The sequence below is a fragment of the Mauremys reevesii genome, linkage group 6 (assembly GCF_016161935.1).
Source record: "Mauremys reevesii isolate NIE-2019 linkage group 6, ASM1616193v1, whole genome shotgun sequence".
In the NCBI taxonomy this organism is placed as follows: domain Eukaryota; kingdom Metazoa; phylum Chordata; order Testudines; family Geoemydidae; genus Mauremys; species Mauremys reevesii.
The window spans coordinates 88,865,631-89,442,346 of NC_052628.1; the positions used below are offsets into that span (position 1 = coordinate 88,865,631).

At 41.8% G+C, this 576,716-nt stretch overlaps 1 protein-coding gene and 4 long non-coding RNA genes across 22 annotated transcripts; 2 read left to right on the forward strand and 3 right to left on the reverse strand.

Annotated features, from left to right (window-relative positions):
• Positions 1–30,288: 30,288 nt before the first annotated feature.
• LOC120408102 lies at positions 30,289–69,101 on the reverse strand. Its single transcript, XR_005600417.1, has 3 exons — positions 68,966–69,101; positions 66,909–67,054; positions 30,289–30,493 (listed from the first exon to the last, which is right to left on the reverse strand). It is a non-coding gene; the product is annotated as an uncharacterized LOC120408102 (long non-coding RNA).
• Positions 54,671–102,514, forward strand: LOC120408103. 6 transcript variants are annotated; one of them, XR_005600423.1, is made up of 7 exons: positions 54,671–54,743; positions 55,191–55,318; positions 69,956–70,006; positions 96,867–97,006; positions 100,442–101,385; positions 101,494–101,635; positions 102,467–102,514. It is a non-coding gene; the product is annotated as an uncharacterized LOC120408103 (long non-coding RNA). The 6 variants fall into 6 exon arrangements; XR_005600422.1 differs by lacking the exons at positions 69,956–70,006; positions 96,867–97,006 and adding exons at positions 88,597–88,718; positions 90,012–90,078; positions 95,269–95,375 and having other exon boundaries at positions 100,442–101,635; XR_005600418.1 differs by having other exon boundaries at positions 100,442–101,635.
• Positions 92,379–262,214, reverse strand: SMARCA2 (SWI/SNF related, matrix associated, actin dependent regulator of chromatin, subfamily a, member 2). 13 transcript variants are annotated; one of them, XM_039544653.1, is made up of 35 exons: positions 260,165–260,497; positions 251,029–251,121; positions 247,865–248,125; positions 241,067–241,196; positions 227,759–228,088; positions 226,145–226,252; positions 223,347–223,596; positions 208,684–208,810; positions 207,027–207,200; positions 206,591–206,764; positions 203,023–203,193; positions 197,631–197,684; positions 196,063–196,193; positions 195,801–195,861; positions 193,582–193,682; positions 193,251–193,401; positions 190,155–190,318; positions 188,330–188,396; positions 187,584–187,694; positions 180,943–181,185; positions 180,497–180,610; positions 176,291–176,398; positions 175,146–175,232; positions 174,405–174,451; positions 170,038–170,204; positions 164,017–164,180; positions 160,474–160,701; positions 152,927–153,004; positions 139,537–139,755; positions 124,285–124,502; positions 102,402–102,507; positions 101,213–101,314; positions 95,696–95,828; positions 94,041–94,183; positions 92,379–93,270 (listed from the first exon to the last, which is right to left on the reverse strand). In XM_039544653.1, the coding sequence occupies exons 3-35, from the start codon at positions 248,087–248,089 to the stop codon at positions 93,235–93,237; spliced, it is 4,722 nt and encodes a 1,573-aa protein (XP_039400587.1). In that variant the 5' UTR covers positions 248,090–248,125; positions 251,029–251,121; positions 260,165–260,497; the 3' UTR covers positions 92,379–93,234. The 13 variants fall into 13 exon arrangements, with proteins under 13 accessions (XP_039400587.1, XP_039400588.1, XP_039400586.1 ...); XM_039544654.1 differs by lacking the exon at positions 260,165–260,497 and adding an exon at positions 256,391–256,532; XM_039544652.1 differs by lacking the exons at positions 251,029–251,121; positions 260,165–260,497 and adding an exon at positions 262,076–262,214.
• LOC120408104 lies at positions 241,699–271,161 on the forward strand. The gene is made up of 4 exons (XR_005600424.1): positions 241,699–241,801; positions 243,595–243,636; positions 269,738–269,846; positions 270,860–271,161. It is a non-coding gene; the product is annotated as an uncharacterized LOC120408104 (long non-coding RNA).
• A 39,415-nt stretch (positions 271,162–310,576) lies between these two features.
• On the reverse strand, positions 310,577–374,213 carry LOC120408573. Its single transcript, XR_005600795.1, has 3 exons — positions 374,140–374,213; positions 314,048–314,114; positions 310,577–310,610 (listed from the first exon to the last, which is right to left on the reverse strand). It is a non-coding gene; the product is annotated as an uncharacterized LOC120408573 (long non-coding RNA).
• Between the last annotated feature and the right edge of the window lie 202,503 nt (positions 374,214–576,716).

Consider the following 576,716-nt stretch of genomic DNA (forward strand, 5'->3'; position numbering starts at 1 on the left):
GGGTTGGACTAGATAACCTTCTGAGGTCCCTTCCAACTTTGATATTCTATAATAAGATGTGCATCTTAAAATTCCCATCCTATCCCCACAGATATAAAGGAGGCTACATCTGGCTGGCAAAGCTTTTCAGAGAGTTTGCCCCACAAATTAATTTGATGATCCTGTTGCATGGGTGAATACCATAGAAAGTGTTCTTAAATATTAATTTTAATTTTTGAATGGATGTCAGTCAATCAACCATGTTCACATCGCTTTGGCCTACACTTTCCATAATTATTCTAGTGAAGGAGTTTGCTGGCGGGAAAGAGCAAATTCTCCACAAACATTGCAGAGTATTCTCATAAAGTGAATTTTGTATTCACACTAGAAACTCAATACATTCATCCCATCACTATTAGACAACATGGTGTGGGGAATGGCTCTGGGCACAGTACACTAGAGCTCCCACAGTTGATAGCACTGGGGAGATACATCAGTGCAAGCGCAATGGTGAGCAGTTTATCTAAAATTGCCAAGACAGAAAGAGAGCAATGGCCAGATTTTCAAAGGAATCTAGGAGGTGCCTAAAGAGGCAGCAACTAGTGGGTTTTTCAGAAGAACCCATCTGTATTTTTAGGTGCCTAAATTCTTTTAAAATCTGGCCCCTCCCCACTAAATCCCAATGTCCCTCTGCAGAGCAAGGCCTTTCAAAAGGAAACATTAACAAAGCTACTTGATACACAAGCACATATATACTTTAGGAACACACTCAGAAAAGACCTCTTTCTCTAGATTGCTTTAATGATGAAGTGTAAGCCAGTAGCTTCATGGATTCCAATAATTTTCTCATGCAGTGGGCAATTAATGAAACTATTGTAATCCAGAAATATATGGAGCTTCAAAGGCCCAGACTGGAAGTAAACTGAGCATAAAGGAAGGACAGTCTTGTGGGATGCACTGGGTGGGGACTCCAGAGGTCTGTTCCTAGCTCTGCCACAGGCTTCCTGGGTAACTTTGAGCATGTTGGCTGAATCCCTTTGTGCCTCTGTTCCTTATACATAGAATGGTGATGATAATACTTCCCTACCTTACATGGGGGATGCGAGGATAAATTTGTTACTGGTGCTCAGGTACTTCAGTGAAGGACACTCTGTAAGTACATAGTTAAGAGTGGTCATTTGAAATTGATTTTCTAAAAAACAAGTTACCCCAGCAGAAAGAATGCAATCCAAAGCATCAGTCAAATCACTGTTAAGCATAACAATAGTTCCATGCTTGCTGTGTTCAGAGACTCATTTTCAGAAACTTAAAGAGTTTGGGGCCAGATTGTGACTGACTAGCATGGCTAGTATGGGGTGGGGTAGGGCACAAGGGCCAGTCACAGTCCCTGTGCACATGCAAGCAAAATTCATGTACACAGTCATGGAATACGTATGTAAATATTAGGTACACACAACTCAAAGTTTGACCCAATAATTATTTTATATTTATTAAGAACAGACCTTTGCATTCTGTAAGATTGCAGAATGTTTACTAACTTTACATCATTTCACTCACTGCTCCATTTTAGGTTCCCCTTGGATGGAACTTGGTACAATTTTTGCAGCACCCTGCAATGCTATTCTACAGTTTCAGACAGGAAGTGAAATAGAATATTGCATGCAACTGAAATTGCAGATAAATATTCATAGTAAGACAAAAGTTTTATGGTTCTTTTGTTAGGGGGAACAAAAATCACATTTACTTTAAAGCTGAACAAAAGGGCCCAGTTGTGAAATCACTGGGAGTTGTGCACATAGTGAAATGTCTAATAATATGATAAGCTGTTATAGAGAAGAAAAGCTGACAGAAAATTGTGCAAATTGGGGACATTGCAGAAAAATTAAGCCACTATATGCTATTTGTTCAGTCATCCATAAATCACTGCATGTCATTCCTCACATAGTTCCTCTGTTCTATGTCTGACATTGATCCCATACTAAGGGACAGCCCGTGGGTTTTTAAAAGCAAACAGAGGGTCCAGAATCCAACATCCCATTCATATTTAATTTGTTTATCTAGTAAAGTTAATAATAATTGGAGAACTGGAAGGGACCCTGAAGGGTCATTGAGTCCAGCCCCCTGCCTTCACTAGCAGGACCAAGTACTGATTTTGCCCCAGATCCCTAAGTGGTCCCCTCAAGGATTGAACTCACAGCCCTGGGTTTAGCAGGCCAATGCTCAAACCACTCATATTATATCGAAGTATAATGATTATACACTGCCTTGTTACTTCATATGTAATGTACAACATAGTAATTATGAGCATTTTTAGCCTTGCTAACAAAACTTAGCTAATGACAGAAGTGAAAAATCTGAGTAGCATTTATTATTTATTTATCATAAATACTTGCAAGATAAGTTATAATGATTTGCTTCTATCTGTTCCACCTATCCTGCGGTAGTAAAAATATTACTGAGAGAAACCAAAAGGATAAATGAACAGTCTGAAATCTGCACTTTCAGTACAAAATCTATTGTCTACGTAATGCACGAACATCAGGAGATGCTCTGTTTTCAGCATTAGCAAGCTGCATGTAGTCCTGTATCTCTACAAAATAATTGTGCTGGATTTATTCATCCCTGAACATAGTGCTTTTTTCATGATGGGATACCATGGTAGTTCAGTGAAAGGTTAATTTCATCTCACCCTGAAGCTGTGAAGCCCTAAAAAACTCCCATGTCAGTCAATGTCACCACGTTCACAGGAACTGCCTATTGTAAGGCATGTCTTCTACACAATAAGGCCAATGTCTGTGTTTTGCTAAATCTTACATAACAGACAGAAAAATCTCTAGCATGATTTCATTGATGACTGTTTTCTGTACCTCTAGTAGACATTCAATGATCCCCAGACTCATCATTCCTACTGTTCACCTCTCCCACTCCTGTGCTTGTGCCTTCTTCCATGCCATCCCCTGTTCCTAAAAGAACCTGCCAACCCCAGTGTGCCAGGCTCCCTCACTCCTTGCACTGAAATCTTTCTCAAGAGGCCACTTCTGAAAATGCTAGCCTTTGTCGACACTATCCCAGTTAAAAATATAAGTGTGTCTTGCAATGTGAAATTCTGGCCTTACTGAAGTCAATGGGAGCTTTGTCATTCACCTCAGTAGGGCCAGGATTTCATCCTAAGTCTTTAGTTGTGTCTTGTACAATGCCAAGCTCAACATCAGTGTATACACAGTGCACAGCTTTGCTTTCTCTACATTCCACCCAAGCTACTTTCCTGACCTGTCCTTTCATTCAGTTTCCCACTGAGTTGCTCATTTCTGACTTGATGCCTCTTACATACCATGATGTATATGGCCAGGTAGGCACCTAAGTGACCCTTTGGTGTATGAAAATTACTGAATTCAGATACCCATTGGAAACTGTGACCCAATAGCAATAACTTACATTGATTAAAATCGGGAGCGCCGCCAGCTTTTTTGCCGCCCTAGGTGGCAGAAGGTCCCGCCCCCGAAATGCCACCCCCAGCAGAGGCGGTGGAAGGTCTGGCTGCCGCGGTCACCACCCCCCAAATGTTAGCACCCTACGCGACTGCCTAGGTCACCTAATGGGTTGCGCCGGCCCTGATTAAAGTATAGTGCCTTTCATCCAACAGGACCCCAAAGCACATCACCACCTTAACATATACAGGATTCATTTAATCATTGTGAAAAATAAGGTGTCCCTGGGATGGAAAGTGGCAACTCTTACTGGGTTCTGTTAAACCCTACACAACAGTTCAGAACAGGAGGTAAATATTGCATCCAAATTAAACGGCAGATAAATTTTGCAAGGTGGGCAGTGCTTTCTGCCAGCCAATGGCAGTTAAAGGTGCTGCGCTTTGCTTCATGCAGTACTGGGCCTCATAGATTTTATGGAGAACTAGGTGCCTAATTACCTTTGAGGATCTGGCTGTAAAGCCCAGTGAGTCTTAAACCCAGGCCTGCAGAATTGACAGGCAGGTAACATCTCCAACACTGCCACCCAGCAGCAGTTGTAACCAGCTCATGCTCCCCTACCCACAACCTGCTACAGGCACAGACCACAGGAACTCTCATCTCAAGGGGTTCAACAAACTGCAGCCCTATGGTGCCTGGCTAACTCTCTGCCCTATATAAACCCAAGGGGCATTTCAGGAACTGTCCATACAACAACACGGATCACTAGCTAGCTGCCACGACCACCTTGCATTCTCTGTTCCTGAACTCCTGGTATTGACCTCAGCTCTGACTTGAACCTTGACTCCCATTTGAACCCAAGGAATACCCACATGGACCCTGATACCTAGTATTAACTTAGCCTGATCCCCTACCTGCCCAGCTCTGCCCTTCAGCCTGATCATTGACTTTGATACTGACTCCAAACCTTGGTGTTTGTTCCTGCCACTAGTCCCAACTCCCACCTACATTCACCTAGGATCCTGACACTGGGCCCTAACACACATTGAAGTCAATGGCAAAACTCACAGGCTTCATTCTTTGCAGAACTAGGCCTACATGAGAGAGACAAAACTGTTGCACTGAAATGCAAAACAAATCCTCAGAAGAGTTATTTTACCTTAACATTAGGAACAGGAAATAAGTGTGCACGGGGAAAAATTAAGGATCATGAGATAGGGACTCTCAACTATTTCTGCTGTATTCTAAATCGTCTATAAATGCTAAAGTTTCATTTTAAAATAAAATTTGGCAAACATTTCCAGAAGTGGACACTGTTTCGGGGATGCCTCTCTCTGGCCCTAAATCTCTATCCTTCATTGTAATGGTGCAGTCATCGTAACATAAATCTAAAGCTGTCTCCAGCCAGATACTAGTAATAAAGATGAGAATTCACCTCTCTGTACCCCATTCATCTCAGGGAAGTCTGAATTTTGATGAGCAAAAACCATCTGAGATTTAACACTGCATCTGCTGTGACTGTCACCCCAGAAGCAGTTCAGTTATTCAGAGCTGAACAACTTTTATCCCAAATTGGAAAATATTTAAAAACAAGAAACACTTGCCTCTATTTCTGAGGTGAGGCAGGCTGGATTTACTAGGCAATCTCCTACCTGGAACAGTTCTGCTGATTGATACTGCTGTGACAGAAAAGAAAACTCTCTTTACCTCTATCACAGCCATGGCATGTTAAACCAACCCTGCCTGGGATTAATTTGATCCCTGGCTCTGGCTGTCTTTTATATTAATGTCCCCATTCGACCACAGAAAACTTTCATTTAAAAAAGTATCAGATTAGCAGTTTTGGTTGCTTTCATTGGAACAACTTTCATTAAGAATCGAAATGACTTGGGACTGCTGCAAAACATGCCAGGAGGCAGTAGTACTATGCCAGCCACTTGTTAGCCATTGCAGAATCCATTTATCTTCCTCTGAGTAGTCAGTGGACTACAACAAACAGATTTTTTGTGTGTGACAGTGCCTCTGCAGTACAGTGCAGTGACTGGCTTTAGGACAAGAGGAGTCAAGGTGTGGGTCCTTTCGCCTTTCCTGGCTCTCTTCACAAGCATCTCTCTCTCTTATTTTAAGTCCATGTGGCAATCCTCTTTAGTACACAGGGACTAAAGAGATTTTTTCCCTCCAGTTTCGTGTCTAGATTTCGGCAGAGATTAACATCGTTTACTGTAGATGTAATAAATAGCAACATTTTACTTTTCAAAATCTACCAGATTAAACCAAACGGCACATTATCAAAAAACCCTCTTGAGACATGGACATCCTGTACTCCACCTTCACAAAAAAGTGTTACATCCCGCTTAGATCCAAACACCTACCTGCCTCTCTTAGTATAGACTAGGGTTCACGTTCAAGATTGACTCAGGGCTAGGATTTGGATTCAGGTTCAACATCATCAGCCTCTTTTTATGAGCAACCCATTTTGTGAGATTTTTGGCCGCATCAAAACCTGATCCAGGAAAGAGGCCCTTTTTGGATCCATTCAGAAAGTGAAGCTGCTGGTGCTGGTTGGATCTGGGGATTTGGATCTGAATTCCCCACATGCCCACCCACAAATCAAAGGGGTTTGGATTAGAGATTTCAGTATTGGCCCATCACTAATTACATATTATACAGAATTTTCAATCCAAAATTTTATTCCCCGTCAGGCAAAATTACTCAATGCACTTACTGACAAGAGAAACCAGACACTAAACATGCTGTTTGCCAACTGAGGAGGAGTTTACTCTGCACAGAAATCAATCGGACTACTTGCAGAGTAAGATGCTATCAAAGTGGGTAGGGTTACCAGAATCTCAATATGATTAGTTCCAGTTAAATACATGGGACCCTTTGTGGAGTCATAAGGAAACGATAAGTAGCCAGATTGTTAATTGATAACACATATTAAGAAGACTGAGCTCCATCCGGACAGACAAAGTTGAGAGAGAGACAAGCTTTTGAGCTACACAGAGCTCTTCTCCAGACCTGAAGAGCTCTGTGTAGCTCAAAAGCGTGTCTCTTTCACCAACAGAAGTTGGTCCAACAAAAGATATTAACCTCACCCTCCTTGTCTTTCTAATAGGAAGTTGGAGATGGAGCATCAGGAAAAGTTCATAGCTCTTTTTATTTATGTGCTGCATTTTTTCTATTTAATTAAATTTGATTTAATTTCATTTGAACATTCACGTAGCACCTTTTTTGCCAGTTCCAGCTCTCTACAGGTATCCAAAACATCCCCTTTGTCTTTGGCTGCAGCTTCTTGTGTCTTTGGATGAAACTCTGATCATCCCTATAGCAACCTGCAGGGAACTTGGAGGGAGGAGCACAGGCTGCAGAAGGTAAGAGTTTGGAAGAGGCACCAGGAAGTTGGTCATTATGTATATGGCTGGAATGCTAGCGCTAGCTGCAGCATCTTTGTAAATATTCTCTTAATAAAAGAGCTAGTTTAATTTTACAAGCATTCAGTTCTCTTGTTATTACCCAGCACACGGCACATGAAACCTTCATATACTACGATTGAGACATTTTGATGTGTCATAATTCTAAAAGGAAATTTGCCTAATCATTAAAATGCAGGTCCTCGGGGATCTCACAGCTGCCTAATTAATATCAAAGAACTTTTTTAAAAAAATCAGATATTTAAAAATATTGCTTTTCATTTCCTTATTTAAGTTACACGGACTTTTCTGAAACAATCAAAGGCAATTGTAAAAAATCCTATAAATAACTGCAAATATACCTCATAAGTAAAATTACAGCAAAGCTTCATTTAAGATTTGAGTATTAAATATGAAATTGTTGCTGTCCACAAAGATCATATAGCTAAATAAATATGGACACCTCTGATGGCCAAACTAAAATTACACAGAGCATGTTATGTGCATATATATGTAAGTGTGAAAGTAATTTAATATATTTTAAAACTTTGAAGCATTTTGTAGCCCTCTCACTCTCCTCCCATTTTTTTTCTTTTTAACTATTTCATGCCATTTTCATATGCTTGGTTTATGCTCAGGACATTGGATTTTTATACATCATACTCATGTATTATATTTTTTCTGTTATATAATCAGTTTAAAAGCCAATACAATATGGATCAAAAATGAGATTCCTACAGATATATGTGTTTTGTAGAACTGGATACAATTTCCCCAAGTTATAACTAAAATCAATGTATTTTGCTAGGATGTGGAACAGTGCCCCCCCAGGACTTTCTTGTAGGTAATATATTGAGAAAGACTGCAGTGCTTGGAATCAACTACTTATCCTGCTGGATATCATAATATCAGAGAGAGAGAGTCTATTTCAGTAGATAAACAAGCTTTCAAAGTACATCAAAGTAAAACTGAGGTAGAAGTAGGGTGACCAGATAGCAAGTATGAAAAAATCAGGACAGAGTGTGCGGGTTAATAGGCACCTATATAAGAAAAATCCTCAAATATCAGGACTGTCCCTATAAAATCAGGACATCTGGTCACCCTAGGAAGACGATAGAGTAAATAACTATCTCACCAGTCAGACCTGGTGGTAAACAAGAGACCTCGGTACTAGACTTAATTTTGTGGCAAAACGTGTGTATCCCTGAGGCCAAGTCTCTCATCAGAATTCCACAGACCAGCTGCTTTGATCCATGAGTTAAAGCCATGAAAGAAATGGACAAGCCAATTTAGATCACTGAACAACCCTTGAATATTCATCCTGCCAAATCCTGGCGCAATTATGGGGGCAGAAGAACAGGAGAAAGGAGACGCAGCATTGTCTATTAGTTAAAGTTGGGAGCTAATGGTCAAGATGCCTGGAATCCATACCCAGCTCATCTGGACTATGTCTCAGTTTATCTGTCAGTAAAATGACTATTTTATCTACCTCACAGGGATGTGTTAAGGCTTCATTTATTAATGTTTATGAAGTGCCTGAATCCTGAACACGCTGGATGAAGATATGAATACCATACCTTTTGTCAATGTGTTACTGCATAAAAAATAATTGCAATATGTAATGAGAAACCAAGTCTCTTGGTTCTTACCAGAGGAAATATTGATATTTTACCTCATAGTAGTTCTTGGTGAGAATCTTTGTTGTCATTTCACTGCAGCTCAATGTCTGGCCCAAGCAGACAGCTTGAAAAACTGGTCTGTGCTCTGGGGAGATCTTTGGGGGAAGGAGGAAAGGAATCATTTCCCAAAGCCACTACTATAGCCTGTAATAGCCCCTGTGGCTGGTGTGTCCCCTCTGCAGGCAGAGATGGCCAGTAAGGCCAGATAGTCACACACCAACCAAGCTTTCCTCTGTGCTGCATGCAGGGCCGGCTCCAGACCCCAGCGCACCAAGCGCGCGCTTGGGGCGGCATTTTGCCGGCAGGGCAGCAGGCGGCTCTGGAGGACCTTCTGCAGTCATGCCTGCGGGAAGTCCACCAGCGCCGTGGGACCAGCGGACCTTCCGCAGGCATGACTGCGGAGGGTCCGCTGGTCCCGCGGTTCGTGTGGACCTCCCGCAGACATGCCAGCAGATGCTCCACTGGAGCTGCGGGACCAGCGCACCCTCCACAGGCACGTCTGCAAGAGGTCCCCCGGAGCCGCGGGACCGGCGACCGGCAGCGCGCCCCCTGCGGCATGCCGCCCTGCTTGGGGTGGCCAAATTCCTAGAGCCGCCCCTGGCTGCATGCAGGACGTTCCTGAAGAATTATGTTAGGTTGACATTAATCACTCAGCAGATGAGTCTAACAAATATTTATTAAGGTAAAACACCTATAAGTAATGGTCAGTTACTTACAAGTGAGAAGCACATCAAGATGAACTCACCAGTCACCTTCAGCAGTGGACAATCCACAGTTTCAGCTTCCCTTTGTTAGGCTGACATACATATATCTTCTTTGTTATCTTTTCTTATAAATATGTATTAGTCTCTGATTTCCCTATCAATTCTCCACTCCTGTCAGTACAAGGTTTGTGCTAACTCTAACTGTTTCTTTTTAGCTCTGTAGTTTAGGGTTGTCAGCCCTTCAGGATTGTCCTGGAGCCTCCAGGTATTAAAGATTCACCTTTAATTAAAGATTATGTCATGTGATGAAACCTCCAGGAATACATCCAACCAAAATTAGCAGCCCTACTGTAGTTGCTAGCATCTTCTGTTTTCCTCACAAACATAATTGCTCTGCATCTTTCTTACACAACTCTGTGCAACACTACTTATGCTTAAGCTGTAAAAGTGTTAAATCACAGCAGGCTTCTGTCAGGCCTAACTATGCCTTTGCTCCCAACATATTTGCTCCCAAGTACATAATAGATTGTTACAAGGAGGAGGGAGAAAAAATGTTCTTCTTAACCTCTGAGGATAGGACAATGGGCTTAAACTGCAGCAAGGGAAGTTTAAGTTGGACATTAGGAAAAACTTCCTAACTGTCAAGGTGGTTAAGCACTGGAATAAATTGCTTAGAGAGGTTGCGGAATCTCCCTCATTGGGGATTTTTAAGAGCGGGTTAGACAAACACCTGTCAGGGATGGTCTAGATAATACTCAGTTCTGCCTTGAGTGCAGGGGACCGGTCTAGATGACCTCTCAAGGTCCCTTCCAGTCCTATGATTCTATGATATTGGATCCCAATATCTGAAGAGTGCAAGTCCCATGGGCAGGCATCTCACAAACTGACCCACACCATTTCTGCTGTATGCAGTACCCAGCACACCTTGGAAGGGGGAGGAGCAGAATTTGCTCCACGTGAGTAATTTACTCTTTACAGTTCAAACCTAGCTCTCAGTAGTCAGCGTTGATAGTATTAATAATCCAGAATGAAAGGGATATTTCCAAGAGCCCAATATACACTTGTAGTTTGCATCTATCCGTCAGTGTTTTCTCAGAGGAATGCATACAAGGCAGATTAGGCAGAAATACCAGTCACATCTGCGGCATTTCCACTCATCCCATCTGCTTTTTATTTCCTCAGCTGGGAAAGCACAGCTCTAGTCATCTCACAAAACCATTTTATAGGGATTAGTGTGGATAATTTAGAACTGAGAGGAGGAAAAAATGTATCCTGCTTGGCCAGATGTTTTTAAAATGTATTTCTACTGGGTTTGATTACAGTTTAAAGACTTGTTTATCATTGTTGCCAAGACATTGTAATAGATACAAGCTGCATTTAAGCATCCTCATACCTATTTTGCCTAAACCAGTTTTTTTAGACCACAATATTAATAAACATTAACCAAAATCTGGATCTCTGTAATGTAACATGGGTCTAATTTCTTGCACTTCCACTTCAGGCCAATGAAAGTATCACTAGCAGATTGAGGAGGGAACCCAGGAGGGAGGGTCTATAAGGAGATAGAGTTTAGTGACATGTCTGTTATTTTTCTGTTTTAAATGGTGATGGCTCAAGCATATAAGGTAAAGAAGTTCAACAACCCAGAGACTCTCTGCCCCCACCATGCAACTGGAAAGAAAAACACTGTGAAGAGAGAAGGCCTAGAATCCAGACTGATTCCATGGAGGCCAACTTCATCACCTGAGAGCAGGAGGAAATACTACTGAGTTTCTCAGAGCAGGAGGGACACTGATCACATGATGAAAATACTAGGAGGGAGTGAAGAAGTATGTGGAAATTATGGCTTCACATTTGCTAAAGGTGATTTATTGTATGTTTTGTGAAATCATAACCAAAAATGTTAACTTCTAACTTACTAGTTTTATTAAATCTAAATGGCCACATCTCATTTCCTCCTTTGGCTATTATGACTGTGCAACAGTGAGATAACAATTGTTACAGAAAGTTATGGCAGAGCAGGGAGGGATACTCCTACATTGGATTAAGCTAATGGTACTCTCTAAATTGTCACTATATAGATTTAATTGTTCCCTTGCTTAATTTTTACCTGCATCCACAAGATGAGGACTTTGATAGTTGGCCAATAGGTAAACTGTGTTTTTTAGATGGTATAATTGAAGGAAACTAGGTGGGAATGGAGAGCCTTTATTTTTTTTTTTTTTTTTTAAGTATAGGTAGGTCATGAAGGGGGCAAAAGGGAAAAGGAATGTTTCTTGTTAACTGTTTGCCATTCAAGCTATATATAGAAATAAAACAAAATGGTACTGTATCCTGCAAAGACTCCGAGCTGCGGGGTGACCGGGTTCGTCTGTATTGACGTTAGTTAGCAGCTGCAATGAGAGCCTGCGGATTGTCAGCTGTAGGAAATACTTCGCAACTGGGGTACACACTGACAAAATACAAGTTTTAACAAGTACATAATTCAAAAACCAAATGCTGAAATGGGTCTGTTCTGCCTCTCAATTTGTTGCACTTTCAGCTGCTTTTCCAGAATTAAAGCACATCATTTCTATGGAAATGGGGGAACTTTTGGAAGTCAAAGCATGGAATCACAGTTTAAATCTATGCCTCACTCCTGCCTTCTGAAACATTAAAATTAACTACAGCTTATTGCATGTGCTGACAGTCACTGCTATTTCACGGTTCTGGCTGCATAAGAGGATAAAACCTGTATTAGTTTAATCTCTAATGCTGAAGTCCTCCATATAATACAATTAATAGAATCCAATAGGATTTGGTTTTATATAGCTGCCAGAGAGAAATTGTGGAATCAGGATGAGGGGAAAGGTAATCCATGAAAGAATCTTCCTTAAGAAGTGATTCACAAAATGAAAGTGTTTAGAAACTACTGGCGATAATACTACACTCTACATAGCACCTTTCATAATAGGACCGTAAAGCCCTTTGCATTATAAATAGTATATTAAGCCTTACAAATCCCCTTTGAGGTACATATTTTATTCTACAAATGAGTAAACTGAGGCAGAAAAATATTAAGTGGCTGGCTGAAGGTCACTGCAGTGAGTCAGTTCCAGAGTCTGGGCTAGAACCCAGAAGTCTTGTTTTTCATTTTCTAGCTGTCACCACTAAACGACACTTTCTACATAATATTAATCACTGTAGTGGTCTGCAAGCGTGCCTCATATTTTTACTGTAAAAGCAAACTGGTTATTGGCTCATCTATTTATCTGACAATTAGGTAAAAATCTTACTTTTTTCTTATCCTAAAACTTGCTTCAATAGCATTCCATTGGGATATTAACTACCCTAGTTTATATTTTGCTTCCCTTGTGTTTGCATTTCACTGTGTTTTAAGTATTTGATGAGTGAAACTCAGCAGTGGAGGAACCTCCAAAAGTTCAGATCCCTGCTTTGGATAGTGATTTAATATTATGATTTAATATTAAATTGTGCCTTTCCTCCCACAGGGTCTCCAAGCCTCTCACAAACTTAACACAGTCTGTACTTCATCCATCACTGGGGTGAAATGCAGCTACTCAAAGAGTTTACAGGAACATTATGTAAAGATTTCGGACAGGAAGAGGAGAATAGCTTTTCTGCTCCAAATTGTGGGAGAGGCTGGGAGTGAAGGCAGAGTTAGGTCTGATAGAAACTTGCAGTGATTTTTAAGGGTTTTATAACTTAGTATATGTGGTGTATCACCAATGTTGAAGTGAGCTGATTAACGGGCATTAACAACATAGTGGATGAAGCCAAACAACGAAGATGGAGATGGTTGGGGCATGTGTTGAGAATGGGTGCTGATAGACACCCTCATATTGCCCTACGATGGACACCACAAGGAAGAAGGAGGAGAGGTAGACCATTGGGGACGTGGCGAAGGACCATTGAAGAGGAAATGAAAGGCATGGGAATGAAGTGGGATGAAATTTGCTGCCTCGCTCAAGAACGAAATGAATGGAGGAGAATGGTTGACGCCTTATGCTCCACTGGGAGTGAATAAGAGGAAGAAGAATATGTGGTGTTGCACATGTGAGAAATTGCAAAGGAATCATGTTTGTGGGGAAAACAAAAGATAAAGTAACCAGAAAGCTAAAAAAAAACAAAAACAAAAACAAAAAAACAGCACCCAGTTTGAATTAGTTACAGGGGTGGAGAATTGATATGAAAATGAGAAACTAAGACACATGCATGAGAAAAGATAACAAAAGCTATAAATGAGTAACCTAATAAAAGGAAGCTGAAACCATGTATTGTCCAATACTGGAGGCAACTATGAGAGGCCCTCCCAATGAGCTTCCCACTTGTAAGTAACTGATCATTACTTGCTGAGTGTTTTGCCTTAATAAAGATTTGTTAGACCCATCTTCTGAGTGGTGAATTTCAGTCCATCAGGGGAGGGTGGGGCTAAGTATGGAAAAATGTAATAATTCCTATAAAATGTGTTATGGGATCTTTAGTGACCAGTTTTACATCACATCTGATGGTACCTCAAAAACAGCTTTTTGTCAATGAGTGGGATATCTGTGCCTATATTGGGGGCAACTGGCACAAAAAGTAGTTTGATTTTATACAAATATGTTTGCTGATCATCCTGACTGAGATTTTCAAAGTCCCCTAAAGGTCTTTGATGCTCAGTTCTCACTAGCAATTAATGGGAATTGGACCCTCTAGGCAGCTTTGAAAATCCAAAGCTAAAGCACTTAACTTAACAGCTCCACTTTCTGCTAAGAGATTCTTTGAATTGTAAATCAACTAATATGCAGAGTAGGGCTGGAAGAATCCTTTGAATGAGCTGAGAACCTGACACTTCCTGAAGCACCAGCATTCTGGTTACTGAACCTGAACTGAGCATTAGAGGTTTGGTTTGGTAGAGGTGTACATAGCTACATGAGTATGGCAGGATACAGCCAGCTGCATACATCCCCCTCCCTCCCAGTAGTTCCTCCTACCCTGGAGCATAGCTGGCAGGAGACAATTGTTTGGGGGGAGGGGGAGAGGAAGATCTTGTGCGTAAGGCATTGAACTGGCATTTAGGATATTTGGGTTCTATTCCTAACTCTGCCATGGACTTTCTGGTTCAAATTAATCAGTTCTGAATGTCCCCTTTGTGCCTGATGTACAGCAATCAAAGGGATAGCAGCCACCCGCCCCCTCCCTCCCGCCCGCCACACACACATTGATACCAAAAGTGCAGGGGGAATCTCAACTAGCTGCAGAGGTAACTATAAATTTCCCACACAGGATTCCCTGTGGAGGGTATGGCCTGGTTTGCTGCTGCAAAACCTGTAGAAGCTGCCTCACCAGCCCCTTGTTTGTGCAGAGGTCAATTCAGATGCCTGCATGACCTTGGGCATGTAACAATCTCCCTGTTACACAATCTAATGGCTGGAAGTTGAAGCTAGACTAATTCAGACTAGAAAAAAAGTATATATATTTTAATACTGAGAGCAATTGTCATTGGAATGATTTACAAGGGTTGATGTAGATTCTCCATCACTGACAATTGTTAACTCAAGATTGGATGGTTTTTCTAAAAGATCTGCTCAAGGAATTATTTTGGGGAAGCCCTATGGCCTGGGTTATACAGGAGGCCGAACGAAAGGACCACACTGATCACTTCTGGCCTTGAAGTCCATTAATCTATGTATCTCAACTCCTAATATGTAAAATGAGGATAATACTGAGCTCCCTTGTGAAGTTAATGAGTGGTGATGAGTGCCATAGAAAAACTTCAAAGAGTCCTATGGCACCTTATAGACTAACAGATGTTTTGGAGCATGAGCTTTTGTGGGTGAATACCCACTTCGTATAGAAAAGCTTGTGACTAAAGCCCTTGCCTCTTCCCCATTCTTTTGAGGATTCTCTCCCCTTAGCATGCTCCGGGAGCCTATCCCTGGATGGCAGGAAGAAGCTGGCCCCGGGAGAAGCAACAAGTCCTCTCCTTGGACCACAGGGAAGATTTCAGGTTTAGGCTCAGATTTATTGAATTTTATAGTGAACAGCCCAGTTTGTCCAGATTCCTCTATGAGTAATGCAGTGTCTTACTACTATTTTGCTTGCATAAACACATTGTGGCCAATATTGGCAGCCCATCATGTAAAATATGTACACTGTGCTATGTTTTGTGGTGTGATAACAGCTGGAACGGAAGCTAATGCAACAAAACTTGATCAATTACAATGTTTCTACAAGGCTTTTCCAAACCCTAAATTTGGGAGTGGGAAATTTTGCCTGCTTAATAAACTTGAGTTAGCACTTGGTACAGTTAACTATCAGCATGGAGTTTTTGAGAAAAGCGGATATGAATAGGTTCAGCGGCTGTGAAGGGATACAATGGGAAACAAAGATCATTTTTGCAGTTTCAGTCTCTTTGCTTGTGTCTATGGCAGCTTAAAAAATGGCTTCAGTACAAACAGTGCAAAGTCCAAATAATATGCAGTCATTTAACACAGCCCTGATTTTTAGGATTTAATACCCTAGGCTCTGATCCTCAAAGGTATTAGGCTCCTATCTTCCACTGAAATCAACACAGAGAGTCGTGGCCTAACTTTAAGGTGCCTAGAAAAAAATCACAGGAACAACACTTCAATCCACAGAGCTGAGTTAGCATCTAGGCTCCTACACAATGGGAAGATACAGGTACTTCAGGAGGTACACCTAGGGAGACCAGATGTCCCAATTTTATAGGGACAGTCCCAATTTTGGGGGCTTTTTCTTATATAGGCACCTATTACCCTCCCACCCCCTGTCCTGATTTTTTACACTTGCTATCTGGTCACCCTAGGTACACCTACACGGCGTGCTTTTTTCAGGGGTGAAGAGCATTCATACCTGTGTAGCCTCCTTTGTACAAGTATAAAAAATAGCAGTGTAGAACATGAGGCTCAATTTAGGAGAATAAAGCCATGCCTGAAGGGTGTGGGTATGCAATCGAGTACATACTCTCCATATATCTCTACATGCCCAAGCCATGCCTCCCCAGCTACACTGTTATTTTTAGCCGGGTGAGGTCCTCCTGCCTCCTCACTGATGCAGTCCTTTCCTGCTGCACAAAAAGGCTCGGGCAGCCGGGAGGCGGCAGAGGAAAAAGTGTCTACAGCTCCCTGCTGCTGGAGCCCAGGGAAAGCAGAGCCTTTTCCCCCTGCGAGGGCCCTAGGCATGTCTATTTGTCCCTTCTAGCAGGGCCTTGGCAGGCCAGCCATCAAGCGAGCTCAAAACTCTAGTAGGATTCAACCAGAGTTTTCTCACATGAAGAGAAGCTGAGCTCTGCTCTCCTTCCTGGGCAGCTATGAACTCCATCTTTTAATTCCACTCTCCAGGCCTGCTATTTGCTGTATGTTTAGCAAGGCGAGGCAAATTGGGGGTCTACAAGCTTTCATGAACCCTTTCATTGCCAGTGTGGGGCTTCTCACAAGGTTTTTCTGAACTATCCTATAGAGTTTATCAGAGAACTATATCCCAACAATAGAAGTACTCAAAAACTATACAAAGATCATTCTCTATTTATAAGTTATATTGGTCTTTATTATACATTACAGATTCTTATTAAATGTCTACAGAACATTATGGGGTTCAGCCCTTTGGTACAGGATTTTTCCATAAAGAGCAAAGTTTCCAAACCTGTGTAGTCAGCACTAAGCCATTTGCTTTAGGATCTGGAATGGTGTTATGGATGCAGGATGCTACTCCCCACCCCTGTGACACAGCAAAGAGCCTCTCTGGAGATTTCCAGAGGCACAGAGGGTAGGACTCCCTCTCGGTCTCTGACCCAATGATTGCAAACATTTATCCACAATGGAACAGACACCGGGCTGGAGAGAGACTCTATAGTCCATCGGTTAGGGCATCTACCTGGGAGATGGGGGACCCTGGGTCCAGTCCCTCTTTTATTATTTATCCACAGTGGAATAGTTTCAACAGGCCAAACCGAGGGAGCTCTGCATCTGAATACCCCATAGGCCCAGTTGTTAGAGTACTCACCTGAGAAATGGGAGACTCTTGTTCAAATCCTTCCCCCACAGAGAAGAGAGTGTGGGGGAATTGATCCTAGGTCTCTCACATTCCAGGCATGTGCTCTAACTACTGGGCTACAAGTTAGAAGGTGGAAACTTCCTTCTCCTGCTGGATTTCAAATGAGACCCTATCCGGTCTGTGGCTTCTGAGCACTTACTGGATCAGGCCCTGCACACAACTTAAGTAGCCCGAATAATTACCTTACCTGGTTCGTGGATTGCTCTGGGGTTTAGAGGGGAGATAAGCATCTAGATGGAGACAGGACATGCCCAGAGGCAGAAACAATAGCATCTAGGGCACGTTTACTTTGAAAAGTTAGGCACTGAGTGAGTGTAGGTGCTTACAGGGTTTGGCAGGAGTTTTGTGGATCACAGTGGAGCCAAAACAGGGACTTAGGTGGCTAAGTACCTTTTGGGATCTGGGCCAGAGTCTGTTTGCATGGGTTCTCTACTGCCTGGCTGACTACAGGAGCATGAATACACCATTTCTACCGTGTTTGGGCTTTATGCAGATGCACCCTTCAGGCTTTTGTTCATTGGAAGCAGACAGAAGGAAGATGTTCTTGAACCTGTAATCCTATTTGCATTCCTGTTCATTCATATTCATATTTCCTGCAAGGTCTGAGATCCTATAATCCTATGAGAGAGCTCTGCTGGTTTTCAGATTAAACAGCAACAAAACTATCTGAGATCCTTTCAAAACAAAAACAAACTACACAAGGTGCCATTTCTATCGTGCCACTTGTCTGATTATAACATCTAACCTGGAGTTTGCTTCAGGTAACCAACCCACCTGATCAAATTTGTGTGAATTTTTTTGGGTCAAAAAAATCACACTGACAATTTTGCATCTAGTACTGCCTGGTACAGAAATAGCATAAGAACAGCTTTGCTTAGGGTACTTTGACTTTTATGCTTCACATCCTGGCCAAAACTAAGGAGTGCAAGATTGGAAAGGAGTGAACTAAACTTAACCAAAACTCAAAGAATAAAAATGGTTTTGTTAATGGCTTGGGTGAAGGTTCAGGTGAGTCTTATGGCTCGCTGATCCACTACAGGTAAAACAGCAGCTTTATTCTCTTTAGCATGGGTCATTGAGACTTTTGATATTTTAAAACAATGTTTTGAAATGGCAACAGTATATACTAACCTGCATTTACACAGAGCCTTTCATCCTGAAGGATTTCCAAATGCTACACTTCATTTATATGAGAACTTACCCACCACTGATATGCTACCACCTCTTGAGTATAATGCAGCATCAGTTTTGTACCAGTAATGCTACACAGCAATTTTTATGGGGAAGGAGACTAGCTTCTCCAACTGAAAATACAAGGGGAATTTGAGATACTGAGTATTAATTACCCAATTTGCAATATGGCTAGGTGCTAACCATTATTACTCTTGTTAAAAAGGTCACCGGATGTTATAGCCACAGGAAATTATGGCCTTGAGTTTATATTTCTTCTGAAAGGTGGTGAGGCAAATTCTGCTGTCAGTCACACCAGAGTAATTCCATTGTAGTTACTCTGGATTTATACCAATGTAACTGACGATAGAATTTAGGCCTGAACCTTCTTCAGAGTGCTCTCTAGCACAATGCTGGGACATTGATTAAGTACCTACTCAGAAAACGGTGCCAACAACCGTCAAAACTACATATAGTTCCTGTTTATATTCAGTTTCACATCCAAGTGACCAAGCCTTAGCTCAGCTTATTTTGAGCACAAAAAAAGATCACAACCCAGACTAGAATAGCTGCAGGCCATGTTTTTATTGTTACTAATTAATACCAGATTGCTATGCAATCATATGTCACAAAAATGTCTGTCTTATGAAATATGCAAAATCAGATTTAAATTAATAGAATACTTGAGTGCATGAAAAGGATGTTTGTTTCTCTTTATAACGCATGCTACATTCTGCTCCTTTATCCCCTCTGAAATGCACATGGACAGATCCCTGTTCCTTATGCTAGCTTTCATCTAAAACGGCAATACTCCCTAGAGAGGCCTTTCAGTTTTTTGAGCTACACCCATTCAGTTTACAGCTTGTCAACAGTTGTATTTGGTAGATGCTCATGATATTCAAGAAGAGAATTACCTGTATGTTTTTCGACTGGTTCTATACAACAGCCACCATCCTTACAGCTAAGGGACTGGATGGGATGCTACTAAGAGTCCATGAACACTACTTTTCAACTAACTGAAGGTCACTGTTAAATAAGAGAAAACCTTCCCTCATTCTAAAGGCTAAGCGTGCTGCTTCTTCAGTTCTCCCAAAAAGAATTATTTAAAAAACACCAGGAAACATCAATAAGAGATCAAATTAGGGCTGCATTGATTAACTGAATTATTGACATATTTTGTGACAAATGTTATATCAATTAGAAAATATCTAACAGTTGAACATTCAGGAAAGAATCCAAGATGACAAACCCTGCAGGAAATATTACTAAAAAGGACAGAAAGATATCAAGCAAAAGATTTTTTTTAAATGAAGGGTGCAAGTGAAGGCCAATAGTTTTATACATCACAGGCCAATGATCAGCCAATTAATTGCTCTATTGCATACTAGTCCAATGGAGTATTGAAAGACAAATGTTGCTGACCTTCACTATCTTTGCTGGCATTCATAATCTTTTTTTCAATGTTCGTTGTCAGTTTATGGTTGTCTCTTCCTCTGTCCTTTCCCTCCCTGCTACCCTCCTTTAATGCCTGAAGAAACTGAGGCGAACACAAATAAAGTCAATGCTAATGTATGGAAAGGATCACACAAAAAGCTGCCCTAGTTAAGAGGGTGATTTGACTTGCAAACTCTGATGGCTAGACTCACAGAGAAGATACAAGCCAGCACCCTTGTAGTCCTTTTGGCAGTTGCTAGCTGAGCAAGAGAGCCTGCCTATGGCTGAGCCAGTAGGTACTGACTGTGCTCAGCCAGGCCTTTCTCAGTAAGAAGCTGCTCTTTACATTTTTTTGTGCATAAATGTGTCATCCTTTCCCACTTCATCATGCTAGAACAGGCATTGGAAGGGAGTCTGCTACATGGCAGAAGCAGAAGAAGAAACAATCTTGCTTTACTAGTGCATGTTTATGAACTATTTTCAGAGCTGTGGAGGTAGCCATATTTTTAAACAAGCAGTCTTAGTTTGTAAAATCCTGAAGATCAAAACCAACATACAAAACTAGTCCCATTAACTCTATTCACACGTTTTCATACCATGAGACCAGGTAACAAAAGAACAAAGTTACAGGATCTCACTCCATATTAACTAGAAAGGAAAGGTGGTTGCAACCCTCGGAAGCCTGTTTATTACCAGTGGGGGTCATGCCTCCAGGATGAAAAGCAATGGATAAGTAAGACAAGCAGGCATCAGGGCCCACCATTCTCTCACAGAACCCAACAGCGGTTCCATCATTCACTTCAGTGGGAGTAATATCAGGACATCAACCTTCAGACGCTCAGCTGTTAGAAGTAGAAGAAGGTAATGTCCCATACAAACCTTTGCTTAGGGTGGCCACCTTTAATCTCTGTCAGAGGCTCCACAGGAGCAGCATCAACAAAGGAATCAGTGGATACACATTGAAACAGCATGTTCCCAACTGTCCTAGTTACACCTGTGACACTCTGTGCTTCAAAATAGCACCCTGGAACCCCCATATTCACCACTGCCATATAACTATGATATGTTTTGTACAAAATATGCCTTGTGAGGTGGTATTTTTAAAGTCTTGATCCATTGAACATTAATATCCTATTGGATTGTATGTGCTATCATTGTATGTGAAGTAATGAGGTTTGGCTTTGTATGTGTTACTGAAATATGCTGTGAGGTTAGAAACACCCACAACCAGCCTTTCAGGTACACTAATGGAGGAGCCAGATGCACTGATGGCCCATTCAAGGAATCTACACTTGCAAGGACTATCCCAGGAACTGGGACAATAGAGACTTCCCAGACATAGCAAAGGAGACTGCTTGACCCATGTCATAGCCAAGGATCTTTCCAGCAAGGTCGAAGTGGCATCATTACTTGGCCTCACTCTCCCCACAACTCAACACCTGGAAACACATTTGGAGGACAAAGACTTTGAACTGGGGAAGTGGCCCCGGGCTGGAGGAGAGTTCCAGCCTGTGTATTGAAGATCTGTGACCTGTTTGTACTATCATGGTGAGACACTGCTTGATTCAAATCCTGTTTAGTTTATAGAACTTAGACTGCAAATTTATTTTATTTCTTAGGTGACCAACATTGATCTCTACACTCACTGCTTATAATCACTTAAAAATCTATCTTTCTGGAGTTAATAAATCTGTTTTATATTTTACCTAAAACAGTATGTTTTGGTTGAAGTGCTTGGGAAATCTGCTCAGGTTACAAAGGCTGGTGCATGTCCACTTTCCTTTGTAGAGGGGGTGAACTTAATGTACTTAATCTGGTCAGGCTTCTGACTAGTGCAAGATGGTACAGCTCTGGGGTACAAGGCTGAGGAGCTCGGGGAAATTGACTGGGGCTTCTCTATTGTTAGTTCATGAATGGCTGGGAGAAGCATTCATGTCACTCAGTTGGGTGTGTCCCTACCTGTGGATGTCTGTGTAAGTACAATTCCTGACAGAGGTTTGTGGCTTAGCAACAGCATCACAGGGTACGTTTACACTTACCGGGACGTCGGACGGCGGTTAAGTTCGCGCGTAGTTGAGTTTCAACTATCGCCTGATCTAGACGCGATAGTTTCGAACCCCGAACTCTCGTTCTCCTCCTCCACGCACGGGGGAGAGGAGTTGGAGAGTCGAGTCGCCTTGGAGAGGCGCGCCGGCTGCTGATTAAGTGCTCGATAAGTAAGTCGAACTAATTGGATTTCAGCCGTTATTCGATTCAGAGCGTGAATGGTCTAGTTCGAGTCCCAGCAGTGTAGACAGCACAGTGTGAGAGGGAGCCCAGGTTGGTGGGACAGAGGGCTCAGCGGTCCCACAATTCAGGTTGCACCCTGGGAAAACCCATCACAACACCCCCTCCTCAATCAACACAGCCCACTTGTGGGGCAATGCTGTGCATCTGCAAATGGTACATTAAGGGTGTCTTGTACTGCACCCATTTCCCTGAGCAACCTTTCTGCTGCTAGGGCCCTTCGCTAGTATCTACACTGGCATCAGCTCTAGGCTGCATTTGGTTCATTGTCTCAGGGCTAGTCTACACTTACCAGCCGGGTCGACGCGGTGAGTTCGACTTCTCTGAGTTCGAACTATCGCGTCTAATCTGGACGCGATAGTTCGAACTCCGGAAGCGCCGCGGTCGACACCGGTACTCCACCACTGCAAAAGGCGGTGGCGGAGTCGACCTTGGAGCCGTGGACTTCGATTCTGCGGCGTCTGGATGGGTGAGTAGTTCAAACTAGGGTACTTCGAATTCAGCTACGCTATTCACGTAGCTGAACTTGCGTACCCTAGTTCGACCCCCGCCCTTAGTGTAGACCTGCCCTAAGGGATGCTGCAATAATTTTCCTTTTCATAAACGCAGGCACATTTCTAGGAAGTTAATGAACCTTATATTTAGGAACCCTGCAACCTCCCAAAATGACAAAATAAAGAGTTTATTCTGCAAATTATTTGCAGCACTGCTCAGTAACTGATAGTCATTAAGTACCGATCATTTCATTTAGGGCCATTCTGCCATTGTTCTGTGCACAGAATTCCCATTGAAATAAATGAACATTCTCGTAGATCAATGGCATTATATAGCCTTCAGAGCTTGACCCTATACCCACTGAAGTTAATGGAAAAACTCCTAATGACTTCAGTGGTGCAGAAGCAGACCCTAGGTCAGCAATATAATCTGTTTGTGTGGGGCATTTATTGCCATCTTCTCATTAAAAACTCTAATGATTTTTCAATAAAAAAGGCATGTACAAAGACTAAGGATTCTAAACAGCCTGAGGCAATACAAAAAACAAATGTACAGAGCAAACTAACTTTTAAAAAAAGTCTAATTTATCATTTTTAAATATACAGATTTACACAATGGGCTGAATCAGCTCATTGGAAGACAAGACTTCAAGCACTGAAGAAAATAATATAGAAACATATATTTCAGTGTGTTAGACCAAATACCCAATCATGGACAGTAAGAAAAAAACTGGACTCATCCCATAGCCAGCATATCGATACAAAAAACATTTAAAATATGATCAATTCTAAATGAAGCTGTGACTCGTTCAGAAATGAGGAAGACATGAATATTTAATAGTTTCAGAATCATTTATCTGATCAAATGTTTATGGCACAAGTGAAATTTGAGAGGGTAGCTTAGAAGACAAAGCTTCATCATCATTTTAAAAGCTATAGATTTTTTAGAATTGTAAATAAGTGTGTGGCAAATTGAGCATCAGTTTTCATAACGTCTCTTTTCAAAGATTTAAATGGCTTGATGTCCTTGATATAAATTGAATGTTTTTTGCAATCACCAAGAAAATGAATACAAATCAGAAGAATCCTACAGATTTCTTACTCTTGATACTTCCCTGTCTCAAAAGATTAGAAAGACACACAACTGAAAACCCCTTTGTATGGATAATTCAGGGTCAAAACGTTTCCACCTAACAAGTGGAATAATTTTGGCAGTAAATAAAGATCATCATCTCCCCCAGCACCTCTTTTAACCCTATTACACAGAAGTTGGAGGCACTGGACTTATTTTCCAGAGTCTCCAAACAGCATTGCAATATGGCTTTACCTTGTAATGTTATTCAGTAATAATCAGCACTATTTAAATCCAGCTTATATTGATCTTGACCAATAATTATCTTTTTTTTTATTATTCTTTTCCTTCTGTTCTACTGAAATGTCCAGCTTTTGACATTTAGCACAAATAGTATTCACCTTTTCAAGGATAGCTAGCCTAACAAATGTTTGTTAAGAGTGGATATAAAGTATTGAAAATGTTCTCTCCTGCTAACACACAGAAATCAAACTTACAGATGCACTAGATCTACATGGGAAAATCTGTCTCACAGGAAATGTTGGCCTCTGAGGAATGTCTGCTTTCCTTGCTAATGTTAGACATATATATGTGTCTCTAAGGTTCAGTTTGCAAGGTCCAGCTTTGCAAGGCCTAAGTGATATAGACGGCTAATTCACAGTTTCAGAAGTGACTTAGAAGCCTATGTCCTATTGATTTTCAACAAGACTTAGGTTCCTAGAAGCCAGACTTTCAAAGGTATTTAGGCACTTAAAAATGCAGATGGGCACGTAGTGCAATTTTCAAAAGCACCTAAGCATGTTAGGCACCTAAGATCCATTAGTTTCAATAGGAGTTAGAAAACTAGGTACTTCTAAAAATCCCAGTAGGCACCTGTCTGTACCTTTAGATGCATAAATACTTTGGAAATCTGGCTCTAACTACTTAAGTCACTTTTGAAAATGGGACTTAGGCCCAGATCCTCAAAAGTTATTGAAAGTGGGTGTCAGGAACCTACATATCTTTGAGGACCATGGCCTTGCACGGCTGAGTGGAGCAATGCCTGAATTCCTTTAAAAACCTGGGCCTAAATCATTTCTGATGTCTTGAGCAACCTACATTTCTTTGCTTCCATGATATCGCAGAATCCAATATTGAGAAGCATCACCCAAGAAGCTGCAAAACAATGCCTGGATAGAACACTAATAAAAATAATGGAATAGCCATATATTAAAAACATTTCCTAACAGTTGTGCTATGGAGATTTTTAAAAAATCATAAACCAGAACTTATTACACATTACATTTTCTATTGATCAAAAAAAGTTCATATTTATAGTTTCTCCTCCTGCTGCCTTCACCAAGATCATCATCAAGGTCAAGGCTCCAACCACAATGTCAGATTCCAGCTCTAAAGCTACTTTTGCAAAAAAAAATGTTGCTCCCACAGGTGATGTCTGCAAGGGTGGGGGTCTTAGGAGCAGAGTTCCCAGGCAGCCCAAACAAGAAGTTTGATAGGAGATGAAGAGCAATGTTTATTCACGGGCATTGACAATTTCATATGAGGATACAAAAAGAAGAGAATTTGAAAGAGGAAGAACACTAAATAAGAAAAATGGAATTAACTTTTGTATCTAAAACATGGATATCAAGTACTCTCAATTTTGTAATCTATATACTATTTTCTCATAGCTAGCTGTCTGTGTTAAGGGTATGACCCATTCTCTTTTTGCTGTCATTATTTCAAAATTCTGAAATTTATCCCTGATGTAACTATTAAAGACAGTGGAATTACTACAGGGGTGAATTTAGCCCTCAATAGCACTGCTTTATCAGCTATTAGACTTATTAATATTTATCCCTATATAATACAATACATGACTTTCCAGCTGTGGCCGAGTTTTTGCATCCAATATCCAGTGACATATGGCTATAGGGAGAAGTATCTCCTACACTTGGCTACACTTGAGAGTTACAGCGCTGGTGGTGGCTTTACAGCGCTGTAACTTACTCCCCGTCCACACTGGCAAGGCACATACAGCGCTGTATCTCCCTGGCTACAGCGCTGGCTGTACTCCACCTCAGCCTGGGGAATAATGACTATAGCGCTGCTCTTGCAGCGCTAGGGTGCCAGTGTAAACAGTGATTAACCTTACTACGCTGTAGCTGACCTCCGGAACCTTCCCATAATGCTTTTTAAGTAAAGATAACACTCTTTGTTTTGTTGTGATGCCTCTCTTTGTTTTGTTGTGAACTCGGGGCTCCCGGAGCTGCTTATCTAAAAAACAAACACAGCTACTGTTTGCTCCAGCAGAGGCAGGCACACTGCAGCGCTTTCCCTACACAGCTGTACGAAGACAGCTTTAACTCCCAGTGCTGTACAGCTGCTAGTGTAGCCAAACTCTTAGAAGTATCTGCCACTGAAGTATCCTCCTCTGATTTTCTACAAGAGACATAGCAAGTACCTGCTTTTGGGGACTATTCTACATTTGACCCTAATTACATTTCAGTCTCCTGAAACTGAGTCAATGATGTCTCATCAAAAGAAGACATCAGGGACATCACTGAAAATCAGTGAGTGGCAACTGAAGGGACACAAAGGAAGTTGACAGAGACCTGGAGAAACTATTGAAGAGAGGAGCTCAAAGGGGCTAGATAAGTGCCATTCTAGGCCTTGTCCTAATTAAAGGTGATGAGGGGAAAAATATGAATGTGGGGTTTTGCTTCTTTATGGTGTATCAAGAAAGCCTGGATATCTATTTTAATTCTGCTCATTTTTCACCTAATAGCCTCAGCAGAGATTCAGGCTGATAAGGTGGAGAGAGGACTGCAAAGATGACGTTTAAGTCAACATTGCATCCCCCTGAGCTCATGTGGCTGTGTGCCAGTCCAGTCCCCCAGAGCAAGTTAGAACTGCTCTAAATTATACCACCTGCCATCACTCCCTTCAAATAAGGGAGATCCACGGTCTTTAAAACCAAAAAGTAACATGGGCTTTATTACTTTTGTCAAGTAACTAAAAACTTAAAAGTAATTTCCAGAAATATTTATTCCTTTTTAAGAAATTGTTATTGAATAACAGCTTAACAATAATTACTAAAACAAAAATGAGCCATGTCATAGCTGAAGGCGAATTCTGGCTAATCTTCGAGGTGGGAGATCTGTGTGTCCATTCCAATAGGGTGGTCCTGGAAACATGCACCCACATCAAGTGGTGTCAGTGTTCAGTCACTGTTCTGGCATTCAGATTTATTTCTCAGGGTGACCAGGGTAATCAAACCATCAGAACATGTGCTATAACAACAATTTGGAAACAGGTGATACTGAGGGATATTGTTATTGATAAAGGCAGTAAAGGAGAGGTAATGAATTTCTAAAGTAGATTATATATTCTTATTTTGAGTAGGGGTTGGAAAATATAGCTATAGGCCTCAGTTGGGGAGACTACTCCAAGATGCTCAGGGTTGGTGAAGGCATCCTGGCCTGCCTGGTAAATGGCTTGTGTTTGTGCCAGGTAGGGAACAATTACCGGTATATTAATCATCTACTGCACATGCTGCTTCTACTCACTGATAGGTCCAACCCGCTCCTGCTGTCTGCCTCCTCTTTGTGCTGCCAGCATCCAGCATGCTACTGCACTGTGGTGAGTGAGTGACTCCTTACACTAAGCTGGGGTGGTGGAAGTATCCCACCCCCATCTGAGGAGGTGAGTGGATGGGGGTCTCTAAAGGAAGAAGGATATGGAAATATATATTTCCATTTATCACTTTATTTTGTACAAAAACATTTGGTCTTAGCCAGATAAGAGGAAAATCTACACAGAGGAGAAGGAAGAGAGGGGGCCGGAGGTCTGCACTGCAGAGAAGAATAGAAGTCTGCACTAGGGAAGAGGCACATCTGCTATGGACTGCGTTTGTCACATCAGATTCTAGTCTATAACCCACCCAGTCTGTTCCAGCAAAAGCATTTCATTATTGCTTTGGCTCCAGCTCTTGAATGCAAGCTCACCTTGCGGTGTTCTGCTGCTCATTGAAAGGTCAGATTCTGCCTTTTTTCTTTTTGGGGGGGGGGGTAGGATCCTTTCACAAGTTTATACAAGGTCATATACATTTTTCTGATTTTTATAACAACCACCAGTGCTTACACTGTGCTTTTCATTATAGCACTTTATAAAGGAAGTCACAATCATTATCCCCATTTTACAAGTGGGGAAACTGAGGCACAGAGAGGTGAAATGACTTGCCCGAGATCGTCCAGCAATGGCAGAACTGGGACCAGGAATCCAGGTCTCCTGAGCCCCAGCCCAGCGCTCTATCCAGTAGGCAAAACTGTCTCCCCATTAAAAGTGTCCTCTTTCCATTTCAGGTGGACTGTTGTAATCTCTTAACCAAATAATGAAGGGCCCGATTTTTTCACTCTTGTGTTCAGTAGTACTTTATTCTGTACACAGTCCCTCTGAGTTCAGTAGAGCTGCTTATGGCATAAAATACCGCTTGGTGGTAGAATGTGGCCCAAAGTTACTAACCCTCAGGTACCAACAGAAAAACACAAAGGGCTAGATTGAAAGTTTGTTCTTAGCCCTGTGTAATGGGCAGCACGTAGATGCAGCTGTCTAGAAGGAGCTCCAGAAAGGAATCATGAATCAGAGATATCCCTGAGTAAAAACTCCTCTGGAATGCCTGTTTTATGCAGGGTGGGGGAGTACGTTGCATTGGCCCATTACCAGACATAGCTACTCCCTGCTCATGTCCAGACAACTTTGCTGCACAGAACCATGGCTCTGCCAACTCCTTGCCTGTCTCAGACATCTCCCCACTCCCTGGGGGCAAGGGGGTGGGGTATCAGGCACCGCAGTTCTTGATCTTCCCCCTCCCTTATGTCCAAACACATGGGCCAGGAAAGCCATGGGCAGGGCTCAGCCACAACTGATCCATAAAGAAGCATTTATTAGATTGGCTAATAGACAAAATGGAGTAGCAAAGAGGACATGCAGATATTAAGGCCTGTCTAAACTACAATCTTAAGTCAACCTTGGTTAGGTTGACTTACAGCCACCACACTATTGATGTCCACACTATTCTCCTTCTATTGGTAATCCATGTGCCCACCAGGAGCACTTCCACTGACTGAAGAGAGGCAGTGTGCGGGGGCTGAAAGCCAGGGCTCTCAGCTCTGTGCAGCTTTCTGCTGGGATCCCACCTGCCCCCCAAAGCTTCTCGCCTTTCTGTTCCCAACTGGGAGCAGGGGGGAAGCCACCAGGGCTTCTTGCCTCTGGCGGGGAGATCTGTGCGGGGAGTCCAGTCAGCTGCTGTGCTGCTGGGGGGGAACCGAGAGTCGGGGGGCGGGGCACAGTAGCCAGGCTCCGAGCTGGGAGCCTCAGTGCAGCCAGGCTCCTTGCCAGGAGCTGAGATCCTGGGGGGACAGAAAGGGGGCTGCAGGACTCCCAGTGGAGAGCCCAGGCAGCAGCCCAAGCTGGGAGCCTGCGTGCCAGCCTGGCTTGGAGTGGAGACCTTGCAGCAGCCCAGCTGGGGAGCTGGGCTTTCTTGTTAATTTTATAATACATGTAGTCCTAGTGGTTTCTAGGTCCCCCAGTAGTGAATGGGTTAAAAATATTTATTTTCCTGTAACAATTATCAACAAACCCTAGAAACTGTGTGCCCATCTCAAGTCAATGCTTTAGCAGAAGCTTTAAATAGAAGCAAGCCAATAACAAACCACAACCTGTTCTGTAACAAGCTCTGCCGTAAAGCAGGTTCAAGGATATACTAGTTAGAGATAGTCAAAAAATTTCTGATGGGACTTTTTCAGTTGGAAAATGCTGTTTTTAAAACTTTCTGCAGGAAAGTGCTGATTGTGATAAAACTTTGTTTAGAAAGAAAATGAAAAGGCATTTTGTTATGGTTGGAATAGAACACTGATTTTTCATTTTGAAAAGACTTTTGTTTCCAAGTCTACTCTATATTATAAATTAATATCAAATAAAAATTTGATGTGGTAACAAAATGTTTAGATTTTATAAAAACAGAACATTTTGATTGGCCTGAAATAAAAAAAAATCAGAAGTTTTATTTAGCAGGAAATTTGAAGGTTTTTGTTCTCAAAAACAAAATTTTAAAATGACAGTAATGGGAAATTCTGAGTTTCCACCAGTTCTTATACCAGTATATTACTCATTTTTCCATTCAAACAGATACTATGGGCCTGGTCTTCATTTCAAATTGGTGTATGTAGCTGAATGGAAAATCAGGGCCACGGAGTCTTATTGGTATTACAACTTTCAGTCTAAATGGGCTCAAACATGGAACTGTGTGGCAATGATTCAAAATGAGGAATGCTAACTACAAGAGAAGCCAATGGTACTTCAAGAACTAGGGCCTGATCCAGTTCCCATGAAGTCACTGGGAGCCCACTGACCTTAAAGGAATTGAATTAAGCTCTTAGTTGAGGAGAAAGAAAACTGGATGGAATTCTCTCAACACATCTAGCTGCTTTGCATTGCATACTTATTAACCTCAGAAGACACTCATTCGATCTAATTTAGAACCCTGCTTTCCCAGCTTCTGCTTTTCTAACCACACAAGTACAATTGGTAATGCTTTGGATGCTGAGTATATTTTATTGTATTTCCAGCCAGAGAGGTATGAAGCTAACTAAACGTTTTGTATCTGATGGGTGAAAGCATCATCGTCATCCATATTCATATCTTTTAGCTGGGGTGCTCAACTGGGATTTGCAGAGATCTCCTGTTTGCAAGCACTTGAATTCTGGCAAAGGATGAATCCTGCAGAGAATAAATAGAGGCTGGAGTGGGGATTGGGAAAGAAACAAAACAGAGAGAACTCATTTTGGTAGTTTATACACTGCTTTCTGGAGAATGGATACAGCCACATTTGAGCCAACTACAGCAGTCAAAATGTAAAAAAAAAAAAAAATCCCTGTGAGTTTTATTCACCAAAATGATTCCTCTTGTGGCATGTACAGCTCACATTAGAAACAAAGTTAGTACATAAATCAGGGAGGAAGGGTGGTCTTGTCACTAAAGCACAGGACTAGGACGTAAGAATTTTGGATTCTGTTCCCAGCTCTGCAACAGACTTGCTGAGAGCCTTTAGCCAGGTCATTTAGGGCTTGATTGTGATTTGGACTAAATACACATGAACATAGGGTGACCAGATGACAAAGATGAAATATTGGGAAGCGGGGGAGGGGGGGCCCGGCGGAGAAAAAAAAAACAAAAAGCCACTGGAGTGCCCCCCTGCCGCCGCCACTGCTGCCACAAGCTGGACTGGAGCAGTTCGCAGGGTGAGTGCTGGGGGCCACCCCCTCTCTCCAGGCTTACGCTGATCAGCTGTATGGTGGCGGGATGGAGGAGAAATGCTGCGTGCTTGGGAAAGGGGCGGGGCCAGGGCAGAGATTTGGGGAGGGATCCAATGGGGCAGTGAGGGGCCGGGGTCCAATGGGGGAAGGAGGGGGCGGGGCTGGGGGTGAGAGCCCCCTTGGGCTCTGTCTGTGCAGGAGCAGGGCGCAAAATTGCTTGTTTGTCCAGTGTCCCGAGGGACGCGGGACAAACAAGCAAATATCGGGACAGTCCCGATAATATCGGGACGTCTGGTCACCCTATGTGAGCATGAATAAGAATCTCCTTCCTTATACCTTGGATCCAGGCATGCCCACTTCTCCCTCCCTGCTCCTAGTGGGGGAGTGAGAGAGCCAAGGAATGAGTAAAAACTTTACCCTCACCCGTATTTCCCCACACCTGCCAGCTTGCTGGAGCCATAGACCAACAGAAAATGACATAGCAAGAGGAAGCAGAGAGGGGATTGTGTCTCCGAATGTTGTTGGATACTGCCTCTGAGGGCTAGCGTGTAACTTACACTCCTTTGGATGCTCAGGGCTGATGCTGGTGGGTTTGCTCAGGCATTCTGAGAAACCCACTCTTTATTTAGGTGTCTAAATTTAGGACAAAAGTTAGAAACTTGGTGTGACCGGGGTCCCAGTGGGGAGCCAGCCGAGGTCCCTCAATTAGGGTAAACTGCAAAGAATGGGGCAGACAAACCCCAAAGATGGTGGATAATTCAATACTTAGATTTACTAAACCAGCATAAACCAGCTTCTTTATTACCTCACTGGTTTTCCAAAAAACCAACCATACAGTTCCCTCAAAGCAACCCAGCCTCAGGCCTCCATCCAGGTACTCAAGTTAAATATGATGAAGATTCCTGAATATTTTATTTCATCATATAAAAGAAAAGTTTCTACTAATCCCAAAGGATCAGACACACTACATCCCAGGTTAATGAATATTCCAAATCTTACCCAATTACATGCATACAGCCAATTCTTATTAACTAAATTAAAATTTATTTAAAAAAAAAGAAAGAGAGAGTATTGTTAAAAGTTCAATATACATACAGACAGGAGTTCAATTCTTGAGGTTCAGATACATAGCAGAGATAGTGAGCTATTTCAAATTTAATGACAATATATATCTCCAGATCAGTGGCACCGCTATGGGCACCCGCATGGCCCCACAATATGCCAATATTTTTATGGCCGACCTGGAACAACGCTTCCTCAGCTCCCGTCCACTCACGCCCCTTCTCTACCTATGCTACATTGATGACATCTTCATCATCTGGACCCATGAGAAGGAGACTCTGGAAAAATTCCACCATGATTTCAACAGCTTCCACCCCTCCATCAACCTCAGTCTGGACCTATCTACACAGGAGGTCCACTTCCTAGACACCACAGTGCAAATAAGTGGTGGTCACATTAACACCACCCTATACCGAAAACCTACCAACCGCTATGCCTACCTTCATGCCTCCAGCTTCCATCCCGGGCACACCACAAGATCCATTGTCTACAGCCAAGCACTGAGGTACAACCATATCTGCTCTAACCCCGCAGACAGAGACCAACACCTAGAAAATCTCCACCAAGCATTCTCAAGACTACAGTACCCACACGAGGAAATAAGGAAACAGATCAACAGAGCCAGATGTGTACCCAGAAGCCTCCTACTGCAAGACAAACCCAAGAAAGAAACCAACAGGACTCCACTGGCCATCACATACAGTCCCCAGCTCAAACCCCTCCAACGTATCATCAGGGATCTACAACCCATCCTGGACAATGATCCCACACTTTCACAGGCCTTGGGTGGCAGGCCAGTCCTCACCCACAGACAACCTGCCAACCTGAAGCATATTCTCACCAGCAACTGCACACCGCACCATAGTAACTCTAGCTCAGGAACCAACCCATGCAACAAACCTCGATGCCAACTCTGCCCACATATCTACACCAGCAACACCATCACAGGACCTAACCAGATCAGCCACACCATCACCGGTTCATTCACCTGCACGTCCACCAATGTAATATATGCCATCATATGCCAGCAATGCCCCTCTGCTATGTACATTGGCCAAACTGGACAGTCTCTAAGGAAAAGGATAAATGGACACAAATCAGACATTAGGAATGGCAATATACAAAAACCTGTAGGAGAACACTTCAACCTCCCTGGCCACACAATAGCAGATTTTAAGGTGGCCATCCTGCAGCAAAAAAACTTTAGGACCAGACTTCAAAGAGAAACTGCTGAGCTCCAGTTCATCTGCAAATTTAACACCATCAGCTCAGGACTAAACAAAGACTGTGAATAGCTTGCCAATTACAGAACCAGTTTCCCCTCCCTTGGTTTTCACACCTCAGCTGCTGGAACAGGGCCTCATCCTCCCTGATTGATCTAACCTCGTTATCTCTAGCTTGCTTCTTGCTTGCTTATATATACACACCTGCCCCTGGAAATTTCCACTGCTTGCATCCGAAGAAGTGGGTATTCACCCACAAAAGCTCATGCTGCAAAACGTCTGTTAGTCTATAAGGTGCCACAGGATTCTTTGCTGCTTCTACAGAACCAGACTAACACGGCTACCCCTCTGATACAGGACCCAATGGTCTTTTACAAAGTTTTCTAGCATCCTCTTGACCCTATAGTCCCAGGTAAACAATAGGCTTTTGATGTAACTTTCTGTTTTCTAAACAACACCAGTAATTAGTTACACAAATTAACATAGGGCAATTTATCCATTAGGCAGTCAGTTACAAACTTTAAAGAGACATATAGACAATGACATTACTTCACCCAAGATTCATCTAAATGTTAATATTCCCTTTTGATCACTGAATTAGTAGTTATAGTGACAGACAGGAACTGTTTACATGGGTAGCATTTAAGATAGAAGTAATACTAATTGTGTGTAACGATATAGATTTGCATTTCAAAGTTCTAGCCTATTTAGCATGAATGGCCCCAATTACCATTAACATGACTTTAACTTTGGGTCATTCAGCCTGTAAGCTGTTTAACCCTTTCTGGCCATGAGTTGTATTTTGTATAAGATTTGCTGCAAGTATATAGCAGTGGTAGCCACAATGGTTTGCATGGTTATACTTCAATTAGACAACATCACATTTGGGTGGCTTAAACTACTGTGCCACAATTTCCCCATGTGTAAGAGGGAAATAATACTGTGGGGAACTGTAAGTTTCTGATTTATTTTTATGAACAATGTGTGGCTCAGGTTTTCCCCTCTCACCTTATATTGCTGCCCATTGAGTGTGAAGGGGTTAATTTCTTTCTTGGAACAGATCAAGCAATGCAGTGTCTTGGGGAAGTCACCTAAGCATGGATGAAATTACAGAAACTAAATTCCTGAGAGAGAGAGAGAGAGAGAGAGTGTGTGTAGGGGGTAATTAATGCAAATCCCTAGACAGGTAAGCAAGTCTGTAGATGTACCACATCTGGGGTTCCGTTTTGACTGGGTTCAAGAGGCTAGCAAACAACAAACCGAGAATTGTATAAAGAACCCAGCCTGATACAGAGGAGGAGTCACTCCCACTTGATCCAAGAACTGAGCGAGCCTGTAACCAGGAGGGACAGACTCTGCTGAAAGGGTTTTTGGAGGACTTTGAAACATACTAGCATCTCTGTGCAGAAGGTGGGTAAGACGGGCATGCATAGAAGAGGTTTTGTTTTCAAGATAAAGTTCTCTGTAATGCTTTTGTTCAGAATAAATACTGTGCTTTCTGAAGGCTGGCAGGTCACTGGTAAGCACTGTCATTGCTTCAGAGAGCTGCACGGCAGGTGCTGAACTAAACTCAGACTTATGAAGGTGATGACAGGCAGTGGCAAGAGGAATTGCAGCCTAAATCCCCAGTCTAGGGGGAAGAGGAATATAAGTTCTTGCCCCACAAGGGATGACAGCTAGAGGCCTGAGATCTGAGTGGGGATGTCTTCATGGAGTCCATCAATGCATCAGAGGTGCAATTACCTGGGATTTGTGAAACACTATTTGAGCTGTGATGTGTATACTCATATTTATAAAGTGTTGTGGGAGCCTAAATCATGCCTAATTAGTCTGATATTATATTATGCTCCTAAACAAGTTAAGCACATCCACTGTCATTTAATCTCTTTCTGGGTGGGCTGAGGCAACTTTTCTTTAATGCAAATAGGTTACTGTTAAATGGCAATGTTTCTCTGACTCCTACTAGTGATAAGGTCTAGCTGATCAAACCATTGAGCTTTATGTATTCAACTTGGTCTCCTATTATCCACTTCTGGAGCAACCCTGCAGGAGGAGTAAGACTACTCAGGAAACTCCATGTATGGGGTTTTCACTGCATTATCCTCCCAAGGGAGAAGGGTGGGCAAATCTGACTGGTGGCATGGTCCTCTAGCTACACATATGCCCAAGTTCTACTGGCAAGTTCTTTTCCATCCCTGCCTAATACTGAGGCACCTGCATGCAGACCCAGTCCTTCTGTGTCATGCCCTTTATTCCCCCAGTAGCATGTTTCCACTCTTCATATTGGCAGCATGTCTCCTTCCCTTCCAGTCCTTCTCCACTGGGAGACCAGCTGTGGCTCTGAAGTAACTGCTGCCTTCAGCAATAGTTAAAGATTTTCTGCTCTGATCAACATTAACTTCCAGTGGGATTTCTTTTGCAAACAGTGCAGATTTTCCAGAGGATAATGCTGGCACTTACACACAGTGGAGGGGGGAACAATTCTACCTTGGCTTCACTTCCACCTTCCAAATCTACCAGCATCATTTGACTAGTACCTATGCTTCCTCCCCTACCATTCCTCTCCATGAAGGGGATGACTTGGCCCAGTGTAGACAAAAGGGAATTGGAATGTAAGCTGATGCACCACAGATAATTGCCTAGCATGCCAATTCTTTCATCATTTCAAGAAGGAAGAGAGAGGGATCAAGAGAACAATGAAAAATGTAACTTCTAGCTAGTATTTCACATTTGATTTGCAAGTGTCTGTCAACTGTGTGGAGAAAGCCAAATGGCTCCATTTTTCCAAGCACACATCATCTGTTAGCCTTTTATCAAACTTTAACACAAGTTAACAATCCCACACATTCATAGAGTGTCATTTTTAACAATACATCCCAGTCATCTGAGACCTAAACAACTTCCTGGGAATTCACAGCCTTTGTTAAGATGAAGAAAACATGAGTATCTGCATTGGCAGCAGGAGATGCTAGTCAACATGAGGCCACTAAAACAATAAGAACAATATGTTGCCAGAAGTTGCTGCCTGCTATTGATTCTCCATTTTGGAGCTAGAGATTAGTGCACGTGACATATATTGTAACATCATCCACTGAGCTCCAGCCTTAGAAGCAAGTAACAGTTTGAATTAAGGGCAGAATTCACCTTTGTTTCTGAATTTCCTTGCTTTTGACGACAGCCTTAAGATTACTTAACCAATGGATTCATTTCCCTTCCCTTTGTTTGAAGTGAAGCAAACAAAGCACAACAAGTGCCCTCACTGGTTAGCTTGCTGCTGAACTGCCTCTCAGCCTTGGAGGGGGTACACAGAGAAGGCTCGACTATGCAATCTTTACTGTGCACAGTAGAGCTGGTTGGAATATTTTTGACCAGGCCTTTTTTGTTTGGTCTAAATATGCTGTTTTGTCCAAGCCTAAACAATTCACAGATGCATCAGTGTTGACGAAGTTTTCAGTGGGAAGGTTTCTGAGGTCTAGGGTTGACTCTCCAGTGACCGAGAGACCTGAATCAATAGCAACATTGCTTCCATCCTTTCTCTCTCACGCTGATCTGCAGGCCAATGTAGCAGCAGGACCATGGTCTCTCACCTTAACTTCACCTTTCTGAATTACTTGCTTCCTGCCAACCAATACCTGCTCAAAAGGGATTGCTATCGTTATCTGCCCTTAGGTAGGCTGTAAAGGGGGGTGGGAATTCTCTGGCTCCCTTATTCTCCCTCCACACCTGCATAGGTCCAAGCCTGGTTCACAACACAGCTGGGTCTCATTGGAAGGGTGTTACGAGTTTTACCAGTACTGCATTTTAAAAGTCAATTTCAGAAAGGATCCCAATATTAGTTTTTTTTTTAAATTCTGGATAATTTGCAGAGCAGAGCATAAACTTGCTAAGCATGGATTATTGATACACTTGTTTAAATAAAGTTCCTCCCTGTGCACATTTAAGTGGATTTTTAAACATCCCTGGTTCAATACTTTCCTTTGTAGTCTTTTTTAAAGAAATGTCAGCAGAGCATGCATCTTGCATGTGAAATAAGAGCAGACCTGATCTGAGCTATACATTAATGATCTGCAAATTTTAATTTCAAAAGCAAAGGCTGTTTCTGAGCATTGCAAAACATCATTTAAAATAAGCACAAAAATGTATCTTTAGCACCAAAATATCTTCAGAAGAGAGTTACATTTTGGATTTAAAAAACCCCAAAAATCACAGTTTCATCCAAACTGATCCAAATTTTCAGCTCAATCATGTGTGCTCTCGACATGTGGAATTACCAATGAAAATCCTGCAATACAAGTGCAAGGCTTTTAGGATTGGTGCCTTAAACTCCGAGATCTAATTCTCCATTGTGTTAAACCAGTTTTATGTCAGTGGGGTTCCACTAGTCATACTAGCATAAAATTGGTGAAAGACAATATAGAATCTGGCCCAGAATCCAGCTGAAAATACAAATTGAGGCAATAGGGCCGTTAATGGGAGGACTCAGCACCTTGCAGGACTGGACCATGCACATAGAACTGTCACAACTATTTAAGTACACTTAATTCTAGTCGTTTAATGGTTCACTGGACTATGCTATAAATGCTATTCATAAAACAATAGGAAAGGGGATGTCTGATTCATTGATCTCCTGTTGAGGCATTTTCTCAATGAAGTGTTCTACAGTCAGCTTTAAGTGAAATGAATGCTAAGGACCAGAGAGTCATTCACTTAGCTGGGTATATTAGCACCTTACTCTAGTCTAAAGGTATGTCTACACTTCAGCTTGGGAGTTATAATTTTCAGTTTGTACAGACATACATGTGCTGCTAGCTCGGCTTGAGCTAATGTCTACAAATAGCAGCTTGGCCAAATGGCACAAGTGGCAGCTCAGTGCAGCTGCCCAAGTATATACCCCTGGGGTTGGGCAAGATTTCTGCCCATGCTGCTGCTGCCACCACATTACTATTTTTAGTGTGCTAGCTTGAGCGTGTCTGTCTATTCACACTGGGAATTACAATTCCCAGCTACCGTGCAGACCTACTCGAAGAGTAGTCCCATTTGTTTCACTGGTACTACTCAAGAAATTAGGTACTATTCAATGTAGTGGATCAGAATCTGGCTTCAGGAATTCAGAAACAAATCAAAGCACTTTCACATCATCTAAAGTTGGGGGGGGGGGAGAGGAAAGTATTTTATTAAAATGTTTGTTAAAGATGAATCACCAGGAAACACATTTTTGATTACCCTATTTCCCCAGAACGAGCAGAAGCATCCATTTCGATCGGCCCCTTCTGTGAACTGATCGTTCGTTCTAGTCACGGATTGCCCCGTCAACAATCATGTTGCTGGCATTGCTCCTTGCTGTAGACTGCTGCAACATTAATATTTCATGGAGCAGTAATAAAGCAGAGCCAAATGCTGGCTTCTCTAGACAATTAGAGAAGTATTACATTAAACGGATCTGATGCTTAGAGGAAAGCTGATAAACACAGCTAATTCTCTCAGCAGCATTATACTGGGTGCGTGTGTAATGAATTTATTGCACAACTGCCTTTTTTATTTCTTCTATTTTTCCCTCCCTACCGTGCAGGATGATTTTTTTTTATAAAGTTCAGCAGTTTTATTCACACATTAAGGCACTCTTGTGTTCAAAACTGGCTGCTTGCCCATTTTTTCCTGACATTTTGGACTTGGAACATCTTAATCCAAAATCATTGCAGTAATTAATAGGAATAGTAGACTATAAAACAGGCTCTTTCCTGGAGATTTCTCTTTGGGTTTCTTTGCTAAATAAGGCTATGCGAATAGAGGGCCAGATTGTTGCATGTTTGCAATGGGAAGGTGTGTGTGTGGAGAGGGGGCACAGAGGCTGCTCCCCACTTGTGCAACCCATGCAAAAGCTAAGGGCAAGCCAAGTCCTTGTATTCAGTGTCCTCAAATCTAAGATCAAACAGGAGACAGTCTCAGACTTCAGATTATTCAACTTTAAATGTTCATTAAACTACTGAACCAATTTTCTCCAAATCTGACTTATTTTGTAAATCTCCAGCGAGGCATAATCAAGGCAAGACTGCAGACTGAAAGCACTGCACTATCATGTAGTATGTTCAAGTCGGTGTAAGAAATGCTAGCTCGTGTGTGTTGTACATATTAACTGACAAATTATTGGTCATTTATAATATTATAGGAGAGGTATAAGCACAGAGCTGTCCCTTGGGTATGGCGAATCGGGGTGACCGCTCCTGGCCCCACATTTTTGGGGGCCCCACAGGCCAGTGATTGGCTGGTATGGTTGGTCCTGGAAGTGATGGTGTTGGTCTCAGAAGTGACGGATTTGTCACTTCCACCCCGGGCCCTGCACCAGCACAAGGGAACTTTCAATCTTTACTCTGAGTACTCCTGAGTGCTTAGATTTTTCAACCTTAATGTTGCACATATAATAATCCCCAGCCATGGCCCTGCCCCCCAGAGTTAAATATAAATTTGTTATAGAAAGGGAGAACCTTGTAAGCTAGTGCATGACCTCAGTGAACTTTCTCCAGCAGAGATGACTGAGTTGCTAACATATATACAGAGTGACATAGTTTTCTATATTCAGCCCTCTGTAGTATTCTCCTGTGGTTTTACAGCCTAACATTAGTTATTCAAGCTCACTTTGCCTCTGGAATTATAGGCAGAATGGAGTAGCACTAGACATCTCATGTCATCTTAAAAATTGTAACTTTAAAACCTCATCAAACGGGGATGAAAAGATGTATGGTAGATTGCTCAGATAGGAGTCTCAGCATGTCTAAGGCCAGTGGAAAATTGTGTATACAAATTAAGACATCTTTTGGGGCCTCAACTTTTTACAGTCTGAAGGAATCTAAATCACCATCAACACCTTTCTAGCCAAGGCTACTAAAAGGTGGGAAAGAAATGGGGTACACCACATCTCATTTCATGGTTCCTACCAGGAAATGTGAGAAACCCTATTAAATCTCCAAAAGGTGAGGCATTGGGAGTGCGCCCTACTGCTCTGACACCACTGGCAACGAAGGACTTATTTTAGGCCGTTAACACTCCTCTCTCATGGCTGCCATGGAGAAGGAGGCTGAAAGCAACAGAGGGCAGAGATGGATAGAACTGGGAAAAGCACTGGGGGAAAACAAAGCAAGTGGCACGTAAATATGGATAAATGAGCTCCAAGATTTGCTACTTTTCCCCAGGTAAAGAAATTTTCTCGGTGGCAATTACAGAAATCAGCTTCACTACACACATCAATGCACAATGAATCAATGTACAGTCAGTGAACAGTGAGATTAGTTCACGGATTCTGTGAAAACCGTCCTATGGAAAGCGTTAGACAAACTTCAGCCTTAGGAAAGGTATAATTATAAATGTGAATAAATGAAAGCATTAAAATGCAAATATTAAGATAAAAGGTTAGATCAATCACTTCTCTCCCACCACCCTCTTTTGGCTACTTTGATGTTCAGGCAAGAATGCTAATAGGGCAGCTGGGGATTTTCCTTGCATTTACTTCAACAGAACTATGCTGATTTACAGCACTTGAGGATCTGGTCCCTTAGCATTATTATGGACAATTCAATGAAAACTTCTGCTCATGGCAATCAAAAATGTAAAAACAAGATATTTTAAGAAAGGGGGAGAGAGAGTAGTGATGGCATCTTTATGTAGTGATACCATAGTACTGCCAACTCTCATGGTTTTATTGTGAATCTGGCAATATTTGGCATTTGGTTTTGAAACCCCAGCTACTGAAAGGGAGAGATTGCATAAGAATCCCAACTTTCATTTTAAAAAAAGTGAACTTCTAGACCTCATGGTTGCAGAAAATTCATGAAGTGAGTGCACCCTAAAGAGTTAAAAAAAAAAGTAGGCAAATAAAAGAACCCAACATTTAAAAACAAAACAAAAACTCCACCAATTGCATGATTTTGGGGGCCTGACATTACTTTTGAATGCTTCAGGTTGGCAATGCTGACTGATGTTGTCCATCCTGTTGTGTGATGAGCAGAACTAGGGAAAGAGGGTCAGGCTTCAGGAGAGACGTGGTTTGGTGTGGCTATAGAGATGCAGGATGCAAGCTGGCCCAGGTTGCTACTAGATAAGTGTGGGCCTCTCAGAACATCTGAGTGGCTTCTAAGCATGTTCAATAAAGATCTCCTTCCTACAGCTGTCTGCCTGCTGCATCGCTTATTACTAATAATGCAAACCCCTCTCCCTGCAGAGGTTGAAGGGAAAGTCTGAGACAATTATTTTTTTTCTGGATTTATTGTTTGAGGGATTTTTGATTAGTTGGTTTGTTTTTTTCGGGGCGGGGGGAGAAGAGGAAGAGCAGGAGAAATGGTACTTGTTTCTAGACACATTTTACTTGTTTCTAATGGCCTTCTGTTGGGACCTCTTGCTTCCTGCACACTCCAGGAACTGTCTGGCTGGAGTTAGGCACTGAGATGATGGTAATTAGCAGTGTGCCGTACTAGTTTTTGTGGTTCCTTGTGCACAGCTTAAAGCTATTTTATGTGCATTTTTGTAGTATTGTTTTACTGCCAATAAAGCCATTTATTAAAACTCAAACACAAACAGGAAGGGGGAAGATGGTATGCCCTCCCTTTGAATTCTGTAGTCAGTCTTAGCATCACCCTATTTCAAAAAAGGATAAACAGCAGAAAAGGAAAGGTCCAGAGAAGAGCAATGAAAATAGAGTCCCAGAAAGACTTGTGTGAGCAGCGATTAAAAAGATTAGGATTAGAGAGGAAAAAAAACAAGAGCTAACAAAATAGAGAATATAAATTAATGAATGGTTTTGAGAAGGTTAGCAGGATGCACCTACTTAAGTCTCTCAAAGTGGACCCAGGGTCAACCAATGAAATTAAAAGGCAACAAGTTAAAAAGTGATAAAAGGGTTTATAAAAAATGCATAATTACCCTCTAGAATTCACTACCACAAGGTATCATTGAGTTTAGTAGAATTCAAGGTGGTTTTGGAATTTGTATGAATAAGTGAGAACATCCACAGTTACACTAGCTAAGATAAAAATGTACATATTTATAGTTCAGAGTATAAGATAGCCACCACCTGCCTGGAGTTAGGAAGAAACTTTCCCATACGATTGTTATTGCATAATTGTTTATTATAGGGACTTCCTCTCAAGCATCTGGTACTGACCACAGTAAGGAGTTGGGACTCCATAAGCTATTGATAGTGGGTCAGACCACAACCCCTATGTTACTATGTTCCTAAAATGTAAATAGCATTTGAAGTGTCTTTTTAAGTTATTAATTTACATTTTCTATATTGGCTTCACCTTTGTTTGCTTCCACTGTACTAGCTGTTGCAGGTCAATGTTTTGTCCTGGGAGAAAGAAGGGCAGATGGAACAAAGCATGAGACCTTCCAGAGTCAGGTACTGTTTCTTGAATTCTGATAAAGTGGAGTCCTCCGAGGATGAGTCCAAGAGAGCCCTAAATGGCAAAATGCTTCTGGCTTGTAGATCAGTTAAGTGGCAAAGATGGAAAGTACGAAAATAAGAAGATTGCCGTGGAGGGGGAAACAATAAGACAGTTATGGCCTTTCAGAAATACAAACAAAGTACATAGGCATGAGGGGAGCCATGAACAACATAATTTATGTTTATAAAGTGTCCTTCATCCGCTTCAGCACTACATGAACCTCCAGATGCAGCAAATCTTGGAATCTCTCACACACACAGAAAGAAATACTGGGTAAAGGTTAAGGTGGACACATTTTTTGTTCTGTTACTGAAGATCAGTACAAATTTAAAAGCCTTGGAAGCCAAGATGGATTAGCTGGCTATGGAAGTCCAAGACAGAATCTAGCCCATTAACTCTGTTTTGTGCCACATGGCTTTACTGAGTAGTGGATTATTCTCCTTAGTAGAGGGAATCCAGCAGCCAGACCAATCTCCTATAACCCCCTTCTTCTGATTCCTGGCATAAGGTTCATGGCTAGAGAGAAGGAGACATAGCCAGGGCTCCTCTTCACCTGGCTGATCCCAGGCTGCCTTCTGTGGGCTACTGGCATCCAGTGTAAGTCAGTATCTTGTATTGAAGACTGGACTGGGGACCAGGCCATTGCCCGCTGGGCCCAGAATCAGAAAACCATGAAAGTCACTACCTTTGTCCCCATCTCTTCCAGACTTGCACTGTAAACAACTTGAATGATCTGGAAGATCTGAGACACAAGCTTGAACTGAGTTCATAGAGCAGAAATGTGACCACCACATATGAAGTATAGGCCCAAGCTATGACAGAAATCAGGTACAGCAATAAATTGTACCTGACTGTAAATTGTACCAATTATGAAAATAATGTTTGCATAATCATAATGAGTTATTAGAGAAACAAGCTTTGACGCATTCTCATTCTTCTAGCTAGATGTCTATACTGTGCAAACTTTATGGTGTCTGGGTACCATTGTTCCTGATGTAGAAGGGGACCCCAATGTTTCTGAGCAATAGCTTACAGAAAACTTGAATTCAGACTCCCACTCACTGTAAGTTAATTCTGTCAGCTCTATCAGTTGTAAAAGCTCAAACATTAGAAGAAAAAACTATGATTTTAAAACTGGCTGAAACTGGGGCAGGGCAGAGGGGGAGATTTTAATGGCTGCCCTACCATTCTGGGATAAAAAGGCCAAAAAGCCTCATCTTCCCTTATTTGGGGTCAACAGCTCATATCAAGAGGAAAGAGTTCCAGTCCATTTATGCATCCAACGAAGTCGATATTCACCCACGAAAGCTCATGCTCCAATACGTCTGTTAGTCTATAAGGTGCCACAGGACTCTTTGCTGCTTTTACAGTCCATTTAAAAACAATAATAAATAAATAAATAATAATAAAAGCATTCAAGGACCTGAATCACATATGTAGTACTTCTGTACCTGGCTAAGCTTCACATAAGATATAATGCAAAATAGTTAGGGCCTGATTCTCCTCATATCCCCACTTATAAGGAAGTCAATGGGATAGAGTTACTCCTGATATACTTCACTATAAGCCAGAAGAGAATTAAAAGTTTTAGTCTTTTGGGCTTATGAAATCAACTGAAGTGTTGCTGGGTAAAACTGTAGTAAAGAAACAACGCAGAAGAAAGGCTGAACCCATAATTATGGATGTTAATTCATAAGCTATATTTAACTTGTTTAACTTTCATTAATCAGGAGTTGGGGAAATTACACTTTTGTTGTGGAAGGACCCAAGGCAGTTAGATCTTAGTATTTTCTCCTCCCCCTCCATTGCATATGTATTTGCATGTACAATTTGATTTGGTCTGAACAATGTGTGTTACTGACACAGGAGGCAGAAATTAATAAATGAGACTGTTTTCAGAGAAGATTTTTAGCAGGAGACTGTCTTGGCATTGTGCCAGCCTTCCCCCATAAGCAGCAGGCTAACTGTGGAAAGGCATATATTCAAACACTGACAGAACTAGCAACTGGCTTGAGGCTTTTGATTTTTAAATGTGTAACACTAACATTTACAGACTTACAAAATGGATACCCCATTTTACCCAGCCCCACACCTCAAAATCCTACCCCCGTTTTCACTCTGAAAAGAGAGAAGAGCCAGAGGCTGCATAAAGTGCATTAGGGGCCCTTCCACTGCTAATTATTTTTTCCTGGAAGGAGCTCAGATACTTTGCTTTGTACTGCGGTCCATAAGAAAGAGAAGCTGGACAGGGTACTGGTACATATGGATTTCTGGCCTGTGATCTATGGTGAACAGGGTAAACAGTTAATGAGGGTATTGGTGAAATACAGCTGGGTCTCCAGTCTGTAGTGGGATGATGGTTAGAAGAAGGATGTTTTTCTGGTTTACATGTACAGATTAAGATGCGTGATGTGGTCTCTTACTTTTAGAGAAAAGCTGGCCTGGTAGAGGTTCAGTTCTTTAGCCTGTAACTGGTGGGTTGTTGGTAGTTTTTAGGGCAGTATAGCATGTGAAGATTTGGTAGGGATACTGGGCAGCTGGGGGCTATACTGGAAAGTAAGCTAGTGATCAACATGGGGGGGGTGGGCTGCTATAAGTAAAGGGTGGGCCAAATAAGCTCTGTGTTAGTATCTCAGTAGCTAATTTCCTGACTATAAAGTGTATTTTTTTAAATTATATATTTAGCTGTAACTGCCTTAAAGCTTTTCTTTGGGAAATGTCTAGGTTGTTGTTCTTCCTCCTCCTCCCTCAGAAAAACAACTGTGCTCAAGAATAGGCCCTGGGAAGGATCAGCTGGTTAGGCTCCAACTACTAATGTGTCAGGTTCAGACTATGTCACTTGTTATTGTGAATGGAAAGTTTGGCCAGTAACTCATCATACTAGAGCTGTGGTTAGATTCTGGGAAGTGGTAAAATAGATTTTTGACCAGCATGAGGGGACTTGAATCCAGATAGATTTGTTGGTTTTGAGTGCAGTTACTTCTCCCAACTCTCCCTCATTCACACAACTTCCTCTTCCTGCTTTTTGGAAGTGGGAGGCAAGTTTTCTTGTGGGGTACAGAATTTATGGAGGAAGAGTTACTGGACCTCCAAGAGATCTGAACTTGCAGTCATGTAACCTGTGCTGGTCATCTTAGAATTCAGTCACCTTAGGAAGACACATAGGTAGGTTTGCACTGGGCCACTGGAAATCAGGCATTTACATCCTAGTGGAGCAGAGGGCCCGTTTTGTTTCTTAGGGTACATCTTCACTACCCGCTGTATCGGCGGGTTGCAATCGATTTCTCGGGGATCGATATATCGCGTCTCATCTAGACGCAATATATCGATCCCCGAACGCGCTCCTGTCGATTCCAGAACTCCACCAACCCGAACGGCGGTAGCGGAGTCGACATGGGGAGCTGCAGACATCGATCCCGCGCCATGAGGACGGTAGGTAATTCGATATAAGATACTTCGACTTCAGCTACGTTATTCACGTAGCTGAAGTTGCGTATCTTATATCGATTTTCCCCCGTAGTGTAGACCTGCCCTTACAGAGGACGTACATAGACAGCTCATCTCTGCTCAATTCTCCCTAGACACAACATATGCAGTATGACATCGCAGCACTCGGTTACTGCTCCCTGCGGCTAAGTGTCAGTGATGAGGGCTAACAGCCACGAGAGCAGGCATCTGTGGCCCACTAACCACTTCCACGTGTCTTCTGCATTGGGCTCATCTCACACCCCACTCAGCTATCCACGAGTCTCCCTGTACCATTACAATCTATAGTCACAGTCACCATTGCCTAGTGAGGAGCAAGAATCACTCCCCAGGACTGAAGAAGGAATAAAGAGCACTATGGCTTGGATGACTTTTTTTTTTTTTAAAAAGGAAGACTCCTGGAGTCATGGAGAACTCCTGGAACCTCTTATGGGTAAGCAGCTCCTTCCAGTGCCCTGCCTTAGCAACTAAGGCACTTTGCACTGAAAGCAGCTATTAAATCCTCTCTTCACTCCATGGCTGGTAGAGTGACTGACATGTGTGGGTGACTATGAGGGCATGAGTGAGAGAGTGGCTGTTGGGTAGATCTCAGACAGTGAAATAGATATGGAGTAGAAAAGGAGGAAGAGACTGGAGAAATAGTTAGAAAAAGAAGTAGTCAGAATAAAGCAGAGAAGTTAGGAGAAATTGTTGCAATGAGCAGATGCCAGGAGAAGGACTGAGCAGAAGGGAAAGATTAAAAAAATATAGAGAGGTAGGAGATAAAGAAAAATGCAAGTGAGGATGTGGCAGATGAAAACAGTGAACAAACAGACCCTGAAAGTTAGAATCGAAGAAAAAGTGACAGGAAGGAAGAGAAAGGTAGAAGAACAAAAGCAAGACATAGTAAATTGTATTTAAAAATATTTCATAGGAAAATGGATGTCCTCCCCTCCCCAAAATTACATTTAAATTGACGTGATGTTGGATTATATGAAATTCATTTTTCCATTCTCCCCTCTCTGTGGATGCTTTGGACCAAAATATCTACACCATCAGATCAGAGGGGAATTTAAATAAAGGGGTATAGAATTTGGGGGAGCACAACAGACTTGATAAGCACCATCACTATAGCAGGTGAAGTTTGTAGCTTTGGTGAGCCCTGTATTCCCCCCCAGATGGTGTTCACAACAGTTGCTGGCAGAATTTGTAACTTCTGCAAAGCCTCAAATGCTGTTTTCATCAGGAGAGCAGTGGAAATTGTCAACTCTACCTGCCTAGCAGGTAATATTACAATCCCCATTGAGGACTTGATGGAGACCTATCATTAGGGAAAACTGATGTTGAGTAGCTATAAAGTTTGGAAACCAAGGTTTGTGATGAAATAAGCATTTCTTTATACATGGATTACAATAATGTGTTTAATATGTGAGCAGGGTGAGATTCTGATTCTTCTTTGTTTCTAGGTGCTTGGGATTTGTAAATGAAGTACAGTCATCACTTACCAAAATTAACTGGGCTTTTACCTGAACGTGTGTGTTTTTAGATAAAGGGCCAGATTTTCAAGCACTTGACTTTCACAATGGGGGGAGGGGAGGGAGGAGAGAGAGAGAGAGAAAACCAACCAACAAAAAAACCCTCAGCCACCAACATGCTCTTTTAAAAACCTTGCCCCATGTTGACTATTCTACTCTATTTCCCCCTCCAAATGGACATTGCTCTACAGATATTATGTTACACATACATTAAGCTACAGTATGTAAACAAAGATTTTTCGCCAATGAAAGTAAATTTTGGGATAAAAAACCAACCTCAGAATAAAAACAAATCTCCTGGCTAGCCCAATTAACTTAATATTTTTGGCAAAAAGGCCTCTGGCCTGAACCTAAAGGGGAGATATTTCAGGTCAAAAGGTACTTTTGTGGGAAAATTAAACAGGGGTCTGAACTGGACTCCGAACGGAAATGTTCTCTAACTTCAACTACATAGTCACTGAGAAATAAGCGTTAGCACGTTCCATCCATAAAGCTCCAAGGTGGGAAAATAACATTCTTCCTATTTTATAGTTGGGGAAACTAAGGCACAGAGAGAGTAATGTGACTTTCCCCAAGGACACATAAGGCACAGGCAGAACAAAGAATACCCCTGCGTAATAGCTAGTGGCAGATGTTGCCTTCTGCAACAGTCTAACATTAGACAATGAACATCTCTAGTTAGCACAAGTTGTGGAACTTTGCATTTCTGAAAAAGACTTCAGAAACTTAACTCTTCAGCTCTGCTTTTATTTCTGCACAATAAATCTTAGCTATCAATCTGAGCTAGTAGTGAAAGGCTCCTTATCCCCTTAATAATCACCTTGGCTATCTAGTATCAAGAATTTAAAAAAAAAAAGTTTTACAATGTGAATAACCTATAAAATCTCTTATGCTTTAGTAATTAAGCCATGTCCTTCTGTAGAGATGTTAATTAAGCTGAGGAGTTGATGGCTTAACAGGCTGAAAGTTGTAGTAGTGCATACTGTATTTGACCCAGTAACTCACTGCAAAGTGTTACTGACGGTGCTTAAGAGATTGGAAGTGACCTGGGAAACACCTATCTTTGATACATTTTGTATATTGATCAGAACTAAAATTAGTCCCAATCTTCTCAGCAAGGACAACCACTTTGAGATGGTGATCGCACTGTAATATACACTGCTTGTTTTAAGGTATATTACAGTTAGAGTGACCAGATGTTCTGATTTTATAGGGACAGTCCTGATTTTTGGGACTTTTTCTTATATAGGCTCCGATTACCCACCATCACCCCCTGTCCCAATTTTTCACATTTGCAGTCTGGTCACCCTAATTACAGTCCTCAGAGCCTCAGTGTAACAAATGTCTCCTGAACTAATGAGGGAATTAAGGCATTGGCCATATCCTAAAGGAGTGAATTTCTGTTTCTAATATGAAGCATATTTTGTAAATTGTAGGGTGTAAATTTATATAATCTTACATACATTTGCATAAATCCAGGCACAAGCCATTAGAAGCACGTGCCTTCCCACTTTATGTTGATACTAGAACAAAATTCACTGGTGTTAAATAAATTATTTGCAATAGTGTTCCTATTTTACATTGCCAAATTCTTAGATAGTGAGGGACAATTCTTTTCATGACAACAAATACAAGGAGGTGGGGAAATATAGTGTTTCTCCTGACACTTTTCCAACAGTAGTGTAGAGGTTACTATGATTTCAGTGAGGCTCTGTGTGGGCATAGAGCAGGCCTGCACAACTCATAAAGCAGCGAGGGCCATATTCAGTGATGAGCTGCCAAATTTTTAACAACCGGTTCCCTCCTCCCTCCAAAATTTTAACAACGGGTTCCCTCCTTCCCCCCCCCCTCGGGGGGGGGGGGTCGTGCCCCATCCAACCCCTCATGTTCCTTGACACACACACTCCGAGACCCCTGACCCATCCCCCCCTTCCCTGTCCCCTGACTGCCCCTTGCCGCCCCACCCAACCCCTCCTCTCAGTCTCAAGGGCCCCCCAGAACTCCTCCCCTATACAACTAGCCCGTCTCTCTGTCCCTGAGTGCCCCCACCACCTCATCCAACCCTGCTCTTTCCTGACGGCTCCCCCGGACCCTTGCCCCCATTCAATCCCCTGTTCCCTGCCCTCTGACCCCCACCCCCAAACTCCCCTACCCGCTCTCCAACACCCCCTCCCTGCCCCCTTACCCGGCGGCCTGGACGTGGCTGGGCCGGGCCAGGAGTCGCGCGGCCGGAGCCGGAGGCTGCGGCGGGAGCCCAGCGGCCGGAGCCAGGTGGCTGGCCGGGTGGAGCCAGGGAGGGCTGCAGCCAGAGCTGGAGCCGGGCGGCCAGAGCTGGAGCCGGGCAGCCGCCACGCCCAGACCGCACTGCGGGCCCGGCCCCTGGCAAAACAGCAGGGGCGGCTGGAGCCACGGGGCCAGGCCGGGCTGGAGGTGGGGGGCCGTGTCCAGAGCCGAGCATCCCGGTAGGTGGGGGCACGGCAGGGCCAGGGGGGGTTGCGGCTGGAGCCGGCGGCCGGGCGGGGTTCAGGGGTTCGGGACGCGGGCCGTGCCGCAGCCGGTGAGGGTCGGGCGGGGACCCGGGACGGGGTGGGCAGGGTCGCGGCCGGGAACGCGGGGGCGCAGCCAGGAGGGTCGGGCGGGGACCTGGGGAGGTGCGGCGGAGCCGGGCGGCCGGGAGGGGTTCGGGAGTCGGGGGCGTGGGGCCGAGGAGGGCGGGGCCGTGCCGCAGCCGGTGAGGGTCGGGCGGGGACCCGGGACGGGGAGGCGGGCAGGGTCGCGGCCGGGAACGCAGGGCCGGGAGCGGGGGGGCCAGGAGGGTCGGGTGGGGACCCGGGGTGGCCGGCAGGGGTCACGGGGGCAGGGTTCCTTCCCCAGTCTGAACTCTAGGGTACAAATGTGGGGACCCAGATGAAAGCCCCCTAAGCTTATTTCTACCTGCTTAGGTTAAAACCTGATATGTTAAATCATTTGGTAGTGACAGCAAGAAACAGGGAAAGGACCACTTGGAGTTCCTCTTCCCCCAAAATATCCCCCCAAGCCTTTACACCCTCTTTCCTGGGGAGTCTTGAGAATAATATCCTAACCAATTGGTTACAAAGTGATCAAAGACCCAAACCCCTGGGTCTTTGGACAATGGAAAAAAAATCAGTCAGGTTCTTAAAAGGAGGATTTTATTAAAAAGAAAAGGTAAAAATCATCTCTGTAAAATCAGGATGGAAAATAACTTTACAGGGTAATCAGATTCAAAATGCCCAGAGGAACCACTCTAGCCTTAGTTTCAAAGTTACAGCAAAACAGGGATACCCACCTCCAGCAAAGGGGGCATTCACAAGTTGAGAAAAACAAAGATAAACTAATACACCTTGCCTGGCTATTACTTACAAGTTTGCAGTATGAGAGACTTGTTCAATACATGCTCTCCAAATCTTTCTGATGTCCGGTCCCTCTTAGTCCCAAGAGTGAACACCCACCAAAACAAAGAGCACAAACAAAAGCTCCCCCACCAAGATTTGAAAGTATCTTGTCCCCTTATTGGTCCTTTGGGTCAGGTGTCACAGCCAGGTTACCTGAGCTTCTTAACCCTTTACAGGTAAAAGGATTTTGGTGTCTCTGGCCAGGAGGGATTTTATAGTATTGTACACAGGAGGGTTGTTACCCCTTCCCTTTATAGTTATGACAGTTAACATAAGTGAAAATATACTCTGTCCTCACTCATATCCTTTTTCTCTATGCCTGCCTTAGACCAAGTTCCTTGGAGTAGAGATTGTGACTTCTATTTCCTTGGGCACCATGCAAACAGAAAGGAAGATGAGATAAGAAGCAATTCTAGGCCCAATCCAAAGCCCATTGAAATCAAAGACAAAGTGATACCTTCACACTTTGATTGGCTTTGGATCAGCACTCTCTGCCTTCAGATGAAAATTTCTTGATCTCTGCTCACAGCAACCATCACTAGGGAAAGCAACTGGAAAACCCAGTCAGACATGCAGGCTTTGGCTACACTTACACTTCAAAGCGCTGCCGCGGCAGCGCTTTGAAGCGCTAAGTGTAGTCAAAGTGCCAGCGCTGGGAGAAAGCTCTCCCAGCGCTGTCCGTACTCCACCTCCGTGTGGGGAATAACGTACAGCGCTGGGAGCCGCGCTCCCAGTGCTGGGGCTTTGACCACACTGGCGCTTTGCAGCGCCGCAATTTGCAGCGCTGGAGAGGGTGTGTTTTCACACCCTGCTGCAGCGCTGCAAATTTGTAAGTGTAGCCAAGCCCGCAGAAAGATCCCAACAGCCATAATCTACTTGGCAGAACTGTAGACTTTGTAAATCTATGGCTGGTGCAGTTGGTTTGTTTTCAGAAAGCATTTCAGGCTTTTCACATTATACACTTAGAGAAGCAGTGACTGAATCTCAGCTGCTTGCACTGATGAGGACTGAAAGATCATATTCAGTATTTGGGGTGGGGGGGGGTCCCTCTCTCTGCTGAGATCAGTAGTAAAAGATTTTCAGAGAATAACCTTGGAGTTTGTCTCTTGAAACCATGGCAACTAGCATTTCTTCCTGTAAAATAATTTCTTGTCTCACAGTCAGCCATTACATGTCTCCTTCAAACTCCGAAGTTGATTTTCTTTAACAAAAAGCAAAACCTGCTATAGAAAGTAAATCCTCCATTGGTTATTCTTAATGCTAAAGCCTGAATTAATCAATTGAACAACATTACTTGCTAACAGCTAAATAAGACATAGACCAGCCTTTACACTATGGTCCCTCATTTTTTCCTAGATTACCATGATTAAGCCTGAAATAAATGCAGACATTCTTGGTGAATGACTGTTTGTCTTTTTAATTAGAATCTGACTGTAGATGGGAAACAGCATTCAAAGGTTACACTGGATGCTTTTGTTGTCTAGTTTGAAAATCATGAACACGGTTATTTCCCTTTTCTTGAAGGCATATGAAGGGGCCAAAGGTTATCTGTTCTTCAGTTAGTCAACCAGTGTAATTCCCAATAGCTTCCCAAACTAAGGGCCATATTGTGCCCTCAACCTATGTGAATAATTCCCATCAGCATCAACAAAGCAGTTGTGCAAGGAAAGAAGGGCCTTGTATGGCCCTAAAAGTTGAAAACTGAGTCTGCAGCAAAGACTCGATAAAGACTGGTACAGTCTAAGCAAGGGACCCGATACACAGCACAGAAGGCCAATCTCCTTTCCTGTTTTGATGTACTGCACCTTGAAATGTAATGGAGTCTCCATACCTGCTGCAGGGCAATCTTTGAGGTGTCTGCCATTTTGTGTCACATGCAGAAAGTTACAAAGGAAATCACTGTGCTCTCATGAAGGTTTTATGTTTTTTTATTTCCTTAATCTGAAATAAAGAGTTGTCTAGTGTGAAAAATTACATATTTTGCACTGTTAGGTAAAGACCCTCTCCCCCCCCACACACACACACCTCAAGCCACAGTTTCATACACTCCACATGCACCCAATCACAGTTTCAAACATGCCACCCTGGCCCTTTTGACTCTCACTTAAAATGTGTCTCCTAACCAGAGCAGCCTGTCTTTAATCCCACTCCTCCATGCCAGATGACTCTGCCCCTTGCCTCACCTCCCCACCCAGTTCACTATCTGGTTGGTCTGCCCATTTAACACATCCTAGTGGATGTTAGCCGAGTGGCCACTATCATCTTTGAATCTTTCATCTCCTCCTCCCCATGTTGGAAGGCTTAACATGTTCTGCTTTGAGTCTTTCTCCACAACATTTGAAAATCCAACTCTTTCCCCAACTGCTAAGATACTTGTCCATGGTTATCTACCAGTTTGGTTACTGCAGCCACCTCCTCTTTGGCCTTCCCAATATTCCCCTTCTCACTTCCCTATAATCCAGCCAAAGCTCAGGTGCTAAAACTATCTTCCTCACCCAGCCACCAGGTGACACAACTTTTCCCTCACTCACTCCCTTTGCCAACCATCTCTTCTTTCAAAATGGTTAGGGCCTTGAAGGTAATCTCATTTCTTATTGTGTCCTCCTTTGCCCCTCAAGTCAGCTTGCCAGCACTCACCCTTTTCATTTCTTTTTCTTCTGCTGTCTTCTTTTATACTGCCTTCCAAGCATAGACTGACATGCCATTTCCAGCACACCAGAACCCCACCTGTTGTCATCCAAATCCCTTATGAAGAATCTCTCTAGCCACAAAGCCCATAAACACTAAACCAGGTCAGTCAAATGTCGTTTCCTTCCCAATGTTACCTAGTTGAAGACTGTGGGTTGAGAAGCAGGGGGGTGGGGGGAGAGAAGAGAAGAGAAATACACTAGCTTAAGTTTTTCTGGGTCTCCCCAGTACATCTTGCCTTATCCATGTCTATCTTTTAGATTGCAAGCTCCTTGGGACAGGAGTTTTATATATTTTTTCCCTCGTGCCCCACTAAGCACATCTTTGGCACTTAAATAATAGTCTGTTAATCCCCTGTTCCAGTGGCCATCATAGGAGCTAGGCAGACAGATGGGACAGTGTCACTCAGAATTTGACATTCCTGCATGTTACCCCAGAATTTAACTGTACAGCAGTCAGCAATTTTGTATGGTTTTCAGCTGGCGGTGGCTGAACAAACATTGCAGACAGGAAAAAAAAAATCTTAGGCCCTGAGAGGCAAGGCCAAACAACAAAACTGCAAATATGCAGTTGTTATCCTGTCCTCCCATTCTGATAAGTGAGTGTACTGTGCGAATAGAAGGAATGTTTAGATGGCTGACCTTGGTCTTGAGCACTTCTGACATGTAAGATATTATTGTTTTAATGATAAGAGAAAATGAGCAGTCAAAACATTTCTAGTTTTGCTGAAAGTAGAAGAATTGGTGACCTATTAGGGGTTACTATGGTGACTCACTAGGAGTCACTATAGGTTATGTGCTTTGTTTGAAGTTAACTATAAAAGATTAGGTCAAAGAATTTGCTTTGGACCAGTCGGAGGAAGCTTTCTTGGGGCAAGGATCTGACAGCTGAGTTCCCCAGCGGCTATATGGAAGGTGAGTCCCTCCCTCCCCCACCTCAAAGACCAGCTGCTGAGGCCTTGCAACCATTTCAGAGTTTTTGGGTAGCTATAAGTGTTTTGAAATGTTTTAGCCCTACTGTGACAACATGTGTGCCCTAAAATCTAATTAAAAAGTAGTTTTAGATGAAAGCATTCTTGCTTGTACCAAAATTATTTATCAGACAAAACGAGCTGTGCCCCCATTGATTTATTCTTGGCAATGCCTGGAGAAAAACAGTAGCGTTGCCACTGCTTTGGGTTCTGAAGACCTTGGGTAACAACAGATGGGAAGTAAAGGTAGTGTCAGGAGCTACCTGACACCTTCTTCACTTCCTGATAGTAGTGGGAGTACTTCTGAAGTCTGGATAAGTGTTTGGACACTTGGTCCATCCAGCATTGCCTTCTTGCCTCATTTCTTCACTTCTACCCCTTTTCTCTGCAGGCCAATCAAAGATAAGAGGAAGGGACATTCCTCAGAGACAGTCTTCTTGCTGCAGCAGAAAAGCTTTTGCAGAACCTTCATACGTACCTGCGCACCACTGGAGCTGCTGACAGTGCCGAGATAAAAACGTATGTTCAGGAGTGCAAGCATGTTGCAAGATCCTTATGGATCGATTTAATTTGCTTTCTTTTATCAGAGAGAAACCTCTCCACAACACACGTAAGTATGATTCACAGTATTATTAGTGACAATTAAATGCCGTACTTAAACAGACAAAATAAACTTCCATTTTATTGCAAGTATACCCTCCTGGTGGTTTGGCACTAGTGCTGACTTGTAATGATGATTTAATACAGAAAGGACAAGGCCCGCAGCTAAACAACAAGAGTTATTATCTCAGCACTGGGGCTCCTCATCAAACTTCCAGTGTCTTCAGAGAGAAATGCTATAAATATCCAGTTCTTCCTTCAGGAGGAGAGAAGGGACTAAGACATTAACAGAAAGAAAGAGGTTTGTAATCATTTTCAGGGACACTCGTGTGCTACTACATAATCTAGCCCTGCTTTGAATAGCTACATAGAAACTATTAGACCACCAAGCGACAGTTAAGGCAATGCTGTCAAAGTCACAGCAGCAGGGAGCCCACCAGCGCTCCTGTGATGTTTGCTGCTTGTGGTCGTGTACTGCATTGCGTGGAGAACATACTGCCTTGTACAGACAGAGCTCTCTAGTGACAATTTTTGCTCTCCAGGGAACTGACCTGCCTCAGCATGTATGGTGTCCTTGGCTGGAGCACACCACAGATTCATCCCTCCTCTTTAAACCAGGAGTCTCTCATTCACACCCTTCTCAACCCATCCTCCTTCCCCAGGCTCACATGGTAGGAGGAGAGTCACATGCTGAATCTTAGTTCTTTCCATCAGGGTGGCCTCAACTGAATGGCTTTGCAGAGGGACACAGATTGTTCCTAAGGGCTATTTCTAGCCAACTACGCTATGGTCAATACAGTGACATCAGTGTAAAACTAGCATCAGCAAGGGGAGAATCAGACCCATTGCTTGGACTGTTTACCCTAGTGACTTTCAAGAAGGTGATGACTGTTAGCTTATGAATGACACAAAGAGAATCACAAAACACGGTGAAATCTTCAGGACGACAGATCAGGCAAACACATTTTACCTGGAACGATCACAAAATAAACATCCCCAACATTTTTGGGGTCACCTTAAATGGACTCCAGCAACACAATACTTGAAAATGAAACAGAGCTAGAAAAGAATTTAGAATAGTAGCATGTACAGATGGCCGGGTAAAAAACCAAAAGGAGAGAGAGTCAAAAAATACAACATGCAGATATGAAATGAAAAATGGATGTTACAGTGTTATCATGGACAGGTAGAATAATAAAATAAAGATAAACATACGGAGATGAGTAGAATATGTTAAGGGAGGGAATGAAGCCAATATGTTCTTTCCTTTGATATCTACTAATTACCAAAGCAGAACAATATAGTATAGTATGGTTGGTAGGATTATTATGAGAGGTGACAAGAATGGATAAGAAATGGATATAATAGACTAGGGAGTATGCGGGGGGAGGGGGGAAAAAGATGAAAATAAATAGATTTAAACTCAAGAAACCAGACTTTACAACAAAAGGAATTATAGCGAATATAATAATAGAGACAGGAAAATATGCTATATTGATTAATCCCCTTCCCCCGCCCAATGTTTTAAAGCACTTTGAAATTATGGGGCGATACAAATATTAAATACAATACAGAATAAGAGAATATAATAGGGTAGGTTTTGAGGAGGAGATGGTAAGATAACACAAAAAGAGAAGAATTTATGACAAGAGGAGAGATGGATGAAAGAACAATACAGCTATGGAGAGTTGACTTTAGTTTTCACATTTACTATCCACTTTTGACCAGCAAATCTTTAAGATGTACAGTGCCTAAAATAATCAGGTCAGTCATCTCTGGACACAGATCAAGCTCTGCTGCACCATGTAGTATGTTTCATATGGAGGTCATGAGACTGCATGGCCACTACACTGTCACTGACAGAATTCAGGACAGACTGGGTTGAAATAAACTTCCATCTAGAGAGATGTGGCGCACCCTCAGATGCCACTGAAATTAATGGAAGATGAAAGCACTCGGCATCACCTTGCAGAATCTGATCCCAAGAATCCTCCTCTTATTCATATGAGTTGAGAATTACTGCAGAATTCCATTGACTTCAGTGGCCAACATAAGTTAAGTGTGGTACAACGAGCACTTAGGCCCATTCAAACATATACTCAAGTCCATGTTCAGCAAAGCACTTAAGCATGTTTTCCTTGTGACACAGGTGTAAGTCCCATTGACTTAAAGTTCATATGTCAGTGCTTCTCCGAATAGGGATGGACTGCTGAACCTAGTAATTCCTACCCCTTCCACAAAGCCAAAATATCGTTATGTGTTCTTAAAAGAAAATCCTCCAGATTATGTGTCATGCTAAATAGTTGTCTATATATGGAGAAATAGATTCTTTGGAATCTGCCCTGATTTAGACTGGTGTCAACAAAGAGCAACTCCTCTACAGTCAGTGGCGTTATACCAGTGTAAGTAAGAACAGGGGCGGCTCTACAGTTTTGGCCGCCCCAAGCAGTCATGCGCGGGAGGCGCCCCGGAGCCGCGGGAGCAGCGGACCTCCCGCGGGCATGACTGCAGAGGGACCGCTGGTCCCGCGTGGCCCGGCTGGACCCCCTGCGGCTGCGGACGGTTCGCGGATCCCGCGGCTCCGCTTGAGCTGCCGCAGTCATGCCTGCGGGAGGTCCAGCCGAGCCGCGGGACGAGCACTCCCTCCGCAGTCATGCCTGCGGCAGGTCCGGTCGTCCCGGGGCTCCGGTGGACCTCCCGCAGGCATGACTGCGGCAGGTCCGCCGGCGCAGCCTGCCGCCCCCTAGATTTGGCCGCCCTAGGCACCAGCTTGTTTTGCTGGTGCCTAGAGCCGCCCCTGAGTAAGAAGCGAATCGGGCCCTTTCACCTACCGTCTGGAGGATTTGCCCAAGTACATGAATCAAAGGCAAACTGTCAGCCTCACAGATTCATTTTTTCATCCTGAAAGATAATTCAAATCTAGTAGAAGGAAGCCGGTTGAGTTAATATTGGCAGCAATTTTTATTTAAAAAAAAAAATGCTGCTACTAGATTTTAAAAATCACTTCACAAAACAGCTACCTCCTGTTAGTGCTACCAGACCACAAAGCAGCCAGCTACAACCTCCAGCTGCAGTGTCAGACGGCACAACATGGTCCTACTGAGGAGCAATACTATATATCCAGAGACATCACAGAAACTGTTACTGAAAATAGAAGAGAAAACAATCAATTTTCATTCCCCCCCCCCCATGCGAGATCTACAGGGTTGCCATGGTGTCAGAGAATCAAGAGGGTTCCCCTGAACACATGGTACAGGACCTGCAGTAATTGGTGTATATGCATTTTTTCAAATGGCTTCATTCTTCTACTATATCAAGGGTGCATTTAAGCTCTGCATCATCGTCTCAGAAGCCACATCATTTATTTCTTCTTTGATTTAAAGTGAGAGGCGAGGAGACTTGCTAGGTAGCAGCAGCACAAAGCAACAGCATGAGTGGAATTTAGATGACGTTTGACACAAAATCATTTCTAAGGATGAACATTCACAGATTTTATCATCGTTATATAGACAGTCCTCTGGTCTTGGATGCAAATTACTCTGAACAAGCTCTATAACATTTATTGAATACAGTGGTCATGGTTAACATTTTCCAGTTTCACCTTAGATTGTTGTACCTCAGCATTTTATATCTTGTCTATTTCAAACATTTCTTAAAGTGCCTAGAGCCAAGGATAGGTGCTTAAATTATAAAATGAAACAAACAAAAAAATAGTATAGGAAATACCTCAGTAATTGCAGTATTTCTGAATTAACATTATTTACTTATCTAAGACAATTGTCAAGTTTTTATGCTAAGCCTCTGTCATCTGCTTATTTAGAGGAGGGGAACAATATCATACTTTATTATTCACATTCTCCCCCCTCCCCGGTTTATATTAAATATAGAAATACTAGTTGTTTAAACATCTTCACTTGTGATCTCAAAGAACTTTACAAAGATTAATAAATTATGCCTCTCAACCACCTTGCTTACTAGGTGAATTTACCTAGTCTGTGAGGTGTGGTAAGGCTGTTTTGAGATCACAAACTGCAGCCACTTCATGGGTGTAACATAACAGCTATTTAACAATGCAAAGCAAAACTACATGACAGTTTAGGACAATAATTGAAGGAGAATGTTGTACCTAACTAAAATCAAAGCGGAATTTTGAAAAGGTAAAAATGTAATTACCTGAGATGAGAACTTGCCACTACACTGGGGTTAACACCCCTACACATTCAGTATTTGCCACGGATACCTATCTAAAAGATAGCACCTCCAACCCCAGTACTGATTCAGAGGACATTTGTCACCTACAGACTCACCAGCATTACTTCCTGCAGCAAATGGGTGTTCACTGGAGGTCTCAAAATACTGTTTAGAGATTTGCTGTACCCACTCTGGGACCAACTAGTACCAAAAAGTCTTTCTTGTCCATGAAGCCAGTGACAGATTAAATACCTGTTGTTTTATTTACCATCCACGCTACATAATACTTCAGACACCACGGCATTTTTGTTTTAAAAATCATACACAATTGAAGACTAATCTTCAAACTTGAATTTCAGTGTGATTTTTGAGGCTGCTATTGCAACACCTGATACAAGTAGAAACCAGCGCTTTCATGTATGTAGAGCCCTGCGCAGATGCAAAATTTGGATCTGCATCCATTCGCAATCTGCAAACATGGTCCGTGGATGTCTGCAGATTTGCAGGGCTCGACATGTAAGATTCATATATTACATAGTACCTCTACCAGTAACAGCTGGGCTAATGCTGTCTACTAAAATGTCAGAACTGAAGTAGAATAAACCAAGATGCTAAGCAGAGAGAACTAGTTTTTAAATCATGGCTATTCTCTAAATTATAGAAATTTCTTCAATTTGGTTTTTACATTTCAATAGTCCCACCAACAAACAAACAAAAAACCCCACAACACAAACAATAGCTCAAGGAATGAAGACAATATCAGAGAAACAAAATCTCCCCTTACTTTCTTTGGACCATTACAGATAGTGTCAAGCCCTGACAAGGGAACAGCTTAAGAATTCAATACCTTGCAGGATTGGGGCCTTTATGGGCCCAGTCCCATAGCAGTTCTGTACTGGTGGATCCCTGCACCTATGCAGAGCCCCATCAACTTCAACAGGGTCTGTGAGAGTGCAGGGATTCATCTGCCTGGGGCAATTTGCAGGATTGAGGCCTAAAATAACAACAGAATGGGACTTAAGCAGCCTTTCAGATTTTGATGGGAGAGGGAACCACAGCAAAGACCCAAATATTGGTTATTTAACTTTAAAAAAATGCTCAGTATTTCCACATTGTTTAAATAAAAATACTGGAAGTGATTTTGTCACCTGCTCTTGATGATTTGGAAACCCTTTGGTGGGAGCAGAACAAGTATTTGCAGCATGAGTACACTTCTCAAATCTGTGATCAGAAAGAACAAAAAACTATTCAATTATGCTTTCCAGGGCAATGGATGTTTGGTATCTTAACTATGGATCAGCAGGTTGAGGACAAGACAGAAAAATAAGTCAAACACTTAAATACTAGGAGAAAAACAGAAATTATTACCTACCCCTTGAATGCCTCTGCTATTTCTACCCTGAGAGGCTGTTATCAGTACCTATAAATTCCCTGCCCCTACTCTGCAGCAGGGCTGAAGCAAGAGGAGTAGCCAATCCAAATTTTTGAATTCAGCCCCCTCTGCTTGCAGGGCAGATGTCATGGAACAATTTTTGTGAGGTGTCCAACTGTCTTGCTGCTACCATGGTGCAGGGCTGATATTAACCTCACAGAGCTGTGCCCTATCATGGAGGGCAGCGGCAAAATGCCTTACAATCGATGGGAGCCTGGAAGGGACTTGAACATGCTTATTCACTTAAATTTAAGTCACACTGAACTTTCTGCTTTGGCAATTTGAAATCACATTTTTTCCCCTTCAGCTCTGGACCCTGTTTCCAGCTAACCGTACCTTTAACCAAACCCCAAGATGAACAGGTATCTTTTCAACTAAGCAGCCAAATTGTATTGTGCTAGTGTGAGCAGGACTCAGATACTGCCTAAATTTGATGCATTTTCGTGCCTGCTTTGCGTCTTACAACTACAAAACCATTATGAGGTATAGTCTCTCTTCGGAGGTATAGTCTCTCTTCGGAGGAAGACAAGTCACACAGGAAGCATAAAGACCCAGAAATGGCTGTAGGAGACTGGATGTGAAAGCAGCAGGCGCAGCTGCTCAGCACACCCAAGAGAGACTTTTAAATATTGTTTTAGGTTAACAGTTTGCTGCCAAAGTTGACAACGTTAAATGAGCAATTTGCTTATATCATGCTAATAAGGGGTTAAGCCCCAGCACTGTTGTTCCCCAAGGTACCATAGCAAATTAGGTGGGCTGCATTTGCAAAGCCGCACATCAAGCATTGAGTTCTCCTGTGGACTTTCCCCTTTCATATAGAGTTATTGACTTTGTGTATTTGAACATCTCCTATTAATTAACTGAACACTCATGCCTGAAAGGGGGCCTCAGAGAGCTTTAACAGCAATCTGAGAGCTAGTCTGCCAAGAGGGTTTTGCCAATCTAGTATTACTTTAACAATTCCAGGCAATCAAAACCTAATGGAACTGACAGAAAAGAGCAGGGGTAGAAAAGAAACCCTGGGAGTAATGTACAGTAACTGGCCCCATTTCACTCCACTGCTAGAACCCAGACTGCAGCCCCGGGTGCTGCAATCCAGCCTAGAGGCAGTGAGTAGGGATTACAGCAGCTGGTTTTAGGCACTTGCAGGATGCACTGGAAAGCCTCTGCTAACAGGGCTCCACTGGAGCCCCAGGTGCAGTTTAAAGCTTCTTCCCTTGCAGTTGAATCCCTGGGAGACAGCAGTGAGTCTAGGGGTGCAAATTGAATGCACCTGTGTGTGTGTGTGTGTGTGTGTGTGTGTGTGTGAGAGAGAGGCGATAGGGAGGAGGATCAAGAGCTGGATATGGTAAACTGCATTCCTTCAGGCCATCCTGCCCTCTGATACTCATCGGCAACTCCTATCGACTTCTATTTGAAGTTTGAAGAAATTAGTTCAGTTCCCTAAATAAAAATAGTGTGTGAAAACGAAGAGAGAACAATCCACTCAGGCTCCAGGCACCGGCTCAGCAAGCAGGTGCTTGAGGTGGCCAAGGGAAAGGGGCGGCAAGTCCCTCGGTCCCTCTTGGAGGGAAGGACCTGCCGCCGAAGAAGAAAGCGGTGCAGCGTAGCTGCCGCCGATCGCGACTTCGCCCCGCACCGCTCGGGGTGGCAAAAACCCTGGAGCCGATCCTGAATCCACTACATCTTTAATCACAGTCAGACAATACTTAATGGGTTATAGTGCAATACATTTTTTAAGCCAGAGCCTCAGAAGCTGGAGCATACTGACATGGCATAGCTTCACTGAAGTCATTAGAAGTACTCTGATTTACATCAACTGAGAGATTGTGGCCCATTATTTTCCATGTGTTAGAGACTGCTGATGTAAGTGCTAGTAGGTGAAATAAAGTCATAAATGGGACACGCCATTTTTCACTCACAACAACAAGTGGATTATAACCTGCCTCCCTCCCCAATTTATATAGGCATTACACACCCCATACTAGAGCTGTAAGATCACAAACTGTTATACACCTCACCAACATTTGTTAATAGCATACAAAGTTATTTAAATTTGTGTTCCATAATTTGAATGGAAGAGAATTTGGATTTTTAGAATAGCCCAACCTGTTCCCACTGAAGTCATTAAATTTAAATGGGAGCAGTATTGGGCCTACATTTTTTCAAATTAAAAGGGTAGAGATCATGCTACAGTGATTGTACTAAAAACAAAGATTTTTTTTTAAAAAAACCAGGGTAATAGTCACTGTCAGGTTATTAAAGTTTATAGACATATTTAGGAGATAATGTTAATAGAACATGTTAGATTAGCACAAAGGAAAAGCTGAAATGTTTATTTTCAAAGCATAAGACACAGATCCTGTGTTATCCAAGGACTGTATTTAAAGCTACAGTAACTTAAAATAGAATCAGTTTTCTGACAGATGCTAGTGCAGCTGAGGGAGATAGCCCTATTGTCTGATGCACCCCATGCTCTATCAGTTTAACCATCTCAGTAAAATCCTAGCACCAGCCAGTAACAATAGATTGTTTCATAGATGTGGTATCATCAGAAGGTTATGCATGAAATGGTGTTTTAATCAAACAAGAGTGCGGTATGCAAATGGATTCATATTATATTCTGATTCTCAGAGTAGCTACTATTTCTCAACATCCACTAATGGCAATTCCATAAATGTTGTGAACTCGAACTAACTATTCCTCCATCCTCTGTTCTTTGAGATGGTAGCATATGACGCTCTGTGTGTGCATTGAACTCTGTTAGCCTATTTCATCCCTGATATAACTCAGGGTTTTATATAGTACAACTCAGCTGGTTCCAGCTGAGTTATACTCCAGCAAAGAATCTGGTCTAATATTTATCTCCACTTCTCAAAGTGCATATATTTTACATTTGAAAGATGGAAAAAAGGTATGGCTTAATGAAAATAGCATGAAAGTATTTTGGTGCCCCTTTTCATTTTGTTTATGATGGTGAAAATAAAGCATGTTAAATGGATTAAGAACTGACTCACTGACAGATCTCAAAAAGTATCGGGGAATCATCAAATTGGGGGTTTTCTAATGGGTTCTACAGGAATTGGTTCTAGGCCTGACACGATTCAACATTTTCCATCAATGACCTGTGAACAAATATAAAAAACACTGCTGATAAATTCCGCAGATGACACAAAATTTGGTGGCGTGGTAAAGAATGAGCAGCACTGGTCACAGATGGAGAGTGATCTGGATCACCTAATAAATCGGGCCCATTCAAACAAAATGCATTTCAATACAGACAAATGCAAGGTAATCTAGGAACAAAGAGTGCAGACCATACCTACAGAATGCAGGAATGTATCCTGCAAAGCAGTGACTCAGAAAAGCATTTAGAGGTCATAACGGACAAACAACTAAACAAGAGTGCCCAGATGTGATCCAGTGGCAAAAAAAGGGCTAATGCAATCTTTGGAAGTATAAAGAGGGGAATAGCCACTGGGAGGGGAAGAGGTGATTTTACCTATATAGCTTTGGTGAGATCAATACTGGAATACTGCACACAGTTCTGGTGTCCACATTTTTGGGAACGGGGGAGAGAAAAGAAAAAAAAAGGAAAGTGTGCAAAGAAGAGACAAAAATTATTCAACAGGGGTGGGGGAAGCCTTACAGTGAAGGACCCTTAGCTTATCACATTTTAAAAGGGGTGATTGAATACTGTGTATAAGTAACAGGTTTCAGAGTGGTAGCCATGTTAGTCTGTATCAGCAAAAACAATGAGGAGTGCCACTAGGACTCCTCATTGTTTTTGTGTACAAGTACTTTCACAAAGAGAAAATGCCAGGTACTAAAGGGGCTCCTTTATATAGCAGAGAAAGGCATAACAAGAATGCATGGCTGCAAGTTAAGGCCAGACAATTCAAATTAGAAACCAGGCACACATTTGTAACAGTGAGAGTGGTTAACCGTTGGAACAGACCACCAAGAGAAGTGGTCTTCAAATCAAGACTGGATGCCTTTCTGGAAGACATACTTAGTCAAAAACACAAATTATTGGGCTCAATACAAGGATAACTGGATGAAATTCTATGGCCTGTGATTTACAGGAGATCAGACAAAATGATCTCATGGCCCCTTCTGGGCTGAAAAGAAAAAAAACAAATAACGCCCCCCGCCACACACACACAAATATGAAAACCCTTGGATATCTACCAAAAAGCCATTTCTCCTACAAGGCCCACAAGCACTAATCCACATAGGGCACAGAAGGCATTTGGCCAAACATCACAGAAGAGAAAAAGAAACAAAAATGTCAAAGCTGACCCTCTTCCTCTAGGTCCCTGCCATGAATCTTGATTTATCTGGGTCTATCCTGAAGATTGTAAGCTATGGAAAGCAGGAACTGTGTTTTATTTGTGACCTGTAAAGACCATTCATGGTACTTAAATAAAAATAGCATACGAGTATGTGAGGTTGGCATTGCCATTACTGGACCAGCGACACTAAGAGGATACGAGCTCCCCTGCCCGACTTGTTTTATCTGGATATGTCAGAGATAAATGCACTTGCCAGCATCTGAATTAACTTGATTTATAAATTGGACCCAAACCACCTATAAACATAAAATGCATCAAGTTAATGTATTTTCAGCATGACTGGTGACCTTCAGCTTGCAAACAGAGGTGTGATGAAAACAGTTACTGGGGATTAGGGATCTCCGTGTGCCTGAGGAGCATGTATATGTTGGCCTTACCACTGTAAAGATTACAAAGAAAGGCTTTAGGAATGCATGCTTAGGCCAAATTTTCAAGAGAGGCCACTAATTTGGAATCCTCAGTTTCTGGATCCCCAACTGTAGACACGTGCAGCCTGATTTTCTCAGGTACTGGGCACCTGCAGCTCCCACGGACTTCAGCTGGTGTTGGTAGCATCCAGCATCTCTCAGAATCAGGCCTTAAGGGCCAGGTTGTCAAAGGAATTGAGGCACCTAAGCATTCCTCATTTCAAAGGTGCTAGGTGCGTAACCTGCCTAAGCACTTCTAAAAATCCCATTCAAGACATCTACTCCTCCACAAATGCAAATGGAAATGTACCACCAGAATAAGTAACAAACAGAAAGCATGGCAGAATTTCTGTACTTTCATCTAACATGTAGATGGTATGGAGCTGTCAAAATCGGTGTATAAATTGCACAATCAGGCATCAAGACACTCATACGAAATAAACACTTATTGAATCTGTTACATACAGGAGAAGCTGAATTTGGTTTAACTTTCTTTCGTCAATGTTCTGAGCGATTATTTTCCAGCTTCTCTCTTTCCTCAGTACATGCATCATACAAAACATGCCCATGCCTATAACGTAGCTGACCCAGTGATACTTTACATGGCTTGATACTCAACTAGAGGGGCTTTCTTGCAACTCCAGGAATAGCTGAAACAGCCATGTACAGGAATTAATCAGAATCAGGAAGCAGAGTAAGCATGGAATCTGGTGAAGTTCTACAGGACCCCTGAGGGGAGGAGAGGGCCTGACAGATCTCATTCACACCAATGCAATTTCAGTTTAATGATTCAATTCCAGATTTACACAGAAATAACAAATCTGACCTTAGAGGTTCAACGCCCACAACCATCTCTGTGCTTTCCAGCATCGTTCCCCATGCTTGGAACATCTTCCCTAATCAAATAATATCATTCAATCTGCCATTCCCTCCAACAGTGACTCACATGCTTATATCAGCCTAACAACATTTTAGTAATAATTAAAAACAAACAAACAAACAAACAATCCCCACCTAATATGAACCTTGCAAAAACAACTGCAGGATGTTTTGTGTGAGCCTGGTATAGGGATAGGGGAGGGTTATCTTTATTATGCCACATGCAGCTTAGAATGTAAGCTCACCTTTACATCTGGTCTGATTAGTTGGGAGCTACATGCATTGTTGGGTTTGGGCTGACAGTGAACTTGCAGACATAGGGGACCTCTTCTTTCAACCTTCCATTGGGGTTGAACTCTGGGACAGATGGCATAAAATGGATGATTTTTGCCTAATTAAAAAAAAAATGGAGAGAATGCTTAGAAGGATCAGAGGACATGGAAATAGTCTAGAAACATTGGGGCAAATTCACCCAATGCAAATACGAATGAACAAGTGCAATGCCCATTGATATCCTGGATTCAACATTAGTCACATTGGAAATAATAATGTAAGTCACACATCAGTTGTAAGGGAGTCAGTAGAGTGGTGTATCTCACAAAATAATGTAACCTGATCAATTTGGCATTCTGAGGGGGTTAAACTCCTGTTCTACTCACTTCTATGGGACCAGAATTTGGTTTGACTTGGACCAGATATCCCTGCCTTTCTTGGAGGTTATCTTCCCTCTATCCTGCCTGCCTTCCTCAGGACAGGAAGGTTACCATGGCCTTATGGAATAGACTGACAAAATGCAATAGAGATGAAGACTAAGAACATATAGCGTTTAATAGATTACTGAGCCATCCTACGAAATTCAAATGTGGAGATATAATTCTACATTAAGTTCTGTAGAATGTTTAAAAGAAACCTGGGTGAATCTAACCAGCCAACTAGAAGATAGCACTTCTAACCCATGCTATTTTAATCTTAAAATCCTAAAAAGGACCTTTTCAGACACTGCCAAACTCCCCCAGGTAGCAGAGATAAAACTTTGTGAAGATTGTGGTACAACTGAAAATGCCAAAAAAATAGAAATCTAGCAGTGAAGGCTGTTTGAATTTGCCACAGTGGAGGGATTATTCCATCCTGCAGGACTGACTAAGAGGCAGTGCTCTGTAATGTGGAAAAGTCTGGTGATAACGTTCACCAGCTCCTTGGAGAGCTGAGCATGAAGCCTGATTGGTCACCAAATGCTACAGTGGCCAAAGATGCTGCACGAGATGACTTAATCCCTAAGACCTCTTCTCAGGAAAACCACATGGATACATCAGAGTCAGGGCAGGTTGGAAGTGAGTCTAAGGGGCAGGGAGGGAAAATAAACTACTTATAACTGAATGCTCATTAGTAAGAAAACCAAGCCCCTACCTATAATACTGAATTGGAAAAACAAGCTTGCAGTAAAAATATGGTGCTACTGTGGGCCCCAGATGAGCTGGAGGGCAAACTCTTAACTGCATTTCTTAATCAGCTAATACCTAAGGCTCTCTAGATAAACACCGAAGGCCAACTTTACAGTGAAAGAACCTATAGACCTCCAAGGAAGACTTTAGCAGGCACTAAGGGATGGACAAAACAAGCCACAGTGAATTGATGCAACCAGAAATACCAAAGAAAACCAACCAAACAAAAAAGAATGGATCTATTTCTTTCCAATAAAGACCAATTAAAGAAAAAGGAGGGCTTCCTTCCCAGCAAACTATTCCAGGAGCTGAATGGTAAGGCCATTTTATTATACCTGACTACACCTAAAAATAACCTAATACTAAATGAGGCTCGGTGGGAATGCCAGGGTCTGCCTGTACAGATGCATTGGCACAGTTGTGACCTTAGACAATTGTGGTCTCTTCAGGGTAGAAACTGTGTCTTCATATGTGGTTGCACAGCACCTAGCACAACCTGGCCCCAATTCTGATTGGCGCCTGTGGGCAAAACCACCAATAAACTACATATTATGTGATGTGAAACAAGCAGAGGCATTCAGGAGCAGCCTAGCCACATTAACCCCAAACGTATCAGCCACACTTAGAGAAAGAGCAGCTAGTAGCCTGAGACTAGCCTACGATTGACATAAGCAGAACGCTTCCCAAATGACACAGGTTCCAAAATTTGGCCTTTAGCCAAAGCCTGGATTTTGGGACTCTGGCAGCTCCCTACTGCCCACCCTTTCCCTGCCTTTATGTCCATAGAAACAGAAATTAAATCAGTGAACATAAATCATGGGCTTCTGAAAGCTGATGTATTTAAAACAGTGCTCACTTACCTAATTTTGTCAAAAGGAAATAGCTGAATGCAAAGCTCTCCACTATCAGATTTATCTACTTGTGTAGCTATGAAAATGCTGGCTTCCAAAACTCAGTCTGTAGTTAAGTCTCTAGTATTCATTAAAGAGTTAATTAGGAAAAGGCAGCTTTCATTAAGCTATTAGAAAGTGTCAGACCTCAAAGCATGATCAGCCAAAGAGCGTTCGTTATCACAAATTCTGATAATGCATGATTACTTCCTGCATGTTTCATTGGTGTAATGTGTTGACACATGATATTCTGTGGGGAGTTTGCTTTCTCTTGAAACTCAAATACCCTCCAGCTGTGCAGTTCAATTAAACTTATTAAACTCAGTTTTGTTTTCCCTTACTTCTGGATATATATAATTCTGGAGTAATTATAATTACTCCAACAAGAGCAAACCACCACTGAGGATGTGAGTGCCCAAAGGAGAGAGCTATACAAGGCTTAATGTCAAAAGGTATTTTAATTGTAAAAATCCCAATGTAAAAAAGGAAAGGAGACCCCAAATGCAGGGTGCACACAGTGTATTTTCTCCTTCTTATTTCAGAAAGTAGAGACCTGCAAACTTTCTTATCTTGCCTTAGTTTTCGTTGAATCCAGAAGTCAGCAATGAATAAGAAAGCAAAGGCTTGGGAGTGTTGATATTTATATCCTCATACTGCACCAGCTAGTGACAATAATGAAGCACAGGTTTCAGAGGGGTGGCCATGTTAGTCTGTATCAGCAAAAACAATGAGGAGTCCTTGTGGCACCTTAAAGACTAACATTGATTTGGGCATAAGCTTTAGTGGGCTATAACCCACTTCATCAGATGCGTGGAGTCAAAAATACAGTAGGCAGGTATAAATATACAGCACATGAAAAGATGGGAGTTGAAGCACTGCAACTTCTCATTGAGGAGTGGAAATGGCCCAGTACTACTTTGTGTTTTGTTTGTTTCAGCTCTGCTTTGTTCTGGTTTACAGGGGTGGTTGTTGTTGGTGGCTCCTTGACGTCTCACAGCAAGAAGTAGTGAGGTGAGCAAGTGTTTTTAAGTTACAACAAAAAATCAAATACAAAAATGAATAACTCAATCAGTCAATCAAGATCATCATGGTAAAGGACTAGCCAAATCCAAAGAGAAGTGGTATCCAGGGACTACAAAGCGGATCTCGAGCACCTAGGACCTCAGCTCACGTCTGTTGATGCTCTTTTAGACTTACAGCTGGGTCTTATGAAAGCCGTGACTTTATACCTATCTTTTGTTACTGGAAATGTATAAATCAAATTAATAAAGTTTTAAAATAAAGTCTCCCTTTCTTTATACTTAGAACAGACTGCTGTCTTCTTCCGATCCTTCCTTGCTGATTTTTAGACAGCCAACACCTCCGATGCCAGACCAGCAATATCATGATTCAGTAGTACCTTATGTTCAGAAGTGGGGAAAATGAAAACACACATACAGAGGTTTATTACAAGTTTAATGATTTAAAGCAGGGCCGGCTCTGGCTTTTTTGCTGCCCCAAGGAAAAAAAAAAAGGGCGGGGCCACTGGAGCAGCAAAGCAGGGGAAAAAAAGAAAAAGAACGGCGCAGCTGGAGCGGCAAAGCGGGGGGGGAACACGGCATGGCTGGAGCGGCAAAGTCGGGGGGGCGGGGGGAGAAACAACGGTCTGGCCGGCAAAGCAGGGGAAAAACAAAACAAAAAACTCGACAGGGCAGCCGGAGCCAGGGGACTCCCTGTGCTGCAGAGTGCGCGCCGGGTCTAATGGGGGGAAGGGGAGGGAGCGGGGGGGAGAGAAAGAAGGAGGGCGGCCAGCACTTCAGTGGAGTGCTCGCCATGCGGTCCCAACCACCACGCCTGCCGGGAGGGCTCCGCTTCGCTCCGGTCAGCGGGGAGGGAAGGACGCGGGCTGCCCTGCCGAGTTTGCTGCAGGGTGCTCCCCTCCTCTGCGCTGCCACCCCGTACAGGGCGGCTGGAGCAGCGAACAACAACAACAAAAAAGCGGCCATGCCGCCCTAGGTTTGGGCGGAATGCTGCCCCGTAGAATCTGCTGCCCCAAACACGAGGTTGCTCAGCTGGTGCCTGGAGCCAGCCCTGATTTAAAAGGAGAAAAAGAGTTCCAACCTGTAAATGTTATACTGCACATCAGCAGAGCTCCTTTTCAGCTAATCAACTGCCTCCTTAAACAATACCAATTATTTATTTAATCTCTTTTTGAGGTTATTGCTGTTTCCAGGTGCTGGGGTATACTGGGATTCAGATTACATTAACATACTTTCATGCACTCAAACAGCAAGAAATGACTCAATTGCTACAGCACGGGTGTGCGCACACGCACAGAACTCAGTAATGGGATAAAGAAAACTGTACAGTTTTGAGCTTCCAGAGAAGGGCTTTAGTTAGGACATTGTTATAAGTTGTGGAGATTTGCAAATAGCAGTTATTGCTATTTCTATTACCATAGCACCTACAAGCCTTAATAAGGATCATGATTCCATTGTGCTAGGTGCTGTACAAATGCAAAACAAAAAGACAGTCTCTGCCCCAAAGAGTCAATGGCAGCTAACTTCAGGTAAAATGTGTTTCTAGTATTTATCATTTATATTATGGTAACACCCAATCAGGAGTGAGGGGGGGCCCACCAGGGCTAAGTGTTGTACAAACATGTCAGAAGAAACACTCCCTGGTCTGCAGAATGCACAAGATAAAATAGATAAAAAACAGATGAAGGGTGAGGGAAGTGGGTAAAACATACAAGCGAAATGCTCACGGGGGTGACAGAAAACATCTTGGTTGTTTTCCAGTGCATATAAAGCAACTGAAATGTAAATATCTTTTCTTTGCTCACAGGCTGACGCTTGTGGTTTATTCCACATTTTCTAGTGTTCATTCCCTTCTTGTTGTTGCAGTTCTGCCATGATTCTACTATTTTCTCTTCACCTCTGATAGTCCCTAGTAAGCTGACTTCAGGGCTTTAATATTATTGCATTAAGAAACTGAACTGTCTGACCTATTGATCTCTGTATCAGATCATCCTGGGCTATGGAGCCGCAAAGAATTTCTGGCTGCCTGGGAAAACCTGACACACTGAACCAGCACCTTGTTACCAACTGACTCATAAAGCGGAGAGAGAAAAGCAGATCAATAAACAGCATTAGCCAAGATTTTGACATTTGTAAAAAGTATATGGGAGCCTGAGAAAGGAAATTAAAGGAGAGCAACAGGTGGAAGAAAAAAATGAAAATGGAACCAAAAAGGGACTGTATCTCCTTATAAAGATCCATGATGCAACAGAAGGATTCTATTGCTGGTAGACTTGAGAACTTAAAGTATCTTTAGGCAAACAAGTAAGCCAGCTTTCTATGTACGAAATGTAGTTAATATTTTCCTGTCAAAATTATAATAATGTCTTCATTCAGTTCCTTCCAAAAGTGGCTGGAGAGCAGTGCTTTTCCATGAATGCTTTTTCTAACTCTCCGAAAAATCCTGTTAATGCTTTCAAATGTTGAACAAACTTCGGACATGTGCAGAACTGGAGTTTTGGACCAGGCTATTTTAGAAACAAAAGCCAACTGCAAAATCTGGATCCTGATATGAACTACCTCCAACACGGGGTGAGTGTTCAGTAAGGTTTTGGTTAGTCAGAGCTGGGTTTTGGAGTACATTTCTGGCATAGTTTGGCTGGCCAAACTGTTAGAATTGAGTTAGGCCAAAAGTCCGAACCTTGCCTAATCATAGTTGGTTTAAAAACTGTATATATGAGGCTATAAACAAATGATAAATCCCAAAGAAAGAAAAAAACTATACCTGACATAGCTGCTTAGGTGTGATGTGATTCAAAGAACTAGTAGCTCCACTTCTACATCTTGATACAGTGCCAGGTAGACAATTCTGTTGTGTTGTTTGTCTAAGACCACTGTGCAAACTTGACAGGTACTGAAGTTTAATATAAAAGTGTAAATCAGAGATTCAGCTATAGCAAAGTCTAAAAGTTGCAGAAATCCCTTTTAATGTTATAGTACATACTTATTTTGGAGGGCTATAGTTGGTAGGCTTCATGGAAGAAGTGTATTTTCAGAAAGGATTTGAATGTATTCCATCTTTCTTCTTTTCCAACATTAGCTTAAGCAGCCCTCCCTTCATCTGTCTCAAGCCTGCCATCAGATCTAATTCTTATTGCTGCCAATACTGCAGAAGTCTTTCCAGCTGTGATGTTGAAGTCCAGACTCCGCCATGCTACATTACTAATGATGTCAGTGTGGAAGCAGCCATTAGGCTGAGAACTGGAGGAAACTATTGTTCAGTAAGTACTAAAACAGGAGACTAGGTAGCTCAGAGGATTGGCAATAAGCTATGAAATCCATGACCTATAGGTTGCCAGTTCAAATTTAGCCCAAGTTAGAAGGGAACAAAAGTTGAGCTCAGGCAATGCAGACAAGAGTTGTTACCACCGGACATCTGTTTTATCAGCGACATGACCTAACTTGCAGCATAATTGCAGCTTCTAGCGAACAAGTGTCCTCACCATGGACTGAGATAGCCTTGGCATTCTAAAAAGACCAGAGACTGAAGGGGCACAACGGATGTTCTACTCTTTTATCCTATGGGTATGGTTTCTCCAGGTCAGATTTCAGACTCTTTCGTAAAGTGACATGGAGAAGCTGGTTTCTTGACTACCCGTGCTGTACTTGCCAGTGAATAAACAAGATTTCAAGACAATCTGGCATCTTACACAAGCAAATACATTGTCTGCATTTTTTTTCTTTTCAGTAATCTATGCACGCACTATTAATACCTGAATAAACATGTCCCTAGATTTTATTTTGCATTAATTTTGTCCGCCAGTCTCTCAGCTTGGAGTCCCACAGGCTTTGGAATTCATGCTGGGTTATCCAACAGCATGTGCTACCTGATCTGCCTGTTCCATGGCCTGTTGGATTTACTCCTACCCATCTCCACCCCTGCTATGATAACATAGTTCCTTTCTCCAGCACAGAAAACACATAAGTGTGTCAAGAGGAGATGTCCTTTAGTCACTTTGGAGATTAACAGGATTCTTCAGAGGTCAGTCAAGGAATGCGTATTAAACTCATCATTGGTATGAAATAAATCAGTGCCTTACAGATAGTTTGAAATGCTTCAATACAGATTAAAAACAGGATTCTCAGTCATGTAAACAGATATGCTATTCCAGTTGTAATATTTTTTTAAACTTCCCATGCATTGATTTTTGTTTTAGTTGAAAAGCCCCTCAGGACTTGCTCTTAAGAAGGTCACATTACCCTGGCCTTGTAAAGTCTTTAAGGCAAAAGATACTCTTCAGAAAACAGGTGTCATTTAAGAAACATCTGAAAGGATACTGCTTTTGACATGATTTACTAAATTGTAACCCTTAGTATTGAATACTGAGCATTTCTAAGGCAGAGAGCTAACACATTTAAGTGAAGTAGAGTGGGTCTTGTATGGGTCCACACCACTGAATATGGAAATGCAATAGCTACTGAATGCGTGATCTTTACAAAGCCAGTGAATATTGCCTCCATAAAAGTACATTTTTAATCTCATATTTGAAGAGCAAAATCCACTTTGGTTAAAAATACCCCAAGTAAATCTTCCAGTTTCCTTCTCTTTTTCAGCTACACTCTATGGATGTATTATATATGTCCAACAATGCAACAATCAGATCTCCCTACTGATATCAAGCATATGCAGCCATGTCAACTGTCATGCCCTTTGAGGACACAATCACTTATTGTGTACTAGGTTCAACCTAAGCAGCTAACTAAAGAAGCTACTCTTGCAAATTCAACCGGTCATGACGCTTATTACACAAGTAGTCTCACTGAATTCAATGGGATTATGTACAGTAAAAAGTACTATGATCAGGTGTGTTTACAGGACTGGATTACAAATTATATGGAATACGAGATGAAGTGGTATAAGGGTTTTACTGGTATGTCTTAGGGTTAGTAACTTTATTTTGAGTGATGACACTTAGAGTCAGTCATATGAGTCTTCTCAAATGAGGAATCTCCTACTTCCAATGGGATAAAGCTCCCATTTGTGGGCTCACAGAGCTAAGAAAATGTGAACTTTAAAGCTGTGACATTTATATTTACAGAGAAGCTGTCACTCCCCAGGACCGCAGTTTGTTCATCCTGTGCCTGCATAAGTGTAATTGTTGAAGGAGAAGGGGGAAACACTTCTCTAGCAGGCTGATTCTTTTTAAAGATGAGTCTTAGAAGTTGCTCAGGTGTTTGCAATGTCCAAATAAGTCCACGGCTTAACAATTGGTGAGCAGAGGGCAGGTGATATGGTCAAAAGCGAGTAAAAGCATTATTTCATACGTCTCCAATAAATCACATGCTTGTGCAATTTATCACTTTGTGACATTCCCCAGGGTACAATCTGGACTGTTGAATAGCTGTGTCCCCTCAATTCTCCAATCTGGGGTGCCTTTCACAGTGCTTTGCTGTGAGAACAATCACTCCTGGCCTGTTCACACACAGCCTCTAGCGTGCAAAATCACTCCCAGCTGAATGATGTGAGTGCTCTAGCCAATTACTCCTGAATTATATTGCAGAATGACACCAGCAAATTCCCAGTCCCAGACTTGTCCCCAGAAATTTGTGCCTTGTATTGCCAAGCTCTTTCTCTCTGTGCAGTACAAGCTCCTAGAAAGTCCATCATTTCATTAGTAGAAAATGATATGCACAAACCCTGTTATCTCAAATGGAGTTTGCAGACACTTCAATCCACACACGCTTATTTAGATAAAACAAGTTAATTGACTACAGAAAAATTGTAAGTGATTACAAGTAATGAGGCATAAAATCAGAATTGGTTACAAAGAAATAAAAGGTAAAATGCAAACTAATACCTAACTCAACAAGATAAATGAATTTAAAGCAAAAAGGTTTTTCTCACCACATGATCACAGCAGTCTGGATGGATATTTCCACTATGACCTACTCCCCCAGTTCGATGATGCTCCTTTTGTCTTTCAAAAGTTGTTGATACCATGATTAGAGATGAGTGGAAAGAGGTGATTTGTGTCCTCTATTCTTCATTTTTATATATTTCCCTCCTCTCTGAGAATCATCTCCAGCTGGGGTTCAGGTGACAGCCACAAGTCTGTCTGCCAAGATGTAAATTTCTCACTCACAGCCTTCTTCCTGCCAAAGAATGGCTGCTTAACCTGGTAATAATCCACTTGATAATGTTGACACCTGGCTGAGGTGCTGACTAACCTTTTGCCTCTGAGAAACTGGTTGGAGCTGCTTTCCTAGCATGAAGCATGTCTCAGCAATGTCATACCGTAGAATCTTATAACTTTACATACAATGTTGCTACATACATTTTATCAAGACAATAATGTTCAGTAGATGATGAGTTTTCAAATGATACCTTACAAGGCATCCTTAGTACAATATTTATCATGGTCTTTTAAAGTGGTGAACATAAGGGTACAGTCTGTCACAAGTGTATCATGTTCACACGTTATATGTGTCTGTCATTCAAGACCCCAGTCAGTGACTTAGCAATGCATTGGGGCCAGTAGTATCAAAGATTGCTTACATATTTAAAAGAATCATGAATATCTGTCTACTGTCCATCACAGGCAGGAAGTTGCAGCTGTTCTTCTATAGCCTGTGCAAAAGGTAGAATCAAAGAAGTTAGACAGGTTACAAGAGTTGTCTCACCACAACCTTTTCAATAAGCTTTCCCTTTCAAAGGGAAACAATAGTAGTATGACATGTTAGTGCAATCTGTCAGACTTTTATATTTCCTGCTAGTCAATCTCAGTGAAGCTGCCTCTCACAATTTATCTAGGTGCCTATATAGCCCTCATTACTAGAGTATCTCTACATCTAACAGTCATTCCTGGATTGTGCTCTTGACACAGGGGGCATGGATCAGCATTCATGTCGTGCTCCCCATCAGTACCTAACTCAAGCTGGGGAAGCTAATGAGCAAACCAGTGGACCAAATTCGATGATGAATCCTGGTCACGTGCCACCTAAGATAGTTGTGCATACACTCAGAAGAAAACACTTGCAACACCCCTGTGAGATAGGGAAGTATTATCCCCCCTTTACAATTGGGGAACTGAGGTACAGGTCACACAGGAAGTCTGTAGCAAAATCAGGAATAAAACCCTCTTGAGTCCCCCCCGTTCAGTGTGTTATCCACTAGACCATCTCCGTAACCCCCAGCCCTTTACCACTGGTGACTGGATCTGGAAGAAAGCTTCATTAAGCTTTAAGAGGACAGGGGGGATCACACACAAAAAGTTAATGACCAGTGGGTCCCACCTTTCTAGATGCAGCAATGTCTGTGTAAATTGATTCAGTGTGGCCATCCAGTCAGGTTGAGTGTTTCTGCAGAAGTAAGGAGGTCATATTTTGATGAGAGTGTCCCTCATATACAATTGCAATGTATTGCAAAGTTTTAAAGACTTCTTTTAATTACAGTTTCTAAATGTTTATATGTACTGACAGGAGCACTTATAGTTCTACATGCATCTGCAGCATGTCAGACCTGCTCAGCTTCACGGCATTTTTCCTTGACCTTAAGATTTGTTGGAAGGCACTCATAGAACCATGAGTACTCAAGCCTCACTGGAGTTACATCCAACAGAAAGACATTACCACTAAAAGCAATGTGTGCTGGTCTCAGAAAATGATAAATGTTAAGTGAATGGCAAATGGGGGGTGGAGGAGGGGATTTTTTTCCTTCCTCTTCTTCCATTCAGTGGACTCTTAAAAGGACACAGAGCTGCAGGTGTTGTGTGAGGCCGTGCTGAACATTTTGCAGTATTAGCTGTTTAATTTCCAGAAGAACAAAGAGAGTCTAACACCCTTTGACATGTCAGAAGATATGTCTGATAAAAACACACCTACTGTGCTGTTGAAAGTATCAGATATACCCTATGTCTCTCTGATTTCAATGGATAGAACAAGAGAGAAAAGAACAACAATGCCTAGATCCCTGAAGAGAGAATCCTACAATACATAATAAATCCTACCAATATAACATGAATTGAAAAGGAAATTATTGAATAAAATCAGATTTAAATTGAGCTCAGCCAGAGACTGTTCCATCTGCTGAGAAAGAAAATGAACAGGAGCACTCAGCCAGTTTTATTTCCTTTGTAGTGGACATCACTAGCTATCTACCTGTCTATCTATTGCTTGCTTGCTTGCAGTGTTATTGAAGCTGTGTTGGTCCCAGGATATGAGAGAGACAAAGTGGGTGAGGTAGTATCTTTTATTGGACCAACTTCTTTCATGGAAGGGACAAGCTTTAGAGTTTCACAGAGCTCTTCCTCAGGTCTGGAGAAGGCAACCAGTATGTCTAAACTAAGAACATAGTGGGACAGATTGTCAAGCATAAGGGGTTCACACATACCATAGGAGACCACTTAATATAAGTGAGCAGTAAGGGTTAGCAGGCAGTAAGTTGTGTTACGAATTGTTGTAATGAGCCATAAAGACCAGTGTCTCTGTTAAGTCCATGGTTTTTAGTGTCTAGGCAATCTTTAAGTGTGTAAGGTGTGTATCTTGGACATTCTTTTTGAGGTATATTCTGTGGTATAGATAACAGATTTTTTGGTATGTCTAAGGTGGTTACTGGATCTGTGAAGGTAAGTGTTGTGATCCATGGCTTTTTTTGTAAATAGTCATTTGTAAGTGTGACGTTATTGATATAAATGGGGACCATATAGAACATGGGTTGCAACCAAGGTCCTGTAGTGGCACCAAATCCTAAGTAAAGGGGGTCATATAAGGTGTCTAAGACCAGGTTCCGGGTTGCTGGTTATAATTATGCTGTCTGTATGTCTGTATCATTTTTAGTTGAAGTTATGGATGTTGGCTCTATGCTGTCAATATTTCAAGTTTGTGCTGTGCTTCTGGGGGAAGCCTCCCAGACAAGCTGGTGTTAGCTCTGCCTAGCCTGTTTGATGGCCCATTAGGGACCATTAAGGACACAATGGACCCATGGAGAGAAGGCCGACACGCCTTGTGACTCAGCAAAGTATGCAGGGACTGGCTCATGTGACTCAAGGCTCCATTTTGCTGTAAAATTCCACAGTGAAGACAAAGGGATTCTTACACCTGGAAAAGTCTATATAAGCCTGATGCTTCGTCTCCATCTTGTCTTCAATCCTGCTTCTGACCTCTGGAGGGACTTTGCTACAAACTGAAGCTCTGCACAAAGGACTGAAGGACCCATCCCAGTGGGGGATGTTTTCCAGAGACTCAATTTTGAACCTGCAGTTTATGCCATCACTGCTGCAAGCCTGAACTAAGAACTTTGCCATTACTGTATGTAACTGATTGCATTTAACCAATTCTACCTCTCATCTCTACCTTTTTCCCTTTGTAAATAAACCTTTAGATTTTAGATTCTAAAGGATTGGCAACAGCGTGATTTGTGGGTAAGATCTGATGTGTATATTGACCTGGGTCTGGGGCTTGGTCCTTTGGGATCGAGGGAACCTTTTTCTTTTATTGGGGTGTTGGTTTTCATAACCATTCATCCCCAGGACGAGTGCACTGGTGGTGATACTGGGAGACTGGAGTGTCTAAGGAAATTGCTTGTGTGACTTGTGGTTAGCCAGTGGGGTGAGACCAAAGTCCTTTTTGTCTGGCTGGTTTGGTTTGCCTTAGAGGTGGAAAAACCCCAGCCTAGGGCTGTAACTGCCCTGTTTAAGCAATTGGTCCTGATTTGGCACTCTCAGTTGGGTCCCGCCAGAATCGCTCCGTCACAGTAAGGTTTCATTATTGAAGCTAATCATGGTGGCCACGAAGATGCTGGAATGTTCTAGAAAGAGTTTGATGGATGGGTGGAGGTTGTTGAAGTTGTGGTGGGAATCTAAGAGGAAGTTGAAATAATCTGTCCAGAAGATGAAAATATCATCAATGTATTTCAGGTATATTGTTGGTTTTGTGGTATATTTTTCCAGAGATTCTTCCTCAAGGTGGCCCAGGAAGATGTTGGCATATTGGGGAGCCATCCTCGTCATAATGCGTGTTCATTTTCTTATCTCCATCTGTTAGTAGGAGGATATAACACCTACTGTCTGGACTGTCACATTTAGATGTGAGAGAAAATGCAACACAGCAGATAATTTGGGATGGCCAAACTCAACAGTAGATAAAATAAAGCAACAACAGAGTGTATGCTGAAAGGCACCTGACACTGTATGAAATGGTGGCCTTGAATATCCAATATACATTCAGGCACCAGCTGTTCAGGTCTGGAACAAGTTATCATGGAAATCTATTCCTTCAAGCTGTGGTTTTCCAAACAGACTCTTTGACTCCTTTGAGGGCTGCAGAATTCCTACATGTGCTCCTTGTGGGTCATTCTTCTCCAACATGCATAGTATCAGGCTGTGTGAAAAAATAATTTGCGGTCTTCAAGCCGAGCAGAATTCTGTTCGCATCATCTCAGGTATGTGGACCCATAGATCAAATAGTTAATTGATAAAATAATAATAATGCAATATAAACATTAACTAATTAATACTCCCAACAAACCTATGAGGTTGGCATTCTGATCCCCTTTTACAGAGAATGTGAGGCACAAGATAAATGATCTTACCCAGCAACAGTGTCAGAGCCAGGCTGAGAATTCTGCTGTACCTTGTTCCTAGTCCAAAACTCAGCCGCCTGGAATATGTCTGTGTGTGTCACAGTATAATGGACATTATATTCTGGTCTGACTCCTACCTAGCTCCAAAAAGCAGTATCACTGGAATATGTAAATAGATTGTTCAAAATATGTTCTCATAACAAAGGGCTTTATGCTAAGTCAGCTATGGAAAAATTTATCAAAGCAGGACAATTATTAACTGGCAATTGAATGTATCGTGGTCTTCTCTCATCCTGCAATGGAAGAGACACAAAGAGTTATGACTTCACCTAATGGAAGCAAGGAAGCAAAGATAGTTTATTTGTAAACAAGAGCACCTCCCCTTATGGCTCAGCTAATCAAACCCCCCACAAACATATATGTAAGGAAAGAGGCAGGAGATACAGAAGGGAGGACAGAAGAAGAGGGCCTCTGTTACTATATCCTACAATGAAATGGACAGAGACAGCCAGCGGGACAAGCAATAGGACAGAAAAGGGGAGATGAGTTTACCTGGGGCACAGATTGCAGCAGCATCTGGATTAAATCCTCTTGCGACATGAGTGACAGGTCTGCCCAGCAGTGGTTGATGAAGAAATAGGAGAGGTCCGAGTGTCAACACTCATGTTTCAGTTGGTGCCACAGCCCTCCCTGCCTGTGAGGTGTTCGTACCCCTCACAGTATGTCCTCTGATCACCAGAAAGATGATCCTGCAGGCTGTTTGTGTCCTTGATTAATAGTGTCTTTGGCTCTATTGATCCTCGACATCTTGGAGCCTGTATCCCTTCTTAGGACCATAAAAGTGGAAAAATTCTTGACTCTCTTTGTTGAGTATGAGCCAAATGACTGCAAAGGTTCAGAATATGAAACCTGCTTGTGCTCAGGTTCCACCTCTTCTGAATCACAAGTCTCAGGAAAATCCAGATCTGGGGAGTTTGCATTTAACTGCCTGTGACCAGAGACCTTTCACACTAGAATACAGCCTGTCAGGAGGTGCTGAATGGTAAAGCAGATCTCTTGGAGGTGATGGAAGGTTTGGCTAGCAGAAGCCACAGAGAATGCAGGAAAGGAGTCTGAGCAGGAAGGGTCTAACTATGGAGCACTGGGTGGTCAGCAACACCAGGGATGGAAAGAGAAGAGGCAGACCTTGCAAGACAGATTGCTTAGCAGCATGCTGAGAATTCAGAAACAGAATCATAGGACTGGAAAGGACCTCGAGAGGATTAAATATTATTTAGACCATTCCGGACAGGTGTTTGTCTAATCTGCTCTTTAAAATCTCCAATAATGGAGATTCCACAACCTTCCTAGGGAATTTATTCCTGACAGTTAGGAAGTATTCCTGACCACCCTGACAGTTAGGAAGTTTTTCCTAATGTCCAATCTAAACCTCCCTTGCTGCAATTTAAGCTGATTGTTTCTTGTCCTATCCTCAGAGGTTAAGAAAAACAAATTTTCTCCCTCCTGCTTGTAACATCCTTTTACGAACTTGAAAACTGTTATGTCCCCTCTCAGTCTTCTCTTTTCCAATCTAAACAAACCCAATTTTTTCAATGTCCCCTTACAGGCCATGTTTTCTAGACCTTTAATCATTTTTGTTGCTCTTCTCCGGACTCTCTCCAATTTGTCCACATCCTTCCTGAAATGTGGCATCCAGAACTGGACATAATACTCCAGTTGAGGCCTAATCAGAGCAGAGTAGAGCGGAAAAATTACTTCTCGTGTCTTGCTTACAACATTCCTGCTAATACATCCTAGAAGGATGTTCGCTTTTTTTGCACCAGCGTTACACTGTTGGCTCATATTTAGCCTGTGGTCCATTATGACCCCCAGATCCCTTTCTGCAGTACTCCGTCCTAGACAGTCATTTCCCATTTTGTATGTGTGCAACTGGTTGTTCCTTCCTAAATGGAGTATTTTGCATTTGTCCTTATTGAATTTCATCCTATTTACTTCAGACCATTTCTCCAGATCATTTTGAATATTAATCCTATCCTCCAAAGCATTTGCAACCCCTCCCAGCTTGGTATCATCTGTAAACTTTGTAAATATACACTCTATATCATTATCTAAATCACTGATGAAGATATAGAACAGAACCAGACCCAGAACTGATCCCTGCGGGACCCCACTCGTTATGTCCTTCCAGCATGACTGAACCACTGATAATTACTCTCGGGGAACGGTTTTCCAACCAGTTTTGTACCCACCTTATAGTAGCTCCATCTAGGTTTCATTTCCCTAATTTGTTTATGAGAAGGGCATGCGAGACAGTATCAAAAGCTTTACTAAAGTCAAGATATACCACATCTACCACTTCTCTCACATCCATAAGGCTTGTTAACCTGTCAAAGAAAGCTATTAGGTTGGTTTGACACTATTTGTTCTTGACAAATCCATGCTGACTGTTACTTACCACCTTATTATCTTCTAGGTGTTTGCAAATTGATTGCTTAATTATTTTCTCCATTATCTTTTTGGGTACAGAAGTTAAGCTGACTGGTCTGTAATTCCCTGTCTTGTCCTTATTTCCCTTTTTATAGATGGACACTATATTTGCCCTTTTCCAGTCTTCTGGAATCTCTTCTATCTTCCATGACTTTTCAAAGGTAATTGCTAATGGCTCAGATATCTCCTCAGTCAGCTCCTTGAGAACGTGCCAAGCAAAAGCAGCTTAAGAGTGAGGAAGGGAAAGCAAGAGGGAAGTTCCTGAAGTGGCTCTGCTCTCTCTTGGCTAGGAGACAGCACTGTATTCTGGCACAATCCACTGTCCTGAGGGAAAACTGATCAGGGACCAAGAAAGAGGAGGACTCCAGGCTCCAAAGAAACTGCTTAGTTTGCTGGAACAAATACAAAACGTACATGAAGATGGATGGTCAAATGGATCCAGTACAATACTTGCTGTACTGGGCATACATCAGGCTCTCAGGAGTCTTTCTTCCCCACGACTGCGTGGTGCCAGCAGGCCAGACAAGCTAGGCTGCAAGCATTGGTTTCTTCTTCTCCTGCTAACTCTGTGGCTGCTGCCCGCTTCCTGGGAACAAGCAGACAGGTACAGTTTCAAACTAATGATTCCTTGCTTGTTACCTCCGCAAGGCAAACTGTCATGGGGATTTTGTAGTGAGGGAATACTCATCTTCAGTGACATTACACTGAGTATGAATATCATCCTTAATGTATAAAGACTAGAGTGTGAATTCTGGCTGTCCAGGTTTTCCTGCTTACTGTGGTGCCCAGCTCCCACCTCTTCGCTGTAAAGAGGAAAAATCAACTGTCCCGTTTTAATTAGTCCCAAATAATTTCCTTTTAGCTACAGCTTTCTTCTCACTTATTTCCCTTTCTACTTCCATCTAACAATGAGTTTCTGAGTGGGTGGCTTTGGCTGCAACGAAATCAACACCATCTCCATCCCCCATGCATGCGTGCGTACACACACACACACACGCGCGCGCACACACACTTCCTGCCACTCTCCTGAATTTGAAAGGATCTGAATTGGGAGCCTTAAACCAGTGTGAACATAGGCCCTTACAGTAAATGCTAGGGACCTGAACTGGAAGGTGGTTAAAATTTTTTAGGAATTTCAGAAATTAGGTCAGCAGAGGGTGCACAGTCGGGAGGGAGGGAGAAAGACAGCTTTAAAATCTCTCCTGTGAACCTTTTCCTCTGTTTCCTCTGCTCCTTCTGTTAGGAACTATTTTTAAGGCCCTCTGTTTTCAGTTTTTTTCAAATTTCTCCCCCAAATGACCAGCTTTTGAGAAAGCAACTATTTGGGGTTTGCCAATTTTAAGCTGCATTTTGCAAGAGCGGAAATTCTCCAGACTCAGCTCCCTGCTGGACAGCACAGTTCACCTGCGGGTAACACTGCTGGTTGGTGGCAGCTGCTGCTGCACAGTGTGGGAGCGAGACAGGCTGGGAGCTGGGTTCTGGCATATGAGGGGGACTCTCTGCCCATTCCATTCTCCCTTCACCCAGCTGACTGGGAGCCAGGTGATAGCCCTCATCTGCTTTCCCTGCAGGAGAGAGTCCCCTCCTGACCCTGCCTCTTCCACACTGTGCAGGGGAAGCAGATGGGGCAGTGCTGGAGTGAGATGGTTAGGGAGACCACCCAACTGCTGCAGTGTCAGGCCCACAGGGAGCAGAAGGATCCCCTCGCCCCCCTCCTGCCACCTCCTGTGAGTACTGGGCACCCGCCCCCCGGCTGGTCCTTTGTTTTCAGTTTTCCTTGATTTTCTCTTTCTTTCTTTTTTTTAACAATGAAAGCACTGGGAGATTTTAAACAAAATAAAAACTAAAACCCAAAGGGCTGTAACTATTCTGTGCAGCAGAAGGGTGCATTACATAACTCCCTTCCCCACCACACAATTGTTTAGAAGATTTTTTTCCCCCATGAATGAGCCATACCCTACTAGTAGTAAATCCCACCTGAGCATACAGTGTGAATAAAGCCATTGGTGCACTTCTCAGGCAGCTGACAGCCTGAAGCAAAGGCATCAGAAGCATGCACCAATAGCCTACTAATTGCACACCATTTTGTGGCTTATTGCTGTATCAGCTGTGCCTTGTGCTTCATAGTGCATGCAAGCTGTCGCAGTATTCACTGTGACACACCCTGTCATGTCTCACCGCCTAATCAACAATATACATTGCCAGCTACAGTGAGGAGTAGTGAGTGGAGATTATACTTGGGGGAGGTGGGAATCCTTGTAGTCTTAAAGAAAAAAAAAAGGATATAATGACAGAGAAAATGATTGTAGCAAATAGGTATGAAAATGCACATACGAGTCTGAAAAATAATCAAGACATTGCACAGGTGGCTGGACACATTTAAAAAGGAATCTGTTTACATGCATTAAAGCAAATGGTTTTGCATATTCTTTGTTTCTTTGAGAAGGTGTGAGAGAAAGGAGGAATATTAATCTAGGATCTGAAATAAATTAAAGCCTTAGAAACGTTATTCATCTGACCCACTTACCACACTGTCTAGCTCCCAGGAGAGGCAGATGCAAACAGCCAACCTCCTAGCAGTTCTTTCGCTTTGCTTGCCTGCCACAATGCCCAAGCCAAACTGCTTCCAGTTTTATTTAAAAGGTTTGTTTCATATGTTAGACATGGTAACTCAGGCAGGAAATCAGCTAACTTCCTGCCTTTATGGGCTATCATCTGTGGAAGCAAATGTGTTCTGGATACATGTCTTGATTTTGTACGGGAAAAGGAATGTTACAGGAAGGGTAGACACTGACACGTTCAGCATGAGTTTTTGTTTACTACATACACAAATCAGATTTGCCTCCTCCCTTTTCTATAAAGAACTAGGAGTGTAATATTCGATTATGCTATCCCACGCTAAAACCGGGGCAACTCATTTAATATCTAATTTACTGATATGAGTTGATTACAGAGAAAAGGTCAGGAGCTGAATAAAGATAATGGGACTTGCATAAAAAAATAGAGAGGTAAGGAGAGAAAAAAAAAAAACAATGCTGGGGAAAGCACGATCTCAAGTCCCCAGGAGAATGAGCAAGACCAACCCCAAAGGGGATATATGAATGGTTTAAAATGCCAGCAATAATTATGGGTTTTTCTTCAAAGTCCCGAGTGTGTGAAATGGAGATTACTTACTTGTAACGGGAAGTTCTTTGAGATGTGTGGTCTCTATCTGTATTCCACACGTGGATATGCACGTCCTCCATGCGCCTGAGACTGGAGTTTTGTAGCAAAGTGTCAATTAGTTCAGGCCTGTGCAATTGCCCTCCTTGTGCTCTGAACCAAGGGCGGTCTCTCCAGCTTCTTCTCTTTGTGTGACTCAGATAAAATCTGAAGAAGAGAGGAAGGAGGGCAGGTATACAGATAGAGGCCACACATACTGAAGAACTTCCAATTACAGGTAAATAACCTCAATTTCTTCTTCCAGTACTGGCTCTTATGTAGTATTCAACAAGGGAAGAAAGTGAGCATGCAGTTAGTATGGATGTCTGTAAAACTGCTGTCCCCACAGTTGCATCTGCAGATGAGGTCTGGACTAGAGCGTAATGCTCCCTCAAGGTGTGGATGGAGCTTGAGAGAGCCACCTTACAAATGTCCAGTATAGAACTTCATGAAGAGATGCTGTAGTCCAGGGGTTCTCAATCTTTTTCTTTCTGAGGTCCCTCGAACATACTATAAAATCTCCATGGCCTACCTTTGCCACAATAACTGGTTTTCTGCATATAAAAGCATGGGCCACAGTTAAGGGGTAGAAGCAGGGCAATCCCCCGGGGCACCATGAAGCTAAGTTGCTCAGGCTTCTGCTTCAGCCACAGGTGGCAGGGCTCAGGTCCTCAGACTTCAACCCCATGCCGAGGGACTTGGTGTTAAGTTTGCAAATGAATTGTAGCTCTGCAGTTTCTCTTTGAAGTTTGTGTTTGAAGTCTTTTTGTTGAAGGATGGCTACTTTTAAATCTGTTATTGAATGTCCAGGGAGATTAAAGTCTTCTCCTACTGGCTTTACTATGTTACCATTCCTGATATCTGATTTGTGTCCATTTATCCTTTTACATAGAGACTGTCCAGTTTGGCTAATGTACATGGCAGAGGGGCATTGCTGGCACATGATGGCATATATCACATTAGTAGATGTGCAGGTGAATGAGCCCCTGATGGTGTGGCTGGGTCCTATGCAACACCATCAAAGAGAAACTGCAGAGCTACAATTCATTTGCAAACTTAACACCATTATTTTGGGCTTGAGTAAGGACTGGGAGTGGCTGGCTCACTACAAAAGCAATTTTCCCTCTCTTGGTATTGACACCTCCTCATCAATTATTGGGAGTGGACTACATCCACCCTGACTGAATTGGCCTTGTCAACACTGGTTCTCCACTTGTAAGGTAACTCCCTTCTCTTCATGTGCCAGTATATATTTATGCCTGTATCTGCAATTTTCACTCCATGCATCTGAAGAAGTGGTTTTTTTACCCACAAACATTTATGCCCAAATAAATCTGTTAGTCTTTAAGGTGCCACCAGACTCCTCGTTGTTTTTATGGATACAGACTAACATGGCTACCCCTCTGATACTGGGCAGATAATGTTTGTCCAAGAGATCCCTTAGCTATAGTGACAAATTGGTTCATGTGAGACTCAGAAGTTACTGTGGGGATGAATTTTAGTTGGAGGAGAAGGGAGACTTTTTCTCTGTGAAACAGGATGTACAGCGGGTCAGCCATGATTGCTCCCAGTTCATTCACTCATCTGGCTGATGTAATGATGACCTAGACAGCAACCTTTATGGAGAGATACGACATCGAACATATGGCCATCGGTTCAAAGGGTGGTCTGGTAAGAACTAAGAATACCAGGTTGAGGTCCCACTGTGGTGTGGGTTTCGCTATTTGTGGGAAGCTCCTAATGAGATCTTTCAGGAAACAAACTGTGGTTGGGTGAGTGAAGACAGAGTGACCTTTCACTGTGGGATGGAAGGCACTGACTGCTGCCAGATGAACCTGCAGTGAACTAAGTCCTGATGTCTTGAGGACAGGAGATAGTTTAAAATAGCAGGCACACCTGCCAATTCTGATAACTGTTTCTGTTGTGTCCAGGCAGAGAAATGCCTCTATTTAGCTATATAGTATTTCCTGGTGGAGAATTTTCTGCTGTTAAGGACATATGGACAACCTCTGAACGTGACCATTCCAGGTCTAATGCCCATCCAAATAACAGGCCGTGAGATGATGAGCGCTTGGGTTGGGTTGTCCGATCCTGCCATTCTTTTTTGAGATATTGATGAGAGGATAGGATGAAATTCATAGGTCTGGAAACCAAAATTGCCTGGGCCAGTTGGGTACCTTGGCCCTGTCATGGCAAATTTTCTGCAGAATCTGAGGTAGCAAGGGGATGGGAGGAAAGGTGAACCGTAGGCGGTCTGTTCAGGATAACAGAAGTCTTGGCCTAATGCTGCTCTGGATCAAGAGGATGAATTTCTTGTTTGCTTTGGAGGTGAACAGGTTCCAAGATGGTGTTCCCCACCCAGTGAAAATTTCAATCAAGACAGAATTCTGTATTTCCCACTTGCCATCTGTGGAGTGGTGCCTGCTGAGATAGTCTGCCAGAGTATTCTGCATCCCTGGTAAGTATACTGCCAGGAGTGTATTTGGTTTCTGATGCACCAGTTCCATAAATTCACTGCCTCTATGCATAGAGGAAGAGATTTCACTCCACCCTGTTTATTTACATAAAAGATGGTTGTCATATCTGGAATTATGTGGCTATGACAGAACAGTATTCGGGTAAACTCCAGGAGACTGATATGCATTCTGGCCTCCTGGGAGACCAACTGCCTTGTGCAGTGTGATTGTCCATGTGGGCTCCCGATCTTATGAGGGATGCAGACATAAATATGGTTATGCTGGGTATGGGTGGAAGGAAAGGGCTTTGGGCTTGCACCTGTTCCGGTTCTGTTCACCATATGAGAGAGGTCCTGACCTTTTGGGGAATTGTTACTTTGGTATTCATAATGTCCCTGTGAGTAGTGAGTAGAAAGACTGGAGCCAGCTTTGCAGCAATGGAGACGAAGCCAGCGAACAGTGTTACATATATATATATGCAGCCACATGGTCTACCAGAGAAAGGCAGACCTGGACTGTTGTGCAAGGTCTGAAGGTGACTTATGGACTGAAATCTGTCCATAAGATAGGCCTTTGCTGATAAGGAGTCTAACATCATGTTTATGAAATGTATAATTTTCATGGAAGTCAAAAGTGGACTTTTCATTGTTGACACAGATCCCCAATTATGTCACAAGGTGGAGTAAGAATAGGGTCACTAACTGGGTCTCCTGGATGAAGGGCAGGTCGAACCACATATGGAAAGACAGTGTAGCTGTTGCATCTCACCTGGGCCGACACCACTGCAATGACCTTTGTGAAGGCCCTGGATGCTGTCACCAGCACAAATGGGAGTACTCTGACCTGGTCGTGCTCTTGTCTTATCTTGAATCTGGGAAACTTTCTGTGTGACTGGGGACTATCCACAGGAAAGTAGGCATCTTTAATGTCAAGAGCTGGAAACCATGTGTTCTCCTCCAGGGAAGGAATTATTGATGCCAGTGTCACCAGGCAAAAATTTGCTTTGTGAATAAAGATATTTACTTGGTGTAGATCAAGACTTGATCTTCAATCTCTGTTTTTCTTGGGAACTATGAAATATGGGGAGTAAAATCTCTTCCCCTGATGTTGGGATGGCACTCATGCTATGGCCACTCACTGAAGGAGAGTCCACCTCTGGATGAAAGATTTCTTCATGACAGTGGTCCCTGAGAAAGGACCAGAAAGGGGGTTTGTGGTGGGGAGGCGAGATAAATTTGATTGTGTAGCCAGAATGGATGATTTTTAGTACACACTTGTCTGTTATTGCCCTGCAGTTGTGTGCAAAGTGGGCAAGATGGCCACCAAAGATTTGGAGAGCATTATGGCATTGCATCAAAACTGGTATGTGGTTCTTGAGAATCCCATCAAAATAAACCCCTGGGTGTTGGGTGGGATTGAGCAGCAGCAGTAGGGATGGAGGAAGCTGCATAAATGGGTCTTTGCATCCTTTGTTGTTTTCATGGGAGTTGGTAAAAAGTCTGGGGGGGAGGGGGAATGGGGTCTGGACCTGTACATTTGTTTGTGGTGTTTTCTCTTCAAGAATGAGGTGTAAATGCCCACAGACCAGAGGACTGTCCTAGTGCCCTTAAGAGAGCATAGCGATTCATTAATCTCGTCAGCGAGAAAACCAGACTCAAAGGGCAAGTCCTCGATGGTATTATAGACTTCCCTGGGGAACCTCAAAGAATGAAGTCACGATTTATACCTCACAACTATGGCTGTGATGATGGCTCAAGACATCACTCCTGGCAGCAGTGGACGCATCCATACTGTGTCTAAACAACCAGACTCTCCGCATCGATAAGGGCTTGGAACTGAGCCCTGTCTGCCTGGGGAAGTTTGTCTCTGAATTCCACAAATTTGGAATCATTTGTGAAATCGGACTTTGCTAACAGTACTGATGATTGGCAATTCTGAACTAGAGATCAGAAGATCAAGGTGTTTGGCACCCTGGTCAGTTGGAGAAGTCTTATGGTGCTATATCCTGGACTTTTCTGTAGCCATCTGCACCAGTAAGGAGTTGGGTACTGAGTGGGTACATAGGAACTCTGCCCCTCTAGGTGGCATGAAATAGCATTTTTCAGCTTTTTTCAGGGTAGAGGCACAGGAGGCAGAGGTGTGACACGTAATACTGGTAAAAACAACGAGGAGTCCTTGTGGCACCTTAGAGACTAACACATTTATTTGGGCATAAGCTTTTGTGGGCTATAACCTATTTCATCAGATTCATGGAGTGAAAAATACAGCACATGAAAAGATGGGAGTTGCCTTACCAAGTGTGGGGGTCAGTGCTAATGAGGCCAATTCAATCAGGGTGGATATGGGTTGGGAATAGGCCAACAAGGACTCCTTGTTGCTTTTGCTGCTACAGACTAACACAACTACCACTCTGAAACATAATACTGGTGGGTTCCAAAATGTCCTTGTTCACTGGCAGAGCCACCCTACTAGGGCCAGAGGATTGCAGAATGTCCAAAAGACTATATTGCACATTATGGACTCTGAAGGTCAGCTGCCACCCTCTGCAAAAGAGACTGGTACTGCCAGTGGTCATGAGGTACTGAAGGGATGATGGAGAAACTGCGTCATCAGCTGATGAGGATGATATAACTGACAGAAACCTTGGGGCTGGCTCAAATTCCTCCTCTGCAGGCTCTGACCGAGTCAGCTGGTATCACTTGGGAGAAGAGAAGTGCTCTGATTCCTGCACAGATCCGGGAAGCATGTTTACAGATCCCATGAAGCCCAGTAGAAAGGATCAGACATCTTGGTACCCAATGCCTTGCCCTCCAACCGTTTCCTGGGTAGGAGGGAAGCAGCTCCAAGGCCTCCTATGGGATCTGTCTGGGCTTCTTCTCCTTGGGGAACCAGTACCAGTGGAAGAATACTCTAGCTTGTGGCTGCTGTAGAAGAAGATCCTCTTCTTCTTATTTTTGAGGTGTTTTAGTCGGGTGTTGAAACATCTCTGAGGAGGATCAGCCCTCACAGAAAAGGGGTGTGTGGATAGGGTAAGGTGAAAATATCCTCCAGTGAGGTAAAAGTTTCAGTCCTTCCCGGAGTTTGACATACGATCTTTAAACTCAAAATCCATAGCTGAAATCTCCAGGTAGTATATGGTGAAGAAAATGGAGAGACATCAACGACTGGATTGATTTCCTAGGAAATCAGCAAATTCTATTTGAACCCACTAGATGCAGGGACATTTTCTAAAAGAAAGGTTCAGCGTTTTTATTTTATTGGGCAGTATCACTACAAGCTTTGTTGCTTGAGTCCTTGTTAGCGTTTTGAGTTACACCGATGTTTTAGGTTATGGTTTTTAATATACTGTATTTCTTTATACAGATATTTCTGCCTAATGCAAATAAGCGCTCCTGTTACCTGTTTAGAAAAGAGTAGCTTAGGTCTAAATACTAGAGCACTCGTGCAACCATAGTAAAAAGCATGAGCTCATGCTCCAGTACATCTGTTAGTCTATAAGGTACCACAGGACTCTCTGCTGCTTTTACAGATCCAGACTAACACAGCTACCCCTCTGATACATAGTAAAAAGGTATTTTTATGGTCTCCTCCACTCATAACACAAGGCACATATTTACAGAGCTAAATTATTTCTTTATTATGAAAGCACCAACACCACATTCTTCAAAATTACTGGAATTTTATTTGCCTCAGGCTTATGACTTGCAACCAAAGACATTGTGCAAAGAAAGCAAAGATTAAGTACACTTTAGGGAAAAGGTGATAATCCACATTGGTAACATAAAAGGTCAGTTTGATGAAAGAAGCCATCCATTACACTATATAAATTGCAATATTCAATAGCATTTTTTCAACTCAACTTTTTTAAAAATCAAGAGAGAAAGAAAAGCAAAGTTTACAGTAGACATAAATTTTATAGAATTTGAAAAGCATTTTTTTCTGGAGATAGAGCATAAAGTGAAAAAAATGTATATGGACAGGGTGGGGTGGAGGCTAACTACTGTACATTTATAAGCTTTTAAACAATGTTGCATATATGTACCACAGTGTAAAAAAAAAAAACACAGAACAAATAAAAACCTTGAAAACTGCCTGATGAAAAATAAAATAACCAGCAGCTTTTCATGGCTTCTCCTGGTTACCAATGCTACAAAAGACGTATTGTTTCGTCTTTCTGATGCCATTCAAAAGCATCTCATCAAATGATAAAACCAGGCACAATCAAACCATTACCAAGCTAAACCCAAACCCATAGAAATATACTATCAACCCACATTTTTCCATCAAAAGCTTTTTTTTTTTTTTTTTTTTAAATCTTTTGAGGCCCATTTGGTCACAATATGTTACAATTTTTTTTCCTTTTTTACACCATGATATCCATATGTTTGTCTGGCACTACCCTAAAGCTAGTTTATAGAAGATGAGACTACAGAAACAACCCAATGTCTATCTGACAAAATGAATTCACTGGGTATAAAATGACAGAAGGGAAGGGGAGAAGAGATTAAACCCTATGGATCACTCATCGTCACTTCCACTTGCTTCTGACTGGTCCTGGAAGCAAGAGACAAAAACAAAAAGGTTAGAGATTCTTTGCCAGTGATTCTTTGGATTGTAATACAATAGGAAGAAGAAAAACAATAGTTAAATGGACAAATCAGGATTGCCTTAGGAAAGGCGCCACAGTGTTTATATTTCTGCTCCATGACATTTCATGATCATTGCTGTGAGTCTCTTCAGAAAAGGGAAGAGCTGGAGAAAGCACAGTGTCAGGAAACATTAGTTCCTTTCTGTCTGCCCAGCAAACTCGTTAAAAATATTCAGCAAATTTTGCCCTAGCGTGTTGGCATGAATAGAAATATCTATGGTAAATTCATAATACTTAGCATTTTGGGGGTAGTGGTGAAAATGAGCAAATCTTGTGTGCCCCATTTCTGAATTTTAGAAGTGCAAAGGAAAGCTTGAACATCTGAAAAAGAAGTTCCGAAACGGCCAGTGTTAAGACACTTCTGTGCCTTCATTATTTAGCACTAACTCCTATTTCCAAAGGCTGGTTAAAAGAAAAGTTGTAAAGGTCTCCTTTGCAAGATTCACAGCAAAGTTCTTTTTCTCACTTCAGAGGTTTTAGTGCAAGTTCTTTGTGAATTTCTTTTAAGTCTTTTTAGCATTCAGGTGGCCCAATCTCTCTCTCTCAAGCACACTTTCATGCACAAGTTTGCTTAATATTTCTATACACAAAGAATCGAAAGTTGTGATTATGGGTAGAATGGGGGAGAAGTGCAATAGCTGCAACTATCTCCACTGCCTTAGTGACTAAAACTTACATTTTCATCTTGATCCTCATCACTGTCATCATCGCTCACAACGGGCTTGGCTTTTACCCGGCTTTGTCGCTTCTTGCCTTTCCCTTTGTCCCGGCCTTTCTCATCCTTCTTATTCAGCTTGATTTTCACTTTCACAGATTTTGCTGCAAAAATTGACATGAATGTAACAGCTGTCCTTACAGTAGAACCTCAGAGTTACGAACATCGGAGTTATGAACCTCATTTGGAATTGAAAGTACGCAATCAGGTGAAGTTTAAAAAAAAAAAAAAATTTGACAAAAATAAAGAAACTATTTCAGTGCTTTTTCATCCAAATTAAGATGGTTAAAAGCACCATTTTCTTCTGCATAGTAAAGTTTCAAAGCTGTATTTAGCCAATGTTCAGTAGTAAACTTTTGAAAGAACAACCATAATGTTTTGTTCAGAGTTACGAACAACCTCCATTCCCAAGGCGTTGGTAACACTGAGGTTCTACTGTATTTTCTTCTCTCTCCCTTTTCTCAAACAATACAGAAATTAGCTGTCTAGGACCACAACACAGCTTCTTAACACAATCTATCTGTTCATGAACATTCTCCTTCTGTAACAGCCTGAAAAGATCCCTTCCCCTCTGTGTTCTTTATCATGCCTTTGGAATATCTGAAGTAGAGATATTTGCTTGTACTTGTATTTTCCCTGATAGTTCAATAAAAAATGCCATTTCCTTGAGCAGATTAGCTTCATCCTCGCTATGCAATTAAAGTGAGTGGGGTGGCTGCAGGCTGCATTTGGTTCTGGGATCACTCTCTGAGACCTCCTGTGCAACAAAATACATTTTATTTTCAAAATCATTTTTCTCTGTGGACAGGAAGTATCTGCTTTTAGTTAAAGCCAGGTAGTGCTGCTTTAAATTACACAAATACCAGATAGGGTAATTGGCCATCTTCAGGTAGGTGGCTTTCTGAATGGAGCACTAGGGTTTGACTCCAAAAGATCAGCTCATTTCCATTGTACTGTAAAGTAACTGGTTGTTGCTAAAGGCAATGTGTTCTAAGTAATAAGGGTCCTATATGCTTAGCAGAGCTGTGATTAGAACACGTGAGAAGAGGAGGTTTGTATGCAAGCAGTAGCCACAGGGACATGCCATTACAATGGTCTGCACCAGAAGCTGGCAGTTCACTAATCATTTTGGAAGTCATCCAAAAGTATTTCCGCTGAGAGTTTCAACTCTGCTTGGGTCTTCCAACAGAAATTCTGGCAAGGAGCATATGTTTACAACCAACTAAACAGAGAAAGAAGAGCGCACAAGAAATACCACAAGGTGGTCAGTCAGTGGCAAGCTGGTTCACTGTATGGGTAAGTCCCCTATGGGCAGGTAGAAAAAAGGAACATTTCTATAATTTTTGTGGGTTTGGGGTTGGTTGGCTGTTTTTTTGTTTTTTTGGCCCAGAGATGCTTGAAGTCTTTGGCACAGTTCTAAGAGATGTGGCCAGAACAGAGCAGCCAGCCAACAAAGTCTGGGTTGAGAGAATATGGCAAATTTGGTAACAAACTGCTTGCGTTAAAATGGCCAATGGAAGAACAAAAGTCTGTAACCAGTTTCCACATACAAACTGGAGAGACTGAGTACCAAGTGAAACCCGCTTCCCTCTCTCAGATTTGAACAGGTGACTTACATTCTGACTCCGACTCATCTTCCTCATCATCTTCCTCATCGTCGTTGCTTTCATCCTCGCTCTCATCCTCTTTGGCAATCTTCTGTCGGGCACTCTTGAAGACTGATTGGAGAACAATAGAATCCTCATAAATCTGCAACATGAAAGCAAACCTATGTCAGAACTGAAAGTCAAGCTTCATCAAAAATTCACAGCATGGAACATTATTTTCTATGCAAACCCACAGAGAGTGTGGCCCTTTTTTTCATAACAAGTAACAAAGCTTGTTGCATGAATTTTACAAGAAATGCCAACGTTGAATTTTTCATGATTCAAATGAAGAAGCCTGCCGACAGTGCATCACAAAATGTAAGTCCCTCAATGTATTAACTTTTAAACGTCCAATTAAAGGGGAAAATGTCCATCCTAGCACGCATCCATTTTTCTTTTTATTGTATATTGTCATTACTACTCTAACTACAGTATATTCTCCATTAGATAATAACTATGCTGGGAAGCATTCAGAATGAGTCTTCAAATACAAGCTCCCTAACTATGATCCGGATTATAGTCTAACAGTATATTTAATGGTGACAAATGTACCATCCTGATACTAATTATCTTTAATGGTTAAGAAGTCCAAGGTGACTAATAGAAAGAATCTGTGCTAAGCAGTTTACTCCTTCCTATTGGATACAAAAAGACTAAAACATCAATGCTCATTTTCAAAAGGCTTCGTTATTAACATTTCTGAGGCTGCTAAGCATCTTTGGTCCATCAGCTTTCATCTTAACCTTGTCTAAAGAGCATCTAAGAAAGAGAGGAGTGCGTCTTACTTGTAATATATTGATCAGAGCAACACTACAGAAATATCAATCTAAATGGCTTGCAAAAGAAGCACTGAAGCGTCATAATCATCTTTGCAAATGAACTCGTACATGCTGCTACACAGAACTTAGGAGTGATGTATTAGACAACTGAATGTATATTTCTACACTAGCTTGTATTATTCAGATAGCTCAAAGGTACTTTAGAATCACAAACACATTTATCCTGACTAAACTTAATACCAATTACTATAAGATTATATATACAAACGTATCGTATTGGATTTCCTAATCATAATGATTGAGAGCCTTAGCACTCTTACTAGTTCACTGTATTATTTAACAAGTCCCTCTGTATTGGACAGGGGCAATTTGCGAGCAAGACAAAGAGCAGACTTTGGCAGCCGTCACAACCCCTACTGTTTACGAACTGCATCACTGCACAAAAGATCACCAAAGCTAGAGAATTCTTCTCTGATGCTTCAAATGGTTCTGATGCCAAGTGGTAAGGATAACCTGGATCATAATCTGTTACATGGAAAGATAAAATTAACCTTGCTTCAAAACAAATGACTACCTTTGGGCCAAATTCTAAATCCCCTAAAGTCAATGGCAAAACTCCCAGGGAGAGAGGAACCAGATTGAGTGATTATAAAGCCAGAAAGGACCAGTGTGATCATCTAGTCTGCCCTCTTATATAACACAGGCCATAGGACTTCCCTGAATTAATTTGTGTTGGAACTAGAATGTATCTTTAGCAAAAGATCCAATTTAAGTATTTCCAGTGATGTAGCATCCACCACAATCCTCGGTAAGTTGTTCCAACAGTTGTCCTCGCTGTTCAAAATGTGTGACCTATTTCGAGTTTCAATACGTCTACCTTCAACATCCAGCCATTTGATTTAGTTTAGACCTGTGTCTCCTAAACTGAGGAGCCTTCTATTATCAAATTTCTATTCCCCATGTAGGTGGTTACAGGCTGATCAATCACCCTTTGCCCAGCTCTTGGCTGAGCTCCTTGCGTCTATTATTACAAAGTATGTTTTCCAATACTTCAGTCATTTTGGTGGCCCTTCTCTGGACTCTCTCCAATTTATCAAAATCTTTCCTGAACTGTGGACACCAGAACTAGACACAGAATTGCAGCAGTGGCCGCACCAGTGCTAAATACAGAAAATACATAACCTTTCTACCCCTTCTCAATATTCCCCTGTTAATACATCCAAGGATCTCATTAGTCCTCTTAACCACAGTATTGCAGTGGGAGCTCATGTTCAGCTGATTCCCATGACCCTCAAATATGTTTTAGTTACTGCTTCCAAGGATAGAGTCCTCCCAACCTGTAAGTATGGCCTGCATTATTTGTTTCTAGATTTAACACTTTACATTTGGCTGTATGGAAATGTATATTGTTTGCTTATGCCCAGTTTACCAAGTGACTAGATCGCTCTGCATCAGTGACCTACCCTCTTCATTATTTACCACTCCCTTAAACCTTGGGCTATCTGCAAATTTTGTCAGTGATGCTTTTATGTTTTCTTCCACGTCACAGATAAAAGTATTAACTAGAGTAGGCCAAGAACTGATCTCTGCAGGACCCCAACTAGAAACATATCTGCTCAGTGGTGATTCCCCATTTACAATTATATTTTGAAACCCGTCAGGTAGCCAGTTTTTAATCCATTTAAAGCGTGCCAGGTTAGACACTACCAAGTCAAATGCCTAAGAGAAGTCTAAGGGCTTGTCTACATTGGCACTTTATAGGGCAGCAACTTTCTTGCTCAGGAGTGTGAAAAAACACCCCCCTGAGAGCTGCAAGTGTCAGTGTAGACAAGCCTTTAGGTAGCTATTCCCCTTGTGGAGGTGGTTTTTTTACAGCGCTGGGAGAGCTCTCTCCCAGCACTATGCCGCAACTACACAAGCCATGCGCTTTAACGTTGCTAGTGAAGATGTGCCCTGAGTGTATTTCATCAATACTATTCATCTTATCAGCCAAACTTGGAATCTCATCAAAAATATATCAGGTTAGTTTGACAAGACCTATTTTCCATAAACCCCTATTGATTTGCATTATTATATTATATTTATTTAATTCTTTTATTAGTTGAATCCTGTATCAGCAGTTTCATTATTTTGCCCAAAATTGATGTTAGGCTGACAGGCCTTTAATTACACTCGTCACCCCATTTACCCTTTTAAAATACTGGCATAATAATTTTCTTTCAGTCCTCTAGAACTTCCCCAATTTTCCAAGATTTATTGAAAGTCAACATTAACAGTCCAGGGAGCTCCTTGGCCAGCTCTTTTAAAACTCTTGTATGACAATTATATGGACCTGGTGATTTAAAAATATTTAACTTTAGTAGCTGCTGTTTAACATTCTCCTGAGTTATTGTTGAAATGGAGAGTATTTAATCATCATCGTGACATGAATACATCCTAATTTTTGCCAAAATACAGAACAGAAACATTTATTGAGCACCTTTTCTCTTTTTCTGCATTATTTATCATGGACATTTCTACCATTTCCATCTATTTATGGACCAATTCCATTGTTAGGATTTTGTTCATTCCCAATATACTTAAACTCCTCCTTATTGTCTTTAACTATGCTAGTCACTGAGTCTTCCTTGTGTCCTTTTTCCCATTTGTTTATCTCTCTCTCTCTCTCTATATATATATATTTACACACACACACACACTTTTCCTCTAAGCCAGGATGACTTTTTAACAGAGCAGCCTTCTTTCTTAATTATGGCTTTTTGGGCCTCAGGTAAAATATTCCTGAACAGTTCCCAATTTTCGTACTTTTCTATTTAAATTCTTTCTCCCAGACAATTTGGCTCAAATCTGTTGTTAGCTTTGTGAAACTGACCTTTTACATATATATATTATTGGTTTGGACTTTATTCTGTTTACACAAAACAAATGTCATCAAGTCATGATCACTAGCATCTAAGCACCACTAATGTTTAGATCTGAGATCAATTCCTATTAATTTGTCAAGAATAAGTCTAAGACAGAATTTCCCAGTATTGGATGCAACACTTCTGAGTTAGGAAATTGTCATAATTTTCAGAAATTCCAAGGACATTTTAGTGCTGACAACACAAGACATGCAGCATTAGACCCTCACATTGTAATCCCCCATAACAACGCAGCATTCCCCCTTACACACTATAGATCAGTGGTGGGCAACCTGCGACCCACCAGGGTAATCCACTGGCAGGCTGCGAGACAGTTTGCGCCGCTTCCCGCAGCTCCCATTGGCCGGGAATGGTGAACCGCAGCCACTGGGAGCTGCGGGCGGCCATGCTAATGTAAACAAATTGTCTGGCAGCCCATCAGCGTAGTACCTGAACGGGCTGCAGAGTGCCCACCACTGTTTTAGACAGACGTTTAAGGAGCCGGTGTGAATTGGTGCCCGACAGCAGACACCAACTTGTACCCCATATTGTGCCTTATCTATTAGGACACTGATTCATAAGCATGCAAGATAATTTGCTTCTGAATTGTCAGCGACTTGGAAACAGGTAATGCTATTTTGACAGAATGCCTTTCTGTCTCCTTTTCTGCCCATTGGATCCTAAATAGGAAATAGCCAGGGATTAAATTTCAGTCATGCAACTCTTGCTGCTAGTTTCAATAATACCAACTAGGTCAAATTTATGCTCACAAATGAGTAATTCCAATTCCTCTTGTCTCTTACCCAGGGCCCTACAGTTGGTGTATAGGCAATTAAAAATGTTCTTCTCTTTATGTCTCTTGGTGCCTGGATTACTGCTCTTCTCAAGATCTTGATTTTGTTGTGAACGAGTGCTCCTTTGTTGTTTGTTTAATGCCCTCCTGACTAGTCTAGAAAGCCTTATCCCCTAGAAGATTTGGCCCTTATTATTTTATAAGTGAATCTCACATAGACTTTCTGTATTCTTTCTCCTAGGATCACCATTTACCTTTATGTCTTGCATTCATATGGCAGAACACAGACCTACGCATAAATCCATACCCAGCCAAATCCTGCATCCTACACCTGCCTGAGATGAGAGACCCATAGAATTGACATAAATGATCTATTCTCTGAACTTTAGCAATTCAGGGGGAATTCATGAATACAATCTTTCAAAATGGATGTCCATCAACCAGCAATACCAATAAGGGAATATCTACAAAGCACAAATTTACTGCAATGTACAGAGACCACAAAGCACATATCTCCAATGGCACTAAGTGGCCATAAACTGGTTTTCCTCAGTAGAAGATTCTTCCACTGGAGGGGCAGGGGATGTAGTGCCAGCTGGCAATGAATCTGCTACTGTACCATTCCTCTGCATCCTCGCTGCACTCTGGTAATCCCAAGGTGATAAAAGGATCCTTAGGGCCACAGCCATTTAGTGTAGATTAGAACAGGCCTGTGACTGTTTTAAACTACGCCAGGGACAGCACAGAACCATACCCAGAATCAGGGAGCTACAACCAACTCCTTTGTGGCCTTTTCCTCCAGTTGTGTCGAGTGTATACTATATGCAGAAGAGCATTTGGGCCTCTGTGTCTATCAGACAATTCAAACAGAATTTTAACAGAGGTCTTATACACAGTTATCACTGAGCAACAATAGAAATTCCATGATAAAGCACTAAAGACAATGGAAAATAAATGAAAAATACATTTATGCTTAATTTTAACACAAATGCACATGTGGTTTCAATCAGACCTGCGATCCCTCCAAGTTGAATGTCTGAGCATTGTGACACAGCAACATGACATCTTTCTCCAAGTCACCAAGGCTACGGTACTTATGGTTACGAATTCTTTCCTGTTGTGTTTTTTAAAAAGGGGAAGAAAAAGAGACAAACAAAAGACAGGACAATTGGTTAACACTGTGCTGTAATCTTGAATACAAATATGAATGCATTACTATTAGAAATCCCTACTAGAAATGTCATAACTATGTGGAATGACAGATATTGCCTGATTTTATTTATTTATTTTTAGAAAGAAATGTCTAAAACAGGGCACAGTTCTAAGTGTAAGGGCCAAAAGCAAAGTAAAGTTATTCAACTGCTGTGTGGAGCTGAAGGAACAAAAGCAGCAGAGACTCTGCACTGCTTTGTGTAACAAAAGAGATTAATACCAGGTATTTTCAGCTCACTAGGGAGATGGTAAATGGGGAGGGAATTTGTGGAAGTGCCAGGGGCATGGATACAGCATAAGGATACAACATGGATCCTCCTGGCCACAGAGGTTCAGTGGGTTGCATACACTATCTCCCCACATACCCAACAGTATCTGGACGTAGCCCAGCTACTCCAGAAGTTGATTCAGATTTAGAAGGATGATATTCCGGAAGGTTGCCAGTGTTCCAGAAGAGGAACAGAGATGGCTGAATGAGAAGGGATGCTGGCTGAGACTGCGAAGCTACAAGAAGCGGGATTATCAAAGAACCCTGAGAGGAGAGACTGTGAAACCCTAGGACAAAGGGTGATCTGAGGAATTGTTTTTGTCTGTAATAGGCTTACGTTTGGACAAATAAACCTACATATAGGAGACCGGGCTTATCAATGAGTGCTTGTTCATCTGAGGAGAAGCCCTGGTGCATCATGTACAGTGGAGAACACAGGCACCTCAATTGGCCCCTGAAACAAGGGTGAGGTGGATCTTTGGTGCCCAAGGAAGAGGGGGGAAACTGAGGAAGGGTGCTGCAGAGCTACCTTTGGCCACAAGGTTTTGGCTACTGTATTAGCTGGCAATTCCGTGTTTAAAATCTAGGCCTCAGAACATATGCCAATTTGTAATGTCCAAAAAGATCACAATTTGGTGTTGATTAAATGGACAGCCCCAATATTTCTACGTCCAGAAAGAAAAGGTATGAAGAAATGCCCACTCCCAATTAAGATGTCTACCTTTATTTTTTTGAAGTCCACTGGTTTCCTAATTAACTCATAATATTCTGGTAATTCTTTCCTAGATGGGAGCTGAATGAAGACTTCACTTAGCTGCCGTCCTGAACTGTTGATAAAAACAAAGACACAATGCAGACAATTACTGTAGCTTTGTAGTGAAAGAAAATGTACACAATAGCGATCACCAACCATAAAAAATAAGCACGCTTACTTTTCTTTCAAAGGAGCAAGGATCAGTTCTGTTCAGAATAATCACCCAGTTCAATCATCACGGATTTGTGATTTGTTACTGTCCAATTTTTAAGTTCTCAGCCATTGTGACTTTACAATTACAAGAGTCCCTGCCCATTGTGATATTAGAGGTAACTCAACCAATCAACACGCTTACTCTACAGCTAATTAAACAATTTAATTTGCTGTACGAGGGAGACTGCACAGATGGTAGATTATTACTTGGCTCAACTGCCTCACCCATGCAACATAAAATATCCTAAACACATGTAGCCCTTTGCCATAGCACACACCCTTCATTCGCCACCCATGCAAATCAACACTATCACCCAGCATCTCCCACCCACCCTCACTCCTATTTTCCAGAAAGCCAGAAACTTGAGCAGCAAAGCTGCAAGTCATCACTACTATCTAGTAGCGCTTCTGTAGTTATCTGATAGTGAGGTCAGAGTGGAGCAGCTAGTCTCCATAGGACAGTCTTCTGCTAAACCTGAAGCTATATCCGTCAAACAAGTCCACTGCAAGTCATTCTGTCATGGACCTGGGGGAAGTGACCCAGGGAGGAGGATAGCTGGGGGAGGGGGAAAGAGGGAAATAACAGGACACTCTCCTCCTGTGATGCCCTGTAACCAATACAGATATATGAACAACTAGGATATCTGTGTTCTTGGGGGTTAGAGGATAGAATCTGTTGGCTAGGGACCTCATGTTCTACGGGAATGATGAGGAGTAAAAAGTTTCTCACCTCTGCTTACTTTTACCACATGGTCCCAGATTTCTTAATCACAGTTTGCTTTCCTCACACCTACTACTCTTGTGTTGTTGCACTGTGACACCCCTCCTCTTTCATATGCTCAATTTGATAGCAAGAAAAAAATAAGAGATATTCCAAGCACTGCTTCTTATACCATGGAAGAGAAAAGAGACCAAGACTCCACCAAGTCTACTAGGAACTTTACCAAGCAGACCTAATTTACCTCAGAAGCACTTAGATACTGCGACAGGAACTACAGAAAATCTTAAAATGGACAGACAGATAATTCTATTTCAAAGTCTTGTTTTGACTTTGGAAGAATAACACTCCCAACAGTTGCATGCTAAAGGGTACTAGTCTCACTGTGATACTCAGGATGGGAGCTCACAGCTCCTAGTACTGACCAGATAATGCATGTACCATCCCCAGAGAGTGAAGGAACATGCTCCAGCCCAGCCAGTATGGGGGTGCAGAAGGACATTCCCTGTAATGGCTGTTCCAGGCTGGGTGCTGGAACTGAGAGCAGGGAGGCTGTCCCTTTTGTTCTCTCAATGACCTTCCTGCAGGCACCCAGGCAGCACAGAGGAGGCAGCTGTCTGATTCAAATGCAGAGGGGACAAAAGCTGGACCAGAGAAGAGAGAAAGGAGTATATTGGGACAAGGAGTCTTGAGAGACTGGGAAGTGGATTGGTGGTGATGGTGGTGGGGGAATGGAAACTGCAACTGGGAGTTTGGGGTGTGGGGAAACTGACACTAGCTGGGCAAGGAGATTGGAGCTGGCATGGAAGGCAGGCTGGCTCGGCAAGGAGGCTGGGCCTGGGAACTTGATGACCGGGAGGATGACACACTGACATTGGACAAGGAGCTGGAAATGGCTAGGCAAAGAGACTGGGACAAGGAGCCAGGAAGAGGGAGGGGGAATGGGAGAGACAGATTTGATGAGGAGCGCAGGGAGGGACATTGGGAGCCAGCATGGGGAAGGGGAAAGAGATTGGACAAGGTGCTTGGAGGAGGAACTAATACTGGGTGGGCAAGGAGACTGAGACAGGTTGGACAAGACAGGGCAAAAGGGGTCAAAGCTTGAGGGAGAATGGGCAGAAGAGTCTGTGCCCCCTAGAGCAGTGCTTCTCAAAGCGGTGGTCTGTGGACCGGTGTCGGTCCGCGAGCCATCGGTTGCTGGTCCGTGGCAAGTTTCCTCATAAGAGCATCGAATAGGATAATAATATGGCACCGGTCCTGGCACACTGGAAAAAAAAATTGCCGGTCCCCCATATCAGATAGCTTGAGAAGCACTGCCCGAGAGCACACTCTCCTCCAGAGCCTAGAATGGAACCCAAGATTCCTGAGTCTCACCAGTCATCTGCTGTGAGCAAGTATTTGTGAACTCCACAGTCAAAGTGACTCATTCCCTCTGGAGCTGGTCCAAACAGAGAATGACAAATTACTATTGCTATCAGTTACTCCATTAGCTCAAGTGGTACAGGTCTATGTGGAGGACCTAAAGGTTCCAGCCCTGGTGATGACCCACGGAGGTGTCATTATGATACCACATGATAGAATTTATATTGTTTCCAGTTTGTTTTTATACACCTAGAGTACACACACGCAAACTAAGAAATCTTTACAAGTGGCCACAAAAAGTGTATTCCTCATTTTTTGAGTGCTTGACTTAAAATCCTGGTGTTTAATTTACAAAAGTGCAAAGCACTCAAAGCTGCAAATGAAATTAGTAAGCTTTGAACATATAAAATGCTGTATAATGCTAAATCATGAAAAAATCATGACCTAGTGCAGGGATAGTCAATTATTTTTTGTTAAGGTCCAAATTTCTTGGTCAAGGTATAGTCAAAGTCCAGACTCCAGAAAAAAAATAAAATAAAATAGCAAAAATGATAATAAGTAAATAAAAAGATTTTAGGGCCCATTCAAAAGCATCTGGCAGTCCAGATTTGGCTTGCGGTCCGCCTACTGACTACCCCTGTCCTAGTGTCTCAAATTGAGCACCCCAAATTAGTACATACTTTTGACCTTAATTAATCTGTGCCAAAAGTTCCCCGTATGTAAAATGGGATAATGCCACTCTTCTCACAGAAGTGTTGTGAAAATCCATTATGTTTGTGAAGCACTAAGACACTACAGTGATGAGCAGCATAGAAAAGCTCATGAAGAAATTAAGAATTCTGTCTTCAAAGCAGGGTTTGAATAAAGTGCAGTAAATAAGGCCTAAGGCCAGACATTAAACAATGAGGATAAAAACAAAATACTGAATAGCTAGCTCATTAATTGAGCATTATCCATCTGGTGCGGAAGTAAAAAAATAGTATATGATTACATAATCAAAGACTATAATAATGCATATGCAAAAGAGGGCTGAATTAAAGTTGCACAGGCAGCCTTAATACTGGCATGTGTGTGCGTGCATGTGTGTGTGCATGCATGTGTGTGTGCATGCATGTGTGTGTGTATATATCTATCTATATGTGTGTGTGTGTAAAATATATATATATAATTTTCAGAGAATGCAACAAGTTGCTTGCAAAATGGCATGTACACCAGATAAAAAGCAAACAAAAACCTGCAGTTATATGTACAAAATTACTTATTTTGTGTAAACAAGTATGCGTTTTCACAAGCTAACAGATGTGTGCCATTTTACAGACATACTTGTTACATTCTTGTTTAAAAATCTAGCCTTTTCACTTAATTACTTACACAATACATATGGGGGAGGGGGGGAGCAGATTCCTTGTTGCAAAACAGTGATAAAAAAGTGAGTAGCATTAGCATCAGATGCTGTAGTTCACCACAGCCACACAATTACATCATACAGTGAAACACAGCCTTTTAAAGTGCTGAAAAAACCCAAACGGCTATTACTGCTAGCAAAGCATACCTGCTGTTCTGTCATTTAAAAGGTATGGCAAACCAAATTCACAATTCCTACCACTCCTCAAAACTGATTAGCTCCTCAGAAGGAGTGAGTCTCACTGCTATGTTTGAAACTTTAGAAGCTTGTACTTCAATAGAAAAAAAGTCTTTGAGCAGAGGCAATGCAGTCCCGAGTTCAAAGTGAAACATCAAGCTGTTTTCATTGTGGACTGGCCCCAACTGCACTTCAGATTCTGACAGCAATTAAAAACAATTAGTAGTGATATCCTTTAAATATAAAGCAAAAAACTACTGAATAATCTGTGTTCTGTTCCCACTGTAACCCACTCACACTTCTCTCTCTTGCTACTGTACATAAGAAAAGCCCTTCCATGCCTGTATAGCCTTTGTGTGTCATGGCTACACAAGTACACCTCTACCCAGATATAATGCTGTCCTCGGGAGCCAAAAAATCTTACCGCGTTATATCAAACTTGCTTTGAGCCACCGGAGTGTGCAGCCCCGCCACCCTGGAGCACTGCTTTACCGCGTTATATCTGAATTCATGTTATATCGGGGTAGAGGTGTATATACACAGACAGCCTAATATTCTCTAATTATGAAGCTAAATAGTAATACACTAAAATCCAGTATTTTGAAAAACAAGCTGGGGTAGAATTTTATCAATGGCTTTGGTCATAGACTCTATTTATCAAGCTAGAAATGTAACACAAACAATGAATTCCTTTGCAATTTGGCACAACTAATTACTGCCAATTATTTAAAGTTGTGAATAGGAAAAAGCATTAAGATTGGAATATGCAGCAGATATAAAAGACTAACATCTGACTTAGTCTACCTAGATCAATGAGAGCACAGAGTTTTACCGTTTTTTACTGAACCTCCTCTCATAGAAGGATTCCATCTCCTATTCCCTTTGTCCGTGTATATCCATACCATAAATGGACAGGGTTAGAATATATTACAAAACACTTCTTTTCTAGAGAAGTCTCAAATGTCTGTGCTATGGGTAAACTGGAAGAAAATTGTTAATTACGAATGCAAGACTCCTGTTTTAATCCATATCCCCCCACTTTTATAATTAAAAATAATAACCACGAAGGCTTCCACATAAAAAGCCTGCTCGCAGTAAATCACTCCTGGTTGCCTAGCAACTAGCAGGATACATGCTGAAGAGGAAGAGGGACCTGCATACATTAACAGAATCGACTGTGAAAGAAAGAGGAGTGATAGTTCACTACTACTGCACTAGGCCACCCATTTTTGTCCATGTGGACACGCATGCAGATATAGATCACAGATCATTAGAGAAGCGGTTCTCAGACTTCACTGAACCACAATCCCCTTCTGACAACAAACATTACTACATGACCCCATGGGAGGAGACCAAAGCCTGAGCCCGCCCAAGCCCACCCACCCCTGGTGGGGGGCCCAAAGCTGAAGCCTAATGGATTCACCTCCAGGTGTGGGGGACTCTAACCTGAGCCCTGCTGCCCAGGGCTGAAGCCCTCGGGCTTTGACTTTGGCCCTGTGTGGTGGGGCTTGGTCTTGAGTCCCAGGCAAAGGGGCTCAGGCTTTGGCTTCAGCTCTGGGTCCCACCAAGTCTAATGCCAGCCCTGGTGACCCCACTTTGAGGTCCTGACCCACAGTTTGAGAATAAACTTTGGCTTAAAAAAAAAAAAAAAGTCTTTCTGCTCACTGGTTGTTTTATTTCCATTTACCTTGGCAGGAGACTAACCTCCCTTCATTTTTTAAATTGATTGGAGAGGTGTTTGTATGTTTATGTTTGCAGAGTTACATCAAGGAAGAATTCGGTCCTATTTGTATGCATATATTGTGTCAGTTTATTTCTCTTGGCAGTACGGGGTCAAAAGAAACAGGCATGACATGAGAGCTAGAAATAGTAAGGTATTGACCTATCAAACTCCTCATCATTTCAGATATTTGAAGTTGAGGAAACCAGACAGGAAAACAAAAAAGTTGAAACTGCTCATATTTCTTTGAAGAATTTCACACATTGTGACAGAACAGGACAACAATGACATTCTATTCATAGTTGGCAGAATGAGGAGTCCTGAATGCTTGCATTGTACCCTGGAAGACCTCAACATGCAGCAAAATGTGCTAATTACAGTTCCCTTTCAAGTGTAGCTCTGCTTACAGAGAAGCTGTCTTTATAAAAATAATACTTCATGGTAAGAGTGCTCCTCTGTATTTTATAAACTCCATGCATTAGTCCAGAGAAACAGAACTATGCATTTTTGTGAAATATGTTTTAATTATTTCCTTGCAGACTTTGACTTTGCCAATAAACAGTGTGCTTTTCATCTATTACCGAATCAGGAAGTACAATTTCTATTAATTTCCATTGTTGTCATTTGAATATTTGGACCACAATCTTGGTCAGAAGAACAGACAAAGTGGTTTGTGTTGTATATTTAGAAACTTCAGAATCCAGCATGGCTGATTCTGATTGGCTGTTCACATTACAAAACAGCTATAATTCACTCAAAAACACGTAATTCAAGGAAACTCCTTAAGCGATATGCATAAAGTCTTTCAGTTTAAAAACAAAAGTTTCTTCTCTCCCTAAGCTGAGTTTGCTAAAACTGGTGTGCTAAAAGCACTAGCAAATATTTTAAATTTTTTAAAATAAAAAGCGGCAGTGCTAAAATGTTTACCAGGTACCAAACATAGAAAGAGTCCCCAGCACAAGCAGGAACCATGGGCAGTGTGTAGAGACCCTACCTTCCAACTTTCAGATCAGTCTTGGTAAATCTGGTTAACAACCCTCTGCTGAGAGAAGGAAGCACTATGAAACTGCCAGCTACAGCCCTGCACTCACTTCTGCCTGAACCGCACAGGCAGATCATCAATCACAGGAGTCCACCACTTTATACAATGGATGTGCACTGTAGCAAGCCTTGGTAAGAGTCCATCCCTATTTTCTATGAATCTTCTCCTTCTCTAACATGCTAACACACAGTTTCTGTCCCATCACTTATTTAACAAAACATCCTGATACAATCTGACAAAAGCAGAAGAAACAAAACAACTAATGTCCTTAGCAAACCCCTCCAAAAGTTAATTTGTCTGTAACATGGGCCTGTAAAAGGGCCTGTTTTTCTTCAAGGACAGTCAATGTCAATAACAAGCTCATCATTAAAATGTAAAATAACAGCCCAGGGCAGAGCTTCAGATTCTCATATTTTTTGTTTGTTAATACATAGAACTCTGCAACCTTTGCCATTGGCAAAGCAATGTAAGAAAAAAGGGACAAAAATTGCTCTGAAGCTGTAGTTACTTCTTGGTGACAACACATTTGCGAGATTTTTATACAGACTTCCCGTAATGGATCGCCACTTCAGGCACACATGCAAGTTACATAAGCTAGTAACAGATGTGACCAACTCTTAACCACTCAAGGCAGTTAGTTGGAGCATTCATTTTTCATTTCTGAAGATCACGGTTTAACTCTTGTTTTAGATAGCTGGTAAAAAGAAAACTGTAGAGATGTATTAATAAAATAATAATAGTTATAAATAGCAATGATAGGGATAGCCTACTTTCCATTCACCTATATCACGTTTCCACATAATTCAGCAAAACTGTCAGTCTTCATTCAGGCAGGGTCATTGCTGGAACAGGAGAGTGTTCCAGCCTGATAGCACCTGTCCTGGGCCATGAGGTCCTCATTTTCAAAAGTTTTAACAGACATGATGGAAAAATTATTTTCTCATTAATACCAATGTAAATATGGAGTATCTCAGCTGTTACAGTTGTCCTACTAAGAGTTAACTGGTACAACAATGCAGAATTCCCCCTCTCTCACACACTTTAAAAAAAAAAAACTCTCTCTCTAACACTAAAAACTAAACATCTTACACATATAATCCTTCATCAAAAGATAGATTAGCTCAAGGATCAGCCTTTCAAAGGTATATAAGTAACAAGTGGCAAAGAGAATGAGGCCTAAGTGAAAAAGGTTTGCCTAATGGCCCATTGCTTGAAAAATCCACTTGCCCATAGCAAGAAGAAAGCTTCCCTTGGTGAGTGTCATCCACTTTAGAGAACACTTTCAATTCAAAATAAATAAATAAATCAATCTTCTAGCCCTTATGGTTGAAAAGAAAAAACATTTCAAATGTGAAAAGAGCAGAAACCAATGCACTGCAATTGTTCCACATCTGCAGACAGAAAGCACCAATGCCTGTGCTGCTGATCAGAGTCCTGCCAAGCTTCAACAGAGTGAAAAAAGACAGTTACCTTTTCCATAACTGGTGTTCTTCGAGATGTGTTGCTCATGTCTATTCCACAATAGGTGTGCGTGCTCGCCACATGCACTGGTGCCGGAAGTTTTTCCCCTAGCAGTACCCGTAGGGGAGCGCCCTAGCGACCCCTGGAGTGGCACCTCCATGGCACGGTATAAGAGGCGCTGCACGCTCCCCCCACCCTATGTTCCTCTTGCCAGACAATTCTGACAGAGGGGAAGGAGGGCGGGATGTAGAATAGACATAAGCAATATATCTCCAAGAACACCAGTTACGGAATAAGGTAACTGTCTTTTCTTCTTCGAGTGATTGCTCATGTGTATTCCACAATAGGTGATTCTGAACTATATCTGTTGGAGGTAGGAAGGAGTTAATGAACTCTCGGGATGGAGAATGGCCATGCCAAACCCAGCATCCTCCCTGGTCTGAGAGACAATCGCATAATACTAGGTGAACGTGTGAACTGAAGACCACACGGCAGCCCTACAAATGTCCTGAATGGGGATATAGGCCAAAAAGGCAGCCGACGAGGCCTGTGCCCTAGTCGAGTGCGCCCTCACAATTGGTGGCAGGGGGATTCCCACCAGGTCATAACAGGTACGGATGCACAAGGTGATCCAGTTGGAGAGCTGCTGAGTGGAGATCGGCCGACCTTTCATGTGCTCGGCTGAGGCGATGAACAGTTAAGAGGACTTTCTGAACGGCTTAGTCCACTCCAAGTAAAAAGCCAGAGCACGTCACACATCCAACACATATGAAAGACCGTGTACTGGGGCTCGGAGGTTAGGGCCCTGAGTTCTGATACCCGCCTAGCCAACGTGATCACAACCAGGAAGGCCACCTTCCACAAGAGATCTAACCAGGAGCACGTGGCTACCGGCTCAAATGGGGGCCCTGTGAGATGAGCCAACACCAGGTTTAGGTCCCACTGTGGGACTGGGGGCCTAACATATTTATCGTAGATTCCCATAAAGCGTGTTCAGAAGTGATTTCTCAATAACCTATAAATATTTTTAGTTGTTCCCTTCAATCTGTTCCCAATCAAATAAAGGCACTAGTCTTCAGTGACAACTATGTCCATGCAGAGTTTCCAACTTGAACTGTAATTTGCCATCGTAGTGTTAAAAAAGGGGGATGGGGGTTGGGAATGTACCTTTCTTACTTCACAGTCCTTCAAAAACAGCAGAAACAAATTTGCTCAAACTTAACTCCACTGACTTCAGTGCAGTTATACAAGCTGAAATTTGACTCTCACATGTGCACACACAAGCACAGGACAACTCAAATATGACATTTCTGTAACAATGCCAATTTTAAGAAATAATAATATTCTGTGTGTGTGGCTGTGATGGGAAGGAAGAGATATACAAATTCTTAAAGCAAGAACACCACAAAGAAAAACAAAAGCTACCTCACAGTTCATTTCTGTTTATGCCAGCTGGACCCAGACTGGCTTCATATATTCAAAATACAACTATACAATATATTAGGGGGCTTGTATTCAAAGGCTTCAAAATTACCCAGAGCACTGCTAGCCTCCTATTACATCTTTAGCAAGCTCCACTGGATAAGAGATCTGTTTTTTAATACTCTGTCAGGGGACCAATAACATTATTAGAATTTTATTATGCATAAAGCCAGAGGGGAGTATTTGTGCACTACTCACATCACTCATCACTGTAATTAAGATGTTCAAATTCTCAGTCCTGCTACTCTTATTTTGGTTTGGCAGAACGTACAGTGAAGGCAGTTGCCATTGATTCACTTCTGAGATGATACAGTTCATGGCAACTGGAAGCCATTTATATCCAAAGGGAATAATAATTAGAGAAATTAAATCCTGCATCCACAGTGAAGAATATGGGGCTTAGTGGGTCTGAGTAGCACAAACATTGAGAACACATACCTGAAAATGTCAGTTGCTTACATGATCCATAACTGTATTGTTGAGTATCTGCCAATATTTTTCTAACAATTTTAAAGTTCAGATTACTCCAAATGGGAAACTATTTTAGATGACAAATACTGTAGTCTGTTACAGTACAGCCTTACTTACATAGAGGATTTGGGAGACATGCAGTTCCCTTTGAAAAAACAGGGTTTCTGATAAGTTGGTAATGGTCAGAAAACCCAGAACTCAATGGACACGCAAGCTCAACAGATAGCTTTATAGAGGTTGTGCTAGTTGCAACTCAATCCCTGTGAAGGCATTAGGCAAAACTTGACAGCACTCTCGTCCAAGTGTCTAAAATCTGTATATTTATACAGCCCCATAACACAACTGGGATTTATTGGGTATTGGTTGCACAGTTAACTTAGTGAGTGTGCACGTAATGGGACATGGAAATTATGATAACCTGTGTATTCTCTGGTGTCACTTCTCTTCCTTAGCACTGCTCCCTATTGTCTATGTAGTTAAACCAACACTGATGATGAAAACAGCAGCTCATTTTAGGGAGAATGGGGTGGTTAAAGAGGCACAGAAAGGGAAAAGCAAGTAAGCTAAAGCAACTGATACCTAGTTGTTTTGTAATTCATCTGAGGCTGGATCCCAGCTTTTTCACCCCAAACCCATTAACCGAAGAAAAGACTCTTGGATTATCTTGGGTAGTTAGGTTGCTGCCTGCTCTGGTTAGTTCTGGCTTAAGTGCCATGACTAGGCTTGGATAATGTAAAATAATTTATAGACACCCTTAACAGAAGCTAAAGTACAAAACAGGATTTACTGTGTTGAAATTTTTCCAGGTTTTTCTAAATCAAAGAATTCATGCTAACATTTGCCTATGACTTCCACTAAACACTTTGTGTGTTTTGTTATGTAGCAATAGCTAAAATAAACAACAAAAACAAAACATCAAAATGATGTCACCAGGACCTTGAAACAGGAGATGGTGGGATGGTTCTGTCCCTCTATTCCTTCTCTTGGCAATAACGAATTGTTACTCTACATTCTAGACGTGAGAAGGGTTTTGTACATCTATCTCAAAAAATCCTATAGGTCCTGATCATTTCTTATCCCTCAACAGGAACCCAAAAGGGAGGATACATCTATATTGCTAGGTGGGTAAAGGAATGCATTAGTGAGGCTTAAAGATTAAACCATTCCCTTAGCCATCAGGGCCCCAGCCCATACTACCAGAGCAACAGTTACATCATGGGCAGAAAGGAGATGAACATCCCCACTGGACATTTGCATGGTAGCAAGCTCAGTCTCCCTGTTTACTGTGCAAATCTCTCAAGATACCTTTGTGAAGAAGGTTCTGTATGCTGCACTCAAGTGAATTGTTTTACCACCCTCCAAAGTGCCTCTCTGGGCCTGCTGTGTTAAGTCTGGGGTAAGTTTTGCTTTGAGACGTCCTAGATACTGACCATAAGAAGGTGTATAATAAGAGAAAAGGGAATTTATCACAGATTTAATTTCTCCTGGTCCTTACCAAATCATCTTAGACAAACACCTGAGTAAGGAGGCTGCGAAACACACAACTGCTCCTCACCTGTAGGTTTTCTATTCCTTCCAACCCTCACTTAACCTGCCCTTTTGACTGTCTAGCTTTTAGGACATTTGAACAAGCAGGCAAACATCATAGGTGTTGGTTCCAAAACAAGGTAGGGGGGAAAAAGGCATGCTGCCTTCAATTTCAAAAAGAGGAATATGGCAGAGCAAAAAAACCAACAAACAAAAAAAAAACCCCCCAGAAAACCCAACTACAACCAAACCCTAAAATAAATGGCCCAAAGAATAGGAACTGTGTGTACCAAGCGATGAAAAGAGAAGGTGATGATACTGCAAACAATGGAGAGCAGCTTAAAAAAACCCAAAATGATATTTAAATAGCATTTGATAGTGTCTCTTTATTACTGTGGTACCTCTAAGGTGCCACAAGTACTCCTGTTATTTTTGCATTATACACTGCAACTGGCTATTGTCCAGCTTAAAGAATTGCATTTATTTCCAATTAAGCTCTGCTAACAGCTAAACCTCTTCCCACAAATAGAAAGGTTGGAGAATGCATTCCCTGCAAGAATGGATGGCTGAAAGTAGAAAATTATGAAGACTGCATTTGGTTTGAAGCATAGCAGGCCAAAGGGCACCATTAAGCATTTATAATAGGTGAAGTAAGGGAAGTGACAAAAGAAATTACAGGTGCGTGAATGGTATAATTTATGTTAGTATTTCCATTCTATAATCCTCTCACAAAACAGGTTTACAGAACTCAGCCATAAAAACAGTTCTAGGCTAGAAACTGGAATTAGCTGGCCAGTTATTAGTCCATGTGTTATTTAAAAAATAAATCACTTTTATAAAATACCACCCACTCCTTCAAGGAGTTATTGCACTGTGAAGCCTGGAAGAGCATAAGGATATCATTTGAAGTAAACATACTAACGTCTATTCACAATGCCAGCCACAGGTTAATACTGCCTTTCTCCAAATCTGGTAGGTAAATATGCAGAGGTTGGGAATCAGGGAAGGAATCTCAGAAGCCAGTTAATGTAGAGAGCAATAGCTGAAATAGAAAGTATTCTCAGGAAGTCACAGGTTTATCCTCTCAGTGCATATGCTTGACTGTTACTAAATACACTAAAGAAAGATGTATGTGTGGATAAGGCAGAAAACTGACCCTCCCCCGTTCACTGCCCCACCCCCGTGTACATGCATTACAGTAACATCTAGTCTTGACTTGTTCAATGACATTAATGATATTGAAAAGCCAAACATCACCTTCATTCTGCCTTAACAACCTAAAACATTTTTCAACCTCTTGAAAATATTGTTTTAAAAAAAGATATGAACTACCAGTAAAGATGAATAGCTGAAAGAGAACAAATAATAAAAATTCTGAATTTGAGTTCTAGGGAAGTGTCAGCCACGTGTACAATGGAAGGCCTATTGAAGTAGTTATTACTTAAATACTGAAATTTATCCAAGTTCAGCCTGTTAACTATAGCTGAGGAGCTCTCTGAACCATGGAATAAGAAAAAGCTCATATATCATAAAAACAGCTTTGCAGTCCTGGTAAATGGAGGTACTCCCAAACTCTCCACCTATCTAAGCTGCAATCCTGAATCACAAGCACTGGGAATCAGAGAAGGGGGAAACTGAGAAACTGAGGGTACGTCTACACTACCTGCCGATCCGGCGGGTAGTGATCGATCTATCGGGGACTGATTTATCGCGTCTAGTGTAGACGCGACTAGATGCAATAAATCGATCGCCGATCGCTCTGCCGTCGAGTCTGTAACTCTACCGCGGCGAGAGGCAGAAGCAGAGTCAATGGGGGAGCGGCAGCGGTCAACTCGCTGCCGTCCTCACGGCCAGGTAAATCGACCTAAGATACGCCTATTCGCGTAGCTGAAGTTGCGTATCTTAGGTCAAACACCGCCACTCCACCCCAAGTGTAGACCTAGCCTGAGTGGCAGGTGGAGCAGTCGATTAGCTGGAGTTAGGAGCTGAAGTTGAGTGCTGGCCCACAGGGATTGTGAATGACAAGAAGAGAGGGAGATGGATCAGAGAATGGTCTGGGTTGGTGCAAACCAAAATTTTTGCACTGAAGGAAACAGCACTATAGATTTAAAACTGACAATTCTTTTCTCTCTTTATAAGAGCCATATGAAAAAATGTAGTTAGAATGTCCATTTCAAAACCACTCCTGGAAAGCTCTACACCAAGTGAACCTCTTGTTTTCTTTTTGGGATGGAACTTTTCAACTCCCAGTGTTGAGGATTTATCACTTGTCAAATTTATTCAGAGGGATAAGTAAACTGATTTTGTTTTTCACATTTTAAATGAATGACACTCTTATTAGCAGTTATCAGTTTATAATACAGTATAGTAACATCCTAAAAGCAACCAAAAGAGCCAGGGCCAGCAGGTGAGGTAAAGAGACAAATTTATTTTGACCCCTGCATGTGCAGATGGAGTTTGGGTGTGTAAACACTATTTGCCCAAATTGATTTGTGCATGCAAATGTTAAGATTTGTGTGCTGATGGAGAAGAACTGAACATTCAGAAATAAAAGCCAGGGTCTGTGAAATAGGTTTTTCATTCCACGCTTCTCTTCCCCTTACCTAGAATGGGGATGGCACTACTCACTTACTTACCCTAAACCCTCTGCAAGGTGAAGGTGCAGTAAAAAGCACCAGGCAGTGGGGGACAGCAAACATGATTCCTGTAACCTAGCTCTGGGGTATCTGACAAAGGCAGGGGGAACTCAACCCATCAGACACAAGACTGACAAAAGCAGAGCTTAATTTGTAATGAAAGAGGTGCGGAGGCTCAAGCAATTTTTTTATATTCATAATTGGTGCAGCAAGCCTAGGGGTACCAGGGCTATGAACTGTTAAGCTTAGAGGTGCCAGGGCTCAGCCCTGGCACAAATTAAGCCCTGGACAAAGAAAGTATGGATTAGTGGGAGGAGTAGGAACAGGCCTACGGGCAACATTTATTTTGATAGGTATCAGAGGTCTCACTATCTGGAAGACACTAACCCTTCATTGTCCACAGTGAGGCCATGAACAGAGGGGAGAGAGTAAGGAGCTGGTCAATCATTCATCTAGGGTTTCCTTCACCTTGTACAGCAGATTATGCATGCAGTATGTGGATTATGAAAACTGTATGTGCACAGTGTGGTTTCCTGTTAGATGATGCTCCAGCATTAGTTCTTCTCCACCTCTCCCTGTCTAAGTGTTTTCTCCCAAAGGCAAGCAATACTCAAGCCCAGGAAAATCTAATGAAGTTAATATTAAAACCAGCTACCCAATTGGCCCATCCCCCATAGAAACCAATGCTTTCCTTTAGAAAGCAAAACAGACCATAAATGTCCACCTTGGTAGAGAGGAAGAGAGAGGGTATGAAGACAAAAATCAGAAAGAGAAACACATTTTTCTGACAAGTTGGTTAAATAAGTCCATTACACCACACCTCATCTCAAAAGCTGCTGCCACAGAACTAAATAAAAACAGCACACAATGCTACTACACAATCCTATGACCACGTCCACCCATTTTCACATTTCAACAAATAGCTCAAAATAGTTAATAGGAACAGCCAATTATTCTTTAATACTTGGGAGACTACTCATTTTCTCCCTGTTATGGTTCTGACCCAATGTTTCTCCTTATACATAGAGCTCTGTTGCAGGTTCAGATAAATTCTTCTGAGCTAAAACTGCCAAAGGTAATACAGCATGTCAAACTAGACAGGTAATTTTTTTTTATGAGAACAGTTATCCACTGGAAAACAAGCTGAGACTGTACTGTAATCTTAATAACCTTAAAACTATGTCCGATTGTTACCCAAGCAGAACTACACCCGATGCCCCCAAAATTCAGTTCATTTAATTTATCACAACATTGCAGCCCAGATGTTTCCAAAAATATTCATTTACTATATGGGCATTATAATATACTGAAAATGGACCTCTTGGATAAGAAATGGACTTCTTCAATCTTCTATTACTTTATTCTGGCTTTTCTATTTATATTTTTGAAAACTTAAGGGGACAATATTAAAGCTAGGCATACAGTGTTAGCCAGGTAGGATGACAGTGATGAATGATTATGAAACAGTGGGAGATTCACTGGATAACTTAACTGCACATTGCCAAACATTCTAAAAAAAACACTTACCTGCCTGTACTGTAAACTGCTGTTCTTTGAAATGTGGGGGCTGATGTGTATTGCACTCAGGTGTGAATACACTCAGCACACTGAAGGTGGAGATCTTTGCTCTGCAGTACCCATGAGGAGGTACTTGTGCCCCTCTGGGCCCATAGTCATTTAAGGGCAGTGCTGCCCCATCCCACCTCAGCTCCTTCAGAACAATGTCAAGAGTTGAGACCCTGATGCAGAGGGGATGGATGGTGGGTCATGGAATATACATTTGCACTCACATCTCAAAGAACAACAGTTACAGTACAACCAAGTAACAGTTTGATTCTTTGAGTGGTTACAGACATGTATTCCATGCAGGGCCGCCCAGAGGATTCTGGGGGCCTGGGGCAAAGCGGGGGAGCTGCGGCACTTGTACTCACCCGGCAGTGGTCCGGGTCTTCGGTGGCATTTTGGTGGCAGTGGGCCCTTCAGTCTCTCCGCATCTTCTGCAGCACTGACGGGACCCCTGCTGCCAAAACACCGCCGCAGACCTGGAGTGACTGAAGGGCCCCCCGCCGCCGAAATGCTGCTGAAGACCCAGCCCGCCACCGGGACAGGGCTCACAGGGCCCCTGTGGGACCCGGGGCAAATTGCCCCACTTGCACCTCCCGGGCAGCCCTGATTCCACTCAGATGATTCACAAGCTGTAGTGGTAAGAGGTGGGGTTCAGAATCTACTTAAAGAATGGCAAAACTGCCTTTCCAAAATTTGCATCTGATTTAGACACAGCTGTAACAGCTTAGTGGCATAGAAAGGACAGAGAACAGGTTGCCAAGGGCTCAAACAGAGGTCCCACAAGGGCAGCCAGCACAGTATAGAGATCCCACCAAAGAACTGCCTCTTTCACTGGTGAAAAGAGACAAATGAATCTTCTGAGAAATCTCACTACCATTGAGTTGGAGAAAGGTGACTTCCCTTGGATTGGAGGATGGAATGCTAACATCACTGTTATGTGGATCCTCAGTGAGCTGAAAGACAGACCAGAGGACTGAAGATGTAACAGGTACTCCAAAACGTCGTGAATGCAGGCTAGTACTGGTTGAATTCCCCTGGCTACTAACCAAACTGAAAATCATTCCCTCTTGGCAAAATAGATAGTCCTAGTGGAGGGCTTTCTATTATTTAGTAGTACTTGTCAAACAGCTTCTGAACACCATTTCTCCTTATCTACCCATGCAGCATCTACACCGTGAGATACAGACTGCTCAGAACTGGATACCAATCTGCCTGTGGTGCTGAATCAATAGATCAGGATAAAGAGGAAGATATGGGAGGTCAAACAGATAGACTGAGAAGGCTGGAGAACCAACATTGTCTTGGTCAAGCTGGTGCAATGAGAATCAGTTTGTCATGATCCAGCTTCAGTTGAGAATAACCTGAGGAAAGAGCGGAAGGGGGAGGGAGGAAGGCATACATCGGTGTCAATCCCCAATTCAGATAGAAGGCATTGGTTAAGGAGCCTAGACTGAGACCTGCTCGGGAGCAAAACTGATGGTACTTCTTGCTGTCTTTGGTTACTAACAGGTCAATAACCAGAACGCCCACTCTCCAAAAATGGAGCTCAGCACACTGCTCTTCAGAAACCACTCATGATTCTGTGAGAAATTCTTGTTGAAGTTATTCACAGCAGAACCCCGACCCCCACCCCCACCAAGTGAGCAGCTGTGGGAATGTTGTTCTCTTTGATGCAGTACTGCCAAAATGTTACTGCCTCTTGACAAAGCTGGTTAAATTGGGCTCCTCCCGACTTGTTCACACAATACATTGAAGTGGTAGGGCTGGCAAATACATGAACCATTGTGCCCATGATCTATGCTCAAAAAGCCCTGAATGCATTTAAATGGCTCAGAGCTCCAGGACACTGATATGAAGGGAAGGTTTCTTGTTCTGTCCCCAGATGTCTTCACAATATGTTGAGGAGCACATCGGTAAGTTCTGATCTGAACCAGTCATTGTGATTCAAAGCAGAAAGAACAGCAGCTAGGGTAACCACCTGGAATCCCATATTTCTGATGTACTTGTTGAGACCTTGATGATTAAGGCCTTCCCTTTGATTTGTGGGGGTCAAGAAATACTGTGAGTAGAATCTGTTTTCTCGATGTTGCAGGGGAACATCCTCTACAGCTCCTAAAGCCCACAGAGTCTGGTCCTCCTGGAGGAGCGGTGACTTGTGAGAGAGCTCCCTGAAAAGGGACAGAGTAGGATGGTGGAAAGGAGAGATGGACAGAAATTGAATGACATAACCTGATCCCACAGTGCTTAGGACCCACTTGTCTGTGGTTATCATTTTCCAAGCACTGTGGAACTGAGACAGCCTGTCCCCAAAAGGTGGAGATATGGCCAGGAGGTTCACAGGTGGAATGCTACTCTCGATCTGCCCATCAAACTGGCTGCTTAGCCAAAGGACAGGCAGGCTGTTTAAAACTGGACCTAGAAGGCCATCCCGTCTGTGACTACTGTTCCTTCTTGGGGAAGTCTTGCTGCCTAGCAGGCTAGGATGACTGCCAAAAGTACTGTGGGAGTGGTACTGTTGCTGATCTCCAAAAGAGATGTCATTCATGGTTGAGGTGTAAACCCTCAATGAAGTTCTAGTGGCCCAGCAGTCCTTAAATGCATGGAATATCTCATCAGTTTTGTCAGAAAATAAAAACTGACCATTGAACAGTAAGTCCTTTATAATCCACTGGACTTAGGAGCTATGCCAGAGTTCTGCAACTATGAGGCTATGACTGTACTAATGGAGGACATAATTCTGGAAGATGAGTCCAACACATTCAGTGCTGATTGCAATGACATCTTGGCCACAAGATGGCCTTCCTCAATGAATGCCTTAAACTTTTCCTTGAAGGATTTAAGCAAGTTATCCACAAATTTGGACATATCCTCCCAATTTACAAAATCATATTTATATAACAGAACCTGCTGATTCGCAATAAGCATTTGTAATGACGAAGCTGAATTCATTTTTCTCTCCATCAAATTCAGCCTCTTAGATTCTTTGTCCTTAGGAATGGACTTGCATCTTCTCTGACAATCTCTCATTTGTTACTGTTACCACAGGAGAGTTTGGGGCCGGATATGAGTAGAAGCTCTCAAAACCCTACATTGGGACATAATGCTGTTTATCATTACGTTTTGCTATGAGTGGTAAGGAAGCTGGGATATGCCACGAAGTCTTTGTAGGTTCCAAAGGTGCTTCATTTATAGGGAAAGTTACTCTGCCAGAAGCAGAGGACTGGAGAATGTCCACCAATTTATTCTCTCTCACAAATGTGGCCTGAATGCCCAAGGCTGAGGCCAAGCACTTCAGGACTGGGATGAGGATTTGGGCTGTGCAGATCAAGGAACATTCCAGTGGTTCCAACGAGGCCAGTGAGAATAAAGATATGGCATTGATGGCCCATAAGCACTGGGACAAAAGACTCTATCCCTACTGTGGGAGCAGTGCTGATCTCTGTACTGGTGATGATACCCAGGATGTCTCAATGACTGAAGAGCAGTCCCTCAAAACCGATGGAGGGGAAAGATGTCCCCAAGCCTGACAAATCTAAGTTGTCCAGTGGCAATGAAGCTGCCACGACAGAAAGAGCAAGAAAATGTCCAGACTCATTGAAAAGTCAATAGGCAGGTTGCACTGGTGCCCAGGATGACACCCTGAGTACTGGAAGGGGCATTACACTCCCATTCGGCACCAGACCAGACCTCTGCATCAGAGCTGGTGCTGGTACTGATCCCACAGATGTGGTCTGCACCAAAATCATAGTTGGTACCAAAGATATTACGTGTGCAGACAGGCCCCTCGGTACCAAGGAGGCGGCTGTCTTCAATTCTGCACTGAAAGTTTAGACAGTGTGAAAGATGGTGCTGATGAGAGAGAGAATTCTGTGACCAGTCCAGGAGGCACCAAAGACTCAGCAGAAAAGCCACAGCTACTGAATGCTCCTGAATTATTGGAGAATCAGGAACAGAGAGGCAGAGCAAGTCTCATGATGCCTAGAATGCCAATGGTTTTGGAGACAGCCTTTGCACACTAATGTTGTCAGTACCGGATTCAATGGGCATCCCACAAATGGTACCAAAGTTGCTGGTATGGTGTCCAACTGATCCCACCTTGGAACCAGAGAGTGGTTACACAGCCCAAATCACAAGGTTATGGGATATTCTGGGATGGGTTTCTCTCAATCTTTCCTTTGAAGTTCTTCCAGTGCAGATAAATAATTAAAGAATCATTGGACTTGAACTTTTGTCTTCTAACAACTAGGCTAGAGAGTCATTCTCTGGCCCACTATTTAATACACAGTGGAATGGCTTCAACACAAGAGATTCACTCAAGAATATCTCATAGCCCTGTGAGGTAAGAGATCTGGATTCATTTCAGGCAGAAGAGGGACCGAAGCTAGGTTTCCCACATACTGGGTGAGTATGCTAGTCACCGGGCTAAAGGTTCTAAGTGCAGTGGTAGGATTTCCTTCATTTTTTCTGAGAACGGGCTTACACGCTTAGCTCCAGAAGAGGATTCATGGCTGTGAATCCCAAGTGGAGATAGGCCCCTAACACCCTTTGAAGAGCAGGGTTTAGCTCATAGCCCTCTCCTCAGCATTTCCTATTGGCTAGTGTAGGTAGCTCCCTGCTCAACATGCTGGGTTTTGTATATCTAATTCCTAGGTGCCTAATTCTCCCCAGGCACTGAACAGAGTGGCTGAGTGTCTAACTCAGGGCTGTAGATTCCATTAGGCAGCAGGGCACCAAAATACTAGGCATTGCAACAGTGAGTTGTGGAGCTAACCCTTTTAAATGAGTTTGACAGTGATTTATATTGCTATAGTTTAAGTTAAATTCCTTATAGATTTAGGATAAATTCATACAAAGCATTCAAATCGAAATCAGAGCATCTACACAAGATGGCTGCACTGATTTAACCAAATCGCAAAACCCTTGGTTAAAATCCTCATATAGACACCATCTAACACACAGTTTCTTTAAGCAATATGGCAAGACGGCTGGTTTTCCAATTCTCAGCCGAAGCCAGACAAAGGAAACAGAAAAAAAACCCACTTCCTCTTTGCCTTAGGGCTCTTCCGCCTTTTTGTGCCTTCTATTCATATCGCTGCTCAAATTACTCTTTGTTAACCTCTTCTTCCCATTTTAGCATGCAGTTTTTATTATAAATCTTTGTAATTTCACCTTAAAAACACTATACAAAATAAAACGACAACAAGTACAAATCTGGAATCTGTAGGCAAAGCTAGTTTGAAAATCCAAATAAAAAGTGATTCTTATCTTAGGAGGAGGTTTCATGTGAAATATCAGGGGCTTTAATTATTTGAGGAAGTTAAGAGAGGTGGCATACTGAATATTGGCTTATAATGACACGCTAGCTTCAACCTCACTGATGGTGGGTTATAGCGCCATATAATATTTCTATAGCATATTCTTTGTCAGTTCAGATGCTCCTCATTCTATCCCTAAAGAGTCTGGAGAATATTTTTAAGTGCCAACATGAGAACTCGTACTAAAAAATCAGTAGCCATGTGTTGGAAAGATTTATAGCTAAATCTTTAAGGCAAGGGGCTCCATTAGGCTAAAGGAATAGTCTGAGCCATCAGGAAGACTCTTCTTTAGAGCCCGTGGCTTCAAGTAGGAGTCAGGAAGTTAGGGCTGAAGAGATCAACAGAGATTAAGAGAAGGGAGAAGGTCAGGGATGTAAATGGAGTCTAGAAAATGAAAATATTTTGTATCTGGCTTGTGCTATTTGATTATTAAACAAACATACCAACCCCTGAGGTTTCGTTAGGATTATCTATATCTGGTTAATGGAGCGCATTGTACTAAGAAATACTTCTCTTGTACAGGGCAGTGGAATTTCCAAACAAAGAGGTTATATGCCTCTCTTGTAAATTAAATTCTCAACAAGTCCCAGTGTGTACCAATGGAAGTTATGTACGTGGAAGACCAGCTCCAAAGTGAGATAATTTTTATTTACAGTTAAAAAACAACATGCCATTAAAATCCTAGAAATGGTTTGTCAGCAACCCAAAAAGACTGGGAAACAACAAAGAACCAATCTACAAAATTGAGAGCTCACCTGTCTTTGTAGTTTATCACAGTATCGATAATGGCGTTCATCTGTTTTGTCAGTTTAGGTGGGTTGGGTGACAATTTTTCTGCAGGAGGTCTGCCTCTTCTCTTCTTTGCCTTTTCTCCATCTTCTTTCCCAGAATCCTTATCCACATTTCTTCGTCTCTTTCGTTTTTTAAGCCGGACTTCCTCTTCCATTTCTTCCAAGTTGCCGTCTTCGATTGCCTGTGAACCATGGAGTCAGAAAAATTATATTTTTAAAAAAACAAAGATGCAAAGAAAAAAATCACATTTTAAAAGACCAGCCAGATGTAGACAACTCAACACAGTAAGTCTATTTATAAACAAGAGTTCAAGAGAAAAATCAGTGAGTGGCAATCAATAAGACACTAAACTTAAAGTAATTATAAAAACACCTTCACCTCAGATGGACTCCTATTAAACTGAACCCTCAGTTCCACCTTGCAAGTTACAAATCCATATCTCTGAGGGCCTGTGGCACTACGCTAGTAAGTACACTGCAAGACATGCATTAATTTCTTTGTTGTAGTAACAGTTATGTGCTAAAAATATTTTAATGTGAGTGTTTGCAGACACAACAGTCCACATTAGGTATCAATGTAAGAAAGTAACACAGCTTTTCCTAGACATTCCTTTTAAGTAGGAGCACACTAGATTCAGCCTTTTCTTCCAAAAGAGTTTTCAAATTTACAAATCACTTAAGAGTTAAAACCAGCTCTAAAATGTTGTGCAATTTTCATTCAGTATAATAACAAATGAAGAGGCAGAAGCAGTGACAATATGATGTTTTATAGTAAAGAGCACTTGTATCATGGCATGGAAAAAGAAAAACAAAAGCACAATCACAAACAATAAACACTAGTTCCAATTACCTGCAAACGTGTGCTTTTAACCAGAGCCAGCAGCACTATGCAGAGAGATAATAAAGTGTCTACAAAAACAAAGCAGGTACAAAAGGAACCTGCTCATATACTGACAGATCCATGTGACAAAACAAGAAGCTGAACTTTTTTTTGCTTTTGAAAAAATCTCAAAGCCCCCCAGAAAACAAACCCCCAATGGAGAGGGGGAGAGGGAGAAACAACTCCAAAATACCTAAACGCAAATTGGTTATAAGAAAAAGGAAATTAATAAGGAAGTATAAAGAGAGACTACAAAAAATATTCAAAATCTTAAAATTAGACTTTAGGATTAATGCTCTCTCAGAACATAACTGATGTTGATATTTGTCTCTTGCCTCTCAATATTGCCTTGAGTAGATGCAAATGCTAATCAATCCTTTCTTGTAGCTGAAAGAGCTCTAATCATAAGGCAATTACCTTCATTTTTCCACAGCACCAAACATGGCTAATATTTATGATCATGTGAGTATAACAATCAATATAAAAAGAGTGATTACAGCCCAGACATAATTTCTTTCACTTGTGTACAATGTCTCTTGAAAAACGTTTTGTGAACAAAACCTGGTGCACAACACAAAACAACCTGGCATGTTAAAAATGCCAGTGGGATTTCAAAATCTGTTTCCTATGCATCCTCCGATGTGCAAATCCATAGAACAAACATGAACACAGAATCCTGAGGGACAGCCTGAAACTAGGCCTTAGTAATCAAAAGACAATTTCCATCATGCTTCCACAGCGTTCAGATAACCATTATGAAGGAGGCTTGATCTGATGAGTTAGGAAGAAAAAGGAAGGAAAAAAAATCTGCACACAAATTCATTAATATTCATTTGGCTAAAGCAGGACACCCACTATATACCACTGCAGCTAGCGAAGATTACGAAAAGGAAATTTCTCCGTAAATCTTGGAAGCTAGAAAATGCTAATAATAAATACAGCATGCAAGGCTGTCAACAGTTAATGTTATTGCTCTCCTTAAGCACTCAGTTGCACACAGAAATACGGAGAACACCGGCTTTTGATGTGTTACACACCTACACATGCCTGTGATGTAGTTCTACTGAATCTTCAAGACGGCAATGAAAAAGGATATTTACCTTACCACTATCAGCAGGCCGGCTATCGGAAATCACAGTTAGTGGGGATAAAATTAACAAGCCAGCAAAGCAGCGAGCTGCTAGTCTCTTCATCAGCTGATCAGGAAAAAAAAGAGAGCTGGGGAAAGGCTATGTTTTCATATACAAGTAATTTTATTTTACTGAAAATTTAATACTGAAAGAATTGTGGATACTCAAATCTGCTGTTTCATTCTACCTACTACAAGGCCCGAAGCCTTCTTCCTTCAGCCTGCTTTAATATTGACAACTACTTATCATATTTTCCCTTATTATTCCAGGCATCCAAATTTTTAGCTGGGCAGTTATTGATTCTTGTAATAATTATAATGCTAACCACAAAACTGAACAATTTCATATATAATTAAAAAAATGTGAGCATTTAAAAACTGTATTTATTACACAATGCAATTTTATTGTTCTCTTATGAACAGATAGGTTCAGGTTATTGAGACAGATTACTATGAAAACTACTCTGAATTTAAAAAAAATAAAGAGGTAAATATTCTAATTTAATTTGCTTTAGAAAATGGATATATATTTGTTAAAAATGAATATTTTGCTTCTAAAACAGGACTTTGCTTCCAATCCTTTTTTTTTCTCTCTTAAAAAACCCCAAACAAAAGCACTACCTCCATCCCAGAACCTCCACATACCTTACTTACATTTGCGCCTTTAATTGTTACTCAGGGTATCTACTGTTACTTTTTAGGGGCTGATATAAAGAGTAATGGTAAAAGAACATTTCAGTACATTTAAAGATACATTTTCAATCCCATCAAAACCAAAAAATAAAAACACAAATAAGCAAGCGGACATTTGCTCTTATGCTTTGTAAATCTGATTAGCAGACAAATGACAGCAAATTAATTGCCAGTACAGCACAAGTCTGCAAATGAATATTAAAAAGATGTACTTCAGTACTAATGTATAGAAAGCTCTTATTAAAATCATGTGCAAAGACATGTAAATTCAGACACTCTTTTCCTTAATTTAAAGCTGTAGTGCAGGCACCAGGAAACCAGTGTCATACTAATAACAGTCAAATACTGTAGTTAATGTACAAGTGACAGCTAACTTTAACAATAATTTACAAATGGTAAATTAATATCTTGGATTATACAGTAAAATTCAAAGCTAAAATTATGATTTATGCTTCCCAAAAGTTGAATACAACTACACGTAAGTCAAATATCAGAGGTATTTATAATCTTTTAAAATTATATATTATATATGAATGATATTAGATTGATTAAACCAGTGCAGCTGACTGAGCTCTGTGCTAGAAAACCTTACTACACAGGGCTAGAGTGCCAGACCAAACAGAATGCCCTTCCAAACCTTTACCAGCACGGTAATGAAACAAATCCCAGAAGCAAATCCCCAGTTTCTGACTGATGACGTGTTGCGCAAGAGTGCAAGACACAGCACAAAGACATCTCCCATGCTCAACTGCCTCTGGATTAGTGAGGTAAGTAGAAAGGGAGTCAGGAAAATAGTGTACAAATAAGAGTTTAACACTTTCCTTGCCTAAAGAAAACGAGATGTGTGACTACAATTAAGCTTGGACCCTATTATATTAAAAGAAAGCTGCACCCAGCTCATGCAGAGCCCGACTCTGCAAAGAGCTGAGCACCTCCTGAAAGGCACAGAGTGCCCTCAATTCTCAATGAAGCCAACAGAAATTGTGAGGACCTCAGGAGCTGGGCTCATACAGAGGGAAAAACCTTTCACTGTTAATAACCATGTACTTATTACAGCAGGCAATACATTTCTGCAGTATATTGGTTCATTGCATACTTATTATATTAAGGCAAGAAACCTTTCCTTACTTGGGAGCCAAGATCCTGAGACTGCTCAGGCACCAGAATTCTAAGGAGATATGATGATGTGGATGTTGAAAATGGATGAAAGGGAAAAAACTTAAAATTATCCTTTATGGAAAAAGTTTGGCCAGATTCATCTTACAGTGTTTTCTAAAGGCAGCCAGACAGAAGTGAGTGCTAGAAGAGTGGGCCTGCCCACCAAAATGGCCTGCCCAATACTGTTTGAAATCTCATTTCTCTGATTAACAAGGGAATTTTTAATCTCCTCTTGGTGGAAAGAGCATACAAGCAAAATATAGAAGGTCAAATCAGTTTACATTTTGTTCCATCCCTTTGGACAATATGCACATTATGGATGTATCCTCAACATTCACTTTGTTGAGAGTCTGGAAAATTTGAACATGTGAAGTGTGCTGAGAAAAATGGGTGCACATGTTCACTTAAGAATTATGGCACCAACAGCCAGTAACAAATATAGTCCTGACCCCTTCCTCAGGTCACTCCCATAAATATTCAAGGGAATCGTGCTATAACAAGATGCACACATCAGGCAAAATTAGACTTTAAAAAACAAAAACACACCACGGGGAGACTATCAAAGAAATTACATTAAACAAATTAAAAAGCTGTATCTTATAACAAGGTGGGTAATGACATACAATAAAATACTAAATACTTTGTATTTACATAGCACCATTCATGAAAGCCTCTCAAAGCACCATACACATTAATTAAAATTTGGAGCAGTAATTTTAGTGGATAGATTAATTTTATGTCAAGCACAGATCCAGTAACTTGACCGAGATCCCACAGTGAATCAAAGGCAGAGTTGAGTATAAAACTCAGTAGCTTGACTTCCAATCCCTTTCTCTCATCATTAAAGGACACTACCTCATAAGAGATTTGTCATGGACCAAGATATATAGTAATTTCCTTTGCTCTGAGATCACCATTAGGCACAGTTACTTGAAAATTAAGTGGCACAAAACACCATGACCCTTACCTGAAATAGTGATAACCTGCAAACGTCTACTTCAGTCATGGCTTAGTACCACTGTGATAAGACTCCTTGATAATGCTGAACACACTGATCATCAGGCAGCCTTTTTTGGATTACATGAGAAAACTGCAGGGAACAAGTACCTCTTCTAAGGTCCCACTCTCATTCTCCCTTAACCCTAATCATTCTCTTCAAGGAATACTGCTATAGTTGGCTCCTTTACCTCCAGACATCAGTGCCTGACATCTCTAAAAGCCACATAAAGAAATCCTGCTGCTATGCTAGAACATTAGTTGTCCAGTTAAATATTTTCATTGAAGGTGCCAAGTATCAGAGGGGAAGCCATGTTAGTCTGTATCCACAAAAACAACAAGGAGTCCAGTGGCACCTTAAAGACTAGCAGATTTATTTGGGGATAAGCTTTTGAGGGTAAAAAAATGACTCCTCGTTGTTTCACCGAAGATGTACCAAAGGACAAGCAAAACAGAAAAACTTCAGGTCCTCAGGCCAAAAACAAAAATCTAGCCTGGAAGCACAGGGAAACCCTTCTTTCCAAATATCGACATGCCAATGATTGACGGGTCCTAGAGATTCCTCTTCTGCTGTGGTCTTAAGGTGCTGCTTATGGCATTGTTTTTGTTTTCCGCCCACCCCACTAAAAGCTTCTTTTCTCATTTGTTTGTGGGTGGTTTTGGTAGGTAATAGTCCCATCAACCTCCAGGATGCCAGGAAGTAAGCTGGAGTACTAAAGAGGACGATTTGATCCAAGGTAAACCATTGCTGGCCAGGACACAGACCCCTCTCTTAGGGCGTGTGCATTGTCAAGTAACTAGAGAAACTCTTCATAGAACACTATTTTTAAAATAAAGCCTAAAAATTAAAACTTTTCAGAGGCCCATCAGAAATTTGATATGATCCTATGCTTCAATCAATAAGAAATTCTAGGGTTCTGAATTGGGACTTGGGAAAACTGAAGATATGACTGTTCAACAAAAAAAATGGGATATTCATGGAGAAATATCCCACTTGAAACCCTTCACTGGCTTCCTCTGTTTCTCCTTAAGTTTTCTAATTTATAATATTTTAAAACACAATAAGAAAAGAGTATACATGCAGAAAAATCAGCTATTCACGGATTATATACTTTGGTATGTTCTGACAGTAAATGAAACATCCATCAGAAGAATGTTTCAGAGAAGGTATCCAAAATAGATATTTAAAATATAAATCAATAATAGATAATATAAAGGAGGTAGGATCGTAAAACCATCTGAGCTTAAAGGGGTAAAATCCTTCATAAAAGAAGAAGTTGTTTCTTCAGAAAACAGGACTCATTACCAATTTGGAAGAGGTGGCAGGAGAAGACGACCCTAGCTATGGGAACGCCCTATGCCAAAGTGTAAGACCACCTCTGTTTTTCCACATCAAGTTTAGATCATCTGTCTTATCTTCCACACCCAGTGCAGCTTTCCCAATGCCGACACCTCCACTTTTTCCCCATCAGCCCTTTCTCCTTCCCCTCTCCATTTTTGTCTTTGTTCATGTTGCCCTCTATGCCTGATGATGCTTCCAACTTATGGCTTCCTTCTCTTTAAAATCCACTTCTGTTACTTGCTCTCCCAGATGATGTCTGCACCCTTTTCTGTGCTTAATGTAATTGTTTGTATATTTCTGAATTCATCTGTTAACTCCTTGGGGCAGTGCCCTTGTTTTAAGTGTTTGGAAAATTCTATTTACATATATGGCACTATATTAATAAATCAAATGAAGGAGAATAGTGACCCTAGAAAGTCACCATATTCCAGGCACAGCCAGACAACACAACACACATAAAATATGCTGTTGCTAGTACTATGAATAAAATTCTAAAGTTCATATAAGGAATGAAAGGATTATTTTAACTGAAATTCACCTCGGTTGATTTTGTTGTTGAATGGCATCCTGCAATGACTAAGTAAGACTGATTTTGCTGGGAGTAAATTAACACAATATTGCTTTAATTTTACCACAAGCAAAGTTTTAATGGATGAACCTAAGCTTTTCTTGCTTCTACTGCTGACCCCACCCTTTTGTGGATGAGCTAAACTGAGCAAACACCTCCCAGATCAAGGAATTGCTTAAGAAATCTCCTTCCAAAACTATGGTAGGTGGGGAGGAAAGAGTTTGAGGGTTTTTTTCCCCCTTCACAAAGACAATATTGGTAAGCAAATGCATAAGCTATATCTGTAACCCACATCACCTTATTCCAGTATGTTGAACTTTCAGAGATCACGAAAGCTGAAATACTTCAACCAGGCTATACTCCACCATCAGGTTTTGCAGTTTCAAGACAATAGGACTTGCACTTCTTTGTTGTGTCTGGGGTTTGTTTTTTGGGTTTTTTTGCTTTTGAAAAGTCCACCAACAGGTGCTTAAATATGGGTTAAAATCTAACTTTAGGCTCCTAAATTTGGCTTGTGTGTACATAAAATTTCACAATAACGTTATTAGTGTACTGAAAGTCTAAATCATTTTCATTATTAATGCTGAAGCATTTTGCTTTGAAGTGACAAAGATTTTATGCCATGAAGAGGAAGTTTTTAACAGAGATACAATATTAGCCCTTGGTGCTCTAAACACTTATGCACATGCTTACCTTTAAGCATGAATGATCCCATTAAATCAGTGGGGTTATACCCACTTAAATGGTTGCAGGATCAGGGCCTTACATTTTCAATATTTTGGTTATGTCTAAAACAGTTTTGTAAACGTCAAACAACAAACCCTCTATTAGTTGTGGCACATTAAACAGCATTTGTAAGCTGGTTCATGATAAATGTTAATCTTAAATCGCAACAGCACAAGTTTTCAAGTTAATTTTACAAAGCTCAACCTAATTTGATTTTTTTCCATCACGATTTAAATCACTCTACCCGGATCTAGCAGCTGAAAGAGTCATGCAATATCCATTTAAAATTTTGTCTGAGTTGGAAAGAAAGAATAAGGTCAACGCAAAACTGAGCACATTTTTTAACCCCTTATTAAAAATAAAGTTAAACTCAATGGCCTATTTCATTCTCAAAGAGGAAATAGTAAGAGAGGAATTAATTTAACCACCTAATTGCAACATTCTGCAAAGTTATTTTTAGGGCAGTCAAGCGATTAAAAAATTAATCACAATTAATTGTACTGTTAATACTAGAATACCATTTATTTAAATATGTTTGGGTGTTTTCTACATTTTCAAATATATTGATTTCAATTACAACACAGAATACAAAGTGTACAGTGCTCACTTTATATTTATTTTTTATTACAAGTATTTGCACTCTAAAAAACAAAAGAAATTGTGTTTTTCAATCCCCCTATTGCAAGTACTGTAGTGCAATCTCTTTATCTTGAAAGTTGAACTTAAAAATGTAGAATTATGTACCAAAAAAAAAAAACTGCATTCAAAAATAAAACCATGTAAAATTTTAAAGCCTGCAAGTCCACGCTGTCTATTATTTGTTGAGCCAATTGCTCTGACAAACAAGTTTGATACATTTGCAGGAAATAATGCTGCTCACTTCTTGTTTACAATATCACCTGAAAGTGAGAACAGGTGTTCTTGTGGCAATGTTGTAGCCGGCATCTAAAGATATTTACGTACTAGATGAGCTAAAGGTTCATATGTCCCTTCATGCTTCAACCACCATTCCAGAGGACATATGTCCATGCTGATGATGGGTTCTGCTCGATAACAATCTGAAACAGTGTGGACTGACACATGTTCATTTTCATTATCTGAGTCAGATGCCTCCAGAAGAAGGTTGATTTTCTTTTTTGGTGCTTCAGGTTCTGTAGTTTCCACATCAGAGTGTTGCTCTTTTAAGACTTCTGAAAGCATCCTCCACACCTTGTACCTTCAGATTTTGGAAGGCACTTCAGATTCTTAAACCTTGGGTTCAGTGCTGTAGCTATCTTTAAAAATCTCACATTGGTACCTTCTTTGCATTTTGTCAAATCTGCAGTGAAAGTGTTCTTAAAATGAACAAGATGTGCTGGGTCATCATCCAAGACTGCTATAACATGAAAAATATGGCAGAATGCAAGTAAAACAGAGCAGGGGACATACAATTCTCCCCCAAGGAGTTCAGTCACAAATTTAATTAACACATTATTTTTTTTAACAAGTGTCATCAGCATGGAAGCATGTCCTCTGGAATGGTGGCCAAAGCATGAAGGGGCATACAAATGTTCAGCACATCTGGCACAAAAATACCCTGCAGTGCTGGCTACAAAAATGCCATGCAAATGCCTGTTCTCACTTTCTGGTGACATTGTAAATAAGGAGAGGGCAGCAATATCGCCTGTAAATGTAAACAAACTTGTTTGTCTTAGCGATTGGCTGAACAAGAAGTAGGACTACAAGTGGACTTGTAGGCGCTGAAGTTTTACATTGTTTTGTTTTTGAGTGCAGTTATGTAACAATAACAAAAATCTACATTTGTAAATTGCACTTTCATGACAAAGAGATTGTACTGGTATGACGTGAACTGAAAAACATAGTTCTTTGTTTATCATTTTTACAGTGCAAATATTTGTAATAAAAATTATATACACGGATTTCAATTACAACACAGAATACAATATATATGAAAATGTAGAAAAACATCCAAAATATTTAATACATTTCAATTGGTATTCTATTGTTTAACAGTGTGATTAAAACTGCAATTAATCATAATTAATTTTTTTTATCACCATTAATTTTTTTGAATTAATCGTGTGAGTTAACTGTGGTTAATTGACAACCACAGCTATTTTTTTATCAGTCAGATAGTGAGTTCCACGTTGCCAGACCCTTTCTACTGTTGTGTTTATCAATAAGGAACATTGAGAGAGGCAAAAAGTAGATCTTATTCCTTTAATGGTAGAAGTATCCAAAAGATCCTACCATTTTACAGTTAATCCAGTCAGGTGCTGGGTGAAGAAGAGACAGAGGAATCCAAGATGCCACAGGCTCAATGGCCTAAGAGGAGTTTAAATGGGGTTTCTTCTCAGAGGAACAGAAAGCACAGTGCGATGACAAGTCCAGTAGGAACAACAATGTCCTTGCAAAAAGCAGCAAAAAAGGAGCGCCACAAGATGGAGCTCAAAGCGTTGATGTCTCATTATGTTTAATCCAGAGGTAACTAAAATGAATGTCCAACACACTAGTCTTCCATTTCTCCACCATTTCTAAGATGTTAGAATTCTCTCCATTTTAATTACATTTAATTTGGAACTACTTGAGGAGAATTTTAATTCTTTATCAACAAAATCATATTTCCAGGGTACAGTAGACAGAATATTCTATTCATTTTTAGTACTTCAAGGTGAGTTAGAGGTTACATTTTTAAGAGCTCTCCCAGTTTTTACTTTCCACCAGATGGTTTTGGCAATTGTATCCATCTTGATGAGTCCAGTTTTTAACAGTGTTTATGCATGTTTGTCCCAGTATATAACAATAAAACAAAACAAAACTGGAAAACAAATCTTGTTTATATTTCAATTACCCAGTAAGGCCCTGGTCCTGCAAAGTCTCAAGAATGTGCATAATTTTACAAATGTGTACTCCCACTGTTTTTATTTTTCAGGTTTCACTGAAGTCCATAGGGTTGTGCTTGTGCACAGAGTCCCACCCATATTTGCTGGATCAGGAGCCCATGTGTTCTGCTTGGAAAACAAAGGTATACTACCGCCTATTTTGGTCTGCTTTCAAGACACATCACATTAAAAAAAGAAAGCCATTAAGTTGGTGCTAATGGTGAAGTAAAATATTGAACATTTCTCTTTTTGCTACAGACTGAGGCCTTGTCTTCACTGCTGAAAGAGTGAAGTTTTTTACCTCCAAGTAACTAATATGTATGAGCTACTCTGAGATAAAAAAAACATAGAGAAGACCAGGCACTTTAGTTTTACCATGAAATAAACTTAGTAAGGCCAAGTCTGGAGGGTTCTAGGGCTGTTTATCTTGGGGTAGCTCATGAGTGGCAGTTACCTCAAGGAGAAAAAACAAAACAAAACAAAAAACCACATCTCTCTTTTGTCAATGAAAACAAGGCCTGAATGAGTATTTGTGGCCAAAACACATGACAAGTTGCTTGGAAGGTTATATGTAACCTCTTTTACAAATTCAAATCCAGCCCAGGAAACCCAATACTACTCAATCACTGTTCAAAACCCTAAGAATCGCCGGTGACAGTTATGGTCCTACTACATTATAAAACCCACCGTCATAATGATCAATACTGTTTGCAATCTCAGAGAAGCAAAAAGATCCAATGATACAGAGAAAGAGGTAGCTCTCCAATATTGATCAAGGTCCATTAAGCAGACAGAGTGGGGCAGCTTGCATTGCCATTGCTTGTGCTGTCGTTATTCTGCAGACACATCTTAATTTCCAATGCCATAAACCCAGCACTTTTCACAAGCACGAAAATGCACTAATTAAAAGATTTTTTTAGAAGAGTTTTGAACACGTATTGTGAAAATCTAGTTTTCAAGCGTTTGTTTTTTCTGACTCAGATCACAAAATATTATTCCATCTTTGTGTTTTTTGAGGTTATAATGAGGATTTTCTCTTTATGGAAGTCTGGGAAAGGTTTAACAATAATTTGAGCACCATGGTTTCAGTAACTGTTTTGAATTTCAGTGTAAGCAATACCATCCCAGTTACCTAAATTGCAGGCTCAGATAACTGAGGGTTTCAAAATTTTGCCTAAGAAATGACATGAAAATCTTGTCTTTAAAACATAGAACTTGTAGTTTCAGTTCACGTTGGCTGGCTTTTAGAAACTCAACCTAGCAAAACAAGCTATCTTAAAAACCTTGTTCTAAATCGGTATGCAGCTCACTTTGGCTAAGGTCCTCAACATTGCTGCTCACAATGCTGTTGTTCAAAATACCAGAGGATGTTTGTTATTGCACATTCCTTACCCGAGCACCTCCCTGTGGCACTGTGCAGTGTAGCATCAGTTTCTCAGTTGCTCTTCCACGGCTCTGCCCAATTTCCAATGCCCTCTGGCTTTGCACAGATTTAGCCTTCCAGCTAGGCCTCTTACAGTGCTACCCTTTTTGGGGCACTCGAAATCAGAAACAAGTATGCAACAACACAAATGTAAACACTCTCCTTACTCTGGAAGATCTGTTAGGCACTAGTTTTTCAGTTCCTAGCTCTAGCCAGCCTTCTCTCTCAGTAAACCCTCCACATCTGCTCTCTGCAGTTCCCCTCCAACTGGAGGGTGGCCTCTTATTTTTAAGCCCTTCCCTGGAAGCCTGCTTCCTGCTCCATGTGTCTTAATTTTGGTTAATTGGGCCTTTAGTAACCCATTAACCCCTTCCTGCCTTGCATGGAGGCTTGTGTGCCCCATTACACATTTTTGTCACATTATTAGCCTGTTTCCTAGACGAGAATGTATTCAAGGCACCAGTAGAAACTATAGTAATATTTGTTCAGATATTTTAAAAAAATCTTTGGAGAAACAGCCGAAAAGAAAATGAAAAAAAAAATCCTATTAACAAACCATAAAATGTTTTACTGCTTTTTGTTTCTCCTGAATGGTCACTCAGAACTTCTCTTTTCAAGACTTCCCTCCATAAAACCAGTTTCTGGGACTCTGGATCTGTTTCCTGAGAGCACATCCTAAATACAAAGCAGTATTTCAAGGCTTGTTTGTTAAGTCCCAACATTGTACTTTTGGTACTGCCTCAAAATACTTACTGCAGAAGGTATCCAGCAGAGTAAGGGCAGTTTATTTGCTTAAAAATAAATATTGGGAGGATAAACTTCCCTGGTTCTCATTCATCCTTCAAACCTGCTATTTTCTAACGGACTCTTAAAGAAGGAAAGCTCCCTTCATCTAAAGTGTATCTTTAGTTTTAATTTCATTGTAACTGAGAAGTATCAGTCAGGACACCTCATTTCCTTTTATTTTCTGGAACTGTCACTCTGAATGGAATTTCTTTCAACTGCAGCTAGACTTCAATACAAGTAATAATAAATAACTACTCAGGCTCCATGCAAACTTGCAAGCCATGGGGTAGCTTAATTTCCTTCCTCAAGGAAGGAACCATAATGCGAGAAGACCTGCAGTACTCTCCACCAGAGGGAGGGCAATATTGTTCAATATTCCCTTCTGTCAGTGGGAAGTAACTTACACCCAATTTCTGCTGCTCTGACAGATTGCAGTCCCAGGCAAAAGGCTCAGTTTCCTATATTGTAAGGCAGGTTTGGTGCTTGTGATTTAGTGACCTCTTATCATGGAGTAATTGGTATCCATGGATTCAGGACACTGGGGTCAGAGGGACACATTTTTGAAACAAGATAATTTTTTTGTAAAAAGGTTAATAAATTCAATCGGATATGCAATAAAGTACTTCACAGCACTCCATTTAGTTTGGAATGCACTTTTCTCCCAGTGCCCGGGGAAAATAATCACTTATTTGACTATTAAGTAGATATTCAGCAAGTCACTGAACTTTGTGATACAAAAGAAAGTTATGCACTGTAACCAGAAAGGGGAGAGGAATGAGGGAAGAATAGAAATCAGAAAAGATTCTTGTATAGCGTGTGAGAAGATTCTGCAGACAACAGCTTTTACCCAATTTTACAGATATCTATCTTTTATCTCCTATATCACAACCACCAACAAAGCTCAGGTAAAACATTAGGATTAGATAAACATTAGGATTAGATAAATATAAGAGCCATTAGATGAAAAGCTAAATTGGAATGAATAATGAACATAAGGCAGACACCCCACTGAGCAAATCTGTATTACCTAATCAAAACCACTATAAAATCAAATTAAGAGCCCTGGCTACAAAATGGCTGCTGGCCACTGGCTACAAAATTATACCTTAAAAATATATCTTATTCTGACTGAATGTAAAAGTAACATATACAAAGCTCCCACATAAAAATAAGCCCTTACACAGCCTGATTTAAAGCAAGGGTGATCTTGGGGAGCCACACCCATTGGTGAGGCAGATAAACTGGAGGGAACTACGGGGCATTCTTCAGCTGTCAGTGATTGACAGGTCTAGTTCTGAAGTATTTATTGTAACAGATCCGTGGGAGGGAAGAATGCTATGAATTAAAGAGAAAATGTCTTTCTTAATTTAGAATTTACTGGATCGTGTATATTTTTGGAAAGCCTTAGTGTTATTTTAAAGCATCTTATTGTTTACAAGTTTTCATTAGCAAGGAACGGTTGATCTAAAATTTTTGTCCAATACGCATGTGATCATGTTACAGTGGCAATGCCTTGGGGGTAAAGCTAATTATAAACTCTGGTAGTTGTATATATTTAAAGATTGTCATATCATCTATAATCCCCTAGGTACTCCAATTAAAGGATGCAGGAAAACTTTATTGCTCAAAGTTGTGGAGAACACAACACATCTCTCCCTGCCATCCCCTCCACAATAAATAGTAACTAGTCAAATCAAAACTTCTAGTAATGAAACACTTGAGAAATAAAATGTATCAAATGTCAGATGATTCAATTTCCCAATATGCATGTTAATTGGTTAGCTTTTGAATATATGCTCATGCTGGCAGTGTCCATTGCTGCTCTTGTTAGTCACACAGGTGCACAATTTTGATACTTTAATAGATCACCACCTACTTACTCAAATACAGTAGGTATGTATATGCAGATTACTGACTAAAATATACATTTTATCAATTCTTTCTGGGAATTCTAGTTGAGAAAAGAATGCTAAAAGTCTCTTACGTGGTTTTGGAAACACTTTCTGAAGATTAAACGTCAACTCCCTACCACCCTCTGACAAATAATAACCTACTGAAAGGCTATATGCACTGAAGATTATTAGGTGTGTGCATAGGATGCTAGGGAAATCTCAAAAGGATCAGAGATGTGGTGTGAATAATCAGCCAAGTTTGGATTCTTGAGCCAAGGCTCTCTCGCCTGGAAATCCTGCAATAAACAGTCTCTTTTGGAAGTTTTCTGATCTCACTGGAACCAGGAAATGCACAGAAGTGTGAGAGAGAAGACTTTTCCAAAGTTTTCTGGATTTCTAATTAAGCTCAGTGTGTTTTTGTGTCTTGTTTTATCCCACAATAATCAGTGGTCTGATAGACAACATGAAAAAGCATCTGCATTACTGAAACACTACAATAGTACGTGAGTGAAAACCAGCTAGATCTATGGCAACAGAATATTTGCAACACAGAGAGCAATACTGACTCCAGGTCTAGCAACAGTGCCTGGTTCCAGCAACTTAACTTATATTTTTAATTCCACACATTCCTCTAACTCCAACTTTCTAATCATCACTGACAACCCCACTCCACCCAAAAAACCCCCAAATTCCCACAAACAACAAATACCAGCTGTCAGAAAGGAAAAATGTGGCACATACCCTGAGCCACTGTTTCTCTGTGAGAGCATCACTGTAGTCCACATCTCTGCGCTGACGGGACCCCCTCCCAAATATTTTTTCTTCCTCTTCCTCACAGGTGAGCCTTTCTACTTCAGCATCGTCTTTAATAATCCAGGATGGCAGATCATCCTCCTCCATCAAGCGAGGCTTGCGCTTGGGATTTCGGGCATCCTCTCTGCGACGATCCATGTCCATACGCTGCAAGGGCAACCAATACAGTGGTTAAGACCAGTGGGGGAAAGCTGGGTATTTTATACTGCATTAAGTTTTACATAATGTTCTTTTAAAATCAGTCTGACTACATTTCCTCCCCAATTCTTCATACTTCTATAGAGTATTTATAACGAGGAATATCCATACATGATAATTGGTCATGAATCTTCAATTCAGGTTTGTTATTACACAGTGGCTTCTATTTCTGAGGTACTGAGAACCTACAGTTCCCACTGAAGTAAATGGGAGGAGCAGATACTTAGCGCCCCCGAAAATCAAGCCATAACAGTAGTGGGATAGTTACTGTTTAAAATGCTGTCTCTACTTTTGCACATATTTTATAGTGTATTATCGCTGATATAAGTAATTTACAAACACTAAAATTGTTTGATAACAACCCTTTGAGGTGTTATTCCCATTTTACTGAAGGGAAAAACTATGTCCAAAGCTGCAGAGGGAATTATCTGAGCTGGAATTAGAATAAAGAAGTTCCTAAGCCTCAATCCTATTCAAAGGACACCTTGTCTCTTTGTTATCAGAGCTAGAATGCTATCCACTTGAAATGTTGATAGCTGTTTACTGGAATACCAGGTATAAATTTTAACACCCCCTCCCCCAAATCCACCAGATTATGCTACTTAAAAAATGTAGGAATACTAGAAGTATCAGATTGTGTTACAGCACTAATATTTTTCTGACTCAGAGAAATGCCTGGTTTATTTTCATACTTGGCAAGTGCTTATTCCATAAAATAGAGTACACTGTTGAGATTATATAAAGCTGCATATAAGATTTGGATTCCCAATTCCAATTAACTAAGTAGTTGACCATTAAGTGGTTGCAAAATTTTTGGACTTCATATTTTGAATAAACAATAAGGTATTGTAACACTGAAAGCCGCTACAGCTGTGGTCACTGACTTGTTACAAACCTTTTTACTCAAACAATCCATTCTTACCTCTGTTGTGGCTACACACTGTACTATATCTAATGCAAATTGAAGAGCATCATCCTTTCAACCTCTCTGGGATAACCAAAGCACAAGTGATCAAGTTGCCATCTTGAACCTCCTTACATGGCATGCATTTTAAATATAACTCTACATTACACAGACTTTTCTATTCGCCTTTTTAAATATGGCAATTTCTGTATTAACTAACTGGCAACCTAGCACAGGTTCAACTGTTGGCAGGTCTGGCAAAGAATGTAGTAGCAAGGATTAGTAAAGTACACTATTCCCATAAGTTGCATAGATCAGCATCCCTTAAATAATTAACTTTTTACCCTTGTAGAAGTGCTTGGTTTGCTATTTGCAAGACATGGATTGAAAGGCTAAGTTAAAATGCATATTAATTATGCTTTTTTTTCTGAGGGAAAACATGAGAGGAAAAAAGTTAAGCCACTCTCCTTGAGCCTGACTACAAAAGATTGCAAGTGAGGATTCTGCTCCCCCAAAGCTATTCATAAAGCCCTTGTATTACTGGGACACCTATGATCAAATCTTCCTATATGTCAGTGACAGACCGACAGAACCATTAATGGTTCTATCTGGTGTCACTGTAACTCTGGTACTATACAGAGGTTATACACATGCACCCACAGCAACCTCGGTTATGCCTGAAACTAACCTAGTGACTAAGGCCCCTGTGCTGCAAACACGTCCAGGTAAGTAAAAGTTGAGCATGTACTTGTTTGAATGATCATGGCCTAAAACCGTCAGCTTCAAAACCATCCTGTATTACTGACCTATGAAACAGGCAGTCTATTCCTTCTATATTACGACTGTGTTGGTCCTAAAAAGGAGCAACAAGGGGGATGACTCTCATCTAGAGCTTACAACTACCTATTTTTAGCATAAGGATAAATAATATACTGCCATTTTGGTTTTGAGAAGAAAAATTAATTAAAATAGCACAAATAAAAGTATCAGCTCAAACCTTTTGGGTCCTAGGATCCTATTTCAAAGGATGATTTCAGATTAGGAGTCCTTACTTAAGTTAAAAAATAGCACTAGACATAGCTTTATTTATATTATACTTTAACTAGAAACAAGTTTATATTTTCCCTTATTTTGTTTATCAAGAAAGGCAGGAAAAGTTAAAGATTTGTTGCAACACACTAATAAACATTTCAATGACACAGCTAAGTCTCACCGATGATTTTTTCTATTCTTGCTAGTGGTGCAACCAGAAAATAAGGTTGCTATCCCTTGCAGCAAGTGACAAGAAAAGTCAATAACATATGTGGGTTAGAGGTTGTCCACAATATTCACAATTGTTAACTATCACTACGCATCCAGTGATACCATGCCACTGGGTGCCTGGGAAAAGGGAAGGAAAACACATAATTCTATTATTGTTGAGTCAGGGGACAGATGTGCTTGAAAGCACTTGATGGGGCCCGAGTTACTCCAGTTTAAGTAGAAAGCTTCCTTTCCCTCTGTGTTGTTTCTCCTCCCTAAATTCAAGGTAGGTTTTGATCAGATTTAGGAGCAGTTGTAGTGGGTGGGTAAAAGGGAGGGGAATGAATTTTGAATGTTAAATAACTGGAAATAACTGAAGGTTATCTTGTCTAGGTTAATAAGCCCTAGACAAGAGCTTATTGATAGTAACCTGAAACTGAAATAGGGAGAATGCAGAGATCCAGTCATTTAGTTTCACAGACACCTGTCTTGATGGCTGGACTGAACTCCAATCAGTACTACTTTGGCATTATTATTTTTTTTTTTTAAATAAAATTGCCAGCTGACGCCTTGCTGGCTATAAACTCCAGTTTAAGAATCGCTGCCCTAGGCAATTTCTTTAATATCTAATGCCATGTCTGGAAAGAAATCTGACAAAATGCTGGGATTTCTTTTTATTTGTCCATACATACAAGTCCTTTAAATACCGGTGTGTGCCTGAATTATAAGTAAGCACCCAAAAGCAAGAAAGAATTTCAATTTATTACTACCTTTCAAACACAAAGCAAGCATTTGCCTTGAAATCTGCCTATAAATCTTTACTCTGAACACTGAAGGAGGATTAAATGCAATACTTCTTGGCCTAGAAATGGGAAGTGCTTCCTGCTACTGACTAGAAGATAGGCTTATAGTAAATCTCGAAGACCCAACAGGTGGGTCTGTTTGGAATTCATGTGCTGAGCCTCTGGGCAGGCAGCGCTACCTGTGTGTGGAATAAGGAGTTGAAAAGATTCTAATAGGATAGAATTATGGGATAAAAAGGAGGAGAGGCATTCCACTGATTATCGCAGCATACAGAAATGTTTATAAGACATGCTACAGTGATAGTATACTATGGAGAAGTATTTATGAATAAGGTAAGGTAAGAATATCTCAGCCACAAATATCTTGTTTCCTGGTGCTAATGACTTGGCTGTAAACTTGGCTGTATTCTTACTTAATACCAGTACAAAGAATATTTTCAACATAAAGGCCTGATACTGGGATGCAATGTGCTGGGCACAGATGTCCTGTTGTGTAACTGATTATGAGAGAATCACACCAATGCAAAGGGCTCATTTGGTTTGCTAAGTTGCTTCTATGACCCTGTGCACCACTATCAGCACAGGAGGCATGGCCTGGAAAGTAATGTGGCTGCAGCTTCTTTACATCTCACTGATCACTAGCTGCCATATCAGCCCCTTCAGGTTTCTTTGAGTTATGCCGGAGGGCTTGCCCTAATCAGGAAAGCAAAAGCCACTTTTGCACATCCTTTCCTGGATGGTTTTGTATGCTCTTCAGCTGCATATGAGGATTTAGGCCAAGGAACAGTTATAATCTGAAAATAGAGTGTACAAATGGTGCCTTCTTGCTAAATCAATCAGCTCCCATCTCTATTCAGTCTGCTAACTTTCATGACTAAAATACATTACTACCTTTTACTCCTCTTAGCTCAGCTAAGACAGGTTGTTAAATTCTATTCCTTCTTATGTATCAATATAGCAGTCTGTTAAATTCCACTTACAGTTGTGCAACCCGACTGAAGGGAACAGGATTGTACAGGCATCAGTGAAAGCAGAATCTTTATTACTGGTGATGATGCTTCTCTGACTAGGGGTCCTATAAAGGTAGCCAGCCAGTCAGGCAGCAGCCCAGGAGCCAGCAAACAGAGCTGTAAACAGGGGAGTCTGAGTGGGAGTTTACAGGGGGAGTTTTGGGGAAGACTAAGAGAGGCAGGCAGAAGAACACACAGGCTACTGAAGGGAGTGTGCCGTGTTCTAGCAGTGTCTTTGTGCTTGTGGAGGATTTGTTTTGCTGTGGGTGGTGGTTTTTTGGGTTGGTTTGTGTATCTCAGATTTACAGGATTTAGGTGGGAAGCCTATGACAGATACAGAGGCAGCAGCTGTAGTGACCCAAGCAGTGGAAGACAATGAAGATGACTGGATGTGGAAGCTGCGGCATGTACATGATCCTGGAGGAGGTACCTGAAAAGAGTTTCGTCTGCATGAAGTGCCGCCTGATAGAGCTGATGGAAGAAAAGATCTGAGGATTGGAGATGCAGGTGGCAACTCGGTCGAGTTTAGAAAGAGGTTTGAGCGGATGATGGAGCAAAGACATGATGAGGCCCGCCAGATGAAAAGGTTGGGGACAACTGCAGTATATGACCTACTGTGCCATTAAAGCTTGACCTCAAAAATTGAATGTTTTCCCCCATATTCTTTCTTTATGTAGAAAAGCAGACTTCTATTCAAAGTTTTTGATAGAGGCTCATGGATTCAGCATTTTTTTTTATTTAAATGTTTTAAGAGGTTATAATAAGTTTAGACCAACAAATTTTGTATTACATTCAGATTTAAGTTAAAGTTCATTTTTAAAAAGAAAAACTTTTAATTAAATTTATAATTTAAATAACAAAACCAAAAACGTGATTTCAGTAATAAAAATCAGATTATCTTTTTCAAAAATTCATTAGTTTTTATCTGCTGTGAAGGAAAGTAAGGAGCTGACACTAAGGCCTGGTCCACAGTGGGGCATGGGGGAGGATCGATCTAAGATATGCAACTTCAGCTCTGAGAATAGCGTAGCTGAAGTTGACATATCTTAGATCGACTTAGAATAACTTACTTCGCGTCCTCGCGGCGTGGGATTGACGGCCGCCACTCCCCTGTCGACTTTGCTTCCGCCTCTCGCCGAGCTGGACTTCAGCAGTCGACGGGAGAGCAATCGGGGATCCATTTATCGCGTCTACACTACACGCGATAAATCGATCCCCGATAGATCGATGGCTACCCACCGGATCGGTGGGTAGTGTAGACATACCCTAAGCGTTAGAAGTCTGGAAATGAAGTTAACACATCCTTCAAAACCCAAGGAGTTAAGGCAAGCATTAGTGGATAGGAAATGCTTTAATTGTTAATAAAATAACCTATTATAGGTAGACACATTAAAATACAGTTTTAGTCTGAAAAGTTATGCTCATATTAGCATTGGGGATGTGGGTTCCATGTTTGCTTTCTCAGTAATTTTAATATCAGGTATACTCTGTTAACAAGGAAAAAGTTTTTTGTTTTCTGTCAGCCAGCCCTGTATACTGAGCCTTGATATCTCAGTCAAGTTGGGAAGAAGATTTTCTTAATCATAGAATCATAGATTTTTAAGGTCGGAAGGGACCATTATGATCATCTAGTCTGACCTCCTGCACAATGCAGGCCACAGAATCTCACCCACCCACTCCTGTATCAAACCATTGAAGTCCTCAAATCATGGTTTAAAGACTTCAAGGTGCATACAACCTTCCAGCAAGTGACCTGTGCCCAAGGCTGCAGAGGAAGGCGAAAAATCCCAGGGCTTCTGACAATCTGCCCTGGAGGAAAATTCCTTCCCGACCCCAAATATGGCAATCAGCTAAACCCTGAGCACGTGGGCAAGACTCACCAGCCAGACACCTAGGAAAGAATTCTCTGTAGTAACTCAGATCCCACCCCATCACAGACCATTGGACATATTTACCTGTTAATAATCCAAGATCAATTAATTGCCAAAATTAGGCTATCCCATTATACCATCCCCTCCATAAATTTATCAATCTTAGTCTTAAAGCCAGATATGTCTTTTGCCCCCACTACTTCAGTTGGAAGGCAGTTCCAGAACTTCACTCCTCTGATGGTTAGAAACCTTCGTCTAATTTCAAGTCTAAACTTCCTGATAGCCAGTTTATATCCATTTGTTTTTGTGTCCACAGTGGTATTGAGCTTAAATAATTCCTCTTCCTCCTTGGTATTTATTCCTCTGATATATTTATAGAGAGCAATCATATCTCCCCTCAGCCTTCTTTTGGTTAGGCTAAACAAGCCAAGCTCTTTGAGTCTCCTTTCATATGACAGGTTTTCCATTCCTGGATCATCCTAGTAGCCCTTCTCTGAACCTGTTACAGTTTGAATTCATCCTTCTTAAACATGGGAGACCAGAACTGCACACAGTATTCCAGATGAGGTCTCACCAGTGCCTTGTATAATTGTACTAACACCTCCTTATCTCTACTGGAAATACCTCGTCTGATGCATCCAAAGACCGCGTTAGCTTTTTTCACAGCCATATCACATTGATCATCCTGTGATCAACCAATACTCCGAGGTCCTTCTCCTTCTCTGTTACTTCCAACTGATGCCTCCCCAGCTTATAACAATAGTTCTTGTTATTAATCCCTAAATGCATGATCTTGCACTTTTCACTATTGAATTTCATCCTATTCCAGTTTACAAGGTCATCCAGATCTTCCTGTATGAGATCCCGGTCCTTCTCTGTATTGGCAATACCTCCCAGCTTTGTGTCATTCACAAACTTTATTAGCACATTCCCACTCTTTCTGCCAAGGTCAGTAATAAATAGATTCAATAAGATTGGTCCCAAAACAGATCCCTGAAGAACTCCACTAGTAACCTCCCTCCAGCCTGACAATTCACCTTTCAGTATGATGACCCATTGTAGTCTCCCCTTTAACCAGTTCCTTATCCACCTTTCAATTTTCATATTGATCCCCATCTTTTCCAAGTTAGCTAATAATTCCCCATGTGGAACCGTATCAAATGCCTTACTGAAATCAAGGTAAATTAGATCCACTGTGTTTCCTTTGTCTAAAAAATCTGTTACCTTCTCAAAGAAGGAGATTGGTTTGGCACGATCTCCCTTTTGTAAAACCATGTTGTATTTTGTCCCAATTACCACTGACCTCAATGTCCTTGACTACTTTTGCCTTCAACATTTTTTCCAAGACCTTGCATACTACAGGCCTGTAGTTGCCTGGATCACATTTTTTCCCTTTCTTAAAGATAGGAACTATGTTAGCAATTCTCCAGTCAGATGGTACAACCCCCGAGTTTACAGATTCATTAAAAATTCTTGCTAATGGGCTTGCAATTTCATGTGCCAGTTTCTTTAATATTCTTGGAGGAAGATTATCTGGGCCCCCTGATTTCGTCCCATTAAGCTGTTCGAGTTTGGCTTCTACCTCGGATGTGGTAATACCTGCCTCCATATCCTCATTCCTATTTGTCATCTTACCATTATCCCTAAGCTCCTCATTAGCCTCATTAAAGACTGAGGCAAAGTATTTGTTTAGATATTGGGCTATGCCTAGATTATAACTTCCACTCCATCCTCAGTGTTTAGCAGTCCAACTTCTTCTTTCTTTGTTTTCTTCTTATTTATATGGCTATAGAACCTTTTACTATTGGTTTTAATTCCCTTTGCAAGGTCCAAGTCTACATGGCTTTTGGCCTTTCTCACTTTATCCCTAGATGTTCTGACCTCAATAAGGTAGCTTTCCTTGCTGATCACTCCCATCTTCCATTCCTTGTAGGCTTTCTGCTTTTTCTTAATCATCTCTCTGAGATGCTTGCTCATCCAGCTTGGTCTACAATTCCTGCCTATGAATTTTTCCCCTTTTTTGGGATGCAGGCTTCTGATAGTTTCTGCAACTTGGACTTGAAGTAATTCCAGGCTTCCTCCACCTTTAGATCCCCAAGTTCTTCAGTCCAATCCACGTCCCTAACTAATTTCCTTAATTCTTTAAAATTAGCCCTTTTGAAATCAAAACCCTAGTCACAGATCTATTTTTGTTTATCCTTCCATTTAGTTTAAACTGAATTAGCTCATGATCGCTCAAACCAAGGTTGTCCCCTACAACCATTTCTTCTATGAGGTCCTCACTACTCACCAAAACCAAATCTAAAATGGCATCCCCTCTTTTTGGTTCAGCAACTACTTGGTGAAGGAATCCATCAGCTATCACATCTAGGAAAATCTGAGCCCTATTATTACTACTAGCACTGTCCTCCAGTCTATATCTGGGAAGTTAAAGTCTCCCATGATCACACAATTCCCATTAGTATTTACTTCATTAAAAACATTAAAAAGGTCTCTATCCATATCCAGATCAGATCCCGGCGGTCTGTAGCACACCCCAAGCACTATCTCAGGGGAGGCTCTAGTAGCTTTCCTCCCCAATATGATTTTTGCCCAGACAGACTGTGTCTTATCCATTCCGTCCCTTCTTATTTCTTTACAGTCTACCTCATCATTGATATACAATGCTACTCCACCACCTTTGCCTTTATTTCTGTCTTTCCTAAACAGCACATACCCTTCAATACCTGTACTCCAGTCATGACTACTATTCCACCATGTTTCTGTTATCCCTATAATATCCGGTTTCACTTCCTGCACCAGTAACTCTAGTTCCTCCATTTTGTTACCAAGGCTCCTTGCATTGGTATACAAACATCTTAATTCTTGCTGTTTGGCTTCACTCACATTCTTTGCCCGATTAGGCCCAGACATTCTACCGCCAGTATCACCTATTAGAATTGTATCTACACTACCCTTCCTCCGTATGTCCATTCTCCTACCCACAACAGTATCCTTTCTTGCTTTGTTTTCTTCCCTCTCAATGTTAAAATCCGGCATGGAGATTACCTGGACATCTCCCAACCATCTCCCCCCAGTTCCTAGTTTAAAGCTCTCTTAATCAATTGTGCCAGGCTCCATCCTGGAAGTCTATTTCCCTCCCTACTGAGGTGAAGTCCATCCCAAGAGAACAGTCCTCTGTCCATGAATGCCTCCCAGTGGCCATACATCCCAAAGCCCTCCTTATAGCACCACTGCCTGAGTCAGTGGTCCCCAACCTTTTCATCTGGCGGGTGCCAGACGAAGGACCATGGCGGCGGTGGAGCACTCGCCAAAATGCCGCCCAATTTCTGCAGCATTTTGGTGTCGCCGCCTCTCGATGATGTTGCTTGTCGGCAAGTGATGTCATCGAGAGACGTCGCCACCGAAACACCGCAGAAATTCGGCGGCATTTCAGCAGATGCTCTACCGCTGGCCAGGACACGGGCGCATTTATATGCCCCCATGGGCGCCATGGCACCGCGTTGGGGACCCCTGTCCAGGACTGATGGACTTGTATGGAATGACTCTCGTGGCTCCACAAGGTAAAGGATCACCTGTGCCTGGGCCAGTGCCAGACTGACGGTCACTGCCACAGACCTGGTCGTTGAGCTCACCTTCAAGTGAGATGAGGAGTGGGACTTCTGCAACTGAGGAGCATCCCACACATTCCATGGAGGCCACTGGCATGGATAGGGCATAGGTGGCCAGCAGGTGCCAGGCCAGGGCCCCTCAGCCCGAGCGCGAGACAAGCACCAATCCTGGTACCCATAGTTCTCCATGAACGGCCCCTGCTTCATATCAGGTGATGGACAGCAAGAGGCAGAAGGTTCCATTCTGGACACCAAAGAGTCCTGGCCTTCAGGGGATAAAGGTGGAGCCAACCCTGAGCGTGTGAGCAACTGGTCTGACTCATTTGTAGCCCAGAATAACGAAGGAGCTGCTGCCAATGGTGGACACAGTTCCAGCGGCACCGAGTATGCCTCCGTTGTTTCCGGAGTTGGAAGTTGTGTCAGCTCTGAAGTTGGCAGTGGTACCAAGGTAACTGATGGAGTCTATGTTTAGCTGTAAATTCACACATTTTCATGGTTATATTAACCAATGAGAATGTACCTTTCTTTAGAAAGTAAGTGAAGTGGGAAAGTTGATTAAAATTGATGATTTAAATCGAGGCTTTTCATTTGGTGATTTAAATCAGTGATTTAAATAGCCTTGCATTAAATTAACTCACCCTACTTTCCTTTAGAGGTTTTCAGGTGCATTAATAGCATGATTTAAGCACAAATAATGTAAAAACTGTCATTACTCCTGATCCCCTCCTTATTGGTTGTTTTGTGATGATGCTCAAGCTTAATCCAAATAGAGAAAGCTTCAAAACCTTGTTGAAGTTAGCCATGAATTCAACAATGAGGTTCAACCTGCATTCTGGCTCCTTCCTTCTGGGCTGCTGGAATTAAGAAGCTGTTTCAGAGAACAAATCTGCTTGTGTTGCACAGTGAAAAATAGATATTTAAATTTCAGTCTTTATCTCTGATACAACAGTACCCACATCAATCACCATATATCTTGTAAAGTCAACTACTCAGCTTGAACACAACAGGAGCAGCAGGAAATTGCACCAGGTATACAAAAATGTGTATTTGTGATGGAGAGCGGGAAGGAGCCATTTAGTTTACTACCATGTTATGTAACTATAAACTTGACTAGCAGTGCTGGCAAATCAAACATTCTCCTCTTGGTTCCTGGCCTGCCAGACTCTTCACACCTGACTCCTATTGTGGGAATATTTAAATGACAGAGAACTCCTGAACAGACCCATTCTCACATATATCACTTCTTTCAAGTCTTAAATGATTCTCTGGGTATGGCTACACTTGAGATTTGCAGCACTGGTGGAGGCTTTCCAGTGCTGCTATTAGTAACTGTCCACACCTGCAGGGCACATCCAGCGCTGCAACTCCCTGGCTGCAGCGCTGGCCGTACACCTGGGTCTGCTTGGGGAATAAGCATTGCAGCGCTGGTGCTGCAGCGCTGGTCGTTAAGTGTGGCCACATACCAGCGCTGTTATTGGCCTCCAGGGTATAAGGATATATCCCAGAATGCTTTTAACTAAATTACTCCCTTTGTTTTGTTATGCTGCCTCTCTTTGTTTTGTTGTGAACTCGGGGCTCCAGGAGCTGCTTATCTAAAAAACAAACACAGCTCCTTTTTGCCGTGATCAATCTGTAACTGATTGAACAATCAAATGAGATAAACCCACTACCTTGCTGTGAATGAGGCAGGCACGGGGAAGAGTATTTGCTTGACGAGAAAAACAGTGGGGGGGGGGAGGGAGGGAGAGAAAGGGAGTCTGTTGGAGCAGCTGCTTATCTGGTCTGCAGGCTGTTTGCAATTAAGAGTAAGGGGTCGGGAAAATTTTCTGATTTTGCAAGGCAGGGAGCTGATACACAGTGTCGGCTCCAAAAATCCACTCTCTCTCTCTCTCCCCCCCCCCCGCTCCCTGTGACACTCCACCCCACCCAGGGGCGGCTCTAGGCACCAGCGGGCCAAGCGCCCGCTTGGGGCGGCATCCTGGGGAGGGCGTCATTTGGCTCCGGTGGAGCTCCCGCCGGCATGCCTGCGGCAGGTCCACCAGAGCCCGGGACGAGCGGACCTGCCGCAGTCATGCCTGCGGCGGGTCCCGTCTTCCCGCGGCTCCGGTTGAGCTCCCGCAGGCATGACTGCGGCAGGTCCGCTCGTCCCGGGCTCCGGTGGACCTGCCGCAGGCATGCCGGCGGGAGCTCCACCGGAGCCAAATGCCGCCCTCCCCAGGATGCCGGAGCCACGGGAAGAGGGGACCCGCCGCGGGACTGGGGAAGGGCGGCGCAGCGCTCCGCGCTGCTTGGGGCAGCCTACTTTGTAGAGCCGCCCCTGACCCCACCCCCCTCTTTTGAAAAGCATGTTGCTGCCACTTGAACGCTGGGATAGCTGCCCATAATGCATCACTCCCAACAGCGCTGCAAATGCTGCAAATGTGGCCACACTGCAGCGCTGGTAGCTGTGAGTGTGGCCACACACCAGCGCTTGCCCTACACAGCTGTACGACCAGCGCTGTAACTCCCAGCGCTGCAACTCTCAAGTGTAGCCATACCCTCAGGCAACGTTCAGTAGAGCATAGAAGGGCTGGGCTGGCAGTTTAATAGCAATATGATGCATTGCCACATGGGGGAAATGTTGCCTCTGCCATCTGAAGTTTGGTACAAGTGACAATTCACACTTTGTACATTGCTTTAAGGCACATCCCTGAGCAAGAGGTGGTGTGCAGCTGTACTACCCCAGGGATTGTCTCTCAAGCTACTACAGTCCCTCCCAGCTTTCCGGATATGTGTGTCTCTGTCTGTCATCATCTTAGAAAATGCAGTGGCCTGCTCGCTCCCCCAGTACAGGCGGGGCAGAGTGCAATGATTTCACCTCCACACTTCCCCCTTTTGGGTGTGTGCTCCAGGGGCTGCATGAACACAGGGTCTAGGATTGTGATATGCCCTTGCGTGTGAAGGTGTGGAGGCTCCCTTCAGCAATCCCTGCCTTGGATGCTCACAAAATGGCAAATCCAATAGCTGTGCATAGGCAGACTTCTTAGCAATTCTCCCAGCAGCACAGCTTCCCTGCTACTAACAATGATGGAAGTGCTAATGTAGACCAAATGCTGGCATTTGTACCTCTGTATTATCTAGTCCTGCTTAAAGAATTGCTAAACTTTCTCAGTGCAGACAAGGCAAACTGGACCCTTGACATCACTCTGTGGCAACCCCAACTAATGATAGAAGAAAAGAGCACCACCATAAGCTCCTAACATACCACTGGTTAAACTATTGTATTTGCCCTTGGCAGAAACCCAGTAGACCACAGCATGAGTAGAGCCATTTAAAAATGAATAATGTCAAAAAATCAGAGCCAGAAATAGTGACAAGCTGATATGCGCTGTCTGAATTCTTCCAAGGCAACTCTGAATCCTCTTTTCCCTATAGTGTGTGAGTTAGAATGCAGTGGACACTACTTCACCTTACCACTCTTCAGGACTTACCCCTTTTTAGTCATCCAGTGAAGCTGCTCCCTTTTCAATGGAGATTACATTCTCTTTCAAATAGGGAGCAAAATAAGTAAATGCTCCTCCCTCTCTCAAAATACCATTCTATAGTTTGAATCCCAAGAGAGTAGCAGCTCTAGCAAGAAAGTGTTAACAGGAAAGGACTACAGAAGAAGCTGTACTACTTATTGTCAGAGTGCCCTTACCATGAAGAGATCAAATTCCTCTTCACGTCGCGCAATCATCTGATTCAGAGTCTCATCATCAGGAACTTCATCTTCTTCCTAGTGACAGAGAGAAAAAGATTTATGGACATGCAAAGCAGTGGCTGCTCTGACGCATCTGTTCTTACCAGGTCAGCGCTGCCGTGACCTTCCTTCTCCCCAAGGATGACACATGGGAAACACTCAAATTAAAACTAAAACTGAAAGCCTCTAGCTGATAGGCCACTCTGAGGAAACCGAGGCTTGACTTCATTAAAGACGCAAGTGGGACTTATTACCACCTTCATAAGTGTAGTATGAAGAAATGAGCAAACGTGCAACCAGGAAATTTTGGTTTGTGGTTTTCCTGGGTCACAGGCACAGCTTGTTTTTTCAGTTAATGTACATATTTCCCTTTTGCTAATGTACAATATTCTCTTCATGGACTCCCCAGAGATGTCACTTCTCTCCCATGCTCTCTTTGCTGCCTTATCAAGGCTGAAGGAGGAGAATCCTAACACAACAGTATTGCTAATCACAGAAAAAGGAACTGGCCAAGCTTTATTTCTTTAATCCAATGCCCCATCACAAGTTCTAACTTAAAGTTTTGCCTTCTGCTACTTGACAAAGAAGTTCCTTTATAGAAACATACAAACCCAAACACTGTTCACTGGTAAAATAAATCTAGAATCTAGTATTCCATTCAACACGTTCTACTTCTGTACAGTCACAACATCCACGTTCAGCATGATCAGGCTCTACAGTGCTCAGTTCTCTCTCTAAATGTATTTATTGTTGTGAAAGGTGTTGGTGTTCTAAGTCCACTTACTGGCTGACAAGTCTCCACATCAGAACTGGCAACCTTAATAGCAGTCTCAGAGGAGAGGCCACAGACTGAACAGGCTTGGAGCCCAAACTACCCTCTTACAGATGAAGATGGCTCCTCAGAGTCAAACTGGTAGAACATTCGCAGAACACTGTGAATGAAGCTTGCACTTCCCCTGCTATACCTGTTCTCCAAAGAAACGACGTCATTCTCAAGAGCTTTCAACATGGTAGCTTTCAAAAGTGGTATGTTTAAAGATAAAATAAAAAAGTATGTTTACACCTTATGCACTTTCATGACTGAGCTGGTAACAACTGCAGAGTTCCTTCAACAGGAAGCAGGTTCAGTTTCCTTCCCGGACCTTGGAAATGCCAGTATTTAATCCAATGGCATTGCTATCAAAAATTGCACATTTAGCAACAACCCTTCCAGTCACAGTTTCCATCTGCAACATCCAGAACAAGGACACTAGCATAGATAAACACACTTGTATTGAATGTTAGTTTTGCCTACAATGTCACAGATTGGAAAATGAAGCTATGAAATACTGTTTGATTCCGATCTGTGACCTTAAACAGCTTTAAGACACTTCCTGCAGCTCCCACTGGCTGGGAACGGCAAACTGCAGCCACTGGGAGCTGGGGGGGTGGGGGGGAGGGAAGGAAGGGCAGGGCGCGTGCCTGCAGATGATCAACATAGACAAAATGTCTTACGCTCCCCCAGCAGATTACCCTGATGGGCCGCATGCTGAAGGTTGACGACCCCTGTTCTAGGCACAAAATAGGAACCTAAAAGCACCACTGCCCATGGAAACTACCTCCATAAGCAAGGAAGTGTTAAGATGCAATAAATGCATCCCTTCTGCCATAATATATCCACATCCCTCAAATTTATCTTCTTTAAATCAGCAGTGATGTGAGCCCTACACTGTACTGAATAAGACCACAGAAGTGAAGGGCAATTAAAATACAAAATAGCTGTGGTGGTAAATTTAGGGATACCATTAATAGAAAATTACCACACACATGGATCACAGTGCTACTACTGCAACTGATAAAGGGTCCCACATATAGATGCTGTGTGCTTAGCTCTGGGAATATGAATTAGGTCACTCATATACATTAAGAAATTACTTGGTATTTGCATTTTATTAAGTCTTCAAATCCATATCTGCAAGACAAAATGGTTCTGGTGTTAACTATCATCTATATAAGTCTTTTTTTGGGAGGGGGGCAGTCTCAGCTGAAATAGGAAATAGATTGTCTTTTTTTAATTAAATGTTTCCAGGTAGTTACAATGGGAGATATGGTGACCAGTGCAGTGCATGTTGCCCAGTAGCTTCCATTCTCAGCTCAGTTTCAGTCACTCATAACTTTCCAAAACTTTCATCGTTTGGTCTGAAGTTCTCCATGCTTATTCTCTGCACAAAGGGAACTGTTAGTGCAAAGTCTGAGCAATTTGGGTGGCAGAGGAAGGGGGAGAGAAGAGAGGTTTGAGAGTTGGAAAAAGAAAAATCACAAAACAAAAAACCCAAACCATACACACAAACAAAGCCTTATGTTAAGATAACTATAAAGTTGCATAGTTAAGCACTCAAAAACTCAGGATCGACCAAAGACAAACCTTAACTCTGCTTCCATGTGTATATGTCACAATAGTTCTGAATTCTACAATGACATACTATTTCTCAAAGTTTTGTTTAATTTAATTGTAGTCCTCCCCCTCCCCTCTTCCCCCCCAATGTCTACAGATATACAGAACTACAAGATGGTTTAGGTAGATTCTGTGTATGACAGAAAGAGAATCCATGAAAGTGATTTATAAGAGAAGTATACAGTAAATGGTACTTAAACAACATATGCTACATTTTGGTGGAAGTTTTCCAAGGATAAGATTTTCAATGACTTATTGCTAGGAATTCCCAGACTACATCTCAGCTAGGCCCCAGTCTTGCCAACACTGTGTGTAATTTTATGCCTGGGAGGAGTGCCACTGAGTTTAATGTATTTCAGACCATGGAAGTTGTTGTATGAATATATGTAGTAAAATTTGAGAAACAGTGTGTGATCATATAATTCAAGTCTGTACTTATGTGAATATGCACAAGTGGCAGAATTTAAGCTGTGTACATAAACTTCAGCATTTCCTGACTTTTGAGTGTCTAATGATACAACCTTATGTTCGCTCAATATATTTTATGGTAGCATTTTGGGAATGGTCCTTTTGAAAATTTGATTAAATATAGTTAAGGTCAATATTTTAAAAATATTACACACTGACTGAGAAATGCAGGAAGTTTAACACTTGTTATGACGTAAGCCAATTCATTATGCCATGATATTGACTTTGGGGGGGTTTGAGATTTGTACTCATAAGGAAACATTCAGTACCAGACTAAAAAGAGAAAAAGTTAAAGTCGATGTCCTACCCAAATGTTATTTTCTAAATCAGTGGTTTTCAATCTTTTTTCATTTGTGGACCCCTAAAGAAATTTCAGCTGGAGGTGCAGACCCTTTGGAAATTCAACCTGTGGTCCACAGCCCCTACCATAGAAGTCTCAGACTGAAAACTGACTCGACAGAATTTAACTATATATGTTGTGCATGCCTGGCATAGTGTTTGACACAGCATGAGAAAGGGCACTACATTGGGGGCTTCTATGGTAATGACAACACTTCTGGGTTTTGACCTGTAGGTGGGGGTATTCAGATACTTTTGATTGATTAGAAAAATGGAATGTCTTTTCTGGAATCTAAAACTTTATTTTCATAAAAGTCACCTTTCACAGGCACCTTAGAGATAGTCTGCGGACCCCCAGGGATCCGCTGACCACAGGTTGAAAACCACTGTTCTAAGTACTTACACAACCACTACTGTTAAGTATTGGACTGTAGTTTGGGCTCTTATTAAAACATCCATTCCCTGTACATTTTCCAGATATTACAATAACAGTGTGGCAGGACGGCATCCACTGAGCATGCCTTCTCATAGCACAGCATAGCCCTGCAGGCATGGCAACCTCAGCCTCCTCTTGCTGTTCCCAAATTACTTGTTCACAGCCAAAAGCGTTTAAACTAGTATTTCCTTTCCTAGGGTCCGATTCACTGAGACTTTATAAATATACAGTTTCCTTTGACCCCTGGGGCCCAAACCCTCCTCCCTCATTAAAATATCCCTTCTGGGGCTGTACAGTGTTTCAAGCCAGCTTCCCCAGCCCACATTACTCAGGTTCCAGCTCTGCTTCATGGAGCCTCTCTTCTCTCTCCCCCAGAGTCAACTACCAGCTGGGTTTTTATCATGTCCAGGAGGTAGCTCCTTGATCACCACCTAACCACTATTCAACAGCTTGTCTGTTGCTCCCTTAAACACCTATTCCTTACAGGGGCCATGTCATGGAATAGGATGGATTAGTCCTGACCCTCTTATTCTTTAAAAGGGACAGACTATACTTTGTTACATCAGATTATCATTTTCCTTCTTAATTATGTTAATACAGGGAAAGACAATTTACTGTTCTGCCCCCCACTCCACCTTCCTTATTAATTGTGAATTCATCTGAACTATTCATTCAATTAAAACAAGTATTTTTTTTCATTATGATAACATACATATCTTCATTATGGACTCAGGTAACTACTTCTCATTCAGTTCTTTTTCTAAAGCTTGCTGACACATTTTACAGTGTGTATGCACGCTAACTGCATTTGTCTAAGATTTCTGTTTATGTGCCAGACTCTTATCCCTGAGGGACTGGGCAGCTGGTGTGTACCTCACTCTTTTAGTACTAATGCCTAACAGCTGCAGGTTCCCTGGTCAAAGTGATTATTAATAAAATCAGAACCAACCAGAACTTCTTTACAGAAAAGGAATAATAATTTAGAACAAAACAAAACAAAAAGAATATTTGGAGGTAAGTTTGCAAAAAAAGAGTCCATGAGGCAGATGCTCAGCTGGTATAAATTGTCATAGCTCTATTGAAGCTAACGAAGCTATGACAGTTTACACCAGCTGAGGATATGCCCCCATATGTATCAGATGTTTGGCTACAGTCACATTAAGTTTAAGTCTGTATGGACAACTGCTATAGCAGTTATCTAACTGAACGTGACTGTTTTCCAGCCTCCTTCCTCCTATGGTTGCGGCCTTTAAAAGTTTATCCTGCAAGACAAACTCATTCCATAAGCCAAATCGTAACATAATGATATTGTGCTGGGCCCAAACAATATTTTGTGAGATTACATCCACTACAAAAATAATTTCAACTGAAATTGCAATTCAATTTTTATCCCTCTGATTTTTATTCATAGGCAGCAAGAAAAAGCCTAAGAAAGGGGAAGGTTGGATAATCTTACAAAATTCACTTGAGGGAAGTCTTTGGCATGAGTGGTCAATGAACAATTCTGATAAAGATTTCAGGTTACCCAGTTATGTTCTAGAGATTATAGACAACTCAACAAAATACTCTAGAAACACATTTGCAATCTTCATATCTGTAACTACATCATCAATAAACTAGATTATTTAAAAAAATCCATCAAAACTATAACCTAGCCAAGCATAGTCTTGTGAATGAACTTCTTTACAATTTCATCTCTCTTTTGGCTTTAGATCAATTGGTTCAAACAGTAAATTACACACCAGTAAAGACTGAAACTGAATACAACCTCACAGCAAGACTGACTTTATTCATCTCACGATACTGTCTATAACACAACATAAGCAGAGCCCAAGAAGTTCTAGCCTCCGTGCTATCAGACCTGGTTTCCTACCACAGTACTTTACAAACCTCAATTTTACTATTAAGCTTACCCGCTTTTTGAGTAATATTATAAACAGTTGCAGGTACGTGTTAATAGTTGCTGTTACATGACATGCAAGAGGTTATCATAATGAGAAAATGTATGTATTGTGGGATGGTTAAAAAGCTAACGCGCACACACACACACACACAAAACTCGTACTGACTTTTGTCTCAAATTTCAGAATTAATAAGGACTTTAGAATTAGACTCTTTATGGACAGTAATCTGCACAGTGGTGGATTACTAGTTACTAGAATTTCTGTTAGTAAAAGGAAGTAAGTGTAGCAAACACAGATGATATATAGTATCTTCACACAATAACATATTAGGTAGATCATTTTTAAAATAAGATATTGTTGACGGTAATTTTCTAGTATTAATTAGTTATTTTAAAAAATGACTCAGAGATACTGCAAGCAACCCTAGAACAAAGATGTACACAACTGTGCTTAATGAATAAGAAGGCGATTTTTATGTAATTGGTTGCTCCAAGGGTCATCTGTCAAAGGAAGCATATCCAGGAACGCCAGCTATGCAGCCAAACCCAAACCCCTACTATAAGATTTCTATTGATTTCAATCTACTCTACTCATATTAGTTTTAGCGTCTTTGGTGGATGCTATTGACTGGGTGACTACTATATTGTTACTTCACTGTGAGTTAAACCAAACTATAATTGCACTGTTGAGTTAAAAAAGAAAACAAAGGATTATTAATCAAAACAACGTCATTGTGTGCAACGCCTTTCACATCTGTTATGTAATCAGTTTGTTGACAACCCCCACAAAACCACTCCCGCTTAATGACATACTAGCTTTTTCCAAGTGGTATATAATCAATGTACCATTGATAACAGTTTATTAAACAAAGTCTAATTATTCAAGAAGTAATTTCCCTGACCTTTGAGAAAACATGAGGCCTCCTGGAGAACCATACTTGCATGTTAATGAAAGTAAAGACTATAGGAGATGCTCTTTACTCAAGTACAACCCATACTCAGAAGCTAGTAAGAATATTTAAAGGGACAGTTTAGGCTTTCAGAGCTCTACAGTCTCTGACCATGTAGGAGGTTGTTATTGTTTTTTGGTGGTGAAGAAGTCACTGCAGAATGGAATTATTTCAAAAAGTGTCACGGATCTAGTATTTGTACAGAGTTCTGTTAGTGTGCGCAGTGGTTACTAACCTACTTATAGGGAAGGGCGGAATAAGGTTTCCTCCACTCTGTTGTCACAATTCAAAAGGGTATGGGGTGGGAGCAGAGGCAACTTTCTTCTAATTTATTATTACACTTCTATCAATTAAAAGTAAAGTTGTGGAAGCTTTTTGTGGCAACCCATTGGCCCTTGTGGAGGCAATATTGACAAGGAAATTTACAAAATGCTCTGGAATATGGAAGCTTCAATATGACAAAGTATCACACTCTAGCGTCCTGAAGAAAGGAGGAGAGCTATTCTGCTGGCTCACCCTGGGAACACATGAAGGTAGGGTTTGTTACTTCTGTTCAGGAACACAGAAAACAGAAGCAGCTATGGGCAGAGGCAGGGTCCTGTATTCATGAACATGAAAAGCTGTTGGTTCTCAGCACTTTTGAAAATTAGGCTATTTAGGCACTTAACTATGGACACCTTAGACACCTACATTTGAAAAGCGTAGCCTATAGTTATAGGATGTCTACTTCTCTATCTTCATGAAGGAGGGGAAGGAATGTAAGTTACAATCTAATTCTGAACTGAAGTGCTCTGATTAGCATTATAGGTACCCATGTGATAATTTGACCATCCAAATGCAGCACTTGGAAGCCAAATTCGCAAACTGGGCCTGGTTTCTTTGAATATGCCTCATATTCTTACATTCTAGCCAATTTACTTTTAAAACACCCTCTCCCCTCTTTTGAGTACTTAAACAAAATTCCAAGTACAGTACCTCATTTTCTTCCTCATGTTCCAATATAGCCTGTAGAAAAGCCCTCCGTTCATGGCTTGAAGATTTTTGATCGAACATGCCGGCCTGAATAACTTTCTGATCCACATTCAGTTTATACTTGGCAGCAGCAAGTATCTTCTCCTCCACACTGTTAACAGTGCACAGCCTCAGAACTCGAACCTCATTCTGCTGACCTATTCGGTGAGCTCTGTCTTGTGCCTGCAAATCCTGTTTGAGAAAAATACACTGCGTTATATACAATGCGTCTGTCTGCTATGCAAACGAGCTGTCTTGTCAGAGGAAACTACTATCTTTAAAAATGTCTATGAGAATAAAATACATTAGTAGAAATGGGTCTGAACCAAAATCCTGAACTGAACAACGCTCTACCTGCCCCAAATTATGGGTGCAAAAATGAGTGCAGAAGGGTGAGAGAGTGAAATCCAGGCAGGAATGTTCTATCTTAGAGAGAGAATATTGCTGAGACAATAATATGGGCACTAGTAGACAAACACAGTGATGACCAAAGTAGTGTGGTGGCTTAGGCCACCAGTCTTTTGCTTTTGGAAATGTGGGTTCAAATTGTCTAAATTTGGACTCAAGTGACATGAATTTCATGGTCTCAGATTAGAGATGCTGACAAATGTCTACTAAAAACTAAAGCAGCCTTTTGATTGGCAGCTCTATTCACTAGTCCCAGTCCCCGAGAGAAAACAGCAGGTCAAGGCTTGAGGTTAATTTTATTTATTTAGAACTCTATTAAGATACTGCAATCCTATCAGCTTTCCAGAAGTCATAATCTTACTACAGCGGAGTCAGATACAAACAGTACTAATGGAGGGCAGTTAATCTAAAAGTGCAAGCATTGTACTATCACAGTGTAGTGGTTTTTTACATGAGCTAGGCCTCTTAAAATAAAGATTAAAAGTTTTTTTTAAAACCAGCCTGTTTCAATCCAGATGTTTGGGATTGCAAGCACAAAGCCCTGCCTAGGCATTTTTTGCTCTGGGCACTTTACAATTAATAGAATGTTTTGAATTAAAGGCATATTTGCAGCCAGCAGCAGATAAAAGTGAACATAAAGTCACAGTATGAACACATTCATGCAATTCATTTACAGACAGAGGATGTTAAAAAGAGGACAGTGGAAGCTTCCATTCCTACAAGTGCTATGCCTGGCTCTAACAAATATTATTAGTATCTTCCTTTTAGCACATGCCTCATTAAAGTTAACATATTGCTTCTATCCCCAAGAGAAAAACAGAAATTGAATGCTACTTCACAATTTAGCAGTTTGTTTGGCACTCCAGCAAAATAATATTTACCGTTTGCACATATTGCTACCTGGTTGCTGCACATACAGTGATCTGTACTATAAATGTCACACAAATAACTCAATGGAAATGTGAAACCAGAATACAGTACATTTTGCGTTGCTTTCAGAAACCCCAAACCAGGGGTCTCAAAGTCCCAGCCCGCGGGCCATGTGCAGCTCGAGAACCACCCCAGTGCGGTCCACGGAGGAGAGACACATGCAGTAGGGCGACCAGATGTCCCGATTTTATAGGGACAGTCCTGATATTTGGGGATTTGTCTTATATAAGCACCTATTACCCCTAACCCCTGCCCTGATTTTTCACACTTGCTGTCTGGTCACCCTACCATGCAGACATGCTGCCGGCAGTGTCTGCTGCAGGCACCGCCCCCCGCAGCTCCCACTAGTTGGGGGAGAGGGACAGAGACACTAGTCGCCGGGCAGAGTCTGCCAAGGAGGCAGCATCACTTTTTTCCACAATGAATACAAACAGGTCAAAACACCGAACACAACTATTTGATGTACACCTGGCTGCAATTCTGAAGGTTTCAACTGCTCAGTCACTGAGGCCAAACATCAACAAACTGACAGAACGGAAGTGTTGCCAGGTGTCTGGCAAACATTAAAAACTCTCTGGCAGGCAAAGAATTGTATGAAGTTGTATGACAGTTTTATTATTTATAAGAAATTCAAAATAAAAAATACAATATAAACGTTTTCTTTTCTGAACACCATCTTCAGTGACATTACTGGCCCGCTGGGAGGATTTGAGGACTGGCACTGGCCCTAAGGTAAACTGAGTTTGAGACCCCTTCTCCAAACCAACACACACAAGCTGTGAATTGTTCCAAGTTCCTATTCAGGATCTTGAGGTCTCTGATCATCCTGATCTTTGTGCATTTGTGACAGTGTTGTTTTAAAGTTTTAAATAAACAAAATCTTTTCAGCCTCTCTCAAGGAATCCCTCCACTTAGTTCTGCATGGGGCACTTGACTAGCTACATGTTATGAAAGTATATAGGCTTGCGATTCCATTCATATACAAGCTCTACTTTAAAAAAATGTGTCACTAAGAGACAAGCACAGAACACACTTGCTTCTACTTGCTTTTTTGGCTAGCACGAGGTATTAGTTTGAACATCCTCTATCTGTACTCACTACTACCCATCTCTAGTTACTATGGCCACCTGTGACAGGGTGTATAAACCCCACCCTGATGAGGAAGGTGCCAGATAGGCCCTGCACACAGGCCCAGTCCCACCGCTCTGGCCCCATCAATCGTGTATGGTAGGGAGGCGGACTTTAAAAAGGAGGAAACTGCAGTCAACTGGGGAGAGAGATCAGCCTGAGCAGGAGACTGCTGGAGCTACTCCTGGAGCCATGGGAAAACTCCCATCCAGGAGGAGATCTCCACCCCGACCCTACGGGGAGTGAGGTGAGCTCCCAGGGAAAGCCTGACAGAGTGAGCCTGATTCAGCAGCCCAGCCAGAATGACTTCTCAAAAACTGCTATGCAGATAGCCTCTGAAGTAAGAAGGTACTGCTGGCCTTTTTTCCCCTTTGAGGGGCTCTGGGAAGAAGTTATTCTCCGGTGTGCTGGACATTTAACTTTCCTTTTGATCCCCTATGAGAAGGGACTTAAGAAGGTCCACAAAGGGAAGGGTCTCCCTTGCAAGAAATAAGGAACTGGGGCCTGTGTATAAGCCACCCGGAGTAAATAACTGGGCATGACCAGAGTCTCCCGCCATCTGGGAGGAAAACATAAGAGGACTCTTTCACACCACCCTTATTATGAAACTGCAAAATTGCTGTGGAAGTATTGCAATTAGCCTCTTGAGAGAGAGAATGCCTTGTACTATTCTACTGCCACACTTCTAGTTGTTTAAAAGACCAGGATTCATATGCTCCAAAGGGAACAATTTACTAGCTCCCTGAGTAAGAGGATGAGGATAGCTACACTGTGGGAGTAGGAGACAGAATCCACAGAGCTCTGGCATGGGGGGAGGAGTGGGCTTCATGGCAGATGGAAAAAACCATATCACTTTACTGCTTTAAAACAAATCATTATTTACAAGAAGTTGTTTGGTGACTGATTCTTTACCAAAGTGGCACTTGGAGGTACAGAGCCAATTTGTTTCACTATAAAATTTCCCAAATTAAATCAGGAAGCCCCCAAAGCATTTCCAATTCTCTTTGTACACTGCATCATTGATAAGTAAATAAAAATAACCTGGTGAGGATTCCAATCACTGTCAAAGATAATGACAGTGTCAGCAGCCTGAAGATTCAGGCCCAGGCCTCCCGCTCTTGTGCTCAACAAGAAGATAAAGTACTGTGACCCAGGCTCATTGAACTTCTTCAGCAGAGCAGCCCGATCCTCTGATTTTGTTGTACCTGAAAAGATATGCAAAGAAATCCCATGACACAGGTTTTGTTCAGAAGTAAGCTGCAAAAGACACAAGTTGATGAGGAATCATGTGGGAGGCAAACCACTTCACTTGTCCTCAGCCAGCCTACCTGCACTTCACATCGTGTAGACTCATTACTGCGCACGTGCGCTTTGGCCAACTGTGTAAGTGCTAGGCTGCTGGACAAAGGTTTCCACAAATGAACAGTGAATTTAACTATACTATACATTTCAAAAGGAAGCTTCAACCAATCACCCAGTGTTTCATGGCTATGATAAACATAAATATACATATGTAAAATCATATATGTTTAGCTGTCCTCCCTCCACCACACTCTTTATACATTGCTTGAAACCAAAGATTGAGGAGGAGATTTTTATTTAGTTATCCAATACACACATATTAAGAGGAGAAAATCTGTCCCTCGTAAAGTCACAAACTGTTGACCAAAAATATTTGTCATTAAGAAACACAGCGTGGACGTGAAGAAGGTGATACAGGAAGAGCAGGGGAAGGAGAGAAAGATGATATTTACTTTTGAACCATATTTCAGCCTGCAATAATTTTTTGCCATGAAACTGAAAATGAAGGAAAACTGGAGTGTATAACAACATTGTAATCTTAAACCCAATGAGTATTAAACACAGCTTATTAAACAACATGAATAACAGAGACAAGGTGAGTGTGGGAATATCTTTTATTGCACCAACTTCTGGTGGTGAAAGAAACACACTTTTGAGCACGCAGAGCTCTTCTTCAGGTTTGGGAAAAGGTACTTAAACACATAGCTAAACACAAGGTGGAACAGATTGTTTAACTTTAGTTAAAACATATTCTATGGGACAATTAACACCTCTACAGTCATAGGACCGAAAAAAAGGGTTTTAGTATGTTACAGATTCTTGTAATAAGCCATATATCTAGTGTCTTTATTAAGACCATGACTTTCAGTGTCTAGCAAAGTTATGAACTAAAGCTCCCAGGCTTGTCTTTTGGAAGTGTTGTGAGCTTTCCTTTGAAGATGAGGACTGAGAGGTCAGCTGTAGAGAAAGTTTTGGGGAAGCATCTGCCAATGGATGATTGTGTGTTTTATCATTTTTTTGTGAGAGTTCATTTGAGAGCGTAGTGATTGTCTGGTTTCACGCACACAGCTGTTATGGGGGAATTTATTGCGCTGGCTGAGGTACACCATGCGTTGTGATAAGGTTGTATAGGAACCAGGGATCTTGAAAGGTGTGTTTTGGTGGGAACTGATCATCATAGCAGTGGAGATATGTTTCTATGTCCTGCATCTGTTGTTCTGGCAGGGTCTGTTGCCGTTTTAAGTTGGTGAGTCCTGGTCTGGGGAGCTTGCTTCTGATGATAAGCTTGGTAAAGTTGGGGGGATTGTTTGAAGGACAGAAGAGGGAGTTTAGGAAAGATTTCTTTCAGGATGTGGTCCCCACCAGGTATGAGTTGTAACTGTTTAATGATACCCTAGATGGGTGTGGGGTGGTAGGTGACAACTAGGGGTGTACGGCCTGAGAAGGTTATATTTCTGTATTGAAGCAGGTTCTTTTGGGCTATTTGGATGACTCATTCCATTGTACGATCTACTTCTCTGGTGGAGTGTCCTTGTTTGGGAAAGTGTATTAAGGTGTGTATCCCAGACTTCCTCCTCAGAGCATATTCTGTGATGTGCGTGCTTGGTTGTAGATAACAGATTTTTTGGTGTGTTTCAGGTGGTTACTGGATCTTGTGATGGCAAATGTGGTGATCCATGGGATACCTGTATATAACTGTCTGTAGGATTCCATTGTTGCAGCTGATTGTAGTGTCCAAAAAGCTGGTGCTGGTGCAGGAGTGTTCTAGAGAGAGTTTGATGGATGGGTGGTGGATGTTGAAGTTGTAGTGGAAATCTGAATTAGTTTCAGTTGTCTGTCCAGAGGATGAAAATATCATCAATGTGTGTCAGGTATATCATATGTTTCGTGGTGCATTTGTCCAGAAATTCCTCCTCAAGGTGGTGCATTAAGAGGTTGGTATACTGGGGAGCCATCCTAGTCCCATAGCTGTTCCCATGGACAAAGTGTTTGTTGAATGTAAAATTGTTATGCATGAGGATGAAATGGATGAGTTTACCAATGTGAGCCTGGCCCTGAGGGAAGAGCATACCCTGCAAAGAGAAGGGTGAAGAAAAAAAGCCTATGGGAGGTGAGTAGGAAGCATCCCAGAGAGAGTAGCAAGGTTGGGGATTGAGCAGACCTTGGCTGTGTGTTGCATGGTCGTTGGGCTGGAACCTGGAGTGGTGGATGGACTCAGGTTCCTCTATCAGCAACTGACAGAATGGCAGTGCCTGGACAATGGATCCGTGAGACTATATCCAGAAGAGAAAAACCCATAGTGAACTGGCTGGAGGACCAAGATATAGGGAGGAAGTTGCTGCTCCTGGAGTGAGATAGTGCCCACAGAGCAAGGGAGAGGACAACGTGGGAGAGACCACAACGGGAGGCCTTGGACCTGAAAGAGAGCTATTCCCCAGAGCAGCCAGAAGGAAGTGCCACCTGTGGTGAGTGAGTACTCCGTGACACTGTAATTGTGGGGGATGCTGGTGTATAGGGAGATGATATCCACAGTGGCCAGGAAGGTGTTTTCAGGGAGGCTATTCATGTTGCCAGGTTTCTGGAGGAAGCTGGTTGTGTCCTGGAGGAAGCTGGCCCGGTGTGTGGTGAGTGTTTTGAGAAGGCTTTCTATGAGATATTCCTTCAGTAAGAATGTCATGGCCAGATATAGGGTAAGGCTACAATTTAGTTATGGGTATTTTTAGTAAAAGTAATGGACCGGTCACGGGCAATACACAAAATTTCACAGGCCATGACTGGTCTATGACTTTTACTATAAATACCTGACTAAATTTTAAGGGGGTCGCTGCTGGGGGTGGGGTGCGGTAGGGTGGGTGGGCATCTGGAGGGGCCGCTGCTGGGGGGAGGCATCCTGGGCGGCTGCTGCTGGGTGGCTGGGGGGAGGCATCCTGGGCGGCTGCTGCTGGGAGCAATGTGGGGCAGCCGCGGCACCAGCTGCTGGCAGTGGTTGCACCAGCCACTTGGGCACTGCTGCCCCGGGCCACCTGGGTATCATCAGCTGCAGCTGCACTGACCACCCCAGGACCACTGCTCAGGCAGTCCCCAGAGCCAGCCGCACCGTCCGCTGCTTGGGCGGCTCTGAGGTCAGTCACACTGGACCCCGCAGAAATCACAGAGGTTGTGCAAAGTCACAGAATCCGTGACTTCCGCAACCTCCATGACAAACATGGAGCCCTAGTAATGGGTCTGCCAGGGTTCCCTTATTTGGGAACGTGAAGATCCTTGGGGGGGGGGGGGGCGGTTCTGGGGGATGAGGTTATACAGTGTTTCTTGGAGTTGTCTGAGGAAGGACTTGATGATATCCTGGGTGAATTGTGGTGTGGAGTCTTCTTTAAGCAATGTCATCTTGTATGTGCTGGAGAGACTGTAATGGATGTGATGTTCTCTAAGGATTACAGACATTCCGCCACACACCCCCATCTATCCCCCCACGCACGATGAAAATCAAGGTCATGATCAAGTGTGTGGTTCCATCCACTGTGGGTGTCCGGCCAGATGACTCTTTTTTCTTATGACTGCTGGTGGGGATGCTGTAGCTATGGGTGGTGCCTATCACAAAATGCTGTATACCTCATCCAATGTACTAAATGCCCCAATAATAACTATGTGGGTGAAAGCAAACAATCACTACGCTTTCAAATGTGCTCACGCAGAAAAATGATAAAAGACAAAAACACCCCTTCACCCACGGGTGAACACTATTCCCAACACGATCACTCCATATCTGACCTCCGAGTCCTTGTCCTCAGAGGAAACCTGCACAATACCTTCAAAAGATGAGTGTGGGAGCTTACATTCATAACTTTGCTAGACACTAAAAGTCATGGTCTTAATAAAGACACTGGATTTATGGTTTATTACAACAGTCTGTAACCCACTAACCCCTCTCTTTTGTCCTATGACTGCAGGGGTGTTAACGGGCCATTTCACCTTGAAAGGTCCCTTAAAATGTGTGCGCTAAACCTTCTGTTCCACCTTGTATTTAGCTGTGACACTGTAAGCACCGTTCCCAGAGCTAAAGAAGAGTTCTGTGTAGCTCTAAAGCTTGTCTCTTTCACCAACAGAAGTTGGTGTAATAAAAGATGTTTCCTCTCCCACCCTGTCTATCTAATATGCTGTCTACCACACTGAAAAATGACAGGAATAAGTGGTACTTACACATGTATGTATTTTCAGCAACATTCTAGCATAAGGAAGGATTAATTCTAAAGTAAGTAGTATACAGTGATGTAAAATGTCACAGCTAAGTCTGCTGTCTTGGATGGCCACAGTATTTTGTTGGGTTTTATTATGTCAAAGGTAAAACTGAAGTCAATTGTATAGAGAAAGGATAGTCCTGTAGTTAAAGCACAGAACTGAGTATCGTTCCCAGCTTTGCCCCAGATTTCCTGAGATGCTTTCGGCAAGTCAACTTTTGTGCCTAAATTTCCCTATATGTACAACATACCCTTACCCTGCAGGGTATCTTGAGGCTATGTTCATTAATGTATCATTAGATGGAAAGTACTAAAGAAGTGCTTGGTATTAATAATACTTAACCCACCTGAGGGATGAAAAGCTTTGAATCAACTTAAAATTTGATAATGTGAGTACCCAAAAGTAACTTGAGCATTGTTGGCATTGTTCGTTATATTTCCCTATAATTGCTATCTTTTATTTGACTGAACACACTGTTCCATTAAATATTAGAGACACAAAATGGGTGAGGTAATCATTTGTTGGAATGGTGAGAAGAACAAAAGATACTACACATCACTCATCCACTCTCTAAATCCTGGGCCAAACATGGCTGCAACACTGCATTAAATATTGTCACATTTGACACTGGAAGCAAGCAAGAGCCAACATTCAACTTGTTAGTAATAGACAGAGGTTGTTACTGCTGCAGAAGGTTGAAGATCACTCTAAACATCCTGAATATTGTCATATGCTGTTGGACAAAGAAATCATCTTTCAAATTCTAAATAATCTAAGTTGATTATTATGCATTTCATCCCCTGAGCGGGATAAAACAGGCAATTTTTAGTTTTATGCTCTTTTAATACTACTACATTACATTTCTGTAACAGCTTTCATTCAAGGATCATAAAACACTCACAGACATTAACTAATTATCCTTCCCAACTCTCCTGTAAGTTAAAGTTATCTAGGTATCACTTTACCTGTCACAAAAATACAGCATCCCAGTGAATAAACAGGAATGGGAATTTAAGTAGATAGAAAGTAATTACTTCAATTGGAATTTGGCCAGAACAGTGTAGTTAACACCCCTACTCATAAGAAAATTGCCACAGGGACTTCACTTCTGACAAATGGTGCAAACCTTCATTTTACATCTTATCTGAAAAACAGTGAATTAGACCAGACCTGATGGATCACTAGATCAACTGCATCCTGGTAATGGCCTCAAATATGTTCCAAGTGTAGTATTTTGAGTGTCTACAGACTAAGTATTTTAATATTTTACTACTAGGTTTGTGAGCAGAGGCACTACCCGAGACTGAAGCCCTTTAGCTTACAGGCCAAATAGATAAAACAAAAGAATGGAAGGAGAAAAAGAAGCACAGAGTGGTGAAATGATTTGCCCAAAGTCACACAGCAAGATGGCAGCAGAGCCAGGTAGAGAACCCAAATCTCCTGAATCCCAGTCCAGTGCCCTATCCCTTGAATCACACCACCTCCCAGTTTATTGTCTGTGCTTTGTTTCCTCTCTCAGCTTACCGTCAAGGCGAAGGTAAAGGAAATTTCGAAAAGCAAAATAGTCCTCCATAATGGTCATGAGGGATGTCATTTGACAGAAGAGAAGCACACGGTGATTAGTGGCTCGCAACTTTGGTAGAATACGATCAAGTAGTTCAAACTTCCCTGAGGCCCGATAAAGCTCGGCTCTGTTTAAGAGAAAAATAAAACAACACAATAAAAACCTTTGCAAGCCTACTTCTAAAACTGTTTTTCTAATAATGCTGGCAGGTGCTGAGTTGGAGAGATTCCTTTATTCTGCCAAAGCAGAATTAACAGTACTTTTCTCTCTCTAAAATTGTTATTGAAGGATCCCAATATATGTTTTCTAGCATTAGTTTTAAAATAAAAGAAGGGGGAGAATTATGTGAATTTTTGGAAAAAAAGAAGTTTCCCTTTTTTAAAAATTCAAAGCTCATTAAAATTTCACCCAGATCCAGTATCGGCCTTTATATAAATCCAGTGCTCTGACTAATTTTTCTTCAAGCAAGAGACATTTCTAGAGTAGGTAATATAGTTTCAGAGGTAAATAAGTGCTTGCAGGATCTGCTTTCAGTCATTGACAAGCCTACAGCCATAGGTCAAATTCACAGGCAATGTGTAATGTCTCCCTTAGTCATCCTAATAGCAACATACCAATGTGTAATCAAGCATAAGTCCAAACTGGTGTAATTTACACTTGGAGGAGCTGGAAAAGGGCTGAGGAAGGTGTAAGTTAAAAAAGGGGGCAGACTCCTTTAACCTGAACATCCTTTCATTACTAGACTCCTTTTGTCAAGCCCCTCAGCAAGTGAGTTGCAAGTCAGATTCAGCAGGCTGAATCCAGAGTTTGTATAAGAAGGGTTTAAGCTACATCAGTAAGAGGGTGAGAGTCTAAGTAGGGAACCTAACTCTCTCTGTGTGTTCCATCCTATGCATCCGATGAAGTGGGCTGTAGCCCACGAAAGCTTATGCTGAAATAAATTTGTTAGTCTCTAAGGTGCCACAAGTACTCCTGTTCTTTTTTTAGCCAAATGATAGACAAAAATGATACACAACTCCCCTCTAAATGTGCCATATAGCTTTAAAATAAAATTTGCCATTAGGATCTGCATCTTTATTAAGACCGCAATGCAGACCACAAGTAACCAGGTCTTTTGAGGCCTGCATATTGGCCTGTTGCACAGCTCCTATCTATTTAGGAGGCAGATGAAACCACTGTGCAAGACAGGAAAAGCCAAATGTCACTCAATGTATAAGCAGGAATTACACATACTTTTTGGGACAGGGAGGGAGTCAAGTGGAAAATGTAAATAAGCTCTCCAACCCTTAGGCAGTACTAGACCATGATCTGGGTCTGTTTCTCTACTGGGGATAGGCCAGCCATAAACATTAGTATCCTCCTTGTATTAGGATAAAGAACAGTTACTTATCCTAGCCCACTGTGGTTCTTCAACTATTTGGTATGGATCCTACCGTAGGAGCCCACGCACCTCATGCATGCAAAACTGGAGGTTTTTTGAATAGCAGTGTCTGAGAGCCACACATGCACCCTGTACTGACTCATGATTCCATACGAGGGCATAAAGATGCCATCCTCCCTCAGTTCTTTGGCAATCCAAAGTCCCTATTGTTGAAAACTGAAAAGCAGGGATTGGGGGTTGGTCATGGGATCCACACTGACTACATCTCGAAGAACCAGCTATGGTAGGGTAAGGTAAGTAAACATTCATTCTTCAAGTATGTTTCAGTGTGGATCCCATTGTAGCCAACTGGAAAGCAGTATCTCCTCAGGAAAGTGGGCCCCAGGTATATCAGCTGAACAATGACTAAAATATTGCTTTCCCAAATTTGGCATCAAGTGCAGTCTTGAAACCTGGCTGTGTGTCAAGTGTTTAAAAGTTAGGGGGTTGCTCCATGTAGCTGCCTTGCAGATCTCAAGAAACAGATGGAAGATGCTGCTTCTTGCCCTGATGGTGTGCACCTTGATGTGTGGAGGGAAAGGTTCACAAGCCAGTTGATAGCAGGTGGAAATATGTGTGATTCATTTTCTGCAACAAGATCACTTAGCCTTTTGATGCACCAGATATGGCCACAGAGAAGTGGGGAGACAGCCTGAAAGACTTGGCCCCATTGCGGTAACAGAGAAATGCTCTGGAGATGTCCAAACTATGCGTTGTTCAGTGCTGTTTTGGCAAAGTAATCAATTTATTTACGTGGCACTTCCAAGACCACCTTAGGGATGAACTTGGAGTGTGATTTCAGCACCACCTTATCCCAATTAAAGGGCTTCTCATAGACTAAGGCCAGAAGGGACTATCACGATCATCTAGTCTGACCTCCTGAACATCACAGGCCACAGATCCTCTCCCACCCACTCTTCTTATAGACCCATAACCTCTGGCAGAGATACCGAAGTCCTCAAATCTTGATTTAAAGACTTTAGTTTACAGAGAAGCCACCATTTACTCTAGTTCACAGCTGTCAGCCCTCCAAAGGCAACTCCTCAATCATGGCCCGCACCTCTCTCATGATGCCCGACTCATGGAATCACAATGTTCAGCACATGATCATCAGAATGGCCAGTGTCCAACATTTTCATCATCACTTGCAAAGACATCTTGACACTAACTGACCTTCCTTAATTATGTCCAAGCGTCTCTCTGCTGTCACGAGGGAGCTTTGTGAGGAGGAATGTTAGCCAAATATGACTTCTAACATGGGACAATGTAACATGATATGGCAGTTAGCATGTAGCCATAGCAAAGCTGAGGAGTACAACAACCTCCCAAACATCCTCCCAAACAGATCATTCAGCTGCAGTCCTATCCCCTCCATGAGGCTAGGGTCAAGGCTGAGGACTGCATCGCTGGTACCAGTGGTATTTGCTGCATCACAAGCTGCTCCTTCCCCGAGCCCTCAACACTGGGCAAGGATTGGTGGACTCCTCCCCAAAGGCTTTAATGTTTGCTCTTATGAGAGGATACTGAACTCCTTCTCAAGCTTCTGCTTAAAGCAGCCCCCTCTGTGACTGAATTCAACACCAGAGGTGTCCGTTCTGGCTTCAACATTAATGTTGGGATCAACTTTGATGTTGAAACATTCCTCGATGCCCTCTTCTCTGTGCTAGTAGGAGACACTGCCTAGCAGGTCGATGGCACACTCGATGATCCTAGCTTCTCCACTAGTAGGGTTCTGGAACTCATTTCCTAAGGGTCTGAGGAGACATGCATGGATTGTTGCAGAAGATGGGGTTTCAAACTCGCATCTCGTGATTTCTGTGTAAGCATCTGCTCAGCATATGCAATTCCCTCAGGCAGAAGAGATATCTACTATGTCCATCCCTCAGGAGTATTAGGCACTGCAGCATGGACAGGTTTTGAAGCTTGCAGGTTTTAAATCGGTCATAATGAGGAGCTCGGTACAGGGGGGTATGAACAGTAGCGTTCAGTCCAGATAGGTTGGATCAGTTCACGGCAGTTGAACATAGTAGATTAGAAGTGGTTCTGAAGGCTTTGGAAGATACCGAAGAAGTTTAGCCTGAGCTAAGAACTAGTGGGTTGCACATTTGCCAGGCCCTCTCTTGCTGCCACGGATGGTAAGAAAATTGAGGGAGGGTTATGGCTGCCCACTGTTCATGCCCTCACACAGAAGCACAAGGAGAGACAGTGTACGTGGATTCTGCTATCTCACTTTCATGAGGCATATACACAACCAGAGTAGATTCACACTGACACATACTCAAAGAAGAATGTTTGTAAACAGATACAGCAAGGAGTAGAAATCCTTTCCACCTTACTCAATCCTTGGGATTTTTGTGGAGGAAGAGATCCTACTCCCAATCACTTGTCTTAAGTCAATGGAAATCATACACACTCATTGCCATGAGGAGCTCCTCTTAATCATTTGTCAGGCTAAACTGCATCAAGTACCCAGCCACTGGAGTTATCTGCAAAACACAAGGCTCCTTTAAAGTCAGCCAAGGAAAAACCTGCTCCTTATTTAGATGTTGGAGTAGACATTGAGCCTGCCCTGACAGTCAAAAAAGCCAGATTGGAGCCTGGGAAGTCTCTAGTTACTACATGAGTACAAAAGCAGCTTTAAATTGCTGCTTCCAAGAAGGAAGCATCCTTTGGAATAAGCAGCAGCCTCTGAGACTGCATAACTCCAGATGACATGAGGAACCATTTAGAGTACAGAGAAAGTTTTTAATTGACCAGGGTCTATAAGGTACATTACTTCTAACTGTAAGATTGAATTTGTTTTGCAAACTGCTTAGTTTTGATAATGCAACTATTGAAAATAACATAAAACATCCTGCACAATGGTTTCATTACAAATATACAATGAAGAGAAAAAAAAAGATTTACCCATTGATAACACCACTTGAATAGCCCAAGTGTTCAGCAAAGGACTCCTGCAAATAATATAAATGGATTATTAGACACTGAGATTATACAGTAATCCGAGAACAGTTATCTTTATATTGAGCGCTATAATTATGTGTTGAATGCTAGGGTTCAAGCCTCATTACCACTCATACACCTTGGAGTCTGCCTTATGGTACAAGGGCGCTGTTTTTCCCACTGTTTCTTAAAATGCATGGCTTGTAGGAATGATTTCCCTCAGTGGGCACTTTACCAGATTACAACTATAGTAGAACTTAATTTGCACTAATTACTGGGAGACCCATTTGCAAATTACTGAATTTCGTGAATTAGCAAGTGAACAAACAAAAAACCACAATGATAATGTATCACAAGATGTACTTTGTTCATTTACTTTGTGAATTGCCTAGCCATAGTGGTAACCAAATAAGTATATTCCCCAAACTTGCCACTTCCAGAAAAGTGACAGTGGCAGGGGCTTCTCCTACCACATATATCTCAAAATTAAGAGAGAAGAGTGTATTTATTCAGTAGTAAGCACCAAGTTTCAGAAAGTTTCAGAACCCCTCCTCCTTTAGTAAATTGCAAAGAATAGATAAAAATTAAGACTTGAATATGGCCTTGGTTAGACTTTCATACATGTGTAAGTCTCTAACCCTGGTTTTCTATATCATTAGCGATCCATACAGAAAAGACTAAGCAAACTGAACATGACAGCCTTACCTCAATATGCTGAAACATATATGGGTGATTGCATATCTTTCTCAATTGCATGATAGTGTTCATAAGAGTTTTCGCCCCACCTTTTCCCTAAGGGAGGAAAAAATACAAGTCAAATGGCAAAACTGAATTGCTGGTAACTGAAGATTTTTAAAAATCTGAATTTTTAGGGAGGCATTCTATATTTCTACACCAAAGTTGAAGGCCATCTCATGCAATGAAATCTCAGAGTTGCACAGGAAACTCCCTGAAGAAGCTATGTAGTAAAATGAAGTTGGTTGTCCCCTCAAGTCCATGTGCAACCTCCATTGTCAGAGGTGGTGTGGTCTAAGAGAAAAACGTATGGAAGATCTGAAAGAAATCAATGGAAGTATACTGGGGCCTGGGGTTTGTATCTCATTACAGTGGTCGTGTTGGGAAGCAATGTCAGTCTGCCATCTAGATTTACGGGGCATATAGATTATGTGATGTCTAAACCCTACATATAGGGCATGATTCTGTTCAGCTACTTTTCACTTCTACAGTGCCTTCCTTTGGCAGTTACCTGAATCTATCTGCTTCTCTGTCAACCACAAGAACAACACACGGTTCTAAGCAGCTAAAATGCTCTAGAGGTAGCTAATAAGGGATGATGAGTCTTAGGTGGGGAAGGGAAACTAGTACTGGAAGTTGGAGTGGGGAGATTAGCACTGACTGAACAAGGACCCTGGGAACGAGATGGGAAGCAGGAGGAATTAGAGAGTCCAGAGGAGTGAGAATAGGACTTTTGGTGTGCTTTTCAACACTTTTAATAAATAACCTGATGCAGCCAATGTGCCACAATCCCAGTTATTTTACACAGGATTCCATATTACGTTTCAGCCTCTTAGGGAGGTTTTGTAACACTGCGTTCAGAAATGCATCTTTACAATTGTATATCAAAAACAAGGTCAGGTTTTGCATTGTGAATGGAGAACAAAGACAAAAAAAATTTTTTGCACAAACATTTCAGTTGTGGGCAAATTCTTACCCCAACTGACACATCTGCAGTAGGATATCCAAAAAAGTTTACTTGGTTTTTTAATAAGAAGGCTGGTGCGGACTGTCACACATTCAGTAAACACATCGCCATAATGTATTATTGTTAAGTATTATAGTTCCCTTTGTACCTTCTTGTCTTTCTCAGAGCCATCTGTGAGGAGGATTCCCTTCGCTTGCATATGGCGGTAGAGAATCTTCTGAAGAGCTGACATGTCGCATTTGATCACATATTCAACCTAGTGTGAAAAATAGCAATAGATAAATGGAGCACAGAGTTTTGCCAGTCTATAATCATGTTAGGATGATTTAACTGCAGGTCTTTCCCCTTATAGGAACACTTGTAACCCAGCAGCATCTATATCTCCCAGGGAGAAAGAGAGAATTGTAAAGTGGCCACCCACACCCTTGGAATCCAGATTCCCTCATTGTAATGGTTGTCTCCAAAGTTTATCTTTGGGTTCCATGTCTACTGTAAATTGCTTGGTTTCTCTGAGCATGAACATTCAATACTGTTCAGCAAAGCAGCCAAAAAGAGATATTTTTGTATTTTTTCTTTCTATAATTATACAAGCGCTCTCAAAATGAATGGCCAATAACTTGTGAATTTTCTTTATTACGCTTGCAAAACATTTTTAAAAGATCAGTTGTGGTTGTATACCTGTCACAAAACAAATGAGATTCACATTCAGCCCTAAGTATCATGCCATTCACTAATGTTTGGTTGGAAATATGTATTTTTTTTTCTAAACATACAAATAAGAATGAGGGAACTGTTTGCAAATATAGTAAAGTATGTTGTAACCTCAAAAATTCAACTCACGTAACACTGGCTGAACTAACTTGTCTTTAGTTTGTTCTGATCACATATCAGCCTCAAAGCCAGTAAACACACACACTTTTCTACAAATTAACTCATGCATAAAATCTGGCTTGGTATACACTCTGTGTTTTTAATAATTAGACAAAAAATCATAATACACACACAAAGCCATATTAATGGCTAGAAATCTTGCAGGATGTGATTAAAAGTAAATCAGCAAGCCACCTAATGTTTAATAAACTGATTAAAATATGATTGAGTTATTTTAAGCTCAGAGGATCAGGAGGATGAGGTCACAGATGAGAGGGAACTGAATATTCATTTAGTAGCTTCTCTACCAAGAACCTGTCAGACAAGATGGAACTGTCATTAGCCATCTTGTGTCAACAATTCCAATGCATGACATTGGACTTGAACACTGTTTTTTTTAAAAAAATAGGGGAATACAACCACAACTCCCCTAAACTAATACTGTTAAGCATTTTATCAATCCCTCTTTTTTAATAAAGCTACTGAATACAATGGCTCTCATTGACAGTCAATGGGGAGAAATCTGAACTGCAATACAAATTTAAATAATGGGATTGTACTGGTAGCAATTCAGTCAAGTCTCAAATCTGAGTATGTTCCAAGCTAAAATTAATCAAAAATGTTGCAAAGGAGGCTGGTATGAACACTATATGTTGGGAGGGAGGAGGGCATAATGGCAATACAGTTCACAACACTTAATTAAAGTTGTGTATTATATGTCCCTTTCATTAAATAAATTCTACTACTGAGCTGGTTTATATCTTTAAAATGCTGATCCAGGTCAATGTTAGTACAATGTCACAATAAAAATCATGTAACAAAATATCCCTATTACTACTTACCTCTAATTGTTTTGGGTTTAACTGGGGAGTCAAATATCCCCCAACTTCCATATTTGAAGCCAGAGCTGAATTTTACAATTGCCCCCTCTGTCTACAGTGGGAAAAATTAAAACCCCAGATGCCTTCTCCCCACAACTTTCATCTTGACTTGAATGCTGTGGTTCTCACCTATTTCTCTTTCAGCATTTGTACTGTTTGCATTTTGTTCGGATAAGACAGAGAGGAAAAGGATGCCTGAAACATCTTCCCCACTGTTGCACAGCACTGGCAAGCCCCATTTAGTAGCCAGAGATCCATAAAGGCTCTGCCTATTTCTTGTAATTAACACAGTATGTACTGAAATAAGTGTGCCAAGAAATGTATCTAACATAACTAAATATAATGCCTCCTTGTTGCTGATTATTTGGGAACTAAGGTCGAGTCTTGCCAGTTTTTCCATGTACTTCAGTGGGAACAGAACTGGGTCCACAGTAAGCAAGGGCCCACTGTGTCACATTTACAACATGAGACACTGGCGGAATAACAAAGAAAATTAACAGAAAGACCTTTCCAAAATCTTCATGTTCTGTTTTGATTGAATTCAGCCTCTATATTTACAGAATTAAGTCTCAGAAGGCTGGAAAGCAATGTAAGCAGGAGTACCCCTCTTAGCATCTTGACCATGTCCTGGAGAACCTTGTGCCAGACGGTCACGCCAGAATGGGCAAGCAAAATGGGCGTAATTCAGGACTCCCTTATGCTCCCAGGCTACCTGGCACATATTTTGCCCTCCGGAAGGCTGGCTTCCAGGTCCTGGAGCTCTCTCATTCCCAGCACAGTATAACAGATTGCTAGGGTGAATTTTTTTCTGAATCACATCCTATATTTACAGGTTGCACATAGCATAGGAAGGCTTATATAGGAACTGCCTGTAACTTTTCTGCTTCTCAGGAGTTAGATCCACCTCCCGCATATTGCTACTTAGTTTTCTCTGTGTGTGAGATCATTACTGAGGAAGTAAATGGAGAATGTACACTCTACCTTGAAATGCCTTGGGTATTTTAATTATAAGAGCCTAAGATTCATGTTCTAATCAAATTAAGCCTTACATATTTTAAAAGAAACGTGAGGAAGCAAAGCCAGCCTATAAATTGCTACTCTGTAATTAAGTCCAGGTTAGTTCTGTCTTCTCGGTAAGGTAATGGAGATACTAGGCCACAAATTGCTAACTGTTGTGAACTTTGGTTGTGACATATCCTCTGCTATCTGCCATCTGTCACATTGATCTTGTGTAATGCAGGAATGGCAAAATATAGTTTTCAAAGTTCACTTAATATCGGTGCAATGCTGTTCCTTTTGATCCATCGCTCTCCTCCATTGATTTGACTCCTGAATGTGCTTCAGAAAGCAGAATTTTTGTATATTTCCATCATCTGCTCACTCACACTGATAGAACAGGTTTAAGGGAAGGGAGAAAGTCAAGAGTAATTGTTTTCTTTTGCAATACATTACTTTTTAGGCTTGAATTTTAGCTGTATATAATTGAAAGGACAGAACCAGGATCAGTTTTTGGCACAGGCTTAGTGTGTCAGAAAGGTACAAATGGTGGCTAAGTCCATAAATGGCTATTAGCCAGGATGGGTAAGAATGGTGTCCCTAGCCTCTGTTCGTCAGAGGATGGAGATGGATGGCAGGAGAGAGATCACTTGATCATTGCCTGTTAGGTTCTCTCCCTCAGGGGCACCTAGCATTGGCCACTGTCGATAGACAGATACTGGGCTAGATGGACCTTTGGTCTGACCCGGTATGGCCTTTCTTATGTTCTTATGTTTGATTCCTGCATCCTCCAATTTCAGTTTGGGATTCTAACAGGGTGTAAACTTTGGCACTTTCACATTTATACACAGATAAAGTAACCTAGAGGGTTTATATATGTCTCTTGCAAAATGTGAAACAAACCTTTCCAAATGCAGAAGGAGCTAAATTGTATTTTTTTTTTTTAAGTTATCTGGCTCTGAAAAATTCTGAGATGCATGACAACCTGGTTAAAAGTTGTGCGTAAGATTCAAAAAATACCACAAGACACAGTGTTGGAAAGTTTCTGACTCCCAAAAGCAGAATCAGAGTCTGTTACCCTTACAAACATGGTACTTTATGAATTTCAATTATTTCAATACAACTACCAGAGGGAGTAAAAGTACTATTCAGGAGAGTAAAGGTGGCAGAATCTGACCCTCAGTAATCAGTCAGGTTGGTTTTTATTAATGCCCTGAATATAAATACTGTGGAAATAAACATTTTATGTAAACCAGTTTTAGCAGACACAATTAGCTTTAAGCTGTACTAAAACTATATTATGGACTTTAGTACTGACACTTTTAGCAAAAATTGTCAAACACAGGATTTGGATGAAAGACTGAGCACACAGGAAACCTCTGCCAACTTCAGAAGTTCTCACTTATAGCTTTTTATTCTTTGTAAAGGGAAATCTTAGTTAATTGAAAGATTTTTCTTAAAAATCAACTGGTGGCTCTAGGAAGTTTCCTTCTGTAGGATAACCTGAACAGCTATATTGTATGGTGCTTTTAAAAAAGAAAAAATAAATGTACAAAAATCCCAGACACTGGGGAACACGTTTTTCATGAAATCCTCCCTCCACAAACCTTTTCTGGCAGTTGAGATTCAACCTCTTTCTTCAGTCTCCTCAGCAAGAAGGGTCGTAACACTTTGTGGAGACGTCTGATGATCAGAATAGTCTCTTCCTCGTTTAAGTCCACCTTCACAAATGTAATTATAAGAGTTACTACAAGAGAAATCTGTGAACTGTGTCATATTGTGACTATGTGGGAGATTATACCTCTTTACAAACACATGTGCAATATTTACCCCATGCTGTACTCTTGTATTTTATTATTAAACAGGACTCCGCGTCCAGAAAGAGAAATTTAAGTGAAGAATTGTAAAGCTGTAATGAAGGTGACTGTTACATTAGGATGATAATTCTGTGAGTACAAGGGACAGTTCAGATGCTATTCCTACATCAAGGGTTCCATTTTGTTTTCATCCTACTGTTTATTTCTGATTAGATTTAAGCAAACCATTCCAGTACCCTTTCTCCAGTCATGGCAAATGGAGCATTAAACCACTGTTCAAAGGTGCTGCAGCTCTTGAAAATGGTGGGGAGGAGGAAGTTGAGGAGAGCCCAAAGTTCAGGCAACTTGTTCTGCAGTGGTGTCCCAGTCAACAGAATCCGTCTAGGAGCCACATAGTGGGTGTTCAAGACCTGAGTCAGCTTGCAGTGATGGTTCTTCATTCGATGGCCTTCATCTACTATCATGTACTTCCATCGAATCTGCAACAGGAAAAAAATCTGGCCAAGTTAGTGAACTCAGGGAAAAACGAACCTTTGACACAGAGATGAGACACTGCCAGAATTAGTGCTAAGTGCTTTCCACCAGCATTAAACAGGAAAGAGAGACTGGGTCTTGGCTATTTTAGCTTTAAGAGTAGTGCTTGTTGGGGATCAAAGTCCAATACAGTGTTATCCAGGCAGCAATGACCTTGTACGTAATGGAGGAGGAACAAACCGTGGCTAGGGTACAACTATATCTGAGCCTGCAACTGCTAACAGCTCATTCCCCCCATTAGGATCTTTCACAGGGTGGTGTCCTTAGGAGACCTATTACTGTAGGGTCAGGATAGGAGTTATTAGGAGAATCGGAAAAACCAAGAACTCTAAATGAAGTTGTCACAAGTAAAAACTCAGAAGAAGCAAGTACACGTTTTCAAACAGGCACATAAGAAAGCAACAATGCACATTCTTTTAGTTCAGCCAAATCCTTCCATCTAACTTAAATGTGAGGAAACAAAACAGGACAAGGTAACCAGGGCATTTCAGGCACTGCAACTTCTTAATGAAGGAAGCCAGCAACGGATATCACCCCAGGAATTTCAGCTCCCACCATGAAAGATTTAATGCAGTCAGAGCAGATGTTGAAACATGGAGACCAATGCCATCTACAGCCTAAGAGCTGAAGACAAGGAACAAGAGTGGGCAAAAACTGGGGGATAGAAAAATGCTGCAGACACAAAACAAACTGTTGGGATTTAATATTAATTATTTTTTCATGCATTCAGAGATGTACTAGGTGCCTCCCCAAATGAGTCCAGGCAGCATCTATGCTCCAAAAAACACGTAAATGACATTGAACATGACAAGTCAGTCTTGAACATACAAAAAGAGTGAAAGGAAGGGAAAGGAATGACAGGGTGACAATAAGATCACAAGGTCTCTCAGTGAGGCATTTATGCACCTTGTCAGTCTGCTTTATGTATATCAAGAGTACTACTGATACCTTAGTTGCACATTTAAAAAATACATCCACTACCACTGAGGCATCAATATTTGCATGTCACTTTGAGAGTTTTTAAATAGTAACACCACAAATACTTAGGAGACGTTTAGATTAAGAAAACTGGATCCTTAGGTGATGTAAAGTTTTCTGGATATCAAATTTTAGGCATAAGTTATTATGTGGCCACAAATAAAAACCACCACATAACCAGAAATTTTGTAATAGGGGTCAGTCTCTGCCCAGAAACACAGAACTGGAATAGTAGGGGTCACAGATTGAAGATCAGAATAAATACTATTACAAAGTGCACAGAAGATCCAGGGATTCTGCTTTACAGAACAGAGGAACAAATATGATCACACCTTGGGGAAAAAAGAGTTCAGAGTTGGTAATTTTTTAAAGAGACGTTATTAAGGGTACAAGAGCTAACAATACCAATGTGTAGGAAAGACAGTAGTATGGTAAAAGGCCACCCTAACTTAATCAGGAGACCTAAAGCTCAAAAAAGAGACATACAGAAGGTGGAAACTAGGTCAAATTACAAAGGATGAATACAAAAGAATTACACAAGCATGTAGGAACAAAATCAGAAATGGAAAGGCACAAAACAAGATTAAACTAGCTAGGGATATAAAGGGTAACAAGAAAGCATTTTACAACCACATTGGGAAGCAAGAGGAAGACCGGGGACAGCGCAGTCCCATTACCAAATGAGGACGGAAGACAATATCAAAAAAATGCAGCAATGGCCGAAATGTTAGATGCCTTTTTTATTTCAGTTTTCACCAAAAAAAGATAGCAGTGATTGAACAACTAACATAGTGAACATCAGTTTAAATGGGATAGAATCTGAGGCTAAAACAGGAAAAAAACCAGTTACCTACCTTTTCGTAACTGTTGTTCTTCGAGATGTGATGTTCACATCCATTCCACATTAGGTGTGCACGTGCTGTGTGCACAAGCGTCGGAAACTTTTCCCTTAGCGGTACCTGTTGGGCCGGCGGGGCCCCGCCTGAGCGGCGCCACTGCACCATGCATATATACCCCCGCTGGCCCGACCCCCTCCAGTTCCTTCTTGCTGGTGACTCTGACAGAGGGGTAGGAGGGCGGGGGGTGGAATGGACGTGAACAACACATCTCGAAGAACAGTTACGAAAAGGCAGGTAACCGTTTTTTCTTCTTCGAGTGCTTGTTCACGTCCATTCCACACTAGGTGAACCACAAGCTTACCTTCGGAGGAGAGTAGTACTCAGGAACAATTGATCAGAGGACCGCCCTGGCAACCGCCGTGTCCTCTTGGGCCTGCTGGTTGACCACGTAGTGGGTCGTAAAGGTATGCACCGACGACCAGGTGGCTCCTCTGCAGATCTCCTGGATCGGGACCTGTGTGAGGAACGCTGCTGAAGCTGCTTGCGCCCTGGTCGAGTGGGCCGTGATCGTTGGGGCCGGAACACCTGCGAGGTCATAACATGCCCAAATGCAATCTGTAATCCAGGAGAAGATTCGCTGCGCCGACACCGGGAGGCCTCTCATCCTTTCCGCCACGGCCACGAACAGCTGTGTGGATTTACGAAAGGGCTTGGTGCGCTCCAAGTAGAATGACAAGGCTCAACGGACGTCCAGGGTGTGCGGTGATTCGAGTCCGCATGAGGTTTGGGGAAAAATACCAGCAGACAAATGTCCTGGCCTAGACGGAATTGTGAGACCACCTTTGGGAGGAACTTGGGGTGTGGGCGGAGCTGCACCTTGTCTTTATGAAATACCATATATGTTGGCTCCGAGGTGAGTGCCCTCAGCTCAGATACCCTTCTGGCCGAGGTGATGGCCACCAGGAATGCCGCCTTCCAGGAAAGGTGGAGGAGGGAGCAGGTAGCAAGGGGCTTGAACGGGGGCCCCATGAGTTTAGAAAAGACTAAGTTGAGATTCCATGGAGGGACTGGGGGGCGTGAGTAAGGGAACACCCTCTCCAGCCACTTAAGGAACCGCCCCACCATTGGGTGGGAGAACACCGAGCCCCCTGAAAACCCCGGGTGGAAGGCAGAAATGGCCGCCAGATGCACCCTGATCGAGGACGGGGCCAGCCCCTGCTGCTCGAGATGCAGTAGGTACTCTAGAATGGTAGGCACCGGAGCCTGGCATGGCTGAACCTGTTGAGGCCCACACCAGCATGAGAACCTCTTCCACTTGGCCAGGTAAGTCGCCCTGGTAGAGGGCTTCCTACTACCAAGTAGAACCTGCTGCACAGGGAAGGAGCACTGGCTCTCCAAAGCGTTCAGCCACAGAGCTTCCACGTCGTTAGATGCAGTGATTGCAGGTCGGGGTGGAGGAGCCACCCTCCATTCTGCGTGATGAGGTCCCGGGGTAGGAATAGAACCCTTTCCCTCTTAGGTCCTTCGGCACCAACTCTACCACCCCCGCCTTTAGGAGCATGCGAACTTCCTCTTCCAGGAGGTGATTGTGAGAAGGGATCCTGAGGAGGGATGGGGAAGGGGGTGGGCGGTAGGCAGGGAGGAGAACTGCAGCATGTAACCGCCTCACACCATGCGTAACACCCAACGGTTCAATGTAATGCTGGACCACGCACGGGAGAAGCAGGACAGGCAATTCAGGAAACAAGGGGATGGATCCGGTGATTGGTCTGGTACGCTGTCCTTGAGCACACCTTCAAAAGCCTGGTTTAGGGCCGGGCTGAGACTTATGCTGGTCTTGGCCCTGGCCCGGCCTACTGGAGCTATTGTTATTATTATTATGCCACCTCCTGTTATCCCCATTTCGACTGCGGTAAGGCTCGTGCCTAGCACCATTGCCGGCTTTCCCTTTGACGGCACCACGGGCCCAGGTGCCAGAGGCTTCTCCCTGATCAGGAGGGGGCTCACCGCCAACAACTTGATGAGGTCCTTCGCCGCCTCAAAGGTGTCAGGCATGGAGGGCTGATCTATTACTCCCTCGAGCCCGCCGTCCTCACTGAGTTCACTTAGGGCTGGACTCAGTGGGACTTGTGGCACCGGTGCCATTGGTGCCAGCACCGGCACAATGTCCATCCTGCTCTTTCCGGTGCCTGGGCCCTTAGATGGCGCTGGTCTCCTTTGTGGGGAACGTCTGCGCCCTTCTTTTGGTTTGGCCTTGGGCCGCACCAGGGAGGATGAGCAGTACTGTGGTCTACTTTTCTCCGAGGCCGTCGGCTTGCAGTGCTTATCCGGCACCGGGTCTCTTGACGACTCTGGGGCACTCCGCACCGAGGAGGCTGGAGCCGGAGTCAGGCGCTCCGGGCCCGATGGCTGCAGCGCTGCCTCCATCAACAACTGCTTCAAGTGAAAGTCTCTCTCTTTTTTTGTTCTAGGCTTAAACGCCTTGCAAATCTTACACCTCTCTGTTTGGTGTGCTTCCCCCAGGCAACATAGACAGGAGTCGTGGGGGTCACTAACCGGCATGGGCTTGCGGCACATGGCGCAAGCCTTAAACTTCTGGGCCTGTGGCATGCCCCGCGGCCCAGGGTGGGTGCTGGAAGCCTCCAAGCACCTAATCTATTAAGTGCCCACAACAATAGAATGCTAACGAACTGACAGCAGCTAAGTACTCTAAAGCTGAGGGATTGCTTCTCATACGAGAGCAAGAGGTTGTTCCAACGTCGCCACGGATGGTAAGAAGGAACTGGAAGGTGTCGGACCAGCAGGGGTATATATGCACGGCGTAGTGGCGCCGCTCAGGCGGGACCCCGCCGGCCCGATGGGAGCTGCTAAGGGAAAAGTTTCCGACACTCGTGCACACGGCATGCGCACACCTAATGTGGAATGGACGTGAACAAGCACTCAAAGAAGAAGAACAAGTTAAGAATTACTTCGACTAATTAGAAGTCTTCAAGTCAGCAGGGCCTCATGAAATGCATCCTAGAATACTTCAGGAACTGGTTGAAGAGATCTCTGAGCCATTAGGAATTATCTTTGAGAATTCATGGACAATGAGAGCGAGACATAAGAACTGGCAAAGGGAAAATATAGTACTTATCTATTAAAAGAGGAATAAGGACAACACAGAAGGAAACATGGAGCATTTAACACAGATTTATCAAGAACAAATCATGTCAAACCAACCTAGCATCCTTCTTGTGAGTGGTGGGAAACGGTATAAGTCACATATTTTGATTTTAGTAAAGCTTTGAAACCATGTCAGATGACCTTCTCATAAACAAAACTAGACAAACATAGCCTAGATGAACCTACTATAAGGTGGGTGCACAATTAGCTGGAAAGAGTACTCAGGGTCGTTAGCAATGGTTCACAATTGAGCTGGAAGGGCACATTGAGTGGGGTCATGCAGGGATCTGTTTGAGTCTGGTTCTATTCAATATTTTCATAAATGACTTGGATAATGGCATAGACAGTACACTTATAAAGTCTGCTGACAATACCAGGTGGGGAGGGGCTGCAAGCACTTTGGAGGACAGGATTAGAATTCAAAATGATGTTAATAAAACTTGAGAAATGGTCTAAATTAAATACGATGAAATTCAATATGGACAAATGCAAAATACTACACTTAGGAAGGAATAATCAATTGCACAAATACAAAATGGAAAATGACTGCCTGAGAAGGCATACTGCAGAAAAGGATCTGGGGGTTAGAGTGGGTCACAAACTAAATATGGGTCCCCGATGTAATACTGGTGGACAAAGCGAACATCATTCTGCGATGTATTAGCAGGAATGTTGAAAGCAAGACACGAAAAGTAATTCTCCCACTCTATTCAGCACTGATAAGGTCTCTACTGGAGAACTGTGTCCAGTTCTGGGCACCACACTTCAGGAAAGAGGTGGACAAAATGGAGAAAGTCTAGAGGGGAGCAACAAAAATTACTGAAGTCTAGAAAACATGACGTATGAGGAAAGATTGAAAAAAACTGGGTTTGTTTAGTCTGGAGAAGAGAAGACTGCGGGGGACAGTGGAGGGGGGGAGAGAGACACGCACACGGTAACAGTCTTTAAGTATGTAAAAGGTTGTTATATAAAGGAGGGTGATAAATTGTTCTGCTTATCCACTGAGGATGGGACAAGAATGGGCTTAAATTGCAGCAAGGATGATTTAGGTTAGACACTAGGAAAATCTTCCTAGCTGTACATGTCATTAAGCACTGCAACAAATTATCTGGGAGGTTGTGGAATCTCCATCATTGAAGATTTTTAAGAACAGGTTAGACAAACACCTGTCGGGGACAGTCTAGATAACACTTTGTCTGGCCTCCAGTGCAGGGGACTGGACTAGAAGAGCTAACGAGGTCCCTTGCAGTCCTACATTTCTATGATTTCCATGGGCAACAGAATAAAAGTTTCATGCAAGACACAGTTTGGTGACATGGAGGAGGGTTTGCAGTTAAGAAGTGACAGAAATAAATTTTTACCTTAGCAAGAATGTGTTTATCCTTTATTATGTATTCATAAGTAGTTAAAAGAACATTAAATTTTCCACTTCGAAGCTGAGGAACAAGTGAACGACGCATGGCAGGTGTCCCCTGAAAGAGAAGAGAAAATAAAATAAAGGATGAAGAAAATAATTGTATATAGTCCTCTGCTATTTCTTACAATCATGGGTTAGCAGAGAAAAGGTGTTTGTATGAGTGTGCTAAAAAGCAAAATCAAACAATGTATTGACATATTACAGATCCCTTCAGAATGGTTTCCCAAATGAAGACCATGGGAGGGAGAAGAGAAGAGAAAAATTACAGTAACCTCATACCAGGAAACTAGCTGCTGGACTGCAACGCTCTGTTTATATGGAAGTAGCAGCAGTCAGTCTATCTAGTCTCCTTGGTAACTGCTTGACTTTATAGGAACAATTGGAAACACAGTAGCCTAACATTAAAGTATTCAGCAATATACAATATGTGTCTTATTTATCATTTGTATTACTCTCATCAGAAACCTTGCAATATGATCATTAACAATTTTCTTCTGCATTTCACCATTTGAAAATAATTATGGTTTATTATAGTAATCTGTTTGGGATGATTAACTGTCACTGTTTAGTACATGATGCACATGACAAAACTTTACAGCCAGAGTCTACAGATTAGCTTGGGAAATGAGGAAGAGGAGGGTCTATTTATCACACTTTCAATTTTATACAAATAGAGAACGCAAATCAAACCTTGTAAGAAATTTTCACCACAGAAGGAGCCCATTTGTCAAATTCATATGTCCAGTTGGATAAAGTCCTAGGTAAGAGATTAAGAATATGAACAATTTAGTATAATATCTAATTATCTGTTTAAATCTAAGGTATTATTTATAACTTTGTCACCTTAATACTTCTTTCACAATGAAAGCTGAATCCCCAACAAACTTCTTACTTACACCCACATCTTTGCCTTGAACATGTAGATTGAATATTAAAAAGAAAACATGCAGATTTATTTATGCTATATGAGCCATCTTCATTTGAGATGTGAGGGGAGAATTGATTTGGGGAAAATGTCTTTAAGTTTTATTTAGAAGTCTGTTTTGGCCCTGATTCAGCAAAGCACTTAAGCACATGCTTAACTTTAGGTTCATGTTAACACACCTACTAAAAAAGCTAGAATAGATGGATCTGCACAGAAAAGACATATCTGTCATCTCATGCTGCTCAGCTGTAACACGTAAAACTTGCAACTTCTCAGATATAGCCCCACAAAGTCCAAGGTAAAAGGTATCAGTGCTGTTAACTTGTGATGATGCGCTATTAGCACCCAGCACCACTGCTGTGTCAGTAAGCCACTTATGTACCTTCATTTTTGCACTATGTGATTTCAACTGTACTAACACACTGAATAGTCTTAAAGAAAGGCTAAAGGAACTGGTAAAATACTTCAGGTCTCAGCTCCTCCCCTTTATAAAACTGAAAAAAAGACAATAACAAGTAATTTTAAAAAAACAAGTTTCAAGTCTCCGTTGTACTCTTGAAAAATCGATAGCACCACTTCCTTCCCCTTGGAAACACTGTTTTAATAACAGGGCTCTCTCTCCAATCATGCATTTCTTTTTATGTTTGAGCCCAGCATCACTAGTGTCAGTAGGATTGAACACAGCTCTGGAAGTTAGTTAATGGTTGCTGCAGCAGAGCGAGAAGGTGGGGCACTTCAAAGTAGACCACATAGGTATAATAATAATTAATATAACTTGTATTGTGCTAACACCTACAGACACCACCAAGCCCCAGACAACTGGTAACTTTCTTGGTAACTTTCTTAGCCACCTTCTAATTAGAATGCCAAAGCCACTCCAAAGCCAGTTGTAAGATAGGTATCACTTAGGGACAAAAAAAACACAACAGAAGTTTTACAGCACTCGATAATGTCTCTTTAAAACAATCTGTTTCAAGAAACCAAAAACCAATTCCTGCAGAGACCAGAGCAGAGCACATTCAGAAAAATCACAATAAATAAAAGGGGCAAAATAAGACAAATAAAAATACACTGGGCAGAGGTTGGAGATCAATGGTTAAGGACAATAAGCAACTCCACATCAGACAGTTACTTTATACTACACTTACAAGAAAATCCAGTGTTGTTAAAGCACAATTACCTAATATTTGGTGGGGTGCCTTTTAAAGATCTAATAATAGGCTGCAAGTAGCACTTTAAAAATTGAACAGGGAAGACTGCAGCATGTAATATAAAAGAGAAGAAAGGTACATTTCCTCTTTTGTGGATCACGTCAGGAATAAGTTACATTGAATAAGAGATACCATACAGTTGCCTGCTGAGTGGACAGCAAAACTAATGGAACCAAGTGCTTTTATCATCCATCTGGTCATCCTCGCAATGCCAGACAATCAGTGTGACAAAATAATCAAGACTAGATTCAGAGTACATACTCAATGCAGTCCCACTGCCTGCTTCATCTCACCATTAAATGAAAAACAAGTGAGTGCTGCTAATAAGCCAATTTGCAATGCATAGAAAGAGAACAGTGGAATGAATTTCTTTACTTACGAAAGGGGAACAATGATGAGATAGGGGCCATTGAGTCTTTTGTGCTCCATCAGATAAGTGATGAGTGCAATAGTCTGTATGGTCTTTCCTAGCCCCATTTCATCAGCTAAAATTCCATTCAAATTGTTATTATAAAGTGAAACCATCCATTCCAGGCCCTGGATCTGAAATGAAGAATAATCGCTTCAATTATCTGAGAGCTGCACATGTAATTAATTCTAGTATTACTGAAGTAAGGCTTTCACTTCACTTACTGCTTTGGTGCTGGGTTCCCTTCAACAGTGGATGCACTGGGAACCACCAGCACATAAGTAATATCCCATCATATCTGCATGAAAGTCACTGCTGATATTTAGGTCCAATATGGACCAAGCTTCAGAGTTCTATTTTGTACAATCAGAAGATTTTTTATTTTATAGGCAGAGTTGGTAGCAATGCCTATAGTTGAGGTTGCCTAATACTTTCCATTACAAGACTCTGTTTTTCATTTGCTTACAACTAGAGTTCTGTGGTTTTTTGCCAATGTGAAATAACACAAAATAAAGAAAAACATATAAGATGAAAAAAGCCTCTAAAACTCACCTACAGCATCAGCTGCTGCCCTGTGCGGCAGGCCTGGCTCCCCACTCCAGGTGTTGTGACCCAGCACATGTCAAGCATCATTCAAGGTTTGTCCCGGCCACTCCTCCATCACAATGGCACAGGGGAAGCTGGGCCAAATCGGAGTGAGCAACATGCACCAGGTCACAACACCTGTAGTGGGGAGCACAGGCGCTGGCTTCCTCCTTTTCCCTGCGGGTGCTCAACCCTGCTCAGTCCCAGGCCCCTCCTCCTTTCCACCCCTCCCCCGAGCATGCCCCGTCCTGGCTCCTCCCTTTCTCCCCATGCCGCGGAACAGCTGATCATGGCAGGTGGGAGGCGCTGGGAGGGAGGGGGACGAGTTGATCGGCGGGGCCACCAGCAGTGGGAGGCGCTGCGGGTGAGGAGGGAACTGACTGCCAGGTTTTTTTCCATGGGTGTTCTAGCCCTGGAGCACTCACAGAGTCAGAGCCTGTGGTGGGGAGCCAGGCCCAGCCCTGCAGGACAGGATCTGCCACTGCGACGTGTGTGAGGAGGGCTCATTTTGCAATACCAACCCACAGGGCATCTCGCTCTCCTCCCCCAGGGGCTGGACCTAACTCTCCCACCACATGACTAAAATGGATAAAACAAAATCAAACAACATTCCTAAAAAATAAAATGAAAAATTATAAAAAATAAACAGTTTCCCAGGATTCTATTTATAACTTAGTCAAATCTGAACTGTTCAGGCTGACATATTTGCAAGACAGATTACAGAAAAATATACTGTGTTGTCCACAATAAAAAAATTCTTACAACTGCTTCATTGAGAAGTTCTACCATTCTCCATACTCTGGAGAGGTGACTCGAAATTTGGTAGAGCAAGGACTTAAAATTTGGTTACGGGGAGGGGGCTGTCACCCTAGGGTAGGGATGTGACTTTTGTTATCCCCATGAGAATTCATCAAAATGTGGCCAACTTGTAAGTCTCGGGGGGGAGGGGGGGGGAGGAGTCACAGTTCACACATACTTAGTAGAGACTTAGTGGAGTTTAATGGCTAAATTCTCAGTCTTTACTGATCCCAAGAGCTGCAAAGGCTGAGCAGAACTTTGTAATTTCTTTGCCCAGCTGCAGGTGTCAGCTGTGGCAGCAGAATGAAGAACAGGAAGAGTCACTCCTGTGTTATCCATGGCCCACAAGCAGCATGAAGAAAGAGGAAGTAGTCTGACTGGAATGCAGAGAGAGCAGGGGAGCAGGGAAATAGGAGCAGAGTGGTTCAGGGAGAGAGACAGAGAGAAGCATATGGGGGAAAAGAGGAGGGAGAAGGACTGGGGCAGAAGGCTCTATATCCACTAAGGCACACTCTCCTCAAGAGCCTGGGATTGAACCCAGGATTCCTGAGTCTGACCATTCCTCTATTGTCAGCAAATAGCTGTGAAACTCACTGGCAAAGTGTGCCTCATCCCCCACTTGTGCTTGTCCACATAGAAAATAACACCCTACCTGCTACAGCTCTCAGTGACACCATTAACTCAAGCAGTAGAGATCTGTGCTACGGATCTAGGCCCCAAGCTGACATGCTGGAATTTCTGGGGTTTTAGTTTGCATTTTAAAAAAACTACAAAAAAAGAACATTTGGGTTGCAAAGTTGATCACTGAAAAGTTAGGATGTGTAAGAATTAAGGTTGCCCTTCCTTCTAGTGTTCTATGAACACTTTAAAAAATGTATGTATCTTCACATCATCTTTGCTGTTTAGATAAGAAAGTAATATTCTCTATTTTTCAGGCAAGGAAACTGAGAAAGAGCCAAGTGGTCAGATTGAAAACAATGCTGAGCAGCTGCAGCTCCCAGTAATTTGCTAGGGAACTACCTAGGGAACAGATGCTCAGTGCCACCAAAAAATCAAGCCACAAATGACTTTTCAGAGGCCACAGGGAGTCAGTGGCCACAGACCATGCAAAAGTTCCCACCCCCCAGTCCTATCCTCAGAGCACAATTCTCTCAATAGCCAAGCCAACAGCATCCAGAATAAAGAGGTTTCTGGATTCAAACAGTTAGTGTACTGAAATATTAGAGTGGCATTTTATAAAAAGTATGTCACTAAAACAATAAGCAAAAACCCAAACTGGATCACTACTGTTCTCCAATGAAGATGATAATTACAGGTACACTTGGAGCTGATATTATTATACAGGTGACATGTGTGACATTTACATTCGGAAGGCAGAATACAATCTTCTTTTCCAAACAATCGTTTTCTACCCAAATGGATACCTTGTGATTCAGTGCAACACAAATCTGATCCACTCAGAGATTAAAGCATTTATTCCTACATACCTTCCTAATGTGCATAAACTTTTAAATATTATATTACAACATGCTTTACTCAATAAAAACATATTATACAAATACCTGGCCATCATTATGCAACAGTGCAAAAGTCATGTATAAAGCAAGGGTTAACTGCAGGATTATAGCTGGCCATAAACTGGTATTTACAACTTGAGAAGGAAATTCCAACTAGGTTTCTTACCTGATAATGTTTTAGTGATCCATTAATAAGAAGAGCAGATTGTTTCTCCACCCTCTCAGCGATTGCATGAGCGACCGTATAGTAGGAGGACTGAGACCCTCTAGCACTATATTGCATACTGTATTCATCATCCACATCTTGTTTGGCTGTCCTAGAAGATAGGTAAAGCAGAGTTATGATGCTATTTACACTATACCAATTTGTTCAGTGCTCTGAACCATCACTTCTTATTCAAGTGCTCTTCATAAAAATAGGTACGCAGCTAAAGTTAAAGATAGGGTGGAGAAATCAGCCTCCTACCCCCAGAGAAGGCAGCCTAATGTACACTCACTCAATGATCTGCTTAGCATCCTTCTCAGAAACTTCTTCACTGTTAGGATCCAGGAGTATTTTCTCATCCACTTCTTGTCTACTTGATTCCTCATCATCATCCTACAGAGGAGACAACAGAAAAATAGGAGAGGGGACAGAAAAATAGGAAAGTAACATTTTTCTTGATCATAACATCAGCCAGACTTCATTCAGGTTTTTATCAACAGTTTTCATTGGACACTGCTTTACAACAAAAGAAATCCTAACAAGAAAGAGTTATTGACATCTCTTCTCTTCTGTCAACTGAAACCTTCTTGCTGTGATGTAAGTGAACCAAGGTAAAACTGTAAAACACTTAGAAAATGAATTTTCCCATTTTAATTCTACCATATTTGAAACATGTCTTCTTTTCCTGTTCATTGAGTAGATCATATATATACCCTTCTTCAAAACATACTGAAGATTCATAACATACATTCCATTCACACAAAAAAGCCAATCAAACTGACAAGATCCACTAGGTCTGAGCTGTTTTAGTGTTTGATTTATTAAAATTGTCTTTAAATAGATTAAACATTTTATTCCTTATTTATTATTTACCTTCTTTCCAATTAATATTGCAGATGATGATAAATGGACTGAAAGGTTTTCAGATCTTATTGTGGTTTCTCCAAGAATCTCTGTTCTCTTTGAAGTAATGCTATTTTGTAACAACTTAAATTCTTATCCGTTAAAACAAATATCCCTATGCCTCCTGTAGGCAAACTACTTTTAGAATAATTTCGCCCTTTCTTTCTGCTTGTCACAAAACTGTACCGAAATTTTATAGGCACATCCCTTTCTACACAGAGAGTAGAAGATCTTATCTAATTCTACATCTATGTCTACACTACACTCAAGGCCCAGTATTGGGAGGTGCTGACAGCCCTTACCACCTACTAAGGTCAATAGGCGTTATCACTTTCATCACCACATAGAGTTAGGTTATTAGGTCTTTATCTTCAAAGTCTGACACACATGCTTAATTGGACATACTGTGATTTCAGTGGGACTACTCATAGTACATAAAACTAAACCGGTGTGCAAGCCTTTGCAGGAGCCACACCTTTAGTGCGTATTGTTAAATCAAATGTAAAACACATACACTATTTTAAAATGTACACAATGCAATTCTATTTGCAACATATGTAGGCTGAAGAAATATCAACTAAGCATAATCTTAGCATCTTGCAATATTTAATTCAGGACCCTGCCAATATTTTCTGATTCTAGATTAAAATAGGATAAAAACAATATTCAAACAACTAACATTCTGAGTGGTGAGTGAAAATTCCACCCTATCACCACTGCCTGCAACCCACAGAACTAAACAGAAAATATTTAGAATTGCCCCTCCAAACACAAGTGGCTTATTTTTAAGTCTTTAACTTAAATAACTAAATAAATAAAACTACTCTAAGGTGAATTTATTCCCGCTACCATCATCACATTTGCAGTAACTGAAATTGCATTGGCCTCCTTATCCCTAGAGCACACCCAAGATCTGGTGATACAAGGTAGACAAATCAACATATACTGACATGTCATTGCTTTAATCATCCCCCCCTTTACAGTCTGTTGCCTGAAAGGTCACAGCCAACTACTCTCATTGAAAGATTACCAAGAAAAGAAAAACAACAACAAAATCAGGCTAAATTGAAAAAAGCTTACATGTGTCTATAAAAAACAGATCTGTGTATGTGTTCTACCAAATGCTTTTAATATAATTTTGCTTATTACTGAATCAAACACTTGATTACCACAAACAGAAAATTTGCCTGTTCTGTCCTCCTCTCTGGAAATTGGTGGCTTTTTAATAATAGACGGATTAAGAAAGTATGTCTCTTAACAGAAATACAAATCTACGCATATGGAGATAAAGTGGATTTGACAGATACAAGGTATCAGTTTATTCAGAACAGTCACCATATCTCCTGTCACAGAATATTGTTATCAAAAGGAATCTCCTTGTTTGTTCTGAATCATGATTATAAATAACCAGAAATGGAATACATACTCCTCTCGCCTCCTATGTTGCACTAAGGGCTAGTTTTTCTTGTTGGCACTATAGTCCCTCCAATTGTTTTCATGTGTTGCTCCTTTCCTTTATGAGATTTTCACCCCCCTCTTCTCACCAAAGAGAAAAACAAGGTTTTCCCCTCATATGCTCTTAGACATGCAATAAGTAAGTACACATACCTCTTCCTCATATTCAGAGTCACTCTCCTCCTCACTGTCAGACCTAGGAGCTACTTCATAGCTGGTCCAGGAAGCCAAAAGGATAGGAGTTTAGAAAAAAAAACACCACTTAGATTCAATATGTTTCCAAACCATTTTATAAAGAGCCAAATAAATTAAACAAAATAAGGTTGGGTAATGAAACAATGTTTCTCTTGTTACAAGTATCAACAGAAATGAAAGTCGTTATTAAAAATCCTGTTACGTTTGTTTAGCTACTTACCCAGGATTCATTTCTAACCAAGCATCCAGCTGACTTGCTTTTGGAGCTTCTGGTCCAAGAAGAACTTTGCCTGTTTCAGTGTGAGTCACTTTGACTGGAAGGTCACTCATTTGACTGCTCTCATCAATGGGCTAAAAGTGAAAGCCAATGTCACAGTGTAAGACATCTGGACTTTCTTTCCCATAGAGACAATGACAGCAAACAACAGTTTGCAAAGTTAAAGCTTCAAAAGAAAAACAAAGAAACTGAAAAGCACAGCAAAAGTTTCTTGGTCAGCAACCAAGCCAACAGTAGGTCACAATATCTCCACAAGTATCATCCAAAGGCATATCCCAATATTAAGTGTAACTGAATGAGGGGACTATGGAGCCAGAAGTATCTACTGGCCTCTCTGAAGAGTTTAGTGTCCAAAGAACATGATGGGAGAAGTTTTCATTTGCAATTATTTCTGACAGACAAAGGAGCCATCACAACACAGCACATTTTATCCCATACTAGGAAGGGAACGGATGTGCTTGTCCAACGTAGGCTTATTTCCTACTGATGTGATAATATAATGTTTGCTTACAACCATAGTTGACAAATAAACTGTGTACTACACAGACTTGGATCTCAAGAAATCCACTTTTACACGTAGATGTGCACAAGCTGAAAGGGATTTTCAGAATACTTAGAGATATATACAATGCTCCAGAGACTAGGCTTCAGATCTTTTTTAAAAATGGCTTGTACGGGAGGATAGTTAAGCTGGATATATTTTCTACTGGTTATAAAAATGGATCTTTTTAGGCACTTCTGGGCATAATTTAAGAAGAAAGTTATAGTGACAGTGCATCCTACCTCACTGAAAATCCCTGCTCTAGGTACCTGAATGGAGTGGGCCTCAAGTCTAGAATACAGATTCATCTATTACTGCCAGTAGGAGCCATAGCAAACTTTGGGAAAAATACAGGAAATCAAATTACTTTATAATAAGTTAAATCCTCAAATAAATGCTTATTTTATATTTTGATGTTAATTTTATTTAAAATGACCAGATTGTATTTTATAAAGATAACCTGGGATGACATATTCATCATAATTCTACAGTATGAGTTCTAAATACACTTTACTTATACTGTGAAATATTATCAATTGTGTCAATGTGTATTCATAAACTATATCTGCAAATACACATGAGCCTGATCCTGTGACCCTTACCAATGTAAGTAGACCTCTACCCCGATATAACACGACCCGATATAAAACAAATTTGGATATAACGCAGTAAAGCAGCGCTCGGGGGGGGGGGGGGGGGGCCAGAGGCTGCGCACTCCGGCAGATCAAAGCAAGTTCAATATAACGCGGTTTCACCTATAACGCAGTAAGATTTTTTGGCTCTCAAGGACAGCGTTATATCAGGTTAGAGGTGTAGTTCCATTGTACTTAGTCCCTTGAAGTCAATGTGATTATTTGGGCAAGTAAAGGTTCTGGGATCTGGCTCCTTGATATTTAACAACCAGCAATAAATAATGTGATTTATTTAGTAGGATCTACTCCTTTGAGAAAAAGGCTTTTAAAATGTTTACCTCTCCATCAGGACCAAGATCAGATCCCATTCCCTCTGCATTCTCTTCTGCCTTCTGAAATGAAAACACAGACAAAAATGTTATGTTCGAACTGAGATGAGTATAACCAAGTATGAACTATAAAATAATTTTCATATGTTTTGCTGTTTGTTGTTCCTAAAACAGCTTTGGCTTCCATACTGGGATCTTAGCTATTTCACTCTGAAAAGTGACTAGAAATGGTATTGTGGGGTTTCTGTTAAATATGTCTCAATAATTCCAGATCAGAGTCACTCAGTTTACAGTAACAAGACTGTAGGGCTAACATAGAAAAACTGATTCCCAATTCAAACTGGAATCTGCTCTTCCCATGCATCACCACCAGTAATAAGCATGCTGAACGTCAAGTCATGCCTTAGGCCACCCCACTTAAGGCAACAGGGCAGCATGAGGGTCAGTGAAAGGCATGATTTGCCCCTGCACTTAGAACTTGGCTAACAATTCTATTCATGATGTGCAAGAAGAAACAGAATCCAGCTCCCCCTCCTGTTGCAGTGTTGGCTGTGCACTGCTAACTGGAGTATAATTTTACCTTTGTCACTACAGAAAGCAGATTTGACCTAAAATGCACAGGAAGAAGATCCTGTTAGTAAAAATGGGCTATTTTGACAGTCACTCTTTACAGGCTAGCACCTTATTTTAAGTAATATGTGTGTTTAGATGGCAATGTAGGCTAAAACAACAAAAGCTAACTTTCCTTTTTATAATTGTAAAGACATTCAGGATTTATCTATCCTTCTGAACACTATGTTTGCCCATCCCAACCTCAAATTGAGCCTGTTTGTTCAGCAGATTCTGGTGTTTCAAAGGAGTAGGAACTTGGAAGAAAGAAAGAATGGTAGAAATACCTAGGTAATACCATGTGGGGCAAATTCTGCTCTCACACCAGTGTAAAGCCAAGGTAACTCCATTGACTTTAGTTTGAGGTATGTTAGGTCTGGAAAATCTACCCCCTAAATCCAGCTAGTCAGTGTGCTGACAGTAGACAAAGGAGATATATATGCACCAACTGGTGGGAATCACATTTTCTGCATACCTACATGCATTTCTTACACTTCAGCTTCTTCTCCCTTCTTTCCATAGAGAAAAATAATGCCATTGCTTTATTCGTCTCAATAAGGCAGAAGTACGGGGGCTGAGGGGTGTCTCTTTCTGACAAACTATTTTTGTGGTGATTTATTTTCTGTAGTCTGCAAACAATTTTTTCCCTTTGGATCTCCATCTTTCTATACTATTTGAGGTTTTTGTTTTTTCATACTGTGACTGCCAGCAAGGTATCTGAATGTCTTCAGATTCACTTTTAACAGTTGATGTCTACATAAAATGCCCTAAAGTGAAAGTAGCAAAGCAAACTTATATAGATGAACTATTGGGGCAATTCTCTAAGAATCTTGCATATATTTAGGCTTGGAAGGATTAGTTTTTTATTGGTAAATGTCGTTAAACATCGATTTCAGCCTACACACAGAAACTGACGAAAAAGTATTTCCACTGATGATAACTGCAATTTACAGATAGGCAAGGTAAGAAAGCTCCTTGAGAACTTCTTAGAGTTTGATAAGTAGATCTACTTAGATAAGGATATCTACTTTGTATATTTCGACATATGATGTTGACAATTTGTGTTTTAACAGCTATAAAGCTTTAAGTTTTTGAATCTCAACATCTACTGTCATTAAATCATTATTCTCTGACCCCCTCGCCCCCATAATTTCCTGAAACTGGGAACATTTAAATGAATAAAAATAGGAAAAAAGTGCTTAAAACCCATAATTTTGTGCAACTGTGAATACTTAAATTGGTAAAAAATGATTACAAATACACTGATGTTATTTGTCAATATTATAAAAAAAAATTGAATTCTGCCAAGCCTACATATATTTATTAATTATGCTAAAATATTTGAGGGAGGGTAAGGAATGGCTGCAACCAAAGTAAAGTGTCTGTGTTGCTAAGCTTCATTTTGTCAGACCTATTTGTGAGTAGGATAACAAATTGTGTCAGTGCTGATGGTTGTTGCTTAAACAAACCGGCTGATTAACATTGATTTTGTATAATTTATACAAAGCTTAGGATATTAATATTTTTCTTAAAACTATGAACCTAAGCAATGATCCTAAAAGAGGGTATTCCACATTGGTTATTCAGTTATGCCGCAGACAAACAGAGGATAACTTGAGGGGCGATGACAATTGTATGGAACTGAAGTATTTTTTCTTCATATCTATGGCTGAGAACTTCAGTGGGTGAAGTGGGACTAGGAGAAGGACTTGGAAACAATGTCCAACCTTGACAGCCAGTGATATGGTCTGTTTATAAAGAGATGCGTCTCAGCTGATCTCAGACACCAATAGGCTTACAGAGCAGATGTCCCATTTACTATTTCATAAAGTAATGCCTCATCTCAGCTACGCTCCTGGTTATTCTGGCTCTACTCTTGCGTCTTCACAATACAAATGGAAAGCGGTGTACATGCAAACATATGAGAGGGTAAAACACTGCCACTCATGTACTTAATACTGAAGACATACTCTGTCTACATCACAGATGTGCTTGGAGTATTTGAGAAAGTCAGCTACAGTCCTAAACAAAAGACTACATCATGAACTTCTCCGTCTCTTTCCCTACCACTTGTACAGTACAAACTATCTACAGAACTTGAAAAAATTTTGAGCTCCTATCAGAAGCAACTCCACTGAAAGTGAATGGTCCAATTCCGCACTTGTTCAACAGACCAGAGCAGTTCAAAAGGAGCTATTCCAGACAAGTGCAGAATTATACCCAGAAAAAAAATCCCAAACCCTATTTCCCCAAGAGCACAAAATGGTTTATTTGTAAGCAGTCTGGCCTCTTGGGTAAATAGGCTTCATTTCCTAATTATAAATAGTGAGGCTGAAAAGAAGCACTTCTGCACCATCCACTTCATCAGTGTACACCCTTGGGAGCAAGCCTAAAGGACCCTTGTCCTGCTCCTATGTAAGAATGGAATACTTAATTATGTTTTTAATTGATTAAACCATATTTTCAATTGATTAGGTAATACAAGAACAGAGGTATCCAAAGGATATGGCTGAGAAGCACAATGTCAACTTGCTGGCTGACTGTGGGTCAAACTTAAGTAACAAATGAAATCACAGTTATAAATCAAAGCACAAACACAGCCATATTTATTAGTACTCATCTCTTTCTTTATAGATGAGCAAAATGGCTTGATGGCAGAGTTCACTAGCATGAAGAGGCTGAAGATGATCAGGGTAAAGCACAAAATTTTACTGCTAATTTTCCTTTATGTTTTGAGCTGGGCAGAACACATTGCATCAGATATTTATGGTCTGTCTGGACACGATTTTTCAGCATTAGAGACTTATGCATGCATTGACATCACCAGAAGATGCTCTCATCTGAGCACAGACTTACGCTAAGAAAATACTGAAATAGGTCCATTCACAGATACAAATGACACAAGAGTGTCAACAGAAATACTAGGAAACACTACGTTTATACCACTGTATAAGCCAAGTACAGTGATGCTGTGTGATATCTGTGGGGAGAATTAGGTGTGTTAAAATCAAATGCTGCTCTTGCCATGACTGTAGGCCAAGTACTCTGAAATTTTTATTTTTAAGATATTGCCTCCTCATTTTGGAGGGCTGTGGGCCCTTTCTGTTTTACAGACGTATTTCTTAAAGAGGCACAGCTGACATTTTTTGGAGGGGGATGGAGGGGAGGAAAGGTACTTTTGAGGTCTATCCTCCTTAACATTGTCCAGTTATTATATTTCGGTGCTTGTTACTGTACTTAGAATGCTATTACTCTATGTGGAAAAACCTAAGCAAGCATTTCAAATTCTGCAAGGTTAAATTGCCAGGAAAATTAGCAGGTGCACTCTTTATTTATGCAGAACAAGCAAATAAAGTTCTGAGCCATTATTTCTTCTCTCTCATATTAAGCATACTCATACCATGAGAATTACAGATAGTCATCTAGAAGGTCATCTTGTCCATCCTTCAAAGAATTGAGGGGTCATGAAAATACCAAACTATTATTTAATGACTTCACTTACAGAATTATTTTTTTAAGTAAATAATATTGCTTAACTCCCAGCCATACCCTCTCTGACTAACAAAGAAATGTTTCATAGCATCCAAAGTGAATTTTAAAAAGGCTTATACTAAATGGTCAGAATGCAGATAGCCTGGAAATAGTGTTGTTTTCTATCTATTTGCACAAAATGAGCATAAACAAAACGATCTCTCTCTGGCTCTGTCCACTTGCCCTGTCAACTATGTATAGGACTGAGCTGAGTTCAGAATTGGAAGGTTCAAGATAACTGTTCAGAGGGCAAACTGGCTGCAGGTATCAAGAAGGAATATTCACTTTTTGTGCCTCCAGGTGAAACACTGCACAATTAGCAAGCACTTCATGGTGGTGTTTTCAGTCTCTCTCTGAAGCACTGCTAAACCCACCCGATTTGATACACTAATGGTCTAGTAGTTCACTATGACAAATCCTATGTTACTACAAGAGACAAGGTAGGTAAGGTAATATCTTTTATTGGACCAATTTCTGTTGGCATAAGATAGCCCTTCTCTCACCTTCCCAATCGATAGAATTTAAGAGACACACACTTTATTGCTAATTGATAGTAGGTTGGCTAATTTTTGCCTATTAAATATTTATTAATAAATCAAGTTTATAACCCAGTGAAATTTTCTAATCTTGTCCCCCTTCCAGTCTATGGAATTATTCATGTTGATTAGTAAACTGACACTTAAAGAGCTAATTCAGTATTTGTATAGCATAAACCACATGATTTCTTATGCTAGACTTTTGGAAACGTATACTCATTTAATGTTAGTAATTTCGTAGTTAATAAAATTTCAAGCAAGCTCGTATACATAAGACCAATGCAGAGTTTAGCTTAACAAAGAAGGTTCAGGGACGACTTGATTCCAGTTTACAAGTACCTATATGGGGAACAAATATTTAATAGTGGGCTTTTCAATCTCACAGAGAAAGGTATAACATGATCCAATGATTAGAAGCCCAAGCTAGACAAATTCAGACTGCAAATAAGATGTGTATTTTTAATCATAAGAGTAATTAACCATTGGAACAATTTACCATGGGTTGTGATGGATTCTCCATCACTGACAGTTTTTAAATCAAGACTGAGTGTTTTTCTAAAATGTGCTCTATTTCAAAAGGAATTATTTTGTGGAAGTTCTATGGCCTGTGCTATGCAGGAGATCAGACAAGATCATCACAGTGGTTTCTTCTGGTCTTACCCACCAACAGTTACATTAGGGGGTGGAGGGGGGAGATGTTAGTTGTAGCTCAGTTCTCTACTTGCCTTCTTTCTTCTCCTCCTCTTTTTCTTTTCTTTGGCAGCTTGTGCTTGCTTGTGCTCCCAAACCAGATTAGTCAGGTTGGCCACATACTCATCTGTCTGCTGCAGCAGGTATGCCAGACGTCTGTCTTTCTTCTGATCAATCAGCTTACGGTAGCCTTCTTCATCTTCAGCCTACCAACACAGAGAAAAACAACATTCATGGTCTAGACACTTACAGAGAAGAAACACCACCACTAGCACTGGAACTACAGAAGTGTATTTGAAATGTCTTCGACTCCCATTTTTGAGGTGCAGGATAACTTGAGGACCTTCTACGAAAGAAATGGGTCAGGAAGGGAAGAACTGTATACTTTTTGACACACTGAATGGGTAAGGCCCTAGGAAACTCACAGCCTTATATAAGACTGCAAAGGGGAAGATTTTCAAAGGCTCAAAGTGTAGTTAGGTACGCAACTCCTACTGAAAGGTAATAAGAGCAGGATGTCTAATTCTGATTCGTGCTTTGGAAATCTCACCCAATATAAATAATAATCTTTGAGTATTATGAATTAGGAGGAGGATTTCGTGCTAGCATGTTTTCAAACATGACCATTTTCCTAATCTAGATGTGGTCTTTGAGGGGAGAAGAGACTTTTTAAAAGATTTAGTTTTTAAAAGATAAACTTCTTAGTATATAGGGTAAAAGATAAATAAAAATGCCACTGAATTGGGCTACATTTCAAGAGAGGAATGAAATAACTACATAGCATAGGCCTGACTGACACTTAAACTTATATACATAGTTATGTTGGTCAGAGATGTGAAAAAAACCCAAACCCCCAGCAACACAGCTATGCTGACAAAAACCCCAGTGTGGAAACAGCTAGGTTGACAGAAGAGGGCCTCTCTTGGCATAGCTAACGTCATTTGGGGAGGCAGTCTTCCTACCCCAGCAGAACTCCTTCAGTCTCTGCGAGGTGGCTTTTCGGGGATAGCTATGCCAGCACAGGCTCTGTAGTGCACACACAGGCCAAGTGTGCTCAACATGGAGTTGTGTCCTCACAAGAATTCAACTGTGAATTTGGTAAGCACTGGGGTAGTAATACCTGAAGTGCCCCTGACAGCAAATCTGATTGAAGATGGCCCTCAAGTGATTTGTCTTTGAAAACAAAGATGACAACTCACAGTCCACAGGTAGATAGCCTCAGGGGCGAGCAGTGGATATTAGTGTTCTGGGCATGTCTGAGGGTACATCAAGATGGCTGCTGCCCCTCACTTTTATTAGCGATGACTTTGGACCTATGTGCTCCTAACATACAAACCCTGGACTGACATCAGCTCATTCACCTCAGGATGTAAAAATGTTTTTAAAACAGCAAGAGTACTTTTTTTCATCTACATGTTTTATTTCTGATAATTAACATGGCAACAGTTTGAGCAGCTAGTCTAAAGTATCTCTTTAAAGTAGATTGGTATATAACAGGGGTGGCCAACCTGTGGCTCTGGAGCCGCATGCGGCTCTTCATAGGTTAATATGCGGCTCCTTGCATAGGCACTCACTCCGGGGCTGGAGCTATAGATACTAACTTTCCAATGTGCTGGGGGGTGCTCACTGCTCAACCTCTGCTCTGCCCCAGGCCCTGCCCCCACTCCACCCCATTCTCCCGAGCCTGCCATGCCCTCACTCTTTCTCCCCTCCCCACCGGAGCCTCCTGCACACCGCGTAAGCTGATCGTGGTGGGCAGGAGGCATGGGGAGGGAGTGGGAGGCACTGATTGGTGGGACTGCCGGCAGGCAGGAGCCACTGCAGGTTGGAGCTGACATATTACTGTGGCTCTTTGGCAACGTACGTTGTAAATTCTGGCTCCTTCTCAGGCTCAGGTTGGCTGCCTCTGGTATATAACCTTGAGAAAGGCCTCAGGGCCAAAAGATTTGTTCTTTTCCCCTGCAAATCCTTCATTTGCACTTTGCATGTACTTGTATTTTTCATTTAACGATTTAAAACCAATCTAGTCAGCCCTTATAGTTGGTAGTGACAGATTTTGGACAAGCATTGAGGCTTTGCCCCATATCTGCATCCAAATTAGACATTTACTTGCTCTTTCACTAGTGTTGTGCCTTACGAAAAGTGTGTCACTCAAATGCTTGTAAAAATGGAGAATAACCAGTTTCCCAGTCATTAGATTTCCTGTTGGTAGACCTCAGTGAATCCTATTGTTAAATAGAATTAGATCACAAAGTTACCAGATTTCTATTAATATTAAAAAGAAAATATTAGCCTACTCTAAGGTGATAACCATGACCAGCTAACACACTTCTAAACACAACTTGCCTTGTCTACGTTAGGTGCGAAGTCCCATATAAAATTATCTTCATTAAAATGTGTTAATTAAGATGTTATAAAAACACAAGCTATTTTCCTAATCTAGACATTCCTGCCAATCAGTTTGACAGCACTCTGAAGAGACATGGTCACATGGGAAGCCATCCCATCACACTTTCCCCTCAAAAGAAACTATGAGTAGTATTATTGTTAGGTGGCTGGGAGGAGGGAAAGAAGAAGAAAGATACTCTTGCTGCTAGCTTTCTTTGGACCATAACTCTGGGGATTAATGGTCAGCTGGAATTAGTCACTAATTCCCAGAAAATGCTGTATTTATCATCATTGCTTAAATACATATATTTTAAAAAGCCAGAGTGGGCTAGAAGAAACAAGTGAAGAGAGGAGAGATAGTTACTGCTACTCACTGAAATAACCTTTTTCCCTTTAACTTTTTTACAAAAATAATTTACACAGCAAATGTATTCTTTGGCACATAAATCATAATCAAACTAAGTTCCTGATTAATATTGCAAAAAATAGAGGCATAAGTAGTTATTAGAACTATAATGGAAAGGTTAGAAAAAAATACATGGTCTTCATATGGTGAATATACTAATGGACTTTGCAATATACCTGCACTGTTGTAAAAAATGTTTGAAGTATGAAAGTAGAAAGATTAGGTGATTTAATGGAGGTTACAAAACAGCAGTTATACTGTCATGAGCAGATTACCAGTAATGAGACTAGACAAATATACACAAGAGTATATATGGCTCAAACAAAAGTAAATATGACTCAAAGTGAACAAAGTCAAACAAATAATGTCACTACCACCACTATAAAGCACATACAACTAATCTCACACGTATGTTTAGATTCATATTAGTTAAAATCTAATTGATCAGAGAGCCCTTATCATGCAAAGGAAATATACGAGTCCTTGAGAGTATATATCAGGTATCAAACAGATACTGAATTTATCTAATATATACTTAGCAAACAGGCTGTTTGGCAGTCAAATCTGAAGACTGCAACATTCAGTATTTGCAGCAAAGTTTGATCAGCAATGCCCAGTTACAAAGTAACTTACACAGTGGCCTTCCTAATGCTCAGGAGCCCATTAATTTGTTTTTCCTAACTCTTTCCAATAGTATAAAAATATGCTACATCTTAATACAACACATTACTATCTCCCCACTCTCATATCATTAAAAATTGTTACTATAGAGCATGCCAGCGTTGGCATTTTACCAAAAGACCCCTTACCATCAGTCTTCTCATTCTTTCTTTCTCAATTCGCTCCGTTTCCTTCTTCTGCTCACGCTCAGTATTGGCATGCCACGTTGCCACAGCTTTAGAAAGTTTCTGAATTTTCCCAGCCACTGACCGGTGGTATTCTTTAAAATCTTTAGCATGCTGCAATATGCTGTTCAGATATTCCTAGAGAAAGAAAATAATAAATCAGCTGAGACATTGTAGTATAATTGACAGAACACAGGATTTAAAAACTCCGAACACCCAAATTCTGGACTCTTCCCTTGCTTACTGTAATGGCCTCTGGTAAGACATATCTTTGTATTCTGGGATCCCTAAATATAAAACAGTGATAGCTGGCCAAGCAAAGCAAGGTCTAACACTTACCTCAATGGCATTTCTCTGTATCTGGAATACATTAATTTTGGAATAGCAGAGATTAAAATACCTGGTGCTTCTGTCTACGTTTTCTCTCCTGTTCGATTTTCTGCTGTTTCTCAAGCTTTTCTGTCATGCGGGCTTCCCTCAGAGTCTGGCGCTTGCTGCGCTTGTAGGCTTTGGAGTTCAGTGCTGTCTCCAGTGTTGTGTCACGGCGCATGCAGGCCACCACCTCTTGTCTTAGCTACCAGCAAGAAGAGACAAACTTTAAAAAACCACCATTCTGCACACAGAAAAACAATTTTAGTCACCAATACAGCATACGAAGGTAGAAAGTTAACTTTTTATGAGCTCTTCAATCCTGCTTCTCCCTTTCCCTTTCCATTGAGATACTGAAAATTTAGATCCTGTAATCCTCAGATGCAGCAAGAAGGTGAACATCATCCTAAAAAGCTCTTGATTCTTTGTAGGATCTTCCTCTTTCTATAGAGAAGTATGAACTCCACTTATATAAGCAGCTCCACAAGTGGTGCGTCTGATATTAGGTGTCAAACATGGCAGATGTCACACTCCTTCCTCCTTCACAAGCTAGTGTTGAAAATGATTGTCCTGCTGGCATGGAAGGGGCCAACCAAGATGAAAATCCATTTTAACAAAGCATGGTAGAATAAGATGACCTGTGTTCTCTTTTAAATCTGATGTTGAGCTTGGTGGACCCCACACACATCGACAGGACATTCATTTTCAACATCAGATAGGGGGATGGCGGAAGCAGCAGGGAATTACTAAGGCTGAGAGAGAGACACGGACACACAATTCTAAATGCACAGAATGAATAGCATGCTGCTCCTGAGAACTGGCCTCAGACAAGGATCTACCATAAAGGAATCACTAGGGCAGTGGGGAGGAGGATACACATAGCATGGTATACACACTGCTAAACTGTGCTAGTCCCAAAGATTTCTTCCAGGAACCAGTTTTGGCTGGCCAATAGGGGCAGGGTCAAGAGCAGCCAACTGACACCCCTGCTGCTCTCAGGCCAGCTGGGACAGCCAAATGGCAAGGGTCTAGGGAGTCTGGCACAGCAAAGCCCCTTTGCAAAATTCTTATGCTGTGTCTGCACCCAAGATCTGAGCAAACTTATATCTTGGACATGCTCTTGTTGGGCCTAGCTGCACAGCCTGCACATTACCACAGGCCTTTTGAAAACAGGGGTCACTGTGAGGAACACACAACAATCACACACATGTATCACTGAGAACATGCAACTGGTTCTTAGAAAAATTTGACCCACTAGGTTTTGAGACTATCAGAAAAGAGACCTCTATTATGATTTGTATTTGAACAAGGGGTTGTGAACTCTCAGCCTATCCTGTCCTCCTTTCTGATCTGTTTGTGCCATCCTCGTGATCTCCCTGAAAGTCTAGAGCATAAATCTAGGATTTTAAGGACTACACTGCAGGATTAAACGGGTGGGGGGAGGGAGAAAGGGGGAGAAGAGAGAGAGAACACATGCATCTTCAGTGATAACAGAAACAAAAGATACTGATCATGTACATTTGATATTTCTATGGATAGTGTTTTTCAGTTAAGTTTGCTCAAATATTGACATTCCTCTTTAAACTCAGTACTTTCATAAATGTCTATTGCCAATATATCCTGTGCTGAAGAAAGATCACTTTCGATTGTGATCACTGCAAAAATTTCCCTTCAGCAAAAGACATTACCTGGCGCTGAAAATTCAGTAACCTAAGTGCCTTCAGCTCAACTGTAGCTTTGGTTCGCAGATCAGGAGGCAGAGAGCCAGGTAAATTCTCCAGTTCCTGGATTCTGTGAGCAATTCGAGCCTGAAGTCTAAGATGATAAAGGATGTGGAAAGATATCAGGAAAGATCTGTCAGTAGTTATCAATATTATATGGCAACATAAGCCATAGATCTCAGACACCCAGTCAATTTCTAATACCCAACTATTCTGAATGAACATGCATTTCTAGGAATGGAGAGAAAAATCCGACTTACATTTACTCTGCAGGAATACCCTTGATAGCAAACAATGAAGACTCTCTCTCTTCTCTCCTCCCCTTCATTTTATCTATTAGTCGTATAGGAACAGCAACTCAGCAGATTTATTCTACTCATGCTTTCAAGCATTTTGTGTTTGCAGGCCAGTTTGTTAAGCATGAAGAAAAGGTTATAGAACGATTGGGTATTATTTTAGGTCTCTTTAAAGTGTGATTGCAGTCAGAATAGTGATTGTGTAAGAATGGAACATTCTTATTTAGCAGAACTGTTTCTTGCTGGTGATCAAAATCCTATGTGCTTTTTCTACTGACAAAGTTTAAGTTTTCACTTTCTTTATTCTTTAAACAAACTGCTGGCATTGCAAAGCTATTACAGTGCAAGCTGGATTCTATTCCAGCTCACTCAGCCCCCACAGAAATTAATTTCCAGTTGCAAACTCTTTTAAGACCAACCATGGTGCACAAGCCAGAAAGAACACACCTTCACTTTCAAATTCCAAACTGAGTTTGTAGTACTGGTAGTTATATAATCTTTGTAAAGAGGCGTTTTGTTTTGTTTTACTTGTAATTCAGCATATTTGATCAGGCAGTGAATGACAGACAAACATGGACCCCGAAATGCTACTTTTAATAACACTACGTATATGTGGTTTAATATTCCTTTTGGCTTTTTGGCACTTTTACAAATATAGTGCTGTCTAACTTCAGTGTAATTTCAACCACGGAATTCTTTCAACTAGATAAACATGGATCATAACCAATAAACAGTGAGAATTTCTGAATGAATTCTAAGTGGTCCAGTCGTTAAACATTTTGGGCCACGATCTGCATTGCAATGCAAGTGAATCACCAACAGGAGCCAGAGGAGAGAATTTCTGTCCCCATTTTTTACAAAGCTGTGGAGATGAGAATTTATCTAGTCTACTCATGCTACATGTGACATACACACTTCTGGAGATTTATAAGGGAAGTCTGATTACATAAATTAAAAGGCTGATCCTACTCCCTCCTGAAAAGGATAACAGACTCATAGCCAAACCTATACAATCACTCATCTTCTCTCCATCACAATATAACACAGGTAAGAAATTGATAATAGCATTAATAGAGTAGTTGGCAACCTGGTAAATGAATTTACTACAAAGCAAAATGTCACACCAACCAGACTAGAGAACTGCTCACACCTAAAAAGACAATTGTAACTTATGCTTTTTAAAGCCACATACACCACCCATTCCTACTCTACAACATCACCCCTGCTCCAAAATAATACATAAAAACAGCCATTCTGGGTCAGACCAATGGTCCATCTAACCCAGTATCTTGTCTTCAGACAGTGGACAATGCCATGGTCTTCAGACAGTGGCCAATGCCATGTGCTTCAGAGGGAATGGACAGAACAGGCAATCATCAAGGGATCCATTCCCTGTCATCCACTCCCAGCTTCTGGCAAACAGATGAACTAGATAAAAATGGATTATAATCAATAACCAGCAAGATTTTCTAAATGAATTCTAAGTGGTCCGGTCGTTAAATATTTTGGACCACAAGCTGCATAATAGGTGGTGCAACCAGCCCCACATATAATACTTTAAAGGCACACTGATGTAAAAAGGCAAAACACTAGCTCCAATTCTGGTGCCACTAAAGTCAGTGGCAGTTTTACCAGAGACTTCAATGAGAGCAGGATTGGACATATTGACAGGTCAATTTTCTGCAGGCTCTAGTTTCCATGAAACTTAAGCAAAGCAAAGCAAAAATACACATTTTTTTTTTTTGATGAAAGGTTTTTAAGGAAAAAATATTCTGCTGACGTGTATACAATCCAAACATTGTAATATTTTGCTAATACAAAAAAAACCAACAGAGTAAATCTCCTCCCCCCCCCTTTTTGGGGGGGAGAGTCATATAATAGTTGGTTGGGCAATCTTTCGTTGTAGTAGTACTATACAACACTATGTATATGTCTATGTTAAATAAAAATGGAAACAATGAAAAAAGTATTGACTAAGGTAGCAGATACAGTGGCGATATAAGTTAATTCTCTGTTGAGGAATGCATTTACAGAATGAATAATCTATTAAGGGTACTGTAGCAGGATGGTCACCCGCTCCTGCCTGGAAGGGCTTAAAACAGCCCTGGAGAGGGCTGGGGTAGGGGGAAAAGCTGGGCTGATCGGGAAGCAGCCGCAGCTGGGGCCACACCCCAAACAGACCCAGCTGGCCCTATAAAGGCCAGGGAGACCAGGAGCAGAAAGATACTCTCTCTCTCTTGCCTTTGAAGAGGGAGGGCCCAGGCTGCCTGGTGAGCTGAGGAAGGTATCGAGGGTGGAGCAGTGCTGGGGAAGGGCCAGGGAGCTCCACCCTAGCAGAACTGCAGGCCAAAGTAAGGGCCCACTACGGGGTACTAGGGTGGCAGAGGGGCAGCTCCGCTATAGGTAGAGGCAGTGGGTCCAAACCCAACCTTGCCTGCGAAGAGTGGCTTATACTACAGTCTGCCCCAGGGAGCGGGGGCTAGTAGCCTATGACTGAAGTGAGGCGGGGATAGTGGGGGGGGGGGGGTTCCGGGGAGGGGAAACCCAGAGACTCAGGGGTGTACTGCCAGAGGGCAGTACTCTGGCGTGCAAGGGGCACTGGGTCGTGAGGGACACGGGGGGCCAGGGAAAGTGGGACACCAGACTGCAGAGGGTGCGCCGATGGCTGGAGAGCTAATTCCCAGAAGATACCAGCAGGAGGTGCTGCAGGGGTGAGTCATCGGAACGGTTACAGGTACAGTTCTGCATTATCATGCTATAAAACTGCCATTCATAAATGTCACCAGAGAAGTTTTTTTTTAAATCCCTTTAAGAGATCTTAACTAGTCTCTTTGCTGTACCTTGTGTTAAATTAGAGTGGAAGACAATCACTGAACCCTAACATTACATAGGGAAGTAGTAAGATATTTTGAGGGCCTTGAACATGGATTGGTGTTAAATTTATCTTTTGTTACAGTAAATTACCACAATCCACAGAGTTCACTGACCATTAATCTTGCACTTTCATTTCTGTGGTATAGTGAACCAACCCTGGTAGTCTGTCCATTACAACAGGAGGGCAGATATCTCAGTTTGGAAGGCCTGAAAACAAGTAACCTGTTAGACTACTGGGGCTATTGGGATATACAAGAGCAATGATGACCCCAAAATACCTGCTTCTATATGAAATGGACTAGAATCACACAAATGCTGACTGAGGGCATGTGAAATTAAAGTGGCCCTGGCAAAAGCACTCTGTGCAAAGCACTACTACAGGTACATTCCTTAAAGAAGTTACCAGTTAGAACAGTGATGGTGGAAAAGGTGGGAGCCACAAAGGAAAATTGGGAATCATATTGCACATGGATATATTTGGGTCATCCTCAGAAAGGGCTGGACTACATTAGAATTTACCAGATACAGAAATGATCATACTCAGGTGAGTTTAATGTTGAGGGTTTTTTTGTGCTTAATATCTGTATTTTAAGCACTGCTTCTCTGCATACTATTTTGTCTCAAAATCAATAGGCTACAATAGGTAGTGTGATAAAGAGATACAAGATTTGAAACTTCCTGAAACAACAAAAAGGCTGGATTACTGCATAAGTGCAGGACACTCATTTAGTGTCCTCAAGAGTACAGAAAATTGAAGCAGAATTAGGTCAGTCAGGTTTTTCATACAGATTGAATAGTAAATCAAGAGGAGTTACTGTTCTGGCAAGAACGAATTCCATTAATGGCAACAGATATTTGTTCAGGTCCAGAGGAGAAGTTTATGATTCCTACAGGAGAGTTATTTGTTCAGAAAATAACACTGGGAGATTTTGTTCTTTCAATTAACTATATGACACTACAAAAATCCACATTTTGTACAACTCTAGCTCTGACTGGACTTAGTGATTGCGAGGGAATTTCAGTGCTGTTACAGCTGAAAAACAACTTGAAAAGTCTAGTGGCTTCCCTACCTCCTGCCCTTATAAAGGAGGATTAGATTGACTATTGCACATCCACACAGACTAGCAGCTGATAGATGCATAAAGAGACTTAGGGTTCATCTACACTTATAACGCTGCAACACTGTTGCTGCAGCACTGTAGCACTTCAGTGAAGATGCTGCCTACGTTGATGGGTAGGTAATCCACCTCCCCAAGAGCTGATAGCTAAGTCAATGGCAGAATTCGCCCACTGACCTAGCGCTGTCTAATCTAGGGTTTAGGTCAGTTTAACTGCATCGCCAAAGAGTGTGGATTTTTCACACCCTGGAATGGCATAATTATATTGACCTAATTTCCTTGTGTGGACCAGGTCTACAGTTCTGAGATGTTCACAGATGCCTGGTGCTTATCCTCATACTGATGAGTCCAGATCATAGCTATGATTTTTCTCAATCTTCCAGTCCCAAAATAGCTGGAATGTTTCTGCTGATGCCTCAGCTATGAAACAGTTAAAGTACTTACTCTCTTTGGAGTCAATATGACTTCCGCTATGTGTGCAATGACACCTCCCCAAGCTAGTGTTTTGACTTACTCAGTAAGGCATCTGAACAGTGTTTGCAGCCATAAGGGCTAAGGGCTTGATCCAATGGTCACTGAAGTCAATGGAAAAACTCCTACTGAGTTTGCTGCTGCTGGATCAGGTCCCAGATGCTTAACTTTTAGTTTAAACCACAAGTTTAAAACTATAGGGACAACAGAGAACTGATACCACAGAGTATTGATATTCATCAGCTTAGCCAGACCCCTGGACGCATCTTCAATTTACTGAAAGGTAAATACTAATCTGCTAAATCTTTGAGAGTATTTTGGACTACTGCCCTGCTTTCTGACAAGTGAGACCCAGAAATGGGGCCAGCCAGGGCACTTAGGTGGAAACACACAATTTTTCAAAAAATGGTTTGAACAGTTATCAATGGATGCCACCCAATGCACCTTCTCTGGAAGGGATATAGTAACCCACATCTCAAGTAGGACAAAATAATACCATATTGGATCAGACAAGTGGTCCATCTAGTCCAGTACCCTATTTCCAAAAGTGGCCAGTATCAGATGCTTCAGAAAGAATTTATAGATCTCTTGTATATTTAAAAAAACAAACAAACAATCCTATCTAATGTAACTGTGAATGTTTTCATTTCCATACCATCTTCTTTTTCTTGCATCCCACTAAGTTCTTGGCCTCACTGATATTTTGTGGCAATGAATTCCACAGGCTGGGGATTTCTTGGTGGCTTTTTGATTCTGTTTGTTTTTTGGGGGGTGTTTATTTAAAAAAAATACTCTCAAAAATACATAATTTATTTCCTTTTATTAGTTTTAAATCTGTTTTCTTTTAGCTGCATTGACTGTCCCTTGTTCTTGCATTACATGAGAGGGTGAACAAAAAACACTGGCTTACCTTCACTATATATCACTAATTATTTTGTATAACTGCAACTGGTTGGGCAGGGTTTCTCTGATTTTCCCCAGTGACCAGGTTGCTGGAACTGTAGTGAGACACTGATTGACTCAGACCAATTCTTTCTGCCAGGCCTGGCTTGTTAGCTGCACCCTAGATATAAAGGAGGTGGGAGTGGCTCTTTGGACATTTGCTGATAACAGCTCTCTGGGCCTGATCCTATTTTTATATATTCTGTATATTTAGGCTGAGCAGACTGAACTTATTCCAGGTAAGGTGTGCTGTTATATAAATTAATGGTTTTATAATATTTTCTTCATTTTCTATCCATTCTTTAAATATTCTAATGCCATCTGCTTAAGGTGGTGAAGTTTAAGAAACTTTCACTGAGCTGTTCACAATGATACCCAGGTCCTTTCCCAATCTCTAGGAGTAGTGAAGGGGTGGGGGGGAGAGAGAGAGAGTGGCAGTTTGCTGGTAATTATTTTTCCATGTACAGCAATATTAACTTTTAAAAGAATTTTATGACCACCAGTTTTCACCTAAAGCAAATGCATCAGACTTTTCTGGACCATGCTCATCCTCTAATCCCTCAAACTGATACAAATATGTTGGACTATTCATCTTTTCAGGGGAAAATGCTAAAGGCTATTAAGTTGTAAGAGGGTCAAGAAGAAAACAGCCTTTTTCAAGTGCTTGGAGTACTTACTAACCCTGTTTAAAGGATACATTTAATTAATCTCTGCAGTTCAACATTTTATCTTCATCTCTACAGAACATGGATATTGCATTACAAACTGAAGATAGAGATCTCCTTACAAAGTAGGTGATACTCACCTTTCCCTCACCAACTGGGGGTAATGGCAGAAATTGTGCCAGAGCACTGCAGGCAGTATGAAATGGATGCCAGGCAGCAAGCAAGAAAGCTTTATAAAAGGGAGACGCTTTTCAAGTAACAACATGAATCAATTTGACATAGTTTGCAGTGATCATAAATTAAAAATGCTGGAAAGTGCCATTTTTTAAATTAATGCTGGTGGGGAGGAGAGCCATTCCACCTAGTGGAATAATGTTAAATTACAGTACACATTATTAGTTTTAGACATTCATTAAGGTTAAAGCAGCACTTTATTTCCAAGAAAGTATTAAAATGGAGTTTTATAAAAGCATGTCAAGAATTTACAACTTTGGCCAAATTTCAAGTAGCACAGCAAATTTAACAGCTCAATACATAGTAGTAATTTAAACTTTTTATAGCAATGGATATTTTAAATATCCAAGTTTCTTTTCATCTACCATTAGTCACATAGGGATTAACAACAATTATACCCCTAATTTCATCTCACAGCAACATATGCTGCAAGAGCTGCTGAATTCACCAAGTGAATTCAGTGGCAACATAAACTCCAATTTTCTTGCTTTTTTGTTGATTTAAGCCAACGCTTTTTAATGTCAAAATGTGGTCCTCTTGAGGGAGGAAGGGGGAAATCTATTAAAAGTAGAAAGTCTCCCCTTGACATGTCATCGGTTTCAAGACTTCTTCAGTCTCAATAATATGCTAATGAATCTATCACTGCTCCTCCATCTGTAGTGGTCCATTTAACAAATGGCTAATGGAGAAGAATGCCACACTGCACCTTTACGTGCATTCTTTGAGGAACTGTCAAATCAACTGTATAGCTTCCTACTTGAAAGGAAGTCCAAGACACAGGAATTCCAGTCACTGGGCAGATTAGATGAATTTCTTCAATGCAACAGCAAATATTAAAGGAATGTTTCATGTTTACATCATCCATAAAAAGATGACATTAACTTTTAGTTGCAGTTAAGCACTCACAGCAAGAAAGATGTGCGCAGCGGTACATACCCTATCCTGTGCAACTTTGGACATCTGAAAAAGCACTCCATCAACTTCTTACAGGGTGCACACGTGCTGAAGTTTACTGCCCACACATACTGTCAGGTCACTTTTCAGTAGGCAGTTACATCAGCCATGCATGCAGGTGCAGTATGACGTTCCTTAGTGTTACACTTCACAATCTAAGCAAGGAGAGCCTGTACCTGAGGCTACTGCACATACACAGTAGGCGATTTTCAAAGCTTATAACTTGGTTACACCACGGGCACATATCCTGTAGGGATATATTACTGACCAGGATGGTGATAGTGACAGTGAAATGATCGGGGAGATGAGAGGCTATTAAAATAAACTCATTAATAATGGGAGATTTCAACTATCCGCATATTGACTGGGTACAGGTCACCTCAGGATAGGATGCAGAGACGAAGCTGCTTGACACCTTAAATGGCTGCTTCTTGGAGCAGCTAGTCCTGGAACCCACAAGAGGAGAGGAAATTCTTGATTTAGTCCTAAGTGGAGCACAGGATCTGGGCCAAGAGGTGAATATAGCTGGACTGCTTGGTAATAGTGACCATAATATAATTAAATTTAACATCCCTGTGAAGGAGAAAACACCACAGCAAGCCAACACTGTAGCATTTAATTTCAGAAAGGGAGACTACACAAAAATGAGGAAATTAGTTAGAGAGAAATTAAAAGGTACAGTGCCAAAAGTGAAATCTCTGCAAGCTGCATGGAAACTTTTTTAAGACACCATAATAGAGGCTCAACTTAAATGTATACTCCAAATTAAAGAAACATAGTAAGAGAACCAAAGAAGTGCCACTGTGGCCAAACAACAAAGTAAAAAAGCAGTGAGAGACAAAAAGGCATCCTTTAAAAAGTGGAAGTTAAATCCTAGTGAGAAAAATAGAAAGGAGCATAAACTCTGGCAAATGAAGTGTAAAAATATAATTAGGAAGGCCAAAAAAGAATTTGAAGAACAGCTAGCCAAAGACTCAAAGTAATAGCAATTTTTTTTTTTTTTTAAGTACATCAGATGCAGGAAGCCTGCTAAACAACCAGTGGGGCCTCTGGACGATCAAGATGCTAAAGAGCACTCAAGGAAGATAAGGCCACTGTCGAGAAACTAAATGAATTATTTGCATCGGTCTTCACAGCTGAGGATGTGAAGGAGATTCCCAAACCTGAGCCATTCGTTTTAGGTGACAGATCTGAGGAACTGTCCCAGACTGAGGTATCATTAGAGGTGGTTTTGGAACAAACTGCTAAACTAAACACTATTAAGCCACCAGGACCAGATGGGATTCATCCAAGAGTTCGAAAGGAACTCAAATGTGAAACTGCGGAACTACCAACTGTAGTTTGTAACCTACCATTTAAATCAGCTTCTGTACCAAATGAGTGGAGGATAGCTACTGTGACACCAATTTTTAAAAAGGGCTCCAGCGGTGATACTGGCACTTACAGGCTAGTAAGCCTGATTTCAGAACCAGGCAAACTGGTTGAAACTATCGTAACGAACAAAATTGTCAGACACATAGATGAACATAATTTGATAGAGAAGAGTTAACCTGGTTTTTGTAAAGGGAAATCATGCCTCACCAGTCTACTAAAATTCTTTGAGGGGGTCAACAAGCATGTGGAGGGGATCCAGTGCATGCGGTGGTCTTAAATTTTCAGAAAGCCTTTGAAAGGTCCCTCACCAAAGGCTCTTAAGCAAAGCAAGTTGTCATGGGATAAGAAGGAAGGTACCCTCATGGATTGGTAAATGGTTAAAAGATAGGAAACAAAGGGTAGGAATAAATGGTCAGTTCTCAGAATGGAGAGAGATAAACAGTGGGGTCCCCAAGGGGTCTGTATTGGGACCAATGCTATTCAACATTCATAAATGATCTGGAAAAGGGGGTAAACAGTGAGGTGGCAAAACTTGCAGATGACACAAAACTACTCAAGATAGTTAAGTCCCAAGCAGACAGCGAAGAGCTACAAAAGGATCTCACAAAACTGGGTGACTGGGCACCAAAATGGCAGACGACATTTGATGTTTTTAAATGCAAAGTAATGCACATTGGAAAACATAATCCATATTATACATATAAAATGATAGGGTCTAAATTAGCTGTTACCACTCAAGAAAGAGATCTTGGAGTCATTGTGGATAGTTCTCTGAAAACAGCAGTGGCAGTTTAAAAAAAGCTAACAGAATGTTGGGAATCATTAAGAAAGGGATAGATAATAAGACAGAAAATATCATATTGCCTCTATATAAATCCATGGCATGCCAACATCTTGAATACTGGGTGCAGATGTGGTCACCGCATCTCAAAAAGGATATATTGGAATTGGAAAAGGTTCAGAAAAGGGTAACAAAAATTATTAGAGGTATGAAGCATCTGCCATATGAGGAGAGATTAATAAGACTGGGACTTTTCAGTTTGGAAACTGTTATGTAAAACCTTCGCTCACATGCGATTGTAAAATCTGTAACTTGTGTCATTAAGTTCTGCAAACTTTTTGCAGACTTTGTAAATTCAGTGATTGTTAGCATAGCCTTTGAAGTTTTGTAACCTTTGCAAGCTCTGCAACCTTTTCAAGTTACCACTTGTATGAACTTCCAAGCTTTGTAATATCCCATCATAAAATCCAAGAGAGTGTGAACAAGGGAGTGTGGGGGGAAGATAAGGGAATGTATGTGGGACTGGGCGGAAAGGAACTGCAAGGAGAAGAGAGCCTGGGAGACAGGAGATGAAGGTAATCCTGGAGTGCTGTAAAGAAAAGAGGCATGAAAGGAACAGGGCCTGGCAATGCTTCTCGGTGACGGACACATAAGAAAAACTCAGTGTACGTGACAGGAGTGCCCAGTTCCAAAATAAAAGGAAGCAGCCACGCACACAAGTGGCTGCTCCTTGACTTGCTCAGCAACCTGGATTCGTGATCGCAGGCAGACACACCAGATCTACCACGTTTTGGCTTCTCGGCCTCCATGCTGTCTCCGGTAACCCTCCGCCTGTGTAAGTGTGTGGGTGCATAAGGGTATGAATGCAGTGAATATGTGCATGTATGAATAAGCTCCATCTCCTTTCTATCTGACCTAACAGCGGCATTGTAATAAAACTAATACAAGTGTGACCCTGGGTTGGTTCTTAGGGGAACAGAGGTAACAGAAACGAGATGACTAAGGGGGCTATGATAGAAGTCTATAAAATCATGATTGGTGTGGAGAAAGGAAATAAGGAAGTGTTATTTACTCCTTCTAATAACACAATAAATTAAAAGGCAGTAGGTTTAAAACAAACAAAAGGAAGTATTTCTTCACACAGTCAACTTGTAGAACTCCTTACCAGAGGCTGTTGTGAAGGCCAAGACTATAACAGGATTCAAAAAAAGAATTAAATAGGTCCAACAATGGCTATTAGCCAGAACAGGCAAGGATGGTGCCTCTAGCTTCTGTTTTCCAGAAGCTGGGAATGGGCGACAGGGAATGGATCACTTGATGATTATCTGTTCTGTTCATTCCCTCTGGGGTACCTGGTATTGGCCACTGTCAGAAGACAGGATACTGGGCTAGATGAACCTTTGGTCTGACCCATTATGGTCATTCTTATGTTATGTTCCACTGAAATATTCAGATACTTTTCTACAATGAGGGCTAGATGCCAAATTTTAAGTTTTGGTACTTGATGTCTGGAGTGTAGAACTGATAAAGAAGTGGCAAGAATCTTTTTTTATGATAAGGAAAGCCTTCTTCCTTTCTCTTATTACCAAAAAAAGATGGATGAACTGGCTTTTACTCAAAAGTTTAACAAAACATTTAAACTTCAGGCACAGACCAAACTCAATACCTGACCATTTCAGAGACATATCAGCAACTACGATGGGTTCTGAGAAGGGGAATGCTTACACTACCTTAACTATAGCTGTCATGTCCTGCTCCCATTGTGCAAAAAGGCACATTCACTTTATCTAACAATATCAAATTTATCAACACATTTAGTACAACAAAACAAAATCCCCAGCAGCATTCAAGAAAAAAAAAATACACAACTCAGCTAGCCTGCCACCTACAAAAAAAATAATTCTTTCCAACCCCTCCTCATTCAGGGCAGCATACCCTCAGCCCTCTCCAAAAACTTACAAAATATGTCTTTGCAGATTAACCAAAAGATACAAAGTGAGGCTATTTCAAACCAAGCAGCCTTACAATGAAGATGAAGCAGTTGTTCAAGGTTCCTAACACACTCTTCTGTCCCTTGCACAAGGACTAGTCGCAGTCATATTCTTTGCATTCCAAGCTTAAAAACTGGGGAGCTAGAACTACCAGCCACCCCAAAAGCAGAGAATGGGGTCAGGCCCCCTCTTCCGAACTTGGACCAGCCGACATCGTTGACTAGCTGTGAAGAATGCATGCCACATTTTTTCACATCTTCCCATTCACACTGGGGAGTTCCCAAGGCAAAATGCTTCTCTGAGGTGTTGCTGGGGTTGTGTGACTATGCAGCACCTTCAAGACAGGCCAGAGTCTTAAAGTCATGGTTTGAATCCAAAGAACACTATACACTAGCCTCTAGGTGAACACAGTCTGTTAATGCACTGCTAAGAGATCCACATTCAAATCCTGGATTAATTCAGGAACAAGAACAGCTATGTGATCTCCTGTAGGTCCCCATTTGTATACATCCCTAAGCCATACAATCTGGCACAAATAGCAATCTCTGCTCCTGGAAGAAGCAGGGTTCGAAGAGAAGAAGCAGTTACAGATGAAGGCTGAGGGGCACCATCACTGATACATTAAAGTGTGTGTGGCACTGGCCCATAGGATTCGTGGCTCATGTCATAGCTATATCCCCTTCCATAAGAACAAAAGTTAAATTGTACTAAGCTTTGTATATCGTATATGTTTTCTGAAAATGCTGTTACACTTCAATAACCCTACACAATGAAACAGGTAAGGCCGTTCCTAGTTAAGGTAAAAGTGATGCTAGTCACTAGGCACTCAATCCAGCAAAGCACTTAATTGCACGCTTAATTTAAGCAAAAGCTTGACTGTTTTGCTGGATCAGGACCTGAAAAAACAGTTTCAAAAGCAGTATAAAGTGTACCGTTAGGCTTGTTCTTAATCATTAGTAAGATACTTTTTGCTTAGCATCATTACAAATGTCATATTATGCAAAGTACTACAGATACTAAGTAGATCTTAGAGCAGCATCATAACTCTTAGTTGATAGGGCAGTTCTGTTTTATAAGTTTATATACAGCATTCTGAAGTACCTCTAAACAACCTTCAGGGCAGTTAAGATGCAATAATGCAGAATCATGCCAGATATATTGTCCTCTGCGGGGTATTCCTAGGGAAGACCTTCCCTATCTCTGCTCTGTTTTCTAGTTTTGCTTAGGATACTGTAATCACACTAGCCTTGCCCACCAAAACTGGGCTTTTTCATCATTGTGTCTCTCAGAAAACAAAGCTTGGAATAAAGCAAATCCTGGAACTGCATCACAAAAGAGGAGTTATGACACTCTAGATAAAACGAAGTTATCTACGCTGTAATGGTCTCTTCTAAGCAGAACATTAGAGTCCAAATCATTTTATTGTGGACACCTCACCCACACACTAGCCCTCCTTCCTAGCACATTGCTGCTAAACATTTCATATTCCATAAAAGTTCATCTCAATCATCCTCCCTTAGATATCTGTAAAGTTTGAGCACATTCCTAAAACAAATGTCATTAGAGCCTGCTTTCCATTTTTATTTCCTTAGGCCTTTACCCTTTCAGTAATTGGAACATAGGCACTGCCATTCCAGATCGGACAAATGGACCATCTAGTCTGTAGCTTGTCACTGACAGTGACCAATATGAGAGGTTTAAGAAAAAGGTGCCTATAAATGGGCAACTGTAGTACCAACACCTTCCCGAAGGGGAAGTTTATTCTTAACCCTAGGTAGGCCCTGAAGACACCTGCCTATCATGCTGACCAATACTGCCATATTGTTTCCTTGTACTCCCCTGTATGTTGCTCTGTCTGCACCTGTGGTCTCTTGTCTTAGATTGTAAGCATTCGGGGCAGGGGACAACTTTTTATTATGTATTTGTACAGAACCTAGCACAACTGGGTCCTGGTCCATGACTGGGGTTTGTTGGTGCTACAGTAACACAAACAATTAAATACTAATAATTAAGTATGAAGGTTGATATGCTATTATAACAGACACTCCTGGATCCTCAGTACTTTTTAGTCAGGACACTTTTATTTAAGAGCCTAAATATGAACATAAGGATCTCATTTTTGGTATTTTTTTAAATCTTCGTTTTGGCTTGCTTGCTTGCACTCTTTACTCCCTGGTGGATCAGCCAACCCACATTCCATTGGACAAACTTCCTGTTTTTTATTGACTTTTTGTTTTTTGACTTCCACCCTGGCCCTCCTAATTTCCATTTTACATTTCATCTGTTAAACCAGGGGTTCTCAAATGGGGGGGTCGTGATCCCTCAGGGGGCCGCAAAGTTATTACATGTGGGGTTGCGAGCTGTCAGCCTCCAACCCAGACTCCAGCATTTACAATAGTGTTAAATATTTTTAAAAAGTGTTTTTAATTTATAAGGGGGGTCGCACTCGGAGGCTTCATGTGTGAAAGGGGTTTGAGAACCCCTGTGTTAAACCTTGTTCCTTTCTATTGGAATCACTTGGGCTGAATGCCCACTTATTGGAAGACATACTTGAGTCCTTGGCACTTAAGGATCCCCCTCCACCACCCCTGGATTCCAGCTGTCTTTTTTTCCTTTGTTTATAATTCTGAATACTTTTTGTGATTGTAACCTTTGCTAAAATAACCTCCATGTTGAGTCTAAGGATTTTAGTTTCATAACCTGAGTCCTTTCAGTCCTGATCCAGCAAAGCACTTGAGCACATGTTTAACTTTAAACTTTAGAATCACTCTTTAGTTTGATGTCCCTATATTAGTTTTTACTATGGCCCCTCTCAAACGAATTATTTTAATTATGACCTTTATGAGCTACAATTGCAAGAGAGACTAGCTAGTGTCCACAAACACAACTCTGAAGCATGTACAGTTTAAGTCTCATGTATCCCTCTTTACCTGTATTCACGCTCCTGGAGTATTTCAACAGGATCCAATCCTTGTGGCTTCTGGATGGGGCTGATACGGTTCTGTTTTTGCTGCAGCTGGACGATAGGTGAAGGCTGTCCAGGTGTTGGCTGTGGTACAGAAGGACCAGGCATGGCTGCAGAAGGCTGAGCAGCAGGAGGGGCAGGTGAAGGCCTTCCACTAGGAGGTGGTACAGCAAGCTTTTGTGGTGTACTGGCAACATTCATATCTGGGCCTTGACCTGCAAAACAAGTAATGTGGCCACGTGAAAAAACAGAGCAGCTTTATTTTGAACACAAAAATCTGCAGCTAGGCACCAAAGACAAACTTTCAGAGTTAACAAAAATACACACTGAGATAGGAAGAATATACTGTAGTGGACATTACAGAAAGTAATCCAAAAATAGCAATTGCAACTGACAATTTATTAGGGCTATATTTTCATTTCGTCTTTGGGGTTTTTTTAAGTGTAGAGTTTGTATCAGCAAGAGATTTCTAGCACTGGGTAGATCTAGGCAGAGGAACAAACTCTGCTCTCTTATGTGGGCACTGTCTCCATGTCAATTATGAAAATACACCCAGGAGCAGAATTTGGCTAGTACCAAGAGCAAGCTTCTTTCCACAGCTCTGCCAGAAAAAATGTCAGCAGTATTCACTTTATTAAAACATCCACTTTTATATACTTTACAATATTTTAATATACACCTCTACCCCGATATAACGCGGTCCTCGAGAGACAAAAAAATCTCACCGCATTATAGGTGAGACCGCGTTATATCAAACTTGCTTTGCCCCCCCCCAGTTCCTTGTTCCCTGACCGCCCCCTCCACAGACCCCCATCCATAATCACCCCCAGGATCCCACCCCCTATCCCCTGACTGCTCTGACCCCTATCCACCCCTCCCCGCCCCCTGACAGGCACTCACCAGCAGCGGCGGGAAGCGGAGCAGCCCGGCCCCAGTCTACTCCACCCTGCCAGCTCCCAGCCACGGCGCTCCGCTTCCCGCTGCAGGTGAGTGCGTGGAGGTTGGGGAAAGGACACCCCCCATACTCACCTGTGGCAGGAAGTGGACTGCTGCGGCTGGGAGCTGGCAGAGTGGAGTGGGCTGGGGCCAGGCTGCTCCGCTTCTGCCGCTGCTGGTGAGTGCGGGGGGATCCCTTCCCCCAAACCCCCTCCCCCAAGCGACACGGCTGGGGCCGGGCCGAGGGAAGCAGAGTGGGCTGCTCCCGGCCCCCCGCTAATCCCCCGGGCCACTCAGACTACAGGGCCCCCAAAAGTGCCCTCCCACAGCTCCTGCCCCCCAGATTCTGCCCCTGACCGCCCCTGAGACCCTCTGTCCCTTATCAAACTCCTCAGCCCCGGCCTGGCCGACACCCTTAACACGCTGCTCAGAGCAGAGTGTCAGAGCTTTACCGTGTTGTATGCGAACCCGCGTTCTATCGGGTCGTATTATATCGGGGTAGAGGTGTACTTGTAAAATTACATTTAAAAAAACCACACACTACCCCAGATTAAGATAGTAATATAAGTAAATAAATATTTCAAGTATTGGGTGCTTGATTTTTCTTCTAAACTGTAGCACTCTCATTTCAAAAGTTTAATGCATCACTTAACATGAAAGTAGCATCCAATAGGAGATAGATAGGGAAGTGCTGCAGTTTATGGCCCTCTGTGCATGGACGAGTAGTTACTGATTTGATGGAGATGTGGGAGAGAGACATTGAAAACAACAGATATCTGCAACAATAAAGCTGTATTTTTTGAAGGGGTGCGGGGGTTGGCGTATAATAATTCAATTGATGAAACACAATCTCAGAATCTGTCCTCAATCCCAGGATCAGTTTACTTCAGATCCAGGACCCGAAACCCATCTGGAGAAGATGGCTCATCTTCAGAGCTCAGTTTGTTGGAGCATTCGAAGGAACGTAATGCTACAACTGACCAGACAGCGGTATTTTGTCTCTTTTTTAAAGAGAGTGATAAGTGTCATCTGACGACATTTCTTTTTAGGATAGTGAACCATCATTTAGTCCCCATTTCCTCCAAGATGTAATTCCCTTTAAGTACGGACACAGAATAAGGAGCTTTTTAATAGGAGAAATCTGTACCATATCAGTGTCTGCATTAAAAAAAAAAATTTAATCTTTGAACAAAAATGTTCCAGACAAAGGAACATTTACTATTAAACTGATATTCTTCATTTGCCCATCACCTTGCTTCTTTTGCTCCATTTTCAAGTAGGTGGGGACAAAAAAAACCCCAACAATAGTTTTTAAATGTAGTCCCAGATCATCAGATTATAAAGCAGGTTATCTAGCAGAACAATGTAACATTGTTCTCTAATCCTTGAAGACTTTAAAATTTAGTACATTTTTTTTTAAAGCAAGCCGAATTTTACCCATTGCATGAAAACTTTTGTTTACAGTAGCCAGAAAAATGGTCTGAACAGCTTTCTGCAATTAAGCATGCTCAGACTGTAACTACCTGTTTATTAGGTTTTATGCTTGTCCCTCAAACAGCTTATATATTTCATTCTGATTGTAGAGAGCAGCTTCATGTTCAGGCTGCCTAACAGCAACAATAATTTCATCCGCCCAAGTCATTCACAGTCTGATCATTTGTAGGACACTCCTTGATATTTGTGTGTGAGGCAAAGTAAAGGTTGCACTATTTCTTCTTTATGCCTTTTTATCTCCCCACTTCCTTTCCTGTCCCTACTCCCAAAGCCCTGCCGACACAGTTTAACCTTAACTGTGTAGTACAAAATTATTGTTGTACTCTCTTCTACCTTCTGCCCAAGATTTAGGGGTCATGGCGGCTGCATGTCCTGGCACTCCTGAAGCAGGTCCTGGCCCAGTTGGGGGACCAGGAATTGAATGCACCCCAATACCTGCAACTCGACAGAGGAAAGAAACGTATTAAAATACACAGCATTTCTATGCATTCAGAAATCACTCCACTTTCTGCCACACAAGTCTATATATGCAAATACCGTTTGGGGCATTAAATACAGATTTAAGTGGATTCTGCTGTGTGAAATATAAATGTAATAAAGTGCATTTAAATCAAATCTACTAAAAAAAGACTGGAAGACAAAGCCATGTACACTGAAATAAAGCGACCAGCAGTGTTATTAAAACTGTTATTAACAAGAAAAAAAGAGAATCATTTTAACCCCCAATTTTTAACTATAGAAAAGTGATTTGGAATCAATTTTACTTGACTAGCACGTAAGGCAAACACAAACATATTTCATCCACAGATAGTTCATAGAAATCTTTAACTTTAAAAAATTTGCATATTTTGAAATCTGTTCTTGCTGCTTATTCCCTGCTTAAAATCATAATCCTCTGTTTGGTAGATACTATGACGTCACCAACAGAGGATAACTTCTTAATGTGGGTAATAAACAGCAGGAAGAGATTAACTGTTAAAAACAAAGATTAAGTTTTCATAGCCCCTAGTAACAGAGAGAGACACAAAAGTAATAGATAAATGATACTTAAAACTGTCTCTAAATAATTTTGGTATTTTCTTTTTCATAAGGCATCATCAAGTCTTAAGGCCTTCTAAACCCAAAAAGTGATGTACAGCTAAAATTACATACAGGTTACTTCCTTAAGGATACAGCTATTATGAAAAAAATGCACATAAACTTGGATGGATAAACTTTTTTTCCAGGGGATGAGGATGGGAAGGGTGGTGATGATGGACCGTCACCACACGGTGTTTCTGTATGTGAATTACAAACAAAACAAAAGGATCTACCCCCAAGCTTGAGGAGTTTTAAGTAAAGACCTGTTCAGAAAATGCAAAGGGTTTTTCTGCAGTAAGTGTGTTTAAAAGTTCACAGTTTAAGAAACAAAAAGCATACTTCTGTCTAAAAAGTGTTTACCTACTATGTTGCTTGTAATATCTAAGATCACTATGACAGAAAAAAAAGAAAAAAATGTTTACATTTTTTTCAGTTTACTTAGGTCACTTCTCAGTACTCTGCATATAGTCAGTTTCACTGTTTCCCTTACAGAGTCAATTTCTCCTGTTTTTTTGTTAGTCAATAAGGGTGGAATATAAGCACTTAAAAGAGAATAGTAAAAATGTGATTATTTTTTAACACCACAAAAAAGATAGAGGGTACCCAGGGCAACTGAAGTACATAAAAATACTTTTGTCTCCATTTTTTTTTTAAATGAACTAGATTTCAAGTTTACAGTGTATTTTTAATGCAGTGGTTTTATGCCACTCTTAGTCCAACTTATATAAAGCTGAAGCTCGTTGCTCATACTGAGGCCACAATCTGGCCCTCACATGCATGCACACACCACCACCGATCCTGATAGTTTTGCATTGGTGTAACTGATGGCAGAATATGACCCACGCTTCATAGCCCACACGTACTTACCAGGTAGTCTGCTGTAGTTAGCAGGAGCCTGTTGCTGTTGAATCCCAGGCAATGTCCTCTTCCCTTGAACAGCAAGTTGCAGGTTTTCAGGTAAAGGCTGGCCTCTAGCTAACATTTTGTAAGCTAGAATCTGAGCCCGGAGCTGGTGCAGCTGGACAGGGCTAAAAGGTGAAGGACCCCTGCTGGGCTGGCTCATGACCTGTGGATCTCCTGGTATCATGGGTCCTGGCTGACTTGGTGGCATGTGGGGTGGAGTTGGGCCCCCTCCAGACATTGGGCTGGACACATGTTCTGGTGCTCCCAAAGGAGATGGGTGAGGAGACATATAACCTGGAATAGTTAGGAGGATCACAAATTTACTTTCCCAATTAACTATGTCTTATGAGCTACAGAACTTCTGTTACCTTTATGAACACCCAAATCATACATATTTTCTCATTAGGTATTATAGTGATAATATTTTTTGTAAAGATAGAAATGGAGATCTGGAGTTCCTTGGGACAACTAGAAGGCTACCAGAACTTAATCTTGCACCAGATATCATGGTTCTTTTAAAATAATAACCCCTCATGTTTTTTGGGTAAGGCATCTAAAACCAAACTGTACATCTTAAACACAGTGCTTCCAAACAGGATGGGAACTCTGACCACCATGATGAGGCACTGGCTCACGGAAGAGGTGGGGGAAATTTTCATCTGGAAGATTTTTGAAGCTTGCCTACTATACAGTTTATGCAGATTGAACAATGTTTATTTATTTTGATGTATACATATCTTCTCTGAAAAGAAGCACTTGCCCATTCCTTGACAATATCTTCAAAATAAAGCTATAAAAACAGACAGTTTGTAAGTCACCCTTCAGTAATTAGGTACAATTGTGCCACCTTATGCTGATTAATGGCTAAAGTTTAGAATCACAGAATATCAGGGTTGGAAGGGATTTCAGGAGGTCATCTAGTCCAACCCCCTGCTCAAAGCAGGACCAATCCCCAGACAGATTTTTGCCCCAGATCCCTAAATGGCTCCCTCAAGGATTGAACTCACAACCCTGGGCTTAGCAGGCCAATGCTCAAACCACTGAGCTATCCCTCCTGCCATATTGACTAAATACTCAATATTGTTCACTATCTGGACATTGGAAAAATTGTAAGAGCCATTTCTGAACAATTTTTTTTTTTTTTGAAAAAGCCAATTGAGGTGTTGGTGCTCTGTGAAAGATCTGGTAGAAAAAGCACAGGGCTAGGGAAAAGGGGTAGAACTTGTGTATTCTAGTCCCACCTCTGACTTTATCAGTGTGAATTTTGATTGCACTGTACAAATATTATTTATTTACATCTCAGATCATCTGTGCAAAGTGTAAAAGTACCACTAAACCCCAGCCTTCCCATATGTAAAACAATGAGCGGCAGAGTTTGCTTGATTTCATGGGAGTGAGACACTTACCCTGCTTATGCACTTTTGAAAATCCCACTGGGCTCCTATCTGCATCTTTAGGCACCTAAATACCTTTCAAAATCTGGCCCACGATGACCAGAAACAATTTGCCGATTCTCTAACTACCATTAATACTTGGTGTTATAGGGTGTGTTGCATATGGGCTGGAACGCCTGGGGCTAGGCCAGCCCAGATTATAAAATGCCACCTGAGAGGAATCAGGTGATTCCAATATAAAATAATATAAAAGGCAGCAGAAAGCAACCAGGGAGAGGGGCAGAGAGACTTCCAGAAGCAAGCAGTCTGGCAGTGAGTTGGGGAAGCTCAGGATAGGAGTCTGGTGGAAGCAGCAGCTCTGATGGGCAAGTCTGGCACTTCCAGAGCCCTCGCCAGGTGAAACCTGTGACTGGAATTAAAGAAGGGAAGATGAGCAGTGTGTTTGTTTTGAACTTCTGAGTTCTATTTTTGACAAACTCTCTTGCCACCTTGAGGAGAACTGGTGAAGAGTGAATCAAAGGATTTGAGCTTAGAAGGTCACTGGAGACAGTTCTTAAAGAGACCTGGATGAAAGGGAAGTAAAGATGGGATGACCCCAGGACGGGGTGCTCAGGAGGCAGTAAGTAGTCAAACTGCTGGACTTCCTTCCTTTAATAAATTGGTTACCTATAAATGCAAACCAGGTTTTGCTAAACTCATTTTTTTCCTTATGTATTAGTACATTTAAAGAACACAAGAAGTTTAAAATGCTGGTATTGTACATTTTAATTGAATTCCAAATTTCTATCCAAATGCAGCTTGACACAAACCCTGAGGAAAAATATATTCTAGTAAATAAAAAGCTTCCTTCACCATTTAAAAACTAAGACTGAATAAATGCATATTAAACTTTGGCTGTAGAGTATCCTGCTGCTTATCAAAAAGAAGTACCAAATCTAATGTTAAGACTATAGTTGGTTGCAAATCAAGCTCTTTTAATGGTTATACCAACCAATGAGAACGAACCATTCTTTAGAAAAATCACTAAAGTACAAATGTGCAAAACAAGATTAAAAAGAAAATCAATGATTTCCTGCTTGCCGATTTAAATTGTCAATTTAAAATCAATGCATCCTACCTGTATCCAATTAACAATAACGTAGTAATACAAAGAAATGTAATAGTCCAGAGAGACAGACTTTGAGGAAAGTATGGATGAACTGAATACACAGCTTATCTATATTACAAGTAAAAGAAAGATACAACAGATATCTGCAGATATGTAAAAGGTGCCAATACCGAAGGAAGGAAAGACTTCAGTATGGGCTGAGGCTGTTTCTACACTGAGTTCTTTCTTAAAGTTTCCCATTGTCATTCTAATATCTGTGTAACTCCACTAGTTGTAGCAATGGTGGACACATCAGTGTACACTGGCCTAGGCATTGTTACCACTGTCACCAACATAACATGGTGAGGGAAATGCTTCTGGGCCATTGATGCTAGCCCTCCCACCATGGCTATCTCTGATGGAACTGCATCAGTGCTACAGCAATGGCAGATTTTTACAAAAAAGCTCACTGTAGACAAGGCTTGGGGAAAAGGGGGTGTTGATCTTGGAGTAATATGATTAACTTCAAATAAAGGGTTAACTTAGAATGAATAACACTTCACTCACCACTGAAATGCAGCCACCATGGGGAAGAAAACGTGTGTTTCACAATGCACAGCAATACTACCTAACAGCTTAGAACATGTGGTGAAGAACTAAAGTTACAAAGAGAATTTTTGGTCAGCAACATATAAAAGTTTTCCCAACTGGAATGTGGCCAGGATGCTGGTGCTAACACTGACTCTTATGAAACTGCTGAAGGACAGGGGTGGAAGTGCATGAGTCATTCAAAACTACAACTGAAGAAATATACTGTAGGGGATAATCTTACATTGGGAGGCAGATGGATAATGTGACCTAATAGCTCTTTTCCTATCTCTATGTAAGAGATAAAAGGGTCACAAAAGAAAAATGTAGCTAATTTAAGAACAATAGGGCTGGTGAATATCAGTATTCTCTGAAGTGCAGGTAACTTGGTGAATTGTGTAAATTGTTCTAAATCTACCCAAATTTAGATTAACAAAAAGACCAGCACATTCTATGTAGTGACTAAAAATGTAGATAAGTCCCAGCACCTTAAAAACCCTTTGGTGCTTGTGACCTAGGCGATCCTCTGCTGGCAGCAAAGAGGGGCTAAACAGTTACAAATCTATTCCCAGGAACTTGCTTAGGCATGCCCAGACGGGCATGTTTCCCCTGCGATCACCATCTTCATGGCATTTCGCTGAAGGGGGCCATATGTGGTCTCAGCCAATAGCTAAGAACTTGCTGGTTGTCGTGGCTATTGTGGTATGTACAGAAAATATTTGAAGAGTTATGTAACGTAAAATATTGTTAGAAACCTGCTGGAGGTGGGTATCAAAGCTAACTCAATCAAGAGAGGGAACACCTGACCTCTTCCAACCCCTCCAGACAAGTGTTCACAGTCTAGACAATGTGTGAGCTTGGACCTTTATAAAGCACAAAAGACACCAAGACCAAGATCTTAAATTGCGGAAAAGTCAAGGCGAACTGAAGTTAACAAAACACCCTCGTTATGAAGGACACATGGTAGTGTCCTTTAAGAAGATGATACTCTGCCAGCATGAGTGTCATGGAAAGTGGATCTCTGCTCTCTTGAGTGTACAAGCACCGTATGGCGTGACTATTGGTTGAGAAATACCTTATTAGACAGGAAAGGAACTTGTTAATAAGTATAGGCTCTACATTGCATTTTGTATACCATATGTTTCCAGTCCTTATACTTCTATTTTCATCTTAAGATCTGTCAAATAAACTTCTATTTGGGTTTACGATAAACATGACTAAGTGCTGTATGCTAAGGAGAGTGTTGAACTGAGGTGAAGCTAGTGAACTGGGGGGCACTGCTTCCATGGAGGCAGCAAATCTGTGTGCTGAGTGGGTGTCCAGACGATGAGGGGCTGGGCACTCCAGCGTAATGAAGTGGTTTGTACAGACAAGTGGAAGGGACATGTGCCCCAGGGCAAGAGCAGAACTCTAAGGGAAAACTACCTCTGTAAAACTTAGCCACGGGTTATCTCTGCTCTGACCCAAGGACTCAGGGAGCCTAAGGGCTGGGGTATGCAAACTGCTAGCTTGCACAGGGAAAGACAGGGGCTTGCAGAGTCTGGAGTGGGGTCCTTATATTGCCAGCAGCTGGCATCTTTGGGCAAGTTCCTTCCAGTATGCACAGACAAGGCTCCCTTGCATTATAAGCAGACAGTAGTGATTCACCTTGTATGCCTTGGGTAATGTCAGAAGTGTCACAGTGCTTATGTTTGCACTTGAGTTATTTAATCAGCAGTGAGCAGGGCACTTGAGAAATATTCTCTTCTACTGGCCTAGCTTTCACTGACACCAGGATAATTTTGTATATTGTGTTCAAAATCCAAGGCATGCATAGTTTATGTGTTTCAGTCCATTCTTAGCCTTTTGATTTCTCTCCTATCAAAAAACCACAACTTTTTGAGTCCTCTGGTTGTCTTCAGGTTTCCCCGACTTCTGAGGGGGAAGGGATGGAGAAGAGGTAGGATTGGGATGACTTAATTTTGATTCTTCACGTACCTCTGTTTAGCAGTTTAACAATCTGCAGCAAAATCCAGTACATCTAATGCTAATATGAATACTGTCTGCTTACATTAACATACTGTGCTGAATGTTGTTGCTAATGCAGTCTAAATTCAGTTAAATGTAGCTGTTTATATAATTTCATTTAATATGAAGCAAGAGAAATTTATTTTCCCTGTTATATTAATAAGTTAAATAGAACAAAAACAAAGCTACTGAGATTAAACAGGAGCATCATGTAATCACTGTAAATTCAAACCTTCAAGAGCAAATCAGTCATTTGAGATACTAAGGCCTGGTCTACACTAGTCTGTTATTTCGGAATTAGCTGAGTTAATTAGAAAAAAAAAAGATTCCGTCCACATGACCAAACTGGCTTTTTCAATTTAAAGAGCTCTTTAAATCGATTTCTGTACTCCACCTTGGCAAGTGGAGTAGTGCTTAAATCGAGATCACAATCCCGGGTTAAAAGTATTGTGGACACAATTCAACGTTATTGGCCTCCGGGAGCTATCCCAGAATGCTCCCTTGTGACCGCTCTGGACGACGCTTTCAACTCCGATGCACTAGCCAGGTAGGCAGGAAAAGCCCCGGGAACTTTTCAATTTCATTTCCTGTTTGGTCACCATCAGCACAGGTGACCGTCAGCACAGTCCAGCATCACAGACGACCATGCAGAGTCCACCATCACAAGAGATCACACAGTCCTGGATTCGCAGACAAGCTCCAGCATGGTCCGAACGGGAGGTACTGGATCTCATTGGCATGCACCTTTCCCAGAACACCCACTTCATCAGACGCATGGGGACATGCACCTTTCCCAGCCGTCCCACGTTGATGTCAGTGAAACATTCCTTGTGATCCACCAGTGCTTGCAGCACCATGGAAAAGTAACCCTTGTGGTTTATGTATTGGCCGCCCCAGTGTGCCAGGGCCAAGATAGGGATATGCGTCCCATCTATTGCCCCGCCGCAGTTAGGGAACCCCGGCGCATTAAAGCCATCCACTATGACTTGCACATTTCCCAGAGTCACTACCCTTGGTAGCAGCAGCTCAGTGATTGCTTTGGCTATTTGCAGCACTGCAGCCCCCACAGTAGATTTGCCCACTCCAAACTGATTCCCGACTGACCAGTAGCGTTGCAAGCTTCCACAGTGCTATGGCCACTCGCTTCTCAACTGTGAGGGCTGCTCTCATTTTGGTGTCTTTGCGCTTCAGTGCAGGGGACAGCAAGTCACAAAGTTCCATGAAAGTGGCCCTACGCATACGAAAGTTTTGCAGCCACTGGGAATCATCCCAGACCTGCAACACTATGCGGTCCCACCAGTCTTTGCTTGTTTCCCAGGCCCAGAATTGGCGTTCCACGGCATGAACCAGGCCCAATGCCACCATGATCTCCCAATCGCCACATGCTGTGCTTCTAGGAATGTCTGTGTCCATCTCCTCATCAGTATAATAATTGCGTTGTCGTCACTTCCTCGCCCAGTTTTGCAGGTACTGCAAAACATAGTGCTGGATAATGAGTGAGGTATTTACAATGGTCAAAACTACAGCAGAGATCTGAGTGGGCTCCATGCTTGCCATGCTATGGTGCCTGCACAGGCAATCCTGGAAAAAGGGCACAAAACGAGCTGTTCGGTTCAAGATGGCCGATAAAAGGCAGTAAATAGTTGTCTTCTGTAGCTTTCACGGAGTCGGGAAGCTCATTAGATCTGCAAGAGCGGGAGAGCAGAGTTTGCAGCGGAAACGTGAGCAGAGTTTGCAGTGGAAGCTGTGCGGCTCTGTTCACGATGGCCGAAAAATGGCAGGGAATTGTTGCCTTCTGTAGCTTCCACGGGAGCCCAGGACAGACAACAAGGAAAAAGCAGCGGAAGCTGTGCGGCTGTTCATGGCAGCCGAAAAAAGGTGGGAAATGGTTAGATGAAAGAGTAGATAGAAAGACAAGAGGACATGCGAGGTGGATTCACAGTACCAGGAGACAGGTGGTGCACCGTGCTGCAACGTCTGCTGGTAGTATGGCGTCTGCCGTAGCTTTCACGGAGGGAGGAGCGAGTGACAGCACACACCCAGAAACACCTGTGAGAATGTTTTTGCCCCATCATGCACTGGGAGCTTAACCCACAATTCCAATGGGCAGCAGAAACTGTGGGAACTGTGGGATAGCTACCACAGTGCACCGCTCCGACATTTGATGCTAGCCTCGGTACTGTGGAAGCACTCCGCTGAATTCACGTGCTTTAGTGGGGACATACAACACCGAATGTATAAAATTGCTTCCGGAAATTCAAATAAAATAAGTTCGAATTAATTTCATACTGTAGACGTACCCTTAGGAAACAACTTAACTTTTGATAGCAAGAGAGGAAGGGGGAACTGTGGAGGAAACAGAAACCAATTCAAGAGTCTTTTTCCCACCAAATTAATGTCAGATTTTTGTAAAATCATCCTGTCGCAGTATGATTGCATTAAAAATGTGACAGTCTGTCTCAGCTAGTGAGAGATTCTTTCTGCATGACTAGCATTCCACTAAATCTAAGGAAAAACAGAAGCTAAATATGAAGCTGCATAACTTATTTTTGTAATTATCTTTAGTTTAAAACCCCCCAGAAGAGCAAATGCCTTTGAGACAGTGGATAGACATTTATCAGCAGGATGACAAAGTAGTTGCAGATTTGGCTTTTGAGAATGGTTTTGATTTGCTCATCAAAAATAAGCAAAAAAGGCAGTTTTCCTTGTTTCCTATTCCAAGAAATGTTCCTCCCATGATACTGTACCAAGCTGCCTTGAAAATAATCTTACTGGCCAATAAATACTCCGGACTTCATTTCAAGACCTTGCGTGCAATTACATGCTTGCATTAGGTATATAATTGCCACAACTGCATATGCAAGCAACCTGATATGTTTCTAAGGGTACGTCTATACTACCCGCCGGATTGGCAGGTAGCGATCAATCTATCAGGGATTGATTTATCGCATGTAGTGTAGACGTGATAGATCGATCCCTGATCACTCTCCCCTCGACTGCTGAACTCCAGCAGTGCGAGAGGCGGATGCAAAGTCGACGGGGGAGCTGCAGCCGTCGATCCAGCACCGCGAGGACGCAAAGTAAGTAACTTTAACTCGATCTAAGATACGTCGACTTCAGCTACGCTATTCTCGTAGCTGAAGTTGCGTATCTTAGATCGATTTCCCCGCCCCCATTCCCCCCGTGTAGACCAGGCCTAACTGTCCTCCTGTTAGGACAGTATATACCTAATTTACTTACACAATTCTACCAATTGCATACTATAATTCAGTGCAGAATTATATATCCATTTTTGAAATTCTGACCGTCTCTCCATCCCCCATTGTCATATTTTCTGAAAGGCTTTTCAACTAACAAAATACATTTTTTTAAAAATAAATCCCCAGTATTACTTGACATTTGGACATTTAAACTAGTCTAGTTTGAAATTTGTGTGATATTTGATTGTAAACTCCTTGCGATAAGGACCACATCTTATGCGTTTGTCACTGTTGACACTCAACAAATACAGTAATTGTTGGAGAGGAGGAACACTGGATAAAATCTGTTTATTTTTCACTTTCAAAAACTAAAACATATGGTATATGCCTATGTCTGAACACTTACTCTCCTACACTCCCAGTTTATAGTTATAGATTAAGGCCAGAAGGGACCACTATGTTCATTTTAGTTGGACCACATGCATATAGCACAAACCAAAAACCTCATCTTATAATTTCTGCAACCCCATGACTTCTGTTTGGGCTACTGAAATATTTCTGAGTCACATCCAAGTCTTAATTTAAAGAGAAATTAATGGAGAATCCATCACATCCCTCAACAAGGTCTTTCAATGGCTAATTACCCTCACTGTTAAAAAAAAATTGTGCCTTATTCATAGTAAGGCTTGGAAGAATTAGATTTATCAGTAAATGTCAGTAAACTTCATCTTCACTATACACACAAACTGACATTTCCACTGATGATAGAAATTTACAGATAAGCAAAGAAATGCTGCTTAAGATCTTAGTTTTGATGATGAAGTGGGTGTTCACCTACAAAAGCTTATGCTCCAATACTTCTGTTAGTCTATAAGGTGCCACAGGACTCTGTTACTTTTTACAGATCCAGACTAACACGGCTACCCCTCTGATAATTGATATGTCAATTATTTTAAAAAAAATTATAATTCTGCCAATCCTATTTACAGTATGACTTTGTTTACTTTTAGCTTTCAACCACTGAATCTCATTATGCCTTTTTCCAGTAAATTAAAGAGCCATTGACTAGAAGAAATCTCTTCCCCAGGTAAGTACTTGTAAACTATGATCAAGTCACCTCTTAGCCTTCTCATACATAATGTAGTTTAAGTTTTTTTCCAAGTATAAAGGCATGTTTTTCAGCCTTCAGTTCATTCTTGCAGTTCTTTTCTGAACCCCTTCCAATTTCTCAACATCTTTTTTGAAGTGCTGACTTCAGAACTGAACAGTGTTGGTCACACCAATGTTGTATACAAAGGTATACCTTCTCCTTTATATTCCCTGTTTATATATCCAAGGATTGTTTCTGCCCTATACTTAGCTACAGCAGAGCTCAATTTCAACTGGGTGCTCACCATAACCAATCACTTTATTCCAGGATACAGCTCCCCACCCCAACCCCTCACTACCCCCATCTCGTAACCCCCTACATTGACCTGCTTTGTTCCTTGATTCAGATAGCCATGTGCAAGGTCACATGTTGTTCAAATAAGCTCACCTTACCAAGCAATTCAGATCAGCCTGTATCACTAACCTCTTCCCATCATTATTTATCACACCACTATTTTCAAATTTTACTAGCAATAATATTTTCTTCCAGATCATTGATAAAGATAGTGAATAGCATTGGGCTGAGAACAGATCACTGGGAGTCCCCACTAGAAACAACCCATTAGAGGACAACTACCCATAAGAACAGTCATACTGGGTCTGATCAATGCTCAATCTAGCATGTATCCCGTCTTCCGACAGTAGCCAATGCCAGGTGCTTCAGAGGGAATGAACAGAACAGGCAATCATTGTGTGATCCATCCCGTCATCTACTCCCAGCTTCTCACAATCAGAGGCTAGGGACACCCAGAGCATGGGGATGCATTTACAATTAATTTTTATGAGCTAGCAATTAGTTAGTTTTTGTTTTTATTTTGTGTAGATTTTTTTAAATCAATGTCATGTGGAACTAAGCCAAACTTTTGATCTCATAAAAACCATCAAGTTTGCTTGACAACACCTATTTTCCATAAAACCATGTTGACTGGCATTAATTATGCTACAAACCTTTACTTCTTTGCTGACTATACCACATATCAGCCTTTCCATGGTTTTGCCTGGGATCAGTGTCAAGATAACCTGCCTATAGTTACCTGGGTTCATTTTGTTTGCCCTCTTCTAAATATCAGCATGACATTAGCTTTTTTTCCAGTCCTTGAACTTCCCCTGCCTTCCAAGATTTGTTAGAAGTCAACATTAATGGTTCAGATAGCTTCTCTGCCAATTTTTAATGCTCTTGGGTGCAAGTTATCACCTCAAATGCCCACTAACTTCAATGGGCATTTTGAGTAAAACAATACATCAGGTCACATAATGTATGGAGTAGGTGACCTGCAGTATTTCAGGGACCAAAGCTAGAAAATGATGAATGAAAGTGGACACACTTGTTTCAGAACCCTTAAAATGTCCTCAGAGGAAAGTACAAAGAATACGGACAATCTTCAGATCACTTTAACTGCAGTATTAGGACCAAGTATAGAAATGTAAGACTGGAAGGGACCTCAAGAAGTCATCAAGACCAGCCCGCTAGGCTGAGGCAGGACTAAGTAAATCTAGACCACCCTTGACAGGTCCAACCTGTTCTTAAAAACCTCCAATGATGGGGATTCCACAACAAACACTTCCACGTGTTTTAACAGTTCCTGTTGACTTCAGTGGTACTTGTGCTTAAACAAATGTCTACATGGTTTTCAGGATTGGGTCTCTATTTGGGAGGATACCAAACTAATTCTAACTTAACCAGCTATTTACAACACAACTTCTGGATAAAATGCTATTAGCTAATACATATATTCTTACTGCCTACTTAAGTTCAAAGCCTGCAGCCAAATGGTCAATGGAAAAAAAGAGATCATTCCCCCGCTACTCGTCAGCTTCAAAAAAGCTTACTGTGTCACCCATCTGGAATCCTTCCCCCACATATATATGAGGCACTTTCTACCACCACAATATTCTTTTTGTGGAGGTGAAGAGAGAGGACAATCAAGCAAAGAAAGTTAAAGAAGTTCATAGTAACAGATTTAAAGAGGACTTCTGAAATAAAGATGGAGTGAACCTCTTAAACGGCTGCGACTAGAAGTTCAGCATTCTGTTTCCCCTGCGACATACACCAAAAAGAGCAGAAGATTCAGTCTGACTTAGCTACTAGTAATGCGGTCATCTGTTGTAGAGCAAGCACGGTCCTGAACTCAGGCTCTAACAAGTGGATGAAAGAGAAAAATGACTTTCAGCTATTTAGATGCAAAATATTTGTAGTTTAACCATGTTATGTTTAGATCTAGCAGCTTTGATTTTAGAAGCAACTTTTCTATTAATTTTAAGGGGCAAGCTTCTTTAAGGGGCAAGCCAACAATGTGACAGCATGCATCCTTGGGGGAAATTTTTCTCTCAGATACGCATTCTTGGGTTCCACTGAGATCAGTGGAAACTGTGCATCTGAAGCAAAATCTGGCCTGTAGAAGGCCCATTCTATTTTGTTTTATGGTAGTTACTCACTCAAGGGTAAAACGGGGAGACAAGTGTTGTCCAGTGGACAAGGCATTGGACTTGCATGCAAGAAACTAGAGTTCTATTCTCAACTCCCCCAAAGTCACATAGCAGGTCCTCAGCAAAATTACTTCCCTAATCGTTTGTTTGTCTTGTCCATTTGGTCTATAAGCACTTCAGCACAGGGACCATCTCCTATGTTTGTGCATTGACTAGCACAATGCAGCCCCAATCCTGATCTTGAGGTGCTATTGTAATACAAGTAGTTGTATGACACATTATTAAGCAGCTAAGGTCCTAACAGGTGTTGTCAACTAAATCACTGCATGCAGCTGCTTATAAAATACATCCCCCTTTAACATGTAAGCAGAGTCTCCTTTCTCTGCTACAAGTCGATGGGATGGAGAAGTTGGCAGGGCTGAGGGAAGCCACCACAAAAGCCTCTAAAATCAAATGTTGGTGATACCACGCCAAACGCTAACAAAAGGGCAGAATGGCCCCCCAAGCAATTTCATGAGCACTGCAAAAAAAAAAAAAAAAAAATCAATAGGGTGTGCACCCACTTTCTGATCAAGTACAATTCATGGGGTATTTAGGTAGGACCACTGCCAGACTAGAAGGGAGAGGTGGGTGTACAAAACACACCAATGATGTTTTCCGACCCTTGGCTCTTTTCCTAGCACTACTCATGATGCAGTGCTTCTGCAGGACTTGGGTGAAGCTAACTTCCATCCTACATGCCCGCTGTTGGACACAGGTTTTCTGGCAATTGCCTATAATAATAATAGGAGATATACCTATCTCCTAGAACTGGAAGGGACCTTGAAAGGTCATTGATTCCATCCCCCTGCCTTCACTGGCAGGACCAAGTACTGATTTTTGCCCCAGATCCCTAAGTGACCCCCTCAAGGGTTGAACTCACAACCCTGGGTTTAGCAGGCCAATGCTCAAACCACTGAGCCATCCCACCCTATAACCAGCTCTTGCCAGAATTTGGCTTCATCTGGTAGATATTAAAAATTGTTCCAGCTCTCTCTCAGATATTATACAGCACCCATTACCTAAGCATCTTAGAACCTACCAATCTCCATGAGATAGGATAATACTACCCTGCTTTACAGAGGGGAAGCTGAGGCACAGAGCCTTAGGGACAGGCTTAAGGTCACACAGGAAGTTGTGGCAGAGTAGGGAGTTGAACCCAGATCTCCCAAATTCCAGGGCTGTATCCTAACCACTGGACCACAATAGGTATCTTAGTTGAACATTCAAGGGAGCAAGAATTTTAAGTAGTTTTCAAAAGGTCATAATTCATCATGTCAAAACTGGTAAAAAGAAAACTGGGAAACCTATCATAAAGGAGTTGTGGCTCTGAAGGTCTTCTACGGAGCTGAAAAACACATCACATGAATAACATATCAACCTTGGCTATGCTGATCCATTGGACTCTGTGGTGGGCCCATTCCGGGGTGAGGCGGTCTCATACTTGCACTCTTCATGGAGCTACAATGCATGTCTTCAACCATTCCTTTTTCATGCAAGCCATCAATGGACTGCAAAATTAAAAAGAGATTTATACAAAGATATTGCTTTATGAACTTTCAAACTAGTAAGAGAAGTTAAAAGCTTACACAAATATATAAAAATAGACTAAAAAGAGTAAAAACCTCTACATCTTCTTACTGCAAAAGGGTACAGTGGGACTCTTCCCCTTCGCTCTCTAGTCTATTCTAGAGTTAGACCTCTTGAGACAACTCTGGGATGCTGGTCTTTGAAAGATCCCTCCCTTCCTCTCTCTCTTTCCCCTTTCAAGTATTCATTGAGACATCTGGGCAGTTCCAAGTACTACAAAGTGAAGGCAAATAGTACTTGGTACATCCAATCAGAGTTGATCTGGGTGGTCCTCGTTTATAAAGCTGTGAAACATAGGCCACTTATGAGAGTAAACTCTGCAGCTCTGGATGGAATAAGACTAGTTATTTTAACCCACTCTCTTCCTATTAGTCACTGCTCTAATGGAATATCCCAAATGCCGTTTCTCTTTGAACATGAAGATTCCACTGCAGGAGGCAACCTCTTCTTGGCGTTCAAACGCTGGCACCCTCAAGAATCAGTCACTCACTCACCCTTCACAACACTTCTCACCTGTATTTGAAGGGTGAGCATGGCCAGGGTTATGGCCCCATCCCAAACTGGCCACAGCAGGGAAGTCAACTAAGGGTCAGAGAGATAATGCTGGGGGAGAGACTGGAATGGGGAATAGAAGAGAAACATCCCTCTTTTTTTTTATGCTCAATGTCCTGGAAGAAAGGCCAAATCAGAGATAAGGGGCTTAGGAACAAATTAGATACTTGAAAGCCGGAAATCCGACAGGTCACAAATCGAAAAGATGTATTCCAATCATTAACTGCATGTGCAGGGCTTGGGGTGAGCAAAGAAAAAGTTGGCACCTTGCTCTGTTCCCCATCTCCCACCCCCCGGAAGAAGAGAGAGGCTCTCTTTCCTCATGGGGCTGAACTCCTGCAATTCTTGTAGGAGCCACCCTGGACACAGCACTTGCCATCTGCAATTTTTAACTCTCAAAATGCATATGGATTTGTGAGTTGGGTTTTTTTTTGTTTTGTTTTGTTTTTTGAGAAAAATTAGCCTTAGGGAAAACAGACTACTGAAAAAGAATGTAAGAAAAAAGTGCTGTAAGTTATAAAGAGAGAAAAAGGAAAGAAAAAGATAGTGGAAGCATTTCTTTATAGAAAATCTGCTTTATACACAATGTGTATAATAGAGCTGGCCAAAACAGTAATATTTTCCATACAAAAAATGCAAAGGAAATGAAGCCACTTTCATTTCACTTAAATTTTCACAAAATTAATCCTCACCGGAATATGAGATTTTAGAAAAAATGGCAAAAGGGAAGGGGAGAAGGGGGAAAACATTTTTTTTTTCATTTTGAATCAAATCTCTTCATTTTGAATGAGGCAAATATCTCTTGCAAAAAAATTAGTAATTAAAGCTATTTTTCATTAAAAAAGCTTGGGAAAAAAGTCAACTAATCTTTAAGTCTAAAAATGAGTTTGGGCTGTTTCTAGCAGAAGAAGTTAAAAAACACAAAGCCCCTTTCCATCCTGAAGCATGCAGCCCCTTCCCATGCTATGGGGCACCCTCTTCTGGTTTTGGAGCATTCACCAACATTGAAGAGGACACAGTTCTTGTTGCGGGTAGTTCACATGTTGCATACAGTTGCTACATTGACACGTGTAGAGTTGGGGCCAAATTCATTTCTGGTGCAACTACATTAGAGTCAGAGTCACACCGTGGTTGAATTTGAGCCACAGCGTTTTGAAGCTAAAGAATCAAAGCTCTAGACCCAGCTTTTCAGGTGGACACAGGGTGATTTATACTGGAAATTGGTCTCATCTGCAACACTTGGGTCCATTATAGCATATGCTCTGGTGTGACTAGAGTGATTTCACTGTATTATACTAACAGGCTGCAGCAAGGAAGGTTCCGTGACAGTTGGTAGGTCAGTTAAGAAGAGACAGCAAAACCAAGGGCCCTTTGAACAGGTTCCCTCCCCACTCTCTAATAAAAAAAAAAAAAACACAGAAAGAGAGGATTGGTACCAGGGGAGAGCCCCTATGTCAATTACGGAGTGAGGGATTCACTTGTGGAACTGCAAAGCAACTTCACAGTTAAAAGGATGCTTTCGGGGCAAAGTGACCCAAAGAATTTTTTTGTCTGTAAAAGAAAAGCTTTTACAAAACCTAAGGCCAATACAAATATTTCCACAACTTTTAAACACGTGGGGCAGGGTGGGAGAGGAGAGTCTATAAACGACAGAGGGTTTGACAAATGACAAGTATAAGCAACCCAAGCATTATGAAAGTGAAATGTACTAGAAATTCATTACCAACACAGGTGAATCTGATTGATCTATTTTTTTAATTGTCCAAGATATGAGAAGTTAAGATTAAAACAGCATGAACATTTTTAAAGGTTAGTTTCAATTATGGTGTTCCTAACTTATATGAGAAATTTGTGCTTTTAAGTATAGTTTTCAACCTGACAGCCTCTATTTATAGAACAACCCCTAAGAAAGAGTCCTAGAAAATGTAACAGGAGCAGAACCCAATAGGGGTCTACAAAAATTAAATTGAGTTACATATCTTTTCTATAGAAACATTGTATAGTTACATAGGAGGAATATAACCAACTCCATATAATGGTCAAAAAAATCTTACAAAAAGGATCTCTAACCCTACCTCACTCTTACTGGTCCCATACCTATTAAATTATATAAAAACTCTTTTTTCCCATAAAGAATTTGTTGGGGAAAAGAGTATATCCTATAACGATGCAATGGTGCTACTCTGCATTTTGGGGGATGGACATAATATTTCACTTAAGTACTAATTAGCATAGAAAATAATGAGCATTAGAGTTTAAGGCTTTTATTAAATGATCCTTTTTAAACACAGTTCCTTTCCATTGTTCTATATAAATAAGCATTTGTGGGGACAGGCTGTATGTCATAAATTGTGCTTTTGGAAAATTGGGGGAGGCTTCAATTACATGCAGAGCCACATGACATTCTCATTTACAGAATTCATATTTTAGGCAGCAGCTAAGCTTATGGAATATATCCTTTAACTACACTACCTTTATTGTATGTTTAAGTAACCACATTAATTCACAAGTTGCATTGCATCACAATTTTACTTGAAGATCAAATCTCCTTAGTTTATAAATGAAGAATTTTTTTTTTCTAACAGACCTGCAGCCTCAGCCTGGGATCTGAGAGTCAAGCTGGGTTATTTCTATTTATACACGGTCACTAATGAATAAAATTTCTGCAGGCCAAATGTTGTTCAGTTATATACGTGCCATCAATGTAATTGCACTGGAATAATTGAGGGCATAACTGTAGGACAAGGGAGATGCACATGTAGCCCTGGCAACTGGGTCTTTGCCAACAATTCTGTTGATCGTACGTGAGCCAAAGGAGAATCCATTTCACTCTTCCAGAAGTCTGATTCTTCAAGGTTGACAGTAATAAGTTGTTTTCCCGCCACTGGTCCAGAAAAGTTAGTTTACTGTATTAGTTTAAACTATAAGTATTATATGTATATTATTGATTTATAGAAAGAATAAGTTTTCTTGGCGGGAGGATTTCCACTTGTTGGAATGCATAACTGTTATTTTTCACATCAGGATTGTTGTTAAATATACGAACTATAAGAGTTATGCTTTTTTAACACCAACTTAAATAACTGATAAATATTGACGTGCTTTAATACGTTCTTTTTAATTTTGTATAAGGGTTCTATTATTCACTGCAAGTTAATGACGTGTCCAAATGGCAAGTGCATTTTTATATTTCATGTGTATAAGTACTTTTTTTTTTAAAAACTCCACATATTGATGGGCCAGGCACACGTTCTCCAGCAGCACACTTCCATGGCACTTTTTCTCATTAGTAACGTATTGTTGCGTTTGATCATAACTGTGAGGAGTCACGTTAGCTTACACAATACCAACCACTACTGACTGGTATCACAAACAGGTGACGTGATGCTGAATTAACTGGCACAATGCTGGATAGGATATTCTTTTGGAAGTTTTACCCCAGGTCCTAAGTGCCTAAGAAGCCCAAATCCCATTGGCTTGCAATGAGACTCAGGATATGTAAACAAATCGAGAACTGTATACGGGCTAGCAGCCTACCCAAGCTAGCTTAAATCTAGCCAGCATGAGTAACAATAACAGTGAACACAGTGCAAGATTCAGAACAGGTTAGTGAGCCAACTATGTAGCCAGGAGACATGCCAGGATTACACTACCCATGCTGAAACCCGTGCAGTATTATCTGTACTGCTATTGTTACCAAAGTTAGCAGGATTTAAGCTAGCTCAGATAGGACAATCTTTGCTGCTTAGACATCTGCTACAGCTCCCAAGTGCCTAAGTCACTTTTGAAAAATGAAACTTAGATGCTTCTGAAAGTTCTACCTCTGGTCTATACCAATCAGTAACCATTGTGTCAGCTATCTAGACTCTCCACAATCAAACACAATAAGATTTTCTAGCAAAGACAAGCCTAAAGATGCCCGGGACAGCAGATCTGCTACTGTGGTCCACAAGAGAAAAAACAGCAGAGCCTCCTTCCTCTCCTGTGAAGTTCCTGAGCTCTATAGGAGAGGAGAGCATGGAGTTTGTGTGGTAAATGCTCTTTCAGCATTTTAAAAAGGCACTACTAGGCGACCGGGAAGGGGTTGGGGCAAATTTAGAAGCTAGAGACACATTGTGAACCAAAAAAGACTATGTAAATGGAATCTGTAGCTGCTCTTCTGCTGAATTGCTGATGCTTTCCCTCTTTCGCGTGCCTCAGGACCTCTCAGGAGACAAGCAGCAGTCAGAGATGGGGGGAGGCTAGGCAAGCAGCCCAGGAGCCCTTTGGAGTTCAGCAGGGCACTGACAGCAAGGGGCACTATATTGACACTACAGTCACTGACACTACAGACACAAGATTGTAAGCAGTGTTTGTGGAGAAAAACAGATTAGAGCTCAGCTAATTTAATGCTTCAAGTTTTATCTGCATAAAATGTAAGCACTGAACTGACTAAGCCCTACATCAGCTTGCCTCTTCAAACATGAAGATTTCAGAAGTTTTTACAATCAAGGACACTCCAGCAACCAGTGACCTGCCATGCTCTTAAACTCCACAGGGCCCTGGCCCCAGGCTTCTCTGCCCCCTAGGTGGTGTTTGTTTTACAAATGTTTTAATGACAGTTTTTCATGCCAAAGATTTTAGCCAATGTCATGTCCTCATTGATAACTTTAAATGGCATCCTCACTGACAATCCAGTCAGCGTGAAAGCTGATAATTTCGCTTCAAAATGTTTTTCCTTCAAAACTATCACATGCACGATCAAGAGCATCCAAACATGGAAATTGGGGCAGCTGAAGGAGAATTAAAAAAAAAAAATTAAAAGTTTACTTTAAAGGGGTAACTTTTTAAGTTGTAATTTGAAAACTGTTCTATCTACCCCTAATTGGGAGCACAATTCTAATTCCCCTTAGAAACAGTCACCAAAGTAAGTCATACTTAAAACATTTTACAGGAGCAAGACATGGGGTGTCTATATGGGAAACTAAGCCTGACAGGTGAAGCTTTATTGCAACCTTAATGCCATAATAACTTTGCTGCATAATTAGAGATTGGAACACATGGGAGAAAGTTTCAGGAAGAAATCCCAGACACAAATATTTTCAGACAGCAATGATTGAGCAAGGTATTTAAGCACATGTATAACTGTAAGCACACACATAACTATAAGCTCATAAGCCCCACTGAGGTCAGACTAGTCACCTGCTTTAAGTTACATATACATTCAAGTGTTTTAATGAGCTGGGGCTTATGTAAGTTAACTTGGAAATAAAAATTTTCATCAGTGTGGAAGTTCTTTAAGCATAAGCCTTTAAGAGGCAAGAATTCCATTTTCATGAAGTTTCCTTCTGCAATAATAAAACAAGAAGGGAGAAAAATCCATTAAAATGCATTATGGAAGCAGAACATTTCCAAATGGACTTTTAAAAAAGGAGCCTGCCCTAAGATGTAATGTGTGGTATAATCAGAAAGATTGCCAGGCTGCCCGTGTGATGCTCCATATTTATTCTCTAGTGAGGACTCTACCATGTCAAAATGTGTGCAGTTTACATGTCAGGTGATGACTTGTTTAACTGCCAGCAACTGCAGGCTTGAACTGATGTCTGAAAAAAAATAAAAACATGGTCTGCGCAATCTGAAATGTGCATCATCTCCAGTAATAAATATGGAATCAGAATTTAGTTGGTAGTTTCACTGGTGAGCCACAAAATAGAATACAGGGCTGCAGGGGAGGACAATATAAAAGTATGCTTTTATCAGAAGATATCTGATATCCCACAGGTCTCCACTGCAGTGGTGGAACTCTACAATTCCGTCCTGACCACCCACACCACTCTGGAGCACTCAGACTGTTCTTTCATGGTGGACAATGAGGCCATTTATGAAATCTGCAACCAGAACCTTGATACTGAGCGTCCCATATACACCAACTTGAACAGGCTGATAAGACAGATAGTGTCATCTGTGACTGCTTCCCTGAGATTTAATGGTGTATTAAATGTTGGAATTCTATCAGATCAATCTGAGAAACATAGTGCTCACTTGCAGATACAATTACCTTGTGCATTTGGTGCATGCCTTCCTGTGGATAATCAGTGGGCCCCATACTGGGCATTGAATGTGGAACACTAGGGGGTCCAGGACTTGGTCCCATCATGCTGTGTACTGAACCTGGAGAGGGTCCTGGTCCTGGGCTAGGTCCTAGAATTGGTCCAGGTGATGGGCCTGGCCCCGGGGAAGGGCCAGGATGAGGCATTGCGCCAGGATCTGTTGGCGTGGACATCTATTTTCCGTCTCTTTTCCGATCAACAGAGCAGCTCTAATTTCAAAAAGAAACAAAACAGTATTTCTTACATAACATGAGGGTTAGTGGAGTATAGTCAGTAAGAAACTATGCTTGATAAAACAATTTTTTTCACTAGCATCACACACACAGGTGACTTATCAGCAAAAAATGCTTCAATGATCCTTAGTGTGATGCATCAATTTGCCCATCCTTCAAAAAAGGTCATTGGAAGACTAGAAAAATGAGACAGTTCAGGCAGGTTCTGGATATATTTATAAATCATCCACAAAAGCAGGGTGGATAAAAATAAGCAATTTTTTAAATTAAAATTTGGATTTTATTTATTTAAATTAAATACATGTTTATTAAAATGAACCGATTTACAATTTAATTTAAATTGATAATTACAATCATTTAAATACAAAAATATTAAGCAGTTCATGTTTGCTGCCAACATTTAAAAAAAGTAAAACTACTGAACTGGTCAAAGTCACTGGCTAAGCACCCAGAGCCAGAGTTTGTTGAAGTGCTAAACCAGCTTCTGACAGCAGTAGCCTCTTCTTCATGTGCAGAGAGAATATTTTCTTCAGTTTATTCAACTAGTTCAGTTCAATGACTAGTTCCTTCAAAATTAAGAAACCAGTTGGGAGTTGAAAAATTAAGAGAACTTGTTTTCTCCTTCCGTTCTATAAATAAAACTGAGTGTGAAAGGACGAGATCTACTAGTTCTAAAATTTTCAAGGACAAAGTGACCAGAAACAATCAGTTTAATTCACAAACTACAGATAAGTTTTGTTTAATAAATCAGTTAATTTTAAATGCAAAACATATTTTCATAAACTGTTCTTCTTATGGCATCCAGCACATTTAAGGTAGTTTATGTAATGAAAAAAATATGCATTTTAAATTATTTGGATGGAAATTCAAATTTAAAGCTTGACACAAAATGATTAACTTTTTATTTACAGTGATTTACTAGATACTGCATCGTTCACTATTTTCTAATAAATATAAAAATTGTAAAAATAATGTTAAGCAACATAATTGTTCAACTAAATGTGTATAGATATAGATTTATCCTCCTGATTAGCAGAAAGAAGCACTAAATTCAGTGTAAAAGTCATACTTAGTTGTAAATCAACATGTTTGAATGGTTATCAAACAATAATCAACAATAACCTTTCTTTAGGAAAATACTGAAAAGTACAAATGCAAAACACGATTAAAACTGATAAATTAAATCAATGTTTCCTGCTTGCTGATTTAAATCATGATTAAAATCAGTGACTTAAATCAAAATGACTTAAATCATTCCCCCCTGCACAGAACAGCATATCTGACAGGCTACAAGAAACAACACCTGGAGAATATGAATGTAAATAACTTAACTCATTAACACCAAATTATATCACATGGAGTTAGAGGGAAGATTGTTAAAGGCACGAAGAACACTTAGAGCTAGTCTATACTAGAATCACTCCCTCTCTCCCATCGGCATAGTAACTCCACCTCCCCAAACCGCAAAGAGCTTCTCCCACCAAAATAGCACCAGCCACACTGATGCTTAGGTCAGTCTAACTTACATCACTGGCAGTGGGGGGCGGGGCGGGGGGAGGGGGTATTTACACCTCTGAGCAACATAGTTCTACTGAGGCCTTGGCTACACTGGCGCTTTACAGCGCTGCAACTTTCTCACTCCGAGGTGTGAAAAAACACCCCCCTGAGCGCAGCATGTTACAGCGCTGTAAAGCACCAGTGTAAACAGTGCCCCAGCGCTGGGAGTGCGGCTCCCAGCGCTGTAAGCTAATCCCCACGGGGAGGTGGAGTACGTGCAGCGCTCGGAGAGCTCTCTCCCAGCGCTGGCGCCGTGGCCACACTCGCACTTCAAAGCGCTGCCACGGGAGCGCTCCCACAGCAGCGCTGTACAGCTGCAAGTGTAGCCACACCCTGAAGTGCTACTATGTACAAGCTCTTAGCCCTGGTCTACACTAAGGTCAGGGGTCGAACTAGGGTACGCGAATTCAGCTACGTGAATAACGTAGCTGAATTCGAACTACCCTAGTTCGACTTACTTACCCGTCCAGACGCCGCGGAAGCGAACTCCGCGGCTCCAAGGTCGACTCCGGCAACTCCTCCTGCCGCGGTGGAGTACCGGAGTTCGAACTAGCGCTTCCGGGGTTCGAACTATCGCGTCTAGATCAGACGCGATAGTTCGAACTCCGAGCAGTCGAACTTGCCACATCAACCCAGCAGGTAAGTGTAAACGTGGCCTTAGGCATCTAACTCACATCTGTGAGTTTTAAAAATCTCTCCCTATGTGCCTCAGTGCCTCAGAGGTGATTGGAGTAAGCATTTTATTAATATAAAATCTTTACATTAGATAGAATTTAAAAAAAAAAACCACAAGACATTCATTTAGAACTTTTATTACCTCGGTATGCAACAGTGATATCAAGTGAAATACACAAAGGACAAACTGCTCTGGAGCCAACAGAGAGTTGTAATTCACTTGAGGGGTTCTGCTGATGTCAGAAACCATGAGAATGCAGCTCATGTGACTTATAAAATGACAAGAGCCCAGAGAATGAATTAGAAGCCCTCAAACTCACTGGAGAGCCAACTATCTTATTTATTTCTGTGTACTTAACAAAACAAATGGAAGCAGGATACAAGCTGGGATCATTCTTCATCTCTCTCACACTTAACAGTTTTGTCAGTGACTAACATTTAGAACTTTTAGTTCACTAGTGTCAATGAAAGACTCTTGTAATGCAAGAGAACATGGATGTCCTCTAAGTCAATGAAATGAAATGATTAGGTCATTCCCTGTCATGGTTTGCCAAGAAATAATAATAATAATTAACTTATCTAAGAATACAACAAAAAATTACTTATTTCTAAATCAGGTGCTTTAAAAATAATAATTCTAGTTTTACCATCAAAATATAGTAGAGTTAACAGAGTTCTGCAGGAAGAGTGGACGTGTCAGGGGACTGATAATGGCACACAGAAATGTTCATCTCCCAGATCTAGAGCCAAAGACACGCAAATTAAGCTGTAACACAACCACATTATCCTCTAGTGGCTGTTCAGTGACATATGAAATAAGTCATTAGAGGACAGGTGTAAACCATCATCGTAATTTGTCTACTGGTTCTGCTAGTTGGTTGCCAAGGACTGAATGGACATAAAAAAGAAAACTACCCTACAGTCATTCCACTAAGTTAGACAGGAGGCCCATAGGCAAGGCAGGATGGGGATGGTTACACTGCTGGCTGTTCCCTACTGCTTCTGTTCTGTGCACATGGAATTTGAAGTTTACAGTATTTACAACCTTGCTCCTTTCAACAAGCTGTGTGTTCATAAAACCAAATATTTCAAATAAGAAAAAAGGTCTACTACATTGGGAGCATTCCCTGATTTCTCCCCATTATCTAGGTGTTGTCAGGAGTCAAAAAAAGTTTTCAAAAGCTTTTATTTAAAAACTCTCTACTGTTATGTTTTATTATTTATTTCTCTACTTTGATTCAAAGCAACAAATTGGAACAAGTGCTGTTGAACTCACTTAAAATAAACTATCTTGGGAGCCCACTCCTTGCAGAGTGTGACATAGTGATACCTCTGAAGCTTTACTCTTCAAAACAAAAGATAACAACAGAACACCACAGGGCCTAATTAGTCCCCCTGCAATCCCATGGCATCCCCACAAAAGGAATCATGTTTTTAAATGATCACAACTGTATACAGCTTCTTAGAGGCCTGCAATAAGATTGTTCTTGGAATCAAAGACATTTCCACACAGCAAAAAAGAGTTTTTAAGGGATATTCACCATGCCGAAATGTACAGCAGCGTTACAAGGACCCTTTTATAGTTGTCCCTGTATGTCATGGAAGTCAAACACATTTTAACAAGGTAAAACCTAGCAGCACCACCAGCATTAAGGCTGCATTTAACAGAAACTATGCAATCAATGTGAAAGTACAATAACTATTTTCATTGCACAGCATCCTGAAATCCAATATCTCATGCATTACTTGTACCTAAACCTGTCTATTAGAAGAGATATCGAACACTCCCTTTATATGAACATTTATTTCAAACTTAATTCTGAGTTTTCATAAAAATTAACTGGCTTCAGTTACAGCTTCATGTAAACTGTAAGATAATTTATATGTACATTAGAAAGTTCATATAAGCGAACTTGGAAGATTTAACATTCATTTCTAATGAGGTACCAACTGCCTAAGCTGTAAAAACAATCACTACTGGGGTGAATCCTGCATGCCTTACTCCAGATCAAGTCCTTTAGTTTTATTTCTGTTAAGAGGGATAAACTCACTCAATCTTGTAGGATAACATTGTGGAATCTTCTTAAACCAATTTATATTCAGAGATTTTATTTTACAAAGAACACAATTCTTCTATACCAAGCAGTAAATTATAAGAGCTAACTTATTGGAGGAATATAAAAAAAATTCAGTGACTATGGCTATGAGCCACCAGCAAGTTCTGCCTGAGGGTCCACAGGATTTAATAGAGGTGGGGGTCCGAACTACTTTCTCCAACAGAAGTGGTCTGCAAAGTGAAAAAGCAGTGTGCCACTCTATAAACCAGAGGAGTTTATACACTGTTCTACCAAACGAGGAGCCGTTGATAAGGCAGAACTGTTAAAAAGATTATGGCTTAATAGGTTTCAAGAATATGTGGGGTATATGTTTACTGGGATCATCAAAGAGACTTAGGTGGCCAACTTTTGATTTTCAAGGGGAGTTGAGTGCATAACTACTTTAAACTCCTCTGAAAAATCTCAGCCTCAATTCAAATGCAAAATTTCACCAAGAGATACCAACTACAATGTTGGCAGAGTGTGGGTCAAATTCTGTCCAGATTACACCATCATATCTCTGGCTAGCATTTGGCCCTGTGTACTTAGATAAGTAAACAAAAGAACACTGTCATAGTCAGTCTTGGTCCATTAGTTTGGACTGGGAATTTACTTTGTTACAGATATGAGAAGAGTATTTCCAATAGTGAGCATTGGCTTGCTAAACCCAGGGTTGAGTGTTCAATCCTTAAGGGGGCCAATTGGGAATTGGTCCTGCTCTGAGCAGGGAGTTGGACTAGATGATCTCCTGAGGTCTCTTCCAACCCGTATATTATTTATGATTACATTAAAAAAACAAACACATTTCTCCTGACCCATACAGTCAGGACTAAATGCCCAATCTTGCAGTCCTCACAAGACTTCGTTGAAGCCAAAAATATTACAGTGGCTTCAAAGAAAGTTTGCATCTGTTTTTTAATTGAATCCTGAATTACATTCTAGAACCCCTTTACATCAAAGGGAAAGTTCCCGAGCCAATGGCTCATCAGGTGGAGATGGTTAAGGCACTTCAGTTTCATAGCCAACAGTACACCAGCAAGTGATGTGGCCAGCATCACGTCCAACTGCCTTTGACTACCCTAATGAATCAGGTACCTATTTTGCAGCTATGTGAACTGGAAATGGCCTTTCAGTGTGAGACTGAGCAAGACACAAACCCACAATCTTCAGGATTGAAGTCAAGCACCTTAACCACACAGCCACCACACCTTGGTACCTTTAAACCAGGGTCCTCAAATTCCTACCAGGGAGAGCACTAAATTGCATGGACTGCAGACACAGGAAGGGCTCTCCTGTGTCCATATGTGTGTGGGAGAGAGAGTCCCCCTTGTGTATGGAAGAGGATAGAAAGGCATGTGGTATATCTCTGTGTGTGGACTGAGAGAGAAAGCAACCTGGCTTTCTTTCCCACACCTATATGGGCCCAGGGGATCCTATTCTGTGTCTGCAGTCTATACTGGGGAAGCAGGTGGTGACTGGGCTCACCCTGGGGATGCATGCTATCCTCCCTCCTGATCTTACATTATCTGGATCTCCCACACCATAGGCCAGATCCAGGAAGGAGTTAATGTCAGTGTGGCTCCAGTTAAGCTACATAGGGACAGGAGATGAGGAAAAGCCCATAGGATCCAGAATGAAGGCAAAAGGTCTCCTGGGGATCTGCCAGTTTTGTGGCCAGATCCTACAGCCTTTTCTAGACCAGTCATTGTTGAGTGGGATGCAGAATGTTCGTATTCTGTAGAATTTGAATGAGTTAGAGCCAGATAAATACCTTGACCACAAAATGTTTGACCCTACTGCTTTGTGTGTGTCCAGAAGATTTCACTGAGGTGCTTGTATCAGGGTGGCTGGGAAAGCCTAGGGCAGGGGTAGTCAATTATTTTTTTCAAGGTCCAAATTTCTTGGTCAAGGTACAGTCAAGGTCCAGAGAACATAATAATAATGATAATAAGTAAATAAAAAGATTTCGGGATCTGTTCAAAATTGTCTGGCGGTCTGGATTTGGCCTGTAGTCTGCCTCTTGACTACCCCTGGCTTGATTACAGGACACCTAGGTTGAGTCAGGTGATCCCAATGCAAAAGGCAGCAGGAAGACACAGGGGTGGCCATTCCTGCAGAGAGGGAACTGCAGCGTGAAGCTGCAGGGAAAGAGGGTCTTCCTGCAGTGGTCCCTGAGGAAAAGACAGTTCCTCAGGAAGAAGGGGCTGTGCCCAGCTTAAGCCTGGGTTGAAGATTTTGTGCGTGTGTGAACTTTGTTAATTTAATAAAACATCCAGGCCTTAAGAAGGGCTGTGACTGAAAGAGAGATTGTGGAGTTTGTTGCAGGAGCAAGGGAAAACAAGGGCAGGGCACAGCAGAGGCACCTCTAGCCATGAGCGGGTACGCGGTCATCCCTGTTACAAGTGCTCTTGATTGCTAAATACTACTAAACAATACATAAAGAACAATGCAGCAGTTTTACTGGCATTTGGGTGCCCACTGGTTTGATTTTTAAACACCAATAGCAGCTGAGCACACTACAGAATACATTCAGCACCACATTAAGTTAGATCAGTGGTCCCCAACCTTTTTGTGGCCAGTAGCACATTCATGTTTTCAGAAGAGTGTGGCGGGCGCCAACAATTACTCACATACAGGGCCAGCTCCAGGCACCAGTGGAGCAAGCACATGCCTGGGCAGCACATGCTATGGGGCGGCATTCCGTCCATTCTGCAGAGTCAGAGCGGGTTGTTTTTGGTTTTTTTGGTTTGGGGGGTTTTTTGCGCCAGTTCTGGGCAGTGCAGAGAGAAGCTGGAGAGAAGCCAGGAGGACAGAGAACACTGGCGCCCGCAGCCCCGGAGTACTCTGTCCCCAGCAGGCACGGGGCCGCGGCTTCTCTCCAGCTTAAGCCGCAGCCCCGCGCCTGCCAGGGACCGAGAACACCGGCGCCCGCAGCCTGCAGCCCCAGAGTTCTCTGTCCCCAGCAGGTGTGGGGCTGCGGCTTCTCTCCCCTGCTGGGCACTAGGCGGGCACACATAAATGCCCCGGCGGGCGCCATGGCGCCCGCGGGCACCACGTTGGGGACCACTGAGTTAGATAGTCCACACTGAATGTCACAAATAGCTCTCACCCCCTAGTGCCCTAACCAAGCATAAACCTGGAGTTACTCATATTAAGCAAGTAGTTGACCAACATAGAGGTGTTTCATTATGCTCTGAAGGTCAAAATCTGGTGGACCAAAGAAAAAAAATCCTTAGCCAGGAATGCCTCTACTTCCGAATCCCCAACATGTCTGTCAGCTGATCTCATTTGGAATGATGGCCTTTGAGGTAGCCAGATCTAAACCATTTAGGGCTTTATCTATTAGAAACAACCCTGAATTGCTCCAGAAGCAGAGCAGAAGCTTCCCGGCTCTATAAGCTAAGAGGTGAAAACATTATCTAAAAGTTGTATCTGTTTACACTCTAAGGGCTTGTAAGGTGTAATATGCAATCCACTCTAAGGGCTTGTCTACACATGAAATTATACTGGGATAAGGTAGGGTATGAATTTAAACCACTAGTAGTTATACTGGTGTACCTTCCCAGGTAGACACTATTATTCTTGAACAAAAAAGCCTTTTTCCAGTTCAGCTTATGTGGCTTTCTAAGCAGTTTAAGCTAAACCAGAAAAAGCCACTCAGATCAGAAAAAGTGTCCACCTTGGAAGTTATAACATCCTGGGCAGACAAGCGCAAAGGCGGCATGCTTCTGTATTCTACCCTAGGTGACGCTCTGAGGTGGCCTTTAACATTAACCATAGATACTGAACAAAGTAGTATTACCACCTAAAGTTAACAGATGCATGGATACTTGTTGCTGTTCCATATCAGGGAAAGGCTGTAACATCTTGGCTAGATCCAAACAAAATAAGCAGAGCAAGCCACCGCTATTACCTGGGTATCCAAGAACATTTGGGCACCCCAAAGGACCCTGAGACTGCAGACTGCTTTTTCATGGGACAGATATACTCTAGCACCAGACAGAACAACCTAACATATTTTCAGTTACTCTAGTAGTTGCCCCTCGCCAGCAAACAGAACCTTGATTTTTTCCAGACCAAGTCAACCTAGATTGGGTCTCGGCCAGATAACGCAAAGCAAGGAAACTGCACCATGAGGATCTCATGGAAAGGCAATGCAGAGCTGAGTGCCAGCAACATTCTGACAGCACTGCAGCCCAGAGTGCCTCACAATGTTATGATGTTACAATATTCTGATGTTATCTATTGGGAAATAATGACCATTCAACCCATCTCCAGACTGAAGTCATGGCCAGCAAGTGTTTTTAAAAGATACAGCAGAAAATCAGGATACTTTGTTACTGAAAGCAGAAAACAGGGGTGCTTTCTGTGTCAACACGGAAAATAAGAATTGCATTACTAACTTTTCTTAACATTGGCTTAATTTTTAAAGTAAAAAAGTCACACTGTATAACTGAAACCAAAAAATTCTGAAAGTTCAAATCAGAAAGTAATGAAGGCAACTCATTATATAATAAAATGAATGAACCACATTTACAAATAATTCCAATATCGCTTCTCGGCTCTTTGAGCTCAGATCAAGTGTTGTATTTAAATTCTTATAAAATACCACAGCATTAGACAACATCTATTAGAACACTAATGTTGTTGTTTAATCACAAGTGAGCAATTCTGTGAAAAAAAGGGTACACAGAACATTAGAAACCAGTAAAGGTGAAGGACCAGATCATCAACTCATGTAAACACGTGTACTTCCATTTATATCAATGGTACTAGACACATTTACACCAGCTCAGGAGCTGGCTTCACATATTTAAGGAATTCATGATAAGGATCACTTTTGGAAGGCAACTTGCAGTAGTACAAACTAGAGGACTTAGAAATAAGTCCACTGAACTGCATAATAACTAAGATCAAGTCCTCTCCCCAACAAGTCTGCATGTGGAGTTAGTAGCACTTCTCAGTGCTACACATGTGGATTGTACTCTGCTTAGGGGGACTGAAGACAGAGACTTTGCTGATTGGTTAGGGATTAAATTACTACACTGTGACCTTTTCTACAGGCATTAATCACGGTTATTGAATGTCCTCTTCATGTCAGATTCTGAAGAACACAAGCCCATCCATTAGGGTGTGGGAGAGGGAAAACAAATCACTGTATTATTTAGGGGCACAAATTGACTTTGTCTTCACAAGGGGAAAAAAAGGTGTGTTCTTAACCCAAGTTAGCTAATTCAAGGTAAAATCCTAGTGAAGACAAGTTTTGTAGTTTTCACATGAATATCTAACTCACACACCTTAAGCTACCTAAATCAGGTTAAGAACACACCTTCTTTCCTAGTGAGGACACAAGCTGTATGAGGTGATGTGTACTCCCCCAAATCTATTTCTAACATTATAGTTGGATACCCCACCCTTTGAAAATCTTGTTTTGCAATAGCCCCTTCTACCCTACAAAGATTAAAAAAGAAAGATGATGGAGGGGGAAGAGAGAGACTTTGAATGGGAAGAGGGAACTTTAAATTTGTCAGACAAAAAAAATTCCATTCACATCCCCAATTTCATTGTCATCTCATGTTTGCAAACTACCCAACTTGTGTGTTAAAATGAGGGCTTGTTCCCTCAATGTTCCATTCTCTATTTTATCTTGCTAATGAGTCATAAACTTCTGCCTGCCACCATTTTCATGACAAGTCATCTTTATGTCACAATGCTGTGTTTATTACTTCAGTGGGGGAATCAATCAGAAAGAAGAAATTGCGCTGAGGTGGGTGGAGGTCTAGGAGGCTTTCTTTACATGCAATCATCATCACTAGTAGCAAAAAATACACAAAGAAGTGTTTTAATAATTTGTGGAAGGCATTCTCATTTGCTCCCTAGTGACAATTCCCCTTTAAAAAGGGATCACATCAATATTATTAATTGGGACCATAATGTGAGAAAGAGTCCAGACATTTTTTTTAAAGTTATTACCGTGCACCTTCTGATCTTAACTTCAAACAAAAACTGGAAATAAGATATTTGCAGGTGTTAATTTTAGTTACACTTCTGTCAAGAATATATTAAATAGAATTCCAACATTCACAATATAAAAGTGCTAGCTGGGTCACTTTTTTCTTGTCAACCTCAAGCTTAGGTATTGGTCAAAGCACTTTTCAGATTTGCCGAGAAATGCTCACAGACCACTTTAGAAATGAATAAAAGAAAAAGATCTAAGACTGCTTTGAACACATTCTTGTGGTGCATATTTTTTATGAAACACCATAGTAATGCCAGTCCTGAAGCTGAGGCATAACTCATAAGAGAGATACTGTATTTAACAAAGCATTACCTTCACCTCTGTCAAGTCCATATGTGTTACACAATATGCCTAACTTTGAATTTATTTAAAAATGCTCATTACTGGTATGATCTTTTTGCCTCATACTGCTGATGTGTTACATATGAGCATAAAACCGGTCTCTAATCCTGTCCTTTTGGTACATCATTTTTTTTCTTTGATTAACAAAGGGACTCAGAGAAAAAAAAGTCAATGAGAATAATAGGGCAATTAGGTTCCCAAAGAGAAAGTGTGCCTTGATTTGCATAACAATACACTAACTCACACAGCAAAAGCTGCCCCACCTCCTAACGTGTAATTGGTATATACTACTAAAGGAATGGGATTCTGGCTTAATATTCATTGTCCTACTCTAGACCTCCGGGGTTAGTGGCTGGAATTAAAGGATACTAAAGTAAAGGATTTTTTAATGCAAAGAGAAGAATGCTGTGAATGATATACCTGGAATATGCCTTTTTAAGAAAAAAAAATAACCTTACTATTTAGTTTGCTATAATTTTCAAACCTTTGTGTCTAACTCTTTATGCAAATTACTAACCAGTTATCTAAAATCTTAATCAAAATAATTATAAGCGAATGGAACCCTCTCAAACGTTTGCAAATTGTGATAAGTAAAAATGAAGGGTAGAACTGCAAGCACAAAGGAAAACCAGCTCAAATACACTCTACAGAACCACTAAGATTTAATCAAAATAAGCATTTAATAATAGTGGCATTGATTCTTTTTCAACCTAATTATTTATTGTAGTAAAAACCTAATTCACCAACATCTCTTTGCTGTTCTTTAGTATTTTTTGTTACACTATCATTCTGTTTGGAAAAAAACAACATTATAAATTTCCTCTCCTGTTTGCAAAGTAAAAGCTTTCAAGAGTTAATCTAACGTGGAGCGGGGGCGGGGGGGGGGGGGGAAGAAGCACCAAGCATTATACACACATACAAACTTCTGATTAAAAATATGAAAAGGAATCCAAACTGAACTGTCCCCAACCCTAGAGCCTGAGATAGTTGGAGAACAGAAGTTTTCTCACCCAGGTTTTCTTCATTAAATTGTAAGCTTTTGCCTTTAAAACCCCACAGTGAATCTTCCGGGAGTTTTGCATAGGCCTCAAGTTTCTATCTAGCAACACACCCTGGTGCTTCAAGCCACACACACAGAAAAAACACTGGCACTAGCAAGCACATTTAGTAGAGCCATATTTTCCCTCCTCCCTTTCTGGAAAGTTTTAGACCCGATCGACAAGACCTAAAAATCCATTTTGCAGGAGCCACCCCACTTCCTTCTCTTACTTTACAGAGCAATGGCTGCAGTCAGAGCTTTCCCCTGCTGAGTTAAGAGACCTTTACCTTAATGAAGTGGCACCAAACAACAGATCTAGGCACGTACAAGGGGGTTTAGAAGCCAGATGCACGGACTGAGAGCATGTTTCATAGCAAAGCTAGGCCTGTCTCTCCCGTTCTTCCCACCGTCATCATGTCATGCTGATCAAACATGTCTGTGTGTGAGAGCCAGCGAGAGTCTGTATTTGGCGGCTGTGACTTCCTGATTCTCTGCTGCTGATCACACACACAGGGAAAAAAAAATCCCCAACCACCACTAAACCTCGCCTCTTCCTCTCTCCAAGCAGACACAGAGAAGCTAGCTCAAAGCTGCCCTCCTTCTCCTCCAGACTCACTCAAACGCACAGCGACCAGCAACAAACTGCAACATTTGCTGCAAGCCCCCCTCTTCTCCTCTCCTTCACTTAATCATCAACAGAAAAGTTTTTTTTTTGGTAACCAAAAAAAAATAATTCCCCCTCCCATGGTGTGGCGATGAGGCTCCCGTCTCCCTACACAATACAAATCTACGCGAACATGAATGTGTATACACAACCCCCCCGCCCCGCAACACCTCCCCCAAAAATGACTGACGGATTTTTCTGTGCATACCGGAAATAAAATGCTTTTTGCTTTGAAGGTGATTATAAAAATTGGAAGCGCATGTTATTCCACTCTCTGCTTCCTAGGCTGCTGCAAAAGGATGGGGGGGGGCTGCAGGAGAAGGGGGGGGAGAGAGAAGCTATTTTAGGAAGTGAATCGCGACACCTTTCAGCAGAAGAGGAGCGACTGACTAAAGCGCTGATGTTTTGTTTTTAATTGCATAGAGACCCTGTGACTAAACTGTAAGGCAACAGGACCTGCAGCCCCGGTTCGTGAAGTCCCGGCCCCCACCTTCTTTTTCTCTCTTCTACCCGCCCTCCCGGGTGTGTGTGTGGGTAATGTTTGTGACAGTCAGACAGGGAGATTATCCGGATCATGGCCTCCTTGGCTTTGCTGGTTAACGTTGCTACTCTAACAAGCACACCCCCCCATACCTCCCATCTTTTTCCTCCTTCACCCCCCCTTCCCCAGCCACGTCTATTTAAATATTTGCATTAGAAGAAAAGGACCCCCCAGGCAACAAAGCCCCTGCAAAACACCTACAAACTGCAACGCTTGCCCTCCCCTTCCCCAGGGCAGGACACACTGAACTTCAACATGCACCACTCAGCAGCAGCCAGGCTGCTGCCGCCTTCGCCACATGCGCCAAATCTACCCCTTTGGCCGCTGCTGGATTGCGGGGGGGGGGGGTAATCTCCCTTCCCCCACCCCCTCTTTATAGCCACCAAAACACAGCCAGAGCAGTCAATGGGCAGTGGAAGAGGCGACCAGCCTAGCCTACCGGCCCCATCGCAGCCACTGAGCTGCTCCTGGAGGGGCTGTTGCTTCTTGGGATCTATTTCTGTCTCTGCTGCTGCTTGCCCGGAGCCTTTTTAAACGCTCGCTTCAGCAGCACCACCAAAGGTTGCGAGAGCAGCTGATTACTGTTATTTATTGCTGGCTCGGTTCGCCAGTCGCCTCCTCTAAAATGCATAGATTGCAAGCAACGTCCCCTGTCCCCTCCTCTGCCAGGCTCCCTCTCGGTGCAGCTGACTCCGAAGTCAGGAGCCGGGCTTAGGAAAGGTTTTAATTATTATTTCCGAATTATTTTGATCGAAAACTTTCTTCCCTCCTCTGGGGAAAGGGGGGGGGGGTCGCGACTGGTCTCTGGGGATAGTAGCGATGATATTTTTTTAAACGAGGGAGGGAAGGTGGCTCGGTGCGTGCGTGTCATCAAATAATAACACATTCTTTCCCCAGGAGCCTGGCTAATGGTGCAGGTTCCCAGCACGTTGCAGGGGGCGACGGGGGTGCAGGGAGAAATGGGGTCAGAGAGGAGTTATAAGTTAGATTTACCTTGCTCCAGAAGCGTGGCGTGCGGGAGGTCTCCCCTCTCCCTCTCTGAGTCACCCAGAGTACAGCACCAGAGAGAGAGGGACTAGATTATGAATATGACTTCATTGATGACAGCCATTCCCTCCTCTTCCTAAACTCCGGCCCCTGGCTCCGCCCCCTGCTTCCCCCAGCCCTGCACCACCGCTCAGGAAGCGGCTCTGCTACTGGCTCCGCGCGGAGCGAGCTCCCGCCTCGTCTGCAGAAAGGCCGAGCGCATTGCAGGCTGGGGCCTGTCACTCAGCCTGCTGCCAGAGGAGGAGGAGGAGATGTACAAGAATGTGGGGAGAGAGAGAGAGAAAGTGATGCGCGTGTGTGTCTATAAATGTGCATGCTACAGCCCCCCCCCCCCCGTTTGTGCATGTCTCAATGGGTGTGCAGGAGCAGGATGAGTTTCTTGCACCCTTTCCCTTTGCTTCTTCTGTTGGCATGTGTTTGGGTTGGAGCAGAAAAGACTGACGGGCCCCAGTGTGAGAGACAGGGACTGTGTAGTAGCAATCGTGATGATAGTAGTTTGGGGGTAGGTGAAGAAGGTGCTGGAATTTAACTGTGCCTGTGCCTGTGCCTGCCAGTGCACGCCTGCAGAGAGCGAGGGGGAGGTGAGGGTTGGGAGGAGAGATCTGAAGGCTATTTGTTGTACCTGGTGTTTGTTTGTTTTTAAAGGGCACCGCCAGGCATTGTCATGCATGCTGAAACTTTTTATTCCCTTCCTAATCTGTGATCATAGACCCTCCTTTTGTGAAAGAAGGAAGGCTGCAGAGAACATTCCAGCTAAATCTGTCTGTCAATCAGTTGGGCTTTCAACTTCCAAATGCTTGTTAATGAAGATGTAGCACCAGCCGTGATATACTATTCTTTACTAAATATGCCTTCAAGATGACCAGGGGGTTGTTTTGTCATTGGTCTGGAAAAAGCTATTAAACTATTCATCAGATGTAATCTGCATGTAAAAAGGCTGCAACTGTACAAGGAGGGAAGTTGGGGGTGGATCTGGTTTTTAGAGCTAGGAAGAGTAAATTATGTTGTTCTGTTAACTCCCCTCTCTCTACCGGCCTTTCACCCTTAAAACTTGCAATATTTGCTCACTTACATGCTGGTGAGATAACTTAATTATGTAGGTATTGTTTCCCCTTCCCCACACTTACCTGGTCTGCTGTCTAGTGCAAACCTACAGATCTATCACAATATTTCTAGAGAAAATAACTTTTTATGCAGTGTTAGTAGTGAATACATTAAAAGGTTGTTTATTTATTTGTCAAATTGTCGGGCCTATTATTATAAACCCTGACTAATGTGGATGCTTGACTCTTAAAGCTGATCCTATTTGATGATATTAAAAGTATGATTTATTCCTTATTTTGTAATGTAATAGGCTGAATTAGGCATTCCAATTGCAGTCCAGCTGTTTTGCTGGGGACATTATTTTCTGTCCTGAAGTAAAATCTTATGTTAAGAGAAATTTCACAATTAAAATTACTGACTATGTATTCGAGCAATGGTATTTGAAAGGCAGGTCCTTTACTGGTCTTAGCGACCAACTGTAGTAGTTAAGAACCTGAAACAATAGGACTGTACCAAGTGCTCCATATGGATTAAGTGACAGGTATTGTTTACATGGGTGGACTTTTGCTTTTAGTATTCAGATCAGTAATGGCCCGCCTGATTATAATGCTGGGTATACAATGCTAATTATCGCTGATTCTGTGTTTTTTTCCAAGATCTTATTACTTGATCATTAACTTCAGCTCCTTAGCTATTCATGAGTATCAAAATGATAAAAGATAACTGCACCAAAGAGAATCAGTATTAAGCTCCAAGCAGCCAATAAAAAAGTTGTTCCTCAGAAGAGGAAACTGGTATTGTCATAAGCTTCAACATTGCCTATATGGAAAAGACCTGGGAACAAAATTAGTGAAATGGTAGTGCAGAATGCAAATATAACTAGGTAGGAGAAAAGCAATGATAAAATATTCAATAAATGTACATGTTAACTTTATTTTAATCTAATTAGAATGGGACATTGAAGTCTTAGCTTTGTGTCTCTGACCATGATTTACAATCCAGCATTTTAGAGATAACAAAATTAACACCTTTGTGAGGAGGAGAAAAACACAAATGCAGTGAATTGGTGTTTTGCACATCCCTCACCTCCATTATACAGCCCCCTCTTTTGTTCAGGGCTAATGTGCAGGCCTTCTGCCCTTTATCTCTGCAGAGGAGAAAACAAATCTTGCCTGGGGGGAAGCTCACATAAAGACAGCTCACCTGCGTTGGCCTTGAACTCAGCAGAAATCAAAACAAATGGTCATTCCTTTCAGTAAAAACGATACAAAGAGGGCAAATAATATGAAATTAATCTTCCAGGCACAATAAAATGTTCAACTGATGTTAGGGATAAATGCACTGATTACTTTTGTTTGCAGGAATTCATACAGCAGCAGATTTTATTTGAGATTGTGGGGACTCCAGTATGTTGGATGGATACCTGATACCGTATTAACATGTGGAGAATTAAAATAATTCTTCTGACGATTCTGCCTCTAAGAATTCTTTCACAACAGTGATGACACCACTCACAATTACCATATCTCCACCAATACTCATAAGAGAAAAGAGTCATCTGACTGGACACCCCACAGTAGACAAAACTACACTCGTGATCCTTACATTGGTTGCTTCAAGAAAAAAATTGACTGAAATCCTTCACAAACATCACAGCTACCACAATCTCTCCACTGCTGAGAGGATAGCTATACAGTGCCTGAAATCCAACCACCAGACAGTGATCAAACCAGTGGATGGGGGGGGGGGGCGCCATCACAGTCCTTAACCACGATGTCTACATTAACGCAGTCAACTGACAATTCTCTGACACCCCCAACTCTCCACGCTCATCATCAGAAGCACATTCCACACAGACTAGAACCCAACAACTCACAGCAGCACCAGACCCTGCCAGAACAACAGATGCAAAACCTGTAGACGTATTTCAACTGCTATGATCTGCACCTCCCCCCCACGACACACCTTTCAAGATCCATGAGTCCTACATATGCCTGTCACAGCATGTGCTGAATCTCGTCCAGTATGGATGGCCTAAATGGCCCAATAACAACCATGTATGTGAAACAAACAATCACTACATTCTCAAATGAACTCAAACAGAAAAATAAGACAAAACAGCACATCACCTGTGGGTGAACACTTTTAACAAAGTGATCACTCTATATCTGACCTCTCTGTCCTCATCATCAAAGGAAACGTTCACAACACCTTCAAAAGATGAGCCTGGGAGCTCAAATTCATAACTGTGCTAGACACTAAAGTTCATGGACAAACTAGAGACACTGGATTTATGGCTTACTACAACAATAACCAACTAACTTCCCCCCCCAGCCCTGATTTCTCCTCCCCCCACCACCAGCACTCCATCCGCCCCAGGACTAGAAAGGTTTTAACAGGCTATTTCACCTTGAATGGTCCATTGAAATATGTTAACTACTTATGCTAAACAATCTGTTCCATCTTGTTTTTAGTTGTGACACTCTGAGTACATTTCCCAGACCGGAAGAAGAGTTCTGTGTAACTCAGAAGCTCATCTCTCATCTACAGAAGGTGGTCCAATTTCAACATCACCAATGGTAATCTGCCAGTTGGGAAAAAAAATCCCTGCTGGTAGCTTTCTGAACAGTCCTGAGTTTTTAAAGATACAAGCATCAGGCACCTTCTCTGACCAAGCAACATTAACGTCAGTGAAGCATCCGGTGACCCACCAATGTTTGCACAACCAGATAGAGAAGTAGCCATTTCTGTTGATAGACTCTGGGGCAAGGTGGTCTTGTGTCAAAATAGGTGCATGCATGGCATCTATTGCTCCACTGCAGTTTGGGAACCCCATTTCTGCAAATCAATCCACTATGTCCTGCATATGACTGAAAGTCACAGTCCTGTGTAGCAGAAGATGATTACCCTGCATACTTGCATGACAACAGTCCCCAGAGTGGATTTTTCAACTCCCAAATTATTTCCCACTGACCAATAGCAATCCAGTATTGCAGGTTTCCACAGTGTGATTGCCACTTGCTTCTCACTGTCAGTACTGCTCTCGCTCTGGTGTCCCTGCGCAGGAGGGCTGGGGAAAGCTCAGCACACAGATCCAGGAATGAGGCCTTTCACATCCAAAAGATCTGTAGCCACTGTTCACTGTCCCAAACCTGCTTTACGATGCAATCCCACCAGTTAGTGTTTGTTTCTTGGGCCCAGAAGTGGTGTTCCACCATCTGCTACTGCTTAATGAATGTCACTGACAACACTGAATTGGTTTTTGCTATGTCCTACAGCAATCTGTCCTCCACAAAATAATCATGTCCCACACTACTGCGGTTCTTCCTGCAGCTCTGCAAATACCAGAGGACCATGTGTCTGTGCTTACAATGTTCCATAGTGCAAAGTTGTGCAGGTTCCATGAGTCTGTCAGAGATGGCAGACAGCAAGGGAGGCTGTGTAGATTCATGGGATTTTTTAAAAAGGTATGAAAATTATGGGACATGGATGACATTATAAGATGGAGAAAGTCACATGATGGGAACTTGACCCCTTGCTCCTCATCACCCCTGTGTGATTTGTTTCTGCCCCACATGCATTGCCAAAACTTACCAAAAAATAATGCACTAGACAGTGTCGAGTTGCCCACTGGGATACCTACCCATGGTGCACTGCACTGTGTATCGACACAAGAACTCCTGGTGAGTATGCGCAACACCAACGCTAGGAGCCAAGCATGCATGTGCACCAGTGGCTTTATGCTGATGTAACTTGTGGCGGCTAATGTTTGTATTGTTGACATGGCCTAACACTCTGCTTCCTGTGAATAAAAGGGAACAAGCAAAACTGAGGGCTGGTCTACACATAACCTGGCACCAAAATACCTAAATCTGTTTTAATTCACACTTTCTGTAATTTTCTTGCAAGTCTGTCTGTGGACACTCTTATTTCTGATTAAAAATAACGGAAAGAACAAAAGGCATGAATTAAAATTGATTTAGTTAGTTCAGTGTAAGTTTGTGTGTAGGCAAAGCCTGAGCAGAAGAGCTTAAAATTTGGCCTGTGGAAATGGAGGAGATTTCTGACTGTTGATTGCTGTTTTAAAAGCTGAAGTTTATATTCGCTGAGGTAAAAAAACCATGAAAAACTTGCTACACAGACAACTTCAGAGGTACTGTCTGCTTGCAACTTGCTTTTCATGCCCTGTAAATTGCTTACAAGTAACACTATTTTTTTTTCAAGTGGGACATCAGTTCTAGAGGAAAGAGTCTCTTGTCACCCAAAAGATTATTGTTATGGAAGTAGTAAACCTATTAAAAACAGTGAATCTAGAGCCTCTGTAAGCTGGTGCAATGCCATTGACTTTAATGTAGAGATGGTCAGAATTTCTTTTTCCAATGAAAGTTTTGACTTCTGGGTTTAAAATAAAAACCTGAAATGTTTTGGCCAAAAGCTGAAATAGTTCAGTTCCAAAATGCCACTATGGTACCTCATGCGAGTTATAGTTTAGGTGCCTTATGCTCCCATTCTCCTTTATAGGCTGAGCTTGCTGGTTGAGCAGTATCTCTCGCTATGCACCTTTTGGTGAGGTGAATCAGTGCATCATGGGATTCAGCCATAGTGCATCATAGCAGATAAAGTCAAGTTCAAGAGCCAGCCCATAGAGGAAAATGAGGACATGACGCAACCAAACTACAACTCCCATGAGGCACTGAGATGGCATGTCTAAATCATGTTTGGGTTCTGATTAAAAAAAACTGAATTTTTTCTTCAAAAGCAGATATTTCTCATTAAAAAAATCATTTATTAAAAAACCAAATTTTCCACTGAAAAATAATTTCAATGGAAAATTTTCAACCAGCCCCACTCTAACAAAGTTACACGTATTTGCATCAGGCTTGAATTTTTCTCTATGGCCAAGATCATCCCTAGTGTAACTCTTTGGCCCAACAAGTCTGGGAGGAGCATAAAGTCATTTTTTGCTATGAGTTACCAAATGACATTTTGGTATCCAGCTGGCACCCATCATTTGTTACATTTTTAGAGTTCTACTTTTTGCTAATTATAATTAAGTAATTCCACTCTCCCACTACTCCCCAGACTTAATGAGCAGATCTCAAAAACAGTTAAGGTGCCAGACAGCTATAAGCTAAAACTTAATTCAGAAAACTTCTACCGAGCTTGGACCAATGCATGATAGGAAAATACAGTGAAAGCACTTCCTACTTAGTGGGGTAAACACAACTATTCTTCATCTACACTGGCAATTCTTGGGCAATCTCCCATCATTGTTCTAGCACTTATGCAGGAAGCAGTAGAAGTTCTAATGTGTCAGGCCACAAACCTTTCAATCACAGTGTCTTCTAACGCCGCTCAGAGCAGAGTTAGAAGAAACAACACTAAAAATCCTAGTGCTTGGTTAACACGAGCGCTCTCATTGTTGCTAGCACAATTAGAACTGCACTGATTGTACTGCAACAATGGAAGATTTAAAATTGCCAGTGTACACAGTTTCCTCATCTGGCAGAAAAAGGGCACGACTGTTGGATTGGGGGGGAAGAAAAAACAATGAATTCGTATTGTATGCCTACAATGGATATGATGATTAAACGTACACAAGGCAAAGATGAAACACTGAAGGTCTAGTTCTCCCCTGAGTTACACCTGAATTCAGCGGGGCCCAACTCTACCAGTGAAGGGAGAATCAGGCCAGTAATGTTTGAATTAAATAAATCAATTTGCAATTCAGAATTATGAAATGAGATGGACCTACTTGAATTAAGTGGCTATTGTGGGCTTTGGAAAGGGTGACAGGCAGCTTAAATCTGCATAGATCAAAGTTACACATGACCTGGCCTCCTGATATGTGGCAGTTTTGTGACTGTTCTGCACATCAGGGTGACATTCAAACAAATACACAACATAGAAAAGTTAGATGGATTGCTACACACTAAAGGCACTAGAATGTGCCATATACTGCACTTTTGTTTTGCATACATTTCACCCTTCTTCCAAACTGCCTTTGGGAATCATGTGCTATGCATGTTTGCTCATCTAGGTTTAATGGCTGGGTTTTCAGCACTTGCTTTTGTCCTTGTATAGTTTCTTATCTGTGTGTGTTTTTCTCCACATTGTGCCTCCTTCTAGTTTTCAAGTATGAATCCATTTACACAGTAAGATCTGTACCTTCATCAGCATTGTCTATGTCATTGTTACTATTATTATATATTTCTGATGGTAACTCCCGAAGTGGAACTAGTATTATTTAATAACTAATGTTCATCTTATTAGCAGACTAACACTTGTCATTCCCATAAGAATCTGGGCCACAAAAGAATATTGTTTCTAGTTCTGAGACATGCAGCTAAATTTATCCTAGGTATAAACCTGGTTAAGCCAATAGATTTAAACTAGAAATTGATTTGGCCCATAATATATAACCTTTGATCAGGATGGCTCACTAATTATTAGGTAACACAGGTCTCACAAACAGTGTGTGATGCTGGTCCTCTCAAACAACAATCAGTTGCCAATGCAGACATGAAATGTATACCTGCTAAGTGTGTATTTTCTCCTACTTAGTCCACAGCATCAAAGGATGAGACATCCTCCTACTGGGAGCCTGGAAACAACAACAACAACACTACAGGGAGAAAAATTGCTCCAAATCCTGCTGACTGAAGAGAAGAGGGTGAGATAAAGATATCTTTGTGTGTATACCTTATCATTTTGGGGGACCATCATAATCTACAGTGACAGGCACTCTATAACCTAGATCAATAAGTGTTAAACTACAAAGAAACCTATCAATAGGATAGGGCATTTCCAACATTCTTCCCAAGAATTTCTTGAGCCAACAGTAGGATTTGTTTACCATCTTCCAACCTCACCATCTTTTTTCAATGTGTACAACACAATAAATCAAAGATAGGCCAGAAACTGTGTTTGGAAGATTTATTGGCACATTCTCCCCAAACCAGGTCAAGAAAAATGTTTTATGTTAAGAGGCAGAGTTTGCTTACCTGTGGACCTCTCCCACATTAAAGATTTATATCAGCATAGAACTTTAGAGGGGTTACACTGGTTTAACTATGGACACGTCTTCATTGGCAACGTTAAAATGTGGCTTGTGTAGTCGTGGCAGCGCTCTAAAAAAACCACCTCTATGAGGGGTGTAGCTACCAGTGCTGGGAGTGCGGCTGGTGCACTGTCTACACTGGCACTTTACAGCGCTGAAACTTGCAGCGCTCAGGGGTTTTGTTTTTTTCACACCCCTGAGTGAGAAAGTTGCAGTGCTGTAAAGTGCCAGTATAGACAAGCCCTATATCAGTTTAAATTCACGCTTTTAGTTAAACCAGTGCAACTCTTCATGTAGACAAGGTGTCAGCAATGCTTCTGTGACATTTGGAGAAGTCACTCAGCCCTCTGCCTCATCTCTCATCATGAGTAAAATTTGAATACTACTACTTTACCTCATTATGGGTTTTGTGTTGATTAATTAGTGCATGGACTTTTTCTTCTTTTCTATGTAGAATGTCTTGGGGCAAGGACTGGTTCTTCCTCTACTCTCTTGTACAGTGACACACATACTGATTGTGCTCAATAAATAAAAATATTTGTGAATTGCTACATAAATACAAGGTATTATAATCTTCAGGAGTTAGGCACTGGGGTGTAAGCCATAATTCTGTGTTTGAATCTAAGCATTAAAATGGCGAGGAGAGAACAAGCATTGATCAGATTCTGTGTCTACTCAACATAAAAGCTATCCAGACTACTAAGGGAAAAGGAGAAGTTTTGAAACACATATAGACACTCAGAAACCTGAACAGACCAGTAGAAGACCAAAATGAATGGCTGAAACTGATAGAAAATAGTGGAAACTGAGGATGTAGAAGAAGAAAGAAAGAAGTTCTGTATTACATAGCACATCTGAGGAAGGTTTATTCCAATAAATATCTTTATAAGAGAAAGGATGGTGTTGTGATGAAGGCATGGAAATGGGAGATGTGGATTCTACTGCCAGCTTTGACACAGACCTCCTGTGAGAAGTTACTAAACTCTTCTCCACCTCAGTAGAATGGGAATAGTATTCCTCTGTGTCACAGCTTTGCTAAGTTGTAAATCTTTCCAAAGTGTAAAACACTTTGTGAGCTTCAGATGGAAGAGACTATATATGATAAAATTATCATATTCAAAATATTGGCTCTTGATCCACCTGTTTCATATAGCAGAATATACAAGATTTCCAAATGTAGAAGTCTACAGCCTTTTTGCTCCCCATTTTGGTAGATTTCCTATCACAAATATGGAATACATGAATTTGTGACATGATGCCCTATTTTGCAATATAGCAGAATACTGTCAGAGCAACAGTTTAATGCAAAAAACTGCTCTTAATGTTTTTGGTACATGGATTATTACACTTTGTGGAGCTGAAAGAGCAGAATCTGGTCCCTAGTTTGTACAACCTTGAAATAATCCAAAAAACAACAGAGCAAGATGGAACTAGAAAACTACAGGTATTTTTAAATGGTTCTGTTAGAAACTATCAGGATTAAATTTAGTGCTCTGCTAAAAGTGGAAAGGATTTTCTTGATTTTCCTAGTTTGTGTGAGGTAGATACTGTTAGGGAAAAACTTCTTACATTTGAGAATGTTACTGATTCCTGGAAATGCCTGACTTTAAGATTCCTGGTTCAGATGGGCTTCAGTGAAGATTTTAGTCTGAGTTATGTGTAGAATAGATTGCCAAGGGCAGCAACAAAGAAATGAAGCTATGAACCCAGTGGTTTCCCCAGGAATTGAAATTACAGGGGGGTATTTGACTTTACGGGGGGGTGTAAGGGCTGATGAGGGGTGAGATTCTGAGGGTGAAGGAGGGCTGTATGGCACCATAGTAAAAACTGAAAAATGTTTCATGACCATTTTATTAGATTTAACTCATGTTTTAAAATCATCACACAAATCAAAGTTGGCTACTCAAGCCTTCTATTTAGCACTACATCTACATCCTTCTTGGTTTCTTGTTATAATTTTGCACAACTCTGTTAATGAACTCCTTGAATGCAATGCGTTCATCTTTGGTGGCTTCTCGTGTGTCCGTTATTTCCATTCCTTCAATTGATATGCTCATTAGTTCATTCACATGATCAGGCAGAAGGCGACTTCTTTCAGAACACAAAATTCTATTCAATGATGAAAAAGAACGTTCAACTGTAGCTGTTGTGACTGGGAGTAGCAAGAGATGAATTCCTACTTCTTTCATCCCAGGAAACAGAACACAAAGATAGGGTCGAGCCACTAGTGATGATAAAAAAGAAAGTTGAAGTCAAATCTTTATTCATTCGTCGTATGATATTCCACTCTGTGTTCAAATTCTCTATTCTGTCCTGATCACATGGCAGCCCCATTGCTGGTACTGCCTCACTCCACTCAACTGTTGGTGTTTTATAGGACAGGGATCTGTAAAAGCTACATAGAGGTTGAGTAGAATCTAGAAGTCGCTGTTATAGATTTTTAAGAATCAAGTCTGTGTACTTTTTCAGTTGTCTTAACAAACACTTCTTGCCTTCTTCACTTAAGGATTCAATATAAATGCTTTCATTAGTCAACTTCTGGACTGAAGTCTTTGCTTTTTCCAGTACTTTTTAAATGGATAGCTCTGATTGATCCAAATGTAGCTTCTGTTGCCTGACAAAGATCTACTACTGTTGTAGCAGATGCCTGGATGGCATTATTTAATGACCCAAGTGGTTTCAACAGTGGACTTACGAGAGAGAGAATGGCGATAGTCTTCTCTGAACGTAGAAGCAAAAGTAATCTACCAGCCTCACTACTTAGATCCATCCTATCTTGGTAGATGCTTTCCAAAGCCAGTAATAACGGCTGGAGTAATTTTAAGACAATAGCCAAGGATTGCTCATGAGAAAGCCAGCGGGTTTTCCCACGTTCGACTAATTTGAACTTCAGACCCAGTGTATCTTCTATATTTTCCAAGATATTCAGTCTTTTTGGACTCTTGCTGAAAAAAGAATATAATGAAGACATTAAATGTATAGCTTTTTAAATGTCTTTTGAAGATTCTGCAGCTTGTACTAGTGCTAGTTGGAGTAGACGGCCTCTGCAGTGTGTATAGGAGAGATTAGAGTTACACTTTTCTCTGAGCAACGCTTGTACTCCACCATGTCTTCCAGAGAAGTTTGCAGCTCCATCAAATGCACAAACAGCCATCTGTTCGGGGTCCAATTTGACAAGCATTTAACTCTTCTAAGATGTGAGTTGTCACAGATGCAGCCAATGTGTCTTCTATAACTTGAACATCAAGAAATGCATCTACTGGCCTACCCTGACATCAAGATAACATACACAATGACTTAATGTACCGATGCAAATGGGCATCAAGTATTCATCAGCCATGTTTGCAAATTTTTTTAATGTGGTGACAGAGTTCTTCACTTTTTCAACTGTTGAGTCTTTCACTGTTGCACCGCATGCTTCTAGCCAGTCAGTTGAGTTTCTTGCAGAAAGATAGTGATCATTTGCTGATCTTGTTCAGAACCAGTGTTCAACTTCAGGATGAACAAGTGACAATGCACTTAACATTGGCCTCCAGTTTGTAGTATGTGGTATCTCTTGCTTAAATAGAAAGTAGGATGCCACAGCCATGTTTGTTCGCATGAACTATGTTGTGTCTCCAGCATTCTTAACAGCCTCATTAAGTACTTCTAAAATTGGCTTTGAAAGTGGGCTTATAAGACTTTCTGCATGTTGATGCACTCCAGAGGCCTGGCAGCCTTTTCACGTAGTTTGTCAGCATTGGCTTTGCTGATAAGTTTGGCAAACCAAGCTCCTCCACTTTTACCAATGATAGCATTGGGAAGCTTTCCTTCTTCGTAAGCTTTTTTGCAAGAGGTGCACCAGTAGCCATCTTTTGTAACTTCAATAAATGGGAACACTTTGACCGACAAACATCAGGAACTGCCTTTAGGTTTTGGGGACACCGTTTCTTCAGTAGGTAGCTGTATTTGTGCTTCGGGCTGGTCGGATGTAGATATACCACTTGAACCTTCAGATGACATGTTGATATATTCTTGGTTCTTGATGTGTTCTTCACCTTGTTTAGATTTTGAGGCCTTTGAGTGGAAAAATTGTTGTATTGTTTTTTGTCTTTTCATTTTCACTTTGACCTGCAACATATAAAAGAGATATGAATAAAGTAAATGTTTTGTTAGGATAATGCAAGTTACACCAAAACACATAACAGGTCTAGATTTCTAAAAATATATAATTTTTTAAAAAAAATGTATTTAATTTAAATTGACTTTTGAAACGTAATCCATCATGGGATAAGAGGGACGTCCTCTCCTGGATCCGTAACTGGTTAAAAGATAGGAAACAAAGGATAGGAATAAATTATCAGTTTTCAGAATGTAGAGAGATAAATAGTGGTATCCCTGAGGGATTGGTACTGGGACCATTACTTTTCAACATATTCATAAATGATCTTGAAAAATGGGTAAACAGTGAGGTGGGAAAATTTGCAGATGATACAAAACTATTCAAGATAGTTAAGGTCCCAGGCAAACTGCGAAGAGTTACAAAGGGATCTCACAAAACTAGGTGACTGGGCAACAAAATGGCAGATGAAATTCAGTGCTGATAAATGCAAAGTAATGCACATTGTAAAACAATCTCAACTATACATACAAAATGATGGAGTCTGAATTAGCTGTTAACACTCAAGAAAGAGATCTTGGAATCATTGTGGATAGTTCTCTGAAAACATCCACATCAATGTGCAGCAGCAGTCAAAAAAGCAAACAGAATGTTGGGAATCATTCAGAAAGGGATAGATAATAAGATATATAAATCCATGGTACGTGCACACCTTGAATACTGTGTGCAGATCTGGTCACCCCATCCCAAAAAAGATATATTGGAATTGGAAAAGGTACAGAGATGGGTAACTAAAATGATTAGGGGTATGAAACAGGAGGAGAGATTAAAATGACTGGGAATTTTCAGTTTAGAAAAGGGACAACTAAGGGGGGATATGATAGAGGTCTATAAAATCTTGACTGGTGTGAAGAAAGTGAATAAGGAAATGTTATTTAATCCTTCACATAACACAAGAACTAGCAGTCACCCAATGAAATTAATAGGCAGCAGATTTTTAAAAAACAAAAGGAAGTACTTCTTCACACAACATAAAGTCAACTCATGGAACTCTTTGCCAGGGGATGCTGTGAAGACCAAAACTATAACAGGATTTAAAAAAAGAACTAGATAAATTCCTGGAGAATGGGTCCATCAGTGGCTATTAGCCAGGATGGGGAGGGGTGCAACACTATGCTCTGAGTGTCCCTAGCCTGTTTGCCAGAAGCTGGGAATGAGCAACAAGGGATGGATCACTTGATGATTACCTGTTCTGTTCATTCCCTTTGAAGCACCTGGCTTGACCACTGTTGGAAGACAGGATACTGGGCTATATGGACCATTGGTCTGACCCAGTTTGACCATTCTTATGTAAAAATTAATTATAATAATAAAAATGTTTAGTACAGAAACTCCCCAACGTAACGACCTCTCAAGATAGCAACGATGTGAGATAACAACCTTGGCAAATAATGCATTTTAAAGATCTTGGCCTACTAGGAAACATATTTATATAAGTTTCCATTCCCAGTCACAAATCTAGCATTCTGTAGCCAAGTCACTAAAATATAGTCCAACAAACAAATGTTTATTTAACGTGCCCCTCACTTTTCCCTCCATTGCACCCCACTCACCGGTGTTGTCCTTAGTCAGTGGAGACTCAGAGTTCAGAGGTGCTTTCATGTGAGTACACCTCCTAGGTGGGGGGCAAAAAGGCACCTTGCTCACTCCTCCAGCTGCTCACTGTTCGTTCTGGCCACTGCTGTTTGTTGTGCCACTGTTCACTCCACCACTCTGTTGTCAATGGCCCTGCACAGTCACCTTCTGCTGCTACTTGCCACTGTGACCTCTGCAAGTTGGTCTCTTGAGGTTCCACCCAGCTCTCAGTGATTTCAGCTGAGCTCTCAGTGGGGGAACCTTGCTGCTAGTGCAGTCTGGGCTGTCTCTTACACAAAAACACTCTACCCACAGGAACACTGTCCCCACAGCAGGACTAAGCACTTAGACCTGATTATGAGTGATTTCAGCTGCAGTGGTCACTTAACAGAACAAAAGACTATCTATGGAGCCTAATAAGATCTGTCTTTAAACAGTGGAGAGGGACAGGTCCCCACCCTCTCTCCTGATGCCCTCAATCAGCACAGACTAAGTACAGTTCTACTGCCCTTTACTCATACAATAAGAACAACAACATTTCATTCGCCCCCCACCCCCACCCCCACATTCAAGTGATTTGTAATCCAACCCCAGCCAAAATCTATCACTTGGGCAACACAGCTCTGTTTGCTGGATACCTAGGTAGATTAGGTGTGAATGTAAATACAATCTGGTTCTGAAGCCTTTCCTCCCAGCCCCAGCTCATTACTAGCTGTCAGGGAGAGCTCATTTAGACTTTGCTTACAAATTATAATTTGAAATTATTAGGTTGGCCAACATCACTGAAATGAATGCACTGACCCTGTCATAAAAAACAACAGCTGTATAAGGAAGCTAGTCTATATTCATATTTTTCAAATCTATTATACTTTTTCAGATACATGTATTTTATCATACACTGTATATGCTTTTAAAGTGTGTATTAATGTTTCAATTTCAATTCAAATGTCCAAACAGTCACTAAACTGGCATGTAACTTGGGGGGGGGGGGGGCATAGGGAAATCACTGTATAAATCTATTCAAAAACAGGCCAGAAAACAGGATCTGGGAAATATACATTGTAAGTTTGTTACACAATGCAGTTGTGGTCCTCAAGTTTTTAAAAGACCATTCAAGTATTGGGAGAGAATTTAGAAAAGGACAACAGCATTCCTGTGAGGTATGAAGGGGAGATGACAAAGTCTCTTAATTATAACATGCAAATATCTAAGGAGGTGGGGGTGTTATACAAAGACCCTGGAATTAATTTGTTTAGGTTAAAAGATAAAAGCATGACTCATTGCCATGAACTAAAATAGACTAAGAACAGATTGTGGTTAGATATTGGAAAGGGCTTTATCAACTAGAGATTTAAATATAGTGGTGCCTGCTAACATCAATAAAAATAAGAGAAGGATAGATTTAAAAAAAAAACTATTTATTTATTTAGGAAGTATTAATTAACAGGTTTACAAATCCTAGCCATGCAAATATCAGATACAAAACGATAATCATTTCAACAGTGAGCATTTGTTTAAAGAGACATACAGTAATATATTCATCAGAACTCTGCGTATCAGGATGTTACAATATTGCAGAGTGAGCATCATTGCAACACTGATCTGTAGTTTCTAGTGATTTTATTAAACCAAGATAAATCTCTGATTACACATTTAACACACCAGGCATGTCTATTAAAATGGACAGGTGTGCTGTTTTCTTTTTTTCTTCTTTCTTTTTTCCCAGATGAATGTGCTTCGTCTGAGTATTGAATAAATGGTAACCAAATATATATGTATCCGTTTGCCCTCTACTTTGCTGAATAGGTAATCAGTGCTTTAATTTTTCTGTAACAACAACCTCCCATATTTTTGTAATCATTCCTTAGATAGATGTACTTTTAGAAACATCATTTCTGGATACAGTGTTCAAATGTGCCATGAGGCAGTTCATGGACAGTAATGTGAATTCATTGTTTCATTTACTATAGTATATATACACATATAAATATATATTATTCTCACAGCAAATAAGTTAATAACTTAGTGCAAGTTGATAACTTAATTGGTTAATAACATAGGGAAATCATCCTGATTGGTTAATTATTACATCACACAGTGTTTTAATATCCTGTGCTGCAAAGAGCCATAGGAGACACATTAAAGAGCCACTTGCAGCTCAGATAACTTATTTCTACAACTCTTCCATGACGTGCCTTCTATATCTTGTTAAATATAAAGGTCCAGAATTATGTCACCTATATACACTAGTCTTCACTTCAAACATTGACACTGAAATGCTGGTCAAGGTCATAGATGCTACAACAGATACAATATGTTACACTGTCAATTGTTCAGCAAGAAGAAATAGAGCTGATAAGTGTCCATCCCTATTATATCAATAGTCCAGATGCAGAAGTGGAAGTGCTAAACCTGTACTGTTAAACCCACAAGTTACGTTGTCAAGGGTATGATTTCAAGTGTGACAATGTGGTACAGAGCTTGCAAATTTAACCTAGGTACAATACAAGTCCTAACCACCAAGGAGAGGGGGGCAGAAAGATGGGATGAGCAGGCTAGAAATTTTGCACAAACCAGCTTGCACAGTGTAGTAATGAAGCTGATCACAAGCACAGCAGAAAGTGCTTGTGACAGGCAGGGAGATAAACTCAGAGGAAACAAGGCAGAAAGAGAAAAGGGAATCCTGACAACTGCTGAGGTCACTACCAGCAGGAACCCCATAGAGAATCACACAGAGCAACACAGACATATGGGATAGACACTATATAGAAGAGATAGCATCAAATATGTTGTTGCCATTGAAAATACATTACATAACTGAATCATTTTCATGTTAAATACACAGATTCCATTGAAAAAGATACATTAATCATAGGACAAACCCTGAGTTCTTCACTCTGGCCCTCATTTTGCAAGCATATCTGTACAGGCAGACCCTCACATACATAGCTCCAGTGAATTCAATGTGGTGGGGAGGAATCTGCTCACATGTATCAGTTTCCTGGTTCTGTTTGTATTGCACTCAGTCCTTAAATCATGCAAGCCCCCACTTAGGCCAATGGCCTGGCTTGAACTTGCTCAGAGCCAGGGGGAAGACAGGTCTAAAAGAGGCAGATACCCCAACAGTATACAGAGATACATTTTCACCACCACTGTTTTTTTCTGCTGCTTACTGCTAGAAGCAGCTACGATGCACAGGTGGGTAGTTACTACATTCTTCTTTGTCCTTCCTTCCCCTAAAGTCTAGCAAACCTGTGGGAAAAGGTAGTGATGGGGCCATACTGAATGAGAAAGAATGGCACTGTAGATTGTTCCCCACTCAACACACCTCAAGTACCCACCATTTCTCTCTCCTCTGCCTGAAGTCCCCCCACCACTTTGACCTTTCCTCAAACATACAGTTAGTGTCATTCTGTGTGTCTGTTTGATTTGGTGCCACCACTTAGGTCTGCTGGCTGAGGTCTCTTGCTCCAGTCAAAGAGAGCAGGACCTGGATGTGACCTGTCTGGCGTTCCACGACCTGGGCCCAGGATAATTAAAAGATTGACTAAAGCTCTGGGTTGAAGACTCTGGTCAACAATTTGACTCCTCTGGCACAGTGGAAGTTTCTACAGTAAGGATAGCGCTCATCAGTAGAGGAGACAGAAGTTTCCTGAGGGGTGGTCTGAGACAGTGGAATGAACTCCTACAGGAACTAAGGACCATCAAAAACTTCACCACCTTCTACTCCAAGTGGAAGGTGCATTTTACTGGATCTTGCCTTCTATAACATAAATGCATAACAGGTATATTATAAAAAACAACTCCCCTCCTCCCCAAAAAATCCTTAACCAAACCAAACAAAATCTTCAAACAAAAATAACCTACCAAAACAAGCCACTCCACAGCACACACTTTCCCCTGTAATGAAAGGATGAGAGAACAAACAACATATGACAAATGTTAGTCATGTTGCTTAATGCACTACTGGAAGGTGCTCAGCTACTACAGTTATGAGCACAGTCTAAGAACCTATATAGGATACAACAGAATCTAGCCTAGGTGCCATGACAAGTAAGACTAGTTCTGCGTTTCTGTTCAGGTCCTAGCACTGGCCTTCTTTTACACATTTCTAGGACCAATGTGGCCAGGTCGACACAAGAAGGTGAAATTTGCCACTTCCAGTAAGGGTAAATGTAGACCCTAAGTGTTTCTATGTGTATATAGTATGTGAAGAATAATACTTTGTATTTACAAAGTGCCATTCAACCAAGGCACTCAAAGTGCTTTATATCATTAATTAAACCCACAAATCCCTGTGAGGTTGATCGGTATTATCCCAAGTTTAAAGACACAGAGAGGTTAAGGAACTTGTTAAGGAGACAGGTATAGAATCCAGAAGTCCATTCTAAGTCCTGTGCTCTAACCACTAGAGACATGAGATCTTTGTTGATATCTTCCTGGCAAATGTCTTCTTGGCAACTGTCATAATTGCATGAAATGTGTTGCTATTGGAAGAGGGTGTTTTTATGCCAGATGGTTGTAGAGTGTTCCACAATATAGCCACTTTGAACAAATGAAGTAACAGAGATTATGACATGTATGTTTTACATATTGATTTTCCTCACTTGCACTGTTCAGGGTAGCGTTAGCAAAAACTTTCTGCACCTGTTAAAAGGGATATCTTCAAGACATTTAACCCAGAGATAAAGCTGTTTCCCATTGTTAAGAATGAATGTGTGTTTTTAAATTCTGTTGATGTCACTCATCTATTTCCATTTTAGTAAGGTATTCTTCTGTTTCAAACCACACAGGACTGAATAATGAAAATAAATGAGTTCTGTTTTTAACTTATCCTGCAAACACCTTGTTGAATAACTTCACACATGTATGTTAAGTGTTTGTAGGATGATGGCCTTTAAATTCCAAATATAAACAATAATATTATGAATGGTATTCAGATAATTTTGTACATAACAGCTTTGTTTATGGATAGAACCTATATCAAGACTGGTTTATAAGTAACTGAAGAAGGAAGCTCATTTTTTACAACTAAAATACTGTACAACCAACTACTTTAAAGGTATGTCAAACTAAGAGACAATTTCCTTTTAAATTACATGGAAATTGTTACATACCTTCCATGCATTAAATTTTGCATTAAAAAGTTCCAATAGGCCTGCCTCCAAACTAGCTATGGCTGCAGTGTCAGTTTGTGCCCATTTGGCATGGCAGCTGAATTGCTGATCGGAGAAATCTGACTATTTGTCCTATTCCATGAAAGTCAATTTTAGTTTTCAATCTGTACCTTTGACTATCACTCATGATCCACTGCCTTCAGTCAATCACAACTGCTCTTGGCATAATCTAAGCCTAAAAACAAGAGACCAAATAATGGCTGAGTCACCTCTGTTGTGAGCCAGCAAATCACTATTTTGCTGATTGGCCACCTGCTTTAGGTTCAGATTATGTCAGACCAGGAGCTGCTCCAGCTGGCCAGACATTGGGGAATATGAGCTGTAGTCAAGGATACCTGCAAAGCATTGGGAGCTGCAATGAAGAGATTTTTAAGAGAGAGAGACAGAAAAAGACAAATCATGAAGAAGAGGAAAGAAAAAAATAGAGGCCCAATGCTAGTTTCTGATCTCGGTGACACTAGTGTCACAGATCAGAATCTGGCCCAGGGATTGCTGATGAAAGGACAATAGAAACACATTAGAGAAGGAGGTGAGAGACAAGCAGAGGTGAAAGAGAAGGGAAGAGATAAGTAATCATGTCTCAAATGCAGTCTTAATGACTGCTCTGCTATAACACTTTTAATGCCTCTTACTCACCCAAGAGTGCAAAATTAATAAAATCCTTCAAACAAGGGACAAGCATTTCTGGCATAGCCACTGTGCTAGTGTTTTTCTGTAGTGGCACACTCATGTGCAGGTCCACCGAAAGAGTAGCCGGCATAAGTCTAATGCAGAACTGGAAAAGATTTGCCTCTCCTTGTCCTTGGCATGAAAATTTACAATAGTGGAGTTTCTCTGCTCAATCTCTAAAGATTTTCAAGGTTGCTTAACTTAATGTCCACTAGACATGGATAATTTCTACAAAACATTCCTGCAAAACATTCGTACACATTTTTCATCTTATTCATTTCAAACATATGTGTGTTCATTCTGAGACAAGGTTTTCTGCAAATATTCATGCATTTGAGCTCTAGTGGCAGGAAATTTTAGGAAACAAAGTATATGGTTGCGTATGTTAGTATTCATGGAACCCACATTTTTAATTCACCAGTATTTTCACTAGAAGTGCTTGTGCTCCATCCAGTCATGGTGAATAACAAATACATGTGAGGAAATCTGAATCTGCTTGTGGATATCCTGCGAACCAAAATAGCAGTTAAATTTGTTAAGTTATTTGTTGCAGATTATTCACCTAGACTGTCTGTATACCACATTCTTCTGTTACATGAACGTTTATCCCCAATGAGCTTATTCAGCTGTAGGCAGGCTATCAGAGTGGCTTGAAGACGCAAACTCCAATTTACATAGTAAGGGTTAAACCAATGGCCAACTTTGTGTCCGTGAACACAGTTAAAGGAAAACTGAAGAGCAATATAATACTCTAGTCACTATAGTGAAGTAGGAAGGCCATGGTTCTCTAAAATGGGGCTTAAAGTTTGTCTTATTGAGGCATGTGAATAAGTGGCCTGATTTTCAAAAGTGCTGGACACCTAGAATTTCCCATTGAAATCAGTGAAAATCAGACCTCTTATCTCATTTCAGTAATTTTGGTGCATGAGGACCTGATTCTGAAAACACTTATGCATGTAACTGTATTATTGCTTATATTACAATAACACCTAGAGACCTCAGCCCATTGGTCTAGGCACTGTACAAATACATAGTAAGAGATTGACCAAAATGCACAAAATAAACAAATTGGAACAGCTGATCTCTTTTTCTAATAATTTCTGAGTTGACAATCACAGGGTATGTCTACACTACCAGATTAGTTCAATTTAACTTAATTCGAATTTGTGGAATCGACCTTACAAAGTCGAATTTGTGTGTCCACACTAAGGACACTAATTCGACTTTGTGAGTCCACACTAACGGGGCAAGCGTCGACATTGGAAGCGGTGCACTGTGGGAAGCTATCCCACAGTTCCCGCAGTCCCCGCTGCCCATTTGAATTCTGGAATTTCCCCTCAATGCATGCTGGGGGAAAAAATGTGTCGAGGGTGGTCTTGGGTAACTGTCATCATTCAATGTGCTTTTGGACATCTCAAGGGGAGATGGAGGAGCTTACTGACTCGCTCGGATCTCAGCGAAACCAATATCCCCATTGTTATTGCAGCTTGCTGTGTGCTCCACAATCTCTGTGAGAGCAAGGGGGAGACCTTTATGGCGGGATGGGAGGTTGAGGCAAATCGCCTGGCTGCTGATTATGCTCAGCCAGACAGCCGTGCAATTAGAAGAGCCCAGCGGGAAGCGCTGTGCATCCGGGAGGCTTTGAAAGCTAGGTTCCTCAGGGAGCAGGGTAACCTGTGACTGTTCAGTTTCTTTACAGAGAAGCTGAACCTGCCCCTGCTTCAGATACTGTTGACTTTCTTCTGCGGTTACATACCCCGTTCACCATGTTTCCCCCCTTCCAACACACGTTTAAAAATAAAGTTAATGGAACATTGTTAATTAACAACGTTTTCTTTATTAATGAATTTGCGTTAAATGGTTGAAACAGGGACGCAGACTGTGGTGGGTAGGGTGTGCAGTGATGTTAACACTGCTTCTACGCTTGAGGAATGATAGGCTCCTGCTCCTAGAGCGGTCTGCAGTGCCGGACTGGTTGTTTCAACGGAGCCTGCCATCCCTCCTTTTCGGGACTCTGTGTGCGGGGGCTATGTGACCTTGTGGCGGGGGAGGACGGTTACAGATTCCCCTGCTGCGTGGCTCTGTGGTCCGGGACAAGGACCGCTGCATAAGTTCTGTAACTGCCCTCCCATGCCACAAAGTCACGTACTCCCCACCCACACAGAACATGGAAAACACCTCCCAGACCGACCAGGGTGCCTACTGACTGCACTCTGTGTGTGACCTGCTGTTGATCCTGCCCCCGTGTCTGTACCCTGGTAAAGGTGACTGTCCTATGCAATTAACAACCCCCTTCCCCCCCCTTCACAGACAGTCTTCTGTAGAAAAACTTGACGGAAATAGTAATTAACAGCAAACTACTTTTAATAATCAACTACACAGTTAGGGGATGAAACTGGGATTGGGGCTTCGGTGAGCCAGGAAGGGAAGGACTTCTTAACATTTAGGGAATGAGCGCCTTCTTGTATTTGTGCACTCTGCAGGGGTGCAGTGACAGTTTTCACGGCCCCTGTCGCCCCTCCTTCTTGTTACTTTGGGTGAGGGGGGTTTGGGACTTTGTGGCGGGGGAGGGCGGTTGCAGATACAGTGCAGGGGGGCTCTGTCCTCCTGCCTGCGGTCCTGCAGAACATCCACAAGGCGCCGGAGCGTGTCAAATTTTCCCTGGGCATTTCCTGTGTGGCTGGTCAGAACATCCAAGCTCGGACTGCTGTCCAGAGCGTCAACAGAGTGGTGCACTGTGGGATAGCTCCCGGAGCTACTAAGGTCGATTTCCGTCCACACCTAGCCTAATTCGACATAGCCATGTCGAATTTAGCGCTACTCCCCTTGTCGGGGAGGAGTACAGAATTCGAACTAAAGAGCCTTCTAGGTCGAACTAATTAGCTTCCTGGTGTGGATGGGTGCACAGTTAAGTCGAATTAACGCTGCTAAATTCGACATAAATTCCTAGTGTAGACCAGGCCTTAGATGTTACTGAAACCATAATAGGTACAACCTTTTCACACAGACGTCCTTTTTTTAATTAAGTGTCTTTTTAGCTCACCTTTTGTTTTCTTTTTAAGTTATGGAACTTGCATTTAAAAGAAGTTTGGAATACCCTGATTTCCAGTGGTTATTGATGGGATTTGGACTTTCTTAGTCCTAGTCTGCCTCTTTAGACTGAGTTTCCAGGTGGGAAGCACGTCACTAAGGCCCCAGTCCTGAGAAGACTTGAGCATGTGCTTAACTTTGTATGCTGACTAGTCCTATTGACTTCAGTACGATTACTCGCAGTGTGTAAAGTTAAACACATGCATAATACTGTACTTTGCAGGATTAGGGTTAGAATCTAAATGAAGCAATTCCACACTTAGAAAAACAGGAAACCCAATGGCTAATTGTTTGAATATATGGTACAAAAATATATGTCTGAATATAGGGCTCAATTCAACTCCTATTGAAGGGTCTGATTCTGTTCTCACACCTGTGTAAATTAGGAATAACTCCATTGAAGTCAATGGAATTATACAGGTGCAAAAACTGATGTGAGACGAGAATGAGTCTTTTCATTGGTTTGGGGCCTTCCACTGACTTTGGTGGGAGTTGGATCAGGCCCAAATCAATTAGTAAATATTTATCTAGGTACCATATTGTGCCTTTAGTATTATTACTGATCATTGCTGTTTTCCTTTGTGTATTCAAGTTGTGCAAAGAAAGTTGTCCAGCTTTACAGACACAAAATGATCTGTCTAGCCATTCTGTTGCCTGAAATTGTAAAGTGACATAGAATATCAAGGTCTGAAGGGACCTTAGGAGGTTATCTAGTCTAACCCCCTGCTTAAAGCAGGACTAATCCCCAGACAGATTTTTTGTCCCAGATCCCTAAATGGTTCGCTCAAGAATTGAACTCACAAGCCTAGGTTTAGCAGGCCAATACTCAAACCACTGAGCTACCTCTCCCCTAAACTTTTCTAATTTGGAACTATGTACATTTCATATTTCTAATGAAAGACCAGGGTCCGCAAGGAATCCTAAGAATAAAATGTTTTATTATTGTGCATTTAAAATATTTTTTTTAAATGTTAATGTGATTCTTTTGAGCCAAGTGTTATAAAAAGTGATTGCTTTTTTGTGTTGGTTTGTTAGCTTCTGATTTATCTGTGCTTATCTTACCACAGATAGTGCTGTTTCCCTTTAAAAAAGATAAAACACTGAGGCAGAGTTCTGCTGCACCTGTATTGTTTGTACAGAAACTTGTCCAGGTATCATCCTTAGATATAGACGTTTGCACTAAGGTATCAGTATTAGCACCAACTTGTCATTCGTATTGTTAGTCAGCTTCCTAATAATCTCCATTACAGAAGGCTGTTCTTGCAGTGAGTGTCACTATGGCCTCTATTCTTCTCCTATTAAAGTTAACAGCATTTTTTAATTTACTTACATGAGAATAGCATCAAACCCAGTATCTGATCATGAGAGGTGCTGAATACTTTCAAGCCCCATTAAGTCACTGGGAGTTTGCTGGTCCTCACTTAGGCAAAAGTCTCATTGAATGCAAGTGTGGTTTGTTTTTTTTAACAGACGAACATGCGCATTTTGGGGGCACTATGCAGAACCCCTCCCCCCCATATTTTAAAGTGTATCATCAGAAGCACATACCTCAGCAAGTTCTGAGTTGGAGATGAAGCCTATTTAGCACCACTTCAGTCCAACACACCCCTCTTAAATCAATACCAGAGATAAGCAGCAGGAACAAAGCTGATTATACAGTTTCACCTGTAAAATGCTGGTGTTTTCTAGGCTGTCAGCCATATGAATGCCTAAGAGGATGCATATCAATGATATATGTCCATAGTTTCCAAATGGTTACATTCACTGACAAATACTCTGGCAAATCCACCTATGTCTCTGATTAAGCATTCTTTGATATGTTGCTCTAGTGTGAAGATCCCATATACACAGCTTGCAGCCAGTGATTATGATGCTATATAAAGAGCTCTTAGGATACGTGATGAAACCTTCTGTCATTACTGAGATCAGAAAAATCCTGCCACTGATGTAACAGCAGCAGATTTTCTCAAGTCTAATGCAGATTTGTTTATTATGCATTACATTATATAATCCTGTGCAGATTAATTTGCTGCTTCTCAAACAGAACCTGAAAGTTACCATACTATATGCTGAGGTAAGGGGATTGTATCAGAAGAACCTGGAGGGCATGAACCAGAAATACCTCCTTAAAGATTCTCTGCTCAAGACTTTGGTTGTGTTTGACCTGCTACAAAGAATGGAATTTAGCATCTCCAGGATAGAAACTCCCCTGTAGAAAGTGCCTAATATCCTGAAGAACAGACTGAGGAAGTGTTCATATTATGACACTTCCATTGAGCTGTCTGCTCAAACGTGCATTCTCTCTCTCTCTGAAAAATAAAAATGGATACATTCTTACACCAAGCTTCCTATCTGGCAGAGCCAGTCACTGAACAACCACAGTTCAGACTGCTGCCACAGGTAGAAAGATATGCTTTACTTCTCCCACATAATAATGCTTTCTATGCAAGCATATTCAGCATTGTCAGAAAGTGCCACATGAAGTCCACAGTTCCATGGGAAAAAGAATGGAGAGGCATATTATCTGCAGTGCTTATGTAGATCAAGCTGGTGTCAGAAACAACCCTCTACTGCGATGGCAGCAAAATTCAGGGCACGTCTACACTGGCAAAGTTACAGCGCAGGCAGTTACAGTGACACTCAGAGAGTGCTAGAGTTACCAAACAGCAAGTGTGAAAAATTGGGACAGGGGGTGAGGGGTAATAGGAGCCTATATAAGAAAAAGACCCAAAAATCAGGACTGTCCCTATAAAATAGGGACATCTGGTCACCTTAGAGAGTGCAGAAGGGAACCCGTTGTTGTGTGTTCACAATGACAGCTGCCTGCTCAATAGCATGTTCACACTTGCGGCACTTGTAGCGGTATTTGGAGTGGTGCACTCTGGGCAGCTATCCCACAGAGCACCTCTTTCTCTTTTGCCGCTAAGACTTGTGGGAAGGTGGGGGCGGGGGGTGTCAAGGGGCATCTTGGGTCCTGTCCCAATGCCTCATGATGCATTGCTTCACATCCCAGCAATCCCTGTGCTTCCATCCTAATTTGGCACCATCTTTCAACAGTTGGTGTACTGTGCGCCCTGCCTCTTCGGGCTGTAGGAATGGCTCCTGAACTGCTGACCAGTATGCTGCTCGCTTTGACCAACATGTCATGAGTGGCAGTGGAGTTATTCCTTAAACTACAAAGGCAAGAGGAGTGCAACATTGATTTCGCCATGCGTAGTAGCTATGACACTAGATTGCTTGTGGCATTCATGGAGGTGCTGACCACAGTGGAACGCCTCTTTTGGGCTCAGGAAACAAGCACTGAGTGGTGGGATCACATCGTGATGCATGTCTGGGATGACGAGCAGTGGCTGCAGAACTTTCGCATGAGGAAAGCCACATTCATGGCACTGTGCGATGAACTCGCCCCAGCCTTGCTGCACAAGGACACGAGAATGAGAGCTACCTTGTCATTGGAGAAGCGTGTGGCGATTGCACTGTGGAAGCTGGCTACTCCAGACTGCTGCCGATCAGTCACTAACCAGTTTGGAGAGGGGAAAGTCGACTGTTGGAGTTGTGTTGATGGAAGTGTGCAGGGCCATTAATAGAATCCTGCTTCAAAAGACTGTGACTCTGGGCAATGTGCATGACATTGTGGATGGCTTTGCACAAATGGGCTTCCCTAACTGCGGAGGGGTGATAGATGGCATGCACATTCCAATTCTGGCACCAGACCACCTAGCCACCAAGTACATTAATTGCAAGGGGTATTTCTCAATGGTTCTCCAGGAGCTTGTGGATCACTATGGGCATTTCATGGACGTTGACGCAGGTTGGTCCAGAAAAGTGCATGATGCATGCATCTTTCAGAACACTGGCCTGTTCAAGAAGTTACAAGCAGGAACTTTCTTCCCAGACCAGAAGATCACCGTAGGAGAAGTCAAAATGCCCATTGTGATCCTGGAAGACCCCGCCTACCCCTTAATGCCATGGCTGATGAAGCCATACATGGGGCAACTTGTCAGCAGCAAGGAGCAGTTCAACAATAGGCTGAGCAAGTGCAGAATGACTGTTGAGTTTGCATTTGACCATTTAAAAGCCCGCTGGCGATGCCTGTATGGGAAGCTGGACCTTGCCGGTGACAATATTCTTATAGCCACGTGCTGTACGGTCCATAATATTTGTGAAGGGAAGGGTGAAAGCTTCACTCAGGGCTGGACCGCAGAGGCTCAGCACCTGGAGGCTGAGTTTGAACAGCCAGAGACCAGGGCTATTAGAGGGGCAAAGCGTGGGGCCGTAAGGACCAGGGATGACTTGAGGCAGCAATTTGAAGCTGAAAGCCACTAATATTTGTTCCTATGCTCAGGATTGCAGTGCTTGTAATGCTAGGAGGTGATTTTTGCAAAAGATGCAAGAAGGGGGCTTAACATAATTGTGTGTTGCTTTGCAGTGCTCTTTTTGCTTTCACTTAATAGAATAAAGATTGCTTTCAAACCAACACATTTCTTTTATTAAAAGACAACAGCCAGAGGAGCAAGTCAAATGAAAAAATTCATCAGCAGGGAGGGAGAGGGGGAGGGGGGAAGGGAAGGTCTCAATAGGCGGAGGGGTCCTGGGATGGCCACAGATTTGTGTATGTCCAGGGATCATACCCAACCTTCTCCTTTGGAGTACAATCAAGTGGGTGCTATACTTCAGCAGGGCCAAACTGCAGAGGGATGAGTGTTGAGTGCAGTGAGAGTCCACACTGCCGGACTGTGAGGAGGGAGGAGTGGAATGCTGCGGGTAGAGAATGGAGCCAGGAGGTTGATAACAGTGTGTTGGCAGTGTGTGGGGGGCACATGAGAAAGAGTTTTGCGAGAGCGGCTGCAGGAGAGGGCGGGCGCAGAGCTGCTCGGTTTGAAGAGCTAGTATTGCCTAGAGTGTGTCCACTTGGCGCTCCATAATGTTTAAGAGCCGCTCCATGGCTTCTTTCTGGTGTGCTGTGTTCTCCTTTCAGTCCCTCTTCTTGCTGTCCCAACACTCCTTCAATTCCTGTTGGCAGCGGAGTGCATCATAATCTCACAGAGAAAGTCCTCCTTAGTTCTTCTTGGCCTTTCTAATTCTGCGTAGCCGTTCTGCCGCTGATAACAAAGAGGGAGGCTGGGCTCCCAAGGTCATCTCTGTGAAGTTTAAGTGCCACATTTTACAGAAGCAGTATTGTTTGCAACACACACAACACTGATTCAGTGCTTTAAAACACAGCCAGTACTCACACACCTGTCACTAACTGGCTGACCCCAGGCAAGCACACATGAGGCACAGACCCCCAAAACGGTGAGTAACTGCAGGGGCAGGGTAAATCATTCTTTCCGGACCCTGCTGTACACTGGGCATATGGCTCTTGGGGAGAGCCAGCACTATATGGGGGGCCTGATAATCATTCCTGTCCCCACACTTTCCACAGGATGTGGTCATTACAAAGATATCTCGCTGCTGAAGGTGAGCAGGGAATCAAGGGAGGGTCTTCTCCAAGCATGCGGCTTCCGCCCTCGCCCCTATGCGGCTCCCCTGTGTGCAGCAATGATCCGTTCCCCCCGCTCCCCGTGAAGGCACAGTGGCGTGGGAAAATTACCGTTAATGGGGCAAGAAACAAAGTGGCTCTGCTGATATATATATAAAATGCATCCAGTTCCATGTGTTCATCTCTCCATGGCTTGATCCAAAAGGAAAAATCAACAGCATATAAAAGTTTGTCCTTTGATGCACTGTAAAATTCTCTTTGATTTCATTGCTGGTATTGTTACAAATAAAGTTCTTTTAGCTAGTCACTCTGGTCATCATATCATTTTGATTTAATATGCTGCAAAGTTGATCAAATATTATTTGGAGCCCAGAAAGCCAACCATGCTGAAGCCTTTCTACTCCCAACTTCACTCTGATTGGAAATAAGCAAGAACAGTTTGCCTTTTGGAATTTATCAACTACAGGTTCCCAGGAAAAAGTGCAAGATGCTTATGATGTACGACATATGTTTATACAGCTCCCAGACATCTCCAGGCAGTAGATTTATGTACTAACATTCATAAATAAACTGACCATGAGCCACAACTCACTGGTTATTTGTAGCTCCTTTGGCTTATCCAGGACTTGATTTGCAGAGAGTGTAAGTTCACTTATGCAGGTCAGACTATTTTGTTATTTTAGTGATCTGTAAAGCATTCTGTGTCCCATTAAGGAGTTGTGTGACTTGTATTAGTGGAAAATGATTACTGTTGTTTTATAAACCAAGACCAAAGTACTTGTATGATTTAAATAATTCTAATTCTTCTTCTAGGAACAATAATAGTTTGACTACAACAAGGTCATATTTAAATTGTTGTAGGAATCCCACTATTAACAATGTTGCAATATAAACTGCTGTACAAGATGTCCTGTATATATCCTACAACTTGAAGACCTTAATGTTTTCAACTTTGCCCCTCTCAGATGGATTTGAAAGTCAGAATATATCATATGCGTATGTGTTGTTCTTTCCTCAGTGCATACATGCAGCTCCTATTAACACCTGACAGTTCTGTGTGAAAAGCAGAAAGCCCACTGTGCCTAACACTATAATTTTAGTCCCACTTATAAGACGTAAATTCTCTTTTGTTACCTGCCTGTTACTGTCTGTGAAGAGAATCCAGACCATCCTTCTTTCTGAATGTCTCCTGCTTTTGACACCTGTTTAGCTTCACCTAGTATAGCAATGGTTGGGAATGCTAGTACAGACAAGGCCTCAAAGGGTTAACAGTGTTTAAGCACCATGTTGCTGAAAGATGTTCAGAGTCGGTATATACAAAATGGTGGCAAGGCAAGACAAGACCACCAGAAGGCATTGATGCCTTGTCCACCCTAAGGCCTGATCTACACCTAAAGCTTAAGTCTTCTGTTGACCTAGCTACTGCCTCTCAGAGGAGTGGATGAAATACTGCAATGGAAAAATCCCTTCTGTAGTTGTGTAAAAAGTATGTGCTAGAGCAGGACAGCTGCTGCACCGTACCCAGGCCACTGTTGTGTTTGTAGGGTAAACATAGCCTAGCACTACCACTGTTGCTCCCACCCATGTTAGCAAGGCTGGGACATTTGTCAGAAAAAAGCCTCATTTAGACAGATTTAAGTGCAAGCAGATTGGCAGCAGCAGCATGAGGAAAACAGTGCTTACCTTTTACAGCTAATACAGTACAGCAGTGCGGTATTATAAAATGGGGACTTTTGTGTTGAATTACTATAACTGGTGATTGCTGAGTCCGGAATAGTTTATTGTTATAATAAAATAACAGCACAATATTTATTAAGATAGCACTTGGTCTTTCATTCTGCCCTTCTTGAAATAGCAAAATTCTGCTATTTTGTCTGTGGATGTGCAATCTATGGCATGTATGATTATCCATAAATGTGTTGCACTTGTATTTTCTTGGTCGCTCCATGTTGTCACAGGGGTTTCTTTTAATTTCTGGGCTCCAAAATGAGAGAAAGGAGGAGCGTGCTTGCTTTCTTCTCATTAGGAAAAGCACAGAATACAGATTGAATTTAAGATTGCATGTTCACAACAGCACCGAGATGCTGGCAATAACTATCCAGGTGCTGCAGAGTCAAGGCTTGCTTTTGTACAGTATGCACAGCAGAGTGATTCAGTATTATTCATAAAACGAACTTCTAATATTGCAGAACTGCGAAGGTCAGAACATGAAAAACCAGGTGGTGCTAAAAGAAAGCTGCAACATTTTGTTGTGAATCTAATGGAGCCCATTTTGTGTTCTAAAAAATATGTCAAATGAATGACCAGTTGCTGAACAATTGACAAATAATACATTAGCCGAGTAACCCAAGCCACCGGCTTTATATCCTCAATAACTGAGAACAATACAGTTTTCTTGATTTTTAAAATGGGAACATATTGATAATGAAACTATAGGGTCCAATCCTAAAACTTCATGCAAGTAGAAATGTTGGTTCTAATAACATTACTTACAGGAATAAGTGCAGAAGGGTGCTGCTCTCAGTTACATTGGTCTAAATTGGAGAAACTGGCATGCCTAGAATAGACTTTGGTCTCCAGGATCAGACCCATAATGTGCTTGAAAATTTTCCTGCTTTTTTTTCCACACCTAAATATAAATCTCCTGGAAATATGAATAATAATTTGCTGAACTCTTGCACAAAAGTTCTGCTACCACCAACTGGTTAAAGGTTTTTTTTTTTCCTTTAGCAATAGCAGCAGAGAATTCTGGAGTTCTGTCATATTGGCATCTGATTCTGAAAAAGGGAGAGTGGAGAGCAAGGGAGTCTATTGCCTAAAAAGCAGAAACATCTGCTGGAGTTATTAACAGCTTTTTGGCTGAGTTCAGCAGCAGGGCACCTTGTGGTTGATAGATTCTTCCCTCAGCAATTCAAAACAATGCAGTTAAAGCAAATTTCTCATCTTCAGAGAAGCAGCCTAATGAAGCACAAACTAATTTTAAAATAGTTTCACTTTAAAAAAAATGGTCAATTGCAATACGGGAAATCAGTGGACACCTTTGTTACCATAATTAGTTGTTAGTTTGCCTGTGTTAGCTGCCCTTAGGTTTATTTGTGGCTGTGTAGCTGAGCCACATTTTAACTCATTTCACATTATTTATGTTGTTTACACAGATTGTCACTCTGTAGATATTGGCAAATTTCTTCAATGCCCCCATTTCTCCCTCCTCCCCTCCCCACGCCCAAAAAAAGAGAGAACAGAAGTGCAAATTCATGAGAGGCTCTGGGGGCAAACATTGCTGGTTTAAGGCCTCTCTCCTGAGAACCTGTTTAAGCTGAGCTGGCAAACTATTCAGATGAAAACCTGTAGCCTATGATTCTTTCATCTCCTTTCTGTTGTTTGCGGCAGTTTGGGTGGTACTCAGGGGAACATGCACAAATGGTACATGCACAAACAAGCTGTAAGGTAAAACACTGGCAAGTCTGGGGGTGGAACGAAATAGTTGTACTGCATGCTGCAATGCATCCTCAACAGAGATTCGGATTTAAAAGAAGTCTCAAATAATGGCTAAGGTGTTTGAAAATGAACAGTGATTTTGGGTGCCCAGCTTGAGATGCTTTCCCATAGGGTCAGCATCGACCAGCTAGATTGAAGTAAAATGTGTTAACCTGCATCTACACTAGGTAAAAGCTCTAAGGTGGGTTGGATTCACTAAAATGTGTTAGCTAAGCACAGCCTAACCTAAACCAGTTTCTGAATCGAGAAAAACCCCAGGGATGTGGCCTGTTAGTATTCTTGTACTGAGTCATATCTAGTATTTGTTTCCCATTAGAGTTCAGTCCCGATCTCTGGAGAGCAGGAAAGACACTTTAAGAAGGTATGTGTCACACAATACCTACGTACATATGGTATCTTCGGTGATGTGACTGAATCTCACATACCAGGGACTCCAGCCAGTAGCAACAGCTACAGAAGCAAATAAAGCAGGGACAGCTGCACTGGAGAGGAGGGGGTAAAATGAGGCCCAGCTGTCCCCACTCTCCCCAGCAGCACCCTCAGACCCAGAACCTTATGGAGAAGGACCCCCCCACACACACACACACATTCTGGGAAAACTAGGACTCAGCTGGTTGCCCCTCCCATCCCCTGTGGCTTTGGAGAGAAACTGCAGAGATGAGACAGCCAATGACTCCAGCTGGTAGGAGCAGCTGCAGAAGCAGCAAAACTTTGGACATTTTCAGAGAACCGTCTACAGTTCTAACGGGACTTTCTCTGCCCTGTGCTGATTGGCTGTTTGCCCCAACCCTCCCACACAGTGTCAAGTTTCACTCCACACCTACCCTTCTTATGCTCTTCTTCCCTGCCATGTCCCCCTCATTCCTCCCTTCAATGGTCCTTCTTTCACTTTTCTTTCCATTTAGTTTATCCCCTCCCAACTAAGCACTGTTCCCCCTCCCTGAAAAAAATGTGGAACTAATATGACATTTGCTGTGTGTTCCCTTTGTTTATGAGTTACACCTCTGCCCATACCCTGTGTCTGTCTTGTCCAGTTAGCCTGTAAGCTCTTTGGGACAGGGACTGTCTACCACTCTATGTCTGTACACACCTAGCACAATGGGGTCCCATACTTGATTCATCCCTAGGCATTACCACAGCAAACATGATTCATAATAATACAGCAGGGCATAAAATAGTGTGCACTTCAGCATATTTTGTGTACTAATAGACATACATGTGTAGTAATTTGTTGAACACGTGCAGTCATAATATTAATTTACTGCTTTTGCAAAATCTCACTCATGGATTATAGAGTACGTATAATACATAACAGTTTTAATAGTTTTCTTTATTTTTCTTCTTTCTTTTAATTCCTATGGGGTAGGTATTATCCCTATTATGCAGATGGAAAACTGAGGCACAAAAAAGTTAAAAGACTCACCCAATGTCATATAGCACATCGGCAGCAGAATGAGGAATAGAACCCACAAGACCTACTCCCAGTCCTGTGGTCTAATTATTAGACATCACTTCCTCACAAAGCAAACCTCTACACTCAACACCAGTGGCGGCTCCAGGCACCAGCACTCCAAGCGTGTGCCTGTGGCGGCAAGCCATGGGGGGGCACTCTGCTGGTCCCTGCGAGGGCGGCAGTCAGGCAGCCTTTGGCGGCTTGCCTGTGGGAGGTCCGCCGGTCCTCCGGATTCGGCGGCAATTCGGCGGTGGGTACGCCGAAGCCATGGGACCGGCGGACCTCCCGCAGGCATGCCGCTGAAGGCAGCCTGCCTGCCGTGCTTGGGGCAGCAAAAAAGCTAGAGCCACCCCTGCTTAACACAGTGACAGTACTTCTGAATTTCCCCAGTCTTAGGCCTTTTTGATTCCCAGTACTGCACATGACTAACTTACATAAGCAAAGCTGCTATCTGTCCAGGTGGAAGTTAGCCTGTTTCCAGTAGGTACAAATAGCAGCTTTGCTATATCTACAGTAGGGGTTTGCACTGGCACAGCTATACCAGGGACTGAAATCAGTGGGCCTTATTTCTATAGATGAGTTGTCGGAGTACATTTTTTTAAAAACAAATCTTGGAAAAGTGTGTAAAGTGTGTAAAGTCCCAGCGAACAGATTGTGGACAGGGGAAAATATGATCCAACAGCACATACTTGAAGGATAAAATAATCAGCCCTCAATCCAGTAATACTTTGCAAATGGGCCACAATTCCCACTACAGAGTGTGGAGTGGGAAAGGGGAGGATGGGGTGTTGCCCACAACCCCCTTCATATAGGTTCATGTGGATCCACACCATCATGTCCTTTCCATTCCCTCCCTGTTCCAGCACAGAGAGCACCTCTGGTTCTCTGCTGCCTAATTTATATTGTATTTTGATCCAAAAAGCCACTCAGCTCATGGAGAAGAGGATAAATTTGTGACTGCATTCGTCAAATGCTAAATATTCTTAAATCTGAGAGGTGAAAGATGATAGGTAGAAAATGTGTTTTTCTAAATGTAGTGTGGTTACATTGGTAATAAAATTCATTTAGAGTTGAAGGTAAATAATGCAGAAACCTACTCCAAAACTCTCAGGGCTATTCAGTCACACTTTTAGATGGGCCCAAACATAAAATAGTATGTGCCTGTATCTTGAGCCACTTTAACCCCAGCACAGTGTACCCAGGAAAAGTGGATACATGCAGGTCATGTCCCAGTCCTGCTATATGGAATGTGCATCTCCTCTGACCATGTTAACACTTACTTTCCTTCTTCAAGAAATCATGGGCTTTTCATGAAGACTGATTTTAGATGGCAACTATTGACAAAATATTTTAGATAAAATCAAAACTTTGGGGTTAGTGTGTCTCAGCATGCATTTTTTTTAAAATTGGAAGTCTTTATGTAGATTATTATAACATGGAATAGATAAATCATGCAACTCATTTGATTAGATGCCTACCGACCCTCATAGTTCATGAAAGCTGGTAGGTTGAATACCCTGCAGACAAAAATCTTTTATTTATCCACAGAACAGGGTACTGCACTGGCAGTAGCCCTGTAAGCATCTGCACGCTGTCCTACCAATATGGTCCTACTCTGGCTCCGAAACTCATCTCTAGAAGTGAAAACGCAGCTTAGACTCTATGTCTATTCTGGGCTTGGCCTCTCTAGTAAGGCTGCCAACAAGGTTGCCTTTTAATGCGAATTATAGACTTTAAAGCCAGCAGGGACCATCATGATCATCTAGTCTGACCTCCTGTAACAGTGTTTTTATGATGTCCATTAGAAATTGGACTGAGACTACCAAACTCATTTCACGTGTGTCCCTGAACAGCTATCAGATGGCAGCAACTCACAGTACTGACCTGGGCTAGATTCAGACTAGTAGCTCAGCAACAAAAGGCTGACTGATGGTGCTCAGATCCCACAGCAACGGGAATTTTATAAATAGACAGGTAGCTAACCAAGCCCCTGAGCTGTCCAGTTGCCCAAAGTTATTGATGCTTTGAACATTTTGGTAAACATTATGGGGTAGATTTAGGCTTGTTGTAAACAGTAGGAATAATTTCACTGATGGGGACAGTAGGCCAAACACCTTTAAAGTAATTGGAACTGCATCTGAGTACAAACATTTAGAGAGAAGCTATTAGGTAGAACTAAACTGGACAAGTTAAACCTGTTTGTTGCAGTTATGATAAATGAACTGGAGACATAAAGCTCTCTAACTTTACTGTTTTATTAGGGTGTGAAAGTTGAAAATGGCTTGGGCACTGGTGAATCCCTGATGAAAGTTGCAGTTGGTTAAAGAAAAGAGTCCAAAACAGGAAAGAAGGGTCAAACCAAATTAAAACCAATTACAAGCTATTGGCATCTACCAGTTCCTAAAAGAAAAACGGTTACTCACCTTCTTGTAATTGTTTTCTTTGAGATATGTTGTTCATGTCCATTCCAATCAGGTGTGTGCGTGCTATGTGCATGCCAGCCGGAAGACTTTTCCCTTAGCAGCATCTGTAGGGTCGGCCTGAGCACCCCCTGGATTTGCACCTTCATGGCGTCCAATATAGAGCCCTGCCGACCCCCCTTAACTTTAGCACTTAACTTTAAGCATGTGCTTAAAGCTCTTAAAAATTGATAGGATTTAAGCACATACATAAGTGCTTTCCTGGATTGGAGCTTTTATGCATTCAGAACTTAGTGTGTGGAAGTGATAAGCTAGTTGAGCTATAAGCCAATACTTAATTTACTTGTGCAAACATAGAACTTTTAGAAGTTTAATAGGATCTACCTTTCTCTTGGAGTGCACTGCAGAGCAAGGCAGTTCCAAAAGATCCCTGCACTCCCTGGCTCCCTTATTTCTCATCACCTGTAGGTGGTGAATGATAAGTCAGTCTTCACACTGCACATTCATTGACAGAGATCCCATTAGGAGTGAGGGAAAATGTTAATAGTTTTTTTTTGTTTCAAATCCATCCTCGGTGAGAGGGGGGCTGAAAAATCATGAGACGATTTGTGAAGAATTTTAAAAGTAGTAATTTCGAATTGCAAATACCTTGAAAACTATTTGCTAAACTTAGCCAAAAAAAAAAAAAAAAAAAGACTTGCTCTCCCCAACATTGTACACGTGTTTTCAGAGGGAAATGCTTAAGGGAGGAGAAAATACCATTATTATTATATATATATATCAATTATGTTAGTACTCACAGGTCCCGGTTCTTTAATTGGAGCCAAGCAGCTGAACCTCTGTACTTGGGTGGAACCCTACTGAAGTCAATGCCTTAGTGGATCTGGCTGCAGGGTCAAGACCCAAATGTGCTAAGCTCTGTACAGATGGTATAGGAAGACATTCCCTGACCCAAAATACTTACAGTCTACAGCCCCAAACACATATGTATATGCTTAACTTTAAACCTGTGACCGGGTGATGTCAATGGAGTTACTCAGAAAATCACATGCATAACGTTTGCAGGATTGAGGCCTAAAGAGACAAACAACAGAGGAGAGGTGCAATATTCAAACAAACTGATCAGGGTGAGGATTGGCAGGCCATCTTAGTTCCATTTTATATCTCTGTAGATATGTATAGACACTCTCTCACACACATGAATTATTCCTCACTTTGCTTTCCAGTTAGCCATCATTACTTTTGTGTCTGAACTTTTTTCCAGAAAAAAGCATAGTTGCAAGTTTAACTATTGAGTTGTGTCCAACACGTCCATAATGACAGTGTGTGATAACAATTATATTTCTACTGGACTGAAACTCTACAATATTCAGGGCACTAACACATTTACATTATTAAAGCCTTTTAATATTTTACCACTTATTGACATCTACCACTCGGTGGAAAAAAAGTAGCTGGGAAAACAAACACTCCTTGCCCTCCCCTTTTTGAAAACAAAGCCAGGAATTTTTTTACTCTAATTTATTATAAGACGCAATTGCTGAATGAGCAAATTCTGGGATTTAACTACCTTCCTCAAGTTCTGGAGAGAAGCCAGTGGTATTTACTTTAAGTACAGTGCAATCTTACCATAATAAAGTACTGTATAAGAAACATTTCCGAATAACTGCTTACATTAGTGTGTTATGCAGTTAGCCATTAATGCACTACCTTGGGTGCACTATATCATAGAAAACATTAACATTTAACTATTTCCTTCTTGGGGAAGCTAAGAGATCATTTTACCCTTATTCTGCTTCTTGGATTAATGTGCTTTAGTCTACATTCTGTCAAATTGCCACTGAATGCAGATAATACTGGCACATAAGTACAGTAAATATGCATTTCAGCACACTAAAGGAAAGGTAACGTATGAATAGTTAAGCATGGACTACAAATATTAAGTACAGGAAATACCTCTTCAGAGCTGCAGACATCGCTTTGTTAATATCTGTGATTATTTTCATATGGTGTGCTAGGGTTGCTAAAGCACAGCTGCCACATATCAGACAGTACTAGAAACAATCTTAGGACAACAGTGTGGTTAAATGGCAGGTAAATGAATTATAGCAATACACCAGTGACGCTGGATGGCTTTCATCATGTAATTCAAGTTCAGAGTGTGGAAAATAGATCAGGAAAAAATTAGAAGCAGTTTGATAGTCACTGGTTTTAAACCATGTGTTCAGAAAGGAACTGGAAATATAGGGAATGTCTGCGCTACAACTGGGGTGTGTGAGTGCAGCACATGTGGGCATACCCAAGCTAGCTTTCATTTAGCTGGCGTGGATACCAATAGCAGTGAAGCTGCGGCAGCACAAACTTCATGCAGACTAGGTGTCCAAGTACATAGCTGGGCTCCCTGGATAGTCTGTACTCAGGCGGTTCACCTGTGCTAAGCCCAGGCTGCCACAGCTCCAAGCTAACTGCATTGTAGACATACCTACAGATGGAGTTTAAGGTTTTTCTTTTGACCTATAAAGCCCCAAATGGCCGGAGACCTGCCTACCTGAGAGATGAATCTTCCCCTATGCCAACTGCTGCAGCTGAGATCAGCTGAGGCACTTGCATTGAATTTGCTTTATAAGAGACAGGGCTGCTGGCAGAGTGATTTCCACTTTGCTTTCAGTCCCAGCTCCCTTGGCCTCTAAGTCTGTAAAATCACTTCTTTCTGATTACTGTCTTGCTCTCTTAGCCCCACACTTCATTCTTGACATACTGTGATTTTAGCAGCCACCCTTTATTAAACAGCTTGAGCTAAAATCAGTGCTAGTGTGAAAATTTGGAACAGCAGCTTCAAAATTCCTCCCTGTTAAAAGCAGACACTTTCTATTCTGATAAAGATATGTCTGCTTACTTCAGGGGTAGATTTAAAACTGTGGCCCTATTCAGGAAAGCATTTAAGCACATTCTTAACCTTAAGTATGTGCTTATATCTTACTTAAGTCAACTTCTGAAACCAGCTGCTAAAATTATGTCACAAGTGTAATGGAAAATAGGCAAGATAGATTTGGAATGAAGTCATTTTAAGGATTGACACTGTGCAACCTGCCATGGTTATAAATGCTGTGGTAAAACAATACAAATATTTTCAGAACCAGTTCATTTTTCTAAGCATTGTTTGAGGGCCAGAAAAAGAGATTAGTGTTGGATCAGGCAAACCAGTGCTTCCTTGGTAATTCTGCTTATAGACAATGAGCTAGACTGTGCCCCTGGCAATCCCACCAGCATTGTTCATGAGGGTAAAGTGGAGGGTTCATGCCTGAGGGTCAGATCGCCAGTAATGGCAGCCAGCTCAGCCAGAATTCCTCTTAGGGACTCCTAGGCAGCACATACCTGCATGACAGCCACAACACAGGGCGCAGGGGTCACTGATGTGAGGCCAGCTGTGCTGGAGAGCAAGAGGGCATAGACTTGCCCTCAGCTGCTTTGCTTCAGGCAGCTAGCACCGATGAGGGCACTAGGGTGGAGCAGGGCCTGCATTCCTAACCACACAGTGGCTGGACCCCGAGCACCTTCCCCTCCTTGTGCATTCACAGAGCAACCAGACCTAAATCTGGCCCCTGGTCTTGTGAGTTTTAGTTTAAGATGAGCTTTTCCTGCCAATTCATTATTGGATATGCATAATGTATTATAAAATGTCAGGACGGTATTTGAAGACACTTTATGAGTAATAAACCATTTGGGGTTTTTTTTAAGGATAATAATATAAACCTTTTCTGTTAGCATCCTTTCTCTTTATTACATTTCATTGGGTTAATTCACAATGGTGCCTCATGATTGCTTTATATTCCTAACATTTTAAAATACAGCACACTGGATCAGGTATGACTCTGACAGTGTGATAGGTGCCTGTGTTGCAATTCCTTCTGTATTTACACCACCCACAAAATGATATATTCCTATAAGTGAACTCTGCAATGCTAGATTTTCTATCAGCACACCCATACCTGATAATGTATTGTACAACTGCTTTGGATATGATAACAGTTCATGCAGAAAGTACTGGATTAACTTAATCATATCCACAATGAGGAGGGACAACATAAACGTGTGCTGGATATTATTACCAGTAATTATAGTGGTACATGCAGTACATTTTGCCTGCTGCTCAATCAGTTATTCCCACAGTACAGGTTTTAACAAAAAGAAACTCAAATTGTCTGAAGATAACCATAAATGAAGCAGTGCTATCAACAAAGAACTTGCTGAACATTAATTAATATTTAGAGTAAACAGCAGGAGGGATTTTTCCACATAGAGTTACTATCATACATTTTCTTTCTATTTCCATTCCAGCTTCTCTTTTCCCTTTGGATTGGTACTGGCATCATTCCCTATAATATATTTTCTCTCTATTATTGTGTCCTTGGCCTTATTAATCCATCATTTTATGTGGCCCTGCTTTTCAAATGTTAGAAATGAGCTGTGATATTTGTCTTGGCTATCAAAATAAATAGGTTCTGAAGAATCAGTCAAAATGCTTTATTCATGGATCCTTCTACCTCTTGAAGAGTAACCTGGTATAGCTGCCTTCTCTCTGATTTAATTGTTCTTTTCATTTTTCCTTCATCTACAGTTCTTACAGAAACATACTGAAGGATGTTTAATTGTTTCCATATTTGTAAAGGAGGGAAGACTCTTGGGATGTAGTGAAGGGATCTACCAAGTAAAGAATGTCAACATGTAGGCTGTGTGAATGCACATTAGCGCAAACACACATGCACACACACATACACAAAGGGTGGCAGTTCATGCTGGTCATAGACAATGGACCATATTCTTCTCTCAATTCAACAGGGATAAATCTCCACTCAGTCAGCTGAGTTACTCCAGATTTATATTGCTGTGTAACTAAGAGAAGAATCTGTCCCAATATAATATTAAAAGCAATATTTCAGTCATGAGGTTTTCTTACAGCTGTTGAAACTGATCTGATAGTATTACATCTTACACCCCAAAGAAGGGCTTATGGCCAGAAATGACAAGTCCCAAAGGCTGTTATTAAGATGATGACCATAGAGTAATAGAAATAGCAACATTGTTCATTACTGAACTACGGAGAGATAATTGACATTATTTTTGCAGACTAAACCAAAAAGTTATGCTTTTATCTATTACATCCTGTGCTAAGAAAGAAGTAGACCATTTCAGAATTAGTCTGAAACCTCCCATTAAATTGGGACTAGGATTCCCTGGTCATTAATTGATAGGAATGTTATTGTAAATAAAATAAAATAAAGACCCAGGTGATAGCTGCTGCATCTTTTTGCAAGGCAAACTGATTCATGCAACTCACTCATGGTGGGGCTGGGAGTGAAGTTAATTGTACAATGTGATTTTCATTGCCAAGAAAAGAAGCCTGCAAGTGCCTACTTCAGCTACACAAAAATAGGGTAGGTACTAGAAAAATATTAAAATACATGGAAATAGTGTATCCAAACTAAGGTTACAAGTCATTTTTGCAAGGCTTGGGAATCAACACAATTACAGTGTTGATCCATGCTGTAAGTTTAACAGTGAGGCAAACAGATGGACATGAGCTTACATCTGGAGAGGGAAGCTAAAATAACCACTTTCAAATATAATCCAGACCAGGAAAAGGGACCTGGAAGTTTGAGCTAGACCCCATATTAAGAATTAGGTATCCCAAATGAACAATGCACCCATAAATAAAATAACAAGATTTTTGGAGAGTCAGAGGAGACAGGGAAATAAAATGTACAATGATGAAATATTCATAGCCTTACATTTTTTAGAGCTCCAATATTTCTTCCATGATTTACACTATTTTTTGCATGCAGAAGTATGGGATCTGCTGCAAAATAATAAAGGCTGTATTAGAATGCAACTGCTTCTGTGTCATAGAGCAGGGAGGATTAATCAGAACTCCACAATAACTGTAAACAGCTGAGAATACCAGTAAATATAGGTAAGAAGCACTGTTTTATGCACTCCATCAAAGACATATTGAAATGGGAAAGCTGAGGAATAATTACAAAAATGACAATGATCATCAGAATTCAGCATCTTATACAGACCAATGATTACCCCAAAGGTTCTTGTCTGTCGAAGCTATCTGCAAGTGTGAACAATGGAAAAATCAGTCTGGCGCATGGAGAACAATGTTGCAATGCTGAAGATAAATAAGAATTGGACTCTAAGATCTTTGCCTTAAAATACTATTTAAACACTTATGTGTCTTAAAACACTATTTAAAGTTATTGTACCGTATAAATGTTAAATTAATAATGGGCACCTTAGGAATGCATGTAATAATAAATAATAATAATAAAACATTTTCATGACAGTAACTGTACTAGCCAAAAAAAACAGGAGTACTTGTGGCACCTTAGAGACTAACAAATTTATTTCAGCATGAGCTTTCGTGAGCTAAAAGCTTCTTTCTTGGATGAGAAGAGACTCAAGCTTTCAAAAAATAACTTTGCTGAAATCTCTCAGCTACTTCTGTTTTTTTTGTTTTTCTAACTTTTTTCTGAACTCTGAAACCTGTACTAGCCAAGTCTCTTGCCTATCTGACCTTAGCACACTAAGGATGGTGGTTTACTGAAAATACATAACTATAAGACAACAGCACACAAGACAGTGTGGAGCGTACTGGGAAACCCACATGGCTTTGGGAGGACTGTGAATGAATGAATAAGCTGCATTTCAAGCCAAGCTGAGTTTCCTTCTGAATTTCAATTCCTGGAGAAATGTGGCTACATATAACTGTACTTCTTCAATATGTTGTTGTTTTTTATAAAATTATTTGATATGTGTATGTAACAATTGCCACCTAAAGTCTGAGTTGTTCCATCATATTGAATATTATGCACAGGGGGCCAGATTCTGCCCCCTTACTCACACTAAATAGTATCTTCTTAGACAGTCCCATTGGTTTCAGCATAAATAGCAGGGGACAGAATCAGGCTGATAAATGCTAAGGTGATGGGCACATTATACTTTTGATAAGACAGACTTGCATTTCCTCAGCATTGGTCAACCAATGAGTTGGCACCCTCTCCAATGTCTTCTTAGTTAATGCAATTATTAATGTTAATCAGTCATTATGAGGTATCGCTGATATATAATAACAATTATTTAACTTCTATGGTGCCTACTGTGCAAGAATGCCAAGGTGCTTAAAAAAACCCGTTAGCCAATGAAGATAAACTGAGGTACATATAAGGTATGTGAACTTGCTCAAAATCAGAAAGAAAATCTGAGGCAGAGCCAGGAATGGAACCCACAAGTGTCACTTCCCAGTCCTATTACTTAAGTACAAGAACACTGTAGCCTGAGTAATATGTAGACTAAAATCCAGGAGGCAGATTCTAACACCTTTACACTGAATAGTACCTCCAATACAGTCAATACAGTAAGGTGCTACTAATAAGATTAGGGATATCAGAATCTGGTCCCATGAATTCACTTTTTAATACTTAATTCAATTTATCTTAATTCACTTTTTCATCTAAATCAAATTAAGGCCACTTTAATTCTGAATAAGAGTAGCTACACAGGGATTTCATACAGTTCAACTAATCAACTTTAAAATTAATTTGGATTAATTTTTCTGAGTGTTCCCAAGTAGAGGAGTCCTAAAAACCTTTACTTTTCCATGGTTTGCAGAATTAGGGACATACAGACATTCCCCGACTTATGCAAGCGTTCTGTTCCAGAATACCTTGCGTAAGTCGAATTTTGCATAAGTCGGGAATGTATCTCCGACAATTACGCAAAAAAACCCCAAAAAACAACTTACGGAACTTACAGAACTTTTTCCGTAAGTGCGGATTTCCGTAAGTCAGGTTTGCGTAACCTGGGGAGTGTCTGTATTTAATTTACATCAGTATATAGTCCCACTGAAGGCAATGGGATCACTCATGGATAAGTGTTTGCAGAAGCAGATCCTTACTGTCAAATGTTCACAGAGTTTACCTGTGATATTTCTTAATCATTAAATGTAAGGTCCCATTCATTCCTATTAGTTATACAAATATATTTTCATATGTCATTTTAAAAAAAATCTAAACATTTATATTCTTCAGAGTCACGAAAGCATCATTCCTGGGCTCTAAGTGAACTTTTCAAAGGAAATAAATGTGAAACAGTAAGTTTTCCCTTGTTCTATCATTCCCATTGATGTCCTAGGCCTAGTTTATCACATCATCGGCCAGATTGTATCTAAACAGTATCTTTCTGAGGAATGCATGTTGCTGATGAAAGAAGATTTGAACTGTACGTACTGTACTGTGGTGTGCTCAGACTGGAAGTGTGAAATCAGCTAATCTCAGTGCTTAATTTGTGCCAGGGCTTGCAAGGGCAGAGCACCGGCACCTCTAGCCGTCGCCGTTCAGAGCCCCGGCACCTCGGGGCTTGCTGCATCAGTTATGAATGTAAAAAAATTACTTGAATCCCAGCATCTAATTGCTTGAGCCTTGGCACCTCTTTCATTACAAATTAAGCACTGACTTATCTTCATCATACTTTGATTTGGGGTCATAAATAAAATTCCTTATTACTGAAAGTGACTATGCTGTTTTCAATCATCTGCAGAAATAATATATGGAGCCGCCTGATCCTGCAAGAGACGGAGCCTGACCTCAGTGGGAATGAAGAGCACTCAGAGATCAAACCACTAATTCCCAAATAAGGGCACAGATCTACTCCTTAGACTCTTCATCCAGCCCACACTGTTGTTTTCCTCGTCCTTTAAAATTTTAGCATTATTCCTCTCCTATCTAATTTAGATTTTTCTCAGTAGCCTTCTTTAGCTACTGTGTGATGTTAAATGCAGCATTATCAGTTCTCTCAATTTTGTCAGAAATCCTGCAATATTTGATAATTTCCCTGAAAGCCCCTGCTCCTGGAGTCCTTTCTCAGCTTTCATTTAAAATTAAAATGTAGTTTCTAGCCTGCGCAGTTGTGTGAAAATCTTGAAAACATGACCCAGCTGCACCCTAAAGTCTCAAAACCCAAATGGCAAGTAAAAAAATCCCCTTATTATTATTAAATCTCATAATCTTTAAGACAGTGTCATGATTTTTGAGGCCTGACTCAATCTTTGACTGCTTGGGGCTGGCACTATTGTAAATGCAATGAAGGCCAAATCCTTCTGTCTTTACCCAGGGAAAACTCCCCCTGACTTTAGGCCCAGTCCTGCTCCTGCTGAAGACAATGTTAGAGCTTGTCTATACTACTCGCTGGATTGGCAGGCAGCAATCGATCCAGTGAGGGGTCGACCGCTGAGTGCTCTCCCATCGACTCTGGTACTCCACCAGAACGAGAAACGCAAGTAGAGTCGATGGGAGAGTGTCAGCTGTCGATTTATCGCAGTGAAGACACCGCAGGAAGTAGATCTTCAGCTATGCTATTCATGTAGCTGAAATTGCGTATCTTAGATCGATACCACATGGTAGGGTAGACAAGCCCAGTGTTGCTAAGAAGTGACTTGGCCCAGAAGCAATACAAGAGGGTTTATGGCTTCAAAGTTTGCCTGTAGTCCTAATTATTAATTCTAAATGCAGACTGGATTGGATTATGTAGGTAAATAAATGAACAAACAATTTACTATCCCTCCCGATACCTAGATCAAAATTTGTGAGGGGAGCACTTCACATAAAGGAAAATGATGAAGCCACAAATTTCAACTCCCTTAGAAATCAGTAGAAGAACTTAGAAGAGTATAACACAACAGGAAAAAAACCATGGTAGTAATCTGTGGCATCTCTGTTAAATGCAATGAAAGTTTATGAGGAAAAATCAGTATCTAGGAAAGGGAGTAGGGGGAGACAATAACCCCTAAAATAGAAATACATAATATTTTGTCCTTTGTCCAGTAGTTGAGCAAAAGACTGGGTGTCCGGAAACCTAGAAACTGATCCTGTGACGAGATGACCATTTCCTGTACAATGTTCAGCTCATATAGGCTGCTGGGCTTTATGCAACAGCCAGCCTGTGCATTCTTTTCCTGACTCTGCCACTGTTTCATAATCAGTAAATGATGCTGGGCAAATCACATAGGGCCAGTGACATTAGGAAGCAGCTATTTCTACAAACAATCCCATGGAAGTCAGTTGGACTCTTCCTGTAACTACTCACTCATGTGGGTCAGGGGTTCACAATCTGAACCTTAACCTTTCTGGGCTTCAATTTTCCCATCTGTAAAATAAGGGAATAATACTACTTACCTGCCTGCATAAAGTGCATGAAAGATAGTATAAAAGTGCAACACACGATTTACATATTTAGCCTTAAGAGTGTGAAGTTTTGTATAATTTATAGGGAAAATGTTCAACCCTTTAGGCTCCAAATGTAAGTTTTGGTTAGAAAAAGCAGATGAAGGAGGACAAACCATCATATGAATAGAAATGTTTTTGAGATTTAAAATAAAAATTGAATATAGTTTTTTTTTCTATTTAAAATTGAAAATAATCAGTTTAATTCACCATCCAAGCTCAGTGGAAAGCAGAAGGTAAACAAAGAGTATTAATGGTGATATGCATGTAACTTATTGGTCCAGGAGATGTGCGTCTGTTAGCACCTCTAGCTTGTAGCATTTGGCTTTTGTAGCTCAAGCTGTAGAGACTTATGCTTTCTAACTCTGTAGTTCCCTGCTTCACCCTTCAGTGTGGCCAAGATGATGGCTGTCACATAAGTAGGGGGCTCTTATGTGATTGAATTGCTTTGGCCCTCAGACCCTTGGGTTGATCTTCCTATGTCCACAGGAAGTATATAACCTACTGGCTGGTGTATATAATTGTCTCCTCCCTCCCTTCCTCCCTCCCTCCCACCGTGCCTGATCCACTAGGGATACAGGTATCTTTTAGTTAGATAACCTGCTAAAGCCATAAAGTTTCTTGGAAAATCTCCCAGTCAATTATTGTTGCATTGACCAAGATGATAAACCTCACATAGACATTTGTTTTTTAACATGCGTTTCAGTTTTAATAAATTCAGTGGAATATGTTGTCAATAAAGTAGGTACTGAAGTTTTTACAACACAGGCTTCTTCTTCCCCAGCAGTGTCCTTTTAAACAATAACTGTTGTATAAATAGTGTATGGAGATCATCTTAATATGTTAGACGGAGTGATTACATAGATAATGTAATTCATTTTATCTTGGGATAGAAACAAGGATTAACTGATTCCTCCCATGATAATTTTAATTAAGAAACCTATATTCCACTAGAGTCTCTCAAATAATTTAATCTTCTTGCATTTAGTATAAGTCATATAAATCAATCCTATAATATTTATAATTGTCTCTTTACTGTTTTAGATCCCATATTTTCTTCTCTTATCTCCCAGCTTGTGTTTGGGGACAAGATAAAACCAAAGTGAAAAGGCAGAAGGAATGTTGTTGCTTTGTTGTGTTGTATAAAGATGTAGGGATATGATATGGAGATTTTCATCTGTTGCACAAGTTTAAAAGCAGACATCATATTTTGACGGTGGGTTTCTAAGCTTTAAAGCAAAAAAACCTTTTTTTTTATAACTACTGGCTCATCATGCATTGAAGCAAGAAAGTTATGCATCCCACTGGGCTTCCAGTGAATGTGATAATAAATTGTGAGCTAAGCTGACCCATACATTAGCATCTTGTGGAAGGTTCATCTTACTTGCAAACAAAGACATAAGCTGATTTCTAACAGTGAGCCCTAACATCTAATAAGTTTAGAGATATATATATAGAGAACATTTTTGAAACACAGTAAAATATTCATACACTGGAAAGAGCTTGTCATTTCTCTCAGTATTGAAGGTGCCCATCTTCTACTCCTACAAAAGTTGTTCTGTTCATTCATTTACTCCTGTCAGAGGGAAAACTTAAGATAAGAGACTCACTTTATTTGCAAGTCGTACAAGGGGAATTTTCTTCTGAGCAGGAAATTGCCAAACATTATTTCTCTCATGTAAGTTGCCCATTGCCTAAATAGTGTATAGAGAATGTATGAACAGAAGTGTTGAAGTAGAGTTATGATGGGCACGGAAAAATGGCAGGTTTGGTTATGGTGGTAAAAAAGTGTTATATTCCCAGTTCTCATTGCCATTCTTATGTGGGCAGAGTAAAGGCTGTGTGGCTGTATTTTGGGGCAGTGTAACCTTAACACCAAATCAGATTCAAGTCTAATATTTGCCAATCTCCTGCTTTTTCTAACATTTGTAGCTTATTTTTCTTTTAATGTTAATGATTGTAGGGATAAGTAAGGACTTTAATATTGTATTTCCTGGCTTTGCAACACTTGAGTTTTGGGAATTACACTCTTCTGTACTGAAAGGTATGAGGAACACAGGGCAATGTTGAGCATCCACATCTTTAATGCTACATTAATGAATTTTTTTCGTATGTATGTGACTAGCAAGTCAGCCCATGATACATGAAACAGTAAAGAGAGACCTAGGATATTAAGCAAGGAAGCGGGAGATAAGGAGAGATGGAGTGTGGACAAACTGGAAGGATTTACCATCATAATAAGATTCTGTTATGTGTCCCTTGATTGATGGAATTTTCCCCTAAAATGACCCATGTCAATTAAGCTTAAAACCATGGGCCCAAAATTTGATTCCAAAATCAACCAAACAAAGAGCTTTGTTTCAAAAAACATTTCAAGTTGCTCAGTGACATCTTTTACAAAACCCAAGCACTTCAAAGCAAGGAAATGAATAGTTAAAGGACATCAAAAATCCTAACCAGATCAGCCACACCATCACCGGTTCATTCACCTGCACGTCCACCAATGTAATATACGCCATCATATGCCAGCAATGCCCCTCTGCTATGTACATCGGCCAAACTGGACAGTCTCTAAGGAAAAGGATAAATGGACACAAATCAGATATCAGGAACGGCGATATACAAAAACCTGTAGGAGAACACTTCAACCTCCCTGGCCACACAATAGCAGATCTTAAGGTGGCCATTCTGCAGCAAAAAAACTTCAGGACCAGACTTCAAAGAGAAACTGCTGAACTTCAGTTCATCTGCAAATTTGACACCATCAGCTCAGGATTAAACAAAGACTGTGAATGGCTTGCCAGCTACAGAACCAGTTTCTCCTCCCTTGGTTTTCACACCTCAGCTGCTAGAACAGGGCCTCATCCTCCCTGATTGAACTAACCTCGTTATCTCTAGCTTGCTTCTTGCTTGCATATATATACCTGCCCCTGGAAATTTCCACTACTTGCATCCGATGAAGTGGGTATTCACCCACGAAAGCTCATGCTGCAAAACGTCTGTTAGTCTATAAGGTGCCACAGGATTCTTTGCTGCTTTTACAGATCCAGACTAACACGGCTACCCCTCTGATATCAAAAATCTTACATGGACTACAATAAAAAAACCCATAGACGTTGTTGTTATATATTGCAGCACAGTGTGAAGACACACATTTTAAAACCTGTACATAAACTGAATGGTCAGATCACCAGATAATTAAATTAAAAGAATGATTGCCTATACCTTGACAACTGGCCTCCCCCAGGTTCACATCTGGAGGGTTATCTTTACAATCATAAGACTGCTCTCTGCCTCAGCCTAGGTACTTGAAATGGAGTCTCTGGGCTGCATGCTGTTTTGTTACCAGTTATCTGATCTCAAACCAGCATTAATTCAAAGTAACACTACTGAATCACTCCAGTCTCACCGAGAACAGAACTCCTCCTTCCCGTTCCGTCCCGTTCCTTCCCCCTCCTCTTCCTCTCTTTGACACTTTTGTTGGAAGTGTGCCCCTGTCTGCCTCAGCACTTGTCTGGATTAAAGAAACTAGCACTGTTGTAACTATGCTGATGAAGTACTCTGGGACAAACTCCTCATGTTGACAATGCCTCACCAATGCAAAATGGAGCTTGCCAGTAATTTACCAGGGTAATTTGCACCAGTGCAACACATCTGGGATCATTGGTGCAAACCCTCCCAGTATACACAAGGCCCCATTCATCCCCATTCTATCTTTACATGGGCATATCGGGACTCAGACTCCCAAGTGCATACTAGACTTTGATTAGAACCCAGCCCAGTTGGTTAAGCGTTTTTTCCCCCCTTAGGCTATTTTCCCATCAACATAATTAAACCACCCAAGCAGCGGTAGCTATGTCTGCAGAAACTCTCCCACAGACATAGTGCTGTGCACACTACCGCTTATGCCAGCAAAACTTATGTCGGTCGGGGGGGAGGGTATTTTCACACCCCTGAGCAATGTAAGTTTTGCGGAAATAAGTGATAGTGTAGACATAGGCCTTAAATAGTCAAACAGGCAGAAAAAACTGTGTGTAAACCAGCCTTGAGGTGTGCTGTCACCTGGGAATAGTTTTGTTTCTTCTCCGGGATTCAGAGTAATTATGTGAGGAGGACCCTCCTCTTTCCATTTCATTTCCAGAACCATTGTCATATACTGTCTCTGTTTACTCCCTCATTTGATTCTTCAGGAGGTAATACCTAGGTCTGCAGAAGAACTGATGAAACTGGTCTTCCTAAGAACAATTAGCATTCAAATAACCTCATATTGCTTACAGCCTGGAAAAATCCTGTCACACATCGACCTCACAGAGGTATCGAATTTGTAAATCCTCCTTCCTAGACAATACAGATTATCATTTCTACTGCTAAAAATCCTAAACACAGATACATTGTGGAAAGAGTCCCCAGTGCCCCCCACCCCCACCCCAGGGCTGGTTTGCAAATGAGTGTGTGAGAGAGGCTAGGGAATGGGAATTGAAACAAAATTATTTTGGGTGAGTGAGGCTTCCTGTCACTAGGTCTGGGGGAGGCAGGTACTGGTATGGGGACTCAGGCTGCATTTTGGTAGAAGGTTTAATACAATGTGGTCTTGCCTCATTCTTTCAGATATCCCCGATGTGACAATATATTTGTAGCAGTCATCCAAGAAAGAAGGGCAGAAACAGTACAAGCGGGATGAAATTCTGGAAGATAGATTCATAGGGCTGTTGGATAGGTATCTATATGGCAGCAGGAGAAGGGATATCATCATCTTGCAACAAATGAATTCAAATCCATGGTCCAGGATGTGTAACTGACAGGTAAGGGAAGGTGATGGCTGTGTCATGAGTATATGGGCAACAGTGGACCTCAATCAGCATTGTACATCATATCCAGAGCCACTTGAACTCCAGGCAAGTATCCATGATTTCCTCTGCAAGGAGAGTGACAGAACTTGCTATCCATCACTGTGCAGGCAGTATCACTACAAGTCTCAACAGATCACTGATAGTCACTATGGATCATACCAAATGGCGATCGCAGAAAGCAAGCATGGATGCTGTCCCAAATTACAGCATAACTCTATGGGCAAAGGACACACCAATGAAAGCAGATAAGCACCAGCTTTTGGTGCACAGAATGAGTCAATTATAGATCACACTGATTGCTGTCTGGGAGGCAGTAGCCATGAAATGGGGTTGAGTCCACTGCTTCAAAGGGAGTGGTGGTGCACATCATCACTGCATGCACCTGCATAACTCTGCCTCAGTTTTTTCACAGGCTCAGGTGTGCTTTGACTCTTATGCTGGTCCATATGGTTTCTGCTATTAGAGTCACTTCTGCAGGTCTGCTATTCATTTGCGGAACTTTCCCCCTGTATTTGTAAATTATGTTGGGAAGAAAGGGACTGTACCCTGCATTTCTAATACATCCATCACCCTAGTAGCCAGGTGAAAGATGCTACATCAGTGATTTTTATTGTTTATTAATAATAATAATTAAAGCAGGTGTTTCCAATAGCTGACTGGGCTAAATGGATTAAATCAATTGAGGAGGAGTGGTCTAGTGGACAGATACTCCAAAGACCCAGGTTCAATTGCCATCTCAGACACAGATTTATTTCGTGACCCTGGGCAAGTCACTTAATCCACCTGTCCCTCAGCTCCCCATTTGTAAAGTAGGGATAATGCCTCCTGACCTCACAGAGGTATTGCTAGAAGTAATTCCTGTTATGCTTGTGAGGCACTCAGATACTACAGTGATGATGGCTATATAAGCACCTAGATAAATAGACACTAAGATGATTTAAAAGGGTTTTTTGAAGGAGACTCACAGCAGAAAAGCCTGTAAGAATCCTTCATCCAACAATCAGTGCATCCTATTTGGGCACAAAATAGATTCAAGCAAGATTTTTCCCAAATAATCTCCTTTTCTCCATGTATGGAACTCGAATGCCTGTATTTTTGGTTCTTAGACACTTTATAAATAGGGCACGATGCAGGCAAGAAGTTATTTTTCCTACCTACCAGACTGGAATCCCAAAATAAGGTGAGTTTATCAGCCTCCGTGCCATCCCCAGTGAACAGTGCAGGCCTACAAAGACAGAAAACAAACATGTAATTGTGCATGGTATGGCATGATTAAGATTATCTCCATCTTGTCTTGTGCCCCTGGAGGAACTGACTTTTGTTAGGGGCAAGAGATAATTCGCTCTTCATGCTGGCTCACTCCTGGGCCTTAGCTGAGGAGAAGCTGTAAACTGTGTCAACCTGTAGTGAATTATTCATGATGGGTTTTTGGTTTTTTTTGTGGACTACAGTAGTTCAGTGGGGACTGAGGCTGGAAAACTCGTTTGCACTTAGGATGGTTTGTACTCTTAGCAAAAGCCAGTGCTTTGTCTGCTAAGCCACCAATATCTTCTTTTCTCCTCCCCATGCCACAGTCCCACATCTAGGTACTTGATATAAACTAAACTACCTCATTTTTTCCCCTGCCTACAAAGAATTTGTTCCATTGCAGTGGGAAGCCACAACATTTATTACATCTCTATCTAAAATGAACCTCAAAGCAAGCATTTCATCCTCTCTCATGTAATCATCATAAGGTAGAAAAATGAAATTTCCCAAACCTAAAAGCATGCTGCAGAGAGCTTCAGGGCACTGCATGTCAGTTTTTACTTTGATGTATGCTAAGTTAAAAAAAAAAGAGAGAGAGAAAAGATGCTCTAAGTCTCTTCCTTGAAATTTCCTCAGTATTACTTAACTCTTTAGGTGGCTGCCGGACAGATTGATGAAGGAAGGAAAATAATCTCTCTCCACTGAGAGAGAGTTGAAGTATTCCAAAGATTCACTGTAAGAACTTTATTTAACTACATGGCTGGGTTCACACTCCCATCTTGAACCACATGCCATCCCAGGATAACAATGCAGGTATAACATTTTCAAGACAGGATGCCAGGATCAAGCAATAATGCCAGCAAGTGTGTTTTATGACACAATTAAAAAAATAAGCGCCCGAGTCAGACTAGTGACTGAAAGGTAAGAAGGAGTCCCAGGAGCAATGTATTTAGCTATGGTTCTGAAATCTCTATTGCTGTTTATTTTCTAAGAGAGCAGAGTGGCACTCCTAAGGGCAAGTGCAGTTGAACATATTGATCTCTCTTCCTCTCTCTGGCCTGTTTAATAAGATGTTAAACACACACTGTACCATGCTCAAGAGGCAAAACTGGATGTTTTTCTCCCACTGCTCCTCTGTGGCATTGAAGCCTCCTCACCTTCTTTCATCTTCTGGTTGCATTTTCAAAATAAAAGCTCCTTTTTCATACACTGGTTTCCTTGGGCAATCCTAAATCTCTCCCTCCTCCCCTCCTCCATCTCCTATTTACACTTACTACTACTGTCACTGTCAGCTGTGCCTACCATCTGCTTCCAGAATATTACAGTCCTGAGATCAGATGACATTTTGTGATTTATTCATACAAGTCATAAGACTTTTCGTTGTTGTTGGATTTAGGGTTTGTGAAAGCGAGGGTCTCACAGCAGAGGCTTTCTGAACCAAGCAAAGCACAGGGAAGATGCTGAGCTAAATTCCCCAGCCTGCTTGGCCAGCTCATCTCAACCCTGACCTGCAGGACTTCTGCTATTCTGCACGTATTGAGCAGGGAGGCTAATCATGCCAGATTATTTGTGATTTAGTCAGGGGCTTCTGCGTGGGCCAGGATGAGACCAAAGTAATTTTTTACTTGTTAGCTGAGTCACAATTTGTACGCAGTGTGGAGAGAGCAGTGACTGCAATAGTCACCTCCCCATTGTCTAGTCCCCTAAATAATGAGGTTTTAGCTGCAGCAAATTCTTTCTTCGCCCTCTTTGGTATAGGGACTGTCCTCTTATACGTGTCTACAGCACCAGAAATAATTGTTTGGGCCTCTAGGTGCATCTGGGATACCACAATAATAATAATTTTACAGTGTAAAATGGGGTGTTAGCCAGATTTCTCTTATGCTACCTGTGCAGTACTAGTTCCCCGCCTCCTTCAAACTCCCAATACAGTAGCATTGGATGTTGTAAAGCACTATCCCCTGAAATGTGGGATGTCAGTTCTTCCTCCTTTAACCCTCCTTCTCTGTCCCCTTTCCCTGTCATCCCCACTTTTCTTTCTGTGCCCTCCCCCTCCTTTGTTCTTTCTCTCTTCCTTATCTTTGTATCTCTTTTTCTTCCTTCTGTCTTTGTCCCCTTCGCTCCTGTCACCGCCATCTCTCTCTCCTTGTTCCTGCCCTCTCTTTCCCACACTGTGTGAAAGCCTGGTATTCATGCTGCGCTCTCACACTGCAGGCATGCTGTATTCCACCTCTGACCTTGGCCCATAAAGTGGCAGCAGAGTGGGAGAAGGAGCGCAAAAGCAGTCCTGAACACTGTGGGGGGAGCACATTCACAATCTGGAATTTAGTGACTGGATGGTGGGACATGTCCAAAAATGGAATGTGTCACCAAATACAGGACTTTTGGATGTTTCACTGTAAGTATGTTGAACAAATGTTGAACATTGATGTGATTTCTGGAAGAATCAGTACTTGAACCAATGTTACCATGCCATTTAATCAACATCACCAACACTACAATATCAGTCTCAGTAGTACAACCAATGGAGATGGTTCTTATAGGAACTGTCCATATCATGATGTGGCAGAACATTGCTCAGAAAGGGTATTAGTAGTACAACTACCGCTCTTAATTTTTAATTCAAATTTGTGGGCCATATTCTGTCATTGCGTATAGAACACAGCAAACCTAATGGTTTTCGAGGTAAATAATTTAAATAAAAGGAACCCATAATGTATCACTTGTAAACGTTTCCAAATCAGTATTCTGCCATTTTGGCAGTCCCATGCATCTTAAAATACATAAAAATTAGGCAAGTTGGAGAGTAAGGTATATTCAGGAAAGAGACCAGGGATCTCATTCAAAAGGATATTACAGTGAACTCATTCATATTCTGCTTTCCATAAACAAGCAACAGTGTAAAACAAGTACTACATAATCTGTGTACTGATATTACCTTTTTTTCCTACATACCACATCATACAGAACACCCTAAGCCCTGAGATCAAGTACCCAGCTGTGTTCTCAGGAGAGGTTCAAGCCAATGTTATGAACCATGAAACCAAGTGAAACTTTCTCAGTTTCAGATTCAAATACAAAACCAAAATTTTCATCAAAACGAAGAGTAACTTTTTGCTGTATCTAGTTAGGCACTGATTTTTGGAACTTGAGCATGGTTGGTTCATTACAAAACTTCATGCTAGAAATCACATGGTACAGGTGATATGCTAGCTGATTGGCCTAGCCAACGCTTCTCCATTAGGGAGACATAGTCAAGATGCCATTTGCAATACAATTCTCACAGGAAATCTGTTTAGCTGATCTTTGTAAACTTTCTAAGACTCACTTATTTAGTGTGAAATTTATGCAGTTGGGATTAATTTTAAAACAGCTTTAAAAGATTTTACTCTTGCAATGGAAGATATTGTACTGTGTTTCTGTGAGACATTTACACCACCACCACCACTTGATCCTCAATTTCCAACAGCAACCCAAAATATGTAAAAAGTTTTATAAAAGATCTCACCTGGAATCATTATCTTTGTGTTTTTAGGGAGATCAGCAGAGACAGAAGAAGAGTTTTTTCTTATATAACTTAGGAAAAACTCCCAACTTTCATTTCTTCTTGAATGAAAGGTTTTGTATAAGTGTAATCTACTAGATAAGTAGTAACTGTAGGCAAGCCTGAGGGCTATGTAAGTGTAGTATTTCAAGCCTACTGTTATTTTTTTAATCTAGGGGGAGATTTTCAAAGTCATTAATGAGAGTTAGGCATGATACATTCTGCAAAGAGAAACATTTCCAAGGGGCAGGGTGTATAGTTAGAGACAATAGTGTCTTCATAATTGCCTATCCGCCCACTGGCTGGTTCCACAGTACTGCTAGTATTATACTGAAAATATAAGACAGCTGACACAGCAAAGTTTAATTTGAGTTTAAAATCCCTGCCAAGGACAAAGAGTAAGTCAGGAAAGCAAGGGTGAGAGTCAGCTGGTGCACTGGTTGAGATAGATGCTGCTCATGGTACTATATCACCTAAGGATGACAATGAAGCTGATGAAAGAGCAGACATGGAAGGGATCAGTGATGGCAATAACAACGAGAAGGAAATATCAGAAACTGCAGAGAGGCTACAAAATATTACTATCCAAGATGAAGAGACTGAACCTTTGTCCCATGATCAGTTAGTCATCTTTATTGTCCTGTTGTATGGAACAGCAGCCTACATATGGAAATGCTGGAGGAAAAGGTGATAATGACTGTAGGATTGTGAGCTGAGGGGAAGCAGGTAGGGCAATGGAGGATGGTGAAGGGGAGACTGATTCCTTGTGTTATGCTTCCGTGAGGAGACTGCTGTGAGTGAACTGCACTGGAGTGGGAGGTGGAACTTGCCAATACCCTACCTCAGCATCAGGGAACATTCCAGATCACAGAGATTATGTGTGCATGTGTATGTGTGTGCACATGCAGATGTTCTTTTGTAATGCTGATTCAAATGATCCCACAAAAGTGAGTTGTTTATATTTGCAGTAGGTTAGCCAAGGTCTAGAGCAAAGCATGAAAGCAGCTCTGCTTTAGCCAACCACCACCAGGGCAGATGAGCCTTATTATGGCTCTAGCCTGGGATTCAAGAGACCTGGGTTGAATTTTCTTCTCCACCACAGACTTCCTATGTGACCTTGAGCAAGTGAGTTAGCCTCTCTGTGCCTCAGTTCCTCATCTGTAAAATGGGGATAATAGTACTACACTACTTCACAGGGGTATTGTGAGGATAAATACATTAAGGATTGTGAGGTGCTCAGATACAATTAAAAGGGTGACCATATACGTACATGGGATAGATGCCTTTGCATGTACAGATTCATGGATTCTAAGGCCAGAAGGGGTCACTGTGATCATCTGACCTCCTGTAGCAGAGCCTCCTGGCCCTCCCACCTAGGGACTGGACCTTCTGGCTGCTTCCTGGGTGCAGCATGGGGCCAGGACAGGTAGGGACTAGCCTGCCTTGGACTCACAGCACCACCAACTGGACTTTTAATGGTGCACTGCTGACTGGGAGCCACCCAAGGAAAGCCTGCTCCCCAACCCTGAGACCCAACCCCCTTCCCCAGCCCTGAGCCCAACCCCCCAAATCCAGAGCCCCCTCCTCCCCTCATCTCCGGGCCCAACCCAGAGCCTGCACCCCCAGCCAGAGCCTTCACTCCCCTGCACCCAACCCCCCGCCACAGCCCTGATCCCCCTCCCACCCTCCAAACCCCTCGATCCCAGTCTAGAGCACCCTCCTGCACCCAATACCCCTCATCCCCAGACCCACCCCAGAGCCCACACTCCCAGTCAGAGCCCTCACCACCCTTGCACCTCAACCCTCTGCCCCAGCCTGGAGCCCCCTCCTGCACTCCAAACTCCTCATTTCTGGCCCCACCCCAGAACCCTCACCCCAGCCCAGAGCCTGTACCCTCTCCCACACCCCAACCCCCTGCCTCAGCCCACAGCCCCTTCCCATACTCTGAACCCTTCGGCTACACCCCTCCAGCCCCCTCCTACACCCCAAACCCCTCAGCCCTGGCCCCACACTACAGTCCACACCCCTAGCTGGAGCCCTCACCCCCTCCCGCATCCCAATCCACTGCCTCAGCCCAGAATCCCCTCTCCGGCACCCTGAACTCCTCATTTCTGGTCCCACCCTCAGCCAGAGCCCTCAGCCGGAGCCCTCACCCTCTCCCAGACCCGAACCCCCAGTGAAAATGAGCGAGTGAGTGAGGGTGGGGAGAGTGAACCATCTCCCATTTAGCAATACCCTTCTAAAATTGTGTGCGCCAAAAGACACAGTATTTTCCAAAGAAATGGAGCTTTATATATGCACCATGCAGGTTCTGGGGTGGCTGAGGAGGCAGTGAGATTACTGATGAACCCAGGAAGCTGAAAAATACATACTGCTGCCTCAGCCGCCCCAGAACCTGCATGGTGCATAATTATAAGCAAAAACTTCCCCCACAAGCCTCGCAACCAGCAGCCACAGCTGAACCAGGGCAGGCTTTGCCTGCCGTGGCCTATAATACCCCCACCTATGGCTGGGACACACTATTTAAGCCAGAAAGGAGGGACATGAAGTTGTCTGAACAACTACGTGAAACCCTGACTGCTACTACTATGGACCTATCCTACTTCTCTGACTTTTGAGCCATGCTTCCCAGCCTGTTCTGGGTTCCTGCCCTCCTTATCCCAGATCTCTGTTTGTTTCAGTTTGTGCTTTCCTGCCTTGCTCCAGGTCTCTGCTCCTAGGTCCTGCCCCTGACACTGATTCTGGCTGTGGTCCCTGGCTTGACTCCTGACTCTGAACCAGGCTCCAGTTCCTGGCTCCTGACTGCAATCATTAGGCATGACTACCCATGCCTCATTCTCCCAATTTTTGTGTTATCTGCAAACTTGATCAGTGAGGATTTTGTTGTCTTCCAAGCCATTGATAAAAATGTTAAATAGCATAGGGTCAAGAACTGATTCCTACAGGATCTCATTAGAAACACACCCTCTTGATGACTATTTCCCGTTTACAATTACATTTTTTGACCTTCCAGTTAGCCAGTTTTTAATGCACTCAGTTTGTGCCACGCCCCTTCTCTACCTACGCTACATTGATGACATCTTCATCATCTGGACCCATGGGAAGGAGACTCTAGAAAAATTCCACCATGATTTCAACAGCTTCCACCCCTCCATCAACCTCAGCCTGGACCTATCTACACGGGAGGTCCACTTCCTAGACACCACGGTGCAAATAAGTGGTGGTCACATTAACACCACCCTATACCGAAAACCTACAGACCGCTATGCCTACCTTCATGCCTCCAGCTTCCATCCCGGGCACACCACAAGATCCATTGTCTACAGCCAAGCACTGAGGTACAACCGTATCTGCTCTAACCCCGCAGACAGAGACCAACACTTAGAAAATCTCCACCAAGCATTCTCAAGACTACAGTACCCACATGAGGAAATAAGGAAACAGATCAACAGAGCCAGATGTGTACCCAGAAGCCTCCTACTGCAAGACAAGCCCAAGAAAGAAACCAACAGGACTCCACTGGCCATCACATACAGTTCCCAGCTCAAACCCCTCCACCGCATCATCAGGGATCTACAACCCATCCTGGACAATGATCCCACACTTTCACAGGCCTTGGGTGGCAGGCCAGTCCTCGCCCACAGACAACCTGCCAACCTGAAGCATATTCTCACCAGCAACTGCACACCGCACCATAGTAACTCTAGCTCAGGAACCAACCCATGCAACAAACCTCGATGCCAACTCTGCCCACATATCTACACCAGCAACACCATCACAGGACCTAACCAGATCAGCCACACCATCACCGGTTCATTCACCTGCACGTCCACCAATGTAATATATGCCATCATATGCCAGCAATGCCCCTCTGCTATGTACATCGGCCAAACTGGACAGTCTCTAAGGAAAAGGATAAATGGACACAAATCAGACATTAGGAATGGCAATATACAAAAACCTGTAGGAGAACACTTCAACCTCCCTGGCCACACAATAGCAGATTTTAAGGTGGCCATCCTCCAGCAAAAAAACTTTAGGACCAGACTCCAGAGAGAAACTGCTGAGCTCCAATTCATTTGCAAATTTAACACCATCAGTTTAGGACTAAACAAAGACTGTGAATGGCTTGCCAATTACAGAACCAGTTTCTCCTCCCTTGGTTTTCACACCTCAGCTGCTGGAACAGGGCCCCATCCTCCCTGATTGATCTAACCTCGTTATCTCTAGCCTGCTTCTTGCTTGCTTATATATATATACCTGCCCCTGGAAATTTCCACTGCTTGCATCCGAAGAAGTGGGTATTCACCCACGAAAGCTCATGCTGCAAAACATCTGTTAGTCTATAAGGTGCCACAGGATTCTTTGTTGCTTCTACAGAACCAGACTAACACGGCTACCCCTCTGATACTTGTTAATTTTATATCATTCTACTTTTTTAATCAAAATATTGTGTGGTACCAAGTCAAACACCTTACAGAAGTCTAAGCATATTACCTCAACACTATCACCTATATCAACCAAACCCATAGTCTCATCAGAAAAATATGTCAGGTTAGTTTGACAGGTTCTATTTTCCATATTCTCATGTTGATTGGCATTAATTATTTTACCCTCCTTTAATCATTATCAATTGAATCCTGTATCAGCTGCTCCATTATCTTACCTGTGATTGATGACAGGCTTATAGGTCTATAACTACCTGGGTCATCCCATTTATCCTTTTAAAATATTACCACAACATTAGCTTTTTTTCAGTCTTCTGGAACTTCCCCAGTGTTTCAAGACTTATTGAAAATAAACATTAACGGTCCAGTTAGCTCCTCAGCCAGCTCTTTTAAAACTCATTGATGCAAGTTATCTGGACCTGCTGATTTAAAAATGTCTTTTTTTAGTGGCGTTTGTTTAACATCCTCCTGAGATACTAATGGAATGGAAAGACTGTTATCATCAGATGATGACATCATCTTTTTTTCCACAAATACAGAACAGAAATAATTATTGAACACTTCTGCCTTTTCTGGATTATTATTGATAATTCTATCATTCCCATCTAGTAATGGACCAATATCATGTCAGGATTTTTTTTGTTCCTAATATACTTACAAAAACCAAAACCAAAACCCAGCCCCTCCTACAGGAATATTAGAGAGAAAGCAGAGCCTAGTGGAGCAGACTCTCTGGAAGGACTAGCAGTGTATATTCTTATCGTCCAAGTGCAAAAAAGATGATTTTTTAGAAAATGTGTTGGGTAACATGATTTATACATAGCTTTGTACCAATTGTAGACAGGGTTTTAAACCTTTAAAATGTGTTGGCTGGCCATGCTCTACCATAGACTCCTCCAAGTATAAACCAATGTGAAACAGAGCCAAAAACCAGCTGTCAAACTCTCTATGAATTTAAATGACGGGTTTTCACACAGCCTCAATTCAGTTGTTCCTTACACTTGTATTGGTAAGTGAAGACATCACTTGAAGTGATTATTGCGCTGCACTGGGAAATGCAATTTCCCATTAGGAACATGATGGAAATAATTTCTTACGCACATAACGCAGAGAAACACTGGTACAGCTCTTTGGGTCGCATAACCATAGCTGTGGCTCATAGGATGTAATGAGATAAGTAACCATTCACATATGAGCTGGTGGTTCAAATCCATCCAGGCCAGATACCAGGGAGTGTGACTGAAAATTATTACCAACTGCTGGCTGTTCAGTGGCTTAGGTGGAATGATTTGGTGTTCTCAATACAGTTCTTACTAGACAGAGGTCCACAGGGCCCCCCAATTTCCAACAGCGCTAATTACCTATGTCAACACAGCAGCAGAGGAGTGAACAGACTTAGAGACCAAATTACTCTTTCAATCCTGGAGATAGACCCTCCAGGTCACAACGGAGATGCAGGAGTGGGACTGGGGTACAGTTTGTATTGCTACAGCCTATGATGCAATCTATTCTATACAGAGGATTTAATATTTCAGAAATAGATTATTTAATTTCTTTCAGCATTGTCTGTCCAGTATTTTCATGCCTGCTACATGCAATTTTTAAAGATGCAGTTAAAGAAAGTAAAGGAACTCTGCTTGTATGCTGAGTAGCAAAGATCAGAAAGGGCAAAAATATTAAATCACAATACAGTCAATGACAACTGCCATACAGAGACAGCATAAAAGCAGAGCTTTGTATGGGGAATCTTCTTTGATTTAAAGTCAGAAGCTGACAATAACATGGTACCAAGATAAGATTTTTCAAGAGGCTTCTTCTTGGGAGTCTCAGATCAAGTTTACTGTCTCTCCTTTGTATACAAAAGACAGGGGGATTTTTTTAAAAGAGTAAATCTTCAGTATCCCAAGGGCAGATTCCTGTAGCTAAATGCCTTCTGTTTCAGCAGGCTCTCCTGACATTAAAAGTGCTTGTAAATTACAGTCTAAATTGCAATTTCATGCCCTTTTAGAGACCACTCCCATCCAGGCATGCCAAGTTATCTGGAGTCATTGAGCCAGTTGGCAGGGTGATGCCTGTCAGTTCACTAACACTGCAGGCATGTAACCTGTTCTCCCTGCCTCCATCTGCCACATCCATTTTGGGTTGAGTAGGCATTATGCAAAGTAATAGCCTCTGTCCTTTCAAAAATCAGTGTCATTCCCCCCTTCAGTCTACAATTGTTTGTATCACATTCTATTGTATCAAGTTTTTGATATCACACACATAACGCTTTAATGAGTTATATGAAAAGGGAGGTAAAATATAAAGAGACTCGCCATCAGTTTAGGTGGGAACATTGTGGACCATGAGAAAGCTATAGACCAGATGATCTATTAAATGTTTGCCCTTTACAGACCAGCAAATATTAGTTACATACTGAAAATCTAGGCATCAGTCCTCCCTTCACACGGAAAAACGCAGGAGAGGAAAAGTCCATAGAAAATTCTGCAAGGTCATACTTCTGGAGTTTCTGCTGAAAGCTTCCCCCTGGGCAGGGGCCTGAAGCTCCGTGAATCAAGGAGGGGCTGGAGTCCCTAAACTCTGTGCAGGCAAATTCTTTGGATCCCAAGGCTTTTGTGTGAAACCTAGCCCCCTCCAGAGTTCTGCCCAGCCTTCTTCTCTCACCTGGCAGAAGAATTCTCTTAGGATCTCTGTTCCACTGACCACCCTGGCCATACTTGTGTAGACCACCTTCTGATGAGGGTGCAGGAGTTCAATCATCTGCATTGATTTCCTATGAAAAATCAAGGGGCTCCAGCAGAGAATATGACATTAAGCACTGGCTTTGACCACTTCCCCCAAATCTTACAGAACCCAGATTGCACATCACATATAGAGAGGGGCTTCTGCAGTCTCTTTAGGCAGGGTGGAGCACAGGATGGCCAGATTTTCAAAGTGACAAATCAGGGATTTTTTACAAGGGGAACAAATGATGTGGGTGGTCAAGCAGGTATGCATGGAAGTGATCAGGAAGTGTGGGGAGGGAGAAAGAGAAAAGAAAAAGGGGTGTCCCTTCAATCACCCTCTCCAGAAGAAAAATGAGAACATTGAATAATAAAGGGCAGATTGGAAGAAAAATTATTGCCTGTATTCTTTAATGTTTTCTCCCAGTCCCAGATCCTTCTAGAAACCTCAGGTTTGAGTTTGGTTTTATTTTTTATTCTTCTCCATTGGCCACTATGCTCTCTTCCACCTCTAGGGTTTTCTCTCTTTTTATCTTTTCCAGGCTTTTGTCTTCTTTTCTCCTTCTCCTTTACTGGTTTCTCTCTCCCTGTCCTCCCTCGATCACTTGCTCTGTGTCTCTCTGTCAGTTACACTGGCTCAGACTTTTGGTGGCTCTTTCAAGTGACCAGTCTGCAGGATTTATGAAACCGGGATCAAATAGTTTCTTAAGAAAATCAGCAAGACAGGCCCCGTAAACTGAGACTTTCCCTCTTTTCTAGGACATATTGTCACTCCGTGTGGAACTGGCTCTCTTTCACTTCTGCAGCTAATGGGACATTACCTCTCCATATTACTTTGCTGTGCTCCCCTCAGCTCTTTCCAAGGAGGAGAGCACCTGTGTACTACTCAGCTTGTACCCTATTGCACTCCTCTTAAAATAATGGGCCTGATTTTCATTTATATTAAAGCAGCTTAAATTGCTCTCACACCCATTTTAAGGCCTCTTTAATCTGCCAGAGTAAAGGGCCTTGGCGTGAGCGAAAAATCAAGGCTACTGTGGCCATTACCTACCTTTTGAAATGACCCAGAGATACTTACTTCTCTTTCTGAAAGAGGTGCTCTCAGTGATATTAGAGAGGAAGGATGTTCTTGTTGCTAAATCACAATGCTGAGACTCGGAAGATTTCAAATATCTTCCCATTTTTCCCAATTACTTACTGTGAGATCTTGTGCCTTAGTTTTCTCCTCTCTAAAATATGGAAAATAGAATTTCCCTAGCTGATCGGAGTATTGTAAGAATTAATTCATACTATTTGTATAGGACTTAGGTACCTCAGCTGGAAGGTGCTATAGACTGCTATGTTGTATATTTAGGAAATTGATCTAATTTGTATATTTAAAAAACAATAATTGTACATGCATCCAGAGCTGTGGAAAGGTGTATTTTTAAACAACTAAAATAAGTGCCAGGTGTTTGTATTTTGTATTTCTTCTACATTTCCTGTCAAGAAATTCTCTGAATTGCTTACTTCCCAGGCATCTCCTCAACTTCAGCACTTATTGTCCTCATATTTTGTGGCAACTTTCGCTTAAACATTTGCCTCTGTCAGTTTCTTCCGTCTTTGGCTCATGTCGGCTTTCCATTAGGTCTTCCCTTTAATTCCCATTTTTCCTACATGCAAAAGGATTAAATTTGATTCTTCTTCATAATTATAACCTCCCTCATGCCCTCCCCTCCAAAGTCCCTGTTACAGTATCCCAGAGTGAGTGATAAGCATGAGCTTACAGACAGCTGGGACTAGACAATTGCAACCCTTTCTCTCAGAGGTCTTTATATGTTAGGATTTTTCAGATCCGTAATTTCCAATAAGTGCCACTATACCAGGGACTACAAAGTGGCAAAAATCCCTGAGCCTTGGCTACATTATAGTCAAGGTCCCATGTACTCCACTTCAAACTAGCCCTAAATTCTGTTGCAAGGCCCTGTAAAACACTGCTGAAGATACTGAAAATTCTGCTGCAGCCTCAGATGAGTTATTTTTAAAACACATTTATTGAATTAAATTTGAAATGAGTAATACAGTCAGCACAATAACCTGTGTTATTTATTTTGATATTATATTATTATTTCAATTTATTTTATGATGCCCCTTCATTTTCAGGTTCCTGTAAGCTGAAGACTGTCATCTTTAGGTTTCAGAATTAACAATCCCTCAAAATGGATGGGGAGGTTCACTCCTTTGGCTGCTTTTTCAGACTGTCTGCAACCTCAGAAAGGCATTGTTGTTTACGCGCAGTTCATCTTTTCATAGTTATCTCTGCAACCATTAGGGCTAGAAACAGAATTTTGCTTTTAAATGAAAGCTGAGATTCTGAAACACAATTCTGAAGAAAATGAATTCTGAAGCAAAATTCTCTTATTTATGTAGTATTTATTTATTTAGATGAAAATAAATATTTCATAAAAAGAATGACTATACTTTGCTGTAGGTGCTTCTTGACACATTTTAAGCACCCCCCAGCCCCAAACCTAAAAACCTCAAGATGCCACAAAAGCTATAAGTAGTGAGACGGAGCTTAATAGGTGACAACAGTTATTCCATCACTGGCATCAAGTATGAAAGCATCTCAGTTGAGTCTAACATTAAAAAAGTGTAACAGAACCATCAAAATATGAATGTGCCTTCCTGGTTAACAACATTATTGTCACCCTTGTGATTTTTCTCCCTTTCCCCCACTGAGACTGTATGCTGTTAAATCAAGATGGTATGCTCTTCAGGATCATCAGTGAAATCTTGGTCCCAGTGAAATTAATGACAAAGCTCCCATTGATTTCTATGGAGCCATGTCCTTTACTTGTTTTCTGAAATCTTTTGGTGCTCCAAAAATATAAATAATAAGTTCTGCTATTTTGAGGTTAGTATTTTTCTAAATGTTTTTAACAAACAATGTAGGTTTACATGTGATTTCTCCACAGAATATTCCAGGTCTAGATATTTAGGGAAATACTCTCTGCTCGTGTAACTCTACTGAAGTCAATGGCCCTTAAGTGTATAGCTTTTGTCAATTTGGAATCCATGGTCACAAAGTATTTGGTGTCTTAATGGTGGGGACTCCTCAAACACTCAACTCCAATCAGATCTAGACATGCCACCTCTGCCAGTTCCCATTCACCCCTATAGCAACCTTGCTATTGCCCAGCTACTGTCAACGTGTAAAGAAGCAGTTTGGAATGTTCTGCTTCCGTGATATCTAGTTGTTATCACAGTGGTGATCACTGATAAACTTGATTCAAGAAAGATTAATAGATTTTAAGGCCAGAAGGGACCATTACAAATGTCTAATCTGACCTCCTGCATAACACAGGCCATAGAACCTCACCAAATAATTTCTGCATCAAGCTCATAACTTCTGTTTAAGCTACGTTCCAGGTGCCATCTTCTCCACAAAGCAAGGTCTTATATCAGAAAGGGGGTAGTCAGTCTTTTTTTTTTCTCTCATTATACAATTTATTGCTAATTGCTACAGTGGTTAACATACTAAAGCAAAGATTAGGGGATCTACTGCTATTCAGAAGAATCAGAATTGGATTCCTTTTTATGAGAATCAAGTTTGGAAATCTTTGGTATGTGTTATCCATGAAGAACAGGACACATAGAATGACCTTCCATGGCAAGTGGAAAAAAGAGCTAGCACTTTGATCATTATTAATGGTTTTGTACAAAACTCTAAGTATGTATCTTCTAGTGAACATTATACACTGGCTCCCGAGGGATGGAGTAGGTGCCTTAACAGAGCTTTTCCAGCTCTCTTTTCTATTACACATTTGTATCACATACACTTTACTTGCAGCTTCATAAAAGTAGAATTCATGCTTTACTACTAAGCGTAGGAACCCATGATATTTTTTCTAATAAAGAAATATACAATTTCCAAAATGATTTTACATTAAAGGACCATGTCATGTTAGAGTGGAAGTGGCATTAGCTGGTCTTTTCAAAATTCCTCCTTCAATACAAGAGAAATATGAAATTAACAGACATCAAACAAATCAGATTTTCTTTCTCGCTAATAAACATCAGTTCAAAACATGTAGTTGGGAGCTCCACAGTGTTTCTGCTTCTGTTTAGACTATTTTCATTTTTACTTAGAAATGGTGTTCTTATAGAAAGCTGGTTCCACTGGAAATTTAACTATTCTGTTGATGCAGTAATGACCAATGGAGAGACCATTTTCTGGCACTTAATGAACAACTGGAGGAGTTGAGGGCCCTTAACACAGGTGGTCATTAACTGCCAGGAAATACCTGACCCAAAAGTCATTATTTATTGGTGATAAGTGTCCAACCAGAAGGTCATTATATAAAGGACAAAATAATATAATTACCTTTTTATGTGTTGAAAAGTTAAAAGTTGAATTGCATGTTGCCATAGATACAGCATTCTCTTCACATACTGTATTGGACACTTCCTAGCAACCAAAGGTTGATACATTACCCAACAGAAGCAGGACTTTACTGTCAGTGTTCCACTGCATTTTTGTTTACCCATAAGCCAGTAGGGAGGGCAATCATATTGCAAACACACTTCTCCTCACTCTGCTTTCAAAGGCTTTGCCCTGGACTCTGAGGAAACAACTTTCACATGACTTAGGTTTGACTAGGGTGACCATCCGTCCTGTTTTTAAAGGGATAGTCCTGGTTTTGGGGACTTTTTCTTATTTAAAAAGCAACAAAGAGTCCTGTGGGATTCTTTGGGTACGTCTATACTTACCGTCCGGGTCGGCGGCTAGCGTTCGACTTCTCGGAGTTCGATATATCGCGCTCCCGTCAACTCCGGAACTCCACCACCGCGAACGGCGGTGGCGGAGTCGACGGGGGAGCCGCGGACTTCAATCCCGCGGCGTCTGGACGGGTGAGTACTTCGAACTAAGGTAGTTCGAGTTCAGCTACGCTATTCGCGTAGCTGAACTTGCGTACCTTAGTTTGACACCCCCCCCTTAGTGTAGACCAGGCCTTTGTTGACTTTTACAGATCCAGACTAACATGGCTACCCCTCTGATACTTTCTTATTTAGGTGCCTATAACCTCCCACCCCCAGTCCCATTTGCTATCTGGTAACCCTAGGTTTGACCAAGTTTGGGGTTCAAGTTTAGAAGGATTCTTGTTTTAGAAGATGTTGTAGAAGCATCTCCTAGAAATTCTGAGAACCCTCTTAATTTGGGCTTTCTATGAAGCAATATATGGTCCACGCATAATGCTGACGCATTGATCCACGCAGTCAAACACTGCCACCAAAGAACTGTTTAAAGAAAAGTGTCTTCAAAGAACTTAAAGGTTCTGAAAGGTTAACATTAATGGTTTTACATTGTACTTCCATTGAAATGGCTTAAGCAAGATGCCCCAGCCATTCATCCTGATTTGGTATAATCATCAATTAATAGAACGCACTATTTTAATGGTGATGTCTAGGGAGTTGCAGAGCTTCCACAAGTCTGTTATCCAGCTGGACAGGCCCATGAATTTTAGAGGAAGTACCATCTGGATGGAGCTTGTTGCTTGCCCAGCACTGGTAACAGGGTAGTTGTGAGATGCCTGGAATCTGCACCAAGCGGTGGTGAAGCATTTCATTTACTGTCTGCATGTATGACAGCTAAGCAGGGACTGGAAGCAGTTAGAGGAGCAGACAGAAGAAACAGAACACTGAGACCTGTAGAGGTGTAAACAATATTGCTAAATCATCTTAAGGTATGTCCATTATACAGAATTACTGTCCCCATTAACAACATATTCACTAAGCATCATTAGGCTTCAACTGGTTCTTTGGGTCATGTTTTGATTAAGACAATTTCCTGATAAAACATCTGCCTGATTAAGTGAACTATACTGCATTAAAAATGATCACCTTCCTTTTTTCCTAAGAAAGAAAATGCCTCATAAAGACTCAGATGCATTAAAATAAATAAATAGATAGATAAAATGCTTGCAGTTCTCCTTGAAATGCATAAACCTTCTGACATTTTCTCCAGGTCAGAGATACTGCATGCAAATACCTGTCTGTCTATTTATGTTCTGCCATTCAGTCAGTGAGGCAAAAAAAGCTGGAATCAATCCCTGACTTGGGATAATTGCTCATCAAATAGGATACACATAATCCATTTTCATTCTTAATACTTCAGTTAGGAGTCAGGTACTGCATTTTATTTCTTATAATGAGCACTATGTTATAACAGATTTGTAGAATTTGCAGTACGTGACATCACTGACATCTGTAGAATTCCTGTCACATGTACCAGAGTGGGATTAAATATAAGTACATTTCTGTAAGAGAGTGGGTATAAAAATATAATATTGCAATATATTCCTATTTTACTGTAGATGCTATTACACCATAAATTTTGCCTATATCTCAGTTTCCCTATTAATTCTTCTGGTGGCTATATTTGTTACTGTTTTATTTATCAATGAATCTTTATTCGTTCTGTTGTGTTACACCTCTGTCAGTTACAGAAGGTTGCTGTACTGTGAGTTCCCACTCTGGTGATTGCGCTCAAGGTCCCCCTGCAGCCTCACCCCCAATCCCGCTGATTTGACAAAGTCAGTTCTAATGGCATGCAGTAACGGTGAAGTGTTGGGGTTATCAGGGGATGAAATGAATAACTTAAATCCTGTTGTACACTATAGCACAAGAAAATCTTAGCTTCTGTACTATTCAGGAAGCAACATGGCTGATCTATGGAAATCATGATTTGCCTTGATCCATGGGTGTATCCTCCGGGAGAGCAACTCAGGGATGAAAATGCCATTTAAATAAATCTCTCCACCCTCTATGTAGTTTACATTCAGACTTTGAAGCACATAGAAACTAAATTTTCTGATTTAAATAAAGATTCATTCATAATTGGCATGATTCTCCTGAATGCTAGACTGCTGGCTTGCAGCAGCAGCTGACTAGGAACTGTCCTCATAAATACTTTTAAAATACAAGTTTTAAGCTGCTGATCTGCCTTCAATCAGGAAAGCACCCTGTCCTGGGAAGGGTGTTTCAAAGACTGGATTTAAAATCTTTAACCTCAAGAACATTGGTCCCCATTCAACCCAATCAGTAATGACAAAGTATTTCTATCTGAGGTGGTCTGTGTGAAATGAGTGTGGAGCACACTGAGCTCCTGGTGAACAGATCTCCACCCTCCAAAAATCATCATCAAAACTAGCACTTAATTGGCAGTCTCAGCAGGTAAGACGAGAATTGAATAGCCTTGAATGCGCAACTACCTTTCTCACATCTAGAACAGTCCTTTCAGGTCAGGACTAGGACTTGTGTAGGGCGGCATTGGGAAGGTGGTTCTGCTGAGCCTGTCTTGAATTGATCCAGTAGATAGAGATATTCATGCTCTTTTCACATGCACTAAAAACCTTGTAAAAATGTATTTGGGAAAGCAAAATGAAACAATAAGAAAAAAACCATTATGCCCTGGTCCAAATTTCAGGATGAAAATGCTGTATTAATCTTTTTATCTCATGTTTTAAGGCTTCCTGTAATTTCTGGATGAGGGTTGTTGCCAATCAGCCTCACAAAGCTATGTGCTTATATTGATCTTAATGGAACCTATTGAACATGTTCCATGGGTTCCATGTGAAAAAGTCCCAGTGGCTATCATCAAAATATAGGGAAGTGGGAAAGGCCAATATTTAGATTATCCTTTGGTTCAGATATATTGATATGAGGCTCAAAGACTGAGCTCCCTAGCTGAAGTATGAAGATGTTTGCCTCCCCTGAATTGGTTCAAGGTTCCATGCCAATTGCCAGAGCCCTCCACAATGCAAATGGGGACATTCCACATTTCTGTCTAAATAGCAGAGCCCATGCAGTGATAGAAGAACAGCACAAACATTTATTTGAACCGTACAGAAATCTAGAAAGTACGAAGTGCACTTATTTAAATCCAAGTACTTCCCAATCAGCTTGGTACAAAAAGAAAACAGGATGATTATGAGATTATTGTTCTCTCATGGTAGGGAAACCTGTTTCATCTCCAATAACCTGCTGTTCATTAGCAAAACTAAATATCCTGATCCAGCCACTCTAAAGCAGCGGGCTTTTCATAGTGAGAAACAATAATAAGAGAAATTGTGTATATGAAAGCATGTTTCCTTCACTATGTGACTGAAAAAAAGAAGGGAGGGAAAAGTGTTTAGCAGCTGAACTAAATCATCCTTAGCACAACTTTCATCAGCAAGACACTTCTTCTGTTACAGGAGGCTCTAAGAAGCATTAGACCTTATAAGAAGTAGGGTTCTTTGCTAACAGCATTTGCAAACAAGAAGCAACAGGGTAAAATATAAAGTAGTTGAGAGAGTGAATTTAGGAATATATGTTAAAAATTGCTCTGCTCCTAAATTCTTAGCAGCCCAGCTCCCCAGCTTGCGAGTGTGTGTGTGGGGCGGGGGAGAAGGGGTAATGTGCATTCTCATATTTTTGGATGGTGTAGCCCACCTCCCTGCTGGCACATGCAGCCTGCTTCACCAGCACATGCAGAGGAGGATGGAACAATGGCACTGCCTACTCTCCATCCCATTGAGGGGATATGCAAGAGTAGTACCTGTGCTCAGAGATGTACAGGGTACAGCTATTGTGGCTGGGCCTTGAACAAAGGCTAAAAGGGGGAGACCCTCCCTCCCCTACACACAAACATGTGAGTGCACACTCAATGGCCAAGCACAATCTTGCCCCTAAAGGAGCAAGATAAAGAGTGTGTAACCTGCCAGTAAGTTTCTTCAGTAAAAGGCGTTCTCCTTGCTGCAATGCTCTGGTGTGCTAGCTTCTGCTCCTCTCTCTATGATGATCATTACAGAAACCCTCCAGTCAAGGAAGGTGGAGGCAGCAAAAGGACAACAGCAAGATGATTTCTCTACACAGTAGTAATCAATGTGACCAGTGCTCAGTGGAGTTTAAAGCATGCAAGGGCCAGGGTTATGTTATCATAGGAATGAGTCTGTGAAGGAGCAAGGTTGGGAGGAATCAGTTGCTTTAGTCCAGACAGACCCAAGAGTTTGGATCTGAGGTTGTCTGTGATTCAGTGAGAGCAGGAGCAGCCAATGTATCTCTCTGTTTTGCTAACCTCTCGGCTCTGTCTTGACTGCCCAGTGGGATAAAGATTTTTAAATTCAGTAAGTCAACAGGGAGTTCGTAGTAGAGAGATTCACCTTCTGCATAGAAAGTCAAGTAATTCAGGCAGTTCAGATGCCTTTATATAAACAGAAATAGCTGCATGCTCTCTAGGCAGCATAAGGAGCCTATTCACCATCTCTCCTCAGCTTTAGAGAACCACACATTCATCCTCTGCCCATACAACTGGAGGCATGACCAAGGGTTCAGCTAAAATGGCCAGTCAGCCAAGCTGGCCAACAAGTGCACTAAGGTGGACGTTTGAGGCAGGCTCCCTGAAGTAACTTACAGCTTGCTCCCACACATTTCAAACTTTGCACCAGACAGAAGCCGTCAGGCCTCAATCACATCTGCATGCGGCCGGCACTTTTGATCCACAACCATGCACCCCCTGCTGGAGGTGGGGGCACACAGCTGCACTGAGATATTACACAGTGCTGACACCGCAACACCGCAGTTCACAGCCACCCCAGGCATGTAGGTAAGTGTTCTGCCACAATGCTTCCGCTCCAAGAACTAAGTCAGTGTGTTATCCAGGGAGTCTGGCAGACCACTTGGCTAAATAAATGAGCACGGCATTGGCCAGGGCTTGTATCGTACTTATGTACATATTGATCAAAAGATCTCATATCTCTCTGCCCATATTTGAAACCCCTTTTCAGTTATCTGTTGATAAACCCCACTCTGGTTTTTCAATTATGGATGATGTGCCGAGAGCCCATCTGGCCAGTTCCATTCATGGTTCACATCAAAATGCCTTTGGCAACATAGAGTTGATCTGGATTCTATTCCTAGCTCTGCTACTGACCTGTTGAGTGACCTTGGGCAAGTCACTTATGTGCCACTGTGTCCTCTCCTACTCTTTGTCTGTCTTGTCTATACAGATTGTAAGCTTTTTAGGGCAGGGACTGGCTCTATTTGTTAGTACAGTGTGTAGCATACAGGGCCACAAACCTCTAAGCACCACAGTAAAACAAAATAATAATCAAATAATAATTAAGAAACAGTATGAAGAACAATAGTATTCCAGAGAGTTTTCTGATGTTAACTCATTGCAGACCAACATTTCAGAATAAGGGTCTTTCAGCTACAGGTACAGTACAGTATGGGCTAGAATTTCCAAAGAGCCAAAGGACAGATTTTAAAGTGCTCAGCATCCACAATTGGGCCAGATTTTCAAGAGAGTTCAGCTCCTATTTAGGCACCTAAATAAGAGCCAGATTTTTACAATCACTCAGTGCCCAGTGGTTTCCATAATGACATTTATGGCCTGAAGGGCTGAGCACTTTTGAAAATCTGCTCACTTATTTTGGTGCCTAAAGGAAAGCTGGGTTCTTTTGAAAATCTGGCCCTAAGTGTCCTTTCACATCAGGTCATTAGCTTTAGTGACTCCAATCCAGCTGCATTGACAGTATTAAATCCCGGACTTTTCCCCTCCCTCTCTGAGTTTTGATATGATTCGGATGCTGTGTATTATCAGATTACTTTTTTTTATTATGTTTTCAGGGAATGTAGAGACAGTTTCAGGGAATGTTGCACAGCAAACTGCCCTACTCAGCTCTGCCAATTTACCCTTCCAGATTGTCCTGCAAGATCCAGCAGTCTGCCTCAGACTACCAGTCATGCTGACTCATGTCAAATGCTAGAAAAATCCACTAAAACTAGGTTGAGACCTCCAAACTCATTGTCACGTGTGATGGAAGTCAGTCCTCCCCCCTCCCACCCCAAATTTGCAGGCCTGCTGAAAAGAAATGAAAAGGCAGTGGTTTGAGGAAGGCTAGTCATCAAGTGGTGCAATAGGTTGCCCCAAAATTCAGTCTTTCTAACTGCTGTATCACCATGTTAAAGCAAAACCTATTGATCCTGCATGCTACTTGTATTGCACAGGTGCACACAGACTCAGTTTATAGTAGGCGATGAAGATCAGAAAGTCTCAAAGGGTGTGTGAAGGCATGATGGTCCCAAAGAAAATGTGGATGATTGTTTTTTCTTAATGAAAACTGAGGTGATGTACAGAATGCAGGAAACAAATTTATTTAATGGCAATACCGAATACAAAAATGAAGCCCAGTGGGCAAGATGATCTGGCACAGATTTCAAAACAACCTGCAGGGCTGTGTGCACTACAACAGTTAAGCTCTGAGCTTTATTGTTGTTGCTTGGGTTGAAAAACTCCAGAGTATTTGGTTCCTTGCTACAGATGGGTCCAAACCAAAACTCTGGAAATGTGTGTGGCTTTGGAAGCTCAGTTAGAAGTTAGCCCCTTGGGAAGGTTTTTTTGTTGTTGTTCATTCTGTTATAGGAGAGGGATGCGTCTTCAAAACAGAAGTATCCTACTATGCCATTCCTTCATCTCATTTCCTCAAGCCCCCTTGCTGTGTGACCGTGTGACACACAGTCATTCGATGAGAATTGAGATGGATATTGGCAGTTGGGGAGCTGTTGTTCCTGCTTATGTATGCAAAGAACATAATTGCTAAATGCATCATCTGTTGTAATTTACACATCCACACACAGCATAGATAAGGGCATTCTTCTTATGTGGACACAATGCCTGACTTCTTCTTTATTGTTTGTATTGCAGTAGCCCCTAGGTCTCAACTCAGATCGGGCCCCATTGTCCTACGTGCTGTACAAGCAGTTAGTAAGAGATTATTCCTGCCCCAAATAGCTTACAATCTAATTAAACAAGAAAGACTAAGGGTGGGAGCAAGAAATTATTTTTCCATCATTCTCCTATTACAAATAGGGAATGGAGTCACATAGATTTAGTGACTTGGCCAAGGTCATACAGGAAGTCTGTAGCAGAGCTGGGAATTGAACCATTCTGTATCCTAGCCTTAACCACAAAACCATCATTTTCCTAAATTACAAATAGGGCCAAGCAAGTGCTTTGCTGTTCCAAAATAATTTGTCTGGAATAAAACAAGGGAGACGGTCTTTTACTTAAGACAGAACATGAGTAGTGTTTCCATTCATAGTTTCCCCACTGAGTATTTTGACTTTTAATATCAAGGGCAATTGACTTCTCATAATCTGTGGGGATCAGAAAAGAAGCAAAGATTTCCTCTTTTCTTTACTTTCTTCTTTTATCTAGACACCATTTTAATTTCCTTCATCCTACCAGGATGTATCCCTTGTATTTACCCACTGATGACATTTTAGTATCTTAAGCAATAGCATCCCATGTGGCTAGGAGAGGCTTCATGAATATTTCCCAGTTTGTGGAGAATATTGCAGCCCTAAAAAGATTTAATTTTGTGGCCTTTATTATTGGGCCACTGGCTATGTCTGCCTAATGGCTGAACATGGCCCCTTTTTCTTCTTCTCTGGAGCCGTGTATGCTAAACCTCCCTTAAAAATTCAGAAGAGAAAATTGCCCTTTACATTGTGGTTTCTTGTATAAGATCCTGTCCTGGGAAAACCAGCATGGTGCCAGCTTTGCCTCCACTGTCACTAGTATGCCATTTCTCTTCCTGGTTCTGTGTTCTGCTCTGTGAAGCAGAAAGCTGCGCTGTTGTGTATTACATTGCATACATTACAGATAAGAGGAGGAGAGTAGGGGGCTTTTAGCATGCATAAAGAATTTTCTGACAAGTTTTCAGAGAATACTTGGCTTCTTCATTCAAAGTGCTTCAATAATGTAAGTGCTCATGTTATTCTTTGAAAAGCAGCTCCCATGCAGAACTTCAGCCACTAGAGGGCATTTGAAGGACACAAGATCAATGGGTAGCAGACCTCCTGTGGTCAACTGAAGGCAGCACATTTTGTGTGACCCACTGTGCTAAACTATGGCCTACTGTAAACTATTTCATCCTGCTAATTTTTTTTATTTTTGTCTTTTTCCTATTGCTGCTCAGCTTTTCCAGTTAGTAGTTCATAGCAGGCAGTGTATACATTGTTCTCATGCTTTGTCTGGAACTGCTGCTACAAATGGATATTATCCTTTAGTGGGATAATGCTATTGAGCAAACTACTGCTGAATAATACATTTTACTCAATCAGACTGTTTAAAATAATGAAGGCTAAGAATATCAGGCATATATTTGATCTCCTTCAACATCACCCATCTATCCCCCGCCCCCAGCCCTGCCGTGACTTCCAGTCCATCAAAGCCCACAATTTTTCTGCCATGTTCAGCCCCCTCTTCCCTACTCTTCCTCCCATGACTCATTTATCAAGTCACCCACTTTCTCTCTCTCTCTCTCTCGGCTTTCAATTCCTTTGTCTCCCTTCGGCTCTGCAAAACCGGTCTCTCTAACTCCAGCTCACCCCCTACCATCAGCCCTTCCTCTCCATCCCCCAGGCTTCTGAATGCCCCTGCAGAAAGGCCAAAGTGACACCGACTTCCTTCACTATACATTTGTTCCCTCCTTTGGGTCTGCCATCTTCCACATCAAACGCCACTATTCCTCCAACAAATATGTTATGTTTTATAAGTTACACTTTGCAAAGCAGCTATCATGTGGACTAATCCCTTATGGTATAAAGTAAAATGCCAGGATATTGAGGTTTTAAAAGTTGCTCTATGCACATACCATAACATTGCCTAGGGATTTGTACAGCACATTTGAAGCGGCAGACATAGTGCCTATTTTGTTGTGTGCAGTGTGTGTTTGGCAACGCAACACTGCTGATGTTTAAATCCTGTTTCTAAGGAGTGTTCAACGGTAGCTAAAGAAAACTGCAGTTAGAAGGGGAACTCACCAATTCACATTATTTTATAAAAGCAGCGAAGAATCCTGTGGCACCTTATAGACTAACAGACGTTTTGGAGCATGAGCTTTCGTGGGTGAATACCCACTTCGTCGGATGCATGTAGTGGAAATTTCCAGGGGCAGGTATATATATGCAAGACAAACTCAAGAAAGAAACCAACAGGACTCCACTGGCCATCACATACAGTCCCCAGCTAAAACCCCTCCAACGCATCATCAGGGATCTACAACACATCCTGGACAATGATCCCACACTTTCACAGACCTTGGGAGGCAGGCCAGTCCTCGCCCACAGACAACTGCCAACCTGAAGCATATTCTCACCAGCAACTGCACACCGCACCATAGTAACTCTAGCTCAGGAACCAATCCATGCTACAAACCTCGATGCCAACTCTGCCCACATATCTACACCAGCGACACCATCACAGGACCTAACCAGATCAGCCACACCATCACCAGTTCATTCACCTGCACATCCACCAATGTAATATACGCCATCATATGCCAGCAATGCCCCTCTGCTATGTACATCGGCCAAACTGGACAGTCCCTACGGAAAAGGATAAATGGACACAAATCAGATATTAGGAATGGCAATATACAAAAACCTGTAGGAGAACACGTCAACCTCCCTTGCCACACAATAGCAGATCGTAAGGTGGCCATCCTGCAGCAAAAATACTTCAGGACCAGACTTCAAAGAGAAACTGCTGAGCTTCAGTTCATCTGCAAATTTGACACCATCAGCTCAGGATTAAACAAAGACTGTGAATGGCTTGCCAACTACAGAACCAGTTTCTCCTCCCTTGGTTTTCACACCTCAACTGCTAGAACAGGGCCTCATCCTCCCTGATTGAACTAACCTCATTATCTCTAGCTTGCTTCTTGCTTGCGTATATATACCTGCCCCTGGAAATTTCCACTACATGCATCCAACGAAGTGGGTATTCACCCACGTAAGCTCATGCTCCAAAAAGTCTGTTAGTCTATAAGGTGCCACAGGATTCTTTGCTGCTTTTACAGATCCAGACTAACACGGCTACCCCTCTGATACTTGACATTATTTTATGTCATCACAGGTGATGGTCCCATGGGGTGAAGGGACGTTGTGTCATCCAGCATGATGGGACCTTGCCTGGGGAAAGAAAGAGAATAAATGCATGTGAAGGGAGTCCATGTCTCCAGGCAAGTCTATTATGGAGTGCTACGAGGGAAAGGAAGTTGACGGGGCCATTCCTTGTCCCCAGAGTTCTTGCTAGGAGTGTGCCCTCTCAAAGGGAGAGGAAACCAGCATGGGATCTTCCTGTTGAAACATGAAGACAGATAGGGGACTCCCAACTTGGACTATTCTTCTGCAGTGAGGAATTGAAGTTGCTTCACTTACGGTAGGAAGGCCTGGAGCCCCATAAATTCCCCAGCCAGGCACCAGCAACTCTTGCTGCTCCCACTTCAAGATACTCTTGCCTGATGTGTCCTCATTTCACTTGCAGTGGAAGGGGAGAAAAAGGAGGAACTCGCCCAAATCCAGGAAATGGAGAGGAGGGGGAAGTATTTAGCAGAGGAAGAGGAATTTCACCCCCTGAGACTCCCCCTTACTTTAACCCTCTGAGATTTAAAATTTACTTTTGTAACCTTCACATTTGTTTATAACAGCAGGCTGCAGTTTTGCTTTAATGGTTGCATCACTGCCACTAGCAATGGTGTGAACGAACCATTGCAAGCTGCAGTGTTGCAGCACCCCTGCACTGGTCATTCTGTTTTGGATACAAAAAGGCCCCATATCCAGACCCAGCATTCGCTACAAACACTGCTGGGCCTACCCCATTATGCCTGGCACAGCTCTATAATGCTTATGGGCTATCAGGTACATTTGCACCATTTCACATTTTACCTTTTCCTCCAAATGGATGCTTTGAATGGGTCTGTCCTGCATGAGGAGTCATACAGGTGCATGCCATGAGGGGCAGGGATGATGCCCACTAAGCACTCAGACTTGCAAATGCCATGAGAGAATCACCAGCTCCCCCCCTTGAGCTGCTGCCAGACTGATTCTGGGCCTGGAGGCCAAGGCACTATAGTAATAATAACCAAGGTCACCTCCACACAGCGGGGAGATAAGGAACTGGACTTTGTTATTTTCATTCATGAATTTAAGTCATTTTTTTTAACTTAAATCTTGTTAAGGTTTTTTTTTTTTAATGTTGCTTTGTAGCTGAACTAACCCTGTCCTCCTCTCTCGCATTTTCCCCTTGGAATGAGAGATGGGAGTGATCCAAGCTCAGGCCCAAAAGGAGAACAACCCTTTAGGCTCCTCCATGTAGCTCAGCAAATTACCACTCCCTCTCCACATGCAGTATAGTGAGGACATCAGGGATACATTGCTCCTTGGTTGGAAGTTTCAGGGGTGATGAGTCAGGGCTGGAGAACCATGGTGAGGTATGTGGATTTGCCTGGGGATGAGGTGGGGTGTACAGGTAGCCTTGCAGTGTAACAGATGACCCCATTTGCTTTCTCTTTTTCTTACCATGTGACTAGAGGATGGGTAATGCTACAGAGGTAGCAAGTGGCTTCCTGTGATAGGGTGTGTGTGCTTGGATATGTTAACAAACCTTTGATTTTTGTTCTGCTGAATCCACATGGCATACATTTCTTTTAAAAAAAAGTTGAAGGTTTGTAAAATGTGTAATAAAGTTGTATTTTTCATTCTATTTCCATATCCCTCTTTGCTGATCTGAAGGCTGGGAGGTGACTCTTGTTTGGGTGGTGAGGGGATTAGGCTAAACCAAGTCCAGATAAATACTGCTTTGGTTTTCCTTTGGTCTGTTCTGGCCAGGGAGTCTGGGACTTCAGGAAGGACTGAAACTAGCTGAGTACCATCAACGTCCGAGGCTCCCCCGTTGACTCCGCCACCGCCGTTCGCGGTGGTGGAGTTCTGGAGTCGACGGGAGCGCATTCGGAGTTCGATATATCGCGTCTAGATGAGAAGCGATATATCGAACTCCGAGAAATCGATTGCTACCCGTCGATATGGCGGGTAGTGAAGACGTACCCTTAGATTAGCATGCAGTCAGCAGATAACAGAGCCAGTGCACCAAGCTGTCAATGTTGTAATTGAAGCATGGGTAGAAGTATTGTGGGACTGCGTGGGCTGCTAAACCAATACCTGTTGTCCACACTGGCACCATAATGAGACAGTAATGTGGTGGTGCACAACAGTGGGCTCAGTCTTGCTCAGCACAAATGCAACCCCAACATTAGTGTAAACACTTGTCCAGAGCTGGAACAATTGGATGTGTGGTATGTTATTGGCATGCTTGGGGCCGGCGACTGGGGAGCAACATCAACATCCTTCCGTGTAGACATGACCTTATACTTGGGATCTGATCCTGAGTGATGCTGAACACACTAAACTCTCCAGTCAATGGAGGCACCTTTACAAACATTCATTAAGGTCTGCTCTACACTAGGAAATTAGGTCAGTGTAGCTACATTGCTCAGGGGTGTGAACAATTTAACCAATCTAACCCCCAATGTAGACAGCACTTGTTTATGGGAGAATTCTCCCATTAACCTAGCTACTGCCTTTTTGGAAGATGGATACTTATGCTGTTGGGAGCACTCCTCCCGTTTGTGTAGGTAGTGTCTTCACTGAAGCGCTACATGGGACAGCTGTGCCATTGCAGTGTGTAAAGTGTAGACAAATCCTAACTGTTTCGACTCCCAGACCTTTGCTCTGAGAAGTCCAGCAGCCTACTCACTACATATAACAAAATAGTACAGATCAATTTTTATAGAGGCTAAACTATGTCGCCTTTAATTAATAAAGCACATTTATACCACACGCCAAAATGACTTTGAAGTACACTGTAAGGATGGGCTATTTTTTTTTAAACAGAAGAGAAAACTGCCCTATTAGAGATACATGAATGGTACATTCCTTCAGGAAGAAAACAAACTACTTCTCCACCAGCCAATCTCAGTTCCCTAAGATTCTGACAGCAGCATGAGATGACACTTTTTTGCTTCATACTGCTGGGGATTTGAGAACACTGATTGACTGGTAAGGAAGTAACAGGTAAAATCCACAGCAGGTTTTTTATATGACAATCACACTACAGCTGCTGAATAGGCTTCTTCAGAGTCATTATAGAAGATGCTTTGAATGCATATTACAATTCATACACAAAATGCAGGTACTGTAAATCTTGACAGGTCCATCCATTGATACAATATTGGGTTCGGAGAAGCCAAAGCAGATCAATAAGACACTTTTTTTTTTTTTGGCCACAGTGTAAAGCACCACTTGGAAGGATAACTGCATTAGGTTTTTGAGCAGGAGTTTTCAGAGAAGACACATGGATTACAGAGCAAGGATTCACTAGGGCAGAGGTTCTCAAATGGTGGTCTGCGGATCACCAGTGGTCCACAAGCTCCATTCAGATGGTCTGCAGATAGTTCCCTCTAAGATGCGTGCCTGGGCGGCCACACATGAGAGAATGAAGGGCCACCCACCTAATTAGTGGAGCTGTGCAGGTGTAGCTCCACTAATTATGTGCCTGGACCTTGGAGAAGATGCACATGTAAGGTGAGCTGGTGGCCCTGGGGCCAATAGGGGATAGGTGGGAGGGGGCAGTGGGGTGAGAAGAGTGGGGAGGGAATTTGGGATGTGCAGGGCTACAGCGGTCAGAGAAAGAAGCGACTTTCCCCAGCTCCAGAGCTGCAGCTGCTGGGGAGAGATAGCCCTCCCTCCCGGCCTCATCTCTGTGGTGGGGGAGAGACCCCCGCCTCCTTCCCAGCCCCAGCTTGGGGGCTGCTGTGACTGGGAAGAGAGGGCACATCCATTGCATTAGAAAGGTAAGACTACTGATACTAAAATATGAGTTGTGTGCTTTTATTTGTAGAACAAAAAAAAGTATTTTTTTATATAGTGCTTTTATCCAAAGTGCTTTACAATAGTTAGCTAATGGTACAAACAACATTTGGAAAGATCATTAAGTAGTCCACCGAGACCCTCAGCAATTTTCAAGTGATCTGCGAAAAAAAAAAAGTTTGAGAACCACTGCTCTAGGGTGACGGCCAGTAGAGCTAAGGGCAGGTTGTTGGTCTAAGGGAACTTCTTTTCGTCGTAGGGGTGTTTGGACTGTAAGAGTGCTGCTGAGAGGCAGAAAAGTTAATGTTGCCACAAGCCTGAAAATCCCAAGATGTTTGTGGTACTGTTATTACTTAAATTTCACTAGTCTCCAAATACAGATGAAGATAGTCCCAGCCCTGAAGAGCATACTCTCTAGTCATTCATGGGTTTGCCTACTTTCTTTAAGCCTAGCTTACTGGAACAACCAACGTTTTATTGTCTCTCAACATTCTGATGATTTATCATGATATGGGAATGCAATGTTGCAATGACCGTATTTGGTGACAGCATAAAGAATCTAACTTTGCAATATCGCAGTGGAATGCCACAATGCTATTAGTTGCCCCACAGCACAGATGCAAAGATAGCCCTGTTTCTGAGATAGCTGTCTCCTACCAAGTCCCGGTGTGAGAGCTGGAAGCCCTGTAATAGTGGAGAACCTAAGGCAAATGAAGACTGGATTCTGCAAGTTTGGATTTTCCTCAACTTTTTGATGCTCTGCAGAACTTAAACGAGTTACCAATATTTCTTGGGATGTCCCTGTCCTGTGGTAAGTATGTGTCTCAAATATAGCCATGTTCAGTATTAGTTGGAAATACTTTCCGAACCAAGGGGATACCAATGTGACAGAATGATCTATGGCAAAGTTATAGCAAATTAAATTTCCCATGGGACTATTCATTATAATATTTATATTAAAACAACAGGGAGTCTGGTGTCACCTTAAAGACTAACAAATGTATTTGGGCATAAGCTTTCGTGGGTAAAAAACCCACTTCTTCAGATGCATGGAGTGAAAATTACAGATGCAGGCATTATTATACTGACACATGAAGAGAAGGGAAGAAGTGGATTTTTTACCCACGAAAGTTTATGCCCAAATAAATTTGTTAGTCTTTAAGTTGCCACTGGACTCCTCGTTGTTTTTGTGGATACAGACTAACATGACCACCCCTCTCATACTTGAATATTTATATTGGAATTCTTAGAGATAGAAGCAATTGTAACGTAAGGAATAATAGATTGGGTGAATGTTGATCAGTCAGCTTATACAGAGATGAGCATACTGGTACACTGACTGCTGAACATACCCCTTGGAGTGTGTTATTGTGGTTATACAATCATAATTTGGGCCCATATTTTCAAACAGATGAATGTTGTTTGGATGTATAAATCAGGGTTGCGTGATGGGCACAGCTGGTATTATTTGTGAAAAATTTCAAAGGAAATTAATATTTTAAATTTTTTGTAAAGGCCATGTTTCATCAAAAATATTTTAACCAAAAAATGTTGACCAGCTGTAGCATCAAGGATTTGTCTGCCTGAAATTGGTGCGCACAGAAGTGTATGCAAACATTTGCATTCGCCTGTTTGAACAGTTGGGCCTTCATTTAGTTTTTAAATTACACAGTTAACTGCAACAAAAGGAAAAGAAAACAATGGGAGGTGTTTTTGTGTGCTGGTTGAAAAGGTATTTCTTTTATATGTGACCTTATAAACATAAACATTCAAATCAACTGTTTTTCTTTTTTCTAGGACTGCTGAAGCCACTTCAGGGAATGGGGATATATGTTTTTGCTTAGCCTACTAGTAAAGAGTCGGTGCTGTATTCTTTACGCAGTCCAAATTCTTACTGGGAGACTCATCTCAATGGAAGATTTGAGCACTCAAGAACTGCACACTTTGGCCTTAAGTTTTGAAGCCACTTTCAGCCTAGATTTGCCTCCTGTTTACTTGTCTTAATTCCTACCCCCTACACTGTATATTTTTGGGCAAGCAACTCAGTTTCTAAAGCATTTCATGTATCCTGGCCTGATACTCAACTGCACCAAAGACATTTTAACACTGGACAGTGAGCTAGCTAGGGCCTAATAATGACACGTCTCAGTGACCATAGCATTAGCTAAACACATCATTTTATTTTTCAAGGTTATAATCATGGTAACCTCTGATGGCCTCTTGTTGGGAAGAGTAATTTGCAGGCAGTATAGTTTGAGTAGAAACAGGCATTTTCTGCTATCCCCATCCACAGAAACAAATAACGGCTAATAACTTTAATATAGCAAATCTCTAACATAGTCAGCTGAAGCGAGTATTTGTCTTCTGTCGCACGCCTTCTGTTGCGCTCTGCAAGCACAAGCTGCTATAATGACCTCAGCACTTTTTTAGCTTTTATTCAAAGTCACTGAGTTGTTTATGATTCAGTTTCCCCTCTCATCTCAGCAATAAATACAACACAGTGCAGACCAGTAAATCTGCCATTCAAGCAGCAAAAACAACATGCCAATCCAATGAATGATTCTCTCGCACCATTTTTATTACACAATGAGGGCTTTTTCCTTGCTTTGCCAGAGAATGTCATCCTTCAGGAGTTATTTTACAAAAAACTAGAGAGCCCAACAGGAGATGGCCAACAGTTTGCTTTTGTATGTACAGTAGAGCAGGGCGGAGAGTTGGAATGATTGTTCATAAACTTTTTCCTGAATTCTGATTCAGTCACATTCACACCCTGTTTTTGTTCACTTTTCTGCAAACAGACTTTTGTTTTCTTGGATGTGGAAATATACATATTCATATGCGAATAAGGCACATAAACACTGGTATTCGCTGTTTGCTGTTCATGCTGGAAGTATTTTCCCCCTCTTAATATAACTGTAGTTATCCAATCCAGAAATTGAAATGTTTACCTGTAGTTCTTTGGTGACCAATCACACACTAGGAATAATGAATAGTGAATAGTCAGTGATATAGTTGAAGAGAATAGTTTGCAAACAACTCATAAACTTAAACATTGGTCTAGTTTGTCTAAAAAAATTATGAACAATCCAACCTCTACAAATCAAAATCTGTGCACAGATAATTTGTAAACAGAAGAAATGCCTAAATTCATTGGCTACATTGCTCACTATAAATAACTTGTCCTGTTCCAGTGTACGCTATAAAGCAAGACGAACACAAATTTCTTATGTTTCTTTCGCTAGTCATACAAAAATAGTATCTGCAAAGTGGCAGAAAGAATCTTGCACCAATATTCTTCTACAGAGCTAAGCTCTAAAGAAAATGTTGTCTGTCGGCATTTTTGCCAATGAGATACTTTTCCAGCATTGGTTTTACCATGCGGTCATCTCTAGATCTGAGAGAAACACTTGCAGGGGAGAAACTAACAAACAGTCAGCTACAAAGAGATTGGCTCAAAGGTTTATCATCCTTTTGGATATGATTCTATTCCACATTCCAGAGCATATGCAGAGCATCTGGGTACTGGCATCAAAACATTCTCATCCGCTGAGTAAAACCAGGTTACACTGCTGCACAGAGTTATGTTCAGATGCTCTACTTTCCCCTGTAGAAATACAACACTCAAAAGAGGAAGAAACAGTTTCAAGTCATTTGCTAAGATGGACAGGGATGAGGCAGGGCACAACATCCTTGCTTTAATAGAGAACTTCTTTTTAAACCTGATGCTCAAGAGAAGAAAATGAAATGATAGAATCAGGACTATGAAAGCAGAGAGATAGAGAGAACAGAAAACAGACCAGGCCAGTGGAAGGATTCTGAAGGAAGACAGAAGGAACCTAGCTGAATAAAGAAGGGAGCTGTAACCCTGAAGATAGAGGGAGTGGCAGCAGGATCCTGGAAATCAGAGGGAAGGAGACAGGAGCCTGAATGCAGAGAAGGCAATATTGAAAGCAGAGGAGAAACCTTGAAATCTGGAGAGAGACAGATGAAAGGGATACTGAAAGTAGAGAGAGGGAGAAAACCTTGAAAGTATAGAAAGGCATGGCCAAGAAAGCAGAAATGTTGCAGCAAGATAAATGAAAGAGGGGAGCTTAGTTCTTCTGGACATACATATATTTAAATGTGTGTGGAGGTGGGGGGGGTGGTGGAAATGGATATGAATGTGGAGGGGGGTGGGGAACAGCACCACCACAGTGCAGAGTGCATAGTGTAACTGCACTGCAGCTAGCAAAGAAGGGTAGCCTCAATAATAAAGCAGGAATGACAGACACACAGCAGAGGTGCTGCATCTGCTATGTTTATTAGATTTTATAATAGGGGCTTCATTCCATTATACAACCAAACATCAGTTTATCAGGATATATCACATCCTATTGTCCTTCTGCTTCTGTTTCCCCTGCAGCTGATGCAGTGTGTTGATAACTCCTATCCTAATATAGACTACATTATAATGATACTGCAGTGCACTAAATGTCAAAGAAAGAAGCAGCAGCAAGAACTTGACTTTGATAGTGATGTTGCTGCTGCAACAGTAGGAACAAAAGCCCTTCAAAAATAATAAGAGAAAAGGGAGGCATAGCACATCGTATGGCTGCTCCTAATTAGGGTGGTCAATACATTTTGCCAAGAAACCGGATAAAATACTGAAGGAACCCATTGGGAAAAGCAAAAAGTCAGAGATACAATGGGAAACAAGGTTACAGAACAAAGGGTGCCTCTCTTTTCCTAGCTTCCTTGTTATTGGCTGTAGTGTTGTAATGATAGCACCTTGCTGTTATATATGCTCCTTTGTGCTACCCACTGTGTGGGTATCAAGGAGGAATCGATGGACCCCGGACCCTCTAGCAAGCTTGGTGGCAGACCTCTCTGCTAATGGATAGCCCAGGCCTTGAGACACATCGCTTTGCTAGCACAATTGTGCAGACCTAGCAAGTGTGGTAAAAAATGGGAATACGGAAAGGCCTTTCCCCATATTCCCTATGGAGGTTAAACAGAGAACTCTGGGAAGCAATAAAATGAGAACTTTCTAAAGATAAGGAACATCACAACTGGGAGAAAGAGTGGGCAGAGATAAAGTAACAGCTTGATGCCCTGTCCTTTTAATTCACACAATTGCACCACTCTGCCACAACCCAGGATATAAACCCAATTTTAGCAGATCTGGTCTAGGCTGAAAAAGGCATTATCTGCAGAAGGTTCACCTGAGATGTCCACCTCACATGTTTATAAAACCCTGAGAGACCTTTATCTGACAGAGAGTCTGAGATATCTGATGCACTGGGAATGGAATTCAGGGATGAATATATTGCAGGGGAGCGGACAAAAAGAATGATACAGCAATGCAAGCCTTCCTGTTCTTATACCTTCAAGGAAACACAGAGCCAGATAATCCTAAATATTCAGATTGTATTCAATTTACATATTGTGCGTCTGACTCAAACTATAAAGGATGAGATGGCTGAGGCTCTGTTACACATTGGTGATGGAACTGCAGGCATAAACAGCCATTCTGAAAAAAGATATAAAGAAAGATGCCTACAAATGTCCTTATCATAATCCACTTATAATAAGGACATTTGTGGGCATCTTATACTTGTATAAAAAAGGAAAAACCCTTTTCTGGAAGAGAGATTTTTCCTATTTGGAGCTAGCATACACCCAGAAGTATGTTTAATTATGACATCTACAAGCATTTTATTCTTCAGTATGGTAAAGGGCTAGAGGATATATAAAAATAATATCATCAGAGGATCATCAATTACTGTACAAACAAAAATAATCCTTCGCATATTTACTTCCTGCAACCCAGTCATGAAGCAGAGAACGCAGTGTTCTCAGTTCCCATAATTTTGTCACAATTCTCATAATTATTATTGCTTTCCTTAAAGCCCCAGCTCCTGGATTTAAGCCTTCATTCTTAAAGAAAAAGTAGGTTTCTAGCCCTTGTGGCTGTGGAGAAAGCTTCAAAATATGACCCCCGTGCATCCTGGGGAAGTTCTACCCAAATTATTACATGCAAGAGAGGTTGGTAAAACAGAGTTCCGCAGAATGAGAATGCAGTAGCAACCAAAGTCATCTGGGCAAGTTAAATCATTTCAGATGAGTCTTGCTGGGACCTTTGTGTCCTTCCTTGAGCCATTAGCCAGCAGTCCACGAATGCACTCACTCAGTGAAATGCATAAAAGTACGTGTACATGTTCCCTGAGGACACTGAAAAGAGGATATAAATTATAGTACTAGTGCTGTTCATCTAGCTGACTGTCCACAGATTCCAGGCTGACATGCTTATTATTGTTGAGACAGATATGCTTATATATTCACTTTCCTTATTGAGCTAGTCTTGGCTCGCTTTTTACTCAGGCAAATTCCCAGTGAGACTCTGAGTAAAACCTTAGTAAGGACTTCAGGATTTGGCCCAGGGATTTTATTTCCTCTCTTATCACAATGGCGGCGGAGATTTTGGTTTGCTCAAAGAATTCTAAAATGTTTTCAAGAACATCTATAGTAGGGATGTTTGCTGGTTTTCCCATCCCAATTTCTTGGCCATAATAGCTTTCTTGCATTTTTAAGTGACTGACTATTTTTTAGCTTCAGGATGCCAGTAAATAAAGACATGCTCAGTCCCCTGCTAAAGTTTTCTGCATTTCCATCCTAACAAGTCATAGGATCCCAACTGCACTACACGCTGGTATTTGCTGCATTCTTTGTTAACAGTGGGGGAAACCATGGCACATAAATCTTCCTTGTGTTTAATTTTGCATGCAAAATTGTTTCTACAGTACTTAGCCAGCACTTAAGCCCATTGCTGCAACAGTTTCAATCATAGTTACTTGTTTGTTAAACACATAACACTGAATTTTCATTGTTCTGCATAGGGAGTTACACCCACAGTGCTTGTATAATAACAGAACAGAATATCTCCAATGGCCGGAGATGGGGCACTTGATGGGGAGGGCTCTGAGTTACTACAGAGAATTCTTTCCTAGGTATCCGGCTGGTGGGTCTTGCCCACATGCTCAGGGTCTAACTGATTGCAATATTTGGGGTTGGGAAGAAATTTCCCCCCAGCTCTGATTGACAAAGACCCTGGGGTGTTTCACCTTCCTCTATAGCATGTGGCACAGGTCACTTGCTGGTTTGAATTAGAATAAGTGGTGGAATCTGTCAAAGTGGCAGTCTTTAAATCAATATTTGAGGATTTCAGTAACTCAACCAGAGGTTATATGCCGATTGAAGAAGGGAGCGGGTGAGGTTCTGCAGCCTGCTATGTCCAAGAGGTCAGACTAGATGATCATGATGATCCCTTTTGGTCTTAAAGTCTATGAGAAGAAGCTGTAGGCACAGGCTATCACAAACTGAAATCATCCTTGTGCACAGGACCAGCACATGGCCTATGCACTAAAATCCTTATGGTAGTCCTCTGCATCGGGTGGAATTCACCCATAGGGACCCACTCTTCCAGAGTCCCACATACACAAACCTAAGCCGTGGCACAATTAGTAGCACCACCAGCCACACAGCCCACTGTCTCTAATGACTCTCCTTCCCTTTAACTTGTCCTTTTCTGATGCTAGTGGTACACATCAGAATTGCCTCTCTGGTGGATCACTGCTAGCACCTACTGGTTACGAAGGGTTGTGCTCCTGACACTGACCAGCATATCGGGAGCCTCAGGGAGATGAAGCAGTCAGCTGCAGCAGTCGTCAACAGAGTTGAGCCCTAGTAAGCTCTAGGGGCTTGTCTACATGGGGAAGTTAGTGCACACTAAGCTAAGGTGTACATTTAAAACCCACTAGCTACTCTGCACTAACCCTCCGGGTGGACACTCGCAGCTGATTAAGCTTAGATCACTTCCAAAGTGCATTAAGCTGTGTAAAAAGGCTTAGTGTGAAGTATGAGTATCCTTACGGGGAGCTAGGGCAGGGTAACTAAAGCACACCAGCTACTGTTGGCTTTTTCCACATGTTGATGAGCCCCTAGATCCTAGACCAACTGCAAGATTTCAGACAAAGGCTAAACCTTTCCGAGCTGATACAAACATGATTAGGTATTAAAGAAATGATTCAGTGACAGCATTCCGGCTATGATATAAAGCCCTGGCTTCACCCTAAATCAACCTTAAGAAACACCCAAAATCATATATTCTTATGCACACTGTGCTTAAGAGCCATTGTTGATTGCTTTACATTTTGAAATAACTCTACAGAACAAGGATAAGGGATTTTTTTTAAAAATCTTCCCTCCCCTGTTTTCTGTTGAAAGTAACAGAAACACTTTTGCATTAGCTCACAACACAGTGATCAGAGAGGAGATGGATGCCAGCCATAAAGTTTAGTTTTCTTAGGTATGTTTACACAAAGGAATAACTATTATCTATAGGTCTACTCTGTCCTCTATAAATGTTTCATGCAGTATTATGAAGGAATACGCTGGCTGTTTACTCATCGTGTTATCATTATGTAAAATGTTTGTTATAAAGAAGGCCTTTAACTTCACACTCAGATTTGATAACTAATGAGGCTCCAAAACCTGTTCAAGGCAAAACAAACACAAGTCTCTTCTGGAGAGAGAGGGTTATGTTAGCATGAAGGCACCATGGGTAGGCATAATTCTTGTATCAGGAAAACATAATGAGCGTCATGACAGATTTACTTCCTGATAAAGACAACTATGCTTGGTCAGAAATGCCAATGTAGAGGAAAGGGAGTGAAACTAGTATAACAGGGCTCTCTGATTTCTGCTTTAAGGCATAAGCCAAACAATCAGGCCTTCTTTCTGCCCTTCCCACCCCCTTTTCACAAGTCAAGGACAGTATACTAAGATTCAAGTTAAGAGAGGAATGGATCCTGGAGCTTCCAGACACCTGCTACTTTGCCTCTTTGTGGAGTCCACCTTACATCTGTCACTGGTGTGGAACCTTCTCTATCCTCTCCACTTTCTCCCCTTGGGGGCATCATGCACCATGAGGTTAAAAGGACTCATCAGCTCCTGCACTGTCACCTGGCACTTATCTGGACCGTGCAAAGAAAAGATGCAACATACTCTCCTCCCCACTACACATCCTAATAAAGGCGAGCCAGGCCCCACTTCTAAGTGACTGATTTGGTAAAGATGCACTGAAATCAAGTGAATTCTCTTCAGATAGATTCCTTATGTAATTGAATAGAGCTGGTTAGAAAAGAAGGGAATTAATTTCATGAAAATTTTTCCTGATTTTTAAAAAATTCAAAATATGGACAGCTCTGTGAGGGGTCAAACAGGTAGAAAATTGCACAGAAGTTTTGTTAAAGGACTTCCCTGTTTTTTTTAATTTTGAAATCTCATCAAAATTTTCTAATTTGAATAACTGTGACAAGCTCTGTCACAGAATTAAAGCTCTCCTCTAGATGCTCCTCTGGAAATGGCAGAGGTGCTTAATGACTTCTTTGTTTTGGTTTTCACCAAGAAGGTTAGTGGTGATTGGACGTTTAACATAATGCCAGTGAAAATGAGGTAGGATCAGAAGAGGCTAAAATAGGGAAAGAATAAGTTAAAAATTACTTAGACAAATTAGATGTCTTCAAGTCACCAGGGCCTGATGAAATGCATTGTAGAATATTCAAGGAGCTGACTGAGGAGATATCTGAGCCATTAGCAATTATCTTTGAAAAGTCATGGAAGATGGGAGAGATTCCAGAAGACTGGAAAAGGGCAAATATAATGCCAATCTATAAAAAGGGAAATAAGGACAACCTAGGGAATTACAGACCCTCAGCTTAATTTCTGTACCTGGAAAGATAATGGAACAAATAATTAAGCAATCAATTTGCAAACATCTACAAGATAATAAGGTGACAAGTGACAGTCAGCATGGATTTGTCAAAAACAAATTGTGTCAACCCAACCTGATAGCTTTCTTTGACAGGGTAACAAGCCTTGTGGATGGGGGGAAGCGGTAGATGTGGTATATTTTGATTTTAGTAAAGCTTTTGCTACTATCTCGCATACCCTTCTCATAAACAAACTAGGGAAATGCAACCTAGATGGAGCTACTATAAGATGGGTGCAAAACTGGTTGGAAACCTGTTCCCAGAGAGTAGTTATCAATGGTTCACAGTCATGCTGGAAGGACATAATGAGTGGGGTCCCACAGGGATCAGTTCTGGTTCTGTTCAATATCTTCATAAATGATTTGGATAATTGCATAGAGAGTATACTTATAAAGTTTGTGGATACCAAGCTGGGAGGGGTTGCAAGTGCTTTGGAGGATAGGATTAAAATTCAAAATGATCTAGACAAATTGAAGAAATGGTCTGAAGTAAATAGGATGAAATTCAATAAGGACAAATGCAAAGTACTCCATTTAGGAAGGAACAGTCAGTTGCACACATACAAAATGGGAAATGACTGTCTAGGAAGGAGTACAGTGGAAAGGGATCTGGGGGTCATAGTGGACCACAAGCTAAATATGAATCAATAGTGTAACACTGTTGTAAAAAAAGTGAACATCATTCTGGGATGTATTAGCAGAAGTGTTGTAAGTAAGTAATTCTTTCTCTCTACTCCACGCTGATTAGTCCTCAACTGGAGTATTGTGTCCAGTTCTGGGCACCACATTTCAGAAAGGATGTGGACAAATTGGAGAGAGTCCAGAGAAGAGCAACAAAAAATGATTAAAGGTCTAGAAAACATGACCTACGAGGGAAGATTGAAAAAATTGCATTTGTTTAGTCTGGAAAAGAGAAGACTGATGGCGGGGACAGTTTTCAAGTACATAAAAGGTTGTTACAAGGAGGAGAGAGATTTTTTTTTTCTTAATCTCTGAGAATAGGACAAGAAGCAATGGGCATAAATTGCAGCAAGGGAGGTTTAGGTTGGACATTAGGAAAAACTTCCTAATTGTCAGGGTGGTTAAGCAGAGGAATAAATTGCCTAGGGAGGGTATGGAGATTTTTTAAGAGCAGGTTAGACAAACACCTGTCAGGAATGGTCTAGATAATACTTAGTCCTGCCATGAGGCAGGGGACTGGACTAGATGACCTCTCACGGTCCCTTCCAGTCCTACGATTCTATGTTATTTCCCTTGTAAAACAAGTAATCATTGGCCATAATTTTCAAAAATAGACTTGAGTGACTTATAAGCACAAGGGCCACTGAAGGGGGAGATATTCAAAGGAGGATAAATGCCTAAATATGGACATAGGAGCCTAAATGTTATTAACTTTGATATTTTTTAGTCAGAAACACAAATGAGTAAAGGTCAGCAGTCTGAGGGCATTTGAGGGGAACAGGCAGGCAGGCAGCTGTGTGGGAAAGAGGACAACATTGTTGCGTGTAAAAAGAGGAGGTGGTCCCCTCACAAATGGGGAAGAGTATGAATAGTGCTCCATATTTTGACAGAGCAGGATTGCTTTTATACTATGTGTTTTCTACTGTTTTGTCCAGTCAAGCTGTAAATGACTTAGGGAATGGGATTTCTACCACTTTACTTGGGGGATAGACCTTATCCTGTTACTCTCAGATATGCCCCATTTGGCCACTCCTCCCCATCTTACTGTTTGTATCCCTCATATACTTTCAGAGGATCATATATTTAATCAATATTATTTGTTTTATAGTAAGGCCCACAGGCCCTATCCAAAACCAGGACCCCATGTGCTAGGCACTATATAGCTACATAGTCGGAGACTTTCTCTGAGTTTGAAGTGTAAATAACCTAGGGTAGGCAGGAAAACAGAATCACAGAAAGAGGAAGTGTCTTGCCCAAGGTCATACTGCAGCTCAATGGCAGAGCTAGGAATAGAATCCAGGTCTCCCGAGCCATACTCAAGTCCCTTATATATTAGACCGTGCTACCTCAAATTATGTCCTTTTAGTCATGTAGCCAAACTATAGCTGTTTTATGGCTAATCCCTGAGCTGCTCCAGGCACAGAACTCCCATAGACTGCAGTGAGAATTCAGTGCAAGAAGGAAGCATTGCAAAGTTCAGCCCTTAGTTTAGTCTTTCCCAGAAACTACAGATGAATGAAAAAATTAGTTATAAACCCTGCTGAATCGTCCCATGTCTGGAATCCAACTCATTTGTCTTTTGAACTTGGGGAAAACTTGAATAATTGTTGATCCCTGCTCCCTCCCTTTTTGAAGATAGGATCAGTTTCTATATATACACACCTGCAACTGGGTACTTTTTTGTTTTTAAACACTACACAGCAAATCTTAATGGATACAAATGCCTACCCCCTCTCCCCCATAAGCAGTTGATTTCTAAACCTACTACTGTTATATCCATAAAGCTTTTAAAGCTACAAGTTGACAAGTCAGTTACCACTGGCTAAGAGAAAACTCCCCCTCCCCCTTTTTTTTGTTTCAGATTTGAATTAACGACTGAGCCATTTTCTTACTCAGAGACGTTTTCACCATGGAAATGTGCCATCTGGGAATGCAAATAGTCCACACAATGTATTAGGCAACCATAAACAAATGAAGATTTGCACAGATGTAATTAAGGACATAAAATACAAACCTCTGTGCAGAACCGTGATTTACAGTCAAATTTACCTGCCTTGAAAACTCAGATTAGATTGCATATTGTTTGATTACCAAGCTGGTGTTCCAATGCAAAACATATGCTGCTAGATCACCAGATCCATGGGACTGTATGAATTAGCTAATAACTTTGGAGTCAACCTTTTAAGGGAGGATTAGTTTACACTCTGACAGGGTAATATGTAAAAAAATAAAATTTTGCAAGAACTAGTTATTTTAATCGAAAAGGCAAACACAACAATTTTTTATAGCAACAATTTCCGATTGCATGGTAGTTTAACTCTGCCAAAAGTTGCATAAATAATTAGTGACATTCTTAATTGTGCAGTGCTTACCCTGTGACATAGTGGCCATACAGAATTTATGAGTTTGTATGGACATAAGATAACAGAAAGTTGTGCAAAGTACATAGGAGCCAACTTGAACTCTAATATGGACCTATGCAGTTATATCCCTTTCATTGTTAATGGCAAGAGCTCAACACTGGGGACTGCCATACCAGTTTGGATATAATAAGAACTAACTCAAACCGTATCTCATACCAAAACTCTTTGCAGCTTGGAAAGTTTGGCCAATTTCTCTCTCTCCCAAACACTGTTTTTCATTTCTTCATGTCTCTGTACTTTCCCTTTCCAGCCAGGGACAGAAGTGGAAGTGACAAAATGTTGAGAAAAAGCTAGTCTCATATTTCCAGCTAATGGGAAGCAGGAAGTGCCAGAAATCTCACGAGAATACATAGTTTCATGAAATTTCAGGAAGTGCAGATGGTTCAGAGAGGCATCCAAATGTAAGGTTAGAGCCTTTTGAGATTTCCCTATCATGAATTAATATTCAAAATGTATATCAACCAGCAGATGTCTCTGCAGTCACTTGATAAACAGTGATGGTGCATGGGCGTAGGGGGTGGGAGAGGGGAAGGAATAAAAAGTGGCTAGTTCTCTTAAAATACACTACTCTAAATGTCAATGTCTCATAGAAATCTGAAAAAGCATTCTGCAGTTACTGACAACATTACCAGAGTATGTTTTTTTTCTAAAGAGTAAAAAGCTTCTTAGTCAGTTTTACAAGCAGTACCTCTGGATGCAAAGAACAATCTGTAAATAAGCTGAAAGAGCAAGATCCTGGGTTTGGCATGTTTGCCTAGACTTTGAAGGCAATTTTCTTCATCAAATATTCTATAGGATAAAGCTTGTCTGTGCAGGAAACAGTTTTCTGTGGTGCTCATCTAAGACTGTTTAAGGAACTCTCCCAGGAAGTAAGGACCATCACAAATCTCACCACCTTCCACTCCAAGTGCAAGACACATTTTTTCAGTCTTGTCTCCTCGTTAACATAAGTACATAGAAACATGCAAATAATTAAAAAGTCCCCAGAACAACACACTTTATTCTATTGCTTACACAATTCTCGCACTCAGGTGTGGATGAGAGGGAAAATAAACCATAGGTGATAGGTGTCAGTCATATTGCTTACTGCATACTGGAAGTTGCTCAGATATTGTGTTGATATGGAGTAGACCAGAAATGCATCTAAGCGCACATAATATCTACCCACAATAAACTAATGTCTAGGTCTTGGAAGGTGACATTGTAACAGTGATTGGTTCATAAAAACAGTTCTCTCCTGTTTGCGTCTTACTGTTTGTACCCTGGTGGAATTCAGATATTTCTCATACCTAAATATGGATGGGACATGTGCTCTGAGACAGTGCTGGTCTCTATTACCACTACCGCACACTTGGTTACATTTGGAGGGCCAGATTCTGAGGCCTAGTCTACACTAGGACTTTAATTCGAATTTAGCAGCGTTAATTCAAACTAACCGCTCAACCGTCCACACCAGGAAGCCATTTAATTCGAACTAGAGGGCTTTTTTTTTCATTCTTTTTACACCCCCCAGGTGGAGTGAGCTAAAAACGCAGCTGGCTGGGCTAGCTTGCTAGGTGTGGATGCAAATCGAACTTAGTCTTAGTGCTGGAGCACCACCACACACACTGCACCACTCTGTTGGACAGCAGGACAGCCGAGCTTGGCTTTCTGACCACACACAATGAATGGGAAAAAAAAATTGAATTTTTTTTTCCTGTCTGGTCTGAATGAATTGAATCTGCTGACGGACATCGGGCGGGGCGCAGCACATGCACGATGCAGAGCTCTCCAGCAGAGGAGTTCATGTTATGTGTAATAGAAAGAGGGACCCAGCATAGACTGACTGGGAACTCTTCGATCTGATCGTGTGTGTGGTGTGGGAGTTCAGGCTTCTCAGAGCTGAAAAGCAGAAAAAAGAAGAGACCTACAAAGGTCTCAAAAGAGCATGAGAGACCAGAGACGAGGCGGGAGCGCGGGATGCAACGGCGCGCCACTGGAACCCCCCACCCCCAAACAAAAAAAAAAAAAAAAAAAAAACGCCGTGCCACCACGCACCACCCCACCACGCCACGTGGACTCTTGACAGGGACACAGTGTGGCGGGACAGTGTCGACGGTGTTTTCGTGGGGGGAGGAATGGGGAGGAAGGTGGAGAGGAGGGGCCAGCAGGGAGGCACGCTGGCTGCTTCCCCCGCTGGTTTCCCCTATTCATCACCGTCACGGAGATCCCCCAACCCCCTCCCCCACCCCACCCCCCCCATTAACCCGACCCTGAATCAGGAAGGAAAGTGCTGTAACCATATTAAACTTAATTCTTAATATAACGAGAAACTGTGGAAGGAAACTCTAGATATCTCTCTACAGAATATCTAGAAGGGAGAAATCATCCTCTCCATCATCTCTTCTGCTCTCTCAGGAAAGCTGCCAAAGGAGCTGCTGGGGTGGGGAGAGCTTTGTGCCCTTATTTCATGCTCCTATTTCACAGCACAGTTTCTTTCAGGCCAACTCAGGGAGGACAGGAGCGCTGCCACACGGGCATCGCTGGCCCTGCTTTGTGCCTTCTTTCACGCAGCATGCGCCTCTCTCATCTCACTCCTCCTCCCCTCAGTGTTCTCAAGCTCTTCACACTGTAATTCTAATTAGGGTAATTATTAGGTTATTAAACCTGGTCCAAAGTAAAAAAAAAAAACAACGGAACGACGCAGACAGCGAGACGAAGCAAGCGAGCCAAGCGTATGCCGCGAAATAGGATATAAAATGGAGGGGAATGGGATGGGTTGGGGGAGGGGGATTCCAGCTCCTGCTGTGGCCACAGCATTTGCTTTCTTTCCTTGGAAAAACAAAACTGAGGAGGGTCAAACACAGTGTCTGCAGTGGGGGGTCATACACACAACATGGGTCAATTTCACCACCCACCACCACAACACACCAAACTCTCTTTTGACTCTCTTTACATGTCACCTTTTACTGAATTATGCTGATAGGCAAGATGCAGCAATGCACACCCACTCAACATGGCCTCCTCAGGTCCACGTGGTGGGCTGGTGGTTCAATTGGAAATCATGGAATCCAAATTGGCAGCCATCATCAGCAAAAGGGCAAGTGCACCATGCATGGGTAATCAGTAAGGAGCATCAAGGGTAAGGTCCCTAATTTTTTGATGGGATGTGGATGGTTTGATATGGCTGATGCAATTTGGTATGGTTACAGCAAATATGGCATCAGCCCCAACCCTTCATTCCATTGAAAAGAAATCTCATTGTAAATAAAATTCAAGCATTCAATTGCTGCAGAGGGATCCTGGGCTCTTCCTGCTGGACTCACATTGCTGCTGGAGGCTTCCTTCCATTCATTTCCAAACAAACTTCCTTCCAGTCATTTCTCACAAGTTCATATATTACACACAAGTGGGGACAGATAATGGTTCATCACAGGAGTGGGGGGGTAGGTAGCAACGAAGGGAAGGTGGTGTTGCAGGAAAGGAAAAGGCACAGGCAGTACAGCTCATAAAGCATATAGGGACAGAGCAGAGCACCAGCAGAGTTGTGCTCTCTGGTGGCTCTCTCTTTCTAGTTCTTCTCACACTTTACAGGACTGATTCCCATTATTTTTAGATCTAACTGAAGAGAGGGATTTTTAGGAGTGATCTTAGGAGGGATTGCTTGCTGGAGAAGAGCAGCCAGTTTATGCTTGAGCATGGGCATGTGGTAGCAAGCAGTGACAGGTAGCAGTAAATATTGCATCTTCATCTTAATTCTTATTATGGTTTATTTATAAATTATGGGTTACAATATGCATGGGTGGTTGCTGGTAAAATATGGCTGCTGCAATGCAGCAGCAGCATGCTGCTGGCTGTGTCCGCTGGCATGCTGCTCTGTACTATACATACACATACACAAACATAAAAAAAAAGGCAAAATAGTGGATGGGCAAGGGCTGCAAAACAGGCCTCACAGGGAAATGAAATGATCAAATGATTGTCTGCCGCAAATTTCCGGAAAAAGGAATTCCTCCCGGATTCCCCAGAATCCACAGAATTCACAGATTCCATGGATTTCAGCCCAGAAGGGGTCAGAACCCAGAATCTACAGAGACAGAGAATTCCCAGAAAGTGTTCCAAAAAATGTCTGTGACTAAAAATCTGTTTCCCATCTCATCTCTCAGCTTGTCTCCAGACTCAGCTGCCTCCTGTCAGGAGGCTGAGAAGCAAAGAAAAGAAGAAGAGACAAAGAGAAAAGACAAGACAGATGTTCGAGAAGAGGCGGGCAGAGGCAGAGAGCAGGAGGAGAGAGAGCCTCTGGAGAGACCCAGCGGGCTCAGCGCTCACACAGCAGACCGGAGGAGAGTGGAGGTGGAGGGGAGGCGGACAAGAGGACACTGAGAGGACCTGTGAGGAGGCTTGGAGAAAACGGGGAGGACCAGGAGGATTGTGGATGGACTGCAGGACCGCAGGAGGACAGAGAGCACCTGCACCACACTGCAGCCGCACCACTCCCCTGAATCCCTGCCCCCCCTCCGAAAATAAAATACTAAGACTGGGGAGGGGCATACAAATACCACCACTGCACCTGCAAGTGTCACAGTCAAGTACTCTCATACTCACAATAGTCTCAGTCCTTCCAGTCCAGACCTACAGTTCTCCCAGTCACAGTAGTCCCTCCAATCCATAACTAATAACTACTTAATGTTTAAAAATGTTGTGTTTTTTAATGGTTTTTTTCTGTTTTTTTTGTGTTTTTGGGGCTGTGTTGGGGGGGGGGGGGGGGGGCAGGGGGGGTTAATTGCACAGGACAGTCACACGGGGGAGCAAGCAGGTACGCAGACACAGCAGCAGGCAGCACACACAGGATGTGCAGTTTTGTGGACAGTGCAGGCAGGGGGTTTGGGGAGAGAGATGGGCGGGAGATGGGTGTGGGGGGGAGGCGTGACTTAGGGTCCTTGAGGCCTGCACATCCTGTCCTTGAGCCTCACATGTCTGGACCGCCCTCTCACACACTCCGCACCAATCCAGAATCCACACAAGTCCACACATACCATTCGGCACACATGACACCTCTAAGAGGGAACGGCAGGAGCAGGACAAAGCTAGAGCCACAGGGAGCATGCAGGGAGCTTAGAGGCTTACTTCCTGAGGTTTAGCACCCCATCACACATCACCAAGCAGTTTCACTTCTTTGTTCTGTCTTTTTGGGTAATGAACCCTTTTTATGGGAAGTCATAAATAAAGAAACCTTTGTTTAGTAATGTAAGGAAGTTTTGGGGTTGGGTAACGGGGTGGAAGTGGGAACAACAGGTGGCTAGGGTATAAAGGGGAGAGGAGTCACAGGTAACTGGGTAGAGAAACAGTAGCAGGTTCAGCTTCTCTGTAGAACCTGTGAGCCTCTGAGGGGCTGGCTGTCAGTTTGCAGAGTCCTGTATAGGGCTATAGGGCTGAGGCGCCTGTGGCAGATTGGTGGGCGGGCAAGTATAGCAGCATGCACACAAACAACAGTTATTTCGTGACAAAGAACAGCACATCCCCCTTGCTGCTGACACTGCCCACAACTAGTTCCTGGAAAACACACGCATGCTGCGCAGCCACACGCGCCACCTTGCCCAGTGCCTGATAAACCATTGATGGTCCCCCAGTGTGCATGGTGAAACCTTGAAAAGCAGCCCGATAAAGCAGCAGCAAGCTGCCCACAGCTGACAGCAGGGAGTAAGTGAGGAAGGAGGAGGAGAAGTGCGAGGAGCGCAAAAAGCAGCGGCTCAGTGCTGCTGCGCTGCTGCGAGGAGGAGAAAGGCTTATGATGATTGTGAAAAGTGCCCGAGGAGGTTCAGGGAGGGAGGGTTTTTGGGAGGAGGAACAAGGGGGAGGGGGCCTAACCAATGGCACCCACACCTCAGACATTCCCCAGCAGGCATTCCAATGGGCATTCTTCCAAGCAGGGATTGGGGGCTGGCGAATGTGGAGCTGGATGTAAGAAGGAAGGGGCCCCGTGGATCCACACGAATGGGCTGATTCATGTGTGACTAAGAAATTCGATTAGTAGTTGAATAGTATTCACGCTGAGCTGCACTTTCTGAGTGGAGCATCTCAGGAAACACAGTCCATGTGGGAGGAGGGCAAATGTGTCTTTATGCCATTTTTGTGCCTCCCAAATTCTGGACTGGTCCAGGGGCCATTTGGTCCCTAGCATAACTTTCAGCTGTTTCCCATAGCTTCCAGTGTAGCCAACCAACATATCACAATAACTGTAGCACCTCAATCCACAGACATCAGACTCTGACCTCACTCTTGGCATGCTCCTACACAGGGTGCGGAGAGGGAGTTGGTAGTGGTACTGGGATGACTATACTGCCCCTGCATGACCCCTGTGCCACGAGAATTCCCAGGGTGGGGGTTGCGTGGGCAAGGGGAGAGGACTGCCTGGGTTCCAACCCCTTGTTTCTAAGATTCAGTCCAGCCCTTTGGCATAATTTGACTGAAGCCCAGAATCCAGAGCAAAGGGCCTGCTCCTGAGAGCTTTCAAGTGCCCTGAACTGATGTCAGTGGGAGTGGAGAGCAGAGCACCCACAAAATTCTCACTGAGTTATGGGACTATGTGCAGGCTAATGACTATGTACTAGAAACTACAGCATTTACCCAAGTTACATACTTCTAAGATATTTCACAGAAAAAAATAGCACATAACTCACTGGTCTTGATACTGTTCTCAGAAGGCTGTAGTTGCATATGGACACAATCTCCGGTTCAACAACCTTCTCTTGAACTGCTGCTAATTATTAAAATAAAAAAACTCATCTGGTTCAGGTAATGGAATAGAAACATCATATTCCTCTTCTGACACTCATTTCAAAATACATAAAGTAGATTCTTTCCCTCCCCCCCACTCTCTCTCTCCAAGCGAAGTGGCAGATCATTCGGTTTTGCATAGGAAAAAAGCCAAACGGCAGTAGAAATCTTTATGAAATGAAGTATGTTTGTGTAAAAGGTTTTATTCTCCCTTTCTTTAATTTCCTTGGACCACATTTTATTCTCCCTCTTTATATTTACACCAGGAAAGTAGCAAAATTTGTATAAGTTTTTCAACCATTTTATGAAAATGTTGCATTTGATACCTGTGATATATGATGCTGCCACAGGAAAACTAGCTAGTGTGGCTACAGAACTTCATCTTAATTATGAAAATTTTTAATTTAAATGTAGGGTTGAGCATACAAAATATAGTACAAGGCCATCTGTTAGTTTTCCATCTGGGCTCATTTGCAAAATACATTCTGTTTCCCCCTCCCTTTCCCCCGCTATTTATAATCTTCCCTGGAAAACAAATATGACTAATCTATGGCACACTAAAGATAGCTATTTACATGTGGTTTTTAATAGAAGTGGCTATCTGGTTCAAAGTAGTAACAGACAAACATATTTGGCTTTGACTACAGGTGTAACAACTCAGGTGGCTTCTAGCCGTAGAAAAGTCTTCACTTGGGGCAGGTTTGTAACCAACAATAAATGAAAATCCAAAAGGCATCTCAGCACATCATCCAAAGTGAGGTCACCCTCAGGGTCATGCTGAAGAGTTAGTATTTTAAAGCCTATGTCTACGATTTTCCAAAGAGACTAGTGATTTGTGGCTGCCCAGCTTGAGACACCTTAGAGGGGCCCGATTTTCAGAGAGTGTGGGCTCTGCGCTTCCTGAAAGATCAGGCTCTTTTAAAGGTTCCTGAAGTTGAGCACCAAAAAATTAAGACATCACAAAGTCACATGCATCCGACAAAGTGGGTATTCACCCACGAAAGCTCATGCTCCAATACGTCTGTTAGTCTATAAGGTGCCACAGGACTCTTTGCTGCTTTTACAGATCCAGACTAACACAGCTACCCCTCTGATACCAAAATCACTAGTCTCTTTAGAACATCTTGGCCCATATCTAAAACCCCAAATCAATAGAAGTAATAATAATGGGTCATGTCATGCCTTCATGATGAACTCATTCTATGGGGAGCTTAATAAATGGAGTTCTGCTTAAAACTGATGGCATAGTATAGCCCAGTAATTCCCAGTTCAGACAGTGCTTTGCAGCCAAGGATCACAAAACACTTTACTAAGGTAAGTACTGTCCCCCATTTTACAGGTAGGAAAACTGAGGCGGGGGGAAAAACATGTAAGCTCGGTCATGAGGAACTAAGGAAAACAAACAATGAGCTAAAATAAAATCTCTAGAAAGCAGAGTGTCTCTCTCATTGTAAAATCACCCATCTTGAATCCTTTCAGAGCCCAGCCCCAGCAGACAGGAAGAATCCCTGGGCTGGTTCTCTCCTGGCTTGCACCTTCCATACTCAATTACATCTGAGAAAAGTGGGTGACAATGCTACTATTCTGATCTGGAAAGGGTGGGACAGAGCACCACCCTTCCCCACTCATCTCCACTTCAGCACAGCTGAGGAATGAGCCCCTCTTTCTCTTTTCTGCCATCTACGTGACCAGGGAGCGGTGGTTGACCAATGGAGACTCCTGCGACTGTGGGGCTTGTTTCCGGTCCTTAGTCCATTCACGTATCCGGGCAAAGTTCCTCTGGGCGGCATCCACTGGCTCCCTTGACGCCTTCGAGGAGCAGTGGGCACTGTCTGGGGTTCTCTGCTCGGTGTCCCCGTCAGGCTCCCTTCTTATGACCCTTTGACCGCACTCCTGTCCCTGTTCATTTATTAGTTGTCCCCAAAATTAGTGGGTTTCTGAGGTCCTGTAGATCCTCCCCTTAGGCTGGGGGGGGATCCTTTAGCATTGGGCGGGCTTCTGCCCGCCCAGTTTCCCGGAAACCCAATATATATTTTTTTCTCTTTTCTGTTGCTAATTTCTTAATTACTTTCTTGGTCTCCAGCAATTTACACCTCTCTTGTCTCTTTCTAAGTCTTAATATTGGGAAAATACCATGACACTTGTTTTCATGTCTGCCTTTTGAGGTATGTCTACACTGCAATTAGAAACCTGCGGCTAGCCCATGCCAGCTGACTTGGGCTAAGGGGCAGTTTAACTGCAGTATAGATGTTCGGCCTTGGACTGGAGCCTGTGTTCTACGATCCTGAGAGGCCAGAGGGTCCCAGAGCTCAAGCTGCAGCCTGAGCCCAAATGTCTGCCCTGCAATTAAACAAGCCAGAGTCAGCTGGCATGAGCCAGCGCCAGGTGTCTAATTGCAGTGTGCACATATCCTGGGAGGCCCAATCCTGCTAGCCCTTTTTGGGCTGCTCTCTTGTTGGGAGTTCTGAAAGGAGAGGGCTTCAGGGCTTAAGATGGATAACTTCTTAACAATCCTGCCGAACTGCCAGGTTCAGTATTGACTGTATTATACTTGCTTGCTTTCCTTTCTGCCTCTTATTGTCTTCTGCCCAACATACTAAAAGTGAGAACAATTTGTTTGTAAATGGGCATCGCCGAGGCTGTGGTCGACTACATGTGACTGGAGCCCATGCTGAGTTCTGAATACCTCCTTTCCAGCTGTTTTTAAAATGTTTCCTTCTATGAAAGAAACAATTGCTGTAGTTTTAAAAAAAGCTACAAAACACAAAGCAAATTGTAGAACAAGTCAGCTGGTGTGCAGAGACTACTGACTATCATGCTGGTCAATATTGTCTCATTGTGCTCCCCTAGGTCAGTATCCACCTGTTGTCTCTTGTCTTATTCTTTCATTGTAAACTCTTTGGGACAGGGACTGTCTTTTTGTTCTGTGTTTGTACACCAGCTAGCACAGTGGGATCCTGGTCCATGAGTTTAGCTCCTAGGTGTGACTGCCATATAAATAAATAATAATAAATCAATCTTTGCCAAAAAGCATGGTCCTATGAACCCGGAATTGAATTGTACTTTGACAGGTACAATATTCCATACCCAGCATACTGAGAGGAACATCTTGTTGCCTCTACAAGGGCTGAAAATACTGCATTTACTGTCTATCATTTCTTTGATGCAAATATAATTTATACAAAATGAGTCTCAGAAAACAGAACTGTGTCTTTATTTCCCCCCCAGAAAGATAAACAACACTTGGAGGCATGGCAGCTTGTGTACATTCATAACAAAATGGAAAATCAGAACAGATGCAGGAGATATAAAAGAGAGATAGCATACTGAGTTTAAGTGCCTATAATACAAACATTTGTAGCTATTTACTAACAATTTAATTAACTTCCCCCCCCCCCCTTGTGCTACCTTAATTTCAGATTGTTCAATAGCATATGGCAATTGTGGAGTACATTTTGAAAACATTTCCAAAAAAATGTTTTGATACTTAAGGCTAAATGATGGCTTCAAGCCACAGCCCACACTATGGAGGTATGGTGGATGGAGGCACCCAGCAGCAGACCTAGGAAGCACTGGGCCGGAGGTAGCCACTACACCTTGGGGAGCATTATAGTACCATCCATTTTTGCACACTTTCTACCTGCTGTAGACGAGTCCTGCCCCTTCTTTCCTCTCCCCTCCCCGCAATAAAGGATCAGTTCTGCTGGCCAGAGTGCTGGTGGGTGGGTGGTTGTGGCAATTACACCAATCTTCTCTTTTTCTAGCATTGCAGTTCTGAGCCTGCCTGTTCTTGTGCTGGGAACGCAAGGGCCAAAGTTGTGCCTTGCCTTTGTTCAAGGGCACAGGAGGAGGGGAAGGGCCACATGTGCCTACAATCTAGTCCTTTAGATCAAAAATCAAGAAGAATCAAGAAAATCCGACCAAATTGGGACCAGTTAGAAGCAAGCTTTGCTATATCAGCCTTTGAACTGGGGAAGGAGTCTCTTGAGATTAGGTTTTCTGGTTGATTTGTCATGTAAAACTGATCGGGGTAATTTAGCATATGATAAGATTTCATCGGGGGAACTGGATGCCTCAGAGGATTGGGTTAGAGCTGCCGATTTCTGTTTGTCAGATGAATGACCTCATGACTTCACTTAACAACTGCTCTGGAGATACAGCCCTTCTTTAGTTCAGTAGGGTATCTCTGTTAAAATGTGAGAGTATGCACTGACACATCACTAGGCTGAGTCTTTTTTTATACCTGATCTACCTCCGACTTATATAGGCTACCCCACATTCTTTGCTTACAACAGTAGTTCTCAAAGCTGGTCTGCTGCTTGTTCAGGGAAAGCCCCTGGCAGGCTGGGCCGGTTTTTTTACCTGCCGCATCCACAGGTCTGGCCGATTGCGGCTCCCACTGGCCGCGGTTCGCCGCTCCAGGCCAATGGGGGCTGCGGGAAGCAGCGGCAAGCACATCCCTTGGCCCGCGACGCTTCCCGCAGCCCCCATTGGCCTAGAGTGGCAAACCGCAGCCAGTGGGAGCCGCGATCGGCCGAACCTGCAGATGCGGCAGGTAAACAAACTGGCCTGGCCCGCCAGGGGCTTTCCCTGAACAAGCGTCGGACCGGCTTTGAGAACCACTGGCTTACAGTATATTTGTTAACTAATATCAGCCTACTGGAGCTGAGATGATGTCACCTCAGGGGAAACCCTGACAGATGCTATTACAGTATCACACCTGAAAATGCCTTTGGCACTAATCTTGCAAACTAGTCCCTTGGAGTCCACTTGACTTCAGTGGGGCTGTGCAGGCTTTTCAGTTTCACACAGAACATCTTGCAGGCTTGAGGCCTTTGCTCTGTGTCTCTCATGTATAGTAGCACAAATTGTGTGGTTGTTTTAAAAAAAGAATAGGTATGTTTTTGACCCACAAGAGCACATGATTTGTCATATCATATTAGTCCCATATGGGCCCCAGCCTACACTCGGGATTCATATATTCCCAGGCCAGAAGGGACCACTATGATCATCTGTCTGACCTCCAGTATAACAGACCACACAACTTCCCCAAGTAATTCCTAAAGCGAATTTTTTAGAAAAACATCCCATCTGAGCATCCCCACACTTTGGGATATATGGAGGTTAGGATGTGAATTTTGTGATTTGTTCCTATTACTAGGGTATGCCATTGGTCCAATCAAGCCAGGTATGCTGTTTCTATGGAAGTCAAAGGGCACATAGTTTTTAATACTTGTCATGGTGACTTTTCCCCAGCGCTTCTGAGCCTCCACTCCAGTGGGTAAGAGCTAAGGATTGAATGTCCACTTTTCCATTATCTTGGTTCTGACATTTTAAGGGCTGGTCTACACTACAGTTACAACCATGTTAGGGAACACAATTGTGTGCTAAACATGTTAGAAGGTTTGGCCTTGTAAGTGCAGACCAGACTAAAATGTAACATTATTCCCTGAATATGCTTAGAACACAACAATAGTAGAATGATACTCGAACATAACACCAAAATTTCACCTGGCCTACATAGGCAAAACTAAACCATGTTAAAACCATATTAGGACTCAACTATGTTATAGCTGGCTTCCCTACATAGATGTAAATTAGTATAGACAAAAGCTTAAGTGAGACTTATAAAACTATTTAAACCTTTTTGTGTGCGTGTTTGTAATGTAAAAAGTCAGGTTGTAGATTCATACAACTCTTCTCTTTTTTGTGTAACATGTCCTTTAGGGCTGAAGGAAAACCTTCCGGGGGATATAAAAATGATCAGGCATCCATTAAGGAAGAAGAAAAACACAGTCTTTTTTTTATTATATGCAGGTTTAATTTCATTTTTCAATATGTCTGTTTCACGTAATTTACCACTTGACATTATTTGTAGACATTTTGGCTGCTTATATATAAATATTCATTAATGCCAAATGAATCAGTATCCCATTATTAACTTTACACAAGCTGAAATACTGGTTACTCTTTTCAGGATGTGCAGCACCTGTCTAGAGAATTAAAAAACTGGCTTTTTAAAAAAATCTTTGCTAAATAGAAACACTTAAATGGGGACAATGATTTTCAGAGGAGCATTATGCAGGTGTGGATTATGCATTCTATTTGGAATTTAATCTTGAAATAATTTGAATAGTGATTTTAAAAAATGGTTCTCTGAACCTATTAGAGGTTATCCAGTAGCACCCAAGCTTTGTGATTAGATCATATATATTACATATGATTTATTTCTTATTAAAAGCAGCATCAATTTGACAAGGATCTTTAAAAACAGCACCAACGTAAATGTCTCAGCAATTAATCACACAGGGCCTGACAAGTGTTTACTAGTGATTGTGAACTCTGCTTTAACAGGCCCATCTAGGCTTGTTTTTGAGCCTGGTTAGTCTCAGCATGAAAATCAAGACCCTAAATCATGACTGATTCAGTGTTTTGTTTAGTAGTCTTTTTTGTACATATGTTTGCCATTGCACAGTATTTCAATGTTGTGGTGTTAAAGTCAGTTGCAATTGTACACTACACACAAGAGAATCACACGCAACCATGCATTGTTGTCAGCATTTCCAGTATTTAAGAAGACCCAGTCTAGAGCCACTAGGCAGAACAAGCTGTATTGTTCAGAGAGTTAGAGAGAACTATAAAGTCTATGCCTCAATAATAATACAAAAATCTTTATATCTAGTACTATTCAATATTTTCATTAATGATTTGGATAATGGACTGGAAAATACATGTATAGACTTTGCAGATGACACCAAGTTAGGAGGGTTTCCAAGCACTTTCAGGGGCAGGATTAGAATTCAAAAGGACCTTGATAAATTGGAGAATTGGTCTGAAATCAACAAGATGAAATTCAATAAAGACAAGTACAAAGTACCTCACTTATGAAGGAAAAATCAAATGCACAACTACAAAATGGGAAGTAACTGGCTAGGTAGTAAATAGCATGTCAGAAAAAGATTTGGGGCTACAGGGGATTACAAATTGAATAAGAGCCAACACAATGTAATGTAGTTACAAAAAAGCTAAAATCATTTGGGGGGGGTGGTGTTAAGGGGAGTGTTATATGCAATACAAGGGAGGTAATTGTCCCTCTCTACTCGGCACTAGTGAGGCCTCAGGTGGGGTACTGTGTCCAGTTTTGGGAGCCATATTTTAAGAGTGATGTGGACAGATAGGAGACAGTCCAGAGGAGAGAAACAAATGATAAAAGATTCAGAAAACTTGACCTGTTTTAAAAATTGAGCATGTTTAGTCTTGAGAAAAGGAGATAGAGGCAGGACCTGATAACAGTCTTCAAATTTGTTAAGGGCTGTTACAAAGAGGGCAGTGTTCAATTGTCTTCATGTCCACTGAAGGTAGGACAATAAGTAAATGGCTCAATCTTTGCAAGGGAGACTTATATTAGGTAATAGGAAAAATTGTCTGTATAAGGATAGTTATATACTGGAATAAGTTACCATGGGAGATTGCAGAATCCCCATCCTGGGAAGTTTTTAAGAACAGGTTAGACAGACACCTGCCAGGGATGGTCTAGGTATACTTAATCCTATCTCAGCACAGTTGGGCTGGCCTAGACTAGATGACCTCTCAGGGTCCCTTCCAGCCCTACATTTCTACAATTACAAGCGAGACCTGTCTCTTCTCTACCATAAGGGACACTACAAACAGCTGGACAATTGAAGACCCCAGTACATTTCCCCCCTTTAAAGATGCCAACAGAAGTGACTTGATTTTTGTTGGAGATTGTATTTCTTGGAATCCCTTACGCATGATCTCTTCACTTTTAAGGCTCAGTACTGTGTGCACAATAGGGCATGGCTGGACTAGGTTCAGGAGGTGATGGGACAGAGCTCCAGAATTTGATAGTCCACAGTATACCCCGCTGTCCCCCACAAACCCATTGGAAAATAACTGTGGGTATTTGTGGCTGAAGTTATCCCTGTATAAATAATCATTGAATAAAGTATGCCTTGTGAGATAGCATTTGAAAACTAATAACTCACTGGTCAATAATATGGTGAAATGTATGTAGCAACACTGTATGTAAAGTTATACACATAAGCTGAAATTGGGCTACCAGACAAGTCTAGGGAGTGGAAAAACCTGTTTTTCAAAAGACAAGCTGACACCTCCAGCCAGATGTCAAAGCTGATGGACAATCACGTGTCCAGTGTCCATTCTTTCACAAAGGGGGTCAAAACCAAACTGATCTGCATTTTAGCAAACAGCATAGAACCTCTTTCACCACAAGCTGCCTCCGTCCTCACAGTGGAAATGAACTTTATTTAAGGTAAGCCTCAGGAAAATGCATTTCAGGGGACTGAACTACAAAGTGCAGGGCAAAACCACCACAAGCTCCCTATCCATCCCTCTCTCTCTTGCTCTTTCACCTAAGATGACAAAGGAAGCAGCCGTTTAATTTTGGGGGAGATCCTGACTTGAAGTTTGGTCAGTCCTGTTGCTGGGAGCATGTGGTAAGAATTTCTCCTTGAACCAAGTCTAATTTGTTGTTTTAATTACTAGAAAGCATTATATCTTTATTTTCTTGTAACCATAGTTTGTACATTCAATTCTCACATTGCTTGTACTTTCTCAGAGCTAGGGCTGATTCTATATTTGTTTATTGTCTGTCCCAAAAAAACAGAATTGTGGGTAAATGGGAAATGCATTTTCCCTTGTTTAGCTTCAGTCCAGACTGACTGATTAGGCTTAGGACTTCCTTTGAGGGTTTTGATGTGTTCTTCCATCAAAGATCCAGATATCTGAATATTGTCCATGAAAACTACAACTCCATTTGCGTTCCTTAACATGCCATCTTTCTTTGGAAAATTTTAAGTTCACTGGTACAGAAGACCCCGTCTCATGATTCCCTTGCCCCCCCTCCTCCCAGAAGGGAATCATCCCTTCCTCATACACACTTTCTAGACAAGCAGATTTTCTCTCCTCCCAACCCCCAAGTTTTCACAGCTCCTCTCTACTATGATTTTAAATGTAACTCTTCCCTCGGGCAGAACCTGAGCCTATATTTCAGAGCTGATACCCATAAACATGCTTGTATTAAAATCTTCTCCGTTTGTAATGCTCTGATTTAGCTATAGATCTTTATTTTTGGGTAGAGTGCCTTTTTACAGCTTTCTAAATTTATATAAAACATTTGTTTAGGGTGTCAACACATTTTTAATTTTAATTACTGTGTATCATGCCTCTGGGTGTAAAACTGTCAAATCAATCTGAGTTTCTACATAAACATGTGGGGAACTGTGTGTGTTATCACTCAACAATTGCTAGTGGGCACTTAGCAAATTCTTGTCTAGTTTTTTGTTCAGGATAGCATTGGTAGAAAGAATTGCTGATTATTTGTCAAATTGCATGTAGTAATGTCCTTGATTCTTTCAAAAATGGCAAGTCAGTGTGATTGAATAGCCCTTTGGCCATAGGATGTACAGTTTCGATCTATTTCTAAAGCAGTGCAGACTCTCAGTTAGATCCAGGTTGCTCAATTGGCAGACTATTTTACCCTTCCCCCACTTTTTAAAGGGACATTATCTGATGTAATAGAATGGCCAGCAGACTGCTCCATTATCACTATTATGCAGGGGGTGCAGGATTTTGTGTGGGTGCACTTTCATTTAAAATAAAACCCTTTTCTTAATAATGTTGTAATTAATTGGCCAGTGTACCACTGTGTCACAGGTGCTGCACTACTCACAGCCAAGGCAGCAGAGTCTTATGTAGTTATTTACATTAGTGCAAAGGAGCTGTAAACAACTATCAAATCAGAAAGGAAACATTTTACTCCCATTTTGCACAGGTGTACCTGACTACACAAAGTGCAGAACACCAGTAAACCAGATCCAGGATCTGTGCCTTTGGAGTAGGAGAACCTAAATTCTGTATTCACTGTTGTAATGAATTTCCAACTGTCTTTGATGTGTGGAACAGTGACAATCAGGAAGTCCTATGTAGGATTTTTTTCAGTGTATCTGTAAGGCCTCCCCATCATTGTCTGGCACTTTAAAGTACTTTCACTTTCTGTTTGGGTGATACCAAGCCCTGGTTGCATACAGCTGGTAGTATTCGAGGTCTGAGGAGGGCATTTCTGAATACTAGAAAGAGCCAGGCAGAGGGGCCCTTCTCACGTACAGCACAATAACCTCATTGTTACCTGGCACTTCCCTCTTCATCTGTTGTGTCTTCCAGTGGTCTCATCTTAGATTTAGATTATGAGATCTTTGGGGCAGGGGCTGTTTTTTGTGTATGTGTACTGCACTTAGCGCAGTGGGACTGGGGCCTGTAGGCACTACTGCAATACAAATAATAAATAATTTACATTTATTACTGTAATGGGGTGCACTCACCTCTTATGAGCGCCCCTTGGCCAAGTGTGTGCAACTACGTGTGCGCTCTCTCTCTCTGTGATGTGTCTTTGGTGACTCAGCCCTCCAGCCGAGTCACACATACAGTCTGTCTGTGTGATGAAAGCAAAGCTAAACCCCTTCCAGGGTACAAGTCCAACAGGGGTCTCCCTCAGTGCCCCCTGTAATGTCTCCCACAAGTTGTCCCTGCTCAGGGATCGAGGTGTGCCCCAGGACTCCCTCCCTGGCAACAAAGGCCTTGCCCTCTTAGGGCCTTTCTGGCCACAACTCTCCAGCTAGGCTATTGCAGTTCAGTTCCCCCCTCTGGGGGCACCTCAATATCCAGGCCCCTTCTCCCAGTGGCTAATAGGGGTACATGCTAACAGGCCCACTAAGTACTTCAGGTCCCAGCCCAGGGACACTGTAGATAACAGCTGTCTGCTGCATCCCTTTATCTAAGTCATGCTGCTGCTCTAATTCCCTCGGCCACTTCCCTATGGCCCTGCCCTGTCTTCACCCTTACCTCAGGGCCTTGTCCTGATGGAGTCCCTGCAACAAGTTCAGGGCTCCTTCTTGCTCTCCCTGGCTTCCAGCAGCACTACCTCATCCAAGGTCCTGCAGTTCCCTCAGCCAGCCACACACCATCCATGCTCCTCCAGCTCTAGCAAGGAACTGAACTCACGCTGGCCCTGCAGCTCTTCTTATACTAGCCTGCTGGGCCCTGATTGGCTGCTTCCCACACAGCCGATCTAGGTAGCTCAGAGGACCTCTCTACTGCCCTTTTCAGGGGTGGGGTGTAGGGTTGACAGGCATCTGGTTTTCAACCGGTACTGACCGGGCCATTAAAAGTCTGGTTGGCAGTTCAGTGGGGCTAAGGCAGGCTCCCTACCTGCCCTGGCTCTGTGCAGGTCCCAGAAGTGGCCTGCATGTCCCTACAGCCCCTAGGCACAGGGGCAATCATCAGGGAAGCTCTGTCTGCTCCCCCCTTCCCCAGCGCTGGCTCTGCAGCTCCCACTGGACGCAACACACGCTGCTCAGAGCTGCCTGGCCATGCCGCCACCTCAGGGCCGGACATGCCGGCCGCTTCCGGGAACGGCACAGAGTCAGGGCAGGCAGGCAGGCAGGGAGCCTACCTTAGCCCTGCTGCACCGCCAACTGGGAGCCACCTGAGATAAGCGCCATCTGGATGGAGCCCACACCCCACACCTCAAACCCCATCCTGTATCCCAGCTCCCAGCCACAGGTCAGAATCCTAACTCCCTCCCAGATCCCACACCCCCATCCGCACTCCAACCCCCTGCCCAAGCCCTGAGCCCTCTCCCGCACTCCAAACCCCTTGACCCCAGCCTGGAGCCCCCTCCTTTACCCCAAACCTATCATCCCCAGCCCCACCACAGACCACACATCCCTGGCCAGAGCCCTTACCCCTTCCCACACCCCAACCCCAGCCCCAGCCCCAGCCCAGTGAAAGTGAGTGAGGGTGTGAGAGAGTGAGTGACTAAGGGAAAGGGGCTGGAGTCAGTGGGGGTGGGCCCCAGAGAAGGGGCAGGACAGGAGCAGGGGCAGAGGGTGGGGCAAGGGTGTTTGGTTTTGTGCAATTAGAAAGTTGGCAACCCTAGTGGGGTGTGGGGGGCCACAAGGCCTCCAGCAAGGGGGCTCGGGGCCTAGTCCATCCCGTCACAATTACATATGGATAAAAGAGGGAAACTGATGGGTGAACAAGGGGCCAGATCTTGAAATCAATGGATCTGCGCTGATTTACACCAGTGAGGATCTGGCCTAAGGTTTCTAAAACAACTAAATGGATTAGGACCAATTAACCACAATTTATATTAAATTATACTTTGTGCAAAACAGCACACTGAAGAGCCGTTGTCTCTTTATTAAACCTGAAGAAACTTCACTTCTCTCCCATTTCTTTTATTTCTCACTTGGTCCATCCTGTTTATTTCTCTTTCTGATATTTCATTTCCCATTAAAGGTATATTGTTTCACTTTATGAGGAACAGCTTCAGTGAAGTAGTGGGAGAAGTGTGCTGCACTTTTGATATATACATTATTAGCTTTTGATTTTCTGCCTCAGGTGCTTGTACTGAATGAACTTTACTGCCATCTGGAGATGTATTTTTATTTCTGTTTGTCATTCTACCTTTGAATTCACAAATATCTCATTAAAGACCCTTATTCTGTGGTAAAAGAAAACCCCCATGTTTTATTTTATTTACTTATTTTAATGTGGAGCCAACTCCATAGTATTAAACGATTGAAAAACAACAGGTCATAAAACTGTCTCAGAATAAGCCTATCAAGTTAACAAAATAGGGACAGATCCCCATGTCAATTGAAGTCAATAAGCTACACCAATTTACACCACTGATGATGTGGCCTGTCAGATGGTTAATCAAAGGCCTATGTAAAGGCCTGGATTTGGCCTTTTTTTATAATGTTGATAGACAATATCAATGTTTATTTGTAAGCATTTTTTCTAGTTTTTTTTTAAATTTAAGTTTCTACAGTTGTGCAAAATTAAGCAGTTTCCCCTGTTTGTTTGTTTTTTTGAATTTTCTCTGTTGCAGGAAATTATGGAGAGTGGGGGGTGGTCAGACAATAGGAGAGTGAAAAATAATTATTTAATGACAGTAGACTGAGACACAAAAAAAATTAAAGCTTTATAACCATTAAAACACAAATTGTCAACATCACATGTCCAAATATTCAAAGTAAATATCCTTAAATCAAACTCTATTAAGTTCACAGGCAGCATTTTTCTCACTTTGCCTATCTGTGAATTTGGATTGTCATTGATGGAAATATTACTCGTTGGTTTGTGCGTGTACAGTGAAATCAATGTTTACTGACATTTATCATAAAAATCTAAACCTTCCAAGCCCAGCTATACCTTATATTGTATCCTAAAGGCATTAAAAGTAGGCAGTGGTCAACTGCGAGAGGGAGCAAATTTCATAGGTGGAGAGCCCTCTACTGAAAACTGCTGGCCTTATTCTCTGCAGCCCTGCTGCAGTCATTTACGCCATGGCTCGGTGAGGCTAAGTGTGTATAAAATGCTACCATTCTGGTATGGCAGCACTTTAAACCCTCTTTGCACAGGTGTAAATGACTGCACAAATAGCAGGATAATGTTGACTTGGTCTTTGGAGAGGAAACCTATTTTAACTACTTGGAAACTGTGATATTGGTGTATATATATCTGTGATAATACAGTGTAGGAAAGACAAGAGAAAACAAAACCTCTGTCATTTAAAAAAAAATTAAGATTACTAAGTGGCAACAATGTACTTGCCCACCACATTTATAAAATCCAAGTACTTAAAATCAAGGTAACGAATAGCTAAGGACATCACAAATCTGATATAAGCCTTAGATTGCAAGCTCTCTGGGGCAGGGACTGCCTTTTTGTTGTGTTTGTACAATGGGGTTCTGGTGCCTGCCCAGGGCTCTTAGGCACCATGGTAATAGAAATAATAAAAATAATAAGCCAACATAATAAACAATTTTTCCAATCAAGCATAATGCAATGCATTTTGTCACAGCACCTTAACTCTGACCACAATTTAAATACATTTTCCTCTGTAATCTCCTGCTGCTTGCATCATTACATTGAACATATATGCATATAATGGAGATATGCCTATATCTCCTAGAACTGGAAGGGACCTGAAAGGTCATTGGGTCCAGCCCCCTGCCTTCACTAGCAGGACCAACTACTGATTTTTGCCCCAGATCCCTAAGTGGCCCCCTCAATGATTGAACTCACAACCCTGGGTTTAGCAGGCCAATGCTCAATCCACTGAGCTATCCCATACCCCATACATATAAAACTGTATGTTCTTTTTCAAAAAAAGGTTTTGTGTTTATACTTTGAGATTGCTGGGGAAAGAATAGTATGAGTGTGGAGTCAGCATTAAGGCTGATGTATTGTGATGAAATATGCACTGCTTTATACTTGATGAGAATAATTTATTACATGGTCAATGTATGATGTAGGATATCCAACCTTAAGTATTCACCCCCCACCTCCTGTTTAGGATTCTAGTTCTCACCTGTGGTGTTTCAAATGTTGTGTACTGGCTTGGAACAAATTCAGATCTCTAGGACCTTGTCTACACTAGGGACACTTTTTAAAACGTTTCCCACTGTTTCTAACACTGGTTCAGCTCCATCAGCATATGACCTTAATGTTCACTGTGCACTCTTGCCTTCTCTCCTGACCCAATTGTGGTCAGTTATTAGGCAACAGAACCCATGTCAACAGGGATTAATTGTAACTAACTGTTAGTTTCCAATTACTAGTTGTTCAAGGTTTATCAAGCATTGTGTCTTTAATTAGGGAACTAAAATGTAAACTGCAGTGTCCTTTGCAAAGTCAATCCAATGGGAATAATTTCAAGAGCCAATTGCTGTTGTATAGTAATTGGGAACCAAAAAGGGATTCACATATGAATAGTAAATTAAGATGCACAGTGGTAGCAGGGATTTATACCTGGAACATTAGAGTTCTTAATGATCCCATTAAAAGGAATAAGGTCATTTGTTATTTCAAGGATCATAAGATACTGCATTTTATAAGGATACAAAGCATGCACAAGGTTAAGGCATACATGGTGTGCCAGGTTTCTTCTGCATTTATGAGTCAGAAGAGTTAGTCCTTTTCTGTAATAAAACTCAAATTTTAAAACACCAAACAGCATCTCCAAAATCCCAGGGTTATCTGCTAGTAGAGCATTCTACAGGAAGTTAGACAACCTGCAGGCAATTTCTGTAAATGTTTCACATCCCTGAATCTCACATAGTCAAATTCAGAGATGATGTGTAAGGGGATAAGATTTACATCTCAGTGAAGAGGATTAAGGGAATCTAAGTGGATGAAGTTTACAGACTGAAGAGCCAGAAGTTTTAAGTTTATACCAATTTAGACTCCACTTTGAATTTGGCCCACAGAGTTTACACTGAATTCTCTGTTCCATACTAATTTAAGAATGAAACTATTCAATTTCCAGGGCCATGTTATGATACTGGATGGAGCAGGGATGAACAGTGAGTAAGGAGTCAAGTCAAATAGATTTCATGTTCTTTATGGACACTCATCCAGAGGACTTCAAGTCAAACTACAAACAATGCAAAGGACTAACAATAAGATTTCACAAGATCACAGCCCAAGGTAGATTGAGTGAAAACTAGATATTATTAACTAGGGAATAATCAGAATTTTGTGGAGGGGTAAACCCATGGACCTGCACCCACCCCTCTAATTTTTGTTCCTAATGGATACAGGGCTGCCCGGGGGAGGGGGGGGCAAGAGGGGCAATTTGCCCCAGGCCCTGGGCCCCGCAGGGGCCCCCACAAGAGTTTTTCAGGGCCCCTAGAGCGGGGTCCTTCACTCGCTCCGGGGCCCTGGAAAACTCTCGCAGGGCCCAGGCCCCTTGAGCTTCTTCCACTCCGGGTCTTCGGCGGCAATTCAGCAGCGGGGAGTCCTTCCGCCCCGGGACCCACCACCAAAGTGCCCCGAAGACCTGTGGCGGAGAGTCCTTCTGTCCCAGGACCTGCCGCCAAAGTGCCGGGTCTTCGGCGGCAATTCGGCAGCGGGAAGACCCCAGGCCCCCTGAATCCTCTGGGCAGCCCCGAACGAATAACAAAATTGGAAGGGGTCTGTTTTCTGGATCTGGTTCACATGTGACTCAGAATGGCAGAAATCACAACAGAACAGCTGTGAGAGAGTGCATCATGGTCACATTCAAATTCAAAACAGCCCTGGATGGGCCTCAAACCAGAACTCCAAACTCTCACCTAAACCTAATCCAGATCTGGGGTCAGAGCAGAATGCCACCTCCTTGGCTAGGCATGCCTTTACCGCTCAGATGCACAATTTAAAATTGCTTTGTAAGAGCTCAGGCCAGAAAAGGATTAGCTGAGTACTCACCATGTGAAGAAAAATCAGGCAAAAAGCATACAAATCCAAATTTCCCAGCAGTGACTGTGGAACCAAACAAAGAGCTGCTTCCTCAGTGTGGGTCTCAGCAGTGAGGGATGAAGTGGAAATCAGCACCCGTCAGTGGGATGGCCATACTAGTAGAAGGGCAACTGGATATTTTGTGACAAAATTATATAGTTCTGAGCAGCCCTGGGCTGTCAAGTTGCTCAGACAGAATGCTTTTCCCTAGGCCACATTTCTCAAACTGAGGTTGTGGACTGCTGGGGGTTTGCTAGAGTACTCCAGGGGGTCTGCTGGCCTCGCTGATCAACTCCTTCCCCTCCCTCCCAGTGCCTCCTGCATGCTGGGGAACAGCTGTTCAGTGGCATGCAGGAGGTGCTGGGAGGGAGGGGGATGAGTGGGGATGGGTCACGCTCAGGGGAGGGGGTGGAAAGAGGCAGGGAAGAGGAGGGGTAGGGGTGGAGTGGGGGCGGGAAGAGGTGGGGCAAGGGTGAGGCCTTGGGGGGAGGAATGGAGTGGGGCCTGGTGCTGAGTGGGGGACTTGGGGGGGTCCACAAAAAAAATGAAATCAAAATGGGGGTCTTCGAGTTGCTAAAAGTTTGAGAACCGCTGGCCTAGACAAAGACTCTAGTTTCTGTAAAGATCTGCTCACATTTTGGAAGTTGTCTCCTTCATATCCTCTTTTCACATACCTGATTTTCCTTCCCTTTTCTGGTGACCTAGTTGTAGAAGTGCCAATGAAATTATAGAGAGAGAGCTACATGGCAGGCAGCATATGTCTGGTTCACACATGACTGTAAATAATGTTAGCTTACTTGCTTTGTTGTATAAATTGCTGCTGCTCCTTGTACACTCACACGATGTAATTAGGGGCCAGATTGCAATGGTCCCCACGAGTGTGCAGCAGGTAGAGCTTACATGGAGTCTCTCCCAGTGTGGCCCATGCCTGGGCCTGTCCCAGCTGCAGTTCCTATACAACAGAATGCAGAGCTCGCTGAAGGAGCAGTCCCAAGTTTTGCCATGCGGAGAAGACAAGGCATAACCCTTCCAGGCCTCTTTCTCACTGACCCACAGAGCAGGCTGGCTTCCCCACTTCACCATCCCAAAGGGCAGCCCAGTTTGCACAGCTCAGAGACCCAGGCTACTGCTCAGGGAGAGTTTGGGCCCAGTCCATCTCCATGCACCTCCAGGAAGGAAGGAGGCTCTGGCCCACTGGTCCTCACAGGCCAGTGGCTAAATCCTACAATTTGTTTCTAACTGTCATGAGATTCTGTAGTGGGATCACAAGATACAGCTGAACTCTAGGGCTTTGGGGACATTAGTGTGACAGGTGCCAGAAATTTTGACTATCTTTCCTTGGAGCATCAGTTTTTCCAGATTTCTTAGCTGCTGCTAGGTAAATATAACAAAACAGCTGTTTTCACCTTAAAAACACATGGCTCCCTTTCATTACCAACTTCCTTTCCCCATAATTGTTTAATCCTAGGCTTGGATGGATTATATTTTAGCAGTATAATGTTGATGAATGATAATAGTCAACTCTTCCTTCCACACAAGAACTGATGGACAAAAATTCCGCCATTAATATTTGAAATCTAGAGAGAGTACAAGTTAAATATACATGATACATTTGCTGTCAGACCTATCTAGAAAACCATGAAGAAAAGTCATATTATAAAATATTACAATTATTTTCAAATTCAGTTTACTTCCTTTCTAACTTTTCTACATTACTTTAAAAATGTTCACTCATCTAAATTACCTTTTATTGAATAAAACATCCTTCAGCTTATTTGCCTCTTTGTTTCAATAGCATTGCTTTTCAGAAGGTAAATCAATACTTTTTAACAGCTACGCACAGTGATCAACATACAGTACATTCATTGATTTAACAAATGTTTTCATCAATAAGGCACCAATTATTATGTTAACTGAATTATGCCATGTTAGTAATTCTCATACGGTGGAACCACTCTCTGATTACTTAAAGTATTTCAGTGACTGAATCAAAGTAGGTTTACATTGTGATGTTAATTCCTGCTCCACCCAGCACTGCATCTGATTCATTAAAGAAATAGTCAGCGGATGTTCATTGTTTGTAACGTTAATTTACAAACATGTCTGGCTGTGTAAAGGGGTCAAAGGGTACGTCCACACTACCCGCCGGATAGGTGGGTAGCGATCGATCTATCGGGGATCGATTTATCATGTCTCGTCTAGCTGCGATAAATCGATCCCTGCCATGCTCCCTGTCAACTCTGGAACTCCATCAGGGCGAGAGGCGGAAGCGGAGTCGACGGGGGAGCCACGGCCATCGATCCCGCACCGTGAGGATAGGAGGTAAGTTGAAATAAGATACGTCAACTTCAGCTATGCTATTCTCATAGCTGAAGTTGCGTATCTTACATCGAACCCCTCTCCCGCCCTCCCCAGTGTAGACCGGCCCTTAAAGTAGATCTAAAGGTGCAATGGGGCCTTGGTGTAAATGAGAATCAGGCCACAGGGTGCCTGCTCCAAAGAGCTTTAAATCTTCAATAGTTAATGAAATTGTCATTTCTGGACTCATGTTTCCACTGCAGATATTAATAGACACCAGCAGTGATGTATTAAAAATTAATCAAGTCATTCTTGGATTTTTTAAAGTAGAAAAACAATGCTTGATGCATACAGAACCTTCCTATTTCCTGCTGTGCACACTGCCTACTGACTCTTCACATTTGGATTTAGTATGAGATTAGGGCCTGAACCCATCCCTACAGAAATCAGTGTCAAACTCTTCTTTACTTCAGATGGAGCAGCTTTGAGTACAATCCTGAAAGTTTCTCTATGACTGCAGATGCCTGGAAGAGCTTCACTGACTTTGAGGGAGCAACATGGGTCTCCTCATGTGGAACCGGACTGAAGTTAATGAGGTCTGGCAGCCCTCTGGCCATGTGGGACAGCTTGTGTGATTGAGACCATTATGCTGGTGCCAAATTTAATGAAGGGCCCCCTGAAAATGTGCCCCCTCATTCCATGATGCATGCAACATTCCCTGGTGAAATACTCTTCTCAACCCAAAAGTCCATCAGGTACATCTTTTCCCCCTTCCTCTGCCAACAACATCAACAACAATCCATTATTGCATACTTCCTCACAACAGCAGCAGCCAGGCTTTCCTGTGTCCTATGCTAGCAAAAGTGGTGAGCAAATCATCTTGTAGTCTCTGGCTGTGGCTGTGATTGGTCAGGTGAGGCGTGGGTCCCCCCTGGTGGTGGACTGGGTGGTCAGTTGGGAATGGGTCTTCTTTGGTTCTTGACATTGACAGATTTCCCTTGACTGCAAGGGGATCTTCCTTAGCTGGGAGAGAAGGTGTCCCCAAATTGGAGGAGTCACAGGGTTCCAGGCTTCCTTCCAGTGCGGGTTTGTCCAACCCTGAGTTGGTCCTAGGCAGGCTGCAGTGATTGCAAGACTGCCGCTCAAAGCAGCTTGTCCCGGTCTCCTCTTTTTCTCCTCAAAAGCACTGCTGGAGCGTTGGTAGCACTTGCAGGGGCTTCATTTTATACTCAGCAATAATGGATGCACTCAGACAGGGCTGAACCTGTTAATGTGCAGAACCAAATACAGCATTTTTGGGGGAGTTGTGAAATAACTCTTTGCTGTCTCCCTCCTAAATTTCTGTCTAGGGTTATCACATAAATACGAACAGGCCTAGCTTGAGGGTTATGGGGTGGTTATTGAGATGATTCTTTGGGATACACCCAAATTTAACTGTCCTGTTTTATATGGAGGATTATTAGTCATTATTTGTATTACTATAGCACCAAAAGGCCCCACCAAGATCCGGACCCCACTGTGCTGGGCACTGTGCATACCCATAGTGAGAGACAGTTCCTGCCCCATAGAACTTATAGTCTAAACAAGGCAGACAAAGCACTGAAGGGGAAGCAGAGGACAAGTGACTTGCCTAAGATCACACAGCGGGTCAGGATGAACCCAGGTCTCCTGCGTCCCAGGCCAGTCCTTATCCATTACTGTACTATGTCGCCTTTCCAATGTGTATATGAGTCTCCCCACTCTCCTGCTGCAGAAGTAGAACTCAACTACTGGGATGCTTACCAGGGGTACCCAGGGTTGTGAGGCACTTCGTGACCTCTTGCCCTTAGCATGAGGAAGCCTTGCCTGTGCCTGCTATGGGTCAACTCCTTGAAACCACCAGCCTCTGGCAACACAAGCCCTTCCAGGCCTCCAGAGGCCTTACTCTCTCTGTACAGGTTAGCAACAATCACAGATCAAACCCCAAGTCCTCCAAGGGTTCCCTGCACCATGTAGGCCCTCATCCATTCACACTCACAGAATTACTAGGCCTGCCATTTCCAAAGGAACGGGATACTGCAGTTTATTAGTTATACCTTTGATCACAACTCAGCTGAACGCACAGCACTTAGACATATTTATAGTGAAATCAAGAATAAGTTTATTACCAAAGAACAGATTCAAGTGATAGCGAGTAAAGATACTGGAAACAAGTGGTTACATACAAAATAAAATCATAACACGCTTTCTAGAGACTAAACTTAGCTAACAAGGCATTCCCTTGTCTTTTACAATAAAGGTTACCCCAGGTTCTTTCCCCAGCATCTTCAACCACTTTAGTTGAGACCTCTTCTCAAAAGATTAAGTCCGCTGGCAGGTTATCCTCACAGACTAAAGGAATACCTAGGAGTTTATCTGCATCCCAGATATTGTTTCAAAAGTTCATTGTATTACCCCCTAAACAGGACTCCTCTTCCGGTTAATTTCCCCTTTTTGAAGATTTCACAATCCTTCATTAGCATTTGGTTCAGACTTGTGAGTGAAGCCCATTGTTAACCGTACAATACTTATTTACATGTAAACACGTAAACATTTTTTGCTTAAAAGAAAACCTGCTTTTCACCTTTTCTAATGCTCAGTCCTTAGAGACTTTAATGACATAATTTTCAATCCTTACACAACATCTGTACATGCATGTTGCAATGATATTGATGATCGGTGTGACACAGACTTTCAGCAGAGACCTCACATGAGGCTATTTGGTGAATTAGATTGTAAGTACCAGATACAGGGGATTACTGTTACTTTTATGTACCCTTTATGCCCTTTGCCAAGTGGCATCAAGAGATCCCTGGGTCACAGTTACATATTCTTTTGTCTTAGCAACTGGTTTATATCGGTTTACATTTTCAAGGCTATCTTTGCAAGGAAAAAGACTAAAAACATTTTCTTTAAATAAGATTTGCCTGGACAGGCTCCAAAGGCCCCTTCTCTGGAATGTAGCTAAAAAAGTCACAATAGGGTTCTTGGATATTGTTTTAGATGCCTAAACAGGAAGCACCTTCAAATTATTATCTAATGACCAAATTCTGTTTTTGTTGTACATTTAAATGGGGACTAGAAGCTCATACTATTCACTCTAGGAAAATTTAAAAAATATTTCCTTCACATATTCTACATCAGTCCACCAACTGAACTTACAGCACAACTGGAAATCAATGTAATGACAGCAAGAGAATTTTTATGCTGTTGTCAAGTGAATCATTCCCACAGTTTTTGAGCCAGCTTGAGAAAACATTAAAACCGATTATTCCACAATCCCTATCCTGGTGGAGCAAACTGCAGTCTGATCACTTCTGAATACTATGTATGACACAGACCAGATGGTACATACATACTCCCTTCTCCACATGTTCCTCTTTTCTCAGTGAAATAGCTACTAACAACCACCACCATCACAGTAAGGTCTAACTACAAGCACCACCTCTTCAGTTTTAGAAATGCATTCCAATTCCTTGCGTATCCACCCTTAGCCAGAGCCAAAACATCTTGCATGCTAAAACGACCTGCAACATTCTTAATGTTAATGTTACTCTGATGAGCCTCAAATACTTTCATTACATGTACACATTTATAGAGCATTGTGATCTGCAAATGGACAAGTCAGATGTGCTACTGCTGTACTTTCAGGGATTTCAGTAAAATATTAAAAGGCTCAACACAGCTTAGCCAGAGGAATGCCTTTTGCTGCCTATCAGCCCAGCACCTCCACCTTTATTCTCTTTCCTTCCTTCCCTTCTAGGCTCAATTGTGTGATCACAGGTATCTTGAATCACGTGGCCTGACCTGAGGAGTATGGAAAAGAGAACTGCCAGCTCTGTGGAATGACCCCATCCTTTCCCTGAGCCCAAAGAAGCCCTTTGCTGGGTGTACTGCTCTGCAGATTGGGACGGGGTAGGAGTTTCCCTCCTCCCCAAAATCTCCAGATAAGATAATGCTGAGCCCATTTCCACTATATTATGCAGATTCTTCCCTTTGTCAAGTGAAGTCTCATTCTGGGATGGGACTATCAAGATCAGTAGCCAGTGGGGTGTCATGCTGCCAAACAGAATAAGAATGGACTAGGAAACAATTCGGAAGTGCTGGCCTCTGTTTTTCTACCAGACATCCACAGGTCTCAGGAAATCCTGGAGCTTAGACATGAAACCCTTGCCTGTTCACTAGGAACAGCTCAGAGGAAACCCACAAGTGGAAACTTGTAAAGTTTCCTGTTCCCTAAGTGCGTTTTTTGTATGTAGATGATGGGATGAACCGGAGGGTGCAAGAGCCTTGTGGCAAACTTTGGTGGTCTTTGTTATGGAGTGGTTCAGCCCCAGGCTTTTCTGCCTTTTTCATGAATACTGCTTCATACAGTGAAACGATGTGTGAGAATGTGCCATTTCCTCAGCCATAAGAAAAAGTAAACGGGCACTTACCAGCTGGAAGAAGAACAGATGCAACCAGCACAAACCAGCTACAAAACAGCCTCTTTCGGGCTGTAAGTGCTTGTCTTGGCCATATTGAAAGAGGCCAGAACCAAAAGGTATGTTAGGAAATAAGTTCCTGTAAGAATGGGCAGCCCGGCAATAAGGAGAATTAAAAGGCGACAGGAAGACAATGAGTCAGCTCACAGGCAACCTTAATTAAGAACATAAGAACATAAGAAAGGCCGTACCGGGTCAGACCAAAGGTCCATCTAGCCCAGTATCTGTCTACCGACAGTGGCCAATGCCAGGTGCCCCTGAGGGAGTGAACCTAACAGGCAATGATCAAGTGATCTCTCTCCTGCCATCCATCTCCATCCTCTCACGAACAGAGGCTAGGGACACCATTCTTACCCATCCTGGCTAATAGCCATTTATGGACTTAGTCACCATGAATTTATCCAGTCCCCTTTTAAACATTGTTATAGTCCTAGCCTTCACAACCTCCTCAGGTAAGGAGTTCCACAAGTTGACTGTGCGCTGCGTGAAGAAGAACTTCCTTTTATTTGTTTTAAATCTGCTGCCTATTAATTTCATTTGGTGACCCCTAGTTCTTGTATTATGGGAATAAGTAAATAACTTTTCCTTATCCACTTTCTCAACATCACTCATGATTTTATATACCTCTATCATGTCCCCCCTTAGTCTTCTCTTTTCCAAACTGAAGAGTCCTAGCCTCTTTAATCTTTCCTCATATGGGACCCTCTCCAAACCCCTAATCATTTTAGTTGCTCTTTTCTGAACCTTTTCTAGTGCTAGAATATCTTTTTTGAGGTGAGGAGACCACATCTGTACACAGTATTCGAGATGTGGGCGTACCATGGATTTATATAAGGGCAATAATATATTCTCAGTCTTATTCTCTATCCCCTTTTTAATGATTCTTAACATCCTGTTTGCTTTTTTGACCGCCTCTGCACATAGGCAGCGAGTTCTATGGGCCCCAGGCCCTGTGCTCCGGGGGTCCCCGCGCCAGCAATGTGGGCGCTCTTACCTCAGCAGCAGCTCTCCCCAGCCCCAGAGAGGCTCCGGGGCTGACTTGGCTCACAGCCCATTGGCTGGGAACCCCAGCCAATGGGAGCTGCCGGGGGCGGTGCCGGAGCTGCCTGGCCGCGCCTCCACAGCAGGGAGGGGGAGGGAGTAGCAGCAGGGTCTGTCACTGTCAGACAGACACAGCCGGTGAGCTCTGGGGGCAGCCAGACACACACACACAGCTTGGGGGGGAGGGGGGCTGTGGGACAGACACGCACACAGACACAGCCAGGGGGTTGTGGGACAGAAAGACACAGCCAGGGATGATGGAGACAGACACACACAAGGACACAGCTGGGGGTTGTGGGCGGGGCCAGCGCTAGGTTTTTTGCTGTCCCCCTTCCCAGCCCTGGGCTCCCCCCGTACCCTCCTGCTGCCCCAGTCCTGGGCTCTCCCCCCACCCACACACACCCCCTGTCACCCCAGCGCTGGGCTTCCCCCTTTCCTCCCCACCAGTGCCCTCCCTCCACCCTGCTGCTGCCCTAGCCCTGGGCTCCCCACACCAGTGCCCCCCCCACACCTCCTTCCGCCCCAGCCCTGGGTCACTGGTAACTCGTTCCCAGGGTGGGTCGTTCAGCCGGAATTTTGGATGTGCACAAAACACAGACAGGATTGGTTCCCATATGGTTACAGAGCTGCAGTAAAGTGGAACAATTTTCAGCTTGTGTGATTGGAGGATATCTGGATGCATATTATAAGACTGTCCTCCATAAATGAGGAAAAGTTGAGGAGCCTTTATTATTCTTTTGTTCCACTCTTTCTTTCTATGGGGAATTTGCCAATGCAATCTCACTGTCTTCCTTTCAAACAAACAAAAAGACAATGGATGTTGAAAGTAGCAATTCCAGTGCTAATAAGCATTTCTTGCTCAATTTTATCCTACTTTTTCTACAGCAAGTTACAGTGGATCAGTGTATTTGATTTGGGAGAAATGAAGTAAAAGCTGCCCAAATGGAGCTTGAGCACTCCTGAATTTTGAGGTGTTCAAATCTGGAAGGCAGGTGCTGGGGGTGGAAGAGGGCTGTGGGCTCCATGGGGGAGCATGGCAGCAACTCTCTGGAGCTGCACGGAGCCAGACATGCTGGTCTGAGTGGCATAGTAAGCAGTTTGGGGGTTGGAGAAGGGGTAGGAGGTTCTGGGGGGCAGTCAAGGGACAAGGAGCAGGGGGGTTGGATGGGGCAGAGGTTCAGAGGGGCAGTCAGGGGACAGGCAGCAATTGGATAGGCATGGGAGTCCAGGGGGCTTATCAGGGGACAGGTAGGGGGTGGGGTCCTGGGGGGAAGTTGGGTGGGGTCTCAGGAGGGGGCAGTTGGGGACAAGGGGAAGGGAGGCTTAGATAGGGGCTGGGGTTCCAAGGGGCAGTTGTCTCGGGAGGGGGTAATCGGGGGACAAGGACCAGTGGTGCTTAGATAGGGGGTGGGGGTCCTGAGGGGCAATTGGGGCAGGGGTCTGGGGAGGGGGCAATCAGCGGCCAGGGGCTGGGATTCAAAGGGCTCTGGGCTGCTGGCAGCCGCGGGGAGCCCTGAGCCCTTTAAATCCCAGCCGCCGCCGCAAAGCCTGCGGGCAGCGCAGAGCCCTCTGACTCCCGGCCGCGGCTGGGATTTAAAGGACTCAGGGCTCCCCGCAGCTGCCAGCAGCCCAGAGACCTTTGAATCCCAGCCCCTGGCCGCTGATTGCCCCTCCCCAGACCCCTGCCCCTCAGGACCCCACCCCTATCTAAGCACCACTGGTCCTTGTCCCCGACACCCTCCTGAGACCCCTGCCCCTAACTGCCCCTTAGGACCCCAGCCCCTATCTAAGCCTCCTTCCCTTGTCCCCAACAGCCTCCTCCTGAGACTCCACCCAACTTCCCCAGGACCCCACCCCTACCTGTCCCCTGATAAACCTCCTGGACTCCCATGCCTATCCAATTGCTGCCTGTCCCCTGACTGCCCTCTGAACCTCTGCCCCATCCAACCCCCGCTCCTTGTCCCTTGACTGCCCCCCGGAACCCCCTACCCCTTCTCCAACCCCCAAACTGCTTACTGTGCCACTCAGACCAGCGTGTCTGGCTCCATGCAGCTCCAGACAGTTGCTGCCATGCTCCCCCATGGAGCCCACAGCCCTCTCCCACCCCCAGCACCTGCCTTCCAGATTTGAACACCTCAAAATTCAAGCTCCATTTGGGCAGCTTTTACTTCATTTCTCCCAAATCAGTTTCCCCTGCAAGGTGCCAACTGAAGGTGTTGGAAAACAGAGAGATCGGGTGGCCTCCTAATGCCTGGAAAAGAGACAAAGGCCAGAGGAGGGAGTGTCAGTGCCTGTGCGGACTTCTGGGAAGTGCATGGTGTGGAAGGGGATGCTGTGATGCTTTGGAACAACTCCATACAAAGCCAGTCAGGACTCTGGGGGAGCCTCCTCTCTTGGAGCATACTGTCTCCAGGGCAAGAAGCTTACACCTTCCTGGGTCTGACCTCAGAGCATTCAGCTTGCCCTTCCACATCATGCACTTTCCACAGCGAATCTGCCCAGGTGGGTCCTGGGGCAACCAGAGGTCCCTGCACCCCAACTCCGCAGTCAGATGTGACTCTCAGCCAGACAGTAAAACAGAAGCTTTGCAGGTAAATATGCCCAATGGTCTGGGATGAGATCTGAGTTACTACAGAGAATTCTTTCTTGGGTGCTGGCTGGTGAGTCTTGCCCACATGCTCAGGGTTTAACTGATCACCATATTTGGGGTCGGGAAGGAATTTTCTTCCAGGGCAGATTGGCAGAGGTCCTGGAGGTTTGTTGCCTGCCTCTGCAGCGTGGGGCACTGGTCACTTGCTGGAGGATTCTCTGCACCTTGAGGTCTTTAAACCACGATTTGAGGACTTCAATAACTAAGACATAGGTTAGAGGTTTGTTACAGGAGTGGGTGGGTGAGATTCTGTGGGCTGTATTGTGCAGGAGGTCAGACTAGATGATCATAATGGTCCCTTCTGACCTTAAAGTCTATGAGTCTATGAGATGATGGGAACACAGTTTAAACAGAGCTTGTTGGTACAGAAAACAGAACCCCTCTGTCAGATCTATCTTAGGGGGTGGGGAGCACAGAACCAAGTTCTGGGTCTCTCCCCATTTCCCCAGCCAGCTCCAAACTGACACTCCCTCCTCTGGCCTCTGTGTCTCTTCCGGACAAGGAGGCCACCTGATCTCTTTGTCCCCAACACCTTCAGTTGGCATCTTGCAGGGGAAACTGAGGCACCCACACAGTATTCAGAGAAAATATTAACATTCCCACTTCATCACAACAAGTGCAACAAAATATAATACTGTATATTGAAGTAGGCAAGTGCTGCTTCTGACTTTCCACTTTTAATTGACCCTTGTAATCTTGTGGCACTGACGCGTTATAGCTTCATTTTATATCGGCTTACAGGGCGGGAGCGGGGGGGCACCACCATTTTGGGCCCCACCAAAAATTATACAAACCTGCCGCCTATGCCTCTGCACACTGCATGGACATCTTCAGAGAACTATCCACGATAACTCCAAGATCTTTTTCCTGACTCGTTGTAGCTAAATTAGCCCCCATCATGTTGTATGTATAGTTGGGGTTATTTTTTCCAATGTGCATTACTTTACATTTATCCACATTAAATTTCATTTGCCATTTTGTTGCCCAATCACTTAGTTTTGTGAGATCTTTTTGAAGTTCTTCACAATCTGCTTTGGTCTTAACTATCTTGAGTAGTTTAGTATCATCTGCAAACTTTGCCACCTCACTGTTTACCCCTTTCTCCAGCAACAAAGAATCCTGTGGCACCTTATAGACTAACAGATGTTTTGCAGCATGAGCTTTCGTGGGTGAATACCCACTTCTTCGGATGCAAGAAGAAGTCCAGACTAACACGGCTACCCCTCTGATACTTGACCCCTTTCTCCAGGTCATTTATGAATAAATTGAATAGGATTGGTCCTAGGACTGACCCTTGGGGAACACCACTAGTTACCCCTCTCCATTCTGAGAATTTACCATTAATTCCTACCCTTTGCTCCCTGTCCTTTAACCAGTTCTCAATCCATGAAAGGACCTTTCCTTTTATCCCATGACAGCTTAATTTACGTAAGAGCCTTTGGTGAGGGACCTTGTCAAAGGCTTTCTGGAAATCTAAGTACACTATGTCCACCGGATCCCCCTTGTCCACATGTTTGTTGACCCCTTCAAAGAACTCTAATAGTTTAGTAAGACACGATTTCCCTTTAGAGAAACCATGTTGACTATTGCTCAAGAGTTTATGTTTTTCTATATGTCTGACAATTTTATTCTTTACTATTGTTTCAACTAATTTGCCCGGTACCGACGTTAGACTTACCGGTCTGTAATTGCCGGGATCACCCCTAGAGCCCTTTTTAAATATTGGCGTTACATTAGCTAACTTCCAGTCGTTGGGTACCGAAGCCGATTTAAAGGACAGGTTACAAACCTTAGTTAATAGTTCATAACTTCACATTTGAGTTCTTTCAGAACTCTTGGGTGAATGCCATCTGGTCCTGGTGACTTGTTAATGTTGAGTTTATCAATTAATTCCAAAACCTCCTCTAGTGACACTTCAATCTGTGACAGTTCCTCAGATTTGTCACCTACAAAAGCCAGCTCAGGTTTGGGAATCTCCCTAACATCCTCAGCTGTGAAGACTGAAGCAAAGAATCCATTTAGTTTCTCCGCAATGACTTTATCATCTTTAAGCGCTCCTTTTGTATTTTCATCGTCAAGGGGCCCCACTGCTTGTTTAGCAGGCTTCCTGCTTCTGATGTACTTAAAAAACATTTTGTTATTACCTTTGGAGTTTTTGGCTAGCCGTTCTTCAGACTCCTCTTTGGCTTTTCTTATTACACTCTTGCACTTAAGTTGGCAGTGTTTGTGCTCCTTTCTATTTGCCTCACTAGGATTTGACTTCCACTTTTTAAAGGAAGTCTTTTTATCTCTCACTGCTTCTTTTACATGGTTGTTAAGCCATGGTGGCTCTGTTTTAGTTCTTTTATTGTTTTTCTTAATTTGGGGTATACATTGAAGTTGGGCCTCTATTATGGTGTCTTTAAAAAGGGCCCACGCAACTTGCAGGGATTTCACTTTAGTCACTGTACCTTTTAACTTTTGTCTAACTAACCCCCTCATTTTTGTATAGTTCCCCCTTTTGAAATTAAAGGCCACAGTGTTGGGCAGTTGAGATGTTCTTCCCACCACAGGGATGTTGAATGCTATTGTATTATGGTCACTATTTCCAAGCGGTCCTGCTATAGTTACCTCTTGGACCAGCTCCTGCACTCCACTCAGGATTAAATCTAGAGTCGCCTCTCCCCTTGTGGGTTCCCGTACCAGCTGCTCCATGAAGCAGTCATTTAAAGTATCGAGAAATTTTATCTCTGCATTTCGTCCTGAAGTGAAATGTTCCCAGTCAATATGGGGATAATTGAAATCCCCCACTATTATTGGGTTCTTAATTTTGATAGCCTCTCTAATTTCCCTTAGCATTTCATCATCACTATTACTGTCCTGGTCAGGTGGTCGATAATAGATCCCTACTGTTATATTTTTACTAGAGCATGAAATTTCTATCCATAGAGACTCTATGGAACCTGTGGATTCGCTTAAGATTTTTACTTCATTTGAATCTACACTTTCTTTAACATATAGTGCCACTCCTCCCCCTGCACGGCCTGTTCTGTCCTTCCGATATATTTTGTACCCCGGAATGATGGTGTCCCATTGATTGCTCTCAGTCCACCAGGTTTCTGTGATGCCTATTATATCAATATCCTCCTTTATCACAAGGCACTCTAGTTCACCCATCTTATTATTTAGACTTCTGGCATTTGTGTACAAGCATTTTAAAAACTTGTCCCTGTTTATTAGCCTGCCTTTTTCTGATGTGCCAGATTCTTTTTTATGTGACTGTTTATCATCTGATCCGGCCCTTACATTATACTTCTCATTCCTCTGCTCCTGACTATAACCTGGAGATTCTCTATCATCAGACTCTCCCCTGCAGCAGTCGACTTTCCCCCATCTCCTAGTTTAAAAACTGCTCTACAACCTTTTTAATGTTTAGTGCCAGCAGTCTGGTTCCACTTTGGTTTAGGTGGAGCCCATCTCTCCTGTATAGGCTCCTCCCATCCCAGAAGTTTCCCCAGTTCCTAATGAACGTGAACCCCTCCTCTCTACACCATCGTCTCATCCACGCATTGAGACTCTGAAGCTCTGCCTGCCTACCTGGCCCTGCGCGTGGAACTGGGAGCATTTCTGAAAATGCCACCATAGAGGTCCTGGATTTCAGTCTCTTCCCTAGCAGCCTAAATTTGGCTTCCAGGACATCTCTCCTACCCTTCCCTATGTCATTGGTACCTACATGTACCACGACCACCGGCTCCTCCCCAGCACTACACATAAGTCTATCTAGATGCCTCGAGAGATCGGCAACCTTCGCACCAGGCAGGCAAGTCACCATACGGTTCTCCCGGTCATCACAGACCCAGCTATCTACATTTCTAATAATCGAATCTCCCATTACTAACACCTGCCTTTTCCTAGAAACTGGAGTTCCCTCCCCCGGAGAGGCAACCTCAGTGCGAGAGGCAACCCCAGCACCATCTGGAAGGAGGGTCCCAACTACGGGAAGGTTTCCCTCTGCTCCCATTGACTGCTCTACTTCCCTGGGCCCTTCTTCCTCCTCAACAGCACAGGAGCTGTCTAAGCGGAGGTGGGACAATTCTACAGTGTCCCGGAAAGCCTCATCAACATACCTCTCTGCCTCTCTCAGCTCCTCCAGTTCCGCCACCCTGGCCTCCAAAGTCCGTACATGGTCTCTGAGGGACAGGAGCTCCTTGCACCGACTGCACACATACGCCACCCGCCCACAGGGCAGGTAATCATACATGCCACAATCAGCGCAATAAACTGGATACTAGGAAATTCTGGCATTTCCTCACTTTTGAATGCTTGACTTTGCAAGCTTAACTTTTTAAATGTGTTGTTTTGGTTTTTCTGTTTTGTTTGCTTGTTTTGGATGTGATTTCCTATTTTTTTTAAAAAAACTAAAAACTGAAAAAGTATCCTGTGGAACCAAATTGTTCCTTTATACATGTCATCGGTAGGGTTGGGATCTTTAGAGCCACAACAGTCTTCTACTACGTGAGATAATAGAGAAACTGATAGCAGTAGAAGGTTGTTATCCTCTATGTGGACCTGCCACTAGAAGGGGATGGAGACGCACTGCCAGTGGGTATCACAGCTATTTGCTAGATACCAAAGGAGTGTTGAAACTTAGGAATAATGGGTTCATTTCCTGGATTTAGAGGGGAGGTATCAAATGGTTAAACCCTTTTGCCCCTGTCCCTCTCTGTTCTTATCCTCCACTCCAGCTTCTGTACCTTCTGTACTTCTGCTAAATCACAATCTTCAAATAATTTAGCTGCCAAATTCTAACAAGTCTCTATTGAACACATGTGAATAGAGATTTTTCAGAATCTTATAATTTGAACAAACTTTCATGGGGACAGCAAAGGGCATATCTTTTACACCTGGTCAAACCCCTCCCCCTGCCAAATGTCAAGCCCTTGTTTCAAGTCATGGAAGTGCTAGACCAGGGGTCGGCAACCTTTCAGCAGCGGTGTGCCGAGTCTTCATTTATTCACTCTAATTTAAGTTTTCACGTGCTGGTAATACATTTTAATGTTTTAGAAGGTCTCTTTCTATAAGTCTATAATATATAATTAAACTATTGTTGTATGTAAAGTAAATAAGGCTTTAAAAATGTTTAAGAAGTGTCATTTAAAATTAAATTAAAATGCAGAGCCCCCCAGACCGGTGGCCAGAACCCGGGCAGTATGAGTGCCACTGAAAATCAGCTCGTGTGCCGCCTTTGGCACATGTGTCATAGGTTGTCTACCCCTGTGCTGGAGCTTCTCAAAGAAATGGTTAAAGAATTTTAAAACATGGGCATAAAGTATTTTACCCTATTTTCATTCTTAGAAATTGCCAGATCATTTTAGCTGAAATATTCCAAAAAAAATTCAGCTTGAGGCAGACACTCAGCATGGAAAAGTTCAGCCTGAACAGTTAAAATTTGGCAAAGTCATAATAAATTGAAAACAGGGTATTAGAATCGATAGTGTCAGGCTATCTTAATTATAGGTATTGCTACCAACTCCACCTACAATTAGATCTAAATATTATGGGCCAGATTTTTCACTACCCTATACTTTGTGTAGCCATATATACATCTGTGCAAAGTGGATGTAAACCATTCCCATTCTGATCTGGAAGTGTTTCACACTCAGTTTGAACAGGTGTAAATTACTACCCAAGATGTAAAATAATGGAGAATCAGGCCCATTGGTTTTAGGAAATACTATACACAGCATCCACATATATTTCTTTTAAATATCTCTGATATTTCTTCAGTAATAATTTCAATACTAGTAACCATTCTGTACCAAATATATGAGATATCCAATATTCCATAATATCAGTAATGCCTCCTTCCTACATTCCATGAAAATATATTAAATACTAAGTATGGAGATGTATGAAATTGTTAATGTGAATTATCTGATGGAGGTATTTGAGAAAGAGTTAAGTTTACCTGCATTGTATTTTGCCCACATGCTTATTTATATATAGTAGCAAGTTCTTTCAATAATGATGTTATGCTGGAGCTGATGTATACCATTATGTCCTCGCTTATCCATGAAGTAATTACTTTTAAACTAAAAAGATTTGTTATCATTTCTGTGGACATTGATCTACAGAGAGAGAGAGAGGACTTTAACAACTGATGTCATATAGCATCAGTCAATCAGCTGGTTTTTTGTTCTTTAAACTAATGACCTAATCATCATGAATTCCATTGGTATTTTATATTAACAACATTAATCACAATGAACTCATTTGCTATGAATAAGGATGACATAAGCACTTCTCCAGGATTTCAACTGTAATTCAACATTCATTACCTGGATCATTATGGTAAAGTCTTACTGCATTTTCTGACACTGCAGTGTCATTACTAGAAGTACTGTAGCACTTTCCAAAGATAATATATTCTGGGATGAAAGAAAGCTATATAGAAATGCCAGTAGCTGGTAGGAAGTGGCATTAGTATAAATACTTTGGTAGAATGACAGTTATATATTTAGCATATTTACGTGGATTAAAAGGTCAGAACCTAGCTATGAAATGGGTACCTGAAATTTGCTGAATGGATTTTGCTCATCTGTGTTTATAGTCCCAATAGAAGATTAAGGTACAGTAACTCCTCACTGAACATTGTAGTTATGTTCCTGCAAAATGCAACTTTAAGTGAAACACTGTTAAACAAATGCACGATTCTGGAAGTTTCCCCTCATCCCCACCTCCAGCAGGCAGGGCCACCTGGAACGCAGGGGCTTTAGGGGCTGCAGGGCCCTGGCCTGCAGCTCTAAAGTCCCTTTCGTAATGCGACCCTGCGAGCACGGGCTGGAGGACTCAGGAGGAGCAGGGGCAGCCACACAGCCAGCGGCTGGAGAGAAGCAGCGCTTTCCCCTTCAAAGCCATCTAGAGAGAACTGGCGCTTTTAAGGGGAAAGCACCGCTTCTCTCTGGCCGCTGGCTGTGCAGCTGCCCCTGCTCCTCCTGAGTCCTCCGGCCCGTGCTCGCAGGGCCGCATTACGAAAGGGGCTTTAGAGCTGCAGGCCAGAGCTCCGGGACCCCCTTAGCCTAGGGCCCTGCAGCCCCTAAAGCCCCTGCATTCCAGGTGGCCCTGCCTGCGGGGTAGGGGGGTAGCTTCCCCACTCGCTCTCCAGGGCCACTCAGAGGATTCGGGGGGCCTAGGGTCTACGGCGGCAGGGGCCCCCCACCGCCAAATTGCCGACGATGACCCGGCACTTCAGTGGTGGGTCCTGGGGTGGAAGGACCCCCTGCCACCGAATTGCCGCCGGAGACCCGGAGCGGAAGAAGCTCCGGGGGCCCGGGCCCCGCGAGAGTTTTCCAAGGCCCCCGGAGCGGGTGAAGGACCCCACTCCAGGGCCCCCGAAAAACTCTTGTGGGGGCCCCTGTGGGGCCCGGGGCCTGGGGCAAATTGCCCCTCTTGCCCCCCACTCTGGGTGGCCCTCTCGCTCGCTCCCTCCCAGAAAGTCCTAAGCACTGGGAGGGAGGGAGGAAGGGAAGAGGAGGAGGCAGAGAAGAGGAACTTTGCAATGCTCCCTTGTAAAGTCAGCCAAACGACATTATAAGGGATCATTGCACAGCTTTAAACGAGTATGTTCCCTAATGGAGCAGTGACATAACTTCGAAACAACGTTAAATGGGAGGACGTTAAGTGAGGAGTTACTGTATCTAATCATGATTTTTTTTTTTAATCATCACATGGTTTTACAGGGGTTTCAAAAATGGGAGTCGCATGCTCGTTACATAGGAATTGTTACATGTAAGTCTGCTGCTTTGACAAATGATCGTTGTGATCCTGTGTTGTTAGCTTTACCCTAAAAGTAAGGTATTTTGTATAATAAGTCTCTCTCATCTGTGATGCCCACACATGTGCACTAAGCTGATTTCTCAGGCCTGTCAAGCTCTGCTCAGCACAGGACCATGCAGGTGAGAGAAAGTGATCTTTAATCTACGATTTTACTTTCCCTGTTGTGGGGGCCTGCTGCTAGCCCAGGATGTTATATTCACATAGAGGAATGTTGAACAGTGTAAAGGGGCTGTAATACACAAAGAATCTGGCCCATATGTGTATGGAGGTTATGTCCATGTGATAGGCTGGAGATTTGTGATGAATTACACAGACGTGTAAAATTGCATAGGTATTCCCTGATCACATGGTGATGACCACATGACCGGTCCACTAACTCACTTCACAGGACTTTAATATCCCAGAGCCCTGAGCACCTTCAAACAGCTGAGTCCCCTCCCCATCCCATCAATTTGATAGACATACTTCTTTTTTCTCTCCTCCCAGCCCCAGATTACCCATTGTCCAGGCCCCCGGTGGGGCAAGATTAATCTCTGGACTAATAAAAACTTTTCACTTTATAAAAATAAGTTTAAAGGCATAGCCCTGCAGTGCCAGAAATAGAAGCTGTATGCCACTGGAAAGGGGAGATCCCTAGCCTCCAATGAACCTGGCAGTACTCATTCACTGGAAGGACCTATGAATGAGATCAGCCTTAATGTAATGGCATTTTTAGCTATAAAAAGGCTGGTTTAGAGGGTTTTCTTTGGTTCTCTAGGAGCCCTGTACAACTGGACCCATGGTAACCAAGGCAGCTGGCTTTACAGGCAGAAAGCTACAAGGAACAGGCTCAATAGACTTTTCTCTGTACCATATCTGGCATACACACAATACACCATGGTACACCATACAGCACGTGTCCAGACCAACCTCGCTAACTCATTCCTGGATTTGCCAGTCATACATTTTGTGGGTAAATTAAAAGATTCACTAATTAAGTTTCATTTGATAATGGTTTTGACAATATTTTTTATTTTATAAAATGGAAAATTTCATTAACAAGATTTTAAAAAGCCAACAGTTTTACACATTATTCCTTGTTTTTGAAAAAAAGGGCCATTTTCAGCAACAAAATCCTTTTCATTCTAGAAATGTTGACCAACTCTTTTCGTGAGAAATGTGACCATGAGAAATGTGGCCATAAGATAATCTTTTCACCATCCCCCACCAGTTAGTACTCCCTGTGTGAAAGATTTATTTGTCTGTATTTAAAAAAAAAACCAACCTGGCAGAAATCCAGTGAGAGAAGATTTTCATTCATCTCGCAGTTTAATTACATCGCTGGTGAGAATTGTCATGTGGTCTCGTTAGGCATCTGTTCTCTCTCTACTCACAAGGAAAAAGTTTCAATTAGAGTAAAAACCAAAAGATTAGGGCACCATACTTTTCAATTCAGATTTCACATAATAAAACAGTGGGCTAAATTCTCTTTTCACTTAAATGATAGACCAGTGCTTCTCAACCAGGGTCCAGCCCCCCTGGGAGGATGAGCAGGTCTGTCAAGAAGGGCCAAAAATCACTCTGAGCAGCTTAGCTTCATGGGGCTCCCCAGCATGGGGGGGCCCAAATTCCCTGTTTTACCCCCCCCCCTGCTGGCCCCTTTTATATATGCAGAATTATTTTCAGACGAGGTGAGCTGTCTGCTGGGGCCTCAGAAAGAAAAAGGTTGAGAACCCCCATTCTAGCCATTGCTATGAAATATGTGGCCTCCAGGGGCACTACTGCCTTCTCCTTCCCAAAATTCCCAATTACAAATGCATATATGAAAGTGGCTTTTTAAAAATTTCTTCCCCTGCTATCTTTAATCTTCAAAAATTTGGGGGACAATATAAGTATGTTGGATTACTGAATCACAAATGAAGAAGTGGAAAATACTGCATGAATTCTCATGCAAAATTTTGCTCCAATTTTGCCCACGGCGCATGCTCAACCTGTGGAAGTCACAGTTGCAGGAAGTTGTTGAGATGAACAGTGTGATTTATACAAGTGATTAGACCATTTTGATAGGCATGTATTATATTTTAAAGCTAAGGAAAAATCAATCAATATTCATATTTCATAAACTGATCACTGAGTGTGTGAATGATATAATGATATCTCCCCACCCCCCACCCCAGCATTTGCAGCATTATGCTGCCTTATTGTGGAAAGAATGGGTCAACTTCGTCTGAAATATAAGGTATTGCCTATGATAACAGTGGATATTAGATGATGGGAACTATGATTTATGTCTTATGTTTGAGAGTTCGGTTTTCATCTTTCTGACTGTGCAAAGAGAAATTGGCTTTCCCTTGGACTAGCTCAGCATTTAAAAAGTGGTATACCAAACCTGCATACAGAGGGGTAGAAAGGGCCATCGTATCTACTTTACTTTATCTAGTTGGTGAGGGAGTAGGAATAGTGTTTATATATAATTTGTGGTGGAGGGGCCTGGTTAGGGTTGCCAACTTTCTAGTTGCACAAAACTGAACACCCTTGCTCCGCTCCTTCTCCGCAGGGGCGGCTCTAGGATTTGCGCCGCCCCAGGAGGCGCTCTGGCGGTCGCCGGTCCGGTGGACCTCCTGCAGACGTGCCTGCAGAGGGTCGCTCTGGCCGCCCACAGTGGGACTCCCCCACAGGCACGCCTGCGGGCTCCACACGGGGACCGGGACCATCGGGACCCTACAGGCATGCCCCCGGAGGAGCATCCGAGCCGCCCTGCCCGCGCGCTGCGCGCGCTGCTGGGGTCTGCCTGCTCCCCTCTCACCGACACTCATTCCATCCCACACACACCTTGCTCGCTCCCCACCCCACCCTCACCCTTCCTATTTTGGGGGGGGGGGCTGGGGTGGGGGGTAGGGGGGGAGGGCTCCATCTGGGGGTGTGGGTTCCGGGGTTGGGCCAGAAATGAGGAATTCAGGCTGCAGGAGTGGGCTTCAGACTGAGGCCGAGGGGTTTGGAGTGAGGGGTGTGTGTGAGGACTCTGGCTGGGAGTGCAGACTCTGGGGTGGGGCTGGAGATGAATGATTTGGGGTACAGGAGGGTGCTCCGGGCTGAGACCAAGGGGTTCGGAGGGCGAGAGGGGGATCAGGGCTGGGGCAGGGAGCAGGGGTGTGGGAGGTGGGCAGGGATGCAGGCGCTTACCTCAAGCAGCTCCTGGAAGCAGCAGCATGTCCCCTTTCTGGCTCCTACAAGGAGGCGTGGCCAGGGGGCTCTGCGTGCTGCCCTATCTGCAAGCGCCTTCCCCACAGCTCCCATTGGTCACAGTTCCAGGCCAATGAGAGCTGTGGGGGTGACACGTATGGACAGTACAGCATGCAGAGCCACCTGGCTACCCCAGGCATAGAAGCTGGAGGGGGGACATGCTGCTGGTTCTGAGAGCCACAGGGAGCCTGCCTGAGCTCCTCTGTGCCGCAGACCAGACTTAACGACTGGGAGTTTGGGTAGAACACTGGACACCTGGAAACCCTAGGCCTGGTAGTGTTAGGGAATTCCCCACGGAGATCAGATCCTCTCTCAGCCAATCAGCTGAAACCTCACCACACTGAACAATTTCAGGGAGGTTTCCTTTACACTCATCCTATCTACTTGGCCCTTAGAGGCCCTTAGGCAAATATCATCCTATATTTCAGTGATGTCCACAGTACTTTGATACACTCTGCTTCCTCACCCGGACCTGAAGAAAAGCTCGGTATAGCTCTAAAGCTTGTTTCTTCCAAATAAAAGATATTACCTCATCCACCGTGTCTCTCTCATATACTGGGACCAACATGGCTACAACTACACTGCAAACAATATTTATTATATAGATATTGTTGCTTTGTTACCATGTCTGCTCCTCCTGCATTCTGAAGGATTTCATTTTCAGATCCAGTATTGATTTCCAGATTCTCCAAAATGTGCCCTGCTGTATGCACTGCAAAACAATATTCTTTTAACTGCTTCAACCAAAGACAGAGTCCAAGGGCCAAATTCTGATTGGTGCAAACCCAGAATACCTTCACTCAAATTAAGATATTTATTCTGGATTTAGGCCTGCATCAGTGAGATGAGAATCTGTCCCTGAGTATCCTGGCTTCCTGGAGGGTAATTTAATAAAAAATGGTTTTGAAATACAATTGAACTATAAACTAGCTGAAAAATAGAGGTTGTGTGTGTCTTTTAAGTGATTACACTTTATTGAATTATTTGAGACTGATGTATTATGGTGGCCTCAATGCAACATGGTCCCAACTGATTGCAGTGGCTTAGTGCATTCATGTGGCTGTCATTTTGATTGCTTGCACCAAAAACTTGACCCAGGAAATGTGAGCAAAAATGATAACATTTGTGATCAAAGAGAGAACTCTTCTCAACTTCTTACTGTTACACAAACCATCTACACTTTGTTTTGGGATATAGCGCCTTTCACGTTTATGGTAGCCACCTAACTGGTCTATATTAGAACAGATGTGCCCTACATTCATTTCCATGTGGTTGCTGTTCAGTGGCTAGTATGAAAAGGGTTGGCAGTCTCAGTCCAATTCCTAATGGACAAGTGGTTACATTACAAAAGTTACCCTTATAATTGAAATGAACAGTCACTCTTAAAGGAGTCTCAGTATAGGGTCCATGGATTGAATGGCTAAGGAAAATGACGTGCCCTGTCACCCCTAAAGGTGGCCTTTCGAGGTCAGGGTTAAGACACATTGGCAGGACAGCGTGAAGAAATTCACACTGGTATTAGTCCGGTTACATCTGTTCCGTGGATGAAGGAATTCAGGCTATAGGCTTTCAGCCTGGCACCGTCTCTATGACAATGGGGGGTTCTGAGGTCTGAACCCTCTTGAAGGGAAAAACTAAGGCCTAAATTGTGGTTTTGCCATGAATCCCATGTACAGGGCAGTGCATTGTTGGGCATGGCCTGAGAAATTAGATTGTGACTCAGGAAGATACAATCTGCCTCCCAATTCTCAACGCATGTTTGGAGAGTGGGTGGAGCTGAGGGGAGGGGATGTACACTTCACCTTCCTTTTATTTGGAACAACCTACGTCCCTTGGCACGTTGCACAGTTGTGCTACCCAGTGCATTGGTGTGGGGGTGGGAGCTGAGGCTGAGCCAAAGCTCTGTTCATTTCTCCACCCCACTTACTCCCCACCTACTTGCATGAGATGGGGTATAGCAGCTAGGTGGAGGCTGCTTGCCCTCCCTTGCTGGTATCCATGATGTGGGTAGCCAGGGCAATGGAGAAGGGAGCGCCTTACTCTCCCTGACCTCCCCATGCAGGATGGGGCATGAGTTGGCTTTTAGGCAGGTACATGTAGCCCAGATGTTATCATCTTTATCTAAACCTAAACCAGCCTCTGATTCCCTTCAGTAAGTGGAAGGATGGGATGCAGGGGCTTATGAACGTTAAATTGTTTTTATTTTTTGAGCAGAAGTTCCTAATATATTAATATTATCCACACAAAAAAATGGGCAAACCAAAACCAAAGCCCAGACCCCAGCTGAACTGCAAAATGCTAGTAGTAAGAACCAGCACATTATTTTGATTTTATTATGGCTCATTCTGTCTTCACTGAACTGTGACAAGCCTGGGCATGTTGTTTAAATAGACTTTGTCAAAATGTAACGCTAGCTTGCTAACACCTGTTTGCATTTTCATAGAGACTAACATAGGAAGGAAATTTGTCCTAAATCAGACCGCACACACAGTACTGTCTCAGATTGCATCCTTGTTGTGGACAAGAGGTTTTTCCACTTGTTCTTCATCTGCTTCCTTTTGCATAAATACAGTCTGGCTCTCCTGCCCAATTCCCATCCACACATTCACTGCTGCTATGGTCCCATAAGGGCTATGAAGCAAATAATTTCCTGATTATTTAATATCATCAGCCTGTATGAAGATGGTAGATTTTATTATTACAGAAGCAATTAGAGGCTGTACCTGAAACAGGGGCTCCATTACCTTAGGCACTATGCAAACATGTAGTAGAAGATAGTCCCTGCCCTTATGGTCTTACACTCTAAATAGACCTGACAGATTAAATGTGGGAGAGGAAACAATCACAGAGAGGAGATGTGAAGTGACTTGCCCAAGGTCACACAACAGGTCAGTGGCAGTGCACAGACTAGAACTCAGGGCATTGGGCCATGCATCAGGAGACCCATCCTCTCCATTGCAGCATCCTGATGTCTGGTATATGTACCCTGAAATAGAGATGCTGTTCTATTTTTACTTTGAAAATTTAATTGGACACACCTGCTCTCTGACTTCTAGGGGTAGGAGTGTCTCTGAATCAGAGAGAACCAGAGGCAGAGAGGTCTTAAGAGGAAAAGTTTATGAACAGACAACCTTTTTTGGGGGGCGGGAAGCTTAAACTGAGGTTTAGGTTCCATTATTATTGTTTGAATTATGAATAAAGACACAGCCCAAGAAAGGAGTTAGTTTGGACTCTAGAGAGTATTTGTTCGCTTTCCTCAGAGCAGGATGAGAGCATCACATGCATCTCTCTCTCTCTCAGGATGGGTGGACAAGCTGAAACTGGTGTTTGAGAGATGTTTCATTTCTTATGTATCAGGACACACAAATACCAGTATTATTTAAAGGGAAGTATCAGCATAGTCACTCCTCTTTAGCTTGTTTTCTTCTTTGCAGCTGAAGGGATAGTCTGTTCATCCAAAGAAAAATGAACCTTGCACTGTAGTGCACATGATGGTGATAAAAGATTAGATTAAGACTGGAAAAAACACAGATAAAATAAGATCTGAGTGAACACTGGCCCTAAATGCAAATCAAATTGGATTGTGAACTATTTTTTAAGTTAGAGAAAATTGTCTTTCTTCCCCCATTTTGCATGCCTGTGCCCCTTCTGATTTTGACTGGGACTAGAATCTAACAGGAAGCATTGCAAACTTCATGAGAGAGCCTGTTTACCTGATGTCTCAAATTCATTTCCAGACCAAAGTGTTTTGAATATGTTTGCATAAGCACCCAAAGTTGGCTTGTCATTAAATAAAAGGTGGTTTTGTATTTATGTTATAGGATTATAAGATCATTAAACCAGGAGGGGGAGGGAAGAAATCAATCGGTGGCAACTTTAGATATTTATCTGGATGAAAGTTTCTTAATTGCTTTAGTCACTTATAATGTACTTAGGATCCTTCTTTTACACACACACACACACACACACACACACACACACACACACACACACACACACACACACACACTGTTACAGAAGACTCATCTAAATTATATCCTAGTCTATGTGACATTGTCCCACATTATGTTTTAAATTAGCAAAGGCTACAGAAATTCAATCTGGATGCAAAGACCAACTCTGCTTTGTCAATTAGATCAGTACAGCCTGTAATAAATTAAAGGGAATGTATTCCTTGTTTATACTGAGAGATAATTTAGTGTGTTGGGGAAGGTTCTGGAGGTCATATGATGATGTACATATGAAGTTGCAAAGGCTTTTAGCAAAGTAAACAAATGATTTCTGCCTCACAAATAATTGGTCCAATGCAAAGGCAGATGTCTGTACTGAAGTCAAAATGGTTTGAGCCCCTCTAAAAATGGAAGACAGATAAAATGTAAAAAAACAAGAAAAAATGGGGGGGGGAGCAAAACAAAAAATAGCTTGAAAAAGGAGAGCTGTGAAAGGTGAAGAGAGAATTTACTACAAAGCATTTCTATTTGCATTAGAAGTTAGCCAAATTAAAAATGAATGTAATGCACCGGAATGAATTAAAGTGAGCCATGAAGGATGCACAAGGCTGTGTTATGCTAGTGATGATGCAATGATGTCTGTGTTTCTGGTTATTTTCCCAAGTTTTCTAGCCAAGTGTATACCTATAGCAGGTAAACAGTGAGTAACACAAAAAAAGAGGGATCCAAGTAAAGTAGCACACTCTTGTTTGTTCTCCTGTGAGGTATAATGGTAAGCTCATATAACAATATACCATAAGTATTTATGAAGACCACATGCTGGGCATCTTTGAAGATCAGGCCTCTTAATTAGGTTCTTAAGAACAGATTTAGGCAGTTAACTGTACACACCCAGGTTTGAAAATTTTCAGCCTGCAGATATTGTCCAGGAAATTTACATCCAGATCTGGGTACAGATTATGATGCCTCCACCCTAACCAAAATTCAGGGGGTTTGCCCCTGTGGCTTTGGGCTGGCAGGCCCATCACTATTTTAGAATCTCAGGATATGTTTCTTGCCCGTGGCTTACTTGAAGAGATTGTTTCAAAGACTGGTCCACATTTTGTTTGTGAAAATATCTGCTCCTGGGATGTGCTTCTCTTTATGTGCAAAATTAATCCCCGAGTGAATTTTTATAGCTGGGTCACCAACTAGAGACCTCTGGGAAATAGGCTTGGTAGTGAAATTGAAGCCTACCCCTGGTTCAGATGTTATTTTCTAACAAGTCATATTTTGTGATACTCTGTGGGGTATCATATCACAAACCCATAACTCAAGGCACTGCACCAATGTATTCAATATTAAAGTGTCTTCCATTCCAGATTGAATTTTTAGGCTTAAATTGTCTCTTGGATGAAATACTCAAGGGTCAGAGGACCTGGCTGAAAATTGAAAACCTGCTAACACAGCCCAAGAATGCTGGAGGAAGGTTAGTGTGGTCATAAGCAGTATCACCCAACCCAGTCCTCCCTTAGAATCTAATGATGCCCTTCCAGGCCAACCCTGTGCATTTGGAGCTCTGTGGCTTGAGGAAGCTGCCCCTGAGTGCAGCAGGAGTGGAACTAAGTGACAAACTTTCTCTGTGGAAAAGCCCCAGCCTATGAATCCAAGACAGTGCTCAAAGTTACCATCCTCTGTTTCTGATTGGCCTGCATGGACAGGGGCTGAGTAAGGTGCATCGGGGGTTACCAGAGGGAGGGAGAGAACCAACAAACATTGATAAATCTCCATCCCGACTGCAGAAAGCTCTTTCTAGGGGACAGAAAAAGCAGCTGGTAGCTCCAGTGAAGTCTCCTGCTTCTCACCTAGCTCCTACTGTCGTGACCTGCAAGTGTAGTATGTATGGAAAGGGAGCTACCCACCCAAAATAGGAGCCCACAGTGAGAGCAACCTCTTTTGAAAATCACCTGTGGAACTGGGCAGAGATATTAGAAGTGAAGAGAGGGAGAGGTGAAGAGAGGGAATGGAAAAAGCCACTTGGGAGGGGATTGTAGAACCACCAGGTGGGGTGAGAAGAAGTACTTCAAAATTGTGTAGGGAGATCACTCTGAATCTGTGCTTGACACCCTTCAGAACATTGTTATGGCTCTGCCTGCTGCACCATTCACCAGAAAATCCATGGGGATAGCCTGTCAGCATTAATTCCCTCTGAACACCTGTCTGCACATTCAAGCCTTCAATAGAGAGAGACTAATGCCAGCTGCTGGTAAGGATGCATTGTCTGTGCTAGATGGAGAGGTTCTGTCAGAGGAGATAAGGATACCAGGGAGTACTGAAGGTGATGTTAGCCTTTGCATATACACCAGAGCCATCCACAAGTGTCTAGAATAGAGCTACAGGTAATTTTTCAAATAAAACTTTTTACAGGGGTGTGTGTGGGGGGGAAACAGATTCAGGTCAACAAACATTTTGCAAATTCATGTTGATTTCACAGAATCAGTTTGGCCAAAAATACCTTAAAAAATTCTGAAGAAGTCAAAACATTTTATTTTGATTTTTTAAAAACAAACATTTTGACTTTTCAGTTCAAAGTTTCCTTTTATTTTATTTTTTAAAAATTTAAAAAAGTGTAAACAATGCTTAAAATCAAAACAAAACATTGTGTTTCAGGTCAAATGAAACCTTTTGTTCAAGCCAAAATGATTTTAAAAAATATTTTGGAATTGCCAGTGGACCAAAATGTCCATTATTAACCCATCTCTAGCCTAGTCTAGAGCTTGAGGATTTCCCTGAGGGTCTCAGGACCTCTGCAGGTTACAAGAACCATGCACCCTGCCTGCTCTGTAGTTTTCAACTTCCCCTCACACATGCATCATTATTTATTGTGTGTTCTGTGGGAGTGCCTAGAAGCCCCCAGTCATGGTTCAGGACCCCATCATGCTTGGCACTATACAAACGAAGAGACAGTCCTTTCCCCATAGAGCTTACCGCCTAAGTATAAGACAACAGGCCACAGATGCATGATGTGCTGAAACCCTCACAGCTTCCAAACCAGGGAATTGTGGCTGCCCCACCTTTTTATTCCCCCATCAAATACATGAACTGGGCTACTGTCTTTATGACACAGCCATTGTAGTACTATCAGTGACAGCCACATTAAAATAATATCACTCCAGTCCCATATTTCCAACACTTCCATGTTACCACAGCAGCATTAGGAAAGTTTTTGTAAGCTCACAGCAGTGTATTCACTTTAACAACAAGAGCAGCTTTCATACAAAAGTGAATACAGCCAACATATACTCACTTAGTGACTCTCACGGCAAGCTCCATTCCTCTGGATTTCAAAAGCAAAGAACAATATACTGCATGCTGTCAAGTAGGAAGGGACAAACCTTATGCAATTTAAGTTTCAATTTATTGAAACTTCATTTACATAAAGGGTCTGATTCTCCTCTGACTTACACTGGTATAAGTCCACTGACTTCAATGATTTAGAGTGGTGTAAATGTGTGTGTGTTTGGGGGGTGGGAGTGAATCAGGGCCCCAGAATGAAGGACCTTCTTTCAAATCATCGTATATACTATTTTTAATGGCAAATGAAGGAAGTGGTGGCTGGAAAAGGCAAATATGCTCCAAAATGTCACATCCTAGAATACAGTAAGAGGAAGAAATTAAAATGACTATAAATAAAAATGCTTCCCTGGATGCTGTTGATCATACTTGGGTATAACTGTATATCTGCTCCTGGATTTCATTGCCACAGCCACACAGCATCATCTGCACAATTTTTTGTTACAAGTTAGAAAAGAGACAACTAAGGGGGATATGATAGAAATGAGTGGTGTGGAGAAAGCGAATACAATACAAAAACCAGGGGTTCCCTGATGAAATCAATAGGCATCAGGTTTAATACAAACAAGAGGAAGTACTTTTTCACTCAATGCATAACTAATCTGTGGAACTCATTGCCATGGGATGTTGTGATGGCCAAATGTATAACTGGGTTAAAAATGAACTGGATAAGTTCATGGAGGCTAGGTCTATCGATGGCTATTAGCCAAGATGATCAGGGATGCAACCCCATACTTGGAGCAACCCTAAATCTCTGTCTACCAGAATCCAGGCGTGGAAACCAAGGGTGGAATCACTCCATAATTGTCATCTTTTGTATACTTCCCCATAAGCTTTGGTACTGGCCACTGAATACTGGGCAAGATGGACCATGGTCTGACCCAGTATGGCAGCTCTTATGTTCTTCAGTTAGTCATTTCTTTTGCTTCTTAGACAAACTTGTACGATTCCTTCTTCCTTTTCCTTTTCTGAAGCCCCTGCTCATGTAAGTGAAACTGATGATTGTGCTGGGGTCTGGGTTACCTTTCCACATGGGATTGCCAAACATGGATGGTTGCCCACAATCAAAGCTTGTAGCTTGTTTACAATTTGTTTGCCAAACAGTTCTCACATCTGAAGTTCACATTAAGGAATAGTGGTGAGTAGTGGATTTAAAGTTAAAATAAAATGGGTTTGGCCCTCCCCTTCCATCATTAGAAGGATCACATTTCCCAGCAGTCCAAACAGAAATGGTCTTAGAGTGATGTAAACGTGACAGGCATATAGATACTATCAACCATTTTCACTGACCATAAACGTAAAAATAAAACAAGGATATGATCCTCGGCTATACCACGATCAATTGGGTGTGAGGTGAACATAGTTTAAGAGCACCCATTATTCACACTAGTGACTTCAAGTACCAGCTTTGAAGCTCTAAAGGTACAAGTCTCTGTTTCACCCCCAAGGAGAGGGCAAGCCGAGGCATGCCTCCCTCCCATAATTGGCAGGGGCACAGAACCCCTCTAGCCACGGGGCCGCGGCAGGAGCTGACAGCTCCTTCAGCACGGGGCAGTGGCAGGGGCAGTGAAATTTAAATTCCTGTGCACACCTTTGTTCACCTGTGAAGATCCAGAGAAGCTCAAAGGCTGAACATAACCTGATGCGCCTTTGACTTGCTATATAACATAATAAAGCTTCAGAGTAGCAGCTGTGTCAGTCTGTATCTGCAAAAAGAACAGGAGTACTTGTGACACCTTAGAGACTAACAAATTTATTTGAGCATAAGCTTTTGTGGGCTACAGCTCACTTCATCGGATGCATCTTTGAAGATCTGTGCTGTAGTGTCAGAGTGTGGCCTAGAACTCAGAATGATTCAATACCCAGGTCTGCATGTAGATAACACCTCCCTCCTGTAGTAGTGCTGCAATATAAATACTTTCTCCTTTGCATTTGCCTGGTGGGAGCTGGGGCAGCAGCAGCATTTCCTCCTTCTCAGGTGTTCTAGGAGATGTGGTCATGCCACTGTCAAGGTCATTTAACAGGTACAGAAGCTTGTTCTTACAGTGTTGATATGATATGACATAGCAAAGGATTATTAAAGACTAAGCCACACTAATAAAATGCAAAGGTTGTCATTTCGAGTGAAAAATCCTGTGATTTAAAGGCATTGACCAAATATTGGACCATCTTATATATTGTTAATAAATCAAAACAAGCAGGGTGCAGAATGCCTGGTGTAAAAGTTAAAACTCGTATCCAACTCACTGGAGTAAGAACTTCAAGTTTGCTGGGCAAATCTTAACATTTGTACAAATACTTCCCTCATATACATTGGCTGTTTCCTTCTGGCAGTGAGAGGGTCTGGGGACTGTATTTTTCCAAAAAGTTTATTTTGACTATCTTATTTCCTAGCTTTATCCTGTAATCTCTTTGGACAAATACCAGCCTTAGAATTCTTACCCTCTATAGGCTGAATTTGGCAATGATTTACATTCAACGCAACCCCATTGGTCAATGAGATTGCAAGGGATGTAAGTGAGCAGAGAATTTCCCTGACTCATAATAAATCTTAACCTTAGACTAGGGAGATTCAGCAGAGGAGTCTGGATTCCTATACAGGGGCTTAGAGCCCTCTACATGATTACATGCACCCAAGTGGAGGAGAGAGTGAAGGTGAATTTGTCTTTCCAGGATGCAGATCACCCTCTTGCTCACACGCATGCTTAACTTTATGTATGTGAGAAGTCCCATTGACCTCAATAGGACTAGTTGTGTGTAAAGTTAAAAACATACGCTTGCAGGACAGAGACCTTGGACACTGTAATTGTGATTACCAGTAAGTGAGCATTCCAGCACTTGATGTTTGTTTACTCACATACTAGATCACTAGGTTCCGCCATACCAAAGGGGCAGGTGATGACAACCTTCTGATGGTCTGCCTTGTTATATGCTAAGGCACAACCAATATCATAAAATCGGCATCTGAACATCGCTCAGCTAAATCCTGGATTGAACAGCAACGGAAGTAGCAAAAAGAAGCCTCATAGAGCCACATTAAGAGAACTGTAGACCCAGTCTACGAACTTGCCAGTTGAACATTGAAGGTATAGCCTTATCTAAAAGCAGCTACCTAGTGCACAGCATGACTGGCATCATTGCCTTGCAAATCACCCATGTCAAAGATGACACAAGAATCTCACTGCTGATTGCCAACTACGATCTTGTCATTTCCCTCCATTGTCCCAAAGGCAGCACTGCCACATGCTTGAAGGGTTATGACATAACAGATGCCAGGAGCAATTCTGGAGTCTTTACCATACCAAAAAGGCAGCCATTTGGTTGAGCAACAGCCTTAACATAGACCTTGGAAATGTTCTGTTAATGTAGCATTTTAGCAGATGTCAGAGAACTTTATGCAGGCCCTGAAATTCCCATTCAGTGCCTTCAAACCACAAGCTTAGCTAGTTAAAAGTTTTCTAGAAAGGCAAAATACGTAAGATTTATTTCACTCCATGACAAAACCTCCCAATGCCCTCCAGCACTCCTCATGAATGAAAGAATATTCCTTTCTTCCCTTTCAACCTACTTAAGCTAGTGAGGCTATAGAGTTGCACAATCCAAGAATATGAAACAAACAAAGACCAAGAGGTGTTATTTGTTGTATTAAAACAGAGTAAGTGGAAGAGCAGCAACAGGCTAAGATTGCTCTGCTGTCTTTCAGAACAGCAGAAATTCAGGCCCTGATTCTCCAAACACTTATGCACGTGATTAACTTTACATATGTAAATAGACCCTTTTATATGTTCTACAGGATTATTCACATGCATTAAGTTAGTCAAGTGTAGAAATTAAGTGTTAGCAGGATCAGGGCCTTAATGAACCTGTCAGACCAATGCAACCCCATTGTAACCGAGACAATAATTTGACACATGAATAATAAATACCACCACTTAACATTTATGTATGATATCACCTTGTATCCTGGGATCTCATTTGTAAATGAACAAATCACAGGACCTAACCAGATCAGCCACAACATCACCGGTTCATTCACCTGCATGTCCACCAATGTAATATACTCCATCATGTGCCAGCAATGCCCCTCTGCTATGTACATCGGCCAAACTGGACAGTCCCTACATAAAAGGATAAATGGACACAGGTCAGAGATCTTAGGAATGGCAATATACAAAAACCTGTAGGAGAACACTTCAATCTCCCTGGACACACAATAGCAGATTTAAAGGTAGCCATCCTGCAGCAAAAAAACTCCAGGACCAGACTTCAAAGAGAAACTGCTGAGCTTCAGTTCATTTACAAATTTGACACCATCAGCTCAGGATTAAACAAAGACTGTGAATAGCTAGCCAACTACAAAAGCAGCTTCTCCTCCCTTGGTGTTCACACCTCAACTGCTAGAAGAGGGCCTCATCCTCCCTAATTGAACTAACCTTGTTATCTCTAGACTGATTCTTGCCTGCATATTTATACCTGCCTCTGGAAATTTCCACTACATGCATCTGACAAAGTGTGTATTCACCCACAAAAATTTATGCTCCAATACGTCTGTTAGTCTATAAGGTGCCACAGGACTCTTTGTCACTTTAAGAAGGAGTTCTGCGGTAAGGGATCTGGGGGTCATAGTGAACCGCAAGCTAAATATGAGTCAACAGTGAAACACTGTTGCAAAAAAAGTGAACATCATTGTGAGATGTATAAGCAGGAGTGTTGTAAGCAAGACATGAGAAGTAATTCTTCCACTCTACTCCACGCTGATTAGGCCTCAGCTGGAGTATTTTGTCCTGAAATGTGGCACCCAGAATTGGAAAGACGTGGACAAATTGGAGAAAGTCCAGAGAAGAGCAACAAAAAGGATTAAAGGTCTAGAAAACATGACCTATGAGGGAAGATTGAAAAAAATGGGTTTATTTTGTCTGGAAAAGAGAAGACTGAGGGGGGACATGATAACAGTTTTCAAATACTTAAAAAGTTGTTGCAAGCAGGCGGGAGAAGAGTGTTCTTCTTAACCTCCGAGGATACGACAAGAAGGAATGGGCTTAAATTGCAGCAAGGGAGGTTCAGGTTGGACATTAGGAAAAACTTCCAAACTGTCAGGGTGGTTAAGAACTGGAATAAATTGCCTAGGGAGGTTGTGGCATCTTCATCACTGGAAATTTTTAAGAGCAGGTGAGAAACACATGTCAGGAGTGGTCTAGAATGGATAATACTTAGTCCTGCCATGAGTGCAGGGAACTGGACTAGATGACCTTTCGAGGTCCCTTCCAGTCCTATGATTCTATGATTATTCTTATCCAGCCTTCTTTCAAGGTAAATAGTAAGTTCCCCACTTTTCTCACTAAAAAATAAAAACAGTATTAATCCTACATTGGAATCATGACTGTATAATGATTATTGACATAGTAAAAGCAAACACTGGGAAAGCTATTTGCAGTGTAGCAAATTATGGGTAATACAGTGTCTTTGCCTAAGGGTATCTTTACAGTATGTATTGAAAGTAGGTAAGGGTGTGTTTGTGTGGTTACACTTTAGAATACATTATTTTTTTAGATTATTATTTATAGTTATGTTAAACATTGTCGTTACAAACTTACAGAAAGTCATTTGCAGTGGTGTTACCTGCACATAGCCCAGGGATTTAAGAAAAACATAGAACTGATTCTCTGTAGATACTCAACATATGGGCTACCTTTAAAATATTAATAGCAAGAGACATTACAAAAGGTGCTAGAAAGAAGTCTCCATAATCCAGTAATTTGTTTTTACCAGTGGAGAAAGGTGGGAGTGGGATTATCTCTCTTGAACTGTTCAATTACACTGAATTTATAACATGCCAGCTGCTTTAACACACCATCTAGAGAGATGAACAACAAGAAAATAGTTGTGGCAGGTCCAGACTTGTCATCAACAGCAATATCCATGTTTCAGACATGTAGATGGCTCCCCTTCAGACTATGTCATGAAATCCTGAGGTACTTTTCTGGTGATTTGCTTAGAATCTAAACAGTTCTTGGCTGCATGAAAAACTTGCTATGGGCCAAATTCATCCCTGCCCAGGGATACAACAGGGCAGCTTGTGTTCCCGAAACTGCTAATCCTGAGGCTGGCTGTGGCTAGTTCAGTCCTAATAGCTGCTTGAACTTGCATCTGACTGAACAATGCCCCATGGGCCTCATGGTAGCTAGCAAATAGCCAGGGTATAGGAACACTCCACAATGCCCCTTCTCCCAGGGTTTTGTAGAAGGTGGTCTACCTGCTACCTGGAGTACTCGTAGGAAGGAGTGCTGCAGCTATGAATCAGGCCCTGCATTCTCTTTCAGAACAGCTGGAGAGGGCAGGACACTGCCACATCTGTTTGTTGGGCTGTGGAAATAATGGCACCCCCTCACCCCCCATCCTCCGACCAGATAAAGGAAGGAGAGACCAGATCCTCATAGAAAACATCACAGACACTTAGGGAGTGAAGAGAAGTTTCATGTATGTGGGTAAACATGATATGAGGCGAGATATTAGTAGATATGAGGAAAGATTAATAAAACTGGCACTTTTCAGCTTGGAAAAGAGACGGCTAAGAGGAGATATGATTGAGGTCTATAAAATCATGACTGGTGTAGAGAAAGTAGATAAGGAAGTATTGTTTACTACTTCTCATAACAAAAAAAAGGGAGTCACCAAATGAAATTAATAGGCAGCAGGTTTAAAACAAATAAAAGGAAGTATTTCTTCACACAACGCAGTCACCCTGTGGAACTCCTTGCCAAAGGATGTTGTGAAGGCCAAGACCATAACAGGGTTCAAAAAAGAACTAGATAAATTCATGGAGGATGGGTCCATCAGTGGCTATTAGCCAGGATGGACAGGAATGGTGTCCCTAGCCTCTGTTTGCCAGAAGCTGGGAATGAGCGACAGAGGATGGATCACTTGATGATTACCTGTTCTGTTCATTCCCTCTGGGGTATCTGGCACTGGCCACTGTCGGAAGACAGGATACTGGGCTAGATGGACCTTTGCTCTGACTCAGCAGGGTCATTTTTATGTTTTTAGACAGAATTCTGACCTGGGTTTAAAGAGATGGAATTGTATACATTGTATGTCTTAAGTTTACCCTTTTCCTCGGCTTTGGCTTTATTAATAACTTAAATAACAGCAATAAATTGAACCGAAACTTACTTTCCCTACTTAGCTGTGGCTAAGTAGGAAAAACTCCCATCCAAGCAACTCCAACTACTCTAGTATCCTCATTGGAGCTAATGGACTCCGAGTACTAGTATGACTCATCAGCAATTACACTTCATCTTCATGCTTCATGTTAACAAATAATAGAAGACAGAAATCTTGAATCATATGTAGGGTCCTAAAGTTTGCCAGCCACACTGCCAAAGTCAAACACCCCAGTGGTTTTGAATAAAACCTTGCATGCCATAGGCTTTTTTAGACATCCTTGCTAAACAATACAGAGTAAAGTGGGTCTTGCTTTTACTGTAACATTTATCATGTTTACACAACACTAAGTCACAGTGATCTTTAATCACTTTGGATAGCATGAACTTTTCCATCATGGCAATCATGTTACACAAAATACAATAACTTCTGAAATAAAAGGTCATTGGAAAATCTTTGTCTCTTCCAAGTCCTTTTGACTATAAGGATTATTCTCTTTACTGTTGGAATAATAAGGATTATATTTCACCAAAGTCTGCAGCACATTATCTATTTCCTTCTTTTATGCCCCAAGAGAGGTTATTCCAGATTTCGTAGATTTCTAAGACCAAGGAGGAGAAATGTAGATTCAAATCTGTAGGCGATGTGTTTAAGTTTGTATGAAATGAAATGAGCAGGAGACAGCTCAGGACAATAAGTCTGAGAGGTAACGCTAAGGTTGGCTCTCATGAGGTTACTAGAAATTCTCAGTGTAAGTCTAGTAAAATCTTGCTAATCCTCACTTTGGGTAAACTTCTGTAAATCCACATGAAAAGCAGATTTGCAGGTGTGTGAGTATCACTGAAGCATGTGCTTCCTGTGCAGGTGCTGTCATTTTCCCTGTGTGTTGTATCTCCCTTGGCTTTCAGGACCTGAATCAGTGCTAGAATGCTTAGGGCACAAGCCTTCAAACACCTAATGACATGGGTATTCAGGTGAATCACATGCTTAAGTATTTGCACGAACAAGCCTTACTGAGTGTATACAGGAGTATGTCAAAGCACACTATGGACATTTTAGCAGGGTCCACAGGGGCATTTAGTGCATGGCAGGCTAGTGCACTGTAGATTCACACCCCAGCTTGTCATGCACTGACCACATAGATAGGCCCTCACTGTGTAGACAAGCTCTGAGATTTTTCTCTTCATCCCACCTGACTCCTCTTTCCACTGCTGCTTTGGTACTGCTGGAGATAGGAGTGACATCAGTCTACCACTGTTTCCATGGCTCTGTAAAAGAAATGAAGCCACTGGTCTGGAGTGGGATGAGAATCTCATATGGCACTTTAACATTTGTAGATCTCAGAGAGCTCTACAACGGTGGGTAAAGTATTTTACATATGGGGGGAAAAGAGGCTCAGACCAATGTAGTGACTTCTTCGAGGTCACACAAAAAAGGAATTCGCAATAATCTCCACCCTCATGTTGAGAAGGGGTGTGTATGGAGGAGAGACCTTAGCAACAGAGCAGTTCAATCTTACCCCACTACTTCCAATCCCTTACTCCTTTAGCAGCAGCACCAGCAGGCAGGAGGAATCATCTGGGAAGAAAAAGAGCACATTCATAGAATCATAGAAGATTAGGGTTGGAAGAGACCTCAGGAGGTCATCTAGTCCAACTCCCTGCTCAAAGCAGGACCAAACCCAACTAAATCATCCTAGCCAGGGCTTTGTCAAGCCAGGCCTTAAAAACCTCTAAAGGATGGAGATCCCACAACTTCCCTAGGTAACCCATTCCAGTGCTTCACCACCCTCCTAGTGAAATAGTGTTTCCTAATATCCAACCTAGACCTCTCCGACTGCAATTTGAGACCATTGCTCCTTGTTCTGTCATCTTCCACCACTGAGAACAGCCGAGCTCCATCCTTTTTGGAACCCCCCCTTCAGGTATTTGAAGGCTGCTATCAAATCCCCCCTCACTCCTCTCTTCTGCAGACTAAACAAGTCCAGTTCCCTCATCCAGTCTTCGTAAGTCATGAGCCCCAGTCCCCTGATCATTTTCCTCTGCTGGACTCTCTCCAATTTGTCCACATCCTTTCTGTAGTGGGGGGCCCAAAACTGGATGCAATACTCCAGATGTGGCCTCCCCAGTGCCGAACAGAGGGGAATAATCACCTCCCTCGATCTGATGGTAATGTTCCTGCTAATGCAGCACAATATGCCATTAGCCTTCTGGGCAACAAGGGCACACTGCTGACCCATATCCAGCATCTCATCCCCTGTAATCCCCTGGTCCTTTCCTCCATAACTGCTGCTTAGCCAGTCGGTCCCCAGCCTGCAGCAGTACATGGGATTCTTCTGTCCTAAGTGTAGGACTCTACACTTGTCCTTGTTGCACCTCATCAGATTTCTTTTGGCCCAATCCTCCAATTTGTCTAGGTCACTCTGGACCCTATCCAGCATATCTACCTCTCCCCCCAGCTTAGTGTCATCTGTGAACTTGCTGAGGGTGCAATCCATCCCATCATCCAGATCATTAATAAAGATGCTGAACAAAAGCGGCCCCAGGACCGACCCCTGGGGTACTCCGCTTGATATCAGTGGCCAGCTAGACATCGAGCCATTGATTATTATCCGTTGAGCCCAAAAATCTAGCCAGCTTTCTATCCACCTTATAGTCCATTCATCCAATCCATACTTCAACTTGCTGGCAAGAATACTGTGGGAGACTGTATCAAAAGCTTTGCTAAAGTCAAGATATATCACGTCCACTGCTTTCCCCATAGCCACAGAGCCAGTTATCTTATCATAGAAGGCAATCAGATTGGTCAGGCATGACTTGCCTTTGGTGAATCCATGTTGACTGTTCCTTATTACCTTCCTCTCCTCCAAGTGCTTCAAAATGGTTTCCTTGAGGACCTGCTCCATGATTTTTCCAGGGATGAGGTGGGGCTGACGGGTGGGTCTGTTGTCCCCTGGGTTTTCCTTCTTCCCTTTTATAAAGATGGGCACTATATTTGCCTCATAAGAACCATAAGTGAGCTCAGAGCAGTGTACTGCAGGAGGACAGTTTGAGAACTACTAGGAAGAATGGTGCTGATGTCAGTGAGTTAGACTGCAGATTTGTTCTCTGTCATTCACATCTCTTTTTGTTTAATAAAAGTCAAACAGAATTTTGTTAAGGAAATCCAAGTGGGTGCTTTGTAATTCTTCAGCACATGATATAATGAATTAGTGTTAAGGGTGGAATCCAGTGATGAACAGTATAGTGGATTTCCAGTGCAGAGATTTGTACTCTCAGATTATCTCAGATCCACCTCTCACATACACCAGGTTTACATTAGCATAATTCTACTGAATTCTATGAAGATACTCCTGATCTACACATGAGAGAATTGAGTCACTGGGTCTCTAAAATGTGGCAGGAAATCTCGCAGCAATAGCATTTCTCAAGAGACTTCTGATACAGCCTCCTTCCAGATGGGTTGGAACCAGGAATTACCAGGTACATGAAAATGAAAAATAATGGGAAATGAAGTTACATTAAATGAACAGCTCATAATCTTGAAAAGATTAGATTCAGGTCCCAATCTGCAATGAGCTAAGCCTCAAGGCGGAGGAGAACAATGGCTCTTATTTTGCTGAACCTTTGCAAATTTAATTATTGTCTTAGATTCAGAGAATTTTTTTTCCAAAATCAAAACATAGAAAGAATAATAATCTGTGAGTGTGGCAGTAAACCCAGGCCCTTCCTTTGGGTTTGTTTCTGGATTGTAGGGTGGGTGGAGTAGAGAGTGTTAATTCTCTCTTGGACAGTTTTCCTGTCCGCTTGACCCTATCTCCAAATCTATCACTGGTAGGACTTCAGTGTGTTATTTCTGAGGTCCTATTCTCTGAAGCTTAACTTTACAGCCCTCAAAGTTCTCCATATACTGTGTTCTACTGTTTGCCATCCTGTCGTCTTGCTCATCTGTAAAAATCTCTAAATCTTCAGTCCTGTGGCTTCTGTGAAAATCTGGACACCCAGTGCTCCTGTGACAGTGACGCCCATGTCCAGCTGCCTTAAGATGTCAGCAAGAGGCACTCATATAGAAAAACTGCTATTCTCCTTCTCTTCCCAAGATCCCAGGAGTCACTTTTCTGTGAAGTGCCTGAATTTCTCAAGCCCGGGTACTGTACGAGTGAGGGGAAGTCCCAAAGATGCTTTTAAAGCCAAGTCTCCAATGTGATCATACTGCATCTATTAGAAAGTGGATGGGGGCTGGGACTGGGGATTGAATTGTTCTGCAGTAATAGTAGCTGAGACTGTCTCACAATGGGGTGCAGAGACATGTGATACTCTGTGATTATTGGAGTTAGAAGCTTCCTTTTTAGACCATGACATTTTTCATTCTTTTGGAAAACAGTATTGCATTACAGGTGTTATAACTTTTCTTCAGAATCAGAATGGCCAGGGAACTGTAAATCTAAATCATAGCTGCCCTCAGGAAACCTGCCAGCCAGTAAACACAATGAAATGAGTGAGATGAAAGCATCTGAGTGAGAAAATGAATTTTAGGCATTCCACTGAAGTCTATTTAGTTTTTATAGTCTGGCTCAGCATCTCAGAGATAGCAGCGGGGAGGGACATGCTGGCTTCCAGTGACTAACACTGAGAAGTCTTGAAATCTTTGCTTGGGGGTCCAATACCGAAGGGAAGGCTCCTCTTGAAATATCCCTCACACTTTTTTTCATGCTGCACAGATCCAGAGAGCTGCCTAAATAGTAATTCCTTCCTTTCCTGGAGGCTAATCTAACCACATTTACCATGCTTGTAATGAAGACTTCATATCAAAAGGCAAGATGCTTCTATGAAGAAGAAAGGTGGCAAAAGAAGTAACCATTCAGGAATGTTATGTGGCCAGCAAAGTATTGTCACTATTTGGCATAATATTCTGCCCATTTGACTTCTTGCCCTTAGAAAGCTGCTTATGATCATGTAAGAGGGGTTTAGCTCATGGCCCCATCGTGCCAGAGGTAGGCAACCGAGTTCAAACAACATTGGAGCCATTCAGAACCTTTTGCCCATTGCTTAGACGGAATCTGAACAAAGCCATTTTGAGGTTCAAAATACCAGCGTTTGGTTAACTTGTTTCCCTCTCTTCCCATTTTGTCCGCTCCCTCCCCGCATTATTTTTCATTTGTGCGCATTCCTCTGTGTTGCCTGAGTGCAGTGGAAAAGCCAAAATACCACAAGTGTTTCCCCTGCCCAGCCAGTAACAGACTCTGAGTCTCATGCTAGAGCCTGTTCTCAAAATTTCCAGAGCAGTTTTACAGATTTGAGAGGCTGGATAAATGTTCCTAAAAATGCCAACTTCTGGAGAGGGAAACAAATACAACGTTACTTTTGCCAAACATTACTGGCAATTTGGTCATCTGGAAGTCACCTGGATGCTTTAATCAGTTTCCAAATAATATCCATACCTCAAATAGCACAGTAGGGTTATCATGCCCTCACTTCCCACTACCTTCAACTGCAAATTCAATCCCATCTCCCCAAACACCTGAAAACCCTCCTAATATACCTCCCAGCTGCTATTTCCTTCCTGCTCTGTACCAAGATCAGTGGCACTGGAGGTCGAGGGCCAGTATTCCCTGGAGCGAGCGTTATTGGGGTACACCAGTGGAACTCTGAATGCAAGGAGTTTGGCTGGAAGCAGCTCAGCCATATGGACAGGGCAGTGCACAGAGTTTAATGAAGTTTCACTTGTTCAACTTAAACTGCATTCAGGTTCATACTTGGTGAATGAAACATGCGCCGTGAAAAGTTCCTTGTGAACGGGACCTAGAGGCTTTGTAAAGAAGGGAGAGGAGCAGCTGGCAGGCAGGCGAAAAAGGAAAAGTGAATAGACTAATAATTATATATGGGAGTCTATTTCCCAGAAAGACCCTCTCATGCCTTTTCTCCCTCCACCAGGAGTCAATGGAGCCCCCTCACCACCAGCTTCTCCTTCCCTCACTCAGACTCTCACCAGTTCCTGCACATCTGCCTCGCCACAGGAAAGAGCTTGCACTACACAGCTCCCAAACAGGGAAGAAAGGCGGAGCCAATCCAGGGTCAGGGAGTTGCTCCCCAGGTTCTTGCCATTTCTGGGTTTTAGAGGAAAAAGTTGCCTCCTGTCTCCTCTTTTAGCTCCACTAAAGCATGTTGTGCCGGACACACATTCAGGCACCCCCCCGGGCCTGTCTCCTTTTAACATTCCAGGGTCAGGAAGCAGCTTGGGAAACTGTTCTGGAGCTGGAACTGGCTCCTGTCTTCTTCCCTGCTCTGGATATGGGCTAACCAGGTGGGGAACCAGAGCCAGCTCCTCTCAGCTGGGAGGAGATGGGAGGGAAAGCGCAGCTGGGGAGTAGGTAGGAACATGATGTGGATACTTCTCAAGGAGGAGAAGGAAAGAAAGTATAAGTGAACAAACTGGTCTTCGTATTTCGGTGTCCCAGATAATAGAGTGCCCAAATACTGAGCCAGCTACTCAGCTACACCTCTTTATATCAGCTTTAAGACAGCTCTTTATATCAGCCAAGCATGTGGCCCACAAACATCCCCCAGAACTGAATTTCACCCTATTGTATTTGTCCATCACTGCTTTTGAGTTCTATATCATCATCAAACCAACCTCTAAACCTCCACCCATGACTACCCTAATGTTACAGATTTCACGGCAGTCATGAGGTGCAGGCAACATTCATTTTTCACCTAATAACGGAAAGAGGCAAAGGCAAGGAATCTGAATAGGGGTTCGGACTCGGTTTGCTATAAATATGTCCTAGATACAAGACTACATCATGAGAGCGTATGATTATAAACCTGTTGTGTGCTAAGGATTCTGAATGTGGGTCTGTAATATTTCTAGAATAGGGCAGCATGTTACACGGTGTATTTCAGCTTTCAGTATCATACAACATGCCACAGATTGTTATACACCTCAACCCATCAAGAAAGCAAGAGCTTTAAAAAAAGAAAATCCAGCCAAGCACCACACACTCAGAGAGTGTGGCAGATTTTTAGTAGCCAATGCAAATTTCAGATCTGACGATCGTTCCCCCTGACACCACGATAATAGCAACGGATTCTAAGAGTCAATCAGTGGGGAAGAGGTTGTGCCAGGTGTAATAGGGCAAGTGTAAGGTTCTCCCTCGTGGTGAAAAGCATCAGCCCATGGGAACTAATACCGCACACACTGAATGGATTAAAAACTAGCTAACGGATACATCTCAAAATGTAACTGTAAACAGGGAATCATCATTAAGGCTAAGAAAATTCACAGAAACCGTGACCTGTCCATGACTTTTACTAAAAATATCCATGACAAAATGGGGATCTGCGGGTCCCTACACCACCTGAAGCAGGGCAGCTGCGCAGAGGCTAGGAGCCGCCTGCAGCAGCTGGGGACTGCAGGGTACCCCTGCCACCTGCAGCTCTGTGAGTCCCCGTTGCCTGGGGGGCAGGGAGCTGTGGGGTGTCCCCACCTCCTGTGTCAGCTGGGAGCTGCAGGGTACCCCGCCGACTGCAGCTGCAGGACCCCTGGTGACCAGAAGCTCAGGGGTTCCCCCACCACACATGAACTTGGGGGTTCCCTGCTGCCTGGGGAGGCCGAGAGTTCAGGGGGTTCCACTGCTGCCCACAACAGCCAGGAGTTGGGGCAGGGTACTCTGCACCTCCCGGCCCCCTCAGGCAGCAGGGGACCCTGCAGATCCCGGCCTCTGTGACTAAATCATAGCCTTAATCATCATCATCAGGCAGATCAATTTCCAATGGGGTTCCACAAGGATCAGTTCTTGGCCTTATGTTATTTAACATTTTTTATCAATGACCTGGAAGAAAACATCAGATCATCACTGATAAAGTTTGCAGACAACACAAAAATTGGGGAAAAGGTAAATAATGAAGAGGACAGGTCACTGATTCAGAGTGATCTAGTTTACTTGGTAAACTGGGTGCAAGCAAACCACATTCATTTTAATACAGCTAAATGTAACTGTATACATCTAGGAACAAAGAATGTAGGCCATACTTACTAAATGGGGGACTCTATCCTAGCAAGCAGTGACTCTGAAAAAGATTTGATGGTCAGCTGAACATAAGCTCTCAAGAGCTGCTGTGCTCAAAAGAGCATAAACAGGGGAATCTCGGGGTGGAGTAGAGAAGTTATTTTACCTGTATATTTGGCACTGGTGAGACGATAGCTGGAATACTCTGTCCAGTTATGCTGCTCTGAAACAGGGTGGTTACCCACTTCTGCCCTTCGGGGTGGAAAACAGCACAGGAGAGGGCTGTGGCTGGGACAAGAAGCCTGGGCTGATTATGGAAAGTAGGCTCAGCTGTGACCAAACCCCAATCAGGCCCAGCTGGCCCCTATAAGAGACAGTGAGCCAGGTGCCTGTAAAGGGAGAAGGGCCTGGCTGCAGGGAGTTAGACTCAGGGTACCTGAGTGGAGTAGGGCTGGGGAAAGGCTGGGGAGCTCTAGCCTGGAAAGCCCCAGGCTGTGGCCTAGCACAAGGCCAACAGGTCCTGGGGGTTGCAGAGGGCAGCCGGTCCAAACCCAGCCTTGCCAGTGATGAGTAGGCTGATACTGCAGTCTGCCCCAGGGCATGGGGGCTAGATGATGACTGGCAGTAGCCTGATACTGAGGTGAAGTGGGGATAGTGGGTGGGGGTTCCCTGGGGAGGGAAGACCCTGAGAGAAAGGGGTTACGGCCAGGGGGCAGCACCCCAGCTAACAGGGCACTGGAGTCCAGAGAGGGACACAGGGGCCAAGAGGCAGTGGATCACTGGCCTGCAGAGGGTGCTACTGGCTGGAAAATGAGCTAATTCCCTGAGAGACCAGCAGGAGGTGCCACAGGGGTGAGTCCGCTCACTCTAAATGCCCACAATTCAAGAAGGATGTTGTTCAATTGGAGAGGGTTCAGAGAAGAGCCAGGAGAATGATTAAAGGGTTAGAAAACATGCCTTATAATGACAGACTCAAGGAGCTCAATCTATTTAGCTTCCCAAAGAGAAGGTTAAGGGGTGACTTGATTACAATCTATAAGTACCTACATTTAACAAACATTTAAAAATGGATTCTTCAATCTAGCAGACAATGTTATAATGTAGTCCAATGGCTAGAAGTGGAAGCTAGACTAATTCAGACTGGAAATAAAGTATAAATTTTTAGCAAAGTAATTAACTTGAAACAATTTACCAAGGGTCATGGTGGATTCTCCATCACTGACAATTTTAAAATCAAGATTGGATGTTTTTCCTAAGAAATAAGCGCAAGCAATTATTTTGAGGAAGTCCTTTGGCCTGTGTTATGTAGGAGATCAGACTAGATGATCGCAATAGTACCCTCTGGCCTTAGAATCTATAAATCCTACATTCCCCCCGCCCCAAAATAAATTCCCGGGCAGGTTGGGACATGTCAGGAGTAGATGGAGGTGGATCGGGGCCGAAAGAAGTGTGGCTGGTGTGGTCCTGCACCCCGGTAATTCCCCACTGCCTCAGCCCCTATGGAGCTATGGCAGTGGGGAAGGGGGCATGTTAGGACAGCTTTAAGACACCCCATCCCTACTCTGGGCAGCACCAGAATTGGGGAGATGAAAGCTTCCTTCTCTATATATCTGGGCTAGTTCTAGCACCAGCATAGGGATGAATTTCCCTCCTCTACACCTGTGGATTTATGGGGATTGAGCCACCTGGTCACTTCCTGAATAAAGATTTCCCAAAACTAGATGTGGTGGTGGAGGTAGCAGTCTCTTAAGCCTCCCCACCTTCCCCTGCACAAGATCAGCTAATGAGTAACAAGTGCAGATAGGACAGACACCCAAAGGACCTTCCCCCTCTCACAATGAGAGCTGAATTTTGTTCTAGGAAAAAGTGAAGCTTCAGGTAGGTTCTTAACATTTTTCCAAACAGGATAGTCCATCCTCATCATATTACATTGCAAGTGTACTGGTATGCAAGTATACTACCCCACAAATCTAACACAGCTTCCATTGCAATAAGGTTTAAGGCTTCAGCCCTGCAGTAACAAATTCTTCTAAGAACATCTAATAAATAATCATGTATCCCTTTTAAAGTTATAGGAGTCTTAGGAGTCTATAGCAGGGGTAGTCAAACTGTGGCTCACAAGCCACATGAGGTTCTTTCACCATTAAAGTGTGGCTCACAAGCCCCCCGGTACCCCCATCCCCATTCTCTGTCTACCACACTGGGGTGGGGGGGAAGGTCAGGACCTCTGCCTTACAGTGTGGGGATGGGGGTGGGTGGGAAGGAGGAGGGTAGGAGCTTCTGTCCAGTGGGGAGGAGGGCTTCAGCCCTGTGGGATGCACCTGCCAGGGCTCAGGGCTTTAACAGGAGTGGGACTGAAGCCCGGAGCCCTGGCTCCTGGCAGACGTGCTCTAGGTCTCAAACTTCTGAAGATTGTTGTTTGTGGCTCAGAAGGCCAGTAAGTTTGGACACCTCTGGTCTATAGATGCACATTTTTTTCAAATATTTGTGTGTGTATATATAAATAAAATATGCAACAGACACAAGGAAATTAAAAAAGCCTACTGTTACTGTACTGGAGAAATAAACTTGTGAAAAAAGTATATCTAGACATACTATATAAGCGTTTGCGAGTGAGTATACAGTAATGATTTCAAAGAAGTGTTTAAAGTTTAGCTGGTCAAAAGTCTTTGGAATCATTCATGTCTGACATGTAATATGTGCTTTTAAACATGTCTCTGTACTTATAGAAAATTTTAGACATTAATGGCTCTAAAGTAGATGCTGCATGCTTTAAAGTAAAATTTAAAAATCTGTCTGAATCTGCAGTTACACATTTATATCCTCTGAGCAAATTGTTTACTGTGTCACTTCTTGGATATTGTTGAAAGAGAACTCTTAAGATGTATACAAAAGCATGTTAGAACCAAGGACAATTTATCAATTTAGCACAACTATTTTTGAAAATTCTGTTCTGAGTTTCTTTGCTTTTGTCAGCTACAGAACTGACAAATAATCAAGGAATCTTAGAATTGTGTCTCAAATTTTGTCTTTAACTCACTTGTTTGTTCATTACATAGATACTGAAGCATGTTGCTTTACATCTTCATCCCATACTATGCACTGTGTAGGCAACAAAACCAAGATTGGATAGGATGGATTACAGATGGAGTTTCAACATAGGATCAGAATGTACTCTCCTTGGTGGATTTTAGTTTGATTCTTAATGTCACCTAACAATGTATCAAAACAAATCACAAAATAGGTTTCCCTTGTACTCCACCTGTTTTGAGAAGAGGAGATGCTATCCAATTGTCACTTCAGCAGTCGAACCCACAGTATGACCTGTTAATCAGCCCCTGACGTAGACAGCTAAGCTTTCAACTTTAATAACTTAGTTCCTTCCAGTCAACTCAGCAAATGAGCCAGGGACTTCACCTCTCTGCTCAATTAGGTGGCTTGGTACTATCCTGATGAGCATAGCATAAATATTATACAGAGAGGGGTGAAGGAGGGGGAGAGAGACGGACACTGAAGCAGAGAATTCACCCTGACTGCCCATACCTTTTATTTTCCCTTCAGGAAATGTCTAGAATGTGCCTCTTGTGAGTTTGTTTGGAGTCTGCATAACATTTGGTGACATGTGCCCATTAAACTTAACAACATAATACCAATAATAGAAATGCTAATAGTAAACACATATCTATTTACCTATATTGTGAACATCAATATTTACGCACAAGTCAGGAACATTTTGACCCACACCCCAGGCCAAATATTTATCTTCTAGGACAATAAATCTTATGTAGATTGAAACAAGAAGTCAGTCAACATATATATTGTAAATGTAACGTGCATTCTCAATGCTTCCACCAGAAGTATCTGGAAAGCTTTCCTTTTAAACAGACATCCTTAAAGGAAGTTTATGTTAGAGTGCCAGAAAAAACTATGGTTCACCTCTCATGAGATGGTCCGGAAGCATATATTTGCATATACCCTTTCTTTGGCTCAGAGTTAAATAGTCTTCACTGAATTTAGTTGTGTCTAGTCAGGATGTAGCTATTTACATAAGTGATCGCAGACGTTAGCATTGCTACAAATCTCTTTATTCAATACACACAAGGTACGTACATTTATTTTAAACAAAAAGGTCTGCATTATACTAGTAATTTCTCTATAAACCTGAATCCTTTATTTACCTGAAATAATATGATCATGTGAATAGGCCCTCTTTGCAGATCGGTCTCCTTTTCTGCTCATTGCTGCATGTCTCATTTTCAGATGACTGAAACAAGGGAAGCTGGGCAGGTGTGTTTGTTTGAGAGTGACATTTTCTAAGCTGACCTTGGCTAGCAGCCTTGCCAGGATACTGTACTTACTACCATGCTGGCCAGTCTCCTGATTGTTTCTAACATGTAACAAGCCATTTAGTCTGATAAACAACAAGCTGAGTTGAGTTTGGAAATGTGAAAATGGAGAACAAGTCCATTCCAAACATTCCAGCCATACCGAGGAGGTGCACTTTTCTTTCACTCAGGCTCTCCAGCACTTCTGTGCTCAGAGAGAACAAACAGACAGATCCATTTCAGACAAACTCCATGATAAGGAAACTTACTGCCACCTCCAGCACTCTGGAGGAAATATGCACGTCGAGTATACATTTATTGTTAATTACATACAAGACTGTTATGGGGAAGGCCGGTCTTGTGACTAAAGCACCAAACTTGGAGTCAAGAGAGCTGGGTTAACATTCCCAGCTTAGATACAAACTGTGCTCTTGGGCAAGTCACTTACTTAGGCCTTGTCTACATTCAGGGGCAGCTCCAGGCACCAGCACGCCAAGCGCGTGCCTGGGGCAGCAAGCCACGGAGGGCGCTCTACCAGTCGTCACGAGGGCAGCGGTCAGGCTGCCTTCGGCGGCATGCCTGCGGAGGGTCCGCTGGTCCCGTGGCTTCGGTGGACCTCCCACAGGCGTGCCACTGAATCCGTGGAACTGGGGACCTCCCGCAGGCAAGCTGCCTAAGGCAGGCTGCCTGCCGTGCTTGGGGCAGCAAAATACCTAGAGCCGCCCCTGTCTACATTGCCACTTTACAACACTGCAACTTTCTCACTCAGGGGTGTGAAAAAACTCCCCCCACAGGCTGCAAGTTTCAGCGCTGTAAAGTGGCAGTGTAGACAGTGCATCAGCGCTGGGAGCTACTCCCGTCGTGGGGGTGGTTTTTTACAGCACTGGGAGCTCTCTCCCAGCGCTGGTGCCGCGACTGCGCAGCCACGTTTAATGTTGCTAGTGAAGACATTCCCTTGCTGTGTCTCAGTGTCCCCGTCTGTTAAACGGAGAAAATAATAGCTCTCTAACCCACAAAGGTTCTGTAAAGATTGATCTGTTATTCTTGTTTATTATTTGCACTGCAGTGCCCAAAGGTCTCAGTCAGGATTGGAGTCCAATTGTACTAGGTGATGTACACATATAAGGTAAGACAGGTCCTCCTCTAAATAGCCTACAAAGTAGTTGAAGGAAAGATGCACTAAAGGCAAGTTTACACTACAAATTTAAGTCGACCAAAGTTACATCGACGTACAGCCACTGCAGTAATTAAATCGCTTTTGCATGTCCTCACTATGCTCCTTGCATTGGCGGGACGTTCCCTTACCAGGAGTGCTTGCACTGATTTAACTGTCAGTGAGGGAAAGCTTCTGAAAGGCAGCAACAGTCAATGTGAGCAATGCAGTGTCTACACTGACGCTGCGTCGACCAACTACATCGACTTAAGTGCCAGGCCTCTCATGGAAGTGGAGTTGTTAAGTCGATGTAGTGGGCGAGTTACATCGGTGGGAACTACATTTTAGCATAGATACTTACAGAGTTAGATTGATGTAAGCTGCCTTACAACAACCTAACTCTGGAGTGTAGACCAAGCCTAAGTGAGGATAATAAACTTCCAGAGGGATTGTTAGATGGGTGGATAGTGACAGGGACGTGGGGTTGCTGGTGACATGCCACTGAGGCTGGAAATCACTCAAAAACAGGCTTTAATGTAAGATTTCCAGTTTCTGATGGTTTTGGCTGTCTTGGAAATACTGGCGGAATATATCTTCTTACAGTATTTTTATATTTATGTGACATCTCCCAGCTGAAAGCAAGCAGAGGAAAGGAATGTGAAAAAACTCTAGCAATAGTAACCACATTTTAATCAAATCTCAGAAAAGACCTAGTTCAAGTTTTGGTTGTTGGTTTGTTCATCCTTCTTGAATTGAGATACTGTATGGATGACAGTTCTCAGAGACACTTGTGCAAACCGAGGATAAGGGTGCAGGGGTGTGATTTATTTACTTAAGTGTTTCATTTTCATACCATATATATATATTTTTTTTGCCTGGGAATCACACTCCCAATATATATATTCTGTTTTTTTTACTTTACTGTGAATGCCCAATGGCTGTCTGCTAAATCATTTACTTGCGTGTTGCACAAAAAACTAAAGTGACTTCCCAAACCCGGCCCCTTAGAACAACTAAAACTTAAAAAGCAACGCCCACGGTAAATACAAGGCATTGGTTATAACAGTCATCAGTTCATTTCATCTCATCACTTTGACTTTGAGACCTAAGATCATTTATGTTACTTACCTCTGAAAAGAGAAGAGAGGTGAGGGGACACTTAAGAAAGTGTGGGGTTAAATCTCTTGTTTAAATTATTCAGGGTCACTTCTGATAAAAACCACAAGATGGCACTACATACTACATTACCTTCTACTACTCCTTGCAACTGTCATGTAATAACTAATACAGAGAGGAGGCTGTCACAGATAAATGGTTACTTTTGTATTTGTGTTACTTGTTCATTAAAATAAAGTGTTGTTGGGGTTTTGTTTATGTTTTTTTAATTTAAAACAGCATTTGCTTCCTGGCCTGGGGGCGGCACCACTTCACTGCATTGTGTTATGAGTCAGGAAAGGAAGCTAGGGGATTGGTCTCAGATCAGAAGGCTGGGTTTTGATTTTGCTTATTTTACAATATCTCATCCATTGGCTTTTGGAAACCAATAGTACTCCAGTTCTGGGCATCATTGATCTGATCTGTCTATCTAAGGTACTTATATGGTCCTTATTACTGTAGTATCTGAGTGCCCCACAATCTTGAATACATTTCTTCACGAGGGCAGCACATTATTATTTACAGCACGTATTGCATGTTCTCATCTCTGTGATGCTGTTCAGTAGATAAATCGAGCAACGTAAACTGATTTGGAATGTGTCAGAATCACTACTAACCTGTTTCGACAACAAACGGAAATAATATTTATTTCATAGGCATTTCTATGGTGGCACAGTATAGAGTTTAGATTCCTCTCAAAGTATAGGTATTTTTGCAAGTATTGCCAATTAACAGAAGTGGGACATCATTTACTGACAATATATATATATAAGCTAGGAAAAAATCCTTAGCTGGTAGAGGACTACATTAAATCTAGGGTTTGCAAACTTTATTATGGTGCATGGACTCCCTGCCATTTGCTTTCTCATAAAATCACTGTGGCAACTAAGCAGCTGCTTATATAGAACAAATATTAAGAAACTATTCATGAATGTTTAGCTGCTCTGTGTTTTGTCTTTTAATTCTTCACTTTGGCTCTCCTTCATATCTGCTCGTCCTAGCTGGAACAAAGGAGACAGTACCATGTAACTGGCCAGCATCCCCCATGCCCACAGCAAGTGTTTCATGGACCACCGGTAGTCCATGGAGCACAGTTTAAGACCTGTTCTACAAGATGACCTAGTAGGTCTTTTCCATCTTCATTTTATATGATTCTGTGATCACTATGACTAAGTATCAATGGGGTTATTATCTAAGAAGAGGTACTGTACAATATTTGCTTAAAATCTTAAAAGGTATGCCTGTAAACCACACTGGTGACACACATGTGAAGAGCATACAGTCCAAATAAAAAGGTGAGATATTCAATTCTATGCACATGGCATGAGAACAGAATCCCCAGCCCCAATCTGTTGGAGCCAGCGTGACTGCTACCCACAGGGATGGGCAGGAATTTTGGTTGCTTCTCCCCAGATATACCATTTGTGGGCCAATCAATATTTGCAAGTTCACAGACTCTTTGGTCATGCCCTCAGCCTGCATCGTTATGGAGAATTCTGTTCTGCAGATGTGCACAGATTTTCTGTGAGAGCGTTCCATGGCATGGTTCCCATACAGTTGAAATATACTATCTCTGCTGCGCTTGAGTTTTTCTGCAGCAGAAAGGAGTGGGGATAGGGCCTGGCTCTGTGGAATTTGTACATAAGCATAAAGGTTTAAGGAGAAACCTGTGCACACACCCCCACACACCCATTTTTGTTCTTAGAAACAATCCACTTCAGGTTTTGTTCTGATTGGTGCTCATGGCTATTGCTGAATTTTATAAAACATATATTTCAGAATGATTCCATTTTAAGCAATTCTTTACACAGTGACCTCCAAGAGCATGCAATAGAATTAACACCAATATTAGCTGCACACTTGTTTTCATTGGTACTGGTTTTTGAACGTCATTGTTACCTGACCTGTTACCAGAAAATGTACATTAAAACTGGGAAACAATTATTTTATACAATAGGAATAAATCTGTCTTTTCTGCTTGTACTGTTTTTTTCCCTCCTGCCAATTAACTCAGTCATATTATTACACAGCTATGGTCACACTTCTCACTTTTCTTTTTGTTTCCTTTCTTAATGGATCTGGTTTATTAGCCAAGCACTTTTAGTCCTGCAGCTCAGTATTTTTGGCTTTTGATGACAATGACATAGTAAAGAAGCTAAACTGAGCTGAAATAAGTGAGATCTATTACATTCATTCTGATTTATCTGGCTCCTTTGCTGATTTGCCAGCCTGAAATCTCTGGCACTGTTTCAGACCATGTTGCTGGCAGAGAAGGCGTCTTTTTAAAAAAAAATTCTTGCTCTGTTTTTGTTACAGTTGATATGGTTCCAACTAAAAGTGCCACAAAGTAAAATCTGTATATTAAATCTGATTAGTTTTTTTCCCTTGAGACCATAAAAATGGAAACAAAAGCAGCTTGAGGAGGTATCTGTAGTTCATTTCAATCTCCTGATATATGTGTATGTGTGTGTGTGTGTGTAAGTATACACACCCAAACACAAAAGTATATTAGGTCGGTTCAATTTATTTTCATTCTTTGTACTTTAGGCATCAGAATGCATCAATAGTTGTGTATGGTTGTGTAGCTATAGCTCTTCAAGGAAACAGATGTGTTCACTACAGTAATGATCTGACGCCAGGACATTGCTTACCCCTCAACAAAATTATGCACCTTGCCACACAAGCAGAAGGAATAGGGAGAAGGCAAATGGCACCATTCTGCACCATCCACTCTGAGTTTGTGGATGGAAGCTCAGACACCCACTAAAAACCTAGGGTCCCCATCAGTTGTGTATATGCAATCCCCACTACATTTTTTAATCAAGTCAATAGAAGTTATATGCATAAGAGTGATGGGAGGGGTGATCAGACCCCACTTTTGGAGGATTGTCATCCATGCACAGAGTTCTGGGGGTCGGTAGAAGATACATACTAGTGAGCAGTCAGTTTCTGAAGACTTAAATTACTGTAAGGAAGAAACATATTTTGGTCCCATTGTATGGCACAGCAGAATTCCACTACGCTGGGGCGAAGCTACTGTAGACAGGAATGGCAGCTATGGATGGTCAAATAGGAGGGTGGCTAGCTTTGACTCTAGGAGGCCTGAGTTCAATTCCCTACTCTGCCATGGACTTGCTGTATGACAAGTTACTTAGGACCAGATTTTTAAAGGTATTAGTTACCTAAATATCTGTAATTAGTCTCTCTGTGCCTCAATTCCCCATCTGTGAAATGGGGATAATAGCACTTTCCTACATCACAGGGGTGCTGTGGGGATAAATACATTAAATATTTTGAGGTACAGTAACTCCTCACTTAATGTTGTAGTTATGTTCCTGAAAAATGCGACTTTAAGCGAAACAATGTTAAGCAAATTCAATTTCCCCATAAGTATTAATGTAAATGAGGGGGTTAGGTTCCAGGGAAATGTTTTTCACCAGACAAAAGACTATATATATATATATATATATATATATATATATACACACAGAGTATAAGTTTTAAACAAACAATTTAATACTGGTACACAGTGTTGATGATTGTGAAGCTTGGTTGAGGTGGAGGAGTCAGAGGGTGGGATATTTCCCTTACTGCTAAATGATGAACTAGCAATTGGCTGAGCCCTCAAGGGTTAACTCTCTCTCTACACAAGGCAGCAGGAATGGAGGGAGATATGCGCATTTCCCTTAAATACACTGCCTTGTTAATTAGATCAGCTTGCTGAGACTGCAGCTGCTGCAAGCTCCCTCCGTCCTGAGCCTTGCTCTATGGAAGATGGGGTAAGTGGTGTGCAGGAGAAGGGGGGAGGGGGACACCCTGACATTAGCCCCCCTCTTCCTTCCCTCCCCCCCCAGCACAGCAGCAGGAGTCTTGGGGAGCAGCTCCAAGGCAGAGGGCAGGAACAGCACATGGCAGTGGGGGGAGGTTCACAGCTGAACTGCAGGGGGCTGCCGGTCCACCCTGGTTCCAAGCCCCCACCAGCTAGCTGCAAGGGGCTGCTCTTCCTGCAAGCAGTAGACAAAGCAGGCGGCTGCCAAACGACGTTATAAGGGGGCATTGCACGACTTTAAACAAGCATGTTCCCTAATTGATCAGCTGCGTAACAATGTTAACCAGGATTACTTTAAGTGAGGAGTTACTGTAATCCAATAGTATGGTGATGGGGGTCATAGAAGTACCTGGAATAGATTTCCAGTTTTATGCCCCAAGAGTCAGACTGTTTAACATCATTGCGAATCATGCTCAGAGCAGTTGCGTGCCTGGGCAGTACTATAGTGATTGTTAAACAGTTCACATTATAACCTGCATGTTTAAGCAGCTAGCTGAGCTTTGTAGCGAACATGCTAGCCCAAACAACATTCCAAATGAGCCAGAGAAACCTCCTCCCTCCTTCTGCTTTACCCACCAAACCAAAATGCCTACTTTGCTTAGGGTAATGTACACAAGACTGAGAACTAGTAGGGTAAGAGATCAATTGCATTCCATATCCGCCGAGGACAGGAGAAGATGCAATTGGCTTAATTGTCAGCAAGGGAGATTTAAATTAGGTAGTAGGAAAAAATGAAGTATAAGGGTAGTTAAGCTCTGGAATAGACTTCCAAGGGAGGTTGTGGAATCCCCATCACTAGAGGTTTTTAAGAACAGGTTAGACAAACACTTGTCAGGATGGTCTAGATATACTTAGTTCAGTCTCAGTGCAGGAGGATTAATTAGGAGACCTCTGAAGGTCCCTACATTTCTATGATACATTCTCCTTCCCAGGGTTGCTTTATTAATTCCCCAAATTTCACAATTCCTTCTTCTTTTAACTGACATCAAAGATCAATAGTACAATTAAATCAGTTGTAATAATCTACAGTATATATAAATCTGCTTGAAGCCACGTAGATGTCACATAGGTCACCTTAGGCTAACCCGGGGTGGGCAAACTATGGCCCACGGGCCCCATCCAGCCCGGGGGACCATCCTGCCCGGCCCCTGAGCTCCTGGCCTGGAAGGCTAGCCCCCAGCCCCTCCCCCGCTGTTCCCCTCTCCTGCAGCATCAGCTCACTCAATCCACCACCGGCTCCAGCTGGGCAGCACGGCTGTAGCGCAGCCAGTCACTGGTGCTCCAGGCAGTATGGTAAGGGGAGAGGGAGCAGGGGGCGTTGGATAGAGGGCAGGGGAGTTCAGGGTGGTGGTTGGGGGTGTGGATGGTGGTCGAGGGGAAACAGGGGCTGAATGGGGGCAGCGGTCCCAGGGGGCAGTCAGGAAGGAGGGGGGGGTTGGATGGGGCGGCGAGGGTCCAGGGGCATTCAGGGGACAGGGAGCGGGGGTGTGTGGATGGGGCAGGGGTCCCAGAGGCACTGTCAGGGAACATGGGGGGGTTGGATGGGGTAGGAGTCCCGGGGGGGGCAGATAGGAGGTGGGGGCTGGGCCACAACCTCCTCCCCTAAGTGGCCCTCCATACAATTTATGAAACCCGATGTGGTCCTCAGGCCAAAAAGTTTGCCCCTAGGCTAACCAATAGAGATGAAAGATCAAGATAATGTTAATAAGGAACAAGCACCATGTAGATTTACCACATTGTGATAAAATAGAACAGCAACAAAGTAACCTCAGTAAGGAGAAAAACAAAGCTGGCTTCTTACGCCTGGTCTACACTGGGGGGGGCGGGGTTCGATCTAAGGTACGCAACTTCAGCTACGCAAATAGCGTAGCTGAAGTTGAAGTACCTTAGTTCGAATTACTTACCCGTCCTCACGGCGCGGGATCGACGTCCGCGGCTCCCCCGTCGACTCCGCCACCGCCGTTTGCAGTGGTGGAGTTCCGGAGTCGACGGGAGCGCGTTCGGAGTTCAAACTATCGCGTCTAGATGAGACGCGATATATCGAACTCCGAGAAATCGATTGCTACCCGCCGATATGGCGGGTAGTGAAGACGTACCCTTAGACCAACTGTTTTTCTCAATGTATAGAATGAAAAGGAGCCAAGCATACAAATATTTGGTATACGAGTCATCTCTTAGACTAGTCTTTTTTTTTTCCCATGGACAATACTTCCAATATTTCTGGAAGCCATCTGTCCAAAGTGGGGGCATTGATTTTTTCCCCTTTATTTCAGTAGCAATTGTAATATGTGAAGCTAATAATAAAGTCATACCTCTGCCCCGTATCCATGCATAGAGAGGACAGTGGATTTTAATTTTCTTATATATGATCAACTAGAAATATACATATACTTTTTCAGTTCAGTAATGAACAAGGGTAAATTCTGTACAGAAATTCTAAGCTAAAAAAACCCAAACAGTTTAACACTTTAAAGACAATATATCCAGTACCAGGAGAAAGTAATATCTGATCTTTATTAAGCCAGTTTAAGCATAAGTCAAAAGAAAAAAATAGCAATGGGATATTCTTCTAAGGAAAAGAACCATAATAAAACTAGAAATGATAATAAACATAGGGCTGAGACAAATCTCATTACATTGCTCTGAAAAATAGCTTGTAGTTGGCCTTTGTTGCACCTGCCTCTGGGCTTTGGTGAAAAATCTAGCTAATTTCTGTCAGCAAGCCTCCCTAATGAGTGAGCTATATTTTGGGGGTATTACTGAAAGGAGAAAGGGTGAGAGGCTTACTTTAAAAAAAAACAACCCAAACTCCTAGATCTTAAGCAGCCATTTGATGTTCTGTACTAAGGTTTCCAGAAGTGAGGCTCAATAATGACATTGCAAATTCAATGTTTCAAATAATTTTTAACTGATTTCATTCAAGTAAACATTGATTCTGGGTGGTAAATGTCAATAAGGGCTGTCTAGTAAAATACATTTTATCTTGTTTCTTCTGAATATTTTGTTACCAAAAAAAAAAAAGATTAAATTAGATTCCTCTCCCACTACTTTGAATCCTTCTATATTTAATTTGTTCTAATTCAGGGGCTTCTTTTCTAACTCACTTCAAAATTGGTAGAAAAAAGGAAAATTCTATCTCAGCCCCAGAACTAACCTCCCACGTTAACCTGCCAATTTTGAAGTTGATATGATTCTCTTTGTGTGTGTGTGTGTGTGTGTGTGTGTGTGTGTGTGTGTGTGTGTGTGTGTGTGTGTGTGTGTGTGTCTTATAACAAAAACACAATTACAATTTTAACTACGGACTGACTTCTGTGTCTCCATAATTGGCACTTTCATTCTTGTAGCAGTTTTTTTTTACATTTCCCCTGCAGTTGACAGATATACCATAGTCTCTGACCATCAATACATTTTTCTCATTGCTCTGTTTCAGCTGATTTTTATATCATGGTGTATTAACTATAATTCAGTCAGAGCTATCTGGCTACTACAGGCTGGAGCATGTATTTTCTGTGCCGATGAGCATACCTGAACAGCCTGCCATTCCATTAATTTCAGTGGAATGCAGCAGTAGCAGCAGGGAGTTGCAGTGAAGGACCAGCAAACAGGAGGTTAAAGTCTACCGAGGTTTTTTGATAATGGTTAACAGTCCATATAATTTTGGGCTTGATCTAAAATCCATTGAAGTCAATGGAGGAACTCCCAATTATTTTACTAGATTAATAATTGTTTAAAAATCAAGACACCCAGAATTATCATTTTAAGGCTTGATTCTACATCATTCAAGTCAATGGAAGTTTTTCCTTTGAGTTCAATAGGGTTGCAATCATGCCATTAGTGACTACAGCCATGATCCCGTAAAGCACTTAGGCATGTGCTCAACTTAAACATGAGTAGTCTCATTGAAGGCAACAGGACTAGTCACCTGCTTAAAGTTATGTACCTGCTTAAGTATTTTGTTGGGATCAGACCCTAAGGACTTGGTCCAAAGTCCATTGAAGAGAGCCAGAAAGTGAAATGAACTAAACAAAATGGAAATTGTCTAGGTTAGTTTCATTGACTAAACTGAATGAAATGCAAAAGTAAACAAACAGCCTAGATGATGAAAAGTAAAATAGTCTTAACATTATTTCAGTTTTAATAATCACAGTAGTTATTAGTGTCAGAAAATGACATTTTAAAGACATTTTAGGCCAAATTCATTCTTGGTGTAACTCCACTGGTGGACCATTTTATAAACACATGAAATCATATTTAATGCTAGTCACCCAACTAATTATTCCATTTTCATTAAGGATTGTTGCTGAAGACTGCCAATATTATATGATGACGACTTCATGAGCCTTGTGGATTGGGATTGTATCCTTGTTCTTAATTAATTATATTACTGTTGTTTATATGACCTCTGTTTAGAGTTAATAATTTTTTGTTCCTTTCTGTTAGTAGTTTTCCTTTTGCTCTCTTTTTTTTTTTTTCAAAAATTGTTCCAAGTGATTGTTAAAATCTGGGGATTGTGTCTGCTGCAACAAAACACAGAAGAACACAGATTTAAGATGGACTGGATATTTCATTCCAGTTTTTCTTGTTGCCAAAATCTAGCCATTTTACATGGAGCTTTCAATACAAATTATTTTGAATATAAACCGAACTGGAACAGAAATCTTTTCAGAAATTCCTAAGAGGAACAAATTGTCTAGTTGGTCCTAATTCAGAAAGTACTTAATCATCTCCCTCAGTGCTTTGCATAGTCAGGGCCTTTATCAGATTTATTTTGACTCCTACTGTTAATTTGGATTATAATTTCTCTTTCATTAAACTAGGCCAATTTAAAAAATGGCCTTGAATTGTACAGGAAAAGAACAAATTCACATTTCTTTTGATATAAATGTTTCCTCAGGAAATACACTGGACAGGTTCATAAAAATATTGAGACAATTGCACTGGACAGTTACTTTTGGCACATGAACTTTATGGAAAAAGACATTGTTTAGTGGTCTAGATAAAACTCTTAGGTGCAAACTTGCTTCATCAGCTCACTCCACTCCCAATTTAGAGGGCTACTGCTTACTTGGACAACAATAATAACTGCTAGGAAAATGGGCTAAACATCAAGCAAGGAAAACTTTCCCCAAGTTGTTGAGGGAATCTGAGGAAGACAGGTACAATGTTTAAATGAAAGAAAGTCAGTGTGTTCTACTGGGACATACACTGGACTTGCTCAAAAAATAATTCCCTCTTGTCCCCATGAGAATATAACGTTTAAGTGCTAAAGAAACGCAACACATTCTTGTTGCCCTAAATACATTCTTTGAAATTGATGGAAGGCTAATGTGTGTTCCAATTCCAGGCAAACATTTTTATTGGGCCAGGGGGAGCACATGATGAAGTATCACCTGAAAAACTTCAATAAAATAAAAAAATAAAAGAAGAAGAAAGAGAAAGGGTCAAATCTTCACTTGAAAGAAAAGCAAGAAAAAGTTGCACTCCAGTACGCTGAACAGATTTTGAGTTTCCATACAAAGAAGTTTCCCACCTTTTCAAAATTAAATTTTAACAAATTAAATTAAAATGAACTTTGTTTTAAAATTACACCTCAGCACACCCATGCAGATCTATTGCAACTGACCCCAATCTTACGAGGATTTATGCACATACTTCATTGTATATGCTGTAAGTAATCCCAATGAAGTCAATGCAGGATTGAAGCCCTAGACCTTTTGTTTAGGAAGCATTAGGAAGTGCACTCATTGACTAATTCACAAAGATTACATGAAAATTAACAAGTTCTGAATTGCCCTGAGTTAATATCACACAGTAAAATTGATTCTATTTGATGGAACACCTCCCCATGCCCGAAACGCTATTTTCTCAACTTGAAAATGAATGTTGGTTTATAGGAAGTTTTTATGATCTATTCTCTTATATTCCATCTGAAGTCACCTGCTAGGGTATTTTACTATATATAATCTTTTATTCCAAGAATTTTCCAATTGTCATCCTGTACTAACAAAGATTAAGTAGAGAGTTCATAGCTTTTTATAATCCACTTGAACCTTGATTTGAGTCAGATATAGTGGTTAAAATTGGAAAAAGCCCACTGTCATGTAAACGTAGGTTTTATTCCACATATAGGGCCCACTCCTGTAATCCTTGCTCACTCAGCTCCCACTGACATCAAAGGACTTGGCCCAAAGAGGTCAAATATATTGCTGAGAGTTTTATTCTCGATAGTTCATTTGCTGTTTTATTATTTGGTGTGACTTTTTTTTATCAGGGATAGACTCAGCACTCTTACTCCTTTTGGTAGCAATTAGTTATCTGAGTAGTCCCATTGGCATCAATGTACTACTCAAAGCAAGCACCGGAGAATTTGTCTCTGAATGCTGTGATTGAAGTTTAGTTTTGTCAGTTCCCCTTGACTGAAAGAGGGAATGGACTGCAAAGTGTTCTTTGTCTTCACAATTAAATAATGACATTAAAAACTTGAAACAATTTAGAAAGTTGCAATGGAAGAACTTGCAAAAAGGTGTCAAATATTCAGATGTCTAAGTTTCTCTTGGCATCTCTCTCTATTGCTCATCATTTAGAGCTAGACATCTAGGAAGTTCAGGGCCTTCCTCAGGGTGCATCAGTATCAAAGGGACCCCTGTTCAGCAGCAGCAGCAGAATTTATCCTGGGAACGCAGTCTGGGACTCAAATCACTTTGGGAATTGGGCTGCTCACCCAGCAAAGATAGGTGAGTGATGCAGAAGTTCAAAGGAACGCCAGGGAGAAAGACAGGGACATAAGGAAAAGGGAAACAGGAGAGCAGAAAGAGGGAAGTCTAAGCTGAAAGCAGCCTTCACACTTAATTCTGCCAAAAGACCCACTCCCTCAGTCCCTTGGAATTGCAACATCAGAAGCTCCAGTACCAGGGGAAAAAAAATAGAAAAACCCACCTGTATCAGGTATTTTAAACATTTACCCTTATTAAAATACATCATATATCTTTCTAAACATTGTGACATAGGGCAATAGGACAATTCTGCACAGCACCTTGTCCTATGGAGCCCTGATCCATGACTGGGACTACTAGGTGGTTTTACAGTATAAACAAGAATTATTAATAATGATAGTAAAGAGGTTTTGCAATCCTGGCTGATCCATTCCTTGGGAGAGAACCTCTTTCAGCCAGGCACATTGCAGCTCTTCCCCCACACCCATTAGTAGAAAGAGTATACAACACTCAGCCTTCTCAAACGGCTAGTTTATTGTATAGCTTTGATTTGATATTATTGTTTGTATGTAGTAGGCTCTTTGCTCTCCCAGTCATCTTCCTTCCTTTCCTGGCCTTATTATTTTCTTGCATATTTCTTTGTATTAATTCCCTTCTTTTGGTAATATCTTCTCATCAACATTTTTAGGAATGGATGGAAATCTATGATCTTGGATAACTGTGCAGGGGAAAGGCAAAGTACTGTCAAACCAGTATGAATGGTTTGTAAAAAAATCTAGAGATGACAGGACTTGTTTTTAAGGCAATAACTGGGGGGAAAATGCTGTGTGTCAGACACAGTATGTCAGACAGACCATATAGTTATTGTAGAAGCCATTGTTAACAAGTTGAAGTCACATATCACTTTTCAGTTTAAAGTGGGGGGTATCAAATGAACAGCCAGAAACAAAACTTGTCAGTTTTGTCCGGAAAGCCGTTGTTCAACACACACTAAATAAAACAAAGTGATTTGTTTTCAAAGAGATGGGCTTTCATTAAAAAGAATACCATCTAGTCCCTTCAACCCCATAAAATTACCATGTGCATTGAAAAGAGCAGTCTGCTCTAACACAGTGTTCTGTCAGAAGATAACTTTCTTTTTTAAAGGACTAGGAGTGCAGAGTTTTGAGCCCTCCTTAGGGATTCTCTAGCTGCCTCTTTCTAAAGTATCCTAGCCATGTCCTCAGCTTGGCTGTGTTTGCAGAAATGCCAATTTTATGACATCTTGTTGCTTTTACCAAGTGGGATGTTAATAGTTCTGTAGCTCACTTGTGTTCAGTAACACTTACTCTAGCCAGATGGTAGAAAGGTTATGAGCAAGACTACAGTGTCTATTATTCAGCAAAAGACCTGAACAGATAGTACCTCTTACATAGAAAAGTATTTTTAATATAACACAAAAAACAATTTCATGATTTTGGGAATTGCAAGTTACTGCGAAGATGCTACCCATCACCTACAGTAAGTCAGACAAACCACTTATGATGTTGATCCTATAGCTTTCATCCAACACTGTCCCCTGAAGTTTCCATGCAGTGACTTCTGAAAGTTCAACAACTATTCTGCTATGTAATAAAGATCTGACGCACAGGAATGCTGGTTAAGAGAATGGATAGTATTTATTGGCCTCACTTACCTGAGTTGTCTCAAAGTTATAAAGGTTAACACCACTGTCACATGAAGTAGAAGAGGCTCTACAGGGTTAGCATATGGTTAGGGTGAAGGCTTAGACAGGGTGAGATGAGGAGCAGAAAGAAACGAGAGAAGAGATGCAGGCAGGAGCATATCCTGAGACTAGCAGAATCATCTTGGCTTTGTCAGAGCAATCCTGCAAGCACTCTATTGATGTTCATTGGCCTTGAAATTGCATTTGGGGACAGTGACATTTCCTGATGTCACAAGTGACATAATATCACAGTGTAAAGACATTGTTGCAACATCATTGTCACAGAGAGATGGTGACTCTTGACACAACTACATCAAAAGGTCAGAGAGGCACTGTAGCAGGTGTGGGGGTGCTGTGGAATAATCTAATACTAATAGGTAATAATTGCTGTAATGGATGTGGAACCACTAATATCATGCTGTATGCACTGCAGAAGACCCAACACAAATGGAACGTGGCATCGGAATCCTGTGTATTCTAGCTGATGCTAGCAGAGCAATCCATCTGCAAAGAGGTGGTGTCCTCTCTGCTTCTCTACAAGCCAAGGAGTAGGGGACATGTGCACACCTTTGCACTCTAGACTGCAGTCATTAGAGGGTAACAGCCTCAGGTGCTTGAACCAGGCTGCTAATAGGGAAGGCAGGCAAATAACATCACTTCAAGGGTATGTTTCCTCTCTTGCCTCTGCCTATTAAGGGTCTCTGGGCTGGGGCTGAAGACCAGGCTCAGTGTAGGGGTGACCAGGTGAAATTCTATGGGCTATATTTTACACAGGGAAAGAGGGGAGTTTGAGTAGTTTTCCAAATGGGAGTGAGGAGATTAGTCTTATTCACGGACTCTCCTCTCAGTCTCTTGGTGCATTGCTGTTACTCAAAGCAGAGTGGAGAGGAACTCATGAGTTCCATAAATTTTGGAAATCAGGCCTCACACTTACAAGAAGTTGAGAAACTAGTAAGATCTCCTGGGAGGTTTTTTTTTGTTGAAATTTCATCTGTTCCTTTTAATTGTCAAAAAATTTCAACCAGCATTTCTAGAACTGATCAAAAAGGTATTATTTTTGTCAGATTTGTATTGTTTATTCCTAAAATAAGTTTGATGAAAAAATTTATGCAAGTTTCAGAAAATTTCAACCAACTCAGCTCACAATGTTTCAAAACCAGCAACAGGCACTCAGTGCAGAAATTACAAGCTGGTGCAAAGTCTCAGCAGAGAAAAAAGGGGGTTGCAGTCAGCCAGAGCTTTTCCTCAAAGGGTTGCTTTTATAAAGAAGAAGAAGAAACTAAGAATAAATTAAACAATCAGAAAGACTATCCAAACTCACTCTACCATCCCCAGTGCATTGCTACCACTATGCTCAAGCGACCACTTTCCTAACCTTTTCTTGAGCACTTATGCAAGGAGAGGCTAGATCCGGTGTAAAAGTAACTCACTGAAGTGTTTCCTACCATAAAGTTAATTTCTCTTTTTCCATAGAGTTTTTTGTCTAGAGAAATGCATTATCTAGGTAAGATTGTCTAGTCTCTAAGCTTGAGGCTCACAAGTAGCTTCTCAGAATTCTACAGTACTTTAACTAGACTAGTCAGCACAAGTGAACCATTATAAGTATAGCCCATGGTTAAATAAGCCACTCAGAGGAATGCATGCAATCCATTTACAATAAAGGGATCCACTTCTCATGAACATTCTTACATACATAGTAATATTTACATTACTATAAGGGGAAGGAATCTAAACTCATTTTAAAGCTTCAGAGCACTCAGTTCTTGAGTGTTTCTCTCCTTCTCCTCCATTCTACTGGCAACACCTGGGAATGGGCTTTTATTGCTTGATTCAGGTTGCTGGCACTACTCGACTCTCTACACCTGTGTAGCTCTGACTCTTTAAAAGGTCCACATGGCAGCCTAGTTAATTTCTAAAGCACCAGCTTTCTGTCAGGTGTGCTGTGGGAGCTTTATTAGAATAACTTTTTGTTTTTGTTTATTTAAACAAAAAGAACATTATATGATAGATAGGCAAGGGATGCAATCTTGCAGGAAAATAAAGAAAAGCAGTTAGTGTTTGCTAGCTAGTAGAAGAAGAGGCTTGTGTCACAAGGGTTGGAGAAATTTCTATGGGAGATTAGTCTTTCCCCTTCACCCTCATTATCTCTGATGACTTTTATAGAGTATCATAGCATGCTTCTATCCAAGCATTTTAAGCTATGCTTTTCACAGCTGACCAAGGGAGTCAGAATGTAGACAACTTCCTTGTTTATGTGGCTGATAATTGCACTAGATTTCAGTTTTTGGTACAACATTTAGATATGAGTAAGAATAAATACAAATGTGTTCAGAGGTGGCCAAAATAACTAAGCAACACCTAGGCTTTACAGGCCTCTCAGGTTGGAGGCTGTAGGAAATAATTTTCCAAGGAACATTGGCCTAGCATTTCGCAGATCTTATTCTAGGTTCAGAGGCCTGAAAATTCCCTGCTGGTTTTATGAAGAGTCTGTTTGGCTAGTGACCCAATTATCTTATTCAATCAAGTTTGTTTAAATGTTTAAAAAATTGCATTTGTGTGAGGCTGATGAGAGTGACAAACAAGCCTTAGCATGGCAGTCTTTAGGCAGATAGAGGGATCCTGACATTAGGAAGCACCCAAATGTGGTATTTGTTCTCACGCCCCAACACATAGACTGTTAGGTATTTATTAGGGGAGTCTCCCGAGTCTAAAAGTCCAACTAGGCTACCAAGCTACTTCAGACGAGAGCTCAAAGTTAATGATATGACACTGCATTTATTCCAGTGCATTTAATAGCATGATGAAAAAGTCTCCCAGTCCCACAGTAAGAATTCTATAAAACTTTATGCAGTAGAGCACATCATGGAGGCTACAGGTTTTCATGCAGTAATTTTTCTTGTATCCAATTTTACAATTAATGCTGGCCCAGATTTGGCAATTCCTACTGTGCAAGGGTTCTGCTGTATCAGTCTCCATCATTGATGCTATTGACTGCAACATCCATATTTTGTACTCCTCAACTGATTTCCCCTTCCCCTGGCAACTTGAGCTTTTCTTCCAATGCTATAGTTTTGAGGTTAAAAATGCTTTAACAGTGGGCATTGCTTAATTAAGACTTAAGTTAACTGTTGTTTTTCCATGTGAGTCCATCTTTTAACAGTTGCACTCATGCTGCCCTAATGCTGTTGCTGCTGGGAAAGCATTTACTTATTCAAATGTAAAGCACACAGGGCTATTCTTCTGTCTTTCCTTTCAATTTTGGCATTGACACTGAAAAGCTGAAAATTAACCTAGCACAGCGATGTGTTCAAAATTGCTCTTCAGACAATGGCATGGGGGAGTCTCACCTTCACCCCACCCCCACCCCCATGTCATCTTTTTTTAAAATCTCTGGCAATTGTAATGCAAGATGGGAGATTAAATGGTGTTTGTCATAATCAACGCAGACATGAAAGAACTTTTTCACCCTCGTGCTATGCCTGCAGGAACTTGCACTGTATTTGCAACAACTTCAGGGTTTTTATTAAACTTTGAATAAATATGTATAAGGTCAATGTGTTAACTGTTTAGGAGCTATAGTTCTTTGCTGAATGGTGAAGTTATAGAAGAGACAGATTTGCTTTGGGTGGGCTTAGGTGTGAATATATCTGTGCTGGTAAGTGTTAAGGAATTTAGGAGCCCTGGTCATGGGCCAGACTTCTTTTTATGTTAGGTGTTGTACAAACACAAAGCAAAAAGATGGTCCCATGTTAAATAAATCATTAGCAGCCTAGATTTTTTATTTTTGGTTCCAAGTGCTTGCTGCTCAGCTTTTGACACCTTTTTAACAAGATTCTGTAGTCCACTGTATAACTAAGAAATGCCAAAGTGAAGAATACTTTAGCCTGGCATGATCCGTATTCCCTTTCCAATGGAGAAGCTTCAATAGACTTTGCTTTACTATATACCCCTGTGGCTTGAGTGCTACTCATATCTGATTGCTCTCTGTGAAGCATCAAGAATAAATCTTAATATCTGGGGATAATTTGTGCTTTACTTTAGTTTTAATTTGCTTTACAGTTCTTTAACAGCTCCACTGGACCCAAGCAGTTTGGACAGGCATGTAGCATTATTCAGTGCCTGGCACTCTTGTTTTCTTAAACCCAATATTAAAAAAAAAAAAAAAAGAGCAGACTGTTCATGTTTATCATTAAATGGGGTGGGCATTCTAACCCAAAAAAGCAATGTCATAAGAGCTACCGTATTATCAGGAATTTGGTCTATGCAGTCCAGTAGACTCTGTCCAAGAGTAGCAATTTAGTAATACTTCAGATAAGTCGGGGGAGGGAAAAGGGATAACATACTTAACTACTTATGCAGTGTTTTATAACATGTGGAAGGGAAGAAGAGGGTTCCCTTCTAATCCTTGCAAGCAAACAGATTATGTCCTGAATATTATTGATTTAGCTGGCATAGCCACATATGGTATTTTGGCAATCAAATTACCATTCCTTAAAAAACCTCCATGCTATTTATTTCATGTGACCATGAGTTTCACAAGCTGACAGTATTTCTTCCATTTACATGTGTTCAGTTTACTCACCATTAATTTAATTGAGTGTCCTCTTGTGGGATATGGTAAAAAGAAAACAATGTCTTTGTCTCCTCACAAATTTAAGCCTTCTAGAGATCACCTCAGTAAACACACTACTAATTTTTTTTTCCTGCAATACCAGGTGGCCATGATAGGGCATGTTACTGAGTTTGATTTATTTTCCTCTGATGATTTCTCAGCTTCCTTCTCTTGATAAGGTCTTTCAGGATCATCATGCAAAACACTCATGATCTGTATGTAACTCAAGCTCTTTTCTCATTGCACTTTTTATGGAAAATAAACTCTAGTCTCAGGAGAACCTTACAGAGCCTACGACTACTAAACTGAGGTTTCCAAAAATTAAAATTACAACCATATTGTAGTGTTAAAGCTAATTAAAGGTATTGTACTAATAACAATAGCCTTGTTTTCTTTCATGAAATAACAGGTCTTTCTCTGTGCATGCACACTCAAGCACTCATAAGCACAAGACTGAGGAGAATGAAAAAGTCATTGTACAGTAGGGATATTATAGAAAAGTGATAGACCAATTTGTGTTGACAAGCTAACTCAGTGATGGAAGATTTGTTGTTGGCATAAAAATTTGTCATAGTCTTGGGACCTCTAGGTTATATCTCCTTATTCCCATCAACTTGATACTGTGAGTCTGAGACCACAAAACTTCAAGCTTTATGCCCCAAATGAACACACAGGACCATTGCAGTTCCTTGTTATGATCCATAGGAAGAATGAGCCCTGCCATATTGAGACTAGTGTATCTCCCATGCAGAGGTGAAGGTAAGCTGGTAAGGCATACCAGCAAGAGCCGGCATACAGTCAACCATACTGGCAAGGCCACTGAGGGAGGGAGGGAGGGAAAGGGGCAGCTTCCCTGGGGCTTGGGGCTCCCGACAGTGGCTGGAGCCCCTGGCCCTTTAAATCGCCGCCAGAGCCCTGGGGCTTCCATATGCCACCGCTGCTACTGCTACCATGGGGCTCCAGCAGTGATTTAAAAGGCCCAGGGCTCCAAGCCACTGCTACCGCAGCTGGAGCCCCAGGGTAGTGGTAACGGCTGGGAGCCCCAGGGCTCTGGTGGTGATTTAAAGGGCTCGGGGCTCTGGCCTTTTAAATCACTGGTGGAGCCCTGGGGTAGCCTAGTGGCAGCCTGGACCCCAGGGACCTTTAAATTGGCCCCAGGCCACGCTGACAGGCTGACTGGAGGAGATTGACCCTATCCCCACTCCTTCAGCCCAAGGACCCCCCCATCCCCTTGCTCAGGACCCCGGCCACCCTGCCTACCAGTATGTGCCTTAAGTTACTTTCACCCCTGCTCCCAGGAACCACTGTTCTTTGCTTCCTTTGCAATCTGATGCCCTAGAGCAGCTGCCAAGGATGGACATTACAAACTGCTCAAGGAAACTAGGCTGAGCTAGCTCTATTTCACACATTTTCAATCATTTCCAGAAGGCTTATACCAGCATGCCTCTGCTATAGTTACAGTAGTAAGCATTTATAAATGGAAATAATATCCTTCCCCTCATTTTGTTCATTAGGCTGGCAAGATTTTTCTTGACACAAATCTTAAAACTTCTTTCTTTTGGAGAGGTGATGCTGAACTGAATCACTGGTCAGATTTGAGGTGTCATATTTTTCTTTTAAAATGGAACATACTAACTCTCATTTCTAATAAAGTGGATAGCATTTGTCATGTGAATGAATAAAATATAGTTCAGTCCTTGTTTATTTCTAATTAATACATAGGAACTCACAAGAAGCCTCCCATTCAATGGGGAATAAAGTAGGCACTGTGGCAAATCTAGGACTATGATCTTTCATCATTGTGTGCCATATCTCATACAGAAAGTGAGGTGTGAATCATACCAAAAGAGAAGAGATTCCTGCAGAATCTTCGGGCATAAACCTGGAGCAAGCATGTATTTTGTCCTGATATGTAGCAGATAACTTGTTAACCAGATAATGTGAACACTTTTCTGAATTGTAGCCAACATTTTGTAAGCACATGTACACAAAACCTATTTTCCCCCTATATATATCTATAGTAGCTACCTCACTGACATAGCACATTTATTTAGATTTTTAAAACATGAGAAAACACACATCCTGTGATCTGGGTGCCCTTCTGTTTAATTCCACAATAAAATGTCACAATTGAGAATCGCCACTCCAAGAATAAATATCCCCAATGAATCCCACCCTTTCCAAATGCCTGGGAGAAAGGGTACATGACAGCAAGGTTAATAAATTGAGGCTCAGGCAGACAGAGTGTGGGGAGTGAATTCCAAAGTTGAGGTGAATGCCCTGCTAACTGCTGTAAATATCAAGGGGGGGGGCAAATAAAATATTTCTGATGTCAGCTGTGGTACCATGGAGGGCTGCATTTAAGACAGCCAAGTTCCCAAGACCCATGACAACAGAGGGATCCCAGGACTCCATCCCTGAAACATGACTCTGCCCTCCATTGATATGTAGTATTTAGGCTTCTAATTTCCATTGTGGCTCTGGCCCATAGTGCCTATTCTGTAATCAGGTCCTGGCAGTGTCACTGGGAGGTAGTCTCCTATATAGGCAGGTCCCCAGCCATTTGGTATTCTATCCAGGAACTTATTGCAACTAGTGTAGATCCCGGAGCACATGTATCACTTTGATCAACTTCTGCTTCATCATGGAACAAGTGGAAAGCAACTGATTTGCTCTTGGAAATAATACACTTCCTGTTGATTATTGATTGAATAACTATGGTATATACACAAAATGCCCTGTCACTGGAGTAGCTAACCTCAAGTGATAATGTAGTAACAGTCATTAGAATCAAATTACTTTGTTAGCTATTGACAGTAGAGGGCAGTCTCTCTCTCTAGCATTATATATATATAGAAAAAAATTCTCCCAAACAGGCAAACCCAATTCAAAATCAAAATAAATAAGAAGCAGTTAAAAGCCATAACATTCATTGTATATATTGTACTATAAATACAGGAGCAGATTTGCAAATTTGTACAAACAGAAGTCAGGAAATCTTACACATTTGTTTTAAATGCAAATGATGTATTTCAGATGTAAATGCCAAGAGTAAAATAAATATTTTCCTCTCCTCTTTTACTTCTCTTTTTAGCAAGAAGAGCAGAGCCTGCTTCAAAAACTACAGATTCTGTAGCTCATAGTAGCTAGTAAGGATATGCTGTCACTGGTCAGACTTCTCTCTCTCCAGTCTTGGAGCATCACTGGACAAATCAATGCTAATGTTTTTTGTCCCTTAGTCATGTATAATCATTGGTTCTAAACACTGACTGCAGCGAGGAGCTCTCCTCTTATGTTATGGATGAAATCAGGAAAATACAATAGAAGAAGAACAAATTGTTTATCAATCCACCACCCCTGACAGAACTTGGTCCCATCAACCTTGCTGAAGCTTAAGAATTCCTAAGAAATATACAGATCACTACATGTGACATAGATCTGTACCAGTCCTGAATGACAGCTAATGGAAATGATCACAGCCTCCTATATAGAAGTAACCCCCCTTGAAAAATGCAATAATCTTCCCAGTCCTCAAAAAGGCAACACAACACTCAATGCGGCAGATATTTCTATTATCCTCTCTCCATCCTCCTGTTTTGAGACAAAATCACTGAGAAAATAAAGCTACGCCAAGCTCAACAAATTACATCTTCCAACATTCAGGATTCTTTGCAGGCAAGCTTCTGAGCAGAGCACAATGGTGTGGACATTGAACAAAGAGGACTTTTGTGGCAATGAATAGAGGTTGTATCTCTTTGCAGGTTTAAGTACAGCCAAACACAAGATGTTGTTGACCCACTTAAATGGCATGTCTGGAGTAGACTATACATCTCCACAATAGTTTCTATCATTCTTGTCCAGCAAGACATGCTGGGTAAATGCTCATCTTCAAGAGCCATCACCTGCAGGGTCCCTCAGGGATCCATCTTGTCTCATCTCTCCTTTAACTTCTACCTGAAACCTCTTGGACTCTATGTGCTCCACCGCTAACAGTATGCCAGTGACACCCAGCTCCAAACAACACTCACTCAGATGTAACAATGCCTACAAGTGATCAGTTTCTGGATGAAAAGCAGCTGGCTACAGTTAGTCCATATCAGTACTGAAATGATGCTGATCAGGAGGAAGAACAGCTTTAAAGAACTAGCTGGGACACTTGCCATTGATGACAACTGTACCCCATTCATCAAAGAGAGGTACAGGACTGTAAGCTTATCACTAATCTTGGATAATTAGGTAGCATCAGTGTTGAAAAAAACCTTCTTCCACCTCCAGCTTGCAAGGAAACGTCACTTTTCTCTCAAACAAGACTCTAATCAGTGACTCATACATTTGTTACCTCCTAGTCTGGATTACCGTAACTCACTGTATTTGGGGGTAAATGCGGAAGAAATGGCCTCTCCACTGGATTTGTCGATTTTTGCTGCCAGTTCAAAGCATTAGTTTTGGCCCTATTGAAGTCAATGGGAGCTTTGTCATTGATTTCAGTGGGCCAGGATTTCACTCAGGGTTCTCATCTGAAAGCATTTGGCTGTAGATTGAACTTCAGAGGAGATTAATCTAAAATCTAACATTTTAGGACACATAGTAAGGGCCTCCTCTTAGATATTTTTTACCATAATTGAAATGAGTTAGACACATGCTTACAAACCCTCCTCCAAAACCAATCTCAGGCAGAGCATCTTGCAACCAGGGAAGAGAGTAGAGCAGAAAACTCTATAAAATCTACTAAGAATGATTCTCTACATGAATCTAATTTGTCCGGGAAGTGCTTATACTACAGTGATGGGGCTGCCGTAGAAAACATATTCATAGTATGTTGGTGCATGGTATAATACACTGAGCTGCTGCTGCTGTTTGAATCAGGAGCATACATCTCAGTGGCTTAAATTTGGCAAAATTTTAAATTACTATTTGTACGGCCATAGTACCCCAGAACCCTAGTCGTGTACCATGACCTCATTGTGCTAGGTGCTGTACAAATACAAAACAAAAAAGTGGTTCTTTCCCAAAGAGCTTATCTGAGTGAAATGAACATTTTCCATGCTGGTGTTTGCAGAAATGCAAAAGCTTAGCAGGTTTGGCGAAAACATGAAAGTGACCACAACAAAGAAATGAAATGCAGATTTTTCTGGAAACAAAAGTATTTTGCATAATAGAATTTTAGTATTTCAGTGCAATATCATTTAAGGAGCACAGCAAAGAAAAGTCCTCTGAAAGAAACAAGGATTGTCAGGTGTGTAATATATTCACTCCTGTCAAGGGACCTGTTAAACATCTGGTCTTCCAGAAAGGCTCTACCATCCACAGACAATGACCTCTCTGACATTCTACTCTGATACCCATGTCATTCTCTTATTCTAAGGTTCTTGTTATGTTCTATCAATGTATCAGGGAATCTGTGTCAGGCCAAAGGAAACCTTTTGTGGATCTCCCACCTTAAATGGGTTTCATCAGAAAAGAAGGGCTAAAAAAAGCAGTGGAAGCTTTTCTGCTTTGTTTGTTGGCAATGTTGTCAGATTTTGTCATTTAAAATGGAAGCTTCACAACATGAAGAAGGAAGTCATACTAAACAGCAACATCTGCTGAGCCTGAAGAAGAGTGCTTGCCAAACCCATTGGCTTTAACCAGGTGTGTGATTGTCTTTTAATTAGACTCCCCCTGTCATTAGCACCTTTCAATATAAGTCACCATTATGATCATGTTTCCAGCGCAAACAAATAGGGAAGGATGGAAACATACTTTACCTCTGCCTGTCAAAGGAAGCTAACATTCAACACTTACCAGTGGCCCAGGGAGGGCAAAGGGGCAATGATGTTAAAATGCTGCCTCAGCAGTGCTTTAAGGTCGGCTGCGTATGGGCTGGTACTGGCGGCTAGTTTTTACCGGTACACTGTACCGGCCCATACCAGCTTACTTTCACCTCTGTTGACAGGGTAACAAGCCTTGTGGATGGGGGAAAGCAGTAGATGTGGTATATGTTGATTTTAGTAAGGCTCTTGATATTGTCTAGGGAAATGCAACGTGGATGGAAGTACTGAAAGGTGGGTGCATAACTAGTTGGAATACCATTCCCAGTTATCAGTGGTTCACAGTCAAGCTGGAAGGACATGTCAAGTGGGGTCCCACAGGGATCAGTTCTGGTTCTGGTTCTGTTCAATATCTTCATCAATGATTTAGATAATTAATCTTATCCTTCAAAGCACAGAGAGCACTTATAAAGTTTGTGGATGATACCAAGCTGGGAGGGGTTGCAAGTGCTTTGGAGGATAGGATTAATATTCAAAATGATCTGGACAAACTGGTGAAATGGTCTGAAATAAATAGGATGAAATTCAATAAGAATGAATGTTAAGTACTCCACTTAGGAAGGAACAATCAGTTGCACACGTACAAAATGGGAAATGACAGCCTAGGAAGGAGTACTGTGGAAAGGGATCTGGGGGTCATAGTGAACCACAAGCTAAATATGAGTCAACAGTGAAACACTGTTGCAAAAAAAGCGAACATCATTCTGGGATGTATAAGCAGGAGTGCTACAGGAAGTAAGACACAAGAAATAATTCTTCCGCTCTGCACTGTTTAGACCTCATCTGGAGTATTGTGCCCAGTTCTGGGCACCACATTTCAGGAAAGACGTGGACAAATTGGAGAAAGTCCAGAGAAGAGAAACAAAAATGATTAGAAATCTATAAAACATGACCTATGAGGGAAAATTGAAAAAAAACTGGTTTTGTTTAGTCTGGAGAAGAGAAGACTGAGAGGGGACATAATAGTTTTCAAGTATATAAAAGGTTGTTACAAGGAGGAGGGACAAAAAAATTGTTTAACCTCTGAGGTTAGGACAAGAAGCAATGGGCTTAAATTGCAGCAATGGCTGTTTATGTTGTACATTAGGAAAAGCTTCCTGTCAGAGTGGTTAAGCACTGGAATAAATTGCCTAGGGAGGTTGTGGAATCTGTCATTGTTTTGCCTGCTCTTAAAAATCTCCAGTCACGTCAGAGATGGTCAGATAGTGGCCAGGCCTTGAGTGGAGGGGACTGGACTAGAAGACCTCTTGTGGTCCCTTCCAGTTCTAGGACTTTGACAGTAAGTATAACACCTCATCTAAGGTTATGTAGAAAATAAAATTCAGGCCAGGATTAATACAGCAATAATAAAAGTTAAACAATGAAAACAACATGGGTAACTGCAGAGCCAAGAATATGTACCAGTACAATCGTGTCACGTTTATTTAGTCAGGTGCTAATGAGGCTGTATTTTTCTCAAGTAAGAGCTTTACTTAGTTTTATGTTGGTTCTAAAATTTGTTTAGAATTGATATGACACATTTTTCTCCAAGTAAGCTGCAGCCTTTTCCTCCCTCTAGAAGGCAGCAGCCTTTGTTTTTAGCAGCATGAAATATATTTTGTATCTTTGTTTTTTTTATATCCATTAGTATGCCAAGTATCAACTAATTGAGAGCAAGAAAACAAATCTATGGCTGAGCTGGGACAGATGCACTGGTAGGTATGGAGAGGCTGAAATATAACGGGACAAATGTCACATGGGTTCTGCTGTCTAGCTTTTGACAGAGCAGCAGTTAAGCAGAAGAGAGATGCATGACTTGAACATGGAGGGCCTCCCAGAATAACCTTATGAGGGACCTCTTTGTGGGGTTCTAGGCAAGCAAATGACCGGTCTCAGGCTCACCAGAAATGGTGGTTTGCAGTCTTTCACATTTCTTCTACTGTTCCTCTGATATTCCCTCACTCTCATTCTAGCATTGATAGGAGTTACACTTGCATTCCATGGGGATTTTAATATACGGTACTCCTTAGTTGTGAGGCTTATAAGAAAACACAATGGCAGCTGCAGATTTTTTAATGTCAATTTTGCATCAACAGTGGCAATGTACTTATATTTTAACATCCAAAGAATAATGTTGGGGTGTTTAGATATTTTCCAGAGCTCTGTGTGTTTAGCCATGTGGAAGTTGCAAGGCTTGCATTGAGGAACCAGGAGCATTGCAAAAATATTGCATTGTCTGGAACTGATTCTCTTTAACTTTCCATTGTTCTGTAGCACATCTCCCATTCTTTGAACCAGGACGTTGTTCTTTCCATATGTCACTCCTGATTCATTTACGCTTAATTATTTCCACCAGCAGTTACTAGAGCTCTCATTTAAATGGGAAAATCCAGTGCCCAGTGCCAAAGTATTTTAAATTATAAGAATATTGTTTTACAAGATCCCACTGATGTTCATAGCAAGTGCTATACCTGATCTGAGTTGGAAAACATATTGTATAGTGTATCTTATCATGCATTCCCATGTCCAGGGTGAGATATTGGCTTTAGCAAATCTCAGTGTAACACAGGGGAGTTTACTGTCACCTACCTGTAATTTCTAAGCAGTATTTCTTCATTTCTTCTATTTTTATGGTCAAGAAGGTGATACAATATTCAGTACATAAGGATAATTTCCACCATAGTATAAGTATTACCAATACCGCCACCAGTTCTCATCTCCTCCTTGGTATTTCATCTTTTCCCCTAATGTTCACCTGCTGCAGTCTGATGGCAACAGAACTCACTAGAATAGGGCACCTGTGTCTGTGCCTCTGAACTCAGACTTAGTGAAGGGTGCAGGTACCCTGTTTACCCTTCAGCACCTCTCCTCTGGAGGTTAGTCTTCTCCTCTCCCTGGGGACATCTGTGTGAAGTTACTCATATATCTGTAATCTCAACAAAAAACAGATTTATAAAAAATAGAATGAAAACAGAAGAAAGTTTACACTTCACATAAACTAAACTAGATGGGCATTTTCAGCTTAGTTACACAGAGAAAAAGAAAAGTGAATAGCTTACTTCTTGAAGCAATGCTGTCTCCGAGACCTTTGGTCAGCCTGTCAGCATTGCTTGCTATCTAGATACCAACAACCATGCCCTGCTTTCCAAATCCCTACAAATGGGACAGCTTGCTTGTCCCGATATGCCTCTCATGACTGCCTATGCATCGGTCAGGTGTTAGAGACATGTTAGACTTGTTAGACTCATGATTCAGACAACCATTGGATAATCACACATTTGTTATGACAGCTATGGAAGTGAAGGGAGAATTTGCCCATAGAGAGGGGCTCTGAACCAATTGCTCTCCCAGCTCCAACAGAAGTTTCAGTTTAAAACACTAAAGGTGATGCATTTATATAGTGCATATTTTATCATCCTCTCCTCTTCATGATGTAAATACTGGTAGTAAACATTGCAAAGCACAGACTAATTCTGCTGCACCACTATCACATGCAATAGCAGCTGGGAGGCAGATCCCTTCTGTGGACCAGGGGCATGCTTCTGAAAGGAGAGGTGCACACGTATGCAGTGGAGATAGCATTATGGGCTGGAGAGGGGTTATGTGGTATCACTAGTGTCTCTGGCTCCATCCTCTGTTCGATTCCAATTGGAAGGACACCAACACTGCAAGCCTTACTGTATATACTTGACAAAGCTGAGTCAGCCAGCAGTGACCTCTCCTCTTATACCCCACAATGCTGCCACAACTAACTGGCTCTCAGATAAGGAAAGGTCAGTTCAGTGTTCCACCTACCTCGTTAGGCCAGGTCTTCAATGGGTTAGATCTTCCCAAAGAGTCCAAAACAGGCATTAATTCCACAGTGTTCTTGGAGATGAGGTCACCGCCTCATTGATAATGACAATCATTAAGACCTTAGTTGTCCATATTATCTCCACTAAACACTCCACAAATGAAACCATGTTCTGAAATGACAGACTAAATATTTTCATATCATTTTCCCAAATATGCACCCTATTAGGATGGCACATGATTATATGCACCCATCTAACTTCTCCTTGTCTATTTTAAAAATGCCTGTGAATGTTTCCCTCTCTATTTTCCCTCCTACAATGATTTGCTGCTTTTGCATTCGTACCTTGACTTCAAACCCCTGTGGAGTCATACTATTGCAGAAGGCCACTGAAGTTCTGTTCTACAATGTCATATGTAAGAAACCTCGCTGGCTCCAAATGATAACATTCCCAACTTTTTCTTTTGTAAACTCTCCCAGGTGTACCACCAGCACATCAAGTGTTGCTGGTCCCTCTGATATGCTCGAAGGAGTGTTTGCATCAGTTCATACTTCACTGTTTCTCTTCTTGCCATCTGGTGCATCTTGTCATCTTTTATCCAAGAAGCCAGCTGTTCACTCTGGCTTCTGGCATTTGCTTTTGTCTTTACACCAAAAAATATACAAATGTTCTCATAGCTTCACATATTTGGGTGCCTTTGGACCATCTGCTCTCATCTCAAAATAAAAATAAAACACAAATAATCCTCAGCACTGTAGAAATGTGGAAAAAGCAGATCATCTAGGTCATCTAATCTATCCTGTGTCAATTCAGAAATTGTATTAATTATTATTGGTTATGAATATGCATGGCAGGTTGCAAGACAGACAAAGATGGTTTCTTTGCCTCCAAGAGCTTATCCTGATCTAACCTGAGAGCAACAGAAAGAAGCAACACCACAATAATTTTACCTACTAAGTGGAGTCAAGTTTTAAATATCTCAAGAGCTGGGGCTTTCCACTATCTCCCTTTTGGAGGAGATTTTATAATTTTTTGCCTGGAATTTTCTCCAGATAATCCATCACAGTTTTCCTTTTGTTACCTCCTGTCATTCCTACTTACAACTCCTTGTATTTTTCTTTTCTAGATTTACTGTTTTGAAAAATTCATAATTTCATTAAGAAAGGTAGTTTTTTACCTGGAAAAAAGTCAACTTCTCGAATATTCTGACTTTCAAAACTATGATCAAAACAGTTTCATTTTTGGCAATTTTAACAAATCATTTTTTTTTCATCGCTCTTATCACCAGTTTGTCTGTTATAAAGGCTACGTGTACAAAGTAAATGTATATTTTGAGCTAAATAAAGAGCCTGTGAAAGAATTTGGCCTGTTTTTACCAGAACTTTATAGAAGAAGCTGCCTGCAAAAATAGGTAAGGTAAAAGACAGAAGCTAATCTACATGTTAGAGCCCAAATTTAAACCAAACATTAGCATGTTGCTGTCTGAAGACAGTTCCATTGAGCTGCTGGTGCTAGCTGCTGCAGAAATAAGTGCTTGGTGGTTGTGAGATTGGATGGAGTACTATTGAGCCCTCTGACTAACCAGCCTGGGCTACCTCTCTCACCATGCTGCTGCGACAAGCTGCAGACCTGCTCCCGATCCTACACCTCCACCAGCAATCACACAGGCAAGGACACACCTAGCTTCAGTTACATGCAGGGTCTCTCATAGAGAGGCTACAGCCAAGATAACCCCAGCTCCCCAGGCACACACACACACACACACACACACCCTCTGGAGTATAAACCCAAAATTATACCGTCTTGTGTTGCACAGGGAACTCTGCAGCATAAGCTCATAGAGTTTGCTCCTCCCTCAATGTGGAGAGGAAATGCAACAGCCCCTTGAGCTAAGATTCCCAAGCACTTCACTCCAAACTTACTGGTTTAGATTAAAACATAAAATAAGTTTATTAACTACAAAAAGATAGATTTTAAGTGATTATAAGTGATAGCAAACTGATCAAAGCAGATTACCTAGTAAATAAAAAAAATACAAACTAAGCTTAACATACTAGATTGGTTATGAATTAGCAGTTTCTCACCCTGACTGATGATACAAGCAGGCTGCAGATTCTCAAGGCACAAGCTGCACTTACTTTGCAGCTTGGGATCCCCACCCCCATTCCAAATCCTTTTCTTTTGGAGCTTCTCTTAATTCCTCAGTTGTGGGGGAGTGAAGAACAACTGATGATGTCACTCCCTGCCTTATATGGCTTTAGCATATGGTGGGAACCCTTTGTCCCCAACTCAGTTTGTGGAAAAACACTGGTATCCAAGATGGAGTTCCGTGTCATGTGGCCTGGTCACATGCCCTTGCATACCTTGCCGAATCATAGCAGCCATTACTTACAAGCTGTCTGGAGCATTCTCAGGAAGGTTCACTCGGTGAGGGATAAGCTTCTCCTAAGGCCTATTGTTTTTCTCAATGGCCCATTACCTTGAATAGGCCCTTTACTGTGGCTGTCTAGACTCGATGCATTTTGCCTAGTGGGTGTCACCCAGGTGTGATGACATTTGAAATACAGGTACATAGTCAATATTCATAACTTCAGATACAAAAATGATACATGCATACAAATAAGACAATCATATTCAGCAAATCATAACTTTTCCAATGACTCCTTACATGACCCATCTAGTACAAAATGCATCATAATTATGTCATAATCATACAACTATGAAGAGTATGGGGTGCAGTGTCACATCCTCCTCCACCTTTTCCAGAGCCTGCCCCATCACCAAATCCCTCTCTATTAGTGGAAAAGGCACTCCCATGGATTAGTTTTCTGTAGCACACAGTGGTTCAGATCCCCTGTTCAGTTTTCCTGACTAAACAGCATCTCCTCCAGTGCCTTTAGTTGGGCATAGATATCACAGATTCTTAGATTCCAAGGCCAGAAGGGACCTTTGTGATCATCTAGTCTGACCTCCTGTATAACACAGGCCATACAACTTCGCCCAAATAATTCCTAGAGCGGATCTTTTAGAAAAAACATCTTGATTTAAAAATTGTCGCTGATGGAGAAGCCACCATGACTCTTGGTAAATTGTTCCAATGATTAATTGCTCTCGCTGTTAAGAATGTATGCCTTATTTCCAGTCTAAATTTGTCTAGGCTCAACTTCCAGATGTTTGATCTTCTTATAGCTTTTTCTGCTAGAGTGACAAGCCCATTACTAAATACTTGTTCCCCATGTAGGTACTTAGAGATTGTAATCAAGATTGTAACCTTCTTAGTTAAACTAAACAGATTGAGCTCCTTGAGCCAATCACTATAAGGCATGTTTTCTAATCCTTTAATCTTTCTTGTAACTCTTCTCTGAACCCTCCCCAATTTAGCAACATCCTTGAATAATGGGCACCAGACCTGAACACAGCACTCCAGCATTGGTTACACCAGTGCCAAATATAGAGATTAAATAAGATCTCTACTTCTACACAAGATTCCTCTGTTTATGTATCTCTGCATCGCATTAATTCTTTTGGCATTAATTTACATGTTCAGCTGATTATTCACCACAGCCCTCAAATCTCATTCAGTCACTGCTTCCCAGCATAGTCTGGCCTACATTCTTTGTTCCTAGATGTATGTGTTTACATTTAGCTTTTTAATAAAGCATATTGTTGCCTTGTGCCCAGTTTATGCTCCCAAAGAGCACAGAGCTAGATCCTTAAAGGTATTTAGGCTCCTAATTTGCACTGAAATGAATGGAAGTTAGAAGCCTAAATACCTTTATGGATCTGGGCAACAGACAGTAGTGCCCAATGGGTAGGTAGATCATTGCTTTACTGCAAAGATTACAGTACATACTAGTGGAGGTTTTGAGCTTTACGAACATCATTTAACCCTTGCAATCTTTCTAGTTATTTTACATGTAAATCTTATTAACATCAACTTCAGTCATGTGGTATTCGAAAAATTTGTACACCATGGGCAGAAGAGGCAATACTTTTAATGCATACTTGCAATACAGATCCTATCTACTTACTCTCTCTCTGGCAATTAATTCTTCCACAAGGCATGTTACTGCACTAAACAGCAAATGTTCTAATCCACAGATTTACTAATGAGGATATATTTTTAATTATAGACAGTTTTAATTATAGCTATAGGATTAAACTAGCTTTCTCCAGTTTGACTACAACCAAGATAAAGTTCAAGATCTTTGTTTGGGTATAAACAGGAAAGTAATAAATACATCTGTGAGAACGGACACACAGCTCCCTGGGGAGCAGAGCTAGTCAATGGGAAACTTAAAACTAACAAGGCAGGGCCACATTTTCCAAAACACCTAGGTGATTTAGGAGCCTAAGCCCCATGAAATTCATTGGGACTTAGGCTTTGAAGTAACTTAGATGGTCTTGAAATTTTTATGCACAGACAATAGTAATGGCCTATGTTTTCAAAAGTGACTGTTGGTGCCCAAGTATATGGATACCCAAATGAGACATTTTAAGAGGTTGATTTTCAGAAAGTGTTGAACAGCTGCCCCCTGGAAAATCAAGCCTCTTGAAAGTGTGTCAAGGTGGGCACCAAAAAGCATAAATAATTGTTTTTAAATTAGGTCAATATCAATAATACAAATACTTAGTATTCAAGTACTATAATTCCCAGCCTTTGCAAGGAGCTGCCCAAGATTTGAACCTAGCACCACTTGTACTTAAAGCAAGGCTCATACCTAGACCAAAAAGTCATTTTGTAGAGGTTTTGGTTAGAATTGAGGGTTTTAGCTGGATCTGTGGGTTTTTTCACCTGCTCCCTACTTGGAGGAGAAGCTTCTGTCTAACTAAATAACTTGGATTATCAAGGACAAAAAGATACTTAAATTCAGTTTTATTTCTGTTTGGAGCTCACAAAATCTTTCATGTCCAGAAAAGATTAACCCATCAAGCAATAAGAGATAAGCATGTGCATTTTTGTTCTGTCTCACATTGTCTTTTATTGTCCCCTGACAAGACTTAAAATAACATTTAATACAATAAACAAAGTCACATTTGCAGCTCCCCTTCCTTTGCTGCACACTATGGAAGGACTTGAGGCCATTGAACTTTGTGCTCAAAATGATTGTACTAACCAATCAATCCTCACCCTGCTCTTGGTGAAGCAGGCCAGTAAGCACTGCCATCTCCATTTTTAGATGCGGAAACTGTCCCAAGGCCACATGGTAACTCCATGGCAGAACTGAGGTCAGTACCACCTGCTTCTGACCTCTGAGCTCAGTACTCTATTCCATGCTGTGTCTCCACTCAGAACGTAACAGTAGCACCCAGGGGCGGCTCCAGGCACCAGCACTCCAAGCATGTGCTTGGGGTGGCAAGCCGCGGGGGGCGCTCTGCCAGTCGCCGCTAGGGCGGCAGGCAGGATACCGTCGGCGGCTTGCCTGTGGAGGGTCCGCTGGTCCCGCGGCTTTGGTGGAAGAAGCCGCGGGACCAGCGGACCCTCCGTGCTTGGGGCGGCAAAATGTCTAGAGCCGCCCCTGGTAGCACCAACTGAAGAAACTGCAGTGTGAAAATAGAAAGGAAAAGGAGCCTAAAGCAGCAGTTTTTCCCACCTCTCATATTTTAGGCCTTCCTGGGATGTAGGTTTAATACTGACTCACAAGGAAGAGTGCCACCAATGACTCAGTAATATTTTTTGAATCTCAGGAAGTTTTGCCATTCATGTAATGACAAGGCCTAATCTTTCTCACTTAAGAAGAGTTGAAAAGTCACAGCCTAATGTAGTACTGTTAAATCAACACCTGCTACCAAAGTCTTTCCCTCAGTAATTTGTGGAGCAAGTAAGCAGGAACTCACCCAGATTTAAGCAGATGTTATACCACTGTGTTTGGCCTCTCAGAGGTACCCTAGCCTTCTCATGCTAAGTGTGCCCTTTGTTTTGCAGGCTGTTCATTCTTTTGTACGTAACTTAGAACTTGAATATTTTTATTTCCTGGGGATTTTATTGCAAACAATATATTAAATCTCAGATAGTGAAATATTATCATATTTATCCGTGTTGAATTATTTCAGGTACATAGACTTGGCATCTAATCAAGTGTTTAACTTCCCCACCTCCCTTTCTCTTCTTGCTGATACAGGAGTTTTCTACTGTTTCAGTTCCTCGTACTTTTGATCATCCTTTGCTTGATTTCCTCTCTGCACAAAGCTGCACTCTGCATTTTTAATTCAAAATGGTCTCCGTCCACTTGTAGTAAGTTTAAGTTATAAGACACACACACTCCAGGAGTATCGAATTGTGGACCATTGTAAGGGCACAGTAGCATGCAAAACATCTACTTGTAAATTTTAAAAATATAGGACCAAATTCCAAAGCCCTGGTTGAGGCAGAATTCCCATGGGCTAAAATGAAAGTCTTGCCTGAGTAAAGACTGAGTAAAAGCTGAGGCTCAGGGTAGAGCTCTGTGCCAGACTATTTTTAATTCTGCTCCCATTCCGCCCTGCAATTCCCACTCGCTCCTGCTATTATGGCAGCAGGTCCTGCAGGACCTGTGGGATCCTGGTCCTGCTGCAGGGCTCTATGCTAATTCCACGCATGGCTGTGAAGAGGGGTGGGGATGGGAACTAAAAACAGGCAATATCCAAATTGTTCTCTGAATTTTCCTCCCTACTTAGTCCATTTGGGGCAGGGGACAGTACAGTTTGCCCCTGAAGAAAAGGCCATGGATACAGTCCCAAACCCTGCTGATTTCCAGATCTATCTGTATCTGAGTCCTTGTGCCTCTGTATTCTCCATCCATCCATATACTTCCTGAAAGTGTGGGCCTGACTTATGATTGGCCAGGCACCTCACTGTGGAGAGGAAGGGTGAAGGACTGCTAGAGTGGAGGATGCATGGTCTCCTAGCCCCATACCTAGTCTTCCCTCTCACATGCACCCCTTCATTCTGCAGAGCCCCTCACTCACAGAGAGCCCTCCATGGAATGGAGATAATGCTATGGAGATAGGGATCTGCTATCTCCTCCATGTGGGAGGTATCATAACCTTCCATGGAAGAGTCCCTTCTGCTTGTTGATCAGGGAGCCCAACTGAGGCCTGAGTAAGGATTGTGGGATTTGGCTCACCTTGGTGTAGTTTTTTTTAAACATAATTGAATTCAACGCTCATAAAAGTTCTTAGACTGACAGCCACACAAACCGTTGGCCTCCGCTGATCACAGACCAGATATGGCATGGACAGTGGCAATAGCCACACAAGCATCCTTGTCAGTGTACCTTGATGCTCTTTAACATCCCTCACTGGTGGAGCAGTTTGGCCTCCATGTCCTTGGAATCACTGGCCTTTCTGCTAAGATTGCCAGCAAACATGCTGGTGCTTGTGGATGTGGATACTCATCACTAGGAACAGGAAGGAGTTCACTAGTTCCCTTCAAATAAACTATTAAATGGTAATGGCTTTCGATAACTGCCACTGTGGGTTGGATGTAAACTGGGATCTCACATCCAGAACCCTAACCCTCTTGAAACTTACTTCCCAGACACGGTAAACCTTGACACACTTTATTGCATATCCTGATGCAGAAATCCTGCTAAACAGCTACTGCTGGTTCCATGACAGATCCCCAGATAACTCAGCATTGTGAATGAGCAGGTGGTATTTAATGCCGCGGATACATAAACTTTCCTTCCTTTTATCCTGTCAGAGCCCCTGAACATTAATCATCTTCAAATGGCACACTGATCAGCTGTATTTCTCACTGTTAACAAGCTTATGCAAGCAGGATTGTTTGGCTGTAGTTGGTTGTGAGTGAAGTTGTTAGTAACCTGTGACACAGTGCTTTATTTTTTAATATTTCTCCTTTCAGAGGGTGTTGAAAGGTTCCCCTTCACTTGTGACACTGCCTGCATTGTTCCTCCTTCAGAAAGTTCTGCATCTGTCAACCTTGAGAGATCTTTTTATTCCCCCCCCCGACCCCGCTCCCAGCTCCCCGATACCACATTCTGTGGCCACCTGTAATAGAGAATGGCAAACAATAGTCTAGACTCTAAACTGAAGTACCTTTCCTTACACCCCCACAAAATAACTTGTCATAGTCATGAGAAACTCAACAACAACAGAAAAAAGCTGTGACCACAGAACTGTGACTAATATTGGAATTTAGCAAGAAGTCAGCTCCGGTTTCAAGAGGCTACATTGCAAGTTTGGGAACAACTTTGCCACTAAAGCTCTTGATGAATGACTGCAGGAAGAATAAGTTAGTTTTTCTTATTTCATCTTCCCTTTCAGTGCTTCTTTTGCACAGACGATAATGAGGAGTGTCAGGCAAGCATGCAGCAAACTGTTTCCCTTCTCTTGACATAGCTAAGCTATCACTGTGTCAGCCCTGACAGGGAGAAGCTGCTTCACTTCTGCTATAATTAGATTTGGTAAGAGAGAGCCGAGCAGAAGAAAATTATAACTTACTTTGCTCTCTTTTTTAGAGCTGAACCAATTGCGATGTCTCTCAGCGGTGTGTGAGACACTTCTCTCCTCCCCCTTTTTCTTTTTCTTGTTTAAGATTGGGGTTAAAAAGTGATAAATTCTACATGAAGCTTAAAAAAAACAACCTTCTGTTCTTTTAATGTTCTTTTCAGCAATTTAACCCTGCTCTTTGTATCTGTGATTATGGTAACCATGTAAAAAACGATATGAAGACACTATGAGCTAGATTCTGAGTGGCTCATGTTGAGTGGCACTTTACTACTGGAGCAGACATGTTGAGAACAAAACGTAATATATTACGCAATGTAAAGGAATCAGAATCCAGCCCTTTGCCTGAAGTCACTAAGGCCATTTTGAAACATGAGTGGTAAAAATTAGGCACTAAAATCCAGATAAAGCTTCTAAATAAATGGCCTGGTTTCCAGAGCTGCTGAGCACCAACAGCTCCCAGTACAGGCCCAATATTCCTATCCCTACAAACACTGAGGGAAACCTTACTCTGTTAGTAGTTCCATTTTTGTCCACATTTGAGAAGTTTGGCCTAACCCTCCCTCTACCTCAGTTTTTCCATGCATTCTTACCTCACAGAAGTGTTGTGAGGGGCTGGATTCCTTCCTATGCATAAATCCCTTTGCCATCCTCAGATGAAAGATGCTATAAGTGCAAAGTGGTCTTTTTATTGCTGTTAGGCTTTCTCATGCCAATGCTTACGTATGGAATGAGTTGGGGTCCAAAGGTCAGGGGACTGAAAAGCTGGTTTATTAAAATGAAAACATTTGGAAATACAAGTGGCCTAAACATACTTTAGGGGCTGTACCTCTTTATTTCCTCCTTAGTCAAGAGTCGTGGTACCTCTTCAGGTCTATATGCAGGGGAGAGGGGCTCATATCCTGTCTTTAGCTGAGTTTTCATATCACTTAGGTGAAAAAAGCTGTTGAAAGAAAAGTTTCTCTCATGTGGCAAAGCCAGAGCCCAATACGATTTCCTTCAAATTTATGAAAAAAGTGACATTTTTGAAATTTTGGAGCTGAATTTTATGCTAATTTCTATAGCTACAAAATGATTTCCCTAACTTCTATCCTTTACCTGGGGGGAAACCAATGTGAAGTTTGGGCTTTGTAGAGCTATTTGAACCCTGCAGGATTTGGTTCTTATGTGGTTTATGCAATGAACACTACAAGGTCTGCTTGCAGGGGTGCAATTGGACCATCTTTGCAATGAACACCCTCCTTCTCTGCTCCAGGATTTAGGCCCCAATTCTCCTTATATAATCTCATCTCCAGAGAGGTCAGTGGCCTGACCCCTCCTTTCTGCTCTGTTCACCTGGGGTCAGCTGGTCCTTTCAGCCATCTCCACCATGTAGAGGAGAGGCATTGCAGTCTTTAAGAATTGTGGTAAAATCAGTTTCTTCTCTCTTCCAATTGTTTTAATGTATTATGTAGTCTCCTTGAGAGAAACTAGAACTTACACTGCTTGCAGATGTGCTGAGACCCTGGAAACTGTGTTGAAGGAACCAAAATACCTTGAGAGATCAACTTTCCACCATTTCAAAGCATGTGTTCCCTAATCTTGTTAATGTTGACAGACATGCCCCTTCATGAGGCCCGGTGTCCACACCTCAATTACTTGTATTGAAAGAGGAACTTGTACAAGAATTCACCAAATTAACACTTATTTCATCTGGCTCATAATTCCGATGTTGAACTTGCTGGAGTGGTGCTTTCAATGTTAACATTAAATAGAAGATATTCAGTCTATCCTGAACCTCAAAATGCACATAAGAAAAGATGGATCTGAATGTTTCACCACACCCACTATTCTTCTCCTTTATTTTTGTAATATAGCACTCACACCATGCTAGGTGCTTTATATATATATGAAAAGAAACAGTCCCTGTTTGTCCTCAGCTGAGTGGCAGTCTGGCAGGGCTTTGCAGCAGGTCAGTTTCCACTGATGGAGAGAAATTTGTCGCTGAGCCAGTCCTGTTGTAATTAGTTTATGTGCACTAATGTATGTTTTCTTATCTAAACTATGCTGATGAGCTCTGTTTAACCAAGATAAATTCAAGTACACACAGATGACTCTGGAAACCTCAGCTCAGCCACCCTGGGATTCCACTGTTTCATTTAAAGAGAGGTGATGAAAGACTATTCCACTTTTTCAAAGTATTAACAGCATATATTCCATAGATTGATTTTAATTTCTATTCGCTTTAATACATCTTCACCATAGTGGAATTAATGCTGACCATCCTGCTGTCTCTTTTGGGTTCTCTAAAACATTAGGCAGTCTTCATCAGTCATTCTTAAACATTCTTTCTTGATTTAACAACAACAGACATTTTAATTTCCTGATAAAACATCATTAAATCTGCCTTGCTTCAAATCTTGAATATTTAAAACTGCTTGCCAAGCTCCACCCAATAGATGTTCCATAGTCGCTCTGCCCAGCCCAGGTTTGATATGCTCTGCATTCAATTGCTTGGTATCTTGTGATAAGATAGATGCTACTTATCTCAACGCCTAAGGGGAAAAGATTATAGGAGACTCGGAAGTGTTGAGATTCCTCAACAATGCGGTATATAGGGTGGTGTTCTGCCCTTGGCAAAGCAGGACCTGTTTCTACATGGTACAAAGGATATCTGTAATTAGGTGCAACAAACGAGGACACTTATTTTGACTATCTACCTTCCTTAGTATGCATGCACCCATTGCATGCTCAAATTGTGTTGGCCCTAAGAGATGCTGACATTCTTGGCCAAGTGCAATAGTCTTTTGGCTTGGCATATGTAATCCGTTTGGTCGGGGCTCGACCCTCCAGCGGGCAGGAGGGGAGCCACACCGACTCACTTCTGATCTCCTGCTAGTCTGTAGGAGTGACAGGGAACAACGTTAGGCAGCCCAGGCCCTCCGGAGCAGGGGCTGGGCAACAGCAACGCACTTAGGCCCAGGCCCTCTGGAGCAGGGGCTGGGCAACAGCAGTACAAAATAGGCCCAGGCCCTCTGGAGCAGGGGCTGGGCAACAGCAGTACAAAATAGGCCCAGGCCCTCTGGAGCAGGGGCTGGGCAACAGCAGTACAAAATAGGCCCAGGCCCTCTGGAGCAGGGGCTGGGCCACAGCAGTTAAAATAGGCCCAGGCCCTCAGGCAGGGCTGAGCAGGAGTTCAAGTTCAGGGACTCAGGTCCTCAGTCAGGAGCTGAGCAAACAACCGGTAAGTCCAGACGTTTGGTTGGGGTGCTGGTGTGAGGGGGGAGACCGCCACCCGTGTGTGGGGTGGCAGGGGGGGACACAGGCCCACCCACTCCACTGTGTCCCAGCCCGGGGCCCTAGCAGTGGCGTGGATCCGCTGCAGTCAGTGGGGATCCTGGCCGCAACACACTGACATGGGCACGTCGGTGCCCTCAGCCGGACAGGGGTCGGCTACCCCCGGGCTACATTCCATTTCCCCCTCAGGGCCTACCTCTTCGGTCGCACTGGGTTCGGGCCAGTCCATCTGCATCGGCTCCTCTGGAGCAGGGCTTGGCGGCAGGTCCGGCAGCTCCTCTGGGAAGTCGGGCCAGGCCTGCTCGGGCGGCTCCTCCGGGTAACAGCAGGGCCTGGGGGGCTCCTCGTCGTAGCGGGCGCTAGGCAAGCCTGGGGGCTCCTCGTCGTAGTGAGCGCGGGGAAGCTCCGGCCAGGCCGGGTAGCTGCCTCGGGCCGAGGAGGGTTCCCAGCCGGGAGCTCCCACCGGCACGGCTGCTCTCGGCGGTGGCTGGCCTCTGACTGAGCTCTGGTGCGCTCCTTTTCTACTTCCTGCCCCGCCCCTTGACTTCCAGGGGGCGGGGACTGGTGGCGGTAGCTCCGCCCACTGGGGGGTTGGCAAGAGAGCTCCCTCTGCCGGGCAGGAGGGGAGCCACACCGACTCACTACAGCAGACTTCCAAATCTAATGTTGGAATGAATTATTATTAAAATTTAAAAATTGCATTGCATGTTTTTGGGTCTGATGCTTCATACTCACTGTACATAACTGTAACTTCACTGATTGCACTAATTTACACTAATGGAAGAGATCAGAATTAGAAAACTGTAGGCTGGTCCAAAGCAAACACTCCCACTGACTTTGGACTTAAGAAAGCAAATTGTGCTCCGATTGTCAACCCTCGAATACTGTGTGTAACAGTGTCATTCAGTGAACACTTATTGTTATGTTTTAGATATGTCATAACTTCAGGACATACAACTATAGTAAATATTCATTTTATCAAATGAATCTGCATCAGCACATGCAATGTTCTCATTCAAAAGCTGAGAGGCATCATAAAAGAATGTTTCCTTTTATCACAGTGTGATTTAAAATGAAGGACTGTAAGAACTTATGGATCCAGTTACTTGAAAAGCTCTCTGCATTAACAGTTGAGTGAATAATTGGATTCAAAGAAGCATCTTGTTGTAAAAAAAAAGTATCTGTGTTGTTGGAACCCAAGAGTAAAAGTCCCTCCTGACACAGTCCCTACTGCACAACAGCACATTACCAAACTCTGGGAGACCCCACTCACAAAGAGATGGAGTCACAAGACTCGGGCAACTTGCAAGTAGGCAGCCGAATGCTGATTGCTTTGGTAGTGTCATGTCAAGACAGCTGGCAATAGATGATGTCACTGAATGGGAAAATTCCAAATTCAAAGCAGTGACTAGCACACATTCACCTCACTATCCTAGCAATATTATAGTGCAAATTCCTGTGGTAATTCTGGCACTAAGTTCTGAAGACCATTGCCATAATCACATCGTACATTGTCTTCAAACAGCACAACTGATTTGACAGAAGACCACCTTCTAATTCTGTATATGGAAGACTTACAGGATGCAAAATTGAAAGGTGATGCATAAGTCAGACCATAAACTAACTCAGACTCCCTTAAGCTTACCCAAACACACTTTTCAGATGTGTAAGGGATTAACAGATTTAATTTACATGCTATAGAAGGTGCAAGTTAAAGTAGCCCAACCTTCTTTTAATTTACACCTTTTGTCAGTTCCTTGACATGCATGCTACACTTCCTGAGACTCCCTCACACATCGTCAGAATGAGTTTTAAGTAGGTGGAAGTCTAACTTACACCAGCTTAGGTATCCCCACTGAATTTAGCCCAATTTTCTTTTTTTTGCTGAATTTGAAGCAAATTGCTGCACATCCTATGGCTGGTCAGACCAATATTAATTTCCCCACCTGGACATGAACTTCCCTGCACAGCCTTGCTTGGGGGACAAATGACAACATGGTTCAGGAACTGGCCTCTTGAGGTAGATACCTGCAGGCCACATGTAGGCACATTTACTCTGAATTTGTCCCGAATGATCTCACAGATTTAACACGGTGTATTCCATAGATCTCAAGCTTGAACAGCTTCTCCTTCCAATTCCAAAAGATTGCAAAGCCTGCTTCATCAAGGGGTCGGTGAGGGAGGATCACTGCCACAAGATGCTCATGGTATTTTTGCAGTAAGCTTCCCCTTTCTGCCATTGTTTCCATGGAAGGGAACTCTCTAGGTCCAGGTATGTTTCTCAATTTCACTCCTTCTAAAAAAAGTACTGTGGCACCTTAGAGATTAACAAATTTATTTGGGCATAAGCTTTCGTTGTTAGTCTCTAAGGTGCCACAAGGACTCCTCATTGTTTTTGCTGATTCAGACTAATGTGGCTACCCTTCTGAAACTCCCTCTAAATGTATTCTGGTATAGTCTTTTGGCTAATTCAAAATACAAAAAAAAGTTCCAGCAAAAGCATAGAATATTGAGGTATATTGTTTTCTTAGGCAGAAAACTGCATGAAAAAATGTCCTGGTTTCAGAAGGATAAGAGGTTTATGTGTAACACTGGCAGTAAAATATCTTGTCACAAGTTAGAAAGCAGATGTGTGGCTTCATCCAAGGAATTGAAAATGAGCTAAGTACAGCTTGGCAATCATTAGAATTATTCATATTTGAATTCCATACCTTACACTTCAAGTCTGAATAGCTCAGCTCATGTTGCTTATAACCTGTTAATTCTGAACTTTAACTCATATTTTACCAGCGTTTTGATCACCAAGCTTGCTAAGTTTCTAAGCATAGACCACAAAACATGAGTGAATTTTGATTGGTCATTAGCAAAGACCTAACTGTCACATTAAAAGGCATTCTTGTTGTGTTTAACAGCGCTGACTCCCCTAGCCACTGTCTTGTAAACAGAATCTGTTTATCAACCAAAATGAACAGGAAGCTTTAAAAAAAAAAACTCCCTCTAAATAAACAGAATGCCACAAGTGAATGGACACTCTGGACCTGAAGAAGAGGGAGCACAGGAACTACTGGCGTAACTGTATGTGTAAAATAGTGGTGCGTGTTCGGGGGAAAGTCTGGGCTTGTAATTAAAACAGAGTCAAGAGGGTTAAGTGCTATTCCTGGTTCTGCCATGGACTTTGTCTGTTGTCTTAGGTAAGTCACTTAACCTCTCTATTTCTCAGTCTTTTTATTCGTAAAATGTGGATAATAGTTGCCTACTACATGTGGGACTAATAAGGCTGAACTGACTGATGCTTGCAAAGTGCTTTGAGTTCCTTGAAAGGAGCATGTTGTACAAATGCAAAGTATCGTCACACTTTATGTTAAGGTTACACTTATAAATGGTTTATGAAATGATGATAAATGATTAACAGATGTTATAGGAAGGTTACAGGCAGGAATAGTATGTGTTCTAGATGATTATAATCCATGGTTATAAGAAACCTATTGATTTGTTGGATGCTCTAACAATCTATAGCAGTTGATTAAGCATTTATTAAAACATCTATTAATCATTTATTAATCCATTATAAACATTCTTAATGTAAAGTATGACCAATGGTGTTTCACTGGAGTGATACAGTAATGAATCAGGCCCATTATTTCACTGTTTTGGACTAGATACATGGAGAGAGAGAAGTATATTTGTGCACTGCTTGATCTATACTACAGTACTCTATAGTGAGACTATTATTTTGTTGCTACAAAAGCAATTAATTTAATGGAAGTTACACGTGTTGAAACATATCTCTCCCTAGGTTGAGAGGAGACTAGACCTCTTATGTATATGGTCTTGAACTAGCCATATACATATGAGATTAATTTGAGCTTTATTTTAAAGGATTGGATGCTTTAGTCTTTTCTCATATTGCCACTAAAAGGTGTCCCTTAAGTAATTCTCTTTAAAAAGTGACGTGGAATGAAAATGAAATAAATATAAGGATACAAAAATCCTAAACTTCAGATCTTTCAGCTCCACCAGTGATCTTACATTAGTGGATCTAATAAATAAAGTAGTAGCAGAAGCAGTCTTTATATAGTTAGTTACCTAATTATATCTATGTATAGCCAGTATTTGTCAACATTACTTCTCCATCTCAATAATTACTACTTAAACACATTTTCCTTCTAATATTTGTAAACACTTTCATGAGAATAATTATCCCTGGATTGTCATTCATTTTGAGTTTTTTAGGTCCCTGCCAAAATGCATTGCATTAGCAGCTGTGCTAAATCATACCAGTGATTAGCCTCATGCGTAGACAGGTGGAAATCAAGAATGATTCCGAGTTATGCTGCTGCTAGAGGAGAATGAAGACAATGGCTACATGTTCTGACTTACTCTTAAACAGCCACATAAATCCTCTCTTCTGCATGTTTGCCATACACGTGGCTGCTACTTGTTTTTATCAATCATCACCATACTGATCATCCCAGAATGTTATGGTTGGTTTGTGCTTTAAATCAGATTGTGCACTATCTCTTCTTGTCCACTGGTCTAACAAACTGAGCAGTCTGAAATTCTCTTTTTCATGACTGTTCATTAACCTCTATTATTCACGGAGACTGTAAATCTGGAAGGGAAATAGCCTCCACTTCTCTTTCGGGGATAAAATAGTAGAATTTAGAAATAGAAAAGATCTATTATAGCTAACACAGTCTATAGTGCCAGGGGCCACTAAGTGGTAACTCTTGGTAAACAATGCAGACCACTGTGGAGCATTTAATCCAGCTCCATCCATAGTGTTCTCTCTCAAGTATAAACTGTTAAATAACATCACCTTCTGTTTTCAGTGAAAGTAATCCTGGTCCATTAAATAAAAACAAAAATGGGGCATTACAGTTTCTTTGGTCTCACAGCACTTCCAGTATGTTGCAGGATTTTCTGAGAAATTTGATCGCACATACAGCAATGCTTAGGACTGCAATGGGACTCTGTTAAAGGATCTCTGAATTCAGAATTTTCTAGCTTTGCTGTGCTTCTGAGGATGTTTCATTATTTTCTCACAACACCGAAGTATGCTTTCTTAGAAATCTCAACATTAGTGCAAATGGCTTCTTCCCCCCATCCCCTGTTGTTTACCTCATTTTACATGTGCATTTTATTTCATGCTTGTATTAATCTAGGTCTTCCCATCCCCAGGCCCCCCATTTCAGAAGTAAGAAAAGAAACTATCCAATCAATAAACTTGTAGTTGAGAGGCCAACTCCATCTAAGCCTTTCAACCCACTGGGCATTGGCTTGCTGAGTGTAACCTGACATCTTAAAACACTTTCTAGATGAACATTAAGGTACAAATGAGGGCTGGTTTGTCTCTCAAGTCAACACTTAAAATGAAAAAGCTGATGATGTTTTCATTGAGGTGGAGAGAGTGACAGACAGCCTCTTGACAGAGGATTACCAGGAGAAAGAAAACAGAACTAAGATTCTGTTTTCACTTTCCAACTGCAGAATGAAGGAGAGAGGTTGGGGGAAGGGAGATTAGCAGTGAGGAATTGCATTTTTTCTAGCTCTTTTTTGGGAGGGGGATAGGGGCTCAATTACATATATATCACCATGGCTAAAGTAAAAGGCCTGTATTTCGCTGATGGATGGGCAGTTGCTTTTGCACGGAACCACAAAAACTCACTGGATAACATTGGCAGTACCTGCTCTGAAAGGCAGTTGTCAAGATACAGGGGCTATTAAGCTTCTCCTCCAGTAATAAACTGTGAAACAATCCATATGTGTGACCAAGGGCCTCTTAGTGCCAACGGGAAGAGGGCATGGGGAGAGGAAGGGGGTGCAGAGAGTTTTACAGGGATCACTTAGGGCATGTCTACACTATGAAATTAGGTTGATTTTATAGAAGTCGATCTTTAGCAACCGATTGTATACAGTCGATTGTGCATGTCCCCACTAAGCGCATTAGTTTGGTGGAGTGTGCCCTCAATACCATGGCTAACATCGACTCACGGAGTGATGCACTGTGGGTAGCTATCCCACAGTCCCCGCTGCACATTGGAATTCTGGGTTAAGCTCTCAATGCCTGATGGGGCAAAAACATTGTCATGGGTGGTTTTGGGTACATGTCATCAGTTTCCCCTCCCTCCCTCCTTGAAAGCAATGCCAAACAATCATTTTGTGCCTTTTTTCCTGGGTTATCCGTGCAGATGCCATAGCATGGCAAGCATGGAGCCTGCTCAGCCGTGCACTGCTGTTGTGAGCATTGTAAACACCTCGTGCATTATCCTGCAATATGTGCAGAGCCTAGCTAGGAGCCGCCAGCATGGGGAAGATTGTGAGAAGGACATGGACGCAGACATTCCTGAAAGCACGGGATGTGGCAATTGGGATATCATGCTGGCATTGGGGCATGTTGATACAGTGGAACGCCGATTCTGGGCCCGGCAAACAAGCACAGACTGGTGGGACCGCATAGCGTTGCAGGTATGGGATGATTTCCAGTGGCTGCAAAACTTTCGCATGTGTACAGCCACTTTTATGGAACTTTGACAGTTGCTTTTCCCCGCCCTGAAGCACAGGAATACCAAGATGAGACCTGCCCTGGCAGTTGAGAAGTGAGTGGCGATAGCCCTGTGGAAGCTTGCAACACCTCACTTCTTCAGATGCATGTAGAGAAAGTTACAGATGCAGGCATTATATAATGACACACGAAGAGAAGGGAGTACCCAGCATTCACAGGGCCAATTCAATCAGGGTGGATGTAGTCCACTCCCAATAATAGATGAGGAGGCTCTGTCAACCACCCTATACCGGAAACCTACTGACTGCTATACTTACCTACATTCCTCTAGCTTCCCTCCAGGACATATCATACGATCATTGTCTACAGACAAGCCCTAAGATACAACTGAATTTGCTCCAATACCTCAGACAGAGACAAACACCTACAAGATCTTTATCAAGCATTCTTAAAACTACAATACCCACCGCAAAAGTGAGGAAACAGATTGACAGAGCGAGACAGGTACCCAGAAATCACCCAGTACAGGACAGGCCCAACAAGGAAAATAACAGAACACCACTGGCCATCACGTACAGCCCACAGCTAAAACCTCTCCAGCTCATTATCAGCGATCTACAACCTATCCTGGAAAACGATCCCTCACTCTCATAGACCTTGGGAAGCATGTCAGGCCTCTCTTACAGACAACCCTCCAACCTGAAGCAAATACTCCCCAGCAACTACACACCACAGAAATACCAACCCAGGAACCAATCCCTGTAGCAAACCTCATTGCCTACTCTGTCCCCATATCTACTCTAGCGACACCATCAGAGGACCCAACCACATCAGCCACACCATCAGGGGCTCATTCACCTGCATATCTACTAATGTTATATATGCCATCATGTGCCAGCAATGCCCCTCTGCCATGTACATTGGCCAAACTGGACAGTCATAAAAGAATAAATGGACACATATCAGACATCAGGAATGGTAACATACAAAAGCCAGTAGGTGAACTCTTCAATCTCCCTGGACATTTTATAACAGATTTAAAAGTAACTATTCTTGAACAAGAAAACTTCAGAAACAGACTTCAAAGAGAAACAGCAGAACTAAAATTCATTTGCAAATTTAACACTATTAATTTGGCTTGAATAGGGACTGGGAGTGGCTGGCTCATTACAAAAGCAGCTTTGCCTCTCCTGGAATTGACACCTCCTCATCTATTATTGGGAGTGGACTACATCCACCCTGATTGAATTGGCCCTGTGAATGCTGGTTTTCCACTTGTGAGGTAACTCCCTTCTCTTCATGTGTCATTATATAATTCCTGCATCTGTAACTTTCACTCCATGCATCTGAAGAAGTGAGGTTTTTTACCCATAAAAGCTTATGCCCAAATAAATCTTAGTCTTTAAGGTGCCACCAGACCCCTTGTTGTTCCCACGCTGGGCACCCAGTAATGGAGGACCTCAAAATCAGTGATTACTTCTGAAACTCTTGAAAATGCACTCCTGCAGCCAAAGTAATGGCCTAGCTGGGCAAAGAACTATCACACATTTCAGCTGTCTCTGGCACCCAACACTCTTTTGCCACCCACACAAACTACACAATTATTGTGTAAATAAACAGATGACTCAGTAAATCACAACAAAATGATTGTTAAACCAGGTGGAAATGTTTAATATGTTATAAAATATTTTCTTTTTAAAGACTCTGTGTGTGTGTGTGTGTGTGTGTGTGTGTGTGTGTGTGTGTGTTGGGAGGGTGGGGGGAATAGATACCTGCATAGCGTATCTACACATATAATGTATGGGCTCAAACTAAGGTGCAGGTATGACATACTTACACTGTTTGACAGCCAGATACACTAAAGTGTAGTGACTCTGGATATGGTCCTGCTCTCCTGTTAACTTGCATTTAGCAGGAGATGGGGGTGCCCCTTAGGGAGTTAGAGAGGACCTTGGGGCCCACATTCAGTGGGGAGGAGATCTTGAAGAACTTTGATCTAGTGCAGGCCTTGCACCATAGCAGGATTGTAGGAAAAAGATGTCTGGAACAGCTGTGCTATGAAGACCTGACTCACCTCAGAATGGGGTAGCAGCATCACGGGGGGACCCGCGGACCCTCCGCAGGCAAGCCGCCGAAGGCAGCCTGCCTGCCGTGCTTGGGGCGGCAAAATGCCTAGAGCTGCCCCTGTTTGGGTGTGAGACTTTTCTGGAGTATTTTCACTTTTATTATTTGTTGGCTGAGGTAAACTGTTACCTCCATTTGATCACTGCAGATTGCAAGCTGCTGGAGTTAGTTGATTTGTATAATAATATTGATGCTGCTGGGTGATTATTGTAAATTTTATTATTGTTAGAGTGCTCAGAGCTTTTGTTTTTTATGTGGTATTTAAATTAATATAGAGAGAAAAGAAAAGAGTGGGGAGATATAAAAGTGAAATAGGTGAGAGAAAGATGGCTAAAGAGCAAGAGAAAGGAATAACGAATGGAAAAAGCAAGACCATACACGTTTCATTCCACTGGTATTTGTTACATGTTATATTTTCTGGCAGAAGAGAAAATATTGAAAAAATGGAGACATACAATTGGAAGCCAATCAAGGGAGGGGCATCTCCAGGCTGATTGCAACCATGGGAACACATTTAGGGCTTATGATGGCCCATGAGAATAGGCCATTACAATCTGAGCATTGCATTATATGTCGTTGCTTGATATTTAGGAAGTGGGTAAGTATCATGGATAAGGCTAAGTTTTTGTCACGGATATTTTTAGTAAACATCAGAGACGGGTCACAGCCAATAAACAAAAATTCACGGAAGCCTGTGACCCGTCCCTGATGTTCACTAAAAATATCCCTGACAAAAGGGATAGGCAAGTTCAGCACCTACTGCTGATGGGGCTCCCATGTCTCCCACCACTGCGGTCAGTGGGAGATCTGGGGTCCCCCATCGCTGTGGGGAGTGGTAGCTGTGGGCCCCTTGCCCACAGGATGGCTGGGTGCTCATGGGGGTCGCCCGCCACGACTGGCAGCTTCAGGTAGTCCCCGCAGCCCCTGGCTGGACAGCTACAGAGTGTCCCCACCAGTGCTCTGATGTGGCACCAAGCATTCTCTCTCTCAGGTGCTTGTCTGGCTGGTTCTTGCTCACATGCTCAGGGTCTAACTGATTTGCCATATGAGGGGTTGGGAAAGAATTTTCCCACAGGTCAGATTGGCAGTGGCACTGGGGCTTTAAACTTCCACTGCAGCAACTGGGTGCAGTTCACATGCTAGGATTACTTAGTTACATCTCAATCATTTCCCTATCACTGCGGGGGCCTCAGGCACTAGTGTACCTCGGTGCCTCCTATTTTCTGCCAGTGGCACATAATAGTTAGGGCCCTATCAATTTCACAGCCATGAAAAACACGTTACAGATTGTGAAATCTGGTCTTCTCCCGTGAAATCTGTTTTGTTGTGTGCTTTTACCCCTTCTATACAGATTTCACAGGGGAGACCCAAATTGGGGGTCCTGACCCAAAAGGGAGTTGTAGGGGGATCACAAGTTTATTGGGGGGGGGGGTCGCAGTATTGCCACCCTTACTTCTGAGCTGCCTTCATAGCTGGGCTCCCAGCCAGCAGCCAGCACTCTCCACCTGCTCTGAAGGCAGCACTGCCGTCAGCAGCAGTGCAGAAATAAAGGTAGCAGTACTGCACTCCTCCCCTACAATAACCATTTGACCCCCACCACAACTCCTTTATGGGACAGGACCCCTAAAATCACAACACTGTGAAATTTCAGATTTAAATAGCTGAAATCATGAAATGTACAATTTAAAAAATCCTATGACTGTGAAATTGACAAAAATGGACCGTGAATTTGGTAGGGCCCTAATAAGTGTCTCCTGTAATACTCTGGTCTAATTTCAGTTGTGTTCAGTTTAATGTGCAGGTGCTAGCTGGTGCTGGTAGCCTGTGATATATAGGTGGTCAGACTAGATGATCGGGTGGTCCCTTCTGGTTTTACCATCCGTGTTATAGAGTTTTTTGGCCACATGCATTTTTAAGCATTTTCCTTTTATTAAGGGCCAAGGTAAGTAGGAAACATGAATTTGTTTTTACTGAGAAAAGAGCAATTGGCCAATTGTGGGAACACTCGCATTTCAGGGCTTTAGCTGGTGAATTATGTAGTGTAAACCCTACTAGTTTTGAATTTTGAAACAAATTTGTACAGCACATGCTCACCCCCTAAACAAAGCACCTAAGGATGGACAGTAGAGGTGCTCATTTTTTTGGTGCACACTTGATTTCATTTCAATGGCTGTCCCAGCAGCTGGGCCATCCAGTCTCCCATTACCCACACTATCTGATCTGGTTCCAGACCTGTTCAAGAAAGTAGGAGGAAAGCCCAAAATCAAACCCTGTCTCTACCCCTAATCACAGGGGAGATTCTACCCCTGTATTTCTAATTGATGGCCAGGCTGCCTACAGCTATGGATAGACATTCTTTTGATGTTGTTAAAATAACCTAATTAAAGTCTAATATGGATTAGAGACTCAACATTTCCATATCATAGAAGATTAGGGTTGGAAGAGACCTCAGGAGGTCATCTAGTCCAATCCCCTGCTCAAAACAAGATCAACCCCAACTATGGCTAATCATTTTCTGCACATCTCCTCTAAGCCTCTCCTACAACTACCTTCATATTTCTCCTTATCTCTTTCACCTAGCCTCCATCTTCTCTGCTGCTGTGACCCCGCTCCTGACCCTCCTCCATGCCTTGGCCTCCCTTCATCATTTTCCCTCCAGGCCCTGCCAATCTCCTGCCTCCACAGAGTCCCATGTTCCAAGAGTGGGGAACACAGCTCTATGCCATCTCTCCACACCCTATGTTCCCTAACCCCAGTTCATATCCTCCTGGTTCCCTCCAATCCCTCAACACCCTCTTCCAGACTCTGTCTCCTGCTTCCATTGTAATTAATGGCAACATAACCATTGTATTCAATGGTAGGCAGAATGGGCCTCAAAGCAGGTGTTCAAGCAATAATGTCTCTTCCAATACATCCTATGTCTTTTTGATAGTATATGGTGGTTCTGATCTGAAAAGTTGAGTTTACACTTGTGTTATTGGAAACAAAAATTACCCAGTGAACATCAGCAGGAGCAACTCCATTGAAGTTGATAGAATTATGTCTGTTTATGCTAGTGGCAAATTTGGCCCATAGTCAACTTCTGGCCTTTCTTCAATGGTTGAAGTTTTGTTACTTTTTTTTTAAGAAGGAGAAAGCTGAGCAAAAACAAGCACAAGAAATAATAATGTTTAATATTTAGCATTTACATGGGACGTTAGAAATGCAAGGCATGCTGTGCAAATAAAAATGAACTATTGCATACAATACCACTGCGATGTAGGTGGGAAAGTACTCATTTTACACAGGGAGAAGGTGAGGTAGAGAAGGTAAATTACTTGCCCCGACCATGCCTGGACAGAGCCAGGATTATAATTCAGGATTCACAACCACATGCTCTTTCCATTGGACTACAGCAGAATGTCAGAGTTACGAACATCTCGTGAATGGAGGTTGTTCATAACTCTGAACAAAATGTTATGGTTGTTCTTGGGGGAGGGATAGCTCAGTGGTTTGAGCATTGGCCTGTTAAACCCCAGGTTATGAGTTCAATCATTGAGGAGGCCACTTAAGGATCTGGGGCAAAAATTGGTCCTGCTAGTGAAGGCAGGGGGCTGGACTCAATGACCTTTCAAGGTCCCTTCTAGTTCTAGGAGATGGGTATATCTCCAATTATTACCTTTCAAAAGTTTACAACTGAACATTGACTTAATACAGTTTTGAAACTTTGCTATGAAAAAAAATTCAGCTTCCCCTTTATTTGTTTTTAGTAGTTTACATTTAACACAGTATTGTACTGTATTTTCTTTTCTTTTTGTTTGTCTCTGTTGCTGCCTGATTGTGTACTTCTGGTTCCAAATGAGGTGTGTGGTTGAAAGGTCAGTTCATAACTCCGGTGTTGTAACTCTGAGGTTCTACTGTATTTTAATAGATTTTTTTTTTTTTTAGTGAAAAGGTAATACCTGGAGTGAATGATTATTTTAAAAAAACTGTGCAGCAAGTGAAGCTATTGTCATTCCACAGTGCAGCACTTCTCTCCTGTGGTGCTTGAAAAGAGACCTGATGTCCAATCTTGTGATGTGCTGAATACGCTGAACCTCCATAGATATCGAGGGGAGATGAAGGTACTGCTGACTGTGCAGGTTTTAGCTGACTGAAGTCACTTTGATGGCTAAAGTCAATTAGTCTGGTGACTCAATTACTATTCATTTATTATAATGATAATTTCTGAGCCCCCACTACTATCTGAGTGATGGGAGGGTACTGGAACTATAAGCAATGCTATGTTGTACCAACCAGAGCCTGCAAAATGAAAGATTCTCTGAAAAGCCCAATTTGCCAAAGACCGAAGTAAAATGAATTAGTTTCTATTGCAACATTCTTTTGCTTCCAGCTGCACTGGATACACATCATGGTGTTCCCAGAGATCGATGAGAGCTCCTGCTGCTGGTAGGCATGAATGGAGGAAGTTCCCCATTGTGACTCCTCTATCAAAATCTATTATCTCCAGCCCTGCTGGGGAAGTTAGAGGGAAGGGTTATCTTGCACAAGACAAACAAATAAACAAAGAGTTGAGCTTTCTAAATATTCTGCGTGGAAGGAGAAATTCTAACTTCTCAACTGATCTCCGCTGTTTGTGGAGAGATGAGATTAAATGAACCTGGAGCTCTGTGTGGGTTCTGCAAAGGAACATTTGGTTTGAGACATAACAATCAGCCACCAGCTGTCTGAGAAAGAAGACGTCAGGTAGGTGCCAGTGTTTCAGGGGTCTAATGTTGGTACCTGCCATTTTTCTACATTTGTACGAACAATGTGACACCCTGAATGTATCTCTCTGAGAGGTGCTCAGATACTATGGTGTGAGCCTGGTACAAGAATCTCCATAGACTATAGCAGTACATAGAATAGAAACATTCATTTTATGCTGCTGCGCAATAATCCAGGAATCTTGGAACACAGAAGTCAACACAAAAGATGTTGCTCATCTCAAGCACAAAATTTTCCTTCCAAATTTTTCATAGAACCCCCCCCACACACACACACACGTTTTTCAACCAGCTGTAAGAATCATGCAGCTGAATCATCAGGCACAAGTTTGAAAATGTATGTTGGGATGGGTTTGGTTGCTAATTTGGCTGAGGTACATGTATAGTTAATTATACTGGTAAGAAAGGCAACACAGTCTCCATGATGTAGGACTGCCAGAGTAGGATATTTTTCTTTTAAAGGGGGTTACCTCCATCCTTGATGGTTCACCCTAGTATTTGGGGCACCTGACCTTTTCCAGCTGCATAACTATAGCACTCACCTCTGCCTTCAGAGATGTCAGGGCACAAGCCTCTGTGATGTCCCTGCTGCAGAGCTGATGTCAGGGCTATCTGTGCTATCTTGCTTCACCCATCTCTACCCAGCTGCAGGGCTGATCTAAAGGCATTAGCCTCTGTGGGTTCCTTGCCTCACCCACCTCTAATAATCTGCAAGGTTGATGTCAGGGCACTGGCCTTTGTGAGGTACCTGTCTCACTCTTATCTGTCCTTCTGCATAACTGATGTCAGAGCACAGGCCACTGGGAGGCTTCTAATTTTCCCACTTTTAACTGGCTGTAGGACTGATGTCATGGTGTGAGCCTTTGTGAGGTCTTTGTCTCATCCTTCCCACTCTGCAATGGATGTCATGGGATGGGCCTCTAATGATTCTGCCTCACTCACCTCTATCTTTCTATAGGCTGAACAGAAGCTTCTTTGAGGTCCCTGTGTCGTCATAACTTCTTACCCACTGCAAGGCTGATGTCAATACACAGTCCTCTGTGGCTGTTGTTAGTAATAGTAAAGGAGGGTTCTAAGGGGGAGTTTGAAGGATAATGAGAGCTTTGTGGATGTCTATAGAGAGCTCCTCCCAAGCGTGGGAGAAAGCACAAAGGTGCTTGTTTGAAAATTTAACAAGTGGGTGGTGGAGGCTGGTATCATGGGCAGATCAGAGGCAGGAGTCAACATCTGAGTAGGAAATGAGATATGATTCATAGGCTGGGGACAGGTCATGAAGGGCCTGGAAAGTGATGACAGCTTATATTTGATTGATAGAGAAGGGAAGCCAGTGGAGGGAGACAAAGGATGGGTGATGTGGTCAAAGTGATGGGGTAGGAAAATGATCTTTGCAGCGGCATTCAAATGGTCATGAGTGAGGCATACCTTTACCTCTGCCCTGCAATACAGCTAGTGTCCTCTGGGAGGTCCCTGCTTCACCTACCTCTACCTTGCTTTAGGATTGATGTCATGGTGAAATCCTTTGCAAGTTCCCTGCTCCTGCCCCTCTCTGGGGCAGATGTCAAAGCATAGGCCTCTGAGGCCCCTACCTCACTCAGCTCTACTATGATGAAGGGCTGGCTAATAGCATGGTATAAACTTTTGAGTTTATACCAATGCACACCTTGCTTCTGTATTAAACTCAGGGCAGAGGCTACTGAGCTGTTCTCACTTAAGATCTGCATGAAGATAAAAAGGCATGCAGAAAATTGTCCTTTCACAATGAAAAACTATTTTTATGAAATTATTCTATGAATATAGGGAAGCTATATAGAAATCACACATTAAAATGCTGATCACAATAAACTCTATTGTCTGCCTATCAGCTACACAGTAGCTCATTCAGCTTCAGAGCTTATTCCTGCTAAGCCACTGCATCTCACCTACTGATCTGTTTTTTCAACACATTACAGCATGTGCTGATACTAATTGTTGCCCACAGATGGCAGTGATCCTTCACTATTTTTACAAGAGTGAACCACCAGAATTTCCTCTCTGCCTCAGGCATATATGTGGACATCCACTAATCAGTTCCATTCCTGCCCAAACTCTGTTTGAGGTGCTGTGATTCAGCTTTTTGTGAGCTACACTAGCAGACAACTGGCTCTGGTCCTCTGCTTCATCTCTAAGGCCTGTAATACAATTTGTACAATGGGGTGAATTTGCCAGTCAGAGGTAGGGATATCTGCTGAAAAATTCGTTCAAATCCAGCACATGAAACTATTACAATGTGAGTTGAAGGGAAGCATGCTACTGAAGTGTGAATCTTTCTACTAAGTATCTGGTCAAGCTGATTCCCAGCAGGAAAAGAGGAAGCAAATAAAACTTAAAAAACAAAACAAACAAACAAAAAACCCCACAATGAGCCCTTTACAAATAGCAATAAGCATCAACTATATATATTTTTAAACATGTCCATAGTAGGTGGTGAGCATAAATAAAGGACTCTGAATAAAAATAATGCCTTCAAATACAAAAATAACTAGCAAGCACTATTTACCTTATTTTGTGCATTAGAGAAGTTTTTTAAAATAAAATCTGGAAATGTCCCTTCTCCCTGGAATGGGCAAACCATTGTAAACATTTCCCCCTTTTCCAAGATGGACTATGAAGAATTTCAAAGCAAAGGGCAATATCTAGAAGAAAAAGCAAAGCAACAAGTTTCTTTTTACTTATCCTTGGCCTTTCTCTCTAATAAATTCCCTGGCCAAAAGCTAATTAACTATGTGGGATTTTTTTCTGCTCATGGATCAGAAGTGACCCACATGCAGCTGTGAACATCTGGCATACAAGTAGAAATCCATCACATATGGTGCCATCTGCCTCTTGATATGTCAATGAGCCAAATTTTGCTATCATTTATGTCCTTGCAACTCCATTGAATTTAGTAGAGTTGCATATGTGTAACTGAGGGCAGAGTTTAATCCTGGGACTTAATAATTAATGTTAAATATTTGATTTACACAGCTCCCCAGATGAAATTCTGTGTTGCACCAGTGACTACACTCTGTTAACTTCAGTGGTGTAATGAGCGTAAAATTTGGCCATGTATCTTTAAAACTCCCCCTGGACTTGAAATGGACTCACTCTTGTTAGTCTTTGCCATGGTTTTGCACTGAGTGGATGGTGTCTGTTGGAGGTGTCTTGACAATAATGATAGTATGGGACAGGTCTATCTAATGTTACTGACTCAGTACCTCTAACATGCTGCTGGGCTGCTTTTCAAGTTCTAGGGTACTGTGAAGTCTCTGGTGAAATACTGCTATCTTGTTGTCACAGGATAGGGCTCTGTAAACTCACTAGTTCAGTGCGTCAAGCTTTCAGGTCTGACATAAGACACAGGCCTCTGAGTAATACTGACTCTGCAGCAACAGCTGTCTGGAACGATACCCAACCAGGAACCCCTACTAGGTCATTGGTCCAGGACCTGTATGTCCCTCAGATAATGTCTAGGTGGGGTCTTTTGCTAAGCTCTAACTTGTTGGTATGGTATTCAGGGACAACCATTGTGAGCTTACTAGCTTGCTGGTTGGATATCAATCTAAATCTCTCCTGCAGCTGTCACTTTAGTCTCTGGGTGCCACCCATGCAGGTATGGTGGATAAACTGTTCTGTACATTGTTTAAATTCACCTACGCCATGGGAGAAAAAACTAAATAGAAAAAAATACAAGGTTGGTAACACCATCTGCACTTCAGAAAAGGATCTCTTAAATGACTCACATTATAGTGTAGGGATTTAGGATTTGAACAGTAAAATAGGCTTTTTAAAGGAAATCCATCAAATTAAAAACCACACTTCTATCTGCAATACTTTTTTACCTACCATTGAACTGAAAGAGTTTTTTTTAAAAAAAATATTTTTTTCAGTGTGTTTACTTGGTGCATTTTGTGCAGTCGGTTTCACATGATCTGCATCCAGTAACTTTGTGTAAAAACATTTCACATACCAAGCAAAGCCAGAATCATCTGGCATACAGTTAGATAAGTACAGATGGTGCCACCTGCATCCTGCAGCAAGAATACTATCCTGCCAGGTCTTGTAGACAATGACCTACTTAAATGTAAAAGAATACCACTAGCACTTCGCTACACCCAGCACAGAATGATTACAGCTTCCGGAAGAAGTAATAGAAAATGACAGAGAGAAAGCATTAAGGATAAGGATTTTTACACTGAGATACACTTTTTAAAAAGAGAGAATTGAAAAACATTTGTGTCCCTTTGCTGTTGTTGAAATATTTTCTGTCGCACAACCCAGCTTCTCTGTCTAGAGATGGGATCAAGCCACAAAATTCAGGTTTGGAGAGATATTTCAATTGCTCCCTCTCCCCCGCCATAGCTTAAGGCTGTTCAAATTCATCATTCTGGTTCAAGCCCAGCTCCACTTTCCACTTGTTTTTACAATGAATTTGTAATCGTGTAGTGTTTGTGACTTCATATGTTGTTGCCATGGAAATGAGTGGAGTCATAAGTTCAGTTTCTGGACCTTACTCCTCAATTAAGAAGGAAGGTTAAAATCAATTTGGAGTAGAGCTGAGTGAATAACTGATATTTTCAATTTGGTGGCCAGACTGAAACATCAGGAAAAAAATTATTTCAGTTTGACCCGAAACAAATTTATTTATTTATTTATTTATTTATTTTTGTCAGACTGAAACAGTAGACAAAATTTCATTTTCAGGGCAATTTTAAAAAACTTAAAAAAAAATACAATTGCAGTAAAGTTCAATTCCAAAAGACATTTTGTATTTTTTTTTAAAAAAAGAAATGTTTCATTCTGAAAATGTCAAAACAAAACATTTAGATTTTTTCAGAACGTTCTTCCTTTTTTTTCCTGTCTAAAAAAATTCAGTGAATTCACAAAATTTTTCTGTTGATTCCAATCTGCATTTCCCTCTCTGCCACCTAAAAAAAAAAAAAAAAAAAAAAGTTTCAGCCAAATTTTTTTGCCAAACTTCTAGTTAGGAGGTAGAAATTAGTATCTGAACACACATCTCTTTGATAAGTTGTAAGGATAATTGAATGAAAGGTCACACATTTCTTTGCTAAAGCAGTAGGGACAAGTATGAATGATAGGTAAATAGAGGAATGTAACAGACAAGTATATTTGAGCTTCCCTCAGTGTGACTGTAGTCTCTCTTTAAATCAACTCAATTGATTATGTTCATATTGGCTGTGTTCCATTCTCTGACATAGACATATATACAATAAATTGCTTTTCACTTTTACTGTCTGTTGGGGACCTAGAGATGGACACCCTTTTAGCTAACAAGAGAAACAAGCATCACTCTGATTATATACATAACCTACCCAAGATTTAGCCCGTTCAGGTAATGTCATTATAATATGTCCCTAAATGAACAGGCATTTAAAGAGAGAATATTTCAGTTTCTTTTTCAGGTTTGTTATTTTGATACTTGATGAAATTTTACTTCCTGACAAATAAAAATGAAAAGATAAACAAACAGACAGCCTCAAGTAAACAGTATGAGTACAGGTATTTTCCTCTTATCTGTTTTGAATGTATTGGTATTTTAATCTCTTTAATGTTATAAAATTCAGAACAGCCTTTCTTTTGGTATTTTGATGCTTTAGTTCTGAGTTCAAATGAGGAAATACAGAAGAATGTTCACATTGCACGCACACTGTTCACATTATGCACAAAGAGAGAGTGTAATTCTTTCTCAGCAAAAGAAAACTGCTCAGTTTTATTGAACTAGTTTTACCTATTCCTAATTGTAACTACTTGCTCAGAAGGATTTTTCAGGGGATAAAAAAATGTTTACTTCTCTTAATATACTACCGGAAGGTGCTCGGATACCATGGTGATGGACATGGAGTATAAGAACCTGAATGAAATAGAATAGACTTTGTGCAAAAAAATTAAACACACACAGGTAGTGGTATCCTTTTCAGCTCTACAATACAAAAACAAAGTTTTTTTTTTTTTTTTTTTTAAAAAAAAAAAAGAAACTAGTCTGAAGACCGAATAAAGACTGCTAGAATTATGGTTTCGTAGACTACATATAGAATTGAGATAGTTTTTGTGGTGCTTGAGGGTGTTAAAATAAATGTTGATGTCCTTATCTTTTTACTTATAGGCCCTGGAATGAGTTTTATGAAAAGTATAAGCAGACTGTCATATTGTAAAATGATCCGTTTTTACTGTAAAAAAAATAATGTGCAGGACTTTTTTTTTGGAAAGAGGAGACTTTAAAGTATAATGAAAAGAAATGTATGGTGGTTTTATGGCTTAGCTCATATAATTGATTTAAATAGAACCCAATTAAATGTCACTTATTTAAAAGAAACAACCCTGTTTCAAGAACTCTTCCAACAGAAAGTAATGTAAATTAAACAAGCAATAAAATGAAATAACTGATATAGTTAGTTACAGTACCTCACCACACACACCATCACACAACACAGAGAACATCTTGCATCAGCATCTGGAAATTAACTTTCAGCTCCTGTGAACTTCAGTCAGCATGGTTGTTGCATGAATATATAATTAGGCAAAATAAGACTGTCAAAGATATAACACTGCCCTTCTCATCTCTAAATTTATTTCTCCATATCCCTCTGGCTTGGGAGCTAGACCAACATAAGCGCAAACAGAAATAATCAGCCATTTTTTTACATGTAACTTTGACAAATTATCTGCCCCAGCTAGTAATATATTATTTAATAAATTAGTCCTGATCTGATTACATAAACTTTAACTTTTAAGGTTTTTTTTTTTTTTCAAGAGAACTGCTTCTTTAGTATGTTCTTCAGGCCCTGCTGTGTGGCACAGTATCTATCCTGCAGATGACATGTCTAAAACAGAGGGTGAAGAATTAGATACTTTGGCAAACACTTTGTAAAACCCCACAAGATGATTTCATTCAAGGATGAAGAATTCTGTAAATTCAAATTTTTACCCATAATCTTCCTTGAATTTCATTAAGTATAAAAGAATGCAGTAGAACCATCCATCTCTTACAATAATTCCTTATGTAACATCCATGTCAGAACTGAAAAACTGCTAATATTAATAATATTACCTGGACCAAGGGCAAATCCCATATTAATGAGCCACTTCTCCAGTAAAAGAGGCTGAAGAAAATCTTGTTGCTTTCTGAAAGCTGTTCCTCAAGAGACCCTATCCATTGGAGAAAGAGAACCTGGCTATTAAGTGGGGCCAAGGAGAGCTTCTGCTATTATCTGCTGGGGTAATTTTTCATGCTTAAGATAAACCATTGAGCCCTCTCAGACTTAATTTGAATGAACAAAACTAATTTGTGGATTACTCGATGGTACCTTGCTGTGTAAAGATAGAACTTCTCAATGCTATGTCAGACAGGAAAATGTAATAGTTTATTATTCCATTTGTCCCAAGTAACAGGAATGAACAGATAAATTACAGGTCAATAAGGAATTGGAACTGATGTAGCTCATCTGGGAGCCCTGCTCTGCATGAAGAAAGTTCTGAGAGCAGAGTCCAAAAGAATAGGAAGGGTGGTGGGCTCTTCTTTCCTTTCCAATGGGGAACTATGATTTTTGATCTCTGTTTAGGAGTTGTCCTTTCTCTCTCATTAGACAGAGGCTTGGTAGATACTTTGGATCATGACCAGAAGGGATGAATGAAGTGATCTGGGTTTTTGCACACATCAAGGCTTTGATAGCCATATATTTCCTTAACCCTGAGTGTACATACTGAATGGCAAAATGTCCATTAAACACTTTATTCTCTCTCTGAGTTTTTGTTTGTTTTTGTTTTTTGGTTTTTGTTTGTCTTTGATCTGGTTGGAGACACCAGGGTGGATACCTACCCCCATTCAAATCAATGACAAAACTCCAATTGACTTCAGTGGGGCCAGGATTTCAGCCCAGGATGGTAGGAGATATAGGAATTTTCCACAGGGAAGAGGGAACCCAGTTGGCAGGTCAGTAGACAGTTGGTGTAAGTGATCAAGAGGTTGTGGGAAAAGTCAGGGGCATTCTCAAAAGCTGATTCATCCCCCTGTAAGCTGCAAAACAAATGAGAGAGAGGACCTTTATTATAAAATGGACTGTTTTACTGATCTTTGTATTTGTATTGTTTTGAGGGTTATATTAATTTGGAAGACCATATTGGGGACTGCAAGATTTTAGAATCTCTTGTGAGTTTCTGGGCACAACAAAAGTAATTCCTGCTGCTTCTGGCATTATTTGTATTACTTTAGTACCTAGGAGCCCCACTGATGGACCAGAACCCCACTGTACTAGGAGCTGTACAAACAAAATGATGGTCTCGACCCCAAAGAGTTTACAATCTAAATATAAGACAGGAGACAACAGGTGGATGCAGACAGATGAGGGAGTACAAGGAAACAATGAGATAATGTTGGTCGGCATGACAGGGAGTGGTTCTAGCACACTACCCAGACTAGCTGTTGTCAAGTTATTTTTGTAGGCAAAGGAGAGTTTTAAGAAAGGATTTGAAGGAGGAGAAGGTGTTAGTTTGGCAGATGTTTTTGGGGAGCTCTTCCCAGCGGGAGAAGCAGCATGGGAGAAAGTACAAAGGTGCTTGTTTGAAATGTCACAAGTGGCCTCATAGGCTAATTGTAGGAAGGAGTCAACTTCTCGATACTGAAAGAGAAATGATATGTAGGGTGGGGATAGGCCGTGAAGGGCCTTGAAAGTGAAGACAAATAGCATGTTGTTTGATGTGGTAAATTATGAGGTTGAAACCAAAGATTAGGAACCGACTGTCAAAAATGGAATTCACATCGGTTTCCTGAAGGCAGATGACATTGCCATGATGTCAGGAAGCAACATTTAGAAGAACAGAGGCTTTGCAGTTGATAGGCCCTCAACATTCTGCTGTAGCACCTTGTTGGAAGGGCCAACATTTATAGCATTTCCTTGTCCTTGTCTAAGTCCACACTAACCAGGGTCTAATTGATTTGGTTTGCTGGTTGCAGCTTTGGTTTCCCTTGAAGCATAATCACAGGGCACACGACAAGAACATAGCTGCATACATTTCCCACACCTAACATCCAGCATCTGAATGCAGCCAACAAACTGATCACCAAGATCGACAACATCTGGGCCATCCAGGACACCCTACAGTGCATCTGGTGGTGTGGAGGATGCTGCATGTGTGCTGGATAATTGCTCTTTTTATGTTGGGCTCCCTGGAGGTCTTCTCAGGCTGAAAACTGCAGACTCAGATACCATTGATGGCTCAAGATTATGTAGCTGTTTGCTAAATCTAGCCTTGCTTGTCTTGCCCACACACAATTGTTATGTATAATTGATGCGATAGAGAAGGGGGAACAAAAGGATGAAAGATGGGGACATGGTCAAAAGCGAAGGACTAGGAAAATGATCTTAGCAACATTCTGACTTTCTTTTGGACTGTGTTCAAAACCTCACCCACATGGTAACCAGGAAAATTCCCTATTACTACTAAAAGCAGATAATAGAAAATCGACATAATACAAGTAGGTAATAATAGTACATACCTAATTGTGAGACCCATGGACAAAATTCTTTTATGTCTGCCACCATGTACTTACTCTACATCTTTTTGCACTTTTTATCCACAGATCTCCAGATGCTCCAAGTGTTTTACAAACATGGGGTAAGCATTGCTGCATCCATTTTACAAATGCAGAAACTGAGGGATAGAGAGTTTTAGCAACTTGCCCCAAAAGTTAATGGCACCAGATCTCCTAATTCCTAGTCTAAGGCTGGCTGCACTCAACCATACTAATCAAACTTTATAGCAGCGTGTTCCATCCCGCATAGTCACATCAATGCTGGTGACTATAGTCTCATTGCAATAAAATTAAATATATATTTTCCTCCTGGGAAGAGTTTTGTTTTCTAGAAGGACCAAACTGCTCTCATTTGTTGATTTGATTTTGAAAATGTCATTCAGACTCACTATGTCCTGCTAAAAACATCTGAAGGAGAACACCTTGCTGAATGTATTGTACATATCAAACAGGGGGATTTTCAATTTAAAAAAAACACCCACCACCCTTCCCACACATGGACTGCATATTTGTGCAAGTTCTTGCAGTGTTCTATCAAGGAGAAACCAAGTTACTGTATCCTTCAGAGCCCCTTTCCACAATCTGTTCTGTAGACTTCATGAACACACTTTATAGAGAATGGTGCCATTAAAACTACTTTGCCTATTGTACAGTGAGAACAATCAATAGCTGTCAGACTTTAATTGGACTTAATGTGTAACAATGGTCTTTAAGATTTGGGAGAAGGGCTCAGTGTGAGGGACAAAATAAAACATTACCGGTAGAAAACTGAACAGAGGTGAAATTAATGCATTTAACGTGTATGTTTTCTATATTGCTAGTTTCAATATTGCTGTGGGTAGTTTACATGCATACTAGGGATAATTGCAGGTTTGTAGGATGTACCTTGTAGTGAGGTATAGTTGAGACTTATGGTATTAAGTGGTAACATATGCTCTTATCACGTTGCAGCCTGGCATTATTACCATTCATTTGATACAGTTGTGGGTGAAATGTACTGCAACTTGTAAGTAGTGATAATATTCCATCCTCAGTGTATTGTGTGTATTATATATAATACATACGCACACACAGAGAGGTTTGATGGATCAATGATGAGATACAGTGACTAACCTCCAGAGCCCCAGATAAAATCAAGTGTTCCTGTTTGCATACATCACTGTTCACAAGAGTTTCAGGAGTGGGATATCGTGGGATGTTGATACTGGATATTGAAGAATATTGGATATTGCAGTTTGAGTCAGGATTGTTTGGGGAACCTTATACAACACTCTTGCCTTCAGTGACCTTCTGGGTAAGCAAGTGTTGATATGTTATCATTCTCTGTCTTGCGTCCCCTGGAAATTCTTTCATCTGACATGACCTCTTACCTCTACCTTCTGTCAGCTTTATTTACATCATCAAATAAAAATGAATAGAACTGATTAGATCTGATTAGAATGAAATGCCAAGACAAGTCAGCTTTGTTTGTTTAAAGTCAATGCATTTAAACCATCTAAATACAGCCCAACTGAAGTAAAAGATATTCTATTCACATCAACAGGGTGGGAGGCTTTGACTATTAATTCTAGATGGAGGGAAACAGCAAAGGGAACAGAGTTCTTCACACAGCTGTTTGATTTGGGGTCAGTCTGATTTCAAAAGAAGAGTCAGACTGCATCTAGATTTTGGATTAGGATTTTTCTTCCACTTTCATTATTATTGTATTGGATTTTTAGTACTTTGCAGGGCCTTGGAGCTGATTTGATATTAATGGAATTCTACTCCCATTCTAAAAACTGATTTACTAGCTACCAGCCAGTGTCTGTAAGAAGCAGACAAATGCTTCCAGTTTCCTAGGAGGGGAATTTTTTTCCTAAGCAAACAATGCCATGTCACATTCAATATATCATTTTCATCTTTCTTCCTTTACCCACATCCTCATTTCCCTTATTTATATCTCATCGTCAGCAGACAAATAGGCCACTATAAACTGGCCTTTAAAAACAAAAAACAAGACAGTGAAACTGTTCAAACTCGGTTTATAGTAGCTCTAAGGTAAATGATGAATCACTCTAAGCCCTCCTGTTTATTTGGAACTTGGAACCAACATCTCAGCCATGCTAAAATAGACATCAGTGACAATCAATGTGAATTGAACCAGTTTGTAGACAGAGGAGGCAAACATTTCCGCCACCACATGAAGATATTGATCACGCTATGAAGGACGTATGCTTTATTTACTATATACGGTCATTACTGCACTGTAGCTGGTCAGAACTACAAAGGATGCATCTTGAACTGGTTTGTATGCATAATTCCTGCTCACAATCTCACTCATCAGACATCCCTGTAAATATTGACTCAATATTGTACCATATTTGAAATTTATGACTTTAATTGTCTCTTATAACTTGTTCATAAACACTAAACAGAAAACCAGTTCTAAAGATGGAGGAGATAACATTGACGTTGGCAATAATGTATTAAAGAAGAAACACCTCACTTTCAGCCAAGTTAGTCCTCAGGTTAAAAATCACATTGACCTTCACAAAATGGAGGTACATGTGCATGCTGTCAGCCATTTTATAAGATGGCAGAAATCTGAGGCACATGATGAATCTTCACAGGTAAAATGAGGAAAGATTCCTCATAGGCCTCAGATTTCTGTCATCTTTTTTCTGTCAACTCCCTAGTGTTTTTCCTTCTGTTCAGGTTTCAACATAGCCATTGAAGCAGTACTTCTCTTAGGGTATGTCTATACTACCTGACAGATCGCGGGCAGCGATCGATCTAGCGGGGGTCGATTTATCGCGTCTAGTCTAGATGTGATAAATTGACCCCCCCCAAGCACTCTCCCATAGACTCCTGTACTCCACCACCACGAGAGGCGCAGGCGGAGTCGAAGGGGGAGCAGCAGCAGTTGACTCACCACAGTGAAGACACCACGGTGAGTAGGTCTAAGTATGTCGACTTCAGCTGAAGTTACATAAATTAGATCGATCCCCCATCCCCAGTGTAGACCAGGCCTAAGCAACACTCATAACAATCCATGTTAGCCACAGGAGGATAAGATGAAGGGAAGCCATGCTGGATCAAATGGAAATTGCATTTTTCAAACCAGCTAGCAAACAAAACCCATATAGCTAAATTCTTTGTGACTGAGCCTCATGTCATGAGGTCAGCATCTGACATTATCCTCAGCCTTTAAAATCCCTCATTGTTTGTACTTGTTTTTTATGGAAGTGAAGGGCAGCTGTGTGTGTGTGTGTAATATAAAATTGTAGTCCAAGCTATCTATTTTCAGAGTCTCTCTTCCACATATTTCCCTCCAGTGGGTACTATCCTGTCACCTATTGTGCACTCTCTCTTCCTGAAAGCTTCACTTACTGGCACTTTGAGAGTTCTCTTCCAGCAGCCGTACCACATCATTTTTTTCTTAATTGGGTAAACCAAGCACAGGGTGTGAAGTGCCAACTTGAATCTCCCTATGAGAGTTTTAAGTCACTCTGAGTGAAATCTTGGCCTGGGTGAATTCAATGGAAGTTTTGTCACTGGGGCCAGAATTTCACCCTCCATGTTACCACAACCGATTCTGTCAACATCTGAGGCTCTGATGACCAATCTCTGTCACTGGGACAGTATAGGAATGGTAGACGAGGGATCAGCCGTGGCAAAGGGAAAGCTTGGTAATTAATATACTGCAGCCTCCCAGTGTCCTGAAGCCTCAAAGAAAAATGAAACACTGCAGGCTTATACCTGAGCCATGCTCCAACAGTGCAAAGTGACAATAAATCTGCCATCTCTGCCCCACTGGGTAGTCCCACGGTATGGGAGTCAGTGCAGAGCTGCTCTAACAGCTTCACACAGGTGTGGGGGAACTTGTCCTACAGAGGGAATAATCCTTGTGGAGAGATCAACTGCCCTGAAGGCCCCTTTATGATGCTGGAATGGAATAAAGGGGCCTTAGGCCCAAAATGTTTCCATATAGATCTGATGGGAGACGAGATCTGATGATGCTTGGGGGCCAATGGAATTTGTTTGAGTTCGGAAAATGTTTGTTGGTATCCTAACAGGAGCTAGCCTGCTTTCAGGGGTTATTCTAGGACAGAAGTCCAGGCAATGCTAGGGAGTTTGAGCATAATCTTTTAATTCTGAAAAGTTTTTAACTTTTCTAAAACACAGGAAATTGCACCTGTTTTCTTCAAAACTCTGCAGGGAAGGGCTCATGCACCACTCCTCTCCGTTTAGTACACCTTCCCTGAGCTTCTCCTATGTTTCCCACTGGAGTTTGGCTGGCGAGGGACTAGGCTGCACTAAAGAAAGATTATAGGCCAAATTCTCTGCTGTCATATATGGGTGAAATACCAGTGGAGGAAATGGAGCTGCACCTATTTACACCAGCAGAGCATGTGGTCCTCTTGTTGCTCTTCAAGCACTAGAAAAGCATTGAGTGCGTAGATGTCCTGACACAAAATCAATGCCTAGTCCCAAATGTCAGGGAGAAACATCAGGAGAGCCACAACAGCAGAACAACTAAAGGATCAATGGCCCGAGACAGCACAATGTGTTAACGACAGAGAGAAACATACATTGCATATCAGTTGCAGACTGAGAGACCAATTCTGCTTCCTTTTAAGTCAATGAGAGTTTTGCCATTAACTGACCCCTAAGTCTTGAGGCCATAACAGTTCAGAACTACAGCCCAGTTTCCTCAGTCTGCAGTCATTATGCCACCCAGATGTTCAAACAAAAAAGTTTGATTGCGCCTTCCATTTAGTAGAATGCCTCTTCTCCCTTCAGCCCTCACCTCTGCACAAAGTCATTAGCAGCAAGTGCAGGAACGGGAAAGCTCTATGTCTATGCATGCCAAAAGCTTAGTATTAAATGTTAAATGGGATCTTTTTTATAGGTAGTTCAAAGTCCTGGTGTGTGTCACCTAACACAGTCTGCTGCATTGCTCCAATCACTCAAATTCATGGGAAATCTGGGACCTTTCTGCCACAGTGTGCCAGGACAACAAAGACTCTTTTCATAGGCTTTGGCAGCTTTTATGAGGCTGCATTCACAAACATTTCGGGGTGCACTGTACCCCACTCAGTTCTTATTATGCCTCTTAATCAATTAAAATATATAGGTTTCATATCTAGTCTTGATAGGACTAAAAAGAAAGGATCCCTGAGGTTTTGGGGGAGGGCGGGTTTAAGGATTCTAACTGATATAAACTATTTTTTAAGTTAGTGCAACGTACTGCTAAGTGAAGGGATTGGTTTCTTCCCCCTTGAAATAAACACATATATTTAGCTGAGTAAAAGGTCTTTCGGGGGTGCTCTTTGGGAAAGGATGATGGGGCATGGAAATAAGCTTTCATGTTTGTACATTATTAGCAAATCATACATCGGGTGATATGGTCAGAGTGTAACAGTAGTCTAAGGTGCTCATCCTGCAATACGTACCCCACCATGAACTGCAGAGCACCCTGTGCAGGAACAACACAAATTGCCCATATGTTATGTATGGCAGGATTGGGATGTAAATAGGTTTTCTCCACTGCTTTATCTTCTACAATGCGGTTGGATGTAGTATACTCGCCCTCAGGAGGAGTGAGTAACTTCCCTCACTTTGTGATGGAATTAAGGGAGTCACATAGCAACCGCCAAAGGTCAAGAAAGGTGGTCATGACCTCCAAAGCCCCAGGAAGGTCATCATACTCAGATAGTAAAGTGACTGCAGTGAATATAAAAGCAAAAATAGACTGGGTAAAATCCTGGCCCTATTAAGTCAATGGGAATTTTGCCATGTGCTTAAAATAAGGCCAGGATTACAGCAGTTACGTAGAACATACAGTTGCCACCTGAGAAATTTGGCATAACAGTTGCATTCAAGTACTTGACATACATAAAAGCTAGGTCATGACAAAGCTTTTACATCCTCATATTTGTTTGACATCATGATGTCATCTCCTTTAACATTGTTATAGAGCATAATGTCACACTAATTTCTCAAAAGCAATTTTAGCTGGAGAAATAAACTGCAAAATGTCAGGTTTCCCATTCTAGCTGAAGAACCAAGAGCAAAATTTACAAATGACTAAATATACAATGTATTTTTCTAAAGAAAGATGATACGTGTGATGGCAGCTTACTAAAGAACTACTGGGCAGATGGAGAAAAAACAAGACATGCATAAGATTCCAGCTCAAAGCTGAGGTTGTCTTGCATTTAATTACATTGCAGCTGTCTAGAAGTGAATGCTTATGAGACACTTTCCTTGCCCCTCTACAACCTTCACAACTGTTCATTTTTATATCATATTTAGAAAGTTTGGGTTAGATTTTTACAGAACTTCGGCAGGTAACAAAATACAACCAGAACCTGAATTTCCCTGAATTTTCCCATTTCTTCCCAAACTCCTTGATAACTAAACAATAGAGTGTAGTTGTAAATGTATATGTATATTGCTTATGTGTCTGGGTACATGCAGGGGCAGCTCTAGGCACCAGCAAAAGAAGCTGGTGCCTAGGGTGGCAAAATCTAGGGGGCGGCAAAAGGCTGGGGCCCCAGCTCATCCTGCCGCTGTGAGCCGAGGAGAGGCCCGTCCACTACTGCCGGGGGGGGCGGCAGGCTGGGCCGGCGGACCTGCCGCAGTCATGCCTGCGGGAGGTCCACCGGAGCCCCGGGACTACCGGACCTGCCACAGGCATGACTGCGGAGGGGGCGCTCGTCCCGCGGCTCGGCTGGACCTCCCGCAGGCATGACTGCGGCAGCTCAAGCGGAGCAGCGGGACCCGCGAACCGTCCGCAGCCGCGGGAGGTCCAGCCGAGCCACGCGGGACCAGCGGTCCCTCTGCAGTCATGCCCGCGGGAGGTCCGCGGCTCCGGGGCGCCTCCCGCGCATGACTGCTTGGGGCGGCCAAAAAGGTAGAGCCGCCCCTGGGTACATGTCCCTCCACTGCCTCCACCAGAGGTTTTAGTTAGAGTTCACCAAACTGAACTGAGAAAAACCTATTCATTTCTTGCAAGTAATGTCCCATCAGCATGAGAATGATGCAAGACTATCAGCTGTTTTATATATTTGGCTTGCTCTATGGTGTCCCAGAATGCAGCCCTTAGCCACTCTGAGGCTTGCTGTATTTTAGATATATGGTGGGTGGGGAATACAGAAATTAATGACTGTAATGGGCCAAAGCCCAACACTCTTTTTCCTCTGTTGGCTTTTTATTGCATTGGTGTTTAACTGCAAATGGTCAAAAACTCTGCCAACAAGCAGTAATAAAATATAAGCACCAGCAGTTATTATGGCCATGTGCGGTTAGATCTGAATTAAGAGTACACCCATTTATAGGCAGCTCTCCAGCAAATGACAAGTTACCAAAGCTGTCCTCAGTGCTACATTTATAACAAATATTTGAAATGAATAGTTCAAAAAGCTCTACTGATTATTACCTTGACTTTTAGGTTAGTGGTATTGTGTTATACAGTGAGATACTGGTTGTACAGGACATTATGGTATCTTGACTCATAGTTGAGGCAGGCATGAGAAGGATGCCAAGGAAAGTAACCTAATAATTACCCAGTGTTACTGTGCAGCCTGCAAAATAATAATATTCCTAGATTTTTGTACATTCTTCCCATTTTAAAGCTGAATTGTTGCTTTTGTGGTTTTGAGAATTAGCACACAATGAGCTACATTTCTATGGATTATATTATTTAAAATTAGACTTTTTGTTAATCAGTTACTTTCACAACCCTGACTAATGTACATTTTCTAATGGATTATCTGTCTTTACTTCTTTTGTGTTATATGCAACTAACCAAATAAATAAGTGGAAGGTTTCGATGAAATCCAAATTTAGCCAAATTCAAAACTTTTTGGGGGTTTGAAACAGTTTAATTGTTTGTTTGTTTTTCTCCAGTTGGCTTGCCTCTCTACTTCCTGTTTTTGGCTCAGAGAGGAAATGGAAATATTGAAATTGTGGTGTAACTATATAACTAGTAGGCACCTACTTTTGTGTACTTCATTTTTAAATCTCTAATAACTCTTGCTACTGAGACAAGCAGTCATTTGGTGTTTTGTGTTGGTGCAGACTGTTACAGAGGAGACACATACATGGTGCTCTCTCAAATGCAGAATTTACTTTTGTTCTTCCTTATTTTGTTGTTCTCTTACTCTAAAATACAGGTCATTCTCTGGTTATTTCAAACTCTTCATTTCAAACATTTGTTATTCATGATTCATGACCTAACTTACATATTACTGTTTTGCTGCCTGATTGGATGACTGAAGATTCATCTGTGTGACATCAGGATTCACACACATTTTCATGAATACCCAAAGGTAGTGCTAATCTGGATAAAAAATAATAGTAACTCCCCCCACAAATCACAATTAACTAAATCTGATGCTTTTGCAAAAATATTCACAAATCAGATATTTTTACCGTTTAACCAGCTCTAGTAATCAGTAATATATCAGGCTGGATTTCAAATCTAGTTACATGATAATTATTGATCTCTAATTAATTTTTCAAAATAGCCTTATAAACCCTGGAGATACTTTTCTGTGTCAATGTGACTAGTTAATGCCTATCAGGGCTCTCAAGTGACAAAAATAATCTGGCAACTCTAAATGGCAAATCTATATATTTTATAAAAATGGCATGGCCTTTCCTACTTATTTAACATAGCATACTATGTCCAATCCCTTCCTTTTTTTGGTGTCAGTGTTTATAAGAGTAGTTTCTGTGCTAATGTTCATACTTGAATCACTGAGCCACCAGCTTGTGGTCTGAACTTCATTCTAAAGCAAACTGGGATGGCAAAGTGGGTGATATTTTGGGGACTATCTACGAATCACAACTTCCAAGTTACATGCTTCACCAAAGACACTGCTCCATTCATTTATATATTAAGATCTGAGCCTAGCTGAGCACATATCTCCCACTGAGATCTATTACATTTATATTACACTTCCTGTGTGATGGTTTTTCATAAAGCTCCCGGCTGTAGGGATGGGTTATTTTGAGTCATTTGAAACCCGCTTTAACAAATTAAGGGCCCAGTTCCTCCATGGGAATCTCACAGAAGAACTTTACCATCTCTGTTTGATAAAATAAGTTTTGAATTACCTTAAAGTAACCTTCCCTTTGGCCATGAGCTTTAGTAAAAACATGACACAGAAAATATAATATACATACAGTCATAGCTCCCAATAAAAGTCCTTTGTCTAAGCCTAAAAGAAATTTTCATGAATATTGTTCGACTATTTTTCTGAACCCAATAGGTTGGACTAGAATAAGAGGTTTCCCCGGCATGGCAATAGAGGTTTATTTCATCCTTCCTCCAGCCACACATGTGGTATAAATCTATTATTTACAATACTTTCACAGGAAGAGTTTGATGAGAGAACCTCTTTTACAGAAAGACTTTCCCAAATGGAACTTTACATGACTCATGCTAAATAAGGTACTGTACTGTCAATAAGGTATACTCTTTCAGTCACAAGATGTTATTTTGGCTAAAATAAACTACAGAAGACTGAAGTTTTATAAAGACAATTCATGATATAACATATTGATACAGGTGTAGCTAAATACGTGTAGAGGGGTCATACAGAGAGAATCTAAAAATATAAAATAAACCCATGCTCCTTCGTTCTTTCCCTCCTTGCCTGACATCATCTCTCCACATGACATATCAGGTTCTACCAGCTTAGCATGTATGTTCTTCTTACAGGAGCAGCAACTACACCTTCAAAGCATCCTGGACATCTCTAATGCTATGTAAACAATAATGTATATACTAATATAAACTAGATATGAGTAATAACTACAATCTATAATAGGCATGATGTACACTTTGCTGAGCATTTGAGCACTCAGCACCCCCACAAGAGGTGCTGAGCACCTGTCAGGATCAAGCTGCATAAGTAAATATGGAGTGCCCCCCCTCATATATAATATAAAGAGATGGAGTAAAAAATAACTGCAGGCAACATTATCTTTTGCCCTACCTGCCCATGCAGGTGAGAAAAGAAATGTAAAGTACCCCCTTATTCCACTGCATGGACTACCCGCTTCACGGGTCTAGCACATGGTGGAGAGCAAGCTCCACAGAGGCACTAATCCTGCTCCCATATAGGTGGAGGAAAAGGCATCCTCCTCTCGAGCCTTCCAGAATGGGCAGAACCGTGGCTCCACCCCCACAATGTGATGGCCAGCAGACCTGAACTCATATGGAGAGGGAAGTTATTGCCATTCATGTAGCCTACTTGCATATTACTTTCCACTGGAGCAAGGTGGGAGCAGGGAACAAATTGTGATTCCATCAGAATTCATTCCCTGGTCTTCTCCCAGCACAGTGCAGCTATGCAGGGCAGATTATATTACAATCTAAGCTTAAATTTATTACACACACACACACACACACACACACACACACACACACACTCTTTCTACTTCTTAGTTCATAGGCAAAACTATTGTGTGTACAGTGTCTAGCATACTGGGCCCCCTGGTTCCTGACTGGGGCCTCTAGGTATTACCATGTTAATAAAAATAAAAATAATGCTGTTGGATTGAAAAAAATATTTTCCAGTGGTCTCTAACACCCTCAGTCTGTTGGTTGAGACCTTGTATTTCACTGCTAGTCACTTTTTCATCCTCTGAGGCCAGTAGAATATTTCATCATGCCTTTTTAGTCCAATCAGCTCAATATATACTGTATTTTATGCATTCTGTTACAGAAAAATTACTAGAATACATGAATTCATTCTATTATTGCTTTAGTTATCTGCAGTTACTTATTGGGTTTTCAGCTTACCCTTGCAATATCAGCTTTCAGCAGCAGAGCTGTCTGAAAATAACACTCTGAGAACAAAAAGTGGGGGAAAAGCATTATTTTTGTGCATTCTGCTGGAAGGCTGATGTTATTCTTCCCGCAATATGCAGAGTATCTTCTTATACTTTTATAAAATTATACACAAAACCAGAATTCGTGTGTGTGTTAGTTGGGGAGAAAGGGAGGGGCAAAGGAGCTTTCAAAATTTCCCAAACTTTGCAGAATTTTGAGAAAGTGCAGGGCATTGTCAATATCAGTTTCATCATGAAAACTTGACCACATAAAAAGTGTCTTTGACTAGACTGTACTTATTGCAAGGCAGATCCGTTACCACTCCTGCCTGTGGCTCTTGAGGGGGTTATGTGGTGTTCTGACAAATGACTTACTGAAATACCCTAGCATAAATGACCAAAACGTGCTTTATGTTTTTCAATGTCAGCTTCAGGCCCGGGATACATTAAGTTATCTGTTGAAAGGGCTGAGGCCTAGAGCAAGAGTAAATGACAGGCAACATCCAGTAGTCAAAGGAGAGAGGAATAAAGGATAAACCTATTATTTACCACAGGTTTTTCCCTTTTCTGTTTGAATTGACTGAGTCATATGTTTTGTTTATGGCTTGCTGGATAGTTCTGTGAACACTTGGCCACTATCATCTCTGCCATTCTTGTCTATACTTTTCGCCAGTTCACTAATTCAGGTATTTTTAGGCAATCTTTGTGTGGGGAAAGTTTGTAATTACTGCATTTAGATGGAATGTTCTATGGCTGGTAACACAGTTTCAACCTTGGGTAATAGAAAGGGTAAATTCATCCATCAGCTGTTTTTGAACCATTTCTGATAGTTCCCCTTTAATTCGAATTTGAAATGTTAGAAGAGATGCTATAGTCTGCTCCAGCGATTAAAATCAAAGTTTTCTTCCTAATGTGAGTATCTGCAATTGTTCTTTCTTACTGCTTAACTTTTAGAGTCAGAAGGTCGTTTGGAAACACTCCAGTATGAAATGCACACATCCATATTTAAAATACAGAAACGCTTTTAAAAGTTTGAAGGTATTATTATTTGAAAGCTCAGTTTATAATGACTGTTGTCCATCAACCCAGCATCACTTTCTCGCCAGGGAGCTTTATTGTTTCTTTCTTATTATATGGTATAACCATTCTTTGGTACTCATTTCCTGAAGAAGATTACTTTTCAGTATCAAACTTCGCCAACGGGCCCTTTTTGGCCAAAGCCTGCAAACTTGCAATGCAGTGAAGCAGAGCGGCTTTCCAGTCATTGCAGACTGCAAAGAAAAATAAGTTGTCTGCTCTACCATTGCTTTCTCTGCACATTTACTGCTGACTATGAATGTATGCATTGAGCTGTACTCACCTAAGAATTAGTTTCTGGCAGTGAAACACAAAGCCAAGAGAAACTTGGCTGGTTTGGGGAGGTCTCATAACAAAGTCGAAATTTGGCCTAATTGTGTTTGGAGGTTTGCTAAAGTTCTCAGATCTTTAGGTTGAATATGGGTCCTGTTTTGAGTCAGCTAGGGCAGATTTATGGTTTCACAGTGAAACAGAGATGGACTAAGTAAAGAGCCAGTGTTTTGAGCTGTATCCAGATTAGGTTTAGGGTAAAACTGTGAAAATTGCATAAGTAATTCAGGAGCCTACCTTCCATTTTTGAAAATGAGACTTTGGCTCATAAGTCCCTTCTGTGCTTTTGACAATTTTACCCTATGGCTAAGGTTTGGGGTTCAAGGTTGAATCAAAGCCAATGCCTGACTTTAGATATAATGATGCAGATATCATGAGTTATTCTCACAAGATTTTAGCCCCAAATTGTGGAAACCTCAGCCCATCTCATGCAAATGTAATACTGGAAAACTCACAAGTTTAGCAATTCTCAAACAATTTCCACTGTTGCAGGACAACTGTTCTCATGACATTTGTGCCACATCCAAACGCAAATCAGAAATCAGACCCTATTTAAATTTTGTTTCCAGCACAGAACATAGGGGCAGATTAAGATCAGCAGACTCAGATTTAAACCTCTAAAATGCAAAGTAATAAGGCAACCACATGAAATTAAAGATTTCACCCCATTGCAGCACAAAATCAGTTCACATCCCTATTTTTCCCCCTGAGTTTGGCTTTGATATTTTGGTTTCATTCAAACCATGACAGTGAACACAGTGTGGGGTGGGACTATGCAGGTGTTGAATTCATGTGAAGCAAAACCAAGGCCCAGCTTTACAAGAACCTTGTGAACTGAAAACAGTACATTTTGCACAGCACTTACTAAGAATTCAGGATGTGTGAGGCAATGAGGTAATTCAAACAAATATTCCGACGTTAAGAAAAGCCGTAATATCAATATGAACATGCTTTAAAGTGATACTGTATCTGTTTGAAAGGGTTAAAGTGGAATTTCAGTGGAACAATTTTCAATTGTTTTTCCATTCATTCTGAAGTGTGAATCTGTTTTGAGTATTCATCCTATTTTGCCACTGAGATCTAGCAAGCTAAGATTCCTTCTGTACATCAAGAAGAGAATAAACACTGGTAAGAGCCAACCCACCCCACTTGAAAGTAATGTGACTGGCTTTTTCAGGTTGTCGTTTTCTTGAAATACTTACTAAGACTCAATCCCTTTTGAAGCTGGGCAGACTCTTCACACCATGGTCATCATGAGTGTCCGTCTCCCACACAGCAACGCCTTGTCTGTGCTAGGGTTTTTGCCTGTGTATCTACACAGGTAGGGGCTCCTGGTTGTGCATGAGCTACATAAAGCCTGGGTTTGCTACATCAGTGCAAGTCGCTTCTTACAATGGTGCAGCATGTCTCTGCTATGGGGCTGGACCAGTGCAGCTCCATTCTGGTGTGGTAGAAGAAAAAGCCAGTGCAAACAAGCCCCTGGTTCAGAAGGATGAAACTATGATGCTTGCTATACTAACTGCTAATGAAATGGTACTTTTAGGTAGGCAACTTCAGCATCAAGGATCGGTGCAAATTAGACTCTAAGCAGGGTAGAATTAGACAAAAAATGTCCACATTTTGTTTTGACTTCTTTTTTCACTTAAATTGATATTTTGAAAGAATTGAAACATTGACATTCTGATTTTTGAATATAAAAACTTGAAAACATTTCAAAGACTTTTGCACAATTCCTCAACCCCAAGTTTTTATCAGCTATAGAATTCGTTGGGAGGTTTTGATTTTCAAAAAATGACATTTTGGAAAATCAGTCATTTTTTTAAAAAAAAATCCACAAAATGTTTAACTGTTTTTTCAACTAGCTTTATAAAAATTAAAATTCAGTGCTGTCATCTTCAGTAACTGGTGAGATCAGTTTATTCACTATTTGGTGCATATCTGATCAACTGAACAAGGTCTTCTTTGTGTCTGTTACATAATTTCTGCCAAACCTTCAAACACCTGAGTGTATGAACTGGAAGTTTTTCCTGTAACCCAGGAGGATTTCTTAGCTCCAATCCCAGCTGTCTTTGACGCAGTGCAGAAACAGGTGGGCAAAGCACCCCTGTGACATTCTTTATCCTCTTTGAGAGACACCTGAGTGCTCAGTATGAGACTCTCACACTCACTCCAGGAGACTTGAGAGATGCAAAAAGATACAGTGGAGACCTTTATAGGAATACATTTGCTGCTTATGATAGGAATAGAGCTGTAAAAGGAATCAGTCTTCCAGTGACCAAACAGTATCACATATAATAAAACAATGGAGCTGTCTTTAAAAAAACAACAGAAGAATGTTTTGGTCAGTGAGGTTAGGTTTTTAACAGGTCCCTGCTGTAGAAATGCCTCCGTTCTCCTAAACAGTATTATAGATCACAATAGTGGCTTTAGTCTGCTGTTGCTTGTGCACTGCAAAGAGTCTATTATGTAAAGTTAAACAGAACCAGTTTCTAATTTGGGGCAATTTGTGTGAATTGAGTCATGGCAGACTTATGTGAAATAGGTCGGGGCGGGGAGGTGACGGGCAGGGGTTGCCAAATGAAGAACATTGCACCTATTTTCCTGGTGCAGAGCAAGTAGTGGAGTTGTGTTTTAGGAAATGTATTTTTTTTCTTAATTCATATATTTTACAACAAATGAGAACAGCAGACTTTTTTGGGGGGTGGGCGGGGGAAGGAAGAGTTGGGCTGGGAGTTGAAGAGAAGTGAGCAGAAATTAGACCCGGCTAAGTAGTATGGCTGCCTAAGACAGTCAGTACAGAGGAAGTATAGCTAAGTATGCTAATATCAGAGAAAACTGAAGAGGATACAAAATATTATAGGAAAAGTAAGTAAATGTTATAGGGAAAATATTGGACATGCTACACAAAATATTGTAAATATGTCTAGCCCATGGGCACTAGTGACTGCATGATCTCCAAAAGTTCTGGTGGTTTGTTGTACTGGCTCAGGGAAATGTCTTTCATCCACAAAACTAGCCTGGAAATGTCATGAAAATAGATGGGGTTTTTTACCCTACGTATTTCCTACTTCGGGTCAAACTTAGAGGTGGGATAAAACCAGAAATCTCTGGATAAATTATGATTCTGTGAGGTGCTAAGCACTTCTGTTTGCCAGAAGCTGGGAATGGGCAGTGGGATGGATCACTTGGTGATTACCTGTTCTGTTCATTCCCTCTGGGGCACCTGGCATTGGCCACTGTCGGGAGACAGAATACTGAGCTACATGGACCTTCGGTCTGACCCAGTATGACCGTGCTTATGTTCTTATGTTCTCTCAACTCTCATTGATTTGAAAGCTGAAGCTACCCAGGCACTATATTCTTCTCAGCATTTGCCCCTTTGTTTTTGACAGAGCAAGTATTTCTAGTAATATTGGTATTATGGCACCCAGTTACTCTTCGTTTCTGCATGTTTTTATAGAACTGGAACAGAACATCAAAAGGGCATAGATGCCCTATTGCTGAGTAGCTTCATAACCAATAAAAATATGCTGTTGATTTTTAGTGATGTGGTGGTGAGTTTATCTAATTCAGGTACTTCCCTGCCTGGTAAAATTACCCCACAAGTCTGCTTATCGAGCCCTCAGTGTTGGTCATACAGTATCCAAGAAGAGAGAATTTCATTTAATAACTGATTAATGGTCCCCATCCATTTATAAACTACTTCCACTGCTCAGTACTTTTGCATATGGTGAGTGTGCTTCACCAATCCTGTCATGTCACCTCCCAGCCTCTTGTTAACATATGGTCTTCTAAATGTAGATGTTCATCTGTTTGACTTTTTCTTTAAAGCTACTAATAAAAATATATCTAAAATATGAAACAGATGCACAAGTGCACTTTGGGATGAATGTATTATGGAGACAAAATTATCGCTGGTCTCCTCAAAAATCCCATTCTACAGTTGTTTTATTATCACCTGGTCATGTGGTGTACACCTGTGTTCTGTTGGTAGTGCAGCTGGTTGCAACATGAGAGGTTGGCAGGTTCAAAAATAGCTTAGATTTTTTATCCTCTTGTGTGTTCATTTTATTATTATTTTCCCCCTATCTTGAGTGTTATGATTCTCATGGCTTCTATGTGTACAGTAGCAGCAAAGGTAAAATCTATTTGGGCCCCAGTTTTATAAACATTAAATAAAAGAGGGGAAATTGTATAGATAATCTAACAAAGAAGAAGACAAAAAAGAAGAATCTGCAGTAAGTTTCACACCCATTTTTACATTTGGATGTCTATAGTATTTTTTAACAAAGATGATGCATTGGTGTTTGGGTCATCCCTATCCGGCCATGGTGCTGGGATAAAGGAGATGATGATGATTGTCTGGTGCAAGACTTGCTAAAGATGTTTATTTTGGTCTGCATTCTCATACTAACCAATAATGTTACAGCACAATATTCACCTCCAGGCCATCACCAACATGCAAGCCATTGAATAGCAGGAATGTTTTTTGCTGATCAACTGCAAAGTTCACCCCTTGAGGGACTAGATTGCTCAAGGATGCACAGCCTTTTGCCTGAAATTCACTTGAATTTAATCCAACCTGGGCTTAGTACAACCTGACAACATATTCCTTTTCAATGTATTTTTGCTGGGCAAGTAAAGGATTCATCATAATTAGCATCATCATCATGGTGAAGGGTGAGTGAGTGTACAGACTGGTAAATGTTCATGACACCTTTGGGGTGGTTTGTGTGACAGCTGAGTTGTAGTTCTCAATCCAGTTCCCAGTGGACAGGTTGGTACATCACAATGGATCAGGGGTCGGCAACCTTTCAGAAGTGGAGTGCCGAGTCTTCATTTATTCACTCTAATTTAAGGTTCCGCGTGCCAGTAATACATTTTAACGTTTTTAGAAGGTCTCTTTCTATAAGTCTATAATATATAACTAAACTATTGTTGTATGTAAAGTAAATAAGGTTTTTAAAATGTTTAAGAAGCTTCATTTAAAATTAAATTAAAATGCAGAGGCCCCCAGACCAGTGGCCAGGACCTGGGCAATGTGAGTGCCACTGAAAATCAGCTTGTGTGCTGCCTTTGGCACCCGTGCCATAGGTTGCCTACCCCTGCAATAGACACTCACTGGTACCCTTCTTGACAGCCTGTCACTAATCAAGTAGAGGGCAGTATAGATTCTAGGTCTTGCAACATGACTAACTTCCCCTCTGTAGTATAGTCTGGTGACTGTTTTGCATTCAAAGAACTAATATGATTTTTTAAATGGTTGCTGAAGATATTAGATTTTCTTTTACCAAAACCAGAGTTGGTTTCAAATTCTCTGCACCTAGAATCCTAACTGGGATAGTTAGAAGACTTCAGTTGTAGGTGCATCTGATGTTGTATTTATGAGTTCTTGTACTGTAGCAACACATCCACCGTAAGCCAGCTTTTTCCCATAAGAGACAGTACATTAAATCTTGACTCAAGGTATCTTTACAGCAGCACTGAGGAGCCAAATATAGCACTTCACAGAGAGCCCTCTTCAGTTATGGAAGAGGAGAAGCTATTTATTATAGAAATTAGGAGATGTGAAGGCTAATTTATATTAAATAAAAATAAAGGAGTATGTGACTTAAACAAAGTATCAGGAATGTTAATCTATGGGGGAAAAAATGGCTTCACTGAAGGCAAGTCCAGCAAAGTCTGGAACTCAGGCAATTGTGGCATAGCTGGGAAACGCATACCATCTGAAATCTATGAATTAAGCAGTTTGTTTCCATGTGAATTTAGGATTCACATGTTTGGTAAAATGAGAAGAGATTTTTCCCTGCTTTCTGAAGAGATTTACTGATATCTGTAACAGGAGTTGAATAAATCTTTAAGGAGTGGTTTGGGGTTATATTATATTTCATGTTATGGTGGACACATTCTTTAAGAAAAACCCAGTAATTCTGAACCATTTCTTGAGGAAAAGGTATTTGTTACCATTACAGCATTGCAGCTGTCCTTTAGACCCCACCAGACTGCACTCTTATTTGCAGGAGGAATTAAGCTACGTTACAGCTTACTGGGTGAATACTTGAGTAAACTCATTCTTACATTTCTCTTATGCATAAATGTGCATCATCATCATCACAATTTATAAAATAACAGACTAGTATCTACATGTGTATAGTACACAGACAACTAAATAGTATTTTTCATTAAAATATTTGTTTAGAAAATAATCTTTAAGGCCCCAATTCAGGAAATCAGATAAGCATATGCTTAACTTTAAGCTTGTACTTAAGTCCTATCAACTAAAGTCCATGCTTTCTTAAATAGGGATGTCTTCCTGAATTAGGACATAAGAAAATGGAATAGTGTGGTGATCTTTTAAGTTTGGAATTGTAATCCTAAATTTAAAAAAATCACCCATTTTCGCTAAGTCTCCCCTTCCTGTTCTAGGAGCTTTTTTAAATGTGTAAGACATATATTCTGATATTTTCTCTCTTAGAGATGCAGCAATGCATTTGTCTTGCTAGGTAGAACAAGACAATATAACCTTCTCAGCTAATGAGCTTTCTCCCATTCACCTTGCATGTTCTCTCTTCATGGTTAGCTTGAATTCAATTTCCAAGGTTGCCGTAAAGCCTAACAAAAATGTTGGATTTGGAGCCTTGAATGAGAGTGAAATATAAATATTTCTGTGTGTTGTACCCAATGGAGCTGCTCAAATGGTATATCACGTGCAAGGTCACTAAATCATGGCCATATTCTGAGTCAGATCTTATTCAAAGACAAGGCAGTAGAGATGGAACCAGGTGAGCACCCTCAACAGCCAGTTACTTCTCCATTGGAACCATAATTTCTATGGAGTAGGACTTTTGGACCAGATCCTGACAAATGCTGTGCACCATTAACCCACTCCATTGATGTCAGTAGGGATTAAAGGTGCACAGTACCTCTCAGGATCTGGTCCTAAAATGCTAAATATAATTTACAATCCACATACAAAAGCTGGTTGACACATGGAGCTCTTATTTGCATTCACTTGGAGTTCTATAGGAGAAAAGGCTGCAGCATCATGGTCACCTATAGCCATTTCTCCCCATGATGAGGACATGTAAGTGAGTGCTACATGCATGCATTGAGGAAGAATATACAGGCAGCCATAAAATCAGCAGTTTTCAGATTAAGAAACAAAAAGGGAACCAAAACAGTGCTGCTGAGTAATTTCCCCCAAAAAACTGTCTGGGATTTTAAGGGCAAAATAAAATCCTCTTCTTTGATTCATGTCATGGAAAATTTTGTCAGGAGATAGGGGATAAAGGCCCCAAAAATGCCTTTAATTTTTTGTAAACCTTAAAGAGAGAGAGAGAGAAATACAGAGACTAAAATAACAATGGTAAGAAAACCACAAGCAAATGCATGTAAACAGAGATGGGCTAAAAAGGCAATTTTCAATTCAGGTCTGGAGTAGGGTTTGGTTAGGAGTCAAGTTCAAGGCTGAATTGAGGTAATAGGTTTTGGGTAACTGTGCTGAAATCTTGAGATAGTCCTGTGAAATTTATAAATGGCAGCCATCTAATGCTGTCATTGAGAATGATTTCAATATTGTTTGAACAACTGATCTCACAGCTTTCCGCCATATTGTGCCAAAACATCTCAGAACTTCTTGTGAGAATTTGGCTGCACCTGAACTGAAGCTGGAAAACAGACCCCTTCTGATCTGGATTTGACCTGGAACCAACACTACAGGAGTGGGTTCAGTGAAAGGGTTTCAATCTGAAGAACACTCTCTCTTTCACTTGCGTACACATTTCAAAGGGGTTATCATTTGAAATTCTGGTCTTTGCCCATCTCTAATTTTAAGGTTTAAATGCTATTATTTTTGTGTTCCATAAAGCAGGTACCAGTCTCAGGGAGGAGAGACTTAATATATGCATAAACAGTTTGTTTCCTTCCCCGCCAGGGTATGTTTCTTGTGGCAAAGAGAATGGTTATTATGTTTAGATTAGGAATGGAAGGGGCTATAATGAGTTCAACCAAATGACTAAAAACACCACAGCAACTGTCCCTGGCTGATTGGCCCCAAGGGAAAAGATATAGTTACATGGCAGTCAAGTGAGGAAGCAATTTTAGAGAGTCAGGACTATTTGCTTTCTTTTTACCATGCAACTATACCTTTTCCCTTGGGGCCAATCAGTTAATTAGTGAGCCAAGATCTGACTTCATTATATACCAGCTGACCAGCAGAGCTGAGAAAACAGGCAGCGCTGTCATCTTCAGTTTTCCAGAAAAGGGGACGGATGAGCTTAGAGGGCTGGTGATGAACAGGTGATGTTTTTGGAGTGAGTTCCAGAGGGAAGCTTCACTGCCCCATTTCTTTATCTACTCTTCTTCCACAACAGATAGAGGGACAGTTGCTGCTGTGTGTTGAGTCATTTGGCTGAATTTCAGGTTTTCGTACAAGGGCCCAATGATTTAACGACCCCAATGGGAGATATTGTCATGTATTTGTGATAACTACTGTATGTGGCACCAAAAGCATACCCCCCAGGCCCTGCTTTCTGTAACAATTTTCTAGTCAAGCTTTACAGTCTCTTTTAAATTATTTCGTATACTGAGTACTTTTTGGTAATGTCTGGTCAAAGAGTTAGTGTTTGAGGCATGTACATTCAGCCTAGCAGACTTAACATTAGGAACAAATGTTGCTCTTGTAAAATTTTTGACAGGAGAGGTAGGATGTAAAATTTATCTGTGTAAAGAAAGCAATCTGTTACTCAATGTAAGAAAAGAAAAGTAAAACAGCCCTGCAACCTTATTCTAGCATTAGATAATCTTGAACAGTACTGTACCTGCCCCATTGGGGGAATTATAGCATACTGGGTTGGCTACTCCAGTGGGGAGTGGCTGCTTTGTACCACATCTCTGGCAGAACCTAGCCCCACAGCAGGTTGGGCCTAGGAAGATGGTCCATAGGCAAAGGTGCACCTCCAGTGGTGTAGGGGTTCGTATGCCACTTCCCATTCCTGCTACTGGGATAGCAGGAGAAAAGAGGAGTGGCTGGAATAAATGGGGCATGGCTAAGATAACTCCAAAACACATCAATCCCCAGTTGTTTTTGGCCTCTTGGAATTGTTTCTGTACCAAAAGTGAGAACAGCCCTCAGCCTTGTGCAAGGGGACTTGCTGTGAACAGAGGAAGCATCAGAATTATGCAGTGCCTAGCACATGGGGTCCCAATCCTGACTGTGGCATCTGAGTGCTACTGTAATAAAAATCATCATCGTTTTATCAGGCAAGGAATTCATGTGCTTATTAATTCCTCATACCAATGTGCACTGAGATAAAATTTAACCAAGCTACTTTCCTTTGTAGATTGCAAATGGAACATCCATCAAAACTGAAAAATTATGTGAAAAAACAATGCCCGTGATATTGGGATTCTGAATCAAATGTTTATTCAGCACCAATATACTGTAAATATCTGTCATTGTGTAGAGTATGTTTAAGCTGTTATATCGGACTACAGTTATTGCAAAACATAAATGTTCTTATGTTTTCATTAGTTCCAGACACTTTTGTTGGTAATGTATGCTAGAATTGTGGTTTGGCATGCAATAACAGAATTAGATCACTATTGTTTATTATAATTGCAACACAGTTGCATTCAACATGCTTTCCTTACTTTACACATCTGCCTGTTATATAAATAATGTACACAGCTCCTATCAGGTATAAACCTATTGTGTCATTCATAAATGCTTTTACCATGTATATATTCTGAAATAATGTGGATTTTACTGACATTTTCCCCAGCCCCTTGAGTCGTATTAAACACAAATTTGGATTGTGCAAAATGTAATGCAAATAACTCTGAAGAGTTTAGATTTATAACTTATGTTAATGGGTTCTTAATTATTGATGTAAGTCAGATCTTCTTGTGCTTAGATCTGTTATTGCATCCGGTTTTATTAGCCCTACAAAACTCATACTCAGGCCATACTTTACAGTGCCATGTTTTAAGCTGAAGAAGAGAGCTCTGTGTGGCTCGAAAGCTTGTCTTTCTTACCAACAGAAGTTAGTCCAATAAAAGCTATTACCTCCCCCCATCTTCTCTCTGTAAATAGCAGTCAGAGCTGTCACCAGCCAACAATGAATGAATTCATTATGTGAAGCAGAATCATCAGAGGCTGTGCAGGTGGCTCACCGGCAAGATTTCTGTTTATTATCGAACTGTGTCTTGTCTTGTTAAATTTCTAGTCACAGGCTTAGTGGCTAAGCCCAGCAAATCATCCTAACTAGTGGAAAAGATGATCCCGTTCTGTTCCAGCGACTTTAAATACAGCTACTTCAAACCTCCATGAACACAAGTGTAATTGTAACTACCAATGTCAAAAAAAAAAAAGGATTGAATATTTTAAAACATCGACATTGATTCCCTCCCAGTTTTCTTTTGATAGCTGCAAGACTTTCTATCATTGCTCAAGGGCATATGATTTCCATGCTCTTTCTTGGCCTGCTCCAGCACCCTTTCAAGTCAATGCGATTATTCTCATTGAATTCAGTGGGAACTGAAGTAGGTTTTAAATGAGTATTTGATTTCAATAAAGAATGAAACTTCCTGAACATAGAGAAACTCACTGTGTTAGATTTAAAAAAAAAACTATGATTCTTTTGTTAGATGAGCACTGTTTATTACTTTTACCGGATATACCTGTAAACCACAGTCAGATCCCTAATTAGACCTCACATGGTTTTGTTACATTTGGGAGTATATATGAATAGTTGTCATTCACCATTTTCTTTGCACTTCTTATATTTTAATTTCGTATATACCTATGTACCTTGCTACCATTTGCTCCCTCTCTCAAAATAATAATCATAACCAAGTTAGATCCAAACCATGGTAGTGAATTCTAATTTCTGAGTATGGAAGAACCTATGTAGTCTTTGCTTAGCAGCATTAGTATGTTGGCTTGACAGAGGAACCTCTTTCATTCCCAGCCCTGCTCCCATGCCACTTTCCCCACCTGGACTGTGTTCCCCCGCCCATTCTACATCCTGCCCATCCCATCCACTTGTCATGAGAAGTCTTCAATGTCAGAGGTCCTCAGACCACCGTCCCTTATTCTTATTCCTATGCTGTCTTGAAGGGTTCTTCCCTACAATAGCCACTTAGTAGGAGGGCTGTTAGGCCAGGCCTTTAGCTCTCCAGTTCTATGTAGTCTTCTGGGAAGGTGGTAGACAGCCTGACCACCCCAAACACATGGCAGCCAGAAGTGGCACAGTCCACTCTGTGCTGCAGATAAACCCGAGATGCCCTTCACTGGGTCCTTAGAAAATAGGGAGGGGCTGTTGAGATTTGTAGTGTGGCTGTACCAGGGAATGGATGGCACCGCTCCCTGATGCAATATGTTATTTGGGGTTGAACTGGCTCCCAGTTCCCAGATCATCACATAAGATTAAGAGAGAGGTGGCTTCTTACAGTGGCACCCCTGAAGGTGCTAGCAGAGGAAGCATATAGCCAGGGGCCCCCTAGGACCGCAAAAAGAGAGATGAAAGAATTGAGTCCTGAAAGCCTCCCTCCCTGAAGACATCTAAAGGTGAGCACATGGGATCAATATAGGGTCTGTAAAGGAAGGGGAGGAGGAACCCAGGATGGTCTGTGGTGTGGCAGGAGTGGGAATATATCAAGAATTCTCATAAGATTCCTGCCATTTCTGATTTGGCTGCTGAAACTGAATTTGGATCTGAAATGCTCAAATAAAATTCCGGTCCCTAGATATTAATGTTAGGGGTGTCCAGTTCCAGAGCTGACCACCATCACCGTGTCCCACCTCTAGTGGCTGGAGAAGTTTAACACCCATCTCTTAGAACTCCGGATCTTTGGGGCAAAGACCATGTTTTTGTATCTGTTTGTACAGCCCCAAGCACAACTGGACCTCTGTTCTGATTAGAGTTTCTGGCATAACTAAAATATAAATATTAAATAATACTTCTATTCTCAATACTCTTTCCAGTGCCTGTATATGAGGAACACAAGTTTAACTGGTTTAAAGTAACTGCCTCCTCCCCCCACCAAAAAACCCCACGGAGAGTTTAAAAAACACAATTGTTAGCAGCTTTTATTTTTGTCACATGAGATAAGCAAATACTTTCTCTTTAATTTCATGCTCTGCAACACGACACAAATTCATACTCAATTACAATAGAATCCCTGTGTTACCTTATATCCAGAGAAGAATTATAGTTGAAGTGTTCAGTGTGGGCATTGTAAGTTCTATGATAATATGAGGTGTTAGTACAATGACCCCTGGTATGAATTTGACAGGAGCCTATAAAAATTAAGTTGACTTCTAGCTTTACAGGAGTATTTTTGATCCAGTATACCCATAAAAACCTCAGACTTGTTGACTTTGCTAGTAAGTATGCTATGCTTTTCTTATGTCCTCTGCTGTATGAAATTCTAATCATATTGTCTCTGATGGCATGGCTCACTGATTGCTCTATTCATCAGTTTGTTTTAAAACTTTTTCATACCATTGTTAGGTATAAATAAATCTGTTTGGTGTGTTTAATCAGTTGTTTAATAATACGTTTATAAGGTAATGTTAAGTAAGAGAATGTGGAGAAGAGAATCCTGCTTTCCTGGTGTCCATCGTCCCAGAGGGTCTCCCCGCCAGCGACAAAATCCAGCTGTCGTCTGGACTCCCCAGCGTTCCTCCTCAAAGGCTTCCAATTAGCCGGAGAGTGGAACGTCCTGGGCTTTGCACCTGTACGCTGTGTCCATTGCTCTTATCAGTAGGAAAGGTTTCTGTGTTGGGGATTTTCTTTATTGTTTTCTGAATACCAAGGGAGGTTTTATGGGCCTGAGCTTCAACTCCTAAAGCCAGTCACTGTATCATTGTTTGTATTAATGTTTGCACTTCCCCCGCCCCCTTTTAACCCCAGTTTCTGTACCATTACCCTTAATAAACTCACCTTTGTTTGCACCACATCTTCTCTTTATTTTTATTACATTATACAGGGAGGGATATTTTATTTGGGGACCTAAATCCACCAGTGACAAACATGGAAGGGAGTCGAGTCTGCGCTTCTGAGAAAAGGGGCTTTCCTTTTCTATCTTCCCCCTCTCATTTCTTGAGTATTTCCTTTTGAAGCGTTGCCTTACTCCCCTTGAGGTAACACCATGTTTGTACAACTGCATTCATAACCCAAATCATCCTAGCTACAGCAAGCAGGATAATGTGGATTTACTTTAGACTGAGATACTCAGCACAGCGTAATCTAGAGATTTAGATTCAGTTGAGATTCCTGAATGTTCAGGACACAGTTGGAGTTAGAGTTTACATGCAGAGCACTGCAAAGCAGTGTTTTACCTACTTTTTAATAGCAAACATAATACTTTCATATTTCTTTAAATCCTTTTCATTAAGTACAATGTTTCATGCCAAGCTTCCTCCAGGCTCACATTTCAGACATCCCATTTCAGGCTTCTGTATGGAGAAGCTGACAAACAAAATACCTTAATGCACTTCATTTGTAGCTGCAGAGCACCTCAGGAACCGGTCTTGCCCTGCTGCATAGCAATATTATGTATCCGAGTGGCGCTTCTATATGCCAGTGCCAAGAAACAACATGTTTCCAGTGTGCGGAACATTATCAGATTACAAGCAATGAATGGGATAAGAACCAGCCTGTGATGCTAAACTGTGCACTGTCAAACAAAGGACAGCTATGTTTGGATAGAATTCACCATAAACCTGAGTACAGTGAAGAAGTTAAACTGATCTTTCCCTGTGTCGTCATCACAGTATCTCAAACACACACACACACACACACACACACACACACACACACCCCACCTCTTCTGCTTCCCCTCCCTCACTGCCCCACCAATTCCGGTAGTAATGGCAGAAGCATATGAGGAAGCCAGTTGACTTCTTGACCCCCCCCAGTCATTTTGTAGATGTCACAAGGATACCAAATGTGAAGCAGAAGGTTGTCAAAGATGAGCTGGGGCTAAAAGCAAGGCTGTAAGCTGTAATACAAAGCAGAAGGAGCCTCTGGGGAACGATCGGTCTTCCTGAAAAGTCTTGTGAACTGCTTTTTAGTATCAGGTGCATCATCTTGAGAAGCCATCGTACATTCCAAGTAAAATTAGTTTAATGTTCCCACATAAAAAGGACCACAGCCTCATTATATGAGCACACGGTGTGGAACTAAAAAGGTTTGCATGGTGCTGGAAAGAATTTATGTGGAAATTTATTACAGATACATTTCGTATGTAAATCACAGCCACTTATGGTCCAGTCTATGGAAGTGGGTGATTTCACAAAAGCGAAATGTCTTTTTACACGTTAGCCATTCAGGTAAGAATTCTCGTTTCCTTTGTGGAATTTTTACTGGTAGGGGGCGGAGAGAAGTGGGAAAGCAGAGCCCAGAATCACACTTTCATTGCACTTCAAAAACATAATAGGCCTGTTCCTCATGAAATTGCCAGGGCTTTTGCCATTGACTTTAGTGGGAGAAGTATCAGACCCTAATTAATTAAACCTCTGTGTGAGGTGAGCATGATAAGTACTGTAATACTACCAGCATTTTACAGGTGGAGAAGCTGAGGCACAGAAAAGGTAGAAGAGACTTTCCCAAGGTCACCAAACGAGTCAGAGTCAGGATTAGAACATCCAGGTCCTTTGTCTCCCAGTCCAGTGCTCCGACCCTTAGAATATGCTGCCTCGCTGTTTAACACCTACACTGGTCATTGAAAAAACCTGTTCCAAATCTTTGTTACACACAGGATGATGTTTTTCAAAAGCCATTTACTTCAATAGGAGCAGACTTAGCCCGACACTGAGCACTTTGAAAACGCAAGATGGCGTCTGTGATGTCACGACACCACTGCCATCCTCCTGCGGGAGTTGGTGGGGTAAGAAAGACAGCTCTGAATCTTTAACACGTTTACACATATACTACGTTAAAGGTATCAAACGTTGTAGTGGCACTAAGTGTTATCAAGGAGGTCAATCCTCTGCTCCTTACTCAGGCATCACTCCTACTGAAGTCAGGTAAAATGCAGCCTGTGTAAGGGCAGAAGGATTTGGCCCATAGTCATTTGACTGTTGTAGAATCCAAGGGATTTTGTTGGAAAAATGCAAATTACAATTGCAGATTATTAGCTCATCTGATTGGACGGTTCATTTAACAATTATTACCAGGGCTTGAGTTCCAGTTAGGCACAGTAGGCACGTGCCTAGGAGCGCCAGCATTCTAGCTGCGCCTGAAAGTTAAAAGCGAGTTAAAAGCTTCGTTTTTTACAGAAAGCACTAAGGTCAGCTGTAGGGGGGACTGGGGAAGGATGGACAATGCTGAGCCTATGGGCGCGTAAGGTGTAAATCCAGCCCTGATTATTACATCAGCCAAGAAAGGTATACAGTCGTTACAGTGCTTTAATGAAAACTACCTTTTGCCTTTAGATCATTGTAATCTAAAGATTCCAATCCCCCATTTGAATTCATGAGAGAAAAAGATGCCTGAGTGTTACTAAAGAACCAACCAAAGAGACTCTTGCTCACTCTAGCAAGATTGTTTCCATTAGATATTGATTCCCATCCCCAATTTCTGCCATGTCAACATCCTGATTTTTCATCCCCATGAACTTCTGATGCAGCTGGACTGGTTGCTTAGTTCATTTCCCTACCTCACAGATATGGGCCCAACTGAGCGTCAGCCTATAAAGCATGCTGTATACAGTAGTCAGTACAATATATCACTGATCTGCAATCTCAATGAATGCAATCTCATTTTCAATTGCTCCGCCAGTAGCTTGTAGAACTACAGCTGGATGTAAATGCAGCCTCCTAATCATCTGACTAGAACTGAGGAATCCTGGGAATAAAAGGAGTCGGGCAAGCAATGTGGATTGAATGGCTGTGTTGAAATGTATATTTAATAACGGATTAAATTCTGGCTAGCAACTGCGTTTGCAATTACTAGATATAATAATCCATGTCAAGATGGAGCTTTTGTGCTCATTTGCTCGTGACGAGTGGTTAACACATGTTTCTTGGGCATTGCACCATGTCCAAGCTCATGAGTGCTTTAAGTGTCAAAGTTATGTTACAAGCCATGTGTTTTAGTTCTGTTACAGTGGAAACATAGTTAGATCCTTGTTAAGTATGGTATGTCATGGCTACAATGCAAGAGAGAGACTGGGAGGCATGTCCAGTCAGTGGAATTAATGTGAAAAGTGCTGTACGGATTATATATAACTTTTTCTCTGCCAATTTAAGTAAACACTGCAGGGCTTTCAGGTTAACCTGTTTGACTGAAGGATAATACTTCCAGGTCAAGTCATTCTGCAGACAACCTTCTTCCTAGTTTCTAACATTAACACATAGGGCCTTCATAAATGAGTCCATTATTCTTGTATGAAGAGGATGATTTACTTACTTGGTATTTATCAATGAGACAGGATAAAAAATTGCATATCTAAGGAATAGTAGGGGGGTCCCAGAACATATTTATTTTATTAACATTTTTGAAACCATAATTTGTAGCATCTCATGGTTCAAATCAGTGAAAATGCTCTCATGAAAGTTTAATCTTAAAATAAGTAAGAATATGTAATACTGCATTCCTATACACACTATAGATGTGTGAGGACATATAGCGTATATGTGTATAAACTTTTTATGTTTCACTTTTGTAATATAAAGCAAGTCCAACAAAATATACTAGATCCTTTCTTTATTAGGACAGTACTTATGTGCAAAAATATTTTATCATTTTGTATTAGGTTAACAAAATTCTTTCTCTACAGGGGAAACTGACCAACATAGCTATTCTGGATAAGTATTCTGCTATTGCTACTCTGGTATAATTTAGCTATTCCAGAACAATTCCCCCATGTGGCCAATTTATTTCAGAATAAATTATTTGTTTCCCCAGAAGAATTACTCTTCTCACAAAGAAGAGCAATTTATTCTGGAATAAAGTCACTTTTATTATGGTAAAGAGTGACACACAGGGAGCTATCATGGAAGAGCTATGCCAGACAGTGTAACAGAATCCTAGAATTTGGATTTATACATTATTCTGCAACCACATTAATTTAAAAACTATAATTGGTGAATGCTTCCTTTTCATAGAACATCCCTGAAAGCAGGGGCGGCTCTAGAAAATAGGCTGCCCCAGGCAGCGCGGTGTGCTGCGCCGCCCTCCCGGTCCGGCCCCGGTCCTCCCCCTTCCGCGCTCCCCGGCTCCCCGCTCCAGGTCACAGTCCCGGACGGGACGGACGGCCGCAGCGCGGGCAGAGGAGCGCTCGAGAGAACGGCAGCGCCCGCGCCCCCTCGCGCCTCGCAGTCCGTCGCCGTCGTCCGTCGGTCCGCCCGCCGCGGCAGGCCAGGCAGGAGGCATGCCCAGCCAGGTCCCGCCCCATTCCTTGGCCCCTAGATTTGCCCGCCTTGCTGGTGCCTAGCTGCGTGGTGCCTGCCTGAGCCTGAAAGTACTCAGTAACAAGTACATTAGTATATTATAATCATGCTTTCAGTTTCCTAACTAAGGGACATATCTCCTATGCAGGTTGTACCTGAGGAGGGGACAGGAAATTCTCTTTAGCCCTTCCCTCAGCAGAAGCTGCAGATGGTTCATTCGTGAAAACTGGCAGATTCTACCAGATCTGCAACCATTTCTGGGATTATCTAAAATCTAGGGCCATCTACTGTCTCCACTCTAGCTTCAGACTCTCCCCCTTCATGACTAATAGTATAAACTAGATCTAATAGAATCAGTAAGGACACCTTAGCATTCACCTCTAAAATGAGATCAGCCAATGACTTCAGTGCAGTTTCTTTTCCACACCCAGGGTGATAGAGAGCAAAGAAACTGTGGAATCCAGGGATAGCTGGAGACAGAGGATGATGATTTGTGAGATAACTAGGGTCCAGAGTTGTTTTTGTTGTTGTCTTTGGAGCAAAGACTTGACTAGAGCTTGTTTCATCATTTCTGGAACTTGCCCTCCTGAAAGGAAGTGTTAACAGCACTGTTTTATATTAATCTTGTGTGTAAAACCAAAGTCCTTCTACTCATCATCTCCGGGATGGTTGACCCCAGATGGAAGTTAATGATCCCCTGGCACATTCTGAACAGGATAGCAGATCATTGCAGTGTCTGGACCAACACTCGTCATCCCTATAAAACAGGTTCAAAGTATCCTAGTTTCTACAGAAAAGCATTATTGCTGATTACATAATGGCTTTCACATTTGCTTGCCTGCTAAGTGCACTAACAGAATTTTAACTCATTGCTTTGTAAAGTGCTCTGAAATACATCAGGCAAAATCAGTGCTATATAAAATCCAATTCCATTTCTGCTCTATGGATTACCTATATTCTTATAGCCCTCGATCCATGGGGAAAAACCCTAAGAATTGTTACTTTTTTCTAGACTGAGACTTGCATGATACCTTAGAACAGCTGACTATTTGTGTTGCTATAATAGAAATCTCTTTTTCTGAATCACCTGTACAGGATCCCTAAACTCTGTTCAAACTGCATCAAATGGGAGGTCTATACTAGATTTTTTTGTCAATAATTGCACATTTTTCCAACCACTGGAGGCAGCAACAGTAGAAATGCTAGGGTGGACAGGGCTGCAAGCAGTCGCCAGTGTTCTAAGCAGTTCCATTTTGTCCTGTTCAGAGTAGTCTACACAATTTAGTGCTTAAAACACCAGTGACTGCAAGCATCTGGCCTGCACCAACACTCTCAGTGGAGCTGATCCATTGATAGCAACAGCAGGAGATTTATTAATGACAAGTCTAGACAAAGTGTAAAGTGAATTCAGCTAAAGCAGTTTCAGCAGAAATGTATTGGAGAGTACCACCATAGCTAGAACACAGTCCTTAAATCTGAAAGCAGTTATAAGAGTTGTAATGTAGACACATACTGCACTAACCAAGCCTGGGCTGGTTTTGGTCACATTTACGCCAGCATCTGTGGGTGACAATGATTAACACCTTTGAAAAATCATAGTGTGGACAGGCCCTTAGATTCATCAGACCAGAGGACAAAATTCAGCATGTGCCAGGTGTTGCAAGGATGGGTACTAATTACTTATTTATTTTATTAGTACTGCTTAAAAACTGAACCTTAATGGCCAGCACTCAGTAGTCATCTTTGCCAGCTACCTCCTCTATTATAGGTCAGGCTACAAGAGAAGGAAAAGGTTAGGAATAAATCTGGAGCAACAATAAGAGGAAATCATGTTAAAGAAATATTTTGGCCTGCCTGAAGTGTGATGCCTATTCTGAATCCTTGAGTCAAAACTAAAAGACAGTCTGGGAGAGCAATAATTCCTTTCTCTCTTCTTTCTCCCTCCCCTTTACATAAGGAATGCAAAAAAGGAACCAGAAAAAGGTTGTTGAACTTTGCTAAATGAAATGCTGTATGTTGGGCTAAATAATATCCGCATTTTTCATTGCTGGATACATAAACAGTAAGCTTACTGTAATTGTTTTTATCCTTAGAGCATTTAAAAGTTAAATAACCCACGAGATGTTTTGTATACAACAGGAACATATTTATGCTTGTTTGTATAAACTGTGCAATAACACTTTATTGGACTACCAAGATTTAGAGCAGATTATTGTGATAATAGATTGACTTCTCCTTTTCCTCATCAATATAAAGATCTGTCTCCCATCCGGGGGTAAAAGGAAACATATTGGTCAGAGGTTTAAGGCTCTGGTGACATTTTAAATATAATTGCTTATTTAAGTAAATAAATGAAGGGTGGAGATACTTTTTGAACTGTGAGCTTCTCCAAGAACAGACTATCTATACATTTCTTAAAACCCTGGTATAAAATACTATATTTAGGACAAATTTGCATCTCTGACTTCCAATTTTAGATCCCCACTTCTGATTGTGACCACAAAAGCTGACACACACCAGTTTTGCATGTGCACGGTTTTGTTTTTTCAAATTAATGAGTGTTCAACTGGTTATGTGCACAAAAGAGGATGTGCAAAATCAGAATCTGAAAATTTGGACTTTCAAAATAGTGTTGTGTGAGTTTATAATGTTATTTGTATTTGTATGATGTAGAACTGAAGTTCCCTCAGTGACTGCTTTATTTAAAACTGGATCTGTCCTCTCTTGAAGTCACGTTTTTAACTACAATGGTCAATTCATTTTTTAGATGTGGGAAGGCAGTGACATGCAAGAGGATCTGATTTTATGGAATTGACAATCGTTTCAATGACAGTGTTAATATACATTTTGGTTAAAAAGTGAAAAAAATCATGAAAACTTTTATAAAAAGTCAACAGTTTTACACACACACACATATTGGGGGTGGGGGGCGGGACTTTTTACAATAGAACTTTGTCCAAAATTTCAGCCGTCTCTAGCATGCAGCACTATTGTAGACCAGGTCACTTAGACCTCAAAATATAGACTTAGGAGCCAAACTTTAGACACCCATTTTTTAAAATCTCAACCAATGTCTTTTCAAGTAAAAACACACAGCTCATCACACAAACACGCGCTAGCTGTTTTTTTGGCAGTTATTGTGTGTGTTTTAAGGCTCCAATTTAGAAAATCACTTAAGCACATGCTTAATTTTACATGGGTACTTAAGTCTCATTGACTTCGGTGGGGCTTAAACACGTGGTTATTTTAAGGCACATGCTTAAGTACTGTCCTGAATGGTAATGCTTTCCTGAACTGAGGCTTAAAATAGCAAGAAGGTAATGAGAGATGGAAAATATCTAGTGTGTAAGCTTAAGCAAGTGATTAAATGAAGCGGTAAAAGCCTAAATGGCATTTTGTTTTTCTCCAACTACATAATCAAAGACAAGAGATTTATACTGTCCACTGTTCTTGTCAAGGGAAACTTCTTACTTCCTACATCTCCATTCAAGAACATTATCACCTCTGAACAGGTTGTGCACTCTAATTTAAAATCATTTACAAGACCGTACTTTGCAAAAAGGGTGAGCTATTTATCTTACAAGTCTAAAAGACGTTCCCCCATTGGAGCATGCATGTTACATTCTTTCTGAACTGAAGCGTTGCAAAAATACATAAGGAGATACAATAATATTATGGGTGATTTGGCATTTTAACACTAGACAAGACTGGAAACAAGAAACTTGACTTTGTCAAGGTTAATGATGTTATCTTTATTTACAAGAATAAGGTTAGGCTATTTTCTATGCCTGAAAAATATCAGGAAAGGCTTTGATTACAGTATTGTGTATCTCTAAATATTGCAAAAGCTTGTTTTATATAGCTGTAACTTTCATTACATTGGCAGGCAGTTACCCATATTGAGAGTCTGCATATTGGCTCGTGTTTCTTGGAGACCCAGCTACCACATTACCAAAACCAGGCCTGCCAGTTACTTAGCTGCCCAAACAGTTAATAAATATAAATAATGGAGAAACATAGGGTTATAATTAGAGAGAGGCTGGGAGTGAAAAACCCAACTATTTCTGAGTAACTGAGTAACTTAAACTACTGGAATGCAAACAAGTGTGGGCCAGATAGAAGTACCCAAATTGAATAGCTAGCAAACAGTTGGTGAATTCTGGTTGTCTTCATGTGGTAATAGAGTTGAATGTTTTTTCTTGTGAGGAATTTTCAGTTTACTTTGCAGATAAAATCACTCAAATTCAAACCGAATTCTTTGACATATCAGCAGAGGGAATTATGTTCCTTGTGTTTAGCTTCTAAGCCCCCTCTTCTGAAGACACTTACATGTGTGCTTAAGTTTACACCCTCAGTAGTCTCTAAACACGTGCATAAATATTTACCAGATCCGAGCTTTAAGAATGCAACGTGTGTTTCTAGCTGCATTTAGTTAGTCTCTAAATAATATCATTTTCCAGTTTCTGTGCTTACCCTTCTGCACCTAAAACAGATGGTCATCCCAAATTGTCTTGCTCGATTTTCCAGTTCCATAAGCTGCAACATTAATAATGTTTTGGCTGATCAGTTGGACAGAAAAACCTTTATTTTCTGTTTAAATTCCCATTCAAATAATTAAGGCTTTTAAGATTAAATATACATAACTCTCTTTGAAAATCTAAGCTTGAAAGTCAAAAATGTTAAAAAATCCACCCAAAACATGTTTTCTACATTGTGGATGTTTCAATGTCATAATCACATTAAAACAAACAAAAAAACAACTCACAACAACAACTTGTGGTGGCTTAGAACCTGACAGATTGCAACAAATGTTGCAAACAATTTCCACAAGAAAAAAATATTGTAAAAAATAGACTAATCTTTATTTAACCAGAAAACAAAATTTATTTAACCAGCAAACAGTATTAACAGTAATATTAAGACAAAATTGTATTGTAGTTCTTTGCCTAGCTAATGTAAAATGATATAAGAATTATTTTAAGATACATAAGATCCCTTCATATGGAAATAAATTAATAAATTATGTGCCAGTTATAGGTTATTCTGCCTGTAAAATCATATTTATGTATTTCAAAATCCAGGCTGTTACAATGTGTTCACATATTTGTGTTGCACCGTTCTGCTCTTCAGCACAATTTAAGTGTTATTCTAGACTCATAGTAATTGCAAGAAAATCCAGTTTCATCTGTCTCTGCCAACATATGGAAATTAAATGAACAGAAAACTACACTTGCTCAATGCCACATGCGTGCCAGCTATTATGTTTGTTATAGAAACTTGTGGTCAGGTGCGGTGAGAGAAGTAAGTAAACAGCCTTTCTGGTAAGAGATCTGTGTCCGGCCAGTCAGGCAGTCACCAGTTGTTAGATTTCAGATTAACACAGCTACTTCCATCATTTACAGATCATGGGCTTTTGAACAATATGTGGCTCACCCAGTTCTGCTTAGTATGATGAAAGATTTTCATTGTGCCAACAGACCGATAGGAATTTTGTTATCAGAAGGATTTTAACAGGCCAAATCTGGTGCTTGAAAGGGACACAGAATAAGCTCTAGATCTTCAAAATATAACTTTGATGTTGGTAGGAAAATAATGCTGCTATTTTATTCATTATTGAATACCAGCACACAAACATTTTTAATTTAGTCATCATGCAATCTCCCTTGAAAAACATACAGTAGTTGTGCTATCTTACCCACTGTTTCATCTTCTAATGGGTGAGAAAAAGTTTAAAATCATACACAGGATGGAATAAGCAAGTGAGTGAGAGTCTTTGAGTGTCAGTGACGTTCAGGGTCCATCCCAGACTTTTACAGTGTGGACATATTCTCCATAAAAATGTTCCTGCATCATGATTCTCCACCTGCAGATCAGATCATCTAAGATTCCGTAGACCTTAGAAGTGGCCCCAACAAATAAAATTGGCAATAGACCCTTTTTGCCTTCCACAAACCTTGTTGTCTTTGGTTGCGTAGGCTGCTCATTGGACCTCATTCAAAGCTCTTTGAAGCCAAAGGGCTTTGATCAGGTCTGTAACAGTCATGAAAGAATACACAGAACCGTAGTAATTACATGTGAATTCTAAGTAGCTAATCTGATTCTGATTTAGTACATTTGTGCTTCAACCAGGGGTGGGACAGAGGATGATATAGTAGATCTTTTCCAACTCTAACTTCTATGCACCTACGAAACTATCAAGGACAATATTCTGTTAAGCAAAACAACTTACAGTTACACCCTTTCCTTTCTCCCCATCGCTTCCATGAAATGGAAGCAGAAACAAACAAAAAAAGGTTGTCTTATGATATCTTTTTTAACTCTTTCCTGTAGTGTCAGCTTTCATCTTCCATCAGCTAAGTGCCGAAGTTGTTACGTTTTTATAATCTGGTTCAGTGGGTAAGTGGAGCACAGATGTATTTTGCAGCAGACTGTTAAATGAGGAATGCCATTGGTTCTTTATCAAAACCATACAATAGAGCGATTATTGTTGTGTGCTGCTTACCACATTTCAGTTGTTTTAGGATAGGTGGAGCAATTGAAAGCCCCATATTGGTATGTCATTTGTTCACTGAGCAACTTGTAGAAAAGGTGCTTTGCAAGCTATTTTCATTTTTCTTCACGCCCTCTCCCGCCCCTAACACACACCCCGCACTTTCCTAATTGTGATAAAAAGCCTGCGGCTTTAAGAACACTTAAATGTAATACAATTTTTGTAGCTCGAATTACATGCTAAGTAAGTGTATTATATACCCTGTTTGTGAAAGTCCAGACAAGTTCTTTGTAGGAAAGGTAAATAATACTTAAAGCCCTGTTAATAATCATCATCCATCTCTGCACTGTGATTTCATTTAATACCAATTATCAAGTGTTTTATTTTTAACAATTCATTGGATGGTTTGCCTGCCAGAACTGTATATTCATTTCTTTAGATGCAGGAATTAGGAAAACCTACCTCACTTGATTGCACAACATTGTATAAAGCTGCTTTAAAGATGTTGATGCCTGCCAAAAAATGTTGGAAAACATATTTAGGGCAAATTCCATATCATATTATGTAGGGGGTTAACTGTCCCATCTCCCACTCCATTTTCTTTCTACTATTTAGGGATATAGAAATGAAAACAATCGTTGAGGTTGATGGTACTGAGCCACATGCGGCTCCCATTGACTAAAGGGACTTTTGAAAATCAGACCATTTGCTCTCGAGGGATGTGACTGTTCTAGATGCCTGCTGCTCACCTGAAGGTATAATCCTATGTTGTGACATAATAATCTTCACAGCAACACACTCTGATGTCATATACATCAATTGGGGCTTCAAGGGGGGACTATACGGTAGGAACAGATGAAATTCTAACAGCGCCCCCTTGCAATTTGCCAGGCCCTATGCTGCTGTAAGGAGCATTGGCGTTTGGGTTGTGATTTCTTCCTCCTCCCGTTCTACTGTTGGAATGGGGACTCAGTGATCTAGTTGCTTCTGTGCAAATATTCTTCAGTGGGAGGGAAAGTGTAGAAAATGTATAAGCCGAGCTGTCCCTAAATTTAATATTTTTTCAGTACTTTCAGCTAATCATCAATAGGTCTGTGAATAGGTTGAATACCTACCTAGTGCTCAAGAGAGCACATAAGACTCTGGACTCAAGCTTTATTAGAAACAACTGAACAGCATAAACTTCTTAGGCAAAAACTTCCTTTCTGATCTTGGCTGTAACTAGGGTTTCTGTTGGTGCCTCCCCTGTCCCAGGCCTTGTGGCTACTTGGGCTACACCTGAGCAACCGCACCAGTGCAACCCCCCTAGTGCAGTGGTGCTACACCATTTGTAAAAAGTGGTTTGCTCTGGTGCAGCAACATCCACTCCACGGGGTTGCACTAGTACAGCTATATCAGTGTAGCTATACTGGCGCAAAACACATAGACAAGTTGTAGTGTAGATGAGGCCCTAGTCTGTTGCAAAGAAACACTCCAGCCCCCTTTATAGACTGTTTGGAGCTGACTGGATCTCGCTGCCAGCCTGAATCAGTAATTAACTTGAATTTTAATGTAGGATGCTCAGTCTAAGGGTGACACTACAGAACAGCTCTGCAACACTATAGAGGGTTTGAGAGGCTGTCAGCCTGTTACACAATGTTGCCCCCTTTTCGACGCGAGGGGCTTGCCAAATGTCGGGGCACAGGGCTTGTTCGAGCTGGAAGTAGAAACTGAAGGAGTCTGGAATTCTCTTTGAAGCCATTTTGTAATTTACAAGGCATGTACAAAGTTCCACTTTTCCGAGTACAGGAGGAACTAAGAACAAGAGGAGCAGTTTCTTAGCTTACAGCCCCCAAGCTTCTTTAGTCAACAGACCTAAAAGCTCTCTCTAGTTTTTCCCAGGATCACTATATGCTCACAGGGTACTGCCTGGCCCCACCACCACCACACCCCCTCTCATTTTCTGTGTGTTCTCACATGCATGCACACCTGGTCACAAAACCCAGGGCAACCCTCCACCCACATGGTGCTGGTCTCTGGGCAGTCTCTATTAGGCCTTATTTTAGATGTGGCCCCTCAACGATCTCTTATAACTATCTTAAATGATGGGTTCATTCACCCATCAGTTTGAAAGAGGATTTGACTCAACCCATAGCAAGGTTTCTCCCAGCTCATAACAATGATCTTTGAGTTAAGATAAAGGAGAATTACTGTGTTGGGGCGGATGTGTATGCTTTTAAAGGGATGTTCAACACATTTTAATTATAGTAAACAGAAAATCAGAACTTAACAAGGAAAGCATTGCTAGGCTGACTTACCTCAAGGGATTTTCATACAGCTTCTGTGATGGCTGCCATCTTGGCTGACACACTGGGGACTGAACTGGGGACTTGTGTCTGCATTTTGAGCTAAAAAGCCAGGCTCTGTAGTGGTGAGCTATAGCAGCCACACAGCCTTGGGTGACTGGGCCCAGGGGGAGACTCACTGAACAGTGCTGGTACACTTGCAAACATTTTTCTCCCATTGAAAGTCCACTTAACTCCCTCTCTGTTGACAGAGGGTTTTTGTTCTTGAGCAGCACTTCCAATGTAACATCTATTCAAATGAGTGAAACTTCTTGATATGTCTTTCACAGCCCGTAGCATTCAAGTTTACTCGCTAAATGTTTTTCTCCCAACTTGCAACACTCCCATTCTGAACCAGGTGTGAATTCCTTTGAATCTTGGGATGCACCAGGGAGATCTTTAAGGCATATGTAGGCATTTTTGTTTGGTTTAATCTGATTGGAAAGTGCAGTAAGAAGTTGGCAAGAAGAGCATTATTTGTAAGTGAAAGTTGTCTGCTTGATTAATTGCATTAGTTCTATTTGGATACACTTTCCAAACAGAGAGAGAGAGCGTCAGAGACAGAAGTTCTCTGCCCAGAACAGTATGCAGTCTAAAAAACATGTGAACAAAGAGTGAGGGAAAAGGTTATGATGTAAAAGCAAAGTGATCAGGGTGGTAATAAACATCTTACTAGTTTCATGGTCTGTTTTGTTGTTGTTTTTAAGTTAAACACACTAAATTCCATCCTCCCACCACAAGTTGGCCCTCTTGTCTTTCCCCCACACCAGTTCCCAATTTCACATCCAGTGTTTTTACGATCCTTCTCAACAGCTTTCAACCTCCTACCTCCACATGGATGAGCAGATGAATAATGAAATGACTTAAATCAGCCAGTAGAACAGTGTCTTTAGGAGAGATTTAAATGAGTGGCTTTGCTCTTATTTTTGCTTGTGGTGTCTCACATTTCACTCCAGATCCTCCACTGGGGTAAAACAGCATCATTCTGTTAATTTCAATGGACCTATGCTGATTTACACTAGCTGAGCACCTGGTCCCCTCATCTTCAGCAGCCATACTGTCCCTCCTTCTGCCCATTAGAAACATGCACACATTCAGTATATATAACATATGTGTAAAATTGTACTCAGTATGATGCAAGCAATAAATCTCCCCTCCCTACTACAATGAGATTGATTCCAGTGGGAGCATAGCCGAGTAGAAGCAGAGTGAGAAATGTAGGAGTCGGCCCACAGGGAAATATAGAAAAGATTTTTGGATCCTTGTTTGTTTCCTACTGTAAAAACGAAGTAAGCAAAGGAGCGGAAGTAGTAAGAGAAGGATTCTGTAAGAAGAATGGCAGACTGAGAGGCTGAAAACAGGAATGCTTGTTTCTTGTTATCTTGGCAACTGCTGATTAATTTCATGATATTAAACTTTTAGTTGTGATGCATTTTAGGACCTAGCCTTCATGACCTAGCAGCTGTTTAACTTGGCTAGGATCATTTATGACTTTATTTTGGATGAATCTTTAACAGTTTCATTAGATTTTTCCCAACTCAGCTTTGCGCCTCAAAATTTGTTTTAAATTTTACGGTCATTTTTTCCCCCTTCTTACCGTTCTTACAGCTGTAGACCTTGGAGACTAACAACTGTGGCGTCCCTCTTGTCAGCCAACAGAATATTTTTTAATGCACAGGCAAAAGAAAGAAAGTGACATAAAAAGAAAGAGGGAAGGGAGGAGGGTCATTTTACTAACTCTTTGGATCCACTCAGAACAAGCTAAAACCTAACACTATATAAATACTGAAGTACACAGTAGACTAAAAGTATTCAGTAAACATTTACTGTGAATGGAGGCATTAGGGAAGGCTTAGGCCCTGCCTGAATTCCCATGAAATTTATAAATATTTCTTTCATTTGTTCTCCATTTACAATTAGTTGCGGTCAAGCTGATCAAAGACGGAGGAGGCCTGTTGCATGTGAACCAGCATCCCTCACAATGACATTCACAAAGCAGAATGAAATATGAAATATCAGGTTTCCACGGATGTATGAACTTGTAAAAAATCTGAAAGAATAGGAGGTTTTTCACACTGAGTAATGTGAAACATTTGGTGCAGATTGTAGGCCTCTGAAGAGGAAAATTGAGAGCCAAAATCCATCAGGCAATAAAACAGAAGCAGGCAAAAGTTAAAACAACAGCTATTCACTGAAATCTATTGATTTAGATATCATTATTGTCCTTGCCATAGGAGCTCAGGATCTTGGGAAGAGCTTTTGTTTAAATCATTGTCAAAAGTAAACCCCAACAATGAGAGTGGGAAAATTACATTTGTATTATGAGTTTATTTTGTGTCTCAGTTTTCCATAGTCAATTAATGCTATTACCAAGTTTTTCCAGCCAGACAGGTGCTAAGGTTAATTGGGTATATAGCCTGACGCTTCCAGGTTTCAAACACACTCTGGGTAAATAAATAACCCCAAATGGATCCAGAAGGATACACTAGCACAAAGCTTTAAAGCCACTTGTAACAGCAGTCCAGGTCCCCTCTTTTTTTAAATCTTTTTTATCTCTTTTGCAGACTTGTGCCTTTTACAAAGTACATTTAGCCAGCCTTTGTGATTAATACAGTGTGATTTAATTGCTTCCTATGTCTTTCCCAGCTGTCAGCCCCTAATGGGGTCAGGGTTGGATAGGGGAGGTGCATTTTAAGAGTTTACATCCTTTAACCTCCAGAAATCCTGGAGAGCAGGAGGGGACATCTCTCCCACTTTCCAGTTTATGCAAAACATGCAGCTGCCATTGTAATGAAATGTGCACCCGGTAGTCATGAGTTTGCAAAAGGAATTCGGCGGGTGTTGTTCACCAAGGATTTCTGAGCCAGATTTGTGCAAAGAAAGCACTTCTAGTCCACTGGGGGAGACGTAAAAAAGTCTATGGCTCCTGATGGGGGTTGAAATCAGGATTTAATTTATTCTCAATAGGTTGGTGATGCAAAATTTGTTAGCTTCAAATGTCAGGGAAGGGAAGAAATGCAAAATACATTGCTTCAAAGTGTTCTGAGATAGACTTGGAAGGATTAAAGATTAAAGGGCATAAACAGAGCAGACAATTTATCCTGTTTATGGTATAAACTCAGTTTTACTTCCCCTACCAGAAAATGTCTACAAGGAAGAACAAGTAGCTTGTGCAAACAAATGGTGGTGTAAGAGTGCTGCATAAGGATCATTCTGTCAGGGAAAGTCTTCATAGAATGTCAAGCTCCAACTAAGGAGAAGCAACTACAAAGAGGGTGCATATGGCAGGGAACAAAGAGATAATTACTAATCATCTTTCTTTTTAAACCCCTTCACTAAACAAAAAATATACATTCTATAGTGTATTATAGGAGGGAGGCAATATGGTGTTGTGGTTAACAGTATTGCCAACCCCCAGGGTTAAAATATCCTGAGGTAGGGCCTCCCCCCCCCCAAAAAACTCATGAGATTTAAAAAAAAAAATGCATGTGACATTTAAAAAAAAATGTTCCATGACCAGGAAAGCTAGGAACTTCCTTTTGAAATTAAAGTTGCATCTTGTGAAATCACATGACTCCAGGGACTGGAGCTCTAAGAAGAACATCAGATATTGTAAGACTCATGATAAAATCATGAGAGATGTCAGCACTGGGATAAAGCACTGAACTGTGACTCAGGAGCTCTGGATTTTATTCTTGGCTCTGTACCGTGGTCCGTATATGACCTTGCGCAAGTTACTTGATATCTCTGTGCTTTGGTTATTAGCTATAAAACAGGGATTAAAATATCTCTCCACCTTACACAGGTGTTGGATGTGAGGATATTTCTGCAACTACTTGGGGGCCCTCACATATTGTGTTGATGGGCAGAGATTTATCTATGGCCTAGACAGATGGGTATTAGACTAAAATACTGCAGCAACAAAGTAATTAGCCATAGTATTTACAGACATCACTGTATACTACAGGAGTATTTTTATATGTATTAACACTGAGAGGAGGAAGAAGACTACTGATGTTAAGAAGTTAACAAAATAATGTCCCTCTCTTTGGGGACATTCTTTTAAAAACTGTCCCCTCAGCTAATCTGATGCCTATATTAGGACAGTGTAGAGCTGGGTGGAAAATGATAAATATTTTCAGGGGCAGGAGGGAATCAAAAGAAATAATCATTTTGCTTTGTTTCAATGTTTTGGAGTATAATTTTCAAGTCTTTGATAAAATAAAGAACTCTGAAAAGTTTCAATTAGCCCTACCAGACAGATATAATCTTCTGAGCATCTGCCTCTTAAAAAAAAACAACCAAAAACACTTCCTGGCTGACAACACCTGGGGTACAGTATTGATCACAAGTCATGGTCACCTACTCAGCGAAGAGGTGAATGGGGACTGGAAAACATGTTAACAAAAATAAAGCTATGTAACTCCCATAAGCTCCATCTGAATAGGCTCGTGTTTTAAGTCAGGGCCTGGGAAAGGGCTCTTAAGATTCTTCAGATGTGGGCCACCTCTTCAGAGAGGGAGAGAGAGAGAGAGAGATCATCTTGCGGAACACCCGCCCTGCCATCCCCCCAGTCAAGAACTTACACTAGCAATCTCATCTCGCACCTCCGACAACTCCAGTACTGGTGAATCTGAAAGTGTACAATTAACGTTTCTGAGCTCGAGAATGAACAGTGAGTAAAATTTAACACAAATGTTTCCTTCCTTTTTATTTCATCTCCCCTTTCTGTCCGTCTTTCCCATCCTCTTGCACATCCCACCTGCTCAGTCTCCGACTTCTCTCTGCCCTAATCCCCAGCACTTCCCCACTCGCCTCTCCTTTCCTCAACACCTCACGGAGGAAATTCAGTACATTGGCTTACTGGCAAGTTCTTAGCTACTTTCCCTCTAACAGGGTGTTTTCCAAATAGTGGCTATGATCTGCTTTCCCATCTCCTTTTATGGCCAGTCTCACTCCTCCATTACAGCTATTTTGACAGATGTCCAGGATCTAAGAGGAGGGATACCTAAAGAGAGGTTCTAAAGAACGTGGACAGAGACAGGGAGGTCATGGAAGCTCCTTCCCTGGAGGTTTTCAAAAGGAGACTGGAGAGGCATCTGTCTTGGATAGTTTAGACTGAACAAATCTTGGGAGGGGGTTAGACTAGATGACTCTTCTAACGCTATGATTATATCACACCAGTAGGTAAGTAGCTCTATAGGAAGAGAGAGGAGTTAGTCACATGGAACCAGCAAATTATCCTTAGTTCAGCAGCAAGCAGTCAATGGACCACAGCTAGAAAGCTGCTGGCCTATGGAGTAATAGGTGTTTTCTCAGCATATGCCTTACCTGGAGTCATATTGCCTGGCTACCTACTTATCTGTTTCCCACTTCTTTCTCTCTTTGCCCCCATCATCATCATCAAAAGTACAGAAGGCACAAGAAGAAAACTAAACTCAATGCATTTAAAAATATAAATCACAGTATAAGTTTTACTTAAGGGGCTGTTTACTTGAATCTGAAACTAATAGAGCTTTATAGGGGAAAAACTTATTTTGGTCCAAACATCACTTGTCTGTTAGTTTTCAGGCTTCATGTTTGCTGCTTGAGCTTTCCAAAAAGGCAAATGTAAACATGTGCACAAGGGGAGTTTACCATCCCTCTGGACCCTTCAAAGAAATGGTTATTTGTCTTCAGATTAACACTAAACAAAATCAGAAGCTGAAATGGGCACAAGTACTTCAGCACTGATGCATTTCCAGAATCCTATTATTTATTATTGGCCTGTGAACTGCATTGAAAAAGCAGAGGCCTATGGGACAAACAGACCATGCCTCTCTCCGGGGGTGGATCCCAACACTTCACTTTCATTTCATTTCCTGTAGGAAAGGCGGAGAGAAGTCACATTTTCCCTTTATGAGAGATCAGAACAGATTCCTAAACAAAGTATTATGGCTCTCTTAACAGAAAACATAACAGCAAAGCTCTCTTCACACTACTGTCATAAGAGATTTCATCAGTATTTCTATTACAACCCTTATTTTCAAGGGTTTTTAATTCAGCCAGAGCAATGGGCTATTGGCTGCAACTTGACATTTCATAATGTTCACACCAAGAAGGAATTTGTTTTACCACAAAATAATGGCACTAGCTATTTTTAATCTAGAAGGATGCGTAGGCTATTGGAAGGCAGTGGTGTCACACAATTTGATTGTTCATGGTACTGTATTAAAAAAAACAACTCAACACTTTTTGCTTGTAAACAAAAATCAGATTTGGACAATAGAGTTTAAGAAAGGAAAAGAAATATCCCTGCATGCACAATTGTTGTTGCCAACGAAGGGCCCTATTTGTTCTGTATGCTCTGCACACTCTCCACCCAGCTATACACCTACCTAGATTCCCATTCATTTCACTGTGATTCAGTGTGGGAGTAAAGAGCCTCACAAGTGGATCTCTTTGTAGAATCAGGACCTTGTTTCTCAATAATGACTCATGACATGCACATGCAGCATGCTACATTTCAGTTTATTGTACTAAAGGTTTCTCTGGAGTGAGGAGGGAAGATAAATTAAGAACTGACCCAAACCTTCACCAAAGTTCTCAAAAATAACCTAATTTTTTTTAAAAATTGTGGTTCAAAAAAGTTTAGGTTATCTCCCCCTCTCTGCAGTCCTTGGTTCTGGTTGAGCACAGAGGTTGAGAAGTGATGCTGTCCTCATGAAAGTTCCAGCTCAGAGTTGCTGACCTTTGAGATCAGCACATCTGACTTTCACACATTCCATGCATATGGGAGGGTTTTTTGCCTTAACACAAGTGAGGTCACTAAAACTAGTATAAACTGTTGTACCTTTATTGAAGATACTGTCATGGAAGTCAATTAAGCTGCACCAAACTGAGGGATCCAGTCCCTAATGAACGAAGCCATAGAGTTGTTCTATAACAGAATGGTTATAGTTGTGGTTCATTCCGTCTATAAGTATGTCCTTATAGTCAGTAGACCTAGGTTCTATTCCTGACACTGCTGTGTGACCCTGGGCACTTCACCTTTCTTATCCTTTGTCTTCTCTATTTACCTTGTAAGCTCTTCAGGGCAAGGACTATCTCTTACAGAGCGTAGCACAATAAAGCACCAATCTTGGCTGCATCCTCTAGGCTCTACTGTAATACAAATTATTATTATTAATAACAATAAATAATGTGTGGTTCTTCTCATTCACTTCCATGATAATATCTCATTTTTCCAATTCTGAGGCTCAGCCCATTATAAAGCAACAAAGAACAGATTTGGATCCAGACTTTCCATATAATAGTTCAGAAATCTGGCTCCAGGGTTTTGGTTGTGGCCCATCATTATTAATAAAACATTTCTCCACTTTCCTCTGAAACATCCTTTCTGGACCAACCAAGGTTTTCCGTGTGTATAATTCACATTATTGTACAAATTTTTTCTGGTTTAATTTTTTTATCTCCTAAACATATTAAATCTACATTTATTAAATGGAGCTATTTTTCCAGGCTGCAGGCATCTGACCAAGATTTTGGAAGATGTAACAATGAGGTTTATGATTAAAACCTTTTTGGAAAACATGAACAAATAATAACCAGTTGTGATAGTTTTCCACATTTTTACAATATTTAAAAATATGTTCAGATATCCAGAAATGATCTTGTGATTTGATTTATTCACAAGTCCCCTGAAGTGTTTAATAAGTACAATATGGTACAACTAAAATCATGCTTATTACTGCTATTAGCTTGGTAATTCTCCAAGATGAAATCATACTTTTTGGGTTATAAATATACATTTTTATTGTTGATTTTATGCTCCATTTTGAAATATTGCTTCTCTGCTTTCATATTTTCAGTGCCGTATTACAGTACTATAAATCAGCCTAGCAGTAAAGGAATTCTAATTGATTTCAGGTGATTTTTTAAAAATGGGAAAAAGTTAAACTTGTATCCTTTTGAAAAAAGATAAATTCTGGTGAAGCTCTTTTTAAAAAAAGTCCACTGTGTTCAGAATGTATCTGATTTATCTTTGTGAAACACTATTCAGATAAAACTATGCAGAATACACATCAAAGTGTATACATATGAGCATAAAACCACCATAAAGGGTACCTCTATACGTGTAACTAGATACAGAGAATCCTTACCCTGGTTTTTTTTTCTTTTGTCTATCTTGTTTCCATTTTTCCATCTAGCTAACTGCACATGCTTGAGCTTCTGTTCTGCCTTTGACTTATTCATATAGTTTATTATTCTTTTTAAAAGATCCAATTATATGTTGGCAATTCATTTCTAACATCTCAGCATCTTTATAAAGCCACTTTTATCCCTAAATCATGTATTCTGTTCTGATTGCCCTGCCCTGAAGCTACTTTGTATGTTCAGCTGAATCACATGAGATACCGCAGTCAGCCTCAAATCCATAAGCAACAGTGCACCAAATGCCAAGTGTTGGGACTTGTCCTGGTAGCTGTAGTCCCCTGGGAAAGAAAAAAAATCTTGAATAGGAAATTAGAGTGATTTGGTATTAGGGGAAAGCACGTGTATCCACATGCGTGCACTGTATAGGGTTTGGCCATAGAACATCTTGCAATAACATTTTGGGCTTCCCCTTGCCTACCAAAGGGGCTGTTATAGAAATTGATCCTGGGAGTTATTACTTGTACAGGAGAAAGTGGGGCAATCAAACATAAATGATACATGAAGAACTGCTAAAAGTGGACAGAAAAGGAGAATTTTGGAGGCAGGTCATGGGAGGAATGTGGTATGGCCATTGAGCATGCCTATGGATTGTAGCCCGTGCTCTAGTTCAGGAACCTAAGCAATGACCATGAAAGGACTGAGGAACTTCCGTGAGCTCTGTTCATGGCTGGAGGCCAGTGCTGATCCTCATTCCCATCCCTATTGGGAAAAAACAGAGAAGTTTGCTGAGACTTTCTGTGTGAGTGTAAAGGGTGAATTTCATCCATATTGCAGAGGCAAGTAAAGTAATTTGTAATTACCATGGGCATGTTCATACAGATATATCCAAAGACTATTGTGAATAATTTTTATATGCTACAAGACCAACTACAGTATCCAGTAAATCAGCCATGATGAAGATGTCTCCAAAGAATGTGGGCTACAGCACACACCAATGGTACATCAGTGCATCTCAGTACAAGGATTTTCTCAGAAACAGCTCTGCCATCCTAGCTTTGAAAAGATAATACAAATTGGAACATCATTCACATGTTTTCTAACCCCCCTCATAAAGTACCACCATTCTGCAACCTCAGGGCTCCACCTCATGAACCATTCATCCACCTGGATGTCAGTGGTCCAGCAGAAGCAAGGGACAGCAACAAAGGGCATGTCTTCACTGCAGAGGTAATCCAGGTGATTGATAGCAGGGTCTGAACACCTGGGTTAGACTGCCACGGATGTGTACAGCCCCAATGCAAAACCCTACCCGACTTACTATGTCCTCATTAGTGCTTCACTCACGTGTGTGTGTCACAACAAACAATGTTTTGTCCTTTTTGAAAAAAAATCACATTTTTTGATGAACAATTTCACCTCATTTTGGCAGGAAACTCCCCCACTAGCTCTTACTTTTTTGCACTGGAAAAGCTAGGAAAAAGTGGGGGCTATGCCAACACTTACTTTCACTTTTTAACTTTTTTCTATCTTTTTTTCCAGCAGAAAATATAGGAAAATGAGAGAAGTTGGATTTTTCTCACCTAAAATGAAACAAAAAATAATTGATTTTTTTTTAACTTTAAAAAAAGAGATACCAACATTTTTTGTTTAGAATTTTTTTTTTTGAGAAATGGGAAACACTGAAATGCTTTCACAAACACTTCCATTACTTTGAAACACTAGTTTTCAATACTTCATTGTTGGGTTGTTTTTTGTTTTTGACGTGGGCGGGGGAATGAAGTGGTTAAATTCTGACCAGCTCTAAAACATAGTCCTCCAGGGAATAAGGAGCTATCCCAGAATTCCTGTTCAGCCACTCTGGCATCAGTTTTGCACTCTACTGCTCTTGCAGGTGAGGACCCTTGCCTTAAAATGCCCCGGGAAATTTAAAATCTCTCCTTCCTGCTGCAGCTGCAGGTGAGGCAAAGTTTGACCACGCGCAGGACCTCATCAGTGTTTGGGGTGAGGAATCTGTTCAGGCACGCTGCGCGCTCCGCCGAAGAATTATTACTATCTTTGAGCAGATATCAGGGCATGCTGGATCAAGGACAAGCAGAGGAGCTGCCAGTGGTGGGGACCATTTCTGAAAAAATGTTGGGAGACTCGATACAATGCTGCCCGTGTTAAATGTTGTCATTTCTGTGTTTCTACAGTGACCTTGACTACTGGACTGCCCAGATGTTCAACATTAAAACAATTCTTGGATTTGAAAAAACAGTCTATATTATAGATAGTAGAAAGATGCCTTAGCCCAGTAAAGAAAGAGGGCACTGCAAATCATATATTATTATGGATAATGTTGGCTTTCAGCCTCAAATTCTTCCCATTAGCCCTGCTCTCTGGCTGTGCATATTCAGCCTCCAGACTTGAACCATGAAAAAAGAGTGAATGAGTGCTGCAAATTGTCATAGTTCCTGAAGGAACAGTACTGTCTGGTGCTTCCCTGAACATTGCAGCTCCTACAACCCCTTTGAAAGGGGAAGTTCTCTCAGTCAATAATTCTATGGCATTAAAGGGGAAGTATTGCAAGTTATTGCAGACTCTTAGTAACTTATGCTACTCAGTCCTCTGACCTTGAGTGGAAAATCTGGTGGAGCCTCACCAGTCCCCTAGACCTGCAACCTTCCAGCCCAGCATGTTCCCTCCTCACCCTCCATGGAACCCTGCAGAGCACACATGAGGGGATTGCAAGAGAGAGAGTGCACATGCAGGGGTGGCTCTAGCTTTTTTGCCACCCCAAGCACGGCAGGCCGGTCCCACAGATTTGGCGTACCCGCCGCTGAATTGCCACCGAATCTGTGGGACCGGCGGACCTCCCGCAGGCAAGCCGCTGAAGGCTGCCTGACAGCCACCCTTGCAGGGACCGGCAGGGAGCCCCCTGTGGCTTGCCCCCCAGGCACACGCTTGGAGCACTGGTGCCTGGAGCCACCGCTGTGCACATGCCATAGAGAGATTACTCTCCTCTTTCAATCCTCCCTAGGCTAGATTTGTGAATTCAAGCTCTCCCTTATGTGTGGAAGTACCATGGACCACAGATACTTTTAAGGGGATTAATCAGTCAGTAGTGCAGGTCCCATAGAGTTAAATAATAGTGGGTTAAAGGTTAATTATTTTAAAAGAGTGACTGAGCCTTCTCAGAGCATATTGTTCTGTGCTCATTCACTGCACTTAAACAACAGGAACTTGACAGAGGTGCTCAATCATGAAGGTCAGAAGTAAGATTAAAAATGAAATGGAGCCAAATAAAAACCATGTTAAACAGACACGCAATAGAAAGGCATCTCAGCAAAGATGAAACAAGCAAAAGGATATATACACCTTGGACAGCTGCTCAGGGTCAGATAGAAACCAGATGGAGGAAATCCAGAGGAAAATAAAGCTGAAATAGGACATATTTGGAAAATGCAAGTTATCATGAAAAGTCACTCTTAATCAAAAATATGCAAGGTCTACAACTAATGCCTATTTGTGGTAACAACATGCAACATAACTTGGACACATGATCCTATGCCAAGAAAAACAAAAAGGACAAGTTTGACATCAACTGAAGAAGTGCGTAGATAGCTGTGGGTTACGCATTGGTAAAAAGAAATGTGACTTATGGGTATGCAGCCAAACTATAGTATTAGGCATATTGTTACCCTTTTTTTTAGCGCAAGTGGTTAGCCAATATTCAGGGCCTAGTGGATTGTTTCCTTTAGGAGGAGAAATTGATGATCATAAGGTATTTCTTTGATGCAATCCTTTTTATTTTATAAAGAATAGCCACAAAGTCCTGTTTCCCTGAACACAATAGGAATCAAACAACAGGAGGTTGTTTCTTTACTCCCAGTTCCAAGCCTCTCTTTCTCCAGCACTCTGCCCAGAATACTCTCCCTCTTGACTTCCATCAGACTCATGCTACAATTAGTGTAGCTCCATTGACTTTAGTGGAGTTATGTCAATTGACACTAACTCAGGCTCTCCCACATTGCACCTTATTCTCTCCTCAGTTAAAACTGATTTTACAACTGTGTAATGCTATTGATTTCAGTGTAGTAACTACTGATTTATATTAATGAAACTGAAAGGAGAATTAGGCCCATTGGACTTATTCCTGGTGTAATTCCATTGTCTTAAATTAGTTGTACCAGAAGCGAATTTCGCCTATTGAAAAAAGAACATGAAAGCTCTTACAATAGACAACATGTATCACTCATTTTAAAACCCAAAGACTGAGTGTTATTGTCACAAACAATACCAAACTACATTGACAGGTCTGATAGCCAGGGAAAGAAATCCAGCGGACCAGTTGTGGGAGTCAGTCCACCCCTCCTTAAATGGGGAGGAGCTGACAGAACCAACAGCAACAATTATGACAATGATGTAAGACGTTTCACTAAATTAAATAAACAAATGAGCAAGCCATTCCAAGAGAGAACCCAACACTGATAATAAACCAATTAACCAAGACCAACGTGTGGCTACTATTGTATCAACACATCTGGGGCACGTTTTGAGAGAAAAGACGCAGCAGACCACCCTTTACTCCCAGCAGAGCCAACGTAACAGAACAATCCCACTTAATCTCCTCTCCTTTCCATCTTTCAATTATACAAAGTCCTTTGAGAGAGAGAGAGGTTTTTATGGCTGAGTTTTTTTAGAGTAGCATGAGGGATTTGATATCCAATGGAAAATGGGTACCTAACTCCATTTGAAAATACCAGCCCATGTACATTCAGAGGACTAAGTTGAAAGTTCAGAATGTTGAGATAAGTAAATTGTGCGTAGTACCCCATGGTGTGGTAGCACCATACCTATGCTGAGTGGGTCCCACACCGCCACAAAGCTTCATAAAACAGCTATTTTAGACCACAGTAATACAACCTGAGAAGTTCTTTTGATATTACAGATGTGGAACAAAGACTGCAGCAGGTGACCAGAGCAAGTAAAGATGCTTTAGCTTTAGCTCACGTGAGGTCCAATCCAACTCCCATTAAAATCAACTTTCCATTGATTTCAACAAAACAGTCTCTTGGCACTGCACAGTTTCATTCCCAGAGGTTGAACAGTTACAGAACATCTCCTTTCATGGCTGTTTCCTAGCAATTGTGAGAGCATTTACTTATTTTGGATGTTTATAAACTCTTGTTGGAACCCAAGACCTATAAAGATTCATCTAAATCCTGGACTTTTTGATCTGGAAAACCTTCAGTAATAGAAAAAAATCCATTTCATCTCTTGCTTCAGAACATCACATATAGTTTATAACCTAGGAACCCATGGCTCTGATTTAATGGTAATCATATAACATCTGTTTAATTTTAAAATTTATATGGAGGCTTTTTGGAAATCCCTTGGAGTTTTTCAACTTTTTCCCTTCTCTATGCACACAGAGGATGTAGAAAAGTAATTTCCTGTGTAAAAATACAAGATGACATAAGGTCCAAGGTTAAATCTATTTACAAAGAAAATCACTGCCAGTGTTTAGAAAATTCTGCTTTTATTTGAAATATTTTGAGGTGTATCTGACTTCCAATGATATTTAAACAAATAATGTTTTCTCTCCAACAAACTGTAGTGAACAAGCCCTCTGTATTGATTTTTCCACTGATTTGTGAACTGTCTACTCATGTTGTGATCCATTTATTTAAATAAAGAAGAAGAACCTGTAGGAGTTCTATTTTCCTGCCCTTCAGGCCTGTTCTGAAAGGATTTAACATGCTGCACAAGGCACTTTAGAAGAGAAACTCGTAAAACCTGATGCCATCAGCTGACACATTCATCATTATTCTACAGTCTGGATTGTTTACAGCAGAGTGAGACCTTTGATATTGTTGTAGCATATGATGTAGATGATAGGGCCAAAATGAGGCAGAGACTGGAGCAGTGGGAAGGAAAAGACTCATTCAGAACAAACATTGAACCCTGGCTCTTGAATTCCTGCAGATACACTAGTGTAACTTGGGACAATTGTTTTTAAAATATTTGGTGTGTTTGAGGTCTACATACTTCAGGGCACTGGTCATGACAGGTGACCTCTAAGTCACCAATTCAAGTCAGTGTATGGTGGTGGTTAAAAGCCTGTCCCATCTGATAGTTGTTGGATGAGCTACAGGAAATGAGCTGGTGGTTTTAGTCCAGTTACCAGATGTCCAGAAGTGTTCCTATCTGGTAGGTGGCTCCATCACAGAACAGCCTGAACACAACTGATACCCTTATTCATACTCTAGGAAAAAAGATGAAGGAAGGAACAGAAATGCCTTTTAATTCATTGAATCAATAACTTTAATAAACACTACGGTTGTACTAACTTTTCATTTCTGGAGATGATTGTTCTGAGTCAGTGGTGAAATATATTAGTAGTAGAGTGTGGACATTGGTGCTGTCCATGTTATACCATCTTTGTGGATAGAGCAAATTGGTTTATACTGCTGTCAATCTAGCACCTCTTATAAGCACTAATAATTCTTTTTAAAGCAATGTTTTAGAGGTAAATGTTCAGAAGGGCATATACTCAACTTCCCTTTTGGATGTGCAAAAATGAACTGTAGGCACAAATTGGAATGCCTGTGTATCTAGCTACTTCATTAGGTAGTAGTCAGATTTGTGCCCACAACCGAACTGCAAGTTCAAAAAAAAAGTGTACAAATTTTGAAAGCTCAGTTTTTGAAATTTAGTCCTTGGTGCTCAAATTAGTCTCCTGTACTTCTCCTCTCACATGGTTATTACTTGTGCAACAGATAATCCAAGATCTTACGGGGCTTAGCAGTGTGTACAGTGATCATCTTTAAGTAAAGATGAACTTTGCACAAGTTCTCTAAAGCACCAGGTCCATACAGGCTTTCCTTCAGCATCAGGATACATATTTATTTGTTGCACTCCTCCACTGATATCCCAGGGTGATAATGTATTGCATGAGATTGTTCCATACTTCTGCCCTTTTGTAGACTCCACTGCCATACAAGAAAGCATTGAGTGTGGTGACTTTCTACTTCAGCAGTTTGGAGGACAAGTTTCATTATCTTGATGTATTAAGATTAAACATTGAAAATCCCAGCCCTAATTTCTGTGCCATCTTTTCTTTCTGGAGTATGGTGACATAGTTTGAAGATTCTTTTCCTTGTGTATAAACCTGTCAATGTGCACAAAAGACCCAAGGGATTGAATATATGCAACTACAATATTTTAATTCTATCTGAAAATAGCTCCTACACACATGCTTTAATTGAAGACAGGCCAGGTTTGTATTAGACATTTCAATGTGACCCTGCTCTGTAAAGTGATTCTAAGAAAGTCATTGATTTCTCTTTTTAAATGTGCTTAGTTTACAGGTTAACAAGATGTTTTTCTAACTGCCAGCCCTGCACTCTCAGCCTGGGCTTTGGCAGTTAAGCTGTATGCTTTCCAGCTCATGCTTTACCAACAATCACAAAGGGGCTGCAGACCCAATAAGGGCATCAGTTCCATCTGTGACACATTACTGTCTTCAGATTATCCCTGCCATAAAACCTGTGCAATTCCACTGCCATCAATAGGTTTGCGCAAGTGTCACTGGTAAACAATGATGTTGACGGTGTCCAAGTTGGAATACAAGGCAGCTCGCTCATTCTTTTCTGTAGTGACAGCAAAACTAACAGGGGTAAAAATCAGTAACAACTTACTTTTTGTCACTAAAATGAGCAGATGTGACTGAACACCAAAGGGTCTGTTGAGTTAAATGGTGCTTGTTTTGAAGTCCCTTTTCAGTGCAAATCCACACTTTAAAATGCACCTGGACTACTGCCAATGTAGCTTAAGTTGCTCTTGCCTTTGTAACTTTAGCATTTTGGAAGCACCTAGGGTGCTACACTGCATCTGGGAGTGAGCATCCCAGCCTAGGTCCACAGACTAGTGCTATTGGGGCTTGCACTAGCACACTGAAAACTGCTGTGTAGATGCTGTGGCTCAGGCTCTGAAGCAGGGACAGAGCAGGCTTCGCAGCCTGAGCCAGGATATCAAAGCAACATCTACACAGCTATTTTTAGCGTGCTAGCATGAGCCCCACTAGCTGAAGCCTGTGGACCCAGGTGTAGACATGCCCATTGAGGCCCCACTTGAAAAGGGGCCCTATTGTGCTAGGCGCTGGACATACACAAAAATAAGAAAAAGTCCTTACGCCAAAGAGTTTACCATCTAAAGAAATGTGAAAGTCAAAGGCATTATTATCATCATCACCACTTTACAGCTAGGGGATGAAAGCACGCAGCGATAAAATGAATATCCCAAGAGCACACAGAAAGTGTGTGGCAGAGACAGTAATTGAACCCCAAGTCTCCCGAGCCCTAATTAAGTGCCTAGAGAGCTGGACAAAGTTCCTGAGTGTCTCGACCCCTTTCGATGGTCTGGATGGTGAAAAGAAAATGTTTAACTAAAACAAAAACAAAAATAAAACGTATCTGGTTCAGATGAACCTTCTGATATAGGGCAACTCGTCCATATACCATAAAGAAGAGTATAAACACTAGAAAAGGCTTTGTTGCTGAAGCAAAAGAGATGTCAAAATAGCACCAGCTTAAATACCAGTCTGAGTAATGCATGGAAATCTGAGAAGTCTAATAATACACTATCTAGTAATAGACAGCCAGGGCAGACGAAGAAAATATTTGCATTTAGCTCCTTTTCTTCTCGTTCCATTAGCACCCTTTATCAGATTGAAGAATCTGACTGTCTCTAAATTGTTCAGTGAGGCAGCGTCTTCCCTAACGGAAAACTGGGAGTCATTTAGCATAACAACAGATAGGGCACCTGCCATTTGAAGGATTATTAGTGGTTGGATTGACCTGTTTTGTGCAGAGTTTTAAAGAAATATTAAGAGATGTCATGAAAAGAATGACAGAAAGCTAAGGTTTCCTCCCTTGTTGCTTCAGGATAAAAAAAGAGAGGAAAATATTGAAGTCCTGTGTGTAGTTTCTCATCTGGTTATTAGCTCATATTTCTTAAATTACATATAGCACCATACAGGTTGCCTATTGCTACTGTTTTTCTTACACATATCTCATCCCACTATAATAATATAAAATACAGTACAATTTATTTTTGTATATTTTGCATACAAGAAAATATTTCCCCAGACGATTATAGTGTATACTTGGGGATCATGGTAGAATAAAATAATAATTCACTGTTTTATGTGCACAAGGAAATTTTAGGTCATATACTGTATTACTTCTCTGAGCCTCAGTAAGTAGAAAATATCACAGTGCCATAGGCAGAGGATATAGCAAGATTGTGCTTAAAATTTTTGCATAAAGGGGAGCTGAAAAGGGAGTGTGTTTTTTTTAAACAAAATCTCCAAAACCCTTTTATAAGATTTCAAAAGAGGGGGGAAATCTATAAATAACTATCAAAGAAAACTTAATGTGGGCCATATTTTAGTAAAATCTTAGACAATTACCACCAGGTAAGATCGTGAGAAATCTGAGCTGTCAAATTCTGGTTTTCCCTGGGTATTAATGACATCACAAGTACCATAAACACATGTCTGAATGAACTATCCCTACTTTTATCTCTATTTGTGGTGATGTGATGTCTTTATTGAATGACAGTTCAGGTGTCCGCCCATCACCTGATGAACTTTTAAAGTTCCCCCAGAGTCCATCAGACCATCTTGGTGCTCCTAATTCACCAGTGAATGCTGTCCCAGATTTCCCAGCATGGACTGAAAAATGTAATGTTTTATCCATCTGACAAATTCTGACAATTCTCTTCTGTTATGTCTTCTTTTAACAACGTTGAGTCAGAGAAACTTTGTTGTGAATGTCTGGCACAGCACTAGGCCTTTTACCATTTTCAGACTCTTACAGATTGTAGCACTGGAGAGGGTTGTCTGGTGAATGATTTTTATGTCGACAGGGCCCCTTTAATAACATGTATTACCTCTATTGCTGAGTTTCCTATTATGCAACCTGCACAATAACATCATGAAATCTGCAGTGTCTACTATTCTTGTGTGTTGTGTGAGGGTTCAGCATAGACCCTGAAATGATCTTGTCATACCTCCTGACCACATATATGCACAGTGCTGTCTGCTCAATCATGCCTTTATACTTATTAAGGTTCACTGATGCAAGATGGCACCTGAGAAAGTCTCTTTTCAGACATAAAACAGTGAATTGTTGTTACAGTCTCCGAGCATGTACAGTATTTACTTCACATGTCCACGCAATAAGAGGCCTAAAAGTTTCATATCCTCTCTCCAGTATGGAATTTGACCCTTGAAAATCTCTTATGACAATTCAACTAGTAGAACGGAAATCTTTCCCCTAAGGACTTTAAAAAAATATTTGTACTATTTCCACGTATATAAGCTCCATTATGCTGTCTCCCTTGTATATTACACAAACTAACAACATTTCTGAGGCTATGGAACATGTATCCTCTTGCCTGATGTATCCATAAATTATACCAACTCCTTTCAAATCCTCAGATTAAATTCTTTATTTTCTCTTGGCTCCCTCCGGCAGGAGCTACATTTCATGACATAGCTAAAACCTCTCTTTCATTTTTGCTTCACTTTAGAGAATCGTGCATTTCTGTACTAACCCCACTGTCTGATCAGAAGCACCCCAACTGCCTACTTGAGAGGCATAAGGTAGTCATTTGACCATTCACATGAGGCCTGATCCTGTGATGTCCCATTGATTTGCATGGTTGCTGTGGACACTTAGCACCTTGCTGGATGGACTGGGCACATAGTGGGAGAAGGACCTATATATGGGCACATTGGAAGTATGGCTGCAGCAGTAGGAAGAGGAAAGCTGGCCCACTGGTTAGGGTGCTAGCCTGGGACTTGGGAGACCTGTATTCAGTTTCTTGGTCCACAGACCTTCTGTGTGCCCTGGGCAAATCGTGTAATCGCTCTTTGCCTCAGTTTCCCATCTGTATAATGGGCATGATAGTGCTTCCCTACCCTACAGGGGTGTTGTGAGGATAAATAACTTAAAGATTGTGTGGCACTCAGGTACTGTGGTGATGGGGACTGTCACAAGGTAGCTGGTCCCTGTGAGCAGACCAGGCCCATCTCCCCTGTGTCAAAATTAGATGGACCCAATTAAGGGGTGGGACTAAAAAAACCTGTCAGAGGACAGGAAGAGGAGTCATCATTGGGGCAAGCTGTCCCTGGGGAGAGAAACCAAAGAGGAATGGAGCTAATGCTGGTGGTGGGTCCCTGGAACAACTGAAGGGGAACAGAACAGGCTGTTAGAAGAGAACTGGCTGGAACTGGGAAACTGAAATGAGTGCTTATGAATCTGGGGAGAAGCCCTGCTGTGCCACATTTGGTGGTGAATGCAGGCATTTCAATCAGCTCCTGATACAAGGGGAAAGTGAAGAGGATTTCTGGTGCCCAGTGAAGAGGGGAAAAACAGGCAGGGTGCTGCAGAACGACAATGAGGTCATGCTTGGCTGGTGGCCACTATGTTACAGGGACCAGGGCCGGCTCCAGGCACCAGCTCAGCAAGCAGGTGCTTGGGGCAGCCAAGGGGAAGGGGCGGCACGTCGGGCTCTTTGGTGGCAATTCAGCAGTGGGTCCCTCGGTCCCTCTCAAAGGGAAGGACCTGCCGCCAAAGTGCTGCCAAAGAAGAAAGCGGTGCAGTGGAGCTGCCGCTGATTGCGATCACATTTTTTTTCCCCTCGCAGCTTGGGGCGGCAAAAACCCTGGAGCCGGCCCTGACAGGGACCATCTAAGGACCTAAATTAGATATTTCCAGAACTTTGCATTTGTGATAGCAGATGAACTAGGAAAGAATTTTCCTTTGAGTCAATGAAGTGTACCAGTTATTATCCTGATACCATGTCTGATATGTTTTGCCCATGAGAAGCTGCCATTGCTATATGATATCTTAGCTTGAATTGTGACTGGAGTGGCAGAGTTCTTCCACAGAGAGATGTGGCTTCCATATTCTACCCCAGATATACCTCCACAGGACTGTAAACAACATTTGATGCTCTAACCTTACCTCTGATTCTTCTGCTTTCAAATTGTAAACATCAACAGTTAGAGCTTTGGAGATAAGGGGCATCAATGGAGCGATGCCTATTCACACCAGCTGTAGATCTGGCCCACAGTTGCATGCATTTTACAGGGTTCTAAATGAACTGTATGAACTCTAGAGAGAGACCTGGACACCACTGTAGACAGTTCAATGAAGACCTCTGCTCAATGTGCAGCTGCAGTCAAAAAAAGCAAACACAACATTAGGATGCATCAGGAATGAGGTGGTGAATAATACAGTGCCCATTATAATGCCTTTATATAAGCCAACATTGTGGCCTCAGCTGGAATACTGTGCAGTTCTGGTCACGCTGTCTCAGAGAAAGGATATTGCAGAAATGGAGGGTGTTCAGAAAAGGGAGATGAGAATGATCAAGGGCATGGAGATGAAGAAATAGGCTAGTGCTCTACTCACTGAACTATCCTTCCTGACCTATGCACTTGGGCTACTGCCAATGTAGCATATGTAGATTGCCTGTCAACCCATAACTACTTAGTGTCTTTAGCAGTCTTTTTAGAGGAACCTTGTCAAATGCTGGTGAAAGTCCAAATATATTATTTCATCTGGTTTTCTTTTTTCCACTGCTTTATCCAAATATTCAAATATACTTATAGACTAGCGAAGCACAATTTTCTTTGCAGAAGCTATGCTAGTTATATCCTATCATATCATGATCTTCCAAGTGTTTCATTATTCTGTGTTAATTATTGTTTTGACCAATTTACCAGGTACAGATGTAAGGCTCACTGTCTGTATTTCCTGGATCACCCCTAAAGAAATATAGACACATTTGCTCCCCTCCAATCCTCTATTGCTGCATATTTTTCCTAGGAGCTCAGCCACTGACCGCATTCCTAATCTCCTTCAGGAGTCTCGGATGTATACCATCTGGGCCCGGTGATTTATTGCTTTGTAATGTATCAGTTTGTTCCATTGTTAATTTATCAGTTTTGTCATCCTTGTCAAGGATTTTAAATGCTAGAAAGAAAAAAAGGTACAATGAAAGACAGACTTAATTCCTTTCGATAACAAACACCTGACCAGCATTCTTACAGGTACCAAATGGGTAAGGCTATAGTATAACCCCTCAGTATTTTAGTGACACCTTAGATTAGGGAGAAGGGTATTTCAGTTCTGCTCCATCTTTATCAGCAGTGTGTGACCCTCCCAAATATTAAAAGGCCAAATTCAGATAAACATCCAAATGTTTGGGGGTTTTTTCTGGTACTTAGCCAAGTCCCTTTATTCTAGGAAATCAGGCTGGAAGCCTTATAGAACCTGGATTATTCATGGAGTCCAGTACTCAACAATTTTGGCTGGACCAGAACCCCAAGAGAATGAATGTCCTTTCCCAGGGTATTTTAGTACTTCCAATAAACTTTCTGAAGCACAAAAAAGTTTCAGGTTCAGTTTGTATCAAGTTCTGGATGACAGAACTCAGGCATTTATTTAATTCATTTATTTATTTAACCCAAATCAGTTTGACCATCCCTGATCTCAAAAGGCAAAAGTATTGCTGTCTGCCCCATGCCTCCCTTTTGATTCTGAAGGTAACTTCATGTGTAGAATGGGTGCAGACCAAGCGATAGAGACCATACTGTGGATAAGAGAGGTGCAGTGCAGACTGAGGAGGATGGGCATGATTCTTACCTCACTTGCACCAGTGTAACTCCATTGACTTCAGCAGAGCTATTCGTCATCTACAGAACGGGGCTGGTGAATATTGCCCTATGTTAGCTATACTCTAGTGCAGTGTGTGTGTGTGTGTGTGTGTGTGTGTGTTTATAACAAACTGTCAAGGCGTGTGAGAAAAGAGGAGGAGTTGGTGAGGAGCGACAAGGAAGCCATTATTACCAAATGGGGTTGGATGGGAGGAAGTTCAGTAAAGAACCTGCTCATTTGGCATCATGGTTTCATCAGGCAGGGCCTAGGAAACTAATTTAGTGGCACTGCATATCATTTGTCTATTCTCTCACTCTTAAACTATCAGCATGTTAATGTTCTTGAAAGAGGATATTTTTTAAACATTTCTTCAGCCCAATTGTCCCCCTTCCTCCTAGCCTTGCTCTTTTTTGTTACCAGCTAGGGGAAATGGAAAATTGCCTTCTTGTTTTCACACTGCTCAGTCATTTTAATGTAAACCCACTGCTCCTCTAGTTAGTGAATTCTAACATTTCAAACTGTAATGTAATGTGCCATAAACGACATTCCATGCCATAAAATGTTGCAGAAGGATATACTTTTATGCCTCAGAGTGACGGTTGGATTCTGCTGAACTGAATTAGTGGGAGACTGAATCAGAGCTAAGACCAAACAAAAGAAAAAAGTTCCACGTTCACCCTGGAGTTCATTTGCTTTTTTTCTGTTCCCCCAGCCCCACAATAAGAGGATTACCTTAAATCAAGAGCATCAGTGTCAATGAGCACCAGAAAACTTAATACATGGAAGGGCAGGGAGATCAAAGCTTAGCACCTGGAGAATTCCACATGCTCTGGATTAATAAAACAATACACTGTTACATAAATCTTGAGCAAGGTTATTCATGGACACACATACAAAAAAGAAATTATTGTAGGGGTCAGAAAACTGATATTTAATACTGGTGCTATCACTATCAGAGAGTACCCCCACACACATTAGAAGTGCGTTGACACAGAGCAGTGAGATGGTATTGTGTTTTAAATATTTTTACTCTAAAATTGACATTAGTTTTTGGACCTGGATACTGCACATCTGCAAGCCAGCGGAAATACCAAAATCTCGCATGCTCCTTTGATTGTTACATTTAAGATATCATGTGTGCTACCAGCTCAGCTGCTGCAAGGCATTAAAGTCGGTTACTCCAAGCTTGTAAAGTACTTTGGAAATACTATAGACAGGGATTAGAGAAGATGAGTATTCCACATGGTTTCAGAAAGGATGATAAACAGAAGGTAATGCACTACAGTTAAAGTGATATATTGACTACATGTGGAGAGCAATAGCATGACATCCCCTCTGATGATTTGGGGTTTTTTTTTTAGTGGTTTTGAAATTATATGCTTTTATCAAGCCATTACATTTCTAGGAAGAGCTACATGCATCATACCTCTGTTTAGTGCTTACTGATAGACTGGAAACAAACAAACCAGAATTGGAAAGACTCACACATCAGCTTCTTTCTGGATCGACATCGCTGCTAAACATCACCTTGAGATTTGATTAATAAGGTTTTTTAAAATCATTGATTGCCTTTATATAGCATCTTTCACCCCAAATGATTTCAATATGGTTTACAAAGGAGGGGCGAACTTTTGCGTTCAGATATAGCAGTGGCATCCAACCATTGTATTTGTGGGCATAATTTTTCACTCTACAATATATGATATAAAGAAGAAACCTCCCAGTCACCTCTGGAAAACTGCAGCTGTTTAATAGTGAAGAGCAATACTACACAATGCTCTAGGTTGAAGAAATTAGATGCCAATGAGCTGGTGGAAGCAGTAGTAGTACTAATTTCTTCTACTACACCGTAATGTCCATGAGCTAGTTGTGTATTTTTAAAATGATAACAAATACCACAAGAGAGAGGAGGGAGGACCTGACTTCCCTCCCTCTTAGTTATTTGCACCAGTGTAACTCCAGTTGAATTCCTGGGACTTATTCCTGATTTGCACCAGTATGAGGTCCAAACTCTGTACCCATCTGTCCCGGCAAGTTGGTGCCACTTACTTAGAAGATCCAGAACTCAATACACTGTTCTTAGAGCACACAGCAGGCTCTTCTACCATATTAGGAGAAGGTTTGCTGAAGGAAATTAACATCCCATTTCATCCTGAAGATGGCAAGACTCAGGCTCAATTTGTTCTGGTAGGAATAAATTCCATAGCCAATAACCCTCTGCTGGGAATGCTCTGCCCCTGACTTCAGCCACTTCCAGCTTAGGTTCCTGCAGCCTGAGCATCCCCATCAAATGTAGCTGCCATGGGGGGCAGCAGTCCTTCAGGAAGCTTGGCTCAAGCTCAGGTAGGATTATAAAGGTTAGAACAAGGATTTTTGAAATATACCCAGAACCAGACTGGAAGCTAGTGCAGACTATTGGTAGGATATAGTCCCAATAGTCTATTATATTTAGTAGATGGACATCGCCCCAGTTAAGTTTCTGGATAGATTTCAGGCAGAACTACAGACAAAGAAGTGGAATGTACCCACCCTGGTTGGAATATGACCGGGACACCAGGGTTCATTACTTGTGCTTTTACAATATGGGCAGGGCAGGCTCTAAGTTTTTTGCTGCCCCAAGCAAAAACAAAAAACAAAAAACACTCCAAGAGCACAACTGCCAAAGCAAAAAAAAAAAAAACCCAAACCACCTGGAATGCTGCCCCTGGAATTGTGCAACCCCAAGTACGTGCTTGGTTTGCTGGTGCCTAGAGCTGGTCCTGAATATGGGATATTTAAGGACCACAGGTAATCAGAACCTTGGTTTTCTCTCTCACCCAAAAGACAGCACCTTCAAGACAGCACCACATCCCCTAATAACATGCTTGCCAGAGGGCAGAGTGGCATCAGCTGAATCACCAGCATCACTTGCTATAGCACCTAGGTGTTCCTTGCAGGTCTCTCATCTGAGCACTCACCCACTTCAGACCTCCTTACTCTAACTCATGAGCTCTTGTGGAGTCACAGAACAAGTTGGTATCACTCATTTAGCAGTAAGATGATTTTTAATATAATTTTCCCATTCCACTATTCTTAATGTACAGGATAATATCAGATACAGTGAACGAGATACTGTAGTATGTTTTGAAATTCTCTGTACTGCATGGTACTTGTTCTATGGTGTTAATATGCAGTGAGTCGGAAGTTACTTTTAGGCCTAAGTTTGTTGTCAGATGTTTAGTTCCTCTGTTATTTTTATTTCAGTGTCTTTATCCTCTATGCTAGGAACTTTGTAATATTTTGTACAATCTACAATATTTTAACTTTGAAAGGCTATGGAACAATAAAGTACAAAATAATGTGGAGCTGATTGTTCTCTCACACCAGTTTAAACTAGAAGCACCAACTTTAGTATAATTAAGGGAGTTTGACTGATGTATAATTGGCCTCTGTGGGAGGAGAATCAGGCCTTGTTTTTGTAGACATGTACTAAGCAAAAGTTGTTTTTGCATAACTAGACAAAATGCAGTTCTGCCCAGCCAGATGATTTAACTCTCATAACTCACTTGTACTGTACTATTTTTTGTCTAGAGGAATGGTTGAAAAAACAATACAAAAATTCAAAATAGTTATTATGAAGTTTTGATTTTGAAGGCTTAATTAATGTTTGTAAAGTATTTTGAGATCTTCAAATAAAAAATACTAGAGAAGTATAAAATTCTGATATAATAATAATAATAATTAATAATAAATATATTTCAAATATTTATATAGCATCATCAGCAAATGCTGAAAAAAATATCATGAATATTGAAGCAGTCACATATAGATCAAATAAAACCAAACATAAGCAAAATTCAGACTGGGCAGAATAGCAAATACATCCAGCTCCTGGAAGCTTTTGCAGTGCCACAGAATCCCAGAAAAGGGGGCTTTTGGAGTAGCTGGGCTCAGTGTTTATTGACCCTGACACTTTATTTTCAGGTCATTATGCCATGATATTTTATAAAGCCCTTATAAGGGTCATGTATCAAACCTAATTTTCTTTTTAACTAAAGTAGTCCACTGTATTCCAAGTATTCTATAATACTCCCATCTCAATCTTTGAGATATTCCATTTTAAAATCTCAACGAATGAGAGTATATTGCACAGCTTACAGTTCAAATGACATCGATAAAACACTTTTTGTTCTTTTAGATTACATTTTCCACAGTTACAACTTCAGTATTTGATAGTTCCACTTAAGCTTTGGGATGAATGTATTTTATGGCACAAAGGTTCCATGCCAGGAAGTTCCAAGTATCAGAAGAGTCCCAATTTAGCATTTTAGGAGTACTGTAAAAATGTACCTTAGAACAAAAGTGAACATATCAGGTTTTAAAAGTTATTTTTCCCTGTAAACACACTGAGGAAGCAGAAGAGACACAAGTCTAAATGACTTTTCCATGAGCCTTTGGTAAATTTATAATCACGTGCAAGGTTACACTGTAGAGCGATTTTACTAAATAAATTTGCCTAGATGCTGATCTGCAGCCAAGCAGTGCAGTTCAGGGAAAATGGGGAATGCAAGGTTGTCTTTAACCTACCCATCTGTTCCACAACTCCTGGGGCCATCCAGGCTCTGGGCCAACCCCCCAGCACAGATTACAACAGTTTTGGGCTCTAATTTGCAAAGGTTGCCAATGTCCCAAGAGATCATTCTGGCCACAGGGGATCTCAGAGCTATAGAGATGGCCAGGCCTCACTCCATTTTCTCCAGCCTCATCTCTGCACTGGGAGTAAAGGATGGCATAGGAACCACCTCAGGATCTCTATCCATCTTGGGATCCTCCCCTCCCCTGGGTAGCTACACCAACTTCAGGACAGCTTTCAGCATGAAAGTGGCCCATTGTAGGGGCAAATTGGGGCCCTTACCAACCTTTCCCCAAAATAACCTTGCAAAGCACAGCCTAGTGACACCTATAGCAGCTTATCTAACCATACTCAGTTCAGGCATAGTTGCCTCTGACCAACATATGTATGAATCTTAATTGTTTTAAAATATTTATGGCATGGGTGAGATTCTTTACTTATTTCTGTGAAGGAAGTTGAACACATTTCTAAGAGCTCTTATTCAAAAGAAATAGACTTCTCAGTTGCCAACAACTGTCTCCTCAGTTAGGTTAGACCTACCAGCCTTGCAAGGTTCACAGTCTTTTGGATCTTGTATGATGTAGAAGGCTACAAACTGTAAAGCTTTACACTGATTCAGTGAAAAGGCAAATTTATATGGCAGCCATTTTGAAAGCAGGTGTAAAAGACTCAAGCGAACCTCACTGAATATCAGCAGAGGTGTTTGGGTGTGAAATGTACACAGTGCCTTAATTTATTATGCCAGAAGGAAGAAAAGTGACTACGGTATAGAAGAATTTAATCCTTCTTTAAATATTATTCCTGGGAATATTTTATCACCAAGTATTCGGCTTCAAATTGAATTTTATATTTTCATCACAGGACCACATTCCTTGTGCTCAGCGCTAAAATGAAATTGTTTATACAGACAAAAAATAGTTGATTTTATTGCATGGCAGAGAAAGATTTGGGATTTTGTTTCTCTTTTCCCTTCCAAAAGCCAGCATTTTAGAGACTGTATATAAAGTGATATACAGTGTAGCACATTAAAAGCAGTACATGCATTGCCATATCAGACACAACACAAGCATGGATACCAATCCCTTTTTGAGAGTGAAAGGCGTCCTATGCCATGTGGAGCTTCTGAGTAAATTACAATTCATATCTTTCTTAGGGGAGCAAATTCCTCTTAATCACAAAAAAAGTGAAGAGGGATACCCACTTTTCTACAGTGAGAACTGACATCAATCCTTAAACCACAGAGAGAGACAAAGCAAAAGAGCAAGTCAATTCCATTGCTACTGTTGAAAATTTAGGGCCCCCTGGCTTTGACAGTGTCTGTCAATGAGGAAGGATGGGCTTGTGGTTAAGGCACAAGAATCCTGGTTTGTATTCCCAGCTGTGCCATAAACTTCCTCTGTGATGTTTAGTAGCTCGTTTAGTCTCTCTCTGCCCCTGTTTCCTCAAATGCAAAACAGGGGCAATAGTAAGAGCTTTACCACATGATGGTGTTATAAGGGATAAATTAGCACATGTTTGTAAGGGATGCAACATTCTATGGAAAGCAAAGTGCTGCTGCTAAAGGTTGGCCCACATGTGATCACAAAAGCTGCTTCTTGTGCTGCATCGTATAGGAGCCATAGAAGAAAACACCTTCCCACTTCAGTCACTGCTAGGATGTAGTGCTGATGGAGGGAGCATGCACTTCAGATGGAAAAGCTAACAATACACATATATATATTGGTAGCTTGAGGGTGATATTTTTATTTGCTCAAAACAAGGATCCCATGTTTCATAAACAATGAAGTCAAATACAGATTGGTATATGGCATGGTTATTAATGTACATAAAATAATCTACTTCAGGTTTATTATTCCTACAGAGAAGGATCTAATGATTAAGTACTTGAGACATGGTTGGCATAAAAATGATGTTTATTTCCAACAAGTTAAGGTATTTGTGGTCAGACACTGTTGATAGCAGGCTAGTTTCAGCCCAGTGTTCTGCTGGATTCTGTAATATGATATCTCCATGGGGCCAAGAATTCTGCATGATTTAATGTGAAGGTTTAGCACAGAGTCTATGATGGACCTTGTTGCAGCTAGGAACTTGAGTGCTGAATGTCGGAAATAAAAATGAGGTGAAACAACCTCCTGGATCCATGCCTTTCTGAACTTTAGAAATGTTCATATCAGGATCTGAATTCAAATTTTGCAGCTTACCTCCATATCTGACCAGAGGAAGGTTAGACTTATAATGAAGCACCTTATAAAGAGAGAGAGCTGAAATATTATTCATGATGAGTTCTTTAAGAATGCGGTATGCAATGCTTCAGGAAATCCACTCTAGTTCACCACAGATTTGTGTCCACCCGACAAAGTGGCAGTGGAAATCTAACTACATGTACTATTTCTGTAGGGATGAATATTAGCTGCCTGTTTGGAAATCATTACTGGGGGGTAAGGAAAAAAACGGTTTTATTCCCACTAAAAGATTCATCATCTCAGTTTTACCCAAGGATGGAGGAACATGTTCTCCTTTAAATGTATACGTAACATCCAGATCAACTGAAATACCTACACATTATCTGCAAGTCCTATAGAACTGATGGAATAATTTATATTATTAACATTAGAGGTAAGCCAAAACCATAAATCTGATATCACTGAGGTCTTCAGACACTACAACAATATAAATACATATCTAGATAAATTCCTTATGAATTTTGGTGGGGATTCAGATCCCTGCATCCAAACCTGTCCTTTGGTTCCAGGGCATATTCCAACAGAAGGGGCCTGTATTTATTTTTCAGTTAAGATAAGCCTGAAATCCCATGAGAAAAGTGGGTGAAATTTTTTGTGCCACTAAGTCCTGGCTCCTAACACTGTTTCCTCAGACTATTGCTAAATAAAACTCATATCTGTAGTTACTTGTATGGTATGAGTGTTCATTTTCTTGTAATCTGAGAGCCAAAAGTACTAGCCTTTGGTTCACAATTCTCTTACCATCACATTCACAAGCAGATATGGCCTTCTAGTACCATAAGAGATTCTGCTGACAGCATACATACCCATAAAACAGAGACTCTGAGACTTGTATGCATAGCTATCGGTAGGAGTGAGTAGTGATATACTGAGAATATAAGTGCTACATATGGTGAAATACTTTTCTTTTCTCCACCACCACAAAGGACATAACAGACAATTGAAATGCCTTTATCCTAAAGAAGTAGACTCCGAGCACTTCTGAATTAGGTTGAACCTAACAAACTATCAAGATCCACAGTTTTCTGCAACTTCCTTGACACACAAGGTTATGAAACCTAGAGTTTAACAGAGCCATAGTGAAAAGCTAAATAACTTGGCAGCCATTTTAAATGTGTTTGTAAGAAAACATTCAACAAACCCTTGTCAGATATATCAACTCTGATGTTGGTGAGTTAAATGTACACAGTGTCATTGTTTACTTTACCAGAATAAAGAAGGAGACTAAGGTATAGAAGAATATAATCCTTCTTTAAATATTATTCCTGGGAATATTTTTATCACCAAATGTTCAGCTCCAAATTGAACTTTATGTTTTCATCATAGGATGACATTTCTTGGGCTCTGATTTTACTGCATGGCAGAGAAAGATTTGAGATTTTGTTGCTGATTTTTTCCTCCCCACAACTTTCCAAAAGCCAGCCTTTTATACCCTGTATATACAGTGTTATGTACTACCCCACATTAAGAGCAGCCAATGCTTTGCCAAATCAAATACAACCATGGAACTAATTTCCCTTTCAAAACTAAATGATGTCCTGTGTGATATGGATTTTTGTGGGTCCAAAGATTCTTGATCTGAACTGAACAAAATCCTCAGAATCTCAGAAAGAAAACAATGGAAAACCGCAACAGGAGGCCCATCATGCCATTAATTTTTAAGTAGAAGTTTCCATTGATTTAAATGATCTAGGAAGAGGCTTATACTCCTTTAGGACAAGCCCTACCTGCTTCTCTACACCCATTCCCCTTTCATACCTAAGGGGTGCTTTCTTAGTACTTACACCATTCCATGCTGGTAATTTTATCGGCATATATCATAGCTTTGGAAGTCAGTAATAAGGATAAGTTTGGATGTGAGAGACAGTTACTCCATGGGGTTCAAAGAGGGAACGTGGTGACTCAAGATGCATTTGTTTTCAGTTCATGCTACTGCAGTTGAGCCATTTGTATGTTTAAGTGCACCTGAAAGTTGTTTACCCAAAACTTCACTTTCCAAATTGCAACATTTTGGTTCCTCTTTTCAAAGAGTGTCCTCTGCCTTCCCAGCTTTGGTGCAGGCAGGATGACTCAAACAGCAACTGTGTTGGCTGCACACTAAGAAAAGACCCTCACTAAGTGATGAGGGATAATTATATCTTCCCTGCAGAGCCCTGATCATTTTTACAACCTCATCCCGCCAGAATCCCTTGGCCAAAAGGACACTTGAGCCAGCCCAAATACAATGTAAGCATCAAATGACAGAGCTCATTGGGATCAACAACTGACAGAAGTCCCAGGTGTTAGTTCTCTCCCTCCTTTTTTTTCCATTTTTTTGTATCCATCTTGTTAATTAACCCAGCGCCCTTCTGATAGGACAAACTGGAGTCGGAGCTCAGTGAAATTTTCTGTGATGTCTTTTTCTTAATATTAGCAGCCTAGAGTAAGAAGAGCTGAGAAGTAAAAAGTTCAGTTCGTCTAAAAAGTCTCAGAAAGACCATACACGGTACTAATTGAAAGGGAACATTTAAAGATTCATCAAAATGGTTTCTTAATCAGAGGAGGCCTTCCTCTATCCTTGGGGTTAACAGCTGAACAGCAGCTGGGCTTTTTTAAGAGCCACTTAAAGATATTCAGGTCTAGATCCTTAAAGGTATTGATTCCAATGGGAGTTAGGCACCTAAATACCTTTGAGGATGTGGCCTTATGCATTAGGGCCTATTCCTACTAATCTCAATGGCGCAAGGTCAAAGCCTAATTGCTCAATCCCACTCTTTGAATTTGGTGGGAGTTTTTCCTAAGTAATGGCTGTTTTGCATGAGTAAGGCGTTTAGGACTGGGCTTCTGACTACTGATTAGGGATGGGAGAACTGGAACCAATAAAACAGGAATCAGCTCAAACCTTTGCCAAAAGCTGAGCCTTTTGTGTGTTGAAAAAATTCACTTTAGCTGTGTTTTATAAAATGATTTGTTTCATTTCTGTGCATCTCTGTACTTCCTGCTTGCCAGTAGGACTGAGAGCATAAGTGCCAGAAGACTCCAAGAAAACCTGTTCTCAGGAGCTTTCCAGACACAATTTTCAGACTCAGAGTGTTTGGCGAATCCAAATTTGGGGCTATTTTTTTTTAACCAAACCATGAATCTTCTAATCATTGGAGACTCTCCCAGTTTTAATCATTTTCATTCAGCTTGGTCCAGGAGTCAGACAACAGGACTGGGAGATGAGAGCAGCAGCAAATCCTGCTTTCATTATGTGAAAGTGCAAAGAGCATCCTGTCAATGTTCTCATGTGGTTCCTAGGTTTCTCCAAGGGTCAAATTGTTGCATTTAACCACTGGCCTAAGTAAAGGGTGGTGCCTGGCCATCTCTACCAGAGGAAGCTTAAGGAAAAGACACATCTCTTGTGTCTTTGCTCGTTACTCAACTATAATAGTATGAAGGAATCACTTGAGTATGCTGGGGTCCAAATAACTGTATTTAATAAATATGCACAACATGCCAGGTCTAGCTACATATATACACTGTGCTTTACCTGGTTCCTAAAACACAGAATGCAGTGAGCACCAATAGAGTGTACACTAATAATTAAAGGGTACTACTGAATTCCTGCACACTACAACATCCCTCTATAAGCAGTCCAGGGAATGAAGGGGGAAATGGACTAGGCCTGCTCCCTCCCTCACATGCCTGGTCCACTCTGCAGGCCAGCATGATTGAACGATGCCTCCACCTTGTCCCTGAGCTCTCTGGGGTGCTCAAAGGGGGCAGTCCCTATGTTCCTTCAGACACACAACTATACACCTACTTAAGGGCCAGCCACAATTGGTCCCAAGAGAATGAGATAAAATTGAGCTTGCAGGAGATAGTATGGCAAAAGGGCATTGTGTATGGGATCTTAATAAAAGCATAGATGATGTTCTTATAGCTATGTGGTACTGTGCACTATCCATCACATTAATGCAACACAGAAATCTTCAGGGATATCATTCAAATATCACACTAGTGGATAATATCATAATTGGATCCCCTTAATATGGCTGGGTGGATACATATTATAGTACAGTTACAGGTGCAATCTCTCTAATTCTGTCTTTAAATATGTGTGTGATTTTATTGAGGGGCTAAGGAACTAACCAATTTCCAATGAAGTCAATGGAACTCCATTAAATTCACTGGGAATTCGGTTGGATCCTAGTAGCACTGAGTTACAATAAGCAGATTTAGGCAAGCACTGTGTTAGCTTCTATATACAGCTCCGCCAAATGCACTTCAGTTCTAATCTGCACAACCCCTGTGGCTCCAGTCCTTGGCCTCTCTTGATCAAAACTGGCCAATTGTGCCCAGTTCTGTGGTAGTTAATGTGACTAGGGTGAGACGCCTTGACAAACTCATTTTCACTTCCATCATTCTCTGGTTTCTTCCAGTTCGACCAAATATTTGTCCTGTTCCCTTGCCTCAACTCCCTCTTCTTTATCCATATTGCCATCTTGTTGATCCTTGACTCCATTTAGTCAGGACTATAGCTGGAATTTCTGAAGCTTTATGAAGGGGACCCAAAACACCTCCAATTAGGGCAACTGGTGACCTTTGAGAGTAATTAGGCAAAATAAGACATAAATATGTATGTAGAACTAGTCTATGGTAGCAGGTAATGCTGATGCTGTGGGTAGATGGTGTGTTCATGGGCTTCCTTGAAAATTGCCCTGATTCTTGATGACAATCCACAAATGGAAAAATATCTTGACACTTTTATGTCTTGATTAGACATTAGAAATATGCCGGACTTGGCTGTACCCCTAGAACTATGCACTTTATTTCCTTTCCTTCCTTACCTGTGACTGGATAAAATGAAAATTATTTCTAAAAGAAACTCATTACTAGAGTTAGTCAGAAAGTTACGTGGGAGGGGGCAGGGTTCCGTGAAAAATTCTGACTCCTGAAAACAGACATTTTTCACCCAAAAGCTGAAAAATTCAATTTGGAAATGCCACCATAGTGTCTTATGGGAGTTGTAGATTAGGTACTTCATGTCCCCATTCTCCTCTATGGGTCCAACCCTCTGAGAGACTATTTATCTCATATGCAGCATGGGAGTCCCTGGATGTAATGCTTCATGGGAGATATAGTCCCACTGCACAGCCTGGCCAGTAAAGGATAATGAGGGCACGAAGTATCCAGACTACATCTCCAATGAGATACTGCTGCAGTATTTCCAAACTGAAATTTTATTTATTTTTATTATTTTTTTGGTTTTCTGGTGTTCAGGGTTTTTTTTAATGAAAAGTCAACATTTTCCATGGAATGCAGACACATTTTATATAAAGAATATTTAGTCAAAAATTCAATTTTCCATTGAAAAATATTTTTGATAGAAAACTTTCTATCAGTCCTAGATATAATTCACTCTGAAATAGAAAAGAATTAATCTGTTGCAAGATAATAGACACAGCTGAGTGTTTATGGTGATGCTAACAACACAACCTAAGAAAAATTTTACATTTGAATATTTGCATGGATTTTGAGCCAGAAACCTGTCTAAGCATGGCAAACAGAGAACAATCTTTACCAATCACATTCAATATGTAAGAAAACACAATAATATATAGTATCCAATGAATCTGTCTCATGACTGTACACGCCACGGATAACATATAGCAACAGTTTATGTGGATTTTGCATAGACATAAAACAGTACCTTTAAAGCATTGCAGTGCTTCTGTAGAAGGTCAGAGGTAGCCCAGGTGCTGCTACAGCCAAAGGGTGCAGTCATGTATTGTTTCTGTTCCCTCCCTCATGCAGGGCCAGGGCCGCTAGTCACTAAGGGGACAGAAGGACAAGCATCTGCCCCCTCCACATGTACTTTGGGAAAGCTAGTTCTGCAGTGGGCACTAGCCTTGTATTTCCTGAGCACAAAAGCTGTGATTTTTCGCAGCACTTGCACTGACCAGAAGGTTTGGGGCGGATCTTTGTGCCTTCTCCCTATCCCATTGTCACCTTCTCAGGTCTGATACACTCTTGCTTAAAATGTACTTAAATATGACTATCATGTATAGATGGTTGCAATCAGGTGCATTCCCCAAACTACTCTGAAGCGAAGTCCACACACTCTGTAACATCAAAACATCATACCCTCACTCCTTTCTGGGGTTTGGGGCTTTTATTCACAAGGAAATTAACAATACCATAACATAAAGTTCAGCTTAATCTTTTTTTTTATTCAGAAGTCTAAAATTGCAAAAAATATTCTGCATCATTTTAAACCAGAGTAATCTCGTATACATTCCTTACAGAATATTCAGTAGGGTCCAATCATTCAGGTCTGTCTACCCCGGAAAATTCAATGACTGGCAGCATCCTATATATCAAAGAGTGTCCATAGCTGCTGCTGTCCTGCTTTCCTCTCTTCTAGGCCCTACAGGCTTTCAAACTCATTTGTTTGAAATGATGGGTGTGACAAGCACCAATTTGCTTTGTGGCCTTATGGGACTCAAAGGTTCAAGGTAAATTCTGGATTTATGTATACTGAGTAAAGATCTCCTAGTGTGGTAAAGGCAATGTTCTCAGCATCTGGCAAGGAAGGTCAAATGTGTGCCAAGCTTTCAAATGATAGAATGGCTAGTTGAACATTATTCTGATCTTGTTAGAAAAAGTTTGCCGTGCTAACTACAAGATGAGGGCTTTGTTGTCATTTCCTAGGGTGAAAAGAGTAGAAGGTAAAAAAAAAAAAATAAATCAAGCCAAAGACTTCCTGCTGTTCAAGCCCTAGATCTTATGATGATGACCAGGAATACTTCTGCCCAATAGAATGATGCAGTAGGAGTAAAGCTACGGAGCATTCGGGTATTCTATAGAGGTTGCACTAAAAGAGTCCAACAAATTCAGACTAGAAATCAAGTGCACATTTTTAACAGTAAGAGTCATTAACTATTGGAACAACCTAGCAAAGGGTGTGGCGGATTCTCCATCACTTGAAATCTTTACATCAAGGCTTGATGTCTCTCTAAAAGCTATTGTTCAACCACAGGTTATTGGGCACAATGCAGAATTATTGGGGGAAACTCAATACCCAGTGCTAAATAGAAGGTTAGATCAGATGACTATAGTGGTCTCTTCTGGTTTTAAACTCTATGAATGAATCACCGGGAGAAAACACAAGCACTTTATTGTTCTATGACTCTTACTGTGTTAAATCTTTCCTCCTGCTCGTAGAGAGGTGATTCATGATTCATGCAGCGTTTTCCAAGATGCCAGTTCCTCTTTTCTAAGGTTCCCCATCTCATTCCAAGATATTATGCTTCCTTCTTCAATAACCTATATCCCTCTCCAAGCTATCCTCTCCCTCTCCTCTGATGTCCTGCCCTTTTACTTCTGTCAGCTCTCAAAAACAGGGAAAGGGAAGATTTTGTGTCTCAGTTTTAGGAGAAGACATCCCCCTTTTTATCTAAAATGAAAGACACAAGCTGGAACAAATTGTTTTTAAGCCTTTTTAAGTTTTCTTGTGCTTTTTCCATTATCATTTTTATAGCTGAGATTTCTGTAAGGATTCACAGTGAGTCATTTTATGAGGCAGCTCTGTACTAAAGAGTTTCCCATCACTCTAGACATTACGTATCTCCTTATGGCAGCCCGGACAATGTAGGGAGATTGCCAAGCCAGGTCATATGCCAGTAGGCCATCACTCATCCAAAAAGGGCAGGCAATATCTGGTTACAATTAGGTTCAACCCCTGGTTCTGGATTACACGTCCCTGTGGCTACAGATTCTTTCCTGCCAGCTCCCCACTGGGCTCAGGAGGAGTTGTAGGATGGTATGTGCCTGTCCAGAGAAAAAGGTCCCAGCCTTTCTCTTTCTCTCTATCCCTTCCTTTCTCTCTCTCTCTCTTTTTAATAGAACAATATGTTTTCATGTCACGCTGACAATGAATGCAGCTGTTACTCAGAAGGTTTACTAGAAATATAGTGAAATCTCAAAATGTAAAAACCCTAACACTTCAAAGAAAAATAATGTGATGTAAAGTACACTAATCTGCAGCAATAATGATAACATCTAAGTGGAAAGGTGTTCTCAGAGGTACCCAGTGGGTAGAAATTAGGAAGATCATATGTAGAGCAACTGGGATGACAGTGCTAAACAAAGGACCTCACCTTTCATTTCAAGTATTTTCAGATCCAACATTCTTTCTCCCACCCACCCACCCCCCAAAAAAATCTAGTTTAAAAAAAGATTGGGATATGATAGCTTCCACCTTGTATGTCATGTAAGATTTTGTTTTTTTTCTAACTGAAACAGACACTTTGAACTTAGACACGATCAGAAAGGTTTGGTTATCAGAGTATATGTGTAGACTCAAAAATCACAGGTTTTTGGTAACAAAACTATTGAGAATTACTTCCTCCTTTACTTATTCTACCTGCCAAGATCTGAGTTCAGTGTTTCTCCAGCTGCCGTTGACAATTATCACTAACACCTAATGCAGTATAAGGAATGTAGCTCCCTGACACTCTTAGGTGTTAGTGGTATCACCGGCTGTTGCAGCAGAAGTATGGAATACCAAGTTCCTTGTCTCAGGTCCAATGAGGGAAGACTTTCAGATATCTTTAATGTGAACTTCTCCTTAAGTAGATATTTATACTGCAGGCCAACCTCTGCTGTGACACACTAAGTGCAACATTGTTGAAGTCAATATGGCTTCATGAAGTGTAAGTCAGAGCAGAATTTGGCTTTTTCTGTGTCAGAGTCTAATCCCTCTGTGTACTGTGGGCATGGAAAGTACAGTAGTTGACGCCTACAAAGCGTACACAGGCAATTCTAGTAGGCATTTCAATCCTGTAACTGAGCGCTCATTCTACAGGTCATTGCAGGTGCTTCTCCACACTCAGGAAGCCATCTAACATGAGACTCATTGCAAAGACTACAGTAATTAGAGAGGATCAAAGTCTAATCAGACTGGTCTTAAAATACCCACTACCTGTGAGGAATCCCCTTTCACCTGACCTCTAACTCATGCATTCTATAAGGCAAGCAGAAATGATATTTGATCAACAACAAATCAGCATTTCGAATGACTTTTCTAGAACCAGTGTTTCCATGGAAAATATTCTCCTGGAAATTATGGTTGTGACAGTGGTGGAGAAGGTAGAAGCAACAGCACCAACTTAGTAAATTTGACTGCAAACACACCTCTCTCTATAGAGACACCCACATTCATACAGGGTTATGTTTAATTGCTCTTATTTGGATTTCATGTTTGCTTACAAATCATAATGCATTTCTGATGTCTAGCTCAGGTATTAGGAAGGGAGATAAAGGTGTCTGGACTGCAGTATCAGGAATATGTATTATTGTTGTGATGATATAGTAAAATTGTATGAGATCTACGCCAGGGTGTATAAATATCAGTGAAACATATTCACTCAAGCTACTCTATTCTATACCCTGTATAAAATAGGATCTGCTTAAAGATTTGTAAGGATGCATGCAGATGGAAGGGAGCATGGCAGAACTTTTCTTATTCCTTTGGTGCCACTGCTGGAAAGGGGAGAACAGATGGAGAATCACTTCTCTAGTCCTATTGCTAGACAGGCCATAGGGCTGGCCTGTGAGCTGTCAAGGCATCAGGACACCCCAAGTGCTGTCCTGCATTGCTTGTAAAAAGGGTTAGCCTTGATACAAGGAGAAGGCGAGAAACTGCTTCCTTGAGAAACTGCTATGGAAAGAAAACATGGGTGAACCTCAAAAGATTTGGAGTTTCTGTTCCAATGAGTATCCAAACCCAGACACTTAACCAAATGCATCTGTATTTCTTGGGTCTGGAACTTGGACTAGTCCTGGGCAAAGAAGCTCTCACATCATCACAGTTTCAGGATCACATTAACTTTCTCTCACTGACACCAGGTTCTTGACTATGCCAACATAGGCATGAATCAGCTGTGGTCTGCTGAGACTGCCACACTTAGCGTCCACACTGACTCTCACACTTACTCAACAGCACCAGAAAGCAGGCCACCCAAATACACAAAGCTTTGTTTGAAGAATTACATTGGCTTCTGACTCCAGTGGCTGTTCTAGATATGGGCTCAGTAGGCAGCCAACTAAGCCTTCTGGCACATCAAAATACCACAGCCTGAACTACAGCTGCCGCTGCTTCTGTACCTGTACCAGATGGCACTGTAACAAAAGGCTCTCTCCTCACATCCGAAAGGCCCAACAGATGCACCACCCTCCTCTCTGCCTGGCGGTGCAGCGCTGAACCAGTGCAGGGAATGTGTGACCCAGGAGCCCCCAGTGTTTTTCATTCCTGGGGCCACAGAATTGGAAGGAGGGTTCATTGGGTTAAGAATACCCTCCCTTGCCACAAGGAGAAAGAAAAGAGTTTGTGGCTCTAGGAGAGGGCATGGGGATACTCGAGCAGGGGAGACAAGACCAGAAGAGATTGGGGTAGAGCTAAATGGAGACCCTGAAAGAGAGAGAAGGGAGAGAGACAGATGAAGAGAGAGCAATAAAAGGCAGAGATCAAACAGACAGATAAGAGGGAACGAAAAAATGGAAGGCAGCATAATGAAAATGGGAGAAAGAAAAGGAAGCAAAGAAATGGGAGAGTGGGGAAGCAAGAAAAGGCACACAATCAAATGAAGTGAAAAAAGAAAGGGTTTGTATTTACTCATATTCTTGTCTGCTAGCTGGCACTTCCAGTGACTCTCAAGGATTGGTTCTCTTATTATTTATTATGTGTATTGCAGTAACACCTGGGAGCCCCAGTCCTGGACCAGGACCCCATTGTGCTAGGTGCTGTACAAACACAGAACAAAAAGACAGTCCCTGCCCCAAAGAGTTACACACCAAGTATCCATAGAGGTTTTTTTTTTAAATGATTTCCATTATTTACCATGTCTCTATTGTTCTTTTTGCCGAAGGGAGAAGAAGGAGGGAAGAATGTTTTGCCCACAGCACACAAATACCCCAGGCAAGGCCAGCTCTAGGCACCAGCATTCCAAGCATGTGCTTGGGGCGGCACTTCTCAAGGGGCAGCATTCCGGCCCTTTGGAGGCAGCTCTTTTCACGGCACTCCGGGTTTTTTTGCTTCGGCAGCAGCACTCCAGCTTGGGGCGCCAAAAAACCTGGAGCCGGCCCTGCCCCCAGGCCAGCCCTGTTGGCCTTCTCAGGAATGCAAGTATGGCAGCAGGCAGAGCATTACCAGGTGGGGGATGTGGTGAGTACGTCAGCAGACAGGCCACCTCTCTCTGCCTGTAGTGGGGTGCAGCACAGCAGCAGCCGGAAGGCCATTGGCTTGTGCTTTCTGGGGCAGGTGAGTACGAGTGGTAGGAGGCCACTATCTTTAGGGGCTCCTGTCGGAAGGTATGGACTTGATTGATTGAAAGACTGGTATTGTCTGGAGCAGATTTCATTTCTTTCTTCAGGTTAGGCTTTATCAGCAATCTGGCTGGGACTTTTACAGAGGCAATTGCCTCAAAGTCAGTCGCAGTATATTTGTCTATGAAACTTTTTTATCCCTCCACTGTCAAAAGCTTCTTGCAAGAAATAGAAGCAGGTACGGTATCCTCCATGTGCGCCCTCTTCTCCATGCCATTCAGGCAGCAGTTCTGAAGGGCTGCTGCTTTTCCTTGCCAAAAAAAACCCCAACAACCCAGAAAATACAGGGGCTTGAAGAAAGTTGCTGCTGAACTCTTTTGATCCTCAGCAAGTTTGACCCAACTCTTTTTTTATCCAAATCAGCTCATTCATCCTTAATATTAATGCCACAGTAAAGAACTAAACCTTTCTATGGCATGTACTTAAAATTAACATGGGAAGAGAGGCCACTTCTATGCACAGGACAAAGAAACTGAACTTCAGACTAAACTTTCTGTAGACCCCAAGCTGTGGCAACTCAAAGTAACAGACATTTCCTCACCATGCCATCATTTCAACCCTAGTCCTGTCTGCTGCTGCCCCCGCATTCTGCATATGCTCAAGTGTTGAAAGATTCCAATTAACCCAAATGGCCATGTAAACACAGGTATAAAGAACACATTTACCAATTCCTCTTGTTGAAACGCACTGGGTGCTCCTGACTCTTGACTTCTACAAGAATTTAAGAGGTGTTGCCTGTCATTTTTTTTTCACAATCAATGCCTTGCTTTCAAAAGCACTCGGCCTTTGGAGGGAGGACAGGGGACTGAAAAATAGTGGGATAGCTGCAAGAACTCTGTAATTGGGGGGGTCTGCAGTATATGATTTTAAAAATAATTATACAACAACTGCACTACAAATAGCACAGCAGCAGGAGATAGTAATAAACAGAGCCACAATCAAATTAAATGAGGCGACATTCAGTAAGGCTTCACTTCTTTTATATGCATGTGTAACTGAAGAAAGAAGAACAGAAAACACTCATATCTTATCCTAAATACCAGCCACTAGGGGGCTTCTGGAAAAGAAATGGGATCATTTCTGAGGGCTTAACTATCATTAATATTGTTATTATTTATTATTAACAGCCAGGCAGTGAGAAGAAGCAGCATTGTGGTGATTATTGCTATGTACATAGAGATCTTTCAGCTTTTAATATAAAATATTCCCTCATGTCAAACCAATAATCACCCTTTCAAAATGGTGCCGTAGAGAGTCGTATATATGGTGTGCTGAGTATAAATCTTTTGATTCCCTGTTGTAACGTGCAAAGCTTCGCCTCTCACATGAAGGCTGCTGCTGTGGGGCTTTGTGGCAGCTGAAAAGCACATGTTGTGCCTTCCCCCCTCCTCATTTCCCCCTCCTTCAGGTTTTTCAAAGTCTCTCTTGATAAATGTCTTCAGAAAAATGTTTTATGAGGTGCTTACCTATAAAAATATATCTTTCAAGGCTGTGTACACAATGTGGCCTTAAACACTAACCACACACAAGAAACAGTGTTCATTTAGTCCAGAATGTGTATCGGAGGAAATCTAAAGCAATCAGTGCTCAGTTAAAGCCAACATGGAACCTATTAGCAGTCTGTTGTGATTTGATGTTATTCACCTGCTGCTGGCATGGAAAGAAGCTCCATAATGAAGGATGTCCTTTTGTTAAAATGGCTGTTTTCTCCTCCAAGTGTTGAGACTCAGGACATGAACAATGTCTGTCCTGAGGATTTAGTTGGAGAAAGGGGGATCTTGTGGTTAAGGCACCCAGGCTGGGACTCTGGTGATCTAGGTGTCAGTCCTGCCACAGACGTCCTGTATGACTTTGGCAAGTCACTTAATCTCTCTGTGCTTCAGTTCCCCATTAATAAACCTTCCTCCTTGCCCCCAGCCCCCTGTCATCCTCTGTCTTTTCTATTAGATTATAAAATCTCTAGGGCAGAGATTTTTTTCTTACCGTATGTTTGTACAGGGCCTTGCACAATGTGATCCCAATCTTGGTTGGAGCCTCTAGGCCTACTATAATACTGAGACTAATGCTAATACTGCTACCAATAAAAATAATGTGATGAGGATGATTTAATGTGAAGGAATAATGCCCTCAGACAGACATGCTGGAATCTGTTAGAGGGTCCATTTTTTAAAACAGGGCCTGCATGACAGTAAAGGAGTGTTAGGTGCATACTTTCCATGTGTTTGTTATTAGCATTTGCTCATGATACACTTCTGGAGTAGAAGGTGGTCCCCTTACATAGTATTCATCAACTCATCACCTGTACAAATAGGGAGAGGAAGTGAAGAACATGTTATCCAACTGAAACTACAGGAGAATGGTGGTCCTCTAGGCAGAATGCAATTAGCCAAATGAAATGTAGCCAGATCAACATTACGGTTTATTCTCCTACTCTTGGGGGCGAGGGGAATACTATGGGATCTTTAATGACCTCAAGAAGTGAATAATCCATCTCAAAGACAGCACCTCCACCAATGCTACTTTGCTTCACAATACTTTGCAGAGACAATGGTTCACTAATGACACATAGAGAAGAATTCTGGCCATTCAATCACTGACACAGCTTCCTATAGTATCAAGCATTGCAAGAATGTTGCTGTTTTATTTCCATTTCAGCAGTAGTTGACGTTAAAGTATTTTCTGGTAGTTCCACTGTGACCTCCATATTATATACAAGTGGACATGCTTGTGTGCATATGAGCTCAAGTATCAAAGAAATTTCTTAATGCTGCTCTCTTCACTCTTACATTGCCATATGTTCAACAATATCCTTTAGTGTCTTAGAACTGTGAGTTTGTGTTGTGTAAGAGAAAAGAAATACACCTTTTCACTCCTTTTCTATCCAGAATCTATATGGCCAATGCCAATTGTGGATCATAGACCCTTTAAAATATGGCACTATCACTGCTTGAATGATCACTGCAGATCAATTTATCATTTCAGGGGAAATTATTCTAACAACATCAGCAGGCAAGGAAGCAGCTGTTAGATCTGTGGATGTGTCACTGTACAGACAGCAAGTAAATACTGCTTTATGAGCTTAACAGATTCCTAAATAGAGCTGATTCTGATGTATCTCCTGTTCTTTTCACTGAAGCCCATGGGACTGCAATACAACAAAGAAATGGTCTTATCTGCATGTAATCTAAAACTAATAAAAAGATTGGGCCAAATGAAATGTGGCACCAAGGATGGGCCAGCAGACTCCATCCCATGTAAAAATAGCTCCCAGGGACAGATTTAAGAGTAGGAAAAGTGTCTAATGCTGACTGAGCCCTTGCTGTGTTGCCCCTCTTTGAGGGCCTAATCCTGAATGATACAGAGTTCCCTCGGTTCCCAGAGAAAACAGTGGGAGTTGAGGATGTTCAGCACTTGCAGGACTGGGCCCCTGATGAGAGGCTTTGAAATTTGTTTTTTAAAATGAAGGTCTCTGCTAATGGTTCCCCCACTCCAACTGCCATCCATTTGCCATTTGGGCCTTTATTCTTACATCCATGCTGGAGGACAGTAACTGAAGTCAAAGAGTTGAATTAAACCACCATGCTTTAATATAGAGCTTATGCATTGGTTTTCCCACCATAGCTCTAATGTATTTGAGATGAAATGTTGTTATCGTATCTTAGGTACATTTGGAATAGTTTGATGTATAGCAGTTATGTCCTGTGTCAGTGGTGAACAATAAGCCATCTAGATATTGTTTTCTCTCCTTGCACCAGTCTCCCCACCACCAACCAGAAGTTCTTTACATCTATGAATATGAAGGATTTCTAATTCCAGTCCATTGCTTGATAAGGATTTTCTCTTGGTACAAGATTGCAAGCATTCTTATGAGGTGTGTGGCTGTGATGGGCAGTGCTCAATTTGTAATGAAATAGGTGCCAAGGCTCAAGCAATTTTTTTTTTGTTCATAACTCATGCAGCAAGTCCAGCGGTGCCAGGGCTATGAACGGCCAAGCCTAGAGATGCTGGGGCTTCGCCCTGGTAAACCCTGGCACATATTAAGCACTGCTGAGGGAGTATTGACCTAGCTGTTAAATGAAAAGTAAATTAATCTGACAGCTGTTGTGTGAGATTTATTTTACAGCAAGTATATGCCTTCTTATTCATTACTTGTAATCTAACAAGTCTTCAGGATGGGGGAAAATATGTTTCGGCGGGGGGGGTTGTTGTTTTGTTTTGTAGTAGTGAACCAAGGTTGTCTGGCCATTTTGAAATGTAAGTGGTGTATAGTTCAACAAAACTCAGCGACTCCCATTCCAGATGTTCCTTAGGTATTGTGAAGCAATCTACTGAGAGCACAATGGCTCTAGAAGCAGAACCAAAATACCCACATCCCCCTTTCCAGGGGCGGCTCTAGAAATGACGCTGCCCCAAGCAGCGCGGAGCGCTGCGCCGCCCTTCCCCGGTCCCGCGGCGGGTCCCCTCTTCCCGCGGCTCCGGTTGAGCTCCTGCCGGCATGCCTGCGGCAGGTCCACCGCAGCCCGGGACAAGCGGACCTGCCGCAGTCATGCCTGCGGGAGCTCAACCGGAGCCGCGGGAAGACGGGACCCGCCGCAGTCATGCCTGCGGCAGGTCCGCTCGTCCCGGGCTCCGGTGGACCTGCCGCGGGCATGCCGGCGGGAGCTCCACCGGAGCCAAATGCCGCCCCCCCCGGGAAACGGCCGCCCCAAGCGCCTGCTTGGCGCGCTGGTGTCTAGAGCCGCCCCTGCCCCTTTCCCTCCATCAGGATTCCCCAGTGCCCAGCTGAGTTACTTGGACTTGAATTACTACACAGGATTTTCCATACGAGATCAGACCACACAGCATCCTGCCTCTGGCAACAGGCAATACCTTGTGCTTCAGGGGAAGATAACACAAACAAAAAATGCCATGTATCTACTCAATCATGCAATGCTGTCTATAGCAGAAAATCTCCTTGCTGTCCCCAGCTGGGGATCAGTGTGTACCCTAAAGCATAACCTTTGATTGCCTTTATTATTGTCTTAGATTGCATAGTTGCAGTTGCTATTAATCATTTTAAATGAATCCAGTGCTTTTGTGGATTATCCAAATTTGGGTACATCTGCAAGTGAATTTAGGATGGCTCCTTTACTTTTCATCTCTGGACACTAATCTATTGTACAAATGTCCAAACACACTTGCCAATGGCCACACTCGCTGGTAAATTCCCAGGAGAAATATCACCTGTTGACAATGACTAATGTCTGTTTCATGCATTTCTACCCTAGCATACATTTTTTGCGACGATATCATATGGATTAAGTTAGTAACAGTCATCCTTGCATTTGCAGACAGTACTTCCACTTAAATCATATCTCTTTGGAACCCGACAGGCTTTTGCACCTAGTTTTATTTCATGCTGGAACTTTCCAGGGACAGATTAGTCATGCTTCACAAATCACATATTTGCTATTGAGTGAAACACCCTAGAAGTTACAGAAATCCATGAAGGAGTTGGGAGCATTTCACAGGTCTATTGGTGGTAAGCTAAAGAACTTAGTCATCTTGAGGCAGCTACCATGTGTTTTGTTGATTGAACAGGTATCTTAATAATGCAGCCACAGAAGATTTAGGTTAGTGCAAGATTCCTGTGATAGCTCTATTTTGTAATGTGTTCCTCTGCTTTTTATCCATGGACTTTATTTTTTGTTTCAGAAATACTCGTTTGAGGACACCAGCTAGACGGGGTTTTTTTGTCCATTACCTTCCTAATTTTAGTTCACAAAAAATCATCTTCCTCTGTTTAGAATCTTAATACTTAAATATATGAAAAATCATATGAGCAGTAAGCCCATCCCCTGCACAAGCTGAATATAGTCCCCTGTTACAGGAGGTAACTGGCATTTGACTTTCTCCCAAAGATCACTTTCTGAATAGATGCTACCATGAGTCAGTCCTGAAGTCCTTATTCAGGCAAGTCCTGAAGTCCTTAGTCATCTCCCACTGAGCTGAAGTCTGACAAGCGTGAGGGTCAAAGATTCAAAAACCCTTATTGCAGCCTGCCCTGGGAGGACTTAGCTCTCTGATACATCTCAGATCTATTTGATGGTACTTCCATAGTTGAGGCTATAGCAGCCATCGCTCCTGCTGCACTGGTGGCCATGAGATTCTGGAAGTTGTCCTGAGGTTTTTGGATGCGATTCTGAGAGCCTGAGAAGTCTGCCAAAAGCTTGAATTTCAGATAGGTCTGGTCTGGTCTGAATATTTTTTCATGTGAATGGAATAACCTCAGGCAAAACTAAGTGCAAAATGTACAAAACATTAATCTGAGGTAAGAGTGCAGCAGGATCTACCACAATACCCATGCTGAAACTTGAGGTTAGAAAAGCACTTGAATTGGTTAATATTAAAAGGAAGTCCAGTGCTGGTTACAAACTCACCCTTAGCCATCCATATTTGTTCCAGCACACTGTGGCTGGCTGTGCTGTCCCGAAGAACTAGACGATAAGCTCTCCCTCCCAAGACTGTATGGCTCAGTAAAGTTCTGGTTAAGTTGATTGCAGGTGATATTCAGCCTGATTTAGCAGTTGAAAACAAAGCACTAGATTGTGCATTTAAGGCACAGCCATGAGATGGGTGCCATGCTATCACAGGAGAACCCAAATGGATTTTGGATGACTCAGTCACAGATCTTTCTAAGGTTCTAGGGGAACCCATATCAGAGCAGGAGCTCTAGCCCATTCTGAAAGGGTGAAGCATGCATTCCTTAAGGTACCAGAGCAGTTCTGCTGGAGAGTGCAGATATACTCCACTCCTTCTGGGGAATTTAGCATCATATTTTGCTACCCAGCTACAATGTAGGAAATAAAGGATGTGTTTTTTTAAAATATAAGAAATTACTGATTTTTTTTTTTAAGGCCACAGCTTC

Bases quoted from the DNA above. Each gene is read 5' to 3' on its own strand.
- SMARCA2 (XM_039544652.1), bottom strand. From the start codon at position 248,089: ATGTCCACGCCAACAGATCCTGGCGCAATGCCTCATCCTGGCCCTTCC. The intron at 160,702-164,016 runs GTTATTTTTATT...TTTCTCAAACAG, and splicing joins GTGATTGGAATCCTCACCAG to GATTTGCAGGCACAAGACAG. The intron at 124,503-139,536 runs GTATGTGCCACA...CATGGTTCACAG, and splicing joins CAGAGAAACAGTGGCTCAGG to GCAATCGAAGACGGCAACTT.